Source organism: Zootoca vivipara, chromosome 2 (genome assembly GCF_963506605.1).
Source record: "Zootoca vivipara chromosome 2, rZooViv1.1, whole genome shotgun sequence".
Classification (NCBI taxonomy): domain Eukaryota; kingdom Metazoa; phylum Chordata; class Lepidosauria; order Squamata; family Lacertidae; genus Zootoca; species Zootoca vivipara.
Window position 1 is genome coordinate 19,588,426 of NC_083277.1, and position 568,749 is coordinate 20,157,174.

The 568,749-nt window shown below is 47.5% G+C and overlaps 18 protein-coding genes across 35 annotated transcripts; 11 read left to right on the plus strand and 7 right to left on the minus strand.

Moving 5' to 3' along the window:
- Positions 1–11,960: 11,960 nt before the first annotated feature.
- On the plus strand, positions 11,961–39,576 carry BRPF1 (bromodomain and PHD finger containing 1). 3 transcript variants are annotated; one of them, XM_035106893.2, is made up of 14 exons: positions 11,961–12,102; positions 15,367–15,976; positions 18,854–19,810; positions 24,134–24,332; positions 25,033–25,185; positions 26,138–26,266; positions 28,552–28,858; positions 33,001–33,306; positions 34,354–34,638; positions 35,608–35,755; positions 37,046–37,182; positions 37,287–37,405; positions 38,585–38,739; positions 38,955–39,576. In XM_035106893.2, the coding sequence occupies exons 2-14, from the start codon at positions 15,381–15,383 to the stop codon at positions 39,136–39,138; spliced, it is 3,675 nt and encodes a 1,224-aa protein (XP_034962784.1). In that variant the 5' UTR covers positions 11,961–12,102; positions 15,367–15,380; the 3' UTR covers positions 39,139–39,576. The 3 variants fall into 3 exon arrangements, with proteins under 3 accessions (XP_034962784.1, XP_034962782.1, XP_034962783.1); XM_035106891.2 differs by having other exon boundaries at positions 11,962–12,102; positions 26,138–26,284; XM_035106892.2 differs by having other exon boundaries at positions 11,962–12,102; positions 25,051–25,185; positions 26,138–26,284.
- Positions 39,577–43,169: 3,593 nt separating this feature from the next.
- OGG1 (8-oxoguanine DNA glycosylase) lies at positions 43,170–58,496 on the plus strand. The gene is made up of 7 exons (XM_035106894.2): positions 43,170–43,468; positions 48,586–48,959; positions 50,720–50,899; positions 52,427–52,608; positions 54,427–54,574; positions 55,853–55,902; positions 56,900–58,496. The coding sequence occupies exons 1-7, from the start codon at positions 43,218–43,220 to the stop codon at positions 57,005–57,007; spliced, it is 1,293 nt and encodes a 430-aa protein (XP_034962785.1). The 5' UTR covers positions 43,170–43,217; the 3' UTR covers positions 57,008–58,496.
- Positions 58,497–58,504: 8 nt separating this feature from the next.
- Positions 58,505–112,733, minus strand: CAMK1 (calcium/calmodulin dependent protein kinase I). Of its 2 annotated transcripts, none has more exons than XM_060271243.1 (12): positions 112,552–112,733; positions 99,976–100,146; positions 91,956–92,087; positions 81,745–81,819; positions 81,425–81,563; positions 71,517–71,643; positions 69,350–69,425; positions 67,611–67,723; positions 67,199–67,277; positions 65,043–65,130; positions 63,064–63,160; positions 58,505–61,199 (listed from the first exon to the last, which is right to left on the minus strand). In XM_060271243.1, exons 2-12 carry the CDS (start codon positions 100,059–100,061, stop codon positions 61,135–61,137), a joined length of 1,077 nt encoding a protein of 358 aa, XP_060127226.1. In that variant the 5' UTR covers positions 100,062–100,146; positions 112,552–112,733; the 3' UTR covers positions 58,505–61,134. The 2 variants fall into 2 exon arrangements, with proteins under 2 accessions (XP_060127226.1, XP_060127227.1); XM_060271244.1 differs by lacking the exon at positions 112,552–112,733 and adding an exon at positions 100,987–101,692.
- A 1,814-nt stretch (positions 112,734–114,547) lies between these two features.
- Positions 114,548–130,395, minus strand: TADA3 (transcriptional adaptor 3). 3 transcript variants are annotated; one of them, XM_060271249.1, is made up of 10 exons: positions 130,166–130,395; positions 129,669–129,713; positions 129,288–129,511; positions 127,666–127,919; positions 126,720–126,825; positions 123,361–123,502; positions 121,698–121,801; positions 121,454–121,563; positions 119,382–119,567; positions 114,548–118,238 (listed from the first exon to the last, which is right to left on the minus strand). In XM_060271249.1, exons 3-10 carry the CDS (start codon positions 129,492–129,494, stop codon positions 118,046–118,048), a joined length of 1,302 nt encoding a protein of 433 aa, XP_060127232.1. In that variant the 5' UTR covers positions 129,495–129,511; positions 129,669–129,713; positions 130,166–130,395; the 3' UTR covers positions 114,548–118,045. The 3 variants fall into 3 exon arrangements, with proteins under 3 accessions (XP_060127232.1, XP_034962781.1, XP_060127231.1); XM_035106890.2 differs by lacking the exon at positions 129,669–129,713; XM_060271248.1 differs by lacking the exons at positions 129,669–129,713; positions 130,166–130,395 and having other exon boundaries at positions 129,288–129,657.
- A 231-nt stretch (positions 130,396–130,626) lies between these two features.
- ARPC4 (actin related protein 2/3 complex subunit 4) lies at positions 130,627–139,348 on the plus strand. Its single transcript, XM_035106888.2, has 6 exons — positions 130,627–130,891; positions 131,217–131,335; positions 135,651–135,762; positions 135,855–135,950; positions 137,583–137,753; positions 138,440–139,348. Exons 1-6 carry the CDS (start codon positions 130,889–130,891, stop codon positions 138,443–138,445), a joined length of 507 nt encoding a protein of 168 aa, XP_034962779.1. The 5' UTR covers positions 130,627–130,888; the 3' UTR covers positions 138,446–139,348.
- A 135-nt stretch (positions 139,349–139,483) lies between these two features.
- TTLL3 (tubulin tyrosine ligase like 3) lies at positions 139,484–175,382 on the plus strand. Of its 4 annotated transcripts, none has more exons than XM_060271246.1 (17): positions 139,484–141,646; positions 144,688–144,772; positions 146,953–147,019; positions 148,086–148,199; positions 149,626–149,738; positions 149,953–150,127; positions 151,506–151,567; positions 153,086–153,214; positions 153,387–153,501; positions 155,008–155,136; positions 156,216–156,405; positions 158,671–158,819; positions 159,994–160,237; positions 161,855–162,290; positions 163,902–164,490; positions 169,288–169,445; positions 169,716–175,382. In XM_060271246.1, exons 2-17 carry the CDS (start codon positions 144,767–144,769, stop codon positions 169,863–169,865), a joined length of 2,826 nt encoding a protein of 941 aa, XP_060127229.1. In that variant the 5' UTR covers positions 139,484–141,646; positions 144,688–144,766; the 3' UTR covers positions 169,866–175,382. The 4 variants fall into 4 exon arrangements, with proteins under 4 accessions (XP_060127229.1, XP_060127228.1, XP_060127230.1 ...); XM_060271245.1 differs by lacking the exon at positions 139,484–141,646 and adding an exon at positions 143,216–143,447; XM_060271247.1 differs by lacking the exon at positions 139,484–141,646 and adding an exon at positions 143,216–143,447 and having other exon boundaries at positions 169,288–169,778.
- Positions 175,376–188,747, minus strand: RPUSD3 (RNA pseudouridine synthase D3). Its single transcript, XM_060271250.1, has 9 exons — positions 188,603–188,747; positions 186,806–186,948; positions 185,504–185,548; positions 184,516–184,612; positions 183,064–183,171; positions 182,826–182,910; positions 182,455–182,581; positions 181,268–181,407; positions 175,376–179,920 (listed from the first exon to the last, which is right to left on the minus strand). Exons 1-9 carry the CDS (start codon positions 188,695–188,697, stop codon positions 179,711–179,713), a joined length of 1,050 nt encoding a protein of 349 aa, XP_060127233.1. The 5' UTR covers positions 188,698–188,747; the 3' UTR covers positions 175,376–179,710.
- Positions 188,748–188,942: 195 nt separating this feature from the next.
- Positions 188,943–193,332, plus strand: JAGN1 (jagunal homolog 1). Its single transcript, XM_035106886.2, has 2 exons — positions 188,943–189,096; positions 190,761–193,332. The coding sequence occupies exons 1-2, from the start codon at positions 189,008–189,010 to the stop codon at positions 191,221–191,223; spliced, it is 552 nt and encodes a 183-aa protein (XP_034962777.1). The 5' UTR covers positions 188,943–189,007; the 3' UTR covers positions 191,224–193,332.
- Positions 193,333–197,565: 4,233 nt separating this feature from the next.
- Positions 197,566–255,809, plus strand: IL17RE (interleukin 17 receptor E). 6 transcript variants are annotated; one of them, XM_060271254.1, is made up of 18 exons: positions 197,568–198,061; positions 215,124–215,260; positions 218,769–218,926; positions 223,732–223,750; positions 226,683–226,841; positions 227,808–227,899; positions 229,478–229,601; positions 233,891–234,033; positions 234,829–234,897; positions 236,368–236,437; positions 237,377–237,564; positions 239,154–239,201; positions 241,881–241,926; positions 243,650–243,801; positions 245,325–245,393; positions 247,117–247,168; positions 248,802–248,912; positions 250,599–255,809. In XM_060271254.1, exons 3-18 carry the CDS (start codon positions 218,807–218,809, stop codon positions 251,300–251,302), a joined length of 2,166 nt encoding a protein of 721 aa, XP_060127237.1. In that variant the 5' UTR covers positions 197,568–198,061; positions 215,124–215,260; positions 218,769–218,806; the 3' UTR covers positions 251,303–255,809. The 6 variants fall into 6 exon arrangements, with proteins under 6 accessions (XP_060127239.1, XP_060127237.1, XP_060127236.1 ...); XM_060271253.1 differs by lacking the exon at positions 197,568–198,061 and adding an exon at positions 210,701–211,941; XM_060271252.1 differs by lacking the exon at positions 197,568–198,061 and adding an exon at positions 210,701–211,937.
- An 8,364-nt stretch (positions 255,810–264,173) lies between these two features.
- IL17RC (interleukin 17 receptor C) lies at positions 264,174–299,450 on the plus strand. Of its 2 annotated transcripts, XM_035106875.2 has the most exons (19): positions 264,174–264,807; positions 268,521–268,542; positions 269,711–269,869; positions 270,879–270,962; positions 272,076–272,188; positions 276,889–277,006; positions 277,352–277,396; positions 278,459–278,604; positions 282,292–282,351; positions 283,663–283,726; positions 284,380–284,567; positions 285,697–285,747; positions 287,856–287,901; positions 290,444–290,553; positions 290,655–290,714; positions 294,262–294,319; positions 295,890–295,985; positions 296,870–296,908; positions 298,074–299,450. In XM_035106875.2, the coding sequence occupies exons 1-19, from the start codon at positions 264,667–264,669 to the stop codon at positions 298,745–298,747; spliced, it is 2,274 nt and encodes a 757-aa protein (XP_034962766.2). In that variant the 5' UTR covers positions 264,174–264,666; the 3' UTR covers positions 298,748–299,450. The 2 variants fall into 2 exon arrangements, with proteins under 2 accessions (XP_034962766.2, XP_034962768.2); XM_035106877.2 differs by lacking the exons at positions 270,879–270,962; positions 272,076–272,188; positions 276,889–277,006.
- A 307-nt stretch (positions 299,451–299,757) lies between these two features.
- CRELD1 (cysteine rich with EGF like domains 1) lies at positions 299,758–317,927 on the plus strand. 2 transcript variants are annotated; one of them, XM_060271257.1, is made up of 11 exons: positions 299,758–300,014; positions 304,769–304,925; positions 305,272–305,354; positions 306,100–306,210; positions 306,989–307,080; positions 307,753–307,929; positions 309,262–309,357; positions 310,175–310,258; positions 310,585–310,680; positions 311,770–311,916; positions 313,133–317,927. In XM_060271257.1, exons 2-11 carry the CDS (start codon positions 304,791–304,793, stop codon positions 313,351–313,353), a joined length of 1,242 nt encoding a protein of 413 aa, XP_060127240.1. In that variant the 5' UTR covers positions 299,758–300,014; positions 304,769–304,790; the 3' UTR covers positions 313,354–317,927. The 2 variants fall into 2 exon arrangements, with proteins under 2 accessions (XP_060127240.1, XP_034962771.2); XM_035106880.2 differs by lacking the exon at positions 299,758–300,014 and adding an exon at positions 301,909–303,964.
- A 7,328-nt stretch (positions 317,928–325,255) lies between these two features.
- PRRT3 (proline rich transmembrane protein 3) lies at positions 325,256–340,672 on the minus strand. Its single transcript, XM_035098395.2, has 3 exons — positions 339,396–340,672; positions 337,620–337,760; positions 325,256–329,655 (listed from the first exon to the last, which is right to left on the minus strand). Exons 1-3 carry the CDS (start codon positions 340,636–340,638, stop codon positions 327,698–327,700), a joined length of 3,342 nt encoding a protein of 1,113 aa, XP_034954286.2. The 5' UTR covers positions 340,639–340,672; the 3' UTR covers positions 325,256–327,697.
- Positions 340,673–369,007: 28,335 nt separating this feature from the next.
- On the minus strand, positions 369,008–403,236 carry IHO1 (interactor of HORMAD1 1). Its single transcript, XM_035105000.2, has 7 exons — positions 403,181–403,236; positions 396,945–397,098; positions 393,833–393,990; positions 382,888–382,936; positions 382,582–382,657; positions 372,093–372,199; positions 369,008–370,011 (listed from the first exon to the last, which is right to left on the minus strand). The coding sequence occupies exons 1-7, from the start codon at positions 403,234–403,236 to the stop codon at positions 369,010–369,012; spliced, it is 1,602 nt and encodes a 533-aa protein (XP_034960891.1). The 3' UTR covers positions 369,008–369,009.
- A 12,744-nt stretch (positions 403,237–415,980) lies between these two features.
- On the plus strand, positions 415,981–432,544 carry C2H3orf84 (chromosome 2 C3orf84 homolog). The gene is made up of 4 exons (XM_035104999.1): positions 415,981–416,007; positions 421,933–422,046; positions 430,844–430,921; positions 432,008–432,544. Exons 1-4 carry the CDS (start codon positions 415,981–415,983, stop codon positions 432,542–432,544), a joined length of 756 nt encoding a protein of 251 aa, XP_034960890.1.
- Positions 432,545–433,956: 1,412 nt separating this feature from the next.
- Positions 433,957–472,176, minus strand: KLHDC8B (kelch domain containing 8B). 3 transcript variants are annotated; one of them, XM_035106872.2, is made up of 7 exons: positions 472,037–472,176; positions 461,503–461,588; positions 454,350–455,144; positions 439,268–439,432; positions 438,291–438,515; positions 437,566–437,667; positions 433,957–435,220 (listed from the first exon to the last, which is right to left on the minus strand). In XM_035106872.2, the coding sequence occupies exons 3-7, from the start codon at positions 454,723–454,725 to the stop codon at positions 435,024–435,026; spliced, it is 1,065 nt and encodes a 354-aa protein (XP_034962763.2). In that variant the 5' UTR covers positions 454,726–455,144; positions 461,503–461,588; positions 472,037–472,176; the 3' UTR covers positions 433,957–435,023. The 3 variants fall into 3 exon arrangements, with proteins under 3 accessions (XP_034962763.2, XP_034962765.2, XP_034962762.2); XM_035106874.2 differs by having other exon boundaries at positions 454,350–455,135; positions 471,944–472,176; XM_035106871.2 differs by having other exon boundaries at positions 471,944–472,176.
- A 7,209-nt stretch (positions 472,177–479,385) lies between these two features.
- On the minus strand, positions 479,386–500,349 carry LOC118079432 (uncharacterized). Its single transcript, XM_060271259.1, has 6 exons — positions 500,297–500,349; positions 494,767–495,322; positions 491,910–492,295; positions 489,183–489,343; positions 486,798–486,930; positions 479,386–484,219 (listed from the first exon to the last, which is right to left on the minus strand). The coding sequence occupies exons 2-6, from the start codon at positions 495,278–495,280 to the stop codon at positions 484,031–484,033; spliced, it is 1,383 nt and encodes a 460-aa protein (XP_060127242.1). The 5' UTR covers positions 495,281–495,322; positions 500,297–500,349; the 3' UTR covers positions 479,386–484,030.
- Positions 500,350–509,623: 9,274 nt separating this feature from the next.
- LOC118075941 (histone H3.v1-like) lies at positions 509,624–521,256 on the plus strand. Its single transcript, XM_035098369.2, has 4 exons — positions 509,624–510,140; positions 515,059–515,162; positions 517,634–517,802; positions 519,377–521,256. The coding sequence occupies exons 2-4, from the start codon at positions 515,091–515,093 to the stop codon at positions 519,970–519,972; spliced, it is 837 nt and encodes a 278-aa protein (XP_034954260.2). The 5' UTR covers positions 509,624–510,140; positions 515,059–515,090; the 3' UTR covers positions 519,973–521,256.
- A 6,395-nt stretch (positions 521,257–527,651) lies between these two features.
- CCDC71 (coiled-coil domain containing 71) lies at positions 527,652–551,108 on the plus strand. Its single transcript, XM_035106870.2, has 2 exons — positions 527,652–527,737; positions 543,427–551,108. The coding sequence occupies exon 2, from the start codon at positions 543,488–543,490 to the stop codon at positions 544,673–544,675; it is 1,188 nt and encodes a 395-aa protein (XP_034962761.2). The 5' UTR covers positions 527,652–527,737; positions 543,427–543,487; the 3' UTR covers positions 544,676–551,108.
- Positions 551,109–568,749: the final 17,641 nt, after the last annotated feature.

Genomic DNA, 568,749 nt, shown 5'->3' on the forward strand with positions numbered 1-568,749 from the left:
TTTATCTACTGTACTTGCATTTTGACGTGCTTTCGAACTGCTAGGTTGGCAGGAGCTGGGACCAAGCAACGGGCGCTCACCCCGTCACAGGGATTCGAACCGCCGACCTTCTGATCAGCAAGCCCTAGGCTCTCAGTGGTTTAACCACAGCGCCACCTGGGTCCACCTGGCTACCTCAAGAGGTAGGCCTCTGCTTATCCCACTTTGGGAACTAGTAAAGTTGCAGGGCTTTTTAAAGATTCAGTTTACTGATAGCAACTCCACCGCAGCCCTGAGTACAAAATGAATTGCTAATCTGATGAAGCCACCGGGATGTGGGGATTTTGGACAAGAAACCAACAGCACTGGCAACAGAGACAAGGAAGGCAAAGCTAAACTATTATAGCTTAATTCAGAAAAGATCAGAGCTGAGGGTAGAAACATAAAGCAGGCCATTGTGACATTTCAAATGGCATACAGTTTTCTAGCCATACAGGCACCTGCTTTACCAAGCCCTTTGAAATAGAAGCGTCTTCCATGCCCAGAGCCCAGGCCAAATATCCCATTTGCCCAATGGCACCTTGAGAATAGCAACTGAACACTGCTGGGGTCTTCTTTTCCAGACTAAGGATATGCAACACCATACCATTAAAGCACATGAAACACATACGGCTTTCACACACACACACACACACACACACACACACACACACACACACACACACACACAACACTGGGAACTGTAGTTTGCCCCCCACAGTGCTACAATTTCCAGCACCCTTAACAAACCTCAGTTCCTAGGATTCCTTGGTGGTGGGGAGCCCACGTGCTCGAAATGTTCGAAATGTTTGACCTAAGTTTTAGGACAAATCTTTCATTTCCCTGACAGATGGGGAAACCCTGATATTGTAAGCCTATAAGCTAGGAGCTTCTTTCCACCAATGCAGCAATTCTCCAGCCCCCCCTAAGACTCCCTCTGCAAACTCTCCAGGAGGGATATTTCAGTGCACAGCAGCGGCGACTGCCCAGCCTGGTGAGGTTCAATTGTTTGAAGCCAGCAAGCAGATGGGAAGGGAGTATTCCCGCAGCAGGGCATGTGGCCTACTTTATCTCTGCTCTCAGGAAGCGAAAGCACAGCCCAGGGCTGAGCCTGCCTGAATAAAACATGGAACAGCAGAAGCTGGCAGGATCTGATGCGGCGGGAGGGCCACCCTTCAAAGGCTTCCCATCATCGCCATCACCCCCCCCCCACACACACACTCCTCCTGCATCCCAGGCTGGGCGTCCACCTTTTGTCTTTGGCCAAGAAGGTGCAGGTAACTTGGGTGGGAAGGGGCTCGATTCCTGGGCAGCTCATCGTGGCAGGCAGGCAGTATGCTTAGCAAATGGCCTTGGCAGTTTGTAAACCCTTAACTGCGTAGGAAGCAATGATGGCAGGTGACCTGATAGGGCAGAATGCAAGGAGGCCAACAGCAGGGGGCACCACAGAGCCAATGACAGGCACAGCCAACCAAGGGTGTGTTCACACTACCACTTACCCCACACCCAGTGTGCTGCCATCATGGCTACTTTTTCAAGTCACATTCACACGGTCCACATCGGTCCTGTGCTCTCTTGACAAATACTGTTGTCGGATGTGTGTGTTTTTCCTTCAAGCCAGCTTCAATCCAGCTGGAAAATTTAAGCCCCGCTCACTTTGGGCTTCCTCACAGTGTGAGTTTATTTGAGATGGCCATTGGCTTAGGGAGCTGGGTATGTTTAGCCTGGAGAAGAGAAGGTTAAGGGGTGATATGATAGCCATGTTCAAATATATAAAAGGGTGTCATATAGAAGAGGGAGAAAGGTTGTTTTCTGCTGCTCCAGAGAAGCAGACACGGAGCAATGGATTCAAACTACCAGAAAGAAGATTCCACCTAAACATTAGGAAGAACTTCCTGACAGTAAGAGCTGTTCGGCAGTGGAATTTGCTGCCAAGGAGTGTGGTGGAGTCTCCTTCTTTGGAGGTCTTTAAGTAGATGCTTGACAGCCATCTGCCAGGAATGCTTTGATGGTGTTTCCTGCTTGGCAGGGGGTTGGACTGGATGGCCCTTGTGGTCTCTTCCAACTCTACGATTCTATGATTCTATGGTTGTGCATGCACAGACGACAGCTTCCTTTGTGCAGTGCATCCCAAACACCTGAAAGCCAGCTTGGTGGGCATGGTTTGGAGTAAATGGCCAAACTGGGACCCATGCTGGGCCAAATTTGGCCCACGGGCTTGGGGGTCCTATGACCCAATAGCCTGACTGTAAAAGGCAGCATCCTATGTTCCAATTACTAAAAATAGGAGCGAAGAACAGGCTAGAGTGACAAAGAGCTGTTCTCTTCTTGTTCCCATTAGAAAAACCGCAATTTGTGGGGAAGGCGGATGATTCACATAGAGAGAAAGACACTCTGATCCTGCATTTGCCTGGCATTAGTCACCACCACCACCAAAATGGCCACTTTCAGTTAGAGACAGGACATTCCGCGTAAGCGTCATTGTGACGAGGATACCTTGGTTCCATGGCAACTGGTGTCAGCAGAAAATGAAGACCTCTGGGCGAATATAGGAAGTGACCAAATGCTCAAGCACAAATGTTAAGAATGGTCTGCAAGGCTGCTTTTTAGGAACTAACAAGGAATTTCTAGAGCTGCCTAGCTACAGCCACCTAGAAAAGTGTTCCTTAAAGAGATACCCAAGGAGAAAGAGTGTTTCTCCCAGGTCAGTCTTGAGTTTGTCTAAATTTCTGGATTTCCCAACAAAATAAGTTTGTTTCTCCACCCTTTTTTTAACTCGAGCCGTGGTGGAAATTCAGGACAGCCTTTAGGCTGCAATTCTACACATTCACCTTGGAGCAAGGAGCCTTTAACTAAATAGACTAACTCAGGCATCCCCAAACTGCGGCCCTCCAGATGTTTTGGCCTACAACTCCCATGATCCCTAGCTAACAAGACCAGTGGTCAGGGAAGATGGGAATTGTAGTCCAAAACATCTGGAGGGCCGAAGTTTGGGGATGCCTGGACTAACTTCTGAGTAGGCCTTCATAGGACTGTACTATTAGTATATTTGTAATCGGCAACGTCTCCTAAATCTTCGCATACGTCAATAAACAGGGGTGCACAGCTACACACACATAGGCTGGTGATGCTTGTTGTCTAATCTAGGTTGACTGGGCCTCACCTCAAAAACTCCTAGCAACTACGACCTGGTTTGCCCGTAACATTAAACCCTGGTTTAAAAAAACCTTAGTGAGTGAGTTAATCTTACATGCGAATCCAGGCCAGTACCTCAACTATGGTTTATTAATTATAGTTTAAACAAAAAAATTAAAAAAATTCCTTCCAGTAGCACCTTAGAGACCAACTAAGTTTGCCATTGGTATGAGCTTTCGTGTAACTAATTATACCGATAGTAATTAGTTACCTGTAACTAATCATAGTTTTTAAAGGAAAATAAGAATCAAAGAAATGTAGAATTGCAGGGACCACTAGGATCATCTGGGACCCAGGTGGCGCTGTGGTTAAACCACTGAGCCTAGGGCTTGCTGATCAGAAGGTCAGCGGTTTGAATCCCTGTGACGGGGTGAGCTCCCGTTGCTTGGTCCCAGCTCCTGCCAACTTAGCAGTTCGAAAGCACGTCAAAATGCAAGTAGATAAATAGGAACCGCTACAGCGGAAAGGTAAACGGCGTTTCCATGTGCTGCTCTGGTTTGCCAGAAGCGGCTTTGTCATGCTGGCCACATGACCTGGAAGCTATACGCCAGCTCCCTCGGCCAATAATGCGAGATGAGCGCGCAACCCCATAGTCGGTCACGACTGGACCTAATGGTCAGGGGCCCCTTTACCTTTACCTAGGGTCATCTAATCCCACCCCCTGCAATGCAGGAATCTTTTGCCCAATGTGAGCTTGAACCCACAACCCTGAAATTCAGAGTCTTGAGCTCTACCAACTGAGCTATCCCAGAAGCTTGCTGTTGGCTATGGGTTTATATGTGAACCTGGACTATGCCATACCAGGCAAATATGGTTTTATGCTCCTTGTGACAAGGGAGGACAACTCACATTTCTGATTCTCAGGATGGCCCCGTTCCGTGGACATTGTTTCTTAACCATGATCATTCCTAAGAACAGATCCCAGAAGCAAAAACAGTCCTGCAGCAACATCAAGAGTGACAAAACAACCGTGGGCTTCCTGCTTGCTTGCTAGCTCTCCAAAGCCATCTGGTTGAGCTCTGAAGAAACAGGAAGCTGGAGTAGATGGGCCTTTTGGTCTGATCCAGCAAGGGCTGTTCTTATGTTCACATAATGGCATAAGCATTTATCAAAAGAATAAATTGACCAGTGAAGATGAATTCTAGGGAGAGAGAGCCATCCCTTTCTCAAGCGAAATACTCCCCTCCAAAGAGTATTTTCAATGACCAAGTCCTCAGCCTTTGGGTCAAGATAGGCTAGAAATGGTAAATAAACAGCTTGCCTCAGCTCACAGCCTCCACCATGGCTTTATTAAAAAACATCATGTAATAATTATAGATTCTTTCCTTAAAGTTCTGTGATTAATGGGAGTAATTGACTCACTAAGAAGCCCCTGATGTAACAGCAGGCTCCAAGCCTAGGCAGCTCAAATGAAGATCAGGTTGTTTTTCCTACTTTTGCTGACATGGAAATAGGAAGATTTTTTATTTATTTATTTATTTATTTGCAGCACTTGAGTGACGATACAAGATTTTATTACTTATTTTTCCTTAGGAACAAAGGAAGCTGCTTTATTCTGAGTCAGGTCAACAATGGTACAGCAATTATCTACGCAGTTTGGCTCCAGGTCTCAGAGATTTCAGACCAGGGAATGAATGAATGCCAATCTCTGAACCTGGAGCCCGCTTTCCCCCCAATATGTATACGAAACAGGATATCACCACCTATTATCAGATCCCCAATTAACACACTGTCAGGAAACAACAACAGACTCTGCTGCAAACAAAATAAGAGCCTGCTGGATCAGGCCAATGGCCCGTCTTAGCACAGCATCCTGTTGTCACAGTGGTCACCCAGGTCCCTGCAGGAAACCCGCAGGATCCAAGCACAAGAGCCCTCTCTCTCCCCTTCTGTGGTTTCCAGCAACTGGCATTCAGAAGCATTGTAGCCCAAAACTATAGAGGAAGAGCATCGTCATCATGGCTACCGTAGTAGCCACTGATAGCTTTCGCTGCCCCCCCCATTTTGTCCATTACTCTCTTAAAGCCATTCAAATTGGTGGCAGTCACTGCCTCCTGTGGGGGGCAGGTTCGGTAGTTCAGTTATGTGCTGCTGAAATGTAAACAAAATATAAACTTTCCCCCAAGGCCAAATATGCCTCATGTCAATATCAGTACAGTCATACCTTGGTTTAAGTACGCTTCGGTTTGAGTACTTTCAGTTTAAGTACTCTGCGGACCCGTCTGGAACGGATTAATCCACTTTCCATTACTTTCAATGGGAAAGTTCGCTTCAGGTTAAGTACACTTCAGTTTAAGTACTCCGCGGACCGTCTGGAACGGATTAATCCACTTTCCATTACTTTCAATGGGAAAGTTCGCTTCAGGTTAAGTACGCTTCAGGTTAGGTACGGACTTCCAGAAACAATTACACTCATACTTCGGGTTAAGTACGGTTCAGGTTGAGTATGTCTGGAACGGATTAAACCACTTTCCATTACTTTCAATGGGAAAATTCGATTCAGGTTAAGTCATAGTTGCCAAGTCTCCCGTATTCCCCGGGAAATCCCCGTTTTTCCAGCTGTTCCTAGCTGAAAAAACAATTTTTTTGTTTTCCTCCGGTTTATTCTGGCGCAGCGGCCATTTTGAAACTGGGCGGAGCATGCTCAGAAGTGACTTTTGATGCTGCTCTGCCCAGTTCCAAAATGGCTGCAGTGCGACTTCTGGTGCGGCGGCCATTTTGGAACTGGGCAAAGCAGCATCAAAAGTCACTTCTGAGCATGCTCCGCCCAGTTCCAAAATGGCGGCAGCGCTACTTCCGGTCTGCTACTTCCGGCCGGGTCCCTTATTTCTCGGACAGCAACTTGGCAGGTACGGGTTAAGTACGTTTCAGGTTAAGTACAGACTTCCGGAACCAATTGTGTACTTAAACCGAGGTACCACTGTAGTTTATGAAGCAAACAGAAATTGGACAAAAGTGTACAAAAGAGATAAAGGAAAATAGCTGGGGGTTTTCCTAGTGATTTTTTTATTGGTTAGTTTCTTTGTGATGTGTTGATTGCCTGACCTTTAAATATTTTGGTGGGACTTTGCAGGGTGTGTTCTGCTTGGTTTAGCCATGTTTTGGCTATAGTCAGTTCTTTATCATTTTAATTAAATTTTCTGTTTTATAATTTAGAATACTCCTTTAAACATCCTTAAAATATCAGTGACTTCCCTTCTTCTCTTTCCATGGTTCATTTTGCATATCATAAATCCCTGCGTATTTTACATAAACTACAGTTCTTACCCGATACGGGTAGTTTGGACTTAAATGAGCCCAGAATATTTAGAATACCCACTAACAGAAGTGGCTTTAGAAAGGATTAGGTACGTTCATGTCCCGCACTGAAGCAGCAAGGCTGAATGACAAGGCCTCATCCAACACCATGATTCTATGAAGGACTGGTCTATCGATGATGACCACTACCCATGAGAATAATAATGTTTCCCCTGTGTTGGTTTTTAGACTGCAGGCTCCTCAGGGCAGGGACCTATCCTCGTGTAATCTGGCAAGTGAATGGACACCAACACCGCTATATACAGGGCCAGAAATGGAGTATCAGAGGTAAGCTGCCTCTGATTTCAGGATACTAGGGACTAACGCCAGAGGGTTGGCTGGTTTCATCAGCCTCAGTGGTGACGAGAGCGAGCACTGAGCTCAGTGGACTTTGATGATAAGCTCCTTCCAGATTCCATGATTGTTCACATTTTCTTCATCCCCTGGATTTTATTCACTCAACAGCTTGAGGCAGAGAAAGATCCTGTGGTTCCTGCATAGCTGCCAAGTTCTCCCTTTTTTAAGGGAAATTCCCTTATGCTGAATAGGCTTCCTCGCGAGAAAAGGGAAAACTTGGCAGCTATGGGTTCCTGGCTACCAATTTTTTATTTTTTTGTTTATTGCATACTGCATCTCAGAGGAATAATCTTCCACCCTCATTACATCACTTGTGTCAAAGGGTTGTTTCTTTTTGAAGTTGCTGTTTTAAATCTCAGATGTGCAGCTTCTTTCGATTGCAGGCTCTCTCTAGAGAAAGACAGGATTATAATGAAAAGCCGGCAGCTGGCAACAGAGGTACATCTGCTACCTTTTCCATCTCGGGGAGGCCCTCTCCTGCTCGAGGCCCTAGCACCAAATGCACCCTTCACAAAGCTGATGTCACAGCGCCACCTCTCGGCCATTTCACTTTCGGAGGTTCCTTAGGTTTTAAAATCAGAATCTGTTTTTTTATTTTTTAATGAATACGTGTTCCTGTTTCTATGGGCCTGGGATAGTTTAATGCCTTTAAATTAAGTCTGCCCCTTAAAAGCTCTTAATTGCCATTTCATGTTTACACTCACAGGGATTTAATAGTAGTGAAAGTTCAGCTCCCCCCTTATATACCCAATGGTTCACTACTAGGGTGATGACTTTTTTACAACCTCATTTCCCTGTATCATAATTTGATGAGCTTTCATTAAAGATTAAATAAAATCCTACTTTCAAAAGATTTGATAAAAAAACCTCACGCACAAAATGATTTTAAAAATTTTATTTATCAGTTTTTTGACCATTTTTGAAGTCACTGTAAGCAGATATAAAATTGAACCCAAGCTTTAGAGTCACATATATACAACATTATATAGGGTCATCAAACACACAAGGGAGCTTTTTTTAGCTGCGGTAACAGTATAGAGGACGATGTTTTGCTACCTCTCCTGTAGGTTCTTTTCCCAGCTTGCCCGGCAGGGTCTGCTGGCTGAGTTTTGAGGTCCCAAAAGGGGGCTTTTACCTTGCGCAGGTGTGACATTTGTATACCGTATGTTGCTAAGAACACTCCCCATTGTGGAATGTGGTGTTGTGTCCAAATTTGATACGAAATGTATATAGAATTGTTAATACAATTTTATGAAATGGTAAAATGGCATACAAAAAAACCTAAAAACGGTTTGTGCATATAACCTTTTTTAATATTTCAATGGAATATACCTCATTTTAGTCATTAATAGGCAATAGTTCATCCATTGGTGCTACAGGAAATAATTTTTGATGGGGGAAAATGAAGAAGTCATCACCCTATTCACTACTCTCTGCAGGCGAACGCCTTGTCAGGAGTTCTATCCTGCAAAGTGTGGGAATCAGGCCTTTAGTGTTGCTGCACAGCAGCCTTTGGAATTCCCTTCTCCTGACTCTTAGGCAAGCGTAGTCTCTGCTATCTTTTCAGCACTTCCACTTTCAAACAGGCTTTCAAGTTGGGAAAAGTGGAAGTCTGATTTTACAAACCTTTCGATTAGATGAAGGGGCTCTCTATCTGAAGTTCCAGAAAGTAGTGGAAGAGATGCTAACCGCTGCTTGTAAACTGGGTTTTTTGTGGTAGCAGTATTTTATTATATTTTTGTACAACAAAACCTAAACTGCGTGGATGGTTTCAGCCAAGAACAAAGATCTATTCTCTTTCTACACAGCTGTTCTTTGGGTTTTACCTTGAAAAAGAGCCACAGCCATTCAGGGTAAAATAGTGGGTTGCCAAATAATCCACACAAGCTGTCCACCCTGGCCTGAAAAATAAAGCTTAATTTTATACAGGATTCATTCATTTGATAAAAACTCTTTTAGCATTCATAATAAAAATATTAACAAATGGGTTGCAAATATTGTGTAGATCACTCATTTTTATACACATTTGACAATCTCCTTTGTTAGAGGAACTGAAAAGAAGTATATGAAATAGGTCACTTTTGGGTTTTTTTTCTTATATAAAAAAACATATTAAAATTAATTTAAGGGAGGAAGCAGAACTCAAAGACACTTTTTGGAATGTTGGTATAATTTCATACAATACTGGAATGAAAGAAGGTTAATCACCAAAAGGTTGAAAACAATGTTATGTTGAAATAAATGAGGGATTCTTCTAAAATTATGTTGAGAAATCTGATGTTTTACCTTCCCTGCCCCCTCTTAACTCCCCCTGACTGCATGTATTTTATTTAACAATAGCAATAAAAGCAGCAGCAATGCCTCTCTCTCTCTAGCCCTCAAAGGTATCCCCAAGTCACACCCCTCACTAGCTTTCCTCCCTACCCAGACAGTGCACTGAGCTTCTGCTGGATGGAGATGGGTGTATAAACTTGAATCATAGAATCATGAATCATAGACTTGGAAGAGACCACAAGGGCCATCCAGTCCAACCCCCTGCCAAGCAGGAAACACCATCAAAGCATTCCTGACAGATGGCCCTGACAGATGGCTGTCAAGCCTCTGCTTAAAGACCTCCAAAGGAGGAGACTCCACCACACTCCTTGGCAGCAAATTCCACTGTTGAACAGCTCTTACTGTCAGGAAGTTCTTCCTAATGTTTAGGTGGAATCTTCTTTTTTGTGGTTGGAATTCATTGTTCCGTGTCCGCTCCTCTGGAGCAGCAGAAAACAACCTTTCTCCCTCCTCTATATGGCATCCTTTAATATATTTGAACATGGCTATCATATCACCCCTTAACCTTCTCTTCTCCAGGCTAAACATGCCCAGCTCCCTAAGCTCCCTAAGCCGTTCGGTCAGTCAGCCAGTTACAAATCCATTGAATGGTAGCATTGTCTAGCCTGCATTTTACTAGCTTCTTTACAAGAATATCATGGGGCACCTTGTCAAAGGCCTTGCTGAAATCAAGATATGCTACATCCACAGCGTTCCCTTCATCTACCAGGCTTGTGACTCTGTCAAAAAATGAGATCAGATTAGTCTGACATGACCTATTTTTCAGAAACCCATGCTGACTTTTAGTGATCACAGCGTTCCTTTCTAGGTGCTCACAGACCATTTGCTTAATGATTTGCTCTAGAACCTTTCCTGGTATTGATGTTGGGCTGACTGGGCGGTAATTGTTTGGGTTCTCTCTTTCCCTCTTTTGGAAAATAGGGACATTTGCCCTCCTCCAGTCTGCTGGGACTTCGCCTGTTCTCCAGGAATTCTCAAAGATTACTGCCAGTGGTTCGGAAATCACCTCTGCCAGTTCTTTTAATACTCTTGGATGTAGTTCATCTGGCCCTGGAGACTTGAATACATCTAACTAGCCAAGTATTATTGTACTACCTCCTTACTTGTTCTGGGCTGTGTTTCCCCTGCTGAATCATCTGCTCCATATTCTTCAGGTCGGGCATTGTTTTCTTTTTTGGAGAAGACTGAGGCAAAGAAGGCATTGAGGAGTTCTGCCCTTTCTCTGTCCCCTGCTCGCATTTCACCATCTTCTCCTCTAAGTGACCCCACTGTTTCCTTGTTCTTCTTTTTGCTACGGACATACCCATAAAAGCCCTTTTTGTTGCTTTCAACCTCTCTAGCAAGCCTGAGTTCATTCTGTGCTTTAGCTTTTCTGACATTGTCTCTACACATGCTGGCTATTTGTTTGAATTCCTCTCTGGTGATTTCCCCCTTTTTCCATTTTTTGTACATATCCCATTTAAATCTTAGCTCAGTTAAAAGTTCTTTAGATAGCCACCCTGGCTTCTTTAGGCACCTTCCATGTTTCCGACTCATTGGTATTGCCTGAAGTTGTGCTAGGATCTAGGAGTCTTGGTAGACCACAAATTGACATGAGTCAACAGTGTGATGTAGCAGCTAAATAAGCCAATGCAATTCTGGGCTGCATCAATAGGAGTATAGCATCTAGGTGAAGGGAAGTAATAGTACCACTGTATTCTGCTCTGGTCAGACCTCACCTGGAGTACTGTGTCCAGTTCTGGGCAGCACAGTTCAAGAAGGATACTGACAAGCTGGAACGTGTCCAGAAGAGGGCAACCAAAATAGTCAAAGGCCTGGAAACGATGCCTTATGAGGAACGGCATAGGGAGCTGGGTATGTTTAGCCTGGAGAAGAGAAGGTTAAGGGGTGATATGATAGCCATGTTCAAATATATGAAAGGATGTCATATGGAGGAGGGAGAAAGATTGTTTTCTGCTGCTCCAGAGAAGCGGACACGGAGCAATGGATTCAAACTTCAAGAAAGAAGATTCCACCTAAACATTAGGAAGAACTTCCTGACAGTAAGAGCTGTTCGGCAGTGGAATTTGCTACCAAGGAGTGTGGTGGAGTCTCCTCCTTTGGAGGGCTTTAAGCAGAGGCTTGACAGGCATATGTCAAGAATGCTTTGATGGTGTTTCCTGCTTGGAAGGGGGTTGGACTGGATGGCCCTTGTGGATGGCTCTTCCAATTCTATGATTCTATGATTCCCTCTCTCTCTCCCTGGGGAAAGCTGTCAAGAGAGAGAGTGGGCTCCACTTCTCAGCCCCCTACTCCTGCGGCTCCACTTCTCAGCCCCCTACTCCTGCCTGGAAGCCCTGGGAGTTGGGGTGGGGTGGGGTGTGTAGTAAAGTCCCAGTCCAAACCCCCGTGGCACGGACACGGGGCTCCCCCTCCTCCTCCCGGAGCTGGACCGGAGAGGGACCCAGGAGTCCTGAGCGGGAGACCCCCTCCACGCTCCCTCCTCATCACTCTCGACGCCAGCACAGCCTTGCCATTCGCGGCAGCAGATTCGCCCACGGCCGCCGGCCGGGAGGTGTGACCTTGCAAATTGGAAGAAGACGGTGGCGGGGGGAAAAAACCGGGGTGCGTGTGTGGCGAGCCGGGGGAAAACTGGGGGGTCGGTATGTGCCCCCCACATAAACAAACACGGCGGGCGAGCCGGGTGGCGAAAGTGCGGTTGCCAAGGAGCGGCTTTACCCAGCGGGGCCTCCCCGCGCAGGAGCTGCTGCTGCTGCCGCCGCCGCCGCCACCGCCGCCGGAGCCTCCTCCTCCTTCTCCATTGTCCGGGCCGGGCCGGGCTGGGCCCATGGGCCCTGCCGCCACGAGAGCCGCCCAGCAGCCGCCCAGCCGCCGCTGGCGGGGGGCCTGAGGCCGAGCGCGGTGAGAGAGCCTGCAGGCGGGCGGGGAGGAGAAGGGAAGCGGGGAGGGGAAGACGCCCGGCGGGCGGGCGGGTTTCTCCCGCGGAAACAGCGAGGAAACGGGGGCTGCCGCTGCTTCTGCGTGGGTCTGTGTGTGCCTTGCAATGGGGGGAGAAGGCGGCGGGCAAAGCATTGCATTTTCTACGATATCCCCCCTCCCCCACCGCTCCTGCCCCGCCAACCCACAAGCCGCCTTCTCCTCCTTCCCCAGATCCGACCCACACTCCCCCCCCCAACCTCCGATGCATGCAGGGCAGCCGGGGAGGAAGTGCGCGCGCGTGGGAATGAGAGAGATAGAGAGAGCTTGACAGCCCCTCTTCCTCCCATTGCAGCAGATATCCGTGGGGCCCCCAGGGGTCAGGGGTGACGGGTTTGCTGTGAGCCGCCCTGAGATCTACGGGCGAAGGGCGGTCTACAAATCCAGCACATCAGAATAAGAAGAATAATAGGAGCAGTGTTGTTGTCCAGCAACCTCTAGGGAGGGCTGCAGCTCTCCCTCTCTTTAGCGCCCACTGGAACAATGTGCCCAACAGCAGGGCAGCAGGGGGATGTGGTGTGCGGAGTTCTCTGTGCCCCCCCCCCCTTTCAGAGAGAGAGAGAGAGACGCCTTGGATGCGGCTTGACAGCTGCTTTGCCCAGGTGGCCCCCTACCATGACAGCTGCTGCCCTGCTGTTGGGGGAGGTGACATGGGGCTTGCATGAACTTGGGGGAGCTTGGTGCTTCTGTGTCTGCTCTCCTGCCCCACCCACCTATGCTGGGAAGGTGCCACGGAGGTAAAGAAGGTCCAGGGAGCGAAAAGTGGGTGGCCTGATGGCCGCTACCCATTGCCCTCCTGGTACACCGCAGGGTTCCTTGGACAAAGGTGGTGGCATACTGGGTTGGTGTTTTCCTCTGCCTTCTCTCCTACCCACCCGTTCTCCTATGATCTCTCTGTGGCAGAGGGGTGCCTTGGAGATAGGGAAGGTGGTGTGTGATGGGAGCAGCTTCACGGCCACCTGCCCTCCCTCGTTTTCCCTTAGTTATTGTTCTCCTAATAGCTGCTGGCACAGCGTGGGATGAGAGAGGTAATGTAAGGTTTGCAGTGTGTAAATAAAGCAGGGTAAAGCCTCTCTTATCTGCTTTCCTATCCTTTCTGTGCTAATTCTTGTTCCTTGCTCCAAGCAGAGGATGCCGCAGGTGAGAAAGGCAATGTGGGAATTATCAGGGCTAAAAGGTGTGCTGGGCTGATTGGCGTCCTTCAGTGGCCCTTTTCTGTTTATTCCTGGTGCTACAACAGCAACAAATGCACACACATATACAAACACAGAGTGTACAACTGAAGGGAAAGAGCAGTTGGGCGACATTGTTTTTGTTTGTTACTATGTTGCACATTTTTGTGTTTTTATATTGTAATTTTTTGATCCTCAGATGGAGGGCGGGAAAGAAATGTAGTAAACAGCAACAGGTGCAAAGAGTATTAATTTTCATTTCCTCTCCAGCTAGGGGACACCATGGCATGACAGAGGCAATGTGCGAGAGAGAGAGAGCATGAGCAAGAAGTGGCAAGTGACAGGCATTCTCTCACTTCCCTTTTTGATGTTGCTATCAATTGTACAACTATGGATAGTATTAAGTCAAGGGCCATTTCATGCTGCTAGCCAGACTTCCCTTGTCATTCTCTGCAGCTAGTTTATACTGTACATTAAAAGCCGGGGCGAGCAAAAGCTGGTGCTGAAAAGGAAGAGCAATCTACATCGTGGTGCTTTGCCATCTACCTCACTTCAGAGTGGGCCTTGGGAGGGGGATATATTTAGGGGGAGAAAAAGGTAGCCCTTCAGATACCTGGCTATTCGGAGCCTTAAAGCTGAGAACCAGAAATGGATTGGGGCTGGTCGAGTTGTTTCAGAACTTCTGATACATGCCAGCCACTGTATTTCGTCCCAGCTGAAATTCCAGAGTAGTCTTCAAGGGCAGCCCAGCATATAACACATTTCAGTAGCCCACATGGGATGTTTACCAGATCCTGGATAACGGTGGCCCACCTTGTCTCTTATGCAGCTGGGGGGTAGTGGGAGGATACCATGAGGAATTTGGCTAATGCTAATTCTCTCAAACTCTTTCCCTTCCCCACCACTGCCAGACTCCTGCTGCTTTAAAATTTAGTGGTAGCAGCGTGCCTGGCAAAGAACAGAAAAAAAACAAGTGAGAGGATCCCTGTCTAGAGGGCTTACGGTCTGCCTTGGATGGAGTGGAGAGAGAAGACAGGAACGGATAAAGGGGTAAAAACGGCTTTGAATGTTGCAGGACATCACAGGTGTGAAGGTCACAAAAAACAAAATATGAAAAGAAGAAATAGAGGTGGACACAACAGAGACTTGCTACATGGTGGTTCAGCCAATTGGTGGTATTTTTGAAGCGGCATGCCTTACCTTTGCAGTTTGCATGTCTAACCACGCCAGGCACTATTAGACGTCCCCTGCCGACAAGGCTATATTAGTTGACTCTGTGAGGCTGGAATACAGGTAAGTCAGCCAGCAAGAAAGAAAGAAAGAAAGTGAAGAGGTTCAGGAAAAGCTTTGCTGAAGAAGTGGGCTTTGAGGAGTAATTTGTATGAGGAATGGAGAACAGCTAGACCAGGGATGAGAACCTCAAGGCTCTCTAAATGTTAGACTGCAGCTCCCTTCAGCCATAGCCAGCATGGCCATCTGTCAGAGGATGATAGGAGTTGTAGTCCGGCAACACCTTGAAGGCCACACTTTTCCTGTCCTTGAGCTAGACAGACAGGAAGCCAGAACCTGCTCTGCTCTCTGCACAACCAGCAGAAATTCCTTAGATGGGCCGCATCAGGCAGGGTGAATAGAATAACATCCCATGTTCCTAGTGCCCAGATGGCTGCTGCCCACATCTCTCCTTGCGTGATTTAGCAATAACCCAGGAGAAAGAGGACGAGGTGCAATACCCGGTTAGGGAAAAGAAGCAGTACAGTTCTGTGCAAAATTTTGCACAACAGTCTCTGATGTGATTGTCACGTTTCGGGCCAGTCTGCCACTGGGAACTGGCCTGGTCCCCGTGTGCATTTTGTGCTAAATCAGTTGAGTCGGTCCTGTTATGACATGCTAGAAGCCTGTTTGTGAAGCTCCTGGCTCCTCCCGGCACGGGCATTTTGGGTCTGTGGGGGGTAAACCTTTTTGTAGGGGTGGTGCGCCAGCCCTGACCAATCCGCTCTTGGTTCCCCCTTCCCTACAGAGCTAGCTGGTGCCATGGGGGTGGACTTTGACGTGAAGACATTCTGCCACAACCTGCGGGCCACCAAGCCGCCCTACGAGTGCCCTGTGGACACGTGCCGCAAGATCTACAAGAGCTACAGCGGCATCGAGTACCACCTCTACCACTATGACCATGACAACCCCCCGCCCCCGCAGAGTACCCCCCTGCGCAAGCACAAGAAGAAGGGCCGGCACGGCAGGGCGGCCAACAAGCAATCGCCCAGCCCCTCCGAGACCTCGCAGTCGCCGAGCCGAGAGGTCATGACCTACGCGCAGGCCCAGCGCATGGTGGAAGTGGACCTGCACGGCCGCGTGCACCGCATCAGCATCTTCGACAACCTGGACGTGGTTTCCGAGGACGACGAGGCACCCGAGGAGGTTCCGGAGAACAACAGCAACAAGGAGAACACGGAGACGCCCTCCGTGGCCCCCAAAGCCGGCAAGCATAAGAACAAGGAGAAGCGTAAGGACTCAAACCATCACCACCACAGTGCCTCGGCGGGCAACATGCCCAAGCTCCCAGAGGCCGTGTACCGGGAGCTGGACCAGGACACGCCTGATGCCCCTCCTCGCCCCTCCTCGTATTACAGGTACCACCTGTGGGTTGGGGGCACCCCGTGGAGCTGCGGGTTGGAGGGCTTTGCAGAGTCGTGTTTGGGTTTTGATTGTGTCCTATGTAAGCAACTTAAGAGAATGATTCTTCTTCTTATCTTATGTGGTATGTTGTTAGCATCTGTCTCGAGAGACAATGGAGTTCGCCTCCTGGGGTGAAGTCAAACCACTGGAGAATAGGGCTGGGCGATACCTGGTTTTTCAGAATCACGATATATCAGCAGCTACGGTAAACATCGTGATATACCGACATATCACAATGTCTGAAATAAGGATGGAGCTATGTACAGGCATTGTCTGGATTCACAGTTTCCCACACATTGTGATTTTTGCATAGAACACACGCACAGACATCATGATTTGCAGTACAGTGGGACCTCGACTTACGAATTTAATCCGTTCCGAATGCACACTCGTAGGTCGAAATACTTCGTAAGTCGAGTTTCCCATAGGAAAAGCGGTTTCCCATAGGAATGCATTGGAAACGGAAAAATTCGTAAGTCAAGGAAACCGCATCTAAAAACTCGTAAGTCGAGGAAACCGCATCTAAAAACTCGTAAGTCGAGGAAACCGCATCTAGCTGTGAACGGGTTTTCCGTTCAGATGTCGAAAAAATCATAAGCGCGCGGCCACTTTTTCCGCTCGTAACTTGAAAACGTCGGATATCGAATAGCTCATAAGTCGAGGTCCCACTGTATATCGTGCCAGGTCAAAAACTATGGAATCGATATAGCGATATGGACTTCAAACTGGTTTTGAGCAATGTATCGATATACGTCTCACCCAGCGCTGCTGGAGAATCCCAGCGCCTGCTGTGGCTGTGGAGATTGGTAACTTGTAGCTGTTACCTCCTGTGTTGTTTTTGCTACATTAACAGCACTGAAGTGAACTCCCTGGGGCACCAGCCTGGGCAGTGTGTGAGGAGGTCCTGGGCTGCCCAGACGACAAGACACCCCCCCCCCTCCCAGCCTCGCTGGTGTGGTCCAAAGGAAAGCAGAGCAGTATGTTTGGCACCAGCGTGGCTGCAGGAGTTTCAGGAAGGAGGTGTACAAGATGCCTTAGGGACCTCGCTCAGGATTTGTGTTGGGTTTACTCCTTAGCTTTTTCTTCTCCTGATGGTACCCTGCTAGGCAGTGGTGGTTTAGGATCAGAGTTTTCCTTCTCCTAGATGGGCTAGGTGTCCCCTTAAGTGGTATACAATATCATTAATCATCTCCATCCAAGCTGAGGTTCTCAAATGGGGAGGAGGGCACTTTAATGATGTTCTGCTGAGCATTTCTCTGGGGGCCTCTGCACTTCTCTCTCGCAGGGCATCTCCTGGCTGTGCCTTGTTGCAGCTTGGAGACCGAAGCAGCCCGTTTCCCTTGGGCAAAGGAAGATTTCCTCCCTCCCTAACAGGAGGGGGGTGGGTTGCACCTTGGGAGGAGAATCAGGAGCAGCAGTATTCCTACCCGGTGGTCACAGAATTCCCTGGCATCAGGGGGCAGGGTAGAAAGAAAGTGCTCTTGCCTGGAGAGATGCCTTAACTCCCCAACGCCACCTCCCTACCCCTGACTTTTGAGAGGTAGATTATGCTGAAGTTTGAAGACTCTGTCTGATTGCACCAGTCCGGTTCACTCACCTGTAAGTAGTGCGGCTGCTTGGACGAAAGGATTTTCACAGAGTGACGTGATAGGTTTCTCCCTCCCCCCCCCCCCCCAGGACAAACAAAAAAAGGGCTTGGGTGGCTGTGACCAGAATTCTCAGCATAGAGGAAGAGGGATGGCATGCAAAGCTCATGCTGCCAAGAAGAGAGCACTGAAGCAGCCAGTCGTGTCTCAGTCAGTACAGCATGAGACTCTTAATCTCAGGGTCGTGGGTTCGAGGCCCACATTGGGGAAAAGATTCCTGCATTGCAAGGGGCTGGCCTAGATGACCCTTGTGGTCCCTTCCAACTCTAGAATTCTATACGTAAAATGGTGCAAGTGAACAAATGACGTGGGACAAACTGGCAACACTTCCTATTAGGCTGCCAGTCAAAATCTGTCCTGTTGTGCTCCTGCTTTCAGGCCTAGGGGTAACAGGTCTCCCTCTGTAGGTCAAAGCAACCAAACCTTAATGTTTTTAAAACAAGCTACGTAGCTTCAGAACTGGGCTAGATGCAGGTCAGCACACAAGGTGCAGAGTTAGGCAGTGTAGTTAATTCTTGATTCGAGAAAACGGCACACAGCTCAGCGACGCATCCCGAAAGGAGTTGCAGTTGCCAGGACAGATGGTCAACTTCTTTACCCCATCTAAGTCTCCTCCTTCTGCCAGATCTTTCCCAAGCAGCCTCAAACTACGTTGGGGCACCTGCAATCTCTCTTCTGTCCTTTGCATTGCCCTGTGTGTCCTTGGAGACAATGAGGGAGAGGAGCTTGTTGCAGCAGGAGAGGCAGATTCCTGGGAATCTCCTGCAGCCTCTTGTTCCCTCTGTGCTTCAGCCTCTGAATCTGAGCTGCTCCCTGTCACAGGCTCTCCTCGCTCACTAAAGCCTGTTGCTACTTCAGCATCCAATCATTCCTCCCTCCCATTCTCCCTCGGACCTCTCCTCAATGTCCAATCCCCAGGCTCGGAGCCTTCCTCCTCTGGGGCTTCCCTTGGGGGGGGGTCTCCCAGCTGGCGCCTACCCCCACTCCTCGTCATCTAGCCAGTCCCTGACACCTAGCACTTAAAGGGCACGCCCGGGTGGAAAGATGCAAGTAACAGCCAGCAACCCTATAGGCGCTCCCACCTCTGTCTCCTCCCCCGTCACTTTTCTCAGTTGTAAAAGCGCTCAGTCGGCCCCGGTCACCGAGCCTTGTGCTTTTGTCCCTTTCCTTCCCCGCTCGCCCCAGATACATTGAGAAGTCGGCCGAGGAGCTGGACGAGGAGGTCGAGTACGACATGGACGAGGAGGATTACATCTGGCTGGACATTATGAACGAGCGCCGGAAGACGGAGGGCGTGAGCCCCATCCCCCAGGAGATCTTCGAGTACCTGATGGACCGGCTGGAGAAGGAGTCCTACTTTGAGAGCCACAACAAGGGGGACCCCAACGCCTTGGTGGATGAGGACGCCGTCTGCTGCATCTGCAACGACGGCGAGTGCCAGAACAGCAACGTCATCCTCTTCTGCGACATGTGCAACCTAGCCGTGCACCAGGAGTGCTACGGCGTCCCCTACATCCCCGAGGGCCAGTGGCTGTGCCGCCGCTGCCTGCAGTCCCCCTCCCGGGCCGTGGACTGCGCCCTGTGCCCCAACAAAGGGGGCGCTTTCAAGCAGACGGACGACGGGCGCTGGGCCCACGTGGTGTGCGCCCTCTGGATCCCGGAGGTGTGCTTCGCCAACACGGTGTTCCTGGAGCCCATCGACAGCATCGAGCACATCCCCCCCGCCCGCTGGAAGCTGACCTGCTACATCTGCAAGCAGCGAGGCTCGGGCGCCTGCATCCAGTGCCACAAGGCCAACTGCTACACCGCCTTCCACGTCACCTGCGCCCAGCAGGCCGGGCTCTACATGAAAATGGAGCCCGTCCGCGAGACGGGGGCCAACGGGACCTCCTTCAGCGTCCGCAAGACGGCCTACTGCGACATCCACACGCCGCCCGGCTCCATGCGGCGCCTGCCCGCCCTCTCGCATAGCGAAGGGGAGGAGGAAGAGGAGGAGGAGGAGGACGGGAAAGGGTGGAGCTCGGAGAAAGTGAAGAAGGCCAAGGCCAAGTCCCGGATTAAGATGAAGAAGGCGAGGAAGATCCTGGCCGAGAAGAGAGCGGCTGCGCCGGTGGTGTCGGTGCCCTGCATTCCTCCCCACAGGTAGGGCTCGTTCCACATCCTTAATGAGATGGAACCACATCACGAAGCGGTGAGGTTGTCTTCTGGGTAACTGGAGGCTTTGCAGGCCTGTTTGTACGGCCCAGGCAATAATAATAATAATAATCCCTGGGTTTTTATTATTTATTACTATTTGTAAAGGTAAAGGGGCCCCTGACCATAAGGTCCAGTCGTGTCCGACTCTGGGGTTGCGGCGCTCATCTCACTATAGGCCGAGGGAGCCGGTGTTTGTCCGCAGACTGCTTCCAGGTCATGTGACCAGTATGACAAAGCCGCTTCTGGCGAACCAGAGCAGCACACGGAAACGCCGTTTACCTTCCCTATCCCTATTTATCTACTTGCACTTTGATGTGCTTTCGAACTGCTAGGTTGGCAGGAGCTGGGACCGAGCAACAGGAGCTCACCCCGTTGGAGGGATTCGAACCGCCAACCTTCTGATGAGCAAGCCCTAGACTCTGTGGTTTAACCCGCAGCGCCACCTGGGTCCCTATTACTATTTGCATATTTGCCCTATACCTGTAGATCCAAGGGCATAAAAGTACAATATAAAAAAAAACACAAAATACATAATAAAATAAGAATAGGAGCAAACCAGTAATAACCCCCACATTTAAAGGGGCATCGGATGTCAAATCAGTATTTGGGGCACCTAATCCAGAGGCCTGCTATGTACAAACTGTCTTGGGCTGCATCTACCTGAGTCAAAAACGTGAGTGCTTGTGAATGGGCTGCCTTTTTATTTACAGTGGTACCTCTACTTACGAATGTTTCTACTTACAAATGGAGCTCCGTTCGCCATCTTGGATGTAGTTTAGATAGGATTTTTTCTACTTACGAAGTTTTTAGATAGGGTTGCTTCGACTTACGGATTTTTTCTCCCAATGCATTCGACTTACAATTTTTTTTCTACTTACGAATGTGTGTTCGGAACGCATTAAATTCGCAAGTAGAGATACCACTGTATTTACGTATTCAGAATAACCAGTGGGATAAGCTCCAGAGAGGCTGGCTTGTCCAAGGCCACTGCGCAAGCTCCACAGCTGATCAGGGGCTTAAACTGGGCTTTTCTGAGACCCTGCATACATTGTTGGACTCCAGCTCCCATCGTCCCTGACCATTGGCCATGCTGGCCGGGGCTGATGGGAATTGGAGTCCGGCTTTATCTGGAGGGCCACAGGTTCCCCATTCGCTTCTCAAGCTACTACACACGTGTCTCCACCCCCACCATTCAGCCCAGACACTGAGATCCAGCGCCGAGGGCCTTCTGGCGGTTCCCTTATTGCGAGAAGTGAGGTTACAGGGAACCAGACAGAGGGCCTTCTCGGTAGTGGCACCCACCCTGTGGAATGCCCTTCCAACAGATGTCAAGGAAATAAGCAGCTATCCTATTTTTAAAAGACATCTGAAGGCAGCCATGTTTAGGGAAGTTTTTAAATATTTAATGCTGTATTGTTTTAATATTCGATTGGGAGCCGCCCAGAGTGGCTGGGGAGACTCAGCCAGATGGGCGGGGTACAAATAAATTACAAATTATTATTATTATTATGTATTTTATTTTATTTTTTACCGTCATGGGAGTTATGTTCAGTAAGTTTGCATGTGACTTTTCAAGATTAAATTTTTAAAAATAATTTAATATATATATTTCTGCTAAAGGAGAAGCACTTTGGGAATAAGTGGAGATGGGCTACTGCTAATGTTGCCATGGACAAACATTTCAGGAGTTGGGGGCTGTGCTTTTTTTCAAGGGTACCTTTTTTCTTTAAAATAATAATAATAATACTGTTCAGGGGTGTGTACTTATTTTATCCATTTTACAAAAATTTATATATCGCTCCGCCGTCATGAAACCTCTGAGCAGATTACGATCAATAAAACAACAATTTAAAAACATTTTAGAAATTGTCCGTAAACAGCACCCCGTTTTTTAAGCGGAGGTGGTGCTCCTGTTTCTTCCTTCCTTTTCAACTCATCTCTCTGTGAGCACAGAAGATTGTTTATGGCCAGAGAAACTGTTCACACAACGGTTTGACGACAAGGTCGGGCAAGACTCCATTCTGTGTTCCCTTGGAACCCCACTTTCGAATTTGTCTCACCTCTGTGGGCAAAATGGCAAGGTACCAAATTGTACCAGGCTGAACGTTGCTTTTGCTGCACGGTGAAAAACGGTCTCCTGCTGGACGGCGGTTCTGCCATCCTGTCCATTGGGAGCAGGAAACAAGCCCGGCAATGGTGGGTGTTTCCTCCGCTGTGTGTCACCACATCCCAGAGGGGAAGGCATTCCCCTTGTTGCTTTGCTTGTGGGTTTATCAGTGTTACGCGGCCGGCTGCGCCTGTTAACAGAACGCTGGTCTCGATGGACGCCGGTCTGTTTTGCAGACAAGGCAAATCTTTAAATTAATTTGTCGTTGCGTACGTATTGAGCACCTTTTTCAGTGTACAAAATGCTTTTTAAAAAATACAGAATTTCATCCCACCACAGCTAATGAAACCAGCCTTGTAGCAAAAAGGCAAATTGCCAGCAAATCTGTACCTTAAGGCCCTTGGAGGATAAGGCTGTCAATAGCTACGAGCTATACTGGCTAGATGCTCCCTTCAGGTTCAGGAGCAACACGCTTCTGAGTCCCAGTTGCACCAGCAGCTAAGAAAGCTGTTGCCCTCATGTTCTGCTTTGTAGGCTTCCCGTAAGAGAGCCAAATGTGGTGTCGTGGCTGGAAGACCAGGGTTCAAATCCCTACTTGGCCGTGAAGCCCGCTGGGTGGCCTTGGGGCAATCACAGCCTCTCGGCCTAACTTAACTCATAGCGTTGGTGCGAGGATAAAATGGGGGGGGCGGCAGAGAACATCTGTGCCCTCTTGAGCTCTGTGGAGAGGAAAGGTGAGATATACATGTAATAATAAATAAATAGAATAACATTACTATTTTCCAGGGCAGGGGCTCCCAGCGGTTCTGTTGCTGCAGCCACCAGCCACTCGTCTTCCTGACTGCAGAGAAGTGCTCTTGTCCCATGCAGGGGCGAAGAGGCAAGTGGCAACTGTGGCTCGGGGTTAAGCAGAGAGACAGTGAATTTGCGGCTTAGGAGAGATTTGAGGCCAGGTCAGATCCAAAAAGTTGCCCACTAAACCTCAGTCATCCCAGGTGCATCCTTGTGCTTTAGTTGGCGGCGCGATGTATTCAGGAAAGGAGTTCCACCCCACCAGATTCTTGATTTTTTTTTTCCACTCTCAGACTTCGGAGGCCAACGATGGGATGCCAAGCGGGCTATTTTAGCTAAGGAAATTCCATGGAGAAAGTTGGTGGGTGGATATAGCCCCCTGTTCAGGATCTAATTGGGTGCCACATCCATTTCACAGGCTTGGGCAAACCTATTTTAGCCTCATCCTTCACCTAGCTCAGGGGTGTGGGGCCTTTGGCCACCCAGATATTTTGCAGGACTCCAACTCCCAACAGCCCCCTGCCATCATAGCTAATGGCGACAGATGATGGGAACTTGTAGTCCAGCAGCATCAGGAAGGCCAAAGTTTCCCTGCTCCTGACCTAGCTCCTTGGTGGCCCTTCCCCTGGTCTCCTAGCGGTGCACAGATGGACGAATTCTGAAGCAGGGCAGAGTGAAAACTCCTCCACTGCAGAACTCTCATTCACCAGCAACGTAGCAATAATAACATTAACGCCACATCTCTGACGTTAAGGTTAGAGAAGGTTAAGGGGTGATATGATAGCCATGTTCAAATATATAAAAGAATGTCATATAGAGGAGGGTGAAAGGTTGTTTTCTGCTGCTCCAGAGAAGCGGACACGGAGCAATGGATTCAAACTACAAGAAAGAAGATTCCACCTAAACATTAGGAAGAACTTCCTGACAGTAAGAGCTGTTCGGCAGTGGAATTTGCTACCAAGGAGTGTGGTGGAGTCTCCTTCTTTGGAGGTCTTTAAGCAGAAGCTTGACAGGCATATGTCAGGAATGCTTTGGTGGTGTTTCCTGCTCGGCAGGGGGTTGGACTGGATGGCCCTTGTGGTCTCTTCCAACTCTATGATTCTATGTTTATAGTTGATGAAAGTGGTGGAAAAGGCTGAGAGCTAGCAACACGGCCAAGCCTGCTCCATGACCTTCCAGTTGCGTAGGAGATTTGAACCCAGGTTTTCTTTCCCCCGTCTCCAAACCCCGCTGTCGGTGTGTTCTGCAGCACAGTGACGCCGCTTAGCTATTTTCCTTAGGCCTGTGGTACAGGCGGAACCACCAGCCTCCCTGGCCTTGCGACATGACCGGTTGACCCTCCCCGCTCCGCCCCCTTCTCCCCCCTGCAGGCTCAGTAAGATCACCAACCGCTTGACCCTCCAGAGGAAGAGCCAGTTCATGCAGAGATTGCACAGCTACTGGACCCTGAAGAGGCAGTCCCGGAACGGAGTGCCCTTGCTGCGCCGGCTCCAAACACACCTGCAGTCGCATAGGACCTGCGAGCCCGGGAGGCCGGCTCCTCCTCCTCCCGTGTCCAAGGCTGAGCAGGTACGTCTTCCCTTGAGGTTTGGAGCCAGGGCGAATGTGGGGGGGGGGGGAAGAGTGGGGTATGACTGCCAGGCGCCTGTGGCCAAGAGCAAGGCCTCTGGTGCCTGGCCACCCGCTTGCCGTCGTTTGTTGGACTTGAAGGAGCATGGGGTTGTGCGGGAGATGCTTAGGCTGATTTCACGGCAAGGCCGGGCGATGCGCTCCCCAGTTTGCATGCAGGAAGGAAGGCCTTGGCTGCTGCTGCAGCGAGACGTGGTGGGTGCGGGGGGGGGGGGGCTACGGATTTCCTCTGGCCAAGGCCGAAGCCAGCATGAGCTTAACCCAAAAGGACCGGCTTTGCATGCGGAAAGTCCCCGGCTCACTCTCGGCGGGCGGGAGGGTGGAAAGCCCTCTTCCATGACCATAGAGTTGCCGCCAGTCAGGGTAGACAGTCCAGGCAGGGCGCTCTGACTCTGTGCAAGGCAGCTCCGTGCATCTTCCTTCCTTCTGCCAGGAGGGAGGGAGAAGGCACTGGGCCTCCTCTTGCAAACCCGCCAAAGGGGTCCCTGCCCTCGCCGTGCCCCGTTCCGCTCTGGCATTTGCCACTGCCCCCCCCCTCCCCTCAGCTCCTGGCAGCAACCCTGGGCGGAGCCAGCTGCCGCTCTTCTTTTGAGAGCCGTGGAAACCTGGCAGGGGGCAGGGATGCCCCTTCCTCTCATAGACTCTGATGTTCCTGCAGCGAGATAACACAGAGGATAAGAACTGGGCCCTGAAAGAGCAGCTGAAATCCTGGCAGCGCCTCCGCCACGACCTGGAACGAGCGCGCTTGCTGGTGGAGTTAATACGCAAGCGGGAGAAGCTCAAGAGAGAGACGGTAACCGCGGCGGGAAAGGGAGATTGGGAGGGAGGGAGACACGCTTGGCGTGGACTGGCGAGAGGGGAGTGTTGGGTTTCTGCAGCGTAGCCAAGTGGCATGATAAGAGGGGAGCACAGGGCTTTCCTAGGGGAGTTATGGGATGGTGTGGTAGAACTTCCTGCTTGGCAGGGGGTTGGACTGGATGGCCTTTGTGGTCTCTTCCAACAACTCTATGATTCTATGAACCCTTCCTCAATGAGGGGTGTTTGGGGAGGTGCCAAGCTTCTCCAGGTATTATTATTATTATTATTATTATTATTATTATTATTATTATTATGCCGCTCATCTGGCTAGGTTGCTCCAGGCATTCTGGGCAGCTCCCAACGAAATATTAAAAACGCAACAAAACACCAGCCGTTAGAAACTTCCCTGTGCAGATGTGAATTGTTTGCTCTAGTGCGAATTCTGCTCCCCTCTTGTTCGAGCCTAGTTCCCGTTGTCCCCAGAGCTCGCTCCCAGGCCATGTTCCGACACGGCAGGAGCGATGCAGCACCAGGATTTCCCATGATGCACCTCTGCATTCCCGGGGAGGAGTGGGGGGGTAAGGATGTATTACAACAGCGTATTATGGGGGTTCCACAAGAACAAGATCCATAATGGCCGGCCAGCTGCCCCAAAGATGGCTCGGTCTCCCCAAGAGTAAAATTCTCTTACAGCGCAGAGTTTCGGGTTCGGGGGACTCCCAACTTCCAGCAAGCCCCAACCAGCACAGCCAGTGATCAGGGATTTGGTGGGGTGGGTGGGGAGTTGTAGCACCTGGAGGGTCACCGGTTGCCCCCCCCCCCGAGCCCCTCTGCCCTGTGCATTGGTGCTTTCTCACCCCATGCTACTTCAGAGGTTCCCGGCTGAGGCGCAGCAGACTGTCCTAGGGACCCGAGAGCTCAATGGCTCCCCCTGCTCTGTGTTTCAGATCAAAATGCAGCAGGTGGCCCTCGAGATGCAGCTGACCCCTTTCCTCATCCTCCTGCGCCGGACGCTGGAGCAGCTCCAGGAGAAGGACACGGGCAACATCTTCAGCCAGCCGGTCCCGCTGTCTGAGGTAACAGAACTCTACGAAGTAAGAACCCCTCCACCCCCAATTTATACTTTGCTCTGTTCCCATCCAGCCCTGGCGCTGGGCCTGTCCTGTCCTGTGCCCCCCAACAACCCCGATCCTCCCTTCGCACGCCCACAGGGTTGGGCCGTTGTGTGTGCGAAAGGCACCAGAGGCCCCGCTGGCTGGGCAAGTTGCTTGAATGTACTATGGTCCAAAGCTTCCTAACAGGGTTAGACGCCGTTTCCAGGCCTGGCGTCAGTAGATGGCCTCTTTGCGCCTCCGTGCTGGGACGGCCCACTGCTAACACCTGCCCTGGGCCCTCTTGTATGCAAATGAGGTGCCACAGAGCATTGTGGGGCAGCACTTTCTGTGCTGTGCTCGCTGTGACTTGAAGGAGTGTGGGCTGGTCCAGGTCCAGGTTTTTTTCAACAGAGGCAGCTTCGCTGCCGCTGCTGCTGTTTCGCTTCAGCCAAGCAGGCTGTCTGTCCCTGCCTGTCCTCTCCAGCTGCCCTGCTTCTAGGGGGGCAGCTGCCCCCCTGCCCCATGCTGGGTACGCCCATGCCACCGTGAGTGGGAGGGGGGGCGGTTTGCAGTCACTGCCACCACCAAAAATTGCTTTGGGAATTATCCATTTCTGGGAGTGTTTGCAGGGTGAGGAGAGGAGGGCGACCAATGTGTTAAGTCACCCAGGTCACCAAGGGTTTCCCTTGAAGGTGCAGGGAGGGGGACACAGGTTGGGCCGTCTAAACTCAAGCTAGACTGTTCCACTCCTTTTGAGGATCTGCTTGCCCTACAGTCTGGTCGCCGCAGGGGGAAATAATGACACAATTGTTCAGCTAGATGTGGCCAGGCCACTTTTAGAGCTTCTACACACAGAGAGAGACTGCAGCTAGAGGTTCACAAAGTCCTCGTTCTGGTCATGCGGAAGGCAGTCTCACTGTTGCTTGTTTACGTAGGACCAAGTCATGGTTTAGTGTTACATTCCCAATGTGGCCAGTCCTTCACACTCCTCCTCTGAAAGCGGTGCTGCTATCTAAGGTCATTGCATCATTCATATGATGGAACTAAGAAGATCGGAGTACACATCTTGGTTGTTTTTAATTTCAATAAATACAGAAAGTAGAAAAGCTATGGAAACTCAGCCTTCAAGGGATACCTTGTCTTCATCAGAAAGAGGAAACAATTCAGTCCAGGTTTAGATTCTGCTTCTAGGTTGGGCAGTTGGGAAGGCAAAAAATACACAAAATCAGCACCACTCCATCAAAGTGAATTGTCTACTGTGCAGCCAAAGTGTTGTTGTTTTTTAAAGGTTCGTTTTACATTTCTAACTGTTGATGGAAAAAGAAATTGTTTGAAAAGATCACTGCAGGCCGGGGCAAATGTGTGTGGTAGATTACTGGTTAGTAGATGTCTGGTTATCAGCCCCCTTTTTTGAGGACGCTCTCTTATTTTTTTACTGACCCACTCTCTTTAGCAGTACAAACTTAACCATACGATCAAGCTTGCTCTATTCCATGCAGTACAGCATAATTATATAAAAAGACTGTTTTCCTGTCACACAGCTTTATTATATATGGGAGGAGGATGTAGGAACAGTCTTTGCCTAGGAAGAGGAAGAGGTTTGTCCCCAGCCCTTAGTCAGGGTGGTGCAGGGCCAGGCAAGAGGGGATTTGGAGAACCTCCTATGATGCAGAGAGAGTTGTGTGTTGAGATTGAGACCTATTGAGAAAGGAAATTGAGAGATAATAGGTGGGTAACCAGGTATGCATAGCTGCCAAGTTATCCCTTTTTTAAAGGGATTTTCCCTTATGCTGAATAGGCTTCCTCGCGAGAAAAGGGAAAACTTGGCAGCTATGCAGGTATGGCGAGGAAGTATGCAGGCAGACACTTTTAGACACATTAGGGGACTTGCAGTAGATGCAGGGGAGCAGAGATTGGGAGCAAGGTCCCAAACCTCTTCACGAGCAGCCTGCCAGCTTTCCTTTTGCTCCCCCTTGCAAGCGACCCGCCTTTCTAAATGTTGGTTATTCCTTCTTCGGAAGGTGGGGGTGGGAGGACACTGTTCACAGGGCCTTGGGGGAGGGTGCCCGTCTTTGTGTGCCCGCGCTGAATGGCAGTGCCCCTTTCTCCGTGGGGAAATTGCTCCCAGGTTGGGCGAGAGGCTTTTGGGACTGCTTCTAACTTTTGTTTCGTCTTCTCTTGGAGCAGGGATTCCCCACCCCGGGGCGGCAATCTCCCCAATCTCTTAGCCGTGCTGCTCTTTCTCTCTCTCTCTCTGCCCACTGCAGGTGCCCGACTACCTGGACCACATCAAGAAGCCGATGGACTTCTACACCATGAAGCAGAAGCTGGAGGGCTATCGCTACCTGAACCTGGACGAGTTCGAAGAGGACTTCAACCTGATCGTCAGCAACTGCTTGAAGTACAACGCCAAAGACACCATCTTCTACCGGGCAGCCGTCCGCTTGCGGGAGCAAGGGGACGTTGTGCTACGGCAGGCGCGCCGGCAAGCGGAGAAGATGGGCATCGACTTCGAGACGGGCATGCACTTCCCCATGGCTGGGGACGAGGCGCCTCTGCGAAGCACTGAGAATGGTCAGTATAAGAAACGTCCTCAGCTAATGCCCAGAGATGGTTGATAACTAAAGAAGTTGGGAGTTCTTGATTGAAGCTTACATAGAAAATTGTAGAAAGGCAAGAGCTCTGGCCACAAAAGTAAAATTGTGTTGGACTAATAGTTCAAATGATTCAAATTCTTCAAATAGTCTCTTATAGATGAATTTATTTCTTGGAAGTTTATATGCCAGGTGAAATCGATGCACCAGGACAAGGCCCTGTTTCGAAAATTCCTTCTTCAGCTGGAAAAAGTTAAATGTACATTCATCAGAGACCCTCTTAACATATTAATTATCATATAAGCAATATAAAGTCATCTAAAGGTTTACAAACATGTATGCAAAAATGTATAATAAGAACATAGTCTTACCAAATAGTCTTAAAGTCGACGTGTACTGGTAGCTTAGAGTTAGGTGACTGAGAGTGTGTTTGTAATATATAAAGAAAAGATTGGGTGTGTTCTAATAAAGATTTAAAGATAATTAATATGCTAAGAGGGTCTCTGATGAATGTACATTTAACTTTTTCCAGCTGAAGAAGAATTTTCGAAACAGGGCCTTGTCCTGGCGCATCAGTTTCACCTGGCATATAAACTTCAAGAAATAAATCTATAAGAGACTATTTGAAGAATTTGAATCATTTGAACTATTAGTCCAACACAATTTTACTTTTGTGGCCAGAGTTCTTGCCTTTCAGAGATGGCTGGTGGCTGCCCGGGAGGGACAGGAGTGCCAGAGGGGAAAGCTGCCCCAGGTTGCCTGGGCAGAAGCCGGCATTCACTCGGGCTGGATCCTCTGGGAAGAAAGGGGTGTCCGAAGAGGAAACCCCCCTGCCTTTTCTCCCCGGTGAGATTGCAGCCGTTGCCGAGATGCCTTTATCGCAAACTACAAAAGGGGTTTTGTGGGAGGGCTGAAGCTTCTGGCAGTGTTGGCTGCGTGCCCTAAAGGCACGTAGAGGGGGGCACCCGGCTGCCATGATCTGAGCTGCTGCGATTTTAGAAAAAGGGAAGAAGTGAAAGGAGGGGCTGGGCAAGGAGAGCCTCAGGGAGGAAGATGGAAGTGGTCTGAGTGCGAGAGAAGGAGGTCACAGGGGTGAATTTGGAGAAGAGGGAGGCTAACTAAGGGAGACTTTTTCCAGAGCTGCAGGGGCTAAGAAAGTTGGAGCTTGGGTCGAAACTTTCCCGTTGCAGCTGCCTACCGGCAAGCTTGTATAAGGGCTCTCAAAAATTGCAGTTTGGTATGTTGACGAGCTGCCAGAGGTGGCTTGCAGAATTTCAACTAGTAGAATCCCTCTTGGCAACTTTCCCCTTCCTCTCCCGTGCAGGAAAAGTCCCAAGGCAAGAGGTTTCTTCCTTTTACGGGGCACAAGCATTAAACAATGTTTGAATGTGTATCTAGGCCAACAAACAAGAAGGGGATGGGGTGGGGGTGGGATTCACAAACCATCCTCCAATGGTCTCTCCACTCTCCCTTCTATCCTCCCACCCGGCAACTTACAATTGCCCTGAGCCTCTACGGTTGTTTGTTTGCTATCTTGGCTTTTAGCCAAGAGTAAAAGGACCCGATGTTGCCTTGAATCCTTTTTAGCACTGAGCCCTTTGTATTATGGGGTCAGACTCAAGAAACTGCCCTCCTCTTTGCTTTGTGACAAAGAGGATGCAAAGACAACAACAACAACAACAATTTATTATTCATACCCCGCCCATCCGGCTGGGTTTCCCCAGCCACTCTGGGTGGCTTCCAACAGATTAAAAACAGAATAAAACATCAAACATTAAAAAACTCCCCTAAACTGGGCTGCCTTCAGATGTCTTCTATAAGTCAGATACAGTGGTACCTCTACTTACGAATTTAATGCGTTCCAAACACACATTTGTAAGTCGAAAAAAATTGTAAGTCGAAGCAACCCTGTCTAAAAATTCGTATGTAGAAAAAATCCTATCTAAACCACATCCAAGATGGTGGACGGAGCTCCATTTGTAAGTAGAAAAATTCGTAAGTAGAGTTATTTGTAAGTAGAGGTACCACTGTAGTTGTTAGACGAATGCCCTGCAAGACGAATTTTTCGCAAGACGAATGCATCTTGCGATCTGATGGTGACTTGCGATCTGATGGTGACTTCGTCTTGCGAATCACGGTTTCCCATAGGAATGCATTGAAATTTAATTAATGGGTTCCTAGGGGCAAAAAAAGAAGTTTCAATGTATTCCTATGGGAAACTGCGATTCGCAAAACGAATTGACTCGCGGAACGAATTAAATTCGTCTTGCGAGGCACCACTGTATCTCCTTGACATCTGAGGGCTTCTTTAAGAGCTGTTGGTACTGGTCTTGTCCTTCGGTCTTCAACACCCCTGTCTGAAAGACCTCTTCGATCTGCCCCCTAAAGAAAGTACGGTATGCAGACGACCGTGTTTATCATAAATATCTTCATTGTTTGTTTTTAAATTGCACTTATTTAATTTATTCATTTTTGCAAGAATTACGGACCAGTCTGTTTCCAGTCCATATCAGTTTCAGCCTTTCCTAACACCCTGGATGTTGTTGGGCTACAACTCCCACTATCCCTGGCCATTGGGCATGCATGCTGGGACTGTTGAGGCCTGGAGCCCAAAACATCTGAAAGGCTGAGGAAGGCTGATTTGCATGTGTTCAGCAATAAATTCCTTCCTTACCATCTCCATACAGACCTGCATTTTTTTATATAAAAAAAATCCATATCAACGTGTACTTCAGATGTAGCTTCAAATGCATTTTCTTACAAATACACTATTGTAAACATATTTTGTCTCAAAGGGACATATTTCTACATGTATTTTATTCTTTTTTTTAAAAAAAAAGCACTTTTATGTGTATCTTGATACTTTTTCAAGTCAAGAACCGTGCTGCAAAATTCAGAAAAGTGCAAAATCTGAAGGGTAACTCTAGTCAGATCTGCACATCAGAGAGGTTAACCACCCAAGCCTGGTATATCTGTTTCTTAGAACTTCACATGCTCCTCGCTTTCCCACATCATTGAAACTATTGGTGCAGCTTTCACCGTGCCTTAAGATATTGGCAGCCAGGAGCCAGATAAGAATTATGTATGGATGGGGCAGTGGTGGATAGCTACAGTCCACGGCGGCCATCCTTATAGCTAGACTGTTCACAGTTGGACTCGCTCATGCCAGAGTGCCCCAGAGACAGGTGGTCCAACAAGCTACTTTTCCATGTGCTTGGCTGCTGGTGAGGAGGAGGAAACCGAACAGATCTTAAGATTTATCATCAGAAATCCGGGAAAGTAACAAACTTTCAACGAAAGGAGGCGGGGACAGAAGCTACTTGAATTCCCAGGGATTTGAAATACACCTAAAACTGCACGCATATGGAATTGTGGAAGGCAACTGCCCCCCATCCTTCCCCGTGATGCTTTCCTGCTCTCTATTTCCCCCCTTTTAGGGACTGAGATGCTGCGTAACAATGTCAGGCCTGGGGAAGCTGTGGTCCTCCGGCTGTTGTCCCATCCCAATTCCCAATATCCCTGACTGCAGGGGTTGATGGGAGTTGTAGTCCTGTCTTCTTCTTTGGCGATCACTTGCAGCCGAGTAAGCAACCCATTGTTAAAACCGTGTTTATGGAAGACAAACACGGTTTTAACAATGGGTCCGTAAGTGACTGTGGAGGCCAATTCTGCATCCACACGTCCTTCCACAGCGGGGACATTGGTTTCCAGGCGGGAGTTTTATCACGGTGTGGATTTGCCAAGCGCGCCTTCCTCTTAGCACGTTTCTCCCTTGCGTCCTGAGATCGAGTTTCTTCAAAGCCCATGACACCTTTGGTAAAGGCTGTTCTCCAACTGGAGCGCTCGCAGGCCAGGGTTTCCCAGTTGTCAGTGTTTATACTACACTTTTTAAGATTTGCCTTGAAACAGTCTTTAAACCTCTTTTGTTGACCACTGGCATTACGCTTTCCATTTTAAAGTTCGGAATAGAGTAGTTGCTTTGGAAGACGATCATCAGGCACCCGAGAGCTACAGGTTCCCCCACCCTTGCCTCCTTTCTTTGCCTCCTGGGTTCTGGTCTCTCCTCGGTACATCGGCGGAAGCCTCCTCCTTATACTGGGCTTTGTTTCCTTGTTGGTGTAGATGAGGAGCGGATGCTGCTGTCTGAGAACCAGAAGCACCTGCCCCTGGAAGACCAGCTGGGCCTCCTGCTGGAACGCCTGGCCGAGGTGAGCGCCGGGAAGCAGAGCGTGGGCCGCTGCCGGCGGGCCAAGATGATCAAGAAGGAGATTACGGCCTTGCGGCGCAAACTGGCGCACCAGCGGGAGTCGGGGAGGGATGGGCACGGCCCCCTGACCCGCATCATCCTGCCAGCCCATAACCCCTGTGAGAAGGACACGCAAACCGACAGTGCCGCCGAGGAGAGCAGCAGCCAGGAGACCGGCAAAGGTGAGTGGCGGGGCCTGAGACCGCATGGTAGAACACCTAGGGCTGGGCGATGCCTGGTTTTCAACATCATGATATTGGGCTTGCCAATTAGAAGGTTGGCGGTTTGAATCCCTGTGACGGGCTGAGCTCCCGTTGCTGTGCCCCAGCTCCTACCAACCTAGCAGTTTGAAAGCACGCCAGTGGGGGTAGATCAATAGGTACCGCTGCGGCGGGAAAGTAACAGCGTTTCCATGTGCTCTGGTTTCCATCACGGTGTCCCGTTGCACCAGAAGCGGTTTAGACATGCTGGCCACATGACCTGGAAAGCTGTCTGTGGACAAACACCAGCTCCCTCGGCCTATAGAGCGAGATGAGCGCCATAACCCCATAGTTGCCTTTGACTGGACTTAACCGTCCAGGGGTCCTGTACTTTTACCTTTATTGTGATATATCACCAGCTAAACATTGTGATATACTGATATATCACTACGTCTGGAATAAGGATGGAGCCATTTGGAGGCATTATTTGGCTTTGTGGTTTTTCCTACATTGTGATTTTTGCATTGCACACACACCATGTTTCACAATATATTGCCAGGTTAATAAACTATGAAACCAATATCACAGTATGGACTTTGAACCAGTTTGGAAGATATGTCACCCAACCCTAACACACATCATGATTCACGATATATTGCCAGGTCAAAGATCATGAAACCAATATAACGATAGGGATTTCAAACCGGCTTTGGATCATATATCAACGTATCACCCAGGCCTAGTAACGTCTTCCTTGGCATCAGCCCTAATAGATTCCCAGTGTTTACCCAGCAGCTCATAGAGTGGGACCTGCCACTTCCTATTAGCCTTATCCCCTACTCTGGAACTCCTGAGATCTGTTCAGCGGCTGCTGTGGGTGACTCCCATCACAGGAGAGGGGGCCGCTCAGCGTATAGGGGGAGCAATCCCTCCGAATGAACCGTTCAGCTTCCAAGGATGGGCAGTGGGGATACTGAAGGGAAGTGCTCATGTTCATCCTCTGAGCAATGTCACCACTTGCCCTTCCAGGCCTTGGCCCCAACTCATCCTCCACGCCTGCGCATGAAGTCGGCAGGAGAACATCGGTGCTCTTCTCCAAGAAGAACCCCAAAACGGCCGGGCCCCCCAAGCGTCCGGGGCGCCCGCCCAAGAACCGTGACAGCCAGCTGGCTCCGGGTCATGGGAACAGCCCCGTGGGACCCCCTCAGCTGCCAATCATGGTGTCCCAGCGGCAGCGCAAGAGGGTGAGAAGCCCGCGGCCCAGCTCCACCTCGGACAGCGACAGCGACAAATCGGCAGATGACGGTCCAATTGGTGAGTAAGGAATGGGTCCAAGTTGAGACAGTGCGTGGGCGGTCTTCCTTCCGCAACGAGTCCATGTCACGAGTGCAGATACTTATATTGGAAGGGAAGAAGAAGAGGAGTTTGGATTTGATATCCCGCTTTATCACTACCCGAAGGAGTCTCAAAGCGGCTAACATTCTCCTTTCCCTTCCTCCCCCACAACAAACACTCTGTGAGGTGAGTGGGGCTGAGAGACTTCAGAGAAGTGTGACTAGCCCAAGGTCACCCAGCAGCTGCATGTGGAGGAGCGGGGAAGCGAACCCGGTTCCCCAGATTACGAGTCCACCGCTCTTAAACACTACACCACACTGGCTCTCCAGGGAGGTGGGATTTGCTGCAAACTCCGCATATGTGCAAGGAAGGAATTAAATAATGCAAACCTTTTTCGTTAGATTGTGCCCTGCAGGTGTAGTTCAGCATCCGGTAAAGCGGCAACAGTTTGATAGGAAGGTATTTCCTGTGTCAAGTTAAGCGTCTTGTCCCAGTTAACAAAGTGGTAAAATTAATGTCAGCGGTGAAAAGAGAGGGGCTAGGTCTTCTGGGAAGCCGATGGGGCACAGAGGCTGAAAGTATATTGCTGGGAAGGGCACAGAAAGATGTAAAAAGAATGAGGGGGGAGGAACAGGGGAGGGGACAGAATAGATAAAAAGAAAAAGCTTGTAATGCAGTGTTTCCAAACTTGGGTCTCCAGCTGTTTTTGGACTGCAGTTCCCATCATCAATGTTCTTGCTATGTAGGGATGATGGGGAGTTGTAGTCAGGTGGAGACCCAAGTTTGGGAAACATTGTTGTCATGGATCCCATCTGTGCTTGAATCTACCTTTCACAATTTGTAGTGTAACAATTGACCAGGTAGAAAGCCATTGGAGAATTCAGCTATAGGTATTATGTCGGAGCCTGTTGTGATTTGCCCTCTCTCCCCCCCCTTCTCTCTCTGCAGACCTGCCGGCCAACGGCTTCAGTAGCGGCAATCAGCCAGTCAAGAAGAGCTTCCTAGTTTATCGCAACGACTACAACCTTCCGCGCAGCAGCTCTGAATCCGAGTCCAGCAGCACAACCAGCAGCAGTGCCGCTTCGGACCGTACCAGGTACCAGGAGATATCCTTCCCATTGTGCAGAGCTGTGAAGCCGGGCCTCTTTCCCTCCCCTCCCCCCCTTAGCCTAGGTGCACAGTGCAGAATAATAGGAGTGGCTAGATAGTCCCGATGAGGCAAGTGTGAAATCTCTAAACTGCCCTTCCAGTTATCGAAGGGAATATTGTCAGACAAATGCACCGCCCTGCCACAAGGTCTTAGCACAACCGCTCGCCGGATAATGGTGGGCCAAAAGCAGAAGAACTGTGCCACAAGGAAATGACTGGTTTTAGCAAAAGTAGTGGCTTCGACAAGGTTCTATATCGCGAGTCATGGATCAGGCTGGTGTAAATCCAGGCACTGTTCCAGATGAAGCTGTGTACCCAGCACACCTTTAAATGCTGTTTGTGTTGTATGCCTCTATATAAAGAGATTTACACACGTTTCAAGGCAATGAATGACCAGTAGTCAAGTTGCCTGCATGCTGTTTCCAGTATTAGGTTGGCCGCTGCAGGAAACAGGATGTGGGATTACCCTATTTATCTGTGTAGAACACTCCCCTGTGTATGAGACTACCCCTATTTTGGGGGACTTAAATTTAAGAAAATGGGGAGAAATGGCCTAGAGTTGTTGAGCTTTTTTGGGGGGGGAGGATTGCTCTTAATTGTTGAGCTTCTTTTGGGGGGGGGGAATGCCGAAAATCACCATCCCGACAAACACTGACAACTGCTCGCATCGCCAAAGCCGACGATCGCACGCCCAATTGCCCTTTCAACAGCCGATCCACTGCAGTCCTTGTCGCAGAAAAATCACCCACACAATTATTGCAGCAGCCGCCAATCCAAAGCACCCCTTGTCAGCAGCCGCCAATCAACCACCAAATCGCTGCTGACAAGCTCCTGCTCACGGCTGCACCCAATCACCCGTTTCCCCCCCCCCCATGCACTATCCGTGTATAAGACGACCCCTGTTTTTTAACACTATTTTAGAGGGGGGAAACGACATCTTATACACGGGAAAGTATGGCAGGTAGGCCTCTGGTCTGCTCCACGAGCGCTTCTCTGACGTATGCCGCAATGAGAGACTGGGGACATTTTCTTCACTTGCCATGCTTGCCCAAACATCTAGTGGCGAGATCAATCCTGGCATCGAATGCAGGAAGTTCCTGCAGTACATCCTTCTTGGACTTCCCAGGGAAGAGGTCTCATTCCCTTCCCCCTTCTGCGTTTAATGCAGAGGTAGCAATCTCCCAGGCTTCTGCGGGAACGTGGAAAGTTAACATGACTTCCGCTTCCTCCCATTTAGCACAACTCCCTCCAAGCAAGGCAGGGGGAAGCCCTCTTTCTCCCGCGTGAATTTCCCAGAGGACAGCAGCGAAGACACGTCAGGAACAGAAAACGAGTCCTACTCGGTGGGGACCGGCCGAGGGGTGGGCCACGGCAGTGAGTATTTGGGGCAGCGTTTCCTCTGCTTTCCTCTCTGGAGATGGGGCTGGCGAGGAGGATGGCAATGACCCCTTTCCCCCTCTCGTTCTGTCTTTGTGCAGTGGTGCGGAAGAGCATCAGCCGATCGGCCGGCTGGCTGTCCGAGGATGAGGACTCCCCTCTGGATGCCCTGGACCTGGTGTGGGCCAAGTGCAGGGGCTACCCCTCTTATCCGGCACTGGTGGGTTTGATGTGCACGCACACATAATACGCACTGATGAGGGTTAAGGAGGGTTAAGGCCACTGGAAACCTCGGTAGGGGTGATGCACCTTTTGAAACAATAGTAGAAAATGTGGTTATGAACCAAGTGAAGGTTCAAGGACAGGTCTTGTGAGATAGGAAAGTTTATGCAGAATAGAAAATGCTACTTAGTGTAGAAACCAACAGAAACACAGTATTCAGCTGTTTTTTTAATGAACTTTTCTAATTCTTGCAGAGAAAAAACAGGGTAATTTTGTGTGGGGGGGGGAGAGAGAAAACTCCGACTCCCATCAGCCCCAGCCGACATGGCCAATAGTCAAGGATGATGGGAGTTGTAGTCCAGGAAAATCTGGATGAGCAAAGGTCCTCAGCTTCTGCCGTACTACCTTCTGTCAGTGCTTTTTTTTTGTTGAAAATTGAACTCAATATTTCAGCCTCCACATCCTTAAACTCTAAACTGTGCATCCATACGACGATCAGTTTGTTAGCTACAATATAGATGGACTACTTGCCTAATCAGTACCTTTTAGCATAAGCCTGGTGTAAACGAAAACGTTAAATGGTTGTTGCATTAGTAATTTATTCTAAACACATCATTTAAGTTTTAGGATTGCACACTTCTCTAATTCCGCTTCACGTTACTATGCACGACACATAATCTAGAGCCTTTGAAATGTTTCCTCCACACCCATGAAGGACAGAAACCTGTTTTAAGGGGAGAAGGGGCAGGAGAAATCCCAGACAGCAAAGGTTTGGGGGAAATCACAATTCTGTGACCGCCAGCAGCACACATGTGCAGTTGCGAGCGGCGGACAACTCAGGCTGTTTCACTTGTAAAGGCCATATTGGTCCTTAAAGCCTCAATGCTGAGTTGCCCAATCTGTTTACTTGTCATATTTCCATCTCCTCCAGGCAGCTCAAGGCAGTCAGTTTGCATGCTGTGTGGGTTAGGGTGAAATATACAGACTTGCACAAGGCCAGCTGGTGAATTTCACAGTTAAATCGGGCCTTGAACCTGAGAGTTTCCCCACTCCAGCACTCTACATACGAGTGCAGCCTTTCCTTGTCTGGTGGGTGGGTGTTCATGCTCAACGATTTCTCTATGGCAACATCTGTGTAGTTGCCCTTCTCTGATGTCTGATCTTCCCCCGTTGGCAGATCATTGACCCCAAGATGCCACGGGAAGGGATGTTCCACCATGGCGTCCCCATCCCCGTGCCCCCCTTGGAGGTACTGAAGCTGGGAGAGCAGATGACTCAGGAAGCCCGGGAGCATCTCTACCTGGTCCTCTTCTTCGACAACAAGCGTACCTGGTAAGGGCCCATGACGGACATTTGCAGAGATGGGAGGGGGGCTGCCATGTCTGGGCTGAGCAAAACCGAAACCTGGTGGATAAATTTGGGGGGTGGAGCTGCCCCATACCGAGAAAGGATGACTGGGGGTGAGACTTGGGAGAACAGGGAAGCCCTCTCCCTTCAGGGGAGGCAAGCACCCCTAGTGAGTTTGGGTCACTTCGTTTCCTTTGCAGGCAGTGGTTGCCCCGCACCAAACTCGTGCCCCTGGGTGTGAACCAGGACCTGGACAAGGAGAAGATGCTGGAGGGGCGCAAGTCCAACATCCGCAAGTCTGTCCAGATTGCCTACCACCGCGCCATGCAGCACCGCAACAAGGTGCAAGGAGAGCAGAGCAGCGACTCCAGCGAGAGCGACTGACCCTCACCGGGGCTCCCGCCCAGGCTGCTCGCTCGGTGCAGCTGGACTGTACGGGAGAGGGGAGCGGGGAGCTCCAGCCTCAAGAAGCCTGGGCCCTCGGTGGCCAGGCTGCGGGAGCTTGCATAGAGCACCCAACGGCCCCTCCAGTGTGCTGAGCACACCCACAGAGCACTGTGCCCTCCGTGTGGGCAAGCCTACCTCTTGTGCCAGCCTGCCGTTCCTTGTTCCATGCCTGGAATTGCCCTGACCAGCTGCGTGAGCAACACCCTGTATAGCTCCCAAGGACAATACCCCACTGTCTGGGTCCTGAGGTCCCCTGGGCCTTTGTAAAATACTGTACAATAGTGGGAGAATGTAAATTATTTGGGCTGCTCCATGAACACTCACCAACACACAGATCCCGGCCCCTCGTTTCCCTGCATCATAGTACCTGCCCTGATCCATTCTCCTTTCCTTGGCCCAGTCCTACCGACACTCTGCAGAGCAGGGCCGCTGTCTTCTCACTCGCACATTTTGATACTATAGCTTTTTGGAACCTGGCTCTGCCTGATCCCCCCCCCCCCATGCCCTGTAGGCCCCCGGCTCTTCTTTCTGCTGCAGCCGGGTGGGCATTTGTACTTGTATTTATTTTGGAGGAAGAAGATCTCTATCAATTCTTAGAAAATAAAATGGCTCTTTTGGAACCAACGGTGTCTTGTTTTCTCTCTCTTTCTTTCTTTCTTGTTACCAGAAGAGATGAGGGAAAGTGTTTTGCTTTTTCATGTTCTCCTGCCTTTTCTATACTTTAGTCCATTCTTGGTCTGAAAGCATGGAGTTGTGTAGCTAGAGTCAACTCTAAAGGTAAAGGGACCCCTGACCATTAGGTCCAGTCGTGACCGACTCTGGGGTTGCGCTCTCATCTCGCATTATTGGCCGAGGGAGCCGGCGTATAGCTTCCAGGTCATGTGGCCAGCATGACAAAGCCGCTTCTGGTAAACCAGAGCAGCACATGGAAACGCCGTTTACCTTCCCGCTGTAGCGGTTCCTATTTATCTACTTGCATTTTGACGTGCTTTCGAACTGCTAGGTTGACAGGAGTCAACTCTACTGCCAGGGTAAAAACACCACTGCTGCCATTATTTTCTGTTCATTTAGCACTAACAAGATGTGCCCAAGTGCTGTTGTAGGAGTGATTTTGGTAACCTCATTTCCTTTTTTAAAAAAGTAACCACCAGAAACAACATGGATAAGGTACCTTTTTTTAACAAACGCTATGTTGCTCTTACCCCGCTCACTCCAGGGAGCTCAAAGCAGTTTATATACCGGTGTATATGGTTCTCAAGGGGCCTCCCATCCTGGCAGCTCACAAAACCAGGCGTGGTTAGATTCATTCAGCAGTAGAAGTGCATCAGATCATTCTCTGAGCCACATTTTGGGATAGTGATGCTGAAAGTCACTACAGCCTTTAAAAAATAGCACTTTTTAAAAACCCACTTGAGAGTCCCATGGACTGCAAGAAGATCAAACCTATCCATTCTTAAGGAAATCAGCCCTGAGTGCTCACTGGAAGGACAGATTGTGAAGCTGAGGCTCCAATACTTTGGCCACCTCATGAGAAGAGAAGAATCCTTGGGAAAGACCTTGATGTTGGGAAAGATGGAGGGCACTAGGAGAAGGGGGCGACAGAGGACGAGATGGTTGGACAGTGTTCTCGAAGCTACGAGACATGAGTTTGACCAAACTGCGGGAGGCAGTGCAAGAGAGGAGTGCCTGGTGTGCTATGGTCCATGGGGTCACGAAGAGTCGGACACGACTAAACGACTAAACAACAAAAACCCACTTTATTCTATGGAGAGCCTTCCAATCATCTTAACTAATTCTTGCACACTGTACATGGCGTGTTTTAGGAATTGAATCTCCACATTTCCAACAGCAACATAATTTCTCCTACTTTGTCCCTGTTGTAGAGAATTGAACGCTATACATTGCACTCATGAGATGACAAATGTACAGAGAGGGGAACGCTTCCTTGTCATGACAGGAGCCATTTTCCAGACCAGGGATAAGGGCCAAGGAAGGGTCATTCCTTGAGGGAGGGAGAGGAAAATCCCCAATCCAGACTGTCTCCGGGAAACGCCCCCACCTCCCTTTTGCATAAGTCTCACCTAAGCACCCTTACAATCTCTCCAAATAAATGCCTTAAGTAAATAGGGTCTCGCAACACTGGTATTTCCACCCTCCACCCTCCTGGCTAAATCTCCACGTCAAAGCATTCCTTCCCAAAAAGAAGATATTGGGAACCTAAAATCCTTTTTCTGATCCAATAAAACTATGGTCTTATAGAAAGGTTTATGTTATTGAATGTATAAAAAGAAAGCTATGGCTGTGAATGTATTCTTTTATATATACTGGAAATGTCAAGACTTTTAAGTGTTTCACTCACGTCCATATAAACTTGTATCTGTCTGTATTGCTAAAATGTAACTTGCCTCCTTTCCCATTTACCACAACGCCATCTAGCTTGTCTAATAATAATGACACCAATACACAACTCAGTGAAGAAAAACTATAAAAGTCGGGGAAATCCTTTGTTCTGGGTTCTTCACTCCATCTTGCTACTTGAGAGCGGAACCGCTGTTGCAACAGCTTTTTATTTTGTCTTAGAATAAATCGCTTTTGAATTATGGTGCTGGAGGAGACTCTTGAGAGTCCCATGGACTGCAAGAAGATTAAACCTATCCATTCTTAAGGAAATCAGCCCTGAGTGCTCATTGGAAGGACAGATCCTGAAGCTGAGGCTCCAATACTTTGGCCACCTCATGAGAAGAGAAGAATCCTTGGAAAAGACCCTGATGTTGGGAAAGATTGAGGGCACTAGGAGAAGGGGACGACAGAGGACGAGATGGTTGGACAGTGTTCTCGAAGCTACCAACATGAGTTTGACCAAACTGTGGGAGGCAGTGCAAGACAGGAGTGCCTGGCATGCTATGGTCCATGGGGTCACGAAGAGTCGGACACGACTAAACGACTAAACAACAACAACAACAAATTGCCTTGCTTTTTAGGAAGTCCTGGTGTGGTCTCTGTCATTTCGCTGTCAGTAAGAGCTCCTAATTTGTACCTCTTGCTGAGGTTCTTGGACTCCTCCTGGGTCAGAACCCTTCCTTCTCTGGGTCTTCAAGCCCCCCCCCCCAAATTGCTATTTCATCCCCCATCTCACAACCTGATCTGCATTCAGGTCTGTGGGACCAACAAGTCTGTGAAAGAGACTTGATGAGAAGCGATGCTTCAGAGTGTCTTTTCAGTGCGGAATTGTATCTTGGGTGGTGGCAGTAACGTGGACACAAACCCCTTTCCCAACGGGGTGTGCACCACAACCTTGATTTGAGAAAAGGAAGCCCAAGTGCCAATTCACACTTCTCTTTCGGGTGGGAGATATGAATTTTATTTGGTTTCAGCCTGAAGGCAAACTCTTACAAGAGTTTTTATCGTGTTTTTAATAATCTGTTGGGAGTCGCCCAGAGTGGCTGGGGAAAACCCAGCCAGATGGGCGAGGTATAAATAACAAATTATTATTATTATTATTATTATTATTATTATTATTATTATTATTATGGTCTCCACTGCGGGACTTTCAGCAATAGATATACAGTGTATTGAATGGGGTAAGCAGAGAGAAAGGACTTCCCCAACCATCTGTCCATGTTGTGGCCATATGGATAAAAGATATAGAAAATACTATCTATCTCAAACTACAGATAAATAGATATAGTGTAACAGGTAGAGTGTAATATTTACTAGATATTACTAGATATATAACAGACCTGGGCGGGGGGAAAGCAACCTCCCCTCCCTCCCATTTTGTGGCCATTTCTCCTGAGAGGCCTAGCTCGCTGCGCCCGCCCAACTCCCAGGCGCAGGAACGGGCTTCTCAGGGACGCCTCCCGGACCAGTACTTCCGCCCACTCGAGCCACAGAGAATGCCCCAGCGGCCTAGAGCGGGCAGCGCCGGAGCTACGTCTACACCTGCGCGATCCCTCCTCCGAACTCGGTGGAGAGCGAGGGGGGCGGTGGGGGGGAGGGAAACCAACAAGAACTCTATGGTGATTTTGCGGGCTTCGGAGCTGCTCTGGTCTCGCGCTCAGCTGCTGCTGCAACGGCGGCGCCTGCGGCAGGAGCAGCATCCCCGCGTCCACCCCGAAGGCGGCGGCGGCGGAAGCTGCAGCAGCAGAAGCAACGGCATGGACTCTCGCCCGGCCCCGCTGCCTCGCGCTACCCCCTGGCGCTCCCTGCCTTGCCCGCGCGCCCAACTCCGCCTCGACCTGGTGCTCTGTGGCGGGCAGACCTTCCGGTTAGTGCGCCCCCTGGCGGCTCCCGAGCGCAGAATGGGAGCCTGCTAGAAAGGGTGTCCCGTCCACCCCCCACCCCGCCAATCTCTTGCTCCCTCCCTTGTATTCCAAGGTGCCCCTCTCTTGCTGCCCCCCCCCCAATGCCTGCTCGCCCTCCCTTGGGTTGCCGCCTTCTCTCTCTCCTCTTTCTGCAAGGCTCTTGTGCAGTGCAGCTTTTCCTCGTTGGCATGGAGATGGAGATGGAGATGAAGCTGCGCGTCCGAAAGGCACAAAAAAAGCCTCCATATATAAATATGGCCAACTCTGCCCTCTTGCCGATTGCTCTGCATTGCGCTTTCAGCAAAGCACCATTGTGTTTCCCCCACGGAACCTCAAGATCACCTGCCCGCCGCCTGCAAATTCTTTGCATCCTGGCCACAGGCTTGCAAAGGATGGGTTGCTTACTTATTATGGCAACTGCTCTCTTTTTTAATTATTCGGAAGGGGAGAGAGAATCCGCTTTGAAAAAGTGGACACTTATATAGACTGGTGGGCTACTGCACAATTCTAACCAGGGCTGTTTTTTTCTAGAAAAAGGTGCTGGAACTCACCATGAACACCTTTCTTAGAACAGCAATGGCAGCCACCTGAGAGGTGCTGGAACTGAGCTCCTGTGAGTCCCCCCTGGGGGAAAAGCCCTGATTCTAACAGTGTCTACTCAGAAGTACGTCCTATTGAATTCAGTGGGGCTTACTCCCGGATAGGTGAAGTTAGGATTGCAGCTTTAACTCCACTTCTCTCCTGCTCCCCACAACCATCTGCGGAAAGCAGCTGTGATCAGCGTTAGAACCTCATACAGCCGTACCTTGGTTTTCGAACAGAATGTGTTCCGGAAGTCCGTTCGATTAGTTTCCAATTGTGCAGGTGCGCCAGAAATGATAGTGGAAGCCTTATCAGATGTTCGGCTTCCGAAAAAATGTTCAGAAACCGAAACACTCACTTTCTGTTTTCAGTCGTTTAGGAACTGAAACGTATGAGTACCAAGGTGTTCGACAACCAAGGTACGACTATGTTGTTGTTTAGTCGTTTAGTCGTGTCCGACTCTTCGTGACCCCATGGACCATAGCACGCCAGGCACTCCTCTCTTGCACTGCCTCCCGCAGTTTGGTCAAACTCATGTTCGTAGCTTCGAGAACACTGTCCAACCATCTTGTCCTCTGTCGTCCCCTTCTCCTAGTGCCCTCAATCTTTCCCAACATCAGGGTCTTCTTCAAGGATTCTTCTCTTCTCATGAGGTGGCCAAAGTATTGGAGCCTCAGCTTCACGATCTGTCCTTCCAGGGAGCACTCAGGGCTGATTTCCTTAAGAATGGATAGGTTTGATCTTCTTGCAGTCCATGGGACTCTCAAGAGTCTCCTCCAGCACCATAATTCAAAAGCATCAATTCTTCAGCGATCAGCCTTCTTTATGGTCCAGCTCTCACTTCCATACATCGCTACTGGGAAAACCATAGCTTTAACTATACGGACCTTTGTCGGCAAGGTGATGTCTCTGCTTTTTAAGATGCTGTCTAGGTTTGTCATTGCTTTTCTCCCAAGAAGTAGGCGTCTTTTAATTTCGTGACTGCTGTCACCATCTGCAGTGATCAAGGAGCCCAAGAAAGTAAAATCTCTCACTGCCTCCATTTCTTCCCCTTCTATTTGCCAGGAGGTGATGGGACCAGTGGCCATGATCTTGGTTTTTTTGATGTTGAGCTTCAGACCATATTTTGCGCTCTCCTCTTTCACCCTCATTAAAAGATTCTTTAATTCCTCCTCGCTTTCTGCCATCAAGGTTGTGTCATCTGCATATCTGAGGTTGTTGATATTTCTTCCGGCAATCTTAATTCCGGCTTGGGATTCATCTAGTCCAGCCTTTCGCATGATGAATTCTGCATATAAGTTAAATAAGCAGGGAGACAATATACAACCTTGTCGTACTCCTTTCCCAATTTTGAACCAATCAGTTGTTCCATATCCAGTTCTAACTGTAGCTTCTTGTCCCACATAGAGATTTCTCAGGAGACAGATGAGGTGATCAGGCACTCCCATTTCTTTAAGAACTTGCCAAAGTTTGCTGTGGTCGACACAGTCAAAGGCTTTTGCATAGTCAATGAAGCAGAAGTAGACGTTTTTCTGGAACTCTCTAGCTTTCTCCATAATCCAGCGCATGTTTGCTATTTGGTCTCTGGTTCCTCTGCCCTTTCAAAATCCAGCTTGCACTTCTGGGAGTTCTCGGTCCACATACTGCCTAAGCCTGCCTTGTAGAATTTTAAGCATAACCTTGCTAGCGTGTGAAATGAGCGCAATTGTGCGGTAGTTGGAGCATTCTTTGGCACTGCCCTTCTTTGGAATTGGGATGTAGACTGATCTTCTCCAATCCTCTGGCCATTGCTGAGTTTTCCAAACTTGCTGGCATATTGGGTGTAGCACCTTAACAGCATCATCTTTTAAAATTTTAAATAGTTCAGCTGGAATATCATCACTTCCACTGGCCTTGTTATTAGCAGTGCTTTCTAAGGCCCATTTGACTTCACTCTCCAAGATGTCTGGCTCAAGGTCAGCAACCACACTACCTGGGGTGTACGAGACTTCCATATCTTTCTGGTATAATTCCTCTGTGTATTCTTGCCACCTCTTCTTGATGTCTTCTGCTTCTGTTAGGTCCTTACCACTTTTGTCCTTGATTATGGTATTCTTTGTACGAAATGTTCCTTTCATATCTCCAATTTTCTTGAACAGATCTCTGGTTTTCCCCATTCTATTGTTTTCCTCTATTTCTTTGCATTGCTCATTTAAGAAGACCCTCTTGTCTCTCCTTGCTGTTTTTTGGAAATCTGCATTCAGTTTCCTGTATCTTTCCCTATTTCCCTTGCATTTTGCTTGCCTCCTCTCCTCCGCTATTTGTAAGGCCTCGTTGGACAGCCATTTTGCTTTCTTGCATTTCCTTTTCCTTGGGATGGTTTTCGTTGCTGCCTCCTGTATAATGTTACGAGCCTCCATCCATAGTTCTTCAGGCACTCTGTCCACCAAATCTAAATCCTTAAACCTGTTCCTCACTTCCACTGTGTATTCATAAGGGATTTGATTCAGATTGTATGGCCCAGTGGTTTTTCCTACTTTCTTCAGTTTAAGCTGGAATTTTGCTATAAGAAGCTGATGATCTGAGTTACAGTCAGCTCCAGGTCTTGTTTTTGCTGACTGTATAGAGCTTCTCCATCTTTGGCTGCAGAGAATATAATCAATATAATCAATCTGATTTCGATGCTGCCCATTTGGTGATATCCATGTGTAGAGTCGTCTCTTGTGTTGTTGGAAGAGAGTGTTTGTGATGACCAGCTTGTTCTCTTGACAGAACTCTATTAGCCTTTGCCCTGCTTCATTTTGAACTCCAAGGCCAAACTTGCCAGTTGTTCCTTTTATCTCTTGATTCCCTTTTATCTCTTGATTCCCATCCAGCTTACCTCCATTCATGGTTCTTACATTCCAGGTTCCTATGCAATATTTTTCTTTACAGCATCGGACTTTCATCAGCTCTGAATCTACTTGTACTTGTCCTCCGCTCTTCCTCAGTAGCATGTTGGACGCCTTCCGACCTGAGGGGCTCATCTTCCAGCGTCATAACTTTTATATGCCTGTTGTCTTTGTCCATGGAGTTTTCTTGGCAGGGATACTGGAGTGGCTTGCCAGTTCCTTCTCCAGGTGGATCACGTTTAGTCAAAACTCTCCACTATGACCTGTCCATCTTGGGTGGCCCTGCATGGCATAGCTCATAGCTTCTCTGAGTTATTCAAGCCCCTTCGCCACGACAAGGCATTGATCCATGAAGGGGAGTTGTTGGGAATCACAAGTAGGAACAGTGCTCTTGTGCTAGGGACCTGCTTGTGGGCTTCCAGTGGACCTCTGGCTGTTAGTGGCAGCCCCACAACTTGAATGACTTGAAAGAGGATTAGAGAAATGCATGGAGTATAGGGCTATCGGCGGCTACTAGCTACAGTGGAAATGTTCCTCCTCCACTGCCAGGCAGTAATGCTTCTGAACACCAGTTGGTGGAAACCACAGGAGGGGAGAGTGCTTTTGCACTCAGGTCCTGCTTCCCTATTTCCCCCCAGGCATCTGCTTGGCCACTGTGTGAACAGGATGCTGGACTAGATGGGCCTTTGGCCTGATCCAACAGGCCTCTTGGTATGTTTTTATCCTCCAGCATCTCCAGGTAGGAGCTGGAAAAGGCTTTATTTGTGAATCTATGGGAAGCTACTGCCTACCACTACAGAGCCAGGTGGTCTGAGTACATAGCTTCCAAAAGTCTGCATTATTGATCAATAGTGTTTTGATTCAGTTCTTTTAAAAAAACCGCAAACCATAGAATCATAGAATCATAGAGTTGGAAGAGACCACAAGGGCCATCCAGTCCAACCCCCTGCCGAGCAGGAAACACCATCAAAGCATTCTTGACATATGCCTGTCAAGCCTCTGCTTAAAGACCTCCAAAGAAGGAGACTCCACCACACTCCTTGGTAGCAAATTCCACTGCCGAACAGCTCTTACTGTCAGGGAGTTCTTTCTAATGTTTAGGTGGAATCTTCTTTCTTGTAGTTTGAATCCATTGCTCCGTGTCCACTTCTCTGGAGCAGCAGAAAACAAATGTCCTGCTTCTAATCAAATACAGGTCTTCATGAAGTAGAATAAGCAAATCTTTCTCAGTTATTTGAATTCCTTTGTGAAGGATCACAGGACCCCAGAACATCACCTGCCTAGGATGTTATTATCCCTTTGGGCTGCTACAGAACTCGGAGGATACAATGCTGAATAGAAAGTTAATAAAGGAGCCATTTTTTGCAGCTTGGGGGGACGCATTTGGTGTCAGAAGAGTGTGCGTGTGAAACAAGGCACCGTGTAGTTGGCGGAAATGTACTGTAGGATAGCGTAGCATGGCTCTCTGATTCTGTGGCTGTGAGGTGGTGACGGGCCTTGTGACTCCAAAGACCCAGGTCTTGCCACCTTCTGGAGCGTGAAGGGAAAGGCGGAGGAAGGGCTGGGTTAGCTTCTCCAAACTGTAGTCGGTCTGTCCCTGCTGCTAACTAGCCTTGCGTTCCTCTCAGGTGGTCCGAAACCAGCCCTGGCTACTGGACTGGTGTGCTGGCAGGACGTGTCTGGACCCTCACCCAGTCCGAAGAACAGCTCTGGTACACGGTTCATGAAGAGGAGAAGGAGGACGGAAGCAGAGAAGAAGACAGCCTCTCTGAGCCACCGCTGAAGAAAGGCAGGAAGCAAGCGCAGCCCGAAGCCATCCGTGCTGGTACCAGCGAGCGCCCGGGCGGCCATTTGTCAGGAGAGCTGGTCCGGGGGACGGACGGGCTGACTCCCTCACAAATCCTCCAGGATTATTTCCAGCTGCATGTCAACTTGTCTGCGTTGTACCAGGGCTGGTCCTATGTGGACTCTCATTTCCGAGAAGTGGCCATCAAGTTCCCAGGTAGGTGAGGTTCAGGGTGCCATTGCAACTCGATTAACTGTGATGGCACGAGTGAAGGATAACTTACGTGATGGGGGAGAGAGAGAGAGGAGTGGGTGCGGTTTTCCCCAGTTAGTTAGTTCACCAGCACATCTCAGGAGACGGAGGCAGGTGGCCTTGGTCTTTTTGGTGTTTCCTTTACCTGGGACTACTAGAGCTACGTCAGGAGTGCATCGCACAATCCCAAATGCACACATTTTCACACAGAAGCAGGTGTGAGACTTGGACTCCCAATCATTTTAAGTTCATTTCCCCCTTCTTATTTTAAGGGAATAACATGCCTTGTCCTTCTGGCTGCAGCAAGGTCTTTGGATACATGCAGACAAGCAATGCTAAAGAAGGAGTCTATTGTTCTGATCGCTATATGTAGCCCTAGTGTTTGCAACGACGACTTTCTACTGCCACATTTGAAAAGTCCAGAAATCTGCTGCAAAGTCACCTCTATCCAGCACCAACAATAAGTTAAATCTCATTACAGTACTTGTATAAATAATGCCAACTAGGTACATTTGCTCAGTTTGCTAATTTTTGCTAATTTTTGCTAAAAGTCTTCTGCTTTTAATGGAAGATTTTGAGGAGGTCCTGGATTCCCCTTTCAGGCCAACAAACCACAAGCCTACTTGGCCTCTTCTTCCCTCTCCGCAAGGAATATGCTTCTTGTATTTCACAATCCAGGTGAAACTCGGGAAATTAGAATATCGCCGAAAAGTGCATTTATTTCAGTAATGCAACTTATTTTTTTCTCTCTTTTAATTTTTACAAATGCTTTCTTCTGGAAATTCCACAGTAATAAAACAAATAGTTACAAGAATACAAAAAGTAAACATCGCTATTACATTTCATTTATCATTGACCCGCCTAACGACAAATAATTACAATTACAAATAAAGGCTTGACATATCTTGCTTTGCATGTCATGCATCTACTGTATCTCATATATTGGTTTCACCTTTTAAGTTGCATTACTGAAATAAATGCACTTTTCGAAGATATTCTAATTTTCTGAGTTTCACCTGTATGTTGCCTACGTGTCTTCAACCCTGGTTTGCTGCCTCAGGGACTAGAAACTTTGTTTTTTTTTTGGGGGGGGGTGTTTAAAACGCCCTGTACCTGATAATGAATGGCCCTTAGCCAGTGGCACTTAGCCACTGAGAGTCATCAATCTGGGGGCACTCTTTTCAGCTTATTTGAAAAGTGTGTGTGTGTGTGTGTTTCGAGCTCTATCAGTTAGGTGGGTGTTTGTTGCCTCCCTCCCACCCTCTTGTCAGCAAGAGTCAGCGTAGTGTGGTGGTTAAGAGCGGTGGGGCGGGGGGGGGAATGGTGGGAGGGTGCTGTATTGTATTATATTTTTTGTTTGTATTTCTTTGAAATATAGTGTATTTTCTTTGAAATCAATGTACAAGATGGATTGTATGGATTGTTTTAATCTAATAAAATTTTCTTTTCTATAATAATAATAATAATAATAATAATAATAATAATAATAATAGCGGTAGACTCGTAATCTGGGGAACTGGGTTCGCTTCCCTGCTCCTCCACATGCAGCTGCTGGGTGACCTTGGGCTAGTCACACTTCTCTGAAGTCTCTCAGCCTCACTCACCTCACAGAGTGTTTGTTGTGGGGGAGGAAGGGAAAGGAAAATGTTAGCCGCTTTGAGACTCCTTGGGTAGTGATAAAGAGGGATATCCAATCCAAACTCTTCTTCTTCTTGTCTTCTCAGGGGTACGGGTGCTGCGACAGGACCCCGTAGAATGCCTCTTCTCCTTCATCTGCACCTCCAACAACCATTTGTCGCGCATCACCAACATGATCCAGCATCTGTGCCAGGTCTTTGGGCGCCGCCTCTGTCAGCTGGACACCAAGACGTACCACGCATTCCCCTCGCTGCAGGCAATGGCAGGTAAGGATGCTCTTCCTGGGTGACCCAAGAGGAATCTGGACTCAAACTGCAGGGAGGTTACTGTCCCTTAACAACTGTGCATGGAATATGGCGACGTGCTATGAAATCTTTGCCTTGAGTAGCTTTTACCTGCTGCCTTTGTTGGCGCTGCTTCTCGAGTAAAGACGGCAAATTTATTGACCGTTGCAGAAACTGAGATCGCTGATGTATGGAATTATCCAAAGGGGCCTCCTGTGGAGGATTGGCTGACATTCTTTTGAGAGACTAAAAAGGGAGCGAGTGGCGCTATGGTCTAAACCACTGAGCCTCTTGGGCTTGCCGGTCTGAAGATTGGCAGTTCGAATCCTCATGACTGGGTGAGCTCCCGTTGCTCTGTCCGAGCTCCTGCCAGCCTAGCAGTTTGAAAGCACGCCAGTGCAAGTAGATAAATGGGTACTGCTGCGGCAGGAAGGAAGCAAGACAAGCACCACACCCATAGCTGCCAAGTACCCCGTTTTCCCCGGGAAACCCCCGTATTTTCTTACCGTTTCCCGCAGGTGTCCTGAATGGCAAAATACCCCGTATTCCCCCGGATTACGGAGCTCCTGCCAGCGGCCATGTTCTTCAGGTGCCGCGCCGGCACCAGAAGTCGCTTCTACGCACTTCCGGACATGCGTAGAAGTGACTTCCGATGCCGCTGTGCCCATTTCCAAAATGTTTGCAGCGCCAGAAGTCGCTTCTACACATGTCTGGAAGTACGTAGAAGCGACTTCTGGCACTGCGGACATTTTGGAAATGGGCACAGTGGCATCGGAAGTAGCTTCTACACATGTCCAGTGCGTAGAAGCTACTTCCGGTGCCGCGGCGCTGCTGATCCCAGATTTTTCAATCCTGAATTTGGCACCTATGACCACACCCCTAGTCGCCTTTGACTGGACATAACCGTCCAGGGGTCCTTTGCCTTTTTGCCTTAATGTTGGTTTAAGCAGGGTAAATCTCCCGAGGCTTAGGAAAGGATAGCCTATAACAAATTCCATTTGGATACACGGAATTAATTTTGTTTGTTTATTTGTGTTTTATTGAGAGTATTGCAGTGAGTTAAATTAAATAAGAAAGAGAAGAGAAAAAGAAAAAAAACATTAAAAGCATTAAAAAACAGGAAAACAATAACAAAATAACAAAAATATATAATTAAGGTTGCAGAACTATGTAGTACATATGTAAATAGATAAACTTATTTTCCCCCCCTCAAGTATACTTGGTTCATCAGTCATTATGGTGTCGATGAATAGGTTCCACATAGATACATGGGATTAATATATTTGTTTTTTGGCATGTGGAGCATGCGTGTTACAGTGGCATTGCTTCGTAGCTGACCTGCAAGCTGTGCGTTCTTCTTTTCTTTTAGAGGACTGGTTAATTGACCAATGTTGTGTTAGCCATTTCTTTTAGGAAATAATAATGGCTGCCAGACATACGTCTTAGAGTCTAGACGGCCGTAGCGTTTCTTCAAAAGGGTGCCATCCTTCTTTGGGTGTCCTGTTGCAGGAGCAGACACAGAAGCCCGGCTGCGGGACCTTGGTTTCGGATATCGGGCGAGGTTTGTTAGCGAGAGTGCCCGCGCTGTTCTGAAGACGCTTGGTGGTGCTGCCGGATTGCAGCAATTGAGAGCTGTTCCTTATGAACAGGCTCGACATGCCTTGTGTACGCTGCCTGGAGTGGGAGCCAAGGTGAGTACAAATTAGGTGCCTTATCCCTCTGTTATTGTTGCCCACCTGGCGCCTCTGTTAACATCTTTTGGGTGCCAGGTAAAGACTTGGGGTTGATGCTGTTTAGTTACTAAGCGTGCTACCCAACGTTCCTGTGGCTTTTACAGGGCTTGTTTCATTCTGCTTCTACGGCGTATTGTATTTTATGTTTTCAATGCGTTGAAAGTCAATTGGAGACCTTCATGTAACAAGCAAACTAACAAGTTTGAAGATGGTGTTGATAATTTTAACAATAGTTGTATTTTATTTTATTGTTCTTTCCGGGCTGAATGTTGTTCCTGATTTGTGTTATAGTAGGGTAGGAGGGGGGGGGACCACACATCTTGCAACCAATGTGCCCCTTTGATTTCACATAATACATGGGTAAAGGTAAAGGCGCCCTTGACCATCAGGTCCAGTCGTGTCCGACTCTGGGGTTGCGGCGCTCATCTTGCTCTATAGGCCGAGGGAGCCGATGTTTGTCCACAGACAGCTTCCGGGTCATGTGGCCAGCATGACAAAGCTGCTTCTGGCGAACCAGAGCAGCGCACAGAAACGCCATTTACCTTCCCGCCGGAGCGGTACCTATTTATCTACTTGCACTTTGATGTGCTTTCGAACTGCTAGGTGGGCAGGAGCTGGGACCGAGCAACGGGAGCTCACCCCATTGCAGGTATTCGAACCGCCAACCTTCTGATCAGCAAGCCCTAGACTCTGTGGTTTAACCCACAGCGCCACCTGGGTCCCTGGGTAGACAAGTCTAAAAAGCCCAGGACGCAAATTTTCACAGCCCTCTAACAGCTAAGGGGGCTCATTTACCAGAAGTAAATGGGACCCAGGTGGTGCTGTGGTTAAATCACTGAGCCTAGGGTTTGCTGATCAGAAGGTCGGCGGTTCGAATCCTTGTGACGGGGTGAGCTCCCGTTGCTTGGTCCCAGCTCCTGCCAACCTAGCAGTTCGAAAGCACGTCAAAATGCAATTAGATAAGAACCGCTACAGCGGGAAGGTAAACGGCGTTTCCATGTGCTGCTCTGGTTTGCCAGAAGCGGCTTTGTCATGCTGGCCACTTGACCTGGAAGCTATACGCCGGCTCCCTCGGCCAATAATGTGAGATGAGCGCGCAACCCCAGAGTCGGTCACGACTGGACCTAATGGTCAGGGGTCCCTTTACCTTTACCTTTAATGTATTTAGCGTTAATTCTGGAAGTGTATACTCAATTCTGACCAAATTAAGCCCCCCAGAGTTGAATATTAATGTATTTGAAATTTGCTTCTCATTCTTGTACTGATATATTAAAATGATAGTTAGGCCTTAAGGATGCCTCATTTCGCTGATTAAAGGGGAAGAGAATTAAGGTTTTATGGCCATATTTGGGCGAGTCGTACAGATGTATATTTTGGCATTGGTTGCCAGGTGTGAAATATGAAATATATTGGCATTATCTTCAAGCTCTCCTACCCCACTTAATACTGCTGGTTCTTGCTATGTGCTAATGTTGTTACATGGTTTTCAATTTATTATGAATGACACATTGTGAATTTATACGCTGGGAAACACCTCGGGCGGGTTTGATCCTAAAAGGCAGCTTACTACATTTTGAAGGAAATGAATGAATGAATACATAAATAAATAAATAAATATGGCACAAGGGCTGTAGTTGTGCTTTGAGAGAAGGGGGTGGTAGGGGAGGGGACTGTTTGAACTTTGACACATGGCTGCCTGTCTGTAGCTGTGTGTCCTCCAGCAATGGCAAACAAAGGCCGCTATCGTGGTGCAACTGTCTTCGCTTCCCTTCGCAGGTGGCCGACTGTGTGTGCCTCATGTCTCTGGACAAGGCGGAGGCCGTGCCGGTGGACACCCATATATGGCAGGTTGCCAAGCGGTACTACGGCCAAGAGCTCGGCATGGGGGCCCGCAGTGTGACCGAGCGGGTGCACAGAGAGATCGGTGAGGGCCAGTGGGGTCAGGAGCCTGCCTCTTGTGAACCAGAGCTGAGCACAGCCCCAACCCCTTCCTGGATTTCGGTTCAGAATGCAGCCTCAGACTTGCATTACACATTGGGACCCTTGCCACAGCGGGTGGCGCTGTGGTCTAAACCAGTGGTCCTCAACCTTGGGCCTCCAGCTGTTTTCGGACTACAATTCCCATCATCCCTGACCACTGATCTGCTAGCTAGGGAACATGGGAGTTGTAGGCCAAAAACATCTGGAGGCCCAAGGTTGAGGACCACTGGTCTAAACCACTGAGCCTCTTGGGCTTGCTGATCGGAAGGTTTGAATCCTCACGACGGAGTGAGCTCCCGTTGCTCTGTCTTAGCTCCTGCCAACCTAGCAGTTCGAAAGCACTCCAGTGCAAGTGGATAAACAGGTACCGCTGCGGCGGGAAGCTAAACAGCATTTCTGTGCGCTTTGGCTTCCATCACGGTGTCTCATTGCACCAGAAGCAGTTTAGTGCTTCTGGCCACATGACTCGGAAAGCTGTCTGTGGACAAATGCCGGCTCCCTCGGCCTGAAAAGCGAGATGAGTGCCGCAACCCCATAGTCTCCTTTGACTGGACTTAACCGTCCAGGGGTCCTTTAGGTCCCACTGCTTGCTGCTGTATACTGCCGGCATAACTTTAAAACAAGGTGACGATGACAAAGTGGGCAGCAATGCCCACTCCTTCAGAAAAGCGCCAGAAAATACACAGTTCATTTGCTTGAGGCTTCATCAAATAGGGGGGTTGATGGTTTGCTGAGATGCCACTCAACTGTGGCTGCTCAGTTGCAGCTTCTCAAACTCGCTCTCGCCTTCCTCCCAAAAAGCAGGGGGCAGCAGAGCCCTTTCAGTTATGGAACAAGTTAGAACCAGTCATTGCCAATTGCTGCAAGTGATTTGTCAGGGACCTCCTCTCCTAAATATCAAGAGATTAGGGCTCTAATCTCCAGAACGGGGGTGGGAACATCTGTGTAGGTAGATAGGAAGCATTCTGGCCAATGCAAGCCAAGGAAGAGACATCGCCATGTTTTGGCGGTAAAACACCTTCTTTGAGTACAGAAAGTCCCATGTTTTATCCAGTCCTGGAGAGGCAGGGCAGACAGTACACAGCTAGATGGACCCAACGGGTCTTGCTTGGTATAAGGGATCTTCCTTTGAAGAATTGGTTGTGTCAATCCACTCACTTGTCAAGGCAGCTTGTTGCCTTCCAGCTCACTAAGGCTGCCCTCTCGACTGCTCTGCCTTCAGGGAACTTCTTCCGGAGCCTGTGGGGGCCATATGCTGGATGGGCACAAGCGGTGAGTAAATGAGTGAAAAATCCTCTTCTTTTTTTCTTCTGCGGCTTTGTGCAAGGCCATGCGTAAGAAGGGAACGCACAAGAACAGCTAGATCGTCCAACTGCAGGAATTGGCTTGAGGGTAAAGTAATTCAGAATTGTAAGAATCTTAGCTTTCATTGATTTTGTTTTAAGGGCATCAGAGTGAATGGTCAGTGTCTGAGGATTATCTCAGAAGCAGAAACAAGTAAATCTGATCCAGCTTTTCTTGCCACAGCGACTTGTAGGGGAATATTTACTTCGTCTAGGCCAGACATAGGCAACCTTGGCTCTCCAGATGTTTTGGAACTACAACTCCCATGAACACTGGCCCTGTTAGCTAGGGATCATGGGAGTTGTAGTTCCAAAACACCTGGAGAGCCAAGGTTGCCTATGCCTGGTCTAGGCTATGTTAAAACGTAACAAGAGACCTGCTGGACCAGACCCAAAGCTCACCCGGTTTAGCATCTTCCTTCCCATAATGGCCAGCCAGGTGCTCCCAGGAAGCTCGCAAGCAGGGCTTGGAGGCGATAGCTCTCCCCACTCCTCCCCAGCACTGGCGGAGGAAGAGGGGTGCGGGGGGAGCGCACCGCCCCGGCAGCGTGATCCCGGTGGGGTGCCATTGCGGCTGCCCCCCGGCCGTGCTGGGCGCCACGCCCCCAGGACGCACGCCAGCTCCGTCCCTGCCTGCTCTCTACCCCCCCCCCCCCCGGTGCTGGAGCATGCTCCCCAGTCATTGGTATTTTTGTGGAATACTGTACTTCCTCTGAACATTAGCGCCAACGTGGAGAACAGCCTCAGTGTAAAATTGCCAATTTGTGTAGAATTGGCATTTGCTTCTTCTGACACAGCTGGCAAAACTCTACCTGGCTCACACAGAAACCTACTTCCTCCTCTCTAGGGGGCCTATTTCCAAACCACCTCTCGTGAAAACGTTTTGTTTCCCCCCGCAATTCTGACTCTCTGCCCTCCTTCGCCAGGTTCTTTTTTGCGCCGATCTACGAAAGTACCAGGAATCTTCCGATCCGGATGCCAAGCACCGCTGTGTCAAAGTTGCCAGGAGCACCCTGCCTACCTTGACATCGTAACCTCTCCCACAGCCTCCTGTTTTGTGTGCCTGGCTTGGGCAAGTAAGAAAAACCATTTCCTCTACAGGGCTGGAGATGCATAGAAACATCCACACCAAGGCTGCCAGAGAGAGGCAGACAGGTGTGCTGTGGAGCTCTCCCCTTAGTTAAACTGCTGTTGTTTTTCCACCAGGGGTCCCTTGTGGTGGTTGTAAGCTTGATGTGTAACCGCAATGTATTATAGAATAGAATCCTCTCTTTTTTTTCTTGTTTCTGTGGCTTTGGTCATTTGCTTTGGCTTTGGGGCACAGTATTAAGTGTCGCGTAGGCCAGTTTCTCTGTTCCGGGCATTGGGGGGGGTGTGTGTGGTTCAGTCCCTCCTTATCAGAACCAGGGTCTTGGTTCTGTCGACCTAGACCTAGGAGTTACCTCACTTCAATAAGTATTTCTACACATAATGGATGTGTGATAGGTAGACTTGAAGGCCAGCTGCTGAGGGCTGGAGCCTCATCGATATAGGCAATTTTGGTGGGCCCTATTAAACTTTAATCTAGGTGTGGTTTAAAAGTTAGGCTAGAATGTCCTTTGAAATGAGAAGATTTTAAGTCGTGTGTGTGTACAAGGGAGCAGAGGTCACGCTTTTAACTCCACGGCGCTCTCATTTTGTACGTAACTTGTAAATGTACATGTTTGTATATACATACAACGGTGTCTTTGTGCATGTGCTCTGCAACGGCAAAACCCTCGCCGCTGGTTGGATTAAGGAATCCCCACTGCTTGCCAGGCATCAGTTTGTGCAGCAAAATACACTTTCACCCTGCTGGGCCTGAGGAACAAGTTCGTAATTAACTCAAGTCCCCTTACTTTCAGAGGGACCAAGGCTGAAATTGCAGGCATGCTTACCCAGGAGTAAGCCCCATTGAACCCAGTGGGATTTACTTCTGAGTAGAATTGTGTGGCTTATCAGGACCACTTTTAATTGAACTTGGGTTATTGTGTTTTGCTGGTGATCAGTTTTCTCGGGAGAGAACTAGCCATCCGCTGTCAAGGTGGGGATAGTGGAGAACGCCAAGTTGTTTGCTGGTAGTCCAGACACTAAAAATGGCTGCCATTTGAGCTGAAGCCCATCCCAAGAAGTTCCCCTCTTGCCTCCCTCCTGGCTTGATATTATATTCCCTGTTCCAACCACTGAAGAAGTACCTTCTGGCCTTGACAAGCAGGCCGCCTTCCCCCTCCCAACCTATATGCATCCATAAACACCTACCAACACATTCTAATCATGGCTCACCCCTCTGGCTTTTGCATCAACATAGTCTCCATCTGAAGGTACGCTCGTCTTGTTCTTGACGGGCCCAAGTTGAGTTTTCTTGCTTTATTGTAGTCTGGGCTTTTAATTCACCTCATTTTTTTTTCTGCTCAGTGAACCTAAAACATCTTATTCTATTAAACATTATCATCCCTTTTCTCGTCCTTCTTCCACTAATATGGAAAGTTGTTCCTGAATACATTCACTGTTATCTCTTTTATCATCTTTGTTTTTCTTTCACAAGTGTCCTTTCCCCTCATTTTTCTTTTCTTTTCTTTCTTTCTGTCTTTCTTGGTAAAACATCCTCCATTTCTATAGTGGAATTTAAAATTATATTTTGTAACCTGTACCGTGAGAATGCTCTATGGTCAGAGCTAAGCCCTTTAAAATCCTGCTGATTTCAGTGGGAGAGACTTAAGCGTGCTTGTTTCTTCCCCATCAAAATCCATAGGATTTAAAAAGCTGGCTCACGGACCTGTGTGTTTTTTGTTTTTTTTAAATCATCCGGCGATTTGACCTACCGTTCCCTATACCCACCCCTGCCTTTTTTGTCTTGACTATTTCTAGATTGTAAGCTGCTTTGGGCAGAGACCTATTTATTTCTACCCTTTTATAAAGTGCTTAGCTGACTTCGAGGTGCTGTAACAATAACAATAAACAAGTTGTGTCCTCCTGAAACTTTCTTCTTCTAGCCTTCTTTCACCTTTAGAAACAGATCTAGACTCTACTGGGTGTATGCAGTGCCCCCCCCTCGGTTGGTTGCTGGGGGGCATCAGTGGCAGCTTTTCTCCCACCCCTTTGCCCACAGATAGGGTAGATGAAGACATGTGCGCTTTCTTCCTTTTTAATACAAGAACAAGCAACAAAATAGAAACTTCCAAGTTAGAAAGTCCTCTTGGACCAAGAGAGTGCAGAGACAGAGAGAACATGGGCGCAAAATGTGGAGCTGTGAGCATCAAGAGCAGGCAGGAGAGCAAGAGGGGAGGGGGCCAAGCCAGTCTTCTCCAACCTGGTGCGCCTCCAAACGTCGTTGGCCCGTCAACCAGAACTCCCATGACCCCCTAAACATTGGCTGTGTTGGATGGGAGTTGTCGTCCAAAACATCTGGAAGGCCCCAGGTTGGGGAAGGCTAGACTCTTTACACATAGAATCATAGACTCAGAGTTGGAAGAGACCACAAGGGCCATCCAGTCCAACCCCCTGCCAAGCAGGAAACACCAAAACAGTGGGAAGTATCCTGGTTCTGCCAGTTGGGTGGTGCAAAGGCCAGCTTGGATGAAGACGGACCCAGCGCTTTAAGGGCTGCCTCAGTGGGAGCGTCATCTATGGTGTGAACTTCCCTTTTTTTTGCAACTGGCGTTGCAAACGCACCGGCCCAACATCAGCGAGTTGCTTCCCGTGCCGAAACGATGTTTCAACAACCACTCAATCTTGCCTTCCCCCCCTTCTACTCCAGACAGGCCGCCCCAACGTTCAACGTTGTTTCAGGAAAAACAAGAGGCGTACGTGTACTTCTGCAAGTGCGTTCCTTCTTCCCTGACCCCCTGCAAAAAGAAAAATGCAAAACACAAAAGCATTTTAAAAAACAGCTGCAGGATTGCTCTGGAGGCCGATGGTATGGTATGGTATGGGCCATGGGCAGTAACTGACAACGCACCCAAATACAGTTCCCTTTTCCCCATACAGTGGTACCTCGGTTTATGAACACAATTGGTTCCAGAAGTCTGTTCATAAACTGAAGCGTTCATAAACTGAAGCGAACTTTCCCATTGAAAGTAATGGAAAGTGAATTAATCCGTTCCAGGTGGGTCCGCGGCGTTCGTAAACCGAAAATCCGTAAACCGAGGTGTTCCTAAACCGAGGTTCCACTGTAGTTCAACCAGAGCCATACGGAAAATCAGCTAAACTGTTTCTCTCCCACCTCCGCCTATATACACACATATATATTTTAAAATGTACATCTGTGTCAAGGGTAGCTGTGGTTCTATCAAACCACCACTCTTAAAAAAAAATAACATGTCCTCGCCCATAGACAGCCAAATGACACCAGAAGATTGAAACAGCCTTTCAATCTAGCTTTATGTTTCTTGACAGTGGAAATGCATTCCCTCCTTTATCAGGAGGCGCCATCTCAAGATCTAATTGCAAAGGGTCCACAAGCAGCTTTCGTTATCGTTTGTGACATGATTAGGGCGATCTAGAGTTATAAGCGCTGCAGGCTCACTGTTTGTGAACCTGCTTGTTGGGGCTGGAGGTGCATGATTTGAGTGGGGGACTTGGTCAGGGTTTTTTTATTGGGTGGGGGGCTTAGGCATCCCCGAGCTCCACAGCTGGAGACCAACCTCCCCAACCTCCACCTTGACAGCTGCTGCAAAGGGCCTGAGCAGGCCATTGTGTGGTCTTTCGTAGACAACTCCACACGATTGGGCAAGGAGGAGGACGACATTGTCAGCTTGGGTGTGGGGGTCAGCACAGGGCACAGGTAGAGAGAAGAAGAAGAAAGAAGAAAGAAGAAAGAAGAAAGAAGAAGAAGAAGAAGAAGAAGAAGAAGAAGAAGAAGAAGAAGAAGAAGAAGAAGAAGAAGAAGAAGAATCTCCAGGGAAGTGTGTGGCTCATGAAGGATCAGGCCCCATGTCCAGGTTCAGGAGGGCGTGGCTTAACAAGGGAAGTGTTCCCTGCGGTGGGGCTCAGCCACACTTCATTGGGAGGGGTGTGGGGGCAGTCCCAGACCCTCCCCTGGCTCCACTTGTGGTAGCACAGCAGAGTGGGGCTTTGGGCTGCCCACCCCACAATGGGTTGATCCTGACACCGCCATCCGTGTCCTCTGTCCACTGGGGAACGTTCAGTCCCGCGTCTGACGGTGAGAACCATTCCCCAAGGATTCCTCGCTGCTACTGGATGCTGAGCCTGCAGAAGAGAGAAGGGACTGTCATGACCGGGTTAACTGGTACTACAAACACAACACTATAGCACAAAGTCAGCGAGGCGAAGCTGCCTAGCTGCTATCTTCTGGTTAGCATACTATATAAAACAGGGGTCAGCAAACTTTTTCAGCAGGGGGCTGGTCCACCGTCCCTCAGACCTTGTGGGGGGCCAGACTATATTTTTTCGGGGAAAATGAGCGAATTCCTATGCCCCACAAATAACCAAGAGATGCATTTTAAATAAAAGGACACATTCTACTCTTGTAAAAACACCAGGCAGGCCCCACAAATAACCCAGAGATGCATTTTAAATAAAAGGACACATTCTACTCATGTAAAAACATGCTGATTCCCGGACTGTCTGCGGGCCGTATTTAGAAGGCGATTGGGCCGCATCCAGCCCCCGGGCCTTAGTTTGGGGACCCTGATATAAAAGATAGGCTTTTGCACTAGGATATATATAGCACCTTAATACTTTTGTGTTTACACGGAATCCCAGCTGTGAGCAAAACCTCATTTTTTCAGCGATCGTAAAGGGAATCCCTAACAGACCATGCCTAAGTTGCTATTGCCATGCCACCCATATGGCTTCTCATTGACTCTGGCCAAACTGCAAGGTGAAGCAAGGGAGGGGGAACTGCCCCCAAAGGTCAATCAATATACCCAATTTAAGTGTGTGCATAGTGTTCAAAGCATGTAAACTTTTTTTTTTAATAAAAAGAAGAAGTCTGTTTAGTTTTGATATAAAACGAACACACACAGGGGAAAATAACAGTTTAGTTTCAAAACAAGCTGTAACATCCTCCTTCACCCACATTCTACTCCCAAATCTCCCCCCGCCCATTCCTGGGATTGGGGTCAAAGGGGTACAAGTTTTCGTGTGTACAGGTGAAACTCGGAAAATTAGAATATAGTCGAAAAGTGCATTTGTTTCAGTAATGCAACTTACTACTTTTTATTTTAATTTTAATTTTTACAAACGCTTTCTTTTGGAAATTCCACAGTAATAAAACAAATAGTTACAATAATACAAAAATAAGCATCGCTGTTACATTTCATTAATTACATTCCATTTATAATTGACCCACCTAACGACAAATAATTACAATTACAACAAATAAAGGCTGGACATATCTTGCTGGAGAGCCAGCCTGGTGTAGTGGTTAAGAGCGGTAGACCTGTAATCTGGGGAACTGGGTTCGTGTCTCCGCTCCTCCACATGCAGCTGCTGGGCGACCTTGGGCTAGTCACACTTCTCTGAAGTCTCTCAGCCCCACTCACCTCACAGAGTGTTTGTTGTGGGGGAGGAAGGGAAAGGAGAATGTTAGCCGCTTTGAGACTCCTTAGGGTAGTGATAAAGCCGGATATCAAATCCAAACTCCTCTTCTTCTTCTTCTTCTTCTTCTTCTTCGTCTTCGTCTTCGTCTTCTTCTTCTTTGCATGTCATGCATCTATCTCCTATATTGGTTTCACCTTTTAAGTTGCATTACTGGAATAAATGCACTTTTTGACGATATTCTAATTTTCCAAGTTTCACCTGTATTTAATTCGACATCCCTCACTGCTTTCAATTTAGCCATCCAGGTTCCAAATGCAGAATGTCAAACCACACGTTCAACACTGAGGTGAAATGTTACCTCAGGATTTGTCAGTGTCTCCGGGGGGTGGGCTGGGGAATCAAATAGTAAGATCAAACCTTGGCAGATACCAAACACAAATATAAACACCAGCCAAGATTCACCGACGAGGGTCTTCAGGAGAAAATCTGTTTTGGCTCTCTACTGGTGTCACCACAGTACACAGAGGGGGATACCCTGTGGCACCAAAGGCCATTCCCAGCCTCTCACCATTGCTCTCCTGCATGGCTTGACCAGGTCCATCTTGGCTGGTTCCAAGCTGTAGCTTCCTCATATGCCTGACCACAGCAGTTGCATTGAAGGCTTGCTGTGTAGGACAAAAAGAAAAGCAGATTGCTGTCAAAGAGGTGGGAGATGCTGGCTGTGTACACCCTGTTCCCTTAAAGCAGCGGTTCCCAACCTTGGGCCGCCAGCTGTTTTTGGACTACAACTCCCATCATCCCTAGCTAGCAAGACCAGTGGTCAGGAATGATGGGAATTGTAGTCTGAAAACAGCTGGGGGCCCAAGGTTGGGAAACACTGCCTTAAAGCACATCATTTCCCCCCAAGAATCCTGGGAACTGTAGTTTACTGCTGCTGGAATTTGTAGCTCTGCGTGGGATAAAATTATGCACTTCCCAGAATTATTGGGGTGGGAGGAGTCATGTCTTTAAATGTATGGTGTGAATGCAGCCTGTGTGGCAAATGAGACAAACAAAACGAAAGCCTTTTTTTCTTTTCCCTAGCTGTTGGCACCAAGGAAACTCAATACTGCAAATATCTATTCTCAGCTGTGTCACTATAAAAGTATACCTGCACCATGGACCTAAACTAGTTCAATAAGTTGCTTCCTTCCTCCGGGGCATTCCTGGGATGGGGATAGCTAGGAATCTCAAAACAAAATTCTAAAGAGCTCCGAGTTCCTTGGAGACTTTGAGGGAGGTTACCATTCCCATCTGCTTAATTTGTATGCCACTTCCCCACAAAATTGTGCCAAAGTGGTTCACAACATAACAAATGATTCCATCTCTGCCGCATCAAGCAGTTGGTCCTTTACCTCTCTCGCCCCGATCTGGCCACTGTGATCCATGCGACGATCACCTCCAGGCTTGACTATTGTAACTCGCTCTACGCAGGGTTGCCCTTAAAGCTGACCCAGAAACTCCAGCGGGTGCAGAATGCCGCGGCGAGGCTCCTTACAGGGTCCCGGCCGCGGGATCACATTCATCCAGTGCTTTACCAGCTGCACTGGCTCCCGGTGGAGTACAGGATCAGGTTTAAGGTGCTGGTTTTGACCTTTAAAGCCCTATGCGACTTGGGACCCTCGTACCTACGGGACCGCCTCTCCTGGTATGCCCCACGGAGGACCTTAAGGTCCACAAATAATAATATTCTGGAGATCCCGAGTCATAAGATGGCTAGATTGGCCTCTACTAGAGCCAGGGCCTTTTCAGTACTGGCCCCAACCTGGTGGAACGCTCTTTCCCAGGAGACCAGGGCCCTGCGGGATCTGTCATCTTTCCGCAGGGCCTGCAAGACAGAGCTTTTCCGCCTGGCCTTTGGGTTAGACTCAGCCTGACCCCTGTGTTTTCCTCCCTCATGGCTTGGATTTATGGCCTACTTGAAATGAGGCTGCACTTTAAATTTTAATACTGTATTTTAATCTGTATTTTAATTAATTGTTTTTATGTTTTATTGTAATTCTGTTGGTGTCAGCCGCCCTGAGCCCGGTTTTTGACTGGGGAGGGCGAGGTATAAATAAAAATTTATTATTATTATTATTATTAACAGTAAGTATAATGATTTCCCCCCAAAAAAACTTAGCAGGAACAGTTAGCACTAATCATAAAATCAGTAATACAAAAAAAAATCAATCCATACAACTGTATATTAAATACAAAAAATAGGCAAGAGACACTTACATGCCACAAGTAAAGGTTATACTAAGGCAGGCATAGGCAACCTTGGCTCTCCAGATGTTTTGGAACTACAACTCCCATGATCCCTAGCTAACAGGGCCAGTGGTCAGGCATCATGGGAGTTGTAGTTTCAAAACATCTGGAGAGCCAAGGTTGCCTATGCCTGTACTAAGGCAAAGAACAAACATATATTCTGGCGGACAAAGGCTTTGCATTCACATCACAGTCTGATTTGAGCAGGGACAGATTTAAGGCACCCACCTACTGCTTCTCTGCAGGACATGCCCTTACCTTCCACTTGCTCTTGGCAAAATTCTTTTTGATCTGCTCGCTGACTGACTGGTGGATGTTCTTATCTAGTGCGGTGTCTCCGGCAATCCTGGGAGGAAGAGCAGATTGGTTCTTATTAACATGCCCCATAGGAGTGCTTTTGGCCTTTAAAGCCTTCCATGGTCCGGGACCCCTATACACCATATGAACCCACCAGGACCCCAAGATCAACATCTATACAAGGCATCTATACAACGCATTGAAATACCAATACCGGTAGATGCCTCCACCATTCCAAGCGATGCAAGTTGCTAAGAAGAAACAGGACCTAAGGGAGTTACAGGTGGGTAGCCAGCCGTGTTGGTCTGACGTAGTCGAAACAAAATAAAAAAATTCCTTCCAGCAGCACCTTAAAGACCAACTAAGTTTTTATTTTGGTATGAGCTTTCGTGTGCATGCACACTTCTTCAGTTAAAGACCAACTAAGTTTTTATTTTGGTATGAGCTTTCGTGTGCATGCACACTTCTTCAGTGTATCTGAAGAAGTGTGCATGCACACGAAAGCTCATACCAAAATAAAAACTTAGTTGGTCTTTAAGGTGCTCCTGGAAGGACCTAAGGGAATTCCTGTTCCAATCCAGTTCACCTTGTGCCAACTTTGAAAGCCTACAGGCCAACCTTCTCCAAACCAATGCCATCCAGATATCTGGGGCTACAACTCTCATCAGGGACGATGGGAGTACAGTGGTACTTTGGTTTACGAACTTAATCCGTTCCGGAAGTCCGTTCTTAAACCAAAGCATTCTTAAAGCAAGGCGTGCTTTCCCATAGCAGCGGGGGACTCGGTTTACAAATGGAACACACTCAACAGGAAGCAGAACATGTTCTTATTCCAAGGCAAAGTTCACAAACCAAAACACCTACTTCCGGCTTTGCAGCGTTCTTAATCCAAGTTGTTCATAAACTAAGCTGTTCTTAAACCAAGGTACCACTGTACAATGAGAGGCTTAGTCTCAAGTGGGTGCAAGATCACAGCAATATATTCCCGCTTTCTTCCAGTGTGTGTGTGTGTGTGTGTGTGTGTGTGTGTGTGTGTGTGTTTTTTTTTTTAATGCCACTTTTCATAGACAATTATCGTCTCCCATCAATAAGGAGGGGGAAAGAGAAGGCCTACCATCAGGCTTGCAAACTGAAAAGGAAGGAAAGGCGAGAGGAGGGAAAAGGCAGAGGGGAGAGATCGGTTCTGCAACGCTGGAATAAAATGGCGAGCTGCATTTACATCCAGTTCAGACCAGGCTCATCTTCCACGACTGGTGTTCCTGCTCAAATAGCAATTGGCATCCTTTGTTCCTTTGGCCAATGAATGGTGGCCAACGTGCCCTTGCTTCTTGCTTCTGCAGTCCTAGGGCACCAGACAGCTGGGGCTTTATGATCTTTCGGAGAGGGAGGAGGAAAGAAAAAGCAAACTTCCTGCAGCCGCTCCTTCTCTGGCCAGGCTGGTCTCCCCCTGACTTGCCTTTTACAACTGGACAACAGGAGCCAAGAGACCCCCGGCTTGCTCAAAGCCAGCCAAATGGATGATGGGGTGTGGATTCCTTGCCAGAGTGATGCATGCTCTAGTTATCTCCCACTTGGACTACTGCAATGCACTCTACATGGGGCTACCTTTGAAGGTGACCTGGAAACTACAACTAATACAGAATGTGGCAGCTAGACTTGTGACTGGGGGTGGCAAGACCTACATTGGCTCCCAGTACGTTTCCAAGCACAATTCAAAGTGTTGGTGTTGAGCTTTAAAGCCCTAAATGGCCTCGGCCTGGTATACCTGAAGGAGCGTCTCCACCCCCATCGTTCTGCCCGGACATTGAGGTCCAGTGCCAAGGGCCTTCTGGCGGTTCCCTCATGGTGAGAAGTGAGGTTACAGGGAACCAGGCAGAGGGCCTTCTCGGTGGTGGCACCCACCCCTGTGGAACGCCCTCCCATCAGATGTCAAGGAGATAAATAACTATCTGATATTTAGAAAACATCTGAAGGCAGCCCTGTTCAGGGAAGTTTTTAATGTGTGACATTTTAATGTATTTTTAATCTCTGTTGGAAGCCGCCGAGTGGCTGGGGAAACCCAGCCAGATGGGCGGGGTACAAATAATAAATTCTTCTTCTTATAAATTATTACTTACCACGGGTGTTGTAATGCCTGCTCACAGGTGAAGCGTTTCTTAGGATCTCTCTCCATTAAATGCTGGATGAAATCTTTGGCTGAGAGGAGAAAGGAAGTGAATGACGGCCTGACTTAGCAAGCCAGCCAGTGAGCGGTGCCACTGGCCTCCCACAGCACAGATCCATTTGATCCCGTTTATTATTATTTTTAATTAATGGGATATCGACCAATTTATTAATTTTTTAAAAAGCGCACTAAGCTGTTTAGATAAAGCGATCTAAAATATCTGCAAGGAAATACTGATAAAAAACCAAGCAATAAATTTCATCACATCAGCAGCAGTTGTTTTTTTAAAAAATATATACCGTGCATAATATATGCCTTGGTTCTAGCATTTGGCATTTAGAGAAGACACCATTTCCTTTCCTCACCTGATTCTGAAATGTCGTCCCAGTAAGGGGAGTCAAATTCATATTCGGCCTTCAGGATCTGCTCAAAGAGCTTCGTGTCGTTCTCATCGTAGAAGGGGGGATAGCCACACAGTCTGAGGGGAGAAAGTGGGGACGGCATGTGTGACACTCAGAAGGCATGTCGATATACAAACGGGGAGAGTCGGAAATAAATGCATAGGCTGGGAACGAGCAAAAGAGTGTGGGGGAACTGAGGTAAATGGACTGGAAAGTGAGGGGAGAGAAGAAAAAAAAAGACAGAAGGTTACTTCCCTTCTATTGAATGACACATTGCAAATTCCTTTTGTGTAATTGTTCTATATTTCTGGTGATGTTATTGCTGATTTCCTTTTGTTTGGAATTATGATATTCTGCATTGCTGGCTTTTTGCTGTAATAAAAATTGAACTTGAACTTCCTGACCAGGGGATTAGAGGGGTAGAATCGCTGTCAGGGCCGGCCCACCTATGAGGCAAGGTGAGGCGGCAACCACCTCAGGTGGCAAGGTTCACCTGGGCAGCAGAGCCCAAAGTTGATCTTTTCTTCCCCTCCATCTTCCTGAAGTTGACCTCCCCTGACCCCTTGTTCACTGGCGGGGAGAGGGGGAGCCATTTCTGGGTCCGCCTCAGGTGCCGAAATGTCTTTGCCTGGCCCCGATAACAGCAGTCGGACTGTTTTTGTTTGTTTTACGATGGCATCTCTCTTTGGGGGGGGGGGGCTTTTCTATTGTAAACCACCCTGCGATCTTCGGATGAAGGGCGGAACAGAAATTTAATAAATAAATAATAGTTGCAGAAAGAGAGAGGCGGCTGCGTGATGCCCCTCCTAAGCCACTCACTGGCCCATTTTCTTACACAGTAGCAATGGGCAAACCAGTTTATTTTCATGTCATTTGCCTGTGTGTTTACCCGTAAGTCCACTCCAGCCCATTACCAACCGGCTTTTTAAAATGAAAAGTCTGCACGAAAATGTGTACATTTAAATATGTATTTAAAATGTGTCTTCTTTCAAAAAGTTCATTAATAAATTATATACCAGCCTTCATCTGAGGATCACGTTATTTGAGCTAAGGAGATTCAGGAAGTGTAGAAGCAGGTGTACAACTTGAGTTTGAATCCTCTCAGCTTAAGTAGGAAATGTAGATACCTCCCGGAATTGACATGTACAGTCACACCTCTAGATACGAATGCTGTGGGTTGCGTACAACACAGGTTACGAACATGCCGAACCCGGAAGTAACAGAATGGGTTACTTCCAGGTTCGGCAATTCGCGCAGGCGCACCGAATGACGTCATGCACATGCGCGGATTCGGCGCTTCAGGTTGAGTACTGCTCTGGATGTGTGCGGAGCTTCGGAATGGATCCCATTGGCATCCAGAGGTACCACTGTATTTGGTGGCTGGAAGGAAGTAGTAATCCCTAAGAAATGACATACCATCTCTGTGGGTGTAAAGGCTTAGAGGTGGCTCTGATAGTTGAGTTGTAGGCCTTGGTGGGGGGCAATATTATAAAACTTTTCAAGCTGTCCGTAAAGGAGAAATGAGAGGCCCATAAATGAATGGGCAAAAGTAGCTGCGTGGCGTGCTGCGGAAGAAGAGTGGAAGGCAGTGTCCAGCGTTTAGCTGAATAGGACTCCCTTCGCATATGTACATTCAGGAGCGATGGGAGGGAGGGCATCTGGGTCCAGGGCCCACCGCCATCTCAATTCAACTCAGTACGTACAAGATGTAAGCGATGACTCCAATAGACCAGCAATCCACCGCTTTGCTGTAAGGCTTCTGTGCCAACACCTCAGGAGCTGGACCAGACCCAGGAGGGAAAAGAAAGAGGAAGAAAGTGACCATTAGAGATGGAAATTCCCTGTTGCCCAAATGTCGTTTCGGGGCAGAAGGGGAAATACAACCCTTGTATTAGGGATCCCAAAAGGGATGCGGGTGGCGCTGTGGGTTAAACCACAGAGCCTAGGGCTTGCCGATCAGGTCGGGGGTTCGAATCCCCGCAACAGGGTGAGCTCCCGTTGCTCGGTCCCAGCTCCTGCCAACCTAGCAGTTCGAAAGCACATCAAAGTGCAAGTACTGTAGATAAATAGGTACTGCTACAGCGGGAAGATAAACGGCGTTTCCGTGTGCTGTTCTGGTTTGCCAGAAGCAGCTTTGTCATGCTGGCCACATGACCTGGAAGCTGTACGCCGGCTCCCTCGGCCAATAACATGAGATGAGCGCTGCAACCCCAGAGTTGGTCATGACTGGACCTAATGGTCAGGGGTCCCTTTACCTTTACTAGGGATCTCCTTCTAAAGGCTTGCTCTCCCAGGAATTTCTACGCACAAACACACACACACGCCATGCCAGCCATCTCTCCCTTGTAAAGATTTCCCTCTTCCACAACCCCGACTTATAAGCCTCCTCTAAACTTATTTCATCCCTAAGTGACATTCTCGCCAAAGTAGCTAAGTTACAGTCCAGGTTGACCCAATATACAACAGCATGGGCAACAAAACATTGGTGAAACAATTGACAATCAAGCCTTTCGCCCACAAGCTTGTTTCTTGTATTGTTAAAAAGAGGGCTGCCAGAGGAACTTTTCAGTGTATAGATACAGAGCTGCAAACTCACCCCCCACCCTTGGAATATGATATGGTGAGGGACAATCCTGATGGCGTAACTTTGAATTCCTGGCTGAGCTATCAGGAATTAGCTCCAAATGAAATAGGTAGCCCTCTCCCGAGAATCAAAATATATGCTAACATCGTTGAATGGGTTCCCACTGATAAAAGGAATGGAAGCCTTTTTTTTAGACGAAATTGGGTACCTGGATAAAGTGGAAATGACAAGCACAGAGCCTTAAAGGAACTGGAGCTAAAACTGATGTCATGGAACAAAGAAGGTTGGCGTTCAAAGCAGAATAATAAACAGCTATTTTTTTTTAGCAATTTGGTATTATTCTGCTGCAAGAAACATGGCACAATGACTCTGTAATGCTTAACAGATACAAATGTCCAGTGCTTTTTTTTCTTTAAAAAATGTTTAGGGGTACTCCCATTTTGACTCAAGAAAACCACCATTTTATGGTTCAAATCAGGGGGAAATAAATACAGTAAATGGACAAAAGTACAAAGATTCACAAGATGTTTAGGGGCATGCGTACCCCTGCATCCCACCCCAGAAAGAAAGCACTGCAAATGTCACTCACTGACAGCCACTCCCTCAATGAAAAATGGTAGGGCCATTGGGGTCTAGCATGTTTCATCTCTGCAAAGTTGAATGCAACTTATTTCAGCCCACCCCAGGCTGCCATTCTGCCTATGAAATCCCCTGTCCTGTCAAGTCCCAGCAAAGGACTGTTTCAGATATTTCAGTTTATTACGTAACTAGTACCCCTGTGCCAGAAATAAAGCATCAAATCTAAGAGTAGATCCTCATGCATTTATTTTAAACATCTATCTTCCTATTTAATCTGAATTTGCAACTATAAGGGGAGCGGGAAAAGATATAAATATCTCCCTCTGATGTATGAAAAAACTCCACCAATAGTAATTTAAACATATACATTAATGTAAGCAGTCCATACAGTACAGTAGATCATGTACAATGAATGTACATGTTGGGAGGTTGTGGCCAATCATAATTTCACGTGGTGAAACACATGAATGGTGCCCCTCTTACAACGTACACTGGATTTACATGCTTTTTCCTACACTGAAGTGCTATCCATATTTAGAAAGGCACTTAATACGCCCCTCCTGTCAGGCAAGCTGGAGGCAAAATGTAGCCCCACCTCCTCATAAAAAAAAAACCTCTCATGGCACGGAGTGATTTTCTTTGCCAGCCAAATCCACTCTTCTCAATTGGGGTGGGGGGGTGGGGAATAAGAAACCTCTGCAGCTCACCCACATAACCTGGAGTCCCACATGCCGTAGACATGACACTTCCCGAGCCTTCAATCTTTGACAGCCCAAAGTCGCTAATCATGATCTTGGAATCTTCATCCAGACTGTAATAGAGCAGGTTCTCAGGCTAACAAGGGCGGAGAGCAAGGGGGAAAGAGGGAGATAAATTCTGTCAGACCAGAGCTCCAAGTAACAATTTATTTAAAACATTTTTTTAAAAAAAAATCCCGTACTTCAGCACACACACACACACACACAAAGCTCCTAGTGTGGCTTACAGAACAGTAAAAAACAAGACAGTTACTGCCCTCTATGCTTACAGTCTAAAAGGCACAACTCAAAAGGGGAAAGGGATGAGGAGGGTAGAGGAAAACAACCAAACTCAGGCACCAGTTGTTAAAGTGCACTTCTTATAACGGCCAGTTGGGACAATTCAGGTAGCATGGTGGAATGCACAAATAAATTATCCAGGCAGTAGGGGGGAAAGACCATCCTAAGCATCTAAGAAAGAACCCCACACAAAACCAAATAATCAAGACAAGCTTGGTCCAAAAAAGAACATGGAACTATCCTCCACTGGAGGTTTTTAAGCAGTGGTTGGATGGCCACCTGTCATGGATACTTTAGTTGAGATTCCTGCATTGCAGGGGGGGTTGGACTAGATGACCCTCATGGTCCCTTCCAACTCTACAATTCTATTATTCTATAGACATACAGTGGTACCTCGACTTACGAATTTAATCCGTTCCGAACGGACCTTCATAAGTCGAAAAATCCGTAAGTAGAAGCCTATGGGAATTTTTTTTTTAAAAAAAATGTAAGTCGAAGCAACCCCTATTTAAAATTCGTAAGTCGAAAAAATCCTATTCGCGCCACATCCAAAATGGCGGACAGAGCTCTGTTCGTAACTTGAAACATTCGTACGTCGAGTCATTCGTAAGTCGAGGTACCACTGTAAGTAAATTCAATGTGCATAAGAAATGCATGGATTGATCTGTTAAACTTATTTCTAAGAGCTGATTAAATGTAGCCTAGTCACAATAAGATAAACATAATTTTTTTTTGGGGGGGGGGGCGGACATTACACAATACATTATTTAAGATACCAATTCTTTTTCTCCTGGAGCTCATTAGCCCCTCACAGAACTAAAGTTCCCTGAGGGAAGAGGTCAAGCTTCAATAGTTAAATTGTAAGTGTGTAATGTTAAATGCCTGCCAACCATGAGACTTGAGATTCTTGAAATCTTACTGCTCATAATGGAATTAGCAATTATGATGTAAAGCGAAGGGGGAGGGGAAACCTCAGAGGTTAGGCCAAGCAACGGAAACATCAAAATGCCAAAACTAGATGTTTTCTACCTTATTGCCTGAAAGCTTTTATCACTCTTAAAAGAAGCAGCTAAGAAAACACCGTTTCTACAAGAGAGAGCTGGAACAGTCCACACTCTCAAGTTATGTAAAATAATCCCAGACTAATTGCTCTGATCTGACGCCACTTGGCATCCACGACAATGACAAAGACTTCAGAGAAATCCTGAACTGGATTTCAAAACTGTGGACCAGCCGACAGACTGCTAAACTTGGTGCATTCAAAGCTCAATGCAAAATAATAAAGAAGCCAATAGCAATTATTTCTGAAAAGAACACACAACTAATTCTTTCTTTCTTTTATTATTTTACCACCACAGGGTGCGTATTTCCGTGAACAGCAAAAAAATCTCAGAGAGCAAAAATTATATGGATGCATAACCAGAGACACACCCAAGTGATCCATTTACTCTTTGATCCCTCAGCATATACAGCAGGGGAGAGGAACAAAAAGTGTCCAACCCCCTGCGGTAAACTTGGACAGGCAAAACCACACACCTGTCAGTCACCTGACATCATATGGTATCAGGGGACTGAAACTTCCACCCCTGGAAAGGAAGTATCAGGAGGGCATTCGTAAGTGTGCTTCTTATTCTTCCTCTGCAGATTTCAGCTTAAATTCTCACACTTGAAATTATCTGATGTTCAAAGAATTTACATATTTCTCAGAGCCAAAAAAATTGGCAAGTAGGATTGATGCTATCTGGACATTGAAAGAATTATCAGGAAGGATAGAGGAGGTAACAATTTTACCAAAGACGATCTCGGACCACAACCCAGTTTCGCTGAAAATAAAACCAAATTGGACAACCGGAATACGTAGATGGAAATTAAATGAATCACTATTAAAAGATAATAGAGGGGGGAAGGTATTAAAAGAGTATTTCGAATTGAATAATGGGAAACAAACAGATATTAAGACAATATGGGATGCGGGAAAAGCGGTCATTAGAGGCTATTTTATAAAACAAAATGCGATAGTGAAAAGCGTAAATGGAAATGGAAAAATTAAATTGCTAAAGGAAATAAGGAAAAAAGAAAAGGAATTAAACAAATAACCAACAAATGGAAAAATTAAAGAAGAAATCAAATTACTACGATCAGAATACACAACGAAGATAGAGCAAGAAATAGAAAGAAATATGAGATTACATAAGCAAAACGATTTCGAATTTGCAAACAAACCAGGAAGGTATATGGCAGGCATCCCCAAACTGCGGCCCTCCAGATGTTTTGGCCTACTACTCCCATGATCCCTAGCTAACAGGACCAGTGGTCGGGGAAGATGGGAATTGTAGTCCAAAACGTCTGGAGGGCCGAAGTTTGGGGGTGCCTGGTATATGGCATGGCAATTAAAAAGAAGAAGATCTGAAAAGCAAATAAACAGAATTGAAGTAGGTGAGGAATATATAGATGACTCCAAGAAATCACCTGAACTTAGGTGCAGGATGGGTGGTTTGCCCCAAAGTGTCCTGAAAGGCCAAGCTCAGAAGCCTGGCAGGCCAAGTTCCCCACCAATGATATACATCGTGAACAGAAGAGAAGACCTTAAGGGCGCACTGAGAGCACTATGCTCAAGCCCGATGCATCAAATAATGAGGGGCTTCTTCAGCACCAGCTGTTCTAAACTCTTCAAAGGATCACTAGAACAAATGCCCATCACTTGAAAGTCCCAACACAAGCAAATCGAAAGGTAGCCCTTTTTCACCCATACGAAAATCTGCACAATCTATATTAGAGAAATACATATATAAGACCAACCAAAAATGTCACAGAATAGTGTGCATGCTATTGGTGACAGAACTTGGAAAGCTTGCACACTGCTTTGTGACATTTGGTTGGCCTCTACTGCCTTAGCATGGATCTACTGAGAACCATTTTTTCCCTGTTGGGTGATGAATTCAGGAATAATTCAATGCATGTGTGTTCTTTTGGCCATGGTCGCACAACCACATCCTCACATGTCTCAAAGTGAACATTTGCTTCTCCCATTGCTTGCCCACTTGGATTAGCACATAGGGTTTTGAAACTGAAACTTAAGATGTCTCATAAGAGCTTAAGAACCACCTGCTGGATCAGGCCAATGGCCCATCTTGTCCACCATCCTGTCTTCACCATGGCCAACCAGATATCTGTGGCAAACCCAGAAGCAGGACTAACAAGGGCACTGTTTCTTTCTGCAGTTTCCAGCTATTCAGAAACATTACTGCCTTAGCCATCATCTCCTCAGCTTTCTATTTGGGTTTGGGCTTCCATTTCAGCATCTACGCATCATGAACTCTGTGTTCTAGGGCAATTGAGATTTTGGGGGGAAACTATCCCCAAACCTGATGTCCTGGACACTGGACGAATCAATACAACCACTTGAGCAGCCGCTGAGTTCTAATGAAGTACAGAAGGTGTACTTAAAAACCCAACGATAGCACAGAGTTCAGATTCCTGTTTTCCACAGGGCAAGGCTGGCTTTACTAGGAAGCAGTTGCTTTGAACAGAAGATTCCAAAACGGATGAAGTTTTTTGGCCTTCAAGCCCTATCCCTGTACGACACTTAAATATCAATGGCTGGCACAACTACAAGGATGTAACCACAAAGGATTAGATAAGGATTGGCTCCCAGAACCAAAACAGGCTGAGATTTTTCAAGCTGCAAAACAGGTCTGAATGCCCAAAGGAAACGGATAAGGGTGGTATTTATAATAAGGGTGGACTTCTGCTAAAGGACAATTTTTCTCAGATGGCAACTTGGCACCGTTTCACACCCAAATGTGAGTCTATGCAGTGGCTTCTCAGATGCTGCTCTGTACCACAGGAAAAAAAGCAGCCCATCCATTTTCCCAGGACACAGAAACATGCACAATTGGAAAGTTTGCAATAAGGCAATTGGTCAAAATCTGCTGCACGGACTGGCAGAGGACCAGGAGAGGTTACTAAATGAGATCAGTACAGTAATGGCAAACAAGCTTCTATGAAAGCTGGCTTCTTTGGCACTGCCAGCCTTCCTTTGTGGCACCATGCATTGGGCAGTACATATTGTGCTCTAGGGTGCACTCTTAGTTCATTTGGGGCTCCAATGAGGCCCAGACAGGCATATTCCAAGAACTGAGCATGCACCCTAGAATTCTCCACATTAGGCAGAGTGTAGGACAGAGTACAGCAAGGTGCTGGAGCACAGAGATGAACAGCCACCAAATTTGTTGCTCATCCCTCTTTTGCTGAATGATCCCAGGAGCGCTATACTGGGAATAATTGTTCTCTCTTTGTCCTGAGCCAGCCGAGCTGAAAAGAGCCAGTCTCTCCTCCCCACTCGCTAGCTGCAACAACACCCCGATTTGTATTTTTCATAGCTGGAGCTAGCAACAACATATGGTGGTAAAGACGTTCTGCCTCAAAAGGCAAAGAGCAAGTAAGGTCAGGAAGGAGACTTCCTCAATTGAGCCATGAACCGTGTTTGTGACCCGACTTCTGGAAGAAAACAGGAAGCGAAACTGTGCCATGCATTCTGTAAAATAAAATTAGGTGAACAGCAGTATGTATGTACATATGTAAGCACACAGTTGCCAAGCTCACAGGGGAATCAAAACACATCCAGAAGAGCAATCATCTATTGGCACAGTTTCGTTCAAAACAGTGCCAGCCTAAATCATTGGGTAGGTATAGATGCCCAGGCCAACAATTAAATGTGCCTGTGTTGCATTTTCTAGGCAATTTCCCACTCACATACATATATTGAATTTGATGGTGTTGTGGTCACTGTTCCCAGGAGGGTCCTCTTTTTGACTTGGAAAACAACCGCACCCTGCACTCCTTTCCCATAGAATTCTTTCTACAGATTTAAAATCCATGGATTATAAGTATTCAATTGTTTCTAATATTCCCACTGTGTCCTATTCTCTTTTTAATACTGCACACACTTAACTCACTTCAATCTGAGGTCTTCAGAATTGGCCTAAAGAAGAATTCCCTTTTTATGTACCACTAAGTCTCTACCTCCATCATTCTGCCTGAACACTGAGGTCCAGCACCGAGGGCCTTCTGGCGGTTCCCTCGTTGCGAGAAGCCAAGTTGCAGGGAACTAGGCAGAGGGCCTTCTCGGTGGTGGCGCCTGCCCTGTGGAACGCCCTCCCAACAGATGTCAAAGAGGAAAACAACTACCAGACGTTTAGAAGACATCTGAAGGCAGGGAGGCTTTTAATGTTTAATAGATCATTGTGTTTTATTTTTCTGTTGGAAGCCACCCAGAGTGGCTGGGGAAACCCAGCCAGATGGGTGGGGTATAAATAAATTATTATTATTATTATTATTATTATTATTATTATTATTCCTTTAGGATTTTTCCTATGCTATTTTTGACTACTTGAACGGCTCTCCGTTGTCTCTGCATGTTGATTATATCAACTTGTATCCTGTCCTCAACTTGGAGGGCATAGAACCATTTCCACCATGGCCACGGGACCAGTTATCCCAGAATCAGAACTTCTCTAAGGGACAAAATCAACATGTTGCAAGAGCAGTGGACTCTTCTAATGTTTCTGGGAGTTTAATCCCACCTTCCTACATCAATTCTCTGGTACAAAATCACTCTCTCCACATAGCTTCCTGAAGTTGCTCTTGAACACAGGGGGGGGGGGGTTGTGGGGTATTCTGTATTCTGAAATATGTCACTGACAAAATAACAGTGTACTTCCAGTGGATTTATACCGGACCATCCACACATCATCCTGCTTTGTAAATTGTTATGCAACGCTTCCCTGGCGTTACCACGCTATTGCCATCTGGAGGGGCAATCCTGTGCTATAGGGCAAGAAAAGAGGGAAAGAATAAAGCCCAGGAAATTTGTGGCATAAGAAGTTACAGGATATCAGCAGGACGTTACGCGACACGCACCGGCTGGAAATGAAGTGTTATGTCTGCCCCAAAACGTTTACAGGCAGGTAATAACAGTATTGAAAGCAAGATCATGTATAACCGCCCCAAAATCTGCAGAAGAAGAAGAGGCTCACAGGGTGAAATGCAGACAAGCACAATAAATGAACGTCCACTTGCCCCTCCACAGCTAGGAGGAGGAATTATTTGCATCAGCGAATGGAGGTGGGAAAGGCGGCTATAATCTCCCTCCTCTTCATTGCAGCCCCAATTCAGTTTTTCCTCCTTGCCTCCAAGGCTGCTTACTTTTCTTTTCTTTTAAAGCAATTTATTAAGTTTTCCAAATAAACACATTAAAGACAGTAAACAAAACAAACATTCAAAAACAAATACAACACACATGTCAGAGGGCCTGGTATGGCTACTCTAGAGTAACGACTCCAGCATGGTCTTTTAAGGCTTTTATTAAGTGCTGACTATTTACAGTGTTCAGAGCAATGAAAATGCATCCTTAAGGTGAGGTGTCAGAACTCCCGAATGGCGATTGGCGCGTTTTCTTCCAGCACCACAACTTTGGCAGACCCAACCTCTTCCCCCTACGTTTGCGTCGCAATTCGGGAGTTGGGGGGATTGGCCTCCCCCCCCCCCCGTGCGTCCAACTTCCTGTCCCACCTGAGGCATGGGCTCCACAACCCTGCCTGAGCCTCGGACACCACTTCCTGACTCTCCGCTGGAGGCAGAGCTCTCCTTACTCTCTCCAGCGCTTGGGGATGGGCTGGAACTTAAGATGGGAGGGACTTCCCTGTATCCCTCGTCCCTCACAACACACAATTATCTTTTTAACAATTATTACCAAATCTCTCATTCCCAATGCTCTGCCGAGCTTGACTTCCCTCCCTCCCCTCATTTGGTTTTCTTTTCAACTCTTATCTCGCAGTTCCTTTATTCCAACCATTTAAAGTCAATTTGTAGGATTTATTTCAGTCCTGCAAGTGTCTTTAAACTTCTACAGTTCTTTTCCATATAGTCCACAAATTTACTCCAGTCTTTTTGGAACCTTGTTTCCCCCTGGTTCCGGATCCTGCTAGTCAGTCTTGCTAATTCCGCATAGTCTATCATTTTTGTCTGCCACTCTTCAATCGTCGGTAAATCCTGAGTTTTCCATTTTGGGGCTAACAAAGTCCTAGCCGCGGTTGTCGCATACAAAAATATTATATAGTCCTCCTTTGCAATCTCTTGTCCAATAAGTCCTAGTAAAAATGCCTCAGGTTTTTTGGGAAAGATATACCTAAGAATCTTTTTCAGTTCATTATATATCATTTCCCAAAATCTTTTAACTTTTTCGCATTTCCACCACATATGAACCTCCAAGGCTGCTTTCAAGGGACAGGAAAGAGATTGAATCAAAAACGACTGGTGTCACATGTTGTTTAGGTCTTAAGCCACAAGACAGTGGAGGAAGTAAGCACTTAATACTTGACAAGTAAATACAAAAGCTGTATTTTTAGTTTAAGGTACCTAAAGAAGATTAGGGACAAGAGTAGTCAAGATGCTCTTCACCCCAACTAGCAAATGAATAGCAGGTATGGGGTGCCCTCGTATCTTGGACTGAGGCTTTGGCACGGGGTAAGGGGGGGCCTTTGCCCCCTGCTGCGGTCCCAGTCCAGACTGGACATGGGATGGGATGGGAGGAGGCAAACAGAAGCTTTCCTTCCAACTCGTGGAGAGGGGGGGTATGGGGCTCCCAATCTGAATTGGAGCAGCAGCAAGAGACAAAGGATTAAAGCCCCCAAACTATGCCATACTTGGGACCCTCGTATCGGCTTGGGACCCTCTCTCCTGGTATGCCCCGCAGAGGACCTTAAGGTCCACAAACAACAATATCCTGGAGATCCCGAGCCATAAGGTGGCTAGATTGGTCTCTACTAGGGCCAGGGCCTTTTCAGTATTGGCCCCAAACTTGGTGGAACGCTCTTTCACTTGGAGACCAGGGCACTGCGGGATTTGTCATCTTTCCGCAGGGCCTGCAAGACAGAGCTGTTCCGCCTGGCCTTTGGGTTGGACTCAGTCTGATCCCTGTGTTTTTCCTCCCTCATGGCTTGGATTTATGGACTACTTAAAATGAGGCTGCATTTTAAATTTTAATATTGTATTTTAATATGTATTTTAATTAATTGCTTTTTATGTTTTATTGTAATTTTATTGGTGTGAGCTGCCCTGAGCCCGGTTCTGACTGGGGAGGGCGGGGTATAAATAAAAATATTATTATTATTATTATTATTATTATTATTATTATTATTATTATTAAAGGGCAGAGGAACCAGAGACCAAATAGCAAACATGCGCTGGATTATGGAGAAAGCTAGAGAGTTCCAGAAAAACGTCTACTTCTGCTTCATTGACTATGCAAAAGCCTTTGACTGTGTCGACCACAGCAAACTATGGCAAGTTCTTAAAGAAATGGGAGTGCCTGATCACCTCATCTGTCTCCTGAGAAATCTCTATGTGGGACAAGAAGCTACAGTTAGAACTGGATATGGAACAACTGAGTGGTTCAAAATTGGGAAAGGAGTACGACAAGGTTGTATATTGTCTCCCTGCTTATTTAACTTATATGCAGAATTCATCATGCGAAAGGCTGGACTAGATGAATCCCAAGCCGGAATTAAGATTGCCGGAAGAAATATCAACAACCTCAGATATGCAGATGACACAACCTTGATGGCAGAAAGTGAGGAGGAATTAAAGAACCTTTTAATGAGGGTGAAAGAGGAGAGCGCAAAATATGGTCTGAAGCTCAACATCAAAAAAACCAAGATCATGGCCACTGGTCCCATCACCTCCTGGCAAATAGAAGGGGAAGAAATGGAGGCAGTGAGAGATTTTACTTTCTTGGGCTCCTTGATCACTGCAGATGGTGACAGCAGTCACGAAATTAAAAGACGCCTGCTTCTTGGGAGAAAAGCAATGACAAACCTAGACAGCATCTTAAAAAGCAGAGACATCACCTTGCCGACAAAGGTCCGTATAGTTAAAGCTATGGTTTTCCCAGTAGTGATGTATGGAAGTGAGAGCTGGACCATAAAGAAGGCTGATCGCCGAAGAATTGATGCTTTTGAATTATGGTGCTGGAGGAGACTCTTGAGAGTCCCATGGACTGCTAGAAGATCAAACCTATCCATTCTTAAGGAAATCAGCCCTGAGTGCTCCCTGGAAGGACAGATCGTGAAGCTGAGGCTCCAATACTTTGGCCACCTCATGAGAAGAGAAGAATCCTTGGAAAAGACCCTGATGTTGGGAAAGATGGAGGGCACTAGGAGAAGGGGACGACAGAGGACAAGATGGTTGGACAGTGTTCTCGAAGCTACGAACATGAGTTTGACCAAACTGCGGGAGGCAGTGCAAGACAGGGGTGCCTGGCGTGCTATGGTCCATGGGGTCACAAAGAGTCGGACACGACTAAACGACTAAACAACAACAACAACATACCAAGGTCTTCGTCCAGACTGCAGCAGAGGGAAAAGTGCCAGCTCTTTTTCTTTTGGAAAGCCATCCAAGCAACTGCTAATAGGATGAATTGTCTAGTCCGGCCTTCAGCAATCAGACATCTGTGCAAATGCACATCTTAACCCTGAGGCGGCTTCGACAGAAACCCCCGCACAGGTACATGCCCCTACCTTGAGGTCACGGTGTACGATGCCCATGTCATGCAGGTATTTGACAGCGTCAAGGATCTGCCGGATGAGTTGGCTGGCATCTCGCTCCGTGTAAAACCCCTTCTCCACAATCCTGTCAAAGAGCTCCCCACCTGAGACCCTACATTGGGGTGGAACAACACAGGTGAGGCCTGCTCTCCTAAAGAGACCCCTTCAGGAAGAGGGTGGTCAGGGTGAGCTCTGCCCACAAGCTCCACCAATGCTGCCAGGCTGTGCCAAGAGGCTCCCCCCCCCCCGCCACCCATAGCTGGGTCTCCTCTAATTCCCAGCATTCAACTCACAGCTGCATGATGAGGTAGAGATGTCCCCCGCTCTCATAGATGTCATCCAGAGCCACAATATTGGGGTGCTTGATCCTGCAAGAGAAAGAGAAGCTCCTTCAGCAAGAAAACAATGTGGAGGTCCGTGAATTATCATCACTCTGCCTTGTTTAGCCTGAAAGGCTTGCTTCCCAGCTTCTTCTGTCAGGCAAGGCTATTTTCGCAGACCCCATGGCAGAGGCGACTTATGCAGGGGTTACTTTCCGCCCTGCCCATAAGCGATATGAGCATGTGGGGAGCACCCTCTAAACCAGGCATAGGCAAACTCGGCCCTCCAGATGTTTTGGGACTACAACTCCCATCATCCCTAGCTAACAGGACCAGTGGTCAGGAATGGTGGGAATTGCAGTCCCAAAACATCTGGAGGGCCGAGTTTGACCGTGCCTGCTCTAAACACCTGTTTTTACATGCTCTTTTTCTTTTATTCAGTCCCTTTGCCTCCAGATCGCCAGAGAGGGCAAGGGAACAGCACATCCGAGCCCACTGCAATACAGCTTGCTGCCCAACAGCTGTTGAGCAGGGTAGTGCGGTAGCAGCGAGAGTTCCCTGTGCCATTTTGGAACCCATAGGTGTGGGTTGGTGGGTTTTTTTTTTTAAAGCATTTTAAACATTTATTTCTGGCCTGTGGCTCACTGACATCCTCTTTGGGCTCTGGGGAGGGTCTCCTCGTGAGCCAGAAGAACTTTCCAGCTCTCTCCCGGCACTTCCAAGTTTGAGACGAATTATTTATTTCGCAGTGGTGCACGTGGTTGAGCACAAATAAATCATGCGCATGTGGGGAGTTGCCTGTTCCTTCGTTCCAAAACCAAGGGGTGGGGGTCCAGGTGGCAACTCCCATCATAGCTGCCAAGTTCGGGCTTGAGAAATAAGGGACTGGACCGGAAGTAGCAGGCAGGAAGTAGCGCTGCCGCCATTTTGGAACTGGGCGGAGCATGCTCAGAAGCTACTTTTGATGCTGCTCTGCCCTGTTCCAAAATGGCCGCCGCACCAGAAGTCGCGCTGCAGCCATTTTGGAACTGGGCAAAGCAGCATCAAAAGTTGCTTCTGAGCATGCTCCGCCCAGTTCCAAAATGGCCACCGCGCCACAATAAACCGGGGAAAAACAAAAAAATCCGTTTTTTCGGCTGGGAACAGGGGGTTTCCCGGGGAATACGGGAGACTTGGCAGCTATGACTCCCATCCATTTTATTCCTAGTGTTAGCCACAACCAGCACCAGCTGTGCAATATCGTTTCTCCCAAGGGTCTCCACTGTACAACTTGGGTGGGACCCTTTTGGCCCTCCATATGTTGTTGGACTCAAACTTCCACCGCTCCCAGAGAGCACAGGCAATGGTCAGGGATGATAGGAGTTGTAGTCCAGCAATATTGGGAGGCCAAACAGAGGTTTCCTCATGCTGCTTGAGGGGAACACAGGCTGACAAGTTACTTTAAAAAGAGAGAGATAATGTCCCCGTGATAAGCTAGTTGCTGTGCGACAGAGATATGAAACAAACAGTCCCCGGAATCAAATCTTGCCTCTGCTGTGAACCCAGCAGGTGCCCTTAAGCAAACTACTGCTCTCAGCCTCAGGCCACTGCCCCACAAACACACACACACAGAGAGAGATCTACAATAAGGGAATAACAGCAAAATCTACATTGCAGGGTTGTTGTAAGGATTCCCGAGCTAATGTATGTGAAGTACTTGATTGAAGAAACGTATGGGAAGGGTTAAATAAATTATATATATATATATATATATATATATATATATATATATATATATATATATATATATATAACATACTGGAAAGAATGAGCACACAAGCCAGAAACAGCTATTTAAATATATATGGAAGAACGAAAGAAACAAGCAATACAGTGGTACCTCGGTTTATGAACACAATTGGTTCTGGAAGTCTGTTCATAAACTGAAGCGTTCATAAACTGAAGCGAACTTTCCCATTGAAAGTAATGGAAAGTGGATTAATCCGTTCCAGATGGGTCTGCGGCGTTCGTAAACCGAAAATTCGTAAACCGAGGTGTTCATAAACCGAGGTTTCACTGTATATTTTTTAAAGAAATGCAGGGTATTGCCACACAGACCAGTTTGCAGGCAGGAGGTGGAGCTTTGTTTTTAAGGGGGCTTAAAATGAGTGGTTCGGCTTCAGAAGATTTAAAAAACAAACAATTTTGTAAAGGTACCGATCTGCGCCACTCACTTGTGCTGTCACTGGTAGGAGTCAAGAAGAACCTATAGGAGGGGAGACTCGTGAAAATTCATAGGGGGTTGTGGGTGATCTACACACTTAAATGTGCAGCCATTGTTTTTGGTGACAAAGGAAAGTCAAGTCCTCCTTCAGTGCTGAAATAATAATGTATAGCAATTTGGTATAAAAGAAAGAAAAGAAAGAAAGAAAGAAAGAGGAGGTGGAATTCAACATAGCGGTAAGTGGGGCTTACATGCATAGAACAAGGTCCATTAGTGCAATGGGAATTCCCTCCCTTCCAAGCAATCCCTAAACCTTCTCTGGGGTTCCCCCCACAGAGCAGCTTTGGGGGGGCACAAAGGAGGAGGAGGGACAGGGATTCCTGTTGTGCAAGTAGACCTCTTTCCTTGCACACAACAGCTTGGATGAATCCCACCCAGAGGAAAATAATGAAAGGAAACCAGTAATCGAAGCCTCTCAACATCACACACAGACACACACACACACACACGGGCAAAAGCCGACATTAAGGCAGCAATTAAAGGACAAGGGAAAGTCATCAGTGATCCCACTGAGCCGTGCTCAAGAGGAAGTGGCGAAAGTAGCAGAAGTGATCAGCAGGAAGCTTTCAATTAAAGTCACCCCAAAAAGGCTCAACAGCACTGGTCAGGCTGTTGCTGGGGTTTTCGCTCTATATATACTATATTTGCACTAGTATTAAAAAACAAAGCAAGTCTGGGAAAAAAGAAAGCCATGGGACTGCAGCAATTGGGGAATGATGTCATCTGGAAGCTACCTTAACACCCATATCACATTCTAGAGCTGATTTTTATTAGTAGGAGACAGACGGTCACTTTTTATGTGTACAGGAGCTCTTTCCTTTAACCTCGCCTCTTCCCTACCCTTCCACCTTAAGCAGGAGAGTCACTATTGAAACGGGTTCTTTGAGAAATCACTCACTAGTTCCTGGAAAATATTTCCTTTAAGTGAGCTTCCCAGTTTCAATGGTCCACATTATGGTCATTGATCAGGCATCCCCAAACTTTGGCCCTCCAGATGTTTTGGACTACAATTCCCATCATCCCTGACCACTGGTCCTGTTAGCTAGGGATCATGGGAGTTGTAGGACAAAACATCTGGAGGGCCGCAGTTTGGGGATGCCTGGTCATTGATGTTGGGCTGGTTGGGAGAACCTGCCTTCGTTTCGTTGGACCTGACACCCCAGAACTCATAGCTTTGGACCCAGAAATCCTGTGGCCCAGGGTTGTTGCCAAGGCACAAATTTACATATAATTTGTATGTGCTCATGTATGTATATAATATGCCTCTGAGTAACTTAGAATGGCAGATAGCTGGGGGGTCTCACGAGCATCGTGCCCTGCATTATATGCCCATCAACCCCAGCCAGCAAATGGTCAAGGATGATGGGCATCGGAGTTCAGCCACGTGTGGAGGGAACTCGGTTTTCCACCCCTGTACTAAGAGGATGGGAAGTGCAGGTTCCAACTCTGTAATGGAGACTCCAGGTGTGGCAGCCACCTCTCCTGAATTTCCCTCTCCAATGCTCGTGACAGAGGTCATAGATTAGTTGCCCTCGCTGAACATGAGAGAGTCGCAGGAACAAAAACGTGGCATGCTCTGGGCACAAGGAGACACTGCACAGTGCCAGCCAGCACTATTTTCAGAAAGGCTGATATCCCAGGCCCAGATATCAGTTGTAGGAAATTACGCGCCCATGCACGCAATGCAAAGAGCTGTTGTCACGTGATCAGGCTGGCAGGCCACATGTACCGTGTTTCCCCTTTTTTAAGACACCGTCTTATAACTTTTTTTCCTCAAAAAAACACAGGGTGGCTTATTTTTGGTGGGATGTCTTATTTTTTTATTATGGTTTTTATTACCTTACGGTCTCCTTGGCCGGGTCAGGCCGCTGGCTCAGGGTGCTGCTGGGCACTGCACACGGCGCTGCTGGGCTCTGTCCTACCTGACAAGGCTGTTGTATGTATTAGAACAATACAATGTATGCAAAAATATAGTTTGTTAAGGGTTGGCTGGGAACTGTAAATTTTTGAGGAGCAAACTTCTGTATAATGCCCAGAATTCTTTGAGGGAAAGCAAGTTCTTTGAATGTGCATGAGATTTGAGTTAACGCTGCAGTCTACTTTTGCAGTGGGAAGACTTTCCTAGGAAATAAAGGTCAGACAGAAATCTGTCTATTTTCTGCTGATGTAGCTTTTCTCTCATTTATCTCTATCACCTACCAGTAAAGCAGAGGATATGCTGTTGACAGGATGGGCGTATGGGGGAAAAAAGAGAGAGAAGAAGAAAGGGGCAAGGGCGCTTCTGGGTGCTCCGAGCTGCTGAGCACTCGGTGCGCTCCAGCAGCTGGTTCCGGGTGCCGGGATGGCAGGGCGCTCCGCCTGGCGCTGCTGCGCGCTCAGCGATGCTGCGTGTTTGGCGCTGCAGCAGCGGCGGTTCTGGGCGGCAGGGAGGAAGGCTCCTCGGCCAGGCTCGGCAGAGGCCCGGCCGCTGGTTCAAGGGCTCCGCTCAGCACTGCCGCGTGCTACGAGCGCTCGGCGATGCTGCGTGCTTGGCGCTGCAGCCGCCGCCGCTTCCAGGCGGCGGGGTGGAAGGCTCCTCGGCCGGGCTCAGCAGAGGCCCGGCCGCTGTTTCAGGGGCTCCGCTCGGCGCTGCTGCGCGCTCCGAGTGCTGGGCGATGCCGCGTGCTCGGCGCTGCAGCAGCCGCCGGTTCCGGGCGGCAGGATGTACCGTAAGGCTCCTCGGCCAGGCTCAGCAGAGGCCCGGCCACTGTTTCAGGGGCTCCGCTCGGCGCTGCTGCAGCCGCCGGTTCCGGGCGGCGGGATGTAAGGCTCCTCGGCCAGGCTCAGCAGAGGCCCGGCCGCTGTTTCAGGGGCTCCGCTCGGCGCTGCTGCGCGCTCCGAGTGCTCGGCGATGCCGCGTGCTTGTCGCTGCAGCAGCCGCCGGTTCCGGGCGGCGGAATGTAAGGCTCCTCGGCCAGGCTCAGCAGAGGCCCAGCCGCTGTTTCAGGGGCTCCGCTCGGCGCTGCTGCGCGCTCCGAGTGCTCGTCGATGCTGCGTGCTTGGCGCTGCTGCAGCCGCCGGTTCCGGGCGGCGGGATGTAAGGCTCCTCGGCCAGGCTCAGCAGAGGCCCGGCCGCTGGTTCGGGGGCTCCGCTCAGCACTGCCGCGCGTTCCGAGTGCTCGGCGATGCCGCGTGCTCGGCGCTGCAGCAGCCGCCGGTTCCGGGCATTGGGATGTAAGGCTCCTCGGCCAGGCTCGGCAGAGGCCCAGCCGCTGGCTTGGGCGCTCCGCACGCTTGCTGCTGCAGCAGCAGCCAGTTCCAGGCCCCGAGCTGGCAGGCATGGGGGTACGTCTTATTTTCGGGGTATGTCTTACATTTTACAAATGTTTAAAATTGCTGCCCTGGCTTACTTTATGACTACGTATTAAAAAGGGGGAAACACGGTATGAGGGGAGAGATTCCCTGCACATAGGGCGCACACATGCGCAGACCTCTCTGCAGCTGAACTTACACAAACCAAGGCATGCAGCATTAGCTACTCCTATTGAGGTCACATTCAGATGAGCACTCACCTTATTTCTGCCAACAGACTTGGCTCACAGCTCACAGCTATACCTTTTCAACCCTACCTATGCAGAACAGCTGGAAACTTGCTTACTTTAAAAAAAAAACGGAAATTTTGGGATCCTGAATTCCAAGCCCAAGTTCATTGCTTTTGCAGAACAAACAGTGGTAGCTCAGTTTTCGAATATCTCCGCTGACGAACGTTTCGCTTTTCGAACGTCGCAAACCCCGGAAGGAAATGCTTCGGTTTTCAAGCACACCTCGTAAGTCGAACATGCCACACAGCTTCCATATTGAGTTTTCAGATGTTTCAGGACTTGAAGAGTCTTCCAGAACAGATTACGTTCGACACCTGAGGTACCACTGTATATACATTTTGCAAGAGCAAAGCAAATCCTGAGTTGTGCATGGCTATATGCATGACATCCAGAAATATGAAAAGTGTTGCGTTGGCACATGAAAACGGGACATGGATAAGCTATGGTCCCTTCCATGCATCTACAGCAGCTCCTTAGATTCAGGTTGAACCAATTTGGCCGCCTAGCCCAGAACTTTCAACACAGGATCTCTTAGCTCTGCTAACTGAGGACCAAGCTTATTGTGATGGAGTAGTTATGTGTATTCACTGAGGCCACTGGTCTATCTAGACGGCATCTGTCATGGATGTTTTAGTTGAGATGCCTGCATTGCGGGGGGTCAGACTAGATGACCCTCAGGGTGCCTCCAACTGTGCGATTCTAGGATTCTATGAAATCAGTATACAGTGGTCCCTTGGTTCTCAAACTTAATCCACCACCCTTCTGGGTGATCCCCCCTCCCCATCCCCACCCCTCCCCACCCCTTCTCTACATAAGTGCCTGGAAACTTCCATTTCACTGTATCTGAAGAAGTGTGCATGCACACGAAAGCTCATACCAAAATAAAAACTTAGTTGGTCTTTAAGGTGCTACTGAAGGAATTTTTTTATTTTACTTCGATCCAGACCAACACGGCTACCTACCTGTACCCTTAATCCATTACGGAAGTCCATTCCAAAACCAAAGCGTTCCAAAACCAAGGCGCGCTTTCCCATAGAAAGTAATGCAAAACGGATTAATCCATTCCAGACATTTGAAAACAACCCCTAAAACAGCAATTTAACATGAATTTTACTATCTAACGCAGTGATGGCGAACCTATGGCACACGTGTCAGACATGACACACAGAGCCCTCACTGCTGGCACGTGCCCCATCGGCCCATTTGCGCTGCTGTTGTTGTCCCCCCCCCATTTGTTCTCCCGCTCCTCCTCACGCTACAGCTTGTCTCCGCTGTTAAAAGTCGGATCCTTTTTGTTGTTGCTGCTGGTAGCCAGAGATTGGTTTTTTAACCCTTTCTGTGCTGGTTTTTCTGGCGCTTTGGCAGATGATGATTGGGTGTAACAGCGTTCATTTTTTAACTCGTTCTGTGCTGGTTTTTTTGGCGCTTTGGCAGATTATGTTGGTGCTGCATGTTAGTTCCAGCGAAGGTATTATTCGTCATTTATTTCTGTTCTCTTCCCCCCCCCAAAAAAGCGCAGCAGCTTTGGGGCAACCCCCCCAAAAGCAAAGCAACTTTTGCACCCCCCAAAAAACCTCCAAAACTTTGGTCAGCAGCTCCCCCCAAAAAGCTCAACAACTCTGGGCACTTTGTGATAAATAAGGGTTTTTTGGTTTGGTTAGGTTAAATAATTAGTTTTTGGTTTATTAAATACAGTTATATATTACAATTATACATTTTTGTTATTTAAACTATAAATATCGTGAAATTATGGGGTTTTTTTCTCAAAGTGACACACCACCCAAGTTATGCTTGGTTTTTTGGCGAATTTTGACACACCAAGCTCAAAAGGTTGCCCATCACTGATCTAACGAGACCATGGATCCATAAAAGGAAAGCAATAAACGATGTGCTGCAGTCACACAATCAACCCATCAGTAGCTGAACTGGGTTCCACACAGTCACACACAAAAAAGCCGCAAAAAGAAAAAGAAAAAAATAAATAGCAAAAATAGACAGACCTCAGTGTAACACTCAAATTGGAAGCGTCACACCCAAAACGGATCACAATTGGCTTCCGAAAAATGTTCACAAACCGGAACACTTACTTCCGGGTTTGCAGTGTTTGAGTTCCAAGTTGTTTGAGAACCAAGGTACAACTGTACTCTGCATTGACTGGCACTAGCTCCTCAGGGTTCAGATGGGGGTCTTTCACTGCCTTGCCTGGAGATGCCAGGGATTGAACCTGGGGCCTTCTGCATGCAGGCAGATGTTCTACCACTGAGCTATGGCCCCTGCCTTGCTCACATGTCAAGGTGGGGAGAGGTGATCTCTCCTAAGTCCTACAAGGGCTCGCCCAAACTTCTGCTTGTGTCGTGCCTAGAAAGCACATGTCCAAGCCATTCTCCACTTAACCACACACTTCCTAGGCATGGATCCGAGTGTCTTCCCCTTGCCCCACTTCATTTCCACAGAAACCCACTCTTTAGCTCTAAATCAGAACAAACAGCAATCCATGGGGAAACCCAAATTGCTGTTTACTCTGACTAAGCGCTAAAGAACGATTTCTCCAGCAGGTAAAGAGGAAGTGTGGCTAAGCCCTGAGACTAAGGGGGAGCTGGCTGGCTGGCTGACAATCAGTACCAGCAGAAGGTGGGCTGAGAGATTGGTGGGGGAGCAGACAAGCAGCGCCACCCCCTGGACTGGTTGTCAGGAAGAAAGCAAGAGGGTGGGGGCTGGTTAAGGGTAGATTGAGGTTTGCAGGGCACTGCTTCATCCACTCTAATGGACCAGTCTCCACTAGGTTGCCATTGGCTACGCCAGTTGGGGCCGATGGGGTCTAACAACATGTGGAAGGCTAATGGTTTCTCATTCCTGATGCAAAAACCATATAGATTTCAGCTTGGTCTGTTCCCCAACATTCCTGGTCATGCACATGAAAGCAAAACAAAAAACTGAATGAGGAAGACACGGTAGGGGGATGCTTGCATGTGTCCGAATTTGATAAATATATTACATCAGGGTGCCGGATGAAAGCACAGAGAAAACTTTGGGTTTATTCCTCATGGTCAACAAAGCCATTCTAAGCATAGGCTTTGTTGTTGTTGTTGTTGTTTAGTCGTGTCCGACTCTTCGTGACCCCATGGACCATAGCACGCCAGGCACTCCTGTCTTGCACTGCCTCCCGCAGTTTGGTCAAACTCATGTTCGTAGCTTCGAGAACACTGTCCAACCATCTTTTCTTCTGTCGTCCCCTTCTCCTAGTGCCCTCAATCTTTCCCAACATCAGGGTCTTTTCCAAGGATTCTTCTCTTCTCATGAGGTGGCCAAAGTATTGGAGCCTCAGCTTCACGATCTGTCCTTCCAGGGAGCGCTCAGGGCTGATTTCCTTAAGAATGGATAGGTTTGATCTTCTTGCAGTCCATGGGACTCTCAAGAGTCTCCTCCAGCACCATAATTCAAAAGCATCAATTCTTCAGCGATCAGCCTTCTTTATGGTCCAGCTCTCACTTCCATACATCACTACTGGGAAAACCATAGCTTTAACTATGCGGACCTTTGTCGGCAATGTGATGTCTCTGCTTTTTAAGATGCTGTCATAGGTTTTACAGGTGGCCAAGCTGCAGCCGAGAAGGTAACACCAGCCCTTGCTAGCTCATACAGTGGTACCTCGGTTTACAAACACAATTGGTTCCGGAAGTCTGTACTTAACCTGAAGCGTACTTAACCTGAAGCGAACTTTCCCATTGAAAGTAATGGAAAGTGGATTAATCTGTTCCAGACGGGTCCGCGGAATACTCAACCTGAAGTGTACTTAACCTGAGGTATGAGTGTAATTGGTTCCGGAAGTCCGTACTTAACCTGAAGCGTACTTAACCTGAAGCGAACTTTCCCATTGAAAGGAATGGAAAGTCAATTAATCCGTTCCAGACAGGTCCACAGAGTACTTAAACTAAAAATACTCAAACCGAGGCGTACTTAAACCGAGGTATGACTGTACTGGTATTGACATTTGGAGAAGGAGCAGGAAGGAAGCAGAGCCTGCAAGGAAGTTGTGTAGTTTACCAACATGTAGCTACTAACAGAACAGGAATAAGGGAGAAGGAAGACCAAGTTGCCTTTCTGTCTATCACCCCACCCCAGTGGTTCAGGTAGCTTATTGCAAGCGCCATTGCTTTGTTCTCAATGCCACACATGTGTGCCCTGGGGGTGTGAGGGTCAGCAGGGAAGGGATGGCTGTTTCCACCTTGCTCCGCTTCCCAGGGACTGTTGGACTGGAACAGAGTGAAGGACTTTTGGTTTGACCCAGCAGTGGCTGTTCTTAAAGGGAGGGGTGGGGAACAAGAGGGAGGGCCACTCACTTGTGTAGCACAGCTATCTCATTCTCGATACTGCTCTCCTTCCCTTCCAACACCTTCTTGGCGATGCACTTGATGGCTACCAGCTTCTGAGTCGACCTCTCTTCGGCCAGGACCACCTCGGAGAAGGCACCTCTGGAAAACAGGAGGGAAGGGGAGGAAAATGAGACTGTGGAGCAGGCCAGCTCAGCTCAGCAGGCGTGTCCCATTCTTAGCCAGGTATGCAGGCCCCCTAGTTCAGACGGCCTGGGGGATTCAAGGTCATCTCATAGAAGACACTCTCCGGTAGATGCAGGTGTCTATCAATAGGGGTGACCCAAAGCTGATTATTGGGGTACACATGCCCACTTCCTTATTTATCATTTTCATCTGGGATCTGGGGTCAGCACACATTTATGCTGTGTACAACCCAGAGATCTTTGGATGAAGGGTAGTATACAAATTTAATAAATAAAAATAATAAAGTCAAGTGTTTTGGCTGGAGAAAATGACTGCGGATCTTGAGACACACACACACACACGGTCACGATGCAGCAGACCCAAGCTTATTTCGGATCTCAGGAGCATCTAGTTCCTTAAGTTTTCTGACCGAGATGTGTTTTAAAGTCACGTGCAAAATAAGGAACTTGTAAGCAACTTCAACATCGGGCACAGGAATACAGCATGAATGGAGCTCCAAACAGCGAAAGCTATGGGGCGAAGCCAACCCATAAACATAGAGGGGTGTGTGGGTGTGCCCTGTCATCCTCTGACCTGACATCCTGCGAGCACCAGGCCCTCCCCATCACACCCAGCTGGATCTCTCACCCAGCCGCTGTCACCACAGCAACCTGCAGAATCTCAGCTATTTATAGGAGAGCATGTGAGAGATGGCACCGGGCTGGCAGGAGAGAATGTGCCAGGAAGAAAGGGGTGAGAGGAGGAAGGGAGGAAGCACTGGGTAAAGAATTCGGGAGAATGCGCCAGGTAGGAAGAAGACAGAGACTGGGCACACTGTGTCCCAGCAAAGGGAGGATGTGAGTTTAAAAGCAGAACCACACATGTTGCATCCGTGTAAAAGCAAACCTAGCCAAGTCCTCCAGGATCTACAGATGGATTAGAAAGGGAAAGGGATTCATAGCCTGGCACCCTGGCCACTGTCCATGCTGCCTGCAGATGATGGGAGTCGTAGTTCAGTGACATACTGGTTTCTTGGCTAGCCTTGGCTGTGCCACCTACAGAATAAGAACACAAGCTGGCAAACAAAGGGCACTATCTAGATTCCCCTCCCTGCTTATCGCTGGTTCTTGCGATTAGAGCCCTTTGGCTTTTCATCCCCATCTAGGGCAGGGGTAAAAGAGGGTGGGGAAATGGCACAGTTTCAGAGCCGAATGAGCTCCGTCTCTGGCAAGGAAGGAAAGGGTTTGTTATCTGTACAAAGCGGCACTCGGAGCCCGAGCCGAGGGAAGATGGGGAGAGGCAGGTTCTGCGAGGACAGACAGAGCTCACAACCTGCAGCCCCCCTCCCCTCCATGGCACCATATGCCACCTGGCACCATATGCCACCTGGCATTAGCCAGTGAGCCCTGTTGCCCTGCCAGAGAATCCGCCCTGCCAGCTGCTTTTTATGGTCCAGGAGAATTCGTAGGGGGATAAGGCTATCGGTGGGTACACATGATAGGTATCTACTTCCTTCACACAATCAGAGGAGGACCTGAATACCAGTTACATACATATTTGCCCATCCAACTCAGCACAATGACTAGCAGCAGCTCCCCCCAGCGCTTCAAACAAAACTCTCTCCCCGCCCTACCTGGATTGGCCAGGGTTGGAATTTGGGACCTTCTGCATATAAGCAGATATCCTAGCCCCTGAACTATGGCCCTTCCCCGAGTTGCTAGAGGAGCATCTTCAAGAGCAGGCTATTGCCCTCACGCCATGCTTGTGAGGTTCCCAGGCGCCTCTGACCGGCCACTGTAGGAAACGGGATGCTAGACTAGACCCTTCCTATGTCCTCGTGAAAAACAAAGTTGCGCCACTTCATATGATGGCTTGCGAATCCTGCTGTCCAATCTGGCTACTCCCACTTCCTCCTACCATTAAGGGGCTGTGAAGCAGAGCCTGACTCTACTAGCTCATAAGTCAAGACACACACACACACACGGCAGCTTGGCTAATTTAACAAACATAACAAAAATCTGACGCCACTGTTTTGCATTATCATTCCTCCCTAAGCATGCATTTTACCACTTTTTAAATGATCCTGGCTGAGAGTACCCCCTGAACCCCCCCCCCAAAAAAAAGGGTTGCTAAAATATATTCAGGAGCTGACTAATCTGATTTAGGGATAGGGACACGGGATCTGCAGAACATGTGATGCTTTGCATGCAAAATTTCCCTGGACCAGCCCCTAGTGTCTCTAGGAGGGCTGGGAGAGACCCACTGCCTGAAACCCTGAAGAGCTGCTGCCAGTCAGTGCTGACAATATGGTGCTAGATGGCCTGGACTTTGTATGAAGCAGGTTCCTCTGTGTTTATGTATGTGTATACAGAAGGGTTGGTAGGTGATACATTAGAGCCAAACTGCCTTGAAATACACGAGGCAGAATCACAGAATTGTAGACTTGGAGGATTCCATGAGGGTCATCTACTCCAACCCCCTGCAATGCAGGAACATTTTGCCCAAAGTGGGACTTGAACCCACGACCCTGAGATTGAGGGTCTTGTGCTCTATTGACTAAGCTGCCAGAGCAGAAATGGCAGTCCGTGACAATTCCATAAAAGGGCCAAACCGCAGTTTTTAAAAAGGATGCTTAAGATGGCCTCTTAAGGAGAGGTTTGGTGGGGAACCCCATCCGGACAGAGAGCACATTCTGCTTCGGGACCCTGCACGGCTACTTTTCCTTCAAAACACAAGTGATCAGACTCCTCTTAAAGACACCTGAAGGTGTCATTTGGCCCTAAAATGGACGCAAGATAAAACACAGTGCCTGTCCATGGCAGCAGCAATCCAAACTGGTAAATAGGGAGGGTGGCATGACTTGCCACACAGAGGCCTGCAGGAGAAGAACCCTACCCTGCAGGGATTGTGAGGAACCAGAGAAGTTTTCCTCCAGAGATTGGACGAGGGTGACCTCTCTGCGAGAGCTCTCACCTTCTAATCCTTTCTGTAATTAACACATTAATCCCGCTTAGGTGTGTTAGCCACTCTCGGGTGCTGGCCTCATTTACTTTGCGAGCCAGCCAGTCTGAGCTCCTTTGCTGCCAGGCAGCTCCACCCGAGGTGTCAAACACAGTCCTTGACCACAGGGCTAAGGTTCATTGCCCTTTATGAAGGGGGGAGGTTGCTCTACGATTCTATGATCTCAGCCCTTTCTCCCTCTCTTACTCCACAACAGGCATCCCCAAACTGCGGCCCTCCAGATGTTTTGGCCTACAGCTCCCATGATCCCTAGCTAACAGGACCAGTGGTCGGGGAAGATGGGAATTGTAGTCCAAAACATCTGGAGGGCCGCAGTTTGGGGATGCCTGTTGTGGAGTAAGAGAGGGAGAAAGGACTGAGATCATAGAATCGTAGAGCGGGAAGGGTCCCTGAGTCTCACCTAGTCCAGCTCCCTGCAGTGCAGGAATACGCAGCTGTCCCAAACGGGGACCAAACCTGCGACCTTGGTGTTATCAACACCACGCTCTAACCAACAGAGCTACGCAGTGATATCAGTTCTGGTCCTGACAGCAAATTCCTGGACCAAGCGTGTGCTCTGTGGCATTTTAAATCTTGATTCGAAGATGCCCTGTGCGTGCCATCCTTTTGCATCCGCTCCTGGTTTGTAGATCTAGAAGTTCTTCCCTCTGCCCTACATGAACCATCACCACCAGTTGCCTTGAACATATGAAAGGGCTTACCTTTTTGCCCAGGGTTTTCCCCCAACCCATAAGATTGGACCCTGCTTTTTGTGCACAAATCTCTACTTGTTTTTATTCTTTTGCACTCTTTCATTGATATTATGCTGCATTGTTGTTTTAATGGATATGGCTGTTATATTGAGAATATAAAAGAGGCTACCAGATCCGGCCAATGGCCCTTCTAGCACAGCATCCTGTTCTCACAGTAGCTGACCTATGGGAAGCTTGCAAGCTGCAAATGAAGGTAACAGCGCTCTGCCCACCCGCAATTCCTAAGCAACTGGCATTCAGAGGTGTAATGCCTCTGACAGTGGAAGTAGAAGATTGTGCCCAGTAGCTGTTGATAGTCTTCAGTGAATTTGTCTACTTCTCTTTTAAAGGTAAAGGTAAAGGTAAAGGGGCCCCTGACCATTAGGTCCAGTCGTGACCGACTCTGCGGTTGCGACGCTCATCTCGCGTTATTGGCCGAGGGAGCCGGCGTACAGCTTCCAGGTCATGTGGCCAGCATGACAAAGCCGCTTCTGGCGAACCAGAGCAGCGCACGGAAACGCCGTTTACCTTCCCGCTGGAGCGGTACCTATTTATCTACATGCACTTTGGCGGGCTTTCGAACTGCTGTGTTGGCAGGAGCTGGGACCGAGTAACGGGAGCTCACCCCATCGCGGGGATTCGAACCACCGACTTTCTGATCGGTAAGCCCTAGGCTCTGTAGTTTAACCCACAGCGCCACCCACGTCCCACTTCTCTTTTAAAGCCATTCAAATTGGATGTATCTATTGTATACACAGCACATGCGCTGTGTATGTAAATGTATGTAAATGTAAAGCAATTTAAAAAGGCTTTTAAATAAATAAATAAAACACACACACACACAATCCCCGATTAGATTCCTCAAGCACAAAGTCTTTCCATCCTTGCCTTATATCACAACCATGTTGGAAGAAAATATGGACACCTATAAGGAAGTTGGGGGGGGGGGAGAGAGAAAGGCTTTCGCTTTGTTTCTCGCCCAACAGAAAAGTTCATTCATTTCTTCTGCTGTTGCTCATGAAGACCCACACAGATAGCTGAGTTGCTTTGCATCCAATGGGTACTTGAGAAAGGAGAGGCTGAAAATAGCTATCTAGATAACAGACAGCCTTTGCCACTGCCAGACCTGAACCTTGAAAACCTTAAGGTAGCGCCTGTGAGCGTGTGCTACCTGAGGCAAAATCCCCTCCTTGCAAAAAAAGAAAAACGGGGGGGGGGTGTACTATTGACTGGCCACATACTTCAGCAGCAACCCAGGTCTCCTATCAATATTGACTGAGCCCTGTGCTAATATTTGAAGCCACAGGTTTCCATTCGCCACCTGTTGACCCACCCTTGGTACAAATTAGAGGTGGAGTGTGCCCAGCACTTTCGGAACGGGGCAGGGGAGAAGATGCTTGCCACTCACGGAGCCTGGAGCCTGCATCTCACCCTATACCTGTGTTGTAGAAGGGTGAACACCATGCACAGGTTCCATGGGTCCACAAATATACAGATGCCTTGACCTAACAGGATGCCTTGACCTAACAGGAGCCATTTTTCCCTGTCAGATACGGAGGTCAAGGAAGGGTTACCCCTTGCTCAACGGGAGAAATAATCCCCACTTGACCCCAGACTTTCACCTGGATACGCCTTGCCTCTTTTGCATAGCTATCACCTAAACCCTTTCACAACTTCCCCAGAAAACATACATAATAATGCCTTAGCTCAGGAAACCCTGAAGCAACAGCAATTGCACATTTTCGCTCCAACCCCCTTCCTTTTCCCTGCCCGAAGCGCTCCCCCCCCCTCCCAAGAAGGAGACTTTCCGATTCTAAAACCTTCTTTAATTCTACCTGATTGCCCTCCACCCAACTGTCTCCCGCCCTTTTCTTGTAATTGAGTAACATTGGGAAGGAATATTATATAAAGTTGGAAGCTCCCTTTGTTCGGGGTTCTTCTCGCTCAGTCTTGCCACGCGAGAGAGGAACCACTGTTGCAACAGCTTTTTATTTTGTCTTAGAATAAATCGTCTTGCTTTTTAGGAAGTCCTGGTGTGGTCTCTGTCATTTCGCTGTCAGTAAGAGCTCCTAATTTGTACCTCTTGCTGAGGTTCTTGGACTCCTCCTGGGTCAGAACCCTTACTTCTCTGGGTCTTCAAGGCCACCCCAAATTCCTATTTCACCTGGCTCCTATATTTTAGACCAGGCATCCCCAAACTGTGGCCCTCCAGATGGTTTGGCCTACAACTCCCATGATCCCTAGCTAAGAGGACCAGTGGTCAGGGATGATGGGAATTGTAGTCCAAAACATCTGGTGGGCCGAAGTTTGGGGGTGCCTGTTTTAGACAGTCTCCTACTGGGGCATGAGAAGTTAAGAACCTAAGGGGAGCCCTGCTGGTGCGGCATAACCCAGCATCCTGTTCTCATGGCAGGAAGTCCCCAAACAGGAAATGAGCTATCAACCAGCTTCCCCTGCTCAAGTGGAACAGAAGGCAGAAATCAATAAGAATTCATCAGCCGCCTCGTGGACGCCTAACACATTTTTCAAAAATTGATCAGGTAAACAATACTAGGGTTATTATCTCTGATGGGTGTAGCTCAGGACTGCACAAAATATAAGTGGTTGTGTTTAGGTATCATTATAAGCTATGGTTTAGCTCAACAATAAGAGCCAAACTGAATCTTGGGAGGTCTTTAAGCAGAGGCTTGACAGACATATGTCAAGAATGCTTTGATGGTGTTTCCTGCTTGGCAGGGGGTTGGACTGGATGGCCCTTGTGGTCTCTTCCAACTCTATGATTCTGTGATTCTATGATTCTATGAAATGGAGTCGAGAGTGAATTTCATGCTCTTTATTCGGCTTGTAGTAGCAACTGAAGAATAAGAAAAGAATGGCTCTTTACCCCAAAGTCTGCGTCTGCTTATATACATTATTTACACAATGGCCCTTGCGTGATTAGCTACTTTGGGGCTGCACCTGTAGGCTAATCAGGTTGCAGATTCACTTCTGCCAGCAGCCTGATTGGCTGCTCCTGCAGGCCAATCACGTTGCTGATTCACTTCCACCTGGAGCTGGATTGGGTGGCTCCTGCGGACCAATCAGACTGCTGCACTCTGGATCCTATTGTTCTAGGATTCAACTCAGTACATAACACCAACACTCCCTGTTCTCTTCGTGTGCTCTCTTCCTCATCCAGCATAGCCAGGAGAAGACGAACGGAGGCTTCTAATTTCAATTAACCACAATCACTGTTACGCTCAAACCCTAAACTGTGATTAATCTTAATGATGGCTTGGTGAAACGAGACAGCTTCATAAGCTATTACTTGAAGTTGGCTGGTTTCAAAACAAACCATAGTTAAGGTTAAGCACAAGATGTGGTTCATACAGTAAAATTAAAAAGCAGAAGCAAAATATCCCAAGCCCCTTCTTGCAGCTGTGTCAAAGGAGAAGCATGTGGCCCCAGGGGAAGGTAGACTCACTCCCACCACAGTAAACCATGGCAACCACTGTGACTCTGAAACACTTTTTAATTCCCGTTTCATGTAGACAAGGTCAATTAGCTTAGGCTAACAGCCTTGGAATCTTGATGATAGAAACAAGCTCTTAGAACATCAGCTGGCAGAATGTCGAGCAGCATCTACTGCTAGGAGATTTGCAGAAGATGTACACTCCCAATTGTTTAATAACAGAAAGAATAACAAAGGCACCCTCTTCCCTTAAACGAAGAAAACTAAAACGAAGAAAAAAAGCTGCTATTTTGAACCCGGCTCAAGTTGGTGGATCTTGAGGTTTTCATGAAAATAAAGTACTGTGAATCCCAAAAGTCTGGTGACCGCCCACCCCCCTGCCTTAGAGGAGCAGCCCTCACCCAGATATCCCTAATAACCACATGGCTGTGGGGTGTAATGGTTAGGGTGCCAGACTAGGACCTCGGAGACCAAGAATCAAATCCCCACTCATTGCTGAAGATGGTGACCTTGGGACAGCCGCTGCCTATCAACCTAACCTACCTCACAGGGTTGTCGTGAGGATTAAATGGGGGGGGGGGAAGAGAACCACGAGCACCAGCTTAATCTCCTTGAAAAAAAAAGCTGGGATGTAAATGCAATAAACAAACAACGAACTCACGTGCCCAGCACCTCCCGGAATTCATAGATCTCCCGGATATCTTCTGCTCGTTTCTTCCAACTGGGTTCCTCCTCTTCCAAGGGCATGGCTCTTATCGGGCTAAACCTCTGGGCTGCCCTGTGCCCAGCTGTCCCAGAGCAGAGGGGCAGGCAGGTGGAGCAAACTCAGGGCCTAGAGAGGAAGAGCAGGGATATCGGCATTAGAACAACAGGACCGCAAAGCCTGGCTGTGCCATCTTCCTGGAGCTAAGCACCGCCTAGGAGGAGAGCAAACGGGGGCCAACCTGAGTGTTGCAGGAGTGTTACATATTCAGTTTGGTTCTGCTCATCCCATGCCTATGAAGGAAGTGTGTTCACCTGACGCCTTCCAGCAGAAGGCTCTCACACTGTTCAGCTGCTCGGCATCAAAAAATCCAGGATCCGCAAGCCCAAGGTGTGCCACAGCCTTCCCCAGCCAGATGTTTCGGCCTACCGTTTTCCATCAGCCCCAGGAAACACTGCCGATGCTCAGGACTGATGCAGACTAAAACATCTGGAGGTCACCAGTGTCCAGGAAGGCTGCTATATCATCTTTGGTGAAGCAGCTCAGTTTAAAATTACAGAGGTGCCTCGACTTACGAATTTAATCCGTTCCGAAGGCACCTTCGCAAGTCGAAAAATCCGTAAGTCGAAAAGCGCCATTGGAAACGCAATTTCCCATAGGAATGCATTGGAAACGGAAAAATTCGTAAGTCGAAGCAACCCCATCTAAAAATTGGTAAGTCGAAAAAACCCTATCTAAAACCACCGCGGTTTCCGTTCGGATGTTGAGAAATTCGTAAGGGTGCGGCCATTTGCCCCATTCGTAAGTCGAAAAATTCGGTTGTCGAGTCATTCGTAAGTCGAGGTACCACTGTAGCTGGTTTATGAATTCGGGTTATAGAGTCCCCCCCCCAAAGGTTTAGCCCAAGGGTCTGCAACATAGTGCCCTCCCTCTGGATGTCTCCAGACTCCAGTTCTCATCATCACTGACCATGGGCCTTGCTGTCTCTAGGGCTGATGGGAGTTGATAATCCAGCAACATCTTGAGAGCGGCACCAAGTCTTTCAAGGAGGCGGCAGGGGGGTGGGGTGCATTGGCCAGGCCCAAGGGCTTCTTTTGCTTCAGCTTAGGTCGCCCTCCCTCTTCCCAATTCCTCTTCACTTTTGTGCCCTTCAGCATATTGCTCAGGCTTCTAAGCCTGTTTGGTAACATTGCAGTTGTCGCCATGACAACAGCTGTAGCTCCTGCAACACCGAAAACACAGCTCCTTCCTCTGCCTCAACCTCCATCTCCCAAGGGGGCCAGGCTTGCCCCTACTTTTGCACACTCATGCACACCACACACACACACACCCTCAAAGCAGCCTTCTCCAACCTGATGCCCTCTAGATATGTTTTGGACTGCAACTTCTTCTCCTCAGCCAACATCTAAGTTGGCAAAGGCTGGCTTACGGCCTAGCCTTCGTGCTGCGACGTGAGCAACCGTGTTCAAATGAACTTTAAAGTGAGCAGCATTGCAGGTTTCCGGAAAGGCTAAGCAGGAGGGTGTCCATTTCCCTTGAAAGCTTCGCTTTGGGCTCATCCAAACTCCCAGGACCCGGTAGAAACTGGACCCAGTGGAAATGTGGCAGTCTCTCCCAACGTGTGCATGTGTCCAATGTGCAAAAAGTCTGGGGGAAATTGATTTGTTGTACGAGGATGAAAGAGTGGTTTAAAGTTAAAAGTAAAGGTAAAGGGACCCCTGACAATTAGGTCCAGTCGTGACCGACTCTGGGGTTGCGGCGCTCATCTCGCTTTACTGGCCGAGGGAACTGGCGTACAGCTTCTGGGTCATGTGGCCAGCATGACAAAGCCGTTTACCTTCCCGCTTGGAATGGTACCTATTTATCTACTTGCCCTTTGACGTGCTTTCGAACTGCTAGGTTGGCAGGAGCTGGGACCGAGCAACGGGAGCTCACCCCATCACAGCGATTCGAACCACCGACCTTCTGATCGGCAAGCCCTAGGCTCTGTGGTTTAACCCACAGCGCCACCTGCGTTGTACTGGATTTGTTGTACTAGGATGAAAGAGTGGTTTACTTCGCTTTAATTGCACAAACCTAAGTTTTGGGTGGGCCACGGGTGCTGCTGCTCTGGTTCGCCAGAAGCGGCTTAGTCATGCTGGCCACCTGTCCCAGAAGCTGTAGGCCAGCTCCCTCGGCCAGTAAAACAAGATGAGCGTCGCAACTCCAGAGTCGTCCGCGACTGGACCTAATGGTCAGGGGTCCCTTTACCTTTTACACTTCCACTTGCCCTGTGCCCTGAGTGGTTTTCTGCTTTGACCGCTCCTTTCCCAAGGAAAACCCACCATTTAGTGCTAAATCGGAGCAAACATCAAACCTGGAGAAAACCCGAATTGCTGTTTGCTCTGACTGAGTGCTAAAGAGCAGTTTTCTCCGAGGGAAAGCGGCGGGAGCGGAGGAGGAAGTGTGGACAAAGCCTTTGATTTACTTCTGCTCCTTATGCCTGATGCTGAAGACAAGGGCTGCCTCCAGAAGGTCAGTCTTTTTAAGGAGGGATTTCCATTGCATAGCAGGCACTTGGGTTTGCGCACTTGAAGCAGACTAAAATGTTCCATGACTCTGGCACAATAAACTCACTTGCTAAAGATTGGCCTTTTTTTGCTGTTAGGAAAGTGATGGGAAAGACATTAATGGGAAGCCGCACAAGCAATTCAAGATGAAAATGGCTCCCTGCAAACAAATCAGCTCAATAAAGACAGCATTTTCTAACGTCTGCTTCGCACAAGCAAATCAGGATTATTGCTCAACGAACATGCTGCCTGGAGGAGCTCTGGGTTATCAGTCAAAACACAATAAAATCTACTGGGTTGCAGCCAACTGAGGCTGTGTACACACGAATACCTTAAAAACACATTTAAGGTACATTCTTTACCTCAGAGAATTCTGGGCCCTGTAGTTTACCCCTCACAGGGTTACAATTCCCAGCTGCCCTTAAACTACAGTACCCATAATTCTTCGAGGGGAAAGAATGTGCTTTGAATGTGCTATATTAGGCACCCCCAAACTCGGCCCTCCAGATGTTTTGGGACTACAATTCCCCTGACCACTGGCCCTGTTAGCTAGGGATGATAGGAGTTGTAGTCCCCAAACATCTGGAGGGTTAGGTTTGGGGATGCCTGTGCTATATTAAAAAATATAGTGGGTAATGCAGCCTATGTTGTACTCGGAGGAAACCTACTGAAATTACTGGACCTAAATTAGTCATACCCACTCATTCCCAGGCGCCTACTCACAGTATGATTTAACACTGGATGTGATCTACCATTCGCAAACATTTTAAGAAGAGAATTACGTAATGCTGTTCCCTTCCTCCAAAAGCAGGCCACATTCACCCGAGTCATGTGAGGCCACCTGAAGTTCCTCTTGGCTCTGTTTTCTGAAGTGAAAACAGCTCTGTTCACTGTAGCAGACAGAAGTACATGCGGGGGGGCGGGCAGGGGGGGAGAGGAAGTCAAATCTTATTTCTGTAGCATTCAACCAGTCAAATGGGGTTAGGATGTTCATCCTCTTTTTTTCTTTTCTTTTTTAAAGAGAACATTTGTACCCCTGTTCTCTTCCTCGTTTAGGTCGTATCTTCTCTCCCTCCCTGGAAAAAGTAGGCACGTTAGGGATCGAGAGGGAGGGCGATGCTACTTTATCCTTCTTCTCCAATTGTCAGAGCCTCTGAATATCAACTGAAAACAGTAAGAGGGGAGGGGGCTCCTGTGCTCAGGTTTTGCTTGTTGGCGTCCCAGAGGCACCTGGTTGTGAGAACAGGATGCTGGAATAGATGGGCCACTTGGCCTGATCCAGCAGGCCTGGTCTTGGGCCACTCTTGCCATATCATAGAATCATAGAATCATAGAGTTGGAAGAGACCACAAGGGCCATCCAGTCCAACCCCCTGCCAAGCAGGAAACACCATCAAAGCATTCCTGACAGATGGCTGTCAAGCCTCTGCTTAAAGACCTCCAAAGAAGGAGACTCCACCACACTCCTTGGCAGCAAATTCCACTGCCGAACAGCTCTTACTGTCAGGAAGTTCTTCCTAATGTTTAGGTGGAATTTTCTTTCTTGTAGTTTGAATCCGTTGCTCCGTGTCCGCTTCTCTGGAGCAGCAGAAAACAACCTTTCTCCCTCCTTTATATGACATCCTTTTATATATTTGAACATGGTTATCATATCACCCCTTAACCTTCTCTTCTCCAGGCTAAACATACCCAGCTCCCTAAGCCGTTCCTCATAAGGCATCGTTTCCAGGCCTTTGACCATTTTGGTTGCCCTCTTCTGGACATGTTCCAGCTTATCAGTATCCTTCTTGAACTGTGGTGCCCAGAACTGGACACAATACTCCAGGTGAGGTCTGACCAGAGCAGAATACAGTGGTACTATTACTTCCCTTGATCTAGATGCTATACTCCTATTGATGCAGCCCAGAATTGCATTGGCTTTTTTAGCTGCTGCATCACACTGCTGATTCATGTCAAGTTTGTGGTCAACCAAAACTCCTAGATCCTTTTCACATGTACTGCTCTCAAGCCAGGTGTCTCCCATCCTGTATTTGTGCCTTTCATTTTTTTTGCCCAAGTGTAGTACTTTACATTTGATGCTGGGGTTGATGCGAGTGGTGGTCCAAAACGTCTATCTGGAAGGCACTAGGTTGGTGTAGGCTGTGCTCTGTTATCTTTCCACGAGTGGGGAAGAAAGGTTTGTTAAAAGCACAGGGAAGCATTCAAAACATGCAATTCTGAACTGGTACAGTGGGACCTCGGTTTTCAAGCATCTCAGAAGCCGAACGTTTAGGTTTTCAAACGCCGAAAACCTGGAAGTAATTGTTTCCGTTTTCGAACGTTTGACCTCAGAAGTCAAACAGCTTCTGTGGCGTGTTTCTCAATTTTCTCAACTGAATTTTTCGACCACCCATTGCGCCTCAGGTGTCGAACGTTTCGGAAGTCGAATGGTCTTCCGGAACGGATTACGTTCAACAACCGAGGTTCCATTGTACCACTTCAGGGGGCCTGTACCTTTCTTTCTTTCTTTCTTTAATATGTTGTCTGGCTCTGGCTGGACAATACCGGTGTTAAAGAAGCAATAGGACCCGAGGCAGCTCACAACATAAAATAAAACAGATACAACTAAGAACATACAGTGGTATAATAATATAATAATAATAATTTATTATTTATACCCCGTCCATCTGGCTGGGTTTCCCCAGCCACTCTGGGCGGCTTCCAACAGAAAAATGAAATAAAAGAATCTATTAAACATTAAAAGCCATTAAACATTAAAAACAGGGCTGCCTTCAGATGTCTTCTAAAAATCTGGTAGCTGTTTTTCTCTTTGACATCTGGTGGGAGGGCGTTCCACAGGGCGGGCGCCACTACCGAGAAGGCCCTCTGCCTGGTTCCCTGCAACTTGGCTTCTCACAACGAGGGAACCGCCAGAAGGCCCTCTGTACTGGACCTCAGTGGTACCTCGGTTTGCGACCGCAATCCATTCCGCGGAGGTGGTCGCTCGCTGAAGGCACGCTTCTGTGAGTGTGCGAAGCGCCAATAGAGCGCTTCTGCGCATGCGCGAGCTGCGCAGATCGTGAGCTGCACATCCGATGCCGCAGAACCCGGATGCTCGCCAAGGTAGGCATAAACCGAGGTTTGACTGTATACGAGAAATATGGATACTAAGAAGCAATTAAATAAGTAACCCTATTTAAAAGCACTGAGAACACTTATAACTTAAGAAAAATAAAAGTATAACACCCTGCGCCTCTGAAGACCCTGCCACAACAGACAATTAGTGGCCAAAAGGCCTGTTGAAACAAAGGGGGTGGGGAAGAATTTTCTGGCCAGCAAAAGGAAAGCAGAGAGAGAGGGCCATGGAAGGTCATTGCACAATCGGAAAGCAGTTGCTAAGAAGGCCCTCTCTTGTGTCATAAATCCAAACAGGGTGTAACTGTCACCATGGCCAGAGCAGACATCTCCAGGAACAGGCGGAGCTGGCGCACTACTTTTAAATGTGCCCACATGCTCCTGGTAATCAGCTAAACTGATATAACTGCCTGTGAACTTCAAGGATTGGAGTCACTGCCTTTGCACACTACCCACAATCAGGTCAAGCTGTTCATTGATGGAGCTGCATCCACTATGTTCATTGATGGGAAGTGCTGAGGAATTCTAACAAACAAACAACAAAACCAGTGCAGTTTTGAAATCGATTGTTAAAAGCAGCGCAGTTTTTGAAAGGTTCAGTCTGCCATCTTGGGATAAAAATGGTAGCCAATTGTATCCAAACCCAGACCCCAAAACTGATCCCTGATCTCAGGAACCACCGTGGAAAATTTGATTAAGATACCCTTTGTTATATGAAAATTTAACAAAGGGGGGGCAGAGAGAGAGAGAGAGAGAGAGAGAGAGAGAAGCAGAACAATAAATAAATAAATAATAAGAGAAAGAAAAATAAATAATATATGAACAACAAAAACCATCAGCTCACATTAAGCATGCAATAACCGTAATTGCGGCCATAATTAGTTAAACATATAGGTTAGTATAAGCCCTCCAAAGGTTCAAACAGGTATTGACATGAAACTGATGGGTACAAGAACTATGTTCAAATGTAGCCACAATATCTTAAGAGGTGTGCAAATGCACAGACAATCAACTTTCCAAAATATATTGTTATGAGTTTTTGAGTGCGAGACACCCTAAATTCCTGGATTCAGCAAATGTTAGAATTTAATCAATGCTTGGAGTGTTAAAACTGGATGCCAGACACTGCAAGTATTACAATATAAGGCAGGACAGCTTCCCGTGGCAGGAAATTGCCTGGGAGACAAGCCATTAAGAAGGACAAAGGAAAGGTAACGAGCCATTCGGAAAGCCAAAGCAGAGTTCAAAAGTAGACTTTCAGAGCTGGCTGTGAGCTGGCTTAGGGGGGAAAGATTGCAGTCTGTAAAAGTCGGCAAGCTGCAGAGAACCACAGCTGGTGTGTCTTTTTGAATCCAAGGCTACCAACTAGGGGAGAAGCAAGACTCTCTTGGAGTGTCAATGCTGGGAGGCCCTGCATTGTAGGATCAGGTTGCATCATATCATAAAGACACCACAGACACCGCTGTGCCTCGTTCCCAAAAAGAAACACGGACCCTGGAACCGCAGGAATCTCACACCACTCAGATATAGGCGTGGCATGCAACAATATCATAGACAAGGGTACCAATGGCTACTAGCCATGATGCCTATGTGCTACCTCCTGTGTTGGAGGCATTATGCCTCCGAATAGCAAAGATGGGGTTCACAAGTGGGGAGAATGTTGTTGCACACCTGACCTGCTTGGGGGCTTCACAAGGGCACCTAGTTGCCCACTGTGATAGCAGAATGCTGAGCTAGATGGGGACATTGGTCTGATCCAGCAGTGCTCTGGATCTGCTTCCCAGCCAGATCCAGGCCCACACCAATGCTGTCCAAACTCCAGAGGGACACTCTGCCCTCTAGTAGCAGGGATGTGGAACTTTTTTCCACATGTTCTTGTTGGACTGCAACTCCCACCATGTCTAGCTAGCATGGTCAATAGTCAGGGGTAATTTTAGTGAGTCGTTCCTCATCTCTTCATCATATAGCCGGGTTTCTCCTGAAGGTAAAGGGACCCCTGACCATTAGGTCCAGTTGTGACCGACTCTGGGGTTGCGGTGCTCATCTCGTGTTATTGGCCGAGGGAGTCGGCATACAGCTTCCGGGTCATGTGGCCAGTATGACAAAGCCGCTTCTGGCGAACCAGAGCAGCACACCGAAATGCTGTTTACCTTCCCGCCGGAGCAGTACCTATTTATCTACTTGCAGTTTGACGTGCTTTCGAACTGCTAGGTTGGCAGGAGCTGGGACCGAGCAACAGGAGCTCGCCCCGTCGCGGGGATTCAAACCGCTGACCTTCTGATCGGCAAGCCCTAGGCTCCACAGCACCACCCACGTCCTACCTGGGCAGAAATACTTGCGTCATGGCCATCTTAAAAACGGCAACATTAACAGCCCATTTTACATCAGCTTGCATTTAGATGAATTGACACATGATGCCATCAAATGACACTTCCTCCTACCAGGAGAAAGAGCAGCACTATGCCCCAGGCAACCTAAGTGCGGAATCATCCAGCCGAGATAGCTAAGTGCCAAAATGCAACTCTGAAACGCAAGCCAAAGCTGAACATGGAAGGGCTGGGTCTAGTGTTCATGAGTCAGTGTTGTATAATTGCAGATTCCTCTTCACAAAACTGCCTGGAGTTGAAGCCTACATCCGTGGTCAGCATATTATTATTATTATTATTAGTCCCATGTTGACTTGGGCAAGTGCTGAAGGACCAACATACTGGTTCCAGTCCCATTACACAGTGGAAATGCGTCAGTCTCTCCCAATGGGTGCATGTGCCCATGTGCAAAAAAGTCTGGGGGGAAATGGATTTGTTGTACTAGGGCGAAAGAGTGGTTTACTCTGCTTTAATTACACAAACCTAAGTTTTGGGGATGAGCTTGAATGCCTCCTGCAAAACAGAGACAGCTTGAAGGCAGCCTGAATAGGATGCAGGCAAATCCAGGATGCTCTCATGGGGGGTGGGGTGGGGATATGTAATATGTTAAATCACCTGGTCCTGCCAAGCCAAGCCAAGGCACACGCAAAGGCAAGAGAGTTCTCCCCTTCTGCGAGATAGTTAATTACAACTGTTTTGCAAGTCTCTTGGCTTTCACATAACAGAGAGCAGTTGAGGTGTGCATAAGAAGGGGATAAGTCTGCAGCTCTCTGGATCAAACCTGTGTGTGTGTGTGTGTGTGTGTGTGTGTGTGTGTGTGTGTGTGAGAGAGAGAGAGAGAGAGAGAGAGAGAGAGAGAGAGAGAGAGAGAGAGAGAGAGAGAGAGAGAGCGCTTTTCAATTTTGTCGTTGATCACTCTGGGGAGGAAGAGGTTAAGGAGAAAACAGTACACATGCTCAGGGAATGCAGAGAGACACCATTGGGTCAGAGATCTTGCTGCAGGGGGCCGGAGGGGACAAATTGGGATCTCAGGCTGCCAGTTGACCAATGCTACCTTTAACCAAGAGTATTCCAGCACTTTAAAGACCAACAAGCTTTATTATGGTATAAACGACCATGGAGTAAAGTCCGCTTCATCAGGCTTTACATTAGGTAAAGTAAGAAAGACAAGGCAAGCCAGACAACCAGGGCTTGTTTTCCCCCAGCCAGAACTCACTGGAACTCAGTTCTGGCACCTCTCAGGTGGTGAGAGGGTTGCCACTATAAGAGAACGAGAGGAGTTCGTGGTGAGTTCCGGCACCTCTTTTTCTAGCCAAACAGCACCGCAGACAACTAAAGATAGATTTGCAAACGAAGAACTGGCAGGTGGGCAGCGACATCTGGTGAAAAAGGTGCCAGCCTTGAAGGTGTCACAGGACACTGTGTTTGGCTTTGCTCCAACAGACTAACACGGCTGCCTGCCTGGAAATTCATACCCTACAAGTTGCTACAAGGTTAAGAGACAAGGACCTGGCTTCTCTGAATGGCAGCCGCTCTGTAAGGTCTCAGGCGGAACCCCACTGCCTGACATTTTAAAAAAGAAAGAAACTGGAGATGCAGGGGGTTGAAGAACACAAGGACTTTAACATGGCACTACAGAACTAGCTACAGGTAGGTAGCCGTGTTGGCCTGACTCAGTCAAAACAAAATTAAAAAAATCCTTCCAGTAGCACCTTAGAGACCAACTAAGTTTGTCGTAGGTATGAGCTTTCGTGTGCATGCACACTTCTTCAGATACACTGAAACAGAAGCTTTTCCCTGCAAGACCAATTGCAGTCGTTACCAGTCATCAACAGGTTTACCACTCCTATCAGCCAATCACCCATTCCCACCACCCTTCTGAGTAATACCCCTCCCCACCCTCTCACTATGTATAAGGGGCCGGTGACTTCTGTTTCAGTGTATCTGAAGAAGTGTGCATGCACACGAAAGCTCATACCTATGACAAACTTAGTTGGTCTCTAAGGTGCTACTGGAAGGATTTTTTTATTTTGTTATGGCACTATAGACTCTGCTTCCCTTGCGGCTACTCTACTGCATCCCCATCCCAGGGATGTGGAACCTGTGGCGCACCAGATGTTGTTGCACTTCCATGAGACACAGTAAACATGGACCACAGGGTGAAAACCGAGTCAGATCCCCCTGTATTTTCAGACCAAGCCACAGGGGAAGGCCAGAGACGTCAATAAGCTCTCCATCGAAACCTTTGTATCTGGTAAATGGACCACTGCATACGCAGAAGAGGCAGGAAGAGACTCAGCGCTACCAAACGCCATCATCACAGGGACATAAACAGATAGGCGCACACCCCTCTACAGAACCAGGCATAGGGTCACCTACACAGATATACACAGAGAGCCAGTGATAATGCAATATTCTAGACCAACACACACACCCCTCACGTGCCCCATTTGCATTTTCCACCAACTGCAGCATTCGTGCTAATTGTTTGCAGCAGAAATTGCTGGCGGGCATGTTCCCCTTTAGGGGTAGGAGTGGGGTGGATAGGGGTGACTGCAGGGAGATACAATGCAAAAGTGCCATCCTGCTGTTTGCCTGTCTCCGGAGAAAGCAGAAAGGGAGGCTGCAGCAGTGGCTTACAGGCTAGCCATGAATGGAAGCACGGAGTGGAATGGAGCAACAGGAAATCTGCCTGATTCTTATTATTTTTTAATCTCGCCAGATGAATCATCTGTGCTGGCATTAAAAAAAACACAGGTACCCAATTATTATTTCCCCCCCCCAAAAAAAGGAAGTCAGGGGTAGTTTTGAAAATGGTATATGGTGGGGGAGCATGTGTGTGTAAGGAGAAAACACGACAGCAGCACAGTCCAATCAGTGCCCATGATGAGTGTGCAATTACAACAGATTATCCATAATAATGCTACAAAGCGGAAGAATCCTGTTTTCACCAAACACCCAAAGTAGTGTCATTTGCATATTGAGGAAATGAGTAAAAAAGAAGAAGCAATACTTGGATGGAAAAGGCTGGCTTGCCCAAAGAGAGACTAAATGGGCTTCCCTCCCTTATTATTGATAGTATGCGTCCTTTTTATATATTAATTTTTAAAACTACCACTTTCTCAGCTCTCCCTTTTACAACAAGTGTCGCTCCCCCACTTGTTCCACGACACTGTTCCACAACAGGTATTAAAAGGAGAGATATATATATTATGTATGTATGTATGAAAGGCTGTATGCATGGGCTAGAGCTATGCATAAGTAGAGTGTTACAGAATCATTTGGAAAGATCCCAGATTCACCCATATGAGGACAACCGCTACATGGAAACAGGCACCAACAGAAACAAATATGTTCAACAAGTAGGCAAAGAGACAGCCACACGGGTAGCATCACATATACACTTGTACCTTCCCATGGAAGAACTACAATAGACCTACCCATAGAGACAGGTTCATGCCTACAAAACAATTGCATAACATCACAGACAGATGCAGGCAGCTGACAGTGATAACCACATGCTTAGCAACACAATGCACATTTGCATGGAGATAAGCGTACATCAAAGCACAGGGAAGAGCAAGATCTATGCCCATTTCTCTACTCAGACATGCATCATTTATCATTTTTCTTTTTAAAGAAAAAGATTGTGCAGACGGAGAGCCGGGGCAGAGGCAGGCATATTTAGCAACCTGTCTCTTCCTCCCCAGGTGCAGAGAGGCAAAGAAAGGCATGTGCCACTTTTTACGCAGCCGTTCCAGACATGGCATCCTGCTCCAAGGCATGCACAGTGCACAAGTATGTGCATGGAGAGCAGGGTCAGATACAATCACAGGCAGGCAGATATGGCCGCGGCGACTCAGGCACACCTGTGCACCCATTCATACAGTGAGCCATTCATACCCTCTCCACGCACCGGACACACATTCGCACAGGAGATTATGCAGATCCCTTTTGGAGAGAGAGACAGAGAGAGGATTGCACAACGCTGATCCTGCTATGCATGTTTACACTCCTCCCCCTCGGGCCAGCATGCCGAGGACTGGGAGCCTCAAGCAGGTGCAGAGAAACGGCTAAGTGCCGAGATGATGTGCTGCGGAGTGAGAGGCAGGCAAGGCATACGAGCTACGCCAGCTCCCCATAGGAGAAAGGAAAAGGAGGAGGAAGGAAGGAAGGAAGGACCCTCCTCACAGGAGAAGTAGTAAATCGCACGGGCGAGTGCAGACAGCCAAGGCTCACACAGCGCAAATCTGACGCGGTGCAGGTCGAGATCCACGCCGACCTCCCAATCCGCACCCGGGCGAGCGTGCATGCTCAGGAGCGGTAGAGGCAGCCCTACAGCAAGCGCTGGCAGAGGCGCGCGGGCGCAGCAGGCAGAGAAAGGCGCACGGCTGCAGCCAGGGAGACAGACAACGCCGCCGCCGCCGCTGCCGCCCGCCCATTCATCCGTCTCCAATCTGTCCTCGGCCGGCGCAGTCCCGAGATGCCCTCCTTCGCCTTACTTACATGGAGGGATCTGCGGTGGCGGTGGTTCTGCCGGGGCTGTCCCGCTTCTCGAGCTGAGCGCACGGCAGCGGCCCCCTCGGGTCCTCCGCGCCCCACCGCCGCCAGCAGAGATAGGGGGAAAGCGTCCGCCGTCGCGCCCCTCTCCGCCTTCTCCTCCCAAGCTCTGTGCGCGCTCGCCCTCCAGCCACCGGCGATGTCACCGCGAGAGGGCGGAGCTGGCGCCCGCAGGAAGCCAATCCGAGGCTCGGGAGGCGGGAGCTGCCTGGCGACGGGATTAAACCGAAATGAAACGGGGCTGGATGGAGAAGGCGCCGCCGCTCCATTCATAAATACGGAGCGCAAGAAGAGCGCGCACGCTCACACACCGCGGCGCTCTTGGCTACCAGTTTTACAGGCAGGGCCTCGGAGAGGAATTTTATCCGGGGAGTGGTGGTAAAAGAGGGGGGGGGGGCTTCCCTTCTCCAGGAGTCGTTTAGTTTTTATCCGCTACGGTTTGTAACGCCATGAGCTGCAGCCCGTAAGGTCAACATTAGGGTACTATGGAAGACGAGACGGGGTGGAGTAGAGCGCCCTGTTAATTGTCTGCTCTTATTCTCTCTCCAGGATAAAAATAAATAAATGTATATGAGATAAGGAAGCACATTTGATTTAAACATCTTCCTTTATGCTACAATGCACGTAAGAAGGAATTCGCATCGGAACATCCTTTCCTGTTGCAACCCAGATGAGATCCTCAGAAACAAATAATGATAATTGCTTTTTACTCTTTTGAAAAGAGCTTTTCTGCACCTGCTTGAGGTTCCCAATCCTCTGCATGCTGACCTGAGTGGGGTGGGCTTCTGAGTAAAAACAGGCATAGCAGGAAAGGTGACGAAGTGCAGGTCGAGATCCCAGCATCTTAGGGGGCAGTGTGTGTGTGTGTGTGCGTGTGTGTGATCCAATTGCTATTCCAGCAAGATGTTTTTCTCTGCTTCCCACCAAAATACCTCTGTACCTTAATCGCATTGAGATCCAGTTTTGCCCATTAAGGCATCAGAGAACATGTCTTTGACCTCATCTATGTGACAGCTCCCTCGGCCTATAGAGCAAGATGAATGCCGCAACCCCAGAGTCGTCCACGACTGGACCTAACAGTCAGGTGTACCTTTACCCTTTACCTTTATGTGACAGCACTTCCAAATATTTGAAGAGCGTTGTGGTGTCTGTCAGTCTCCTGTATGCTAAATATACCCAGCTCTTCCAACCTTGTCTCAGAGGACTTTCTCGAAGCAGGCTACCTCGAAAGGACTAGTATACTGGAGGAATTTGAAACATTAGCCCAGATATCAAAGGCACAAAGGCATGTACAAGGTGTACAACCGTCCCAAACACTTTAGGATTAACACCCACCCACACCTGCTTGAAACCCACTTGAAACCTGCTCCATCAGATCCCGGGGACAAGACGACCATCACATACATAGGCCGCACAATATTCTAAAACAAACTTTTAACAAAACAAAACAAAAAAGTGCTATAAAAATCTGATCTAATTCATCTAAACTCTGTAACAATTTTATAAAAATACAGGACTTCCAATGAAAAGAAAGCAGGGCTACCTGCCACTGGGTTTTTTCTCTGGCATAAATTATTACATGCTTCTTCTGTTTAAGATTGACAGTGTTTCCCTTAAGGGAGAAGACAGGGAAAACAGTTGAGCAGCTCTGTTCACATTTCACTATCCATACTGAGCAGCAGGGATTGAACCATTGCTCCAAGTGCACATGAAAACAGCCCTTTTCCATTGCTCTTTGCATTGTTTACCAGTCTTGGCTTGTTCTGAGCTTTTAGCTTTCCTGACACTGGCCCTACAGGCCAGGCTTTTCACCTGGTTACTTGGTTACCTGTCCTTCCTTACACTTCTCAAACATGTGCTATTTCCAGCTTCTCATTAAGCTGCGAGGGGCCACCCTGGCTTTCTTCTCTCATTTCTCTCTCATTGGAATGGTTTGAGATTGTGCCTTTAGTACCGGTAACTCCTCCTCCAGAAGATGCCGTCCAACTTTAACTCCTTTCCCTGTCAGTATATCTAGCTGCAGAATGTATATATTGCATTAATATCCGGCTTTTTCCCTCTGACAACCTCAAGGTGGTGAACATTGTTCTGTCCCACCCCCCCAATTAATTCTTACAACAACCCTGTGAAGTAGGGTAGACTGAGAGGCAGTGAGCTTCATGGCCAAGTGGATATTTGAACCCTGGTCTCCCAGGTCCTAGTCCGACACTCTGACCACTACACCACATTGGCACTCAAATCCTATGTAGTATTTTCCTGAGTTTGTTAAACAAAAATCAGCTTTCCCAAAATCCATTTGATCCTTAGCTTTGGCTTTACACGAAATGACAAGTTCCATCATTACTTGTGGCCACTTTCCCCCCAAATCTCCTGCCACTCGCATCTCATTGACCAGGCATCCCCAAACTGCGGCCCTCCAGATGTCAGGCAAGGCTATTTTCGCAGACCCCATGGCAGAGGCAACTTATGCAGGGATTACTTTCCGCCCCGCCCATAAACGATATGAGCATGTGGGGAGAACCCTTGACTAAATCTTCCCTATTAATTCAGACAGTCGCCCCCCCCCCCCCTAATTCATTCCTCCACCTTCTGGAAGAGGAAGTTTTTGTCAGCAAGGTCTGGCAGGAATTTGTTGGGCGATTCCCTGATTAGTAGAGCTTGAAGCCTAGCAGATATCAGAGCAGTTGAAGTCAATTAAAGTCTTGCTTCCTTGAAACATTTCCTTGTAATTTGTTTCACCATCCCCATCCTTTCCTTGGTTCAGTGGGCTGTGAAAGCCACAATGTGGCTTTTATTTAGTTCTCTCTAATTCTTTTTTAACAGTTCCTCTTTACAGGCTACCCTGCTCATCTTTCCCTGCAGGCGGTACACTTAAAAAACAAACATACCTCCCCCTTTTTTCTGCTGCATCAATGCTTTTTGAATTAGTTTTATCCTCCAGCTGCTCTAATCTGATCATGGGAGTTGTATCCACCAGTTATATAGTATTGACCTTTCCGTCCTAGGAGTCCAGGCTCACCTGGTTGTATTTCAAGAATACAGTACATCCAAAGCCTTGACTAGCCTGCTCCAAAGTCTCCCGTGCTATTTTAGGGTGGGGTTTGCTAGATCCCCTTCAACTTCTGTCAGTTTCTCCTACAGCACCCAAATTTATCAGTAACATCCTCTTGGGTCCTATCCAAACCCTCGGATCCTTGACAAAGTTTACACCCAAACACACCAGCTGCTCTCGTAGTCATGGGTTTATTGACACTCTGGAAGAATTTCTAGTGAGGCACCATGTTGACACAAACTGGAAGAGACCGCAGCGTGTGAAGAACTCATTCGATCCTTTCCCAAATGCCAGATCTTCCTCCTGGCTTCTCCGCCGCTGCCCTTTCCAGCCCCCAATACCATCTGTTCCCAGAGTCGCCTCACGTCGGAGACCAATGAGGCTTGAAGCCTCCTCTAGGCAGGCACAGCAGGAAGTGTTTGAAAGTTGCTGGTACGTGAAAGGAGTGGGGTGAGGGCAGAAAACAGGTCCCAAGTGTGTTTTTAAACACAGGCATTGTATGCTTAATTAAGACAAGTCGTCAGCTGCCCGTCAAACTTTCAGAAGGAGGTAAAGTCAGCGGAGGTGGAAGAAGTCTGCAGGTGCAGCCGGTGAAGTGTGTGCAAGAGGAAGCCCACAGCCTTGCTTCAATCTCCTCCTACTGCTGTGTTGAAATTGTGCTATGGCGGCTCTGACGCCAACCGGAGATTGAGGTTCCCTTGTGCAGCGCTGCAATATGGCATGACTACAGTAAGGGTAAGCACACACTCACAGCCAGTTGCGTAAAGCTGGGAGCAGGGCGCTGGGTCCTCAGCTTCCTGGCTCCCTGCCTGTCAATCACCTGACAACCCAATGCCATATAAAGGGAGCAAGAAGCAGGAAGGTGAAACTTAGGCAAAGCGGGCAGGAGCATTCCAACCGCTCTTGGCAGGCAAATGTACCCCAACGGAGGAAGAAAAGGCAGCGCTGGCCTTGCCTGACCTGTCTGCCCCCCGAAGCCTGGCTAGATATTATGCAGTTGGCAGGGTTGAGAATTCTCTACATGGGTTCGGCCCATCTCAGGCCACTCAGGCGATCTCTGCCCTGCCCATTCCCTTTCCCCCTCCCTGTGGATCTGAGAAGTCTGCTCATAAGGCAGCTCCTGCTTGTTTCTCTTTCCCATAGGGGATGGAGAAAGAGAACCTGATGTTTTACTTCTTCCCCGCTCGCTTTCTTAGGTCTGGCCCTCTCTTCCCAGGCTGATGCCAGGAGAGCGAACACACAGGTTCAGAGAGAACGGAAGGTGACTCTCCATACCCAGCCCCTTCCCCCACCGCAGGTTCCAGCTGCTATTCCCATTAGTGATTTTCTTGTGGGGCTGGGATAGGTGCAGGCCCAGCCAAGGCCACTCAGCCCAAATGCCAAATCCCACCTGCCCCTACGGCCTCTTCCAATCAGGCCTTGCATCGTAGAACCCAAGGGCACCCCTTTGCTCAATTTCCCACACCAAGGCCAACCCCTCGGTAGGTACTTTAGACAATCAGAGAAAGGGGAAGCTGGGAGAAAAGACATCACACCACCAGAGGAAGAGGCTGAGCAGGACAGGGATCAGAGGAAAGCCGTCAGGGCTGCCTCTCAGGCTCACAAGCACCCACAATCTTCCACAGCGCAGGGACCTTCACTATTTGTCCCAGGCCAACAGTGAACAGTCTGACTGAGACCCTACGAGAGACAAGCAGCTCCCTCTACTGCCCAACGCCAGACACTTCAGGCACCTATTTACACCGCCTAGGGGTCAGGTAGTCCAGTTTCTGAGCTTCACTGGCCATTTTAACTTGGGTCTGTCCCAGATTAGGGCCCCGGAGTGTTGTGGCAAATTGTTCCCAGCCGAATGCCACTCAGGCGCTTGGGGAATTCCGGCCGCCGCCTGCAAGGTTTCACTGTCTCTGCAGCCTCGCATGCAGCGTGGAGAAAGCGGGGCAGAAAACATGAAACGGAATCCGAAGCCATCCGCCTCCACAAGTTTATACGGCTGCAGGCAGAGTCCTGGCAGCTTCTGTGCCATGCTCAGGCCCGACTCGTAGGTTCTGTCCTGTTCCCCGTTTCCAATGCCGCAAGCCGGCTCTGCCGATGTCCGAGGAGGGACTGCCAACTTTAGCAGCAATCAAGGCTTCCCCTGCCCCAGCTCACACACAGGGAGGAGTCCCTCCTAGCCACACGCAGGAAGGAGGGGTGGCAAGCAGGCCAAGTCCAGCCTGCCCAGATCCCTGGCTGCAACAGGATGCTGGTGAGCTGAATGGAGGGAGCTGCTGCAGTAGTCCATATTTGCAGCTGTCACCTCCCTTAAAGCTGGAGCCTACACCGCGGTTCAAAATGGAGGCGCTTGGGCCAAGGGGCTCCCAATTAACACTCCCCATGGGATGCGAGGGCTTAGCCATCAAGCAGTTTCAGGATGCTCTCGCGCTCCTTGAGGCTCTTCCAGGCCTGGTCTTTCTCCTTCTTCGTCGGGGTGCGCTTCTTCTGGCGGGCGGCCATGATCTTGCGGAAGGCGTCCATCACCTCGTTGTCAGCCATGCGCACCCGGTGGCGCAGCTCCTGCCTGTGCAGCTCCTCCTTGGCCAGCCTGCAAAGGGTTTGCAAAGGGGTTAGGCGGTTTGCGCCTACCTTCCAAGTCCCAGACTGCAGAATCTGGGTGTGACACCGGAAGTTGCATCAACGTAACTTCCGTTGTCGCTCTGCCTATCTATGGGCACCAAAAATGGCCGCCGCGGACACCGGAAGTCACAGCTATGCACTTCCGGACATGCGTAGATGAGACTTTTGAAGCCGGCAGCGGCCATTTTTGGCGCCCATAGAAGGGCAAATCAGAAAAAAAATGGCCGCCGGCAGGAGAAAATAACGGAGAAAAACGGGAGACGAAGTGATACGGGGGACCACCGGGAAAAGGTAAGTAAAAACGGGGGTTTCCCAGGGAAAACGGGGTACTTGGCAGCTATGGGTTTGCGGGATCTGCGGGTTGCTTTTCAGCAATGGGAAGCAGCTCCCGAAGCAGATTTGCAACAGGAATATAACACGGTAATTAAAGAAAAAAAACTTATTTCTATTTGACACACAGCAGTATTCAAATAATTCGGTCACTGGTGCCATTCACATGCCCAGGAAAACAAAACCATATTCGCCTGGGACTGAAATGAGGGCAAATAATAATAATAATAATAATAATAATAATAATAATAATAATAATAATACAAGTTGCCACCAGGCAGGCCTTCCCGAGGAGAGCATCCCACAGACAGGAGGCTAAGGAAAGGTCTCTTTCTGACACCCTCCAGGTCTCCCTAGAAGGTGGCATGCAGAGAATGGCCTCTGATGATGATCTGAGGGTCCGGACAAGCTCCTATGGGGAAAGGTGGTCCTTAACATAAAGGGGCCTCAAACTGGATAAAACACGGGGAGGTTTCAACCACACCATGGAAACCCTAAGCTGCGGCAATCTGCGCTTCCATCTCTAACCAGCTCTGGTCTGGAACACCAACCCCCAAGGAAGAGGAGGGGAATAAAAATGAAACAAAAAACATCTGCATGGCCAAAAAGGTAAAGCGATGAGGCCATTAGATTCTCCACCCACATCTGTGTTTTTTTTTTTATTAAAAAAAAAGGCAAATTATTCTAACCGGTTTCAACCTTGCATTTTTACAACGTTGCCACCCACCCTGGGGGCCAGGGGTGAAGGGGGGGCAAGAAATCATTATCCTCCTCTTCCCACCTGAGCAGCTCGACTTTCTTGGCCCGGTTGTGTGCGCTCAGAGCTTTGAGTTCAGCCTGCCTCTTCCGCAGCTCGGCCAGCACCTCGTCCTCCGAGTCCTCAGCAGGCCGGTCCTCCGACTCCAGCAGGCCTTGAGCAATCAGCTCTTCTTTGATGCGGCCTTCCAGAGACTTGGTGTGGGGCACACTGCGAGAGGACACAAGAAGGGTGCCAGGGTGAGGGAAACCTCGGCACTCAGAGAGGTCTGGTGGCGGGGAGCAGAGCCTAAGGTCTAGGCCAGTGTTTCCAAACATCTGGTCTCCTGCTGTTTTCAGATTACAATTCCCATCATCCATGGCCACTGGTCTTGCTACCTAGGGATGATGGGAGTTGTAGTCCAAAAACAGCTGGTGACCCAAGGTTGGGAAAAACTGGTCTAGACCTAGGTGAGGAGCCTTCCAGTAAACGGGAACACCGGGCAAGCTTTGGCTGAGTCATTTGTTCTCAGCCTCGGTTTCCCAAGAGCCGTTTCCCCCTTCCGTATAGTCGGAACTGATTGCCAGCTTTGGCAATTTGGCGGTATGCAAAATTAGCATCGTTTTGTAGTTTGTGTTTGACCGGGTTCCACTCATGCAGCAGATTTCCTCTTCGTCTCCTCTCCCAAAATCCGCTCCAGAGGGGCCCCAATCCTCCGTTTTGGGGAGCGTGCAGTGTGTGTGTGTGTGCGAGCGCAGGGGAGTGGAGGGGGAAGAGACAGTGTTGGATAAAGCCCATTGTGTTTCATGGTTTCCATTGATATTATCATTTGTAAGCCGTCTCAAGGTCACCTGTGACAGAAAAGGGTATATAAAAGCTGTAAAGAAAGGGGGCGCCAGTGGCTAGTCCAGCGTTGCTTTTTTGGGGTGGGGTGGGGTGGGGGGAATGGCACCAACAGCTTTCCCAGAGTTACCCCACCACCTGGCAGTGCCACCTCTCCCATGAAGCTGTCACCAACATTTGAGCTGAAAGGTTAATCTTTTTCTCTGTTTTTAAGTCCTGTTTTTTTACACGCCTCCGATGGCAAATAACGTGGAGTGCTTGTTAGTTTTCACAGCTGCCCTTTTACGCACCTCGGATTTGGAACCCATTTTTAGAGTTTGGTCATGATTTACACTTTGATTTACAGTCAAACCTCGGTTGTCGAACGTCAACCGTTCCGGAAGACCATTCAACTTCCGAAGCGTTCGACAACCGAGGATCAAAGGGCGGTCGGCAAAGTCAATGGAGATAAAAGGAAAAAACTCCCCGGAAGCTGTTTCCGAAAATGGTTTGAAAACCGGAGCAGTTACTTCCGAGTTTTCGGTGCTTGGGAGCCAAAACATACAATAACGGAGGAATTCGGGAGCCAAGGTTTGACTATATTAGGAACTTCCCCCAGCCTCCACTCCAAAAAGAGCCAATGAGGGAAAAGGAAGGGTAGATTTCTAGAAGGCTGATTTAAAAGGAACAATAATCTACTGCAATGCGCTCTACGTGGAGCTACCTTTGAAGGTGACTCGGAAACTGCAATTAATCCAGAATGCGGCAGCTAGACTGGTGACTGGGAGTGGCCGCCGAGACCATAAAACACCGGTCCTGAGAGACCTGCATTGGCTCCCAGTACGTTTCCAAGCACAATTCAAAGTGTTGGTGCTGACCTTTAAAGCCTTAAACGGCCTTGGTCCTGTACTGTATACCCGAAGAAGTGTCTCCACCCCCATCGTTCTGCCCGGACACTGAGGTCCAGCGCCGAGGGCCTTCTGGCAGTTCCCTCCCTGTGAGAAGTGAGGTTACAGGAAACCAGGCAAGAAGGCCTTCTCGGTAGTGGCGCCTGCCCTGTGGAACGCCCTCCCATCAGATGTCAAGGAAACAAACAACTATCTGACTTTCAGAAGACATCTGAAGACAGCCCTGTTTAGGGAAGTTTTTAATGTTTAATGCTGTATTGTGTTCTTAACATTCGGTTGGGAGCCGCCCAGAATTGCTGGGGAAACCCAGTCAGATGGGTGGGGTATAAATAATAAATTATTATTAATTATTCATTATCATTAATTATCATCTTATGAAGCGCTCACCTGAAGGGCTTGTTTTGGCTGCGGGGGGAAGTGCTGGCCCCATCAGCTGTGGAGTCCTTGCCTGCTATCTCGGGAATAGGCGAGTCTTCGATGGGGGAGATTATGTTCTCCTACACAGAGAGAGAGAGAGGGCAGATGGGAGAGGTGAGATTTACGGGGTCTTCCAGGCTGCCACCTCCTCTCCCTGAGAAATCAGGGCCTGCTGAAGCCAAAGGAGGCTCCAATCTGGATTGTGTCCGCTTACTTCTACTAACGCCTGCAGAAGCCGCTGGGTCAGAGGTCCAAAGGGGCAGCCGTCCTCAGGCTGTTCATGCTGGGACTCGGACTTCTTTAGCAAAGCGTCAACATCTGGAAAGGGTGGGAACAAAGGAGCAGTTGAGTAGTGGCTTGGCAACTTAGGCAAAAGTGGGCACCCTTAGGCAGACGCCCAGACGCGTAGGAATGTTCTGTTGTGGGAAGATTTTGGGCTTTCCCATAATAACCACACCGCCGTAGGGGAAACCAAACCCGTGGGTGCGCCACAAGTCAATGGGAAGAACTTTATACCAACCTAGACGAGCAGTTCATCAAGCCAAGGGCCATCAAACCTTAAAGGCACTGCCAGCCTAGGGGAATAGCTCAGTTGGCTAGTGCGTGGTGCTGTTAATGCCAAGGTTGCAGGTTCAATCCCCGTACGGGACAGCTGCCTATTCCTGCATTGCAGGGGATTGGACTAGATTAGGGTTTCCCAAACTTGGGTCTCCAGCTATTTTCGAACTACAGTTCCCATCATCCCCTAGCTAGCAGGACCAGTGGTCAGGGATGATGGGAACTGCAGTCCAAAAGCAGCTGGTGGCCCAAGTTTGGGAAACTCTAGTCCCTTCAAACTCTATAGAGTTCTATGATTCTATCCAAAGACTTCCACCCGATAATCCTTAGTTAACTGAGAGTCAAACCTGCAGGCTGATCTGTGTAAAGGAAGGGTGGGCAAGCTTTCAATGGCTATATACAATGGTGGATCAAAGACCACATAGCGGGGTCAGGGCTGGCAGTAGGTGTGGTCAGGGCCTGGGTCCTCCCCGTCTCTCTCGCCCTCTTCCCCGCTCTCACTCACTCCTTGCCTCCCTGCCCACAAATACCCTGCCTACTTTCCCCTCCATCTCTCTCCAATGACACTGATCAACTGCACGCTGCATGCCTCTCCAACTGATTAGAGCTGGGAAGAGTTGAGTGGTGCTACCGTGCCAACTGCAGCAGGAAGGCAAACGGCGGGATCTCAGTGATCCTGCCATGTGCCTCCCACCCACTTGGCTGTCCGGAAATGGCTAAGAAGCACCCCCATGAGAGCCCTTCTCAGCTATTCCTAGGGCAAAACAGCTCAGGTGTGGCGGGGAAAGAGCCCTGCAGGGCAACACAGAGTTTGACTCAGGGCTTACATGTCAACATATAAAGTGTGTGCCGTATTGGTGACATATACAGGTGAAACTCAGAAAATTAGAATACAGTATCGTCGAAAAGTGCATTTATTTCAGTAACGCAACTTAAAAGGTGAAAACAATATATGAGATAGATGCATGACATGCAAAGCGAGATATGTCAAGCCTTTATTTGTTGTAACTATTTGTCGTTAGGCGGGTCAATTATAAATGGAATGTAATTAATGAAATGTAATAGCGATGTTTATTTTTGCATTATTGTAACTATTTGTTTTATTATTGTGGAATTTCCAAAAGAAAGCATTTGCAAAAATTAAAAGAAAAATTTAAAATAATAAGTTGCATTACTGAAATAAATGCACTTTTCGATGATATTCTAATTTTCCGAGTTTCACCTGTAAAGCATGGCCTGTATTGGTGAGCTGCAAACTCCCCCAGAAAAGATGGCACACTCCGTTGCGCACAAGATTCTGCAGAGTAGCTCTCGGGTACCTTTAGTGTCCAGCTCTGTCAGGGGCCCCAAAATGCCTTTCTTCTTGTCAGCAGTAACGGCGGCCCGAGCCCCATCCTTCTGCTCCTCCAGCATGTCTTCTTGGGCCCAGCGCTGGGAGTAATGCTTTCCCAGAGGTGGGATCTACAGGGGCAGGACAACCATGCATTCAAATTGTGCAATAGCAGGGCGGAATGGCAAGTCTAACTCTGCCTGCACTCATCAATGTCCAGATGTTTTGCTCCCTCCCCGGATGTAGCTCCACACAAATCCCACTGCCCTACCTTCTACCGTTTCCTCCTCCTGCCTGCTGAGCCTCCTGCTAGTCCTTGCCTCCATTCCACAATGTGCACTACGTTATTCCCTCCCCCAACAAACCTGTTCCATACTGAATTCCGTTGGGCCCCTCAATGTGTCATTGTGTTCCCATCACCTTCAGCTAGGCAACTGAAACAGGCATCGTAGCTAAATTCAGTGGTCAACAGGCAAAGAAGGGAAGAGGAGCACAAACTGTCTGCTTGGCACCTAGGACAGTTATCCAACACGCCCAATGGCAGGTGCAGCACGCTGAGCAGGCAAAACTACGGAGGAGAACCACATTAAGCAGGGGCAGAAGTAACACTTCCCATGCTCAAATGAAATACTGATGCAAGATGGATGCAGAGGAAAGTTCTTTCATCTTGCCAATGCCAGGTGTTACTGAGAAGAGAGGGTATGTGTGAAGTTTTATCTCCATTTAGTAAGAGCTGCATGACAGTGGGACCGGCTCCCTCGAGAAGTTGTGGATTCTCCTTCCTTGGAGGTTTTTAAGCAGAGGTTGGATGGCCATCTGTCTTGGATGCTTTAGCTGAGATTTCTGCACTGCAGAGGGTTGGACTAGATGCCCCTTGGGGGGGTCTCTTCCACCTCTACAATTCTGTGATTCTGTGGCTCTCTGATGTTCATTATACACCTTTAGGCACCGGGCAAAAACGATCCTCTTAAACCAGGCCTTTGGTTGACCCGATTTACATCCTATGCCCTTTTAAAATGTGTTTTTGGGGGGTGGGGTGGGGGGCTATTGGGTTGTTGTTTTTATTTTTATTGGGTATTTTGTGGTTTTATATCTTGATTTTATTCTGGCTGAGTGGAGATTTGAACTGCAGTGCAACCCTCTAACTATTGTACCATGGTGGCTGGCGCACACAATTTGTGTGCTGAGATCCCCGAGTATAGGGTGGTATATAAATTCAATAAATAATAATAATAATGTGACAGCTGTTGTTTAAGCTGGCTTTGGTATTTTATATAATCCCAGCTGTTGCATCTTTTCTTCTTCCAATCTTATGGCAGTAGGCCATGTTGAACTCTTGGGTAGCTTGAAAGTTTTTCAAGGCAAAATATATAAACAAAGAAGAGGTGTTTCACGAAGCAGGGGAATGTCCAAGGTCAAGAAAGGGAATGTGAGCAAGAGGCTGGTTGCATTATCTGGGAAGCATCAACATGTGACCTTGCCGATAAAGATAAGTGAGGTGGCCTGGGTGGGGAGGCTCCCTTCACTTTGGCACCCGCTGGCTCACATATCTGGCTGGTGGTTAAGGCTATAAAAGTTCCATATCCAGCAATAGCCAAGTCTCAAAGATAAGAAGAGAGTTGCAGCAACTTCTCCCAATGAGAAAGCCACCGTGGTACAATAGTTAGAGGGTTGCACTACAAATCTGGGAGACCACAGTTCAAATCCCCACTCAGCCAGAACAGATAACAGATAACCTTAAAATCTGGGCTGGCAGAGCTGGAGAAGACGCAGAACAGGACAGCTAAAAACAAGCAGGAAGAGCTTAAAAGGTCAGAGCAGCAGGAATGCCAGGTCACAACGCAAAGAACGATCCTCTTTAACAACCTCTCAGCAGCAAAGGTGGACAGAACCACAATCTCTCCTGCTTTACTAACCTCACCCCCCCCCCCCCAACTTTACTCTCTCGCCTCCAGCCAGTTGGAGCAAATAGGAGTCTTGTGTTGTCCTACAGCAGAGAGGAGGAGATCGCAGTGGGACTTGCAGGGAGGAAACCACAGTTTCTCCCAGCTTTTGCAACTAACTGAGGGGCATCTCTAGCTAGAGCTGGGAAGCTTCCCCATCTGAAATCCTGGAGAACCACTGCCAGCCAGTATAGAAAATTCTGAAATTGACATGACTCTGTATGAGGCAGCTTCTCCTGCTTCAGTTCCTCTGAGGGACTGTTAAAGAAATACAGGTGAAACTTGGAAAATTAGAATATCGTCAAAAAGTGCCTTTCTTTCAGTAACGCAACTTAAAAGGTGAAACCAATATATGAGATAGATGCATGACATGCAAAGCAAGATATGTCAAGCCTTTATTTGTTGTAACTGTAATTATTTGTCGTTAGGCGGGTCAATTATAAATGGAATGTAATTCATGAAATGTAATAGCGATGTTTATTTTTGTATTATTGTAACTATTTGTTTTATTACTGTGGAATTTCCAAAAGAAAGCATTTGTAAAAATTAAAAGAAAAATACAAAATAATAAGTTGCATTACTGAAATAAATGTACTTTTCGACGATATTCTAATTTTCCGAGTTTCACCTGTAAGTAGGTTCCTTAGGTTGTGGCCTGGCAACACTACTTAAAACATTCCCACCATAGTGCACACAGCTAGCACCATGTGCTGAGCTGTGGGAAATGTTAAGAGAAGCCAGCAGGAAAGATGGTCCTGGACCAGGCACCCCCAAACTTCAGCCCTCCAGATGTTTTGGACTACATTTCCCATCTTCCCGAACCACTGGTCCTGTTAGCGAGGTATCATGGGAGTTGTAGGCCAAAACATCTGGAGGGCCGCAGTTTGGGGATGCCTGTGGACCTGGACATTTACATTACAAGAGAGGTTAGCCTGCGAGTCCTGCTTTACAACAAACCCAGGAGTTAATAGGAAGGATGCATTCAGTGCATCCCGAGTCTGTCCCTGGCCCAACACAACAGCTCAATAAAAAGGGCTACTTAAAGAGAATGTTATGAAAATGATGTATAGATGGTATTTAACACCAGCTAAATTGGCTAAAATGTACAAGACAAGAACTAATGAGTGCTGGAAATGTAAAGAAAGGGAAGGTATCTTCTACCACAGGTACCACTGAGGTACCACTTTAGCTAATGGGGCCTCCCACCGCTGCCGCACGATTTCTGTTCTCATCCTAAGGTAAAGTTCTTAACCCGAGATACTACTTCCGAGTTAGCAGAGTCTGTAACCCGAGGTGTCTGTAACCCGAGGTACCACTGTACTTGGTGGACATCAGAAAACTTGGCTGAGAAGGGGCAGGCAGGCAGGCTGAATCAAGTGTCTCCATCAAGCTGATTTTTATTTACCTTGTAGTGTTCTGCTTCGTCTTCGGGAGGCTTGAGGAGCTCTTCTAAGGTACGCACCTCCTCACTGGTGAGGTCAGCACAGTATGGCTCCACCGAGGCCCAGAACCTGCAAACGAGAGCAGGACACTGAGAAACATACACACCTGTAGCTCAGGTACTTTGGCCGGGCGACAAGAGGAAAAGACAACCTGAATTCCTCAGTGGAGTACACTAAAGTACAGTGGTACCTTGGTTTGCAACCATTTTGGATTACAACTGTTTTGGATTACAACTATGTCAAACCCGGAAGTGCGTGTTCCTTTTTTTTATTTATTACAACCCTTTCTTTTTTTGAGGCCCCATTGGCGAATGCGCGCCTTGGGTTACAACCTGTTTTGGTTTACAACCAGACCTCCAGAACGGATTATGGTTGTAAACCAAGGTACCACTGTAATATAAAACCGATTATCCAGCAATATTCCAACCATATCTTGTGGGGTTTTGTGCGGAGACAAAATACGTAATGCAACTCGTTTCCTTTGATCTGCATACAGTGGGCAAAACAATGGGTCACATTTTCAAATTGGCCACTTCCAAAAATACATTTTCATTGCTGCAGAGGTATATCTGTTTCAAGTAGGTGCCTTCGCTGTATTCTTTTGGGCGCCTGCTAAAAACAGTCTTGTTTATACAAGCCTACTCAGATGCTTATAAAGCTCATGCAAATTTTAATTGGTTGTAGTATCTTAACTTTATGTACGTTTTAAAGTATTATTGTAAACTTTTCTTTATTTTCTTGTTTTCTTTTTGTAAACTGCTTTGAGTGTTTTGGGGGTTTTTGCAGTCCAACAGGGTAACAAACAGTGTTTGTTTAGATAGATAAATTCTCCCTTCAAGATATGCAGATGATATGTAACAAAGTATTTTTCATTATTACTGCTGCAGTGGAAATCCCTCTCCCACATACCTATTAGGTGCATCATTTTTGGGGATACGGGGCACATCAATTGGGTCATCTGGGAATTCATACTCCTGGATTTTGGGCTGTAAGTTCTTGGATTTGGGCCGGCCGGGACCCTGCCCTGTGCTGTGACCTCCTTTCCCTTCCAGCTTCTGTTTCTTGGGTTTGCCATGTTTGACAGGAGTGCCCAACTCATGCTCTTTTTTTTCCAGCTTCAGAAACCTCCTGTCCCCTTTCTTGTCTTGCCAATCTGTCAGGATCTGGAAAAACAAAACAGCTGCTTTTGTTAGTCCCTGTTAGGGAAAAAGGTGGTACTGTACTGTATATTCATTCATTCATTCATTCATTAAAAGGCTGCTAGGTCACTGCTCCAAAACTGCTCCCATCTCCTTGGCCCCAGTGACTCCTTCACTTCATTCTTCTTTTCATAGCACATCTGAGCTGGGGGCAGGAATTCAGGGGCTGGAAAGAGGTTAGGAGCAGGGAGTGCAGCAGGCATGTGAAAAAGACTTTCTAGATGCTGTCCAGCTTCTTTGCACCCATCTCCCACTTCTGCACATCTAGGAGTTGAATTGAGCAAACTAACTGGTGCAAGTGGGAGAACTTCTGGTTGCAAAACAGAACTTGCCCTCCCTCTGCAGGCCTCCCTGGGCAGATTTGGGGTGTGTATTTTGCAGTGTACATCTGGGGATAATGTATGGGGGAAATTCTATTGCAGGTGCATCTTGGATACAGCCTTAGGACTCTTGCAAGGCCTTGCCCAACCTAGCTCCATCAATTGCTACATTGCTTGCACTGGTGGAAGAGCCCACAAACAGGACCTGAGTACAAAGTGTCCTCAATACTTGTGATTCCCAGCAAGTGTTATTCAGAAGCATACGGCCTCTGACAGAAGAGGGAGAACATTTGCTTAATCCCCTTTTGAAACCATTTAAGTCAGTGGCTGTCGTTACATCTTGTGGGAGCAAATTCCATAGCTTAACTATGTGGTGTGTGAAGAACCACTTCCTTTTGTCTCTCCTGAAACATTCCGCATCATTGGATGTCTCAGGCTTTTAGTATTAGGAGAGAGAAATTTCTCTATTTGCTTTCTCCACGCCATGTATTCTACACCTCTCTCATTTCCCTCTTAACAAAAATAATAATAATCCCCAAACATTGTCACCTTTCTCCATAGTGGAGTTGCTCCAACACCCCTTGATTAATTAGATTGCCATTTTCTGAATGAGATATAGGAGGGGTACCCAACCTACGGTCCACAGACCACCAGTGGACCGCAATCATCATTCAGGTGGTCTGCAACACGTTTGTGGATTTGTGGCTGAAGACAGGAGATGCCACAACCACTGTGATAAATATTCGTATCAATTTTTAATTCTATTTTAACTGCTTATACTGTTTTACAATATGCTTTCTATAAAAAACTGCATTCGAGATGAATTAAACAATGCAATTTAAAGATACAATTAAATCCAATTAAAAATCATACAGCATCTAGCACAGCACATTAGAATTGCTACACCAGGCAGCCCCTCAGCAATTTTCAAATGATCCACAAGTGGGCGAAGTTTGGGAACCACTGAAATAAAGCATCTCCCTTCTATGGAGCAGCTTGATTTCCATCTGACCTGGGTCTCAGTCTCCAGCACCCGAAGCCGGCGGCTGGCAGAAGACAGCAGCGTTTCAAGCTCCAGCTGCAGGGTGTCGAGTTCTTCAATGCCGATGCCATCATCTTCCGAACGGGCCAGCACAGCTGTGTAGCGAGGGCACACCTTCAGGTGGTCCACAGACTTGAAATCGTGGAACTGAAGGGGACAGTCCTTTAGCTCAGACATGGTGCGGCTAGCTGGGTCTGCGAGAAGAGAAAGTGACATGAAGGAACGGAACAGCAACAAGTGCAGGTGCCAACAGGGAGGATCAAAACAAGCAGGGGTTAAAAGCAAAACAAAATACAAAAACGATAACGGTTAACTGGCCAAGTGACACAGGTTAGCACAGAGAACTCTTACCCTATGGATAACCGGAGACAGGGGAGCGGCTCACTGCCAAGAAACCTGCATCGATGGAGACACAGTGATAGGTATCACCAGCCGGCAGGCAAGGAGCCACAGTGAGGGGCAAGTGTTAAAGGGATGGGAGCAAGCAAGTTGCAGGTGGAGGGAAAAGAGAAGGAAAAGAGAACGAGAAGGCAAGGCTAGTCGACAGAACATCAGCAGCTGGGAAAGGGACCGCAGAATGGGCAGTGGGAGGGCAGACCCTCTGCAGGGTTAAGGCACAAACGTGCAAGGAAAGAAAAGCACAAAGCAATGAGGGTTTGGAAGGTGGGATGAGCAGCATTGGAAATAAGGACCCAAAGCGCTGGGGCTTGTGCAGGATGAAGAAACAGGTGATGAATGAGCTGTGGGAAGGGGGGGGGGAAGAGGCCAGGAGGGGGCGCTGGAGGAAGGAGGGGGGAGATTGCTGGGGTAGCTTCCGGTTTCAGGGGCTCCTTCCGGGTTACACTCACCCACGGCCCGCGCATGCGCGCAAGGATGGGGAGAAGCAGCGCCGCGGGTGGGGCGCCTTGCGAGGCTGGGGAGGGAGAAGGCTATACTGAATAGATAGAGACCGAGCTCTCCCCCGCAGAACTGCTTCCTCCTCCTCAGCTCCGCTCACTTCCTTCCTGGGCCAGCGCCTCCCCGTTGGCTGGACGCTCCCTCCGCCGCCCCGCCCCTATTGGCCGAGAGTCAAGTTCTACGGGGCTTTTTTTTTTCTTCCCTCTCCACCTTCCTCAGCTTCCTGGATTTTTCCCCCCTTCCCTCTCCACCTTCCTCAGCTTCCTGCTATTGGCCCGTGTCCCCTTCGGCCACGCCCACACCTCTCTTGTTCCCAAATATGGAGACGGGGAGGCTTCGGTCGTACCAATTGAGAAACAGGGGTGGGTCAGGAGGGACAGAGCGAGGAAAGCAAACGATAAAAGACCAAAAAGTGCTGGCTGCGTTCTTTTCCGACGCTGTATTAGAAACCCCGACCTCACCTAATTCTAGAAACTCGGAGGGAGCGAAAGGAGCCGGTATTGAGCGCGTGCACCCACCTATCCACCCCCTCCGCGAAAGGTTTTGGAGCGATCCAGAAACGAGGATATCTCTCTCCCCCTCCCCTGCGCGCCGCCTCCGCGTCTTGGCGGGGGTCACTTCCGCTTCCGTTCCTGGGACCAAGACCCTCGGCTGTTGCCGCCGCCTTTGCTGCCATGGTGAGGGAGTTGGAGTGGGGTGGGTGGGAGAGGGGGTGACAGGGTGGGCCTGGCTGGGGCAGCGCGAGGCCCTCCGAAAGGGGAAGGGGGGGAGGGTTGTCCGTTGGCGGTAACCGGTCAGGGCAGGAGCTGCCGGGACCGTGGAGGGAGTTAAGGGGGCTCCGAAGGGAAGCTGCTCCTTGGCGCTGAGGGGAGACGCCTCTCTCAGGCCCGGCTGACAGGCTCCCTGCTGCCCAAAGGAGGGTGGGCGGTGACGTCACGAGCCGCGGTTTTAAAGGTGCGACGTAATTTTGAGGGGGAACCTGTCGAATCTCCTTCCTTGCAGACTGCCACCCTTCGCCCCTATCTCAATGCTGTGCGCGCTACCCTGCAGGCCGCCCTGTGCCTGGAGAACTTCTCGTCCCAGGTGGTGGAGCGGCATAACAAGCCGGAGGTGGAAGTCAGGTGGGTGTCTGTGGTGGTGGGTATTGGGGGAGGATGGGGCTGCATAATAAATATTGCTCGTAATAATAATGAGCTTTATTTGGAGCGAGGGGGAAAGGTCTCCTTCGGCCTTGTCGATACTCCCTGCTTTTTCTTTTCAGATGGCCATGAATTGGTGTCGATTGATGAATGGGTGTTGTTGTTTTTAAATGCCGGGGATTAAAGCAATGTGCGCGAAGCGAAAGGGCAGCTGATGGAAACGGTCCTTGAATGCTTCTTCAAGGGCTCATTGCGGGAACCAGAGGCAACAGATGCGGGCAAGAGGCTGGGGGATAAAAGCCGCATACGGAAGTGCGGAAAACTAGGAGGTGGAGTCGTGGGAGAATGAATGGAAGGGCCTGAAGGTTGCCATGGGGACTGAAAAGTTTCCACATTGCAATGCACTCCAAAGTGAAATGATAGCTGTCAGGATAGGTTGCTGGTGGAGATATTGTGTGCATTTTAATTCTGCTACCTTTCTCTCCCCACCCATTGTTCAAGGTTTCCCATACCCTAAATACTTTTTTTAAAAAAAGAGTGGTCTACATTGTGGTAATCTGTTTTATCTGTTATTTGAAATCCTAGAGTTTCAATGTGTTTTGCTGACTTGTAAGCCACCTTGGAAGGGTATAGACCCTAAAAGATAGAATAAAAAAATCAAATAAATTAAAAAGGCTGTAATCCCATTAAAAAAACAACTTTTATTTGTGGAAGATTTAAGGCTGCAGTCCTACCTCATTTACCAGGGAGTAAGCACTACTGAATTAAGTAGAACTTATTTATGAGTAGACCTCATGTGCACTGTTAATTGGTCAATACAAAAGTTCTTCTTGGTTTTCCAGGGGCCTGCATTTTTAGATTCATCTTTTTGCTGTTTGTATTTTCTCCCAGCAGTCATGGCACTAGTGCCCTCTACCTTCTCATTTCTTGACTTCTGCTTATTATTCCCCTTCATTGTATCATATTTTTATGACTACAGTAACCTCCTTCTTAATTTCCATGGCCCAAGTATCTGACCATCCTGCTATGGATAGTGTTGATCAGTTGGTGCTTATTATTATATCTTTTGTTTTATTTTTGTCTTGTTCCTATTCTGCATGTCAACTGTCATGCCACCTCTTCATTCCAAGTGGACCATGGTGACTGCAGTTACACAAATCCAATCTTCCATATATACTGTTCCTCATACTTTTTGAAATTGTGGGTGGCCCATTTTTAATGTTCTCTAATTTCAGCACAGGGTTTGATTCAAAGAGCTATGCATGGACGACTGCAGCATTCAGATAACTCCATTCCTTCTGCATCCTCTTGGGTGCTCTAACCAAAGACTTCCCTAACCTCCTGGGTCATCTCTGAATGAGTAGCCACTGGCTTGCCTTGACTTCCTTTTTGTACTGTCTTGGGCGGGGAGCAAAAGAAAGAAGGCCGTATGAATAGTAGTAGCAAGGAAAGGAGCATTTTGCTATCTCCCTGTAGTTCCTCAGCTGGAAAGTCTGGTTAGCGGCTGAGGGAAAACTGCAGCTGCTTAGATACTCATGGTAAACTGAGACAGTCCTTCCTGACCTCCCACTTGAGGGTTTTCCTTCACTAAGAGGGGCCTGGCCCAGGAATCATTCTGGTAGAAATCAGTGGAGTAAATGCCACTCTACTGACTTTTATTAAGTATGGGAAAGAGGTGGCATGGCCACCAATGTGTGAGGTCTATGCTTAGTCTCTGCTTGCCTCCTCCTGCTGTTTATTCCCTCCCCACTGCCATAAAATCTATGTGAAAGTGTGTAAAGGGAGCCATCTAATTCTGAGCATTAGGAGTCCCTGCAGATATTGCCCAAGTCAAAATGTTACTGAATCATGTGAGTAATCAGTTTAGAGAAATATTTGAACAAGGTCTCAGCTGTGAAACAAATGGATAATCTTATATTTGCTCAGAAGGCAAATATGACTAATGCACCATGGTTCATATGGATGCATTAGTTGGCCTGAAATGTACAGGTGTAAAATCAATACAGTACATTTTCTTGTGCCTGTCTTGCAAGCTCCTGGTCCTCATTCTTATGTCACTATCTTTACAACAATTGTATTCTGTGTATTGTATGTAGTTTACATCAGTACTCTGCAGAAAGGTACTGCGGTGATGTTAGAAGTCTGGCTGAACCTCACCTTGCAGAAAGGGGTTTGCATGGACTTGGTACAGATAGAGTAAGGAACCTCCACATTCCTAGACTATCTTTGACTTCTATGCTGACCTCTCTATCCTTTGAAGTCTAGACTGCTTAGGCTGCATCCTCTTCAACTTCCATCTCATACTCCTCATTCAAGATGAGAGGTCATCTTGGATCTATCCTCTGAGAACAAAAGAGCAAGCATGGCTTGCCCGGACGTCTCCACCACCATCATTCTGCCCGGACTCGGAAACTACAACTAATCCAGAATGCGGCAGCTAGACTGGTGACTGGGAGCAGCTGCCAAGACCACATAACACCGGTCTTAAAAGATCTACATTGGCTCCCAGTACGTTTCCGAGCACAATTCAAAGTGTTGGTGCTGACCTTTAAAGCCCTAAATGGCCTTGGTCCAATATACCTGAAGGAGCGTCTCCACCTCCATCATTCTGCCTGGACACTGAGGTCCAGCACCAAGGGCCTTCTGGCGGTTCCCTTGTTGCGGGAAGCCAAATTGCAGGGAACCAGGCAGAGGGCCTTCTCGGTGGTGGCGCCTGCCCTGTGGAACGCCCTCCCAACAGATGTCAAAGAGGAAAACAACTACCAGACTTTTAGAAGACATCTGAAGGCAGCCCTGTTCAGGGAGGCTTTTAATGTTTATTAGATTACTGTGTTTTATTTATACCCAGATGGGCAGGGTATAAATAATAAATTATTATTATTATTATTATTATTATTATTATTATTATTATTAGTGTTCTCTAGAATGATTACTTAACTTGGATAGAAAACTTTCTCTTTCTAAGTTATGTAACTCCTGTAATAAATGATTTTATTGTTTTTACTCTACAAATACCTCTTGTATGTGTGGGATTACAACAAGTAAGATCTACTTTCTAACTAGAATCACAAGCTACATTCCACATACCAAATTTCAATAGGTGGGCTGTGGTGGTGAGTCTATATTGGATAAACAGGCTTGATATGTGGTGACCCCTGTCCCAACGCTCCTGTCTGCCCTTTTGCACTCTGAGTTAATGGATTTCTCGTCCCTTTTAGAAATACTGGGATGGCAATAGTTTAGGTGCATGGTTCTACTCTCCCGCTGCTTCTTACTGAATCCAATATCTTCTGTGTGAGCTAAAGTGCAGTTACACAAGAGGAAGTGCTTGTGGTCTGACTAATGCCAGAAAGGCATTTGCCCACAACTGCCAGAGTTGGATCTTCTTCGGTCTTCTGGCAGACTAGCTGCAGGAACAAATTCTAGAGCTGCCTGGCTCATAGACATTGGAATGAACAAGATGGTTAACTAGGTTAAAGGGTCTCCCTAAAATTTGGAAAATGAATATTATGGAACTTGGGGAGGCACTTCTAATGATGTTTTGTGTAAAGAGTCTTAGCAACTCCCTCTGATTGTGCTCATTTACATGTTCTACCTCAATTCCTCTGGTCAAGTAGTTGAATGAATCCCTTGTACAGGGCCCCCGGGACAGTGATTGTCAGTGTACAGCCCCTGCTCTGTATCTGGGATGTACCTTCCCCAGAACAGCTCTCCGATGGCTGAGTTATCACATATCAGCTGCTGGAGGGATGGGCATCAGACGGCAGATTGCAACCAGCAGTCTATATGTTATCTACATCTGCCAGGCAAAGGTATAGGTATAGGCACCGGAAGCTAACTTAACACAGTTGTCTTGGTCCAAAGAAGAATTGTTTATATGATTTCTTATTCACCCTTCACCATGAAGTCCCAGGGCAGGTTACAAGAAATTAAAGAGACAATGTTAAACATAGTTAAAACAACTAACAATCAGTATAATAGGATGGACTCTAAAAAATGTATCTCGGATGTCAAATGGCTTAGGTTACAGAGGTGTGTCTTCAGTATATGATGACAACAGTACAATGAAGGTGCCAGATGCACCTCTGTGGAGAAGGAATTCCACAACTTTTGGGCACCGCCTCCTGAATTTTAAAAAGTGGTGAAAACTTGCAAAGCTTGCATTTAGGATTACAAGTTCAATGGTTGGGGAGAAGAGAGAACATTAAATTGTGCTATGGCTGGAATCCTTCCAAAGGAGAGACAAAATGTGCCTCCCTGTGGTCCCTGACATAGATTTTCCTCTGTGGGTTTGCAGAAGCAGCAAGGAGTTACTGCTGCAGCCAGTGATCATCAGCAGGAATGAGAAAGAAAAAGTCCTAATTGAAGGGTCAATCAACTCTGTGCGAGTCAGCATTGCAGTGAAGCAGGTAAGCCAAGCATGGATGGGAGATGAGGGGTGGGGTGGTCATTGCAACTCAACCTGAAAAACACTAATGGCTGCCCCTTTTCCCTTCCGCAGGCCGATGAGATTGAGAAGATCCTGTGTCACAAATTTATGCGCTTCATGATGATGAGAGCAGAGAACTTCTTCATTTTACGTCGGAAACCAGTTGAGGTAAGGAGACATGACCCAGGGTCAATGGCATGGTACAAATGGCTTTTTCTGTTGTCTCTTAGCCAAAGCAACAGCATGCGACACAAGCCATTTCTTTGACAGCTGTTGTAGCATATCCCACACCTCACTGCTCTCAGTAATGTGAAGCTCTCTCAGGAGATAAGATGTCTGACTGAGTGGCTTTTATTTTCAAGATGTTGCTTGACTGCCAACATCTTCCACAGTAGCATTAGCAGTGACAATGGCTAACAGTGAGCTTGCCTCTTGCAGCACTGGTATGACTCAAAAAAAGGGTGTGGTTTCAGCCCTGTGTTGAGCTTGGTCGCTAGAGTCCAAATGACTTGAGTTGATTTGAATACCAAAGCCTTGATTTGCATTTTCTTACAGGAGATATGCATGTGTGTGCTGCTATACACTGATGGGTGTTAAAATGGCTCTCTCCATAATTGGTGTTGCAGTATCTGCAGACAACAGGGATTAGGTCCATTACTCCAATGTGGTCTGTGTGTTCTCCTGATTCTTCTCAGCTGTTGGATTTATTATCATAGAATCTCAGCATTGTAGAGTAGGAAGGGACCCCGAGGGCCATCTAGTCTAACTCTCTGCAATGCAAGAATCTCAACCAAAACATCCCATGACAGATGACCATCCAACTTCTGCTCAAAATATCTAATGAAGGAGAGTCCACCGCCTTCCAAGAGTGTCCATTCCACTGTTGAATAGCTCTTAACCTCATAAAGTTCTTCCTAACGTTTAGTTGGATTCTCCTTTCTTGTAATTTGAATCCATTGGTTTGAGTTCTACCCTCCAGAGCAGGAGAAAACAAGGTTGTTCCATCTTCCATGTGACAGCTCTTTAGATATTTGAAGATGGCTATCATATCTCCCCTCAGTCTCCTCTTGTTCATGCTAAACATATGCAACTCCTTCAACTGTACCTCATAAAACTTGGCTTTATTGACTGGGTGTTGGCAGGCAGCCCACTTAGCCCCAGGGCTGACAGAGGTCCAGTAGAGAGAGACATGCACGACCTGCGTGTGCACCTCCCCTCCTGCCTGAGACGTCTGGGAGATTCCGATCTTGCCCGGTTGTCCATCAGTGACTAACACCAAAGGTGTTAGCACACTAGAAACAGCAGAGTCTCGCTGCAGCAGTGACCAGACATCCAGGCATCACGTAGATAAGCTAATCTACTTTATTTACACACACAGAGAGAGAAAGAGAGAGAGCACTGCACTGCACTGCACTGCAAAATGGCTCCTCTCTATCTAGCATCAGACAGCAAAGAGAGCGAAACAAAGGACAGTAGTCCAATATCACGGAACACAGTAACACAAACATCCTGTTTCTGTCACTTCCCACTCTGTGGAATGAAAACATACACTGTCATGTGATAGACAACAATCCCATGACTGCAGACACAGGGAATGAATCTCCAACAGTTAGTATAGATCTCACTGTTGCATGTAGCCAAGCCCACTACATATATCTGCAAACTGTTTATGGAAGGAAGTAAAAAGCAAGATAATTCATTTCTCCCCATGCTGAGTTGGTGTCAGAGTGAGTAGGAGGTGTGATTGTTGAGTCTTTGCTTAATAGATGCTAATTACATGCTGCTTTCCTTTTATCCCAGGGCTATGACATTAGCTTCCTGATCACAAACTTCCATACAGAGCAGATGTACAAGCACAAGCTGGTGGACTTTGTCATTCATTTCATGGAGGAAATTGACAAGGAAATCAGCGAGATGAAGCTTTCCGTCAATGCCAGAGCTCGCATTGTGGCAGAGGAGTTCCTGAAGAATGTAAGGGTCTGTTAGGCAGAAGTGAAACAAAAATGGTATGCCAAAATTCACCAGTGGTTTGTGAGAGCTTGGTTGGTAAGTCATGTGACTGCCAGTGCCATCTGTAGAAGAGCAATACCTTCTAAACAAAAACAAAATCATGTACATTTTTTCATGTTGCAGGCCACCTTGAGCATGGTTTTAACTATGGAAAGCCGGCATATGAATAAAATGATGTATGCATGTAAAATTATTTAGAGATGAAAATGGGGAACTTTATCACAAGTGTTTATGAAATGTTTTAGAAACAGCGGGAGGCCTATGTGATACAAAATTGTCTGTGGGCATAGAAGCCCTAGGTTCAGATATCTTCTTGACTATATAGAGTTCATCACATAGCCTTGAGTAGTAGTAATTGCTACTTACATTTGCTTGGTACTCGGGAGCACAAAACCCCCAGTATGGACTGTTCCAATGGGAATCAAATAAGAGATTGTTTGGATTCCAAGTTCCAAGAGAAGTGATCTAAATGACTTGTTACATGATGCTAATAGCAATAAAAATGCAAACAAGCCCTTGAAAGTGATAGCAAAAAGGTTGGTAGCAACCTCTTCCAGATGCCTTCCCTTGTAAAGTTCTCGATAGAGAAGTGAATCGTTCCAGGTTGTTGAATTAATTGACTTCTCTTTCTCTCTTTCTCCCCACAGTTCTAGACTAAGGGCTGGAATCCACAGCTTGGCTTTCTCATTCTCTCTGCACAGCCACCTTGCTGCGGCTTCAGAGAGGGCCACAGTTTGGGAGCGAGATGAGAAGCAGCCAGACCTGCGGGGGCTGTCCCAGCTAAATGTACACCATGCTCGCCAGCGTGCCCAGGGGAGGGGAGGGTGCTTTTTTAATAATTTTGGAACAAAACTGTGCTTGTTTAAGACTGTGTCAACTTGATATCCTTTTCTCTTTTTTTTAATGACTGATACTTGCTGTTATTTGTCTACTCGAGTCTCTTAGTGGCCAAGTCCTTGTGGGGGAAGCGGGGGGTGGGATCGACTGTTCCAGCAGCCCTCAGAAAGAGTTGTTGCGGGAGTTCATCTCAGTGCTGTGCATGCAAAAACAAAACAAAAAACCTCTGACAGATAACACACAAAAGCTGCCTTTATCTATAAGGTTGGCCCCAGTAAATGAGGCCTGAAGCATCTTTTTAGACAAACTGGCAGCCTGTCTTGGAACGTACTAGGGTACAAGGTGTGACTAACTTGGTCCACCTCCCAAACGGAATCATGAGTTTGCAGGCAAGCCAGGTGCTGAAGATGGCAATCCTCCCCTGTGCCAAGTCATTCCCATCTCTAGAGAGATCGCCCTCCCTGTAGCCCGCTTTCCCTTACTCCCACAGCAATCAGAGCATTCTGAGCACAGCACTGCCTCCTGTTCATTTCCTTTGTATTTCCTTCCACATCTGTGCCAGAGGGAGCTGTGATGGGAGGGGCCAGGCGTCAGCAAAACGCGACGGAGCTGGAATCTGTAACTCTTGGTTCTTTTTGCTATGGCACTTGCTGTAACTTTCTTACTCTGGGACCTTCCCTATTAAAGCCTTTTTCCCCCTTCTTGCCTCCTGAAGTTAAGCGGTGGTTGCATGGTTTCTCTGTGGTGTGCTAAGTCCTCCCTTACCGAGTCCGGTTATGCTGCCTGGGAAGCACATGGAATTTCTTGTCGTGTCCTAGCAACTAGGATTGACCAATCTTCTTTGTTTGCCCGAAAGCAGGCCCTCCAGATGTTTTGGAACTACAACTCCCATGATCCCTAGCTAACAGGACCAGTGGTCAGGGATGATGGGAATTGTAGTCCCAAAACATCTGGAGGGCCGAGTTTGCCTATGCCTGCCCTAAAGGATGTTTTCAGAGTAGGTGCTCTTTCCGCACCTTAGTGGACTGTAGGCTCCATTCTCCCAAGCCAAGGCAAACCAAATTACCATGCTCCCTACAAAGAACATGTTCTATTATGTTATGAGGGTATCTCACTGATTTGTAAAGAACAGCTAATCCTCCCTGAAGTGAAGATAATATTCTTGCTGGGTAGATTTGCTCCACCTGTTCTAAAGCTCACATGTACCTATTTTGAAAGGTTTTGATACAAGAGGCATTTATTTATTAGGTGTGCATATTGTAGGATGTGCACCCATGGCAGGGGTGGCTAACATGTGGACCTCCATACATTTTATTACATTGGTCCATCTACAACATTGCTGTCTATCCACACTGTCTGGCACCTGCTCTCCAAGGTTGGGGGCACAAGTCTCTCCCAGCCTTCCCTGGAGATGCCAGGGTTTGGAGCTGGGACCTTCTGTATACGAAGTGTGAGCTCCAACACTGAGCTTCCCCAGAGGTCCAGTCATTCCTAACGTTGGTGCTGATGGGAGTTGGTTAGCTATTCCTTTCCTAAAGCACTGAGGCAGTGTATTGGGTATTGAAGGTTTTATAAAAGGAAGCGACAGTTTGCTTAAATATGACATTAAATCCTACACTCAAATCCTTTTCCTCTAGTGAAAGTTGGCGAAATATTATCAGCCTCAAAGCGAAACATTAATGCCGCTTCATTAATTGGCAAAAGGAGAAGAATGGTGTATATCAATAACTAAATTTCACAGTTTCTCCTGTCCTTCCCCCTGCACCAACGCAATGTGTCTGCTTTCTTTTTTAGAAGTTATAAAGGGCTATTTTAAGCAATTCCCTTTTTCTTAAGGAGAACTACCATTGCTGGTTCCTCAAGCTCAGCTTCTGCCGTTGTGGGCAAGAGCCTTGTAGCCTATAAATGGATTTGTGGGCTGCTTCCTGTGGGGTGATTTGACGTTCTTGTGCAGCATAGCAAATCCTCATACTCTATATGCAGTCATGCACGCACATTTGTCTACACCAAGACTCGGGAGGACGAGGAGTGTTGAAATGGTCCTGAAGCCTAGCAGCAAGAGATGTAAAGCAGCTGCCAACAGTGGCAAAGACTTGCAAGGCAAAAGGCGATCCGGCAGCTTGGCTATTGCACAGCAAGCACAAACTGCGGAACCATATGATTGTGGGGAAGCAATGAATGACACTAGATTTTAGAAGACTGCATGGTTCTGAGGACAAAATGTATTTGCAGTGGGGGTTGTTGGTTGCTACCTACTGGACTTGAAACCTAGATAGACCTGACTTGCTAAATCCAGTTTGCCATGTCAAAGAAACCTAAAGAGGCAGGTTCGTTGTCCCTTCTGAACATTGTAGCCAATGAACATGAAGCCCCTTACCTCATGCATCGGTCAAATTCAAGTGTTAATCATCTGTTCCTGTGTTGATAGCAGCACTCCACTGCTGAATAATTCCTAGTTTAGCTAGCTTGTCTTTCAGAGAGTGGTGGGAGGTTTTTCTTTCCTGCAGTTGATCCCCTGGGATGGACAAAAAAACAATTCAGATAGCATACACTCCTCCATACAGTCTGTTTTAGAGAAAGGCAACGAAAGAGGGGCATTACCCCCATCAGCTGTCTCGCTATCCTTCTCAGCCAGGGGTGGTTGGTGTGTGACCCTTAAGAAGCCAAGCCAATGGGAGGAAGGAACAGAATCCTGGAATACGATGGTAGTTCCGCTGCCCTTTGATGTCACAGGTGCGACATCCTGAACATTCTCTGCAGGTCTCAACAGGTGATATAATACAATGCCATTGGCCTGCTCTTGCAAGGTAGGCCTCAATCCTAGGGAGGTTGTTTGCTTCTGAGCCACAAACCCTCCCACTGTGCCAAGTCTGGGCTTCGTATACCTGCAGCTGGAAGTAGGCTTTTGCCAACACGTGAATTTTAAAGGGTCAAGTGGACACCAAGCACGGGGGGCAAGCCACAAATGTGCATGAGTCATCAGAGGTAGCAGGGAGACAGTATGAGCCGCAACTAAGGTAAATTAGGAATAAGGTAAAGGGTAAAGGGACCCCTGACCATTAGGTCCAGTCGTGACCGACTCTGGGGATGTGCGCTCATCTCGCATTATTGGCCGAGGGAGCCGGCGTACAGCTTCCAGGTCATTTGGCCAGCATGACAAAGGCGCTTCTGGCGAACCAGAGCAGCACATGGAAACACCGTTTACCTTCCCGCTGTAGTGATTCCTATTTATCTACTTGCATTTTGACTTGCTTTCGAACTGCTAGGTTGGCAGGAGCTGGAACCAAGCAACGGGAGCTCACCCCGTCACAGGGATTCAAACCGCCGACCTGATCAGCAAGCCCTAGGCTCAGTGGTTTAACCCACAGCGCCACCTGGGTCCCAAATTAGGAATAGTATGTCCCTTTTGGATAGAGCCCATGTAGATGTGTGCCCCTCAGGCTAAGGATACTCGCACTTATAACAATCTGTTTTGTTCTGTTTGTTGCTCAACGTGTTGGTCCTTGAACCCTGCTGCCAAAGCCTTACTTCAACCCCCTCTGGAGTCTTATCCTTGATGTAATCCCCCCCCCATTTGCAGCTTGATGACCTCTCTTGCGTCCCCTGCCTGGCTGGTTCCTGCTGTTGCCCACATCGCCTTCGATCTTGGATGACTACATCCCTCTATCCAATCAGCCAGAAGTGGTCACCTGCTGCCACCACCCCCTTAATTCAGGGAAAGGGAAATTGGGGCCGTCCAGATGTTGCCGAAATACAACTCCCATCAGCGCTAGCCAGCACGGACTACTACGGTACATCCATCCATGTGCCTGATGGCCGACAGGCACGAGGAACATTGGACCCTTCAGATGTGGCTGAACCTACAACATCCACCATCCCTGGCCACTGGCCATGCTTGCTGGGGCTGATGGGAGTTGCAGTTTGGCAACGTTTAGGCGGCTAAAAGTTCCCCACACCTGATTGTGAGGGGCACAAGATAGCCCGGCCGCCCAATATCCTTAAGGCAGGGGCGGCCGAAGTGGTGGCCCCAAGATGCATGTTGGACTGCGGTGCCCATCCTCCATGACCATTGGCCCTGCTGGCCGAGGCTAATGGGAGTTGTAGCTCAGTTAGCAATTTCTGCTTTAAGCCATGCACTGATGACAGTGCCCTATTTAACCGAGAGAGAGAGAGAGAGAGAGAGAGAGAGAGAGAGAGAGAGAGAGAGAGAAGGAGAAGGATGGATATACCGGTAGTAGGCAAGGAGGGTTTGGCAAACCACCTCTGCCGATCTGTTAACATCCCTGGTTTTGATTCAGAAAGAAGTTCCTGCTGGAGAGCAGCTTAAAACAGAGGTGCATGGCTTTTGAGATCTCATTTCTAATTATCCTTATTGTGGCAATTATCTAGCTAGCAAGCTTCAGTTGCTCTGGGACAGAATTAATTCTCCTCAGAATATCTTTTGCAAAATATCTTTCTGAAAGGCCGGGGAGGGGTGGGGGTGAGGGGTACGTGTTTTAACAAAGCAAAACGAAAAGGCCTCTCCTGGAGCACCGGCTGCCGCTCTCCCTGGTTTCCATAGAAACGCCAAACAGCCGCATGGGAGTCTTGCGGAGGAGCTGGGCCCTCGCCGGCGGCGGGAGCGGGAGCCTCAGCTTTTCAGGGGCGGGGAAGGGACTCGGAAACTGGGGGGGGGGGAGATGCTGGTTGGGGCAGCCGGCCGTGGAGACAAGGCTGTGGGGTAGTAACTTTGTGGGTGGGGAGAGAAGAGGAGGTCCCCATGGAAGAGGAGGGACGTGGTTCGTTTGCCGCGGCTCCTGATGGCCTCATTACCGCTCGGTGAGAGGAATGTCCTTTGCACATGCACAGAGGTGCTCTCGTCTTCATTGCAAGCGCAGGAGCGCCAACTTGGCCCCGCGACCGTGGGTGCCCCCGGGGGGGGGACGTGGGTGCCATGCAGCGTGCAATGACCCTGTGGGTGCCTGGCACCTTCATGGGGAATTTTGTGGGTGCTCAGGGAGTTGGCATCTATGTTGCGGTGCCAGGTTTTTCGGAGCTCAAAGACCTGTTTCTTATAGGGTTATGTTTACATGGGAATGCTGTGCTTGGTTGGAGGGTGGATAGCGAGGGGAAGCAGTTGGGGGGGGGGTATGGGAACTGTTGGTTTAGATTTTAGAAGGGGAAAGGTGCCGAATGGCTTGAATGTGTGTGTGTGTGTGTGTATTGATGTGATCAAGCAGTGCTTCCCTGTCTAATGACTTTAGCTGCTTTGTGCCTGGCAGTGAAGGGAAAAAACGAAAACGAAAAGCCCATTTTAAGTTGGCAAAAAGAGCAGAAACACAGTACAGCAGCAACTTTGGGTCAGCTCAGCTTTTACTGCTCTGTCCGAACCCAAGCGAGCATCTCTGAAAAGCTTCTGGGAAAAGCTAGGTTTATCAAAGGACTCCAGGGTTTCCACACAACATGAATAAGCAGTATTGGGTGCAGATTAGGGTGAGGACTTTTTTTACAACCTCATTTCCCTGTATCATAATTTGATGAGCTTTCATTAAAGATTAGATAAAATCTTACTTTCAAAGAGATTTGATATAAAAAAAACACCTCACGCACAAAATGATTTTTAAAAATTTATTTATCAGTTTTTTGACCATTTTTGAAGTCACTGTAAGCAGATATAAAACTGAACCCAAGCTTTAGAGTCACATATATACAACATTATATAGGGCCATCAAACATACAAGGAAGCTTTTTTTAGCTGCAGTAACAGTATAGACGCCGCTAGAGGACGATGTTTTGCTACCTCTCCTGTAGGTTCTTTTCCCAGCATGTCCGGCAGGGTCTGCTGGCTGAGTAAATACATAGCTAACTGAGGTTCTGCTCCCTAACAAAAGGCCTGCCCCCCCCAAAAAAATTCTGGCTATGTCCAATAATAGAAAGTGGACAGCTGCTGTAGGTTGTATGATGTGGATGTCTGTCTGCGGATTATATTCTGTCATAAGCTCCTATATGGGATATTGATGTGGAGAGGAAGGATCTCTAGCTTAGCTGCAACAGTGAGCTTGTCACCTTATCCCTGCAGGTGGCTGTGCGGTGCGCCATGACTGACATACCTGTTCACTGTGAGTCGCTGGACAGGCAGTGGAGCTGGCACCAAGAATATGCAGGTGACTGACCGCGGAGCTGCTTATTGGGACAGCCAAGATCCAAATTCTCTGGGAATGTACTGCGTTGCACAAATATATTGTTTCAGCGATCAATATTTTGAAAGGATTTGGAATTCATGTCCCTGACTTGAGGGAATTAAAAGAGGGCAGGATCTGAGGGGTAGATGAACTTGTAGGGTACTATAAAAAGCTAACTAAAGTAGTAACACCTTGCCTCTCTGTTTGTAAGCCCTGCTCACTTCCTCACCAGACTCTGGTAACCACACATTTGCAAGGTTTTCCCCCAAAAGCTATATGGGCTGGGTTTCGAGAAATAGAAGCCGAGTTTGCCAGGACACCAAATATTCTTCTCAGCATACAATGCTTGTATAGCAGCCCCCCCCCAAAAAAATACATGGGATATATGTTCAGTTCAGTTTTGAAGAGGTTGTAGTGACCCATAAATGGTGGGCATGTTTACTCCAAATTCTCAAATGGTTGCAGACACCACACAGTGGGCAAAGGCTACAGTGACCCCAAAAGGGTGTTTGGGATAGGGTGGCAGTCAAAGGATGAGATGCTCTCTCACTTCATTACAAGCTCACACCTCTCCTGTCCCAAAGATAAATCCAGTCTTAAAGAAGAGCAAGACCTAGAACAGGAGTGGGGAACCTCATTATGCCCATTCTATTATGCCCTCCCTATTTGGCCGACCAGGCACACCCACCTGCTCTACGACACCTGATGTCATATATGAAGTCACTTGTGAGGTGTGTAAGGTTGAGGCTTTGTCAAAAGGGTGTTTGCTGGCCTGCAAAGCCGTTTTCAAAGCACAGGGCGAGATAGTGCTTTGAGTGGGGCTTCTGAAAACACACTCTTTTCTGCAGCTCTTTGAACAGAGCTTCTGAAGACCCAAGAACAAGCTAATTGTCCTAGAAGAAACAGTGGTCATGGGAGTTGCAGATTCGTCAGTGTTAATAATAATAATAATAATAATAATAATAATAACAATAATAATAATAACAATAACAATAATTTATTTATTTATACATACATACATACATACATACATACATACACCGCCCATCTGCCTGAGTTTCCCTAGCCACTCTGGGCAGCTCCCAACAGAATATTAAAAGCATGATAAAACATCAAACATTAAAAACTTCCCTAAACAGGGCTGCCTTCAGATGTCTTCTGAAAGTCAGATAGTTGTTTGTTTCCTTGACATCTGATGGGGGGGCGTTCCACAGGGCAGGCACCACTACCGAGAAGGCCCTCTGCCTGGTTCCCTGTAACCTCACTTATCACAGTGAGGGAACTGCCAGAAGGCCCTTAGAGCTGGACCTCAGAGTCTGGGCTGAACAATGGGGGTGGAGACGCTTCTTCAGGAATACTGGGGACGAGGCCGTTTAGGGCTTTAAAGGTCAGCACCAACACTATGAATTGTGTTCGGAAATGTGCTGGGAGCCAATGTACCGTGTTTCTCCTAAAATAAGACGGTCCTCAAAAATAAGCCATGTCAGGCTTTTAATTACTAGAATAAATATAAGACATCCCCCGAAAATAAGCCGGGGGTGGGAGCCGCTTCGAGGAGCGCAGCGCAGTGCGAAGAGCCTAGTGAGAGGCAGCTGCGGCTGCAGGTGAAGCCCGGGATCTGCGTGGGCGACTGGGGGCGAACGCCCTGAGCGCTGCGGCGGTGGAGAAGAGGCGCCCGATCAGCTGAGAAGCGGGCTGATCGGGCGCCTCTTCGCTACCGCCACAGCGCACAGGGCGCTCGTCCCCAGTCGCCCACGCAGATCCCGGGCTTCACCTGCAGCCGCAGAGCCTGGTGAGAGGCAGCTGCGGCTGCAGGTGAAGCCCGGGATCTGCGTGGGCTTAGCAAAACTGCACACCCCGCTCCCGCTCGAAAAAATAAGACATCCACCGAAAATAAGCCATGGTGTGTTTTTTTTGGAGGAAAAATAAATATAAGACGTGTCTTATTTTAGGAGAAACACGGTAGGTCTTTATATGGTCTCGGCAGCCACTCGCAGTCACCAGTCTAGCTGCCACATTCTGTTTGGCCTTTGTTAGGTCATTTTTGCTGCATTTGCCTTGGGAGTAGGGCAATTCCCTGGAAGTCTTGTGGGGCTGCATTCCTTTTAGAGTCATAGGATCTTTTAACAATCTCACTGAGAGTTTCTTTTGGTCTCTTGCAGTTGGGCCCAAAGTGTAAAGCAGGAGGGGACAGCGACGCTGGAGGGGGCAGAAGGACCAGCAGAGGAGGTAAGGTAGCTACTCCAAGATTTCTACTCCGCGAGGTGCCTTCAGGGCAAAAGGCTGCCTGCAGCAGCCTTTCCCAACCTCGTGCCCTTCTTCTCACAGTGTACAATTAAACTATGGAACTCCTTCCCACAGGAAGCAGTGATGGCCACCAATTGATTTAAGAGAAGATAGGGCAAATTTGTGGAGGAATAGGCTCTCAATGGCTGCTGGTCGTGATGACTTTGCCCTACCTTCATGGGGGAAGGCGCAGTAATGCTTCTGAATGCCAGTTGCTGGAAACCACAGGAGGGGTGACTGCCAATCCAGTCAGTACTGGGGCTGGGACATTATCTTAATATTGCCCTTTGTTTCAGGCAGCAAAATGTTTTAGGTTAGCCTTAAAGAGCAAGCGAGGTTGCCCATGCTTAGTACATACTGACAAATATTGCACCAACAAGGTTCCACTGACACATTGGGGACTTCTGCTTCCTTTCTTCCTCCTGCGTGCCCCAAAATTTGCTCCGGAGGCTTCTCCAACGCTCTGGAACTAATTTTGAGGGTGCACCGGGGGGGGGGGGGCGGAGCAGGGGACAAGAGAAAAAGAGGAGGCTCTAGATCAGGGGTCAACAACCTTTTTTCAGCCAGACTATATTTCGAAGGGGGCAAAAATGAACGAATTCCTATGCCCCACAAATAACCCAGAGATGCATTTTAAATAAAAGGATGTATTCTACTCATGTAAAAACATGCTGATTCCCAGACCGTCCGTGGGCCGCATCCGCCCCCTGGGCCTTAGGTTGCCTACCCCTGCTCTAGATCATGTGCAGAAATCACAATCACAACACCTTTATTGGCATATATGTGCAGAAATCTGTTGCACCAACAAAGCTGCAGTGTTGGATACGGCCCTGAGAGATCCGTTATCTCCTGCCTCTTCCATTCTGAAATCACAGCAGGAACAAGTCCTGCTTCTTCAGGTGCGTTTTTCCGTATCACAATACAGTATGTCTTAGACTAGCCATGTAGTCCCCTAATGTGCCATTTGAACCCTTGTTCTTTTAAATGTTCCTCATCCAACTGTGCTCAGTTGGCAGATTGAAGCCTGACGGAGATGCCCCCTCCAATGTCGAACGTCCGCAACTGCACCCCACTCGCCGCCATCCATCCACCGCTCCCAATACCAGCAGGTATAGACCAGAAGGTGAGTTGCCAAGATGCTGCCAGGGGTTCTGTGCTGTGGGTTGATGTTCATGTGATTTGCTAACCCCTCTAGATTTGTTTTATGATTTTTATTTTGTTTGTTGATCCTCTTTGTATTATTTTCCCTTCTTATTTTTGAAGTTTCTAAGCAGTGCATATTAAAAAAATAAAAAAGTATACAATGGGCAAGTTCAATTAAAATTAAACATGAAAACAAAACTTCCTTAAAATGGTTGCTGAAGTAGAAAGGTCTTTGTTACATGCCTGACATTCAACAGGGAGAAGGCCTGTCTGATTTCAGCTGGGAGGGAATTCTACAGAATCAGGCCCACAACACCAAATTCATAACTCCTGGTGGATATGAGTTGTGTGTCCAAGCCATGTTCCCATCAGGCTTCTACAGGTCCTTTAGCATTGACAGTGTGAGCTGGCTGTTAATCCTTGCCTAATTGGACATCCTGGTTGCCAGCTGGTACAAAGGATGGTGGCACACTGGGCAATAAATATAGGACACAATACAGTGGTACCTCGGTTTAAGAACAGTCCTGTTTACGAACGATGCGGTTTACGAACTCCGCAAAATTGGAAGTAGTATCCCGGCTTGTGAACTTTACCTCGGTCTAAGAACGGAATCCAAACGGTGGAAGGGCATTGGTGGTGGGAGGCCTCATTGCGGAAAGCATGCCTCAGTTTAAGAACGGACTTCTGGAACAGATTAATCTGTGTAAATAAGTTTGGATGTATGTAATGATGGAAAACTGATTGGTATAGTTTTTGTAAAATATGCAGGGATATAAGATATAAGTGAGATATAAGTGAGAGCTGGACCATAAAGAAGGCTGATCGCTGAAGAATTGATGCTTTTGAATTATGGTGCTGGAGGAGACTCTTGAGAGTCCCATGGACTCCAAAAAGATCAAACCTCTCCATTCTGAAGGAAATCAACCCTGAGTGCTCACTGGAAGGACAGATCCTGAAGCTGAGGCTCCAATACTTTGGCCACCTCATGAGAAGAGAAGACTCCTTTCCTGATGTTGGGAAAGATGGAGGACACAAGGAGAAGGGGACGACAGAAGACGAGATGGTTGGACAGTGTTCTCGAAGCTACAAACATGAGTCTGACCAAACTGCGGGAGGCAGTGGAAGACAGGAGTGCCTGGCGTGCTATGGTCCATGGGGTCACGAAGAGTCGGACACGACTAAACAACAACAACAATAAGATATGCAAAATGAACCACGGAAAGAGAAGAAGGGAAGTCCTTGATATCTTAAGTACATAAAATGTGTATCTGAAATTGTAAAATGGAAAATTTAATGAAAATCATATTTTTTTAAAAAAAGTTTCACAATGTCCCTTGTGTGAGGTAGGTGCTAGAGGTCACAAAGGTTGGAAAGCCTAGCTAGCCCCCCCTTTTTTTTCGTTCCAGGAGATGCAGCCGGTCTGATAGAGGGACGCTCACCTCGCAGCATCAGCTTCAACTCTTCCTTCAACCCAGACCGCCTCAAGCAGGCCAGGCAATTTGTGGAGAGAGCCATCAAGGTGAATGGCCTTGGCTCACCTGGTGTCTGCCTTTTTAGCCTTCGTCCTGCCTGTTTCCTCCTCTTCTGTAGCCTTGGTTGGATGGGTCAACCCAGGCCAATGAGGATGATGTTGTTGTTGTGGTGGTGGTGGTGGTTATCACTGAGGGGAGAGTTCTTGCCTCACCTTCCCACAGCAGGGTAAAGTTGATAAGCCTCTCCTGTTGCCCCCATAGCAAAGGAAGATCTTCATGGTGAACGGCCCTTACCCCGTGATTCGGAGACGGCTGCTTGGCAGGGGTTGGGTGGAGAGGAAGTTTCCCAAGGTGGCTAAAGTAGTGAATAAGCGAGAACGTCCGCCTGATGGGGAGCAGGATGAAGATGGTGATGACAGTGAAGGGCCTGAGGACGGTAAGGCCACCAGCCTCTTGGAACTTCTCTTTTAATTTTATTGAACAAAATTTATATACTGCCTGACTGTATGTATACATGTATGTATGTATGTATGTATGTATGTATGTATGTATGTATGTATGTATACAAAAGAGGAAACCCTCTAGGCGATTTACAAAAATGTTAAATGAAACATTGAGATTCTCAATTAGAACCACGTAAAAAGAGGTGTTTCATAGAATCATATCACTGTAGCGTTGGAAGGGACCTCAAGGAGCATCTAGCCCAAGTCTCTGCAATGGTATTTAAAAACATTCGAAAGTTTGTTTTGAATTTTTGGAAGAATCTCAGGTGTAAACGCACCAGATACGTTCATCTGTTCCTGCTCCAAATAAATCCTTGCACGCTATAAAAACAGGTGCAAAGCTACTCCCTGAATAGAGACACATAGGTTTGGCATGGCATGGGCACTAGCCAATAGGTGCCCATCTCAACTGGCTTTCATTTGTTCAGTGTGAAACACTGAAAAGCCAAGCTATATTTTGTCCTAGGATTGGAAATGTGTGTGTATGTGTGTTGAGGGCACCAATAGTACTTTCAAACTACCTTCACCTTTCTTAAAATGTCATCTCTGACTTTACACTGTTCCCCATGGGTTACTCAACCTTCTCAAATGGCCATTGTTTGGACCTAAAAGAGTTTGCAGTGAACTGTGTAAAAGTGGTACAAGGAAACACAGGATGGTATAACTATGTTTTCCTAAACATGAGGTTTGCGTTGGCAACACAGCAAGGGAAAACACAGCAAAATAGCTACGTTTGTGAAGACTGAATAAAATAATATAAAACTTGCAGTAAAAATGGACTATATTAGGTTGGGTGGAAAAAACGCTCTTAGATTTCACTTGGCATTTTTTTGTAACAAGAAAAAGATATAACTGATGTAAATATTGCTCCAGGTTTTGGAAGGAAACCACTGGCAACCCAAGATCTGTATACATTTGCTAATAAAATAGCACTCTGCACTATTTTCCTAATTTAGCCTCTTCAGAGAGTGCATTCTACAACTTAAATTTATAAAATTAAGTGCGAATAAGTATCATTAGGTGTGTGTTTGCGATTCTGCTTTTAACATTTAAGTGTGTGTATAGATCTATAAAATTAAAACCCATGCTGCCTTTCTATCAATGATTTGAAGGTGGTTATCAATTTCAAAGTGGTTTACAAAAATAACAAAATAATTAAATACTGTATGTGGATGAGCACCCATCTTTTTATGGACTTACCCACAGTAATAAGCACTTTAAATACAGTTTCAGCGTGTCCAAGAAGGATACTGCTCCCTGGTAATGACTGTGAGTGACCCTTGTCTCCGCTGTTTTCCATTTCCTTCACAGATGAGGAGGAAGAGGGGGAAGAGGAACAAGATGATGCCATTGATAGTACCTATAGCCTCATGGTTAGTTTGATGTGATGGTGAACTCCCCCTTAAATGCTTCCTTCAATCAGCGAAACCTTTCCCTCCACAATTCTGGTTCCTGCAAAAGCCCACTGAGGTAGCTAAGGCTGCACAAATGCACAGGGCAGTTTAAAGTGGATTTGATGCATCCCAGGTGTGCATGCTTTTCATGCCTTCCGCACCATCTTGTCCTCATCCGGGTTGCAGCCCACATTCCCCCCACCTCCATCTAATTCAGATTTCCCCCATATCAGTAGATCCATACTAAGGCAATAGAGGCCAACCAAATGTGACAAAGCAGTGTGCAAGCTTTCCAGGTTCTATCGTTAATAGCATGCACACTATTCTGTGACGTTTTGGTTGGCCTTATACAGTGGTACCTCAGTTTTCTAGCGTCTCGGAAGCTGAACGATTCGGAAGCCGAACACTGAAAACCCGGAAGCAATTGTTTCCATATTCAAACGCGCCTCAGAAGTGGAATGGCTTCTGCGGAATGTTTCTCCATTTATTCAATGTATTTTGCCGACCGCCCATTGATCTTGGTTTTCAAACGTTTTGGAAGTCGAACGGTCTTCCAGAACAGATTACGTTCAAAATCCGAGGTTCCACAATTTAAAACACTCATGTGTTGTTGTTCATGGACAAAAACACACATGGAAGAATTGGATATGTGTTACCCACATGCACTTTTATACTCTGGTTTTGTACCCAGCCATAGGCTAGTAGCTAGTGACTGGACCAATGAGGTATATGGCTTTGTAGAGATGTGAATCTGGGTCTCCTCAATCATAATCGGACTTTCTAACCACTGCTCTCTGTTTGAACATCATAGACCCTCTCCTTCTGTTCTTCAGCATCACCTAGATTTATTCAGGATTTAGGTTTTTTCCATTTATACATCACTTCTCAAATAGAAAGAGATCCTTAAGTGATTCACAGTCAAATGAAAACAAAAAACAAAAACATTAATATGAACATTATTTTAAAAATATTTAACAGTGCAACACCATATTGTTAGGGCTCTGGGGGGAAATGTTTTCACCTGGCGCCAAAAAAGATCACAAGGTTAGTACCAGGTGGGCCTCCTTAGAGAGAATATTCCATAAATGGGAGCTACTACAGAAAAGACCTGTCTGGCCATTGGCACCCTCCAGACTTCCCTTGGAGGTGGCATTCAGAGAAGAGCTTCAGATGATGATCTAAGGGTGCCAGTTTTTAGCTATCATGGTCCTGAACCATATAACAGTCAAAACCAGCACTTTGAATTGGGTCTGGACAAAAATTGGAAGCCAGTGCTGTTGGGCCACCATCATGCCACCTTCTTCCAGTCCATAATTTAGCTGCCTGTTCTTATTTCACCTTCCCCAACAGCAGATCTGTCACCTGCACCCAGTTCCCCCCCCCACCTACCTTGTCCTTGTTGTTGTTGTTGTTGTTGTTGTTGTTGTTTTAACCAGCTCCTGTGCTGTTTCACTAGGCTTCCACGTTTACTTTTCACCGTTCCTCTTTCCCTGGCAGTCAAGGTTGGTTCGCAATCAGATCCCCTATTTCATCTGGACCAACCGGCGTGATGTCATTGACTGCCGCCTCCTGCGAAAAGATCAGATGATGAACCACTATGCCAAGGCGGGCACCTTCACCACCAAGGTGGGCAGAGTTTTTGCTTCTTGAACGCCAGGGCCATGCTAGCAGAGTGCGAATAGCGCTCTGAGTTGGGGAAATGAATCTGCAGGATCTGGGCCCAGCTGGCTTGTGTATGTGTGCTGTGGGGACTTGGGAAATTAAGCCGCTGCAAAGGCATCCATCCCTTCTTTCTCAGGTAGGGCTGTGTCTTAACCTGCGAAACCTGCCATGGTTTGACCAGGCTGATGCCGATACCTTTTTCCCACGTTGTTACCGCCTTGGAGCTGAAGATGAAAAGCATGCCTTTATTGGTGAGAACTGTTCACAATGCTCTCCTTCGGTGGGGTGGGGAAGAGAAAGAAACTCCTTGACTCTAGCACAATGGGCTCCTTGCTTGCCCTACCTTTGGGGTAAGAGATGCCTTATCCCAGAGTAAAGGACCACCATGTTTTCGGATATACTTTCTACTTTGGCGCTTGGCTCGGGGGACTGGCAGCGGCAGCGACACTTGCCTTCCCTGAGCAAGCGCCGTTGCCACCATCAGTCCCCTGAGCCAAGTGCCCTTCCCCGAGCCAAGCGCCCGCTGCACTTCGGCTTGGGAGACTGGGCGGCGGCAGCAGCACTTGCTCTCTTGGTTCAGGGAAGGCAGGCAGGCAGGCGGCAGCAGCCCCAGAGCCGAAGTGCAACAGGCGCTGCTTGCCGGGGCTGTTGCCGCCTGCCTGCCTGCCTGCCTTCCCCGAGCCAAGCGAGCAAGCGCCGCCGCCCCCGCCAGTCCCCCGGAGCCCATAGGAACGCATTGATTAAGTTTCAGTGCATTCCTATGGGAAACCGTGACTCGCAAGACAAACTTTTCGTAGGACGAATTGACTCCTGCAATGAATTAAATTCGTCTTGTGAGGTACCACTGTAGGTTATTCAAGCTAACACACATCAAGTTGCTTCTGTTGTTGCTGTTACTATACGTGCCACTTTTCAGCGTGTCTTAAGAAAAAACCCACCCAGTCCTCATGGGGCTTACAATCTAAATGTTGACAGGACAGGAAACTAAGGGGAGGGGAGGCAAGTAAAGAAAGGGCAGTACCTACCACCATAGTGTAGGATCTTGCCCAGGGAAATGGCTCCCATGCCATTAGTAGAAAGTGTGAGTGGATCATGAATGGGCATTTCCCCAGAAACATTGCAAGTTCTTGTTTGGCCTACTTTTAAATGAGTAAGATTAATCCCTGTGGATGAGTCTTTAATAAGCTTGTAAAAAAAAGAAAAGTGTGTTATTCAGCTCTGTGTAAATTATGTCCCATTTAAATGGTTACCCATCCTGAGTCCTTAGGATGGGGTGAAATAGAAATGAAAACAAATACTTCCGTAGGCACAGACCATTCATTCATTCATTCATTCATTCATTTCTTTTCAAGCACATGTACCCCACCCTTCAGCCAAAAAAGATTTCCGAAGCAGATTACATACAATCAAAACAGAACAGTCCCTACCTGTAGGCTTATATTTAAAAAAAACAGGCGCGCGCACACACACCACGCAAGGGAAAAAGACAGGGAGGGAAGAGGGAAATCAAAATTCAGGCATCAATTTCTAAATATGATGACCAGCTGGCACAAATCAGGGCCAGGAGACACCCGATGGAACTGGGCCTCCAGCAAAGCTAATGAAAAGAGCCCTTGCTTCCCATCTCCTCCACTGAGGCAGCTGGATTGAATGGGTGCCCTCAAATGACAGTTATGGGGGGAGGATAGTTTAGGGGTTCCTTCCCCCCCCTGGATTCTCACCAGAGAATTATGTGTCCTTCCTCCCTTTTATGGCAGAGGATTTCCAGCTCACTGCGGCCAGGAGCCTTCTCAAAGTGGTGGTGAAACGATACTGGAATGAACCTCCCGACATGACAAGACTGGATGCTAATCAGAATGAGCCCCCAAATTTCCCAGAGACTCCAGGTAAGCGGTAGGAGCTGTGTTTTCAAAAAAGGAACAGCCACAGAGATTTCTCTATTGCTGTCTCCAGCGAGTACCTGGAAAAGGTCTGGATGGGAGAGCAGAATGTGTGATAAATTGCCTTTCTCTTGAAATTTTTGCTAATGCCACCAGTTGTGTTCTAGGGGAGACTATTGAGAAGTGGCTATGGGTTACCTCCCAAAGTGTAACCCCGTGGCTTTTTCTCTGAGATATTTTTCTCAGCTAAGTGATCCTTCTCTTGTCTATGGTTGGGCAGGCCTCCTTTGTGTAAGAAGAGAGAATGGAGTAGAGGTGTTTGGCATGCAAATTAACTTTCTTTCCAGTGGAGATTAGATCAAAATAATTGAAGCATGAGCTTGCTTCAAGTCTTCCATGTGAAAATGTCCTAAGAAAGAAGTGTTATGGAGTTTCTTTATCTGAAGTGAGCTGGGTGGGTGGGTGGGTGGGTGTAGCTTTTAGGCTCCCCCAGATCACTGATCACTTTTTCCAAGTCAGTTTCCAACCACCACTCCTCAGTGTCCAGCCAGACCCTGACAACTGGGAATCTGTTTAAGTTGTTTGTAAAAAAAGACCTAGGTTTCTGTTTGTGACGTGTGTGTGTGTGTGTGTGTGTGTGTGTGTACAGCTTGCTTTCATTTCAGACACTTCAAGTGTCCCTATTTTTCAGGGACAGTCCTGGATTTATGGAAACCATCCATGTTTCTGATTTGATCCTGAAATGTACCACTTTTCTTTAGGACGTCCCTATTTTATCGGAGAAATGTTGGAGGATATGGAGTTATGTGACTCCTGAGCTATCTGATGGCAGCCCTGTATAGGGAAGTTTGTGTGTGTGTGTGTGTGTGTGTGTGTGTGTGTGTGTATGCATATGTATATAAATGTTGGAAGCCACCCAGAGTGGCTTGGGCAACCCTTATTATAATTGAATAGAATGTCCCTATTTTCATGGGAGAAATGTTGGAAGGTCTGTGATTTACAGGGAGCAGCAGAAAACAGTATCTCAGGCAGTCTTGCTTTGTGTGCATTGCATAACTGGCTCAACAACCCTTCGTTTTCAAAAGTCAAACAGTACACCAGCCGGAAGAAAGGGGTCCTGCTCTCATCCCAGCTGATTGAGACTGCGATACATGCCTGCGAGGAACACATGAGCAGCTTGAGGCACCAGGACATTGACAGAGAATCCGGCTCTTCTTTGCTAATGAAAAAGTCACACTGGGAAAAGTTTCTACATGGCTACTACCAGCTAGCCCAGTAAGTATAGGTGATCCTGGAATATACCACACAGCAAAACCATCTGTTTTTGAACCCGGAAAGCCCTAATTTCAGAACTGGGTCTTTGTGCAAATTTGCCATATCAGTGTCCATTTTTGCATGGAGTGGAATCCACCAAGTTGACTTTAACTCAGGCAAGGAGACTTCATCTTCCTCTCGTCTCTCCACCTCGTTCTCACAGCCTCCCCCCCCCAAAAAAAACTTTATTTGAGGGTATTCAGAAGGCTGGAGGTAGGCAGTGGAAGCTGAAATAATGTTGCGCAAGTGGGAGTCCATTCTGTTTATGCTTGGACAGCACCTGGGTGCAACATGTTCTGTGCCTATGTGCTCATTTCAGTTTAGCAATATTTGTCGCCCCACTTTTTTTCCTTTTCTATTTTTTGCAGAATCGTTTTAGGAAAGAACGTATGATGCACATAAAGATTTTGAGTTTAGGGCGCTTGGTTTTGTAGCTTGCCCCTGACAAAAGAGGACACACCAGGCAGGACTGAACCACAAACTTTGTGTCATTATCTTCTCTGCAGCCCCTGCCTTCCTCCTTCCTCCTTGCTCTCTTCCTGCCCTTCTTCCCCCCTCTGAGCATCCTTGGGAATTGGGTTCATGTGATCACGATGGCATGAGGGCAGCCTACATAAACTCTGAAGGGACAATCTCCTAACACAAACAGGGGAATAAACTACACCTATCAGGATTACAGCAACTGGGTATGTAGAGGAAGATACAGGGACTTAATGGGGAACTTGAAGGAAGGTCTGGGGTTTGTATTGTGTAAAGAAATTCTTATTCCCCCGACTACTGGAAGGTCTTGCCAGATTAAACCTGGATTTCTTTCTAGGGGCATTGAGCAGAAACTCCTTGAACACCTTTCATTTCCTTCACAACTGTGAGAGCTGGAAATGTTTCTCTATTTTCAAATGAAATTTTGCAGGAATCGGCAGACTGAGAAGTGCCCATGCAGAAATTTGTTGTGTAGGTTATGTGAATTATGTTGCGTGAATTAGGCGGTTTTGCTCATCTTTACATGTTTGTGCTCTTATTCTCTTTCTCTCTCCTGCTTTGTTTTTAATCATCACAAACTGGGGACAATAAAATTGGGGGCTATGTCTGAAAGACTGAAGGGAAATGACTGTCAAACCTGAGTACGAAGGCCCTAGGCCTGGGAAACAATGGAGAGAGGAAGGGATTGCAGTTGGGTACTGAAACCTGAGCCACCTGGAAGGTTTTCCCAGGTGCTCTATAGCACCTGAGACGTTGTGCTTGAAAATGCTCACGGTATCCCAAGCCAGGGATGGGGAACATGCGGCCTACTCAATGTTGTTGGGCTAAACTCCTATAGGGTGGTATCCCATTGAAGTAGTTCCATCAGCACAAGGACTTTCTCTCCCCGCATGCTCCCACACCCTCTCCAAATATCCTCCAGAGGGTTGGGAGAACCCCAAGAACAGATTTGGGGGTGCATGGGAGAAGGGGGGAAGTTCATTGTGCAACCAGAATCATAGAATCATAGAGTTGGAAGAGACCACAAGGGCCAACCCCCTGCCAAGCAGGAAACACCATCAAAGCATTTCTAACAGATGGCTGTCAAGCCTCTGCTTAAAGACCTCCAAAGGAGGAGACTCTGCCACACTTCTTGGCAGCAAATTCCACTGTTGAACAGCTCTTACTGTCAGGAAGTTCTTCCTAATGTTTAGGTGGAATCTTCTTTCTTGTACAGTAGTTTGAATCCATTGCTCCGTGTCCGCTTCTCTGGAGCAGCAGAAAACAACCTTTCTCCCTCCTCTATATGACATCCTTTTATATATTTGAACATGGCTATCATATCACCCCTTAACCTTCTCTTCTCCAGGCCAAACATACCCAGCTCCCTAAGCCGTTCCTCATAAGGCATTGTTTCCAAGCCTTTGACCATTGAAGTCCTTATGCAAATGGAACTACGTTGTCAGATACTGCCCACAATCCCTTGACGTGTTGGCTGATAGGCGTTAGAGTCCAATAATATCTGGAGAGCCACATGTTCCCTCTGTGACTGCAAGGGCTGTAAAACTGTTCATGGTGAAACGGTCCATTAGGAAGCCATATTCTGAGATTTACCAACTGGTCATAACCGTGCCAATTTCTAGATAAAGCTGTGGTTGAGTCCGATATACAGCTCGTTTTTCTAGAATAGCTGCCTGTCTGAACCGAATGGATTGTGTTGGCTGGAGAATGGGTGGGGGTCCTTGCTCTGAGTGTTTGTGTTTGCAGCGAGGGGGCACAGATGGTGCAGACAGGTGCCCACGTCGAGCGGTGCGAAGACGTCCTTCAACGACTGTCAAAGGTCGTCCCGCAGCTGGACATGGAAGGGGACAGGAACATATGGATTGTGAAGCCAGGAGCCAAGTCCCGGGGCAGAGGTGAGAGAAGTGGTGTTGCATAAAGGAGGGGAGTTGAAAATCCAAAAGAGTATATAAGGGGGAGACTGGGAGAAAATGGACTTGGCAAAGGGCTTGTTCACGCTGTGCTTCTTCCTGAGCAGTGGCACCCTGACCACATCCCTATTGTGCCCTTCTTGAGTTTGCTGCTATTAAAAAATCTTGGTTGCTAAGGCACTTTGCACAACTGGTGCAGCCCTCACACAGCAGGCTTAGAGAGGATCATAGAATCATAGAGTTGGAAGAGAGCACAAGGGCCATCCAGTCCAACCCCCTGCCAAGCAGGAAACACCAGGAGGGAGAGGAGAGGAGAGGGTGTGCTGCCTTGACATCCAGCAGTTGAAACGCGAGGAGGGTTTTTTCGGCCTCTCTCTTGAGTTCACACAATCAAATGAGACAGTGAAGGCCGACTGAGAAGGGACTGAGAAGCCTGTCCTAGTGGCCGATTGAGGTTGCTCAGAGTTAACCCACAACTATGAACCAGCCTTATAGGGTGAGAGCCAAAGGGTTTGTTTTTCCTCCCTTTTTCCTCCAAAACACTTTCCCTTTTTGTGTTGTGACTTTCAGATCGTAAGCCCAAAGGCATATCCTTTCCTATCATTGACACCTGTTAGCCTTTCTTAGGGTTGATATACATCCAGAATTTCCTGGATATAGCCAGTATTCAGCCCTCGAGCGGAAATGGCAGCCTGTGTTGGTAGTGTAGATTTTTGTGATTTTCATTAAAGCTCAACAACTTTCGTGTCCAGATTTTCACTTTTTTAAATGTGGCAACCCTAGGCCCTTTCTGAAACTCTTTTTTTGTTGTTGCTGGCGAAGTACAAGATAAAAATGCATTATGTTAGTCCTGCCACGACAACCTGGTTATGCAGGACTCCTGATATGACTGCCACCTTCAGGAGTTTCACAGTTACCCTAGAAGTTCTCTTTGTTGAGTGGAGGTTGGACACCAGTAACACAAAAACATGCACTTTGTGTCTCTTGCCATCTCTGATGCATCAGCTGTGGAAAGAGTGTTGTCTGCCTAGCTTGGCTTCTGCAGAAAGGGTGCCTGAGCTTTTTGCTTTGCTCTGAACTGCTCTGATAGCAAGGATGTGGGGATGGAATGGACGTGGGTCTGTCACGACTGTGAGGGCTTTTGTTTGTTTCCCAACAGGCATCATGTGCATGGACCGCTTGGAGGAAATAGTGAAGCTAGTGGACTGCGACCCCATGATCGTAAAGGACGGCAAGTGGGTGGTGCAGAAATACATTGAGACGCCCCTGCTCATCTTTGGCACCAAGTTCGATCTGCGCCAGTGGTTCCTGGTGACCGACTGGAACCCACTGACCATCTGGTTTTACCAGCACAGCTACATCCGCTTCTCCACGCAGCCCTTTTCCCTACACAAACTGGACACGTGAGTGCTTATCTTCTCCATGGCTGGATCCAGCTTTATGTTGCACTTGTATGTGTGCGGTTTGTGTGTGTGTGTGTGTGTGTGTGTGTGTGTGTGAGAGAGAGAGAGAGAGAGAGAGAGAGAGAGATGCTGCTGCTTTGTGAAGACTGTTCTGTGCATGCCACTCACAGTCTTAAATAGTCTCGTTGATGTCCCATGAGGACTATAGCTCCACAGAAGAGCATCTGCCTTGCTTATGCACTGGCATCTCCAGGTGGGATTGCGAATCTCTCCAGCTTGAGAGCTGCTGCCAGTCTGTGCTGACAATACTAAGTTAGGTGCACTGGCAGAGCTTCATGCTCCGGCACTGGGGACGGGGGCAGAGCTGGCACGCGTTCTGGGGGCGGGGGAACAGCCGCCATGGCGCCCTCAGGATCGCGCTGCCCGGGGTGGAGCGCCCCCATTGCCCCTCCCTTCCTACGCCCCTGGCTAGGTGGACCATTGGCCTGACAGTATAAAGCAGCTTTCTGTGTTCTTCTAAATTCTGCAGGATCATCCCAATTATTATTCCCAAGTAAATAGTTTGTGAACTACAGCTCTGACCATTTAAGTGGATTAAACCTGCCTGAAAGCTTGGGAATCTTCATATATGTTTTTGTGTGTGTGTTTAAAATCTCTCGGTAAGGCACCTTGTGAGGGCAATGTGCCCCGCCAAGCAGGTTAGAAATCTGCTGCGTGAAATTATTTAAATCAGCGCTCTTTTGCAGACCAGCGTGCTCTGTAAACATTGCCAAAGCAACTTGACTCGCATAATGTAACCGGGGAAAGGCATGTGACGGTAGCTGGCCAGTGAATATCTTGGAGAGCCCCAAGAGAGGGCAGCTGAGGGTGGAGAAGAAATGCAGGATGGAAGAAAGGAAAAAAAGAACTGGTGGAGGAGGAGTGAATGTCTAGTATGAGCATGAAAAAGGAGTTGGGAGCCTGGGTGTAATAAGGAGAGAGTACTTCGGAGAGGGATGCAGATAGGATTTGTTCAGAGAGCCACAAGGGTGATGTGGGGCTAAAGTAGAGGGAGATGAGGTTTCTGAGGAAGGGAGAATGCAGAGCAATGCAAAGCAAAGCAGTCATGCCTTGCGCTTTGCTGGAGCCTAGCAGGGGAGAAATGCCCAAGAAGTACTGTGGTTACCATGCTGGTAAGTCAGCTGCTGTGGGGGGGGGGGTAGAACTCTTCCTTGTGTACAGGGCTTCTTTGGAATGCAGAATGAGGCTTCTTGACAGCAGCACATACAGGGAAGAAGTATCTCTGATCACCATAGATGGGAAGGAGTTTAGAATGGGGAGCAGCTCAGTGGCCGAGCCTCTGCTTTGCATGAAGAAGGTGCCATGTTCAGTCCCCAGAATCTCCTGGTAAGGCTGGAAAAGCCTCCTTCCCAAAATCCTTGAGTGCCGCTGCACTATTGCCCCTATAGATGACGCTGAGCTAGATGGGCTGACTCTGCCTAAGGCAGATTTCCTGTGCTCCTATTGTGGCTTAGCAGGGATGGATCACGCACCTCCCGGTTCCCAATCCTGTATTGTTGCCCGATGCACCTGACCCCCGCCCCTTGTGGACTGATCTCACCCTCCTCTCCAACCCAGCTCCATCCACCTGTGCAACAACTCCATCCAGAAGCACTACGAGAACTCGTTGAACCGCCACGCTGAGCTCCCCCGCGACAACATGTGGTCGTCCGAGCAGTTCCAGGCCCACCTGCGACAGATGGGGGCCCCCGAGGCGTGGTCCACGGTGATTGTGCCCGGCATGAAGGCTGCGATCATTCACGCCATGCAGACCTCGCAGGACTTGGTGGAGTTCCGCAAAAACAGCTTTGAGCTCTACGGTGCAGACTTCCTCTTTGGAGAAGATTACCAGCCGTGGCTGATTGAGATCAATGCCAGCCCCACCATGGCAGCCTCCACTGCCATCACTACCCGCCTTTGTGCCAGCGTGCAGGAGGACACCTTGCGTGTGGTCATCGATCGCAAGTACGATCGCAATTGCAACACCGGATACTTTGAGCTCATCTACAAACAGGTTAGTGCACAGGGCCCAGCTGTCTTAGCCTTAGGGACTGGGATTAGCTGCTTGGTTAAAGCATCTCCCCAGTCTGCCTTATTTGCCTTGCACTGGCTCTGCCTCCCTTTCCTTTGGGTTCTTGCTCTGCCACCATCTGGTAGCCTTCAATGCAGATGGCTCATCCTTTCTGCACTGAGGCTTTGCAGGCTGATTAGGTGCCTGAGGAGCCAGCTGGCAGGAATGGCCAACAGAAAATTAAAGGAGCTCATTCATAGCTGTTTTCAGTGCTTCATGGAATGGGACAGGACCTCAAAGCAGGCCTGAGTTTCTTCTATACAGAGTGTGACTTGATTGGTTGGGAGGCGACACCACACACAGACTTCCCCTTTCTTCCTATATATATAAAAACCTAAGGCTGTTGTCATGCTTTGTGCAGTTCACGTGGCCACCAGTAGGTGGCCATGCCAACGCCAGTGTGATAAACACAGGCAGGAGAACAAGGAAGCACTGCTGGTAGCAGGCAGCCCAGGAAGGAAGGAGAGGCACTTCACAGAGCAGTTTAGCAAGCCGTTATGAAGCATCCCTTGTCCTCTGTTAAAAGGTGTTTGGGGTTGGGATGCACTGTGAGGGAGGAGCGTGGGATGGACGCAGTGTAAAGAGAGTGGGGTTTGGTCAGGTGTGGGAGAAGGGCATCTGGTAAAGGGGTTGGTGGATAGGCCGGGTGAGTGGAACAGGCAAGCTTGGCAACCCCTAGTTGCTAGTCCAACCCCCTGAGTGCAGAAATCTCACGATCTACCTACTGAGCCTTCCAGATTTGGCAGCAGGCGCTGTTCTGAATGTACCTCCTGCAGAACTGCAGTGGATGGCCTCCTCTCTGGGTCATTCTGGGGTGGCTCTGCATCAGGTGGAGTTGGATCATTCCTTCACTCTGGTGCAGAGATGCTCCAGACTTACCTGTTATTGGAGGGGGCTTATGGGAAGGAGCATCACAGGACCCTTTTTAAAAATTCGGTTTTTTGCAAGCACCCTAGTGGTTCTCTCGAGATGCTGTAGCATGTATGTGGGCACAGTTTGGGAACAGCTTCTTTGGGCCTCCTCTGCACCAGACACAGATGCATCCCGTGGACCATTTCTGCTTGATAATTATTATTATTATTATTATTATTATTATTATTATTATTATTTATACCCTGCCCATCTGGCTGAGTTTCCCCAGCCACTCTGGGTGGCTCCCAACAGAATATTTAAAACACAATAAAACCTCAAACATTAAAAACTTCCCTAAAACTTCCCTTCAGGTGTCTTCTAAAAGTCAGATACTGTAGTTGTTTATTACATTGGCACCTGATGGGAGGGTGTTCCACAAGGCAGGCGCCACTACCGAGAAGGCCCTCTGCCTGGTTCCCTGTAACCTCACTTCTCGCAGGGAAGGAACTGCCAGAAGACCCTCTGAGCTAGACCTCAGTGTCCAGTGATGAAACCGTATCCCCGAAGCCCTGTCTCAGGATATCTCTCTCAGCCTTGTGGCAGCTTGGCAAACCAGGGCCCACGAGAATCCCTGCTGCCCTGACCCTCTGAGCACGAGGGGGGGCTTGGCAGCCTCACCCTGTTTCCCTCTTCTCCCCACAGGCTGCTGTGGAAATCCCTCAGTACGTTGGCACTAGCCTTTTGGTAGAAGGCTCCACCGTCAAGAGGCCTCCGCCCCAGAGAAGCCCCGTGCCTGGCGACGCCAAGAACAGCAGCGGGCCACATCCACCCAAGCACAAGCTGATCTACCGGCGCAGTAACCAGGATACCCCTCGAGCCCCGACCCCGTGCTGGGCATCCGCCAATGGCAAGGCAGCCGAGCCTGCGGCTCCTGGGAAGGAAAACAAGAAGGCACCCGGAAGCAAGGTCCCAACCGAGCCTGCGGCTCCTGGGAAGGAAAACAAAGCCCAGGAGAAGGCGCCCAGCAGCAAGGCCCCCGATTCGACGTCCGCAAGGTTCAAGCGGCCCAGCAAGCTCAACGCAGACCCCCGCAACCGGAAAGTGGTGATGGCCCATAGCATGGCTACCACCACGCTCGGCCCGGGGGGGAAGTTGTCCGGCCCGGCTCAGCTCTGTGCCACGTCCAGCTCCCAGAGCCTAGCCCCCCAGGAGCCCGCCCTCCACCAGGCCAAGGATCCCAAAGGCGCCGGCGCGGTGGCTCAGGTGCCCGGCAAGGCAGCCCCAATGCCAGGTAGGGAGCTGTGGCTGAAGATGCGGGCGCAGGAAATTGGTTCTCTCCCCCTCTCTCCTGACCTGGCGGCCTCTCGTGCTTCCTTCTCTCCCTCCTTCCCCGTGAGGGTCAGGGTGCAGCAGCAGCACCTGCGGAACTTGATGCACAGCATGCCTGTGCCCCCAAATCCCCCATCCCCCCCGGGCATGGATTTAGTTTCAGCCACCGAACTCACTGCCATCAGAGCGTCTATGATCAGAAGGCGGCAGCAGAGGGAGGACAGGAGCCCCCATTGACCCAGGAGCAGCCCTCGTTCGGGGCTTGTCGCTGCAGGCAGGAATCATGCTACATATATATAAATAGATAGATACATATATATATTTATAGGGTCTGGGCAGCACTTCTTAATGGGGTTGTATGGAGAGGGAATCATGTTTTCTTAAGAGCTAGACTCTCCATCCCAATAAAGGACTTTGAAGGAACGTTGGCCACAGTGTGTGATGGCAGGGAGTGGGCCAAAGGAGGAGGTCGGATGAACTGCCTTTGGCATTTGTGTGGAGGGCAAAACTAAGGTTCCGTTTGCTGGGGGAAAGGTGGGCAGGGATGTGCTAGGAGCCAAGAGCAACACAGGGACTAAGGGAGGTGGAGAGAAACTGTGATACGAAGGGAAGAACTTTGATTCCAAGGACACCCGGAAGCATAGGTGCCAAGTTCCGGATTGAAAAATCCGAGATCAGCAGCGCCGCGGCACCGGAAGTCCGCTTCTACGCCGACTGGAACAGAGTGGGCTGAATCTCAGACAGAGGAAATTATGCAACTCGGGAGACCATCAGAAACCATAAGCTGATCAGGCAAAAATTGGTTCAATGTTGAAAAGAATAAGCAACAAGCATGTGAGATTCAGGCAGGGAGGTTCAAAAGGCTAGCACAGGCATCCCCAAACTGCGGCCCTCCAGATGTTTTGGCCTACAACTCCCATGATCCCTAGCTAAGAGGACCCAGTGGTCAGGGATGATGAGAATAGGCTAGCCTATGGGCCCCCCCAAGCAGGTTGCCCAAACAGCCAGTTGAACAGCCAAGGTCCCATGTGGCCCTGCTTTTAGGAACACACCACAGTACAGATTAGCCCATTACAATTCAACTGCAGACCTCCTGACTGTAGGAGGCTCAGTCAGCAGACTCCTGAGACCATGGCGAGGAAGACAAATGAGAGGGAGCCCTCCGCCTTGCTCTGTCTGCCATCAGATAGTTAAAATACCATGAAAACTGGTGGCTGGTCCTTAGGTAGGGAGAGAAATGGTATAACAAAGTGCGTGCAAGAAAACCTTAGTAACCTGTGGTGTGGAATGAAGTTTGAGCAGGGGGTGCTCAGGGCACAGAGCCAAGATGAAAAAATTGCATTTGCTAATGTGTCTGTACAGATCCCTCTGGGAAATTAAGACGGCGGGTGACTGCCGTCTCACCAGCATTGTGTTTTGCACCCAGACACATGTAAGTCATTTTTACAAAACTGGGTGGGAGGAAAGGAGAAAGCGGCCTAGGCCACTGCATAACTACAAGTGAAACTCAGAAAATTAGAATATCATCAAAAAGTGCATTTATTTCAGTAATGAAACATTTTAAAAAAATTTTTACAAATGCTTTCTTTTGGAAATTCCACAGTAATAAAACAAATAGTTACAATAATACAAAAAATAAAATAAACATCGCTATTACATTTCATTAATTACGTTCAATTTATAATTGACCCACCTAACAAAAAATAATTACAATTACAACAATCTTGCTTTGCATGTCATGCATCTATCTTATATATTGGTTTCACCTTTTAAGTTGCGTTACTGAAATAAATGCACTTTTCGACGATATTCTAATTTTCCGAGTTTCACCTGTACTTCTTACTTGTGGACGGGAAGCAGTGCATTTTTGGGGGGGGGGGTGATTTGGTGGGGGAACTCTTCCTGAAGTTTGTTTATTGCGAGCTCAGTCGCAGTGCCATCCTCGCACTCACCCACCCAGTGGCTAAATATAAAATGTGATTAATAAACTCAAGCAGACAATGATCTGGATTAGCAATGGCCACAGCTTTGCTGATTACAGATATAGGTGGGGTTTTGGCTCAGGCATTGGGTGTATATCTGTTCCAGCACCCCCAGCACCCCCCCCAAAATATTTCATTTTTAAAAGGTAAGGGAACTCAGTTCCCCCAAGTTCCTGCTAAAACAAAACCCCAAAACAAAACCCTGACAAGAAGATACAGTGGCTGGTTGTTGTTTTTAAATTGTTCAGTCTTCGCTTTCTGAGTTGACTCACGCCTAGTTTTCATTCCTAAGGTGAGCTAATGCCATTTATGCCAACCATGAATATTTTGTTGCTGTTGTTGTTTTAAAACAAACGGCCCTTCCCTTGCTGCTGGACTCCAACTCCCATCATCCCTGACAACTGACCATGCTGGCTGGAGCTGATGGGAATTGAAGTCCCACAACACCTAGGCGGCCGCAGGATCCCAGTCCCTGCCTTGTGACCCGCAGCCAAGCTCTGCAGTACACAACATTTACCACCATCTTCCCAAGTCTGCCTGGCTAGCCATCCTCCCTACCTTGCTACTGACTTGTCTGCTACTGTACTTCTTAATGCATCAGCACACTTCTTGCTCTTCCATCAAACTCTTATGGTCGAGGAACCCCCCCTCCCCCCAATTTGGTTGCATTAAGTAGGAATGTGCAACAGTATATGCCAAATATTTCTTCAAGGACTGGAGCAGAATGCACGAATACGCCACTGACTAGTAAAATTCAGGTGACCAAGCTGAGGTTGTGTGAGAACAGGATGCTGAACTTAGATGGCCCCCGATCCAGCAGGCTCCTCTTGTGTTCATAAGCTAAGCATGGCTGCAGTGTATTCCATAAACATGATCCTAAATATCATTCATGGTTAGGGATGCTCTTTAATGCAATTAAAAAAAAAGCTGGCCCTTTTCACTCTAATGAAATTCTTTATCATCACAATGGACTCCTGCTTCTGGATTCTCCCATCAGCATATCCCTCTTGAGGGATTGTTTTTGTGTGTTACAATCATGAAAGATGCATACAAGCCCCTCTCCCTGCCGGAAGTCACAGTCCTCTTATCAATAGCCCTCCATGAGTTAAAGGACATTTTTCAGAAGCAGGCAGTTCACCATATAAATACTGGGGGTTGTATTAAACTTTTACTTAAAAGTTGGGCTGGGTTCAACTAAGGAGTTCTGCTATTGATAGCCAGTGCAAGGACTCCTGGTAGCACATTGGGGACCCCTCCCCCCCCGCAAAATCAGCTTGGGGTGTGTGTGGTTGGGACCACCCAGAACAGCACATGGTGGTGGGGGGTCATTCTGTCAAGCAAACAGAAATGTTTGCACTGCCAAAAGGTTTGTTTTAGCGACCGTGCGGTGGGCCGGAGGGCAGGGGAGTGCGCGCCCGTGCGCATGCGCACACGCACACGGGCGGGAAAAAATCGCCAAAAATCGCTTGTGCGCATGCGTATGGGCCTCCCCCGACCCGGAAGTGCACCAGAAATGACCTCTTCCGGGTCGGGAGAGGCCCATACGCATGCGCACAAAGGATTTTTGGCGATTTTTTGGCGATTTTTTAGATCGTCGCTGCGCCGCGCGCCGTGAGAGCGGGCGGCGGCAGCGGGCGGCGGGGGTCGTCGCGGGCCGGATTGGAAGGCCGATTGGGCCGCATCCGGCCCGGGGGCCGTAGTTTGGGGACCCCCTGTTTTAGCGTATTGTTGAATTCCTCCCATTGAAATTAATGGCCATTACTAATGTAGGTCCGTTAATTTCAATGGATCCACTCTTGAGTATAATTGAGTATGACGCACAGAACTGGAATGTACTGGGTAGAGCTTGCCATTGGGCCCTCGTAGCCTCTTAAAATAATCGGTCAAATAGGGTTTGTGCCTCTGAGGCAATTGTAGGCTTGCCAGCCTCCTTTAAAACTACCCTTTGCCTTTAACACTTGTGTGATGGACTGAATCCAACAGGTGAAACTTGCCTTGCCACCGCATTTCCATTCCAAGGGGACTGCCTGTGTCTTTAACAGTTGCATGACAGGCCTGAACTAATAACAATATACAGCACTGGAGTGTTCAAAGTACACACCCACTATTCTTCATGTGCACAACAGAGAGGTATCAGCAGGCTTGGAACACAGGGGGATGTTAAGGTTTGCAAACATGCAAAAATATATATATGTAGCTCTGCTCAGCCCATAAAACACCATGGAGACAGTTGGACTCTCTTGTTTTCGTCAGACACCAGCCTCCTCCAAAGCTCTTGCCAAAAGTATTGCTTCCTTTCATTGTGTGCTGTACATTTAAGCTCATAGTGGCCTAGAGTCGAGGCATTTCATCCCTGAGGAGGGCTCAGAGCCCACAGGTTCTCAGCCAGGTGCCTGTCCACTGTGGTGGGCCTCTTCAGTGCTGTATATGGTATGTTGTGACATGTCCATGCCTCCCTGCACTAACTGCTTCTGCTTGAGCCTTGGGTTTGGGGGCCTGCGAGTGGCTGTGGGGTTAAAGTGGCATGAGTTTTGCATGGGGGTAGTTGCCTTCTTCCCTTCCTTTCCCTTGCTGTTGCAAAAGGAGCTGGGCCAGGGTTTTCCTCTCATTTTGGAGGCCGTTGCACAATTCTGTTTGTTTTATTGCTTTCTGCAAATGGCTAAAAAGCAGCCGTCCATCAGCACGGAAGGGGCGCTCTTTTTTTTTTTTAAAGTTTTAGAGGTTTCCAGGGTCTCTCAGCATCAAGGCAACGTGCTATATTATTGGTTCCTCCCCAGGCCTGGCTGCAATTCACAAGCTCCCCCGCCTCTTCTGCAACGGAAAGGCCATGGCAAGTTGGCAAGTGGTGTGCTGCTCCAGAGCTGGGTCTCGGCGGCGGCTTCCTAGAACTCCCAAATTCTTCTACCGCAAGGCGGTCATCTCATGCCAGGCTCAGGTATACACCGAGTCCCTGAGTGCTCACGGGACCACACTCCTGCCCTGAGAAGCCCCACTGACCAACCCTGCATTTCCCCTCTCTTCCTGCCTCCTTCCGCATCTCCACCCTTGGAGGCTGTCGAAAGCTGCTTCCCTCTCTAGAAAAACATCTGGCAGCTTTGAGCAGGAGCCGAGAGGTCACCACGCACCCCACCCACCCACCCTCTTTGGACATGCTTCCTCCTCCCAGCCCAGTAACCGCTGATCCTTCCCTCACCCATATATCTAGGATGAGCAGCAGCTTCCACCCCTGGTACCAGCTTTTGAAAATCAGATGTCTGTATTGCCTCCGGTGGGGGAAAAAGGAGACTATGAAACCACATGCAATAATTCCGCCACGGCAGCCGACTCGATGCCGTCAGGCTTGGTAAAAATTTGAGAAGGAACTCCAGGAGAGTTGCACGTAGAAATCCACTCTGGCTTGGAACTTTGAGAAGACCTCTAGTGGATCGTGCAGTGCCCAAATCAATTGTCTATAGATTCTGAAGATGACTGGGTCTTCTGCTTCCCCGAAACAACCGCCAGGCTGCAGAATTAGGTTGCTCCTAGGCTCCTCCCCATGACAGGATTGATAACTTTTGGAAGTCTTCCAACCATCTGTGTGGAAAATGGAGCACCCTGGGAGACACAGCAGAAGGCGAGAGTTTCAAAGCCATGGAGAAAGATCAAAACTGCTGAGAGCGAAAGAGACCCGTTAGGTCATAAGAGGGCTCTATCTCACATGCTAAAACAAAGAACCATGCTGGCTGCCCTCTGCCTTTGTCAGTCCTTAACCCAGGGATCAGCATCTGGTGTGTCGGGAGCACAGCAGGGTTCCCCAAATCTGACCACTAACCAGCGCCCACTGCTGCCAACTCGGAGGCAAGAGTGTATGTGCAGAGGAATTGGAGTGGGCACAGCTTGATACCATCTATCATGTCCTCAAAATAGCTTCCCAGTAAATACTAATGGCTAACCAGGGCATTAAACATGAATGATAAGCTGGCCAGCTTTTAAGTAACCAGCCTGTAAATACGCAATTGTCTCCGACAATGAGAGATGGTGGTGGACAAATAAGAGAAATCTTGGCTTTAATACCAGTACAGTTGTACCTTGGAAGTGGAACGGAATCCGTTCCGAAGTCCGTTCGACTTCCAAAGCGTTCCAACTTCCAAAGTGCAGCTTCTGATTGGCTGCAGGAGCGTCCTGCAGCCAATTGGAAGCCGCGCCAGATGTTCGGCTTCTGAAAATCGTTCGAAAACCGGAACAATCACTTCCAGGTTTTCAATTGTTCGGGAGCCGAAGCGTTCTAGTTCAAAGGCGTTCAGCTTCCGAGGTTCCACTGTATAGGAATTTTCAGTGCTATTTTTCTAGAAAAAAAAGAGGTGCCGGAACTTACCACTAATGCTTCCATTGTTCTCTTAGAAAAGCAATGGTGCCCACCTGAGAGGTGCCGGAACCGAATCCAACGAGTTCAGGCTGAAAAAAAGCCCTGGAAATTTATTTGACAAAGGCTTCTAGGAATGGGTGCTGGGTTGTTTGTAGCATTTAAATACGTACATTTTGTGTGTATTAGTCTTGCAGTAGGTTTCAGGTAAGATTGTCACTCTTCCCACACCCCATCCCACTCCAGTAGTGCTCCTGTGATTTTTACAGCTGCCTGACCATCAAATTCAGCAGATGGTACTCCCCCCCCCATCAGTAAAATTTAAAAAAACAAAAAAGAGCTCTGGATCATACCAAAGGCCTGTCTAGTCCAGCATTCTGTTCTCATTGTGGCAAACCAGATGCCATCAACCCAAACAAGACATGGAGGGCAACAGCCCATCTCCAACTTGCAGTCTGCGGCAACTGGTACTCTGGACACAGAGCTAGTGAGACCCTGCATCAATTGGTCTCATCACATTAATCCAGAGAAACTTTCACCTCTTGAATTTTTGCTAGTCAGACAGGGAGCGGGGGGAAAGGAGGCAAACCCAACCTTTGGCTAGAAGATGCTCTGTTTAACAATATCTGGTTTCGGAAATTCTTCCCTGACAGAAGGCAGAAACAATAGATAGTAATAATTTGTGTGTTGAGTCTACTGTGGAAGCAAACTCGCTGCATTTCAGACAAATGTACAAGCCTCTTTTGTTCCATACGTTTGCACTAGGAGTTGGATCAGTACAGCACCGGCCGGTTGGTTCTTGTATAGATAAACAAAACCGCCACCCTATGTTTTTAGAGCAATCAAACTGCTGCGTTAGCTACACCAAAGTGGCCTCCCTGGGGTACAAGCCTGGACAGTGAATTTGGAGGTTCTGGGCTGCCAGACAAAAGACGACTCCACCCGTTCCAAAGGAAAGCAGAGCCATACATTGGCACTAGCTTGGCTGCAAGAGTTACCAGGTGGTGTTGTACAAGGCACCACCCAACCCACTTAGGGACTCCAATCTTGATTTGTGTAGGGTTTGCTCCTTAGCCTTTTCTTCTCCCAAAGATATCCCGCCAGGCAGTGGAGATTTAGGACCAGTGTTTTCCTTCTCCTAGATGGGCTGCCTCCAGGGTTCAAGAATAACCCCACCCTAGAGAATAGAGGCTCTTCTGGGCTGCCAATAGCAGCCTGAATCTTTTTTTAAAAAAATCCTGGCTGTAGAAAAAGGAAATAGCTATTTTATTGGATTAGGAGGCACTTTTCTGCTGCTCCAGAGAAGCGTACACGGAGCAATGGATTCAAACTTCAAGAAAGAAGATTCCATCTAAACATTAGGAAGAACTTCCTGACAGTAAGAGCTGTTCGGCAGTGGAATTTGCTGCCAAGGAGTGTGGTGGAGTCTTCTTCTTTGAAGGTCTTTAACCAGAGGCTTGACAGCAATATGCCAGGAATGCTTTGATGGTGTTTCCTGCTTGGCAGGGGGTTGGACTGGATGGCCCTTGTGGTCTCTTCCAACTCTATGATTCTATGATTCATACTTGGCTTGGGGGTGCAGAGAGGGCAATTATGCTTACCAATGCCCTGCCTCCCCCCCCCCACTCTGGCCAGTCTTTGCTTCACTTCCTGAAAGTCAGTTCCCCGCGTGATATTTTTGAGTCACACTGGAGCATTATCAATGCTTGGGTATATGGGGGGAAATTCAGGACTGTTATCTTTGTATATAAAAATCATGGCAAGCGTACTGCTAGTGAAATTCGAGGTGTGGATTTGGGACTGGGTCTAGTCTTTTTTCTTCCTGTAGTTCCTGCTTTTGTCCCCTCATTCCTCCCCACTTAACATTGCTACCACCTCCACAATCCCCTTATCCTGCCACCAGGCTTAAGGACCAACAAAATGGTGCCTGGCAGCTGGAGGATTCACATCGGAGGGGATAAAACTGTTTGGTTGCCACAGTGACTCTTCCGTTCCAGAAAACAGAGTTAACCCACCTTCCACTCTTGGTATTCCCAATGTCTCTGTTTTTACCCAATTAACTGTGTTCCAGATTGCAGCCCAATTCCATTCATCTTATAGAACTCAGCGGGAAAATTCAAAGCCGGCTCCCTTTCCACGCTGGGTTCTGCTAAATACAGTGCGACACAATTCTGAGAACTGACATGCAGAGGGGAGGGAAAAGGCAAGAGCGGTGATTCAGCCTATCACTCCCATGGCCAACGCAAAGCACCTGAAAGCTCACTCATTTGCCATGTAGTAGCAATGCAGCCTTTGTTAAATGCCTGTCGGGGGGGGGGGAATAGGTGTGTTAGGTGGCTCGTGGATTCTGGGTGTATGTGCAAAAGGAAATGTTTTAAAAACCACACAGTATGGTTCTATAGCAGGGACCTAGGTGGCGCTGTGGGCTAAACCACTGAGCCTAGGGCTTGCTGAACAGAAGGTCGGCGGTTCGAATCCCTGTGATGGGGTGAGCTCCCGTTGTTTGGTCCCAGCTCCTGCCAACCTAGCAGTTCGAAAGCACATAAAAAAAAGCAAGTAGATAAATAGGAAGCGCTATAGCGGGAAGGGAGACAGCGTTTCCATGTGCTGCTCTGGTTTGCCAGAAGCGGCTTTGTCATGCTGGACACATGACCTGGAAGCTATATACGCCGGCTCCCTCGGCCAATAATGCGAGATGAGCGCGCAACCCCAGAGTCGGTCACGACTGGACCTAATGGTCAGGGGTCCCTTTACCTTTACGGTTCTATAGATCCCACAGCCTTCTAGCACGTCTCTCCCATGATTTCAGCTCGAGCTGGCGCTAGAAATGAAGACATTAGTTCCTTGTTCTAGGAAAGGGAAGACTGACTTCCAGCGGCTCCAGTCCATCAATTCACGTCACGGTGGCCATGCCAGCTGGGCTTGATGGGAGCTGGACTCCAACATCGGGAGAGCCGCAGATTGATTCCCTGTTCTAGGGCATGGTTTGGCTCCTTATGGCCTCTCCTCCATGCTGAGGGTCCATCCTCCTGTATGAAGCTCTAAACAACAGACCGCCTCTGCTCATGCCATGACGGTCTCCATGAGCAGGTTTGGAGCAGCTGCTTGCTAGCATTGTTCTTGTATTAAAAGGAGATGAAAGAGAAAGGGGAAAAGACCACAGCTTAGTGGCAAAACGTATGCTTGGCATTGCAGAAGGCCCCATGTTCAATCCCTAGCATTGCTAGTTAGGGGATTTCAAGTAGAAGGGTTGGGGTAAGATTTTTCTTGAGACCTTGAAGAATCATTGACAGTCACCATAGCCAGCATTGAGCTAGATGGAACAGTTTGACTTCAAAATAAAGGCATCATCATATGAGATTGATTCTGGCTGGCTCTCCTCTGGAAGTCCACCTGAATCTCACCACCTTCTGGAAGAATTTTTTAAAAAATTACTTTTATTATTCCAGATATTTATGTAGGCTGTGGTTATATAGTTGTGCTGTATCTTTTGGTTACAATACAAAAGCATGCTATACAGGTGAAACTCGGAAAATTAGAATATCGTCGAAAAGTGCATTTATTTCAGTAATGCAACTTATTCTCATTATTTTTTCTTTTAATTTTTACAAATGCTTTCTTTTGGAAATTCCACAGTAATAAAACAAATAGTTACAATAATACAAAAATAAACAAAAACATCACTATTACATTTCATTAATTACATTCCATTTATAATTGACCCGCCTAACGACAAATAATTACAATTACAACAAATAAAGGCTTGACATATCTTGCTTTGCATGTCATGCATCTATCTCATATACTGGTTTCACCTTTTAAGTTGCATTACTGAAATAAATGCACTTTTCGACGATATTCTAATTTTCCGAGTTTCACCTGTAATTTGTTTTTACCTTGTTCTTACTCAAGCTTAAGGTTTTCACTTAAACAAACAAAAACAGCCCTGTTCCCAAACTTGCCAGCAGGCTGAGACAGAGTCATGTAGCAGGTCAACCTTTTCCCATATAGAGAGGGGCAAGAAAAGCTCCACCTGTTATATTTCATTATGTCAGACTGCCATTAAAGCAAGGATGGGGAAATTTGTGGTCCTCCAAATGTTGTTATGACTTCAGCTCCCACCATAAGCCCCAGCCACTGTAGCCAATGGTTGAGGGTGATGGGAGCTGGAGTCTACCAAATTCGGGGTGGGGGGGCATAGATTCCTTCTCTACCTCACCGCTACTCCTGCCATTAAGGGGCACTGACAGTAAAAAGGCGAGTGGCAATTCCATCCACTCTCCAAACGCAATGATTAAAGGCAGGAAGTGGAAGCTTTGACACATTTTTTTTTATTTCTCATTGGTTCCTAAACACTGAAGAGAACCAAGAATACAAGTTTTGTGCGGTTGTGTTTGACATTTGTACAGCTTTCCTTGGCGAGTCTGTTTTTTAAAAAAATAATCTTTACATCGTTGGTATCTTGCTGGTGGAGTGGTTTGTGGATTGCAGTTTGTGAAAGAGAAATAAACGTCTACCTTTGTAGCCTGATCTTTGTAGAATTCAGTTTTTCACGTTCTGATCAAAGGGGCTGGGGATTGATTCGTTTTCTTTAAAATGGAGGACGTTGAGAAGCCTGTCATTTATACGGAAGGGTAAAATCTGAAACTTGACCACGTTACAAAGAAACCACCAAACAGTCTTGGCAGGCTTTGCTTGTGCTAGTCAGAGATTTTAGTGGAATGGGAGGGTCATGTACGGCACCAGTGGCGCTCAGGGCACATGCTCTGCATGCAGTAGAGACCAGGTTCAGCCTCTGACAACTCCAGGCTGAGCCCAGGAACACTTCTATCCGAAACCCTGCAAAGGCTATGGCCAGCCTCTGGGCACAGTACTCAACTAGATGGACCAATGAGCTTTCTTACTCTGTATAAAGGAGCTTCCTAGATTCCAGTCTCTCCCTACTGCTGGCACTATTCCCTTCTTAAAAAAACAACAACACTTTGCTAATTTGTATTATTATTATTATTATTATTATTGTTATTATGCTTTTCAAAAATGATTTAAGGGTGATGTCATAACCCAAACGAGATAAAAGAGGATGGTCCAAGTCCAACCGGAGGCTTTTCGAGCCATAATTTTCTACCAAGGGCTGATAAACTCCTCATTGGCTAAATGTACAAGTTGTCCCTTACCCAGGCCAAATACCGAAACCTTTAACATCACTTTGTAGTACCTGGAGTTTCCTCTCCCAACCCTTAAATATATATATATTATTACAGTGTTACCTCTACTTACGAATTTAATGCGTTCTGAACGCACATTCGTAAGTCGAAAAAAAATTGCAAGTCGAATCCCATAGGAATGCATTGGGAGAAAAAATTCGTAAGTCGAAGCAACCCTATCTAAAAATTCGTAAGTAGAAAAAATCCTATCTAAACTGCATCCAAGATGGCAGACGGAGCTCCATTCGTAAGTAGAAACATTCGTAAATAGAGGTACCACTGTATTTTGCAGAGAAACCCTTGTGTCACATTTGAAAATGTTCTTTGATGCCTTAACATATCTAAATGGCCCCTCCTGCTTTCCACTCCATGCATTAAGATTCTTCCATTCTTGCCTCTCTAGCTGACCAAAGACCTGTAAACTTATTCCAGCGGTAGGATTTGTTTTATAGCTACATAGTGGACAGCGGGGGGACCGCAGCATGCTGCAGCCCTCCAGCATGAGCCACAATAATGCACACAGCTAAGAAGTCTCTCTCTACTTCTCACACACACTTTGGTGATGCTCTGCTGCAGCCTGGCTCCAGATGGCAGCAAGAGCCAAAATGCAAGCAAGGCTGTGCACACATTTTCCAATCGCTCTTCTTTGTTCTTTCCAAAGTAGCCTAACTGCAGGTAGCACTCTGACACGTACATGCTGCACAACAAACCATAAGCTGCATTCTTTTAATTGGTGGGGATGGGTGGAACGAGGGGAGAGAGAGGAGGAGAGGAGGGAAATTACCGTACGTAGTTCCTGGTTTTGTTTGGGACAAAATAAGCTGGCCTTTCCAACCTTTAAAGAAGAATAAGTTGTAGGTTTTTAAACAGCAATCCTCATTCTGAAGGAAGTAAACAATGCTTGTTTCCTATTATTAGTGTGTGTATATATTTGCCAACAAGAGCCCTGATTCTGCCTCTCGTAAGTTTCACTTGCTGCTGCTAGAAAGCAGGAATCTCTGGCCCTCAGCCCTTGCAGGAGACTGATCCAGACCCCTCTGCAGCCACCCTCTTTAGAAGAAAAGGAAAAAGTGCCAAGTAATATGGTTGTGCCCAGGTCTGCAAACTCTCTCAAGTGGCCTGGACCTATGTGTAGAACACAAAACTAGATTCCCCCCCCATAAACATTCCTCTAGTCTGAACTCAACTTGCACCTCTGCACCATAATACAGCCTGAAAACAGGATGAACTTGATGCCTGTAATCTTATGCCAGTTACCTCACTTTAAAAGCCTACTCGCACTGCAGTAACTCAACAAGGCTCTCCGGTTACCCTGTTGACAGAAAGCCATTGTAAAGATAACCATCTGCCACTCCTAAGAGCACTTGTTCCAACTCTGCGCCTCTTGCCGTAAGTTAAACGGCACCAGTCCAGCGGTTATCAAATCAATCTTACTACCAAATTACTAGGCATGAGAACAAGGAAGGTTCACCTTTATCGGATCAATTCGTATCAGCAAAGAAGAGGACAAGCTTTCAGGTTACACAAAGCCGCTTCAGGCAAGACGGCTGCCTACAAAACCTTGCACTCTCATGCCCCCACATCCTGCATCATGGATGGTGCCAGCTGGTGACTGGGTGGGGTGGGGGGGCCCTTCCTCAGCAGTGGCACCTTGCTTATGGGACCTTCTGTCCAGGGAGGATGCCATGACACCTGCCCTTCAGTCTGCTCATCACTCGGGGAAGGCCTTTGTCTTTTCCCCAGACTTTCGTTAAACAGATTTTTATAAATCGCTGCCACGTCTGAAGCTGCGTTTTCATCTTATTGCTATTTAGTATTTATTTCATCATGTAAAAGTTACCCTGGGAATATTTATATGGAAGGGTGGCCTGGACAGTTTTAAAAATTACTCTCAGTTCAATAGAAGACACAGAATAAGCAAAGGGGTCCTTATCTGAAACCCATTCAGCAACAGCTCATTATACTTAAAGGTTCTGAGATATATACACACACACACACACACACACACACACACACACACACACACAGAGTCATATCTCGGTTTAAGTACGCTTCGGTTTGAGTACTTTCAGTTTAAGAACTCCGCAGACCCGTCTGGAACGGATTAATCCACTTTCCATTACTTTCAATGGGAAAGTTCGCTTCAGGTTAAGTACAGACTTCCGGAACCAATTGTGTACTTAAACCGAGGTACCACAGTGTGTGTGTGTGTGTGTGTGTGTGTGTGTGTGTGTGTGTGTGTGTGTGTGTATATATATATATATATATATATATATATATATATATATATACACATATACACATACTGCCGGTGCCCTTCCACCAATCGGCTTCCGTTCTTAGACCGAGGTAAAGTTCGCAAACTAGGACACTATTTCCAGTTTTGTAGAGTTCATACACCGAATAGTTCGCAAACAGGGCTGTTCTTAAACTGAAGTACCACTCTGTGTGTGTGTGTGTGTGTGTGTGTGTACATATATATGCTGGATCATCACCTTGTTGTGGTGAGTGGGCTTGCATGTTCCTATGACCCTTGTGAGCAAAGCCGTTGGGAATCTCGGACTCCCAGCAGGACTCCCAGCAGGGTCACCCAATGCAGTAAGGTCAAGGGGAAGGAGCTAGAGAAAGAATGATCCAAGAAGTCCTCCATGGCAGAACAGGCGGATGATAACAAGCGGTATGTTACAACGACTGTGAAGGCGGACGAAGGCTGCAGCAGATAGGAATCTACCGGTTTGTTGTGACTACTTCATGCCATCGCAACAGAGCCCCACTGCGAAGACTGTGCGTTGGTCAGCGTGCACTGATCTACACACATAAAACAAAACCACGCACAGGCGTCTTCCAAAAACCCAACCCAACCATGTTTATGGAAGACAATCTTACTCAGCTACGAGTAATTGCCAAAGAATAATAATAATATATATGGATATATAGAAAAGCAGTAGTGAAAAGCCAAAGCATTTTTTTCATTAGTAATTCGTGTTTTATAGATATATAAAGGAGAGAAGTCTACACTGCTTTACCCCCCCCCCAGAAGAGTGCATTATCCTGAGTGCCAGAGGCAATCATTGGCAAGCGATTCAATGGGTGGGTACTGCCTCTTCTGGAAAGATAAATGCTGAACACAGTGGCTTAGTGCTGCAAAGAACATAAACCATGCAGCATGAGGAACGCATGCATCCCATCAGAGTTAATGGGAGTGCAGCACGCCCGCCGATTTCAGTAGGAGTTGGGTGTGCCTAAGCTTTTTCCAGCCTGGACCTCAAGCCAGCCATTGACTCGCGTTGCCATGGCACAGCCATGCGTACGCAATTGGCCTGCTGGTTCACAGCCTGCGGAGGTTGCATTTATCGGGGCAAACATAAACTCTAGAACCGAGGTTTCCCTCGGTGCTACCTTCATTGCTGCACAGCACAAAGAGTTCAAAAAAATTGCTTCTGTTAGACCGTATGAGGTGTAAAGGAAGCCTCTCCCTTTCACGGCCTTCAGCAGCAGCTCTGTGAGCATCCGGCCAGTAAGGGGCGAGATGCTTCTTCCTCTCCGCAGCAAGAACCTGGCAGAGACCTGCTTCTGGCTGTCAAAAGCCATGACTTCCACTGGACCGGGGCAGGCGGTACCTGCTGAGTTGAGGCAAACGCTTCGGATGCCTTGTCACTGCTTGTTTTGGTCCTGCGGCAAGGCGAGGCCCAGAAGATCAAGGGTCCTCAGGAAAAAAGGTGGCGGAGGAGCCGTGAGCACAGTGCGGGACGAAGGGGAGCCGGCGGCTGGGAGGAGGAGCTGGTGCAGGTGCAGGTGGAGAGGCAATCGGTGTGCCAGTTGCTGCTGCAGGCGCAGCTTCTTCAGCAGAGCATCTTCTAGGACCTGTCAAGAGGGTGGGAGCATCATCATTACAACTTTCTACAGGAAAGAGCACAGCAGTCCTTATTTTACTGGGGCAGGCTTCCTCAAACTCGGCCCTCCGGATGTTTTTTGGCCTACAACTCCCATCATCCCTAGCTAGCAGGACCAGCGGTCAGGGATGATGGGAATTGTAGTCTCAAAACATCTGGAGGGCCGAGGTTGAGGAACCCAGCTCTAGCCCAAGAGAGGGCGCCAAGTCTCATGTTTTTCCTTGCCAAGCTTGGAAGGTTCTCGTGTCCAAGCACAGTAGGAAGATCAACTGAGTTCCAAATCAGATGTGGTGCGGAAGATCTTACAGTCTGTTTCTCCCTTTGATTTTTTTTTAAATAAAAAAATACCTTTACACCACCCCCATTCAGTTGCTTTGAAGATCATTTTATTCTGTGAACCGCCCTGAGATCTTATGAAGGGCAGTATATAAATCAAATAAATAAATAAATGAGGGGTTAAACCCGTGTGGTACCCGCCTGCCCCCATTAAGTTAGTAGCAGCTTGGGGAGTGGTGGGGTCTGGGGGGAAAGCGTGGAAGCAAAGAGTTTATTTTGTTTTATTTAATAGATTTTTATACCGCTCTTCAAGGATCACAGGGTGGTTTATAATAATAATAATAATAATAATAATAATAATAATAATAATAATAAGGTAATAATAATGCATACCATTGTAATAAACTAAAAGGAGGCCCTATTCCAGGCATCAGAAGTTAGGAGGGAGCCAGCACAATGGAGCGGTTAGAGCAGGCACCCCCAAACTCAGCCCTCCAGATGTTTTGGGACTACAACTCCCATCATCCCTAGCTAACAGGACCAGTGGTCAGAGATGGTGGGAATTGTAGTCCCAAAACATCTGGAGGGCAGAGTTTGGGGATGCCTGGGCTAGAGTGTTCGACTAGGATTGGGGAAATACAGATTCTTGTCCATTGGGCCCCATTTTACAAGGAAAGGCTCCTGGAGCACAAAGAGAAGTTGGAAGGCTGTAGCCAGGAATGTCAGCTACTTGTATGGCCATAAAGCAGAGATGGGGAGCCTGTGGCCCTCCACATGTTGTTGGACTCCCATCAGCCCCAGTCAGCACAGTCAATGGTCAGGGATGTTGGGAGCTGTACATCTGCAGGGCACCAGGTTCTCCGATGGATGTAAAACATGATTGCTGCTGTTATCTCCCAAGTGATATAGCCTTGGGTTGTGGAGACACAGATCTGACTGTGCGAAGGCACTGCTCAGTCAGGTCCCTTCCTTCTATCCTGCTACATCACTCTGTAGATCCCCGACACCAAGATAGGAGGCAGCATCAGGGGCAGTTTGGTACCTGTGTGCGAGGCAGGGTACTCTCAGCTGGCAAGAGGAAGGGCTCCCCCAGGACAGTCCCCACACGGGAGGAATACACGTGGTCCCCTAGCGCAGGGCTCAGCAGCAGTATCAGGCTGACCAGGAGTTGGTTAGCGAAGGCTGCCAAAAGGACAAAGGAGAGATCAAGAGGGGGCCCCAGTGTAGACTTTCCCAACAATGCTTTACACTGTGACGCTCACAATCCAAGCTCTTTTTAAAACCCGAGTAAGACAAATGGACAGTGTCAAAAAACGAGAACTATGACAGCCTGATCTTGTACCTAAGGAACCCAGATTCTGCAGTCCAAAATAAGGAAAGAGGAGGAAAAAGGAAAAAGGAAAGAGGTTTGCTCCATATTAATTTGCAAAACGAAACACTTTAAATGTGCAAAAATGGCAAAAAAAGGGCAGACAAGCATTTCTGGGGGGCAAGGCTGAGATTAAAAAAAAAATTCCTTCCAGTAGCACCTTAGAGACCAACTAAGTGTCATAGGTATGAGCTTTCGTGTGCATGCACACTTCTTCAGATACACTGAAACAGTGACTTCTGTTTCAGTGTATCTAAAGAAGTGTGCATGCACACGAAAGCTCATACCTTTGACAAACTTAGTTGGTCTCTAAGGTGCTACTGGAAGGAATTTTTTTATTATTATTTTTTCCGACTATGTCAGACCACCACGGCTACCTACCTGTAACTAAGGCTAAGATAGTAAGAGGAAAGGAAGAGAAAGAGGCTTAAAACAAGAGAAGGAAAAGGGAAGGCAGAGAGGGACAGGGAAATCAACTGGCCATGAACCCCCCCCAATCGCCTAATTATAAAAAGACCTAGCCCAGTTCCATTTGACTTCCGGCCCATCAAGTAAACAACTATGCAGTTATGTGCAGGATTCTCTACAGCCATGAGAGCTAGAAACTTGATCAACTGTAAAAAGAAGAAGAGGCTAAGGGTTTGCTATCTCAGGTTCCAAACTGTATGCTGGGCTACCTGGAGAGCCTTTTGATCAAAACGTTTATACATATTATAAATGGGAAAAAATAGTAATCTTGGGGGAGTAGCTGTAACTGAGGGAACTCGTGTGTCAGATTCTCCGCTTGCTTTCCGTATCACAGCGCCCCTTTCCAGTTATTCCTGCGACTGTCTTTGTGCCACGGATCCTCCCTCACGCACCTGTCAGTGGCTGTAGCTGCAGCAAGGCGCAGCCTTCGCGGGAGTCCAGCACCTTATAGAGTGTCCGTGTTTTTCTAACCTCCTTCCTCTGGATGCTTCCTCGAGAAGGGGAAGCCACTGGCACCACCTGCAACCCACACAGAAGCCCGGAGTCAGTGTGTTTCCTGAGGGCCAATGGTAACTCCAGCAGCTAAAGTAATCCCTGCGCCCAGTCCAGGCAACTGGATCCCAGCGGAGGCGAGACCAAACTTCTCAGGCTCTGCAGGGACTCCACTGAACGAGCTGCCCGCAGCAGCAGCAACAGGCAAATATTCCCTAGAGCCGCAATGTCAAATCCTCTCCCCCCTCCCTGTTAAAAAACCTGTCCTCACCAGCCTATGTTCTTCGACCCGTATCAGTTTGAGACCTGTACGAATTTCCCCTTCCAAGGCTGCAGGGATCCTGGTAGTGACGGCACTGCAAAGAGAAGGTTCTCTGTCAGGCCACACGGACACCAAACTGGGCCTACGGCGCTTTGAAGGAAATGGGGAAGGCAGAATGGGAACCTCTTTGCTGGGGATCCCCACCCTACCATAAAAACGGGAAGCGATTAGGAAGTCTTCATCTCACCAGTAGGTAGCAGCCGGATCTCCTGCTCTTCTACATCGGGCATAGAAGTCCTGGAGGCGCTGGGTGGTGCTCGGGCAACCTGAGAGGAGAACAAGTCCAGAACTCTCCCTAGGGAGAGGCAAAATCCTGTATAAAGGATATCCTTTAATAAAGATAGTCTGTCAGCTCCATCTGGTACGCAGGCTGAGACCCTACCTGCCTGCGGACTGTCTTGCCAGAGTGGTGCATGCTCTGGTTATCTCCCACTTGGATTACTGCAATGTGCTCTATGTGGGGCTACCTTTGAAGGTGATCCGGAAACTACAATTAATCCAGAATGTGGCAGCTAGACTGGTGACTGGGAGCGGCCGCCAGGACCACATAACACCGGTTACGATCTACATTGGCTCCCAGTACATTTCCGAGCACAATTCAAAATGTTGGTGTTGACCTTTAAAGCCCTAAACGGCCTCGGTCGTGTATACCTGAAGGAGCGTCTCCACCCCACCCCCCCGGTCAGCCCGGACACTGTGATCCAGCACCACTGAGATCTGGCGGTTCCCTCCTTGCAAGAAGTGAGGTTACAGGGAACCAGACAGAGGGCCTTCTCGGTAGCAGCACCTGCCCTGTGGAATGCCCTTCCATCAGATGTCAAGGAAATAAGCAGCTATCTTATTTTTAAAATACATCTGAAGGCAGCCCTGTTTAGGGAAGCTTTTAATATTTAATGCTGTATTGTTTTAATATTTGATTGGGAGCCGCCCAGAGTGGCTGGGGAGACTCAGCCAGATGGGCGGGGTATAAATAATAAATTATTATTATTATTAAACCTCTGACACAGGCCATGACACTGTCCCATGGACAGAATAGTGCCTTACTTAAAACCACCCAAGGTGGCATCGATGGCCAAAGGTCACAACAACTACAAATTCCCGCCAGTATCTGAGGCTATTTTATACACCTCTGTCATGTCTCCCCACCCTGTTGTCCCTTTTTCTAAGCGAATAATCTCCAAGCGTTATAACCTCCCTTATTTGGGAGGTTATTTGGGAGTTGCTCCAGCCTCACAATCTTTAGACTCACAAGAGCCAATCACAAACCTTTCCCCTAGCCCTTCGCAACCATTCTTATTTTATTTTTTGCATACAGAAGTTCTGAAGTGAGTTCAGAGCACATGATCATATCCGGAAAACTGGAGCTGTAGTACAGATCAGCTGTCTAAATTCTGTGCTATGGGTTCTCTTGCAATACGGCAGTTTAATCAGATTTTACTGAATGCCCTCTTGCTGATTATGTCAGGGCATGGTCTGAAGATGCATGATGGGAAGCTGAAGCAAAGTAGTATCTAGATAGGAGCACATGTGTGCTGCCTTGAGTTCTATGGTGGAAGAAAGGTGGGGTTTAAATAAATAAGACCCATCCTGTACACAGCCTGTTGTCATTCTCTCCAAAACCTTGTCTCCGTTTACTTACTTTACTGCAGCTTTTATCACATCGAGATTCTGTGGGAAGCCAAGCTTCTGGCTTAGATCGGGTAGAAGAGACAGCAAAGTCAGCTCCCCCGGTTTGCCTGTTGTTGGCAGAGAAGGAGGGAAATATTATCGATGCCACACAGAAGCTAGCCATTACTCACGGCTGCAAAGAAGAGGCTTGTTCTGGCAAAGGCTTGCCAGCCCTTCCCGCCCTGGTCCAGTTTTACTTTGGGAGCTCACTTATTTACTTATTATTTCACAAAATGTATATACAGTACCACTTGATTGTAGAAAAAAACCTCGAAGCAGTTTACAAAAAAATTTAAAAATTAAAATTATCACCAAAAATAAATCACAACGGTAATTTAAAATATAAAGAAAGTTAAAACCATAATAGAATAAACTAAAGCAAATTAAAACTCATACAAACTTTCTGAACATCTGGATAGGCTTGTCTAAATAAGAACGCCTTCAGCAGCATAGAGTGAAGGTGTCTGACTGGTATCAACAGGCAGGGAGTTCCCAAGTGTTGGTGCCCCCACACTGAAGATCAAGTTCTTACAGACGCAGTGTGAATATTATGTGGCATCTGTAAAAGTTCCAATTCTGCCAATCAAAGCAGTTGAGCGGGCACATATGGGGTAAGGCAATCTCACAGGTAAACTAGTCAAGAGTTGTTAAGGGCTTTATATACTAATAGTAACACCTTGAACTCAGCCCAGAAGTGGATCAGCAACCAGTGCAGACCTCTGAGTACAGGTGTTATATGCTGATAAGGCCTCCCTCTTGTCAGTAATCGTGCTGCAGCATTCTGCACTAAATGCAGCTTCCGGGTCAAGCACAAGGGGAGCCCAGCCCGCATACAACACATATTTATTCCGTGGAGTACAGGCATATATTTATGTATCTTTAAAGGCATTTCTATAATCCTGCATTTCCACTTTAAAATGCCTAAGGATCCAAACACATCAAAATGTAACGCCACATACCTGTCACAGGTAAGCCAGGGGGTTTGCTGATGGCAACCAGTGAACCTGAAATACAAAAGAACCAGTAGCCTCAGGGACAAGTGGTGAGTGTTGCAGTATTCAAACCAACTCCAAAGCATGTCAACAACCTCTGCCACAATGCAGAATCAAAAGGAGGCTGTGGGTGGAATTTTCCATGCTCGGGGAAAGGGGCTTTCTTGTATTAGCAGAAATCCCTGTTCCTCTCCACAGTCTCTATATTTCCATTCCCTTTCAAATGTATGCCCCCTTCTCCCCAGCATCTTTTTTTGATTGCAGCATTCTAAACAAAAGACACCAAATTCAGAGGGATTGGGACAGGGGTGTGGGGAGAGAGAATACATAAACACACAAAGGTGTGCTGTGCAATTATACTAGTTATGCAAACAAGCTACATTCTGCACACTTTCTGCATATGCAGAATGGGAATCCACCGCAAGTTTCACAATCCTCCGATAGAGCAGCCGAGGCTAATAGGCCAGTTATTACTCTCAACCTTTTTTCCATTCGCTTATACAAGGCCTGTACAATTAGGAAGAATGCAGCTCAATAACCACGTATGGCAGATAAACGAAGGATGTATACATCTCCTATTTTTACTGCCTGCAGCTTGCTTGGGCTAAAAACCCAGCATAAGTTGTCAAGTGCAGTATCTGGAAAGCCATCATACATGGCTTGAGAGTTACAGTGGTGCCTCGCAAGATGAAATTAATTCGTTCTGCGAGTCGCTTCGTCTTGCGATAATTTTGTCTTGCGAAGCGTGGTTTGCCGCAGCAAAAAAACAAAACAAAAACCGCAAAAAAACGTCTTGCGAAGCACGGCCATAGAAAACTTCGTCATGCGAGTCACCAAACACATCACAAAACGCTTTCGTCTTGCGAGTTTTTCGTTGCGCGAGGCATTCGTCTTGCTGTACATTCAGCTTGGTGAGCACAAGTTGTGCAGGTCTGATTTATAGCACTCTAGGGCGAGGCTATATGAAACTGTGTCTTCACTAACCCCACTAGAACACTAACTCTGTCCCAATTTGTCTACATCCTTCTTAAAATGCAGCACCCCAAACCAGACACAGTATTCCAATTGAGGTCTGATTTGTGCAGAATGAACAGGAACAATTACTTCCAGCAAGTTAGAAATTATGGTTCTATTACTGCAGCCTCAAATCTTATTAGCCTTCCTTGCAGCTGCATCACACTACTGATTCATGCTCAGCTTGTGGTAAGGCTACAATCCCAAGATCCTGTTCACATATCGTTCTAGTGTTATGAGAAATAACAGACATACCATCTGCATGCACTACTGATGCTTCCAGCAGGTTCAACATTTCTTCGGGGCCAAGTGATCTTGTGGGTCTTAAGATGCTTACTTCACTGGAGTTGTCTGTGACTGGCTTTCGGGAACCTCTTTCCTTCTGCAGCAACTGATACCTACAAAAAAGGAAACCGTAAATAATCATCAATATATAGCCAGCTGGCCTTAAGCTTCCTACTCTCCTCTCCCATTCTGACACTGGCACCTTCCACACACAGCTTGCCTGCCACTTTTAACTTCCTCTAAAAATACATAAATATTGATCTGGATTTATATCTTGCATCTATGAGAGAAGCTGCTAACAACAGATTTGGGTTATATAATGGATCTGTGCCCATCAAGGGGCTCAGAATGCAGAGTGATCAAGTACAGTGGTACCTCAGGTTACAGACGCTTCAGGTTACAGACTCCGCTAACCCATAAAGTTAAGAATTTTACTTCAGGATGAGAACAGAAATCGCGTGGCGGTGGGGCGGTGACTGTGGGAGGCCCCATTAGCTAAAATGGTACCTCAGGTTAAGAACAGTTTTAGGTTAAGAACGGACCTCCAGAATGAATTAAGTTCTTAACCAGAGGTATCACTGTAAATGAGTGTACGTGGAGGGAGAAAAACAAAATTGGAATATGTATGTAGAGAATTGGTTATTCTGATTATGGGCAACAGCCAGCAGAAGGGACCCAAGGGAGCCAGTTTCGAAACAGATGTAATGGTGTTCTTCTACGCCTCCATCTCCAGATCTCTCACAGGGTAGTTGTAACATTAGCCAATGTCAGAAAAGAGACACGCTAGCTCTCTAAATCTAACTGAAATCAGTAAGACATGTGAATGAGCACATTTAGGGCCAGCGGGGAGAGGGCTTTTACCTACCATACAACACCTTTCACAAACTCTTCACAAACTTGACCCCTATCCAACCAGATCTCAAAACTTTCCAATTCCCTCCCCCCCCACCATACTTCTCAAATATCTCCCTTCACTCACACCCAGTGCCATCCAATATTCTCTCCACCACCTCAACCGACAGCCTCTCCCCAAGTTCCCAACTTGCCACTGTCAAACCACCCTCAGGGTTTTTGTTTGGTGGGGCGAAAGTAGCTGAATGTTGCATTAAAAACAAAACAACAACAACCTCATTACATACTTTAGATCTCCTGCCTCCTAATACCAGGTTGCACATACTGATTAAAGCAAAAGGCACTCTGCACGTGCTTGGAGTTTTTTTCTTTATCCATACTTTTCAGAATTAGGCCTTGACACTAGAAATAGTTTCCTGGGGCTAAGCCCCAAAGGAGCCCTAGCTCAACCCTGTACACCTCTGACCATTTAACAGGATGCTGGTGCGTCAAGGAAGAGTCAAGAGTTTCCTTCCACTAACATAAATCTGTGTCTAGAACAGGCACCCCCAAACTTCGGCCCTCCAGATGTGTTGGACTACAATTCCCATCTTCCCTGACCACTGGTCCTGTTAGCTAAGGATCATGGGAGTTGTAGGCCAAAACATCTGGAGGGGCGCAGTTTGGGGGATGCCTGATCTAGCAGAAACGTCTGGGCCTCATCATCAGCTACTTTTTGTTTCTAGCTTTGGAAGTTCAACAGGTGATGCCTCTCTCCTATCACTTACATCCCCGTGTCGGGGAAGCGGGTCTAAACCACACCTGTTGAATTTCTGCCTGTCACAGATTGAGAGGTGGCTTGCCGAATAGAGTGGGATACACAGTGGGGGGGGGGACAACCCGACTCTCTGCCGAGTTTCCTCACGAGCCTCTTACCAGGCGCGGGAACTGAACGGCCTTCCGCACCCGCAGAGGAGGCACCAACGGCTCGAGCGGAACATCGCGACCCCGAGGAGAGCACAAGGCTCCATTCAGACCCACGCGGGCGTAAACCGGCGGAGGAAGGATAAACCCGAAATGGCTCGCTAGGTCCGCTGGGAAATGTAGTTTCGCATTGGCGCGGCTCCCCTCCCCGTCTTCCCTTCTCCTACTAGGGGATTGGTCAGCGTCACACGAGAGACGGTGAGAGCTGCCAATCAGAGAGGCGCCGGCGAGCAAACAGCCCCCCCCTCGCTTCCTACATTATAGCCACCGACGCGAACGGCCTTGGCTTGAAGCATGCGCACTTGCGTTCGCTTACCTGCCCTGACGTGGGCTTCTCTCTAACCCCCCTGGTGAAAGATGGCGTCCCGCGCGGGACCTCGAGCCGCTGGAACCGACGGCAACGACTTCCAGCATCGGGAGCGCGTGGCAAAGCACTACCAAATGAGGTGCCGTGGGGGGTGGGGCCAGCAAGCCGCGCGTCCAGCGGGGGAAACCAGGCTTCTCCCCCCGCCTCCGCAACAGTGCACGTTGCCGGAGCTTCCCGCTGTCATCCCTGCTTAGTCATTCGCCTCCGTGGGGTCAGCCCTCCGCTTATCGGGCAGCTTTGGGGCTGCGTCGTTGCGCTTTCTCCGCCGCCCTCTTGCTAAAAAGTGTGGGTGGGGGAAAGCTAAATGCATGTAACGTCGTTATGCAGATCGCCCGGTAAATCACTGCAGTAAGACCGGGGGTGGGGGAGAGAGACCAGGTGTTGTGGGAAGAGGTTGATGGGTCGGCCACCTATTAATGAGGTTTTGTTTTGTTTTTCCTCTGCCTGTGTCTTTTTCAGCTGGCCAGGCCTTCTCCATCACAGTATATCATAGCTGCCAAGTTTTCCCTTTTCTCACGAGGAAGCCTATTCAGCATAAGGGAATTTCCCTTTAAAAAAGGGATAACTTGGCAGCTATGGAGTATATGCACGCTAGGAAAATTTTTTCTCTACTGAATTTTGATTTATTGTGCAGCTGCTAAAGGCACAGGAAACTTGTTCTTTTAAAAAAAAAGCTGCGGCTCCACCTTCCTTGCAGAATATTAGAATTAAATTATGAGCAGCAACCCCCCCCCCCATAAAAATATTCGATTCTCTGTTCTTTAATATAGGATCACTCCAATCACCACAAATCGGAATTCTTTTGCTCAGTTGGTCAAGAGCAGCCTATATTGGACTCCAAATCCTTTTGGCCTTTGTCATCATGGCCTGTGGTCACAGATGATGGGAGTTGTATTCCAACAGCACTTGAGGGCCCATGGTTAAGGATGTAGAGCAGCGTCCGTCAACTCTGCGTCCCTGGATGTTGCTAGATTACAGTTGTCGCTATCCCCAGCCAGCTCAGCCAGCAGTCAGGGATGATGGCAGTTGCATTGCAACAATGTCTGGGAATGAGGATAGGTGACACAAAAACAAAAACGTGTGCTACATTGGATTATTGTTTGTGCTAAAAAATGGGGTCAATAAGAGAGAGTAACCTTTGCTTAGAAGCTTATTTTGGCATTAAGTGGTAAAGGGTAAAGGGACCCCTGGCCATTAGGTCCAGGCGCGGACGACTCTGGGCTTGCGGCGCTCATCTCGCTTTACTGGCCGAGGGAGCTGGCGTACAGCTTCCGGGTCATGTGGCCAGCATGACTAAGCCGCTTCTGGCAAACCAGAGCAGCACACGGAAACACAGTTTACCTTCCCACTGGAGCAGTACCTATTTATCTACTTGTACTTTGACGTGCTTTTGAACTGCTAGGTGGGCAGGAGCTGAGACCAAGCAACGGGAGCTCACCCCGTCACAGGGATTTGAACCGCCAACCCTCTGATCGGCAAGCCCTAGGCTCTGTGGTTTAACCCAACTAGCAATAATATAATAATTCTCCAGTCTGAGATGGTAGGGGTTAACATCCAGAAAATCAACTCCCTGCTTTGGGTTTGGGGTTGTTGGGTTTTTCTTAGCTTATAGCCCATGCCATTCTGCCTAGTTCTTCACCAGTTTGTCTTGGTGTTGAGTATCTCACCACCATATTTGAAATTACCTTTTAGTGGTGGCTCTTGCTCACCCTTGCCACCCCCCTCCTTCTCTGCTTCCCACAGTGTGTCCCTCAAGTCCGAGATTAAGAAGTTGATCTACATGCAGATAGCGCTGTGGCTTCTGGTGGCAGCACAGATGTGCGTCGCTCACTTCAAGCTGCTGCCCCATGACCAGGTGGCCATGCCTTACCAGTGGGAGTACCCGTACCTGCTCAGCATCATCCCTTCGCTCTTCGGCCTCTTCTCCTTCCCGCGGAACAACATCAGCTACCTGGTCATCTCCATGATCAGCACGGGCCTTTTCTCAGTGGCGCCTCTCATCTACGGCAGCATGGAGATGTTCCCCATGGCGCAGCAGCTCTACCGCCACGGCAAGGCCTACCGCTTCATCTTCGGCTTCTCCGCCGTCTCCGTCATGTACTTGCTGGTTGTGGTAGCCGTGCAGGTTCACGGCTGGCAGCTGTATTACAGCAAGAAGCTGCTGGACTCCTGGTTTACCAGCACACAGGAGAAAAAGAAGAAATGAACATGCGGCCAGGAGTTCACCTGCATGCAGCGATGTCTGGGGGCTCAGGGGTGGGGGCTCAGGGGGGCCCCTGCTCAAGCAGAGGAAGATGGCGCTATTTGGGATTCTCGGCCCTCCCCACCATGCCAAGCTGATGGGAGATGGCAAGGGCTCCGTTTGAGCAGGGTGAAAGGTGAGCCTCTGTGGGTGCCTTCTGACCCTCTGCTGGCAACCACAGGGACTAGGAGCTGCAGACTTGGCCCAACCCTCCTTTTGGGAGGGATTTATGGGAGAGGTGACTGGCGCCTTTCAGAAAGACCTTAACTAGGTTGCTCAGATTGAGAGATGCAGGGGGCTCCTGCTGATTTGAATGAACGCTGAATCATGACCAGGCAGACCGGCTCCATCTTCTTGAATCGGTTAGATGTGAGTTGGGTAAGAGAACTACTCATGGTGAGGCTTGGGGTCCCATCATGTTTCACCCATCTCAAGAGTTCCCAATCAAGCCCTTTTCAGAGATCATGCTATGCGTACTTACCATATTTTTCCATGTATAACGACCCCTATTTTTGGGGACTGCATCAAAAAAAATTGAGAGGGAAAGTGCCCAGAGTTCTTGCGCTTTTTGGGGGGAGGGGAGAGATTGCCCAGAGTTGTTGAGCTTTTTGGGGGGGGGAACCACCGCAAAATGCTCGACAGCCTACCCCACAATGCAAATCGCACACATTGCCATGGACACCAATCGTCTACATGCTCACTGCCCAATCGACACAACCACAGCCTGCTGTCCCTTGCTCATTTAGTCATGTAGAAGAGTTTCCATCTTTGCTCATAACCCCTCTTGCCTTTTCCTGAAACTGCCTGGGTGCCCCAGAGACTGCTGCCGCCACCCCATTCCCAGCTAATGAGTTTCAGCACCCCCCCCACACACACACCCGTGTACTTGGGTACCAAATAAAGTAAATTATTGCAGAACGTTGCACCTGGTTTTTGTTTTTAATTAGCAGGGGGTGGGTGTGATGGTGGCAGTTGGCTCGAGCTGCTATAGGTAAAACCACCCTCAATCATGCCTCTGTCCTGTCTTCAGGAGGCACTCAGGGCCTTGCAGTGCCAGATAACAGCGTGGTGTGCAGGAGTGCTAGAGTGCCCACCAGTTCCTCCAGTGTCCGTGAAAGGTCTCAGTAAATATCCCCTCAAAAATCCACAGTGCACATGAGAGGCTGTTCGCACCTTCTGCTCAGTTCCTGTTCACATTGGAACATGCCCCATTAAGCTTGGGCACATTTCGTTGGACAGCCACCTTCCTATCCATTTTGAACAGAGGAGAGAAACAAAGAGCTCTCTCTGAGCAAGCACAGCAGTGGCGTAGATATCATTTTCCCCTACTGATGTGAATGCCCTTTGTGTGTCTATGTTGGCTCTCTTTTTTCTGTTCTTTGAGAGGTGGCAGCCATTTTGTGTTGCTCCATTCCCCACAGCAGCCATCTTGTGATGGGTGCCCTTTCTCAAAATTCCATGGATGCCCACTGGTCTAAGGAATGCCACTGTCAATAGGAAAGAAAGTGGAGGTTTGTGGGGTGAGGATATGATCTGACAGGAATCTCTTGCCTACACACATAGAAAGCTTCCTTGAGGTGGTCACGCAAGTGCTGTAGACATTTGCTCCCCTGTGCAAAAAGAGAAGCTGAAGAACAGAACAGGATTGGTTCCGAAAACGACTCTTAATACAGATCTACACCATACATTTAAATCCCGTCCAATGCACATTCAAAGCACAAGAGTTCCCACAAAGAATTCTGGGTACCGTAGTTTGCTAAGAGGGCTGAGGATTATAGCTCTGTGAGGAGGAATTTGAGGCAGATCTCCCCAATCTAAGTCTGATACTCTAATCAAGCTTGACATGCTGATTCTCTAATAGCTACTTCTAATTGCTCCCATACCACAATATTATTTTATTCTGATATATTTCAAGCAGTAGGAAATCGGGACAAAATTTCATAATACTCTGGACCTTATGCTTGTTGAATGGTGGTTATTCTGAATTTCTGGTTACATGTGTCCTACTTTTTCAGAAAAATGTGGTGCAGCCAACTCATTCAGCTGCGGAAGGTCAAGAAACCTGATAAATTGGAGTGTGTGGGGGGGGGGAGAGGTTGCAATGTTATTATTCAAGATGGCAGATGAGCCAACTGCCACGCTCGCAGCTGCATTATTTCTTTTAAATAATTGTACGCAGGTGGTGCTGTGGGTTAAACCACAGAGCCTAGGGCTTGCCGATCAGAAGGTCGGCGGTTCGAATCCCTGCGACGGGGTGAGGTCCCAGCTCCTGCCAACCTAGCAGTTCGAAAGCATGTCAAAGTGCAAGTAGATAAATAGGTACCACTCCAAGTGGGAAGGTAAACGGCATTTCTGTGTGCTGCTCTGGTTCTCCAAAAGTGGCTTTGTCATGCTGGCCACATGACCTGGAAGCTGTACGCTGGCTCCCTCGGCCAATAACGCGAGATGAGCACCGCAACCCCAGAGTCGGTCACGACTGGACCTAATGGCCAGGGGCCCCTTTACCTTTACAAGGTGACAAAACTGCCAGGTAAGCAGTTGGATCAGGTGGGCAATGATCCAGTAATCTCTGGGTGCTATGCATCCTCAGCTAAAACCATGCACTGTGAGAACATTTCTGACCACTCTGAAAGGGAAGCAAGCCCTACTGTGGCACGAATAATAGCACGTTACTGAGTGAGGACTGGGAAGCCCATAAGAGGGCCTTTTTTTCGAGCCGAAACTTACTCAGTTCTGGCACCTTTCAGCTGGGTGCAATTGCCATGACAAGAGAACAAGGGAAACATTCGTGATGAGTTCAGGTACCTCTTTTTCTAGAAAAACACCACTGGCTGCAACAGTTCTAAAAGGATCCTTCTGAAAAGACTGCAGAGTCTACAATAGGAATAGGACTGAGGCACAACACTTCCATTGAGACCCTTACTAAAGTCCCTGCGAATCTACTGCCTACAGTGGATGCCGTGAAAGAACATAAATAACACAAGTAATCTGAGACTGAGAGGTGTCTTTGAAGATATGGGGAAGGCAGGATTTAATTACCACCTCGGTAGCATGGTTTAAAGAGGTTTTCCCAGACATTTCCGAGACTAGCAACATCCAAGAGGCCTTCATTCTTCAGGTGTGCCCCATAAAAAGAAATTCAAAACGTCCAAGCAGTGCCCAACACAGAATGCAAAGGAGCAAAAGTTTCCAGGATCTCGGCGCAGTTACATTGCGAAGAAAAAAAGGACTTTAAGGAAGTTGCAGGAAAGTTACGCTCTGCAGGAGTGAGAGATGACTGGGAATTTTCCATTCCAGCTTGATAGCATCCCATGATTCCCAGGTGCTGACAGCAACCACACAAGCAGATGCACAGATTTAGAGGATGACACAGGCAGCGAAGAGGATAGGAGGCTGGTAGCAAACAACAGAGAAATAAAAAAAAAAAACCCCAAAGGTCCTCAGGGATAACCAATACCGTTCACTTCATAGAGCATGAAGTTCATAAAAGTTTTCTGAAGGAAGAATTTTATTAAGGGGGAGGGGATTTGAATTGGATGCGGAATATGCAAAAGGATAAGGCGAGATAGGAAATTCCAGATGTCTTGAGGGTGCAAATCTGGATATCCTCTCTCTGACACGTGAAGGGCTGCCAATCCAGCAGGCATAATACCCGCACCTCAAATACTTAGGGAATTGCCCACTCACCGCAGCAAAGTAACAAACTACTGTATTCACAACATGGCTGTTTGGTGCCTCTGACCATGTCCTGGATTCTACAGATTTGCAAGTGTTCGAGGCACAGGCTGCAACAGGGGTCTGGCGATTGAATCTCAATTCTGATTCATTCAATGGAAATCCACAGTAGATAAAACCAAGGAGAGGGCTCTCCCCTCCACTGAATGATTCTTTTCTTAAGTTCATTTTTCAGTGTCTGAAAATACATACTTATATAACAAGCAATCCCCATATATCCTCCCCCCACCTCCAATAAAAATTCCACGCATATTCAATGGTAAAGGATACATTTAAATATTGAGCTGGTTTGTACAATATTTTAAGAGCTATCAGTTAAGTGTCTTCTAATCTCCGCCTTAACAGATTGTTCCATAGCGAGCCGTGGGTGGAGGAGAGATAGCACTGTCCTCTCCAGTGTTATGAATAAACATGTACTATACTGTTCCAAAATCATATTTTGCCTTTGTGTTTCTTAGTGTTTGTAGTTAGTTTCTCCATAAGAGTTGTGTTCCATGGTCTGCCCTACCATGCCTCTAGAGCATGGGTAGGCAAACTAAGGCCCGGGGGCCGGATCCGGCCCAATTGCCTTCTAAATCCGGCCTTCGGACGGTCCGGGAATCAGCGTGTTTTTACATGAGTAGAATGTGTCCTTTTATTTAAAATGCATCTCTGGGGCATAGGAATTTGTTCATTTCCCCCAAAAAAATATCACCACAAGGTATGAGGGACAGTGGACTGGCCCCCTGCTGAAAACGTTTGCTGACCCCTGCTCTAGAGTTACATTTGTAGCTGTTTTCCAATATTGTACTAACTGGGACCCAGGGTGGCGCTGTGGTTAAACCACTGAGCCTAGGGCTTGCTGATCAGAAGGTCGGTGGTTCGAATCCCTGTGACGGGGTGAGCTCCCGTTGCTTGGTCCTAGCTCCTGCCAACCTAACAGTTCGAAAGCACGTCAAAATGCAAGTAGATAAATAGGAACCGCTACAGCGGGAAGGTAAACGGCGTTTCCATGTGCTGCTCTGGTTTGCCAGAAGCGGCTTTGTCATGCTGGCCACATGACCTGGAAGCTGTACGCCGGCTCCCTCGGCCAATAATGCGAGGTGAGCGCGCAGCCCCAGAGTCGGTCACGACTGGACCTAATGGTCAGGGGTCCCTTTACCTTTACTAACTGGTATCTTGTTGCAGACATGAGAAAGATTAGTAGGTTCATTTAACAGTAAATTCTTATGGGCATCTATAGACAGATTTAGTAAAGTTATCCTTGGATCAGCTTGTGCTATATGTGTCGTGTAACGGGGGGGAAATGTATTCAGATACTATTTCCCAAAATAATCGCAAAGGCTTGTTGCCCGTTTGTGTTATCTTTTTCACAATGCAAATCCATATCCCACATCAATTTTAATGGGATTGGATCCCCTCTCATCACATTGCAGATAATATTGTAGGGATCTGAGAGTAATTTTTTGATGGGTAAGTAGAATTTAAAATTGATTCCAATAGGTTTTACTTTTCTAAGTAAAAGTGGAAAAAGTTGCTCGGAAACAAGCTAAGGGGATTTTTCAACTACCGGTAGTTTAACAAAGTTTTTTTACAGAGTCTGGGATGAAGACAGCAGCATCTAATCGACTGTTACATGCTTTGATGTTTCTTAGACTAAATTACTTTTCCCCACCCACTCTTTAAAAGGTAGATTTGATCGCTTTTCTCCCCACACACGTCTTTCGTTTTTCTAGTTATCTCTGTTCCTTGCTGCTTTTGCTGTACTCAAATGATATTTATTTCTATTCCTCTAGTTGCTTTTGTACTCAATTCTTTATATGCACAGAATTCTTTCTCTCTAATTTTTTTATTGAGTTTTATTTTTTCCCCCTGGTTTATACTGCTTTTATGGGTACTAGTTTAACCTGTCTAGCCGTTTTACTTTTTATTGTGCAAAGCAACTGGTAAATGCCACTAACTGAAGAAAAACAGGAATAAAAACGCTAAAGGAAGCCTTCTTGCCTCTTATAGCTTCTTTGACCCTCCTTGTCAACCATGTTAAAATCCCCTTGGCCTAGGTGCTACCTTTCCCGATCTGCGGTATAAATTATACCTGAACTCCTCTAATTGTGGTTTTGAACAACCCCCAGGCGTTCTGGAGAGATTTGAGCCTCTTTGCCAGGGGTCACCAAACTTTTTCAGCAGGGGGCCGGTCCACTGTCCCTCAGACCTTGTGGTGGGCCGGACTATATTTTGGAAAAATATGACTGAATTCCTATGCCCCACAAATAACCCAGAGATGCATTTTAAATAAAAGGACACATTCTACTCATGTAAAAACACCAGGCAGGCCCCACAAACAAACCAGAGATGCATTTTAAATAAAAGGACACATTCTACTCATGTAAAAACATGCTGATTCCTGGACTGTCCGCGGGCCGGATTGAAAAGGTGATTGGGTCGCATCCGGCCCCCGGGCCTTAGTTTGGGGACCCCTGCTCTTTGCCTTCCAACTTCCTTTTGCCCTTCCCCTCGCTTCTTTGGAAGATTCCTCATTCGAAGTCAAACGCAACTATTGTTTGGTTTTCTCTGCCATTTGCAGATCTAATATTTGCTGAATCTGATAGCTCTATGGTCACTGTTCCCAGTAAGTCCAGGGTTAGCAAACAAAGAAAGCAATATGACTCATGCAAGTTGCAGAAAAATAAAGTAGTATTGCTAATGCAAATTAGAAAGTATTACTATGGCGAGATCTTCATGTGGCCGAGATTAAATCTCTTTGATAGCGTAATAACATAGAACCAGCATGGGGCGTATTGCATCTCCAAGGACATCCTGTCATGGGAGGGATGTGTGTAAAAAAGGCAGGCTTTGAAGGCCAGAAAGAGCCTGGAGGTTTGGGCGTGTGTGGAAAGGGGGTGGAAATGGGAGGAGAAATCCTGAGGAGGGCATGAGAAGAGTTATAAAAAGTGATGCTTGCTGTTAGATGATCAGCCAATAAAGCTCCTGTCGCCTTCATAAAACGAATCAAGGTCCTGTCTGAGAAACAACCCCATAACTCTGGCCTGAATCCATGGAAACAAGAGACACAACTACACAGAACCTGGTAAAATGTTCTTGTATCTTTTCGATGTATATTTTAAACATTGCATTATGTATCCTCTTATGATTGTGAATTGCTTTCGGGCATGTTATATGGAGTAGCGGCAATTAACAAATGCTCATAGTCATGACCAGTGCTTTTTTTTCTGGGGGGTACGCATAGCCCTAAACATTTTGTGAATCTAAGTTTGGCCTTCCTACTCAATATGAGTAGGAAAATGAGGGTACCCCTAAACCAGGGGTTCCCAAACTAAGGCCCGGGGGCCGGATGCGGCCCAATCGCCTTCTAAATCCGGCCCACAGACGGTCCAGGAATCAGCATGTTTTTACATGAGTAGAATGTATCCTTTTATTTAAAATGCATCTCTGGGTTATTTGTGGGGCCTGTCTGGTGTTTTTACATGAGTAGAATGTGTGCTTTTATTTAAAATGCATCTCTGGGTTATTTGTGGGGCATAGGAATTGGTTCATATTTTTTTTCAAATATAGTCCGGCCCCCCACAAGGTCTGAGGGACAGTGGACCGGCCCCCTGCTGGAAAAGTTTGCTGACCCCTGCCCTAAACATTTTGAAAAAAGAGCACTGGTGATGATATCCCTGTACCTCTACTTACGAATAACTCTACTTACGAATGTTTCTACTTACGAACGGAGCTCCGTCCGCCATCTTGGATGCGGTTTAGATAGGATTTTTCTATGGGATTCAACTTACAATTTTTTTCAACATACGAATGTGCGTTCAGAACACATTAAATTCGTAAGTAGAGGTACCACATGATATACACGATATTCCCATGTAGGGAACCACTAGCCAGGAGCATTAATTTGAAATTCACCTGCCCACAGAGAATTTTAAATCAATATGCAGAGAGGCAAGGGAAAGGTATAAACATCTAGTTAAGGCAATGCTTCCCAGTTCCCAAGAACTTCTTGATTATTTCACATCCGGGAGGAGACGCCTCATTAAAAAAATGAGGAAAGTGTAAAATGGTTTGAATCTTCACCTCAGAGGGTGCGCATGGACTCTCAGCCAAATACAAGTTGAGCAACCAATATGAAACTTGCAGCTAAGATGGTTAACACGTTGGTTTTATGAATCCTCTTCCTCCTCCTCCGTCTTCTCTCTCATGGAGGCATGTTTCCACATCAATTTGCATAGAAATTAAAACCGACATATTGAGTTCATCAGGTTGTGCTGGAGGTGCCTCAAATTATTATTATTTTAAATAACTTTATTAATTACAAAGAACATACACACAATAACTCAACTTGAAACCTACCAACCAGACAGCTTTCAAAGATCAACTCACACCCCTGTATTTTAGACCAAGAAATCTTTGCACATGTTGCCATGGGATTTCGGTGGATCACGCTTACTGTCTCATGTATTCCAGAAGCGGTTGCCATGTGTTATAAAAAAAGGTGAGGATTTCCTTTCCCTTTGGCATGTGCCTCAAATCAGGCCCATGCAGAGCTTGTCTGAGGCCCAAGGCAGAAGTCTTGTCCATAAGATGTGCCATGGCCATGCCGCTACCTGGGGGTTCAAATATGCCTTTTGCCACCAACAGTGCTCCCCCCACGGCGGTACTCAAGGGCACATAATAATGGCTGTTATAGGAATACATATAGGAAATATGTATGTATTTGCAGATTTATGAACATAAGTATATAAACCACATGTCTGAAATAGTACAGGAGAACAATCCTGAAGCCATTTTGACTCTTCCAGCCACCTCAAAAATTCTCTGCAGTAAGGAAGGAAATGGGAAAACCTCCCCATTGTCTCTTTGCTCACAAATCCTGCCTTAAGGGCATATTGTGTCTTCTTTCTTCTTTGGCAATCACTCGTAGCCGAGTAAGATTGTCTTCCATAAACACTGTTTTAACAATGGGTCCGTAAGTGGCTGTGGAGGCCAATTCTGGATCCACACGTCCTTCCGCAGTGGGGACATTGGTTTCCAGGCGGGAGTTGATCACAGTGTGGATTTGCCAAGCATGTCTTCCTCTTAGCACGTTTCTCCCTTGCGTTTTGAGATTGAGTTTCTTCAAAGCCCATGCATGACACCTTTGGTAAAGGCTGTTCTCCAACTGGAGCGCTCGCAGGCCAGGGTTTCCCAGTTGTCAGTGTTTATACTACATTTTTAAAGATTTGTCTTGAGACAGTCTTTAAACCTCTTTTATTGACCACCAGCATTACGCTTTCCATTTTTAAGTTCGGAATAGAGTAGTTGCTTTGGAACAGTGGTTCCCAACAGGTGGTCCGGGGACCCCCAGGGGTCCGCGAGCTATGCCAGAGGGGTCCGCAAGATGCTATTAGAATAAAAATTATATTAAATATATTTCATATGATAACAGATTTTTTATTTTGGCCTTTTCCTGCATGAGCAGAGTCTAGCGCAAAACTAGAATTAGATAGAGGCAGTAGTTCTGCTGTATGCCGTTAGGTGGCGCTTTACAAACACTACTGTTTTGCAAAGAGGCAGCGCGCACATTCTACTAACGCTCACCTCACCAAGATGCTTTGCGCGCGCCACCTTCATTTGTGCGCTACTGCGCAGGTACCCTGTCTTCTCCATTCCCCTCCCTCCTCCCTGGCGCGCGCTGCCTCTTTGCAAAACAGTAGTGTTTGTAAACAAAGCGTTGTTTTTCGCGGAAGCTACAGTTCGCGTAGTTAAAAATGGACCGTTGGTTAAAAAGTGGTTCGTTAAAACGACAAAGGCCTACTGATGAAGAGGAAGAACTGTAAAAAACGTATAAATATAAAATATAAAAAGACTCTTAATTTGGCTCTCACTTTTTAATTTTAGGATTAGGAATTAATGGGGGTCCTTGTCACAATAGCGGCTCAATGAGGGGTCCTCGAGAAAATTTTGTTGGGAACCCCTGCTTTGGAAGACGATCATCAGGCATCCGAACAACATGACCAGTCGTATTTAGCATCTCAAAAGGAATGGCCAGGCTGCCCAGGTAAAGCAATCTAGTAACCATTATCAGTACAGTGTAACATCGGTTTATGAACATCTCGGTTTACGAATTTTCGGTTTACGAATACTACTAATAATAGTGGTTTTGGTAAATATTATTAAAATAATCCATGCAAAGCACTTTGAACATGCCAAAGTGTTATATTATGCAATTAATCAATAGAAAAATGATAATTGGTTGCATGCATGAATCCAAGCATGGTAGGAATACATAGTTTAGTGATTTTCATGTTGAAATCATCATGCAGCCACATAGATTCTGTTCTCCTCTAGACTTCTAGAGGTTTTCAGGATCACCGGGGTAACTCAAGAGCTTTAATTCAGACATCACACAATTAAATTCCTATCAGTCGGCCAATTATTTTTCAGTTTGTTTTTCTCCGCTTAATTTCCATCACTTCCCCTTCGCTCCTCTTTAATTATTTCTGTGTTTGTTTGTTTTAATGAAGAATAAGGAAGTGAAGCTTTAATTGGTTTGACCATGATTGTCCTTTTTTGTCAATAATTAACCTCCTCTACAGAAAGGCCTCTTTGACTATGAATGTGCTAGTATATTTAAAGCACACACATATTCCTAAATCTTGGGAAACTGTAGTTTGTTAAGGGTGCTGAGAACTGTAGATCCGCCAGGATTAAACTACAGTTTTAATATTTCTTTAGAGGGAGTATTGTGCTTTAAATGTATGGTGTGTATGCATAGTCTGTTTGTTTTGCTGTAGTCTAATGCAGCAATCTTTTTACTACAGAGTAAACATCACTGGAAAAAAAGGTGGAAATTACTGTTCTCCCTCCCTCCCTCCCTCCCTTCCTTATTACCTGCCCTTTACCGCAAGGTTCCTGTGTAGCATACAATTTTAAAATCAGTTTAAAACAAATTAGCGGGGGCAGGTTCCTAAAATATAAATATTCCGTTTTCCTATCCTCAATTTCTCACGCAAGTGACCAACAGCATAAAATTCTAGATACAGGTAGGTAGCCGTGTTGGTCTGACACAGTCAAAATAAAAATAAAAAATCCTTCCAGTAGCACCTGCATCCTTCCAGCAGCAGAATCAGGCTGACCAGGAGTTGGTTAGCGAAGGCTGCCAAAAGGACAAAGGAGAGATAAAGAGGGGCCCCCAGTGCAGACTTTCCCAACAATGCTTTACACTGTGACGCTCACAATCCAAGCTCTTTTTAAAACCCGAGTAAGACAAATGGACAGTGTCAAAAAACGAGAACTATGACAGCCTGATCTTGTACCTACGGAACCCAGATTCTGCAGTCCAAAATAAGGAAAGAGGAGGCAAAAGGAAAAAGGAAAGAGGTTTGCTCCATATTAATTTGCAAAACGAAACACTTTAAATGTGCAAAAATGGCAAAAAAAGGGCAGACAAGCATTTCTGGGGGGCAAGGCTGAGATTAAAAAAAAAAATTCCTTCCAGTAGCACCTTAGAGACCAACTAAGTGTCATAGGTATGAGCTTTCGTGTGCATGCACACTTCTTCAGATACACTGAAACAGAAGTCTGTTCAGGCCGTCAAATTCTGGGAACACAGGCAAGTTCTCAAGGTGTGCTTATTAGTAAGTAAAGTCTGATTGTTTTATATACATCTGACCATAGGCTAAGATGGCTGTAAGTAAAGGCAGGCACAGAGCAATAATCGTATATGCCTACATCCTGGCTTCATCCTGGCTTCCTGACCAATGTCCAGGCAGGCTTGAACCCAGGACGTCTTCGTTTTAGAAACGAAGCACTGCTCAGGTTAATAGGGGAAAGATACTCTCCCAAAGAACACATGATTATACTTAATTACATACTGCCTACAATCACTATGGAGATTCAGGAGTTGCTCCTTAGTGTGATGCTTTTAAAGCTTCCTTTCATTTTGAAACTTGAACATTATTATATAAACTAGTGTCATTCAGCCCGTTCAGTAAACGGGTGCTAGAACATGTGAGAGGAGCGGCGGGGCCACGGCCTTCCCTCCCTCTCTGCGCTCGGCTGCTGCGTCTGGGAGGAGAAGGGGAGGCAGCCTTCTGAAGCCCACTTCCTCCCGAGTAGACCTGCCTGGCGGGGTGCAGCGAGGAGCAGGGCGGGCCGCCAGCCACGACCGAGCGAGGGGGACGACTCCGGCTCCCCGCCTCTGGGACTGAGGCGCAGGTGAGGGGAGACGCAGAGAGAGAGAGAGAAGGAAGGAAGATACACCTGCACTTCCTTACCCTCTCCTCCTCCTCCTCCTCCACCGTGCGGAGCCCTCTTTCCTTCTTTGCGTTTTTTCTTCGCACCTTTCCCCTCTGAGGCAAAGGCTCCCCTCACGTGAGGCAGGGCTCCTGCCTGGCAGTGCCGGAGCTCCCTGCGGCCGCAACGGCAGCGCTGGCGCTTGAGGGAGCCGGCCGAGGAAAGAGAGTCGGAGGTGTGGGGGAAAGAGCTGCAAATTCTTCCCACTGCAGCGGCTGCTAACGCGGGTGGGCGGGGAAGGAGGGCGGCGGCGGCCGTGTGAGGCTCGGCACGGCGGGACCCGGCCGGGGATCCTCGGCAAGAGCCAGTTGCCATGAGTGTGTCCTGGGCGCGTGAGCAAGTGTCTCTGCGTCCAATCCCTGTGCCCGTGGGACACATGCGCAGTAGCGCAAACCCAGGGACACAGGGAATACTGGACGCAGAGACACTTGCACTTTATTATATAGGATGTCTGTTATCTGCCCCGATAAGCCCTGACGGGTTCTCACTATTACTGTGCTAAATATAATTGTGACTCTGTAATAAGCAAAAATCTGCCCTTAGGGGGTTCTCCATCGGTCGGAGAATATAACAGAGGCCGACCAGAGAATTTTGAGAAGCAAAGCCTTTATTTTTGCTGTTGCAACAGGGTCCTTCCCCTCACGCAGGAGAAAAAGGAAGGAACCCCAAACAAATAGAAATTTGAAATTGGTTTTAGCCCACCCCCCCGAAGCATCACCCATATGTCACAGAAGGGGTGTAGCCTGAGACCGCCATCCCTAGATTCATCCTAGGTACATCATGAAAGGGGAGGTCTGGTGGCAGTAATCTGAGCATCCTGGACTCTGCCCCCTGCCCCCAAAACCTAATCAACAAAAAAGAGAGATATTTACATTTCCCTATTTCCTAGCCAAGTTAATCACACCCTTTTGTCTGGCACTCAGGTATCAGGATGCCAGGGATTATCACTTTAATTCCTGAGACAATGAGAAGGCTCCATCACCCCCCTTCTTCCTTGCAGAGGAACACCTGGTCAGAGAGAGTCAAAATGGTGTCAGTCAGGCCTGTCTTCCTGTGCTGCTTCAGACATTTGCCTATACATTCATGTACATAGTTACAGGTAGGTAGCCGTGTTGGTCTGAGTCGAAACAAAATAAAAAAAATCCTTCAGTAGCACCTTAAAGACCAACTAAGTTTTTATTTTGGTGTGAGCTTTCGTGTGCATAAATCTGACATCAGGAATCACAAGACAGAGAAACCAGTAGGAGAACACTTCAATCTCCCAGGACATTCTATACAAGATCTCAAAGCAGCTGTTTTATTACAGAAATTTTTCAGAAACAAACTGGAAAGAGAAGTTGCTGAATTGCAACTCATTAGCAAGCTTAAAACCATGGAGCCACCTGGAATGAACAGAGACATAGTATTCTTATCTCATTATACATGATCAAGCTTTCCTTAGCACCTCAGCCCTTGCTCCCCCCCCCGCAAGACCAATTGCAGTCATTAACAGTCATTAACAGTCATCTACAGGTTTACCACTCCTATCAGCCCATGACCCATTCCCATCACCCCCACCCCCACCCTCTGAATATACATAAGGGTCTGGTGACTTCTGTTTCAGTGTATCTGATGAAGTGTGCATGCACACGAAAGCTCATACCAAAATAAAAACTTAGTTGGTCTTTGAGGTGCTACTGAAGGAATTTTTTTTATTCATGTACATGTTTATGAACAATTATTATATATATATATACCGTATATATAACCTTAAAATTTACAACAATATCCCCCCTTTGAGGCTTAATTTTTGGTACAAAAATTATTGCCTCACATTCATTTTTTATCTGGTATTCCTGGACTGCAAATCAACCCTTCTCCTTATTCCAATAAGTTTAATGCCAGCTCCCCTCTCATTGTAGATAAACTGGGAAGGAGGGGGTCATGTTTATCAGGATAATGACAATGGGTTTGAAGGGTTAAAAAAAACCTCTTAAAGTTTTTTAAAAAATCATGCAGACCAAACCGTGTGAAATGTGTGCCTTTATCCTTTTTTTAAAAAATGTTTTTTAATTAACTTTATTTATTAAACAAAGGTAACTTACAATGAAAAAAAAGATAAGGATAACAAAAATTAGGGTAAATAATATATAACAGAAATAACAAAAAGGTAACAAAAAGATAACAAAAACCAAATCTTTCAAATCATCTTTTCATATACATAAATAAACATACTTAAATAATTAAATCAATAGATAAAGCAATAAATAAAAATACTTAAACCATAATTAATTAGCTCCTAATGCTTCATAATTCTCAGCCCCAAAACATTAATCGAAAAGAAAGAAAGAAATAATTTTTAAAAACAAAATAAAATTAATAATACATGCCCTTAACCCCCCTCCCCCCTATTTCCCTCTACTGTACTTATCAACCTGCAGAAAAATGAAGGAACATATATATAGCGTAGTATAGAGAAGGTATCCTTATCAGTCAATGTATCTTGCCACTAAGTAAGACTGCAGTGCTATGCATACTTATCTGAAAGAGAGCCCCACTGCAAACAGTGGCCCTTACTTCTGAGTAAGCGTACACAGGACCAGGTTTTGCATATGCGTATCGACTTAAAGGGGGACTTTGGTGGCACTGTGGTCTAAACCACTGAGCCTCTTGGGCTTGCCGATCAGAAGGTTGGCGGTTCGAATCCCCACGACGAGGTGAACTCCCGTTGCTCGGTCCCTCCTCCTGCCAATTTAGCAGTTCGAAAGCAAATCAAAGTGCAAGTAGATAAATAGGTACCGCTCTGGTGGGAAGGTAAATGGCATTTCTGTGTGCTGCTCTGGTTCGCCAGAAGTGGCTTTGTCATGCTGGCCACATGACCTGGAAGCTGTATGCCGGCTCCCTCGGCCAATAAAGCGAGATGAGCGCCGCAACCCCAGAGTCGGTCACGACTGGACCTAATGGTCAGGGGTCCCTTTACCTTTACCTTTACCTTTATGGACTTATGGCCTCCCCTCCCCCCGCCAGCTGGAACTTGCAGAAACTCATCTGGCGCCTTTGCCATTCTAAGAGAACAAAGGAGGCGTTCATGGTGAGTTTCTGGAAAAACAGCACCGCTTGTGGGTATTGAAACAATGAATTCATTTATAATTACATTAATGAGATTAGGTGCAAAGGTGTCTGTGACATGAGAAAATGCCAATCAGTCTTGTCGGAGCAGCCGATGGAAAACGCCCCCCAACATACAGTGAGAAGAGAAAAAATGTTGATTTGATACCAACTTAGAAAGTGAATCCAAGGATATCTGTTTCTATAGGAAACAAGCTACCTGGCTCATAGCATGAAGGATGTTCTCGCATGACTCATAGGTGGGCGGTGGTGAAAGGTCCTAGCTGTATATAGTAAATATAAGTCGTATTGGCACCACAGATTGAGATGCACAGAAATAGCTGCAGTGTTATCTTTTCTGATGGGACAAATACCTGACAGACTGCCTCCTTCCCCCAGACCCCTCAGGTGTTAAGATCGGCAGAGGGGGCCCTATTGACTGTTGCACCACCCTCAGAGGCTGGAGGAGGGGGGGCCTGGTGTCCCGGGAGAGGCCATTCTCTGTGGCAGCCCCTAAATTGTGGAACTCCCTCCCCACAGAGGTGTGTCTTGGCATTTTTGTTACATACTAATGCTAAAGACGCACCTGGCTTTTGGCACCCGAGTTGTACATCTCTAGCACCCGCCTTATTTCTTGTGATGGTAAGTTGTTTTGAAATGTCTTTAACATTGTGTTTTCATTGCTGCAACCGCCTCGGGACCTTAGGGTGAAGGGTGGGCCATTCATAACAAAGATAGCGAGAATAAGAATAACAACTAAAATGCCAAGCCTGCCATGAGTTTTCATTCCTACAAAGGGAGGGGCTCCTTTTTTGGGCACTGGTATTTGGAGCAAAAGTGAAATCAAGCTAGATGTAGTCACAACTGCCACCCAAGAAGTCTTGTTCCACCATTTTATGTTAAATTGCACGTGTTTTTTTTTCATGGACATGAGCTCTCTGCAACTGCAAGGTATTGCAAGCCTCTGTGTTGGTTTTGCTGCGCAGCAGACTGAAGATTAAGTCGGTCCTTGAACATTTCGAGGGCTGCAGTATGCACGCTAACTTAAAATCATAGAATTGTAGAGTTGGAAGGGACCCTGAGGACAATCTAGTCCAACCTCCTGCAATGCAGGAATATGCAGCTGCCCCATACAGGGATCAAACCTGCGACCTTGGCAATATCGTCATTACACTCTAACCAACTGAGTTATCATCTGTGTTTAACTTGGAAATAAGTGCTGTGGAACTCAGTGGTGCAGTTAGATATTTTTAGATTCTGAACTTGATGGTGTTAACTGGGGTGGTGAGGGGATTATTCTTTTAGATGGCAGCGTGTATCACTTCACATTTCGAAATATGGCAAGGCAGCCTTCCTGCATGGGGGGAGGGGGGACTGCTGCTTCTTTAAGCCGAGTGGGGCCCTGGACTTCAAAGACCTGCCCAGCTGGCACTCCTGGTGGAATTTGCTTCACTGGGGATCCTGGTTGCCAACTTCTTTACTTGTTCCTGAACCTTATAAGGTAAAGGTAAAGGGACCCCTGACCATTAGGTCCAGTCGTGACCGACTCTGGGGTTGCGCGCTCATCTCGCATTATTGGCCGAGGGAGCCGGCGTATAGCTTCCAGGTCATGTGGCCAGCATGACAAAGCTGCTTCTGGCAAACCAGAGCAGCACATGGAAACGCCGTTTACCTTCCCGCTGTAGCGGTTCCTATTTATCTACTTGCATTTTGACGTGCTTTCAAACTGCTAGGTTGGCAGGAGCTGAGACCAAGCAACGGGAGCTCACCCCGTTACAGGGATTCGAACCGCCGACCTTCTGATCGGCAAACCCTAGGCTCAGTGGTTTAACCACAGCGCCACCTGGGTCCCCTGAACCTTATAACAGCCTTATAACAGGTTGCAAAAGGTCTCCTGTCCCGATTTCTGCTATTAAAAGCACAGAGCAGAAGACCAAGGCAGGTTTTCCACCCCTGGCCAGCTGGGCATCCGATTTGAAATGTACTGTTCTGTCATCTGAATAGGAATGTCACAGCAGGATGTAAAAAAGGAAAGTTAGGAACCAGTGGAGTCCAGCGGCCAAGTTGCAAAGCCACAGATCCGGAATCTGTGCTTTGAATCTTGTGCCTGCCACGAATCCTTAGACAAGCTGCTGTCTCTCAAGCTCAGTCTCTCCCATGTGCAGTATGGGAACAATCATACTGAACTACTTACAAGGCTGGTGTAACGTTTGCCGGAAGATAATATATGTGAAGCACGCTGAATGCTGTCAAGCATTAACTTACACAACTATTACCCAAGGCGAGGAAAGCTGAGAGATACAAATTTAGGGCACCACCTTAATATTGGTCCATCTACTCTTGTCATCCCTGACTGCCAGCAGCAGGTCTTCTATAAGGTTTTAGACAGAGGTCTTTCCCATCACAGGTACTCCACGCAAACCATGTATGGCCTTTCCTTTTGGAAATATGCATGTCAATCAGGTTTTGAAAGGGTGACCCTCCAATCCCTAGGTAATACATTGAAACTGTGGTAGTAGTAGTAGTAGTAGTAATTTATTATTTATACCCTGTCCATCGAATTATGGTGCTGGAGGAGACTATTTGAGAGTCCCATGGACTGCAAGAAGATCAAACCTATCAATTCTGAAGGAAATCAGCCCTGAGTGCTCACTGGAAGGACAGATCGTGAAGCTGAGACTCCAATACTTTGGCCACATCATGAGAAGAGAAGACTCCCTGGAAAAGACCCTGATGTTGGGAAAGATTGAGGGCACTAGGAGAAGGGGACGACAGAGGACGAGATGGTTGGACAGTGTTCTCGAAGCTACGAGCATGAGTTTGACCAAACTGCGGGAGGCAGTGGAAGACAGGAGTGCCTGGCGTGCTATGGTCCATGGGGTCACGAAGAGTCGGACACGACTAAACGACTAAACAACAACAACCCTGTCCATCTGGCTGGGTCTCCCAGCCACTCTGGGTGGCTCCCAACAGAATATTAAACATACAATAAAACATCAAACATTAAAAACTTCCCTAAAAAGGGCTGCCTTCAGATATCTTCTAAAAGTCAGATAGTAGTTTATTTCCTTGACATCTGGTGGGAGGGCGTTCCTTAGAGTGGGCGCCACTACCAAGAAGGCCCTCTGCCTTCTAAACTGTAATTGACAACTTTTGGGTCATAAACGGAACCCAGGTTTAGAGGAAGAGAAGACATTTGGTGTATCTCTCTCCACCTCCCCAACATCTAATTTCTGCCTTAGAAGGGTACTCTGAGAATTTATTTCTTAACATCATGGTTTTACCGTATCCCATTCCAGTTTGCAAGAGCCATGTAATCTTGATATAATCCCCTACCCTGCCTCCTTGAACCAGGGAAGGTGAGCCTTCATTTAAATATAGCGTTCTGTGCAAGCATTCACGGTGACGAAAACTCGCTTAGCAGAGTCATGTAAGAAACAAATGGGTTAGTGGCGCTTTAAAGTCTAACCCACATAGTATGGCATAGGATCTTGCTGATCTGGATCAGATGAACGAATCTGCCGTTTTAAGATCATGAGTGTGATGTAATGGACTTTGATCCATGAAATCTTTTGCTGTAATAAATTGGCTGGCCTTTAAGGTGCTGCTAGCTTGGGATAAGGGAGAAATCTTTTTCACTTCATATTTAAAGGTGTGCTTTCTTAAACAATATGCAAAACAATATTCACACACTTTTCTGAATTCTGCAATGAATTCCTCAACCATTGTTTACAAAAATGCATATACAGGTATATTATAAGGGGGAAATGCAATTCTCCTCCTCCTAAGCTGCTAGTGTGCAATGTATTACTTGCTATAAAGACGCATTATATTTGGGGAAATTGCTTTGCAGAAAAGTGTACGTTATTCAAAACTGCGCACAAAAATGTGTTTATTAGGAGAAATACGTGCCGAGATGCTGATGAATGTTCCTGAGGATTACAAAAGAACCCACAAATTGCAGTGGAAATGTGCAGAACTGGATTTAAGTTTGGGGAAATGAGAAACTGTGTGAACTGTAATTGACAGATCCCTCCATCCCTTACCACTAGCCCTTTTGTCGTTTGGGGTGGAAATGGTTGTATAATTATGATTATAATTATAATTATTTATTATTTATACCCCACCCACCTGGCTGGGTTCCCCCAGCCACTCTGGGCGGCTTCTAATAGAACATTAAAATACAATAATCTATTAAACATTAAAAGCTTCCCTAAACAGGGCTGCCTTCAGATGTCTTCTAAAAGTCTGGTAGTTGTTTTTCTCTTTGACATCTGATGGGAGGGTGTTCCACAGGGCGGGTGCCACTACCGAGAAGGCCCTCTGCCTGGTTCCCTGTAACTTGGCTTCTTGCAGCGAGGGAACCCTCAGAAGGCCTTTGGCACTGGACCTCAGTGTCCGGGCAGAACAATGGGGGTGGGGACGCTCCTTCAGGTATACTGGAATGAGGCCGTTTAGGGCTTTAAAGGTCAGCACCAACACTTTGAACTGTGCTCGGAAACGTATTGGGAGCCAATGCAGGTCTTTCGAGTATAAGTATCATTTCACCCAGTTTTGTTGTTTTACCCCAAACACCCTTTCGTGAAGTAACCACCTTGCTGGAGCAAAGCAGGTCTGGGTGGGAAACTGCCTGGGAACATCTTGTAAGCCTAGACAGCTCAGTTGGCGAGAGCATGGTGCTGATAACACCAAGGTTTCAGGTTCGATCCCCGTATGGGACAGCTGCATCTTCCTGCATCCCAGGGGGTTGGACTAGATGATCCCTTCCAACTCTACAATTCTATGATCTCAAAGCCACCCTGAGTTCCATCATGGAAAAGAGGCAGGTTATTAATGCAACACACATCAATAATGCTGCCCTGCCTCCCAGGTCTGCTGTGAATCTCTTGAGATCATTGCAGGCGTTTTGAATACTACGCATGCAAAGTGTTGTCATGTGGGGCAGACAGGCATCCTAATGGAGAAAGGACGTGACTTCCAAACTGTTCTGAACTCTCTTGTTTCTGAAATGTAAACACTAATGTTTTGGGCCGATGGGACCTTGCCCAAGCTGGGTGAAAAAAAAAAACAGGTTTCCTGGCCTGATCTACGGAACCTACAGGGCTTCCTGCTGCTCATTTTAATCAATGTGTATTTGTGCCCTTGGGAGGTAGCCAAGATCTACATGTTGATATTTGATCAGAGCATCGTGGGTGTGGCAGAGCCAGGCCAGAATGGCTGGCTCCTTGACATGGCCTCGATGGAAGAAGCTCCCTCCTCTCTCTCTCTGCCTCTGCTCACCCTCTCTCTCACCCAGTGCTTCTGTTTGTGCTTCCTTTCACCACATTGGCTTATGAGTTGCTGCCGAGCGTCCTCATTACCTGTAGAGTCAGCCCGACAGGAAACCTCAGCTAAACCAGGTCACCCTGTAGCATGTCCCCGTTTCCCAATTTCAGTTCTTCATTTAAAATAATTAAAAAAACAACCCCACGCACAAAATAAAAAACCTGTAGGTGGGGACGGGGCAGAGAAGCAAGGAAGGTGTGACTGTGCAGTAGCTGTCTGAAAGAGATGCGAGGAGGGGAATTCGCTCTGACGGGGAGTCGGCTGAGGTAGGTAAGTTTAAGCTCCTTTGGGGGGGCATTGCATGTTCTAAGGCGGCTAGGACTAAGCAGAAAGGCCTTCAAACTCTGAAAAGCTCTCCCTTTCATTTGAGATTACTTCCACCTGCTGTAAGACTGCCACCCTTCTCCCCCAGGAAGAGGCAACTCTGTGACACCTAAAATCCTGGATGCAGTGAGATGCCTTCACTCTATTTGCAGCGTTGAACTTGTGGTAATCGACGTGGGAACCTGCGGATGCTGTGGGCTCCTAGCTCCCATCAGTCCCAGCTAGGATGGCCCATGGTCAATAATATTGGGGGTTGTAGTTGGAGGTCACTCTGTGAGGCTCTTCTTGGTATATACCCTGTTTCCCCTATTTTAAGACGTAGTCATAAAATAAGCCATAGCAGGATTTTTAAGCATTCAAGGAATATAAGCCATACCCTGAAAATAAGACATAGTGATAGGCGCAGCAGCAATGCCGGCCGCAGCAGGAGGAGGAGGAAAAAAACCAAGATATCCCCTGAAAATAAGCCATAGTGGGTTTTTTTTTAATAGGAAAAATAAATATAAGATGGTGTCTTATTTTTGGAGAAACATGGTAGTGCTGGCCAGGCTTGTGGTGCTGCTGAGGGAGAGCAAATATTCCACAGTGTGGAATAGTAGTGGCCAGTGTGGTGTAGTGGTTAAGAGCGGTAGACTCCTAATCTGGGGAACCGGGTTCGTGTCTCCGCTCTTCCACATGCCGCAGCTGGGTGACCTTGGGCTAGTCACACTTCTCTGAAGTCTCTCAGCCCCACTCACCTCACAGAGGGTTTGTTGTGGGGGAGGAAGGGAAAGGAGAATGTTAGCCGCTTTGAGACTCCTTCGGGTAGTGATAAAGCGGGATATCAAATCCAGACTCCTCCTCCTCCTCCTCCTCCTCCTCCTCCTCCTCCTCCTCCTCCTCCTCCTCCTCCTCCTCTTCTTCTTCTTCTTCTTCTTCTTCTTCTTCTTCTTCTTCTTCTTCTTCTTCTTCTTCTTCTTCTTCTTCTTCTTCTTCTTCTTCTTCTTCTTCTTCTTCTTCTTCTTCTTCTCATGTGCCTGCTTGTGCACATTGACACAGGCAGGGCCGGATTTAGGTTTGATGAGGCCCTAAACTACTGAAGGTATTAATGGGGCCCTTTATATGTCCAGCTCTCCTTTGTCAACAACAAATGGTTGCTGTTTTTTTGTGTTGAATATATGCTATATGGTAATTTATGGACCTCATAGGTATCTAAAGCCATTTGCACATGTTGCCCTGCAACCAGTCCATGCAGAATGTAGGCACTCTATACTGTATCTAGAAATGAGCAAACCAGTGATATTTTAGGGAGCAGGTTAGCAGGCAGGGGCCATCACTTACATTATAGGAGCCTACACAACACAAAACACTGTTGCTGTATGTAGGTTTTATTTTATTTTATTTTTTATCTTGTATTTTGGAAATGTACATCCAGTTTCCTTTTCCTTTAATTTTTTTTGGGGGCCCCCACTCGTGGGGCCCTAAACTATAGCTTGTTTAGCTTATACGTAGATCCGGCACTGGACACAGGCATCCATTTTTGGAAACCCTGCTCTGTTTCGCTACTGGGGGAAACTCAACTTCGAATGTTAGTTGCGTACATAAATGGTTCAGACTGTGCCGGCAGGAATCCACCCGTGGGAAAATGTGCTGTGACTTTAGAGTAATCCAGTGACACAAAACTCTGTAATTTAATCGGGGCGGATTATTTGTTGTTTACTGTTGTAACAATTGCTTTCTCAATATGTATCTTCTGTACCATGAAAAATAAATGAAAACATTATTAAGAGAGAGAGAGAGAGAGAGAGAGAGAGAGAGAGAAGGAGCAGTTCTGACCTTGAAGCTTTAAAGAAGGATCTCAGATGACTTGATAGGTTTGCAACCAGGGAAAGATAAACTCTGCAAAACGAGGTGTGTTTATTGCAAAGGGAGCTTCGCAGTGGCTCCAAAATACAATTTTGTGTGTGTCTGTTGATGCTTTTCTTCTGAGAATGGGCTTTAGGAGAAGGTAGTCAGGGAGGGGAGAATGTGGGGGCAGTTATCTAAGAAGGATGATGGCTGACAAGAGGAACAAAGGTAGGAGAAGATCTGAGTGGTAGTTTGCAGGCTAGCTCCAAGCTTGCGCGGGGAGATTTGAGAAACGTGACCTTGAAGGAATATCTGCAGGAAGAATTCCCATTCAAAGCAAGCTGCTCCAACATCTGGAGAGAGAGAAAGAGCTGATCTGAAACGAAGCCCCCTCCCCTCTTTACTCATCTACCTTCCTTCTTTGTCGTCACCTCTCTTATATTGACAGCATATCTCCCCTCCTTCATCTTCCCTGTTTTCAGCTTGAATTTCAGTTTGTCTTAGCAATTTTTCACTCCAGTTAAATACTGTTTGTACACTATGCCTTTAAAGCACATTCGAAGCACATTCTCTCCCTCAAAGAATTCTGGGCACTGTAGTTTACCTTTCACAGAGTTAGAATCCCAGCAACCCTTAAGAAACTACCGTGCCCAGAATTCTTCGAGGGGAAATGTGCTTTGAATATACTTTAAAGGTACAGTTTGCATGCAGCCTGGGTTTCTAAAGTACAAAAAGTGATATACTCTTCATCCTTACCACTGGTGCTTAATTGACGTGCTTTGTGGCATACAGGCAGTGACCATTTTGCGTGTGTCCAATTTTGCGTGACCACCAAAGTGTGGTTCATTTTGGACCCAGAAGAGGGCACAATGGGGGGTGGGGCATAGGATGGACTTATGAGACATGTGCAGGGGCCATGTCTCCCCCACGCAATAGGGTCACTGCCTATATTCACACTTAATGAAACTACAGTGCCAATTTTCTGGTGGTTGACCGAAAAATGCACTCCCCAAAAAGCATCTTTAGCTCACTTTATTTGTCAGAGCCCTAAAGTTGGTTACTAGTTCCAAATTTCCAGTTCCTTATTTGCACAAAAACGTGAAATATAGCACAATCAAAAAACATTTTTTTAAAAAAAGAAGTAAAGTTTTCATGTCCCTGAATTCCCAAAGTAAACATTGTCGTTCAATATAAGCAATGTCCCCTTCGAGAACAACAGAAACTTCCTCCAGTCAAAACCTTTCATATGTGTGTGGTGCTGATGGCTCTCTGATGGATCTGTGTTTCAAACCTCTGTGCAGATAAGAGAACTGGGAACTACCAACAATCTTCAGGATCATTTCTTTGTGCCTGTTCTCAGCCGCAGAAGAAGCAAGGCAACACAAGCACCCCAGCTGTTCCCGATCTTGCAGGGTCCTTGCATTGCATAGGCAACCAGGTGACACTCTTTATCTTTTTAATATTTCACATCACAGAAATCCTGAGAAGTTGAGAGTGTTGCCCAACCACCTAGGCAACACAGGAACGCTCCCTTTCCCTTATTCCCCCGTGACAAGGGACACGGGTGGCGCTGTGGTCTAAACCAGGCATCCCCAAACTTCGGCCCTCCAGATGTTTTGGACTACAATCCCCATAATCCCTGACCACTGGTCCTCTTAGCTAGGGATCACGGGAGTTGTAGGCCAAAACATCTGGAGGGCCGCAGTTTGGGGATGCCTGGTCTAAACCACTGAGCCTCTTGGACTTGCTGATTGGAAGGTTGGCAGTTCTAATCCCCGCGACAGGGTGAGCTCCCGTTGCTCTGTCTCAGCTCCTGTCAACCTAGCACAGGCATCCCGAAACTGCGGCCCTCCAGATGTTTGGGCCTACAACTCCCATGATCCCTAGCTAACAGGACCAGTGGTCAGGGTTGATGGGAATTGTAGTCCAAAAACATCTGGAGGGCCGAAGTTTGGAGGTGCCTGACCTAGCAGTTCGAAAGCACGCCAGTGCATGTAGATAAATAGGTACCGCTGTGGTGGGAAGGTAAATGGCGTTTCCGTGTGCTCTTGTTTCTGTCACAGTGTCCCATTGCGCCAGAAGTGGTTTAGTCATGCTGACCACATGACCCAGAAAGCTGTCTGTGGACAAACGCCGGCTCCCTCGGCTTGAAAGCGAGATGAGCGCCACAACCCTAGTCGCCTTTGACTGGACTTAACCGTCCAGGGGTCCTTTACCTTTATCTTTACGGCAATGGGCAGATCTCTTACCTGGGTTGTGCCACAGTGCCTGAAAAGCAGCAGCAATGGGTTCCAGTAAGAGCTCGCCAAATCTCACGAGATCTCGGGCACTCAGCAAGGACTCTCAAGAGCTCTCTGGAACCCAGTGCTACTGCTTTGTGTACAGCAATGTGCAACCCAGGCAAGGGAGGCTTTGGCAGAGGTAATGGGGCAGAGGCAGGGTGCCAGTTCTTATTTTATCAGTTTCTTGTTTTGCCCAAAGGGGGATTGGCAGTGCTATTTTTCTAGAAGCCCTGGAACTCACCACAGATGCCTCCTGTGTTCTCTCATAAAGGCAACGGCACCCACCTTAGAGGTGCCGGAACTGAATTCTGGTGAGTTCCGGTTGAAAAAAATAGCCCTGGGGATTGGCTTCCATCTTCACAGGCCACAAATAGGTGAATTAAAAACTGGGGGGGGGGAATGGGAATAAGAAGCTGAAAGAGCCTAAATTGACAAGATTCAGCCATCTGTGGTTTCCCCAGCCACTTTGGGCGGCTTCCAACAGAAAAACAAAACACAATAATCTATTAAACATTAAAAAAATTCCTTCAGTAGCACCTTAAAGACCAACTAAGTTTTTATTTTGGTATGAGCTGTATAAATCTGTATAAATGACCAATAAATAAAAGAACTGGGCAGCAGGGGTGGACAGGTTCCTACAACCTAAGCCAGGGGTCAGCAAACTGTTTCAGCAGGGGGCCGATCCCAAACTGTTTCAGCAGAGGGCCGATCCACTGTCCCTCAGACCTTGTGGGGGGCCAGACTATATCTTGGAGGGGGGGGAATGAACGAATTCCTATGCCCCACAAATAACCCAGAGATGCATTTCAAATAAAAGGACACATTCTACTCATGTAAAAACACCAGGCAGGCCCCACAAATAACCCAGAGATGCATTTTAAATAAAAGGACACATTCTACTCATGTAAAAACACCAGGCAGGCACCACAAATAACCCAGAGATGCATTTTAAATAAAAGGACACATACTACTCATGTAGAAACACACTGATTCCCGGACCATCCACGGGCTGGATTGAGAAGGTGATTGGGCCGCATCCGGCCCCCGGGCCTTAGTTCGGGAACCCCTGATCTAAGCATTAGGCAGGGACATTCAGAGCCCACACAACACTTTACAAAACAGCTTTCCAAACTGTGTGTCATGACACATTAGTGTGTCATGTGTGCAGGCATGTCACGCGAACGCTCCTCACCGGGCTAGAAAGGAGTTAGTTTATACCTCTGGTTTGTCGGTAAAACTGAATTATCCTGTCGCGCAATGCTGCATGTCTAAAAAGTTTGTCACCAACATGAAAAGCTTGGGAAGGGAAGCTCTACTTTACAAGCAGCAGGATACGGTGGGCAGCACCCACCTTGCATTCCCTTGCATACTCTGCAGATGTGTTGTAAGGAATGAATGAAGTTTTGTTCTTGGGAATGAGCCTGGGGTGTAGGGTGGGCTTTAGCGCTGTAAGATAATAATAATAATAATAATAATAATAATAATAATAATAATAATAATAATTTATTATTTATACCCCGCCCATCTGGCCGGGTTTCCCCAGCCACTTTGGGCGGCTTCCAACAGAAAAACAAAACACAATAATCTATTAAACATTAAAAAAATTCCTTCAGTAGCACCTTAAAGACCAACTAAGTTTTTATTTTGGTATGAGCTTTTGTGTGCGGTCTTTAAGGTGCTACTGAAGGAATTTTTTTATTTTACTTCGACTCAGACCAACACGGCTACCTACCTGTAACCAACTATTAAACATTAAAAAGCCTCCCTGAACAGGGCTGCCTTCAGATGTCTTCTAAAAGTCTGGTAGTTGTTTTCCTTTTTGACATCTGTTGGGAGGGCGTTCCACAGGGCAGGCGCCACCACCGAGAAGGCCCTCTGCCTGGTTCCCTGCAACTTGGCTTCTCGCAACGAGGGAACCGCCAGAAGGCCCTTGGCGCTGGACCTCCGTGTCCAGGCAGAATGATGGGGGTGGAGATGCTCCTTCAGGTATACTGAACCGAGGCCATTTAGGGCATTACAGGTCAGCACCAACACTTTGAATTGTGCTTGAGTTAACATGTGACGGGGAGAGTGCTCTCGGTGGATTCATAGGTGGACGTAGCTAGGGATTTTGTTAGGGGGTGTGTGTGGCCTTTTTTGTGGGGCGGGGGCAGAACCTCAGTTTGCTATGTATTTTTTATTGCTTGGGGGCAGCTGCCCCTCCCTGCTCCCCCCTTGGTTAAGCCATAGCTGTCAAGTTCTCCTTTTTTTTAAAGGGATGTCAAGTTCTCCCCCCCCTTTTTAAGGGAAATTCTCTTATCCTGAATAGGCTTCCTCGTGAGAGAAGGTAAAACTTGACAGCTATGGTACGCCCATGTCCTAGTTGCCCTTTAACCCCTTACCCAGGGCTAGAAATGATTAAGCCGAGCTGGGCTGTGTTCCTCCTCTCAGAGAACCCTGCAAAGACATGGGGGCAGAAGGGGAAACAGTTTTGCAAGGCCGTCCCAACACCACCACCCAGCAGCTGCTGGAACAGCAGCAGCAGCCAAGGAATGCAGGCAGGCCAGACTGGTTAGGTTGGGGCAAGGCAGAGCAGGGAACGCAGAGACCGAGGGGTGGAGACTTCGCCTGCGGCTGCCTGGCCTAGGTGTGCTGAGATCTGACTCTTTGACTGTTTAACAACAGCCATGTTCCGGCCTAGCTGAGCTCCAGCCCGGCACTTCATGGGGAGGCCCACGCCGAGTGCCCTGCTGCTGCTGCATATCGCATTTTTCCTGAGCCTCTTGCATGCTGCACCCCGAAATTACCTGCCTCGTGCCCGCCCGCAGCTCCTCACCAACTTCGTAAGCATGTTTTTACTTTTACGGGCGCAATGATATTGTTTTTGGGGCAAGGGGGCGGGCAGTGGACGTTGCAGACCTGGTATGGTGCAGGAAGTTTAAGACGCAGGGGAACCCCAACATTTGAGCACCGAACCTTTATCGGTTGATGGGAAAGAGGGACATGGAAGAAAGCTGGGCACCCTTCTGCATGCCTGGCTGTTCCTTGCGCTCCCCGAAGCCGAGAGTTGCCCAGGCTGCTTTCTTATCTGTTTGTTTTTTTAATGCGGGTGACAGGAGAACGTCCTTCTTCCCTCCTCTGCTTCTTTATATGGATGTCTTGGAGGGTTTGGGGGAAGCATAAGGAGAGAGAATGCTGTTGTACGATGTATCTGCAAATGTGATCAGTCGGGGAACTGGAAAAGAGGCAGTGCGCTTAGTATTGTCAGGTTCATAGTCCGTTAACAATTGTGACAGCAAGGCAGGGTTGCAGTGCTCAGCAGAGCAACTGAAGTGAGGGCCTAACCGTGGTGGAAGTGCAGGATAGGGACCCTACAGTGGAGGACTCTCAGAAGAATCTGACAGTCGCCCTGCTCTTTGAGTCTCTGGTTGTTTTTTTCTCCCCCCGTTGTAGTACTGTAATCAGCTAAGTTGCCCTCACGGTTCAAATCAATGGACGTAACATAAGTTACGTCGATCTCTTTCTTTCCTTTCCTTTTATTTTTCAAATTTATGTAATCATCTGACAATCGTTCAGGAAAATCAACAAATCTGCGCTAGGAAATAAAATGGCTCCGGATCATAATATCCTGCAAGAAAATACACCTTAACATAAAATTCTCCTAAGAAACCCTCCAGACCTCCTTGAATTTTTTCCCATGGGAAGCAGTTCTTTTATTGTGGGGAGGGTAATCATATAAGTGACAACCAGCTTCCCCATAATTTATTTCCACATTCACTTGCAATTCTTGCTCTTAGTTGTTTCTGCCATTATAGCCAAATCCCGAACTTGTTAAGCCATTCGTTTCCACTTTTGAGCCATTAACATCCTTGCAGCTATTAACAATTGGGTGTATAGATCCTTACGTTCTTTATGATAGGTGTCAACTAATGTCAGTGGGTCTACTTTGAGTAAAACGTAGGGCTTTTCCACACTTGTGCTTGGCCCGCCGCTTTCCCCTGAGAAAACCCTCAGTTTATTGCTGAATCGGTCCAAACGCCAATGGATTGCTGTTTGTTCCAGTTCAGCAGTAAAGAGCATGTTTTCCTGGGGGGAAATCTGCCTAGAAAGCACAGAACAAGCAGAAAACCTTTCAGACCAAGGATTTCTGGATGTGGGACAAGCAAAGTGTGGATGAGCCATTAGTTGACTACCACCCCCTTATATTTCACAGAATCACAGAACTGTAGAGTTGGAAGGGACCACGAGGGGCATCTAGTCCAACCCCTGCAATGCAGGGTTTTTTTTTTGCCCAATATGGGGCTCGAATTCACGATGCTGGGATTAAGAGCTTCATGCTCTATCAACTGAGCTATGAAGTGCATTGCTTCCCCTCCCCTCCATAAATAGTTGCGGGAACTGTAGTTGACCCTTCAAAGAGCTACAGTTAGCCAGCACCCTTAACAAACTACAGTTCCTATGATTCTTTAGGGGAAGTCATGAGCTTTAAATGTGTGTAATGCAGCCTTAGCGATTCCCGTCTTGCTAAGATAAATGTGCACAGCTGGTGTGAATGCCGTGCTAAGGAACTGTTAGGAAAGGGACTGAAAATAAAACTCCCGATATCGTAATGCTGCCAACTTGTGTACCGTTCTGGTTGCCTCACCTCAAAAAGGATATTGTAGCACGGAAGACATTTCAGAAAAGGAAGATTCAGAAGAGACGAAAGGAAGTGTTTCTTCACACGGCACATGCTGAAGCTACGAAACTTCTTCCTACAAGATGTGAAGAGCTGATAGCCACCAACTTAGATGGCTTTAAGGGAGGATTAAACACGTATCAATCAGAGTAGAGCCATTAAAATGAATGGACCTAACTTAGTCATGCTCATTAATTTCAGTGGGTCTAAAACTTATTCGCATATCAGCCGCGAATGAAAGGAAAAAAACCCACATACTAAAACATTCCTTAAATGTCTTAATGCACTCACTCAAGTGAATGTAATCAGCGTTTCACATTATGGTAGACTAGGGATTATTCAGTTCACGAGTACATTTCTCCCTCCTTCTCACAAACTTTTGTGCAAAGCAACTGGCTCATTCCTTACGTTCCCCTTTCCAGTGGTATAGAGCGGTCACCTTTCTCGTGTGCCCTTAACATGCGACGGTCATCAGTTCTAATTGGGGATGTTTTAACCCATCATTTCTTATCCATAGTTTGTTTTCCTACCAGTTATACATCCCTTTGAGATTGTTTGGGCCCCCCCCTCACCCACCCCCTGTATGCCAGTATCCCTGTAGTTAACAGTGGTGCAGGACTAAATAGCAGTCTCACAGCTGATTCAGGAAGAGGGGGGTATACAGTGCTATTTTTCTAGAAAAAGAGGTGCCGAAACTCGCCACGAACACCTCCATTGTTCTCTTAGAATGGCAACGGCGCCCACCTGAGAGGTGCCGGAATGGAGTACATTTCAATTTAAACCCACGGCACCCCCTTCTCACCTGTAGGTGCACATATATGATGGAGTAACATTTCAGTGGTAGCCCATGGCTGCCTATTTGCCAGTGATTTATTGTCGCTGAGGTGTGAGGTGTTACACAATCAGAGCTCCCTGTCTTCCTCACCCCCAACGTGTGTGTGTGTGTGTGTGTGTGTGTGGATAGATAGATAGATAGATAGATAGATAGATAGATAGATAGATATATAGTGTGAGAGAGATCACCCTCATACACATGGAGAAAGCCACTTCTGTCGGGGCACAATAAGTATCCCTCCTCGGTGAGAATCGAATACGTGAGCATCAAAGACGGAGGCGGAAGCAGCTTGTAAATTGTCACTTTCCTGTGATAAGGATCACTTGTGGGTGACTAGACAGAGAAGTGTTAAAATCGTGGCTTATTCCACCCCGCCTTCCAAGCCACAAGTGACTTAAGATAGGATTGGGTGGGTGGGTGAACTAGTAGCTTCTGCGGACTCGTCGTTTATGTCAAGGCCGGCTCTACCATCAAGCAGAGTGAGGCAACTGCCTCAGGTAGCAGCTTTTGAGGATCACCAAAGGCAGCAAATTATGAGAGGCATTGGGAGCGGGGTTTAATGCTCATTTTTGCCTCACGTGCCAAAATACCTTGGGTATGCCACATCTTGACTTTTGCAAGAGGAGGGGGCCATTTGCTGTTCCAGTTCAGGCAGTGAAATGTTTTTGCTAGGCGGAGCTTTAGCGAGGCATTGAAACACATAGGCTTGGGTTGTGCACATATTTAAAACACCCTTTCCCACAAATGCTGGGAACTGTAGCTCTGTGAGAAGAAAACTACACTTCCCATAATTTTTTGGGGGGTGAAGTGCCTTGGCTTCGTTGCTGAACAAAAGCACCTGGGGAGTTTAGGAACTAACTCTTAAGGGGCCGAGGTCCCTTTGCCCTCCCAGAAAATATTTGAGAGGGCCACCCCCAAATTGATGGGCATTGCCATTCAAATGGTGTGTGTGCCGCATCTTGTGACCATTTTATTCAAGTTGGTAGCCCTGCTGGGGAGTAGCAGTAGCAAAGTGAGTTTTGTTTTGTTTATTAAATTTTATACCACCCTGCATCCGAAGCATAGCTGCCAAGTTCTCCCTTTTTTTAAGGGAAATTCCATTATGCTGAATAGGCTTCCTCGCGAGAAAAGGGAAAACTTGGCAGCTATGATCCGAAGATCTCAGGGTGGTTCACAGCATTAAAATACAAATTAAAAAAACAAAGTACACAATAAAAACAAGAATACAAACAAAACAAAACAAAACAATAGCCCCCCCTTCCCACAAAGACATTTCAAAGGACATATTATTTCATATAATCATAGAATCGTAGAGTTGGTAGAGACCACAAGGGCCATCCAGTCCAACCCCCTGCCGAGCAGGAAACACCATCAAAGCATTCTTGACATATGCCTGTCAAGCCTCCGCTTAAAGACCTCCAAAGAAGGAGACTCCACCACACTCCTTGGTAGCAAATTCCACTGCCGAACAGCTCTTACTGTCAGGAAGTTCTTCCTAATGTTTAGGTGGAATCTTCTTTCTTGAAGTTTGAATCCATTGCTCCGTGTCCGCTTCTCTGGAGCAGCAGAAAACAACCAAAAACAAAACAAATTTCATTAACCAAAGTGCTATCTCACCGGACGCCAGCACATTCACAAGGTTACTGAAAGCCATATATTCTGGCTTAGTGTGATGCATGAACCAGACCGGTGATATCTTCATAAATGAAATGCATGTTGTGTGAAGAACTACAGTGGAACCTCGGTTGTCGAACGTAATCCGTTCTGGAAGACCGTTTGACTTCCGAGATGTTCGACAACCGAGGCACAAAGGGCTGTCGGCAAATTTCAATTGAGAAAATTGAGAAACGCACCTTGGAAGCCGTTTGATTTCCGAGGCGCGTTCGAAAACGGAAGCAATTACTTCCGGGTTTTCGGCGTTCCACTTCCAAAACATTTGGCTTCCGAGATGCTAGAAAACCGAGGTTCCACTGTACTTTCTTTACCTCTCAGCTTCCTTGGACTAGCAAACATTTGTGGACCCTGCCTGTCTGTTTTGCTTCCAGCAAATATGCTCCTGCCTTGGATTGCAGGGAGAGATACGGATTCCACTTTACCCCACTGAACCTTTCTTTCTCTCGTTTCTTTTTTCCCAGAAATGCTGGAACGCTAGTGGTGAGTAAGAAAACCAGTGTCCCTGTGCTGCTGCTTGTGTGGCGACTATGATTGCAGTAGGGAACCATGGACATTTTTGGGGGGTGGAAATTGAAGAGAAAAGATTTTGGAACACCTAAACTCCAGGATGTTAATAATAATAATTAAGGAAGGGTCATAGTGTTGCAGAATATAACAATGGGTCCCTCCAGGCAACGTGTTTATTGAGCATTCATTGTGATTTGTTTGCACAGAGGTTAGATTACATCCCATCTTTTCTGAGCAATCATTCTGATATGTTTGCATGGTGCTTATATGACAATGTGCATTTGATTGATTAACTGATCTCATAAAAATTATAAACCGCTTGATGGTAGGGGGAAAAAAACACCTTAAAGTGGTTTACCAAAAAGGTAAAGCAATAAAATTATCTCTGAAAAGTTTGCAACCACAATTTAAAACATACAGAAAGTTAAAACCGTGATAGAATGTTGTTGTTGTTGTTGTTTAGTCGTTTAGTCGTGTCCGACTCTTCGTGACCCCATGGACCATAGCACGCCAGGCACTCCTGTCTTCCACTGCCTCCCACAGTTTGGTCAGACTCATGTTGGTAGCTTCGAGAACACTGTCCAACCATCTCGTCCTCTGTCATCCCCTTCTCCTAGTGCCCTCCATCTTTCCCAACATCAGGGTCTTTTCCAGGGAGTCTTGTCTTCTCATGAGGTGGCCAAAGTATTGAAGCCTCAGCTTCAGGATCTGTACTTCCAGTGAGCACTCAGGGCTGATTTCCTTCAGAATGGATAGGTTTGATCTTCTTGCAGTCCATGGGACTCTCAAGAGTCTTCTCCAGCACCAGAATTCAAAAGCATCAATCCTTCGGCGATTAGCCTTCTTTATGGTCCAGCTCTCACTTCCATACATCACTACTGGGAAAACCATAGCTTTAACTATACGGACCTTTGATAGAATAGGTTGAAGCAAATTAAGACTTCTGCAAGCGTTCTAAACATCTGTGTAGGCTGCTTTAGTCCTGTGTTCTTCCTGAATTGTTTGTGTGGTACTTAGATGTCTCCTCATCAGTGATTTGTTCATCCTACACTTTTCAATGCATTTCCCCATCGCTAATCCAAACCTCCCAAAAATCCTGTTTTGTTTCTTAAATCTGGATTTGTTGCTCTAGGGTGACACGTGCTTCAATCTGCTTTAATTGTAACCGAATCGCTCCCACAAAATACTGACAGCCCGGAGGTGCCCAAAGGCTCAGTGCAGGCTAGTTTATTAAAAGTGTCACAAAGGTGTGACGGTACATGCTTGAATGTTCCCCCGTGGGGAGTGGAAACCTGTGCACATAGAAAAATAGTGTGTCAGGGAGAAGTCTCAACTGAATCCTCCACCCTGACATACTAGTTTTCTAGGTGTATGGAGTCCTTTGTGAGTTCAGGGCCTGCCACCCACTTGAAGATAAGAAAGGCATGAGGACACAATGTATTTAAGTTGATGGGCTAAAAAAGGCCACAGCTTTTATTGGTTATGCAGGCATCCCCAAACTGCGGCCCTCCAAATGTTTTGGCCTACAACTCCCATGATCCCTAGCTAACAGGACTAGTGGTCAGGGATGATGGGAATTGAAGTCCAAAACATCTGGAGGGCCGAAGTTTGGGGATGCCTGGGTTACAGTATATAGCATGTGAGAGGTATTCGCTTAGGCATTGGATCAAACAAACTATCCCTGATCCGATGAAATCCGAAGCGCAGTGAGGGCTCAGCACTGCCACGGCCGTTTAAGTGCAGCTAAACCCCGCCCCCGAGCCTGCCCGATTGGCTGGCTGCAGGGGGTGTGGCGTGGCAGCTGGGACAGCTGATGCAGGGGGCTGAAATGCCGCGGGAACCAGCTCGCACTCACAACTCCTCCCCCCTGGAAGGAGAAGAGGCTTTGCAGGAACCTTACAGAGGGGAAAGGGGAGACAGGCTAATGGCTTTTGAGTTGGAGGAGATGGCAAGTGCTGGCAAGTGTGCTTATAGCTGGCTGGAGTACTAGGACTATAATTCAGATTTCCAGAGAAGACCCATGCTAAATCTATTGCAACAAAAATGACAGAAGTTAGTTCATAGCACTTTAAACCCTAAGGGACCCCCCAGACGGGTGGGGTTTTTTTGCAGGTGTGTAACAGCTATGCCTGTTGTCTTTGTCCATGGAGTTTTCTTGGCAAAATACTGGAGTGGTTTGCCAGTTCCTTCTCCAGGTGGACCACATTTACTCTGAACTCTCAGCTATGACCTGTCCGTCTTGGGTGGCCCTGCACAGCATAGCTCATAGCTTCTCTGAGTTATTTAAGCCCCTGCGCCACGACAAGGCTGAGATCCATGAAGGAGGTCTGTATAGTTAAAGCTATGGTTTTCCCAGTAGTGATATATGGAAGTGAGAGCTGGACCATAAAAAAGGCTGATCGCCGAAGAATTGATGCTTTGGTATTATGGTGCTGGAGGAGACCCTTGGGAGTCCCATGGACTGCAAGAAGATCAAACCTATCCATTCTGAAGGAAATCAGCCCTGAGTGCTCACTGGAAGGACAGATCCTGAAGCTGAGGCTCCAATACTTTGGCCACCTCATGAGAAGAGAAGACTCCCTGGAAAAGACCCTGGTGCTGGGAAAGATGGAGGGCACAAGGAGAAGGGGACGACAGAAGACGAGATGGTTGGACAGTGTTCTCGAAGCAGTGGAAGACAGGAGTGCCTGGCGTGCTCTGGTCCATGGGGTCACGAAGAGTCGGGCACGACTAAACGACTAAACAACAACAACAGCTATGCATTCTGCAATATGTCATAGACAGAATAACAGTGCATTAATGGCGGATTTATACTGGGCTGCCCACACGTCATTCCTCTTGGCTGGTTGTTCCAAGGTGCTTCTCCAGCGTTATCCCATAATTGCATTATTGTTCTTTTCTGCAGTGTATGGTGCCCTGCCTCGGCCCAAATTCCGATGCCAGCGGAAGCTGCAGGAAGACCTATCCCTGCGTGTGCCCAGCCTTAGCCTTAGCCCAGTTCAGTTGTTCCGCAAGGGCCAGACCCAGATGTGTGTGCGTGTTCGCTTGGCTTTGAACGCTACAGGTATGATGTGGGAGAAGGCAGGGTGGGCCAGGGCCTGATCCAGCCGGGGTTCTTACATCAGTTGTGGCAAGGAAGAAGATTACAATTAATATTTTTATTGAAGTGTTCTCATGATGCAATAAGGGAACAAGTTTGTTTTCTCCTCTGCAGTGTAGGATTCAAACCAATGTCTTCAAATTACAAAAAAGTAGATTCCATCTAAACTTCAGGGGGGAAACTTTCTGACAGTAACAGCTGTACAGTGGTACCTCGACTTCCGAATGCCTCGACTTCCGAAGCTTTCAACTTACGAAGTCGGCAAACCCGGAAGTCTTTTTTGCCGCGTGCGCATTCTGCGCCTGCGCAGAAGCGGCACACACGGTCTGCACAAAGTGCAAAATCGCGCTTTGCGCATGCGCAAAATGGACACTTCGACATCCGAAGGTTTCGACTTACGAAGAGTGCCGCGGAACGGATTGCCTTCGTAAATCGAGGCACCACTGTACGATGGTGGAACGGTCTCCCTCTGGAAATTGTGGACTCTCCTTCCTTGGAGTTTTTTAAGCAGAGGCTGGATGGCCATCTGTCATGGAAGATCTAGTTGAGATTCCTGCATAGCTGGGGGTTGAGCCAGATGACCGTTTGGGTTCTTCCCAACTCTACGGTTCTGTGATTCTAGCTCCCAAGCTTTGATTAAATTCTAGCACCTATTGGGACCAGGAATTTAGGGGACCCTGGCACCCACAAACTCATAACAATATGATGCACTTGCTTAGCAAACCCACAAATGCACAGCATGCACACCGCCTTGTAAGTACCAGGAGAGGTAGACTGCTTCTACTGCTTGGAAACTGCCGTATTAAGTGGGTTACAAATTATTCAATTAAAGTGATAAATAATACCAGGATTGAATGAATATTTGTGTTGCCTTGGGCTGCCTGTCTCTCCCCTTGGCACTATTCTCTCTCTTCTTCTTCCTGACCTTAGGCATTAAAGGACTGGAGCTGCATTTCCTGCTTTTAGGTTCTAATCGCTCTGGCTGGCTTCAGATCTTCAGAGGAGCAGGCGCTGGAACCTTGGTTAGTTATCACCCTTCCTATGGGGAGGCTTCTCTCCCGCCACTCAACAGGATGTAGCTGCCTTCTGTTTATTAGCTGTAGGAAAGGCCGAAATTCCTCTGATTAAGTTCTCCTTTATCTCCATGTTGGGAAAAGCTTCAGGACATCTGCCTTGCCAGCACAGGAGTTCTGTGCCAGGAAAGAAAGGTGGAAACATACACACAACAACCCCCTTTTTGACTGTTGCATTGGGAAACGGCCAGTCTTCGTACATTCCTCATTCATAGTGGTGCCTTTCAACAGCAGGGCATACATCTTTGCAAAATGTAGGCGCAACGTGTAATTTTCTGGGAACCTAAATTCTTGGGGCGGGTGGGAGTTGTAGTACGGTAACCTCTGGAGGGTCACAGATTCCTCAACTTTGGCCTCAGTTTTAGAAATGGCGGGAACTTGGCTGTGCTTCCCAGTCCCCCATCGTTTGATGGTCCTGGCAATGTACCAGACACCGCGTTTATTTTGTGTTCTAACGGATGTCTGTGTCCTGAAGTAGAAAAAGTGCAGAGGACAGGACTGAACCCTAAAAAACTTGCTTTCAGTGCTCAACTCAACTCCTTGTAAATTCATAATGAATGGGGATGTCCTTGAGCTTGTGCAGAGTGAGGACCTGTTGGGTGACTGCAACAAGCACACGTGCTCTCCTAGGTTTAGGGATCATTGTGTCCTTGAGTTTCAGGCAGACTTGAGGAATGGCGCCCCATCTCTTACGAGCGAGGCCTGTGGGAAAATACTGTGTGGAAGTACAGTGGTACCTTGGTTTAAGAACAGCTTAGTTTATTAACAACTTGGATTAAGAACGCTGCGAACCCGGAAGTAGGTGTTTTGCTTTGTGAACTTTGCCTTGGAAGCAGAACATGTTCCGCTTCCTGTTGAGTGTGTTCCATTTGTAAATTGAGTCCCCCGCTGCTATGGGAAAATATGCCTTGGTCTAAGAACGCTTTGGTTTAAGAACGGACTTCCGGAACGGATTAAGTTCATAAACCAAGGTACTACTGTACTTCCTTTCGACAATTAACAGATGGAGAAGACTTGGGAATTAACATAATTTGCTTCAACCTTTTAAGGTTAAATTCATGAGGGCTTTTTTTTTTTTCAAATTGAAAGCTGGTATGTTCAAGACCCTGCACAAGTCACTGGATTTCATGTTCAGGGGTTTGAATGTACCGGTATATGAGCAGTGCTTTCTTTGTGGCTGTAGTGACTGATACGGAATACCATCACCTCTCCTTTTTTTTTTTTGCTGTGCATGGCAGCCATTTTGTACTCACAACTGCCGCTCCATTGCCAAGATATGCATGGTGACACCTCATACCCCCCCAAAAGCACTGGATGTGATGATGCAGTAGAGTATGAAGTCTGGCTTGTACGTTTTGTGGACTTGCTGTTTAAGATATTAACCAAATCATCGCTTACAGAACAATAGTGTTACAGCCCCACTAGTTACGGGGTTACTCCAGCTTGGGGCAGGCCGAGATTCCAGCATGATTTACAAGCAGGGGTTATGGGTGAGCACAATTCTCACTGTGGCATTCCCTTCTCCAGTGGCAGGTGCTATTTGACTGTTTCCCAGCAGAGAGTGGCCACCGGGTGCTTGTTTCACTGGAAACCATTCCTGGCGGGATGCTGAGCATCAACGAAAGCCTTTTCATCCCTAACAACCAATTAGGTAAGACATGGCTAGAATACACATAGCAGGCTCTCCAATCAGGGAGAGCATGTGTTGCGGAAGGGATAACAGGACACCCCCTGGGTTGCTGGGCAGATTATGCTACAGGGGCCTGGGGGGATGGGGCAGTTTGTAGCTGGTGGGGGGAGTTATTGTTGCAAGTTAATGATTGATAGCGTTAGCCATTATAAATTCCTGCGCGTGGAATTTGGTTTCACTTTTGCTAAGAGCAACGGATCTCCTGCCTGCCCACCATAGCTGCCCAATTCCGGCCTGAGAAATAAGGGACTGGACCGGAAGTAGCAGACCGGAAGTAGCGCTGCCGCCATTTTGGAACTGGGCGGAGCATGCTCAGAAGCTACTTTTGATGCTGCTCTGCCCTGTTCCAAAATAGCCGCCGCACCAGAAGTCACGCTGCAGCCATTTTGGAACTGGGCAAAGCAGCACCAAAAGTCGCTTCTGAGCATGCTCCGCCCAGTTCCAAAATGGCCGCCACGCCAGACTAAACTGGGAAAAAACAAAAAACAGCTGGAAAAACGGGGGTTTCCCGGGGAATACGGGAGACTTGGCAGCTATGCCGCCCACCCTCTTTTAAGGGCCTTTTGCGATTGATATCAAGGGCGTAGCCAGGATCAAAACTAGGGGGGGGCAAGCCATGATCATTCAGGGGCGGGGCCACAAAGTGGGAACGTGGGCGGGGCTACAGGGCCAGCTGGCCTGACGACATCGTGGTGGCGGCAGCGGCGGCAGCGGCCACCTTGTGCTTCTGGGGCTGGCAACGGCGGCGGCTACCCTGCTTGGCTGGAGAGGACGGGAGGGTCGGGCAGGCAAGAGGGGGTGACAGGGTGGGCGAGGGCAAGGCAAGGCACGGCCGCAGTCACGACGGCTCCGAGGCGTTGCTGCATATCAGCATAATATTTCAACCATGTTGTGGGTTCAAGCCCCACCTTAGGAAAAAATTCCTGCATTGCAGGGGGTTGGACTAGATGACCCTTGTGGTCCCTTCCGACTACAATTCTATGATTCTATTGATATATTGCCATAGCATATGCATCATTCTGCTTTCTTGAATTGTCCTACTCCTAGGCATAGCAGCCAACTCCTAGAGGCCTAGGTGCCTCCCCCCCCCCCAATTACTAGTAAATACCGTATGTGAAAGAGTCATCCCCCCCATGTTGATGGGCTTTCTATGTGGGGCTTATCTGCCCCCCCCATATTTTATTAAGAATGGAAGAGGGAGGGAAGGAAGGAAGGAAGAAATAGAGAGAGGGATAACTCATATTTGTGGGTGCCTCTGGGTGACGCTGTGATGCTGGAACTCTGCAGCAAGAGGACGGGAGGGTCGGGCAGGCGAGAGGGGGTGGCAGGGCGGGTGAGGGCGTGGGAAGGCACAGCGCAGTCACGACAGCTCTGAGGCGTTGCTGCATATCAGCATAATATTTCAACCATGTTTTGGGTTCAAGCCCCACCTTGGGGAAAAAATCCTGCATTGCAGGGGGTTGGACTAGATGACCCTTGTGGTCCCTTCCGACTACAATTCTATGATTCCATTGATATATTACCATAGCATATGCATCATTCTGCTTTCTTGAATTGTCCTACTCCTAGGCATAGCAGCCAAATCCTAGAGGCCTAGGTGCCTCCCCCCCCCCAATTACTGGTAAATACCGTATTTGAAAGAGTCACCCCCCCATTTTGATGGGCTTTCTATGTGGGGCTTATCTGCCCCCCCCCCAGTATTTTATTAAGGATGGAAGAGGGAGGGAAGGAAGGAATAATAGAGAGAGGGATACCTCATATTTGTGGGTGCCTCTGGTGATGCTGTGAAGCTGGAACTCTGCAGCAAGAGGATGGGAGGGTTGGGCAGGGGAGAGGGGGTGGCAGGGCAGGCGAGGGCGAGGCAAGACAGGGCCGCAGTCTCGATGGCTCCGAGGCGTTGCTGCATATCAGCATAATATTTCAACCATGTTGTGGGTTCAAGCCCCACATTGGGGAAAAATTCCTGCATTGCAGGGGGTTGGACTAGATGACCCTTGTGGTCCCTTCCGACTACAATTCCATGATTCTATTGATATATTACCATAGCATATGCATGATTCTGCTTTCTTGAATTGTCCTAGGCATAGCAGCCAACTCCTAGAGGCCTAGGTGCCTCCCCCCCCCCAAAAAAAAATTACTGGTAAATACTGTATTTTAAAGAGTCCCCCCCCATGTTGATGGGCTTTCTATGTGGGGCTTATCTGCCCCCCCCCAGTATTTTATTGAGGATGGAAGAGGGAGGAAAGGAAGGAAGAAATAGAGAGAGGGATAACTCACATTTGTGGGTGCCTCTGGGTGACGCTGTGATGCTAGAACTCTGCAGCAAGAGGAAGATACCAGTACACCTGTACAGGAGCCTTGTAAGCAGCTTTCTCTCTGCTTGATTTACAGCAGGCACATCCAACAGGTAGATTGTGATCTACCAGTAGATCACTGGATGTCTGTGGTAGATCACTGCTAGATCACTGGCACCCCTAAAAAAAGCTCACCCAAATTTTTCCTCCTCCCTAAAAAAAGCTGAACTATGACCTGAAGCCCTAAACAAAAATGGGCCTCCCTCCCTCCTAAAAGAAGCTCAACAAGTTTGACCTAAACCCCCCAAAACAGGGCTTCCCTTCCTTAAAAAAACTCAACAGCTTTGACCTGAACCCCCCAAAAGGGGGTAGATCACTCCCAGTTTTTAACTCTGTGAGTAGATCAGAGTCTCTGATTTACAGTATACAGATGCAGGAGGAGGGGCAGACTGGAACACCAATGCTTTTTATAAACATCACTGTGTCTATCAAAGCTACAGCCCCCCCCCCTTCTTATTCACTTCCTTTTAGCCTTGCAGGGCCACCTTAGTCAAATTGAATCCTCTGCACCCTCATTAAATCGCCAATAGAACTGTTAATGCGATCCCTGAATGCCCATTAACAACTCCCACTGAATAACAATAGGGTGAATAGGGTGGACCTTGCCTGAAGGGATATTCTGCTCCATTGTCTTAACTGCTTAAGTACTGGTAGCCACTTTGCTTTATTTATTTGATGTGTTTTTGTTACAGCTGTGTTCCCGCCCCCAGCAAGTGGAGAGCTGCTCTTGCTAAAGCAAAGCCCTTTCCACTTCAGTTTTTGGAGGGGCAAAGTATTGGTTATGGTCTGTAAAATACAATAATTTTTTGCTTCTAGGGGGGGCAGCTGCCCCCTCCTGCCCCCCCCTGTCTACACCCATGATTGATATTGCTATGCCTGTCATGGGGTTGCCTGCTTTGGGGCAGGGGCCCGGTAGGAATTTTGTCCATTTGGCTGATTGGCTGTTGTCATTTGGTTTTTGCCTACTGCGTAACAAATCGTCACAACTTGTAAGGTTGGCGGTTAGGCATTGGTTAAAAAATTGGTTGGTGGAGGGGTATGGAAAGGCTGTGCCTACCCCTCAAAACTGCTGCTGCTTATAGGGGTATTCCGTTAAAGGAATCCCGGGGCTCGACGGGCTCTCATCTGTACTCCCACATGGGGCTAGGGCCATGCAAGAGCAAATGCCTCAGGGAATATTCGGGGAGAGGGGAAGGGTCTGATAAACAGCTCCAACCTCTCTCAGGGGGTGTTTACCTATTACTTCCCTAGATGGGTAGGGATGACAGATCTGTCCCAGGGCGGGGGACAGATGGATGAACCAATGCCTAAGCAACCACTCACAATTGGTTGTATTTTAAATAAAGTTGTGGCCAAAATAACGCCAAAAACCTTAAACATAATTGATATGTGATGTGTGAATTATTGGGGGGGGGTGGCCTGTGACCTCGACACGCAAAGCCTGGCCTACTGCCATTGCTGAGGCGCCTGGAATTCTGTGCCTAGAAAATCTTCAAATTCTGCGCTGGGGGAAAATGGTGCTCAGTAAACACTGGCCATAGATGGTATTCAAAGTGCCCTCCTTGGCATTCCAGAATTATTCTGTAACCAATGCAGAAGGGAGAGAGGCCAAGGTCTTCTTAGGTGAGCATAATATATTTCTCTAACTTGCACATGCAAGAATTTAATCCTATATCAAAGTACACACAATGGCTGATAGCCAATAGAATATGCAATAAAAGCAGGATAATCCTTTGTGGCTTTGCAAGATTTCCATACCAACGCCATGTGTTACCTCACATACACAAAGCCTGAAACTGAAACACATCAGTTGTTGCTGCTGCAGCAGCAGCATTCCAAATGTCCTACTCCAGATTGGGTTTTCTCCTCTGCCACAGCCTGCTTTTCCTTCCCCAGAAGTTCCAGAGTTCCACCACAGATGGATGCCAGCAGCACGGGCTATTGAGGTTTCTGTCACGAAGGGCCCTGACATCACGGTACGCCTCTGCCACCAGCTGGCTCTGGAGTGTGAGGAACTGCGCCAGCCTTTCCACCAGCAGGTGAGACCTTGGAGGGGGAGGATGCAGAGGAGGAACAGAAATGGACCCATCTAAAAGAAGATAAAAGTCCCTACCAGAGAAGAATGTTGATGGATTATGCCAAAATGGCTAAAATGACACCGGAAGAAGCCAAAATCAGGAAGACTAAAATTTTAATAAGGAATGGGGGGAAATTAGGAGAAGGGGATGACAGAGGACGAGATGGTTGGACAGTGTTCTCGAAGCTACAAACATGAGTTTGACCAAACTGCGGGAGGCAGTGCAAGACAGGAGTGCCTGGCGTGCTATGGTCCATGGGGTCACAAAGAGTCGGACATGACTAAACAACAACAACAACAAACAGTTAAAATCATTAGTAGGATTGGAATATCACTTGTAGTTTAATGGTGAATTTTGGACACGTGGAGATGTAAAAGATTTGGATCATCATAAAAGATGCGGGAGGAAATGATTAACAATAGGACCCAGAAAGGGGAGGAGGGAAGTCCAAGAGATTCCTTGGAATCTTGTTTTTATGTTTGATATATGACAGTAAAATTTTAATCTGAAAGACCAAATAAATTTAGAAAGAAGGGAGGAAAAGAAAGAATAGAAATGGACCTATCATAGGAAGGAAGAGCTAGGAGGTGGTTGCTTCCTGTACAAACAATAAAATAATGGGGTGGGGGGGAGGAAAAGGCAGGACAAACAGGCTGGAGGGACATGAAGGGGAATGTGTGGGTTGAGTAAGAAGAATTACAAATTTATATTCTGTGCCAGAGCCTCAATGTTATGACCCTGTTCTCCTCTTCCCAGGTTCCGGTCTCCAAGCATCACCCTGCTCTGCTGCGGTATGAGTTCCTGCTCCCATGCTTATGTATCGAGGTGCGTGTACATCATGCCCACCGTCCCAACACTTTTCAGTGGGAGGAGAAAATAGAGACAGGTCTCCCTTGTGGGTGGGTGCACAAACAGAACTGGGAGTGGGGAAGGAGGATTAAAATAGCCTTCTGCCACCTGGTTCCCTCTGACTGCTTTGGACTGTAACTCCCACCAGCTGTTGTTGTCCAACACAACTGGAGAGCACCAAGTTGGGGAAGGCTGGAGGAGAGGAACCTGAGCTGAGGCTTACTTCTGTGGCTCAGTCTTTCGCTTAGGTTTGTGGGTGGCTGTGTCTTTAAGATTCTGAGAGCTCCACCCACCCACACCAGGCCCTCTACAGAAAGCAGCCATGTGGCCAGGGCTGGGCAGGGGACAGAACATCCAAGAATGTTTCCAGATGGGTGTTGATTGCGGGATGGTTGCTCCTCATGAATGCAATTTTTGCAGCTTTGTTGGCATCAAATTCCAGTCCATCATTCCCCACCACCATACCTGCCAAGTTGCTGTCGGAGAAATAAGGGACCGGGCGGAAGTAGCAGACTGGAAGTAGCGCTGCCGCCATTTTTGGAACTGGGCGAAGCATGCTCAGAAGTGACTTTTGATGCTGCTATGCCCAGTTCCAAAATGGCCGCCGCGCCAGAAGTCGCACTGCAGCCATTTTGGAACTGGGCAGAGCAGCATGAAAAGTCGCTTCTGAGCATGCTCCGTCCAGTTCCAAAATGGCTGCCGCGCAAGAATAAACCAGGAAAAAACAAAAAAAATCTGTTTTTTCAGCTAGGAACAGCTGGAAAAATGGGGATTTCCCGGGGAATACGGGAGACTTGGCAGCTATGCCCACCACCACCAATTCCATCCAGATTTTGTAGCCTTTTTCAGCGCGGGGGTGGAAGTCCTGTTTCGCAAGGCCTGTGCGTCAAAGGGTAATGCATCAGCCCTGATAAGACCAGCCATTCTGTCTCCCTTTGCAACTGGCAAGGCCACCCATCTAGCTTCCTTGCAACCTGATAAGGTCAAGCATCCTGTCTTTAGTTTGTGTTATGCTTTTGGGCTAATGGCTCTTCAAGAGAGAAGGAAGGAAAGAATGTGGGGCCTAGTAATGTGGGGCCTAGTTTGGGTAAACTGCACAATCAGAGATGGGTCACCTCTTCCTTCAATTTGACTTGTTTGTGAATGACCCATTCATAGCTGTCAAGTTTTCCCTTTTCTCACGAGGAAGCCTATTCAGCATAAGGGAATTTCCCTTTTAAAAAAGGGAGAACTTGACAGCTATATGGACCCATTTACAGTATTAAGCCTCCTGCACCCCCCACCCCAAGCCCACAATCTGGAAGCACCCCAGGACAGAATGGGCTCGCCTTTCATTTTTTCTTGGGTGCCTCTTAGCACATGGGTGGGAGCCCTCTGGGGACCGCAGAGGGAATCAAGGCTGGGAAGCGGCCAATTTGGATCTAACTTTCCTCACTTCTGTTCTAGGCATTGTATTATGAGCACCACGACAGCTTGCGCAAAAAAGTGTGCCCTTTCCGGGATCAGCCAGAGGCCTGTGAGTCTTGCTTTATTCTGACAGCACGGCTCTGCCAATGCTGTCTAGCTCTGTTGATGCTAGGGCTGCATGGCTATTATGGCCATAGTGTTTATTTTAGGTAGGTAAGGTCTGCTGTGGAGGACAGGCATGCCAAATTTATTTGCTAGCCTCTGCTCCTGTGCTTCCAGGTCATGTGGCCAGCATGACAAAGCCGCTTCTGGCGAACCAGAGCAGCACACGGAAACGCCGGTTACCTTCGTGCTGTAGCGGTACCTATTTATCTACTTGCACTTTGATGTGCATTCGAACTGCTAGGTTGGCAGGAGCTGGGACCGAGCAACGGGAGCTCACCCCGTCGCAGGGATTCGAACCGCCGACCTTCTGATCGGCAAGTTCTAGGCTCTGTAGTTTAACCTACAGCGCCACCTGTGTTAATGCATTTACTTGGGTATAAAAATGAGGTGCTATTGGTGTCTCCCCCCCCCCCCCGTTTTTTGTTTTGCTGGAGGTGCCTACTTGATTCAATAAAAAGAGAGAGCCAATGTGATGTAGTGGTTAAAGGGCACTACTTGAACTAGCTAGTTCTGGGTAATAATAATAATAATAATAATAATAATAATAATAATAATAATAAATTATTTATACCCTGCCCATCTGAGCGACTTCCAACAAAATATTAAAAATACAATAAAACATCAAACATTAAAAACTTCCCTAAACAGGGGTGCCTCCAGATGTCTTCTAAAAGTCAGAGAGTTGTTTATTTCCTTGACATCTGATGGGAGGGCGTTCCGCAGGGCAGGCACCACCACCAAGAAGGCCCTCTGCCTGGTTCCAACAGCATGCACTGGGCCACAGGGACCTCATCCCTGCTATAAGGTATCAGTGTCTATTGGGTACTCAACAGTCTAATCACATCCCCCCCCCCCGCCACCTCGGCTCCTGCCTCTCTTCTAGATGGTCCAGATCTGTGGTCCTCGGTGCACATTCGTGACTACAGCAACAGCGGCAAGGCTGAAATGGCTATGTCTCTGAGCGGCAGCTGCCCGCTTCATCCTACTGCGTCCCTGTGCTGGAAAGAAAGCGCCACTCCGGGTGCGGCCTGTCAAGACATCCCCAATTCCACAGTCACAGGATTACGTCAGGTGAAGTGGTGGGGCCGTCATACTAGGAGCTCGGTGGGGTGGTAACGGGTAACGATCCAAGGATGCTCTTATGGTGACGTTCATTTGGAACTGATGCCTGTCTTCCCTACCTGCTTGTGGCACATGTAGGGTTGCCAGACTCAATAGAGGACAGGACTTCTGTGCCTTTAATTGCCCTGCTCTCCTTTGAGTCTGGAAACCTTAAAGAGAAACCAGCAGACCCTTTGTTTAATTTCCAAGCAAAGGGTCTGCTGGTTTCACTTTAAGGTTTCCAGACTCAAAAGAGAGCAAGGCAATTAAAGGCACAAAGGTCCTGTCCTCTATTGAGTCTGGCAACCCTAGGCACATGGAGGGATATTTAGCTGCTGAATCATTGCTTGATGCCTTTGAGGCACCAAGGCAGGGGGTTGGCAAGCCTGTTTCCACAAACAAGTGGTTCAGGCTTAGCAGGATGTGCTCATTAAGGGTAAATACGTATTGGCGCTCCTTGCCCACTGTAAAGAGTAAAAGAGGGGAGATTGGAGTGTTTAAAGGATGGCTGAACTGGAGGAAGCGTTAGGGCTTGTCAACACGTCCACTTGTTTCGTGCCTTGAAAGCACAGGTTCAAGCAGTTTCCCACTTGTCCTGTGCTTTTTTGTGCTGGGAGCCAGCGTGGCGTAGTGGTTAAGAGCGATGGGCTCATAATCTGGTGAACCGGGTTTGCTTGGGCTAGTCACAGGCACCATGGTGCGACGGATCCCTCCGGCGCCCCCGCCCCGTTTCACAGCGCGGCAGGCGGACGCCGCTGCGCTGCGCCACCCAGCCTGCTATAGGGCCGGCCCTGGGCCAGGGGGTGCTGCCTGCCCCCTGTTGCGACGCCCCTGCGCGCAGCAGAGGCGGCCCCAGGCCTGCGCGCCTCCGGAGAGCGGCCTGAAGCCGCTGAACAGTGGAGGCGCGCCTGGGGCAGCCTCAGCCGCGCCTCTCAGCGGGCGCAGCGGCGCCCCTGGTGGCCTGGCGCCCCGTGCCACCAGAGGCGGGCCTAGAGCTGGCCCTGGCTAGTCACATTTCTCTGAAGTCTCTCAGCCCCACTCACCTCACAGAGTGTTTGTTGTGGGAGAGGAAGGGAAAGGAGATTGTTAGCCGCCTTGTGACTCCTTAAGGGGAGTGAAAGGTGGGATATCAAGTCCAAACTCTTCTTCTTATTTTCCCAAGGAATAATAATAATAATAATAATTTTATTATTTGCACCCTGCCCATCTGACTGGGTTGCCCCAGCCACTCTGGGCGGCTTCCAACATATATAAGAACATAATAAAACATTACTCATTAGAAAGCTTCCCTTCAATGCTGTATTGCAGCAAATGCCAATCTGTTGGTCCTGCTCGCTGGAGTGGATGGGAGATGGATGCCAGCAACATCTGAAAAGTCACAGATTCATCACCCTTGCCATGTTGGGTTGTGGAAATGGATATAGGAGAGAAGATAACGAAGTACTTTTGAAATGATCTTATTGTGCCTTATTGCTTAGAGGTCTTGCATACTAAGTGATAGGTGGATATTGCAAATAAACCATCAAGATTATCCTTGTGTGTGTTTTTTCTTTCCCTAGGAGTATATCTTGGAGGAGGTGGATGTTCACCCTCAGCTCTGCTTCAAGGTGAGGCCTGCTCCCCAGTTGCTACTCGCACCGGACACTTGCAAGCCGGTTACCTAGTGCCAGATCTTCTTCTCTGCCCAAAACTGTTGCCACTTGCAGCCGTCTGGACTCTGCACAGTCTCAGGAAAGCAACGGAAAGCTTGGGAGTTGCATTATCATCATAGGATTGAGTAGATAGCATTGGGATGTAGATGTTTGTGTGCTTTTTAAAAAAAAGTGAACTTCACTTCTGTTCTTGCGGAAGGATGCCCTGATCTGGACAAGCTGGTCCTTATCCAAGGGATGTCCTCTCAAGGCTCATCTAGGCTTGTCCCATGCCTAGAAAGCCCAAGCCCGAGGTACAGATGAGCTCTCAGTCCCTGCTGGGGTTTTCCCATACGTCGCAGAGTATGAAAAGGGTCGCATTTAATAATAATAATAATAATAATAATAATAATAATAATAATATATTATTATTTATACCCCGCCCATCTGGCTGGGTTTCCCCAGCCACTCTGGGCGGCTTCCAACCAAATATTAAAAACAGTACAGCATCAAACATTAAAAACTTCCCCAAACATAAGCCTTTGAAAGCATCATGCTTTTGTCCAAAGGAAGACAGACCCTGTGATGTGGAGTGCAGTCATATGAAGGTTGACTCAGGAGGAAGTTCCACTGTGTCCTATGGGGCTGACTCTCTTATAAATCTATTTTTATTGGGTTTTACATTGCAAATTTAAATTCAAACATTAAACATCATCATCATTGAGGACTTCCTGAATCCTTTGACTCCCCTCCACCCATCCATGGTTACCATTTTCAATCTTTCCCCACTGCTTCACTTATTTTCTCTATTTTTCCTTATATAATCCAATTTTACCTTAGTTTTTAGTACATTGCAAATGTTATCCAAATCCTGCTGAATTTTTTAGTTGTTTACAGTGTACATGGATGGGGCTGACTCTCAAGTCTGCAGTCTTAGGGGCTCCAGATGAGCCGTGGTCGTGGGCCATAGCTGCCAAGTCTCCCGTTTTCCCCGGAAACCACCGTTTTTCCAGCTGTCCCCAGCCGAAAAAACGGATTTTTTTGTTTCCCCCCGGTTTATTCTGGCGCGGCGGCCATTTTGGAACTGGGCGGGGCATGCTCAGAAGTGACTTTTGATGCTGCTCTGCCCAGTTCCAAAATGGCTGCAGCACGACTTCTGGTGCGACGGCCATTTTGGAACTGGGCACAGCAGCATCAAAAGTCACTTCTGAGCATGCTCCGCCCAGTTCCAAAATGGCCGTCGCGCTACTTCTGGTATGCTACTTCCGGTGGGTCCCTTATTTTTCAGAGAGGAACTTGGCAGGTATGGTCGTGGGCTCAAACTGCAAACATCTAGTTAGGACATTGGGAAGAACTTAGGCACATAGGAAGCTGCCTTATACTGAGTCATCACACCATGGGTCCTTCTACCTCCACATTGCCTGCGCTGGCTGGTAGTGGCTCTCCAAGGTTTCAGACAGGATATTCTCACCATGATCTGGAGATGCCAAGGATTGAACTTGGGACCTTCTGCGTGCAAGGTGGACGTTCTACCGCTGAGCTACAGCTATGATGTCCTAGCGACTGGCTAGATGTTGGTGCACTGGGACAGGTTGCTTTCAGGGGTGCCGCAGAATCTTCATTGCTGGAGGTCAGGGATGTGGCGCAGCGGTAGAGCACCTGCTGCTTTGAAGGCAGCAGATCCCTGGTTCGATCCCCAGCATCTCCAGGTAGGGCTGGGAGGAGTCTGAAATCCCGGAAGGCCATTTCCCAGCCATTGTAGACAGTAGTGAGCAAGATGGATCAACGGTTAGACTCGTTCAAAAGCACCTCCCCGTGTCTTTTATAAGAGCAGGTTTGGACAAATACTTGATGGTTTTAGTTTTAAGTTGGTGAAATATACTCGGAATCGAGAGTGAATTTCATGCTCTTTATTCAGCTCGTAGTCATCAAGGAGAAGAAGAGAAGAAGAATGCGCTTTTCCCAAAACCATCTCCTTATATACATTATTTACACAATGGGCTTTGCGTGATTGGCTACTTCAGGGCTACACCTGTGGGCCAATCAGTTTGTGGATTGACTTCTGCCAGCTGCCTGATTGGCTGCTCCTGCAGGCCAATCAGGTTGCGGATTCACTTCCACTTGGAGTATGATTGGGTGGCTCCTGCGGACCAATCAGACTGCTGATTCTGGATCCTATTGTTCTATGGTTCAGCTCAGTACATAACAGTTGGCTTGATCGATGAGATCAATTCAAGTCCTATACAGTGGTACCCTTGGTAGTCGAACGGAATCCGTTCCGGAAGTCTGTTCGACTCCCAAAACATTTGGAAACCAAGGCGCGGCTTCCGAAGCCGCGCCGGACGTTGGGGTTCCAAAGAACGTTCCCAAACCGGAACAATCACTTCGGGGGTTGCAGCGTTTGACTCATAAGGCTTTTGGGATCCAAGGTACGACTGCATTCAAGGTTGTCCATCACTGGAGGAATGGGGAGGTGGGTTTTCTTTCCCGCTAAAGTCGTTTGTTGTATCCCCTCCTGAAGGAAGGCAGGGGGATACGGTAGAATTGAGGACTCCTGCTGATTTTGCTGTTCTTTCATTCTGTGAGCGAGTTGCTGGTTTGGTTTAACCAGCCCCGGCTCTTCCAGTGATCCAGTGTCTTTGCTGTCTTTTCTAGTTTTCCTACAGACACAGCAGTCACATTGAGTGCCCGCTCCAGAAAGGTGAGTCTGCAGCTCAAACCTGCTGGTTTGGTATCGCAGGATAATGGGGAGGTGGTGATTGGGGCAAGGGAGGTGATTCCTTCTCACTGACCCAGAGATCATGCTCATGCCTGTGTCTGTACATTCCTTGCGCATCATGACAGCACTCAGACGCAGGCTGACTGGTAGGGCGGAAGGCAAGGGGGCTGACAGTAGATGGCGCCAGAGCCAATGACAGCCAGAGCCAACTGATTCTGGTTTTGTTTCCATTCTCCTCCATGCTAAGTCTTTAAAGGAACACTAAGGAAGAGGATAGAGGCTGACAGCCACTGCTTTCTCTGGATTGGCTGTAAGGAGGCAGGCTTGTAAGGGCAGTTAATGGCACGATAGCCTGCTTTGAGATTAGTCCCCTGCAACCCTAATGCTCAGACGGAGTCTCCGTCTTTGCCTCCCTGCAACATAATGTTGCACACCACCCCAATCTCATGAGCAGTGAGAGATTTCAGGGGTTGCAGACGCTCGCCCAAGAGTTGAGAGCCCACCCTGCTACGTGTGATTTTCCCACCCCCTTTCAAGATGCCAGGAATTAACCTGGCACCTTTTACAAACGAATTGCAGGCTGTAGCTCTGGGTTACAGCCCTTTTGCACGTTGTTGCTCAAGTTTTCTGTCCAGGGAGAAAAGCTGTGCAGAAAAACTGATCCGTAGTATTTTTGTTGCGGGGGTACAGGCCTCTGTTAGGGAGGAGTGAATCCTGATCAGCTGATGTTGTTTTGCGGCATTTTTTGTGACTGGTAGCTGCCCAGCTGTTAGTGTAAAACAGGGGTCAGCAAACTTTTTCAGCAGGGGGCAGGCTCACTGTCCCTCATACCTTGTGGGGGGCCGGACTATATTTTTTTGGGGGGGGAATGAACCGTCCGTGGGACGGATTTAAAAGGCGATTGGGCCAGATCCAGCCCCCGGGCCTTAGTTTGCCTACACATGGTGTAAACGCACGGTCCTCTTAACCGGCAGAAAATATGTTGACCATAAACAATGAATGAATGAAACAAAAGACTTCCTTGGTGTTTGTAGTCAGTCTAAAGCAGGGTGAAGATTCTCGCCCCAATGTTGTTTTGTGAAAACAGAATGGCTTGTTATGTGGATTTTAAAGTTGATTGTTCCGGCTTAGTTTTGAGCAGTTTTGTAACTTGTTTCCTCTAATCTGGAAGAGCTGTGTTTGCATTGTTAACATTGAAACGCAATTGCACCCTCATGTGGTGAAGTAGTGGAAACAATGCTCACAGCCTACAGTTATACTGTAGGCGGCGCTGAACTAACCGCAAAGATACCTATCTATGTTTTGCCCCTGCTTTAGTTTTTTAAAAACCCGTGTTGATTTGGATGTGTTGCTTAAACTCCACCCTCTGGGATATATTTTATGCATGTATGATGTTGTTATACAGGCAACTCCCTGACTTACGCGGGGGTTACGTTCCAAGGCACCGTGCGTTTAAGTGAAATTGCGTATATTCGAAACACCATTCGAAAAGCCTTGAAACACCCCATTTCACCTCCACCCTGTTCTGCCCTTTTCTGTGAAGTTTTTGTGACGTTTTCAGGTCACTTTCGGGTTCGGTCACACACATATCAGATGCGGCTAAAATCTAATTTATGTAAGAATCTAATTTTTTGTTAAAATTGCAACCATATGCCTAAAAAGGTCTGAGACATTATAACAACTTGGTGCCGTTCTTTCTTCCTAGACCCTGCCTGGAATGTGTCTATGAGTGTCAAGCCTTGGCAGCTCCACTTGCATTTTCATTCTCGCGCACCAGCATCCTTCAGCTCGGCCTTATGTCAGAAGCAATCTCCAGGCCAGTGTGAGCCTGAGCCTCCTGTCTACACCATCACCCATGTAAGTGACTTTTGGAGCTGGAGAGGAGGAGGGTTAACTTGGGTTGGGATCCACCCGGACTGGCCCAAACCAACAAAATTAATTTCAGAAGGGACAAATGTGAGGTTTCTGCACTTAGGCAGGAAGAACCTGCTGGACAAATGTAAGATGGGGGACACCTGGCTTTGCCAGAAGTGCGTGTGAAAAGGATCTAGGCGGGTCTTAGTGGACCACAAGCTGAACATGAGTCAGCACTGTGATGCAGCAGCAAAAAAAGCTAATCCTATTCTAGGCTGCATCAGCAGAAGCATAGTGTCCAGATCAAGGGAAGTCATAGTACTGCTCTATTCTGCCTTGGTCCAACTGCACCTGGAGTACTGTGGCAAATTCGGGGTACCACAATTTAAGAAGGATATCGGCAAGCTGGAACGTGTGCAGAGGTGGGCGACCAAGATGATCAAGAGTCTGGAAACCAAGACTTGTGAGGAACAGTTGAAGGAGCTTGGTATGTTCAGCCTGGAAAAGAGAACACCGAGAGAAGAAGAAGAGTTTGGATTTGATATCCCGCTTTATCACTACCCGAAGGTGTCTCAAAGCGGCTAACATTCTCCTTTCCCTTCCTCCCCCACAACAAACACTCTGTAAGGTGAGTGGGGCTGAGAGACTTCAGAGAAGTGTGACTAGCCCAAGGTCACCCAGAAGCTGCATGTGGAGGAGCGGGGTCGCGAACCCAGTTCCCCAGATTATGAGTCTACCACTCTTAACTGTCGGCATTTCGCCCGAGGGCTAGCGGTGAGTCTGCCCCCAGGCGCGCCAATGTAATATGCGACTGTCCTCCATGCAGTTGAAGGACAGCACACACAGATAAAGAGAGCCATAAAGTAGATTTATAACTACTTTATTTAAAGGCTACATACAAAGTAAAATCCGGAGCTCGGCATTTTGCTTCCAGTCACATCAAGAGCTAGAAGCGAAAGTGAAGTGAATACAATAACATCACATGGGGAGAGAAAAGATAAACATGCGGAAGGCAGAACTTTCATGTGACAATTACCAGTCTTAGTATTTTCTCACGCTTTGCAGCACGGAGTACAAATATCCCAACATTAACCACTGCACCACACTTTAGGAGATATGATGCCATCTTCAGATATCTGGAGCAAGCTTGTTTTCGCCTGCCCTGGAGGGTAGGACTCGAACCAACGGCTTCAAGTTACAAGAAAGGAGATTCCAGCTAAACATCAGGGATATCTTTCTGACAGTACAAGCTGTTCGACAGTGGAATAAAGTCCCCCAGGAGCTGATAGGCTCTCCTCCTTTGGAGGTTTTTAAGCAGAGGTTGGATGGCCATCTGTCGTGGATGCTTTAGCTGAGATTCCTGAATTGCAGGGGGGTTGGACTAGATGACCCTTGGAGTGCCTTCCGACCTTACAATTCTATGATTCCATGATGGGTGAGGGAAGGTGCAGTAAATGGACTGCATTTTTTTCTGGAGTGAGGCAGAGGACTGGGCCTCATGTCCAACTCACCCTTATGTTTTGCAGCAGGAGGGATCAAGCCGGGGAGACCTGGATCTCATCCTTCCTTGGCGGACCTTGACAAGTTGTGTACTGGTAAGGACCAACCTAAGCCCCACCCCACCCTGTATTGTAATATACATTCGATTGTGTCCACTGCTAGTCCTGCCCAGAGGAGTCACCTTGGAGTTAATAGACATAGTTAGCTTAAGTTAATTAATTCCAGTGGGTCTCCTTTGAGTAGGCCTTGCTCAGTAGAGAACAGTTTCTTTCTTTTTTTATAAATTAAATTATTTGGTTTTTCAGATTAAAATTTTACAGCCATGCATCCAACATACAACATAGATTCCAAGCAATCTCTTGGACTTCCCTCCTTCCCTTTGTGGGTCCTACTGTTAATCATTTCTTCCTGCATCTGAAGGAGCGTCTCCACCCCCATCGTTCTGCCCAGACACGGAGGTCCGGCACCGAGGGCCTTCTGGCGGTTCCCTCGTTGTGAGAAGCCAAGTTGCAGGGAACCAGGCAGAGGGCCTTCTCGGTATTGGCGCCCGCCCTCCCATCAGATGTCAAAGAGAAAAACAGCTACCAGATTTTTAGAAGACATCTGAAGGCAGCCTGTTTAGGGAGGCTTTTAATGTTTAATAGATTATTTTATTTTATTTTTCTGTTGGAAGCTGCCCAGAGTGGCTGGGGAAACCCAGCCAGATGGGTGGGGTATAAATAATAAATTATTGTTATTATTTTATAATAATCCAAATCTCTCATCTCTCCACTGTATCCAAAACTCACCCTTAAACTACAAGTGATATTCCAATCCTACTGACGGTTTTAACTATTTACAGTGGTCTTTAAGATAAGTTATAAATTCTCCCCATTCCTTATTAAAATTTCGGTCTTCCTGATTTATGATTCTTCCGGTCATTTTAGCCATTTCGGCATAATCCTTCAACTTGATCTGCCATTCTTCTCTGGTAGGGACTTTATCTTCTTTCCATCTCTGGGCCAATAACATCCACGCAGCCGTATTCGCATACATAAAATAGTATTTTCTGCTCCCTTAGGATTTCAGCACCTAGAATTCCTAAAAGGAAAGCTTCAGGGTTTGTTTGTTTTTTTAGAAAAGATTATTTTAAACTCCCCCCCCCCAGTTTATTGTATTTCATTTCCCAAAATTCTTTTACTACAGTAGAGAACAAAATAAAAAAATTCCTTCAGTAGCACCTTAAAGACCAACTAAGTTTTTATTTTGGTATGAGCTTTCGTGTGCATGCACACTTCGTCAGATACACTTGAAACAGAAGAGTCAGACCCTTATGCATATACAGAGGGTGGGGGTGGGGTGGGTGGGAATAAGTGATGGGCTGATGGGAGTGGTAAACCTGTAGATGGCTGTAAACGACTGCTGATGACTGCAATTGGTCCTGCGGGGAAAAAGCAAGGGCTGAGGCGCTAAAGAAAGCTTGATCATGCATAATGAGATAAGAATCCAATGTCTTTGTTCATCCCAGGTGGCTCCATGGTTTTAAGCTTGGTAATGAGTTATCTGAAGAAGTGTGCATGCACACGAAAGCTCATACCAAAATAAAAACTTAGTTGGTCTTTAAGGTGCTACTGAAGGAATTTTTTTATTTTGCTTCGACTCAGACCAACACGGCTACCTACCTGTACAGTAGAGAACAGTTTCAGCAGTGGGTGGGGCTCGATCCCGGAGACCGGCACCACTGGCCGACTGCTTGACAGTTTGCAAAACGTGTGAGCTACTGCAGTCTTGTGTCACTAAAACCAGTTTCACGTGTTCTGCCTTCTCTCTTCTACTTAGGTCTGGCGTTCTGATGTGCGCTTCGCTGGCAAACAGCTTCTGTGCCCAGATGGTAAGTTGCCATCCCGTATTAGGTTGGGAGTGGGAGGGATTTAAGGAACAGCACCTTGCCCCATTGTAAGGAGTGGCTGCATGTGTCATTTCTTGCGTGATGGAGCCTGGTTGTTTTTCTCAGGGAGCAGTGCTGGGTCCCAGCCATGGGCGTAGCCATGACTTTTGTTAGGAGGGGCAGAACCTCAGTTAGCTATGTATTTTTATTTATTTTTATTGATTTGGGGTGGGGGGAACAGCTGCCCCTCCCTGCCCCCTACCCTTGGCTTTGCCCATGGCCCCAGCTAAATGTGGAACTTTGAAAAGTCTTCTGGGAGAGTAATGAGTCAGAACTAGATGTTCCAGATCTTGTAGTATATATGGAGGCGGGTTGTAGTGCACGAATCACTTGTTCTTTTTGTGCAGGCAGGGATGGGGAACCTGTTTTGTCAGCCAGCGAATGGGGAAAATATCAGTACCCTCTGGGAGAGCATAGAATCATAGAGTTGGAATGAAGACTCTCCAACAAAGGACGGAGTCATAGAATCATAGAATCATAGAGTTGGAAAGAGACCACAAGGGCCATCCAGTCCAACCCCCTGCCAAGCAGGAAACACCACCAAAGCATTCTTGACATATGGCTGTCAATCCTCTGCTTAAAGACCTCCAAAGAAGGAGACTTCACCACACTCCCTGGTAGCAAATTCCACTGCCAAACAGCTCTTACTGTCAGGAAGTTCTTCCTAATGTTTAGGTGGAATCTTCTTTCTTGTAGTTTGAATCCACAGTCCTCAAGGCATGTTGCTGCAATGCTAAGGCTCCCTAGTAGGGTTAGTCATAAGAGGATTAGTAGCACAGATATACCATGGAGAGAAGGGACGGCATCAAAACTTTATATTTTAGGATGGGCAAGTGGGTCCTGCAAGAAAAGGTTGCAGTAGGGAGTGCCCCCATTCAGGTACTGTTATTATTTATGGCACTCCAAGCAAAAGGACAAAAAAAAAAAGTTTGGTTGAAAAAAAAGGGGGGGGTTGTCTGGTGCCTACATGTAATCAGTGATGGTGTCAGGCGGTGCCTCCCTGGGGAGAGTATTCCTTAAGTGTGGAGCCACCACCGAAAAGGCCCGTTCTCACGTTGCCACCCTCCACACCTGTCTTGGAGAGTGCGCAACACAAATAAGGACCTCCGATGATGAATGCAGGCTCTGGGTTGGTTCATGCGGGGTTCCCGTCAGCCCTGCTATCTTCCATAATACTCCATTCCGCCCCCACCCTCCAAGAGGTATTCAGCTCAGTAGCCACTGAGCATGTTCAGCCTTCATTGGTCTGTTTTGGTTCTCTTTGACACACACACACACACACACACACACACGGCCCTTAGATTTATGTACTTATTTTAAAGTGCTCCCGCATACCCCGAGGTTCCCCCAGAGCCTGGCGATAACTCCCCCCTCTAGTGCATGAACGGGTGGTGCAAATTTTGGCTCCATGAAGATCCGCACTCAGAGAATGAGTTTGCTAGGAGCGTTTCGAATGGGAAAAGGGAAACAGCGTACTGTACATAGATCCCTGAGCAGATGGAAAGGTAGTGCAGGATGGTTGTGTTTTCTTGGGTGTTTTATACCTGCTTTCTCACCTATTCCCCCCCCCCACTAGTGACTCACAGGCACTGGGGGCTGCTGGCCTTTGGAGTGAGTCTAGGACTAGTGTTGCTGCTGGTCGCAGCCGTTCTGCTGATTCGCTGTGTTCTGCGCAGGCTTCATAGAGGTAAGAAGCATCGGAGGGATAAGAAGAACTATCATTGTGTGTTTGTGAAAGGGTGGGAAATGCTCAATAATAATAATAATAATAATAATAATAATAATAATAATAATAATATTTATACCCCCGCCCATCTGGCTGGGTTTCCCCAGCCATTGTTGGGTGGCTCCCAAAAGAATACAGTGGTACCTTGGTTTGCAACCGCTTTGGATTACGACCATTTTGGATTACAACCACGTCAAACCCGGAAGTGCATGTTCCTTTTGGGGGGGGGATTACAACCATTTTTTTAAGGGGGGGAGGCCCCATTGGTGAAAGCGCGCCTTGGGTTACAACCTGTTTTGGCTTACAACCGGACCTCTGGAACGGATTATGGTTGTAAACCAAGGTACCACTGTATTAAAACACGATAAAACATCAGCCCTTAAAAACTTCCCTAAACAAGGCTGCCTTCAGATGTCTTCTAAAAGTCAGGTAGTTGCTTATTTCCTTGACATCTTATGGGAGGGTGTTCCACAGGGTTTGCGACACTGCCGCAAAGGCCCTCGGAGCTGGATCTCAGTGTCTGGGCTGAACGATGGGGGTGGAGATGCTCCTTCAGGTATACTGGGCTGAGGCCATTTAGGGCATTAAGGATCAGCACCAACACTTTGAATTGTGCTCGGAAACGTACTGGGAGCCAATGTAGGTCTCTTAGGACCGGTGTTATGTGTTCTCTAAAAACAATTGCGACTCAACTAAAAATCCGTTAACAGAATCATAGAGTTGGAAGGGACCCCGAGGGTCATCTAGTCTAACCCACATTTGGCGTGCAGGAATCAAAACTAAAGCAATCCATGACAGGTGGGACCACCCAACCTCTGCTTAAAATATTCTAAAATCAATTACAACCTATTCAGTGATCTTGAAGGTTGGCCAAGAACAGTATCCTTCAGCCACCACAGGAACACTTTCATAATAATATAATAATAATAATAAATTATTATTTATACCCCGCCCATCTGGCTGGGTTTCCCCAGCCACTCTGGGCGGCTTCCAACAGAAAAATAAAACACAGTGATCTATTAAACATTAAAAGCCTCCCTGAACAGGGCTGCCTTCAGATGTCTTCTAAAAGTCTGGTAGTTGTTTTCCTCTTTGACATCTGTTGGGAGGGCGTTCCACAGGGTAGGCGCCACCACCGAGAAGGCCCTCTGCCTAGTTCCCTGCAACTTAGCTTCTCGCAACGAGGGAACCGCCAGAAGGCCCTCGGTGCTGGACCTCAGTGTCCGGGCAGAATGATGGAAAGTGCAGAACTTTTGTTGGATTGTGTCCCATTTTTACAAAAATCTCCCCTAGCTTAAAAATCAGATGATACTTCATGTATCTCAGATTCCCGCTTGAGGCCTGATCCTGTGGGCCTGCCACCCACCTCCCATAGTCAGCGCGCCCGGGGCTGCAGCTTCGGAGGGGAAAAGAGGGCAGTGGCGAGATTTCCGCGGCACCGTGCGGAAGGAGGCGCAGCTCAAATTCCTCCTTAAATTCCCTTTCAAATTCCTCCTTAAAAATTAATGATTGATGGTGGAAAGAGGTTTCACCTCACTAGGGAGGGCATTCCACAGCTGGGGAGCCACCACTCGAAAGTCCCTGTCAAGGATCAGCAACTTCTTATGAGAAGCACTCCTGATTCCGCTTTCTCCCTTCTCTCCCCAGACGTACCGGACAAGCGCCATTCTCGCCCCATCCTGCTGATCTATTCTCCTGACTCGGAGGAGCACAAGCAGTTGGTGTGCGCTTTTGCGGCGCTGCTACGCTCGGCCCTGGGCTGCCCTGTGCTCTTGGACCTCTGGGAGCTGGGCCATGTGGGGCGGCTGGGCATCTTGCCCTGGGTGTATGCCCAGCGAGAGCAAGTCAGCAAGGAGCAGGGCCAGGTTCTGCTACTGTGGAGCGTCGGCAGCGCCCGCGCCTACGGGCTGTGGCAAGGGAAGGCCGCCAGGTGCGGCGGCGTGAAGGCACCGGAGCCCCACGACCTGTTTGGGGCGGCCATGGCCTGCTTGAAAGGCGAACTGCAGGGGGCACCTGGGGCTGTGCGAGGAAAGGGCGACTGGGTCATCGCCTACTTCAGCAAACTGTGCGGCCGGCGCAACATCCCTCGGGCCTTGCACTTCCTTCCTCGATACCGCCTGCCTCAGGAACTGCCAGGCCTGGTCAGGGTGCTTCAGGGCCCTTCCAGCTCGGCCCCAAGATGGCTCCGCGCCAGCGCTAAGGCCCTGGTACGCCGCCTGCTCAAGGCCGAGAGGAGGAAAGCTCCGCAGAGCCAGAGGCATCAGCCTTGGAGGTCGGCCACGGAGAAATTTGCGAGCTCCCTGGTCCCTTTTGCTCCTCATCCCAAACTGCGCAGGCCGAGCTGCGCTTGAGTGGCTGCACTTGAGGAGAGACACGCATCCCGGTGGCGAACGTGTCAGGTTGTGAAATGGAGCTCTCCCCCATTACAAAACCTAGGAAGCCAGGCATTTGCAGCCTGCTAGGTCTGCGGATGCGAAAAGGATGTGTCCTAAGCTAAAGGAGAGGCTGCTCTGCTTGCTAAGGAAGTCCAGGGCCTTTTGAGTCCCAACGCCACGAAAGAGCGGCCAAACTCAGCCAAGTTGGAGGCTTCTCCACCGGCTAGGCCTCGTCTTGCACAGCGGTTAAGGGAACGGTTGCCGTGGAAATGATGGTGTGGTGCAAGTTAATGCCGGTCACGGCACAGAAAAGGTCAGGAGGCCGCTGTGTGGCACTGGCGCCAGAAGAGGGGCTGTGCAATATTGGAGTTGTGTCTTGCCATGTGTAATTTATGTGACGCTGCAATCACCCCAAGAGAGGTGCTCTGGAGGACCGTCGTATCGGCCCTACTGCAACTGAATTGGCTAACTGGAAACCTTAAACTGATCACCGGTGGGTCATTTCAGGGCTGTAGCCGCAGGACTCACCCTCCCCCCCCCCACCTCTGCATTTTCTGCTTTCATTTTAAAAGTGGGTTTCTCTAGCAATTTAACTTGTGAATATATGAGGGGAAGTGTGGAGGCAGCATTCTGTAAGCTATTAAGGAATATACAATTAAGTAACTACAAATCTATCAAGCTACCTGTTTTGGTCACCAGTCTGCCTCTCGTCCGAATAAGTTCAAAGCAAGCATGTCACTAAGGATTACGTTGAGGGAACGCTTTTTTGTTTTGCCGTGTGTTTGTCAAATGTGTTTGGGGGTATTTTTTTATAGGAGTCCTTATGTTCTTGTTTTTTTCTGTTTGGAATATGATAAAAAAATTACTTTATGAACACACACGCATCTTTGATATATAGATCACTTCTGTGCTTGGGGTGTACGTACAATACCATTCAACCTTGAAAAGCCAGATCAAGACCTGTCCTGTTGCAATGCACACATAACTTGATTACGTATTACAGAACTTGGGGTGCTTCTAGACGTGAGCTTGTTAAGCTTGCAGATGTGTCACCGAGGTATCACAAACAAGTCTTCACAATGAACATTAAATTAGAGCTTTTGATGGTGATACCAGCCACGGCCAGGGGGTGGGGCAGGCTGTTAATACCTGTTTTCAATTGATAGTAAAACGTACCGGTATATGCTTGCTGTCAGAGTTGTTATGACTACTCCTGAGTAACGACCTGCCACATGCTTGTCTTTCAAAAGTCTCTATTAGTGCACATTATTTACAGTGTAGCGAGCTGTTGGTTTCACGTCTCCTCATTCCGAATCAGAATCCGGCACTGCCCCTTTTCGCGATTTTGACCAACATAAAAGCCTCGGGACAGTGAATCTCCTCCCTTTTCTCCTCCTTCTCAATACCGGTGTCGGGGGGGGAGGGTCTACGCTCTGCCCTGTTCCTGTCCACCCTTCCCGCCTCTCTCTCTCTCTTCCTGCCTGTGGAGCAGGGGCTCTCCAGTGCTACCAGAGCCCTGGCACTCCTTCTCCGTCTCCTGACTCATCCCTTCAGGCTCCTCGCTTTCCTGACTGCTCGGAGACGGGCTGCTTCTGATTGGGGGGGGGGTTCTCTGTAATCCCTACCCCTTACTTTCTCAATTACTGGCATTGCCTCTAAGCCCTTGTAGATGTAGATTGCAGGTGTAAACAGAAGACACAATAAGGTGCATGGTTTCTATGTGACACACACTTAGCAGTGCTGCCCGTAGATCAAAAGACCTTTGTTTGCCGCTGGTGACTGAGGGCGTGGTGGCACCTCCTAGCACCAGGCACCAGTCTGTCCTGATTGCCTCTCTTGATTTTGGCCAAACAGAAGCGCACAGGTGGGAAAGAATAACCTTTTAAACCAAGCTCTTTCTCCTCTAGTACAGAGGTTGGGAAATGGGGGGGCCCTCCAGATGTTTGCTGAACTACAACTCCCATCAGCCTCGGGCAGAATGGGATGATGGGAGTTGTAGTCCAATGGCCTCTGGAGAGCCAGAGGTTTTCCATCCCTTCTGTAGTATAAATGGGAACTGCGGACCCTTGGGCCCAGGGTGTCAGTGGGCCCCTTAATTTCTTCCTCAAGCCACACTCACCCCTCCTTCTTGGCTTCACTCTTTCAAAGTACAGTGGGACCTTGGTTTACAATCATAATCCGTTCCGGAGGTCCGGTTGTAAACCAAAACAGGTCTTTCGCCAATGGGGCCTCCCCCCCAAAAAAGGGGGGTGTTGTAATTCCAAAAAAAGGTACACACACTTCCGGGTTTGACATGGTTGTAATCCAAAACGGTTGCAAACCAAGGTATCACTGCAAAACAGATCTCAAGTCATCTTGCAAAAAAGAAAACAATGTGAAATGTCGAACTTTCGAAATGATGCTTGTCATTTCCTCATTATTCAGTAGATACTCCACTCCCATGCATCTAAAAATAACCCGTGTCTCTCTGCTGTTCTGTCACTTTACACTTCCTTCTTTGGAGATAACATTTTTGTACAGGCAAAGTATGAAAATAAAAGTTTGTTTCTTTGTTTAAGAGTATTTATACTCCTATCCTGATGAACTACCCAGTGATCTTCAGGTGAAGGGCAGTATAAAAAAATAATAATGAAGCAATAAATAAATTATACCCTGCCTACTGACCTCAAGGCAGTTTAGAACAGGCACCCCCAAACTGCGGCCTTCCAGATGTTTTGGCCTACAACTCTCATGATCTCTAGCTAACAGGACTAGTGGTCAGGGGTGATGGGAATTGTAGTCCAAAACATCTGGAGGGCCGAAGTTTGGGGATGCCTGGTTTAGAACATAGTAAGTATGCATCTTGCACACAATTAATTTGTGTTCATTCAGCTTTATGTGTGTGGCAAAAAAGAGGGAAAACGACATTCCCACCCACCATAGATAGATAGATAGATAGATAGATAGATAGATAGATAGATAGATAGATGATAGATAATTTTAGCTTTAGGTGCGATCCCTGGAACATAACCCCCGCATAAATTATGGGTGTGAAAAAGGGAAAAGGTAAAGGACCCCTGGACGGTTAAGTCCAGTCAAAGGTGACTATGAGGTGTAGCGCTCATCTTGCATTTCAGGCCGAGGGAGCCGGCGTTTGTCCACAGACAGCTTTCCGGGTCATGTGGCCAGCAGGACTAAACCACTTACGGCGCAATGATGGAACACTGTGATGGAAGCCAGAGTGCACGGAAACGCCGTTTCCCTTCCCGCCATAGCGATACCCATTTATCTACTTGCACTGGTGTGCTTTCAAACTGCTAGGTTGGCAGGAGCTGGGATAGAGCAATGGGAGCTCACCCCGTCGTGCGGATTCGAACCACCAACCTTCCGATCGGCAAGCCCAAGAGACTCGGTGGTTTAGACCACAGCTTCGCCACCCACATCCCTTGTATACGGGTGTACTGCTATACATATAAAACACAATAAAGTAGATACAGAAGTCGCCACAGCAGGACAAAGGTATGTGTGAGAGCCCCCTCTCCTTGTTCTCCAATGTTCCAACAAATGCCATTCTGTGGCTGAATCTCCTGGATATTGAAGCAGCCACATGTTAGTCCCCCACAGACCAGGACGTCCTCCCTGTGTGGCTGCTGTTGGTGTCTCCCACAGCCCTGGTGGCAGATACTTGAAAAAACAACATCCATTCCATAACATAAAAAGACCTATCTACTGCCACATCCTGTTCCCATGGGGGTCAACCGGATGATCTTGCAGGAAACTTGCATGCAGGCACCAAGGGCAACTGTGTTCGTTGCCTGGTGATTCCCACTGGTGATAAACAGAGGCATTTTGCTTCCAATGGTGGAGCATAGGCATTCTGGCTAGTAGCCCCTGAAAGCCTTATTTCTTTAACAAAACAGGATCCTATATCATTTCGGACAACAAATGCATATATAAAATGTACACACATATGAGCCGAATACTGCACAGGTTCGTAAAGGTAAAGGGACCCCTGACCATTAGGTCCAGTCGTGACCGACTCTGGGGTTGCGCGCTCATCTCGCATTATTGGCTGAGGGAGCCGGCATATAGCTTCCAGGTCATGTGGCCAGCATGACAAAGCCGCTTCTGGCAAACCAGAGCAGCACATGGAAACGCCTGTTTACCTTCCCGCTGTAGCGGTTCCTATTTATCTACTTGCATTTTGACGTGCTTTCGAACTGCTAGGTTGGCAGGAGCTGGGACCAAGCAACGGGAGCTCACCCCGTCACAGGGATTCGAACCGCCGACCTTCTGATCAGCAAGCCCTAGGCTCAGTGGTTTAACCACAGCGCCACCTGGGTCCCCGCACAGGTTCCTAAGACAACAATTTTATATCTAGATAAAAAAAAATCCTTCCAGTAGCACCTTAGAGACCAACTGTAAGTTTGCTCCTGGTATGAGCTTTCGTGTGCATGCACACTTCTTTGGATAATCTAGAATTATTCATGCTCCATGTAAATGAATAATCCAGGGGCGTAGCCAGGATCAAAGCTAGGGGGGGGCAAGCCATGGTCGTTCAGGGGCGGGGCCAAGGCACGGAAGGGGAGGGGCCACAAAGTGGGCGGGGCTAAAGGGCCAGCAGGCCTGATGATATCGTGGCGGCGGTAGCAGCGGCCACCTTGTGCTTCTGGGGCTGGTAGCGTTGGCGGCTACCCTGCTTGGCTGGAGAGGACGGGAGGGTCGGGCAGGCGAGAGGGGGTGGCAGGGCGGGCGAGGGCGAGGCAAGACACGGCCGCAGCCACAACGGCTCCGAGGCGTTGCTGCATATCAGCATAATATTTCAACCATGGTTCAAGCCCCACCTTAGGAAAAAAATCCTGCATTGCAGGGGGTTGGACTAGATGACCCTTGTGGTCCCTTCCGACTACAATTCTATGATTCTATTGATATATTACCATAGCATATGCATCATTCTGCTTTCTTGAATTGTCCTACTCCTAGGCATAGCATCCAACTCCTAGAGGCCTAGGTGCCCCCCCCCAATTACTGGTAAATACCGTATTTGAAAGAGTCATCCCCCCCATGTTGATGGGCTTTCTATGTGGGGCTTATCTGCCCCCCCCCCGTATTTTATTAAGGATGGAAGAGGGAGGGAAGGAAGGAAGAAATAGAGAGAGAGATAACTCATATTTGTGGGTGTCTCTGGATGCCGCTGTGATGCTGGAACTCTGCAGCAAGAGGACGGGAGGGTCGGGCAGGCGAGAGGGGGTGGCAGGGCGGGCGAGGGTGAGGCAAGGCATGTCCGCAGCCACGACGGCTCCGAGGCGTTGCTGCATATCAGCATAATATTTCAACCATGGTTCAAGCCCCACCTTAGGAAAAAATCCTGCATTGCAGGGGGTTGGACTAGATGACCCTTGGGGTCCCTTCCGACTACAATTCTACAATTCTATTGATATATTACCATACCATATGCATCGTTCTGCTTTCTTGAATTGTCCTACTCCTAGGCATAGCAGCCAACTCCTAGAGGCCTAGGTGCCTCTCCCCCCCCCCAATTACTGGTAAATACCGTATTTGAAAGAGTCATCCCCCCATGTTGATGGGCTTTCTATGTGGGGCTTATCTGCCCCCCCCCGTATTTTATTAAGGATGGAAGAGGGAGGGAAGGAAGGAAGAAATAGAGAGAGGGATAACTCATATTTGTGGGTGCCTCTGGGTGACGCTGTGATGCTGGAACTCTGCATGTACAGGAGCCTTGTAAGCAGCTTTCTCTCTGCTTGATTTACAGCAGGCACGTCCAACAGGTAGATTGTGATCTACCAGTAGATCACTGGATGTCTGTGGTAGATCACTGGTAGGTCACTGGCACCCCTAAAAAAAGCTCACCCAAAATTTTCCTCCTCCCTCAAAAAAGTTGAACTATGACCTGAAGCCCTAAACAAAAATGGGCCTCCCTCCCTCCTAAAAGAAGCTCAACAAGTTTGACCTAAACCCAAAAAAACAGGGCTTCCCTTCCTTTAAAAAAAACTCAACAGCTTTGACCTGAACCCCCCAAAAGGGGGTAGATCACCCCCAGTTTTAAACTCTGAGTAGATCAGAGTCTCTTGGGAGGTGGCCACCCCTGATTTACAGTATACAGATGCAGGAGGAGGGGCAGACTGGAACACCAATGCTTTTTATAAACATCACTGTGTCTGTCAAAGCTACAGCCTCCCCCTTTCTTATTCACTTCTTTTTAGCCTTGCAGAGCCACCTTAGTCAAATTGAATCCTCTGAGTCTGCACACTCATTAAATCGCCAATAGAACTCTTAATGCTCCTGAATGCTCATTAACAACTCCCACTTAAGAACAATAGGGTGAAATGGTCAGCTATCGAATCTTGCCTGGGGATATATGCTCCATTGTCTTAACTGCTTAACTACTGGTAGCCACTTTGCATTATTTATTTGATGTGTTTTTGTTACTGCTGTGTTCCCCCCCCCCAGCAAGCGGAGACTTAGCTGCTCTTGCTAAAGCAAAGCCCTTTCCACTTCAGTTTTTGGAGGAGAAAAGTGCTGGTTATGGTCTGTAAAATACATTAATTTTTTTGCTTCTAGGGGGGGGCAGCTGCCCCCTCCTGCCCCCCTGCCTACGCCCATGGAATAATCAGCACAAAAACAAAACTGCCGTGATAAATCCCTGAAAGGAGATATTGATGAGGTGAATAATACTAAAACTCAACTAATGATTACTCAAAGAAACATAATAGCAGTCTGAACAATGGCGTCACACCATCACAACTAGGAGAGCTTTTATAGCCCTTTACTTAATCTTTTTAGAGAGCAATGATACTCATTAGTTGAATTGTCCCATAGGTTAGCTAACCTTTAGTTTAAACAACTATAGTCTTCTCTTGGGGAAGTTTATCCCTGACTGCTATGTAATTTTCAATTCTTTTCAGAGCTTACAGCTCCTGTTTAGTTTTGATTATAAGGAAACCTCAGCCCCTTAACATTTTCCTTCTGAGGAAACAGATAAGAGATTTTCCAGTGAAGCCGGCACCTTGTCAAGGTTTACTTTATTTAGAGGTTATTTTGAGATATTCATGTCTTTTTTTATATCCCAGTTTCTTTTGGGAAATTTAAACCTATTATGTTTCTTTGAGAAATCATTAGTTGAGTTTTAGTATTATTCACCTTATCAATATCTCGTTTCAGGGATTTATGACGGCATAGTTTTGTTTTTGCGCTGATTATACATTTCCGTGATGGTCTTTTTGGCCATTTTGCTAAGTAAATGAAGGTGTATGCAAAACCAATTTGTTTCTCTATGAAGAAAGATACATAAAAGTGTAATCCTAACCACGTCTTCTCACAAGCAAGTCATGTTGAATTCAGTGGCACAGAATGGGATGAGGATTTCAGCCTAAACAGCGGGCGGGGTGGCGAGATGTTGCAAAGCAAGCCTTGCATTATAGCTATTTCTGTAAAGTATATGTATAAATATACTTATTTATAACATTATATCTATCTATCTATCTATGAATATATATATGAGAGTCCCATGGACTGCAATAAGAGCAAACCTATCCATTCTGAAGGAAATCAGCCCTGAGTGCTCACTGGAAGGACAGATCCTGAAGCTGAGGCTCCAATACTTTGGCCACCTCATGAGAAGAGAAGACTCCCTGGAAAAGACCCTGATGTTGGGTGTGATCTTGCTGCGGATCTTTCCCCCAACCCCAATGTTTTCAAACATGAAATGCTCTGGTTGTAACAAAAACAAATACATGCTAGGCTACAGCAAAGTTACATTGCAGAATATAATTACTGAGGGGTAAGTTATTGCAACCTCCAGTGGCTTGTTCTCAGAGATTGCCTGCTTCTAGGTAGCAGCAGCCACATTGGGGCTGTTAACGGCATAGAGTCCCCTAAAATATGGGGGCCAGGCTGTCACACTGATTGGCGAACCCTCGAAAGATCTACTGGTGAGGTTGTGCCGGCAGCCAGTATGGGCCCCATTTGAACTCCTGGGCCCTCAGCCAGTGCCCCAACTGGCCCACTGCTGGAGCCAGCCCTGGAAACTGGTTTTAAATTAAACTCCTTAATAAGTGTGGCTTAATCAATAGTCTGGTGTGGATGAAGCCCAGAGCAGATGGCTCATAGGGCCAACATGCAGGCGGACTCTTTCTTGCTCCTCCAGCATGTTGCGGTCACATCCAATGTTTGGATTTATTTTGTCGATTTATTGCTGCTGTTTAATGAGGGTGAATAGCACGCCATGTGCTAAGAACAGCTTTATTGGTTGAATAACTGACAAATGTTTATCTTGAACCTCTTAGTGACCTTGACCTTGTGCAGTAAGCCACGACGAATCCAATTTTATGAATGATTAACCAGGACTGAATAAGCAGGCTAGCCAGCATTGCTGAGTGACTCTGCTGCCGATATGAAGCCGCATGTCTTGCAATCAAATCCACAGTCCACTGAACTAAACTAGTTCTTTGAGCCATTGGGATCAACAGTTTTGGACAGAGCAATACAAAGTAAAGGACTCTGCGAGGGGGCACGGCTGCATCCAAGCTCTGTCTGGTGGCAGATGGGTGTTCAGAAAACCCCCAAAGCACCTACACTTGGGAACTCCCTGCCTATTGATATCAGGCAGGTGCCATCGTTTTGGGGCCTGCCTGGAGCATTTTCAGTTAGGCAAGACACAAAGATGTGACATGCGTTTTGTTTATTTATTAGCTGGTTTTTAAAGTCTTTTATACTATTCCAAACACCTGTTTTATATATATACTAGCTGGCCCTGCCACGCGTTGCTGTGGCTAATCCCTGTGACTGCCACCCCCCTGTGGCGATCCATGACATCAGGGCAGTCTCGAGCAGGTTGCGCGCCCTGGTGCTGAGGGGCGGAGATCGCTCCGGCGCCCCCGCCCTCGCAGGGTGCAACATGGTTTGGAAAACTCAGCAGTGGCCAGGGGATTGGAGATCAGTCTACATCCCAATCCCAAAGAAGGGTAGTGCCAAAGAATGCTCCAACTACCGCACAATTGCTCTCATTTCACACGCTAGCAAGGTTATGCTTAAAATTCTACAAGGCAGGCTTAAGCAGTAAGTGGACCGAGAACTCCCAGAAGTGCAAGCTGGATTTCGAAGGGGCAAAGGAACCAGAGACCAAATTGCGAACATGCACTGGATTATGGAGAAAGCTACGGTTCATTGCTTCATTGACTACGCAAAAGCATTTGACTGTGTTGACCACAGCAAACTATGGCAAGTTCTTAAAGAACTGGGAGTGCCTGATCACCTCATCTGTCTCCTGAGAAATATCTATGTGGGACAAGAAGCTACAGTTAGAATTGGATATGGAATAACTGATTGGTTCAAAATTGGGAAAGGAGTATGATAAGGCTGCATATCAGGCATCCACAAACTTTGGCCCTCCAGATGTTTTGGACTACAATTCCCATCATCCCTGACCACTGGTCCTGTTAGCTAGGTGTCATGGAAGTTGTAGGCCAAAACATCTGGAGGGCCACAGTTTGGGGGTGTCTGCTGTATATTGTCTCCCTGCTTATTTAACTTATACTGTATGCAGAATTCATCATGCGAAAGGCTGGACTGGATGAATACCAAACTGGAATTAAGATTGCCGGAAGAAATATCAACAACCTCAGATATGCTGATGACACAACCTTGATGGCAGAAAGTGAGGAGGAATTAAAGAACCTTTTAATGAGGGTGAAAGAGGAGAGTGCAAAATATGGTCTGAAGCTCAACATAAAAAAACAACCAAGATCATGGCCACTGGTCTCGTCACCTCCTGGCAAATAGAAGAGGAAGAAATGGAGGCAGTGAGAGATTTTACTTTCTTTTTTAAAAAAATACTTTTTATTAGATTTTCCAATTAAAACACAATTATATCACATCAAGTATTTCAAATTATAGAAATACATATCAATTAAGCCAAATATTATGTCGAATCATAAAAATTTTTTGACTTCCCATGCTTCAAAATCTGGGGATTCTAAATAACTTTCCGCACTGCCATCCTAATCCTGATGTCAACATCTTCCTCGTAATCCATAATAGTCCCGATCTTTTCCCAACAATCCCTCTAGACATTATCCTCTCTTTTATCTTTTGTCTCAGCTTTTGAGCTAAGCATCAAACGAGATTTAACACAAAATCATTTACCTGTGTGGGTTTTTTGTCCAGTCCTCCCCATAAATCCTCCTCTTATCTGGGGTGCCTCTCCGGCCGCGTCGACAGTCAAGCACAAGCAAGCGCCATATCGAAAGACTCAGATCGTATTCCATCTTCTCCTCAAAAAGTCCACCAATAGCAGAAATACAGCTTTTTCAGGTGGGGAACAACCAGTCCCAATTATGCACAATCTCTTATAACAGATTTATGGCTCTCCTCGCCCTTTAGCTGCACTCTGCCTCCCGAGGCTTCAATTAGGCCACTCTTATCTCTCGAATTCAAAGTGCGTCACAACTCATAAATCCACTTTAGATGGTATCCAGGCAGGCTCCAGTAAGGCTCCAGTAAGCACACCCAGCTGGGGAGGTTTTACTCTTACAGTTTAACAAAGCAGCTTCCAAAAATATACAGAATAATAATCTTCTATTTATATAAATTCCTATAGCCACACAGTTCATTTCCATTTCTCATTTGTTCCAAATAATAAGGCAGTCCGTCCGGGAAGGTGGTAAGTACATCTTAAGTTATAAAAATAAAAAGTTCACTTCCCTTTTCGTTCCATCCCAATCATTCTTTTTTCTTGATGCAATATTCCCTCAAATCTTTTATCACTCAGCAGCTGAAAATTCCTGGCAGTATCTTCTCCCCCTTCTTTTGAAGCATGTCCATGAATTTAAATCCAATTATTTCTCTTTAATTATGGAGATTGCGCTCGAACAGGGTGGCCGCCAGGAGTTCCGGCCCCCATGAGTGCTCGACCCAGGCCCCCCCACCCCTCAAAGGGTCGGGGTGGGTTAAGGGGCATCTGCGGGCCAGCGGCCCCTCCCGTCAAGACCCGGGAGGGTGGGGAGACTGCTTTACTCCCCTAGCAGCCGCCAAATTCCTCATGGGGGTCGGAAATGATGGAACGGGTCAGCCATCCTCCCGAATAGCGAAACCGGAAGTCGAGATTTTACTTTCTTGGGTTCCATGATCACTGCAAATGGTGACAGCAGTCATGAAATTAAAAGAAGCCTGCTTCTTGGGAGAAAAGCAATGACAAACCTAGACAGCATCTTTGTCTGGTGACTTCTCCAGGGAGCAAGTTTTGGCTGTGTGTTCTGGGCTGCCTAGTTAGGGTGATGACTTTTTCATTTTTTCTCAAAAAATATTTCCTGTAGCACAAATGGATGAACTTTTGCCTATTAATGACTAAAATGAGGTATATTCCATTGAAATATTAAAAAAGGTTACGCACAAACCATTTTTTGTATGCCGTTCTACCATTTCATAAAATTGTATTAAAAATTCTATATATATTTCGTATCAAATTTGGAGGCAACACCACATTCCACAATGGGAAGTGTTCTTAGCAACATAGGATATACAAAGGTCACACTTGCGCAAGGTAAAAGCCCCTTTTTGGGACCTCAAAACTCAGCCAGCAGACCCTGCTGGGCATGCTGGGAAAAGAACCTATAGGAGAGGTAGCAAAACATCATCCTCTAGCGGCGTCTATACTGTTACTGCAGCTAAAAAAAGCTTCCTTGTGTGTTTGATGAACCTATATAATGTTGTATATATGTGACTCTAAAGCTTGGGTTGAATTTTATATCTGCTTACAGTGACTTCAAAAATGGTCAAAAAACTGATAAATAAAATTGTTAGAATCATTTTGTGCGTGAGGTTTTTTTTAAATCAAATCTCTTTGAAAGTAAGATTTTATCTAATCTTTAATGAAAGCTCATCAAATTATGATACAGGGAAATGAGGTTGTAAAAAGTCATCACCCTACTGCCCAGACAACAAGCCTGCATCAGCCTCGCTGATGTGTTCCAAAGGAAAGCAGTTGGTTCCTTAGCTTTTTCTTCTCCCAAAGATATCCCACAAGGCAGCAGAGGTTTAGGACCAGAGTTTTCCTTCTCCTAGATGGGCTACCTTCTCAGGTTGGCGAGCCCCATCTGCCCCTCTCTTCCCTCTACACCAAGTGCAAAATCTGCCTTCTTGACCATTGGACCCACTCTTGGCCTTGTATGTTCAATCTGCTACAAACTGACTTTGCATGCAGAGGAAGTCCCTAACTCACTGAGGGTTCGAGACCCGTGGCATACATAGTGCGCTGGCAAAATGCAAGCCAGCAAAATGACATGCTCTTCAAAAATTTTTTTTTAAAAAAAATGGTATCTGAAAAAGTGTGCACGCACACGCAAGCTTATACCCAGAACAAACTTAGTTGGTCTCTAAGGTGCTACTGGACAATTTTTAAAATGTTGTTGTTGTTGTTGTTTAGTCGTTTAGTCGTGTCCGACTTTTCGTGACCCCATGGACCATAGCACGCCAGGCACTCCTGTCTTCCACTGCCTCCCGCAGTTTGGTCAAACTCATGTTCCTAGCTTCGAGAACACTATCCAACCATCTCGTCCTCTGTCATCCTCTTCTCCTTGTGCCCTCCATCTTTCCCAACATCAGGGTCTTTTCCAGGGAGTCTTCTCTTCTCATGAGGTGGCCAAAGTATTGGAGCCTCAGCTTCACGATTTATTTATTTCATCTGCGTCATACCAACACGGCTACCTACCTGATTCTAAAAATTAAATTAGACCCAACAAGTTCCTCTGTCAGCTTTGACGGAAAACCTCTGCTAAAAAAAATAAACAAATCAGGTTTGCTGTGTTGCCGTTCAGGAAATCTGACAGCTCTGAACTTGGCTGCGAATGCTTCTTCCCGCATTTAATCCTTGTACCCTTTGGGGCTTTTCTTCAACTAGGTTGCTGGCACTGTGCCCAGGCTATCCTGCCCTTCACCCTCACTTCCAGTTTCTGCAACGCCCTCTCCACCTTTACTCCCCTTTGACGCAATTTCTCTGGTAGTAGCAAAAAGGGAGTGATATTGACTAAGCTGGGCACTGTCAAACACGAGTTGCCGTGAAGATTGCAGCGCGTCGGTTCCTCGGATCCTCAAGTCTTCTTTCGGATAGGAAACCTTTCCTGCTTGGATCTTTTGCCCTAGCGTAGGACCTGCTTGCCAGCACCTGCACCAGCTCCTTAGACATAAAACCCTGGAAAGAAACCAATTCCCGGGCCAGGAGGTGGAAACAAGGAAATAAATATCAAGCTGCATGCCAACCGTGCTATTCAGGCACGATCTAATTTGTCCTGTGCAAAGGCAGATTCTGCGATGAAAGGAGCAGCGTCGGCATCATCACCCCCACAATGACTTGTGGGGTAGAGCCAATGCCTGGCTCACGACGGATGGCGGAGATGTGGCTTTGGGTCCCACCACTCATCCTAGTGTGCCTGCCTTCTGCCTGCCTTCAGCCTGCAAATATTCTGGAGTCTGTCCACTGCTCTCAGGTAGGTACGAACCTTCTGAAAAAATTGGGGTTGGGGAAGGAGGATAAGCTAATGGAATATCCAGAAGAAGAGCGCGGCTGGCTGGCATCATTGACAGGGCCATGCCACACACCACACTATGTGCTTAGAAGTTCATAGAATCATAGAATCGTAGAGTTGGAAGAGACCACAAGGGCCATCCAGTCCAACCCCCTGCCAAGCAGGAAACACCATCAAAGCATTCTTGACATATGCCTGTCAAGCCTCTGCTTAAAGATCTCCAAAGAAGGAGACTCCACCACACTCCTTGGTAGCAAATTCCACTGCCAAACAGCTCTTACTGTCAGGAAGTTCTTCCTAATGTTTAGTGGAATCTTCTTTCTTGTAGTTTGAACTTATAAGTTCAACTTATTCTAAATGAGCTATCATGGTTGTTCAAGTGGGGGAAGCGGTTTCATTTGGGGCATAGGCTATATTCCCAGAGAAGGCATGCGTGTCCAGACCTCTTCTAAGAAAGGGTCTTGAGGAAGACTACAGTCACAGGCGGTTTACTTCTACCTCTCTCACACCGCTCAACCGTCCTGATCCAAGCGGGACATCCTGGAATTCTAGAAGCCATCCCCTGCTTCTGATTGGATCCTGGAACATCCCCCCCCCCCTATTTATTGTTTTGTCCAGCTCTCTGGCTTTTGGCTCTGGTGCGCTGGCACAAATCAGCTGGTTCCCTCAAAAGCTAAAATAACGAGAGTCCCAATTTGGAGCGTTTCCCCACCTCAGGTCCCAAGCCAAACTGCAATGCTTCCCGCCGCCGCCCTCTATAGTTCTCTCAGCTGTAACAAAATCCCATGACCTTTTTAAATGGGGGGGGGGTTCTTTAAAAAAACATGTTACGTTTAAGCTGGGGCAGTGTACACACCATACGTTTAAAGCACACACCCCAAAAAATCCTGGGAACTGTAGTTTGTTAAGGATGCCTGGAATTGTGAGCAATTATATAAACAGGCGTAACCGACTGCTGTAACAAGTCATTCAAGAATTTAAAAAGACAATGTAAAATAACATAAATAGCACAGCCACGTGTTGCAAAGTATCAAATAAGGACTTAGTCCAACATAAATGCAATGTCCACAGTCATAAGCTGGAGTTCATATATCATAGTTCATATAGGGTATCCATATGGAGATAAATCAAAATAGATGTAAATACCTGATGTAATGTACTTGAGCTTTTCCTGACAATAGGAGCATTATCTGGTGTTACACCTGGAGTTTTAGTTAATACTCCGTCTTTGAAAGGTGTATGTACTTACATTGAGAAGATTATTACTGTTTTTTTGGGTGGTAAAAGACTGACTTGATATTCCTTTAAGATACATAGCTACAAGCTTACTGAAGAAGCCAACTGTGGCAAAACAAGGTATATAACTTAGGAACCTTGTCTTCTCCTGTGGATATTCCTATGCCACGCCCGACCTTCATTCAGACGCATTGTTGCCACCTACCTAGGCGTTGGTGAACACCTTATTCTGTGGAACTCAAGTATTTACATCTATTTACATCTACAGCTCCCAGCATTCTGTGTTCGCAGTCCCTGTTAATATCGAGCTCATTGCGCCCTGAACATGCTGGATGGGCCTTGGGGAGAGGGACAATTCTCTCCATCTCCCCTGCCCTGTTATAGCACTGCCTTTGACCCTTTCAGCCCTGAGGCTTCCTCTCCCCTGCCCATCATGGCCTCTCTGCCTAATTTTGGCGACTGCCGTGTAGAAGGGAAGGAGCGCTGTGGTTGCTAGGAGAGACTGAGGAGGAACTACCTGCTCTACCTGATACTGGGACAAGGCCTCTGCTGTTTGTTTACTCAGCAGTTGCCACAGCCTGGTGGCTGAGGCGTCCTCGAGCTTGTGGCCATGGAGACAGCCACGGCAGGAACAAAAGGTTTCGGCGCCTGTGTACACCGAGGCTATGGCACGGCAGTGCTTCCCCCTCCTTTCCTGGCTCTGCTTCTGTGCCCTTTAACAGCAAGCCCTGGCGTCGCAAAAACTAAGCAGGCCGCTCTTTTGGTGCCAACTGTTCACCTGCCATGAAAAGCATCACCTGCTCAGGTGACTGCAGTTGTCAAGGCTCAGGAAACAAGGCCGCAAGCCTGTGTGCCAAGCCAAGATGGCGACGTCCCTCGCCAGGACATTGCAAAAGCTGAAAAGTCCACCACAGAGATACGGCCACTTAGTAGTAGTAGTACTGCTACTCTCCCTGAGTGAGAGACAGGGGAAAGTGTTTGCAACCACTTTGGGTGGTTTCCGGCTTTTTTTTTTGTCTGTGTTCTGCCACTGTGAGTCGAGTGGGGTTAATTGCACGTTCTTTTGTAATTCAAGAAAACCTTTAGTAAAAAAATGATTTCAAAACAAGGGGATTAACGTGTCAAGGACAGGGGGAGGAGAAGAACGGGGCTGCCATCCCTGTGATGGCATATCCCTCAACTGTCATTATAGAAATGGGACATCCAATTTTGGGGGACCTCACATGAGCTAAAACATGTGAGAGATTGTGGGCTGGAAGATGTGTGACCCAGTTTTTGGCCAGGAAATGTTGGGGTGGGGTGGGGTGGGGAGAGCAAAGGTCTGCTGAGGTAACGAATAGGGCTGGTTACATCAAAGTCCTTACGCCTTCTGCTTTGCCCCACTGCAGCTCAGAATCTGGGAGTGCCAATCAGCCAACCTGGTCTGATGGTGTTTCTCCTAAATTCCTTCTGGAACAGCTCAAGAAGGTGAGGGTTGAGGGCACTGGACCTCAGTGGTTCTGCTCCAACCTCCAGAGCCATTTCCAGAAAGTAGCTATGGGGTTGGTACTGCTTGACACTATGACAGCTTTCCCATGGTGTTGTGCAGAGTCCCAACTTGTACCACACGCTGTTTAATATTCTATATGAAGCTACTGGGAGCGGTCCTCGAGAGTGTCACAATATTTGGGTGGCGCCTGGCTTTATCTCGTAGAATTAACATTTCAGCAGACCTTGCCTCCTCGTTAGGTTCCCAGGGAACTCTCCGAACCATAGCTTTGGGTTCAGCACAGTGCAAGACAGGTCTCCCTGCCTCCTGCTTCTAGCATCAGCCAAAACCACACACCAAAACTATGTCACTATGTCAACATATTTATTCTTAGCTAACTCTTTAAGATGCTGGTGAGTCTGGCCAAAGCCATTACCCTAACAAAGGAGCTGGCTGGACCAGTTTACCGGTTCTCCTTTTGTAGATTCTAACCTCACAGATACAGAATCACAGGTTTGGAAGAGACCCACAGATACCATCCAGACTGATTCCCCCGCAAACCTATAACAATATAGTCCTAAACCAGATGTGCAGATGGAAAGGAGGCTCCTGGTTAACTTCTCAGAGCAAAAGGTATAGCAGAATACCCAGAGTAGCTTACAGTAAGGGAAAAAGCAGAAGAACGATGCTGTTTAAAACAGTCAGTACAAACATAACAGGTGAGTTGTAGTCCAACAATTCCTGGAGGGCTACAGGTTAACCACCTTATTAAGCCAATACAGTATGTCCTGCATTGGGAACAGCTTTCGTAGACCCAAGAAGTTGGTCCTCACAATGAAATAACAGTTGGAAGGCATGTTGTTTTAGACTCAGCCTGGCAGGGTGTGTTGTAGGGTGAGAGGAAAGGGGCTCAGCTTGTGATAGTATCTTTACTAGCTCTTGAAACTGTCCCTTTTGTGTCCTTCAATAGGGTCTTGGCTGCCAGCTATTGGGTAAGTGTTCGTACCAAAAATAATAATAATTCTCATCCCTGTTCTTTATCCTGATAAATCTATGGGTTTATCAACACCTACTTTTTTTGCCCAGACACAGATCCACACGTGAAGGCTCTGTGTTGGAGCAATTTCTTAATCTTTAGTGCTAAATCGCTCAGTGAACTCAGGTTTTCTGCAGATAGCCGTATGCTCCGATTGTGCTTTAAAGAGCGGGTTTTCGCGGGGAAATCTGTGCTCAGACATATAGCTTTGAAACATGCATGATCTTGCTTGGAAAGAGTGGAGGAAAGGTAAGCATGACTAAGTCCAAGTGTGAAGACTGCCATTGACTTGACTTGTCCTAAAGCCTGATGCGTGGGGTTATTTTGCTACAGGGTTTGTTTGTTTAATGGGACGCCTAGGGCTTGCCAATCAGAAGGTCGGCGCTCCCGTTGCTTGGGCCCAGCTCCTGCCCACCTAGCAAAGCACTTCTAAGTGCAAGTAGGCAAATAGGTACCGCTCCGGCGGGAAGGTAAACGGCGTTTCTGTGTGCTGCTCTGGTTCGCCAGAAGCGGCTTGGTCATGCTGGCCACATGACCCGGAAGCTGTACGCCGGCTCCCTCAGCCAGTAAAGCGAGATGAGCGCTGCAACCCCAGAGTCGTCCGTGACTGGACCTAACGGTCTGGGGTCCCTTTACCTTTACCTTGTTTGTTTAAAAGCATTCTTGTCATCATTTGGCCGCAATTCACATCTTATTGGCCACATGCATGACCCAAAACATGCCAAATATTTCTACTGCAGTGTTCCTGGGAAAGAAGGGAGAATTTCGGGTGGGGATGGACATCACCCAAGAAAACCATCTTTAGGCTGCCTTAGTCTTGTGGCCCCTGGATTCAACACAAGCGTCTTCTCATCCACAAAAGCTTCAGACTATGTTCTAGGGATGGAAGGATCTGTGGATTTTGGTTCAGGGCTCTTTCGGTGGTAGTGAGTGTTCCTTCGAAATGCTGTGTTTGGGGGTGCTAATACACATTCTGCTGAATGGGGCCCTTCTTTCACAGAGTAATTCCTTCCTTCCTTCCTAACTTCTTTCTTTCTTTCTTTCTTTCTTTCTTTCTTTCTTTCTTTCTTTCTTTCTTTCTTTCTTTCTTTCTTTCTTTCTTTCTTTCTTTTGCCCATTTTCAGAAGAGAATTGGCTGTGGCCCCCTGGAGATGCCCTGCCAGCCCCAGGGCAAGACCCAGTCCTGGTGCTGACCCAAATGGAGACGAGGAACGGACTTCGGTGTCGGCAGCAGCGAGACTGCACCCCCTGTGTGCAGGTGACCCTACGCCTTGGCCTGCTGGGTGAGAAAGATGGCTCAGGGCTCTGTGCCTGAACGTTGACCCTGGCCTGCTGCTGTTGCTGCAATCGGCCTTAGAACCATAGAATCATAGAGTTGGAAGAGACCACAAGGGCCATCCAGTCCAACCCCCTGCCAAGCAGTAAACACCATCAAAGCATTCCTGACAGATGGCTGTCAAGCCTCCGCTTAAAGATCTCCAAAGAAGGAGACTCCGCCACACTCCTTGGCAGCAAATTCCACTGTCGAACAGCTCTTACTGTCAGGAAGTTCTTCCTAATGTTTAGGTGGAATCTTCTTTCTTGTAGCTTGAATCCATTGCTCTGTGTCCGCTTCTCTGGAGCAGCAGAAAACAACCTTTCACCCTCTTCTATATGGCATCCTTGTACCTTGGCTTTCAGTCCTAGCTGGACCAGGCCCCCTCTGCCACTTCAGGGCAGGCTTGTTAGTCTAGTGCTGGCAGGATGTGATTCTCACGTTGGGTTTGAGAGGTCCTGAGTTCAGTTCCTAGGCACTCCCCACGAGGGACCAAAACATACAGAGGGAGAGAGACCAGAATTCAACAGCAGGACAAGTCCCAGGCTCTGTCGTAAGAACGTTAGAAGAGCCTGCTGGATCAGGCCCAAGGCCCATCTAGTTCAGCATCCTGTTCTCACAGTGGCCTGCCAGATGCCTGCTGGGAAAGCAGCAAGCAGGATTCAAACACGAGAGCTCTCTCCCCTCCTGTGGCTTCCAGCAAATGGTATTCAGAAGCATTGCTGCCTCCATCTATGGGTGTAGACAGCGCCTAGCCATCGTGGCTAGGAGCCATTGGCAGCCTTCTCCTCTGTGAATTTGTCCAATCCTCTTTTTTATATATAAAAAAATAGTTTTTAATTAAATATTTTATTGTGTTACAAAACAGACAAATAAGTGGAGAAAAGTACAATAGGGGGACAATTGCTGCAATGTGCTGTGTTGCATCATCATCATCATCATTATTTAGGGTACACAGTCATTTTATTCCCTTGTAGAGCCACCTGCCTTGAGTTCAAAACAAGACGAGGGAGCTGACAGGACCAGCCCAGAGCCCAGAAGACATCATGGCAACACTGAAGGTAAGCCAGAAAGGGGGCTTTGTCTACAGCAGTCCCTGTTGTTGTTGTTGTTGTTGTTGTTGTTGTTGTTGTTGTTGTTATTTTGAAATATTGTGCAGCTATACAGAAGTCAAAGAGGAGGAACAAGAAAGTTGGTATCGATGTTAATAGCACAGACAATAACCACCTTGGATAGTTCAGTTGGCTAGAACGTGGTGCTGATAATGCCAAGGTCGCAGGTTCGATTCCCGTAAACAGGCTCCCCCCCCCCAAAAACCCCAACATTTAGGGGTACTCGCCTTTTCCCACTCATATTGAAATCTTGTCCCTCAATGAGGCCAAGCTTAGATTCACAAAATGTTTAGGGGTATGCGTATTCCTGCGTCCCCCCAGAAAAAAAGACGGCTGCATATTCCTACATTGCAGGGGTTTGGACTAGATGGTCCTCAGGGTCCCTTCCAGCTCTGTGAGTCTATGAGCCTAATTAATTCTCGGTGGCATGTTACAGGAATATGAGTAATGACTCAAACAGCCTCATGAAGTATATTGATGGCTGTCCCTGTTCGGGTTTTTGCTAAATTAGTAGCATGAGAAACCATCAGATTGCTTCTTCACACAATCAACTCTAGGACAAGCAATTAACACTGGGCAGAAAGCCAAGGTCTACTTCTGCCATAGTAACTGTGCTCTCATTGGTTGAGATCAGCACTGAGACCTGTTATCAGAGAAAGCTAGCACAGTACGTGGTGTGGTGAGTGTGGTCAGTGTAGGAGAAGAGGTGCTGTATCGGTTGTGTGTGTGTGTGTGTTTGTGTGTGTGTGAGAGAGAGGGGGGGGGGGAAATGATTTATTTTACTTTGTTTTTGAGTTCTAAAGTTGTACATAGAAACTCTGGATTTCTTTTATTTTAATAAATCCTGTATATAGTTTACTCTGCGTCCAGACGTCTAGTCATTTAAGTTATCACCAGAAGCTTCCGGAAAAACCTGCTCAAACTCTGCTGTGTTCAGGCTGAAGTTACACCTGGCACTTAAAAACACTAAGAGCCCCAGTCTTCCAGTTCGAGAGTCCGTATCTGCATTTATTGCCATTCCTCTTCTGACACCCTACGCTCCCTTCCTTCCTCTGTTCCCAGGATTCCTGCAGGCGCACGTGCTGCTCTTAGCTGAGACATATGCTTTCTCCCACAACGCTGTGATGAAGGTTTTGGTCCCCCGGGGTGGTGACTGGCACAACAGAAGCGATTTGGTAAGTGATTTGGGCCCATTGAATGTCCGTTGCTGAAATCCAAAATTTGTAAGCATGGAGAACAAGTGGGCGGATCCTAATAATAATAATAATAATAATAGTACCCCGCCCATCCGGCTGGGTATCCCCAGCCATTCTGGGCGGCTTCCAACAAAGATTAAAATACAATAAAATGTCACCAATTAAAAACCTCCCTAAACAGGGCCGCCTTCAGATGTTTTCTAAATGTCAGGTAGTTGTTTATCTCTTTGACCTCTGATGGGAGGGTGTTCCACAGGGTGGGTGCCCCCACCGAGAAGGCCCTCTGCCTGGTTCCCTGTAGCTTTGCTTCTCGCAGTGAGGGAACCACCAGAAGGCCCTCGGCGCTGGACCTCAGTGTCAGGGCAGAACGATATATGGCAGAACCGTATACAGTGGTGCCTCGACTTACGAATTTACTCCGTTCCGAAGGCACCTTCGTAGGTCAAAAAATCCGTAAGTCGAAAAGCGCCATTAGAAACACGATTTCCCATAGGAATGCATTGGAAACGGAAAAATTCGTGAGTCGAAGCAACCCCATCTAAAAAGTCGAAAAAACTCTATCTAAACCCACTGCGGTTTCCGTTTGGATGTTGAGGTATTCGTAAGCGTGCAGCCATTTGCCCCATTCATAAGTCGAAAAATTCGGTTGTCGAGTCGTTCGTAAGTCGAGGTACCACTGCATTTCAAAGCACTCAAAATCATGGGAACTGTAGTTTGTTAAGGGTTGTAGCTCTGTGAGGGGAAAACTACCATTACCAGTATTTTTTTTGGGGGGGGAATCATGCCCCTTAAAATGTGTGTTGGATGTGCTTTCAACGTATGGTCTACACTGGACTTTACTGTGTATGTGAGGCGCTGTCCGTCTGACAGAACCTTCAATCAGTAGCCATCTCATTTCTTTTTAGCAGTGAATTTAGATTTCCCGTATTCTGGGATAATCTGAAAATTAAAATTAACCCTACTCCAAATTGCTGTTAATCGGTTACTGGATGTCTCACTGCCGTTCTTTTCCTTGGGGGGCATGCCTGAATGTTCTCTTCTCCCACTCAGCTTTGCATGCTCCCAGCATCCATTGTCGCTTCTCATTTGTTTTCTGGTACCCATACTTCTGGCATGTGGAGAAAACACAAACACTGTTTTGTAACTTTATTCTTGTACCCTCTGGTTTGTGCACACGCAGAATTTCATACAACTGAGTTTCAAGCAAGTGTCTGGGAAGGTGACTTTTGTTGTTGTTTAGTCGTTTAGTCGTGTCCGACTCTTCGTGACCCCATGGACCATAGCACGCCAGGCACTCCTGTCTTCCACTGCCTCCCGCAGTTTGGTCAAACTCATGTTCATAGCTTCAAGAACACTGTCCAACCATCTCGTCCTCTGTCGTCCCCTTCTCCTAGTGCCCTCCATCTTTCCCAACATCAGGGTCTTTTCCAGGGAGTCTTCTCTTCTCATGAGGTGGCCAAAGTCTTGGAGCCTCAGCTTCACGATCTGTCCTTCCAGTGAGCACTCAGGGCTGATTCCCTTCAGAATGGATAGGTTTGATCTTCTTGCAGTCCATGGGACTCTCAAGAGTCTCCTCCAGCACCCTAATTCAAAAGCATCAATTCTTCGGCGATCAGCCTTCTTTATGGTCCAGCTCTCACTTCCATACATCACTACTGGGGAAACCATAGCTTTAACTATACGGACCTTTGTAGGCAAGGTGATGTCTCTGCTTTTTAAGATGCGGTCTAGGTTTGTCATTGCTTTTCTCCCATTGTCATTGCTTTTCTCCCATTTTCTTACATTCCGGGGGCGGGGGAGGTGACTTAAAAATAAATAAATCATAGGACTTTGGATTCGGAAGGGACCCTGACAGTCATCTATTCGAACCCCCTGCAATGCAGGGATCCTTGCTCACCCTTCTTCACTTTTTAAACCTCAGATGTGTGCAACGAAGATCAACAAAAGCAAGCAAACAACACGAGATGTAGACTCAAGCCGATCTATACTGTAATCAGATATCTGCTTCAGTGCTTATCTGAAGGAGAAAGTTTTAAAAAAGATTCCTGCACATAAATAAATTGGTACCTGCACATACTCACGGGGGTGGGTCAGGTAAACAGAAAGCTGTGCGTATGCCCCTTTTGTATTGCCATGGGTCGGCGAGTAGAATTAACTAGTCAGTGAGCGTGCAAAAAAAGACACAGGGTTAAAAACACCTACTTGTATGGACAAGAAACAATTGTTGTTGTTGTTGAGTCGTTTAGTCATGTCCGACTCTTCGTGATCCCATGGACCATAGCACGCCAAGAAACAAGAAACAATGGATTAGGTCAAATCCAAATGCTGTATGCACATGTGGAAACTGCTGAGATTGGTTTCGAACCGCAGGAATCTGGATTAGCAGTAGTGCTCTGTTATGTACTGAGCTGAATCATAGGATCCAGACTCCGAGTATATTTCATGCTCCATTATGAACCAGCCCGTAAAGAAACTGGTATTTGTCTAGTGAAATAGATGAGGAGGAGGGAGGGATTGAGGGAGGAATGCAGGCTCTGTTTTGCTACCTGGCTCTTAACTTGCAGAGCCGGTTTGGGCTGCAGACAGGCAGAGAACCCTCATCTACCACTAAATCAGTCTGACCACAAGTTCAGTTCCTCCGCTTTGCCCTTCCCATATGCAGAGCTGGGTATTCCATAAACTGTATAATTGGAAATCCTTGCTCCCCCGCTCCCCGCCGCCACCTTTCATAATAATAGATTCTGCATTATTACTGCATTTTCATCCCTCCTTTCCTTCAAGGAGGCATATGTACCGGCAGTTCTCTTCTTTTTATCCTACTATGAACCCAGGGAGAAAAAGTGGAGAGAGACTAACAGATGCAAAGTCAGCCCATGAGCTTCAGGGTGCAGTGGGAATTTGAACTCGGATCTCCTTGCCCTTAGTTTGAAACCCTAACCATTATTCCACACTGACTCCATCTGCTAGTTTTCAGCAGCTATGCAGAGCATTGGAGCCAACTCATGCACGGGAAACCTGCTGCGAATCATCCTCACACACCATACATTTAAAGAACATGACTGCCCCCAGAGAATCCTGGGAAATATAGTTTGTTAGGGTGCAGGGAATTATAGTTCTGTGAAGGGCAAACTGTGGTTCCTATGTTTCTTTTTTTTCAGGAGGGGGGGATGCTATTTCAATGTGGAGTTGCCCCACACTTCAGGAAGCATCTTATCTTCGAGGGCTAGACACTTGCCTTTTGAAAAAGGACAACTGAGTTCCTTGACAATGTTAAATTCTGCAGAGTGTGGTTGCAAAATTTGCAAGATATATTAAGCCCCACTTATATACAAATGGATTTTGGATGCCATTTTAGCTGCCCTTAATTGGTGGGCTACAGAGCTGTAATTTATGCTGTTGTTAATAATAATAATAATAATAATAATAATAATAATAATAATAATAATAATAATAATATGTTGTTGTTGTTGTTTAGTCGTTTAGTCGTGTCCGACTCTCCGTGACCCCATGAACCAGAGCACGCCAGGCACTCCTGTCTTCCACTGCCTCCCGCAGTTTGGTCAAACTCATGTTCGTAGCTTCGAGAACACTGTCCAACCATCTCATCCTCTGTCGTCCCCTTCTCCTTGTGCCCTCAATCTTTCCCAACCTCAGGGTCTTTTCCAGGGAGTCTTCTCTTCTCATGAGGTGGCCAAAGTATTGGAGCCTCAGCTTCACGATCTGTCCTTCCAGTGAGCACTCAGGGCTGATTTCCTTCAGAATTGATAGGTTTGATCTTGTTGCAGTCCATGGGACTCTCATATATATATCATCAGGGCTGATTTCCTTCAGAATGGATAATAATAATAATAATAATAATAATAATAATAATAATAATAATAATAATATATTTATTTATACCCCCACCCATCCGGCTGGGTTTCCCCAGCCACTCTGGGCGGCTCCCAATCAAATATAAAAAACACAATACAGCATTAAACATTTAAAACTTCCCTAAATAGGGCTGCCTTCAGATGTCTTCTAAAAGTCAGGTAGTTGCTTATTTCCTTGACATCCGACGGGAGGGCGTTCCACAGGACGGGCGCCACCGCTAAGAAGGTCCTCTGCCTGGTTCCCTGTAACCTCACATCTTGCAGTGAGGGAACCGCCAGTAGGCCCTTGGAGCCTTCTGTGGCAGGGGTGGCTAACTGGCAGTCCGCATGCCCTCCAAACAATTTCAAGAGCCCCTCCACGTCAAAAGATCATCATTACCAATATGGTGTCTGGAGCACCAGCACACACAAAACGTTTAATGAGCCGCAGCCACAGAGCTTCTCTCCCTCTGAGCCCTGTGCTAAGCTGCTCCATTCAGCCTCTCTTGCACTGTCAGGGCGCTAAGCAATGGTGACCACCAGTGTTTGGGGAGACCATTGAAGCAGTAGCCCCAGATAAGCAGCAGGACTGCAGGCAGGTCCAACCTCCCACCCTAGCGGTGATGGTGGGAGGTGACACTTTGAGGAGGAAGTGGTGGTTCCCAAAGACATCCCTCGCCTTTCTCAATGGGAACAGATGATAGCCCCATTGGGTCCCTCTATGTTTGTGTTCCTGTCTGTGGGGCGTGATAGAGAGTGTTGGGGAGAGAAAGAGAGGGGTGTGTGTGCGCCTTTCACCTTTGACACTCCTGCCCTCTTCCTTCCTAGGGCTCTCTCCAGTTTGACTGCTTCCCGGTGGCTCTCAGCGGGGAGTTGAATATCACAGCATTCACCCGTCCCCACTATCAGTTTGCACAACCCTTGCGAAAGACACACTGTGGGCCAGGTGAGTGCCTTTCAGGCCTGCTCCGGAAGCGAGCAGCTGAGGATTCAAACTACAAGAAAGAAGATTCCACCTAACATTAGGAAGAACTTCCTGACAGTAAGAGCTGTTCGGCAGTGGAATTTGCTACCAAGGAGTGTGGTGGAGTCTCCTTCTTTGGAGGTCTTTAAGCAGAGGCTTGACAGGCATATGTCAAGAATGCTTTGATGGTGTTTCCTGCTTGGCAGGGGGTTGGACTGGATGACCCTTGTTGTCTCTTCCAACTCTATGATTCTGTGATTCTGTGAGGAAATGTAGCAGAGCAACCAACCAACCTCTATGCCTTCCTTCTGTGTTCTCTTCCCACAGACTGCACCTGGCACAGGGCCAAAGATGCCATCCGCCTCTGCCAAGGTATGTAGCAATGCCACCGGCTTCTTATCAGTGCCGCTGCCCTGACCTGCGCAGGCACCAGCCAGAGCCAGCCAAACTCCCTGTGACTCATTTGATAGGGATCTGAGCCTCGTTCAAAACATTCTCACGGCGGCAACATTTCCTAAGGCTAAACCCGCTTCTTTTCTGGATCGAAACCAATGGTCCAACAAGGACAGGGCTGAGGAACATTCCAGCCCTTAGGGCAAATTTGGCCCAACCTGAGTCACAGTTAGGCCCGGAGACCACTTCCTGCAAACGGTGCCAGTCTGCTCCAAATCTGACATCCTTTGTCATATCAGGAGGAGGTCGGCTACACAACCAGGTTCCCTATGCAGTCTATCTCTGCAAATAGCAGGGTTAAAGCCAGATGAGTTCAAGCCTGCTTTAAGCCAGTCCTGAAAGACCTACATTGGCTCCCAGTACGTTTCCAAGCACAATTCAAAGTGTTTACTCACCTTGAAAGCCCTAAATGGCCTTGGCCCAGTATACCTGAAGGAGCGTCTCCACCCCCATTGTTCAGCCCGGACACTGAGGTCCAGCGCCGAGGGCCTTCTGGCGGTTCCCTCACTGCGAGAAGCAAAGCTACAGGGAACCAGGAAGAGGGCCTTCTCGGTGGGGGCACCCACCCTGTGGAACACCCTCCCATCAGAGGTCAAAGAGATAAACAACTACCTGACATTTAGAAAACATCTGAAGGCGGCCCTGTTTAGGGAGGTTTTTAATTGGTGACATTTTATTGTATTTTAATCTTTGCTGGAAGAAGCACAGAATGGCTGGGGAGACCCAGCCAGATGGGCGGGGTACAAATAATAAATTATTATTATTATTAATCAACTGCGCAAATGAGTTTCCTGTGGGGAACCCGACCACACAGCCAATCCCTGTTCTGCGAGAGGGACTAAAAAACAAATAAATCTCTATCCACTTTCTCCATGCCACGAATCATTTTATAAACTTGTATCATGTCGCCACTTAACTCGCTGTTTTCTCTAAACTGTGAATTTATGTGGTGTATTCACGGCTGCCTCCTCTCTCCTGCAGTGCCCAGACTGGAGGTCTCCAGGAAGCTAGACAAGGCAGTGCTGCACGTGTTGGACATCCCTGAGGGACAGCACTTTTCCATGTGGCTGTATCTGAATCAGACAAATGCATTCAAAGAGCTGGGCGAGGACGCACTTAAATTGCTGGTGAGCAGAAGAAGACTCCGCCCAGAAGTTGAGCTGAATCCTCCTCCTCCTCCTCCTCCTCCTCCTCCTCCTCCTCCTCCTCCTCCTCCTCCTCTACCTTTCTTGCTCAGGGATGCCACACTCTCTCTTTCTCCTTACCTGGGCTGGATTCAACTAATAAGTCCCATCTGCAGGACTTTCACATGTGCAGGAGGGCATTCCACTCCTCTCCTCCCCCCCCGCACCCCCCCAAGAGTGGCTCAGGGGAGAGGGTCAGGAGAACCCCCAGAAAAGCAGCAGAAGAGCTGGGGGGATTCTGTCTGGGAAGTCTAAATACTTGCCTTGAGGGAACAATTGCCTTGGCCTGATGTTGAATTCCTTCACGCTGTTTCAAACCCAAAAAGAGATGTGCAGTCAGTCATGTTGTTGTTTAGTCATTTAGTCGTGTCCGACTCTTCGTGACCCCATGGACCAGAGCACGCCAGGCACTCCTGTCTTCCCTGCCTCCCACAGTTTGGTCAAACTCATGTTCATAGCTTTGAGAACACTGTCCAACCATCTCGTCCTCTAGCGTCCCCTTCTCCTAGTACCCTCAATCTTTCCCAATATCTTCTCTTCTCATGAGGTAGCCAAAGTACTGGAGCCTCAGCTTCAGGATCTGTCCTTCCAGTGAGCACTTAGGGCTGAATTCCTTCAGAATGGATAGGTTTGATCTTCTTGCAGTCCATGGGACTCTCAAGAGTCTCCTCCAGCACCATAATTCAAAAGCATCAATTCTTCAGCGATCAGCCTTCTTTATGGTCTGGCAAGCCACTCCAGTATCCCTGCCAAGAAAACTCCATGGACAAAGACAACAGGCAGGCAGTCATGCATTTCACTAATTTTCTTATCCTAATGATGTGGTTATAAGAAAAAGCTGCTCCTTTCCCCTTATGGGGTATCCAAGAGTCTTTAAGTGAGCCAGTGTGGTGTCGTGGTTAAGAGCAGTAGACTCATAATCTGGGGAACCGGGTTCGCGTCTCCGCTCCTTCACATGCAGCTGCTGGGTGACCTTGGGCTAGTCACACTTCTCTGAAGTCTCTCAGCCCCACTCACCTCAAAGAGTGTTTGTTGTGGGGGAGGAAGGGAAAGGAGAATGTTAGCCGCTTTGAGACTCCTTAGGGTAGTGATTTAGATTTGGTGGACAGAGTGCCTGAAGAACTATGGATGGAGGCTCGTAACATTATACAGGAGGCAGCAACGAAAACCATCCCAAGGAAAAGGAAATGCAAGAAAGCAAAATGGCTATCCAACGAGGCCTTACGAATAGCGGAGGAGAGGAGGCAAGCAAAATGCAAGGGAGATAGGGAAAGATACAGGAAACTGAATGCAGATTTCCAAAAAACAGCAAGGAGAGACAAGAGGGTCTTCTTAAATGAGCAATGCAAAGAAATAGAGGAAAACAATAGAATGGGGAAAACCAGAGATCTGTTCAAGAAAATTGGAGATATGAAAGGAACATTTCGTACAAAGATTACCATAATCAAGGACAAAAGTGGTAAGGACCTAACAGAAGCAGAAGACATCAAGAAGAGGTGGCAAGAATACACAGAGGAATTATACCAGAAAGATATGGAGGTCTCGTACACCCCAGGTAGTGTGGTTGCTGACTTTGAGCCAGACATCTTGGAGAGTGAAGTCAAATGGGCCTTAGAAAGCACTGCTAATAACAAGGCCAGTGGAAGTGATGATATTCCAGCTGAACTATTTAAAATTTTAAAAGATGATGCTGTTAAGGTGATACACCCAATATGCCAGCAAGTTTGGAAAACTCAGCAATGGCCAGAGGATTGGAGAAGATCAGTCTACATCCCAATTCCAAAGAAGGGCAGTGCCAAAGAATGCTCCAACTACCGCACAATTGCACTCATTTCACACGCTAGCAAGGTTATGCTTAAAATTCTACAAGGCAGGCTTAGGCAGTATGTGGATCGAGAACTCCCAGAAGTGCAAGCTGGATTTCGAAAGGGCAGAGGAACCAGAGACCAAATAGCAAACATGCGCTGGATTATGGAGAAAGCTAGAGAGTTCCAGAAAAACGTCTACTTCTGCTTCATTGACTATGCAAAAGCCTTTGACTGTGTCGACCACAGCAAACTATGGCAAGTTCTTAAAGAAATGGGAGTGCCTGATCACCTCATCTGTCTCCTGAGAAATCTCTATGTGGGACAAGAAGCTACAGTTAGAACTGGATATGGAACAACTGAGTGGTTCAAAATTGGGAAAGGAGTACGACAAGGTTGTATATTGTCTCCCTGCTTATTTAACTTATATGCAGAATTCATCATGCGAAAGGCTGGACTAGATGAATCCCAAGCTGGAATTAAGATTGCCGGAAGAAATATCAACAACCTCAGATATGCAGATGACACAACCTTGATGGCAGAAAGCGAGGAGGAATTAAAGAACCTTTTAATGAGGGTGAAAGAGGAGAGCGCAAAATATGGTCTGAAGCTCAACATCAAAAAAACCAAGATCATGGCCACTGGTCCCATCACCTCCTGGCAAATAGAAGGGGAAGAAATGGAGGCAATGAGAGATTTTACTTTCTTGGGCTCCTTGATCACTGCAGATGGTGACAGCAGTCACGAAATTAAAAGACGCCTGCTTCTTGGGAGAAAAGCAATGACAAACCTAGACAGCATCTTAAAAAGCAGAGACATCACTTTGCCGACAAAGGTCCGTATAGTTAAAGCTATGGTTTTCCCAGTAGTGATGTATGGAAGTGAGAGCTGGACCATAAAGAAGGCTGATCGCCGAAGAATTGATGCTTTTGAATTATGGTGCTGGAGGAGACTCTTGAGAGTCCCATGGACTGCAAGAAGATCAAACCTATCCATTCTTAAGGAAATCAGCCCTGAGTGCTCCCTGGAAGGACAGATCGTGAAGCTGAGGCTCCAATACTTTGGCCACCTCATGAGAAGAGAAGAATCCTTGGAAAAGACCCTGATGTTGGGAAAGATTGAGGGCACTAGGAGAAGGGGACGACAGAGGACAAGATGGTTGGACAGTGTTCTTGAAGCTACGAACATGAGTTTGACCAAACTGCGGGAGGCAGTGCAAGACAGGAGTGCCTGGCGTGCTATGGTCCATGGGGTCACGAAGAGTCGGACACGACTAAACGACTAAACAACAACAACAACAGGGTAGTGATAAAGCGGGATATCAAATCCAAACTCTTCTTATTGGTCGGAGAAAATAACAGAGGCCAACCAGAGAAAATTGAGATGCAAAGCAGGTAGTAAGCCTGTCCCCACTCACCACACGCAGGGGGGAGGAGAGAACCCTGAACGATTAATACTTTAATTTCTGAATGCAGGTCATAGGCTCACCCTATTCATACAGAAATTCGCCCTTAAGACAGGTAAGCAAGAGGCAATGGAGAGGCTTTCCCATGTCCTTCCTCCTTGCAGAGAAATATCAGAGGTCAAAATGGTCTGGGAAAGTCAAAATGGCTTCAGGATTGCTCTCTTGTACTATTTCAGACACGTGGTTTATATACGGTACTTATGTATGTGTTTGCCTTGTACATTTATGAACATTTATTTTATATTTGGCACCTTAGAATTCTTATAACAATGTCTAGGGGCAGGAAGAATTTGAGACCACGCAGGCTTTTTCTCTAAGCTGCTCTCACTCACGTCCCTTCCCTATCTTGTATATACTTAGACCGGAAACGAGAATGTCAGCTTGCCTATCGACCAGGTGCTACCCTGTCTCTGCTTGGAGGTAAGGATTGTTTACACACACCACAAAGTTTTCTCCCTTGCCATTCATCCGATGCACGTTTAACTTTAAACAAGTGGTATGCCTTCCCCCAGAGAATCCTGGGAACAGTAGTTTACCCTTGCAGAGCCATAACACCCAGCATTCCTAGCTAACTACAGTTCCCAGGATTCTTTGCAGAAAGCTGGGTGCTTTCAGCGTGCATTAAATGTGCGATGCAGATGCAATGTTCTAAGCCATAAACAACAGTGGAAAGTTTGTGGTCCTCCAGATATTGTTGAACTACAGCTCCCATCACCCTTGAACCTTTGCCATGCTTTCTGGGGCTGATGGGAGAGCCACCAGCTTCCCACCCTGCAACTGTCACCTGCGACAAGTTTGATTTGACTATGGGCCAGCTGCTAAGGTCCTAAAATAGCGGGAAAAGTCAGGTTACAGACTCCGCTAACCCAGAAATAGTACCTCAGGTTAAGAACTTTGCTTCAGGATGAGAACAGAAATCGGGCAGTGGTGGCGTGGTGGCAGCGGGAGGCCCCATTAGCTAAAGTGGTACCTCAGGTTAAGAACAGTTTCAGACCTCCAGAACGAATTAAGTTCTTAACCTGAGGTGCCACTGTACAAACAGGCCAAACCCTACGCCAAAGGATAAATGGACATAAATCTGACATCAGGCACCACAAGACAGAGAAACCAGTAGGAGAACACTTCAATCTCCCAGGACATTCTATACAAGATCTCAAAGTAGCTGTCTTATTACAGAAAAATTTCAGAAACAGACTGGAAAGAGAAGTTGCTGAATTGCAACTCATTACCAAGCTTAAAACCACGGGGAGACCTGGTCTGAATAAAGACATTGGATTCTTATCTCATTATACATGATAAAGCTTTCTTTAGCCATCTCACCCCTTGATTTTTCCTGCAAGACCAACTGCAGTCGTTAACAGTCGTCAACAGGTTTACCACTCCTATCAGCCAATCATCTATTCTCACCACCCTTCTGAGTAATACCCCTCCCCACCCTCTGAATATATATAAGGGTCTGGTGACTTCTGTTTCAGTGTATCTGAAGAAGTGTGCATGCACACGAAAGCTCATACCAATGACAAACATTAGTTGGTCTCTAAGGTGCTACTGGAAGGAATTTTTGTTTGTTTGTTTCCACTGTACAAGCGTAATTGCTGAGGACACCATGTGGTAAACTGCATGTGCACAGCCATTCACCAAGTGATTTCTCCCCCCCCTCCCCCATTACACACACGACTGCACATCTTCCTCACATTTGGCCTCTTACTCTATTGGGTATTGTGTTCATAGGTCTGGCCCAACGTCAGAAGCCAAGAAGATTCGCCCCGAACTCACCTGTGCCCCTTTGCGAGTGGTATGCGTTTTTAAAAAATCCGTTCCACATCAGACCCAAAATTTCAAAAAGCGAAAATGTTAGCATTAACTTGGGGTGTGTTCTTCTGAGCCAGTCCTACCATTAGGCGGAAGGGAACATCTACCTCCGGCGCCAGGAAGCCACTGAAGTGCAGGGAGTCTCAAGGTGGTGCCGAAGGTCAGGTGTGTGTGTGTGTCACAGGTAGGCTTCTTTCTGTCGCCTGCCCTAGGCCAACCTAGGGTGAGGGATGTTGGCCAAAGCAAGATTCAGCAGGCATCTTTTTGTACCAAGCGTGGGGAGAAGGGTGTGTGTGTGTGTGTGTGTGACATCTTGTTCTTCACCTCAGGGAGCAAACTGTCCTAGGTCAGCCCTGAACATGTTGACCATGCACCCCCAAACTGCGGCCCTCCAGATGTTTTGGCCTACAACTCCCATGATTCCTAGCTAACAGGACCAGTGATCGAGGAAGTTGGGAATTGTAGTCCAAAACATCTGGAGGGCCGAAGTTTGGCGATGCCTGATGTTGACAGAGCAGGACTTGCCGTGGTTATGTGTACTTTGGGAAGGAGAGCGGAGGGTGTGTATGTGTTGGAATCGTGTATGGGGGGGGGCATTCTCACCTGTTATTACAAAGACTTGACTTCCTGTTCCAGATGCTGAGGCCTTGTCCAGGGCCTGGGAACAGAGCCGTCTGAAACTTAAAGTCTTTGAGGGGATGCTGAGCTGCTCTCTCTCTGCACCGTGTGACCTCCCCGGGGAGCTGGTTCCCTGCTGGAGGGGAGCACCCCGTGCCTCTTGCCACCCACTGCACCCCCAGCTGCACCTGCCCCTCGCCCCACAAGTGAGTAGAGCAAGGAGCAAGTGGGGCGGGAAAGGAGATGTGGACGAGATGGCGAGTGTGGATTATGTGGTGTCCAGTAAGTCTCCAGACCCTCCAACATTCTTCCTATTCAATAAACATAATAATAATACCCCACCAATCTGACTGGGTTGCCCCAGCCACTCTGGGCAGCTTCCAACATATGTAAAAACACAATAAAACAAAACTTTTTTTAAAAAAACTTCCCTATACAGGGCTGCTTGCAGATGTTTGGCTCTCGGGGGTCCATACACTCCGATGAAAATAGGGACGTCCGAGATGAGCGCCGCAACCCCAGAGTCGTCCGCGACTGGACCTAACGGCCAGGGGTCCCTCTACCTTTACCTTTTTAAGGCCTTTACTTTTAAGGCAAAGCAGGACATTCCGGGATCAAATCAGAAACTGGGATGGCTTCTGTAAAACCCAGGAAAATAAGGGGACACTTGGAGGGTCTAGAATTCAGGCTGCTTATGTGACGTAGACACGATCAATTAAATATCCGGCACATGGCCCCTTTAAGTGAAAAGGTGCTGGTGACCCCAAGAGGCCAGTTGTTGGAGAACTAACTCGGAGGTATGGCCTGGATGGAAAGGTTGGAGCTCCCGGGCCTCAGAAGGAAAGAAGAGAGTCTGATTTGCCATTAACAAAGGCTTGCAGTGAGTTCCTAGTGAGAAGTCTTGTCACTTGCAGAGGGCTTTCGAGGTCAGGCTGAGGACCACATCAGCCCCAGAGCTGCAGATCGCCCACCTGCGTCTTGTGGAAATGTGGACATAATGGGACATCTGCATGTTACAGCTGGGATGGGGGAGCCTGGTGCCCTCCAGCTGTCCTGGGACTCCAGCTCCCATCACCCCCCGCCTCCCCCGACTATTGGCCCTGCCGGTTGGGGCTGATGGGAGTTGGAGTCCAACAACATTTCTAGGGCCCCTGGTTCCTCATTCCTGTGTTACGGGACTGTGGTGTGCTGGGATAAGAAGCAGCCCTTCAAACCAGGAGCATCTGACAGCAGGCCTAAAGCGTGAGGGATGGTGAAGACATGGGCAAGGGTGGGTGTGCAAGTGAGCGGTGAGTTTTGTGACTGTGAGAAACAAACTCTTTCCAAACCTCTTAGGTGCCGCAGGAGTTCCCAGGACTGACACCCCACCCCAACCTCTGTGTGCAGGTAGGACCCATGTAATTAACCCTGACCCCATGCCACGTAATTACAATCCATTCAAGAACAATGGCTAAGCCTCTATTGTTCAGCTTCCTGAGGTCCTGCATAATGTTGGCCTGCTGCCTTAAGGCATTTTAAAAGTCAGAATTGGGCTCCCCCCCCCCCCCACACACTGTTCTTATCTGGAGCTCATTTTTTTTAGTGACTCGCAGAGAAAGAAGACCAAAGAAAATTTCCTTACTAGAGTGATTCCTTCACGTGGCAAAGGTGTAGTGGTGGTTGGTCACCCATGGGAACTGATAGGGGGCAGAAGGCAGGGAGACCAATAGGAGGTGATGCCAAAGAGCCAATGACAGGCAGAGCCACCTTCTTCTAGTTTTGCCCCCAATCTCCTTGCTTGGATCTACAAGGACAGAACTGAACCGATGAGGAGGAGGAGGAAGCTGCCAGCCCCCTGGACTATTTCGAAGCAGACAGGTCTGCAGATCAGGGGGCTGACGAGGGGAGATCGAGTTTGATGGAGCAGTGTCCTGTTCACTCTAATTACCAACCTCTGCTGTAAAGGTGGCCTGATCCCTCCACCTCCTGTCTTCAATTTCCTTATCACAAAATGTCCAGACAGGGTATGTGAGGGGGTGGGGAGGGTTTGCTGCACAGGATTTCCAAATTGTGCAACCTGAATTTGCCAGTCTGTTACTGAGCTGCACCCCAAAATAGTGAGTGTCTGGAAGTGCCCCTCTCTTTCCATTTTCCATTGGGGCAGCAGGGTCCTAAGGTGCTGCCTTGTAAATGGAGGCCGTACGTTGATTGAAGCAAGTTAGGACTCTGATGGTGTTCGCCTTGGGAAGGAAAGGCAGTGGCCTGTTTCCTTGTTATCTCTTTATTCTGTGCAGATTCTTTTTCAATGAGATACAGTGGTACCTTTGTTCTTAACTGCTTTGGTACTCCAACAACTTGGAACCCAAACACTACAAACCTGGAAGTGTTCCGGTTTGCAAACTTTTTTCAGAAGCCGAACATGCTCCGTTTTGAGTGTTACGCTTCCAATTTGAGCGCCACACTTCCGTTTTGAGTGTTACGCTGAGGTCTGTCTGTTTTTGTTATTTATTTTGCATTTTTGCTTTTGCGGCTCTTTCTTTGTGACTGTGTGGAACTCAGTTCAGCTACTGATTGATTGATTGATTGATGTGTGACTGCAGTACATTGTTTGTTGCTTTCATTTGATGGATCAATGGTCTCATTAGTAAAATTCATGTTAAATTGCCGTTCTAGGGGTTGTTTTTAAAAGTCTGGAACGGATTATGTAATCTGTTTTGCATTACTTTGCATGGGAAAGCGTGCCTTGATTTTGGAACGCTTTGGTTTTGGAAACGACTTCCGGAACGGATTAAGTTTGAGAACCAAGGTACCACTGTACTTAAAAGCAGAAAACTCACGTTGGCTTAGAAGAACAGGCCCACATGAAATTGCCTTCTACCAAGTGAAACCATTGATGCATCTACGGCAGTTCAGTGTTGGTTTCCCTGCCTGGCAGCAGCACCCCAGGATTCCAGGCAGGTGTATTTACCTAGCTCTGCTTGGGGATGCCAGGGATTGAACCCGGCTCTGCCGCTGAACGACAGACCTGCAATTTAGTACACAGCTAGATCTTACCTCCTTACATGTCTAGCTAGTTTAGGTCCATGGGATATACTTTCAGGGCGAAGTGTGTGCGAATTGTAGGATAAAGCCCAGTGGATGAGAAATGCCATAACTTTCGAAGTGCCGTCAAATCTAGACTTTGAAGCTTTGGTTAGAAGCGGCAGCAACTGATATCACAGAGGCACAGCCCTGTTTGTCGCAGCCTCCTTCCGGTCTCATGTGTCTGATGGATTTTCCTTTTTGCGACTTCGATATACAACAAATTGTTACTGCTTTGATCTCAAAGAATGAAGAAGGGAGCGCAATCCAGCTGAAAGAAGGATGTCTGGGTTTCAATGGGAGAATTAAGCCCATGTGCCAGTGTCTTTCAAATCTGCCTTAGCCTTCCATTTCTGGCTAGGTGCCTCCAGGAAAAAACTCATGGGCAGGGCATGACAGCACCTCCTACTGACCTATACTTTCCCTTTGTGCAGGTCAGGAGCAATGGAAACACCTACCTCCAAAGCTGCCTGCAGAAAGGTGAGTGCCACAGTGGTCTCTAAGCGCCAGACTAGACTAGACTAGAGGTATTTAACATACCTCTGAATGGCAGTGGCTGGGAATGTCAAGCTTGTTGTGCTCATGTCCAGTGTGCAGGCTTCTCACAAGCATCTAGTTGGCCACAGGGTACCGGACTACCGTGTTTCCCACATTATAAGACACCGTCTTATGTTTATTTCACTCAAGAAAATAAGCCTATGGCTTATTTTCGGGGGGTGTCTTTTTTATTGTTACTATAAGTACGGTACCTCCTTACTGGGTCCTGCTGGCTCAGGGCTCGGGACGCGCAGCAAGCCGCCTCCTGCTGCTGCCAGATCCCGGAGGCGGCCTACTGGGTCTGGTTGGCCTGCATGGCCTGAAGCTGAGCGGCGGCAGGAGGTCCGCGGGTCCTTCCCTGCCACCAGGGCGCCGGCGGAAGCGCTGCTGGTCCCTTCCGTGCCGCCGGAACGTCGTGGGCTGCATGGCCCGAAGCTGAGTGGCGGCGGGAGGTCCGCGGGTCCTTCCGCGCCGCCGGGATGACGGATGGCAGTGGGAGCACTGCTGGCCCCTTCAGCCGGATGAAGGAAGCGGCCTGCCGGGTCGGTGCCCAGCAGCGCTGCGCGGAGCACCAGATCGAGTCAGTGCCCAGCAGCCCCGAGCTGGATTGAGGAGGCGGTGCTCCGTGCAGCGCTGCTGGGCGCTGACTCTGCAGGCCGCTTACTCGATCTGCTGCTCCGCGCGGCGCTGCTGGGCACCGACCCGGCAGGCCGCTTCCTTGATCCGGCGGAAGGGGCCAGCAGTGCTCTCGCCGCCCGTCACCCCGGTGGCGCGAAAGGACCTGCGGACCTCCCACCACTGCTCAGCTTTGGGCCATGCAGCCCACGACACTCCATCGGCACGGAAGGAGCCAGCAGCGCTCTCGCCGGCGTCCGTCGCCCCTGCGGCGCGGAAGGACCTGCGGGCCTCCCGCCGCCGCTCAGCTTTGGGCCATGCAGCCCACGACACTCCGTCGGCACGGAAGGAGCCAGCAGCGCTCTCGCCGGCGTCCGTCGCCCCTGCGGCGCGGAAGGACCTGCGGGCCTCCCGCCGCCGCTCAGCTTTGGGCCATGCAGCCCACGACACTCCGTCGGCGCAGAAGGAGCCAGCAGCGCTCTCGCCGGCGTCCGTCGCCCCGGCGGCGCGGAAGGACCCGCGGGCCTCCCGCCGCCGCTCAGCCTCAGGACATGGAAACTGGCAGGGATGGGGGATGGGGGAGCGCTTTCCCTCCTCCGCATCCCTCCGTGTAACTCTACCTTGCCAGGCGAGCGCTTGCGCTCTAAAGGAACGCAACAAGGTATGGCTTATTTTCAGGGGGTGTCTTAGATTTCACAACTGCTTAAAAATCCTGCCCTGGCTTACTTTATGACTACGTATTAAAAAGGGGGAAACACGGTAAATGGGCCTTGGACCTGATTCAGCAGGCTTTTCTTATATTCTCTTCCCCACCCCTAATCTTTAGTGATTTCCATACCATTTAACAAAATTCAGTTCTGTTTCAATACAACGTTTTGACTTCGCGTCCTTACTTCCATGACGTTGTTTCTGTTCAAATCCTTTATCGGCCGCCTTAAATGTAATACTTATTTCTATAACCTATATCCTACATTACAATCCTTTTATCATTCTCATTCATAGAATCATAGAATCGTAAGTTGGAAGAGACCACAAGGGCCATCCAGTCCAACCCCCTGCCGAGCAGGAAACACCATCAAAGCATTCTTGACATATGCCTGTCAAGCCTCTGCTTAAAGACCTCCAAAGAAGGAGACTCCACCACACTCCTTGGTAGCAAATTCCACTGCCGAACAGCTCTTACTGTCAGGAAGTTCTTCCTAATGTTTAGGTGGAATCTTCTTTCTTGAAGTTTGAATCCATTGCTCCGTGTCCGCTTCTCTGGAGCAGCAGAAAACAACCTTTCTCCCTCCTCTATATGACATCCTTTTATATATTTGAACATGGCTATCATATCACCCCTTAACCTTCTCTTCTCCAGGCTAAACATACCCAGCTCCCTAAGCCGTTCCTCATAAGGCATCATTTCCAGGCCTTTGACCATTTTGGTTGTCCTCTTCTGGACACGTTCCAGCTTGTCAGTATCCTTCTTGAACTGTGGTGCCCAGAACTGGACACAGTACTCCAGGTGAGGTCTGACCAGAGCAGAATACAGTGGTACTATTACTTCCCTTGATCTAGATGCTATACTCCTATTGATGCAGCCCAGAATTGCATTGGCTTTTTTAGCTGCTGCATCACACTGCTGACTCATGTCAAGTTTGTGGTCTACCAAGACTCCTAGATCCTTTTCACATGTACTGCTCTCAAACCAGGTGTCTCCCATCCTGTATTTGTGCCTTTCATTCCTTTGCTTATATTTCAAGTCCTGCCTGCGATTTCCATTTGACTATTAGAGCTCTTCTCATATATTCCCAAGAACTGAGATGAGATCCATGGACTGATCCTGCGGCCAAGCTTTTTATGGAAGCTTTCTTTTCTCTTCCCCTAGATACCGAGCAACATTTGCTGCTTCGGAAGACTAAGCATTCCCAAGGGAGCTCTTCTACACATGTCTTGGAGGGGGGTACCTGGGTCCCCATCGCTCAAGCTGCCAGCACAGTAAGGCCCAGACTGCCACTCTTTCCCACCTCCTGCTATGGTTCAGATGCTGTTCTATGGGGTGGGGACTCATTGCATATTCTTTTCCCTGTTCTCCACAGGGAAATGGGATTCCGGAGGATGCCCTGCAGAGGGATTTGCAGTCAGGAGAGTGCACGAAGGTGAGAGTGGGGACGAGTGTCAGGAAGAGGGAGGGCATGCCTTTAGGAATTGGCACATGTTGGAAGGTGTCGAGCTGACTCCTCCAGAAGACCCGTTGAATGAGCACACATCATGATTTGCTTGCACAGAGGCTGTCCTGGATGCTTTAGCTGAGATTCCTGTGTGGCAGGTGGTTGGACTAGATCACCCTTGGGCTCCTTTCCAACTGTACAGTTCTATGATTCTGTGACCCTTCGGACCAGTGTGGTGTAGTGGTTAAGAGCGGTAGACTCCTAATCTGGGGAACCGGGTTCGCTTCCCCGCTCCTCCACATGCAGCTGCTGGGTGACCTTGGGCTAGTCACACTTCTCTGAAGCCTCTCAGCCCCACTCACCTCACAGAGTGTTTGTTGTGGGGGAGGAAGGGAAAGGAGAATGTTAGCCGCTTTGAGACTCCTTCGGGTAGTAATAAAGAGGGATATCAAATCCAAACTCCTCCTCCTCCTCCTCTTCTTCTCCTTCTCCTTCTCCTTCTCCTTGCAAGTATGTTCTGCAACATGTCATGGACTCCATCCTAGTGCATGTCGGGAACTGGCGTGGGGGAGGAACGATCCCCCAGGCATAACGCAGGAATGTTTCCAGTCTTCTCCCCAATTCCTTCATGACCCGAGCCTGGCTGTTGACATCGGGCACATGTTCCATAAATCTTGCAGAGTAAAAACACAGTGGAGTGAGGCAGAGGTTTGTGCACTAAGCTGCTTTATTGCTAAGAATTAAGCAGAACAAAAGAAAGCATGTCTCCTCTCGCTAAGAGAAGTCCGAATAAAACAACAACAACAAACGGAAACAGAATACAGCAACATCCGCTCCCGTGATTCCCAACAGTCATTGCTGGAATGTGTAAACACAGTCTTGTTGACTGTCTAACTGCACAGTGAGAGGACATAGAAACCTAACAGTGCATTCATGATGGATTTATAGTGCACCTTCCACAGAGCATTCCGCTTTATTGGCCGTTGTTTCTTTCCCAGTGTTATCCCATTATTGCCTCCAGGAGGGTCGCTCTTGCAATAGAGCGTAACAAAAATGGGACTCGCCCATGTCAGACATTTGTGGTATAAAAAAGTTACAGCAGAAAATCACAGGATGCGCACAGATTGGAAACCGTATGCCCGCCCTGAAACTTCTGCAGGCTCAAAAGAGTATTGAAAGCAGGATTGCACATAAATCACCATGAATGCATAATAATCAGGATGCCTGGAGGGGTCCTCTGTCTGGTCTTGATTAAGTATTTGTTCATATTTGGCTTGGGGGCGGTCTTATGACAGCAAGCATTCATTCAGATTGACATGTCTTCCCACGGGTCATTCGTTCACCGCCCACTTTTCAGTGCATCTCCACATCACTTTTCAAACCACAAAAAACCTGTTTGTTTGTTTTTTAAGTGGATTTGCAATTTGCAGCACAAGAGAGACAGAGTGCTTTAATCCACTCTTAAGTGTGCAAACTGAAATTTCCCAGCATGTGCTTGAAGCCCTCTCACAGAATGCCGAGAGTCTGGAGGCTTTTTGTAATTAGTTTTGCAATTTTCTTCTCCCATGATGGAGTCACTGGAAACATTGTTCTGCTACTCTTGTTAGTCATTGGCTAATGGCTAATTGCTCCAGCTGTATCATTCTTTTATAAAAACACCTTGTTCCTTCTAGGTATTTTAATGCATACTTTGGCACTCTTTAGAAATGTTTGGTTTGTGAGGTTATCTTAAACACACATTGGTTTAATGTTACAGGTAGGTAGCCGTGTTGGTCGATCGTAGTCATTGGTATGCATGCACACAAAAGCTCATATCAATGACAAACTTAGTTGGTCTCTAAGGTGCTACTGGAAGGAATTTTTTGTTTTTGTTTCAACTGGTTTAATGGTTGATCATATGACAAAGGCTTTGGGACGTGTACATAGTTTGGAACAGGGGTCCCCAAACTACGGCCCCCGGGCCGGATGCGGCCCAATCGGCCTTCCAATCCGGCCCGCGACGACTCCCGCCGCCCGCTGCCGCCGCCTGCTCTCACGGCGCGCGGCGCAGCGACGATCTAAAAAATCGGCAAAAAATCGCCGAAAATCCTTTGTGCGCATGCGTATGGGCCTCTCCCGACCCGGAAGAGGTCATTTCTGGTGCACTTCCGGGTCGGGGGAGGCCCATACGCATGCGCACAAGCAATTTTTGGCGATTTTTTCCCCGCCCGTGTGCGTGTGCGCATGCGCACGGGCGCGCACTCCCCCGCCCTCCGGCCCGCTGCGCGCGCACTCCCCTGCCCTCCGGCCCACCGCGCGGTCGGCGCGGCGGGTACCGGCCTGCCGCGCAGAAAGTCTGGGGACCCCTGGTTTGGAACATGGCTGCAGGTGTGCAGAAACCTGTTTACCATCTTATCTACATCAGGGACAGAGATTCCCTGGTTTTATACTGGTGCAGTAGCCGCTGAATCTTATGCCCACTTAGTTCACAACAGTGGGGAATTGCACTGCTACAAAAACAACCATAGAGGTGTGCTCTTAGCAGAGGGGCAGTCTTGCTTCAAGTAGCCTCTTGCTGAGAAAGGGGAACTCTGAAGGCATGGAACAAGCTGGCTGGCAGCCAACTCGATCCGCACCTTCAAGAGCTTCCAGGCAGAAGGGCAGTCCAGAGCTGTGCTGCCTCGCTGAGAAAAGAGACTTTTGGAAGGCACAGGTTGGGCTAGCTCAGGCATAGACAAACTCGGCTCTCCAGATGTTTTGGGACTACAACTCTCATGATCCCTAGCTAACAGGACCAGTGGTCAAGGATGATGGGAATTGTACTCCCAAAACATCTGGAGGACCGAGTTTGCCTATGCCTGGGCTAGCTCCTGCCAACCGACCCAGTCTGTGCCTTTCAAATCCTCAGTTGGGGAGGCTTTTACAGTCTGGGCATCTTCCCAGCCCGAGAAGAGGGAGGTTTGAAGGCCACACACCCCACAGTTCAGTAAAAGGTTGGGAGCTCCTGTAGTGTAGTAGCCAATAGATTTCCTCGCCTATTAACAGGCTCAGTAAGTGGCCTTGAGCTAGCCACAACTCCTTTTGCAGCATGGTGCAATAATGATGCAGTGCCTTGCAGAGGTTGCTGTAAGGATTACCGATGTGTGAAGTGCTTTAAATGCTCCAGACCTGGGGTGGCTAACCTGTGGCCCTCTGGCTGGACTACAACTCCCATCAACCCCAGCCAACATGGTCAAGGATGGTGGCAACTGTAGTTCAGCAACACCTGGAAGGCCACATGTATGACTTCCACACAAACCAATGAGGACACACTCCCAATAAACAGAGGTTGTTATATATAACCTCCCTGCAAACAAGGCAGAGCTTCCACTCGATAAAGAGCGGACGTTGTATATGACCTCCAAGACTTTGTGCAAACAAATTGGGATGAATGCTTAATAAACATTCATTTCCAGAAGTGGAAGTGGCCTAAGATAGTTGCCAGGCTAGCTGTGCGACTCTGTGTTCCCAGGCAAACAAGACCATGAGCCAGCTGTTCTTTTATCATTGTTTACAGGTGTGGAGTTCAGAGGATGGTGAGAACCACGAGCTCTGGGCCTGTTCACTGCAGAAGTGTGAGTGCACAAGGATATCTCCTTGGAGGAGAGTTGACCTTGAATACATACCTCCAAGGGCAACTGGGGAATAAAGGTTGCACAGGGATGGTTGGGTGGATTTTTAGACCATTTCTATACCATTTCATATCTAAAAATCTGTTTTAGTGGAGTACAGAAAGCTAACAACAACAACAACAACAATTTATTTATACCCCACCCACCTGGTTTTCCTAGCTACTCTACAGCAAATCTAAAACAGAATAAAAACATCAAGCATTAAAAACCTCCCAATATAGGGCTGCTGCCTTCAGATGACTTCTAAAAGTTGTGTGATTCTTTATCTCCTTGACATCTGAAGGGAGGGCATTCCACAGGGAGGGCGCCACCACTGAGAAGGCCCTCCCCTGCCTAGTTGCTAAAGCAACAGCTGTCACAAACATACACAACAAAACCATTAACACAAATTACTAACAGATGTAAACAGAGATCAATCCCTTCTCCTTCTGACACACCTTCCCACTCAATTCCTCTCTGTTTGCTGGCTCTGGCCCAGACCTCTACCTGGGCTGTTGCCCTGGGCTCAAACAAACTCCCCCCCCCAAAAAAAATTCACAACAAAGAGGGTTCCTGGAACCTGCTGGCAACATCCTAGACGCTTGCTCCAGGCTCGCTTTTTCAAGCAGGCATGAATCAGGACGCACCATGCAGAACCAGTTCCAGACCATATCAGCTTTGGTTGGGTGACTTTACCAGGAGCTTGCAAAAGATGACAACTGGGACACCTCTTCACTCACAGTTCTTTCTCTGCCCTCTGCCGCCCCCACCCTGCTCCTCTTCCAGCTGCTTGCATAGCTTGAAGAACACAGCCCCAGTTTGTGGGAGGTGGAGGAGGATGTAGTCATTGGATAGTCACTAAGCACAAAGTGCAAGTAGATAAATAGGTACCGCTCCGGCGGGAAGGCAAACGGCATTTCCGTGCGCTGCTCTGGTTCGCCAGAAGTGGCTTAGTCATGCTGGCTACACGACCCGGAAGCTGTACGCCGGCTCCCTCGGCCAGTAAAGCGAGATGACTGCCGCAACCCCAGAGTCGTCTGCGACTGGACCTAACGGTCAGGGATCCCTTTACCTTTAAACAAACCACACGACTAAGGGCTCATCCACACTTGTCCTGTGCCTTGAAAGCATGTGTCCAAATGATTTCCGCTCCTTTCCCAGGAAAAAACCCCGCTCTTTAGTACTAAATTGGAGCAAACATCAATCCAGTGAAAACCCGAATTGCTGTTTCCTCCGGCTGAACACTAAAGAGCGGCTTTCCCCAGGAGAAAGCAGCAGGGCAAGGAGAAGTATGTATAAGCACTCTCTCTCTTCAAGTCTGATAGGGTTGTTGACTTGGTCCCCAATTCCAGCGAGACAAGCACAGTATTTAAATAATACGTCTGGACTGGAGGCTGCATTCTTCAGTCTTAAAACTATTGGGGCTGGGGAAAATTGCCAGCCATTGAGTAGAGGGTGAAAGGGCCATGCATTGCAGGAATAGGAACCGAAGATCAGCCACTAATTCCCTCTCCCCTCCATGCTTTTCATGCAGATTCCCGAAGACGCTGGGCACTGGCCTGGATGATGGCTCTCCTGGGCACCTGCTCTATCCTGCTCGTGCTGCTGCTCAAGAAAGAAGAACTGAAAAGTACGAGGCAGACTTTCTGTGGCTCCCAATGCACTTTGCTTATGCCTTCTGATCTATCTCCTGTATTCCCCGCAGTCATCGCAGCTTCTGCTTTACCCGTTGTGATAATATGAGCCTGCCTTACCCCTCCAACAGGGATGGATGGATCTTTTATCAGTTCTTCTCCAGCTCCTTGTTTTTCTAGTATTCATTTCCATGCACCATATTTCCACATCACAGAAATTCACCAGCGTTCCCTGTGCATTTCTCCTACCGCACACATATTTGTATGCAGTCTGGCCTAAAATATGTAGGATTGCAAGCCCTACTAGAATGCACCGCAAAATTCAAAGAAGCGTGAGTTTCGAAGGATAGCTATGTTCTGGTTCTCATGCGAACAGAGCCAAATTTCTTTCCCATCCCCGATTTCTCCAACCTTCTAAGGCTGTGCTTTCTTCAGCACTTCCCCAGCTGCCTTGCGATCAGCTGGGGGGAGAGCGCCCTCTTCTGACCCCTCCCGTAGCGTAGCCATGTCATTTACAGGAGGAAAGCATTCAAAAGCGTTATACTCTAAGGCAGGCATCCCCAAACTGCGGCCCTCCAGATGTTTTGGCCTACAACTCCCATGATCCCTGGCTAACAGGACCAGTGGTTGGAGAAGATGGGAATTGTAGTCCAAAACATCTGGAGGGCCGAAGTTTGGGGATGCCTGCTCTAAGGGCTGTTTTATGCATTCTTACAGATTAAATTGCTACCAGTTTATGTAGCCACTTCACTCCGTTCCTTTCGATGGGGTGTCATCATGACTCAGAGTTGCCTTCTAGCCGGGCGTTTTCTTTTCATGCATGCCTGTCCTCTTGATTGAAAAGCTCTCTCTGACACCCCTCTCCGCCCCCCCCCCACAGGATGGTACAGGATCCTGAAAGACGATTACAGTTCTGGAGGTAAGACAACAAAGGGTCTCGTAGCATGTAAAGACTAGCAAATATAGTTTGGCGTCAGCTTTCATGGACTAGAGTCCACTCCATCAGATGCACAAAGTGTTATTCTCAGCTGGTGTATCATGGGCGTACCCAGGATCAAAACTAGGGGGGGGCAAGGGGAGGGGCCAAGGCACGGAAGGGGAGGGGCCACAAAGTGGGCGGGAACGACGAACTCGCGCTCCGCCGGGCTGTGCCCCTCCCTAGAAGCAGGGCTGGTGGGCGGAGGCGGAGCCCAGCCCAGCGGAGCGCGAGTTCAGCGTTCCCGCCTGCCGCGCCGCGCTCTCTGGTTCCCTGCCACGCTTGGCCTTGCCAGAGGGCGCGACGGGGAGCTGGAGGGAGGGCGCAGCGCGGCGGGTGGGAACGGCGAACTCGCGCTCCGCCGGGCTGTGCCCCTCCCTAGAAGCAGGGCTGGTGGGCGGATGCAGAGCCCAGCCCAGCGGAGCGCGAGTTCGGCGTTCCCGCCCACCGCGCCACGCTCCCTGGTTCCCCGCCGCGCTTGGCCTTGCCTGAGGGCGCGCCGGGGAGCTGGAGGGAGGGTGCGGCGCGGCGCAGCGGGAATGGCGAACTCGCGCTCCGCCGGGCTGTGCTCCGCCTCTGCCCACCAGCCCTGCTTCTAGAGTAGGGCAGCTGCCCTAACTTGCCCCGTGGTGGGTACGCCCTTGTGGTGTATACACACATGGGTAGAGAAGGAAAGAAACAATAGTTCAAAGTGGTGTTGAACGGCAATTAAATGCGAAAAGTGTGGCCTGCAACAATTCACCTAGAGCTGTTATGTTTGCAAAGTCAGCCCAGAGCAGTGATAAGTGGCTGCGCAATTTACTAAGTAAATTAATATTTGTAGTGGGAACAGGAGAGCATTGTCTCTGTCCAAACATCGATAGAATGCCAGGAAGGCGCATGGTAGGAGCCAGAGAGAGGAGAGTCCCGAGGGCCATAGGTAAGAGTCCTGGAGGGCCGCATTCTCCCAATAGAAAAAGAGAGCGTTTGACGATTGCTTGAGGGTTAGGATGAGAAGTTCGGCCTTGGACATACTGAGCTTTGGAATGGTAAAGTGTGCAAGTGGCTGATCATTATCTACAGAACACCAAGCCGTGGACAAACGCCCTCTCTCTTTCTTCTCTGCCAGGAGCGCTTCGGGGACGGCACATCCTCGTTCTCTACTCTCCTGACCACACTGGCTTTGAGCGCCTGGTGGGCACCCTGGCTGGCGCACTGGCCCGGCTGCAGCTGACTGTATCCCTGGAGCTGTGGAGCCGCGGGGAGCTGAGATCCCTGGGGCCCATGCAGTGGCTCCATGCTCAGCGGCACCGGGTCCTGCAAGAAGGCGGAGCCGTGGTGCTGCTTTTTTCCCGTGGGGCCAGAGCTGCTTGCTCGGAGTGGCTGGGTTGGGAGCAGAAAGACAGGCTGCCGGCCGCCAAGCCTGACAGCACTTTCTTGGCCTCCCTGAACTGCATCCTGCCAGACTTCCTGGCTGGTAAATCCAGGGACCGGTATATGGTTGCCTGCTTTGAGGAGCTCTTCCCTGCAGACGAGATCCCTGCGCTTTTCCGTTCGGGGCCTGTCTACTCTCTGCCATCGCAGCTCTTCAACTTCCTGCTAGCGCTGGCTGGACCCGGTGTGGGCCAGCAGAAGAGGAACAGCCTAAGGAGGCATGCGGTGTTGATCAGCAAGAGTCTGGAGGACGCGGTGCGGGACTGCCGGGGAAAGGAGCCAAGCTGGCGCTATCCACCATTGTTGCCTCCCCAGTCTGACAACACACAGCTGACGGGGACCAGCATTCGCCCTTCCGTAGAGTCCTGAGAGGAAAAGCTTTCAGAAGATGGCTGCGTTGGGGCCCCTGTGTGGTTCCAGGAAGTTAAGCGGAGTGCATGGAGATGAAGGCTCCGTGCTGGGACTTTGGACAAGCAGCCCAGGTGATCCATCACTGGCCAGCCTCCTCCCAGTAGCTGTGATGGCACAGGATAGCTGGACCATGTGAACGGATGCATTTGGGCACAGCAGTGAAGTGGATAGGTGTATCCCTGTGTGTTTATTAGCTGTGTGTGTATTCGCTTGTTTGGAAAGATCCTGACATTTTGCTACCAAGTGTGCAACTACTGAATATTTATCGTGCTTGCAGTTGCAAGAACGGAGGAATCCCATCTACACGGGCAGGGAGCAGTATACCATCAAGTACCTTATACAAAGGCAACCAACATGGGTGCCTATTGCTTTCATGCTCTGGTTAGGAACCCATAGAGTAGGGGAAGCTGGGAGCCTCCAGATGTTGCTGGACTCTTAACTCCCCAGTGTTCTTTGGGGCTCAAAATACTAAGGTTGCATACACTCTGCGTGTGCCCCAAGAATCCCGGGAACCTTAGTATACCCGTCATGGTGCTACAGTTGTTCCCAGCACCTTTAAGCTACACTTACCAGGATTAATTTCTCAGGGGTGGGGGAATATGCTTTCAATGTATGGTGTGCACGAAGTCACGGATTTTGTCAGTAAACTCTTCTCCCCGCACGCCGGCCACGGATATCCCCTCCGTTTGTCAGACATTTTACGCTTGAGGTTAGACGGAGGATGGGATCTGGTCTCGTCCAGGACCGCCTGAGATCTGCTTTGGAGAAACAACAACTGGGCCACGCTGCGCAGCTCCACCTTCCCTTGCTTGTTGCTTGCTTGCTGCTACTGCTGCTATTCTGCTGCAGAGGCACAGCGCTCAGCCGTTTGCAGCCCAGCTTCTCGACCCTCCTCGAAACCGCATCCTGGGGCCGAGCTGCGTCTTTACGCGCCCTGACAGGTGCTGCTCCGCGGGCGGCGGGGAGGGGACCGGACGGAGCTCGCCGATTGGCAACTCGCGGGGAGATCGGGATGATGTAACCGCACATGTCCCGATGCCATTGGCGGAGAGGCGGTCCCGGCCAGCTGACCGAGGTCCATTGGGCAGGCGGAGGTGTATTTCCCCGATCCTAGCCTCGGTTGCTGCAAGCAGCCCCGTGCGCAAAAGTGGGCGCTGCTCCCCGCCAGCCTCGCCCCTGCCGGCCCGCGCAGGCTCCCCGGAAGGGCGAGCGGGGGCGAGGGAAGGTAGGTGCTCCGGACGGGGGTGGGGGAGATTGGAACAAACAGGTCCTTTTCCCCGCGGGGAGTGGAGAATGGGTGGGCATTGAGCGCTTCTCCCACCCTCCGGTCCGTCTGCAGCCTCTCCTCTCCGCCATAGGGTGCACCGTCGCCTGCAGGAGAGATCAGCCACCGTCTCTCTCTCTCTCCCCAAGGCCTTCGTGGGTGGGTCCGGGCCACAGGCCTAGCCAGGGTCCCACGCTGCCTGCTCCCTCCATAAATTGCGATCCCCCGTTAGATGCAGCCGGTGCTTGTTTTTGCAAATAAATCCCCGCTGCCATTTATTGCGGACTTGCTCCCGAGCAAGCGCCCTGATTGCAGAAGGGCCGCCGGCTCCCTTTCGTGCGCCGCACGCGATGAATGGCAGGATTTTGCTAAATTCATACCAGGCGTTCGGCAGTCAGTCAGGATGGCGGAAATCGGGTGCCAGGGATGCCAACTTGGAAAAATAAATTAGGGGGGGGCAGTAATGCCTCGACCTGCATAATCGATCACATTACATAGACACAGACAGACACCCACCCACTATTTGAATGGGAATGCCTATCAACTTTGTGGGGGCCACTGGCTGCTCTAACTCGCTTCGTTAAACGGCGAAGCCTAGCAGGTTATCGTTTTCATTCTGCATAAATTAAACCCAAATGATGGTTGTGCACTGTGAGTATTAGCGCAGGCTGCAAGATCGAGTTCATTCTTAATAGGTGGCTCTACCCAGGATCTATGGGTCGCCGGACTGGGGCTGGTTTCGCCATCAAATGTGGGCTGGGCACTCCTGGGTTTTCCCTTCTGTTCTATAGCAATGTGATGCCCTCCAGTTGCGGCTAGACTACAGCTCCCATCATCCTTCACCATTAGCCATGCCGGCCTATTTGTTTGTTGTATACCCCAGGAGGCAGGTTAGGTTGCAAATGAGTGACTGGCCCAAGGTCACCCAGTGAGCTTTATGGCCAAGTGGAGATTTGAATCCTGGTCTCCCAGGTCCTAGCCTTAACCACTCTTAACCACTATGCCTCTCTGACTCATGGGAACTGTAGTCCCAACAGCATCCAGAGGGCACCACATTGATTACCCCTGCTCTATAGACAGGAAGTTGATGGGCAGAGGCTCGAAGGCTTCTGTGTATGGGTGTGTTTTAAACGCCATGTGAACTGGTTCTTTTATTTGTATGCTAATAAATGTATGGGACGCGGGTGGCACTGTGGGTTAAACCACAGAGCCTAGGACTTGCCGATCAGAAGGTCAGCAGTTTGAATCCCCGCAACGGGGTGAGCTCCTGTTGCTCGATCCCAGCTCCTGCCAAACTAGCAGTTTGAAAGCACGTCGAAGGGCAAGTAGATAAACACCGGGAAGGTAAATGGCGTTTCCGTGTGCTGCTCTGGTTCGCCAGAAGTGGCTTTGTCATGCTGGCCACATGACCTGGAAGCTGTACGCTGGCTCCCTCAGCCAATAATGTGAGATGAGCGCCGCAACCCCAGTCTGTCATGACTGGACCTAATGGTCAGGGGTCCCCAGAAATACCTGCCCTGGGACCTTAAAGGTAAAGGGACCCCTGACCATTAGGTCCAACTGTGACCGACTCTGGGGTTGCGGCACTCATCTTGCTTTACTGGCTGAGGGAGCCGGCGTACAGCTTCCAGGTCATGTGGCCAGCATGACTAAGCTGCTTCTGGCAAACCAGAGCAGCGCACGGAAATGCCGTTTACCTTTCCGCCGGAGCAGTACCTATTTATCTACTTGCACTTTGACGTGCTTTTGAACTGCTAGGTTGGCAGGAGCAGGGATCAAGCAACGGGAGCTCACCCCGTTGCAGGGATTCGAACCGCCGACCTTCTGATTGGCAAGCCCGAGGCTCTGTGGGTAAATAATAATAATAGTAATAATAATAAATTTCTGTCTTCCCTGAGAGGGCTTGAGATGATGCACATGTAGCAAGGGATAACAAAACTCCTGATCTAGCTCCCGCTGCAGGAATGCTCGGATTCCCAAAAAACAGGGTTGAAGCACAACCCACAGATTTGCTCCTTGTTATCAGCCTGGAATTAAAATGAGGCTTGGGGAGAAGCAGTTCACAGTGGCCTGTTGCCCAGGATTTATTTCATTTAGAAAATCTTTACTATTGATCATCATCTGAGGCCCTTTTTCATGTGCCCCCCTCCTTGGGACGCCTGGAGGGTGGCAACACAAGAACGGGTCTTTTCAGTGGTGGCTCCCTGATTGCAGAATGCTCTCCCCAGGGTGGCTCATCTGGCACCCTCATTACACAGCGCCAGCTGCCAGGTAAAAAATAAATAAATTCATTTTTTGCCAGGCTCTTAATCTTATCTGTGGCCACCTTTGAGTGGGTAGAATGTTTTAATCCTGCCTTTTATAAAATAGGATTGTCTTTTTTATTTTTCTCCCATTTTCCCTTTTATGCCAGTTTCAATGTATGTAATTGTTTGATGATTTATTGTGAGTCGCTTTGAGTTATCTTGGTTTTTTTTTTAAAAAGTGACCAATAAATTTAATAAATAAAAAAATAAATAAATGTAGAACGGACCATTTGTTCCTCTCTAAGAGCAGCAGGTTCTGTACCCTGAAACTCCCTGAGGTAAAAATGTTCAGGCCTCTGGCCAGAGTAAGGCTCTTGAAAGCAGATAAAATGTTATTTCGTGATTTCAAGCCTACATATGTTTTGAATTCCAACTTCCACCAGTCCAGGCTGCATGGCCAGCTGTCAGGGTGGATGAGATTTGAAGTCCAAGCACACGTGGAGAGCATCATATGGGGAAAGGCCTAACCCTGATTCTTCTCTCCTGCCCAGAGCAATTTAACAATGAAGGACCATTGTCCTCCATATGCACCACAAGTGCGCCCTGGGCCCACTATTTTGTATCTTGTTCCAATTGATAGAAATTATAGAATAGAGTTGGGAGGGACCCTAAGCACCATCTAGTCCAACCCCTTGCAATGCAGGGAAATGCAGCCGCCCTATTCGAACCTGCAACCTTGGCATTATCAGCACCACGCTTTAACCAACTGTTGACATCGTAAGGGCTGTAATGAATGTACCTAAGTTAGCCGTGCCCGTTAACTCCAGTGGCTGTACAGTGGTACCTCGGTTTATGAACACAATTGGTTCCGGAAGTCTGTTCATAAACTGAAGCGTTCATAAACTGAAGCGAACTTTCCTACTGAAAGTAATGGAAAGTGGATTAATCTGTTCCGGACGGTCCATGGAGTTCTTAAACTGAAGCGTTCATAAACTGAAGCGAACTTTCCCATTGAAAGTAATGGAAAGTGGATTAATCCATTCCAGAAGGGTCCGCGGAGTACTCAACCTGAAGCGTACTTAACCCGAAGCATGGGTGTAATTGGTTCCGGAAGTCTGTTCATAAACTGAAGCGTTCATAAACTGAAGCGAACTTTCCCATTGAAAGTAATGGAAAGTGAATTAATCCGTTCCAGATGGGTCCGCGGCGTTCATAAACCGAAAATCCGTAAACCGAGGTGTTCATAAACCGAGGTTCCACTGTATTCCGAGTTGGCATAGCATTGAATCCCATAATTCCAGGGGGCGGAGAGTAGATCCTGCAAACCTGTAGCTTGTCCTTTTTCGTATCCTGAGCTCTAGTCTGGGATCTACTTGCATCCTCCTCCTCCTCCTCCTGGCTTTATTTAGCGGTGAGAGCACTTTGACAGCTACGAGCACCCATTTCAGGCCTTTATTTTTAGGCAGAGATTCCTTCGCTCGAATCCTGGAAACGGCTTCGGAAGCTGGCATCAGGCCCCAGGATCTGAATTTGCTGGCTGGGGGCCTGCTCTCCTCTGCAACAACTAGCCTGGAGAGTCTGAGCAGGCACTTTTCCCTCACTACACAACATGCCTGCTCAGCTTGCAGGATGGCAAGATGGCGGCCATGTACGGTGGTCTTCCAGGTGCTTGACACCCCCTCTCCCCCCCCTCCCAGCCCCCAATTGGGAAGGCCTCTCAGACAGTTGGCAAAGACAGGTTTCTGCAACGAGCTGGCTTCGCCTGGCTGCTACAGAGAAATGCCTAGCAAGGCAGCCCAGGTGCATTGTGGGCCATTCGGCAAGGTTTCTGAGTCATAGCACAGTTTCTGGGTAGGCCGCAGCCCATAAAATCAGTTGGAGGGGATCTTGTGGCTCGTCCTGTGCAGGCCCCGGGCCCAAGGAAGGGGATCCAAAGCTAGGGCACCCCAACTTCTAGCTGAAGGCTTCCAGAAAGCAAGAGCCAGCAAGCAACCCATCTAATGGCAGGCACGCCGTTCATTTAAAGGAGATGACTTCATGGTTGTAGCCAGGATTAATGTTGGGAGGGCAGGCTTTATGTCGGGGGAGGCAGAACCTCAGATAGTTAAGTATTTTTATGCATGACTTTCCCCCTAGAGTCCTGGGAACTGTAGTTTAGCCCCTCATGGCACTACGGTTCCCAGCGCCCTTAAACTACAATTCCCAGGATTCTTGGGAAGATATCAGGTGCTTTAAATGTATGGTGCTTTTGCAGCCCGACTCCATTGCTGAAGAAAAAGCAATGAGTGTTCAATGTTACTAATTCACAGCAGCGGATAAATATTAAAAAAGAAATAAAAAAAATCAGAATAATCAGCTTCTATCAGAGGAGGGTGGTGGTGGAGATTTCACATCCTGGCATTGCCGGTGAGATTTGCAAGCTTTCCCAACAGGACCACCCACTTGAAGGCTCCTCCTCCTTTCTTCCAGCCTGGTCCCTAACCTCCTGAAGATGGCTTTGCCCTGGGAGAAGATGCTGCCTGCTTGGCTCTCGCTTCTCTTGCTGCTCCTCGGGGTTCCAAGCGGGAGCCCTTTGCAGCAAGAGCCCTGCCAGACGTGCCGCGACCTGGCCAGCAACTTCAATAAGGTGGGAGGCTTGAAAGAGCATTTCGGTTTGGGCTGGGGTGTGTGACCGCTCTTGCACAAAGTAGAGACTTGCAAGCATTTTGAGATGGGATGCCACGCAGTCTCTAGCCTAGCCCCTGAGCTCCTGTCTCCAAGGAGGACTAGGACTGGAGCAAGAGAAAGACAGACAGACAGACAGACAGAGATGGGGTGGGGGTTCAAGCCGAGGGACCTGGTGAGCCTGTGTTTTAAAGATCAAGGATGTGTGGGTCGCTGCATGCAGGTTGTGGGGTTAAAGGGTTGCTGGGGGACGGGGAGACAAAAAAATTAGTTTTGGGATTGCTGTGAGCCTTCTCCTGCCTTCCCAGGGTCTGGAGCGGACACAGCGAGAGAACTTCGGGGGCGGGAACACAGCCTGGGAAGAAGAGAAGCTTGCAAAATATGCAAACAGGTGACCTGAGGTCTGGGCTGGGCCAGGCCGTTGGTGAGATGCTGCTACCTTGATGGGGAAAGGGGGTGGTGGTGGCAAACCTTCACTAATAATCCTGATCATGAAAGAGCTCAGAAAAATCAGCACGGTCAAGATGGCGCCATTAAATGTAGTCTGTGACCTCTGCCGCAGAATCAAGCGGAGGACGAAAAACTCCGGCTGATGCTGACGCTCTTGATTGTTAAAAGCAAGTTACTAGCCCTCAGGATTATACGGATCAGAGAAGGAAATGTTGTCAGTCCTGACAAACACCTTGCCTGTTTATTCCATGATGGCGCAGCTGTCGCCCACAAGCTCCCCAGGGTGGATTGTCCGCCATATTGCCACCTCCCGACTTTACTCAGGGGGGGGGGGCAAAAGGGAAATCCTTAGGGACTGGCTGCTTGAGCAGAGTAAACGCAAGCTCTCCTGGTGGAGTTTTGAGAAGAATATAGGGCCAGCCAGGCTTTGCTGGTCAAAAGAGGGACAGAGGTTTACAACATAGCTGCCAAGTTTTCCCTTTTCTCGCGAGGAAGCCTATTCAGCATAAGGGAAAATCCCTTAAAAAAAGGGATAACTTGGCAGCTATGGTTTACAAATGGTTGTTTGGGCAGTAGACTGGTTAGTAGGGGAAGCAGAGAGGGCAGACTTTGTAATGCTGGTGGAGGGACTGCTTTGGTTTTTCCAACTGCCTTGATGTTCATCCGGCCTCTTTCCCTCATTTCAGTGAGACCCGCCTGCTGGAAGTCTTGGAGGGTGTGTGTGCCACATCAGACTTTGCATGCCACCAGCTGTTGGAGCAGGGAGAAGACCATGTGGAGCGTTGGTGGTTCCATGAGTGAGTGGGAAAGAGCAAGCGTTTCCATCATGGAATGTTTCCTTACACATCCCAGGACCTGCTTCTGGTTCCATACTCAGTATGTTTGTAGCTATAGGCCAGGGATGGTGGTGTTGAACTACAGCTCCCATCATCCCTCCCTGTTGACTGGGCCTTATGGGGGTTGGAGTCCAGCAACAACAGGAGGGCCACAGGTGTCTCTATCCTTGCCTGATAGACATAGGTGCCAACTCCCAGATTGAAAAATCCAGGATCGGCGTGGTGTGGCACCGGAAGTTGCATGGCGGCCATTTTGGAACTGGGCAGGGTGGCACCGGAAGTTGCTTCTACACATGCTCTGCCCATTTCCAAAATGGCCGAAGCGCTGGAAGTCGTGCTGCGGCCATTTTGGAACTGGGCAGAGCAGCACCGGAAGTCGCTTCTACGCATGCTCTGCCCATTTCCAGGATGGCCGCAGCGCCAGAAATCGCTTCTGCACATGTCCAGAGACTCCAGACATGCGCAGAAGGAGCCTCCCCGGGCCGGTAAGAATCCAGGGGATTTACGGGGTTTTTAAAAATCCAGGCTGCCAGCGGGAAATGGCTGGAAAAACGGGGATTTCCCGGGAAATACGGGAGACTTGGCAGCTATGCTGATAGAACATCTCTTCCGAGGGGCCTTTCCTGCCTGATTCTGGCTACTCCATTCTCAGGCGCAGCGGAAGAGCTGTGCAGGGCCTGTGGTGCAAATAAGTCCCAGCATGGGACCAGGGCAGTAACAGAGGCTCTCTTTTCCCCAGGCAGCGACAGCACCCTGATTTTTCCCAGTGGCTCTGCATGGATGCATTGAAACTCTGCTGCCCTCCCGGCACTTACGGCCCTGACTGCCACAGTAAGTGGTGCTGTGTGGCTTCCTGCGATGATGGGTGCTCAGTGTCATGTACCTCAAACTCATGTCACGTCTGATACCACTTTTGCAGTCATTTACAATCAAAACTTTTTACAGCCTTTGGAACTGTAGTTTGGTACAGGTGCTGACACCACAGAGCTATGACTCCCAGCACCCTTAACAAACTACAGTTCCCAGGATTCTCTGTAAATTGGTGTAATAGCACTTTCAATGCATGGAGTAGATGTGACCTCTTGAGTTTATATGCTGGATGCCTCAGTTCCCTGTTGGGGGTCGGTCAAAGATAGGGTTGCCAGACTCAATAGAGGACAGAACTTCTGTGCCTTTAATTGCCCTGCTCTCTTTTGAGTCTGGAAACCAGCAGACCCTTTGCTTGGAAATTAAACAAGGGGTTGTACTGTAGGGGGTTGTACTAGGTGACCCTTATGGCCCCTCCCAACTCTACAGTTCTATGATTCTAAGGGAAGTTGGCCAAATTGAAGTGGGGGCAGCTGGGGCCTTTGAACAGAGTGAGACAGATACTGTACAGAATTGTTACCGTTCCAGAGTAAATACGTATTGAGTGGGGTCATGTGTTGAATCGGGCGGTCTGCACATGGCCATTTAAGGTCAAGCAACTGCTGAGCCCCAGCATTTCCTCGCACCTCTCCACAGCCTGCCCTGGGGGTGCCCAGAAGCCTTGCAGCGGGTATGGGCAGTGTGATGGTGATGGCACTCGCAGGGGCACCGGCCTGTGCATGTGCCAGACGGGTTACGGCGGCCCCTTCTGTTCCGAATGTGGAGATGGCTACTACGAAGCTTCTCGCAACGACAGCCACCTGGTATGTGCGGGTATGTAGAGTGCCCATGCTTTGCTAGACTGGGGGCAGGGTCTGGAGATGGAAGCGCTGCTGCCCGTGCTGGTTAGTGACTTCCCGTCCTATCACCTCCTTCCTTTCTTTTTTTCCTTTGAATACTCACAACCACACTCTTCCTGAGCTCCCCCTGTCTGTGGTGGAATGGGGTTCCGGAAATCTGCGCAGTATTTCGTTAAATAAAATCTATAAACCTCATTGTATCTTATCTGTCTGCTGATGCTTACAAGGGGAGACACCTTGATCATCATCTGTCTGTTATATAAGCTGGTGTACACATTCCCCTGGCATCCCTTGGCATGCAGACATACTCTAAATAAGGCAATATAGTAATATGTTGCACTATATTATTATTTATTAAATTTGTATAACACCCTACACCCGTCGATCTCAGGGCTGTCCACAGTGTAATAATAGTTATACTTATTGCTTAGCGTCACTGTTAGCACGTATTACTAAAAGAATATTTAGGAACACAGGATTGTGCTTCATTCCAGGTCAGACTATTTGTTTATCTAGCCCAGGGATAGCCAACGTGGCATCCTCCAGATGTTGCCGAATTACAACTCCCATCAGCCTCAGCCAGCAACAATCAAGAGTCAAGAACGATGGGAGTTGTAGTCCAATATCTGGAGTCCTGTCTAATCTGTCTGGCAGTGACTCTCCAGGGCTTGAGGCAGAGAGGGATCTTTCCCCCATTTGATCTTTTTAGGTGAATGAGCCAGGTGTTAAACCTGAGCCCTTGAGGTTGGGGCTGAATCCTTGTTACCACCGTACCACCTGGCCTCCTCGAGCCCTGTTTTAATTGGCTAAACACTGGCCCTGTCTGTAGGTACGGTCGTCACAGCTGATCACTCTTACCGATGGACAAGAATATTTTCAACCTGGGCTGAATTAAGTGAAACACGTAGCGAGCTGCCTTTATGCAAAGTCAGACCAATGGACCATGTGCCTCAGTAATGTCTACACTGACTGGCAGCAGCTCTGTGAGGTTGCAGGTAGAGAACCATGCCAGCAATGGAACCCAGGGGCCTTCTGCATCCCAGGCAGATAGAAGGCTTTACCACCGAGCTACTGCCCTTCCTCGAAAGCAGAAGTGTCACAGACATGATTTTACGTTCCTCACCACTGTATCAGGTTGAGTGCTGCCTGCATTTCCTGTTTACCTCCTCCTCCCCTCATCATCTTAGGCCTGCAGGAAGTGCTGTGTATTATCAGTCCCCTTCCTATTACTCTAGCCTGGCCTTGGAAAGATGGGGAGCTTTTTGCTCTCCCCCCCCTACACACTAGGCTCTCTTCCCCTCTCTAGAGTGCTACCGGGCCTGCGGACGCTGTTCAGGCCCCGAAGATTCAAGCTGCCTTCGCTGCAAGAGGGGCTGGATGCTGCACGACCGAAGGTGCATTGGTGAGTTTGTGGGACTATATAATAATAATAATAATTTATTATTTATACCCCACCCATCTGGCTGGGCTTCCCCTGCCACGCTGGGCGGCTTCCAACAAACATTAAAATACATCAAATATCACAGATTAAAAACTTCCCTAAACAGGGCTGCCTTTAGGTATTTTCTAAATGTCAGGTAGTTGTTTATCTCTCTGACCTCTGATGGGAGGGCGTTCCACAGGGCGGGCGCCACTACCGAGAAGGCCCTCGACCTTTAGGGCTTTAAAGGTCAGCACCAACACTTTGAATTGTGCTCGGAAACATACTGGGAGCCAATGTAGGTCTTTCAAGACCGGTGTTATGTGGTCTCAGCGGCCGCTCCCAGTCACCAGTCTAGCTGCCGCATTCTGGATTAGTTGTAGTTTCCGGGTCACCTTCAAAGGTAGCCCCACATAGAGCGCATTGCAGTAATCCAAGCAGGAGATAACCAGAGCATGCACCACTCTGGCGAGGCAGTCTGCAGGCAGGTAGGGTCTCAGCCTGCGTACCAGATGGAGCTGATAAACAGCTGCCCTGGACACAGAATTAACCTGCGCCTCCATGGACAGCTGTGAGTCCAAAATGACTCCCAGGCTGCACACCTGGTCTTTCAGTTACCCTGTTTAGGACTAGGCCGGAAAGAACCCATGGTTGCTTAACAACCAGTGAAAAAGGATTGGCAGGGTGGTGCTAATTATTTGGGGGGCGGCGGCAAAGGTAGATGATTCCCACATGGGGAGAGAACAGGAACTGCTCTGCATGAGCGCTGGGTTGACAGATCTCTCTTTGTCCCACACAGACATAGATGAATGTGGCACAGACATGGCGCACTGCCGGGCCAACCAGTTTTGCGTCAACACCGAGGGGTCCTACGAGTGCCGAGGTAAGAGCCCCCGAGCCTTAAAAGTGTGCTGCCCTTGGACAAGTGACTCGACTCTGCAGAACAATTTATAGCACACTACCCTCTTCCTCCACCCCCAACCCCCTTCCCGGACAAAATAAAAAATATAGATGCCAGGTTGGACTGAACACTCTTTCGCTGGGGTGGAAGAGGAGGAGAAATATAAGCAGCAAGGGCTTGAGAACAAAGCCCATTTGGAAACCTTCATTCGTCACAGGGGACAACGCCACCTCTCTTTCGCCACAGAACTTTAGCGTTCCTTGTCCACATCCAGTTTCCAGACCCTAACCCTTTCCCTTTCTGTTCAGATTGTGCCAAGGCCTGCATTGGCTGCATGGGTGCCGGGCCTTCCCGCTGCAAGAAATGCAACAAGGGCTATCGACGCGAAGGTGTCAAGTGCCTCGGTAAGTCGTCTCACCAAGCAGTTACCTCGCAGCTAACCCTTCCCTGCATGATGAAGCTAGTAGACAAAGCTCTGCCTTTTGTTTGGCCTATCAGCGAAGCATCATTTAAGGTTGCTGTACTATTCCTGCCGGTCATCTGACTGCCCGTTGTTGCTGTAACTTTGGGAGCTTCTCTCCCCTAATTTTCTGTTTCCTTTCTGAAATCTCGGTTCCCTTTTATCGCTGTGCAGTTTTCAGCAATTAATTTCTCCGTACACTTTGGAACTTATTGGCTATTGACGCCAGGCAGGCACCCACTTAAAACATTTCTGATCAGGGAAGCTGATCTAGACACCTGGATGTGAATGTGCTGCAATCTTATTTTTTATTTATTTTTGTTTTACTGTTATTTGTATACTCGTAGATGTCAGGGCGGTTCACTACGTAAAATTACAATATAAAAAACACAAAGTACATAATAAAAATAAAAGCAAAGACGATGCAATAATCCCCCCTTCCACACTTAAAAGGGCATTGGATGTCAGTCAGTGAAAGACCTGGTTAAAGAGGAATGTTTAAACATTAGGAAGAACTTCCTGACAGTAAGAGCTGTTTGGCAGTGGAATTTGCTACCAAGGAGTGTGGTGGAGTCTCCTTCTTTGGAGGTCTTTAAGCAGAGGCTTGACAGGCATATGTCAGGAATGCTTTGATGGTGTTTCCTGCTTGGCAGGGGGTTGGACTGGATGGCCCTTGTGGTCTCTTCCAACTCTATGATTCTATTATTTTTGCCTGGTTGTCCAAAATAATGACGGCGCCAGCCGAATCTCCCTGGGGAGAGCATTCCACAAATGGGGAGCCTGCAGAAAAGGCCTGTGTACTCTTAATTTTCTTTTACTCCTTTAATTTTCATTATTTTAAGTGTATTTGTTTTTAATTGATGGTTTTTATTGTTTCTTGGAAATCACTAGGAGGTTTTGCTACAGACAAGCGATATAATGCTCTCTGTCTGTATATAAGGTGGGAGGGTCGGGGCCTAGAAAGGTTATTCCACCCTCTGTGGAGAAATGGTTCCCAACCACCTAGTGTGACTCCCATGCTCCCTTCTCCCAGATGTGGATGAATGTGCTGGAGACATGGAAGAACCCGTATGCACAGGTGCCAGTGAGGCCTGTGAGAACACAGACGGCAGCTATCGGTGTGTCTGTGCAGAGGGACATGTTCGCAAGGAGGGGATCTGTGTGGAAGACAAGCCCCCAGGTAAACCTCAGCAGCAGCAGCAGCATCACTCTTTATAGCACATATCCTCTAGCTGGGGAATTGGAGGAGGCAATGTCAATGGTGCCCTGTGGGGGTCAGTCTCTACGGCTTGCCTTCTACCCCGGAAGCAGTTTCATCGACCGTTTTGTAGGTTGCTGGGAATCAATGTTTGGTTTGTCCAGAAGATGACTTTTGCCTAACAAACCAAGTCTATCATGAGTGGTCTGGCTCCACAGAAAAGTTATACAGTGGTACCTCTACTTACGAATTTAATGCGTTCTGAACGCACATTTGTAAGTCGAAAAAAATTGTAAGTCGAATCCCATAGGAATGCATTGGGAGAAAAAAATCGTAAGTCAAAGCAACCCTATCTAAACCACATCCAAGATGGTGGGCGGAGCTCCATTCGTAAGTAGAGTTATTTGTAAGTCGAGGTACCACTGTAATAATAATAATAATAATAATAATAATAATAATAATAATAATAATAATAATTTATTATTTATACCCCGCCCATCTGGCTGGGTTTCCCCAGCCACTCTGGGCGGCTTCCAACAGACATTAAAATACAATAATCTATTAAACATTAAAAGCTTCCCTAAACAGGGCTGCCTTCAGATGTCTCCTAAAAGTCTGGTAGTTGTTTATCTCTTTGAGTAGTTAACGCTACCTATCAGACAAGGCTTCCTTCTTATGGAGACAGGCACTCAAGATATAGCATTACATGCAAATAGAAACATTTTAATACGAGTTTTCAGAAGGATGGCGAGAGTCTGCTTCACAAGTGAGGAGGGCCAGGCCAGTTGGTGCCACCAGCTCCTAAAGTTCGCCTGAGGATATTTTTGTAGCATTGCTTATTCTAATACTTTAAATTGCACGCTGCCTTTACAGAAAGGCGGCATATAATAAATGCAATTAGTAATAAACAAATCGCCTGTTGTAGCAAAACCGCCAAAGAGTTTTGCGGCACCTTTAAAGGCCAGCACATTTATTATGCTGTGAGTCATAGGGCTGTGGCCACAAAGACTTGTGACATGATAAATTTGTTAGTCCTTTCAGTCTCTCTTGTTTTTAATTGAATGCTTAAGTGCAGAGGTGAAATGCAAAATCTAAACAAAGTTGTGGCTTCTATTAAAACTTGGCGCAGCCACTAGGAGGCTCTAGGTGACAAAAGCTGTCGGTTTCCCTTTCTTACGACTCTTCCTTCCTCCCATAGATGCTCCCGAGAAAGGATTCTTTGACGACATCACGGACGACGAGGTGGTTGTCCTGCAGCAGATGTTCTTCGGTGCCATCATCTGTGCTCTGGCCACCCTAGCTGCGAAAGGAGACATGGTCTTCACCGCCATTTTCATTGGTGCCGTGGCCGCTATGGCTGGCTACTGGCTGTCTGAGCGCAGTGACCGGGTGCTGGATGGCTTCATCAAAGGCAGATAGTGCACGGGCCAAGTGAACATCCGTCCCCTTCTGCGTCCTGCCTCAGAGAGCCAGCCGGTGGGCAGGAATCCCTTGACCTCACCCCTTTTAAAAATCCAGGTTAGAGAGGCAGAAAGGCCCAGGCCATATCCCACTCTCGGCTGTTGGTAGCCTTGGCCTAGCATGCTATGAAGGTAGAAAGGGGACGCGAGAGGAAATGTGCCCTGCAGTCCCAGTTTGGCCTGAGAGGAGGGCTCTTGGCATGATGGAGGTGTGTGTGTGGGGGGGGGGAATACCCCTTAATGGTGCAAGAGGACTGATCTGGGTTACCGTCACTGGGGTCTGGAAAACAAGTCCCCGTTGCTCTCTGACTGGCCTGGCCCTCGCTGCATGTGGGGTGATCTCAAATGTGTTCCTACCCGTGGATTCCAGTCTCCCCCACACTGGTCAACTCAGATGGACCACCAGGAAAAATGTTTGTCTCACTGTGGAAAGAAGCACAAGGCGGGCGGGCTTGGGATTGCTCCCTGCTGGCTCTTTGAGGGGCTGCCTCTATGGCTGGGAGCCGATCTACACGTTATGCTGGAGGAAATAGCAAAAACTGAGGCAGTACCATTCTGGACTGTTGGCACTTTGAATGCTTCCCCCACCTAAAAAAGAAATGAATCTCCCTGCATTCAATGAGCCAGCATCATCAGTGAGAATGGTTGAAGCCATGGCTAGGGATAGTTATTGGTGAACCCCCATCATTCCTGATCACACTGTATTGATGGGTGTCTCACAATATCTGGAGGACCACGTTCCCCATCTCTTGATTTAGGGCATAACCTTCTCCCTGATAGGCTAGCTTACTTAATGCAGGGAGTTTTATTGGGCAATGGGGAGGGAGAGAGCATTCAAAGATAAGGTCCCACTCACCCCTGCCGTCTGAAGTGGTACAGTCCAGAATTCTATTCCCCCCCCCCCCCGCCAGTCTCTCCTGCCTCCTTCTGCATAATGTGTAGAACAACTCCGGTGCTGCCAAGGGGCAGCGCATGAGGCAGAGGGAAGCTTGATTGGCACGCATGCCCATCCTTGCCCCTTTACTCCCGCCCACTCAACCATTTGTCTGTCCATATCTCAGGAAATTAAAGCTCTCTCTGTCCACATCCCACATGGTTCTGGCTCTCTCTCTCTCCTGTGCTCATTCCATCCGTTCTAGTGCAGGGTGTGTGTCAAAGCTTGGGACGAGGCCCGCTATCTCAGCCACTCTCAGATTTAAGGAATTTGTTCTAAAAAATAAACACTGCAAAATCTCGCCGGTTACTTCGCACACACACACACACGTGGCACACAAACAACTGCACACTGAAGCGGCTTTCGGAATATCCTCTTCTTCCTCCCTTCGCTACCCCCCCCCCAAACTCCATGTGGGTGCAGGTTTATGCAGATAAACTCCTGGCATTTCCAGCAGGGGCAAAACAGGGTGACAAGGGAATATTGCCCTCTGCAGGCCTTTGGAGAGCTCAACACTTATTGTGCTTGTTAGAGGAGGCCCTTCTCTGTGTTCCACATTTTGGAGAAGTACACAGGGTTGCCATATTCCCAAAAATGAAAATCCGGACAAAGTTGTTGGGTGGTGGGGGTTTTTTTGGTCAATGTTGTTGTCCCTCCCAAAAAAATGCGTTTTGGGGGTTTTCTTGGATTTTTAAAGCATTTTATTTTTTCATATTTTTTCCATTTTTAATAATTTAACAATTTAACATACATTATTACTTATTTATTCATCCCCTTCTAGACTCCAACCCACCCCTGGTTTCCAATTTCTCCCTTTTATTACCTTACACATCTTTAGTTTTCCATTCAGTTACAAGTCCATTGATAACCCTAATTCAGTGTTTCTCAACCTTTTTTGGGCCACGGCACACTTGTTCCGTGAAAAAAATCACGAGGCACACCACCATTAAAAAAGTTAAAAAATTTAACTCTGTGCCGCCCTATATGATAATTATGACTGTAAGAAACACTTGCCAAATATTGCTTTCCGGCGGGTCAGCGCTGTATATTGCCGGCCGCCAGGCTCGTTTGCACTGAGCTTTGGGAAAGAGGAGGAGAAATATTGCTTTCTGGTGGGTTAGCGCCGCTGCTGCCTTTGCCGGCTCGAGCTCCAAGCCGGCGGCGGGCTGCTGCCTTTGCTGGTTTTCGCTCCGTTGGGTGGGGGGAGCAGGAAGTCGCTCGCAACTTTCCGGATCCCTCCCCGCCGGTCTCCTCCTCCTTCCCACTGCGCCTCCCCTTTCTGGGTTTCTCGGCGACACCTCCTTCTCCTCTTCCGACGCTGGCTGGCGGCTTTGTGCTGGAATGCCGCGTGCGCAGCTTTCAGGTACCGGTAGACGAGGACGCGGGTCGGGGGTGGGGATGCATGTGTGAACGCCCTGGGTGAAGGGTCGGAGGCTGCAAGGCAGGGGTACGAACGCAATTCTCACCTGATTCGGTGGAGCTCGGCAAAGCGCCACTGCTGCCTTTGCCGGCTTGAGCTCCAAGCCGGTGGCGAGCTGCTGCCTTTGCCAGCTCCCGCTCAGTCGGGGCTCGGCAAAAAATAAGACGCCCCCGAAAATAAGCCATAGGCTTGAGTAAAAAAAAAATATAAGACATGACTTATAATATGAGAAACACGGTAGTGTGCCACGGAACAGTGGTTGAGAAACGCTGCCCTAATTCACATGACTTCATAGATGCTATGTCAGTCCTGCTAATGTTTTTAAGTCTTTACAGTGGACCTTAAGATACCCTATAAATTTTCTCCAGTCTTGTATAAACTTTTTTTTCATCTTGGTCCTGGATTTTCATGGCCCTCTTTGCCATTTTGGCGTAGTCTGTCGTCTTAGTTATCCATTCCTCCTTCGTTGGTACTTCTTTCAATTTCTGGGCAAGTAGCATCCTTGCGGCTGTATTTAAAGCATTTTTTTAAAAAAATAAAATGACCCCTACTTGCCATACGTCCGGGTTTCCCTGGTCACTTGGCCAATTCAGCAAAAATTGCTCAGATGCCATTTTGCAGCCCAATTCCCGGACGTATGACAGCCCTATGTACAAAAGAGAGGGCCTTTGCTCTGGAGGTGTCATCCTGACTATGGAATGAATGCTCCCCCCCCCCCGGGTGGGAGATATGTCTGGCAACCACAAGTGCATTCATTTCGACACCAAGTTAAAATCTTTTTATTGCTCCAGACGTCTTGCACCACAATTATTCCTTTTTTAGCTAACTGGATTGTGTTATTTCTCTTTAAGTTTGCTTCATTGTTTGTCAGCCTAAAAAGCTGCCTTTAGACTGAGCCAGACTCTAGATCAGTATTTGCTACACGGATTGGCAGCAGCTCTTGGGGGCCTGGCGTTCAAACAGGACTCTCTTCCACTGATACCTGGACACTGAACCTGAGGCCTACTGCGTGTGAGATAGACACTCTGCCACTCAGCTGGGACTCTTCCCATTTTTTTTTATTTTTGCAATTTCACATTTCTTTGTATGCTGGTGGGAAATCCCTTTGATGGAGGCTAACTTCCCCCCCTTTAAAAAAACAAAACCCAAGTAAGAGAAGCAATTGGGAAATGGTCGCTGAAGTGAAGCCTCCTCCTCACTCCCCCCCACTTCACAATTTCATTATTTATTAAATTTATATCCCACCCTTCCTCCCAAAGGAGCCCAGGGTGGCAAGGATGAAGAGTGTGCCTTCTGGAAGGGGAAGGTTGAGCAAAGGAGATTTTCCTGCAGAGTTTAAGGGGTGGCAGATGATACCCAGCTGTTTTGAAGCAAGTAGATGACCGAAGCTTCTCCGCTCCCACCCCACAAACCTTTGCTCTTTTATCCCTCTTTTCCCACTGTTATTCCAGTTGCTCAAAGCAGTGCAGCCAGAGATTTAGACCCCGACTTTCAACCGGATTACCAGTATTCTGGGTAGCTGCTGGCTCTCTCTCTCTCCCTTTATCAGTCCATTCATAGCTGTTGAGCTCTTCAGAGGTTCTGCCCTCTGTCACACCTTTGGTGTCAGTTTCCAATAGCTCTGTGATGTTTCAAAGGACACCTCACGCAGACAACCACCCATTGTTCGAAGGGAAGGCCGGTTGATCTCGGTAATCTTTGCTGCCACTGGTTACAGCAGCCATTCCCAGAATTCATTGCTTCTGAGGCTAAGTGCCTGAGAGCATTAATAATAATAATAATAACGAATCAAGCCAGTGAGCCTCTGAACAAGTTCCTAAGTTAAATACCTTTGCATACAAGAGAGAACCTCTTGTAGCTTCTACTAAAGACATGGGAGATTTTCTGTCGCCCGCCCACCCAAATGTGCATTTGATAATCTTCTGAACCACCCCCACGGTACTCTCTTAGTCAGATTTAGTTGTCTCGCTCCACGTACGGCATGCAGTCGCCAATCTTGAGTTCTAGAATCCTGCTTTCATCCCTAAACAGTGAAACGGTATGAAAATTCCTTTCCCGATCGTATTCCTGCAAGGCTGCGGGGGAGAATGACTAAGAAGTAGAAGTACATTTTGTCGAATTGAAAATGCTTTGCGTGACTGTAAATGCCTTCATAATAAATGGCTTCTCTTCATAATAACAGCTTGGTTTTCTGAAAAGGGGGATGGTGCCATGTGACAGCAATATCTTCCAAGGGGAGAAGGCAAGCTTGGCAGGTGATGTAGCTTCATGCCTGATAAGCTGGTCTTTGAATTGCAAATCAGGAGCAAGCCTGGCGGGTTGTTAGCAGGGAGTGCATAGCTCATCTCAAACAGCAGGTGCGCAGGTGCGCCACTGCAGCTGGAAGTTGGGCCTTGGCCTGCCAAGATGATACACCCCACATTTCTGCCTTTACTGTTAGCATATGCAGTCAGTACAGTATGTATTGCCTTTCATGAAGGACTCTGTGGTGCTCCGATCTTCAGAAATAAGCAAGGAAATAAAAAGATTCTGCCCTGACAAGCTGGATTCTGTGGTCTTTAAAGCGTACCAGTCTGCATTATATGGCTTTCCTTTGCATAAGTATTATTCTGCATTTGCTAGATGTCGTGGGGAGCTGTGCTGGACACTGAAATCTTAGGCAGACCTCCCCTCTCTCTTTCCAAAAAGTGTTACTGGGATATTTGAAAGAAAAAGGGAAATTACCCCAGGTCTCACATGCAGACGGTCAATTCCAACAAAGGCTGTGTACACGTTTCCAGTTTAAATCGCAGCTAGGATGTGATGTTCTTTTTTCCTAATTCAGATCAAAAAAGGTTTCGAGGGAGAAACGCATGAAAATGCAGAATTTCACAAGAAACGACAGGACAGATCTGGATCAGGGCTAACAATGCTTCCCAAAAACATGGTGTAAGCTCACTGCATGCAGATGATGATGATGATGATGATTAATTTGTACCCTGCTTTTCTCCCTGACGAGACTCAAGGCAGCTTACAGATAAAAATAAAAGCTGCAATTCTGCATGTATCTACTCAAAAATGACCCCCATGGAGTTCAATCAGACTTAATCAGATTGCAGCTATTAGATATTAGTTATTTTTCAGATGAAAATTTGGAAGTATGGTGATTTGTATGCATTCTTATGTTTTGATTTGATACGTTTTAATTTGTTCTGTCTTGATTTGATATGTTCTGATTTAAATCTCAATAAAGTTTGATTTTAACAATTTAAAAAAAACAGATTGCAGTCTCAGTTGGTCTTAAAGGCCCATATATTTTAAAACCTATCTTCATGAGGGTTAGAAACTTGCTTTAAAACAGGCATCCCCAAACTTCGGCCCTCCAGATGTTTAGGACTACAATTCCCATCTTCCCCGACCACTGGTCCTGTTAGCTTGGAATCATGGGAGTTGTAGGCCAAAACATCTGGAGGGCCACAGTTTGGGGATGCCTGCTTTGAAGAAAGAAAGAAAAACCCCACTAAGGCTGATATTTCAATTTCCACTAGTCTAAAAGTCTACCGTTCCAAGCGACTTGCAAGGCTTTCATGCCTGAATGGCTGTAGGATGCCTTGTAAGGACACCCAACTACCAAATTGTAGGGTGGTGGGGCATGGGTGTACCCACCATGGGGCAGGGAGGGGCAGCTGCCCCCCCTAGAAGGCCAAACCGTGGGCCCAACTAGGGAAGCAAATACCCGGCGCCCCGCTTGTTGACGGGGGGGGGGGGGAGGAAACACTGCTGGTGCTGCGGCTCCTCGGCGGCAGCTCCTCCTCTCAGCCCGCCCTGCCTACATCTGCACCAATCCCCGCCCACTAAAGCCTTCGCGCCTCCCAATGGAAAGCCCTGCCGGGCGGCAACCCATCCTACCTAAGAGTTCTGCTGGGCTGGCAAGTGAAGGAGACGTGGCTGGCAAGTGAATGCAGCCACTGCCGCGCTCTGCCTCCCGGTAGGCTGCACTGCGATCGTTGGCGCCGCGGGCTGGGAATCGCCCCCTTCCCCCCCTCCGCACCCCCACCTACCCCCCCCCCCAAATTAGGAGTTGGTACTGAGACTCCTCCTGGGCCGGGAGAGGAAGTGCACCGACAGGAGCCAGTTCAGCCTCAGCGGGCAGAAGCAGCAGAAGCCCGCAAAGGAGGAGTGGGGGGCGGTGCCCGAAGGCAGTGGTCGTGGCTGCTGAAAGGAAGCTGCGTGGGGGCGTTCACGCCGGATTGCCGGTGGCAGGAGTAGCCCAGCGGCAGCAACCCTTCCTCACCACCCTCCACCCCAGGCAATAGGAAAGGAGCCGCCTTGGGGGGCGGCACAGCTCTCCGCTCTCCCTGCGTGCATTGCCCTCTCCGGGCATTGGCTGCTGTTTCCTTCTTTCCAATGCGCCCCCCCCCAGCTGCTCTCCCTTGCTGCCCCTGCCGAGAGAGGGGCGTTGAGGGCGGGGGAGCCGCCGCCGCTGTAGGGTCACAGCTGGGGGGGCTCACTCGCCTGCGCTGTGCCACCCCACCTTTCCCATCTTTTGCTCCCTTGTGATGGGGAGGCGGTGGTGGCAGCTTCTTCTTCTTCTTTGAGGGTCTCAGCTTGGTGGGGGGGTCCCCGGTATCCTCCCAGGCCACAGGGGGATGGCCCCCCAGGACTAGCAGACCTCTGAGCCCCTTCCCCATCCCAGATATATAGGGTGAGAACTGGAAAGGCTTCGGGGGGACCTGGAGGAGGGAATGTGGGGCCCAAAGGGGTTTTTCAGGGGGGTGGTTAGGCCGTAAATGGATGGGAGCGGTGTCTTCAGAGCAGGGGAATTTTGTGTGAGAGAGTTTAGGGGGTTCATTTAGCGGCTGCAGCCACCGCAGAGTCATCAAGCCCGCTGGCCCTGTAGCCCCGCCCACATCCCCACTTGTGGCCCCTCCCCTCCCATGCCTTGGCCCCGCCCCTGAACGACCATGGCTTGCCCCCCCCCTAGTTTTGATCCTGGGTACGCCCCTGTGGTGGGGAGAGAGAAAGGTAAGCCATAGACCACATGTGTTATATGCAGAAGATCCTGGGTTCATGGCATAGCCAAGGTCTGCTCATTGCAAGAGGAGTAGAAAGTGGTCAGTTGCTGTGTGCAGCTAGCTGAATGGGAGAAAAAGGTTTTAACAACCCTTATTCGTAACACTATGCTGCTGTTTCATTTGTGAATTTAATCTCTGCTGCTGGGGATCTCTCCCAACAGGAGAGTATGCAAAACTCCACATTTTGAATCCAGGTACCCAGCCATTTCCTTTTGTCGTTCCCAGGGATTCATAATATTTCCCTCCCTGCAAGAAGCTGCAGATGTTGGCTCTTTGCTGAAATGCCGGGAGATGCTTCTACGGCAGGGCTGCCACACGTCCGGGAATTGGGCAGGAAAATTGCACCTGGGAGAATTTTCAGCAAAATGTCCAGGGAACCTGGACATATGGCAAGTTGGGCTCAACAACTTCGACACCCCCCCCCCAAAAAATACCCCCTCAAATCTCTGTCTGGATTTTCACTTTGGGGAATATGGGAACCCTACTTTAAGGCCTGCATGGCTAAGTGTGCGCCACAGCCAATATTGCCCTTCATGTGAGGGTGCCGTTCGTTCCAGTTCAAAGAATCGTAACAGAGCCAGTGTGGTGTAGTGGTTAAGAGCGGCAGACTTGTAATCTGGGGAACCGGGTTCGCTTCCCTGCTCCTCCACATGCAGCTGCTGGGTGACCTTGGGCTAGTCACACTTCTCTGAAGTCTCTCAGCCCCACTCACCTCACAGAGTGTTTGTTGTGGGGGAGGAAGGGAAAGGAGAATGTTAGCCGCTTCGAGACTCCTTTGGGTAGTGATAAAGCGGGATATCAAATCCAAACTCTTCTTCTGTCCCCTTAAGCCTCCCCTAGCCTCTCATCTTGCCACTGCAGTTCAATCAACTGGGGAAGGGAAAGTTGGAGTGCTATTTTTGGATTTCAGCTGGGAGCATTATTCATCACATTTCATAGATGTTCATTGCCACCGCTTTCATTTATTTTTGCTCATAACCATAGCCGTAGGAATAGCTTAGGCCACATGTGCAGAGACACGCACGCCAATTTCTGCTTTTTGAAATCAAGGGGTTTTGTGCCATTGACGTGAATAGCTGGCACGTATAACCCAGGGTTACACAAGCCTGCTTATTTGCATTAACAGATGGAGGTGGTGAAGTTCTGAGGTGACAGAATGGACCGAAGGCTGGACGTCACATTTCTTAAATATTTCCTCACGTGAAAATATTCCTCCCTGCGTGCGGGGAGCCAGCACATTATGGATTATGGGCCATGCGAAAGCAGAATCGGGCTTGAAAGAACATACTCGGTAACTGACGTAGTGTGACGGTCCTTCAAATACAAAGGCCATCTTCAAATATTTGAAAGGCTGTGTCACACAGATGATAGAGCAAACTGGTTTTCTGTTGCTCCTCACAGACGGCAACCAACAGGTTCAAACTCCAAGAAAGGAGATACCGACTAAACACTAGGAAGAATTTCCTGACGGCACAAGCAGCTTAACAGTAGAATGGACAGTGTTGGAAGATCGTACATACAATCGTAAGAGTTGGAAGTCCACCCCCTCTGCAATATCTTAGTGTTCGATGGAGGATTCTGGCCCCATCTGCACTTTATCTTTGAAGCAGGATGCCACTTTAAACAGTCATGGCTTCCCCCCCAAAATCCTGAGAACTGTAGTTTGTGAAGGGTGTTGAGTTGTTAGGACAGGCATCCCCAAACTCGGCCCTCCAGATGTTTTGGGACTACAATTCCAGTCATCCCTGACCACTGGTCCTATTAGCTAGGGATGATGGGAATCGTAGTCCCAAAGCATCTGGAGGGCCAAGTTTGGGGATGCCTGTGTTAGGAGCATAGCTGCCAAGTTTTCCCTTTTCTCACGAGGAAGCCTATTCAGCATAAGGGAAAATCCCTTTAAAAAAGGGATAACTTGGCAGCTATGGTTAGGAGGTCCATAGCCCTCTCAGAGTTACGTTTTCAGAGTGGCTCAACACCCAGTCCCTCTTTCCAGAGAACTCTGGAACTGAGGCTGTGTGAGGGGGACAGGGATTTCCTAACAACTGTCAGCACCCTTCTGAAACTACAGTTCCCAGGATTGGGGTGTGGGTGTGTACTACCGTGTTTCTCCGAAAATAAGACACCATCTTATATTTAAAGGTAAAGGGACCCCTGACCATTAAGTCCAGTCGTGACTGACTCTGGGGTTGCGCGCTCATCTCGCATTATCGGCCGAGGGAGCCGGCGTATAGCTTCCAGGTCATGTGGCCAGCATGACAAAGCCACTTCTGGCGAACCAGAGCAGCACACGGAAACGCCGTTTACCTTCCCGCTATAGCGGTCCCTATTTATCTACTTGCACTTTGATGTGCTTTCAAACTGCTAGGTGGGCAGGAGCTGGGACCAAGCAACGGGAGCTCACCCCGTCACAGGGATTCGAACTGCCGACCTTCTGATCAGCAAGCCCTAGGCTCAGTGGTTTAGACCACAGTGCCACCTGGGTCCCTGATCTTATATTTATTTTTCCTCAAAAAAACAAACAAAAAAACCCACTATGGCTTATTTTCAGGGGATGTCTTATTTTTCCCCTCCTCCTCCTCCTGCAGCCGGCAATGCTGCTGCGCCTATCACTATGTCTTATTTTTGGGGTATGGCTTATATTCCTTGAATGCTTAAAAACCCTGCTACGGTTTATTTTATGGCTACGTCTTATTTTAGGAGAATCAGGGTATTTAAAGTGGTATGAGCCTGCTTTAAATGTTTAGTGCAGATGAGGCCTAAATGACCTTGTGCCCCATAGCACCACACAACCAACAGAATATTGCAATGTACTTCAGTTTGCATAGTTTAGACAGGCTGAAGCTGAATCCAGCTTCTCTTGGTTCAGAGTTTGGGCTGGTTTTGCACAGAATCTAGATTTAGTCCTGACCACCACAGCACTCCCTGCCCACCCACCCCCCTTCCCAGCAAAGAGCCGCAGCAGCTCTCTGCTGTTTCACAGACACTCACACAAACACCCCATCGCTAGATTGCGGTCCTTAGCAGGTGCCCATCTCGACCTCTGGTATTACTACTAGCCATTTGCACTGTGTCTGCCCTCTTCTTGCACTGGCTGTTTGCAGTGTCGTAACATTGCTTTATACTCGATGTAACCAGCAATAGATGGCAGACATGCAGCAAACCCCCACCCCCAAATCTCTCTCTCGAAGTATCCAGTTCTGCCTTAAGTGGCTTGGCCTATTTATAGCTTAGGCTGTGATAACCTTATCCACAAAGAAGAAAACCAATGCAGGCGTTACAGCCAGGAGGGAGGCCAAATTGGGGCTGAGGTCTGGATCTCCTCTGGGGAGGAATGGGGTGGGGTTTCTTGGGAACGAAGCCCAGTCTTAAAAAGAAACAGGAGGATTCAGAGCAGCTGGCCTGCAAGATCACATCAGTAACGGACATGAAATAAACCTTTCGTCAAGCCCCTTAAAATCTTTCTCTTTTCCCCTGCCTCTTTCTTGGTTTGTAGATTTTCTCAGCTGGGAGTGGGGGTTCACACACACACACACACACACACACACACACACACACGTGTATGTAAGTATTTGAGCAGTGGCGTTGGGGAGTGGTTACGCGGGACCAGAAACTAGTAAGATCCAGGTTCAAATCCATGCCACTCAGCCATGAAGCTCACTGGATGACTTTGGGCCAGTCATTATTGCTCAGCTTGACTGCTGCCCTGAGCTCCTTAGTGGCAAGGGATTAAATATATTTAAGGTAGATGGGTGGTTGTCAACTTAAAAGTTTCACCCAAGAGCGCACTCACTGCAATCAATGAACATAACCAAGTTAGGCAGGCTCTGAGTAAAACTTACGTTGAATACCACCCTCTGGGTTTAATAAACAGAATGTGCACCAGGGATCAGATTTAGGGGGCGATTGCGCTCATGTCCTGCATGTGGGCTTCCTGAAGGCATCTGGATGAGGCCACTAATATTCCCATGTGTGGCTTTCAAATTCAAAGACTATGATAGGGCTGCTATGGCTGGAACCCATTGGGGCAGAAGGCAGGAAGACCAACATTAGGTGGCGCCAGAGCATAGGTAATTCTGAGACACCTTAACTTGGAGGAAATATTGTTTTAACAGAAAGCGGAGTAGAATCATAGAGTTGGAAGAGACCACAAAGGCCATCCAGTCCAACCCCCTGCCAAGCAGGAAACACCATCAAAGCATTCCTGACAGATGGCTGTCGAGCCTCCGCTTAAAGACCTCCAAAGAAGGAGACTCCACCACACTCCTTGGCAGCAAATTCCACTGTCGAACAGCTCTTACTGTCAGGAAGTTCTTCCTAATGTTTAGATAGATATTCACATCAACTGAAGGTTTTAAATAACAATATTCTAATTTTTTTCCAATGTAACCAGCAGATGGGGAAACAGAAGTTCCTCTTCTGTAATTTTTGCTAATGTTTATTTTCTTATGCTTTCTTTATTTTACTCTTTCTCTCTCTCTCCTATCTCAGTTGTCCCTTTCTTTCCTTTTTCTTCTTCCTTGTTTTGTATCTTTCGTAACTGCAGTTTTGTTGTTTTATGGAAAATATTAATTATTATTTTTTTTTAAAAAAAGTAGGTAGCGCCAGAGCCAATGACGGCCTGAGTTCTACAAGGGAAACACTGAGGCTAAGGAGGAGGAAGGGCTGACAGGCAATGCCACCCCTTGAACAGGTTGTTAAGGAGCCACGCAGGAGCGGTTCCTCGCCCTAGTGGACCAGCTTCCACTGTCAACATGCGCTTTCCCTCAGAATTCCATCCTCACAGGCCTTCTTCGCTCTTCCCTCACAAAGGAGGTGTGTTGTGTAGCCCCTCCAAGTCCCACAAAACTGGGCAATAAACTGTATCCGAAGCCAGGGTTAACATTCTCCGACAGCTTTATTTATTTCTTTTTTTCTTTTCTTTTTGGCACAAACAGACCACATGGACATTCGGCAGCACCCCTGTCCAACCGCAGTTCCGGAAAGTTCCATCCTTTCATTCCCTGCTATCGCCCTGTCAGGGGAGGAGAGGTAAGTTGCCAGGCAAGTTGCAAAATTGTGCTATTCGCTCCAATCTGACAAAGCAGCGTTCCCGTGTGAATTTCAAGGTCGTCCTGCAACATGTTCTCCCGTTTCCAACCCAGGCCAAGTTCTGAGTTTCAGCCAAACTCTGGCAAATTTCGATTATTTTTTATTTTAAAAAAAGACACAAGGGATGGAGAGCACGGGCGCATGTAGACTACATCAGACATGGGCAGAGTCATGGAAGAAGATAGGGGGGCTCGATAAAGCTAAGAAATTAAAGACCCCCCCCCCAGTCTAGCATATTGAAGCATAACCCAGCCGTGTGCTTGGTGGGAAAGGGATGGAGAGATGTTGTTCTTCTCTGGTTTTGCTAACGGGAAAGAAACCAGCTGGATGGATCTGCCACCTTTTCCACAGCAGCCATGAGACCTAGAAACAAGTTTTGTCTTTTAGAAAAAGCTAGATTAAGGCTGCAATCCTTTGCACACTTGTTGTTGTTGTTTAGTCGTTTAGTCGTGTCCGACTCTTCGTGACCCCATGGACCAGAGCACTCCTGTCTTGCACTGCCTCCCACAGTTTGGTCAAACTCATGTTCGTAGCTTCGAGAACACTGTCCAACCATCTCGTCCTCTGTCGTCCCCTTCTCCTTGTGCCCTCCATCTTTCCCAACATCAGGGTCTTTTCCAGGGAGTCTTCTCTTCTCATGAGGTGGCCAAAGTATTGGAGCCTCAGCTTCAGGATCTGTCCTTCCAGTGAGCACTCAGGGCTGATTTCCTTCAGAATGGATAGGTTTGATCTTCTTGCAGCCCATGGGACTCTCAAGAGTCTCCTCCAGCACCATAATTCAAAAGCACACTTTGCACACTTACCTGGGAGCAATTCTAATGAGACGCAGTAGGTGGGTGATTACTTCTAAGTAGACCTGCGCAGGATTGCACTGTACGTTTCCCAACATCTACAAGTCAGTCACTGTGGCTTGGGCTATGGATGTTGAGCCAGAAAAATTCGGCTCGCGGAATGATTTTATAGCATGAGCCGCTGCCGTGCAGATATACAGACTCGAGAATACAGTATTGCTGAACTGAGCTCATTTGTATCTGAGCTACGACCCGGCAGAAATCCTTTCCCAGCTCTTTTTAGTGCAAGATCCTTTTTTAGTGCAAGAGACCTAGCGACTGAATTTGGGACCGTTTGCATGCAGAGGGCAGACTCTACCACTGAGCTACAGCCTGCAGCACTGCCTTGCTCTGAGATTGCTGCAAATACTTGGGGGCCCATCACGGCGGTGGCAGGCCCTCATCCTGCCCCTCCTCAGCCTCGCCTCCAAGGGCATCTTTCTATGGCACAACGTGGGCACTGCCGCAAACAGTAACGGCAAGCTGAGCCTTTTCGGATTGGGGGCTGGATTGGAGAGAGTGCCGTCTGAGCTGTACCCTCCTGCCCTGTTCTCTCCCCACACAGCACCCTTCTTGCAGCCGGCAGAGTTCTTGGTGCCCGCCTGCCTCCCATTCCCATATGCTACAGGTGGAAAACAGAGGTGGCTACAGAAAATGGCGAGCGGGCGCTTGGTGTTCCTGGCACTATAGAACATGGGAACGGATGACTGGCTTGTGCTACTAGGTTTGTGGTTGTCAGAGTGGATGGCTGGCTGGTGGTACTATTTATCATGTGGCTGACACTAGAGGAGCCCAGCTACGGATTGGGGGCCACGACGTGAGTGGCACGTACTGGGCCAAGTCGGGGCAAAAGGCTCCCCGCGGCTTTTTTGAAAGGAAAATGGGGAGTCTTCCTGGGGAGAGCCGCCTTCTCCCACCTCCTCAGCTAAGAACCAGGTTGCTGCGCCTCAGGTAGGGCGGGATCCCGAGCCGCTTTTTCACAGTTCGATAGTGTCACTCGAGAGGCTGCGAGAATCCACCTGCTTGCTGAGGGCCAGGAAGCTCTTCCGGGCCTCGCGCTCCGAGTTTGGGGCGCTGGTGGAAGGGGCCAGGGGCAGTTCGTCTGGGAGCAGCTGGGCCTGGTTGGGCAGCTCCTCAGGGGGAAGGCTTTCTGGCGAGGACAGGCCGTGGCGCCAGGGGTTCCAGCTGAACTTGAGGGAGGCCCGGGAGAAGGAGGTGCGGGAGAAGCTGTCGAAGGAGGTGTCCGTCGGGGGCTCGCTGGCCAGGCCGCGGCTCTGAGTGGTGAGCTCGGCCATGGAACTGGCACGGGCCAAACTGTAGAGGCAGTCGGGGTCGCTGCTGCGGCGCGGACGCGACAGCAGGGGCTGGGCGGTGTGGGAGAGCGTGGAGCAGTCGCCGCGCAGGGAAGAGCAGGAGTCCTGGCGGGCCAGGCGCGATGGGAAGTGGAGGCTGGAGCGAAGGAAGATGGAGTCGCGCACCAGGTGCTCGCGGAAAAGCGCCTCGTCGATGCTGCGGCTCAGGTTGATGGGCGACGGGGGCCGGAACTCCAGCTCCGCCAGGGAGAGGACCGAATCCCGCTCAAAGCAGATGCTGGTGTAGGAGCGGCCCATGATGGCCACAGCAGCGTTGGGGCACTTGGGGCTGTAGACGGGGCGTGCGGGGGATGGGCTGGAGCCCTGGACGCCCGCTGCCCGCAGCTCGTTGCTGTCCTTGAGCGCCCAGAGGCGCCCGCTGCCACCCCCGGGAGGGTTCCGGATCAGGTTCTTGCTGATGTCGTTGTTGGGGACCTTTTCCAGGACGCCTCCAGCCCAGTCGTAGCAGTTGTTGGGGTACTCGGGCACCTCGGCCTTGCGGTAGGCGCAGAAGTAGCGTAGGAGCTTGGCCCAGCAGGAGTGCTCGGCCGAGCCATAGCGCCAGCAGAGGGCCTGCCAGGCGAGCGAGACGAGGGCGAAGGAGAGCACCAGCTCCACGATCCGGAACCAGAACTGCACGAACCACCAGCCCCAGGTGAAGAGGTCCACCTGGCCCAGGAGGCCCGAGAGCCACAGCACCCCGTAGAACTGCAGCCCGCAGGACGGCAGGGCCAGCCCACTGCTTGCCAGCAGCAGCCACGCTCCGCTCCAGACGCCCGGCTCCGGGGTGCCCTCGGCCGTCTCGACCACGCTGCGCCGCAGCAGCCAGTAGACGAAGGCCATGAAGGGCAGGAGGCAGATGCCCAGGGCGCAGGATAGGGTGTGCAGCCCCACCGGCACAGCTGGGTGCAACGGAGGGGAGAACAAGTCGGCGGCCAGCAGGGCAGCGCTCTGCACGGACCCCAGCGCAGCCCAGAGCGGCAGGCTCTGCCACTTGGGGGGCAGGACCTCCAGGCGGGCCTGGCGGAAGAGGCGGAGGAGGAGCACAGCAAAGGTGGTGAACAGCAGGGGGAAGGGCGCCGTGTAGAGGACCCTCACCGCGGCGGCCGGGAGGCGGCCCCTCGCACCGTACGGGTCGGCCAGGAAGAAGGTGGTGCGTAGCAGCCCGAAGGCCAGCAGCAGGGCGCTGGCAGCTGCGACGTGCGGGAAGTGAGCCACCCGCAAGGCGAGGGAGCCCCCCAGGCAGGCCAGGCTCAGCAGGCTCAGCAGCAGGAAGAGCACGCCGGAGCCGTAGACGTGCAGCGCCCAGGCAAAGCTCAGCGTGCGCTCGAGGTCCCCCCAGCGGATCAAGGTCTGGTTGGGCAGCAGCTGGCTGCAGGCGCTCCCAGGGCTGGGGCAAGGTGCGCTGGAGGCAGTGAGGACGGTGGGCAGGCTGGGCTGGGGGCGGGCCAACTGACGGTGCAGCACAACTCTCTGCGTGGTGACCCGGATCAGGCCACGGCGGGGGGTGTCCAGGAGGCGGGCAGACGTGGTGGTGGTGGTGCTGCTGCTGCTCCGCTTAGCGGGACGGGTCCCAGCTGCACCTGTAAATGATAATGGAAAAAAGCACGATGGGGATCAAGGGTCAGGAAGGAAGTCCCCCAAAAGACCATTTTTGCATAAATGTATTGTAAGGGGAAGAGAATATAGGGACCCTCTTCCCCTCATCAGAAGCAGCCCGTCCCCAAGCAGCGATAACAGCGAGGATGGACGCTCAGGAGTCCAGTCAGGAAGTGGAGAGAGAGGGCCAGGGCTCTCTCAGCAAGGGAGAGCCCCTGCGACACAGGAAGGAGGAAGAGAGAGGGGGGAAAGGGGGGAGAAGGAAAACATGGAACGCAGACCCTTTCCTCCGGTTCCGGAATCACGCAGGAGAAGGAGGGGAAAGAGATTTGCTGCCCTTAGGCTCTTATGCTGGAAAAGGTCGAGGGGCGGTCCAATGCCGGATTCTGCCTCGGACTAAGCAGACATGTTGTACAGACCCAGCTCACTGTAAATAGACTGCACTAAACAAAAACTGCTGAAAGACAAGCATGCGGAGCGTCGTTACTCTAGAGTAGCCGCAACAATCCCCTGACATGTACGCAGTGGGCAACCTGCATTTCTGTTCCTTTGTTAAGTCATTATTACAACACGCATACACCCAGCTCTGTCCAGAATCGACATTTTCATCAAGGAGAGGAGAAAAGGAGTAGCAAGTATGAGGTTCCCTTCTTCCCAGTACGGTTGAAAGCATGTGGGCAAAGGATGCATTGTGAAGTCTAAGAAGCTGGAGGGGAGGATCAAATAAGATTTCAAGTCTTGGAAAAGCTCCGATGCCGCACAGAGTTCTGCCCCTGCCTCTCCGCAGGACTAATAAAAGCAGATTATAGGAAGTAAAAATAGCCAAAGATTCCAACTCTGCTTCATTCGCATGCTGTGCACATAATGTGCGGAATCTGGCTTCCGGGCTTCAGAATTTGATGTAGTTCTTCTTGTTGTTTTTAAGCGCAGATTACATAGGAGCACCTACTGAGTCAGACGTCCGGTCCATCTAGTCCAGTATGGTTTGCACTGACTGGCAGCAGTTCTCCGGGATTTCGGGCAGGCGTTCCTCCAAACCCTACTGGAGATGCCAGGATTATTCACTACACTTGCTAAGATTCCAGGCCCCTTCCCTACTCAACGAGAGACACACACACACACCCTGCTGGCGCAATGCTATTAAATCCTACTTTGTGCTCCCAGGAGTATTCAATTGATTGGTTTACTGTAGCGAAATGAGCAGTTCTCTCAAACGACACACAGTTTCGGACCGACATGGCCTTGCTATCCCCTCTGATTGCTCTCCCCCAGTCCGAGATGCTTTCCCGAGACGCTTTAACTACTAGACATGCCAGGGATTGCAAGCTTTGCCCTTCGGCATGCCCGGCATGCGCTCTGCTACTGAGTCATCTATGCTGGAGGGGAGGAGGTGGGGCACGAGATGACTATTTATTCCTCTCCCGAACTGCAGGCGACAGCAGCCAAATTAAGGAGAAGCTTCCTCTGCCATCTGCTCCAGGGGGCCTTCCCCAGCCCATTCATTACCATCCTGCCACCTGGCAAGATTCAGCAGGGTGAGCGAGAGACGAGCAACGCTGGCATGCAGGAAGCAGGGCAACGATAACCGGCAATCATTTGCTCATGACCGACCGACACAGCTCTCCAAGCGCGGGTCCTTTTGTAGCTGAAATGACACACCGTCCACATACAACCGGGAGGTGTCAAGCCTGATTTGGGGTGGGGGACGGACGGACCCCAAGGTTTGCAAATGCACACAATAAGATATTTAGGAGAAATAGCCCTAAGTGGTGGTGGTTGGTGGTAAACTCCAAAACCGGCCCATAGAATCATAGAATCGTAGAGTTGGAAGAGACCACGAGGGCCATCCAGTCCAACCCCCTGCTGAGCAGGAAACACCATCAAAGCATTCTTGACATATGCCTGTCAAGCCTCTGCTTAAAGACCTCCAAAGAAGGAGACTCCACCACACTCCTTGGCAGCAAATTCCACTGCCGAACAGCTCTTACTGTCAGGAAGTTCTTTCTAATGTTTAGGTGGAATCTTCTTTCTTGTAGTTTGAATCCATTGCTCCGTGTCCGCTTCTCTGGAGCAGCAGAAAACAACCTTTCTCCCTCCTCTATATGACATCCTTTGATATATTTGAACATGGCTATCATATCACCCCTTAACCTTCTCTTCTCCAGGCTAAACATACCCAGCTCCCTAAGCCGTTCCTCATAAGGCATCGTTTCCAGGCCTTTGACCATTTTCGTTGCCCTCTTCTGGACACGTTCCAGCTTGTCAGTATCCCAATGGGGACTGAACACACTCAGTGATTGTAAATGCTATAACTGTTGGGAGCGAGGAACTGAAAACCGGGATGGAGTATCCTAGAAAATAGCTCGGCTGGGGCTGGCGTACCACACACTGCAACGTTTTGTTGCAGCTCTCCCGATTGTAATAGCTGGTAATTTTTCAGCCTGAAGATGAGCCCAGAGGGGAGGGAAGGGCGTGATTAAGGAAGACTCAGTAGATCCTTCAGAACTGGTAAGGCAAGCTAAGAGGCCACCGCTGAGATAAGCCTGGAGGATATGCACTAGGGATCCAGAAATGACTGTGGAGGGACTTTGTTTTTCTGAGCTACATGGGAGGAAAGTGGGAAAAGCTTCAGGCCAGGTCATATGCAGAGAAGGCCACAGCTGTAAACAACTGACAAACTATATGGGCTACGTGGAGAAAGGCACCCTCCGGAGCATCCTCTCGATGTGCCAAACGTTCCCAGATTCAATCCCTGGCGTCCCCAGGAAGGGCTGAGAATACCCCCTGCCTGAAACCCAGTCGCAGTAGAAAATGCTGAGCTAGATGGAGCAAACAGTCTGACTCAGTAGGCAGCTTCCTCCATCCCAAAGGTGCTTCTGTTTTGCAGGGATTATGCTGAGCATGGTGGAAATTCTGGAACAAGAAGCACTAAAGCCAACTTAGTATGGAGGGAACAAGCAAAGGATCCAGAAATTGCAAATGCAACAGTTCCCCAGTGAGTACGGCGTAGTTGTTGTTGTTGTTTTTTAAATTAATTTTATTAATTTTATTGAATTTATATGCCCACAGGTACCAGTTCCACCCTATTTCTGAAGCCAATGAGTCTGAATGAGAACCACCTAATGGCAGATTTTTTTGAGGGGGTGGAATCTGCTGGGTTGCAATCTGGAGAACATCCATGCACCTTTAAATCTGCCACTGCAAGTGAGAGACAAGGCAGCCAGAGCTTCTTCGCTCTCTTTTCCCTGCCATCCACTTCCAAATTTGCTGGAACTGATCCAGGCGCAAGTGGATCAGCAAAGCAGAGGAGCACTGGGGGGTGGGGGTGGGGGGTGAGATCAGGGGACAGGGAGGCAAAAACTGTGCCAAAGACAGAAACTGCCCAGCAGGACAGGGGGGGGGAAGGGTGTCTGCGTGCAGGGCAGTCTCGAGCAGGTCGCGCGCCCTGGCGCTGAGGGGTGGAGATCGCTCCGGCGCCCCCGCCCTCACAGGGCGCAGCATGGTTTCCGCGCGGCCCGGCGCCCTGGCACACCGCACCACCGGGGGTCTACCTAGAGCCGGCCCTGTCTGCGTGGGAAGGTGTCAAATCACCATTTGTCACAAAACATGATGGGGGGCAGTGGGGCTGGATCGCCTTGGCTTCAGGAGAAAAGCCTGGCCTATTCTTTTGCTGAGCCCAAGGCAAGGGAAGGAAAGAAAGCGGGTGAGCAAGGGGGAGGTGGGAACTTCCGAGTCAGGCCCTTCTACAACAGGGAACACGGGTGGCGCTGTGGTCTAAACCACTGAGCCTCTTGGGCTTGCCAATCGGAAGGTCGGCGGTTCGAATCCCCGCAATGGGGTGAGCTCCCCTTGGTCTGCTCCCAGCTCCTGCCAACCTAGCAGTTTGAAAGCACAGCAGCACAAGTAGATAAATAGGTACTGCTGGCGTTTCCGTGTGTGCTCTGGTTTCCATCACGGTGTCCCATTGCGCCAGAAGCTGTTCAGTCATGCTGGCCACATGACCTGTCTGTGGACCAACGCCGGCTCCCTCGGCCTGAAAGCAAGATGAGCGCCGCAAACCCATAGTCGCCTTTGACTGGACTTAACCATCCAGGGGTCCTTTACCCCCCCCCTCTCTTTTTTTTACCTCTACATCAGTATTGTCTACACTGACTGGTAGTGGCTACCCAGTTTCTCCCAGCTTTGCTGGGGATCAAACCTGGGGCCAAGTTATGGTCCTCCCCTAGGGGGAAAGCGGCAGCTTTGGACTCGCGTGATCCTCTCCTATGACGTGTTGTGGGCTCAGGCACCCGAGGCCTAGCCGAGGGAACGAAATAGCTCAGGGGCAAGAGGTCCTCTCTGGACTGGCACCCATCCTGCCTCGTCTTGGCAGAGGTATGCCTTGGGAAGGAGTGGCTAGTGAGGAGGACAGCCAAGCTTGCGTAGTTAGTGCTAATCGGGTCCGGAGATTATCCTGATTAGAAATGGCAGATATAACCAGCACCTCCCGCTGCCCATGGAACAATCCATTTAGGGCAGAACTAGGTCCCTCACACGACAGCCTTGTTTCTTCCCGGCCCACCCAAATCCTTCGTGGGCATCTGGGGCGGAATGCCAAATAGAGGCTCTGAACGGGTCCCTGGAGGGGATTCCAAGTGTCTGCCCAGAACCGGGGGGGGGGGGGGGAGAGGAGGAAGGTGGGAGTGTGTGTGCCTTGCTACTCTGCCCCTGAACTAACCACAAAGCTTTTTGTCTGGCTGGGTCCCAGCACCCTGTAAGCACCCTATACTTTTTGAACGCAGTCAAAGGTTCTCTTCCGAGCACCTTCATTCTGGTGGGACTGGTGACCGTGAACACGAACCCACATCTGTCAAAGTATGGTGCTGAAAGGTCACGTCGGCCAATTTTACTGCCCAAAGCGAAGACCATTCCCATTCTACAGGGGAGAGACTGCTGTAAATAATTGAGGGGAAGTATTTCCACCTGTCTCGCCTCCCCACCCCACCCCACCCCGGCCCAGGCTGGGACCCTTAATAAGGCGGAGCTGCTGGTTAAGTATTTGCTTTTGTCCTTACACGATACGTGCCATTGTCGGAGGACAAATGCACTTATACCTGAAGGAGCGTCTCCACCCCCATCGTTCTGCCCGGACACTGAGGTCCAGTGCTGAGGGCCTTCTGGCGGTTCCCTCACTGAGAGAAGCCAAGTTGCAGGGAACCAGGCAGAGGGCCTTCTTGGTAGTGGCGCCCGCCCTGTGGAACGCCCTCCCATCAGATGTCAAAGAGAAAAACAGCTACCAGACTTTTAGGAGACATCTGAAGGCAGCCCTGTTTAGGGAGGCTTTTAATGTTTAATCAATTATTTTATTTTATTTTTCTGTTGGAAGCTGCCCAGAGTGGCTGGGGAAACCCAGCCAGATGGGCGGGGTGTAAATAATAAATTATTATTATTATTATTATTATTATTATTATTATTATTATTACTTACACACGAAAAGGAAAATAGAAAAATTCCTTCAGTAGCACCTTAAAGACCAACTAAGTTTTATTCGGGTATGAGCTTTCGTGTGCATGCACACTTCTTCAGATACACGAAAAGGAGTTTGCGGGGCAAACTGTCTGAGATGGCTCGAGCAAGCAAGCCAAGTTACACAGGGTAAGCAGAGTTGTGGGTTTGATTGCCGCCGTTCTGCAGAGCTCGTGAAAGGCTGCGGAAGGGGGCGCCGGCTGCAGAATCTGCACTTTTTTGTTTTGAAAGTTTGTGGCTGCGAATCTATTGCTGGGAGTGTGTTTGGGCAGCGCCAGGCGAGAGCTCAAATAAATGCCAGAGAACTTGCTGAACGGGCAGAAGGCAGAGCATAGAATGGAGAAGGAATGCAGCTTCGGACATTCAAAGCTACCTTATACTGAGATAGGCCTACCTGGGCCAGGACTGTCCGCTTTGAAGATGAATTTTGCTGAACTACACATCCCTGACAATTAACCGTGCCAGCTGGGTTGTGTTTAGAGCTGAACAGCCACCCTTAGCCTAAACCCAGGACTTTCTGCAGGCAGTTTAACATGGAGCTGTGTCAGAAGCGGGATTTGAATCTGCGTCTCTATTCAGGGAGCAGGACACCGGGTGAAGGCAAAGCCTTGAGTCTTAAGGCTGCTCGGCCATCCAGACACTCATTGAGTGCCCTGTATGACTTCCTGCCCACCCCGCCCATAGTCTAGGAGAAGCAGAATGAATTATGCAACGCAATAATAAATTTAATGCTAGTCAGTTCAACATATTTGCAACAGTGGCAGATTTAAAATCTGCCCTGAAACGAAAGGCCAGCAGTAAGGCAATCCACCTCCTTCAATAACACATCCAGTCTATTATTGCAATGTATTATGTATGGAGCACTGACAAGGTGCACAGCACTTTGCGGAGCGAGATAAGCAAAAAAGAGAGGTATTTACGCCAACAAGATTACACTGAGACAGCGCAACCCTGTTAAAGCAAATCTCATCGAGATCAACGGAGCTTACTCCCAAGTAAGTTTGCAGCCTAAGTGTGACTTCCAAGCCCTATTCAAAATGGACCTGTTGAAATCAGTTAACCACACAACTAACTTGTGGGTTCTGTTCTGAGTGTGACTTAGTCAGCTACAAACCCCAAAAGTGGAGGGAGATTATAGAGGGAGGGGGAGAAAGAATGGAAGAGCAAAAGAGCTAGGGGACAAATAGGTGAGTAAATGAAGTTATACGTAAAGGTAAGGGGATCCCTGGCCATTTGATCCAGTCGTGACCGACTCTGGGGTTGCGCGCTCATCTCGCTTTATTGGCCAAGGGAGCCGGCGTACAGCTTCCAGGTCATGTGGCCAGCATAACAAAGCCGCTTCTGGCGAACCAGAGCAGCACACGGAAACGCCGTTTACCTTCCCGCTGTAGCGGTACCTATTTATCTACTTGCATTTTGACGTGCTTTCGAACTGCTAGGTTGGCAGGAGCTGGGACGAGCAACGGGAGCTCACCCCGTCGCAGGGATTCGAACCGCCGACCTTCCTAGGCTCTGTGGTTTAACCCGCAGTGCCACCTGCGTCCCTGAAGTTATATATACTTAGGGCCAAACTGTGTATTATGTTGTTCATGTTTTTTTTCTTTTTTATAAAAGCAAATAGCAGCTGCGGGAGGGTTATTCTGAAGGATTCCAGGGACATCCAGGCATCTCCATACCTGAATTCAACGCCATGGGATATGCTCAATCATGGAGGGATGATTTGCGGAGCCCTATTAGCAAACTCCATGTTCAGAAGCAGCGTATCTCTAAAAAAAAAAAAGCCTTGCTAGGGAATCATAGTGCCTTCAGGCCCTGTTTGCATAGCTGCCAAGTACCCCGTTTTCCCCGGGAAACCCCCGTTTTTACTTACCTTTTCCCGGTGGTCCCCCGTATCACTTCGTCTCCCGTTTTTCTCTGTTATTTTCTCCTGCTGGTGGCCTTTTTTTCTGATTTGCCCTTCTATGGGCACAAAAAATGGCCGCCGCCGGCTTCAAAAGTCGCACCTACGCATGTCCGGAAGTGCATAACGCGACTTCCGGTGCCGGCGGCGGCCATTTTTGGTGCCCATAGATGGGCAGAGCGACACCGGATGTTGCGTCGACACACTTCCTGACATGCGTAGAAGCGACTTTCGAAGCTGGCGGTGGCCATTTCTGGTGCCCATAGAAGGGCAAAGCGACACCGGAAGTTACGTCGACGCAACTTCCGGTGTCACACGGCTGCCGGTCCCGGATTCTGCAGTCCGGGACTTGGAAGGTAAGCCTGTTTGTGGCTTCTTGTTGGACCACTCTGGCTGGGACTGATGAGAGTTGGAGTCCACATATGGAGTCTACCGCCTTGGCTACACAGGCATAGCCTACTAGATCCTGGCCTAGATTATCTGATCTAACAGGCCTCTTCTCACGTTCTTAGTAAACATCTTCGGTGCCCTGTTCTCACTCACCTGGGCGCTTGGTTTCCGGGCTGCTCCTCCCCCCAGAGGTGTCCTGTCCAGGAGTAGTGGAGTCAAGGTACGTGACAGGGCCCTTGGGCATCACAGCCCCCCGGACTCGTTGGGGGTTAATATCAATCTCTCCCAAAATCCCTGGGAAGAAAAAGAGAGGAATAGGCTTTAGATGGATCCAGCAACTACACAGGTAGCTCTAGCTCAGGCAAAAGGAAAACCCCACCATGTCAAACGGCTGCCTTGTTTTCTCCCAGAAGCATTGTATTTATTATTACTGTTACTATTAAATTTATATCCTGCCTTTCTTCTCAAAGGAGCTCAGGGGAACAAACACAAAATAGTCAAAACCATTCAATATTTTTTTAAAAAAAGTCTAAAAACAATCACACGCCTTCATAGTTAATAATTTCAAGGTTGTCATCTAATGTCTTGGTAAACTTATATATATATATATATATATATATATCCCTCCTGGATGTTAATAATGTTCCCTTTGTAGCTAAAGAGATTAGGAGGTGAGGAAAGTTATCCCACCCCAAGAGGACTGATTCCAACAGGGGTTCCAGGTAGCAGAAGAACCAGGAGAAGCCATACTCAAGAGTAGACCCACTGAAATTGATGGGCACGGCTAAGTTGGGTCCATTAATTCCAGTGGGTCTGCTCTGAGTACAGCATTGCTGGCTACAACCGTTTTGTTACTTTGAAATATTTACATCCTACTTTTCTGCTCGCGGTGAGCATCCGAAGTGGCTTACAATAACAATGTTTTGTTGTTGCTGCTGTTGTTGTTGTTTAATCATTAAGTCATGTCCGACTCTTCGTGACCCCATGGAACAGAGCACACCAGGCACTCCTGTCTTCCACTGCCTCCCGCAGTTTGGTCAGACTCATGTTCGTAGCTTCGAGAGCACTGTCCAACCATCTCGTCCTCTGCCGTCCCCTTCTCCTTGTGCCCTCCATTTTTCCCAACATCAGGGTCTTTTCCAGGGAGTCTTCTCTTCTCATGAGGTGGCCAAAGTATTGGAGCCTCAGCTTCAGGCTCTGTCCTTCCAGTGAGCACTCAGGGCTGATTTCCTTCAGAATGGATAGGTTTGATCTTCTTGCAGTCCATGGGACTCTCAAGAGTCTCCTCCAGCACCATAATTCAAAAACATCAATTCTTCGGCGATCAGCCTTCTTTATGGTCCAGCTCTCACTTCCATACATCACTACAGTGGTACCACTACTTACGAAAGATGGAGGGCACTCCCTGGAAAAGACCCTGATGTTGGGAAAAATGGAGGGCACAAGGAGAAGGGGATGACAGAGGACGAGATGGTTGGACAGTGTTCTCAAAGCCACCAACATGAGTCTGACCAAACTGCGCAGTGGAAGACAGAAGTGCCTAGCGTGCTCTGGTCCATGGGGTCACGAAGAGTCGGACACGACTAAACGACTAAACAACAACCGCAAAGTGGTACCATACTGCTCTAAGCATATGGTGTGTAGCCTTGAGAGAGAGAGCAAATGGGTCTATTTACCAATGGTTCCCAATTAGCTACGAACTACGGAATCCCCATTTTTCAAAAGCCAAGCCACGGACCCCCTAGTTTTGAAAATTTTGATACCGCTATGGTAATCTTTGTTATGTGTGATGAATAGGGACCCCCCCCCCCAAACACCAACTGAGAACCACTTGGCTATTAGTTTGACCAGAATCGGCGTGTGGGTGGGTGTGTGGGTGTGTATTGCTAGTAAGACTGTAACCCAAAATAGAAACAACCTAAAACCTACCTGGGGTCGCTGACCCGCCAAGAGAGTGAGTCTTTTCCGTTCTGGCCACTTCCCAAAGTCCTGGCTGCTGCGTTGTGTGGACAACCAGGCTCCAGTGGGTGCTTCCTTGGTGCGTAACTAGCCCCTGGGGGGTCCCTGCCATGTCCCCTGCCGGTGAAGAGGTGGAAGGGCTCGGGAAGACCTCTGAGGCTGGCTGAGGGGAGCTTGTGGAGGCCCGGGCCCCATCCAGTGGGATGGCTGTACCAGCCCGGGAGACAGAAGGAACAAGCACAGTGTCCCTCCCCGGCCCAAGCGGGCTCTGGGTGTATCCAGCCGTCTGTGTGGGTCTAAAAGGAGTGGTTGAGACCTCCTCCTGTCCCTGCGGGCCCCCGTAAGTCTGTGTGCTCCTGTACGAAGCCATATATTTGATGGTGGTCTGGTTTGGGCCCACCAGCTCCTGCTGCGGACCCCCGCGTCCCAGCTGCCCCGTGGCGCTATCGCCCCTCGGGCCGGTACGCTCGGTCGCCATCCACTTTACATGGGACCCATCAGCAGGTAATGTCACCAAGGGGATGGTGGACATGGTGGGCTTGGGGCCTAGTGTGGTTGCCATGGAGATATCTTTGAGCACCGCCTGGTGGCGGCTGTGTGTGGTCTCGTCCTGGGAGGCAGGTAAATCCGAGGCCTCGATCCCGGATGAGGCGGGCAGGGAGGTCATCCCAGGAGTGGCCAGGCTTGTAGCACCAGGGATGGAGAGAGAAGTCCCATTATTTCCCCGCTCTGGGATTATATCCACAGGTGCATGGCCAGTGGTCACCTCAGGCTCTGTTTGAACGCTAGAAAGCCCCACTGTCGACAGAGTGAAGCCCTCCACCTGAGGAAGCCCCTGCGTGGTGAGGCGGGGAGCCGAGCTTCCTTCAGAAGCACTAGCAGGTGTCCCCAAGCCAGAATGGGTCACCGGAGGGAAGTCAAAGGGCACCCGGGGTATTGGAGTCCCAGGATGGCTTGTGGGATTTGCCCCGTCCCAATTCTCACTGTCCAGCTCCCCGTCGCCACTGGATATCTCGTGGGCAAAGGGGTCTGAACGGGTTGGTGATATGCTTGGGAGAAGCTCTTGGGAGGGTCCATTCAGCAGAGGCAGCCGTGGGGCAGAACTCAAGGGAGGGTCCCAGGTGGGGTTGTTTGGGGTGGGGAGGCGGGATGCCCGTTGTACAGCCGGCAGGAGCAGGCTCCAGGCCAGGAAGAGTCCCACGGAGGAGGCCATTGCTGCGATGTGAGGCGGCCCGCATCCAGCGTTGTCGCAGCTTCTCAGGCTTCACCCTGCGGGACAGCGACACGGGTGAGGAAGGCGAGCCAGGAACAGAAGCGAAAACGACAGCAAGAGAAGCAAGCGGGTGAGCTTGGCGACAAACGGCTGCGATGGGCAAAGCGGGGTTATGCCAGGAGACTGCCACCACGAGAAACACGGTGGAGCGAAAAAGCAGCAACATGAACGGAACGCCAGGCTGGGTGTATGGAGAGCTGCAGGCGAGCATGAGTGAGGCAGCTGTGCATGGCACATGGATGCAAACATGAAGCTGAAGTCACATGTATAGGCAACTCGTCTCTCCCAATGCCGAGAGGCTGTTTCTCTGGCATACAGCTGCATTGTGCATCGGCTTCTCCCCTCCCACTGCCGGTTTTGGAGGGACCTCAGATGGCAGCAGCCAACCCCCCTTTCTCAACTCTGGGATTTTCCACTGCATCTTGAGCCAGAAGAGGCATGACAAGGCAGCTGCCCCATCTGAAAAGACAATGGTGGTGGTATCATTCTGGGGCTGGTGGGGTTCTAAGGTGAGGGCCACACTGGGTGGCTCTTATGCCCTGCAACAGCCTTATAGGATTACGGCCAGGCCATCTTCTCTTTCCTTCCCTCTCTTTCTCGTTGCCATTTGGGCACAATAGCAAAACCTTAGGGAGTAAGAGGGCTTATGTAAGCAGTTGCCTGGTCCATGCAACCCAATATTGCGCACCCCAGCAGGCAGCAGCTCCCCAGGGCTACCAAGGCTTTTCCTGCTCTTGTTAAGATCCTTTAACTGGAAATGCCAGGAATTGAACCTGGGACCATCTGCAAGGCATACCTCTCGGAAAATGCAGGTGATCAGCTGGCCTACAAAAGCAAACCACATCCTATTCCCGGGAGCTGCCTGGCTCAATACCTAAGCCCTGCAGAGCACCTACTCCCTGCAGCTCTTGCAAGTTCACCTTGGGCGCCTGGCTCCCTGTCTATTGCAGCTTGAGGATGGGGATGCTCAGACCAAGCTAGCAGATCCCTGCACCCCTGATTGGAGCCAGGAATCCTGCAGCACTTTAACCCTTCCCAGGCCTGGCAGCAAAGAGCTGCATGATTTGGAATGCCTTGCATTCCTGTCCCACCCGGGACAACCCAAACCACTATACCTTGGTAAAAGGCACTTGGCTACCCCCAAGCAGTTTTTCACCATTCTGCAGCAGCCTATCCACTAGCTATCACAAGCCATAGATATATAACAGGGGCAGCATGGCCCAATGAGCGGAGAGCAGAACCTGACTCCAAATTCCCACTTTTAAGTCAAAGTCTCACTGCGCAGACCCTGAGCAAGTTTCTGCCTCTCTGCCTCAGTTACTCCCTTCTGTAAAATGGGAGCAATAAATGCCCACCGCATTGATTTGCTGCAAGACAAGTGCTATATCCACGATGATGAGAAAAACACCAGGCTGCACCGGTTACATCTCCCAACAATTCACCCACATGCTGCCATCCCATTAACATCCTACCAAGCAGCAGCCGAGGGATCCAGCCTCAGAAGAGGCATTTCCCCTCTCCCCATGAGCTCAAGAACACACAAATGCTGCACAAGGGAACACAAGACACACACCTCAGCCTGGGGTTCTTCATGCAAATCTTCCCCCAGCCTGGGTGCTGTTGGGGAAGGGCCCAGGCTCAGTGGTAGAGCATTTGCTTTGCATGCCGAAGTTTCCAGCTTCAATCCCCAGCATCTCCAGGTAAAGGCTGGAAAGGGGGTGCCTGCAAAGTGGCTACCAGCCAGTGTGGACAATACTGAGCTAGATGCAACACCGGATCCAGAATCCACAGTCACTTACGGACTCACTGTTAAAACCGTGTTTATGGAAGACAATCTTACTCGGCTACGAGTGATTGCCAAAGAAGAAGAAGCAACACCGGTCTGATTCAGTACAAGGCAGCTTCCTAGGTCCCATTGCCAAGATCCTCAATGTGCACCGATTCTTCTGGCAGGGCAGTCACACTTACCATAAGCCCGGAGGTGGGTGCGTGGTCTTTGCAAAAGGTGCGGGGGGGGGGGCAAAGCAGCGGGCAGTGCAAAAGGCTTCTTGCTCACACAGCATCCAAGCCGGGGAGTTGCCAGGCTGTCTCGGCGTCCAAGGTCAGTAATTCGCAGGGTGTGCCAGGCGTCCAAACTTAATGATCCTCCATTAAACGCCTTGCCAGGTGCCAGGAAGAGTGCCCTCCCGGGTGTCTGTGGGTGTCTATTGAGGAGGACGGCTCTTTCCCTCCAAACCCGTCCCCGTCCCGCCTTCCACCAAGCCTGGATGGAAATGCACACAACACAACACGCAGACTCACACACACGAACATTCATGCACAAACGCGCGCAGGTTCCTCACCTCGGGCTCCTCCTGGCGCCGCTGCCCCGCGCTGCCCCGCATCGCTTGGGCAGGAGCCGAGGGAGGGGTGTCCTAGATGCACCCAAAGCTCCTCCTCCTCCTCGTCGTCGTCGTCTCTTCTCCTCTGCTCAGGTTGTGCTCGCGGCCAGCTCCGCTCTTGGGGAGCAGAAAAGCGAGCAAGCAACAAGGCGCGCTCCAGCAGCAGCGTCCCCGCGCGGGGAACAGCAGAGCCTCTTCCCCCCCCCCCACTCCACCCCGCAAGCCCCAAATAGCCACAGCCTCGAGCTCGGCCAGCATGCATTAGGAAGGGGGCGCAGGAGGAGGAGGAGGAACCTCCGCTGCCTCGTCCTTCTCCCTCCCTCCCCGATCCTTGTGGCAGGATTCGCACTCTGTGCCAAGGGATCCGTGCACCCCCTGGGATGGAGAAGGCCGGCGGGTGGCTCGTGTCCCGACCTGCTTCCCTGTTTCTTACACTTTACCCAACCAAAGGTGCTGCAGGCAGTGAGCAGCAGGGCGACCAACAAAAGGCCAAGGTGCTGCGGCGGCACAGTCACGTGCAGCAGTAGCAGCAAACCCGGGACGCAGCCAGCGCAGCTTCTGCCGGCCCGGGCAAGCGTCGCTCAGCTAATGGGGCTCAAGGATCGCGGAGCGGGAGCCGGGAGAGAGAGGCCCGCTCCGTCCCACCCACCCCTCTCCCTCCCCCAAACTCTTCCCGCCCCACTGTGCCCTTGCCCCCCACCACGTGGTTGCGCCCTCCTTGCAGACCCCCCGCTGTCAAGGCGCTTGGGATCCGTGGTGTTAGTTCCTAAAATGTGATAGGTTCTAGGACAGGGGTCAGCAAACATTTTCAGCAGGGGGCAGGTCCACTGTCCCTCAGACTTTGTGGGGGGCTGGAGTATATATTTTTTGGGGGGGGGAATGAACGAATTCCTATGCCCCACAAATAACCCAGAGATGCATTTTAAATAAAAGGACACATTCTACTCATGTAAAAACATGCTGCTTCCCAGACCGTCCACAGGCCGGATTTAGATTGCAATTGGGCCGCATCCGGCCCCCGGGCCTTAATTTGGGGACCTCCCTCCCTCCCAGGTGAGTCATTCTGCACTCTGCACATGCACTCGCACACTGCTCAGTGTTTCCTTCCCGGAGGATCTGACTCCAACGAAGCCCCGGAAAGTCTGCCGGCCTGAATACGCTGACAGGGAGGTCTGTGCAAAGGAAACCTGTGGTGTAGAGGAGGAGGAGAGACTTGCATATGGGACAAGATGCCTATTATTTTATTAATATTATCATTATTAACACTATAGATAAGCATTCCGCCTCAGGGAACTTTCCTGTAAAGGCCTCAACAAGTGTATGTTGCAAACCGCCCTGTGATCCTCAGATGAAGGGTGGTATTATATAAATAGAATAACTAAGTAAATAAACAACATTGGGACGCAGGTGGCGCTGTGGGTTAAACCACAGAGCCTAGGGCTTGCCGATCAGAAGGTCAGTGATTCGAATCCCTGCGACGGGGTGAGCTCCCATTGCTTGGTCCCAGCTCCTGCCAACCTAGCAGTTCAAAAGCACATCAAAGTGCAAGTAGATAAACAGCGGGAAGGTGAACGGCATTTCCGTGTGCTGCTCTGGTTCGCCAGAGGCAGCTTTGTCATGCTGGCCACATGACCTGGAAGCTGTACGCTGGCTCCCTCGGCCAATAATGCGAGATGAGCGCCACAACCCCAGAGTCGGTCACGACTGGACCTAATGGTCAGGGGTCCCTTTACCTTTTAAACAACAGAAAGGGGCCTTTCTGGAAGCTCGGTCCCAGTTCCAGGTGGCTACGTGGGGAAGGTCACTTTGAACATGCTCAGAAGTACTCATCTCCACATTTTGAAAATGCTTTTGTCAGATCAAGGCAGACAAAGCCCCATCAGCAGTGAACCTGATGCCCCCAAGGAGCTCATGTGCTCATTACCTCCCCAAGTGGTGTGCTCCCGGTACAGCCAAGCTGGTGCCAAACATATTGCTCTGCTTTAGAATCATAGAATCATAGAGTTGGAAGAGACCACAAGGGCCATCCAGTCCAACCCCCTGCCAAGCAGGAAACGCCATCAAAGCATTCTTGACATATGCCTGTCAAGCCTCTGCTTAAAGACCTCCAAAGAAGGAGACTCCACCACACTCCTTGGTAGCAAATTCCACTGCCGAACAGCTCTTACTGTCAGGAAGTTCTTCCTAATCTTTAGGTGGAATCTTCTTTCCTTTGGGCCATATCAGTGAGGCCAAGGGGTGGGTGGGTCTTTTCACTTGGGTAGCCCAGGACGACCATACGCACTCCCCAGGCTTGTGCCCCCAGGAAGTCACTTTGGTGCTGCTAATGTAGCAAAAACAATGCAGGAGGCTGGATTCTCCAGCGGTTTGACCTCACTCGTGTTGGCGCACTCCTCCATTGTCTCTCAAGACAGATAGATGCCAACAACAACATGCCGCATTTAGTCAGGTATACGCTCTCTAAACATGGAAGTTCCATTTTGCCATCTATAAAAGATGCACATTCCCCTCTCCTCCCTGCTGCAACTCAGTTTTCATGTGCCCCCCCCCGCCCGATCAATCACCCATTTATTTATTAAAAGTATTTATTTTAAAGCCAGGCTTTCATCTCCACAGATACCCAGACCTGCAGACAGAAAGCATGGCTTAGATCACTAATGTAAAAAAAGAAAAGAAAAAGGAGCGAACACTGACAATAAAAAAAAACCAAAACAAAAAAACAGGCGCCATCATAAACAAATAGGAACACATTTCTAAAAGCCGGGAAGCATTTATGCCTGACTCTATTCTAGTTGCTGCAACCTGCATAAGGAGGCATTGGTCTCCCCAAAGAGGTTCTTTTTTGCTCTTTATTGGTGTTCATCTTTTAGGTGGGTGGGGTAGGGTGTGTTCTTTTTACATTATTGCACGATGAGCAATTCTAGTTAACCTCTTTTTAAATCTTTTGATGTATTCTAATTTGAAATTAATATGCTTTTTCTGTCTGTTTAAAAAAAAACAGGAGGCAACTTTGAGGCAATTGTTTTTTGCAGTAAGCTACAAATAAGGATTAATAATAATAATAGTTAAGTTGACTAACTCCTGTAATTGCAACAACAGTGCACTGAACTGACTGCCTCCATTTTTAAAAATGTCACCCTTGAAGTAGTTACAGGTAGGTAGCTGTGTTGGTCTGACGTAGTAGAAACAAAATAAAAAATAAAAAAAATTCCTTCCAGTAGCACCTTAGAGACCAACTAAGTTTGTCATTGGTATGAGCTTTCGTGTACATGCACACTTCTTCAGATACACTGAAACAGAAGTCACCAGACCCTTAGGGTCACCTTATATATGTCATGTGACGTGCTTAGTCATTGCTTCCCCCCAAAGATTCCTGGGAACTGTAGTCCATGTCTCACAGAGCTAACCTTTAACTTACGGCTAAAAGCGCTTTAAGTATGTTTTAAATGTATGGGGTGTGTGTGTGTGGTTTGGCCCGCTAAGGGGAATAGTACAGAGGGCCAGTGTTTCAGCAGGAGAACCAGTGCAATGTAGGAGTTATAGTGTCTGACTAGGACCTGGGAGACCAGGGTTCAAATCCCTACTCAGCTATGAAACACTGGCTCCGTAGTCATCATTCTGATGCAAAGTGGAGGAGGCCAGTAGGGGGCGATGCTTCTCCATAAACGCAGCAGTGCTTCCTGGGAAGCGACTCTGCAAGCAGGAAGTGGTGTGCGCTGGCTCGAAACAGGACTGCTGAGACCCTGGGCTAAGTTGTACAGTGCCGGCCCTATCATTAGGCAACGTCAGGCAGCCACCTCAGGCAGCAGCTGTGGGGGTGTATGGAGGGAGGGCAGCAAAACCATAGGACTGCTCTTTGCGAGCACATCCCCCTCCATTGGACAACAGAGTAGTACGTACACTGCACCCTTTGAACCAGCCTGCTACCCACAAATGTGATGGAGGGTGTTGTTCTCCTGTCTCCAGCGCTGAAGTGAATTTCAGCCAGAACAATAAAAGCTGCCTGAAACTGAGGCAAGCCCCTCGATCCGTATAGTGCAAACTTTTTCAGCAGGGGGCCAGTCCACTGTCCCTCAGACCTTGTGGGGGGCCGGACTATATATATATATTTTTGAGGGGGTGCAGAAATGAACGAATTCCTATGCCCCACAAATAACCCAGAGATGCATTTTAAATAAAAGGACACATTCTAGTCATGTAAAAACACCATCTGTGGGCCGGATTGAGAAGGCGATTGGGCCGGATCCGGTTCGTCTACCCATAGTCTAGTGCAGGCTGCTCAAACCTCAAACTCGGCCCTCCAGATGTTTTGAGACTACAATTCCCATCATCCCTGACCACTGGTCCTGCTAGCTAGGGATCATGGGAGTTGTAGGCCAAAAACATCTGGAGGGCCAAGTTTGAGGAAGCCTGGCCTAGTGCAGCACTTGCCTGCACTCACAGCCATCTTTCCCATAGGGCTTAGCGGTGCATTGCGCCTGGGCAACGGCCTCTCAATGTTGCCCCAGCGAGTGGGGGAGCTGTGCGGCTTTGCCGGCGGCCTCCCCTTTCCCTGCACACCCGCCAGCTGTGCCCCACCAACCATATGGTGGCTGCCGGCCACGCAGCTTCCCCCCCAAGCCTCTGCGGGGATTGCTCTCCCGCAGCAGCATGGGGGAGATTTGCGCCCCCCCAATGGCTAGCAATGCGCAGCTCCCCACCACCACTATCCGTGGTAATTTGTAGACACTGGGCGGATATTTGCACCCTGGCTCCGCATCTGCTATAGACAGCCCTGCCTGCACTGAGGCCTCATCCAGGCTTATGTTTGTCCTGTCCCCGGGTCTGAGCGGTTTTGCCGTTGTCCCGCTGTCCCCCGTCCCCCCGGAAAGCCCACTCTTTAGCGCTAAATTGAAAGCAGAGTAAATCCGGAGAACCCCTGGTTGACATTTGCAGCAATTCAGTGTTAAAGATCAGGTTTACTTGCAAGGGCAACTTCTGCATTTGAGGCAGATGCTGTAAGGCTAAGCTACAGCCCTCTCCCCAAGCGGCAGCTCATCCTGTACATTGGCTTACGTGGGCTTTTACTTAAATTGGTCTGTAAGTAATGGAAAGGCGAAGCCTGCAGCAGGCTGAAGGCTCGCTCGTCAGATTGCAGCTCTGCAGTCCGTCCTGCGTTGACAGGCATCCGGATGTGGCTGGGCCTCATTCACACAAACAGCCAGATAAAATTGTTCCTGGACCAAACACCCCCTCGGGCTGCAGGTGGGGGGAAATCGCATTATTGTGAACATTCCTCCATGTTTAAAGCACAGAACAAAACTGCCGGATTTGGGAGAAGGCCGCTTAGCGGTGCCCGGGAACAGTTTCACTAGGTCATCTATTATTTGTCACACAGTCTAAGCCCCAGAGGTGCTTGGTCAGGGGAAAAAGCCAGCGATGCCGTCGGGACAGGACTTTGGGGGCAGAAATCCAGGACCAGAAACAGCACAATGAACAGAAGAAAGGCCTCCATCAATGCAACAGGGCTTTCTTTTACCACATATTGAAGCAAATGACGTAATATGCATCACTATGTAAATGCGGAGGGATGCCAGACTGTTGAAATTAGAGCCTAGGGTTACTGAAATGCACACACACACACACACAACCCAAACCCCATTTGGGGTATTAAAGCCGCAATCTTGGGGAGGAGAAGGAATTGACCTCTTGTCCTCCGTAATCAATCTAGTCCTGTTTCTGCTGTCTAGGACTAGTAAGGATTCTCTCAAAATGTCCGCCTAACTCTTTTGCAGGGGGCGGGGGTCCGTTCTGCAGCTAGATCTGAACAGGCAACAGATCCCAAATTCCCCATCCTGGAGTGCGCCCAGACAACCTGTTTGCTGAGCAATCCTGTCCTGACTTGTTTGCAGGGCAATTAGGTGAGAGGTTGGCTATTGAATGAGCATTTGTTCCGATCTGTTTGCAAGGACGGCATTGCATCGAAAGCAAGTGCTGTTGTCCCCCGTGCTTTTCTCCCGTGGTCTGGTGTGGGCCTTATTGCTTGGACGGGAAGAGGCAGGATCCTTCAAGGCATGTTAAGGCCAACGGTGGCCTCTTGCTTCCATTGTTTCATGACACAGCAGTTTCCTCCAGCTCCTCCTGATCCTTTCCCAAGTGCAGCTTCTCCTCCTCCTCCTCCTCCTCCTCCAATTTTATTCATGCACTGCTGATTAAAACGACAGCAGCTAAATATAACCCATTCCCAGGCTATGGGTGCTTAATCCAGGAGGATTAGAGGGGGAAGGGAGCTGGCTGCCAATAGGAGGTCAGGTTGTGTGTGAATGGGCTGAAGGAAATCAAAGCAGCGGTTTGAAACTGGCGCTGGTGCGCGGGATGGTGGAAGAGAAGCAGAAAAACTCCCAGTGCAATCTTCTTGCAAAAACTGTGAACATATAATGATAAAAAAGTGGATTGCATAGCAAACATTGCTTGCTTGCTGGCTGGATGGATGGAGATCTTTAGAAAGACAGGAAAATCACATCATACTTCCAACGCACACTTATATCTCTAAGAGCCATGGCTTCCCCCCCAGAGAACCCTGGGAAATGTAGTTTGTTAAGGGTTCTGAGAGTTAGGAGACCCCCTCACAGAGCTAGACCCTTAACAGACTTTGGGTACTTTGCACCTGGACTTGTGGGGGGTGGCAGGGGGTGAAGGGCATCATCTGCTGTGCCTCAGGCAGCAAAATGGAAGCAGGCACCTAAAACTGTGGAAGGAACGAGCTCCATTTGGGGGGGGGGGTAGTAATGAGGCAGCCGCTGTCTCTGGCCACCTCCTGAGGGGGGCCCTCCCTTTCATTTTAAAGTAGGTAGAAACTGACAGCTGTAAAAGCTTTAAAGAAAGAGATCCAGCTTGGTAGTGGTTAGCGTGTCGGACTAGGACCTGGGAGGCATGGGTGCAAATTTCCACTCGGCCTCACTGGTGGACCTGGGATAGTCACTTCCTCTCAGCCTAACCTGGTTTGGAACCTTATTTCATCTTTATTTTACTGCCAAGAGATGGATGTAACTTCTGGAAACCATGCAAGTAAAATCTTCACTTATTTGCAAAGCTAAGTGTCTGTGATTTATTCTAGCCTAAGTAGTTTTGTGGGGTCACTGGGTGACCTTGGCCAGTCACTGCCTTTCAGCCTAACCTACATCACAGGGTTGTTGTGGGGATTAAATGAGGAGGGGGAGAACGACGTAGGCTAGCTTGAGCTCCTTGGAATAAAAAGCTGGTATATAAATGCAAAATAATAATGATGATGGTTTAAAAAAACATACTTTGCTTCAGCTCAATTTTTTATCTATTAATTTATTAATCTTATTAGTCATTTGTTACTTCAAAGTTCTCCAAGTGACTTTCAATGAAGTGCATATACATAACATAGAAAAGAAAATCATAGAAAATATTAAGAGACTTCCCCCAGTGGCACAGTGGGTCCGTGTATGTGGCTATTAACCAGAAGGTTGGTGGTTCGAGCCCTCCCAGCGACAGCTGTGGGCAGAATTCCTGCATTGCAGGGGGTTGGACTAGATGACTTTAGGGGTCCCTTCCAACTCTACGATTCTATGATTCCATATATAACAACACCCCCTCAGCATATCAGCCATAACAGCATTAGCAGCACAATGCATGTCTAAAACCCAAAGCCATCGTGATATAAACGGAGGACGTTAAGGAAGGTTATTTCTTTGACTGTGTTTACAAGGAGAGATATTATACTGGGCAAAGCTTTGCTTACTTTTTTTCCAAGCAGCCATCACAAACAGGAGTAGCTCTGCATGTTGCAAACTTATCATTAGATGAGAGAAGGCTTTCTCAAGGTCACTGCTATGCATAATCCCAGCAGGAATTCCGGTAAGCAAACTTTCCGCAAAGAGATGGATGAAATGGGCAGCAGAACAGCACACACGGCCCCCCCCCTCCGCTGATAGATACATTTGCACCTGCAGGGTCAACTGCCAACTGGTATTCCCCTTTGCAGACAAGCAGTTGGCATAACTCGGAAGCCAAGAATCCTCTACGCCTTTTTCTGAGCGCTGAATGTTGCAATACAAATGGAAATAGTTCACATATCAATATGTCCCCTTTTTCTTCTGCCATGGACCTAACATGCCTTCCAGCTCTGTTTTGCGGTTTCTTGGAGGCATCTGGTAGCTAACATGGTGACGTCTCAAGTTTTGTTGACCTATAACTCCCACCATCCCTGACCATTGGCCATGCTGGCTGGGGCAGAGGGGAGCTGGAGCCCAAAATTTCGGGAGGGCGCCTTGTTGGCTGTCCTGAGGATCAGAGATGGTCAGAGGGGGAGCTGTGCTGGCAAGGGAGCCTCCAGGCTGCTTTCCACTCAACCGCTGAAACTTAATAGTTCAAACAGCCCCTCTTTACTCGCAAAGCTCTTTACTTCAGTGACCCACGGGGGGTGGGGGGGCAGTGTCGTGTTACAGTTCCGATTTTCTAAAATGATTTATTGGCAGGACGGTTTCTAGCGTCAACAAACAGGGCGTGTGGTTGAGAGTCTCCGCATCCATGCATGTCGATTTATCATTTCACATGCATGCAAATTGTGCATCGAACTTGTGATGTGATTTGTGAAATGTGTGTGTGTGTGTTTTCAAAAGTTTAAGAAGTGATGACTCCTAGGGGCGTCTTGGTAGCAGAGGTGCAACTGAAGGTAGACTAGGAAAGTTCACCTGAACAAGCTGCTTCTCTTACAACAGCACCCATGGCCCACTTCCGGTCATCTGCATCCCTGTTGCTCTTGCACAGACAGGATACGGCCTCTGTTGCCTAATGTGGGGTTTGGGCCCATAGAGCCCCAGTAGATCTAATGACTCATTGCTGGAGGGATCTGCACTGCAGTTCAATGGGTCTGGGGCAGAAGCCTTTAAACCCACAGAATTCGGGGAATGCAGGCAGGGCGATTTGGGCATGAAAGCACTGTCGGGTTTGCAGGGCGTAGGGTAGCTAATCTGTGGATTTGTGCACGGGAGGCTGGGAGGCCAGAGAGATATACACAGAGACGCAACTTCAGGTACAGATAAATCAGCAAAACAGCAAGATCCCTGTACTCAGAACTGGGACAAGCAGTCTCTCTTTAAACTAGGGTTGCCCACGGACCAGGAAAACATGAACAACAACTGCCTGACCTGCTGTTGTGGAAATCAGCACAGAAATGAGCTGGTCAAGTTTTCCACTGCATGGAGATGACCACTATCACCTGCAAATGCCCACAGATCAAGCTATTGCGAAAGGCACAGGAGGCATGGGCTGTTAAAGGCGTTTGCGACTCTATTTGCCCTGCTGTCAACTCTGGCAGAGTCATTGAAAGCCTTTTGGGGTTTGTCTACACTTCCGTTTGTGCCATCGCATAGAAAGCATGGGTCCAAGCTGTTTCCCCTTTGCCCCATTCCTTTCTAAGGGGAAAACCCACTCTTTAGCAATAGATCGGAACAAACGGCAATCCAGAGAAAACTTGAATTGCTGTTTGCTCCGATTGAGCACCAAAGAGCGGCGGGATGCAACAGGACAAGAGTAAGGGCTTACCCATGCTTACCTTCCACCTACTCTTTCCAGGAATAGTCTTTATTTTTAATTTTTGCTCTGGAGCTTTCCCCGCGGAAACCCACTCTTTAAAGCTCAACCAGAGCAAACATCAATCTGTGGAAAAACCAAACTGACATTTGCTCCAATTCTGCTTTAAAGAGCAGGTTTTTGCGGGGGGTGGTGGTCCCTCCCCCCCCCCTGGCTCAGACACAGAGCAATAAAGCATAGACCTCTGCCTGGAAGAAGCGGAGCAAAAGGTAACAACCACCACCACCACCACCACAACAATTTTGTTATTTATACCCCACCCATCTGGCTGGGTTGTCCAGCCTACTCTGGGTGGTTTCCAACATATATAAAAACATAATAAAACATGAAGCATTAAAATCTTCCCAATACAGGGCTGCCTTCAGGTGTCTTCTAAAAGTTGCGTAGTTCTTTATCTCTTTGACATCTGATGGGATGGAGGGAGCCACTGCTGAGAGGGCTCTCTGCCTGGTGGATAAAGCTGAAGTGTGGCTAAGTCTTCTATAGAGGGGAAAGAATAGGGTCAAGGTAGAACCTCTCTTAGCACTCGTTGGCCCTAGACTGCTGCTGCTGCTGCTGCTGCTGGGGGCAGCATTTTCTTCTTCCTGCCAGGACATAGCCTTAAAAACTCAAGGCAGTCAAAAACACTGATTTCCTGAGTCACGACAGTAGTCAAGGGTGGGGAAGAGTATAGGAGGCTGTCTTATACGGAATATAAGGAGGGTGAAAGGTTGTTTTCTGCTGCTCCAGAGAAGCGGACACGGAGCAATGGATTCAAACTACAAGAAAGAAGATTCCACCTAAACATTAGGAAGAACTTCCTGACAGTAAGAGCTGTTCAGCAGTGGAATTTGCTACCAAGGAGTGTGGTGGAGTCTCCTTCTTTGGAGGTCTTTAAGCAGAGGCTTGACAGCCATCTGTCAGGAATGCTTTGATGGTGTTTCCTGCTTGGCAGGGGGTTGGACTGGATGGCCCTTGTGGTCTCTTCCAACTCTATGATTCTATGAATAAAAACCACTCTTCCATCTCTGTATGGTGTCCAAGATAAAACTGTCACGGGCTGTCCGTGGTAGTGGCATAGCTGGGGTTGCCAGTGCCCAGGCTGCACTGAGGTGGGTGGGAGGGAAACAGAGTACGCATGCACATTCAACTGCTTAACGGCGCCTGCGTAACACAGGACTTTGAAGCCACAGAGATAAGAAAAGAAGAATCCTTCCATGGCCTCACTTCTTGGTTCACACGGAGAAGCCGTTTTCCAGAGACAGAAGCACACAGGTGTATTGAGGGCAGCACCAGGTGCCAAAATTTTGCTCCTCTAACCATTTAGTGCCCGGGGGCAACTGCCCCTGTGCTACCCCACGCTACTCCGCCGCTCCATGGATTCAGGTAGGGGACTTTTCCAGGCACTAGAGATTGTTTCCGCATGCAAAGAGGGTATTCTAGCCTTGACACGTGAGATGACTTATTGGGCACCAGGGTTTTTTGGATCAGACCTGGCGGGGGCAATTCTATGGCAGGATCCACCAGGATGAGCAGCTTGGTATCAGTGGCGGAGGAAACCTCTCTGGCACCCGGGGCAGGACACCGAGGGGCAGGCCGAACCACCTGGTGACACATGTGCAACATCCGTATGGACTGCGCAGGTGCGGCATCCCGTTCGGAGTGTGCATGTGCAGCAGCCCATACGGTCGCCATGCGAGAGGCAGCCCGTACGGAAGGCGCACCCCCTCAGCCGCTCTACAGCTGGGGGGAGGCAGGGGCCATCTTGTTGTCATCCCCCCAAGTGGCACCCGGGATGGCCCACCCCCTCCGCCCCGCCCCCCCACTTCTGCTCAGCTGCAGGTACACCGGCATAACTTGCTCAGCCAGGGCTCAGCTGGCTGATTTAAGGGCTGGTTGAAGTCCCCAAAATGGGGTGTTCCATGGTGGGACCAGAGAAGGGGGTCTTAGTCTGGATCCTAAGCCCATTCAGTTCTGTCACATGAGCTGGCAACCTGACTCTAAATCATAGAATATTAGAGTTGGAAGGGGAATCTAATCCAACTTCTTGCAATGCAGGAATCTCAGCTAAAGTGCTGTTTTAGAGGCTTGTTTTCTCTCTGCCAGGCTTAGGCAGAGCATATAAGGCAGGCATCCCCAAACTTCGGCCCTCCAGATGTTTTGGACTACAATTCCCATCATCCCTGACCACTAGTCCTGTTAGCTAGGGATCATGGGAGTTGTAGGCCAAAACATCTGGTGGGCCGCACTTTGGGGATGCCTGATATAAGGGAAGTTAGGCCTCTCAAGTAGGAGAGCAGTAATTACCTGTCTGTTTCACAGTCTCTGTGCACCACCTAGAGGCAAAAGCCCTGCCAGGCACCTTCCTGAGCTAAACTTACACTAATTGGTCCAATAAAAAAATTCCTTCAGTAGCACCTTAAAGACCAACTAAGTTTTTATTTTGGTATGAGCTTTCATGTGCATGCACACTTCTTCAGATACACTTGAAACAGAAGAGTCAGACCCTTATGTATATACAGAGGGTATATACTATATACAGAGGGTATATACCAATTGGTCCATTATCCACCTCAACTCCCAAGAAGGCGGTTTCTGCTGTTGAGGGAAATGAGGGGCAGATGGGGTTCGTCATCCTGGGACAGGAGCCCTTCAAGAAGGACCAATGGTCAGGAATGATGGGAGCTGTAGTCCAACCACAGTTTGAGAAGCACCGAGTTACGTAATTTCACCACGGCAGGCAGTGAGGCAAATGATGTAGGTTTTTGGCACAAAATGAACTGCAGCGGAACGGAAAAGGAGCTGCGTGTAAAGCAGGGGTCAGCAAACTTTTTCAGTAGGGAGCCAGTCCACTGTCCCTCAGACCTTGTGGGGGGGACGGACTATATTTTGGGGAAAAAATATGAACAAATTCCTATGCCCCACAAATAACCCAGAGCTGCATTTTAAATAAAAGCACACATTCTACTCATGTAAAAACACCAGGCAGGCCCCACAAATAACCCAGAGATGCATTTTCAATAAAAAGACACATTCTACTCATGTAAAAACATGCTGATTCCCGGACCGTCCGTGGGCTGGATTTAGAAGGCAATTGGGCCGCATCTGGCCCCTGGGCCTTAGTTTGGGGTAGCCCTGGTGTAAAGGGTGGCAAGGAAAGCGACGTCTCCGTCCATCCCTGTGGCCCCAGCACCTGCCGCCTGAGGCAGCCACCTTGCCTTGCCTATTGGGTCCTCACACAGCAACCGCTTCCCTCAGGCCTCCGCTCCCGAGTGATTCATTTAGGGGATCCAAGGCAGCTGAGGGGAAACAGGGAAGAGAGCCAAGGGGAAGAGTTGTGGAGGAGAATGAGCAGGTGGGGTGTGTGTCTCCTGCCCCTGTGTTTTTGAGTCTGTGGGTGTCTGATGCTGCCCACAGCGACTCAGCAGAGAGTGCTTCCCCCCCCCCTTCACCCTCACGTATGCCTGAAGCCTCTGCATCCTCTCTGTTTGGGTCACCTAGCTTCACCTCCGATTCTCGGCTGAAATGTGCCGTTTGGAATGTGACAGACAGCTGCCCCCATTGCAGCCAGCCAGCATCACAACCATGTGCTCGCTGCATACATTTTGTGCTGCGGGAAGGTGTTCAAAGGGGGGTGGGGGTGGGCAAGGCAGATGGTTCTTGGTGCATTAGCTGCACAACAGTCCGGTGAAGTGGAACCGGACGGGAATAGCTGCGAGCCACAGGAGCACGCTAAAAATATCCGCTGCCTGCGAAGCACAGCAACTCTCAGCCATTGTGGGCTGTATGTAGCCTGTGTCGATGTCTTGGTACAAGGTAATGTCTGCTCTGCGTCCATTGAGAGAATGGCTTGTGGAACAAGTGAATACAGCCTGACTCTGGTAAATGATCCAGTTCTTATTTTCTGGGGGGTACTAAAGGATATGCAGTACCGGCACCTTTAAAAAAAAATTAAGTTAAAAGTGTGGCACTTGCTGTAACAACTTTATAGTGAGAAAAAAAAACGAAAAAAAACCCTTCTCCCCCCCCCCTAAAAAAAGAAAGAAAGAAATAGCATGGTGCGACGTAAGAAGTCCCCACCTTACGCCTTTTGTTTTCAAACCTCTCAAATTATAAAAAGCACTAAACCTCTCTACTCTTCCCTATAGCCTTATTGTAACCCCCCTATCACTTGCGGATTTTACAAATAAAATGAGAGTACTTTTCCAGCCCGAACGTGGCCCGGTATCTTTTTAAGCTCTGGGGTGAATATGAGACTATTCTTAGTGTACACACCAGTAAGGGGTTCTCCTCACTTGAGCTTTCCCCACTGTGAAGCTTTCCTCCCTCCTGAGGAAACTTTGTGCCACCCTTGAACTAGTCTCCCTCTTCCTCCCTCTCTCGGTGCACTCCAGGGACAACAAACTATCCCTCCTGCCTTAGATAGGGGTTTTGTCCTTTTAATGAGTATCCCCACCAGATGAGCAATAGATACCTCTGCTGGAAAGATCACACCTACGATAGTTTAAATGGCACTTTAACTTAACATTTAATGTCTTAAAATCTTAACGGTTGCGTTCAAGTTTTATGTGTACAAGCATGTGGTTTCAATAGGACTGTTCTTGTTAATCATATAATTACAAACCTAACCAATTCCTCATCTACACCTACTCTAGTAACCTACTCCACAACCTCCCACACGCTCCCGCTCCCAAAACCCTCTCTCCCCCGAATTAACGGCTACCCATCCTCTTTAAACCCGTGGCTGTCCCGCCCCTCATGGAATGGAATGCCGTCAATCAACTAGGAGGCGGGGTTTAACACTTAACACCCTGGAGTTCTACTCAAGCCAGCCCAATCCTTCACACATGGGTATTGGGTAAATCTGAAAGCTTTTTCTAAGGAAAGGCCACCAACTTAGTTTTGGATGGGCAACATAAATCATTTGTACTTCCATATAAGGAGTAGCACACATTCCAAAACTCTTTTTGCCTTAAAATCATAGAATCATAGAGTTGGAAGAGACTTCGAACACAATCCAGTCCCAAGCCCTGCAGGGAATCTTCCACTGCAGTGCAGCATCCCTGGTAGCTCACTATTCAGCCTCTGCCTTGAAAAATACACCTAATAAGGCTGAACCCACCATTTCCCAGAGGTCACATCCACACCATACTTTTATAGTACACAGCTTCTCTCTCTCTCCCCCCTGGCACCCCGCCAAGGATCCTGGAAACTGCAGGTTGTTGTGAGTGCTCTGTAAGGGTAAACGGCAGTTCTTCCGATTCTTTGAGCAAGCCTTTTGGGCTGAAGAGTGGAGTACATTTTTTTTAAAAAAAGATAGAAGCCTCATCCATACAACCAACTGGTTGTACTCAACTCATAGAGAGATAAGAGTATTGGGTGGGAGATAGGAACCTGGTTGAGTGCCAGGTTGCTGTCTAGGATATGAGGACATCTGTGTGATGGATGGGTGCCAATTTGTTTTGATCTTTTATATGATTCTACCCATGAATGGTTTCATTGTCTCCTGGTAATTTTGCAGTGCATTTTTAGAACTGTAGGAGTGATTGACAATAAGGGTTTTAGTAACTGAATGATTGAATGGGTGATGTGCCTATTGGATGAGTTGTGGGTGCTGCATGAGTCGTGTTGATGCAAGACAGAATTTGGGTATGGTACATATCATAGAATCATAGAATCGTAGAGTTGGAAGAGACCACAAGGAAGAGACCCTGCCGAGCAGGAAACACCATCAAAGCATTCTTGACATATGCCTGTCAAGCCTCTGCTTAAAGACCTCCAAAGAAGGAGACTCCACCACACTCCTTGGTAGCAAATTCCACTGCCGAACAGCTCTTACTGTCAGGAAGTTATTTCTAATGTTTAGGTGGAATCTTCTTTCTTGTAGTTTGAATCCATTGCTCCGTGTCCGCTTCTCTGGAGCAGCAGAAAACAACCTTTCTCCCTCCTCTATATGACATCCTTTTATATATTTGAACATGGGTATCATATCACCCCTTAACCTTTTCTTCTCCAGGCTAAACATACCCAGCTCCCTAAGCCGTTCCTCATAAGGCATCGTTTCCAGGCCTTTGACCATTTTCGTTGCCCTCTTCTGGACACGTTCCAGATTGTCAGTATCCTTCTTGAACTGTGGTGCCCAGAACTGGACACAGTACTCCAGGTGAGGTCTGACCAGAGCAGAATACAGTGGTACTATTACTTCCCTTGATCTAGATGCTATACTCCTATTGATGCAGCCCAGAATTGCATTGGCTTCTTTAGCTACTGCATCACACTGCTGACTCATGTCGTTTGTGGTCTACCAATACTCCTAGATCCTTTTCACATGTACTGCTCTCAAGCCAGGTGTCACCCATCCTGTATTTGTGCCTTTCATTCCCCCCCCCCAAGTGTAGTACTTTACATTTCTCCTTGTTAAAATCCATCTTGTTTGCTTTGGCCCAGTTGTCTAATCTGTTAAGGTCATTTTGAAGTGTGATCCTGTCCTCTGGGGTATTAGCCACCCCTCCCAATTTGGTGTCATCTGCAAACTTGCTCAGGATGCCAATAACATATGGGTTATTGGGGTGAACATTGCAAAAGGTGAGTCAAGGTGCGTCTTGCTAAGAGGAAGGGTGAAGAGGGAGAGGACCGTCGACTCTAAAGGGACTTCCAGGCTGTGGCTATTTTGGGGTGGGATTTAATCTCATGATGGCAAATTCAGGCCATGCATTTAAGAATTGACTGGGAGGGTCTTGCCCAGGCACCCCCAAACTTCGGCCCTCCAGATGTTTTGGACTACAGTTCCCATCATCCCTGACCACTGGTCCTGTTAGCTAGGGATCATGGGAATTGTAGGCCAAAACATCTGGAGGGCCGCAGTTTGGGGGTGCTTGGTCTTGCCCAACAAACCTGCTTCCCCAAAGGATCAGACTTTCTGAGATCGGGAAAGTGCACCAGAAAGTGTGGGATAGCACTGGCTTTGCCACAATGTCTAATCTCCCTGCAAACAACTCAGAAGGAACGCACATTGAAACAGCCAGCTTCCTGTGTTGCTTTTTAGTTAAAATTTATCTTTTTTGAAACAAAACCCATCAAGTGGCTATTAATGTTATCTCCAGTGTAATGTCTAGTTTGGTACTAGTACTCTAGAGAAAGGACACTTTGTAAGATTTATAAACCTTTGTCCTTTGGCTTGTCCAATTAGGCACAGTCCATTAGATGGGTGAAATCCACATGCAGATCTTTTAGTCAGTGTAGCAGCTGTAAAGAGGAAGATTGGGGTAAATTATAGCCCTGGGTTCTTAAAATGAGAAAATTGGTCATTGTCTCTGTAGCATCTGGTGTTTGGGAGAGCCAAAATGTTGTTTTCTCGCTAATTGAAATGTTCTTTGCTTGCCTCTCTTTCAACCACAAGACTAAATTAACATATCTTACATAAAGAAGGAACTGGGACATCGCACATCTGAATTCCAGAGAAATTTGAAAACTGCCTTTGTTATAGAATCGTCAACAACTCCCGTTTTCTTAAAATAATAACAACAATTAAAATGGCTCCTCCAATACATAAAAGAAAAAACATAAGCAAAAAAATGAAGTAAGAACAAGCTACACAGAACAGGTGAGATGCTGTAGTAATATCATAATCACTCTTCATCTGTCTATGCAGATCACAAAGTAAAGAAAAAAAATGATGGAGTTTGGCTGAAGGTCTAAGGGCCGATTCTGAGGAACCCACCATTGTGGGACAGCCATTCCACATGGCAAAGAAGGGTTGTACACAGTGCTAGTCTTACTAGTCTGTTCCAGCAGGACTATCATTAAATGGGGGTGTGAATTCTAGTTAACTTACCTGAAAACACACACTCTCTAGTCTTAGTTGAATCTTAGTTGAGCAGATACCTGTAAGATCCTCTAGGTGGCAGCATGGCACAGCTGCAGAGGCAGCGAAGATTCTGCAAATATCCCACTTTGACAGCTAATACTGCTTTCTGAACAATTCCTGCAGACCCTCCAAGTGTCCCTGTTTTCCAGGGACATCCCTGATTTAGAGAAGCTGTTCCGGTTTCTGATTTGATCCCGGAGTGTCCCACTTAGGTGTCCCTATTTTCATTGCAGAAATGTTGGAGGGTATGGAATTATCCAACCCTCGAGCTGTCTGAAAGCAGTCCTGTATAAGGACTTTAAAAAAAATGTTTAATGTTTTGTTAATTATTTTTTATTATTATTATTATTATTATTATTATTATTATTATTATTATTATTATTTATACCCTGCCCATCTGGCTGGGTTTCCTCAGCCACTCTGGGCGGCTTCCAACAGAAAAATAAAACACAGTAATCTATTAAACATTAAAAGCCTCCCTGAACAGGGCTGCCTTCAGATGTCTTCTAAAAGTCTGGTAGTTGTTTCCCTCTTTGACATCTGTTGGGAGGGCGTTCCACAGGGCAGGCGCCACCACCGAGAAGGCCCTCTGCCTAGTTCCCTGCAACTTGGCTTCTCACAACGAGGGAACCGCCAGAAGGCCCTCGGTGCTGGACCTCAGTGTCCGGGCAGAATGATGGAGGTGGTTATGTTTTTATATGTGTTGGAAGCTGCCCCGAGTGGCTGGGGCAACTCAGTAAGATGTGTGGGGTATAATAATAATAATAATAATAATAATAATAATAATAATAATAATAATATTTATACCCTGCCCATCTAGCTGGTTTTCCCCAGCCACTCTGGGTGGCTCACAGCACATCTCAGAACATACTTAAACATCAAATGTGGAATGGGATGTCCCCGTTTTCACTGGAGAAATATTGGAAGGTATGTTCCTATGCACCTTGGCAAAGAGTGCAGCAGGTCTAAGCTATGCTGTCACACTGGCATGCAGTTCCGTGCCCCAAACTTCACAGGGTGGCTTGGGGGGAAGTGACCTGGGGCGCTACGGAAGTTGCTGGCAAGGAAAGGGTTAAGTGGCACTATCATTGGCGAGTCACCAGGAGAGGAGAGGGAGAGACCAGGGCTCAGTGGCAGAGGCAACCATACTTTACCTGCCGAAGGTTCCAAGGTCAAACCTTGGTGTCTCCGGACAAAGGATCTATTAAACGGTGGTGGGAAAAGGCCCAAGATCCCGAGAGAGGCTGCCAGCCAGAGTTGACAACACTGGGGTAGATGGACAAAGAGCCTGAAATGGAAAAGGCAGTTTCCTATGTTCCTATGGTAACAGAGATAGCCATTTTAAATTTCGATGGCTAATTAGATAGGCAGCTGCTTTATTCCAGCAATAGGGGGTAGCCCAGCCCTGATTTCTCCCCCTCTAGTGCGGGTAGAAGAGGAGGAAATGATCGCCAAGAGGAATCTCCAGTTGCCACCATCTGCTTCGATCAGTGGCAAGAAAACTGCCATTGATTTCCAGAGATGTACTTACAGCAGGACAAACTGGGCAGTTGCCCAAGTTGACAAATCTGAGGTGGCGGCGACCAGCACTCTTGGCGTTGCAGGGAATAGGAACTTCCATTCGGATGGTGCAAGAAGACTTTTTTCTTTCTGTGGGCACGGAAAAGGGGAGAAATCTGTAATAGGAAAAGGAAGTAGTCGTGGTGGTAAAGGGAATCCCTGTTCCATTTTGGCTGGCAGGCAGGACTTTTCTGGCCAATGAGCATGCAGCAGGGGGCCAGGACATTTATCTTCCTTTGCTTACAGGAAGGTTAGATGGCATGGCACCAAGCCAGCTTCATCCCACGTTTTCCAGACTCAACAAGTCCAATATTTTGGGGAAGCGGGTCTGTTTCAAAAGACCGCCCAATCTATAATTTTACAGCCTGTTTACGCCATGATGGCTGTGCCCTGCCTCCACAACTGGAGGCAGCAATGCATCCCGATATTAGTTGCTGGAAAGCAGATGAGAGGAGAATGTTCTTGTGTTCGAATCCTGCTTGCAAGTTTCCCACAGGTAGCTGGTCAGCCACTGTGGGGAAAAGGATGCTGGATTAGATGCTGGGTCAGTAGGGCTGTTACGTTCTTAATCTGAAATTGGTGGGGTGTGATTGAATCCCACCTGAAGATTGCAACCGTCTGAAAGCACCCCGATGGGCCACCGAGGGATGGAAGATCTTAGAAGCTTAGAACTGTAGAGTTGGGAGGGACCACAGCGGTCCTCTAGGCCAACCCCCTGCAATGCAGGAATCTTTTGCCCAACGTGGTTGCTAAGCGAGACCTGTGGTCTGATCCAGGTGTGGGGTCCTGCCATGCAGCATGGCGAGTCCCAACCTTGGTGCAAATCAAGGCAAGATGGGGTGTGGGGTGTGGGGGAGGAACTCCGGGGGAACGCAGAGCTTGGGAGGTTACTCTAGCAAGAAACAAGCTGAAACGGAGCCCTTAGATAGGTGCAGCCTAGCTTTTAGCAGCACTTGCGCTAATTAATTGCGCTGGTTAATTCTGTATCCAGGGCAGCTGTTTATCAGCTCCATCTGGTACGCAGGCTGAGTCCCTACCTGCCCCTGGACTGTCTCGCCAGAGTGGTGCATGCTCTAGTTATCTCTCACTTGGACTACTGCAATGTGCTCTATGTGGGGCTACCTTTGAAGGTGACCCAGAAACTACAATTAATACAGAATGCAGCAGCTAGACTGGTGACTGGGAGCGGCCGCCGAGACCACATAACACCGGTCTTGAAAGACCTGCATTGGCATAGGGACGCTCCAGATCAAGAAGATTTATGGGGAGGCTGGACTGATTAACTCACACAGGAGAAAGAACATTTGTGAAACTTTGTTTGACATTTATCTCAGCAGCTGGGAAATAATCGGTTGAAAGAGGAAAACATCTATGTGACTGTAAGGGAAAGATCTGGATTATTATGAACTCGGAGAGACGATTTGAACTTTAGAAAAAAGACGGCAGTGGACGGTTGCGAGGAATCCCCAATTTCTTGAAGCATGGGAACCCAAAAAAAATTTTCTAGGTGATTTGGCATAACATTCGGTTTGATTGATATATATGTGTATAATTTGAAATAATGAATGTGATATAATTGGTTTTAATTGGAAAAATTAATAAAAATATATTTTTTTTAAAAAAAGAAAGACCTGCATTGGCTCCCAGTACGTTTCCGAGCACAATTCAAAGTGTTGGTGCTGACCTTTAAAGCCCTAAACGGCCTCGGTCCAGTATACCTGAAGGAGCGTCTCCACCTCCATCGCTCTGCCCGGACACTGAGGTCCAGTGCCGAGGGCCTTCTGGCGGTTCCCTCGCTGCGAGGAGCCAAGTTACAGGGAACCAGGCAGAGGGCCTTCTCGGTAGTGGCATCTGCCCTGTGGAACGCCCTCCCATCAGATGTCAAAAAGAAAAACAACTACAGTACCAGACTTTTAGAGGACATCTGAAGGCAGCCCTGTTTAGGGAAGCTTTTAATCTTTAAGAAATTACTGTATTTTAATATTTCTGTTGGAAGCCACCCAGAGTGGCTGGGGAAACCCAGCCAGATGGTGGGGTATAAATAATAAATTATTATTATTAAAGTTCTCTAGTAATCTACTGTGATGAAGCCTCATGTCTTCTGCAGTGGAGTCTTCTGTGTCAGAGAATTGGCAGTGCTGTATCTTCGGGCAGGGGGACAGGAGAATGCTTCTGGAACTAGCACCACATGCCCATCCCTTTCTGCTTTAGCATCCTGGCCCTTATTTCCCTGCTGTCGAGGGATCTGGATCCCAGGGTAATGACACCAGCTCCCTTCTCAACTTCTCCTGTTTGAGTAATGATGGCATAAGGGAAGGCGGGCTGGCGGGTGTGTGTGTGTGCGAGTAGAGAGACACACACATGATGGCTATCACACCAGCATTACCCATCGCTCTCAGGACCCTGCAGACTTCCTTAGTCATTTGTGCTGCTGTCACTTTCCAAGGAGCCGTTTGGCTTCCCCGGGGGAATGTTGACGCACTGATGGAAAATGTCAGCTTGTCGTGTTTGCCCAACGAGGCATGAACATCGCAGAATTACAGAAAGGAAAGGAAATGATGGGATCCTGCTCCTATGAAAACCAGAGGCAGGACGCGTAGCGATAATTTTTTCCACAGCTTCGTCTTCCAGGGGATTGAGATAAATTAAGTTAAGCAGCAGTTGGAGCAGCAGCATGCATGAATCCTGTCTCATCCAGGCCTGGCAACTATTCTATGTCATGCAGGAAATCATTGCATAAGAAAAGGGCATCGTCTGCCCAATGTTGGGGAATTGAGATCACAGGCCTTGTCGTGACATGCCACAGAAAGAGGTGGCCCAATTCTGTACCAGTTGGGGTATCATTTTTATAATTCTCTCTCATCGAAAAGAGTTCCTGCAAGTTAATAATAATAACACCTGCAAATAGGGATAAGAGGAATGGTCAAGTTCAGGTCTCTCATTTCCCCAAACTTAAATTCAGATCTCTACATTTTGGCGTAAATTTAATAAACACAGTTTTGACTAACACACACATTTCTAAAGAAGACTGATGGCCGAATAATTGATGCTTTTGAATTATGGTGCTGGAGGAGACTCTTGAGAGTCCCATGGACTGCAAGAAGATCAAACCTATCCATTCTGAAGGAAATCAGCCCTGAGTGCTCACTGGAAGGACAGATCCTGAAGCTGAGGCTCCAATACTTTGGCCACCTCATGAGAAAAGACCTTGGAAAAGACCCTGATGTTGGGAAAGATTGAGGGCACTAGGAGAAGGGGACGGCAGAGGATAAGATGGTTGGACAGTGTTCTCGAAGCTACCAAGATGAGTTTGACCAAACTGCGGGAGGCAGTGGAAGACAGGAGTGTCTGGCGTGCTCTGGTCCATGGGGTCACAAAGAGTCGGACACGAGTAAACAACAACAACACATTTCTGCAACCAATTTCCCCGAACAGAAATCATTGCTGTATATTTTTTCCCACGTATATTATTTTTCATGCACACTTTTACCCAATATGTGCATTTTTGGGAAAACTGGCTTTCAAACTGCATTGCAAAACTGGGGTATGTGAGAATTTTGAAGGATGGTTGTTTTTCAGTCCTCACATTGTTTCAACAAGTGAGGATTTGAAGGGTTTATTTTTAAAAACAAACTTAATCAAATCCCTCCCCATCTCTACCCACAAACTACCACAAGGAGAAGCGTGCTATTGCAGCCTGCTTTCTGCTGTGCTCATTTTCTACCTGGGTTGCTCTCTTCCCAGGGGATAATTTATGAATATCTCTCCACCTGCTCTCTGAAGTGGTACAGTCCATTTCACCGCCTCAGCAAGGCTCTACCACCTCATTTCCACACTTCGCTGCATGTCTAAACTCATGGTTTCATACTCCTGATTAGAGTGTTACTACTAATGCACTCCTAGCACAAGCAGTCTGTCCTCTCTTCCTACTTTCCCGAACTCCTCCTAGTTTTAAGGGCTGGTTTGGCTGATATCATCAGTAAATGAGCCCTTAAAATGGTAAGAGGCCTTGGGAAGGCATATGAAGAGTTCTGCATGCCGCACTGCCAGTCTTCCAGGGACCAGAAGACAAAAACCTGAAATATGCTTTGAATACTAGACAGCCTTCCTAACCCTCCTCCCCCAATCCCATGAATAAATACAAATGGTTAAATAAATAAAAAATGGGCACAGAAAGGTACTGACACACTCTGTCTTCCATTACTTACTTCCTCTTAACAAATATTAATTAATAAATAAAAACTAAGCTGCTACAACTGGCAACCAAACCATTCTCCTGGAAAACTCCAAATCATGTGTTTTGAGGTGTGGCTTTAAGGGAACAGTTCTGAGCATGCTCAGACTGCCCTTCAAGCAGCCCTACTAGGCCTCATAGCAGGAGGGAGGTGGGACTATCACAAAGGGGCTGAAAAACAGGCAGCCCTAGTATTCAATTTTCACATACCGTATATTCCGGCGTTAAGACAACCCCCAACTTTTCCAGTTAAAATATAGAGTTTGGGATATACTCACCGTATAAGAAATACAACCCGGCGTATAAGAGGGCCCACGACTTTTGAGAAGATTTTCCTGGGTTAAAAAGTAGTCTTATACGCAGGAATATACAGTATTTTTTTTTCTGCCCAGAGACACACCAGAGGGATTCCTTTGCCTTAGCTATACTTTTGGGATTAGGATTGGCTGAGTACTACAGAGACCTGGTTGGCCAGAGAACAGTAGACTGGCAGAAATGTCTGCAGAGCTTCTCAGAGTTCAAATAGAAGTATAAAATGTGTGAGAGGCAAGAAAATACAGTCATACCTTGGGTTGCGTTCGCTGTGGGTTGCGTATTTTTGGGTTAAGTACTCGGCGGACCCGTGCGTGCATGTGCAGAAGTGTTCTGCGCACTTCGTACGTGGCAGAAGCGCTCTATCGACGCTTCGCACATGCGCTAAAGCGCCGCTCGGGTTAAGTACTTTTCAGGGTGCAAAAAGCACCCCGGAATGGACTGTGTACTCAACCCGAGGTACCACTGTATGCAGCTTTGAGATTTCTTGGGAATTTTGCTTTCAATAGCTTGACATTCTCTTTGGGAGGGCTGTGTCCCAGTAGTGCTAGTAGACCAGCCTCCACTGCATTTCATTACGCTTCCCTTGCTTTTGAGCAGTCACAATTGCCTCTCTACAGGCGGTACTATCTAGGGCTAACCTTTTGTGATGAAAAGGGCATTCCTGGATATAATTTTGATATGCTGGATATCTGAAAATCCCAATCTGATCCCCAGGCTGCCTTCATCGCAAGCTGAAGCATCACATAAAATGGGACTCTCATACCCTTGAAAATACAGATTTCAATTCATTACCAACATTCCTTTTTGTCTGAGATATCTATACCGCTGTTTGGGGGACTTTGAGAGCTGCTTGGCAAGTGTAAAATTAACTAAACAATTAAACTCAGCTTACCTTGATGGTTTGCCTGTTTCTTTGAAGTATTTATTCTTGTATAGATTAATTGGGGGGGGGTGTCTGTTTCTTCACTATCTGCATATTAATTGATTTTAGCTTCAAAGGAAATTACTTCTGCACAGCTGGCGGAGGGGGGCGTCGTTAGCATTGGCTGATCCTAAATTAGCATACAACTCCGAGCCCAAATCAAGCCAGTGCTTCAAGCCCAAACTTCTCTTCTAGCATCTGCTTTGAAAAAAAAAGGCTTTTGCCCCTGTGGAGAGAGAGGGCAACCACGAAATGTTTTTACATTTGATCTAAGTAAAATTTTCTGTGCAGGATTGGCTTGCAACTAGCAACCCTGCAAAGTAAGGCGAATGTTTTGAGGAACCTTTTTTTTTAAAAAAAAAAAAAAAACATGGTATAGTATTTCCCTTTTTGAAACTACCTGCTTGTTCGGTCTTTCCTCCTTTTGGGTTCCATCAAGAAAGACGTCTTTCCCCACTGAAGAGCGCTAGACTGGTGTAATACCCAAGTTCAAAACGTGCCTCAATTTGCAGGGAGCGAGAAGCTGCTGGAATCATACCAGGTGGGGGGAAAGCAACATGGAAAAGAAAGTGTTCTCCATCTCAACACACTCATGCTTGCTTTCTCCAGCAAATGCCACTCCACAAAGGACTCTTTATCACACATACACCAACAAGCCACATGGTGTTGCTTTCCCACACGTCTGTGGGTTGTGTGTTACGGCCGCAGGGCCAATTACAAGAATGTTTCCAACTTTATTGGTACCGCACTGATAACGATCTATTGGACTTTTATTATGCACACTTAACACCTTTAAAACATCAGAAATAAAAACAAATTACATCTTTTACTCTGTTCCCCTGCCCAAACCCACTGTACCAGCACTGCCCAAAGTAAACAATAACTGCTTTATTGGACACAACACACATAACAGGGTTTTTTTCTGTTTTTAGATGACACACCTTTGGGGGAGAAGAAGGATATCAAAGGGCCTGTTGAGATGTCTCAACCCTTTAAGTGTCTCTGGCACATGTACAATCTTCTCCCATCTCCATGACATGGGAAGAAAATTAAGGCTGATTTATGCTATATTTTGTTTGAACTTAGTATATCTCCCAAATGCCACTGCAGAGATCAGTTATTCTTTCTGGGGATGGATTCTGCGGGGGGAGGCAGGTTCAAAGGAGTTCCTGCTTTTATTAGACTATGGTACAGCCTAAGATCATATTGTGAAGGGATGAGGAAGACTGAGACTTACCCCCCAGGTTTTCTATCTCGTTAAGGAATATCTTAATAGGCCAATACATTTTTTTTAAAGGAAGCCAGGTATAGATAATTTTGCTCAAGGTTATAGTGATGCATTTTGGGAGTTTTGCAGAAAGGAGCATATTACTGCTTGTGATGCACAAAAGGTTTTCATAACAACATATTACTAAGATGATTACATACAAGAAGCATCTTTTAGAGAACACTCTTAATCAGAAAAATCACTGTCAAAAAATAATGGACAATATGTTGTAGTCTTCTGCTGGGCTGGTTTACTACAAGGAGATGAGTAATCATCAGAGAGATTGAGCCATCTCACTTGGTTTTCGGAAAAAGAGCTTTCCGGAGAGGAGCCTGCCCAGAAACTATTGTTTTTTGAACAAGAAAGATCCACTTTCTTTTTAACTCCAGGCGTTACTTGCATATTTGGTATAGTCTGTGAATTTTCATGGAACTGGAGTGCAAGGTATGGAGACTTGATGGACTTAGAACACCCTCGTCTGGCATTAGTAGTAACCTTTGAACAATTTCCTCCTTTCCTGGAGGAATAAAGTATTTTCCTCTCACTATATTTTTGGGGTTCTCTTTTCATCCTTCGCCCTCCACCTTTACTTTGTACCATGCTCTCTTTGGCCAGCTTCTCATTTTTGTGGCTGTCTGCACTGTCGATGTGAGTCCAGCTCAGCTGTGGGTCCTTTGGAGTGTTAAGTCCCTTTGCCCGACTGCCTTTCTTGATCACTTTCCTCAGTGGTGTGGATAGACTTGGTCCTTGAGTATATAACAAGCATTCCTCGTGGCTGCCTGCAGCGGTGGCTGCACTGAAGCAGCAGGTGCAATGAGGATGGTCGGCATCATGGCCCCCGGCCCGAAAACGGCCACTCTGCTGAATGTCAGCATTTTCTTTGCCCTGTGAGGCTGTGACAGTAGAAATGACCTGGCTGCCTGGAGGAGCATCACGTGAGTGGGAATTGTCAGGTACCTGTCTGGACATCATGTCTGGGGAAGTCTGGGAAACACTGTCCTTTATATGAATTGGTACTCTGGGTGCAGAAATGAATGTTTGCAAATCAGCCAGAAGACTAGGGAGCTGCAGGTGTTCTAACCGCTCACAGAGCTTCAAGTGCTGCTCTTTCTGCTGAGCTGTAAGCTGCTCCAAACTCTCCGTCAGTGATTGCAGGCTGGATTTCAGATCTGAGATCTCTGTATCTTTCTGTGGAAAGTGACGAGGAGAGTAGAATCATTAGATGGTATGAATTCACAATCTAGAACAGAAATGCTTTCAATTCTAAACAAACCAAACCAAACAAACAAAAAAACAGTGAAGGGAGCATGGATCAACCAATGTTCTAATTAGTCCAGCATCCTGTTCTCACAGTGGCCAACCAGATCTCTGTGGAAAGCCCACAAGCAGGACCCAGAAACAAGAAAACCTTCCTCTCCTGTGGTTTCCAGCAACTGCTTTTCAGAAGCATTATTACTTCCAAGTATGGAGGCAGAACATAGCCACCACGATACCTCTCACTTTCATGAATGTGGACTAGTGCTGATAATTTACTGAGCTGAATAATTTACTGAATTGATAATTTATTGACCTGAATGACATTTCACATGCATATTTTACCTATTGGAGTAGAAACTGGGGTAGAAATTTCAATTATTAGAAGGAGGTGGATATTAGTCAAAATCATTCTGTTCCTTTTTTTTTTTGAAGCATCCCTATTCTTCATTGGTTTGTTTTAGATTCATTCTATTCCTGTCATTGTTTTTTCTCTGATCATTCGTGAAACAGTGTTCCAAAATTACTCACCTAATTTCATTAATTTTACGACATTCCTAACTTCTCTTTTTTGACTGAAGAAGTTTCCTTATTTTCAAAGGCGTTCCAGGTTCTTAAAGCTACATTTTAAATATATATTTGATTCCTGCATAGTATAGTTTTGAAAGCTGACATCTTAAAGAGAGACAGCTCTTTGTGACCCTGGTTGATTAATTCCATCCTTGAGACCCTTATTAACCCACATCCCTTGTTAGGCTGACTTCAGAGGTGTTGCATTGGCATTCCAGGGCAAAATAATTTATTCTGCAAATCAAAGGCAAGAGGGTGATCGCAAGGATATAGCAGCACTGTTCTGAATGTGCCTGATGCCTCTTTTTCATACGGAGCAATTCTCCTCATAGGCTTGAAAGCACCCACTCACCTGCAACAGTTAAGAATTACATGGGGGCAATCTTACCAAAGGCAACTAATTCTTTTTGGCCACGAGTACACTACAGACAACTAAAGGTACCTCCAGGGTTTCAGTATTTGCACAAGTAAAGTAGATTAAAGCACCCTGTCACACTAGTGCAACAAACCCACCTTTTAGAAGACTTTCAGTATTTGGGAAAGTGACAGGGAAAAGCATTGTAAAGTATGGGAAAACACATGATTAATAGAAGGATGTTCCACTCCACAAGCAAATCAGGACACACGCCTATTGTCATATAGCCTCCTCGCAAACAAATCAGAACAAATGTGCCGTAAAGACCCAATTTAACCTAACTTCCATGTAAGTTTTGTGCAAGCAAATAAATAGGTCATATTGAGGAGCCCTAACATACATGTGAGTGGACTGCTCTGGTAGCTTATGTTTGCTCAGCAAATGTGTGCTTAGAAGGGAACTTGCATCTTTATTATTAAGGGGGAAATGATAATGAAGGTGACGAGTTTTTAGTTTCTTAATAAAACTGAATATCATTGTTTTTGTTAAATCCACTCAATCCCAAGAAAAACATGTCAATTCCAGACCCTCCCTATTTTCCAGGGACAGTCCCAGATTTACAGAATCTGTCCCGGTTTCTGATTTGATCCCAGAATGTCCCGCTTTCCCCTATTTTCATAGGATAAATGTTGGAGGGTACAAAACAGGACATCCCTATTTTCACCAGAAAAATGTTGCAAGGATATGCAGTTCCCCTGTGAAAAGTCCCCACTGCCTGAAAGAGGAGTCTATACATAAATGATACTTTGAAAAAAATAATAATGGTGGAGGGACCAATTTATTTTGCCAGTTGTGAACCTGAGTGTTGGGTGGTTTTTTTTTTGGCATTTTGGAGTCTTGTTTGTAGCAAACTACTGTCCCTGACAACAATCCGCTACAGCTCAAAAGCTAGTTATTATTTCGTTACAGGAAATGTACAGATGTGTCTCTGAAGGCACCATCCGATAATTAGTCTGCATTTTCTGAAGAGAGAAAAGGAGAAGTGGTGGCAGAGTTCAGCTAAATAAAGTAGAACAATCTCCACACTTACGTTTTCCAGCCTTTTCTTCTCCATTCCCAGTAATGCTTGTTCCATTTCATTTTTGTCTCTCAGAGCACTCAGTACCAATTCATAATGGGATTGAGACGTTTCTTGCACTAGACACAGAAATCAATACAAACCACATTTATCCTGTCACATTTAGTCTGCCAAAGATAAAATGCCATTCAGTGTTTCTGTGAGGTTGGAATGAAATTGTATACTGTGGGTTATGAAGTGGGCGCAACATTTCACAAAGAGAAGTAGAAAACGCCCCGCCCACCACCACAGTGTTATTTAAAATTGACACAATGGTGCTTCCAAGTGGGCATGTGCAACGAAGGAGGACTCATTTTAGCCCTCTGTTATAAAGCCCACTTACTTCTTCTTTATGCCTGTTTTCCAAGTAATCCAAGGTATTTTCACGGCACATCCCAACCCAATACACGTCACCATGCCACAGTTCTACCAATGACTAAGGTGAGACATGTGTGGAAGGTTCTTGGAAATGCCACTTACTTTTTCCTTTTCTTTTTTAAAGTGGCACTCAAAAAGCAAAACTTTTGTACAGTTTGTATAGCACATGCTTGTTAATCAAAACAACAACCCCACACCATGAATAACAGAGCTGGAAAGAACTTTTGAGGCCCATCTGGTCCACCACATTCCACCCCTCCCACAAAATCCAGAGCCCCATTTGCTGCAAGCAGAAACTAAGTATACAGTGCAAATGATATATCCACAAAGGAATTAGCTACAAGTCAAAGAAGGGTGAGGGGGGTTATGGGTTTGTTTTTATTATGTTATTTTGTGTTTTTATCTTGTATTTTTATACTGCAAACTGCCCTGGGATCTACAGATGAAGGATGGTGTACAAATTTTAATAATAATAATATCAAGGTTATGATTTGCTTGGTTTTTGGTACATAACACATAGAGCATGCATCAGCAGATGCAAGCTCTAGCTATAACTGAAAGCCCATGAAACGCCTCTGCCAAGAACTTCAAATCAGCTACTGCTATCTGCAATAATTTCAATCGTAGCTAACAGGCCTCAGTATAGATATTTTGGGTTATGTGTATTCTGTGTTTTTATTCAAGCATGGAAAAAGTGCAAAAAAGTGCAAAACTTTGTACAGTAGTTAATTTCCTGAGAATTTTTAGTATTGACTAATTATATAGTGCTATGTACTCTACGTATAGCAAGAAGAAGAAGTGCTTGGATCTGATATCCCGCTTTATAACTACCCTGAGTCTCAAGCGACTAACAATCTCCTTTCCCTTCCTCCCCCACAACAAACACTCTGTGAGGTGGGTGGGGCTGAGAGACTTCAGAGAAGTGTGACTAGCCCAAGGTCACCCAGCAGCTGCAATGTGGAGGAGCAGCGAAGCGAACCCGGTTCACCAGATTACGAGTCTACCGCTCTTAACCACTACACCACACTGTCTCTCTGCAAGAGCATAGCTCCGTGCCAGAGAAGCCTACAATCTAAAAGGCTACACAGGATAGTCAACACAGGACAGACAACAGAGGAAGAGGTGATGGAGCAGTAAATGGGGAAATCAGTTTATCAATTTATTTCAGACACAGACACAGACACAGACACAGACACAGACACAGACACACACACACACACACACACACACACACACACACACAGCTCAGTACAACATTTGAACTAAAAGATTGTGCCAATTATTGGAATTTTGTGTTACTGTGCTTGTTTTTGTTCTATGATGAAACATTATCTAGACCACTTGTGGTTGCAGGCCTAATTTGGGGATATGGGCAGTTTTGGCCACCCTGGTTAACATTGGAGAGGGGGACTCATCAAAATGGGCTTCAGAAGGAGAGAAGGGATTCTAACGGAACGATTGCCTTAGTAGAACGTTGAATTCCTCCTGATGTCTATAGCTAATAACCAATGCCAATGAGACAGGAAGTGGTACATCCATTCTGACCTTTGTTTTCATTTATGATACCCATTTTACATTTTTAATATATTCCACACTTTTCCTAACCATTCACATTTTGTCAGGAAAGTTGATGCTTTTCAATATTTCACTGAAGTCAGTAAAGTCAATCTTGCAGTTTATCAAATTCAAGATTATCTCCTGTTTACACACTGCTTCTTTCATATAATTCATCTGGCAAACTAGTGGATCCTGGGGTATTTTACAATTCATCATTTCCTCAACTGAATTGAATTTACCACCGTTTTCTAAAAGGTCATCACTCTTGTACAGTATCAACACATATGATTAAATAAGAAACTCCTTTTGTGTTATTACAGTACCATCATTTCTCATTATTATTATTATTAATAGCTGTTTTCATGGCAGAAGCACATTTAGATCCATCACTGATGTCACAGTCGCAGCCAAGCATATTACTTGACCCCAGTCAACCTTGCTCAAAAACTAGACATAAAGCAAAAGCCTCATTAAAAGTCTGACTCCTACATCTAAGGCAAGTTTCCTGAAATGAAAAAGGCTCTTTCCCTCTATGGCAGTTATCCTTATTAATGGCTAATACATTACCGCACAAGGCTATAGACTGAAAGCAGAATGCAGATGATGGGTTATCTTTCTTTTCCTTAAAAAAAAAAACTGTTGAATGACAGTTTCTCCACTAATAGCCAACACAATTGCTTTTGGGCTTATTAGTTTTAAGCAGCCTGTGAAGTCTTGGTGCCCTTGGCATGGCTTCTAAATTTATTTGCTCAAAACCTCATCCATTTCCGTAAATTACTGGATTTGAATACCGAGCCTCATGTATTATTTGGGTTAGAGTCCTAATGGGAATCTTGAACTTTTACAGTAATTCTCAGCAATTCTCCTGGCAACACCATCCAGTGGAGATGGTGTCAGTTTCTCAAAGGGTGCTTTCAGATGACTGGAGAAAAGGCACAGCAGTCTGGAAGTCATCTTTAGAACTGTATAGTTCGGGAGAGCTGTTTAATCAAATCTACACACAGGTGTTTCACTGATAGACAGCAACCCATCCAGCCACCTGCTGCTTGTTCTTTATGAAGTTAGCCACCAGCAGTACAGGAGTTCCCTTTTTAAAATCTGTGAACACAGTGCAGCACCTAAGAAATTACAATCCTGTTTGACTTAGCAAGGATGTTCATCCAGTTTAGGATCAACAGGTGCCTATATTCAGAAATACGGTTCTTTGGCACCATGACACCAGTATAGAGATATCAAAGCTGGTGTTTCTCTTTAATGAAATGACTACAGCTCAGTTGCGGAGCTCATGTTTTGCATGTGGAAGGTCCCAGGTTCAATCTCTGGCATCTGCATGTAGGACTAAGAAAGGAACTCTTGTCTGAAAGCCTGGAGAACTACTGCCAGTCACTGTAGCCCAGCAGCAGGCAACATTCAGGCTTGTTGAATCTACCTTTGCTACTTATTAGAAAGGTTCCCTATGTTTATGAATTACACCAAGGAATAACCTCCATGTGCTCCTGTCTGCAGACCTGTTGCCCACTGCAATTATGTAGATGTTGCATTAGTTAAATCTAAATATTTTTATGGGTTACTCCGAGTCCTCACATCAGCTGTGGTAGTCACAATCAAGGGGGAAGCATTTCTTGCTAATGTAGCTTGTACATACAACAATTTCCCAGGCATGCTACATTAGCAGGGATAATGATACCTTCGATCGCATCGTTGTTGTTTGCCACAGCACCCCATTACTATGATGGGTAGATAATCAAGAAAGAAATAATGTCCATGCTCTGACTCCATTCACACACTATAATTTCAGTGACAATTATTTTGCTTTGTGCTCATTCAGATACTACATTATTCAGATATGTTGCTAAAGTCTGTAATTTCAGGCATGGATTTGAATTTGTCTAGTTTGTAATGTTCAGGTGTGCTATGTTTAGAGTGCCATTTACCCCCAAAATAATTTATTTTGCTTGGAATGCAAATATGAGAAATGTAGAATTAGCAGTCAGGCTGACCTGGCTGCTTTGTACATACTGTATTATATGCGAAAGAATATTGAAGAAAGCCCTTTACTCTCAATGAAGCTCTCATTGATTGCTGTTACGCTGTAACAGCAAAGCTGACTACTTTGTAAGTGCATGCACAGATGTTCTTAACTGTTGGCCTCTTACTTTCAATCAGACTCTCAAAGATCGCCGCACAACCATACTACTTTTTGTTTAGTAAATATATGCTATAGATTTGGTTTAATTCTCTTGATTCTTTCTTGAAAGCATGTTGTAGGTTAGCCATTCCCCCATCCCCTCAGGTGTAATTGTCTTCACAGAAGGGAGGAAGCATGGTTGGGGCACAATTCTCTAGGGTGCATGTACACTTTGGCACTATCCATGCACACATGCCAGTGTTATAAGCTGGGAGAAAACAATTGGGGGAATATGCAAGTTTCTTTCTAATTGCTCGCTAAGCTAGCAAATAACAAGTCGATTCTAAATTGCACACCAGAAGTTCTCCACATTGTGTTAGCTTTTACCATATATTTAGAAACTGCACACTCAAACAAATCTGTATAACTCAAAATCTTCAGAGAATAAATTATTTAGTGGTAAACTCAGTGATCTGATGTTAAAGATGATACCAATGCAGAGCCCATTCAGAAATAGTGAGTGGGAATTCCAACAATCAGAAATATGGTCCTTCAGCACCATGACACCAGTTTAGCTATCCTAGAGGCAGCATTCTGTTCTCACAGCAGCCAAACAGATGCCTATGAGAAGCCTGCAAGCGCAACCTGAAGGCAACAACCCCCTCCCCACTTTTGAGTCCCAGCAACTGGCATTCAGACGCATACTGCCTCCAAACAGTGGAGCTTTTGCATTTTATGTTATATAAAATTAAAGGGGAAGGCAGACTCTGTTATGCAAAACAAATGTTTAGAATGTTTTAATGTTTTGTTTGTTTTACTAGTTAGAATAATTTGCACAATTTGTTCATAATACAAATTCTAAAAGCTGCCTTGAGTTTGGAAAGATGAGATATAGATGTTTTAACTGTGCTCACTTGCCTAGGGGCTTCGGACAGCCACTCCCCCCTACTCTTCATGGGAGCAATTTTTCCAACTCTTTTGAAACTGAGTGGGCAAGGGGTTTAAGGAAAAACAGGGTGCACCAAACAAACATTAGATCAATAAAATTAATTTGCTAGTAGTCTGTTTTAAGTGGACAGCTGACCTGAAGCATGCAAGGAAATGTAAAACAGACAGCCTGGTCAGTGCTTGATTTGCTGTTATGTATGTCAAATCAAAGGCATCGCACAAAGCACCTGGACTTGCTCTGATGAGTCCTTTTTAAAAGGTACACCTGACACTTAGGTCAGCACTTCTGTGAAGCAGCAGATGGGAGATGGTTTCCTTTCATAGCAGAATTTCAGCATATATGCTTAAATTGCTCACTACTAGGGGAAATTTGGAAGAGAGAGAGAGAGAGTGTGTGTGTGTGTGTGTGTGTGTACATAATTCTTAGGCCTTTTAATCTTAATTTTATCTCTGGTACATTAAACTACTTTTATCTGCTGTTTGAAAACATAATATTGTTGTTACACAATGTATTTTATTTAGCAGCTCACTGTTTTATTTGTAAGTTGCCCTGAAAATACGTGAGTTTTTTTTCTGCTGAAGGGCAGCACATGAATTCTTAAATAAAGATGCAATGGTGGGGAGGGTGAGTATGGAGGCACCAATGAGATATGGAAATAGAAGGTGATATTAAGTCTGCTCCCCTTCCCCAGGGGGCGGTATTGCGGGGGGGCATCTGGGACCTCCCAGTGACCTGGCTGTGGGCGGAGGGATGCCGCCCATGTCATAGGGACTCCAGGCCACATCACGCCCCCCCAGCTGAGCAATCAGGATAGCCGGGGGGGGGGGCATGGCCGCTAGCAGTTTAAACAGCAGCACGGCCAGCGGGTGACCTCCTTTTGCCTCCTTGTATTCATGTGTTGCTTGACAGCGGCCTTGATATGGACTAAGGTTGGCTGCCACATTGTTGGGGCCAGGTAGGAATTTTTCCACTTGGCAAATTGCCACTAGCCATTTGGTTTTCGCCTACCTTGTAGCAACTGTCACAACTTTGGTATCTGAAGAAGTGTGCATGCACATGAAAGCTCATACCTATGACAAACTTAGTTGGTCTCTAAGGTGCTACTGGAAGCAGGGCCGTCTTAAGCCCATCCAGCGCCCTGGCGCTAGGTCCCTCCAACGCCCCCCTTCAGAGCCTCTCCAAGGGCCCGGGAGTGCCAAGCGGACCGCGGCAGCAAGGGGAGGCCACCTCCGATGACTCCGCGCTGTGCCTCCTTCTCATTTCCCCAGCGCTGGGTTCCGCTCAGTCAAGCTTCGCCACCAGCGCGCGCACCGCGGGACCAGCAAGAGCTGCTTGGGCGCTGTGCGCGCGCTGGTGGCAAAGCTCGACTGAGCGGAACGCAGCGCTGGGGAAATGAGAAGGAGGCGCAGCGCGGAGTCCTCGGAGAAGGAGCGCAGTCCTGGCCAGATCGCCGGAACCCTGCACTCATTTGGCGCCCTTCCAGCGCCCTCCAGCGCCGTGGTTCTCCGCGCCACTAGCCTTTATGGCTAGGACGGGCCTGACTGGAAGGATTTTTAAAATTTTGTTTTGACTGCGTCAGACCAACACGGCTGCCTACCTGTAACTTTGTAAGGTTAGGCATTGGGTAAGCCTTGTTTATGGGAGGGGAGGTGGTGGCCTCCACCTGCCCCTCCACATTAAGGGTACCCCATTAAAGGGATCTGGGGAGTGTGGTTCCTGTCCAAAGCCTGGCTGTTGGCTAGGGCCATTGCACAACCCCATTGGGACCCTGGGGGTGCCCTGATTTGATGTATATCATAGGGCTCCCCCTACTAGTGCTTTACCCTTATGAGACTCCCTGCAGATGTGCAGGAGTCAGGATGCAGCAGCTAAAAAAGCCAATGCAATTCTGGGCTGCATCAATAGGAGTATAGCATCTAGATCTAGGGAAGTAATAGTACCACTGTATTCTGCTCTGGTCAGACCTCACCTGGAGTACTGTGTCCAGTTCTGGGCACCACAGTTCAAGAAGGATACTGACAAGCTGGAACGTGTCCAGAAGAGGGCAACCAAAATGGTCAAAGGCTTGGAAACGATGCCTTATGAGGAACGGCTTAGGGAGCTGGGTATGTTTAGCCTGGAGAAGAGAAGGTTAAGGGGTGATATGATAGCCATGTTCAAATATATGAAAGGATGTCATATGGAGGAAGGAGAAGGATTGTTTTCTGTTGCTCCAGAGAAGCGGACATGGAGCAATGGATTAAAACTTCAAGAAAGAAGATTCCACCTAAACATTAGGAAGAACTTCCTGACAGTAAGAGCTGTTCGGCAGTGGAATTTGCTACCAAGGAGTGTGGTGGAGTCTCCTTCTTTGGAGGTCTTTAAGCAGAGGCTTGACAGCCATATGTCAAGAATGCTTTGATGGTGTTTCCTGCTTGGCAGGGGGTTGGACTGGATGGCCCTCGTGGTCTCTTCCAACTCTATGATTCTATGATTCCATATAGTCCAGTTTCACCCAATGCCTAAGCCAAACTACTAACATCTGTAACCAATAAAGCTGTGGCCTATTTTATCCCATTAACCTAAATATTTGTGGATGTGTTTTTATTACCTAAGGGGACTGCGGGGCCCGGGGCCTCACCATGCAAGTTCCCATTGAGATGAGCCACTCAGCTGTGAAGTTCCCAAAGATGAGTTTGGGTGACGTTCCCTTAGCTGAGTTTGTGTGCAGTTTTAGTGCCTCATCTAGAACACCTAAATCTGTCCTCGGCTATGGCCAGGAGGAACCACAAGGCAGGACAATGGATGTGATGGAATAAAATGCCCATGTGGAATGTTTTGTTCTAACATCTGCCAGTGAAAAAACTGCCCAGCAGCAGGAAAGCTGACATTAAACGTTTTTGGATCCCACTGTGCTAAATCAATGGCATACATGTCTGTGAAAATCCCCCCCCCAGCTGACAAACTGCACAGCCAGGCACAGAGGCAAAAAAGGAAAAGGAGTAACAGCTTAGTTATGAGCAGCACAACTCTAAGTAATGAGCTTAAAATGAGCTAAGCCATTGCCTTCTTCACATGAGGCCACATTCCCAAAACAAATGCTCTATATTCACAGCAGTTAGAGACTAGGGCATTGCCCATTTGATACACTGGGAAGTCTAATACATCGACCCAATTCCTGCTGCTTTTCCTATCTACCAATAACATATAATATATACAATATTCTCCCAGAGGCATACACTGACAGCTGCAGTCTGCAAAATGCCTGTCAGTTGGAGGGAAACTTTTTCATCTTTTTGCACCAGATGCAGGAGGTGAGATACTTGGATTTCAAAGGGAACACATTTAACTGATATCTTTCCAAGACTCCACTGCAGTTACTTAATGGTAGGAAGATAATTAACCATCACTGTGATCCCAATCGAACAGCAGTGTTTATTGGCAACCAAATATATACAGATGAACCGGTGTAGATGGAAGAAGCAATATGTTGAACATGGCTGATGCAACATTCTGCTGAAATGTGGCTTGTTAATATGGCAGATGCCAAGTGTTCTGCTATATGAAAACCTATATTTCACAATGCCTTATAGGAACATAGCTAAGTTTTCAAGCAATACTAACATATTTTAATGTTTTTAAATGATTGGCAGGTAGTTTCTCTCTCTCTCTCTCTCTCTCACACACACACACACACGTGTACACCTGTCCAAAGCAATTTTTCCAATATAGTAGCCAGTGTTTAAATTATACTTCAATATGAGTTTAATATTTAAATCCCAGCCTGCCGATAGACTTCCTGGACTACCTTATGTAAATCCTTAGCTCATGGCTGCCCTTTCTCCTTCAGTAAAAAAGGAAATTAGTTCCATGTTATGCAAACCAAATTTTCTAGTCATGCCATACTAGAATTCATACTCCTAGTCCGTGTCTGAATTGGCCACTGTTGGTGCATCTAAAGTGCCTCTAGGCTGTCACTATTTTGTGGGAGGGATTCAAGAGCCTACCATATATTTAGGTTTGGGCAATTAAAGTGGACTAATAATAGTATTAGCCACCTCAGGTGCCACTCCCATATTCACCTAAGTGAAAAGGGATTTGGGGTAGCATTAGTGTGGGAAAATGAGCTGGCTCCATAGGGGAAGAGCCTTCATTTTCAGAAGTGAGTGCTCTAACCATGGAAAGGACAGATGCACAATTTCTGGGGTTCACAGGGGAGACAGATGGGGGCATGGGCGTAGGCAGGGGGGCAGGAGGGGGCAATTGCCCCCCCTAGAAGCAGGGCCACTGGCCAGCCTGCCCCACTGCCCGCCCGGTGCCGTCTCCCTTCTCCCTGGCTGGCTGTGGGGCGGGCGGCGGGAAAGCACCAGAGCCGCGCAAAGCGTTTGGCTGGCTTTCCCTCCCTCCGCCCCACAGCCAGCAAGGGAGAAGGGAGACGTCCCTTCTAGCCGGCTGGCTGTGGGGCGGGTGGAGGGAAAGCCAGGCAACCGCTTTGCGCGGCTCTGGGGCTTTCCCTCCACCTGCCCCAGCGATTGCAGAGGGGGAGGAGGGGATCGGAGCAGCCCGATTTCGGGCTGATCCTGGCTCCCCCTCGTCCCTTCCGATCGTGAAGGGGGAGGAGGGAGTCGGAGCAGCCCGATTTCGGGCTGATCCTGGCTCCCCCTCGTCCCTTCCTATCGCGGAGGGGGAGGAGGGAGTCGGAGCAGCCCGATTTCGGGCTGATCCTGGCTCCCCCTCGTCCGTTCCTATCGCGGAGGGGGAAGAGGGAGTCGGAGCAGCCTGATTTCGGGCTGATCCTGGCTCCCCCTCGTCCCTTCCTATCGCGGAGGGGGAGGAGGGAGTCGGAGCAGCCCGATTTCGGGCTGCTCCGATGTGGCCCCGCCCCCGCCCCTTGGCCCCCCTGATTTTCATCCTGGCTACGCCCCTGGATGGGGGAAAGTAATCTGACTGAAAATTACACAGCTAAGCAGAGGGGTAGATTTGGCAACATGCCTGAAGTGCACCAAACAATGCCCCACCCCCCTTCCAAGACACTAATAAAACTATCCCCACAATAAGTGACCTCCAGTCACACTTTTATGGGGCAAAAGTCATTTACTAGAGATGTGGATAACTAGTGTGTCATTCACAACAAGTGGAGAGCCAGGATCACACAGTCGTTAGAGCGGCACAGGAGAACCTGGGTTCAAATTCCTGCTCAGCCTTGAGGCTTACTGGGTGACCTTTTGCCAAGTCCCTATCTGATACGGTTCTTTTGAGGATAAAAGTGTGTTCCTTGGAGGAAGGATGGGATAAAGATGAAATTAATACAATAAATCACTGCATTTCCTATGGTGATAGTGACTGGTTCATGATCACCCAGGTAAAGCCATAGCATCTGGAAAGGTCCCCCGTAGCTGTGAACAGATGCAGATGCAATTATCAGTCTGACCCCACACTCTGGTGGGAATAGAAATATCCTGAGGACTTACTTGACTTAGAAAAGCTTCCGAAGCCATCCAAAATAGATTTCAGAGTTTCTTCAAACTTATCTAAGGAAAAGTGCAGCTGCAAAACAAATAGTTTTGTGAAAGACTTAATATTTATTCATTTCCCTTATGGTGTTTTCAATATAGTCAGTGTTTCCAGCTGAATCAAAAAGCATTCAAACCGAAGGTTCAATTATATTTTATCATAGTGCATGACAAAAGGCAAATGCTCTATTAATTAGAAAATAGGAGAAATGCACTGAAACATTTCCCACCCCTGCTTCCAGCTTATAATTTGGATTCACTTACCCTTTGAAGACTCTCTTTAGTGTTCAAAATAAAGGTGTTTAAAAGCTCGCTGAATGGGAGAAACAAAACAAAAAACCACAAAATTTGTATGCAAATTAGTCAAATGCAAATACAGGAAAAAGCCAAGATAATCTCATGAGACAGCATGCACCACATAGCAAAATGTAGATTTAACACATTTTAATTCCTCATTTGGGAAATTGGGAAATTGGGAAAGGAGTACGACAAGGTTGTATATTGTCTCCCTGCTTATTTAACTTATATGCAGAATTCATCATGCGAAAGGCTGGACTAGATGAATCCCAAGCAGGAATTAAGATTGCCGGAAGAAATATCAACAACCTCAGATATGCAGATGACACAACCTTGATGGCAGAAAGTGAGGAGGAATTAAAGAACCTTTTAATGAGGGTGAAAGAGGAGAGCGCAAAATATGGTCTGAAGCTCAACATCAAAAAAACCAAGATCATGGCCACTGGTCCCATCACCTCCTGGCAAATAGAAGGGGAAGAAATGGAGGCAGTGAGAGATTTTACTTTCTTGGGCTCCTTGATCACTGCAGATGGTGACAGCAGTCACGAAATTAAAAGACGCCTGCTTCTTGGGAGAAAAGCAATGACAAACCTAGACAGCATCTTAAAAAGCAGAGACATCACCTTGCCGACAAAGGTCCGTATAGTTAAAGCTATGGTTTTCCCAGTAGTGATGTATGGAAGTGAGAGCTGGACCATAAAGAAGGCTGATCGCCGAAGAATTGATGCTTTTGAATTATGGTGCTGGAGGAGACTCTTGAGAGTCCCATGGACTGCTAGAAGATCAAACCTATCCATTCTTAAGGAAATCAGCCCTGAGTGCTCCCTGGAAGGACAGATCGTGAAGCTGAGGCTCCAATACTTTGGCCACCTCATGAGAAGAGAAGAATCCTTGGAAAAGACCCTGATGTTGGGAAAGATTGAGGGCACTAGGAGAAGGGGACGACAGAGGACAAGATGGTTGGACAGTGTTCTCGAAGCTACGAACATGAGTTTGACCAAACTACGGGAGGCAGTGGAAGACAGGAGTGCCTGGCGTGCTCTGGTCCATGGGGTCACGAAGAGTCGGACACGACTAAACGACTAAACAACAACAACAATTCCTCATTTAAGTATTTATCTCCATGGAACTTTCACCTCTATAGTCAAGTAAATTCCATTAGCAAGAATCCCCAGTGAACTTGTTTTTCTGAAATGCTGACAGATGGCAAGTGCTAAATCAGGGGTTCTAGTACTTGTAGGCGAGCTTGTTTCAACAACTCAGTTTTACCTGCTAAGATCTGGTGATGGGGGGGAAAGGAAATTGGGGGGGGGAGGACATAGTAGGTTTGTGGAAGAGGAAACATTTGAAAATGGTGCCAGTAACCCGAGGAAGTGAAGGAATAACAAATGAAAAATGAACTGGAGAATGTGTCTGGGAGGTATTCCTTCTAGGTAGGTGAAAAATGCAGAGGAAAAGATTGAGATTGTGGCTTAGGAGCCCTTACCTGGATGAATGAAGGACACTCATATTTCGTGAAACTGTGGCAGATACAGTTACAAATGAAAAACCTGGGGGAGAAAGTTTCTAAGAAAGGTTGTACCATCCTGACAGTGTAAAGTATGAGAAAGTTGGGCACTGATTTATGCATTGTTGTACGTACCATTTTACATCTGGGTGCACTGGCTAATAAGAAGCCAAAAAGTACCAGTTGCAGTTCCTGTAGCACAGGTCACACACGTTCAGAATTTGTGGAGACTCAGAGCCATCTAGATCAGGACCAGTGGTCAGGGATGATGGGAGTTGTAGTCCCAAAACAGCTGGAGGGCCAAGTTTGCCTATGCCTGATCTAGATCATTTTGCTGCAAGAGCCAAAGAACAAGGTGTTGCCCCTAAACCTTCCACATACAGAATCTGACCATCTGGCAGCTGCCCTTACTTCAGCATTGGCAATAAGGCAACATCCTCAACCTCAGGGCAGCAGGCTTATAGGAGGAACAAAGCAGGCTATGGTAGGAGGGCTGAGGGAGAAGCGTAGGGAGCTGCTACATTCACTAAACATGTGAGAAATCAGGAACACTCCACAGAGAATCCAGTGAGGAAGCAAGATTCCTGCACAGCTCAACAAAGGAACAAAGCTACCGGTAAAATCTTTCCACCAAAAGATTTTTTTATTGTAGAAGGCCTGCAGGATGGCCAGATGAGAAACCACTGCTCTCTCATTATTGGTATTGCCACAAAACTTATTACAGAAGTAGAAGAAATCCAGGTATGCTCCTTATTTAAAATAATGATAATAATTTTTGTTCCTCAAGCTGTTTTTAAAAATGATTTATCATCATCACCATCATTATTAGTTTTTGAGTGATTATGGAACCACAGAGACAAGCAAATAATAACAAACAAACAAAAAAAATCAGTATTATAGCCAATTGATTGATTGATTTATTACCGTTCTTGACCAGCACACATAAATATGCAATACATAAAACAATAAAAGAAAAACAGTAATAATCTAACAATAGGCAATAAATATAGGTTTTAACAATTGTTTAAAAGAAAACTGATTAAAAGGAGTGTTACTACTTAGGGAGGTAGACTACAGCAATTAATAACACTGGGTCCTCTTTAGCTAGTCCTGAAGATGTTCTGAAGATATTTGGACACTGCTAATTAGATTAGACCAAATTTTTATGACTCTAGCACAGAATTATAGCCAATATGCCCTAATTTGTGCCCACAGGCACAACAGTTATTGAAATATTTTTCATTTGCTCCTTGTCTTGGGGAAAATTGATGTGTGGCAAAGATGAACCATATTCACGAAAGGGCCTGCTTTCAACAAAGAGAACCAAAACGAAGGAAATCTACTGAGGCCATGGGAGGTGTCACTGCAAATTAATGCCATCGTGCTTACATGCTGGAGCTGATGCAAGTGTGATTCCAGGGTCTGTCTACAGATGTTTTTACCATCCACCCTGTCTCCAGTATGCTTTCACATTGCTCGCTAGGTCTGGAAGACAGAATCTAAATTGTGCAGAATATTTCATGGCTAGAAACTCAATACAGAGGTAGAGATTGTGCCTTTAAAATATATTTGCTCCAAGCTGAGACCAATAATCTTTTGAGACATGTCACAGCTACAACAATGGGCCAGACGTGTGGCTTAGAATAACTCTTTGCAGAGCCTCACAATGGGATAGGAATTTTGAAGACTATATCAATAAAGGTAAGACGTGAGGAAGGAACTGTACCCTATGCAGCCCACATAGAATATCAGCCCTGTTACTTCCCAAGGTACCAGCCAAACTAGAGAAGATGGTTCGATGTGGGGTTATAGAACCAATCATGGAACTCACTGACTGGTGCTCACCAGTTGTACCAGTTCTGAAAAAGAATAGTACCTACATGTGTGTGGACTTGAAACAGCTGGATAAAACTGTAATAAAGAGAAAACTACATTCTTCCCACCACGGATGACATCATTCCTCAGCTAGCAGGTGTTAGAAGTGACGGATAGTCTACTCATGACCCCAGGGTAAAATATCAAAAAAACAGACTGTTAACAGGTGTTCATATGATTTGTTCTTTAGCTCACTCCTTTGCTTCAGGATAGTTTATAACTCAAAGGAGGGGAACTGTGATACTGAACAGACAGGCAATGCCTTATTGGTATGGCATGAAAAGTGAAACTAGAGCCAAGACTAAAGGACTTGCAAGGTACACGAAAGGTCTGTATTCATGAGTTTGTTAGGTCTGCTGTACAGTCACTTGTAGACAATTAAAGAGTTAGTGTTAATCCACTGCAGTCTCCAGCATTCATTAAACAAGGATAGGGAGATCTTGCTAGTGGCAGCAATACTGTCATGCTTTTCATTGTCCTTTTTAAAATAAAGCTTAAAGGTATGTTCTCTTTCAAGAATTGTACAGGAGAAGAGGCAGAAGCATAGACAAGAATTAAAACATTTACAACACTTAGAATACGCATGAAATGGCATGACCACTAGAATACAGGAAATGAAGCTATGTTTGTCACAAAGAAAACATCACAAAGGAAAAACACTAGCCTGTTTAGCATTGTGGTGAACCCAGTCTTAGAATGTCTCAAAACAAAGGAAATGTCTGATCACCTATGACTGCGTGGGCACACAGAAATTACAGAGGATAAAGTCTTGCTTAGTATTTCAACTGACAGGAATACAATGCAAACAAAATTACTACTATATATTGACCTGGAGGCAGTGAGAGATTTTACTTTCTTGGGCTCCTTGATCACTGCAGATGGTGACAGCAGTCACGAAATTAAAAGACGCCTGCTTCTTGGGAGAAAAGCAATGACAATCCTAGACAACATCTTAAAAAGCAGAGACATCACCTTGCCTACAAAGGTCCGTATAGTTAAAGCTATGGTTTTCCCAGTAGTGATGTATGGAAGTGAGAGCTGGACCATAAAGAAGGCTGATCGCAAGAAGATCAAACCTATCCATTCTGAAGGAAATCAGCCCTGAGTACTCACTGGAAGGACAGATCGTGAAGCTGAGGCTCCAATACTTTGGCCACCGCATAAGAAGAGAAGACTCCCTGGAAAAGACCCTGATGTTGGGAAAGATTGAGGGCACTAGGAGAAGGAGACGACAGAGGACGAGATGGTTGGACAGTGTTCTCGAAGCTACAAACATGAGTTTGACCAAACTGCGGGAGGCAGTGCAAGACAGGAGTGCCTGGCGTGCTATGGTCCATGGGGTCACGAAGAGTCGGACACGACTAAACAACTAAACAAAAAAATTGACCTTTTACAAGAAGGGTGCAATTATTACTATGGTCTGTTTGGGGAAATGAGCTTTCTCAATGCATTATATCCAACTCCTCTACACCTGTGGAAGTCTTCCACATGGGGTTGGGTGGGGTGAGAGGCATCATGTCATCAAGAGGTTCAACAAGAAGTCACAATACTGACACCATGGATAGGTGTAATAAATAATAATAATAATAATAATTTATTGTTTATTATTTATACCCCACCCATCTGGCTGGCTTTCCCCAGTCACTCTGGGCGGCTTCCAACCAAATATTAAAAACAATACAGCATCAAACATTAAAAACTTCCCTAAACAGGGCCACCTTCAGTTGTCTTTTAAAAGTAAAATAGTTGCTTATTGCCTTGACATCTGCTGGGAGGGTGTTCCACAGGGCGGGTGCCACTACCAAGAAGGCCCTCTGTCTGGTTCCCTGTAACCTTACTTCTCGCAATGAGGGAACCACCAGAAGGCCCTCGGCGCTGGATCTCAGTGGGGGTGGAGATGCTCCTTCAGGTATACAGGACTGAGGCAGTTTAGGGCTTTAAAGGTCAGTACCAACACTTGTAAAGGTATCAAATTAGATTAGAGCTAACTTGGCAGGCTCTGCATTGTTTTGCCTTGTCTCTCCCTCTAGCAGAAACCTACAAAACAAGGGCAAATCTTTATTATTATTATTATTATTATTATTATTATTATTATTATTATTATTATTATTATTTTACTAAGGTCTCAGGGCAGGTTACAGTATTAAACCAACTTATAACAAAAAAATAAGGCCGATCGAAAGTGCAAGTAGATAAATAGGTACCGCTCCAGCGGGAAGGTAAATGGTGTTTCTGTGTGTGCTCTGCTCTGGTTCACCAGAAGCGGCTTAGTCGGGCTTAAATCTTTATTATTATTATTATTATTATTATTATTATTATTATTATTATTATTAATAATAATACACTAAGGTCTCAGGGCAGGTTACAGTATTAAAGCAACGTCTAACCATAAAAATAAGGGGGCCTAGGACTTGCCGATCAGAAGGTTGGCGGTTTGAATCCCTGCAACAGGGTGAGCTCCCATTGCTCAGTGCCAGCTCCTGCCCACCTAGCAGTTCGAAAGCACGTCAAGTGCAAGTAGATAAATAGGTACCACTCCAACAGTAAGGTAAATGGTGTTTCCGTGCACTGCTCTGGTTCGCCAGAAGCAGCTTAGTTATGCTGGCCACATGACCTGGAAGCTGTCTGCGGACAAACGCCAGCTCCCTCAGCCTATAGAGCGAGATGAGCGCCGCAACCCCAGAGTTGTCCGCGACTGGACCTAATGGTCAGGGGTACCTTTACCTTTAATAACATACACCTCAAATGTCAAAAGCCAGGGTAGAAGTGTGTCCTCAGCATCACCTGAAAGCTGTATAATGAAGGTGCCCAGAGTATAGGAGCCAACTCCTAGGGGCCAAGAGGGGGCTTTGGCTCCCCCAATAAAATGTTTGAGGGAGTGCCCCCCCAATGTTTATGGGCATTGCCATTCAAATGGTGTGCGTGCACCACATCATGTGGTTGCTTATGTGGGACAGGGCTTACCTGCCTGCCTGCCCCCCCCCCAATATTTTATTCAAGAATATAGTTCTTAACCTGTGGTCTGAGGACCAGCAATGGTCCTTTGATGCAGTTTCATACAGTCCTCAAGAACTTCAGTGAAAATAACAGAAGAAAAAGTTGGAGGTTTCTTTGATGTTTCCAGATGCAGGAACTTACTTTGTAAACTATACAGTAAACTGAAAAGCTGCTTGCCTTTTCAGTACCTCAGACTGCTGCAATGGAAAATTTCTCCTCCAAGCCCACAGAAAGCTTTTTTGGACTGTGTTCCTAGAGGACAAGCACTCCAATTAATTTTAATTTAGAAGCATTTTTTTGGCAACTTCCCAATAGCAGCTGTAAGGAACAAAGTTGTGGTGATTTGTGAACAGCAAGCAAAACAGAACCGTGATACTCAACACAACCAAGTTTCTTCTATTTTAACTGAACTCTAGGTAAACCCATACCACATAATGAACTCGTCAATAAACTAGGATGAAAATTAAATTTGGAAATTAGTAGGTAAAAGGTTTGAAAACCCAAGATAAAAACAATGTTGTAAAAAACAACAACCACCACATTCGATTTTACACAAAACCATCAAAACAAAGTTGCAGATCTATAATAATTTTACGGCGGATATTATTTTTGTGTAGGGGCTGTATCCATTTGAAAACAGAATTCTTGTAGAGGAGAGGGGTGTGTTATTCTTAGATTAATAACTTGCAGAATACAGGATGTCCATAAACATAAGATAAACTTTATTAACTATTTACAAGATGAGGAGCCTCTGTTATGGAAAGCCATAGCTTATATGTTGCTTAATCATTCTGCTACTCAGAGGGGCCTTCCAGTCTCACGTGATGCACTTAGGCACAACCCAGTTAAAGGGACAGTGTCCCCACAAGGGGAGTCACTGGCTTTCAACTGGGGTGCTGGGTCCCACTACTTACAGGGTGTGGGTCACAACAGTAGCACTGCCACCACACAAATATATTATTTAAAAGAAAGGCCTGGGTTCCCAAATCCATGTTTGGGTTAAAAGAGGGTCTTGGGTCAGGAAAGGTTGAAGACTACTGACTTAAATTAAATGTCCTCCTTTGTGTTGCTCAATGCCAGGTTGTCAGTCAGATCAGCTTCTATCTATCTATCTATCTAATCTATCATCTATCTACCGTATCTACCGTATCTACCTATCTATCTATCTACCTACCGTATCTATCTATCCAACCAACCAACCAACCTACATCCAAAGAGCTCAGGCTGGTTCACAGCATAAAAACACAAAATAAACACAAAATACATAATTCAAACAAGAACCAAAGGGGGGGCCACCTCCATCACCCCCTCTCCTACAAACACATTTAAAATGACATATAATCTTAACCAGCTTCTTCCTTTTGCAGGGGCAGGAAGGGGAGCATTTTGAGGGTAAGGCTGCAGTGTGCATTACGATGGTTAAGCTTTTCCTCCCCAGCTGCAATCCCCCCTCTACAAAATTCACCCCCCATCCACACAGTTGTTAGGCTTGGGGGAGGAGGGAAGCTTCAATCAGCACAAGTGACATTGAGCCTGTGAGTAGGATCCAAAGATGCCACAGGCCACGTCTGGTCCATGGGCTGCCAGTTCCCTGTCCCTGATTAAGAAAGAACAACATCTTCAACAGGAGCAATTGAGAGATGCCAAATACAGTTCCAGACTTGTATTTGTTACACCATGACAAAGGGCCAGTACTCAAGTTATCCTTTGCAATGCTGTTCTGTGTGGCATGTGCCATAAAAGAGGCATGGCTTCACAGAGACTTCTTTCTGCCCTGGTTGTTGACAACGCAACAGAGAGGTATATACCGGTAGGAACAAGCTCTGCAAGCAGCAACAAGATCAGTAGCTGAAGGGGGGGGGGGAACGTGGAAGGTGGGAAGTGGGGTGATAATGAACAAGACACATAACTTCAGATAGCAGGAATGGTGGATGAGAATTGCCCATGTGAAATCCAATCAAAAGTGGTCAGGCATATCTTAGAACTTGCCATATGTAGGAAAAAAATAATGGCTCTTGCATTATATATGGGCTCAGAAAAACAAAAAAGGGAACCCTACATTGAGAGGACAAAGCTCAAAGGCAACAATTCTCTGCAGATGTAGATGATAATGATAAGGGATGATGCTTTGGGTAAGGGGATTATGACAGAACGAGAAGAAATTGCGTAAGATTTTTTTTAAAAAAAACAATAAATCTGCATTTAGAATTTTCTCTAAATGTTTATAAAATCAGATGGTTCTCAATCTTGCTTTTAATTTGCTTGTGGATAATGTTTCTTAATAGATTTTCAATGGTTGTCTTATCAGATGTTTTTCAATGTATTTTGTCAGAGGAGAAATAATCTTTTGAGCAACTACAATTGCCTGAAGTCTTTCCATCAAAATATAGCTTTTCTACAAGAACACACAAACACATTTTTTCCCATATTTTTATCACATCTTTTTTTTCTGAACATAATATGTACCTGACTGGAATTATTCATCACTCCACCGGGGGGGGGGGTGTCATTAAAATCCCTCACACTTGAAGTTATTGCATAGCTTGCTGAGGGCGGGGGGGGGACTTCTGTGGTTTTTCTTAGGGTCCATCCTAATCCTCTCTTACTAACAAAGTGTGTATTAAAGAATGTCATAGGGAGGCTGTAATATCACTAGAACACACAGCATTAAAATGCTTGTTTATATGATAAAGGTATACATTTTAAAAACACATAAATTCCCTCAAAACATACCAATCATTCTAATGATGTCCTACTTTTGATCAAAATGTAAAGACTGGCATAGCAGTGCTTTTGTTCAGCCATAAGGCATTTCTCTGCATTTTTTGTTAGACAATTCCTTCCTGCCCCCGAAATTCACTCAAATGGAACTTGACAAGACAGACTCCTCTCCTCCTGACAAAGAGCAGATGGAAAGTTAATGCCTATTAGGCTAAGGCAAACATTGTACACTCTCATTTCTCCCTTGAGAGGATCTGCTATATAGCCAGTTCCCTGTTCAGACTAATATACATTTGTGTTTGGATGGTGCTGTGCAGGACATATTATCATAGAACTGTAGAGTTGAAAGGGACCGCAAGGGTCATCTAGTCCAACTCCTTGCAATGCAGGAATCTTTTGCCTAACGTGGAGCTCAAACCCATGACCCTGAGATTAAGATCACTATACAGTTGTACCTTGGAAGTCGAATTGAATCCGTTCCGGAAGTCTGTTCGACTTCCAAAACGTTCGAAAACCAAACTGATGCTTCTGATTGGCTGCAGGTTTGCAAACTGGAACTATCACTTGCGGGTTTGCAACGTTCGGGAGCCAAAATGTCCAGGTTCCAGGGCGTTCGGGATCCAATGTATGACTGTACTCTGGACATGATAGTCCTTAGCACCCTTCCACCTCCTGAGTTTGAAGTGGTATCCCTCTAAATGCCAGTGGCTTAGAATCTTATGGGCTTCCCATAGACATCTGGTTGGCCACTGTGAGAACAAGATGCTGGACCAGATGGGTCACATGCCTGATCCAGGAGGCTCTTCTTCTTATGTTCTCATTGTTTTAGTGCATGTCCACAATATATATATATTTCCGGAGGGACTGGATGTACTGAATGGCTCCATCTAATCCTCAAAAGTCACATGGCAACTTAAGACAGATCCCTGCTAGACCATGTAGCAGATGAGGACACCGATGGCTATCAAAGTATGTACACACACACACACACACACACACACACACACACACACACATAGGGCTCATGTAGCCAGGGGATCAAATCCTCCAGCAGCACAAACACGGAAAGTAGTAGCCTACACAGCACAATCTTTATGCTTTATGGACAGAGGGAAAGCCAAACCCATATTGAAAAAGGAGTGCTTTCCCACTGAGAATGCTTTCAGACTACCTGTTTATTCAGTACTCATCCTGATTTGGGTAGGCTTGATGACACTGATTATTTAGGAAGCTTTCACCCTGATTTGTTTGTGGGGGAGGTTAGATGATGTTGCATCGAGCAAGTGATACCCCAGAATTTTCAGTGCATTTTCCCATCGCTTGTGACAAAAAGTTCAATCTTTCAGGGAAGTGGTTTTGCTGCGCAAGACCTCTCAATCAACTGTAGCTGTGCAAACTAGAATTGCCAGTATGTGATTGGATCCCATCCAAAAATAGTAGTAATTTGGAAGCACCAATTCAGGCAACAGGAAAGAGAAGAGACCTGCTGTAGCACCCTTTAAAGGCCTTCCACTGGTCCTGCCCCATGGCATCTGCCAGATGCAATGACTGGCTCCTGAGCCACATCAGCCCATGACCACTCCTGGCTTTCTGTCTGCACCATGCTGGGTGCACAATGTGATCTGTTGCAGAGAGGGTGGCGAAGTTGCATTAACAGTAGAGGAGCTGTCAGTGTGGGAGTGAGACCTCTTTACTAAACAGTTTCTTAGCCAAGCTGCAATGATACTTATTGGGGGGGGGGTCTTGTAGGACTTTTACACAATTGTATTCAATAGAAGGGAGAGTCAACTGATTTCACAGCAGTTTGCATACTTATCATGTTTTTCCTTGATCTTTTTCTTATTCTCTTCGAATTGCTCCAAGACACCTTTGAATCTTCCAGCTGGAAAATTAAATGGTCCTTTCTCCTTTCCATCCCCTCCAAAGAGCTGTGGTTTAGACTGGTATTTGGCAAAAATACTGGGCTCGTTCTGTTTTTGAGAGAAAGAGAGACAACATGTGCTAATATTTAATATGCATAAACAGAAAGACAGATAAAGCATCACCCAGGCTCTAGCAACTACCGGTACACTCTTACTAGGAAACACAGCTTCTTTTTCAGAGAAGTACATTTGTTTCAAAAAGATATACTCCACTGTTCAGTCAGAAAGATTTCATAGCAGCTAAACATGGTTATGCTAAAATACAATTCAATTTTAAAAAAGGAAAGGAAAGCAAGGGGTATAGCTTTGTGATGCAAAACATCTTCAACTCAATCCCTGGAATCTCCAGGCAGAACTACTTTGAGTAAAGCATCTTTCTTTCTTTCTTTCTTTCTTTCTTTCTTTCTTTCTTTTTCTTTCTTTCTCTCTCTCTTCCTTCCTTCTTTTTCTTTCCTTTCCTTTCTTTTTCTACACCACCAATTCATTTTAAAAAATCACGTACATGAGAGAAGAGTGCTGTTGCTCTCAGCTTGTGGGCTTGCCATATGCACCTGGCTGGCCACTGTGAGAACGGGATAATGGACTAGATGAGCCCATTGGGCTGATCCAACAGGCTCTTCTTATGTTCTTATGAGTTGTTGGCATTTCAGGAAGAAAAGGCCTGCTTTTAACCCACCAAACCACTGTAGAAGAAAATGGAAACCTCACTCCCTTGATCTTCTATTTAAGCAGAAAGCCTATCCTGCTGGATTACTCTCTTTCATCTTCAAAAATGTAGGAAAATCCATTTACAAAGTGCAGATAGATCAAAAAGTATCTGGACATCAGAGAGGACCACATTGTACTTTTGAATCTCGAACATTAGGGGCTTGTCCATACTTCTGCTTGTCCTGTACCTAGAAAACACAGCTCTGGACAATTTTCTGCTTGCCCCATTGTTGTCCCAGGGAAAACGTGTTATTTAGCACTAAATTGGACCAAAGGTCAATCTGCAGAAACCTCACTGATGTTTACTCCGATTCAGCACTAAAGAGCAGCTTTTCCCCAGGGAAAGAGTTGAGACAAGTGGAAGTTTAGATGAGCTCTAGATTTCTTTTTGTTTTGACCCTTGAGGATGTGCATGATTTAAGCATGATTTCAGTGAAAAATGACGAATGAGTTGTAAATGGCACACTTCCAACTACTGGGTTTTGCTGGAGACGCCTGGCCTTCCTCCCAATGGAGGTCATATTTACAGAAGTCTACTTCTTTGTGTAGAAGTAGCCTCTAGCCGTATCAGAGAAGCAACTATTTTGTAGCATTGCATGCTACCCCAATCTCTGAGCTGTGTGAAATTCCAGGGATTCCAGGCGCTCACCTAGGGTTTAGGAATGAGGCATAGCTGAGACTACCTGTGGCATCTTTATGATATATGGTTTATTTACACATATTTACAACCTGAGCCTATGATGGAGGGGTTCACAGCATTACCACCCTACATTTGTCTTGTTTCTCTCCTAGCTATAGCCTTGGATTCAAACAGAAATCGAACATTGTTCTGCCTCTCTCCAGCTTGCTTCTTTTTCATCTAGTTCATATCACTGTAATAACTCTGCTTTTCCCTTCTAACTAACTACAAGTTGAGGGAGGGGCCCCACAGGGGCCCCACCCATTTGCTAACTCACACAGAGCCCTTTTCCTTTGTTCTCTTAATGGCCCATCACCCAGGTGATCACCTCATCAAGAACTTAGCCTGTCTTATATTTCAACACTTTCTGGATCCAGGGATTAGAAGGGTCTCTACATACAGCCTATTTCCCCAAGCTCTTAACTATCTGCACACACCCCACAAGACACCTGTTCCAAGATAAACAAGCAAACAGCAAAATACAAGTTTCCTGTAGAAAAGTAACAAACAAGTTAGCAAAGGCATTAGAAGACACATAATCAAAAACCGATAATAGAACACAATTACACTTTTAACCCAACACCAGTACAGTAACACCTTATTCCTTTCAAGCAAATTTCCAGTCCATCAGGATCTCTTCAGGCCTTTCTCTTTCTCCTTGGTCCACATTCCCTAGCCACAGTTCTGCATCCCAAAGCAGCTTACTCAGTCTCCCACATTTGAAACCCCTCCCCTTGATTGGGTTATTCCATGCCTTTTTCTCCCTGCATGTGTCCCTGGTAATGAAGAAGAAAGTAGTGATTGTGATATTGGTATACAGTGGTACCTCGGTTTATGAACACAATTGGTTCCGGAAGTCTGTTCATAAACTGAAGCGTTCATAAACTGAAGCGAACTTTCCCATTGAAAGTAATGGAAAGTGAATTAATCCTTTCCAGACGGTCCGCGGAGTAAGCGTTCATAAACTGAAGCAAACTTTCCCATTGAAAGTAATGGAAAGTGGATTAATCCGTTCCAGACGGGTCCGCGGAGTACTTAAACTGAAGTGTTCATAAACTGAAGCATGGGTGTAATTGGTTCCGGAAGTCTGTTCATAAACTGAAGCGTTCATAAACTGAAGCAAACTTTCCCATTGAAAGTAATGGAAAATGAATTAATCCGTTCCAGATGGGTCCGCGGCGTTCATAAACCGAAAATTCATAAACCGAGGTGTTCATAAACCAAGGTTCCACTGTACAGTCATCAACAATGTCATTGGCCAGGTGTGGCTAGAGCACCCTTTTTCTGGGATGGACGTATTGTTAGGTAAAGCAAAATCAATTTGCAATGAGCTTTTATTTTCAGAATGAAAATAGTTTCTCAAGAGGTGTCTTTCAGAGGGTAAAAAAAATATGCAGTAGATCTAGATTGCATGTGGACTACATTGATTCAGACTTCATTGGTTCTAGAAATAAATTGTCATGGGTTACACAGCCACGTTTGTTGTGAGGTTAATATGCCACATAGAGCTTCTGCAGGAAGCAATGTAATAACAAACTCTATATAATGTTAAATTTTTACTAATTCCCCAAAGGCAGAAAATTGCTAGCATAGAAACATTACACATCAGACTCACATCCTGAGAATTTTGCTGTGAACTTTTTTCTTGTCTCAATTCAAGTGGGGTCAGTGCTGACTGTGAATTCTCCGGGCAGAACTGGGAACCAAAAAGGAACTGAGAGTCACTCATACTGCTGTAATCACTGGTCCAGTTCAATGGTTTGTTAGGCCTGAAACAGGAAAACAGAAAAAGCAAGTGTAAAAAATAGTAATGACAATATATTAAAAACATACACGAAGAGTCGGACATGACTAAACGACTAAACAACAACAAAAACATACAGCACAGCCAAAATATATTTGGTCCTTTATCATACCCAAAACTGCCTAAACTCCATAACAAAACAGTATTAAATGCTTGGCAATCCTGATGAATGTTCATGTGGAGGCAGAGGATCTTCCACTATTCATCAGAAAGAAATAAGCCACGAAACATGGAATCCTAGTATCATTGATTTAAGGCATGTATCATTCTTCTCATGGCATTCAGAAATAACGTTTGTATGTTGCTAGTAATACAATTGATCATCCCTTCTTCCAACAAATTTAAATGTCTGAGGTTTTGGTTGAAATTACAAGAGGAGAATGAACAGAAGTGGAAAATATGTCAAGAGTTCTCAGCTGCAAATTTGATGTAACTGATTATTTTGTTATTATTTATGCCTTGGGTCACTTGTATTTTACAATTCTATATAAGGACAGAACTTTGGAATTGGAAACAGGCAGTGAATCCTGCATCATCCTGAAAATCTTATTTATTTTTAAAATGAGCTTACAGTTGTGCAGAAAGGTTATAAGTGAAATGTCAGAAAATTGGGGATGCTGAAATCCCCAGAATTCCCTGGGAAGAGGGATTGACTGTCAAACCACTCTGGGAATTGTGACTTACTGAGAATAGGGGTCTCCTAACAACTACTGGCACCCTTAACTAACTACAGTTCCCAGGATTCTTTGGGGGAAGATATGACTAGTTAAAGTGGTATGATATAGCTTTAAATGGATAGGGCATATGGGGTCTATGTTGCTACTCTGTCAATCATCCTAGACAGGGCTAGTCCTAGTCCTGAACTGGGCTAACATCAGCAGCAGTATTATTCTTCCCCACCGGAGCAAGAATGAGTAAAGCTGTATCTTTGCATCCTCTGAACCCCAGTATCAGGTAGCTCATACAAAACTGTTTTCTCTCTGCAACTTCTACAAAATCATCAGGATTCTTTGAAGACCCATGGTATGAGCCTTTGGTGTGTTTAGAATCCTAACATACTGCATGTAACAAAGCCATTCATTTAAATCTACATCTTTAAAAAGTAAGTTTCTTCTTTTACTTCTGTGTCCTTAGCTATCCTCTAGTTTAGAGAACATTTTGAGGATTGATTTCTACTAGGCCTGCCAGATCATTCCCTTTTCATCCTTTCAGATCGTACTTTTCTGTTGCAGCTCAAACACTGACATGCTTATTTGATGTCAGAGGCCCTATTCCAACAAAACAACACTTTTGCTTTTAATCTTTGCTATTTATAGGGTGCCAGCCATGTTGGAACAGGAGTACTGACACATCAGAAAAATGACTGGGAAGCATATGACTGCAGAAATGCAATAAATATGCAAATGTTGTTTTAAATATAATAACATCAGACTATGAACTCAGCTGTGTACCAGATGCAAACAAAGCTCTATGCCGTGCACAAATTACATCTAAAAAGGGATTGAATACCACCTACAACTGTGCACTTTTCCTCCATCCTACATTAGTAATGGAAATTGATATTTGATAAAGTCACAATGGATTTACATAAAAATTCTTCCCAAGTCATTTAATCAGCGTGGTTTTAACGTACAGTATGGGTCAGCCTTTTTCAATGCAGTGTGCCAGAACTACATATTCTGTTCTAACAAAGAGGCCTATGAGATTCTGGAGGCACCTGGCTGCTGTTACTGACAGACTGCTGGACTAAACTGACACTTGGTTTAAAGTAGCCTGACCTTTTACTTGCTGCCCCAGATTTCTTTTTCCTTAGGTCACCCTGAGGGCTAGTGAAGGGAGCAGGGCAGTTATTAAATTTGTATATGCAAAGGCTGGAGGCTATATGCTTCTGAATACCAGTTGCTGAAAACCACACGAGGGAGGAATGTGTTCTTGTGCTCAGGTCCTGGTTGCAGGCTTCCCACAGGCATCTGGTTGGCCACTGTGAGAACAGAATGCCGGACAAGATGGGCTACTGGCCTGATCCAGCAAGCTCCTATGTAACTGCTATCCCACCTTCATCCCTGGTGAAGCAGCAACTCTTGTTGGTGAGGAATATTCTACTGGGGCTTCAGGAACAGGGATTTGCTGAGAGAAAGAGCCTTAGATTTGTACATTCAGTGCTATATTAGTGCAGTTAACTTTGCTAATTCTGTTGAGTGGAACCCTGGACAGTTGCCTCAAAGTCCTAAACTGACAGCACCACTATGCCCCCCCTCCCACAAAACACCAGGTTTTTAGGGCTATCATTATCCCATATGGAACATATCTAAATTTATTTATTTCTTATATATCACACTTCTTTCTCCAAAGAGCTCGAGGCGGCATACATTGCTCTCCGTGTCCTCTTTTAATCCCCACAACCCTTTGAAGTAGGTTAGACTGAGAGGCAGAGACTGGTGCAAGGTCACCCAGCAAGCTTCAGGTCTTAACCCAGGCATAGGCAACCTTGGCTCTCCAGATGTTTTGGAACTACAACTCCCATGATCCCTAGCTAACAGGGCCAGTGGTCAGGGATCATGGGAGTTGTAGTTCCAAAACATCTGGAGAGCCAAGTTTGCCTATGCTTGTCTTAACCCAACTCTCCAACCACGACACCATACAGGCTCTCAGTATGTGAAAAGTATCTTCCTTTGTAGTAAGCAAAAAAGTCCAGCAATAGGGGACAGTGGAGAGGGCAATCTATTTGCCTGGGGGGGGGGGATCTGGACTCCTCTGATGCCATCTGTGGTTCAGGCACTAGCATCCCTGCAGTGCTAGAACTTTCCATGTTTCCATCCTCTGTCATTGAGACCCTTTTCTAGCCCTGGTATGGTGTTTCTGCAATCACTGCCTACAGGCAGGCTCTCACCAAGCTGTATCACAGGACTCGACCTGACCTGAAGTTTAACTCTCTGCCCTAATCACCACACATTACTCCACATCCATCCTGCATGTCATCCTCTGACTGACTCCCATGATGATCATAGTGTGTGTGAACAAGCTGCCTTATGCCATATGTGTTTGCCTGATTCAAATAACTATTTATTTATACAAGCGGTGGGGAAAGATAGGGATGAGGAACCTGTGACCCTCCCAATACTGCTGGACTACAACTCCCACCCTGACTACTGGCTATATTAGCTGTGGCTTATGGGAGTTGGAGTCCAGCAACATCTGGAGAGCCACAGGTTCTGATGCCCCCTTATGAGTCTTCCTATATAACTGTGCTATCCTTACACTGGGAGAAAACATGAAAATTGATTTAGATATGAATCTAGTAAGCCTTGTTTTTTTTATTAAAAAAACAGACCTTGAAAACTACTAGATGGTAATACAATCAAGCAGCATGTGTTTAAATAAATGGTAAATCATGCCAGAGAAAATTAATCGCACTGTTCTCCATATTGGTTTTGTTGACTCCTTCTGCCTAAAATTCTATTAACTCGCCTGCCTGACGTAAGTACATTTCCCTTAATTGGCAAATAAATTATTAATTTTCTTGTTTTAATCCTCCTCCTCATCCACCATCATAGCAAAGCACAATAGCAGAGGATTTAGTGCATACACCTGTGAATTTTTGTGACAGTTTTAGAAGGTTAATTTAGAGAGCATATGCTCAGTGGGCCAAATTTGTCATGTGGCTGTGCTGGTGTTACACAGGGGATTAATCTGTTTGTGAAATGGGTCTAAAGATTGCTACTTTGCTACTTTGCTCCTATCACTTTTATAAATTGCCCTGCCGCTGTTTTCTCTCAATGTCTACAACAGGAAAAACACTGGGTATTTTGCTACATCCTAGGTGTAAAACCTATTCTTCTGTTACTTCTTAAATGAAAAACTTATAAGCAAGCTCATAAATGCAACAGAATAAGCTGCACAGTTATATAATGAGTAAATTATATTCTGAGCATCATGATTCATTTCAGCACTGTCTTCATCATGACTAGAGAGGCCCTTTCACATAATAAGCTTTGTACTGTAAACAGCACAAGGGAAATTACAGAGATAAAATGCTTGCAAAGCCTAGAATAATTTAATCTGGCAGTAAAACAGTATCTTCCACACATTTTAATATTCCCCCTCAAGTAAAATTAAAATATATTACTAAGTCTGTGTTCTTGTAGCATGATATAAGATCAGACATTTTCAGAAAAAGTAACAAATTATACATCACCTTCCATTTGATGGATGTATTTGCATGTCACCTTAAATACTATATCAACCATATAAATGCAATCTGCCCTACTTCTTAGAGATGATGGCTTTCTTAAAAATCACAAGGTCATGGGCTTCAGATTGCATAATCATGCATTGCATTGTAAATTCTAATTTAGACTAATGAAATGCTTTTCAATCCAATTCACAGAGGCAGAAATTCTTTATTTCTCTAAAAGCAAGGGCACTAGGCTGTCCAGATCACTAAGAGCTAATCTGCACATTATGAAATAGCTCTGATATGCACAAATAAGTGCTCTGAGCAGTGTAATGTTCAAAAACCATACTCGAAGACCCAGCAGGAGCTTTTCTATGTGGAGATTTCTTTATCTTGCTTTCTCCTGCTCTAGAGAATAGGACTCAACCCAGTGGCTTCAAGTTACAAGAAAGTAGATTCCGACTAAACATCAGGAAGAACCCAGTCAGGCGGCATATAAATAATAAAATTATTATTATTAGTAGTAGTAGTAGTATTCCTATTATAGCTGTTCGAAAGTGGGATAGACTCTATTGGGAGGTTGTGGACTCTCATTCATTAGGTTTTTAAGCAGAGGTTGTATGGCCATCTGTCACAGATGCTTTAGTTGAGATTCCTGCATTGCAGGGGGTTGGACTAGATGACTCTGGGGTCCCTTCCAACTCTACAATTCTATGATCCCCAGTATGCCACTGACATATTATTATTATTATTATTATTATTATTATTATTAAAATTTGTATACCACCCTTCATCTGCAGATCTCAGGGCAGTTCACAACATAAAAATACAATATAAAAGCACAACATACCTGATAAAAACAATAATAAAAAAACCCATAAAAAAACAAATAACCCACCCCCAAACACATTTAAGAGGGGTATAACATGTTAATCAACCAAAGGCCTGGTTGATGAGGAAGGCACATAATGAAAGCGCCAGACTTCTCTGGGGGGAGCATTCCACAAATGAGGAGCCACTGCAGAAAAGGCCTGTTCTTGTGTTGCCACCCTGCAGACCTCTCATGGAAGGAGACACATGAAGAAGGGGGCCTCAGATGATTATCTCAGGGTCCCTGTAGGTTCATATGGAGAGAGCAGAGAGGAGCTCCTTGATGAGCCATTTAAGGCTTTATAGGCCAAACTATAGTTAGGGTTAGTTATAGCGTCCAAACCAGAATCGGAACCCATGGTTGGAATTTATGCACTGTCAAATATAATAATAATAATAATAATAATAATAATAATAATAATAATAATAATAATAATTATTTATACCCCACCCTCCCCAGTCAAAACCGGGCTCAGGGCGGCTACATAGCTGCCAAGTTTTCCCTTTTCTCGCGAGGAAGCCTATTCAGCATAAGGGAAAATCCCTTTAAAAAAGGGATAACTTGGCAGCTATGGGCGGCTAACACCAATAAAATTACAATAAAACATAAAAAGCAATTAATTAAAATACAGATTAAAATACAATATTAAAATTTAAAATGCAGCCTCATTTTAAGTAGTCCATAAATCCAAACCATGAGGGAGGAAAAACACAGGGGTCAGACTAAGTCCAGCCCAAAGGCCAGGCGGAACAGCTCTGTCTTGCAGGCCCTGCGGAAAGATGGCAAATCCCGCAGGGCCCTGGTCTCCTGTGAAAGAGCGTTCCACCAAGTTGGGGCCAATACTGAAAAGGCCCCGGCCCTAGTAGAGGCCAATCTAACCACCTTATGGCTCGGGATCTCCTGAATATTGTTGTTTGTGGACCTTAAGGTCCTCCGCGGGGCATACCAGGAGATAATGACACAAGAATGCTCCTATAACAATGGCAGCAATAACCTGCTTACCCCATCTTTATAGGAGTGCTAAACATCTCTTTGACATTCCAGAGATTTGGATTCATTTCCCAGGCTGGCCTGTTAAAACATAAAGAGAAATATGTGAATGTTGCAGTGTGGTACATTATTCTTCTCATACAGTTTCAGCAAGACATCAATTTTAGCAGCTGTTTCCTCCACGACTGTCATGAAAGCTAGGCAGTGGGAGAAAGCTACCCTAAAACAAGACACACTCTCCATGCAAATTACTGAACACCTTGCTCCAAGAATGGACACCACCAGGCAAAGAAATTGCATTTGTTTTGGTTGTTATTGTCAAGATTCTAGTGCCACTCAGCATTAAAAATCAACAGGAGTGAAACACAGGGTGCTTCAAGTTGGGAGTTATTTTGGAATCAGCGTTGCTCATGGTCACAATTTGAAGTCACTTTCATTAGAATGCCAGCAGTCCATAGAAGTTTGTTTACACGTAAACTAGATTTTTCACTTCCCACAAGAAAATCCAATATGCAAAAATAACCCATTGTACATTGGCAATGGGGATGGCCATTGTGGTTTTTCTTTAGGGTTTTTTTTTAAGGGCAGCTATGGTGTGACATTTTGACGAGTGGCCTCTGTCACCATATCCTGTTCTTCAGCTGAACACAACCTAGCCATTTTATTTCTGGAGGTCGCCAAAACCAAATGAAAAACATCTATTTCCACCTATTTCTACATGCTGAAGGCACCCTCAATTTGGAATATCAATTCTCTCATGATCACCACACAATAAATGTGTGGGGTTACCAAGGAAACTGTAATCACAATCCATATACAGTATCAGGATTTCTGCTGCTGTTGTTTTAAAAAATAATAAAAGAACTCTTGTAGAAGGCCTCTTAATTACTCTTGCACAAGCCTTATGCAAGTCAAATACTATTCTTGTGAGAGACCTCAGTATCAACTTTTTCTAACAAATAGAAATTGATAATAACAAATAGAAATTGATAATGCTGTTACTCATTTCCTGGCTTCTTTTTTAAGTTGTTATTGTTGTTGTTGTTGTTACATTTATACCCCGCCCATCTGGCTGAGTTTCCCCAGCCCAACATATCTAAAAACATCATAAAAACATCAATCCTTTAAAAACTTCCCTAAACAGGGCTGCTTTCAGATGTCTTCTAAAGGTCAGATAGTTTTTCATTTCCTTGACATCCGAAGGAAGGGCATTCTAGAGGGAGGGCACCACTACCAAGAAGGGTAATGGAGGGTGGAAAAGTGATTGAGGGCAGGTAGAAAACAACAAACAACAGCCCAGGTTCACGATACATATAACACACATTTATACACAATACATATGAAACACCAGTGTTTACCCCCTCACAGAGCTACAGTTCCAAGCACCTTAAACTCCTGTTCCCAGGATTCTTGGGGGTGGGGATGTGCTTTAAATATATGGTGTGTCAAGTTCCTCCAACTGGGGTAGATGAAAAGCCCTGGAATAGAAACGTATAGGGGGGGAGGGGAATGAAAATGCAGATTTGAAAAAAACATGCCTTTTGAAAAAATGTGTGGAAGCTAACATGCTTAGCATGCACACAGAAAAATCAGGGCTCAGTTAGGACACCCATGCACCCTCCTACTACAACAGCAAACTGTGTCCCAGCAAATTGTGTCGTTAGCAAAACAGTGCCGACAAAAGGAGGGGAAAGAGGGAGCTTGATAGCAACATGCTTGGGGGAAAAGACGACATCAGCACATGGGCGTAGCATAGCTGAGGTTCTGCGCCTCACCTAACAAAAGGCCTGCCCCCCCAACAAAAATCCTGGCTATGCCCATGCATCAACATCTTTGGAAAATACCCCCACAAGGAAAAACTAAGGGGCAAAACACCCCTCGCAAAAAAAATGCTTAGATTCTACAAAGCGGCTCCACCACGCTGCACCATTTTGTGGCAGGTCCCATTGGCGTCGCTTTGACTTTTTGTGTGTTTTTGACGGCCTGAACGGTTCATACCCCAACACCCCCGGCTACCGTTTACAAAATCACTCGTGCCTGAAAGGCGCTTAAAGTTATTGGAATAACCATTGCTGCCTCTGCATGATTTGCAACCAGCAGCCGCCCCCCAAGTGCCAATGTAAAACCAAGAGGGACTTGAGGCAGGAGCACTGCTCCCCTCTTGGGGTTGGGCTGCTGATGCAGCTCCTCCTGCCCTTTGAGGAATTTTCCTGGGAGTATGCGGAGCTGACGTGTGGGCATTTGTTTAAACTGCAAACCTAACGTGCCTCCTCCTCCTCCTTTCTTTCAGCAGGCCTTCCTTTCTTCCGCCTTCCCTGGCTTAGGGGGCGCGGGAATTTGTTCCGCAGCGCGCGAGAGGCGCCTGACGCTCTTCCTCAGGCGAAGCGCCTCGAGAGGCTCCCTCACGGTTCTCCCTCACGGAGCGAGGGATCCTCGCTATATACAGTATATAAAATTTTAATGCTGTTCCACGCGCTAAGCATATCGCACAAGGCCAGCACAAGTCTCTTTCCCACCACCTCCCCCAGAGAGGCAGCGCCTCAATAAAAATAAGTATTTTAGTTCCTTGACCGAATTAACGTTATCGCCTCCCTCACAAGAAACGTCCCCATCCCGTTTCCACCTTCCCTTCACAGCCGAAACTCCCCATTTGGGAGCGGGCAATCTTGTTTTTCCTAATCTCACCGTCTTTTCAGAGCATGAGGAAGATTGAAGCACCACAGACTTGGGTTACGTGTACAGATATTATTATTATTATTATTTTAAACTGCTATGTTTAAAAAATAAATCAGATTCCTCCTCAAGAGAAATTCCACTCGGGAAGATCTAAACCCCTCACAACATTCAGTTACTGTTTCAAGAGATCTCAGTCAGGACTCTTCATCCCCTGAAAAAAAATATCTGGAAACCCCATCATAACTGCCAAGTTTTCCCTTTTCTCCTGAGGAAGCCTATTCAGCATAAGGGAATTTCCCTTAAAAAAAGGGAGAACTTGGCAGCTATGAACCCCATTACTCCAAATATTAAGACCTCAGCAATCCAGCCCCACAAGTTTTTCTGTGTAAAGAAATGGTTATGGTAGCCAAGTCAGGAGGGAAGAACAAACACACTTTTTAAGTCAGTGCATATAAATGTAAATCAAAAGTTACACTTGCCTGTTGCCTAGCTCTGAACGGTCTCTTAAAAGTTCATGTGAAGAAGAATAATGATGATAACGATGATGATGATAATGATGATGACGATGATAATGATGATGATGATGTCCGTGTGGTCATGCATGTCTATTCAGAAGCAAAAGTACCTTTGACTCCAATGGCGTATTTGAGTCTCAGATTGGGGTATATAAGTTTACAGCCTGAAAGTCGGAGAGAAAGAGGTGGAACCTGTTAGGTTGCCTCAAAGCTGGTTTAATATTCATTCTCTCTACTTACAATCCTTGGAATTTCTAACAGACTTTTCAACACCTCATCAATTTCCAATATTTTTTTAGGGGGAGCCATGACAGTTAAGCTGCTAGAACACAAATGAAAGTCTGTAGTGCAACTAGGCGGTCCACATAATTTTTATGCAAAGTCACCCCCAAAAGCTGACACTTGTGTGGTCATTAAAGAAATGGGGGCAGAGCGTTACCAGCAAGGTGGTCCTCTCAAAGGACAGAAACGTACTGTACGTCTGATTCTGGAGACAAAAGTGGCTAATCCAAAGAGATACAGTACTCAAAACGTGTTACACGCAATAACAGAAAATTTGGGTGCCTTTGTGAATAACTCATAAAGTACATAATAAAAAAATTCCTTCAGTAGCACCTTAAAGACCAATTAAGTTTTTATTTTGGTATGAGCTTTCGTGTGCATGCACACTTCTTCAGATACACTGAAACAGAAGTAACCAGACCCTTATGTATATTCAGAGGGTTGGTGTGTGTGTGATGGGAATGGGTGATGGGCTGATAGGAGTGGTAAACCTGTTGATGACTGTTAACGACTGTTAATGACTGCAATTGGTCTTAGGGGGGGGGGGAGAGCAAGGGCTGAGGTGCTAAGGAAAGCTTGATCATGTATAATGAGATAAGAATCCTATGTCTCTGTTCATACCAGGTGGCTCCATGGTTTTAAGCTTGCTAATGAGATGCAATTCAGCAACTTCTCTTTCCAGTCTGTTTCTGAAATTTTTCTGTAATAAAACAGCTGCTTTGAGATCTTGTATAGAATGTCCTGGGAGATTGAAGTGTTCTCCTACTGGTTTCTCTGTCTTGTGATTCCTGGTGTCAGATTTATGTCCATTTATCCTTTGGCGTAGGGTTTAGCCTGTCTGTCCAATATGGAGAGCTGAAGGGCACCATTGGCATTTGATGGCATACACAATGTTAGAAGATGAGCAATTAAATAGCCCTGAGATGGTATGTTGGATGTCGTTGGGGCCAGTAATGGTGTTGTCCGGGTGTATGTGGCAGCAAAGTTGGCATCTGGGTTTATTGCAGGCTCTGGTACCAGTGTCCATGTTAAGTCTGGTGGTTGTATTATTGTGGGTGAGGAGTTGTTTAAGATTGGGTGGCTGTCTGTAGGCAATGAAAGGTCTTCCTCCCAGAGCTTGAGAAAGGGAGCTGTCATTGTCCAGGAGAGGCTGTAGATCTCTGATGATGTGTTGTACTGTTTTAACTTGAGAGCTGTATGTGATGACTAGTGGTGTTCTGTTATTTTCTTTTTTGGGTCTGTCTTGCAGCAGGTTCTCTCTAGGTATCAGTCTGGCTCTGTTGATCTGTTGTTTAACTTCATCAGGTGGATATTTTAGTTCTAAAAAGGTTTGCTGTAGATCTCTTAGGTGAGATTCTCTGTCTGTAGAGTTGGAACAGATGCGGTTGTAACGTACAGTATTGCTTCCTTCACTTCAGCACCTCGTGAGGTTCACCATTTTTATTTTTCTGGCATGCTGTGTGGCTTGAAATATGTGAGGGTGGAAAAGGGATGATAGGCAATGTTAGATTCTCCATTTACATCAGGGTTTTAAATAAGTGTCTTAACTTACTGATAGACTGGTTTTGATACTTACCTTTCTACCAATATGGTGCTCAAGGCAACTAACAACAGCAATACAAATATGCATGCATGTATGTATGCCACCTCTTACAGACATGATATTATTCAAACTGGGCATGAGCAGATCTGACCCAAGCATAGGATCCTGATTCCTGCTCCTCCATAAATATGCTGTTCATTCCACCCATATCCCCCCCCCCGGCACTGTCAGTGCCCTGCAGACAGAAGAGTTGTTGGGAAAAGTGTCCTTTTTGATTGCCAATGTGAATGGGGATTTGGGAGCAATCCTACTTTACCCAGCAAGCATAAATTGGGGATAGGATGACATTGTTCGGTTCCTAATGAGCCATTCCATTAATCCTAGCCCCTGTGATTCAGGATTCCCATTCTTTTTTCCTTTATGTTACACAAGGCGCTTAGCAGTAAGACCCGAGAAAGGGCAGAACAAAGGTGTGCGAAATAAAGTGAGTTTTGGCAGGCAGCCCCTGATATTCCAAAAATTAAGATGTGGCTTTGAGCTTGCTTCTCACTGGGTGAAAGTGAGGGGAACATATGATTGCAATCTCCCCATTTACTAACCTCTGCTTATCCCATAAAGAACAAAATCAAGGTAGGAAATCTCATTCCAACAGTTCAAATGATAGAAGTCTGAGACATTCCCTCAAAACAGGTCGTGCAAATGGGCTTCCTTCAAAATATATAAAGGCAGAAGAAGCTATAGCATATTTTTTCCAGGCCATATTGGAGAGGGGTAAAGTTCAGTCTAGTTAAATTGCCCCATGGACCCTCACTCAATCCATTTCCATAGTTCTAGTTACAGGTAGGTAGCCGTGTTGGTCTGAGTGCATGCACACGAAAGCTCATACCAAAATAAAAACTTAGTTGGTCTTTAAGGTGCTACTGAAGGAATTTTTTTCAATCCATTTCCAGCACTCTTGTGCTCCATTGATTGGCCTGTAGACAAATGGCATTTTTGCTCCTAGCAAAGTGTAAATTACAAATTACAAATCAATCTTGAAGTGATGCAATGTGGTGTCTTAAGTTTTGATAAGTTTTTGTTCTTATACATACAGTCTGATCTGCGCTGGCCCAAGACCTTTTGGCATTTGAGGCAAACCACAACATGGTGCTCACATCCACTGGCCAGGGAAGAGGGGCTGGGTGAAGATCTATAACACCACCAGGGGCAAGCTGGAGGGGAATCAAAGCAACCTTACCCAGCAGCTGAAATGGGAACCAAAGGTCATGGGGGGGGGGGGAGGTCAGAATCAAGCTGGGTGGGCGCAGAGCTCAGAACACCCCAGAGGGCAGCCCCCACCATTTCCTCCCTAGGAGTGGGAGGGAGACCAAGAGGTTGCTGTAGAGGCGGCATTGGGGGGGGGCTGCTGAGAAAGAGACAGATCCAGCCTCCAAGGAGTGTGCCAAAGCCTTTATTGCTACCATGGTGGCGGCAGCAGCAGCAGCAGCAGCAGCAGCAGCAGCAGCAGCAGCAGGCGGCAATTCATATAACAGTCATACCTCGGATTAAGTACACTTCAGGTTGAGTACTTTCAAGTTACGGTAAGTACTCCGCGGACCCGTCTGGAACGGATTAATCCACTTTCCATTACTTTCAATGGGAAAGTTCTCTTCAGGTTAAGTATGCTTCAGGTTAAATACAGTACGGACTTCCAGAACCAATTCAGGAGCTAACTTGAGGTACCACTGTATTGGAGGCCAGATCTGCTGTCCCCATGGATCTGGCCACCTGAGGCAGTTGCCTCAGCTTGCCTCATGGGTGAGCCGGACCTGAGTCTCATCCTCTTCAAGTTTTCCCTAGAACTCTAGTCCCACTGATTTCAGTAGGACTTAAAGGTAAAGGTAAAGGAACCCCTGACCATTAGGTCCAGTCGCGGACAACTCTAGGATTGCAGTGCTCATCTCACTCTATAGGCCAAGGGAGCCGGCATTTGTCCACAGACAGCTTCCGGGTCATGTGGCCAGCATGACTAAGCCACTTTTGGCAAATCAGAGCAGCACACAGAAATGCCGTTTACCTTTCCGCCGGAGCGGTACCTATTTATTTACTTGCACTTGACGTGCTTTCAAACTGCTAGGTTGGCAGGAGATGGGACCAAGCAACAGGAGATCACCCTGTTGCGGGGATTCGAACTGCCAACCTTCCGACCGGCAAGCCCTAGGCTCTGTGGTTTAGACCACAGCGCCACCCGCATCCCTCATTAGGACTTAGTTACCTGTATTTTGGATTGCAGTCTGAAGAAATTTGGTCACTATCTCTACCGTACTGGGCACAAGAATTGTAGAATTCATATTGACTTTACAGAGAGTAAAGTGAAAGCTTTACCCATTGTAGGCTTATAATTTATGCAATCAATGATTTACTTTAGCCTTGGGGTGGTAAGACTTTCTGGTTTTTTCCTGCTGTCAGAAGGGCATGCAAATATGCAAGCAAAACCAATGTTTGTAATATATAAACACCATGGGAATTTCACTTACTGAGGAAATTACAGGGAGCTAAATTTTCCTATCACAACAACTGGGTAAATAATCCATGAGCTACATATTCTCCAAGGGAAAGTTTATCAGCGTTGATTGTACAGATGTAATGACTTATTAACTATTCATTGTTTCAATATCCTGCTAAAGAGTTGAAAAGGGAGTACTGTAATAATATTTATCTGTTTTTTTTCTTTGTAATGATCCCACCCCCCAAAAAATAAAAAGTTGGTGTTAGTACTATTACTAGATGCAGTAATTTCTTTTCTTTTCCTTTCCCTTTTTAATACAGTTATTTATTGAGTATGATGGTATATAGGCAGTACACCATAATGCCAACCTGTGTAAACTGAAGAGATGGTATGCTCTTTTTCAGCTTTTACATGTGAATGCCAATACTGTTAAAGTAGGATGATACAACATGAAAGAGAAAGTACATTGCCGCCACAGGGTTTTTGTGGGGTTTTTTTAACATCCCAATTATATATTGAGCTGAGCTGAGTTAAGACACTCATGTGAAAAAAAGATCAGTTTTATGTTCAACTCTGGGCTCTTCCCGCTGGCTGCTGCCCCCGGGTTTGGTAGAGTGAAAAACGAAGTAGGCTCAAAAGTACCTCTCAGAAGAGATACTAAATAATATAGGAAATTGATGCTACCATTGCTTACTTTGCACCACAGTTTCTATGCTATGCATACTGATCCTGTGAGTCCATTTGACTGTCTTACCTTCAAGAATACATTTCCACCATATCCAGAAAAAAACTTACTTTAATATTTATCTACCATAAGACTGAATATCGTTTTTAGTATGCTATACAAATCTCGTTCCCAAATAGCATGATCTCTGCAGAACCCCAAAGCTTCTTACAACTACTTTAAAACACACACACACACACCATATTGGATTTTTGAAATTGAACATTAATTAAAATTATTTAACAAAAAAATAAAATAAAACACACACACACACACACACACACGTGTTAATCATCTGCTAAATATATTTCAGGGACAGATGTCAATTATGTACATGCCAGCAAATAATACACATACTAAAAGAAACAGAGTTTGAGAGTATATTGAGACACAGGCTAACTATGTTGGAAAATGTTGATCACTTCTCCTACCTAGGCAGTTACCTTTCCACAAGGGCCAACATTGATGCCGAAATCCAGCATCGCCTGAGGTCTGCGAGTGCGGCATTCTCCTGATTGAAGTGCAAAGTGTTTGAGGATCGGGACATTCTCAGGGAAACAAAAATGCTTGTTTACAAAGCTATTGTACTACCAACCTTACTATATGCTTGTGAAACATGGACCACTTATAAACGCCATTTCCAACTCCTCGAAAGATTCCATCAACGATGTCTCCGAAAAATTTTACACATACACATATCAGTGTACTGGAAGAAGCAAATATCACCAGTGCTGAAGCAATTATTCTTCAACATCAACTTCATTGGACTGGTCATGTTGTGCGGATGCTTGATGATCGTCTTCCAAAGCAACTACTCTATTCCGAACTTAAAAATGGAAATCGTAATGCTGGTGGTAAACAAAAGAGGTTTAAAGACTGTCTCAAGGCAAATCTTTAAAAATGTAGTATAAACACTGACAACTGGGAAACACTGGCCTGCGAGTGCTCCAGTTGGAGAACAGCCTTTACCAAAGGTGTCATGGGCTTTGAAGAAACTCGATCTCAGGACACAAGGGAGAAACGTGCTAAGAGGAAGGCACACTTGGCAAATCCACACCGTGATCAACTCCCACCTGGAAACCAATGTCCCCACTGTGGAAGGACGTGTGGCTCCAGAATTGGCCTCCACAGTCACTTATGGACCCATTGTTAAAACCGTGTTTATGAAAGACAATCTTACTCGGCTACGAGTGATCGCCAAAGAAGAAGACATTTGGAATAGGATCTAAGAGTCATGGTGAAAGATCCAGATCCATGCATAACACAAGCATGTCCCGGTACCAAGTATAATTGTGCTTGGCGAGCCCCCCTCTGGCTTCTGACTTAAGCCTTCCTTTGCCACCGTAAAATATGAAAATGTGGTATTTTTTATAATTGCATTTTTTAAATGACTTAGAAAGTAGATTCTCAACAAGTCAAAATCTGTGCCAGATAATGGATTTCATGCTTTTATCAGTGCATACTTCACCCTCCAAGGCGTACTCCTCCATAGTCTCCCGATACAAATGGATGCCAACCAACCAGTGTAGGCACTAAACGCTGCATACATGCTTCGCTGTTCTCTTTGTGGGATTCTTCCCTTTGGCCATCTGCGCAACAAAAAATTCTATTAAATTATTCTATTAAATTATTTTATCACCATTCCACAGACTATGACAAAAATCCATGCTATTCTTACAAAGCTTCATTGGCTCCTATTGAAGACATTTCCATATCCGTTAAGAAATAGCGGTAATGAGTTGCTTTGGCCCTGTACAATTTCAGTGAGATTTGGCACCAGTTTGTTGTGTTATTTTCTGCTATTACACAGAATGTTCCCTGCTTCAGAAGTGGCTGTGGAGATTCAGTTTTGTGCTGATTGCTAGCTGGATCTCTGGGGCTCAGAAAATGAGATTTGATATTTTCAGTGGGCTTATGTGCAAAAAGGTAACATTTCATTAAAGAAGGACATTTTCCTTCATAGCCATCTATGACAGCTAACCTCATTGTTATAGTCTCTAGTTTCTCTCCTTCACAGCACAGAGCTTAGGGCTATTGTCAAGCACTGTCTTCAAGTATATATCTGAAGGATGTGGCTTTTTTTTGCCTCTGTAGTGAGACACAAGAAGCCTTTAATCTATTAAGAAGCAGTGGAGTTGCCTGAAAGCAACTGGTCTCCTATTTAGTGGATGTTCTTAAGCATTTTGCCTTTTTTTACAAAATCTTCTACAAAAACACGTAGTTTTTTCTGGGCACTAAAAAGGTTGCTGTTCAACCTGACATAAAAGCCATAACTTTAATATTTAAAGTTACTATTTCATAAATCCACCCATCTTCTCTACTTCAATGGCTGTGGTGGGTAAGGATCTTGACCAGGCTTCCTCAACCTCGGCCCTCCAGATGTTTTGAGACTACAATTCCCATCATCCCTGACCACTGGTCCTGCTAGCTAGAGATCATGGGAGTTGTAGGCCAAAAACATCTGGAGGGCCGAGGTTGAGGAAGCCTGATCTTGACCATATAAAATGTTTTTTTGGTCCTAAATTCACTCTCTTAAGGCATATCCAATGAATATGGCTGCGTGACAAGATGCCGTTCTACGGCTACGGTTCTGCAGACATTCCCGAGGATGTATTTTAGTGGCACACGTAACTGTATCGTAATCCTAGTCCATCTCAAAGAACATAAGTTCCACTGTGGCACTCAGCAGTATGATGGAGATAGATAGATGAGAAATAGATAAGATAGATCAGAACCTAGCAAATGTTTTATCCCTCATGATTATGGAAATATGTTTGAATACAAGTTGTATGACAATGTCTGCTGAAGATCAAATCTCAGTGCCAAGCCAAAGTGCCATTTTAAAGTTGTGACTACAGCAGGCATCCCCAAACTGCGGCCCTCCAGATGTTTTGGCCTACAACTCCCATGATCCCTAGCTAACAGGACCAGTGGTCGGGGAAGATGGGAATTGTAGTCCAAAACATCTGGAGGGCCGAAGTTTGGGGATGCCTGGACTACAGTATTTAATATTTAAGTGATTGGTTAGCACACTTCACATCACCTTGCCAACTAAGGTCCATATAGTTAAAGCTATGGTTTTCCCAGTAGTGATGTATGGAAGTGAGAGCTGAACCATAAAGAAGGCTGATTGCCGAAGAATTGATGCTTTTGAATTATGGTGCTGGAGGAGACTCTTGAGAGTCCCATGGACTGCAAGAAGATCAAACCTCTCCATTCTGAAGGAAATCAGCCCTGAGTGCTCACTGGAAGGACAGATCCTGAAGCTGAGGCTCCAATACTTTGGCCACCTCATGAGAAGAGAAGAATCCTTGGAAAAGACCCTGATGTTGGGAAAGATGGAGGGCACTAGGAGAAGGGGACGACAGAGGACAAGATGGTTGGACAGTGTTCTCGAAGCTACGAACATGAGTCTGACCAAACTGCGGGAGGCAGTGGAAGACAGGAGTGCCTGGTGTGCTCTGTTCCATGGGGTCACGAAGAGTCGGACACGACTTAATGACTAAACAACAACAACAGCAGCAACAACAAAACATTGTTATTGTAAGCCACTTCGGATGCTCACCGCGAGCAGAAAAGTAGGATGTAAATATTTCAAAGTAACAAAACGGTTGTAGCCAGCAATGCTGTACTCAGAGCAGACCCACTGGAATTAATGGACCCAACTACAGGCCATCTTTAGGGGCATCTGTCTCCCTTAAAACACGTACAAAGAGAGACACATATGATGGAAAGAAGAAAAGCAGCAGCAGCAGCAGCAAAACCACCGGCTACAAGCTCCTGATGAAACAGATCAAAAGGCTGGCACTGTAGCAAATGCACTGAATTTTTAAGCCAACTAAGAGTTAATGGTGCTGGAGGAGACTCTTGAGAGTCCCATGGACTGCAAGAAGATCAAACCTCTCCATTCTGAAGGAAATCAGCCCTGAGTGTTCACTGGAAGGACAGATCCTGAAGCTGAGGCTCCAATACTTTGGCCACCTCATGAGAAGAGAAGACTCCCTGGAAAAGACCTTGATGTTGGGAAAGATGGAGGGCACAAGGAGAGGGGGACGACAGAGCACGAGATGGTTGGACAGTGTTCTCGAAGCTATGAACATGAGTTTGACCAAACTGTGGGAGGCAGTGGAAGACAGGAGTGCCTGGCGTGCTCTGGTCCATGGGGTCACGAAGAGTCGGACACGACTAAACGACTAAACAACAACAAGTAACCCCCTTTCAAAGGTACTGGAATAAGCCAGGCAAGGTTTTTTATTTATTTATTTTGTCTCTAGAGCAGTTGGCAACCCTATCTACCTGCCCTTCTGACTACCCCAAACACTGTCTGAGTACTAATCACCACATTTTAATAATACAGGTTCCTTCTCAAGAGCAGAGAATGGGGCTGAAATGTCACATTGAGCATCAGGCAGACATCTTGTCTCTGATCTAACAATCCATGCTTTCCGCATATAACAGTTGCTTGGCAACCATGTAAACATGGGTGGCAAGCCCTATGCCCAGATACCAGCTAGCTTCAGGTGGCGGCTCAAATAACTGAGGGGACAGGCCACTTTTACGTGGCTCCCCTCAGATCCTGAGGGGATGCCTAGCCCGATTGTAGGGACATGGGTGAGTTCAATGCTTGTGATAAATGCTGTCCGTGGCTGTTTGTAAGGCCTCACAAACACTTTATATTATAGAAAAAGATGACCAGGTGTGTCTAGGTATGCTACCCTCTAATCTATGGGATCTGGCATGCTTTGTATTCACTTGGGCTATATATACACTCTACTTCTAAAGTAGGGGTCCCCAAACTAAGGCCCGGATGCGGCCCAATCGCCTTCTAAATCCGGCCCGCGGAAGGTCCAGGAATCAGCATGTTTTTACATGAGTAGAATGTGTCCTTTTATTTAAAATGCATCTCTGGGTTATTTGTGGGGTATAGAAATTCGTTCATATTTTTTTTTCAAAATATAGTCTGGCCCCCCACAAGGTCTGAGGGACAGTGGACCGGCCCCCTGCTGAAAAAGTTTGCTGATCCCTGCTCTAAAGCATATCTGATGCTCATTCTTTCCTGTAAAGAATCTTGGGCACTGTAGTAAAATTCTCAGGAACTTTTAACAAATCACAGTGCCCATAATTACTTGAGGGAAAAGCTTTCCAAACTGTGTGTTATGACACATTAGTGTGTTGGCTGCAGTGTCGTAGGTGTGTCGCACAAATGCTCTTATAAGGGGTTAGTTTAACCTCTGGCTTGCTGGTAAAACTGAATTACTGTGCCACGAAATGATGCATGTCTAAAAAGTGTGTAACCATCATGGAAAGTGCCGGTATAATGTGTAAAGATAAATGCATTCTGCCCTAGCTCAAGTGTTCCCTCATTTTTGTCCTTACTTCACATGTTCCAGGCCTGAGCTTTGGCAAGCCTTGGTGCAAATTAAGCCCTGCACATGAACTGAAGGTTATTAACTAAGGGGTTGAGCCATAAAGAAGTCTATGGAATGAAATCAAGTGGGTTGGCTGAGGTCAGGTTAACCCTGCAAAAAATCAATTCCGATCTGTATGGGTGGGAGGGATGGCTTCTGCTCAATGTCCCCATTTCCTCAGAAATGACACTCTAATGATGGGAGGTTTTGTACAGCAGGATGGGTGCATGGTATGTTTAGACTCTATAATAGGACAGGAATGCTTGGCTCAGATCCAGCCAGTTGTTTCTGAACAGGACCAGCACAAAGCAGTGAGGTACTCTGGATACTCCAACTCCCTTCTCCCCACTTGCTCCCCATTGGTCCACTACTTTTACCACAAGAAAAGGGTTAGGGAGCAAGGCCTATGGTTGCCTGGCAACCATAGCATCCCGGGCAGGAAAAAGGAGTTGCCTTATGCGTATTGATACTAGGCCGAATATACCTAAAAATGGAAATTTTGCTCCTCCCTTAGCAACATACTGTAATCTTGACTGCTGTCTTATGAGCTGCAAAATTCCGCACTAATTTTTCCATTATTTTAGCAGCAATGGCAGCTTTCCCCTTGCTGGGAACTTAGGTACACACTACACCTTTAAATCAGAATCAAAGGACATTTCCCCCTCAAAGAATTCTGGGCACTGTAGTTTGTGTTAAGGGTTGATGGAAATTGTAACTCAGTGCTAGGGGTAAACTACTGTGAGGAACAAAATAAAAAAATTCCTTCAGTAGCACCTTAAAGACCAACTAAGTTTTTATTTTGGTATGAGCTTTCGTGTGCATGCACACTTCATCAGATACACTGAAACAGAAGTCACCAGACCCTTATGTATATTCAGAGGGTGGGGGGGTGGGGGTGATGGGAATGGGTGATGGGCTGATAGGAGTGGTAAACCTGTTGATGACTGTTAACGACTGCTAATGAGTATGCTCTATTCTCCATCAGCTCTTGGAGAGAGTCTTTGGCCTCCTAGAGCAGTGGTGTCCAAACTTTTTTCAAAGAGGGCCAGATTTGATGAAGTGAAGGGCCATGAGGGCCAGCTAAAGGGCCAACCAAAGTTTTTTTTACCTTCTTTTAGGATTGAAGTTGTTGGGGTTTATTTTAGGATTTTATCCCAGGAAATAAACTGCCACGGGGGCTGGATTAAACCGAATGGCGTGCCGGATTAGGCCCCTGAAACAGACTTTGGACATGGCTGTCCTACAGAGTCCTTACGTATGAGTGTCAGGCAGTTAAAAATTCACCCACACCTCGGCTTCCTGGTTCAGCGCCAACGCCGATCGGCGGGGTTTCGTCTCGTCTCCGAGACGGCCCGTCTCTGCTAGGAGTGGGGAGGGCAGCGAGAGCGACGCTGCGCCCCTTAGAACCTCGGGAAGGGCGTCCCGGGGGCAATTTGCTCGGCATAGACCCAATCCGGACTCCCCAACTCTTCGGTTAGCTCTAATAAGAGCTCCGGAGTGAGGAGGGTAGAAGTCGTGGGGGCCATTTTGAGCGGCAACGTTATTCTAGCAGGGAGAAGCTTCAAGCCGAAGGCGGAGAGCGCTGGATTCTTCCGAAAATAAAACGATTGGAAAAGACTGTAAGTAACCTCACGATTTGGATTATAAAACAATTTGGATCTGGGAGAGAGGGGAGAAAAGAGGAAGCCACCCCCCCCCCACGGCAACAAAGAGACAGTAAATAGAAACCCGAAGCCATAAACAGAAGATTTGTAATTCAAAAGGATCCCTCAAAGGCATCAAAGAGAATCTCCCCTTTGATGCAGGGTGAAAAGGGGAGAGAGACTGTGATTTATGACTGCCCTGCAACAAGAGGTAAAGGCTAAGATAAACCTTTCTTTCCCTTGGGAGCCGGCAGCCCAGACAACCCAGTGAGTTGATCAGGATTTATAAGTCAATTTTTATTTCACTTGGTATTCCTGGACTTTGTGGAATTTCTTTTTTGGTTTAAGTGCTTGTGAAATGTGAGTTCGAACTTTATTGTTAACAAGACTTGAAGAATGCAGTCAGCTTGTTAAAATGGAGTCGAGAAAATAAACTGTGATCATATTCCACCCCACGTGACAAGTTTTGACCTTGGCAGGATTGAATTATGTCAACAAAGAAGTGTTCCCCTGAGTTCCAGCGGTCTGTTTTGACCTTAATGTGGGAAACAAGAATAGAGCTATGTCAAGAGGAGACAAGACGGCAAGAGTTACAGGAAAAATTTCAGATGGTGATGGCGGAATATGATTTTTTAGGAGATGTTTTTGACACTGAAAAAGATGAATGTGAGAATGACAATGATGATAACTATGATTTGGAAGGAAAAGATGAAGATGAGGACTGTGATGATTCAACACAAAATGAAGTACATCATGAAAAAAATGATGACTCTACTCTACAAAAAGTTGGATGGAGTGCCCTGCTTTTGAGGGGGGCACGATTGGTATTACTGGAACTCCAGAACGCCCACAGGGAAGAAGGAAAAAATATGCAGAGAAGAGAAGAAATCCAGGGGTCCTGTATGGTGGCCTGGATGGTAAAAGACTGTAAACAGGGGGTGGGGTGAAGGGAAAGGGATGTTGTGATTATAAGGATGGATTAACAGGTTTATAACTGGTCTGCTGATTTTGGAATTTGCTAGATTGGGGGGGTGGAGCCGGTATCGGGGATGTAAGGTTAAATTGAGAATAGTTATGGTTTTAAAAGTGAATGGATTTTGGAAAATGTGTAAATATGGAGGCTTATAGAGGGAGAAAAAAATTAGGCACGGGAAGAGAAAATGGGAGTTTGATTTTTCAGTGATTTGAGTATTAGATGAAAATGTTAACAATTGATTTATAAGTTGTATAAGATACAAAGGTGTATTTTTTAAAGTAAGAAACTGTTGCAGATGATAAAAAAGGGAGGAAAACCGGGGAAGGGGGGGGGAGGGGAAGCCCACAAAATATGGTTTTACAACTATGAATGTAAGAAAAAATTTTCTGTTTTGTATTGTTTTTTTCTTTTTTCTGCCTTTTCTTTTTTCCCTTTTTTCTATTTCTATTTTTTTTCTTTTTTTGGTATGACAATAGATGGTTGGATGGATGTCCTCCTGCGTACTGCCCTGGTTTGCTGGAGCTCCCTGGTGGCAGGGGGGGGCTTTGGGGTCAGGGGAGGGGGACAGAAATCCAAGCATAAAATGGACCATCTCTGACTGTCCACATACATGGGATACTTCTGTGGCAGGGGAGGACCCATGTGGGTGGGTAGGAAGGAGGTGGAAAAGGGGTTTAAGTATGTACCGTTTTTTTTGTTTTTTTGTATTTTGTAAAATTAATAAAAAGTATGTTTAAAAAAAAAATTCACCCACACCTCAAATCTTTACCTCTTGCATCTGGACTTCTTAGTCTTCCTTTTGCACCTGATCTCCTATTTTTCACTCTCTACCAGTCCTGAGCAGCAGAAATACACATACCAAATGCACACCCCAAGCGAGAGGCTGCCAGTGTGTTTTTTTCTAATGCTGATCTAAACTCACCTACTTAAACCCACATTTCATTGCCCTTTTCTTGATAGATAAGATGAACAAACATTCTCCCTTTTCGTTTAGCAGCACTCTAATATATGAAAACCTTCCAAATGTTTCCTCCCCCAATTCTTTCTTCAACATTTAAGCATTCTACATCAGTGATACTAAAGTAAGGTAAAGGGACCCCTGACCATTAGGTCCAGTCGTAACTGACACTGGGGTTGTGGTACTCATCTCGCGTTATTGGCCAAGGGAGCCGGTGTACAACTTCTGGGTCATGTGGTCAGCATGACAAAGCTGCAATGGCACAAAAATGTGGTTACAAAGCCACGGGTCCACATGGATCCTCAGGATTTTTGCATTGGGTCAACCCAAAATCACCATCAGATCACATAGCATGTCCATGGCTATAGCCTGCACCAAAAAAATCACGTATCCACTGTTTCGTGGGGCCGCAATGGCACAAAGACATGGTTACAAAGCCACAGATCCACATGGATCCTCAGGATTTTTGCATTGGGTCACCATTTTGAGTGCCGTGTTTCCATTTTGAGTGTTATGCTGAGGGCTGTGTGTTTTTGCTATTTATTTTACGTTTTTGTTTCAGCAGCTTTTTTGTTTTGTTTTTGCGACTGTGTGGAACCCAGTTCAGCTACTGATTGATTGATTGACTGCAGTGCATTGTTTATTGCTTTCATTTGATGGATCAATTGTCTTGTTGGATAGTAAAATTCATGTTAAATTGGTGTTTTAGGGGTTGTTTTTAAAAGGCTGGAATGGATTAATCCATTTTGCATTACTTTCTATGGGAAAGCGCGCTTTGGTTTTGGAACAGACTTCCGGAACAGATTAAGTTTGAGAACCAAGGTACCACTGTATACGGTACTCAGTGTTCCAAATAGCTATTTTGTTGTAAAGGCTGGTCCAGATTATGGGTTTCCAGTCCCACGTTGATGGCTGGATGATGTTGCACACAACCAAAAATACCTTTTCAGGCAGAATGCTGTTTTGGTGAGGGCAAGAAGGCAGCCTGCACAGCTGGGCATTCTCTACCAGCCACATAGACTGGCGCAGATCAGCTCAGACTGAAGCACCCCTTATGTCTGCTCAGTGGTGATGATCAAGACCAGGCACCCCCAAACTTCGGCCCTCCAGATGTTTTGGACTACAATTCCCATCATCCCTGACCACTGGTCCTGTTAGCTAGGGATCATGGGAGTTGTAGGCCAAAACATCTGGAGGGCCGCAGTTTGGGGATGCCTGATCAAGACTGTCGAAACATTACTCTCAGCCCTCCCAAATGAAGCTCTCTTGACAAGTCCTTGGCTGGCATAACGTGGCCAAGAGATCTCCCATGGGAAGCTGGCCTGCATCTTCAGAGATTCGCCTGTCTGCTTCTTGCCCTCGCCTGAAGAGCCGCTTTTCTTGTCGGTAATAAGAATAATGACAAACCCCCGTAAAATCCTTTCGTAGTTGTCAGAGGCAAAGTGTGACCTCCACTGGCCCCTATCAAGCTCACCAGCAAGTTTGGAGAGGCGACTGGATTATGTTGCTCAATTGCTAATTAGGGGCTCCCTGTTGCCTCTCTTGCTCCAGCACGCCAACGGTTTCTATGGCAACTACAGAAGCAGATGCAGGAGCGACTTCACCCAGGAGTATCGCAAAGCAGCCCAGCCACAACCTCCTGAACTCTTCCTGAGGAGAATGAAGGTGAGTGGCAGGTCATCTCCGGCTGGTCTTCGACAGGCTCCCACTGGGAAGAAGGCAAATGAAAGCCTTCATCCTTACCAGACCTCCTATCTGGTTGTTAATAAGGAGAAATGGAATGAAAGGGCCTTATGGGCGTGCTGTGTGACTAATCTCATTTTGCACAGAGGAAGGCATGAAATGTACTGGAAGTAGGCCTCAGTGTGCATTGGTGTGGTTAAGATCTGGGAGAGAAAGTTCTCATCTCAAGTTCTTCGGGTATTTAACTATTTGACCACAAGTCTTCAGCCTTTTTATACCTGAGACCCACCTTCAACCTGTGGCTACCCTTTAAAAAAAAACCCCTATTTGTTTTCCAACTGTACACAGCATTCCAAATGCAGCCACGCCATGTATTTCTGTAGCAGCATTACAATATTGGCAGTTTAATTTTCGCAACAGCCCATCTGGGTGTTAACCAGAAAGTTGGTGGTTCAATCAAGCCCACCCAGGGATGGCTGTGGGCAGGATTCCTGCATTGCAGGGGGTTGCACTAAATGACCCTCAGGGTCCCTTCCAACCCTATGATTCTATGATTTTCAGTTCCCGTCCTAGTGATCGCTGTCATGGACTGTGCCTTTCCCCACACACACTGGGTCAAGATCTTCTTGCACCATGAGCCCAAGGTCTCATTTCTGATCCGTCAGCTCATGAGCATATACTGTACAGTATATGAACATGCTTCACTTTTACACTTGTTTACACTGGATTGCCTTTGCCATTTTACCACCCAGTTTAGAAAGGAGCTTTTACAGCAAGGCCCTAGGTCCTATCCAGAGTACTCAAGAGACATACTGTGGTAGATATGGGGTGGCAACTGATGGATCCCATCACGTAGTTGACTCTTTCGCTTGCATTTGTGTGTATATGTGTGAAGCCTGGGATTAAAATCCTAATTCAACCTGGATAAAATTGCTTGTCCCAAACTGCCGATTTTATCCCATTTGCTGATGTGGACTTAATTTGAGCTGGAACAGTAGGCAGGCTCCTGAATCCTAGTGCTCAACTTTTCTGTATGGTATTGCAAGAATATGTCTTCCTGTAAAGCATAATATGTCATGCTGTAAAGTAAAATGCTTTTCTGATCGGAAAAAATCTATTTAGGAAGATGTGGGTAGGTTTTTGAGCTTCCCTTACGATCAGTTTTAGGAGGTTGTGAATATCACACTGTTAGAACTTATGTATGCTAGATGCTATTATGCTAGATACTTACGTATACTAGATGTTATTATGATTTAATAACTAAAATGCAGCTAATTGTTTGTTAATTGTCTTCTTGCTGTTTTTAATAGCTGCCTTGAGTGCCTTTATAGTGAAAGATGGATATAAATTTCTCAAATAAAACAAAAATGAAAGGTAAAGCAAATTCCATGTGCCCAAGGTTACATTAGTGGAAATACTTCTCAATCCTCTGTTTACTGAGTAAAAAGGTAAAGGGACCCCTGACCATTAGGTCCACTCGTGACCGACTCTGGGGTTGCGGTGCTCATCTCGCGTTATTGGCCAAGAGAGCCGGCGTACAGCTTCCAGGTGATGTGGCCAGCATGACAAAGCCGCTTCTGGCGAACCAGAGCAGCACACGGAAACGCCATTTACCTTCCCGCTGGAGTGGTACCTATTTATCTACTTGCACTTTGACGCGCTTTCGAACTGCTAGGTTGGCAGGAGCTGGGACCAAGCAACGGGAGTTCACCTTCTGATCAGCAAGCCCTAGGCTCTGTAGTACTCATCCCAATTTCCTTGCGAGGAAGTTAAGATGGCATTCGCTCAAGCAGCCTTCCAGTCCATTTCCAGTCAAATATTTTGCGGGAACAGGTTTGTAGTGCAAAGCCTCCCAGTCAGCTATAATTCTGGAACCTGAATTTGCAGGTCCATGATTGAATCCCACCCGAGAACAGCTACAGTCTGGAAGAAGCCTCTGCCACCTGCTCATGAGAGGAATCCGTTGTCGGTAGTTTCTTTCCTGCCTTTGGGAGGACCAGGTTGTCCTTTGTTATTGTGGTACGGAAGTGCTAGCCCTCCTCTTTATTAAATCTATCTGCTGGGATTTCGGGTAGCAGCTAAGACCTATTTAATTGCTTTGCAATATCTCGAGCGGCATGTTGTGGATTAGGCTCCTCCTGCCCCCACACCCTGGCACTGACAGTTGGAGACTTGGCATCTGTCCCCATTAAGCGATGAAGACAGCTGCCTCTTAATTCTCTTTCGGGACCCACAGCAGTTTTGACAACAGGTAAAGCCACGGCTGCTTCTCGTCCTCTGTGCCACTGCGCCTGGAGTCCTGTCACCTCGCAGCACTGGACAGGCAGGAAACCGAGCATCGTGTTGTGACAAGGGGCTTAGCTCATGTGACTCTGCATCTGTGCTGCTTGGATAATCTCTTTCTCTGATCCGTTCGGTTCACAAGGGAGAACTCCCACTGCTGATTCCCAAGCCCAAGTGTTCGTTCTCAGCTCATTTCATGGAGGGGAGAAATGATATAGCTCAGTATTTTATCTGTGGGAGATCTAATGAGGGTGATCGGATGCAAAGGCAGGGGCTTGTGTTTGCTTAATAGTTCTGCCTGTTTGAGCAGGTACTTGTTTTCCAACCCCTGCAGCATTTTGGGATTACAAACTGTACCTGTTGAAAACCCCTCTCTGGCAATATTTCATTACACTTACAAGACCCCTGACAGCTTGCGGGCTGGATATAGCCCCCCAAAGCACTTTATCTGGTCTCCAGTTACCCCGTACAACATTTTAATTATGTTGTGGCAAAGTGTTTGCTAGCAGTTTCACTGGTACGGAAAATATTGTTTTCAAAAGCTGTAAGAGACGAGAGGCAGAGTCTCCCTCTGTCTCTTTGGGTCTCAAAGCCCATGCTGATCGAGGGGGGGGGGTCAACTTTATTTATAAAGCCTGAGCAACAATGAAGGTTTGGCAAAATGCCTCTCCTACCCAACCTTGAAATTACAGGGTGGCTTTCGAGAATATAGAAGCAAAGGGTCATAATTCTGTGGCAGAGGTACATGCTGCGCATGCAGATAATCCCAGGCTCCATCTCCCGCTTCTCCCAATAAAAGGACCTCAGGTAGCAGGCTTAGAAACAACTTCTATACGAGGGCCAAACTAGATGTGATATTTATCATATGGTTGCCCTGGGGCACTTGATCTTTAAAAAAATAATAAATCGCTGGGACAGCCCAACCCCACAAGCCGGATCAGGGCTATACTGTGTAGGGAGGGGGCCTTAAACCTTCTTCCTCCGCTTTGCTTTGCTCGCAATCAGAATCCACACAACCCCATGAGCCCAGGGAGGGGAAGGGGGCAAGGCCATGGAGAGTTTCACAGGAAAGGATGAGAACCTGGTTGTGGATGCAGGGCAGAACAGAAAGATAATATTGGGGGATACAGGCAAGGGCATTGCGATGTCAGAGCAGAGCGACAAAAACAGGGATTCATTTTAGCAGCAATCCTGGGCAGATTGAGCAGGCAAAGGTGAGCTATTGGAAGGCCAGAGAAAAGATTATTGCAGACTGTAATCACTGGGGGAGATTAACAGGAGCACGTACCGGTTGTTGCATCTTCAGTGGTGCAGAACAGGCCACACTGGCCCCAAATATGATAGGGGCAACGAGTGTAATAGCCCTTGGGGTGTGGTTAGTGTGGTTGTGAGCTCACCTGCTAAGTTTGCCACCTGCGCCTTGGCTCTGCTTTCCAGGCAGCAACATACAAGACACCCGGGTACTAGGACCGGGCGATATATCGCCCCAAACCGGTTTGAAGTCCATATTATGATATCAGTTTCATAGTTTTTTACCTGGCAATACATTGCATATCTTTACGTGTGTGTGTGTGTGTGCTATGCAAAAAATCACAATGGGGGGAAAACCGCGAAGCCAGCCAATGCCTTATTTCAGACATTGTGATATATTGGTGTATCACAATGTTTAGCCGGTGATATATCGCAGTGTTGAAAAACCAGATCCCGCCCAGCCTTACCAGGTACCTCACAAGAGGGTTCTTTATTGCTATCATTTTAATCAACTGTTTGTTTGGGGGGGTTGGTCTTGTTTTTAATGTTTTTACTGTATTTATATTCAGTGTTAGCCGCCCTGAGCCCGGTCTTGGCCAGGGAGGGCGGGGTATAAATAAAAATTTATTGTTATTAGTATTTATTATGAGAAGACATTTGCTTCTGAAGAACCACATGGTGCAGCCTCCACTCCAAGGCGTGCACTAGGAGAGAGACCCTTCCTCCAAAAAGAAACAGAAACTAAAACTTGCAGCCTGTATAATGTACAGGCACCTATACAAACTGTACTTCACAATGAGGGGCTAGCTAGTACCTTATACACTAGTTTTCAGCATGATTTGGAGAATCAGTGAAGTACAGTGGTACCTCGGTTTACAGCCACAATTGGTTCCGGAAGTCTGTACTCAACCTGAAGCGAACTTTCCCATTGAAAGTAAGGGAAAGTGGAGTAATCCGTTCCAGACGGGTCCGCGGAGTACTCAACCTGAAGCATACTTAACCCAAAGTATGAGTGTAATTGGTTCTGGAAGTCTGTACTTAAACTGAAGCGTACTTAACCTGAAGTGAACTTTCCCATTGAAAGTAATGGAAAGTGAATTAATCCGTTCCAGATGGGTCCGCGGTGTTTGTAAACCGAGGCGGTTGTAAACCGAGGTATGACTGTATAGGCAGTGCATTACAAAACGCAGGAGAGCAATTCTGGCTTCAGCTTGTAAAACGGAGAAATTCCCTCTAGCCAGACTGACTAAGATTAGTTGTGAGGGAGAAGTTGCTCTAAAAGAGCCAGCACCTCACAGACCTCACTTTTAGGCAGCCTATAAATGTTGGCATATAACAATCAAGAGACCTGTAGCAAAATATGTGTTTGGCTACTTCAATAGGCTAAATACAACCTGTGCATCTTCAGCTCCTTGGCTTGACCGCCCTGTTGGCTCCTAGGGATGCACAGGGATGCCAGCTAAGGCAACAGAATAAGCTCCTGGGGGATGCAAAACTGATCTCTAGCTGCCAGCTTGCAAGAGCTTTTCAGACATCAGTGAATGGCACAATTGACTCCCTTAGAATGATTCCTCCTGATGAAATTCGTCTGCTAACAGAGCATCCCTTGAAGCTGACATCTGCACAGAGAACACATCTCCCATTTTGTCATATGCTGGGGAGCTCCGGATTCAAGAGAGGAAAGGGTCTTAGCCCACCACTTTGCAGGATAAGGCCTCGCAGGTGTACACTCTGATAATGTGGGTGGGCAAGAGCACTCCTCATGAGACAGAGAGCATACAGAGTGACTAACACACCACAGCACCTGAAGCCCTACCATCGGCCAGCCAGGGTGGAAAAAGGGAGCAATTTTTTTTATCCTATTGCTGTGCCAGCCTGAGAAGCCCTTGGGCTCAGCTTCCCACAAAGACAAAGTGTCTGGTACTCCCATCTCAAGATGCCCCAATTACAGGTTTCGTGCTACCTACCAGCAGAGAGAGGATTGCCAGTGATAGTTTACTCTACCTCTCTTTTAAATCAAAATCAGTGAAGGCAGTGAACGTTCTGTGTGAGTGCCTGGAGGCGGTTGGAGGGTGGGTGGCGGCTAACGGGTTGAGGTTGAATCCTGACAAGACAGAAGTACTGTTTGTGGGGGACAGGAGGCGGGCAGGTGTGGAGGACTCCCTGGTCCTCAATGAGGTAACTGTGCCCCTGAAGGACCAGGTGTGCAGCCTGGGAGTCATTTTGGACTCACAGCTGTCCATGGAGGCACAGGTTAATTCTGTGTCCAGGGCGGCTGTCTACCAGCTCCATCTGGTACGCAGGCTGAGACCCTACCTGCCTGCAGACTGTCTCGCCAGAGTGGTGCATGCTCTGGTTATCTCCTGCTTGGACTACTGCAATGCGCTCTACGTGGGGCTACCTTTAAGGTGACCCGGAAACTGCAATTAATCTGGAATGCGGCACCTAGACTAGTGACTGGGAGCGGCCGCCGGACAAACATAACACCAGTCCTGAGAGATCTACACTGGCTCCCAGTACGTTTCCGAGCACAATTCAAAGTGTTGGTACTGACCTTTAAAGCCCTAAACGGCCTCGGTCCTGTATACCTGAAGGAGCATCTCCACCCCCACCGTTCTGCCTGGACACTGAGGTCCAGCACCGAGGGCCTTCTGGCGGTTCCCTCATTGCGATAAGTGAGGTTACAGGGAACCAGACAGAGGGCCTTCTCGGTAGTGGCACCTGCCCTGTGGAACGCCCTCCCAGCAGATGTCCAGGCAATAAGCAACTATTTTACTTTTAGAAGACAACTGAAGGAAGCCCTGTTTAGGGAAGTTTTTAATGTTTGATGCTGTACTGTTTTTAATATTCAGTTGGAAGCCGCCCAGAGTGGCTGGGGAAACCCAGCCAGATGGGCGGGGTATAAATAATAAATTCTTCTTCTTCTTCTTCTTCTTCTTCTTCTTCTTCTTCTTCTTCTTCTTCTTCTTCTTCTTCTTCTTCTTATTATTATTATTATTATTATTACTCCCCACTTGAGTAGAGGCTGGACCTTATGCGAGGACTGCGAGCCTAAGTCTAGGCCTTGTATGCCTAGGAACAGAACGGTGTGTTTTCTTTTGTTTTGCATTACATTCTGTTTTGAAAATAAATACAATGAAATCACTAATTAAGAGAAAAGGGGGAAATTAAACTCACTAATTACCTTTTTTGTCTATCAACATGGGTGGGCTTATGAGATAGAGTGAAAACAAAAAGGCTGTGTAGAGAGTTGTCACTGACAGTTGTGAGTATTTGGATAAGTTACGTATCTACGAGTCATTTCTTGTTTCTTGATGGAAGCTGTGGAACAGGCAACTGATGCTTTTATTCTTCACTCTCTACCAGTCCTGAGCAGAAGAAATATACAGTGCATACCAAATGCAACACACCAAGCAAAAGGCATAGCCATTGGCTGCTGCTAGGGTGGAACAGTTGTGGAGCAATCAATTGACCCTTTTTAGATCCAAGGGGCTTGGCCTTATAGAAAGAATCCTAGAGGCTTCAATGTAGGATAGACTGAAGCCCAGATTTACAGTTTCCTTGGCCAAGACATTGCTGTTTACCTGAATGCATAGTGGAAAGTACTCCGTACAAAAAAACAACACCACCTGCAAAATTTATTCTATTTTACCACCTTTGTATCAAACCTTTCCTTAAAGGATTTCAGGGATATTCTTTTGTGCAGGGATTTACCCAATTTTCTCCTCACAACAATTCTGTGAGGTACAAAATGGTAAGAAAGCGTGACTGGCTAAAGGTAGTTCAGCAAGCTTCATGAATCATGACTGAGTGGAGATTTCATTCCAAGTCTTCCCCAGTCTGCCCAGTATGGTATGTACTGGATAGGGATAGCTTCACCACACTTGTCCATGCATTAGTAACATTATGATGCTCGTGGGGCAAACTACTGTCAGTATATAATACATTGTTTGTAGGATTTTCACCAGCTGCCAATCTGCCACCTTTATGGCCCTATATTATCCCAGGACCAAGTTGTGGAGAAGCGAGGTTGCTCAGGAGAGCCTATCACACTCGCTTGCCCAACTGCAACTCAACAGCTCTACAGGGCTGCCAGTTGAGTTTTAATCTAAGGTAAAGGTAAAGGGACCCCTGGCCATTAGGTCCAGTCGCGGACGACTCTGGGGTTGCAGCGCTCATCTCGCTTTACTGGCCGAGGGAGCCGGCGTACCGCTTCAGGGTCATGGGGCCAGCATGACTAAGCCGCTTCTGGCAAACCAGAGCAGCACACGGAAACGCCATTTACCTTCCCACCGGAGCGGTACCTATTTATCTACTTGCACTTTGACGTGCTTTCGAACTGCTAGGTTGGCAGGAGCTGGGACCGAGCAACGGGAGCTCACCCCATCGCGGGGATTCGAACCACCGACCTTCTGATCGGCAAGCCCTAGGCTCAGTGGTTTAGACCACAGCGCCACCTGCGTCCCTAAGGTAGTTGCTGCCATTATCCTCCCACTTACTTCTTGCAGCCAAGGTGCACCTGGGGCGCACCAAAATGTTGTTTTTTCTTAAGGCTTCAAGCCAGTACAGCCTGCACTCATTGGCTCAACCTACACACAAACTTGCTGGGGAAAGCAAGGCCAGCTTCTAGCTGTCTTTACCCATCCCAATATCAAAGCAGCTTGCTCATTACCCTGGCAGCCTCCCCACCCCCATAACTTCCCAAAGCCCAGAAACTCTGAGAACAACTCAGTCTCACCCCGTGTTTCCCAGGCAAGTTCCCTTATAAGTTACTCAGTGTGTAAAGGCAGCCCACATTTCTCATGTCTTTCCCAGGTCTCAGAAAAAAAGGGGGCTGGTCTCTTACAACTCTGATCTAAACAGTAGCATGGATTCCAGAATCCCGAGGCTGGCAATTGCAGAGTTTAATGGCCCAGTTGTGAAACTTTACTATAAATAAAAGGTGGAGGGGGGAGCAGGCTCAGGGTGAAAACAGAATACAAACTAAACTGTGGCTCTGAAACTGGGTAACCCTACCCTACCAACTTCAGCAGTCTTTCTCAGCCTTGGGTCCCCAATTGTCTTGGAATATAGCATCCTAAATCCATAGCTCCCCAGTACCTATTCAGAATCCCTCTCCTTTGGGCCAAATTTGCCCTCGCCTGGTGTTTGAAAGCAGATCCCATCCTTACCCCACTGGTACAACTGCAGGGTGCGGCATTTTGCAGGGAGCCGTGGGCTAATCTTGCTTGTGCTCTTTTTCCAGGAAACTCCTTCAAAGCACATATTCTCTAAGCACGACAACAGGCACTCCTTCCCAGGATCAGCTACATATTTTGAGAACGTGAGTGTGCTTGGTTTCGGGGGGGCGGGGGGCGGGAGTATGTGTGTGTGGGGGGGGTAAGGTTTTTATCCTTTTCCTCTTATGCAGCAATAGAGCCGGTAGAGAAGTTAATCAGAGGAGTGCTTGATTAGAGACGTCAGTTTCATTCCTAATGTGATTAGCTCTCCCTTGGCAGGCTCCAGGGCTCCCTCAGGAACTGATGACACCAGCCGGCTGCCTCTGCAGAAGCACTAGTTAAGTGCTCTTGGATGCAGGAAGTAGCCTGAGGCTTTGCCTTACATGTCTAGTGGGTACCTGATGCACTCGAGCAGTCAGGGTCAGGTCCCGCATGGCCAGGACAGAACTGGCCAAGCGTTAGGATCAGCACTGGAGGGCTCCATGCCACACCATCCTTACAGGCGTGCTCTGTAAGATTCCTCCCTGGTGCCGGGAGGGAAAGTCGACTAAGGTTGAACTCAAAGATTAGTCTAGCGAAACCACACTTTCTGAAACAATAGGAGAACCAAAGCACAGCCATCCTTTGAAATTTGCACATCCAAATTTTGCAGCGCAGTCCTGCAGCCAAGTAATGTGTTGGGGGAAAATGCATATATTCATGAGAATAGCATACAACACGCGTTAGGATAAAATTGGTTGCAAAAATGTGTATAGAATGTATGTATTTATTAGGAGAAACTTGCACTCAAATGCCAAATAATTGCAATTTGTGGCATACTAGCTACCTTGTGGGTTAATATATGCAGGATCAAGTACTGAGGGCAGGAGTTCAGCTTGGTGTGAAGACAGATTTTTTTAAAAAAGCAATCACAGAGTTGTGAACCCTTCTTCGAAACTTGTGTGAGAGACGTCAAGCACTTGATCAGTCGCAAATTTTGTCCCTCGATTCCAAGGTAGTTCACCCATCACTAGTTTCGATAAAATGTGGCAAGGCTTTCCTCCAGTGCCCTCCCCTGCTCTCAGAATACTGCACCTGTCTTCCACCCGTGGTAACCTCCTGGCTTCTTCTTGTCCTGTGTTTAAAATGGTGTGCTAGATGGCTCCTTTCGTAGTGCAGGTATGAACAGTCTGGTCATTGTTTCACGGCAGGGCTTAGGAAGGAGGAGAATAGAGGGAAGCCTTCCCGACACCAAGAACATAATTGACTGGGTTCCCTTGAAGGAGGAGTTAAGACGCGAGAGGCCCCTCATCTCAAGCTACCAGTATGACTTCCACCCCAGAGAAAAGGTCCCCCAGTTGTTAGTTCATCACTCCTACAGGCAAGGGCAGCCCCTCCAACGCACACCCAGCACCACCTACCAGCACACGTACCGGAGCTACTGTTTGTATGAACCCAACCTCAGGACATTCAAGCATGAGGTGGATAAAAATGCCGACCCCCTCAAGCCTGCCACCAGTGAGCCCACCAAGCCTGCCTCCAGTGAGCCCACCAAGCCTACCTCCAGTGAGCCCACCGCCCCTGCCTCCAGTGAGGCCGCCACCGTTCCAGGCTCATGTGAGCCCACTGCAACAGATACCAGCAAGACCCCAGAAGCCTTTGCTACAGGACCCATTTATGTGCGTCCTGCCACCTACAGGCCAACCCGGTGGACTGTCTCAGACTGTTTGCGCTGGCACAATTGCTGATCGCACGTGAGAGTTCCTCGGTTATCTGCGAGAACAGTTAAATGCTCCTTTGTACAAGGTTAAATATGGGAAAATAAAATAAAAGCTTGCTGGACTGTGACACAAGCAGATGCTACGGGTTTTGCATTCCCCTTTATTTCCCCTCTGCCAGGAAACCTTTTTGCCACAAAACTCTTTTGATTTTGGCCACTAAGTTGTTTTGCCGGTCAGAAGAGTTGTGCGGAGGTATGCTTGTTTAATTCTGCTATTTTGTCATTGGACTTGTTTGTTTTTAAGACTAAGCACAAAGGGTTGGTTTGTAGGGACGAATAGGCACCAAACAGGGAAGCCCCGGAGGAGGAAGGCTCAGACCCCAGGATTGGTAGGGGACACTGAAGAGAGATCAGAGGTGAAGGTATGTGTGTGAATGGTTGGATGCTGAAAAAGTAACAGGCTTTAGTGAGCAAGGAGAGCAGCTTAGAGTGCAGGGTGCAGCTTAGACTCAGAGGCTGAAGCAGAGGCAGGGAGGGCAAGAGGCTGCAGGAGAATCCCAAGAGTATGACTCTCCTGCTGTGACAAGCTCCCCTTCCCATTATTCTCCAAGATCACACAGGGCAATGCACAGAGCTGAACAGAGATTGCAGGTGGGTCGCTACAGTTTGAGGCTGCTTGGACCAATGTCCGGCAGAGGAGGAGACTGGCTGGATGACGAGAAGCGGCAGGAGGCACCAGCTGACGAACCCCCTAGGGAAGCCTCAGAGGAGGAAGGTTCAGGGCACCGGGAATGGTGGTGGGACACTGAGGACAGGTCAGAAAATGAAGGAATGGTTGGCTGCTTAAAAAAAAAAAGCAGGCATGAGCGAGAGGGAAGAGCCAAGGGCAGAAAGCAGTTCAGACTCAGCACATGAAGCTTCTCAGGAGCTTGCTAGTTTGACTCCGCCCCCCTCCCCCAGAAGAACATGCATGTGGCTAAACAATAAACAAGAGTGTACACCAACATGGGCAACCTCCGGAAGAGGAAGGGATCTTAGGGGGAAGTGGGAAACAGGAACTGTCAGTCCTGGCAACTATGCTATGGAAGCTGGCCCTGCCTTGAGGCTTCTCTGCATTGTTTGCTGTTTTCTTGAATAAAGAATTAAACTTCCTGCTCCTCTCTGCGTTTGAGTGCTGACCTGCATCTGGCAGATTGTAAGGATTGGTGAGAAGTAAAGCTGCTGTTGGGCCTTAACAACCTTAGGACTTTGTCCAACGTGAGCTTTACATTTGCCTTTGGGCCCTCTTTCTCCCTCTCACCTATGTCAATGCTTGACAACCTGCTAGCAATTGATCTTACAATGACTGCCTACCAGCAGCAGCAGCAGCTAAAAGTTCAGTGCAGACAGAGCACATCTCGGAACAGGACCAATCTATAGGAGACAGAAAGCCAGGAGAGAGAGAGAAAATCCACTGGTTTTATTGGCATGAGGTGCTACACCACCTCCTAGGCACTGGGCTAGAGGGCACCTTATGTGCTACATGAGACACAGACCAAGTTAGGAACACACAAGAGGGTGTCGTGGCTGCACCCAGCCTCCTTGGAGTCAACTCAGCGGTGCAGCGTAAAAGACACCAGCACAAGGATAGCAAGGGCAACTCAAAAGCAGAGACACTGGAGTGCCTGCTCCGCTTAGTGCCTGCACCTTGCACTGCTTCTCCCCAGAGCCTGCTGAGGAAACCTTGCTGTCCTTTGGAGTCAAGGGCCAGACCCACGCAGCCCAATGGTGGAGCTGTGTCTTGGGCTGTGTAACTGCTTCACTGCTGTGTTCGTTTCCCAGGCTCAACTTTGTGTGTCATCGCTCGCCCTTTTGCTGGCAGCCTTAACAGCGGCGCTGTAAAATGTGAGCTGTTAAGAGAGCACTACCGATATCCGTTATACATGGCGAGTTTACGGAGTAGCATAAGCAGAGAGGGAGGAAAGGGGAGGGGAGGCCTGTGCCCCAGAGAGCTTACAATCTATAAAGTTCAACAGCGGGACAGACGAGGAAAGGGAAGGGTGCTGAATGGAGCGTTCCGGCTGGCCATCGCTCCGCCGCTTCAACCTGAGCACGGCGCAGCCCATATTTTTGCCGTGTTCCTTTGGAGTTGGAAGGCTGTGCGCAACGAAGAACCCGCGGCTGGGAAGCAGGAGACCTTCTGCGCCTGCTGTGGCACTGAGAGAGTGAGCTCCGCTGAGTAGATCTTGCTTCGCCTGGCTGGGTGCGCTGCTGTGCTTGGCCTGTGCCCTGCTGACAGTGCAGGGCTGCCCCAGTCTCTGAGCTACTACTCTATGCTTTGCAAAGATGAAATGAGCTACTTGGAGAACAGCAAAGGGAAAGGTCGCTGCTGCAGGGCGCCGCGTCGGCAACGGAGCGCATGCTCTCCTCCCTGCTCCCTTGTACGCATGTCCTGTCACCGTCGTCGTCAGGCACTTTAGTCCTCTTGGCTTGTATTGGCAGGAAATCTCTCCACCAGCAAGCATCGCTCAGACGCCTTCCTGAAGGCACAGAGCCTCCACGGCACTGCTGGGACCCTGGGCCACCCCTCCGATCACAAAGAGCAGGTTGGCAGCCTCCAAGCTGGAACACGAGCAGCGGCCGGTGGGCATGGGTGGCAAGGGCTCCCATTTCTTCCTCGCCAAGTTAAATCCTTCCACAGATCCAAGAGCACTTGACTGGTTCCCTGAAAGGGGGGGGGGAGAGAGAGGCGGATCCATGAGCCAAGCGGTAGTCAGCAATTGCAAAAAATAATAAGCATAAAAAACCTGGCATATCTACTGATTTTGCTAGTACAAGAGTACACTATGGCTGAGCCAGGCTCCAAGGCAAACATCTCCCATCAACAACAATGGCACATCCTGCTGCAGCAGGAACGAAAGGTTTCGTTTACAGGCCAAGGGGATGCTTATGAAAGGCAGGGATTTGGAGCTCAAACTGATGCCAGAAACTGCAAGCGGATCCTGGCATGCTTTCTCACAGCAGGCTTCTTCGCCAGCACCCCAGGACTGCCAACTACACTGAGAGGGTCTGAATGAAAGCCAGAGACCCTATGCTGATAGCATTCAGACAGCCGATTTTCAGGTAATCCCTGCCTCTAACTCTCATTCCAAAGATGACCTGGTTGAAGTTTTGCAGTTTAACTTTTACGCCTTCTTTTTATTGTATTTTGTTAGGACATCTAGGGTAGTTTTTAAGAAAGGCAAGAAAGTTAACAGAAGAAGAAGAAGAAGAAGAAGAAGAAGAAGAAGAAGAAGAAGAAGAAGAAGAAGAAGAAGAAGAAGAAGAAGAAGAAGAAGAAGAGTTTGGATTTGGTATCCCGCTTTATCACTACCCTGAGGAGTCTCAAAGCGGCTAACAATCTCTTTCCCTTCCTCCCCCACAACAAACACTCTGTGAGGTGAGTGAGGCTGAGAAACTTCAAAGAAGTGTGACTAGCCCAAGGTCACTCAGCAGCTACATGTGGAGGAGCAGGGAAGCGAACCCGGTTCCCCAGATTATGAGCCCACTGCTCTTAACCACTACACCACACTGGCTCTCAGAGAAAGTTTCTGCAGAAAACAGAGGTCGCTAAAGGCACACTCTCCCCATGCTCGGTTTCAGTGACATGTAGCAAACCATTTAGCCGAGAGATGGGGAATGTGTAAGCCTTTGCAATCTTGTTCATCTCTCATTGGCCCCAGCCAGCATGGCCCATTGTCAAGGGATGATAGGATTTGTAGTCCAACAACATCTGGAAAGCAGTATTTTCCATCTTTGAAATGGACCCTAGGGCACCGTGCAGCATATATCTCCATTGAGAAAATGGCATGCAAAACCTACCTGTATCTGAAAAGATGAGCGAATCAGTGGCAAACTGCAACAATGCAGGAAAGACCTACAAGATTCAGTGCAGAAGGAAGGGAAGGCTCAACCCCCTGTATTTTCTCCTGCTGTGATGCCTGTCCCACTCATTCATGTTAGGTAGCAACATGGCGCCCCAACACATCCTTCCAACGGCGTTTGGTTCTGGCGATGTGCTCCTGGCACGGATTGCAAAAATGGAAAACTGCCACCTTCTCCCTCACTTTTATTCTATCTACCAAAAGGCAGTTATCCTGTGTTTAGGGACAACTAAAGTCCTGTTCATGTAATGGGCTAGTTCACACATCACAGTAAGCCAAACTCAACTGCTCACATTGTTCCCATTTTGCCTTGCGCGGCTTGGAACAAAGAGCAACCAACCACAAACCTTGGCTTAGTGTGACATGTGAACCAGCACTCATGCGGTGTGCTCTATCACTTGTGTGCTGTGGCTTATGGTTCCCGGTGAGCTGTGGCTTATGGCTGACCATGGTATGTGAAATGGGTTGGGCCAACTACTGCCAAAAATGGTAGCTTGCAGGGGAGGGAATACCTGAAAATCTTGTGCACACCCATATAGTTGTACGAGAACTGCATTAGCCTTGATGTTCAGAAACAGAGTCAATACCCTGGTTGCCAGATGCAGGGGAAGCCATCTCTATGGCTCCCCTGGTTGGTGGAAGCAGTAAACCTCTGAATGCCAGTTGCTGGGAATCACAAGTATTGCAATCAAATCCTACTTTCGAGTGGCTGATTCCAAAACGCATATGATTGGTCACTGTGAGAACAGTAAGTTGTATTAGATAGGACACTGGCCTGCTCCATCAGGCTGTTCTTATCTTTTCATATGGCATATGCCACAAGAGTGCATAGAATCAGGGACAGTTGCAGGCTAATCCAGAACAGGAACGCAGAGAGAGAGAGAGAGAGAGAGAGAACCAAACGACGAGGCAGAAAGGAGCAACTTCACAAATCAGATCCATGTCTCTCGGCAGGTAAAGGAAGATGACACCTTGAAAGAGATGGTGCAGATGTTTTAAGGAGCTGCGTTCCATCCAACAAGCCCTCAAGCCCAGGGGCTTGATCTCACATGCAATCCAATATATCCCCAGCTCGGGACAAGTTCTTGTGCATCTCCATCTTCCGCACACCTCAAGAGCTCAGAAGTGGCCCGTCTGTCGCACTTACCAAGACCGCCTGCTGCTACCACGCGCCCACCCAAGCGGCCAGCCACAAAGTCAGCCCTCTTGTCCCTCATGCGGATGGCACGGCTCAGTCGATTCCAGGACCCTGGATGGGAGATGACAGAGAGGAAGAACTCAACTCAGTTGGCCAAGAACCTACAGATGCACAGATGGATCTCGACTAAAGGGCTCTAATTTGGGTATTTACATCTCTTGACATGGACAAGATAGGTCAAGCGAGAGATGACTCACAACCCTTATCCACCCATCTTAATCAGGGGCAATAATTAATTAATCTCAGGGAGTTCAGTCCCCTGTCTTCACTCACTTTGTACTGAAATGTGATGCTGGATAGCCAGGGAAGGCCGTATGTCGGAGCTCATCAGCCTTTGGTGCCCAGACGTTATTGACCTGCAGTTGCCATCATCTCCAGCCACCTTGGCCTTCATGCATCTACAAGCAACGGCAAGTCTATTGCTAAGATGTTTCCAGCCAGGGGTGATGGGAGCTGCAGTCCAACAACATGGAGAGGACCAGAGTTCAAGAAGGCTGCCTTATATGGTATTGCATGGGAAGTGAAAGTGAGACTAGGGCTGAAGCACAAGGAGCTGCTGAGCTGGTTAGGGCTGTTGTGCCATCACTTTCAGGCAAGAGTTGCTGTTGATCCACCGTAGTCTCTGCGTTAAAACCCGCTTTCCTGTAAACAGGCACAACATGACTCCAGCTTACCCTCCTCCAAGTCAAACATCTCCACAGTGTTGACAAAGTGGGGCCGGGAGTAGAAGTTGTGGGGTCCCGGCTGCTGCAGCCCTCCCAAGCTGAAAAAGCAGCCGTCCAACATGGCACAGCTGGCAAAGGCACGCCGGCTGGGCACACTCGGGTAGCGGGTCCAGCTCCTCACTTCCAGATCCAGGGCTTCAAAGGCCGTTACGGGCAGCTTGCCTTGCCTTCCTCCTGTGGGAAAAGGAAATGCCAAAATACTAGCTCAGCCACCCGTGTTGGCTCCAAAGGCAAAAGCTGAGGATTCCGGTGCAGAGAGAAAGGATTAACAGTGCAACCCACACCATGTCTACTCGGATGTAAGTTCTGTCGGATTCAAGAAGGGGTTACTTTCAGGTAAGCCTCCCTGGCTAACAGTTGATGTGCAAGGTAGCACAGCCACCACTGCTTTCCTGCATGTCCTCCAAACTCTTGCTGGCCTCAGAGCTTCAATTCTAGTTGTGGATATTTTTGGATACAGTATTTTTGGCATGGATTGAAGAGAGAGCAGCAGAGAGGGCGCTTAGAGGGCGCTCCCCACTTTACGCAATTCTGTTTATGCGTGCGGGGGCCTGGAACATTACCTTGTAAGTAGGAGAGTCACCTGTATAACAACTTGGGCCTACATTGGCGGGGTTCACAGCCTCAGTACCCCCAAAAGGCTATTGCTTTTCCCATAGCCACAGCCCTGGATTTGAGGAAAGATCCAGCAGGTCTCTCTCTCTCTCTCCTTCCTCTCTCTCTCTCTCTCTCTCTCTCTCTCTCTCTCTCTCTCTCTCTCTCTCTCTCTCTCTCTCTCTCTCCTTGCTGCTTTTAATCTAAGCCACATCCCTCCCACTCTCAACTCTGGCTTTTGTCCTTCTCAGGATCTGCGAGCCGATTATAATGGTTTTTAGTTAACCCATCTAGCCGATTACTCAACTAAACATTGCTCCCTTACTTCTTACCCATCACATAGATCTTGCTCCCATGCAAGAAAGTGGAGGCCCCATAGCAGGGGGTGGGCATAGAAGGCAGGGGCTGCCAGTGATCCTTTGCTGGGTCATACATTTGCACCAGAGCTTGTGGAGAGGTGTCTGCACCCATCCCGCCTAGAGCGTAGACGACACCATCTGGAAATGGAGAGGGAACAGGCAGGTGACGGAGGCTGGCAGACGACGTTGACAAAAAGCACTGAGTGTAAGTCAGGCAGCAGACAACATACAAGGTCATAAAAATAGTCACTGCTGTGTGTAATCACTGTCTAGCTTCTGACACTAACCAACACAAGAGTGAGAAGTGTAGAATAAATTGCAGGGCACTGAAACAATACCCTTGGCCTTCCAGGTATTGGGCCATGCTTGCTGGGGCTGATGGGCACTGTCCCCACACCTGCACTAGAATAAGGACTCCGTGAAATTCAAAATGTGACTAGCAGAGGCTTAAGGATACCCAAATCTTAAAGCAAAGGCGTCGCACAAGGTCCAGGGGGCCAGCCAGGTCTTTTGAGTGCTGTGTAAGACCTGCGGCATTGCAGCACACTTCTTAGTAAACTGTCTTAAAGGTCAAGGACGTGGGTGCCTTCAATAGGTAGCAGGACAAATTCACTAAGGCTGCTGTTGCATGCCACACCAATGTGCTGAACTGTATATGTTTTACCACAATATATTTTAATTATAACCATGTTATGAATATTCAAGAACAGAGAATGCATCAGAACAAGCCGGAACTACCGTGTTTCTCCGGAAATTCTGGAGTGTAACTAGATTGGGAATGAAGGGGAAGCTGGAAGCAGCCGTTAGGATTTGTCAGTAAAAGCTGACAATCAGGAGGGGAAGATAGATGGGAGCCGAGGTTAGGAAAAAGGCCTACAAGATGAGAAGTTTCTGGGTAAAAATAATTAAAATAAGGGGTGTGGGAATAAGTTGACATCGCTGCACTCACTATCAAGCATAGCTCAATGTTTATTTTCCCTCCCTCCCTGAGCGCTCAAGTTGAATCTCATCTGTCTACCACTTTACAGTTCAGTGGTACCTCAACTTACGAAGGCGATCCGTTCCGCGGCTTTGCTGCGCGCCCTGCTTCTGCGCATGTGCAGAACGTGCACGCGGCGAAAATACTTCCGGGTTTGCGGACTTCGGAAGTCGAAACCTTCAGAAGTCGAGGTACCACTGTATAAGGCTTCCACCGCCCATTCGGAAGGTGGGGGAGTATTCGTGGGGAAATCGTGACACTAGCTTCCCAAGTGACCCCCCTGGGTAAGGAGACTGGGGGAAGAGGCTCCCTAACCCTCTGGCTTCATTCCCCACACTGAGCAAGAAGAGTCCCTTATCTCGTACTGCATGCCATCTTCCCAACTGCCACCAAGACTCTAGGCCCTCTGGCAGGCCCCCCCCCAACACCTGCCCTTCCCCAAAAGACGCCCCCACCTGCTTCCCAACATGATCAGCAATGAACATCGCAGGGATACCAGGCAATCACATCAAATTATACTTGCCGTGTTGTATCCCTGGAGACGCCATGGCAACCCAGCCATTCTGCCAAGTTCTGCTTCCCGTGTAGCCTGCCCACCGTTCTACAGACAGCAGACTCAAGAGACATGCCCCTCTCCAAATCTGAGATGGGGAGTGGACTGCAGCAGAAACTGTTATGTAGGGACCGTCGTATTTCTTGCAGATATGCACTGTCTCTCTCTCTCCCTGCGTTCTTCCCCAATCCGCAGGGCTGGCGAGATCCAAGCGCAGCTGAGAGAGGTGATGGTGACCAAAAGAGTACAGTCTTCTTGCCCCAGGTCCCAGTAGAGGCCTGGGAACAGTACGTTTCCAAGCACAATTCAAAGTGTTGGTGCTGACCTTTAAAATCTTGAGGTGATCAGATTTTTTCAATAATAATAATAATAATTTATTATTTATACCCCGCCCATCTGGCCAGGTCTCCCCAGCCACTCTGGGCGGCTTCCAACAGAAGAATAAAACACAGCAATCTATTAAACATTAAAAGCCTCCCTGAACATGCCTTCAGATGTCTTCTAAAAGTCTGGTAGTTGCTTTCCTTTTTGACATCTGTTGGGAGGGCGTTCCACAGGGCAGGCGCCACCCCCGAGAAGGCCCTCTGCCTAGTTCCCTGCAACTTGGCTTCTCGCAACGAGGGAACCGCCGGAAGGCCCTCGGTGCTGGACCTCAGTGTCCGGGCAGAATGATGGAGGTGGAGAATCTAGGGACACTTTTCAACTTCCTACTAAATAGATAGATTTGTTAGGGTACTGATTTGTAAATCCGGGGACTGTCCCCAGGAAACAGGGACATTTGGTAACCTTACCCTAAACGGCCTCGGCCCAGTATACCTGAAGGAGCGTCTCCACCCCCATGGTTCAGCCTGGAGACTGAGGCCCAGTTCGGAGGGCCTTCTGGCGGTTCCATCACTGCGAGAAGTGAGGTGACAGGGAACCAGGTAGAGGGCCTTCTCAGTAGTGGCGCCCTCGGTATTGGACCTCAGTGTCCGGGCAGAACGGTGGGGGTGGAGACGCTCTTTCAGGTATACTGGACCGAGGCCATTTAGGGCTTTAAAGGTCAGCACCAACACTTTGAACTGTGCTCGGAAACGTACTGGGAGCCAATGTAGATCTTTCAAGACCGGTGTTATGTGGTCTCGGCGGCCGCTCCCAGTCACCAGTCTAGCTGCCGCATTCTGGATTAGTTGTAGTTTCCGGGTCACCTTCAAAGATAGCCCCACGTAGAGCGCATTGCAGTAGTCCAAGCGGGAGATAACCAGATGGCAGTCACAGAATACTGGGTTTTAAATTGTTGTAACCTGTTCTGTGATTGATTTTACTTTATTGGGTTCCATGATCACTGCAGATGGTGACAGCAGTCATGAAATTAAAAGATGCCTGCTTCTTGGGAGAAAAGCAATGAGAAACCTAGACAGCATCTTAAAAAGCAGAGACATCACCTTGCCGACAAAGGTCCGTATAGTTAAAGCTATGGTTTTCCCAGTAGTGATGTATGGAAGTGAGAGCTGGACCATAAAGAAGGCTGATCGCCGAAGAATTGATGCTTTTGAATTGTGGTGCTGGAGGAGACTCTTGAGAGTCCCATGGACTGCAGGAAGATCAAACCTATCTATTCTGAAGGAAATCAGCCCTGAGTGCTCACTGGAAGGACAGATCCTGATGCTGAGGCTCCAATACTTTGGCCACCTCATGAGAAGAGAAGACTCCCTGGAAAAGACCCTGATGCTGGGAAAGATGGAGGGCACAAGGAGAAGGGGACAAGAGAGGACGAGATGGTTGGACAGTGTTCTCGAAGCTACGAACATGAGTTTGACCAAACTGCGGGAGGCAGTGGAAGACAGGAGTGCCTGGCGTGCTCTGGTCCATAGGGTCATGAAGAGTCGGACACAACTAAACAACTAAACAACAACAACGAACCTGTTCTGTGATCTGCTGGTCAAGAAAAATGGAACCCAAATACAGAGGTACCTCGGGTTACCGATGCTTCAGGTTACAGATGCTTCAGGTTACAGACTCAGAAATAGTACCTCAGGTTAAGAACTTTGCTTCAGGATAAGAACAGAAATCGAGTGCCGGCGGTGCAGCGGCAGCGTGAGGCCCCATTAACTAAAGTGGTACCTCAGATTAAGAACAGTTCCAGGTTAAGAACGGACCTCCAGAACGAATTAAGTTCTTAACCCGAGGTACCACTGTATGAAAAAAAGATTAAAAGGCATGTTCAGAGCAATTAAATTCTAGACAATTGAGGATATCTTATCCAGGCCATTAGAGTTTTTGATTTGTTAACTCTGTGAAGTTGAGGTCTATAGATATGTACTGTCTGGCTGTAATGTAAAAATTATTAAATGGACTGAATAAAATCAATGCGTCGACCCATGTTGGGAAGCCACAGATCAATGGAAGGGCACCTGCTTTGCATATATAAAAGTCCCGAGTTTAATTGGCGGCATCTCCACTTAAAATGTTGGTTGGGTTGGTGGATAGTTTGTCTGAGCACCTTAGGGCTAATATGACCAGTTGTATTCATGTTTTTAAAATTTGGGTTTATGATTATTTCACCCTTGCATCGAAAGCTGTGGCTTTCTCATTTCTGCCATTAAGAGTAGGGGTGACTTCTCCATCTGCTAGGTGCCATGTGCACATCAACAGCAGGGATGTGACAAAGTGTGCAATGGCTGTTTTGCAACAGCAAACTACTGCACATAGTTGAATAAGCTTGCTTGGAGCAGTGCGTTAAAAATCAGTGTACCTTGGCTTTTGTTTTTGAAGGAGCCAGTATATTGCTATTGAAAAAGACTTCGATAATATTACTTATTTACATTTTACATTGCATTTTAATATCACCCTCAATTTTTCCCCTTTCCCCTGTCTTTATTTGCACAACAACCCTGCGAGGTAGAGCTGGCTGACAGTGACTAGCCCAGGGTCTCCCAGTGAGCTTCATGGCTCTAGTCAGAGACTCTAGACCAGGCATCCCCAAACTGCGGCCCTCCAGATGTTTTGGCCTACAACTCCCATGATCCCTAGCTAGCAAGTCCAGTTGTCAGGGATGATGGGAATTGTAGTCCAAAACATCTGGAGGGCCGAAGTTTGGGGATGCCTGCTCTAGACACTACATCACACTGATTCTCTTTCACCTATCAGTGATGGCCAAACCTGGCCCTCCAGCTGTTTTGGGACTACAATTCCCATCATCCCTGACCACTGGTCCTGTTAGCTAGGGATCATGGGAGTTGTAGTCCCAAAACAGCTGGAGGGCCAAGTTCGGCCATCACTAAGTCCTATGTATATATTTGAGGGGGGGGGGGCAAATAATGGAGAAATCTCAAAAGCCAACAGGGAATATGTTGGAGGGGGGCAGGCCAGAAGCCTTCCTTTCTTGATGAAAAAAAGCAAATTTATGCTTCATAGTTCCGTGGTAAAACACATGCCCTGAATGTAGAATGGCGCAGGCTCAATCCCTAGCACCTCCAGTTTAAAGAATCTGGTAGTAGTTGACGGAGGCCCTGGGCAGCCACTGCCTGAGCAAGAGAGACAAATACCTGTACTTAAGGCAACTTCCTGGGCAGATTAAGCAAATTTGCATGGTGGTTGCAGAATGCAGTTGTTTGGGAGCAAGCGTAGCTCTTTGCAGAAACCACTACTGAGTCCAGAAAAGGGGGGTGGGGAGTTCAACCACCTTAGGGCCTAAGTAGCCAAGATATCTTTATCCTGTATTCTTTAAGACACACTAAAAGCAAACAAACCAGAGGAAACCATGATGTTCTCTTTAAAAAATTCTCAAATCGCAGTCTGGCAAGTAGGGCACACCAACGAGTTGCAAAATAAAGCCTTTACCCGCCATTTTCTGACATGTTTGTTTGTTCTAATAAAAAGGTCCTGCCCCGCAGTGGGTCTTGACATTTAGCCTGTGTTTTTGTTTGCAGAAGACCCGCCACAAATTTTCCCCTCTCAGGTGCTTTGCTAGCAGGCAAACACACACATACTTTCATCATCATCATCATCATCATCATCATCATCATCATCATCATCATTTGTGGCTTCTTTGTTTTATTGGTTTTTTCTGATGGGGTTTAATTTGGGGTTTGTTTTATATTTTGATTTTTTTTTCATATTGCGGCTTGTTAGCTGCTTTGGATTCAGTGAAAAGTAGGCAGGATATTGTTTTAAATGTGTGTGTGTGTGTGTGTGTATCTGTGGGAACTGCAGGCAAGTAGATTTTAGCTAAACATCAGGAGAAACTACTAACCAGGAATAGCTGTTAATCAATGAAACAGACTCCCTTGGGAGGTGTTGGGCCATTTAATGTGTAATGTTTCATTATGTTTTCATATATGTTGGAAGTCGCCCAGAGTGGCGGGGGCAGCCCAGTCAGATGCGCAGAGTACAAATAATAAAACTATGACGACGACAACGATGTTGATGTCAGGAATGCATCACTGGTCCATTTAGCTCAGTATTGTCTATGTTGAGTGGCAGCAGTTCTGTAGGATCTCCAGCCTTACCCGGAGACGCCAGGGATTGAACCCGGGGCCGTCTGCATGCTAGGCAGATGCTTTTCCACTGAGCCCTGGCCCTTCCTGGAAATGACCTCCAAAGTCCCTTTCAACTTTGTAATGCTAGGGTTCTCCAACCGCGCCAGCAGTAGGAACAAGCTCTCCCCCCTCTCCTCCTGGCACCAACCAGCTCTGAGAAAGGGGTTGTTTCGACCTGCGAGATGCAATGATCTGCCCTCTCCTCTCCCAACGTGCTGATCTGCTGCATCTACGCATATTGACTTGCCCTTTCATTGAAATCGTTGGCCATACCGTATGTTAAGCATACTGATTTATGTAATTTACTGAAATTGGGCATGCTTAAATGCATCACTGTGTGTTTAATTCTGGAACGTTCCCCAGTAACTCTTGTGTGATTGGTTAACTCTGGTCACATGGGGGGGTATCTTATTACATTCTCCATTTTGTTTTGTGTGGGGGGGACTTGAGCACCGAAGAAGAGACACCCTTAGATAACTCTCTCTCTAAACGCAACAGAGAAGAGCAGTGCCAATGTTTCTGTGTGGATATATGTGACAGAAGTACAGAAGTTTTTTTTTTTTAAATATATTTTATTAATTTTCCAATTAAAACCAATTATATCACATTCATTATTTCAAATTATACACATATATATATCAATCAAACCGAATGTTATGCCAAATCGTCTAAATAATTTTTTATTTGGGTTCCCATGCTTCAAGAGATTGGGGATTCCTCGCAACCGTCCACTGCCGTCTTTTTTCTAAAGTTCAAATCGTCCTCCAAGTTCATAATAATCCAGATCTTCCCCTTACAGTCACATAGATATTTTCCACTTTCAACAGATTGTTTCCCAGCTGCTGAGATAAATATCAAACGAGGTTTCACAAATGTTCTTTCTCCTGTGTGGGTTAATCAGTCCAGCCTCCCCATAAATCTTCTTAGTCTGGAGCTCCCTGTTGCGTCGAAGCAGCGCCATCTTAAAAAGCTCAAATCACTTTCGTTTTCTCTCATAGCCATGAAGATTAACGATCTTTATAAAATTTACAGCTTTTCCAGGCAGAAGACCCAAACATCAAACCATAAACTCTTGGTAAATTAATGGATCTCCTTGCCCTATAGCTGAACTTAGCTTCAGGTCGCTGCTCCAATTCAAAGTGCGTCACAGCTCATAAATCCTCCGAACGCGTCCAGGACTCCTTCCGTCCGACTAGGGGGGGGGCTTTTCTCATCGGCAACTCCACATCTTTAAAAAATATGCTCAGTAACAACAGTTTATAAAGTTCAACTCACACAGTCTTTTGCTTCTCTTTCACTCCAAACAAGCCAGGACATCGCGTCTGGGAAGGTACGAAGTAACTCATATGAAGAAAAATAAAACTCCATTCCCTTATCGCTCCGTCCCCATCAATCCTTCTTCCAGATGATATACAGCCTTTAACTCCTCTCCCTCAGCAGCATAGATTTCTCAGCAGTAAACAGCGCTTCTTCCCCTCCTTCTGAAGTATGTCCATAGATTTAAGCCTAATTATCTTCTTTAACCATGGAAATCCCCGCCATGCAGATTAGCGTCCGGGAGTCCTGGCCCTCGTAAGTGCTTTTCAGCCCAAGCTCCCCCCACTCCATAAACAGTCGGAGTGGGTCTGGGGGCATCGCGGGCCAGCGGCCCCTCTCCGTAACCCCCGGAGAGGGTAGGGGGTTGCCATTTACTCCCCTAGCAACCGCCAAATTCCTTACGAAGGTCAGAGGGATGGAAAACAGGTCCGCCATTCCTGCCGGCGGAAACCGGAACCGACAGAAGTACAGAAGTTGATGTTCTCCCAAAGAAGCAGTAAAGAGAAGTTTGCTGGGAGGAAAAAGTGGAAACCTCTCAGAAGGAATTGCATGGCTTAGCAGGGCAATTTGCAGAAGGCTGAGTGCAAGCGCTGGAAAGAGGGGAAGACACAGCTTGAATGTTTAAGGAAGAAGCTGCAATCTTCAGCTAAGAAGAACTAAGTCCATGCTTGGATAAGCAGGTGAATGTAAATACTTTGCATATATTCCTCTTTAGTTATATGCTCTGCAAATAAAAGCTTTTTTGAATATTTTGGACATTGTTTTAATTTCAAGAAAAGAGCCAGTATTGCACTTGATGTTGGCTTCCTAGCTGCAATTTAGCTAACTGTAATCAACTGAAAATCAGTTCGGATTTAAAACAGCAGTGAAATCTATTTTAATGTCTTGTAATCTTCTTGAGTCCCATGGACTGCAAGAAGATCAAACTTATCCATTCTGAAGGAAATCAGCCCTGAGTGCTCACTGGAAGGACAGATCCTGAAGCTGAGGCTCCAATACTTTGGCCACCTTCATGAGAAGAGAAGACTCCCTGAAAAAGACCCTGATGTTGGGAAAGATGGAGGGCACAAGGAGAAGGGGACGACAGAGGACAAGATGGTTGGACAGTGTTCTCGAAGCTACGAACATGAGTTTGACCAAACTGCGGGAGGCAGTGCAAGACAGGAGTGCCTGGCGTGCTATGGTCCATGGGGTCACGAAGAGTCGGACATGACTAAATGACTAAACAACAATATGGTAGCGCGGGGGCGGGGGAGAATAGGCAATGGGCAAGAATAGTTTTTAAGGCCATAATGAAAGGCCGCCAAATTTTCCTGGACACACACGGTCCTCCTTCCTAGTTTATCATCACAACAATGCCATGAGGTTGAGAAGCAGCGATGGGCTTAGGGTCACTCAGTGAGCTTAACGGCTGACCAGATCCACTCCCTCCTTCCCTTCAGGATCACATCGGGTACCTGCAGAATGGAAATGCAGTTCGGCTGAAGTTGCCCCAAATTCCAATTGACACTGAAGCTATTGGGTGCCGCTTTGAACTCCTGCGATACGCAATGAACAAAAGCCAGTAGACAGAGCTGCGTGTTTTGATCTCTGCCTGGAAATTGCACCCAAGCCAAGCAGTGATGAAAGGCAACGGCGCTTTATGCTTTTCTGTGCTGCTTGTATAATACATTTCACCGAGCAAGTATTTTATCTAAAGGGTACCAAGTTTGCGCTCACATTTTTTGAAACAAAAGACAGCCCGGATAGCATATTTACAAACTTACTTTTCGAAATGGGCCTTACAGCCACAAATATTTGGCCTCATCCAACTGCAGTGCCAGTAGCTCTGGAACATGTACAAAAGTTCCCACGTTCCCAAACAGTGGCAGTGTTGTGGTTAAGAGTGTTGGACCAGGTCCTGGGTTCAAATCTTCACTTGGCCCATATAGAATTGTAGAGTCGGAAGGGACCGCAAGGGTCATTAGAGCCCAACTCCCTGCAGTGCAGGAATCTTTTGCCCAACGTGGGGCTCGGACCCTCAACCCGGAGATTGAGAGTCTCACGCTATACAGTGGTGCCTCGTGTTACGGACGGGATCTGTTCCAGAGGCCCGTCCATAATGTGAAATGCCCGCAACTCGAAGTGCTGTGTCTGTGCAGGCGCGTGGCGCGATTTGGTGCTTCTGCGCATGCGCGAGCAGCGAAACCCGGAAGTTACCCGTTCCGGTACTTCCGGGTTGCCGCGGGATGTAATGTGAAAAGCCACAACGTGAAGTGGACGCAACACAAGGTATGACTGTACCAGTGAAGCTCTCAAGGTGACCGTGCGCCAGTCACTAACTCTCAGCTTTACCTACGTCATAGGGCTGTGGTGGGGATTAAATGAGGAGCTGGGTGGGGGTACCATGTAAGAAACCTTGAGCTTTAAACACTTAAGCGCTCAGGGTGCTAATTGGCTGGCCTTTGTGGCAATCATGAAACCACTTCCCTCCACAGCTTGAAGTTATGTTTCGAGTAAAAATAAATAAATCGGGAAGCTGCCTTGTAAAGAGTCAAACTTCCAGTCCAACTATCTCTGCATTGGGTACAGTGAATGGCAGCAGCTCTCCTGGGTTTCAAGAAAGAGACGTCCCCAGCCTTACCTTACCTAGAGATACTGGGGATTTAATTTATTTATTTATTGCATTTATTGTGTGTAGAGGGGGCGGAATACATATTATAGATCACCCATGATGTGGTGGAAGCGATGCTTTGTCCAAATCTGGGGCAAAGGTTTGTCTCCCCCCCCCCCAAGAACAAACCTTGGTTACAGGCTCATGGTTTCTTTGGGAGGGAGACAAACCATAAGCCCAGCTTGAGACAGAACGCGAAGCCAAACCATGGATTAGCTCCAGCAGCAGCAGCAGGGAGGGATAAAGCAGGCACGGTTTATACTCCACCCACCAGCGCAATGTGAACTCACCTTTAAACCACATCTAGGCTTGACTCTGGTTTAAAGTGAGGTCCGGCGTAAATGAATTAAAAGAGAATGGTTCAGGTTCTCGTGGAAAACAACTAAGTGCCGAAGATTTTTTAAAGGCAAAAACTTCCTGTGATTGCATGAAATATCAGCAGCTATGTTTGCTAGTGTCAGATGAGTAAAACAAAAACGACAATGAAAAGTAACACGTACACTTAAAATTCTTAGTGATGAAACTATTGTCTTCATGCCTATCAGACAAGGCTTCTGAATCTATTCCTGATTGTATGAAACACTGAAGTTTTAGGGTGTGTGTGTTTTGTTTTGTTTTTTAAAAGGAAACAAGGAAAGGGAAAAGAGGAAAGGGATAAGCAAAGAACTAAAAGGACTAGAGCCAGCTCCAAAAACAACAGAGATAACTGACACGCACACTAAAAAAAAGACTCCAAAAATGGAGAACAGATACCCTAAAAAATTCTAAGCATGTCAAGCTTTTAATAAGCAATGTCTTCAGCTGCAGAAACTGCTAACTGCATATTATAAGGGAGGATGTGAGCGCCAAGCTACACATTACGTGGGCAATTGATGAGTAGATCTTCTGTTTCAGGGCGGGGGGGGGGGTTAACTTTACAGCAGCTGTGGATGGCTCCCAAATCTTAATCAGAACAGCAGTACTGGGTGAGGGAGTATTAAACCCTTCCACACTTGTCCCATCTATTTTTACGATCTAAATGCGAATCATAGAGTTGGAAGAGACCACAAGGGCCATCCAGTCCAACCCCCTGCCAAGCAGGAAACACCATCAAAGCATTCCTGACATATGGCTGTCAAGCCTCTGCTTAAAGACCTCCAAAGAAGGAAACTCCACCACACTCCTTGGCAGCAAATTCCACTGCCGAACAGCTCTTACTGTCAGGAAGTTCTTCCTAATGTTTAGGTGGAATCTTCTTTCTTGAAGTTTGAATCCATTGCTCCATGTCCGCTTCTCTGGAGCAGCAGAAAACAACCTTTCTCCCTCCTCTATATATGACATCCTTTGATATATTTGAATATGGCTATCATATCTCCCCATAACCTTCTCTTCTCCAGGCTGAAGCTGTTGTTAAGTCCTGTGGGAGAGGAGAGGCGGCCCAACCCCTCTCCCCCCCCCCCAGCAGGGCTAACAAGATCTTAAGAGTGTACAATTTTGGCGGAGGAAGTGCAGGGGGGGAGGAGAGGTTTAGACACCCGCTTTCCCAGTGCCCTGTCTCCAATCAAACTGGCAAGCTCCTTCAGCAGCGTTATATCAAAGCCAGCAATGTTTGTTTTATTTATTTAAAAGAATTCTTATCACTCTCTTCAGCAGAAAAGACTCTTAAGAGCTGCTTACAGAGAAATAAGAAATAACAAGAAAGCCCATGTTCCTGGGTTTATGATCTAAAAGACATGGCACAGAAAGAAAGGGCAATGGGGAGGGAAGAGGAAAGCAATGGCGCTCAGGCATCAATTCTTAAAGTTGCAAAGTTCTCATTGACATCAGCTGGGAATGGAAACTGTTCAGGGAGGAGGAGTTTGGAGTCAAAAGGGGTGGATCTCTCAGCAGAGCCAATGGAGTGGCCCTGCTTCTCATCTCTGCCTCTGTAACAGCCTAATGGGACCGCAAATTTCACAAGATAATATCACAAGATGATAAAAGCAGGGGTATATCTGTCCCCATCTACATGTTTCCATCAGGAGGAGCATAGAAAGAGGACGATGTCCTTCAGTTTGTTAAACCTGCTTCAAGTCGTATCGTATACATGTAGTCTTCTCTTCTATATTTACTACAAAGCTCGATGACTAAGCTCTTTAGCGACGAAATGTCTGATTACCAGAACAGCATCCAAGCACTGGACCACTGGTATACCACCAAGTGGAATCATTATCACTGCGTTTGCAATTGCTTAAGATCATAGAATCATAGAGTTGGAAGAGACCACAAGGGCCATCCAGTCCAACCCCCCGCCAAGCAGGAAACACCATCAAAGCATTCTTGACATATGGCTGTCAAGCCTCTGCTTAAAGACCTCCAAAGAAGGAGACTCCACCACACTCCTTGGTAGCAAATTCCACTGTTGAACAGCTCTTACTGTCAGGAAGCTCTTCCTAATGTTTAGGTGGAATCTTCTTTCTTGAAGTTTGAATCCATTGCTCCATGTCCGCTTCTCCATATGACATCCTTTCATATATTTGAACATGGCTATCATATCACCCCTTAACCTTCTCTTCTCCAGGCTAAACATACCCAGCTTCCTAAGCCGTTCCTCATAAGGCATCGTTTCCAGGCCTTTGACCATTTTGGTTGCCCTCTTCTGGACACGTTCCAGCTTGTCAGTATCCTTCTTGAACTGTGGTGCCCAGAACTGGACACAGTACTCCAGGTGAGGTCTGACCAGAGCAGAATACAGTGGTACTATTACTTCCCTAGATCTAGATGCTATACTCCTATTGATGCAGCCCAGAATTGCATTGGCTTTTTTAGCTGCTGCATCACACTGCTGACTCATGTCAAGTCTGTGGTCTACCAAGACTCCTAGATCCTTTTTACATGTACTGCTCTCAAGCCAAGATAAAACCGATTTGGGAAAGAAACTAGTTTTGCCACTTTTATGGACGTTCGTTGTTTGTTTACAGATAGTAGCCTTGGTGATATTATATTCTGTCAATTGCAGCAGTCATTGTATCACCACCCTGTTCATGGTTTTATTGCAGCTACAACATGGGTAGACAAACTAAGGCCCAGGGGCTGGATTCAGCCCAATCGCCTTCTAAATCCGGCCCGCGGATTGTCCAGGAATCAGCTTGTTTTTACATGAGTAGAATGTGTGCTTTTATTTAAAATGCATCTCTGGGTTATATGTGGGGCATAGGAATTAGTTCTTTTTCTTTTCTTTTCAAAATATAATCCGGCCCCCCACAAGGTCTGAGGGACAGTGGACCGGCCCCCTGCTGAAAAAGTTTGCTGACCCCTGAGCTACAAGGTGATGGTTGAGAAAGAGTCTGAATAATGGATGTCTTGTGTAAATGCATAGTTTGGCCACTAAAAAAACAAGAACGGTATTTGTAAGGCTTCCCTGTCTGGAGACAAATTCTTCTTGCCCAAGCTGAACAAATGTGAATCTCAGGCCTGATTTGAACGTAATGCTGTGTCAGCAAGAAAAACTTACTTACGGGACACTGTGTATGCCCAGCATCTCATTAAAATCGAGTTGCCTTCCCTACAGAAAGGGGAGTCAGCACACATATCAGGGATTCATAGCCCAAGAAGGCTCTAAGCCAGGCATCCCCAAACTGCGGCCCTCCAGATGTTTTGGCCTACAACTCCCATGATCCCTAGCTAACAGGATCAGTGGTTGGGGAAGATGGGAATTGTAGTCCAAAACATCTGGAGGGCCGAAGTCTGGGGGTGTCTGCTCTAAGCTTATGCGCTAACAAACACTGCACAAAGATCAGCTAAGGACCCAGCATAGCTTGAATCCCCACCTTTTAGCAAAGGCATTTTCGAGGCAGGTTGCAAAGTGCCAAAATTAAACATCGGGAAACATTGCAACGGAGAAGCCATCAGGCTTCCTTTTAAAAGCAGCCGAGTAAGCGGCTTTTGAAATGAAGCACCAGGTGTCTGCAATTGCACTTAAGTTATTCCTCCCTGCCTGACTCCCATTAAAAAAAACCCGAAACTCCATTCATCATGCGCCGAGTGCTTAATTAAAGAAGCAGCTAGTACACCAACAGCAACTCATTTGCCGAGTGTGCGTCCTTGTGCAGTCAAAAGGACACAACCCGTACACAAGAGACAGGCTTGGCGGAACCCCAAGGTTTGCAGAGGAACAAAAAAATGAGGGGGCTGCTGAAAATGACCGATGAGAACTGAATATGCTCCGTGGAACGGAACGCTGATTAGGAATCGAGAAAACTGGGGTAGGGCAGAATGGAGTGTCGTGATGAGGGTGTGGCTGGTTGGTGGCTTCACCAGGAGAACCATGCTGCAAAAATTTGTTGCAGGCTCCTAATGCTCAAAACAGAAACACGCTGTGAGATTCTTGTTCTACATCATGCTACCCTGCTGAGCTACATGGAAGCGAATCTGCACATTCCTTTCTCTTTTCTAAAAAGTATTTTTTACTGAAGATTTCCACATAAAATACAGTAAGAATCAAACCAGTCTACAGAACAAGAATATTATTTTTAAAAACGATATAAAAGCAAAAGAAAAAAGAGAGGGGGAAAAATACGTATAAAGCCCTTTATCATATTTATATCATATACAGTCATACCTCTGAAGTCGAATGTCTTGCGAGACTTAACATTTTGGCTCCCGAACATCACAAACCCGGAAGTGATTGTTCCGGTTTGCAAACGTTCTTTGGAACTGGAACGTCCATCGCAGCTTCCGTCCATCAGAAGCCGTGCCTTGGTTCCCGAACGTTCCTGGAATGGATTCCGTTCGACTTCCGAGGTATGACTGCATATCCTGTCATTCATCCACACCCAAAGAGATAGACCCTCCTGTCTCCCACCTTGGAGTCTACTTCTTCCAGGGCTCAACTATGCAGCTGCAAATATAACATTTAAAGTGTGTTCTAAGCGCATTATACAAATGTGACACTAGATGGAGTTGGTGAGAGAATGGGAAATGCCATATATATTTTTAAACTTTTTTTAAAAAAGCGTTTTCACAGCGTCTTTTATATATGTGTAGATTCAGCCCCAGTCTCTCGCCGCACCTACCTTTCTCAACCGCAGAGACGCCCATGGAAGCCTGGTCAAGGTCTGCCTTCTTCTCCCACCTGCCCTCATCCACGTGGTAGACTTCGACCGAGGCCAGCGGGCTCTGCGTGGCGTCCACCCCTCCAATTACCAGCACGTCCTTGCCGAGCATCACCGCCGCAGCCCCTGCCCGCGGGGTGGCCATAGGAGGCAGCGCCGTCCACTTGCGCGAAACAATATCCAACATCTCCACCGTGTCCAGGGGCTGGCCCTGCTGGCTGCAGCCCCCCACCACAAAGAGGTGCCCATCCTGGAAGGCTGGGCTGCAGTACACCCGGCAAGTTGGCATGGGCGGGAAAGCCTCCCAGAAGAAGGATTTGGCACTGGCGGCTTCCATGTCGCCCAACAGCCTGGCATCTCAGGAGGGAGACATGGCGACGGCTCAGTGTCTCCGTGGGGCAGCCCCCCAGAGACCTATAGGGATTGGCCTGAGGCAGTTGGTAGGCCTTCCTTCCTGCGCCGCTGAAACTCCACATCCACAAGGCATTAGTAGACTGGGAGGCAAATACGGCTGCAAGGAGAGGCCAAGGACTCCTGAGGGAGAAGGCAAGGAACGCCGTGATGCCCGAGGGATGCTGTCTCCGGTGGGGAGGGAACCATTTCTAACCAGAACGTTCTGGGCCTGAAATACTGGAGGTAGCCACGAAATGTCTAATATACACAAGCCAGTCTTTGAAAGTACGGCTCTCTCGGCAAGTTGTCTTCTGGATCTGCTTGTCTTGTCAGGTCTTGTGCAGATGATGAGTCCTAATACGGCTTCCAAGGGGCAGAGAGAGAGAGAGAGAGAGAGAGAGAGAGGAGAGCGCATTAAGGAAGGAGAGGTACAAGATTACTGGCAACTACCACGGGAGCCATTTTGAGGAATCTGTCTACAGACAAAACAGGCCACGGTGGAATCTCCCAAAGGGTTGCCCACAAGGCCTCACATTGCCCTTCACATTTGGGCAGAAATCCCCAATCTGGCAGCTGCTAATGTCTCCAGCTTCCCTGGGCTTCGGATTAATTTACACATTCCCCAGAATCAGCTCAGGGCATCCCAGATAAACTGAGGCACAGTTTGCAAGCTTCATCTGCCACGTGAAGACCTTCCCAACAAGGCCACACAGCCACCTCACTGCTGTGTTCTCACGAGAAGCAGGGCCGACCCCAAAAAGCTGTGGCGGAGCAAGGCATGGCGCCTCCCACCTCACAAATCAAAATAACCAGAGTACCCAAGGCCAGAAAAGTGATTTTGGCACCTGAGGCAAAAGGAACCCCATTAAGTGTTTCCTCCTCCCCCCGCCAGTAAAAACTCAAAAATGATTAAACAAAAAATGAAGGATTTGCTGTCTTTTTAGAACACCCACAGCCAGTTCCCTGAGACGGCTGCCTCACTCCGCCAAAGGATAAGGCCGACTCTGCCTTAACCGCCCCTTTCTCCCCCATTTTGTATACACTACCAAAAGCAGTTAATTGGGGAATGATCCTCCCTATCCCTAAAAACACCCGAGGTGTAAGCATGCCAGAATCAAGAGTTACTATTTATTTGTTTATTTATTCCTTTATGAGTCGCTTCCTCTGAACCACCTTAAAAGTGATTTCACAATACCAGATAGAGAGAGAAGTTCCTTTTAATATTTGTTAACGGTTTACATTTTCAACGTGTAACTGTGAGATATATGCAGTCTTACACATGCCTCCTTTTTGCCTCTTCAGCCCCAGGATCACATAGGGCAGGCATGTCCAAAGTCCGTTTCGGGGGCCTAATACGCCGGCCCCCGTGGCAGTGTATGTCCTGGGGGCAAAATCCTAAAAGAAGCTCAGCAACTTTAAGGTAAACTTCAATCCTAAAAAAAAAAGCTCAACAACTTTGGTTGACCCACATGCATATTCACCTCATCAAATCCGGCCCTCTTTGAAAAAAGTTTGGGTACCCCTGAATAGGGCAACAGAAACCAAAAGCATAGCTGCCAAGTTTTCCCTTTTCTCGCGAGGAAGCCTATTCAGCATAAGGGAAAATCCCTTTAAAAAAGGGATAACTTGGCAGCTATGCAAAAGAACAACATTTGCTGCTTACACACCATACGTTTAAAGCACATGGCTTCCCCCCAGAGAATGTGCTCTAACTACATGGTGTGTAGTGTACGCAGCCAAAGTTGGGGCTGGGGCAGGGAACCCCATTTATTCCTATTCTGCAAAGTCCCCCTGTGACCACAGCGACAGCGGCAGAATTAGCTTGGCCTACTGCCCTCTGAGAACAAGAGCAACTTCCGGCGCCCTGGGGTCAAGGCCACCTGGCGTCAGGATGGCTGTGGTCAAACAAATCGCAGGCGCCCCAAGAAGACGCAACAGGGGCCTGTCAGGTACATTCACACTCCGGCGCAAAGGCAGTCCACACCGGAGAGAGGCAGACTTAAGTGAATGTGAAAGGTCCCTGCTGGGATGGAGAAAGCTTCAAAACACATTTAACTGCAAAAAAAAGAAAGAAAAGAAAGAAAACGACAACAGCGAGGAGGGTCACCAGAGGATAGGAGAAGCTGGATGTGGCAACGGCAGCTGTGGGAGTTGGAAGGACAACCCAGGCAACAGCCTCCACCCCATTCCCAGAATCACATCCGCTCCAGTTGCCTGTCAGGAGGATGGGCTTTGCCGGACTCCTGAGCTTGTTCTGGAGAAGCAAGGTGCGGCTGCTCAGGTGAAGCCACTTGATAACTCACTGCACCTGGTGGCAAGAGCTGGGAGGGATATAAGCCCAGCATTTCCCTTCGGGTCTTTGCCACAGCAACACGATCCCTGCCTTGTTGCATCTGGCCTCTTGCTCCTTGACCCTCGGGCCTTCGCCTTCGTGACGCCTTGCTCCTCGACCTGCTGCTTGACCCTCAGCCCCGCGCCACCTGGACTTTCATCCCTGCTTCCACACCACCATCTTGCCCCCGGTCCTGACGTCCTTAGTTGAGACTGCTACCTCCCGCCGACCAGACCGTGACACTGCCATAGCCTGGGAAAGCGAAATACAGTGGTAACCTCGGGTTAAGAACTTAATTCGTTCTGGAGGTCCGTTCTTAACCTGAAACTGTTCTTAACCTGAGGTACCACTTTAGCTAATGGGGCCTCCCGCTGCCGCCATGCTGCCACCGCACGATTTCTGTTCTCATCCTGAAGCAAAGTTCTTAACCCAATGTACTATTTCTGGGTTAGCGGAGTCTGTAACCTGAAGCGCCTGTAACCCGAGGTACCACTGTAACAGGAACCTGGTAATTAACGGTTTGCCAATAAAGAGCTCCCTCTGTAGGTTACCACCATGTACGACCACAGCCTCAGCCACGGTCCTCACCTACAGCTCCTACAGCCTGTTTGTTTTTGGTATTTTGGTAAGTGTATCCTGCAACGTATCATTGACGCAGTAATAGTGGTGGATTTATACTGGACCTGTTGGGAATTCCATTCCACCCTTTGCTGCAGATATGTGGGATTGTTACATGTCACATGTCTGCTTACATTCCAGCACCGATTGCTGGCATGAGCGGAACTTCCGCTCTGTATTGCTTTCGTTTACACTCTCTCCGAGAAGAACGGCAAGGAGAGAAGCCATGTTTTCTTTGTCCTGATTTATGTATAATAAATGCGTAGCTTAGTATTGTATCCACGCCTCAAGCCTCATCTGTTGTGCAGTTTACACTGCTGAGTAATGTGTGCTCAAGCCTGCACTGCAGCTTGAGTTGCTGACGAACGTCGGAGGAGGATGACTGATGGATCTCCGCAGCGGCAGGGCTGAGAGGGGAGACGCTCCAACTGGGGCCGAGCCAGCTGGCTTTTCATCCCCCGATTCCAGCATCAAGGTTATGGGCCCAGGTCTGAGGCTTTACACCAGAATAGGGCAGCTGTTGGCTGCTGCAGCATTCCGGGGATTTATGAGGCATGTGTATCGTACTTCGGCCGTGACGGCAAGAGGCCTTTGAAGTCCGTGCCAAGCAATTAAGGTAGGTAGAAGCAGGCCATCTGCTTTTCTGAGTCGCTTCCCCGATGTTGCTGCCTTATTGTCACGGCGCTGTCCAGCCATGGATGTCCAGAGCAAGGAATTACACTAGTGGCCCAAATTGTGGAAACCTTTTGGGGAAAGTGTATTTCTGAGGTTAGATTACTCATAACACCTCATAAACACTCGTGCTCATTGGCAACATTCAAATGAAGGAAAGCTGCTGCTACTGTCAACCTAAGCAAGTTGTGCTTCCTTTTTCTGGTTATTTGGCTATAACCTTTGATAGAATACAGATAATTGAACCAACTTTGTTGCATTATGTTCTTCATTAAATTATATTTCCAGTGATATATAATTTTATAGTATTACTCCAAAGGAAAGTGGTGTTACGAGCCATCAAACCTCAGAAATACACTTTTCCCAAAAGGTTCCCACAATTTGGGCCACTGTAACTTGTTGTTGTCCAAGGTCTTAACTTACAAGTTAGGAAAAGAGACCCATCAGCCCTACATCTCTCAGCTTCTCCTGGGCATGCGCCCCAGGAAGCAGCTGCCACAACCAGAACAGATGCCACCCAAGAACAAAAACTGAACAAAAACTGAGCAAAGTCCATGCATAAAGTATTTCCCTATGTACCTGTCCACACATTAAAATCTCCGGTGGGGAAGGGCTCCCTCCTGGTGTCCCGGTCACCTAAGCCAGGTCAAGTGGCTACAGGAAAGAGGGCCTTCTTGGTGGTGGTGCCCCAGTTATGCTCTTCCCCACATGGTGTCTACAGTATTTTCCCTCCCAGAACTAGACAAATACCTTCTCTCCCACCCCCCCACCCCGCACTTTTTAGGGACCATTTTAAACAACTGAATTGCTTCATGCCACTTTTATGATTTTGTGGCTTTGCATATTGTACGCAATTTTTTTTGCATGTTGATTTCGATGTATGCTTTTTTGTAAACCACCCTGGGAATATAGCTGAAGGGTGACATAAAAATGCATGTGTTAAATAGAAGCGTAGAATCTTAAGAGTCAGAAGGGACCCAAGGGTCATCTAGTCCAACCCCCTGCGATGGCAGGAATTCTCAGCTAAAGCATCCAGGACAGATAAATAAAAATACAGCAAACAATAGGCTCTCCATCCTGCTCTGTGGCTGGGTGAGGGGGCGGGGAGAGAAAGAGGAAAGCAGGGCTTCTTCCCGCACACGGTTCCCGCACCTTCCGCAGCAGTTGGATCTGCAGACGTCAGCAAGTGATTCTGCGAAAGTTTTGCCTGCTTATTTCTGCACAGGCCACAGGCCAGGTCAGCCAGCAATCTTATTTGCACAGCTGCAGGGTCAACTAACCTGGGTGCCTCCTCTGACACCGGCTCCTCTGCAGAAGCTATCAAGGAGACCCGAGTGAGGCTGGCCTTGGAGGCAATTTGTCAGATCATTGTGAGATGACGAAAGAGAGCAGAGAGGTGGCCGCGGCAGCAGCAGCAGCAGCAGCAGCAGCTGCTGCCTTTGAGACTCGGGGAGTCTCAGGTCTGGTTCCACATGCCACCACAGAGACCCCCGTCGTGATCTGTGCCCCCAACCTGGAGCTTTTAATTTGAGCAATAAATCTCCCCCTTTTAAATCTTGTCAACTACCAGGACTCTACAGCTCATTTATCTTCCTCCCCGCGAAAATTAGGAGCTCTGGTAGCTTAATAGCCAAGAGCTGCATAATTCAGCAACACAGGCATGAAATATTGATAGCCAGTCCCCAGATCAGAAATAGCTTTTGCCTCTGGGGGGGTCTTCCGGGGCTCTTAAGGAGACGGAAGGAAAGGCACTTATTTTGCCATCTTCAGCACCCAAGGGAACTTGGCACACGCTGGCTCTTGAGAATTGTTGAGAAAGGGGGGAGTTTAATCAGCAGGCAACGCCATAATCACATTGAACAAGAACCCCCCAACGTTGCCTGGCTTTTGTTCCCAGGTGTACGGCAGCTGCAGCATTCTCATTTGTGAGAAGCCCAGAGCTCAGCAGGCTAGAGAGTTGTGCAGCAGAAGGGCCTGGAGTCAGGATGCTAGAAAACTAGTTAAAGAAGCCTCTGCAAGCGCCTGTAAAAAGATAAGGAAAGGAAAGCAAGGCAGCAGCATATGTAACCACCCATAGAGCTAAACTGGGATTTAAACCTAAGGTAGCAGGCTATTTCAATGGTGCATGTTTACTTATAAAACTTTCTTATACCACCTAATATACTGAAGTTATGTTAAGGAGTAGTCATTAGGAGGTTTGGGGCTGGTAAGCGAGGGGTTAAATCCTGCTCAGTATGGCTCCACATGCTCCCCTGCTCGGAGCAGGCGCACATAGCCAAAGTCCAATGCAAAAAAACAAACAAACCAGTTTTAAAGTCCTTTTGCAAACAGCTCTGCACTGCTCTTCAAAGCCCTTTTGGAAACAGCTCTGCGCTGCTCTTGAAACCTTTGGGTTTTGGAGGTTCAAAGAACAGCGCAGGGCTATTTGAAAGCCCTTTTGCAAACAGTCCAATAGTGCTTTCCGAGCCCCTGAAATCTGCAGGTTGAGATCACGGCACCAAAGGCTTACAAAAAGGGCTTTCAAGCAGCCTGTGCTGCGCTTTGTAGCACCGACAGTATGATGTCAGGTGATCAACAGATGGGCAGCCCCACCTGCTTGTCAAAGTTGACCATCGGGGAGTGGGAAGATAAGGATCTGGGCCACTGGCCAGAAAAGGTTCCTTTTCTGACTTGGTGTAAGACAACTTTATCCATCAAGGGCTACCAGTCAAACACACCCTCCAAGTTCAGAAGCAATGTACCTCTGAACAGCAGTCACTGGGGAACAAAATTATCTTACAAATAATTAAAACTACATTTCTGTCATGGGGGATTTAGTTGCATTCCAGCATTGCAGGGGGCTGGACTAGATCTGTGTTTCTCAGCCTTGGGTCTCCCGCTGTTTACAGACGACAATTCCCATCATCCCTGACCACTGGTCTTTTTTTTTTCTCCCTGACCACTGGTCTTGCTAGCTTGGGATGATGGGAGTTGTGGACCAAAGACAGCTGGAGACCCAACGTTGAGAAACACTGGACTAGATGACCCTCAGGGCCCCTTCCAACTCTACAATTCTTTGATGGTGGTGAGAAACCTCTAAATGATACGGTAAGTACTTACCTGGATAACGAATCTATCCTGGCTGTAAATGGTGTATACTTTGGACATCCCTGAGAAAGGCTGCTATATGTAGAAACTATGTTATCCTGTTAAGAAAAGAAATGTATAGTGTTATTAGCTGTCCCTTAAGCATCAGGGGTGCGGGTGGCGCTGTGGGTTAAACCACAGAGCCTAGGGCAGGGGTCCCCAAACTAGGGCCCAGGGGCTGGATGCGGCCCAATCGCCTTCTCAATCCGGCCAGCGGACGGTCCAAGCATCAGCGTGTTTTTACATGAGTAGAATGCGTGCTTTTATTTAAAATGCATCTCTGGGTTATTTGTGGGGCCTGCCTGGTGTTTTTACATGAGTAGAATGTGTGCTTTTATTTAGAATGCATCTCTGGGTTATTTGTGGGGCATAGGAATTTGTTCATTTTTTTTTCAAAATATAGTCCGGCCCCCCACAAGGTTTGAGGGACAGTGGACCGGCCCCCTGCTGAAAAAGTTTGCTGACCCCTGGCCTAGGGCTTGCTGATCAGAAGGTCGGCGGTTCGAATCCCTGCAATGGGGTGAGCTCCCGTTGCTCGGTCCCAGCTCCTGCCCACCTAGCAGTTCGAAAGCACGTCAAAGTGCAAGTAGATAAATAGGCGGGAAGGTAAATGGCGTTTCCGTGCGCTGCTCTGGTTCGCCAGAAGCGGCTTAGTCATGTTGGCCACATGACCCGGAAGCTGTACGCCAGCTCCCTTGGCCAATAATGCGAGATGAGCGCCGCAACCCAGGAGCCGTCCGCGACTGGACCTAACCGTCAGGGGTCCCTATATCTTTACCTTTAAGCGTCATTTGGAAATGGATGTGCGGAAAGGCAGTCCTTGGGGAAGAGGGGGAAGCACAACGCAGGGGGACAACACCTGATTTGCACAGACGAGCTCCCATCTCATCCATCCATCCCTTTGGAAGAGAGCTGACTCAGCTACTTCTGGCGTGAACTGACGCACTCCAATATTCTAGCAGGCACTGAGGTCACAATAAATAAATCAACGTTTTATTTATTTTAGTTTCCTTACAGCAACGGCTCTCAAACGTTTTTTTCCTCTGGGCCACACTTTCAGAATAAAAAATTTGCTCACATCACACCCAATATTTTTATTGGTAAGAAATGCATAGGGATAAAGATTTTAAAAAGTAAAGGAGCCCTGGACGGTTAAGTCCAGTCAAAGGGGACTATGGGGTTGCGGTGCTCATCTTGCTTTCAGGCCGAGGGAGCCAGCGTTGGTCCACAGACAGCTTCCGAGTCATGTGGCCAGCAGGACTAAACCACTTACGGCGCAATGATGGAACACTGTGATGGAAGCCAGAGCGCACGGAAACGCCGTTTCCCTTCCCGCCATAGCGATACCCATTTATCTACTTGCACTGGTGTGCTTTCAAACTGCTAGGTTGGCAGGAGCTGGGATAGAGCAATGGGAGCTCACCCCGTCGCTACCTTCCAATCGGCAAGTCCAAGAGGCTCGGTGGTTTAGACCACAGCGCCACCTGCGTTGCACTGGGATAAAACAATTGCTAGTAGGGACTGGTTTTTAACACAGAACACAACAACTTTATGAGACACCCAGAAAGTATTTTTTTTAAAAACCACACAACTACATGAGAACATGAATCCTTTCCAAAAATTCTGCAAATGAAAAAATTAATTTTGATAACTATACTACACCAAAATGCTTACATATTTCTCTGATTGCCCTTGAATCTTCCTGCCACACCTGCCACCCTCTCCCGCCACACCCGTTGAGAACCCCTGCGTTGCACGCTTGAATATTTATCATCATGCATGCAGCCACAGCCACTCACACTTCAGATCTGAGACTGCCTACCTTGCTGAAAGGGGGCAGTGCCGGCTTTGAGCACCATACTTCAAGGGCAGCCTCCGATCCTACAATCCAGACCTTCGGTTTTGCTGCTCCCTTGCTGCACAACAGCAGCCCACTCCCACAGACCCTGCACACCCTATGTAGCTGAAGAGCAAGCCCGCGGGGTTTGGGGCAGAGCTGAACAGGGTGCCGCCATCTGAAGAAGGTGTCCGGACACGCTTTGCTTTGATCTGATGCAGACAGAGGCTTTTGACTGCATTGCTAGCACTGCTTACTCAGCAATCCCCAGCTCTGGCTACCCCTGCAGTTCAGTGCAAGCAGCCAAGAGTTTGGAACCTGTATCTTTAAAAAGAAGAAGAAGAAGAAGAAGAAGAAGAAGAAGAAGAAGAAGAAGAAGAAGAAGAAGAAGAAGAAGAAGAAGAAGAAGAAGAAGAAGAAGAAGAAGAAGAAGAAGAAGAAGAAGAAGAAAGCAAGCTAAACCCCAGTGGCTGCCGCGATAATTCTGCTGCTGGCACCTTAACCATCTCATCCCACAAAGGAAGACCAGAGGATTCAGCCTTAAGCCGGCAGGAAATTCCTTTTTTATTAACTTGAGCCAGATAAGCCTCAGTTGATTTGAAGGATCACGCTCACAACAGGTAAAGGAAGGTTAGGGAGCCAAGCGTCTTCCGAGAGAGACAACAACATAACACGAAAGGGAGAGAGAGGCCTCTTTTCCATATCCGCAAAAATTCCTACCCCCACCTCCCACCCCCATGCAAACCAAGTCAGTGATGAGTGCATGATTTGCATATCAAAGTCTGCTTCCCGAGATATGGATTATCGGATAATTTGGAATTGTAAAACGAGAGCTGGAAAAACAAAAGGCAATACTAGAATATGATGGGGAGCAGGGGAAGGGCGCAGAGGAAGAGGTATAGGTGCAGATTAGCAGAACAGGGAGATAAAGGTACGGAGGAATCACAGAATTGTAGAGTTGGAAGGGACCTTGAGGGTCATCTAGTCCAACCCCCTGCAATGCAGGAATCCTGCCCAAAGCTGTCCGTGGGTGGGCTTGAACCAAGAGTAGACCTAGAGGAACAAAAGAGAACTCCAAAAGGGACTGAAGCCTCTGACCACTTTCAAAACCACTTCCTGCCTACCCTTCCTTTGAGCCCATGCCAAATACTGATCCGAGTTACATATTTCCCACAAACATGAGGACTAGGTGCTTGAGAGCAAAGATGGGCACACACAATCCTAGCTGAGAGGGAAACAGACATTTCAGCACCAGGCCCGACAAGAACACCATTCTGCAACATTCCTCCATGCAAGAGCCACCGAGTTGCCAAGCAAGGCAAGTACTGTGCAGCGGCTGACCAGTCCCAGGGCCAGAAGAGTATCTGGTTAATTAGTGATGTTTGAGGGACAGGATCAAGAGAGGAGGAGGAGGAGGAGGAGGAGGGCCTCTTCCTGAACAGGAATGTAGTGCATCGCTGTGGTTTTCTGACCACAGGACTTGGTTGCTGCTAGGGAGAGCGGCATCCACCCTGCTCTTCAGCTCAGTAGCCAGGGCTTGGTACCTCGTAATGCTAAATGGATTCATAACCCACACTATTAACAATATCCCATGGCATCTAAAGATGGCCTAGCTAGGAGGGCATGTACAGGCCATCTTTAGGGGCATCTGTATCCCTTAAAACACATAAAAAGAGAGACACATATGATGGAAAGAAGAAAAGCAGCAGCAGCAGCAAAACCACTGGCTACAAGCTCCTGATGAAACAGATCGGACTCACCCAAATCGCACTGTAGCAAATGCACTGAATTTTTAAGCCAGCAAAGAGTTAATGGTGCTGCAGGAGACTCTTGAGAGTCCCATGGGCTGCAAGAAGATCAAACCTATCCATTCTGAAGGAAATCAGCCCTGAGTGCTCACTGGAAGGACAGATCCTGAAGCTGAGGCGCCAATACTTTGGCCACCTCATGAGAAGAGAAGAATCCCTGGAAAAGACCCTGATGTTGGGAAAGATTGAGGGCACTAGGAGAAGGGGACGACAGAGGACAAGATGGTTGGACAGCGTTCTCAAAGCTACGAACATGAGTTTTACCAAACTGCGGGAGGCAGTGGAAGACAGGAGTGCCTGGCGTGCTCTGGTCCATGGGGTCACGAAGAGTTGGACACGACTAAACGACTAAACAACAAAGAGTTAACAAAGGGGCACAGCCACCTGCCCTACAGTTCAAGAGAGGCCTCCCCTCTAGCAGTTTGCATGATGGGGACTCTGATGGCAAGGGGAAGCTATGCCATTCTCCCAGGCTTTTGGAGTAAATTTGCAAGCATTCTTTGGTTCCCGTGTTCCCCTGCTCTTGTCTTCTTGCTTGTTTGTATTAGCCGAGTCGTTTCTGATGTTGTATGTAATATTGTACTTTGTGCATTGATAGAAACCCCTCTGGGATCATGTTGGGAGAAGTAAACAAAAAACAGAAGGAGGAAAATACATTGCGGGGGGGCGGGGGGGGGGAGAAGGGATTTGCCATGATCAGGTATGTTAGGAACCAAGGATGCAAACAGGAACTGGGAAGGCATTTCGAACGCATGAATTAATAGGGAGCAGGAGAAGAGTATCTGGTTAATTAGTGATGTTTGAGGGACAGGATCAAGAGAGGAGGAGGAGGAGGAGGAGGAGGAGGGCCTCTTCCTGAACAGGAATGTGACTTCTCAGTGTGCGCATGTGCAATGGCATTGTCAAGGTGGGACTTTGGAGCAGATGTCCAGAGCCCCCCTCAGCCAGGGATGAGCCAATCTGTCCATTTTGGATGCTCTCGATTTCTTCCCCTCCTCCCCGATCTTGAGTTCATTTTGTCTTTTAAAAAAACAACAACACACGATTCTTGTGAAAATTCACCTGCCTTTTAGTGCAAATTCCTCATAATATTACAAAGGTTGGTATGCCATCTTTGTCCAGTACGCACATTTTTATTTTTATTTTGCAAAGCAATTCCCCCTACTCTGACTGATTTTTGCTTTCACTATCCTTGTTATGGATACCTTTCCTTCGTTCACAGATTTCACCGCCCATCCACTGATTGCAGAATAGTGTCGCAAAATTCAGAGAAGTGCAAATTTCAAAGATCTGCAAATTGTTTTGGAAAGGGCGAATTAGGTGGACAGAATCGTTGAGTTGTAAGGGACCACGAGGGTCATCTGGTCCCAAAAGATGCAGGAATATTTTGCCCGACACGGGGCTCGAACCCACAACCCTCAGATCAAGAGTCTCAGCTTTGCCTTTTAAGGGTGGACTGAATCAAATCTCCTACAATCAGCAGAATAAGCAGCAGGGCCCCCGAATGCAGAAGAGCTGGCTTGCCCGTGTTTTGAAGTAATACACATTTGTCATTTAAGCAGGAAGGATAGGACCGTTCAGTCCAGACTCTAAAAGTACCTGGCTCTGCCCACTGTGTCCATGTGGCCAGGGGCATGCTTCCTAATCCCCAGCTCTGCTTACTGTTTGCGGTTCAGAGGCTCATTCACGAAAAGCACAGCACTCTAATCTTAAACCCCTTCCCTGGGAAATATGTTCCACGGTGGAACATGTGGCAGTGAAATAACAGGTTTTGCTTAGGGTCAGGGTATAGGAAGCCACTTTGAACAGGCATGTTTCCAAAGAGCTGGGGATTGCTCTCTCCAATCACCACCCCCTCTTCCCATTTTCGGGTAAGACGCCAACAGGCTTTCAATTAAGACCTCAGCCAACTTGACAGCGACTGCAGGAAGCCGATAGGTCAGCTATCTGATCGACCAGCACTTAATTTGTAATAAGAAGTGCTGGGTTTCAACCCCTGCAGAGAACACTGCATATCCTTTCTCCTTGAAGCCTTTCCCTCAATCCTCAGGTGCATGTGAGAGATATATTGCGCACGTGATCAAGCCAGGCATTCCTTTCCTTGCAATGCATGTTCCGAGGCCAGGACGGCTCCGTTGGTGAGTGCACGGTGCTGATAAAGCGAATGTTGCAGGTTCGATCACCACGTGATCACCACCAGCTGCATATTCCTGCATTACAGGGGGTTGTGTTTCCTCAGGGCCATTTCCAGCTCTACAATTCTATGACTCTAAGGCCAAGCTCTGGCTTTGAAAACACACCCAAGGGCCAAACTAATCTCCGGTTCCAGGGCCAAGATGAAACCAGCCTTTCCATGTTCCTGTGTTTTGGTCCTTCTCCAAGAGCATTTCCAGGCAACCTGCTGTTTACTGAGCATTATTTTGATTGGTTTGCAGGGAGGTTAGACCAGTGCTCCCCAACCTTTTTATCGCCGCGGACCAGTCAACATTTGATAATTTTACCGCTGCCCACTGAGGGGGGACGTTGATTGTTTATATTTTATTTATATTGTTTTGATTTAATAATTTTAATTTAATTGTATTTAAATGTTCCTTGGGCGGCCCAGTACCAATTGATCCACGGACCGGTACCAGTCCGTGGCCCGGGGGTTGAGGACCACTGGGTTAGACGATGCTGTGTCAAAACAAGGGTCATCCTGCATTTTCCCTGTGCTTTCGTTAATGCAAAAAAAAGGCCCGATCTTTTGGGGAGGCGCGTTTGTTCCCAATATTCTTCCCATCAAACTGAAATCGCACAACCAAAATTTGCCGGTATGTGATGGAATTCTGCTGGGAAAAGGTGACAATCAGCAAAAACAAGACGAGAAAAGTCTGGTACTGTACAAATCTTCTTCCGGCGACACGGCTATGCCACACTGCTCCTTAATTCTCAGCATATACTCTCAAGCAGATAATAATGCATGTCAGTGGTTGATGGTTTGTAATAGAGATGTCGGGGAATTCTGACGGAAACGGGAGCAGAAATTGCCAGTGTTTGCTTATTTGCCCTGTGTCCGGAACGGAAACCAATCCAGCAAACGCAGTTGCTATCTGACGTTGTTGCTGTTTTCAGTCTGCCAATGGTACCTAATTAATCATCCCCATTTCCACTGCGCTTCTGTTGCTCCGAAATTAATGGAACTGGCTCTGTTACAGGAGCCACATAATACTCGTTCCGTAGTTGCAATTAATCCGTCATGGCATTACCTGCACCTTTGGAACCCCGTGCCTGTTGACACCAAAAAGGCTGTACTTTTGGGGGGCACGTGCTAAAAAACATTTCTGTTTAGGCAAGCATATCCAGACATGCAGATGCTGTCAAATTTTAATCTCCTTTTGCTGTTCATTTTTATTATTTATTAATATTTTAAACTGGTGGGTTTTTTTTAATTGATAACTTTAACATTTCTTGTAAACCACTTGGAGGTTTTGCTGCAATCAAGGGGTATATACATTGTGTAAAATAAAACAACGCAATGATAATGTAAGTAATTACGTAAAATTATGTCGCCATGGACAGCAAGACGGACTAATGTACAGTGGTACCTCTACTTACGAATTTAATGCGTTCCGAATGCACATTTGTAAGTCGAAAAAAATTGTAAGTCGAATCCCATAAGAATGCTATCTAAAAATTCGTAAGTAGAAAAAATCCTATCTAAACCACATCCAAGATGGCGGAAGGAGCTCCATTCGTAAGTAGAAACATTCGTAAGTAGAGTTATTCGTAAGTAGAGATACCACTGTAGTTTTTGTTGGAAGCTGAAATGCAGTGGAATGGAAGCAGCACTGCATGCAACGAACACAGGTTGGAACGGACATCCATGCCTTTTTAAATCCCTACCTTCCCAAAGGGGTGAGCTTCAAACAGTGCAATGACTAGCCATTTAAAGACTGCCTGGACCCATGGACCAGAGCTGAGGCTGAGTAATTTCCAAGACTTCATCATCAGATGGACTCAGAAGGCTGAACTGATGCATGCTGTCCGCACTGTTTCTGATCACACTTTCCCCAACCAAGATCACTGAATGGCTTAACCTAACGCACTGTGCTGTTGGGCTGTAGTCTGGAGCCAATGAGAAGCTGCAACCATCTCTGCCCAGCCTGATGCCTTCATTAATAATAATAATAATAATAATAATAATAATAATATTTATATGCCGCCCATCTGACTTGCTTGCCCCAGCCAGGGTGGGCAGCTCCCAACAAAAAAAAGAGTAAAAACACAACCCAATCGAGTTACTCAGTTAGGTTACTCACTTCCAGAGTGTTGCTATTTTGGGGGCAGGATTCAAACACATACCAGGAAATTAGGGTAGTACAACAACTACAGCTGATCTTGAACTGTGGTGTCCAGTTCTGGGCACCACAGTTCAAGAAGGATACTGACAAGCTGGAACGTGTCCAGAAGAGGGCAACCAAAATGGTCAAAGGCCAGGAAACGATGCCTTATGAGGAACGGCTTCGGGAGCTGGGTATGTTTAGCCTGCAGAAGAGAAGGCTAAGGGGTGATATGATAGCCATGTTCAAATATATGAAAGGATGTCATATGGAGGAGGGAGAAAGATTGTTTTCTGCTGCTCCAGAGAAGCGGACACGGAGCAATGGATTCAAACTTCAGGAAAGAAGATTCCAGCTAAACATTAGGAAGAACTTCCTGACAGTAAGAGCTGTTCGGCAGTGGAATTTGCTACCAAGGAGTGTGGTGGAGTCTCCTTCTTTGGAGGTCTTTAAGCAGAGGCTTGACAGGCATATGTCAGGAATGCTTTGATGGTGTTTCCTGCTTGGCAGGGGGTTGGACTGGATGACCCTTGTGGTCTCTTCCAACTCTATGATTCTATGATTCTAGGTCTGGTTCAACAAACCTGTTTCCCCAAAAAGATCGTACTGTTTGCCAGAGTGAAGGGGAAATAACACAGATAAGTGTGGGATAACATCTGCTTCAATGGTGCAAACAAATCAGGACGGAACGCTCACAACAACAGCTGTCTGTAGGGACCCTCATTGTGACCAGCTCACTTCTTTCCCTTGCAGCCCTCATCCAGAAGAGAGTCTCTCTTCATCTATGCAAACGAAGCATTGCAGAAGAACTGGGGTCAGCCAAGGAGGTTGAAGGGCAGACATGAAGAAGTTCTTGTCCTCATGGCTCACAGTCAAACTACAGAACACGTTGTCTCCAATTCGGGGACAGCCAGGTAGCTTTAGAGAGATCAGACGATATCGTGGAGAAGAAAGTCACGATGGCAATATACGCTCTCTCCAGGATCAGAGTCCGTTTGTGTCTGGATGCCCCTTGCTAGGGGGGAGCACAGGGAAGGGGGGGCTTTGTACTGTGCTTGGTGGGCCAGTCCCCGAGGCATCTGATTGGCGAGTGTAGGAATCCGGGGCCCAGACTAGGCAGCACTTGCTCTGACTCAACAGGGCGCTTCGTAAGGACGAGTGAGAGCAAGCTGTTAGGCTAATGGAAGAGAAGCTCTCCTCCCCAGGAGGAAAAACAAAAGTCTGAAGGGGAAGCACTATAGAAGTGACAGACATTAAAAATGAAGCATTGGTGGGGGTTAAATAAGACAGAAAACTCCTGATATTTCGTGCACCACCTGCTTAAGAAAAGCCCATCCAGTCCATCCAGGCTGGCTGGCCAGCCACTGTGAGAAAAGGATGCTGGACTAGATGATGGGCCATTGGCCTGATCCTGCAAGCTCTTTTTATGTGCTGTTTACACTGCAGCCAGCCAGATGCCTGTGGGAAGCCAGCAAGCAAGACCCGAAGGCAGCAAACCTCTGCCCACTTGCCATGTCCAGCAATTCAGAGGCAACCTCCAAGACGGAAGGTAGAGCATGACCATCAGGACTAGTGGTCACGGAATTGTAGCCCGGGTTGGCAAAGAGTTTAGCAAGACATAAGGGCTGCGGGTGGGCAAGAACATTTTAGCTTGGTTAAGAAGGCAAACAGGAGTTTCCTCCTGAGCTCTATTCTAGGCTTTCATTTATAGTTAATATCATTTCTCACCTTCCAATCTTTTACCTTCCAATCCGGTCTTCACAGTCTCTCGTGTATCAACCTACCTAGCTGCAGTAGATCATCTTCCTTCTTTGCCAAAATATAGAGGCTCAAGCTACCTAACTGCAGGGAAGAATTGGCAGCAGAACACTCTGCACGTGCTCAGGGACACCGCCGGCGCGGCGCTGAATACAGGCCAAGGACTAACGCCAACCCAAATCACACCTCCTAAGCCCAACTCAGTTCTCAGCGCCACCCACACATCTCCCCAGGGGGCAGGACAGAAGGAAAAGTAGACTAGGGGGCGCCACACCGGGGAAGAACTGCGCCGCGTCGGTTGTTGGCAGGAGGCGGCTGGTCTCCGGCTCGCCTTTACTCGACGGCGCGGAGACTTCGCAGCCCCGGGCGGCTGAAGGAAGGGCTGGGCCGGCTCCGGGGCGTGCGCCGCCGCCACCGTAGCCACCCTCCAGCTCGAAGGAGTCGCGGGGGCTCCCGAAACCCTCCATAACACACCCAATGGCCGCAGAAGGAGGCGCGGAGCCCAGGGGCGCGCTGCGCCAAGCTCCGGCTCTTGCGCCCCGTTGCGCCTCTCCGAGTGCCCGGGAGTGCGCGGGGCGCGCTTGGGGACCCGCAGCGTTCCCGAGCTCCCTGCGGCCTCTCTCGGCTCGCCCAGGAAAAACTTTGCAGAGCGGCGAGGAGGAGGAGGAGTCGCTCGCCCCTTCCCCACTCACCCAGCCACCGCAGGGCTCCTCGACGCCACAGTCCGGCGATCGGAGTTCTCCACCCGACGGCCCCGGGCGGGCAGCACCGCGCGCCGCGCTCACCTCCCCGGACTGCGCGGTCCAAACTCTGCAGGCGCGCCGGGCTGGTTGGGGTGTTGTTGGAGGAGAGGGGATCGCCCCTTCCTTGCGCCGCCTTCTTCCCGCTCGCGGCTCCTCTGCTCCGATCCAGCTTCTCCACTCTCGGCAAGCTCCTCTATACCGCGCAGGGGGAGGGAGGGAGGGAGGGAGGGAGGGAGGGGAAGAGGTGGGCGGCGGGCAGGAGGGGTGGGACGCGGCCGCCGCCGCTACACACGCCGCGCGCTCTCTGCCTTAACTCTTCCCCCGCCGGGCGCAGCAGCGCGCTCGGGACAGGCGCTTGGCAGCGATGCCCGAGGCCCCGCGAAGGCGGGGACCGCGCGGTGCCGAGCTGGCCGAAAGCCCCTCCGCGTCGAAATGCGACGGCCTCTCCTCTCCCGTATCCTCTCCTTCCTTCCTTCCTTCCCTACCCCGCACCCACCCATCATCCCGTTTTGTTTAGTGAGGATTTTAACATTTCCATTTTCTGAACGGTTAAAAAAATTCCTATGTGGAACAATTACATAAACGGAGTGGGATGGTGTGTTTTGAGTTGGTTTTTTTTTTTTTTTTTGAGAAGCGGAGAAAACTCAAGGAAAGACGCTGCTAGAACAAAACAACAGCATCTTTCCCTGAATGCCGGTGTAATCCCCCACCCCCACCCCAAAGATCCAGAGATGGCGGAGCACATGAAGAAACATACCTCCTCCACCTTTTTTTTTTAAAAAAAAATAGGAAGTTGCCTTTGTCCATCGAGCTCCATATTGTCTGCACTGACTGGCAGCAGCTCTCCAGGGGTTCTGGCAGGGGGCACTCCCAGCCCTGCTGGAGATGCCAGGGGTTCAGCCTGGAACCTCCTGCGTGAAAAACAGGTGCACTACTGCTGTGCTCACTCATCAGCCAGAACTAAAGGAACAGGAGGGCTGCTGGCCTTCGCTTTTTATAACCTCTGTTTCAGGCCCTTGCGGCATAGCACTCGGGGGGGGGGGGGTTGGACTGGGACGTGGATGCAGGAACTGCACTGCAGGGGGTTAGACTTAGATGAAGCTCCGGGTGCCTTCCAGCTCTACAATGCTATTATCCTGTGCCGCTAGGTCCAGATCTCCATTCATAAAAGCGAAAGGCAGCAAAGGCCACCCAAAGAGACTGTGAGGCGCTCCTTTCACACACAGTTGGAGGGACGATGCAGCCTTGCATTTAGGCACTTGCATGGTACGGTAGCTCTACCGGTAGGTGTCAAGGCATGCTGGCGAGGGAGGGCTGGTGAGATGCTCCTTTCCTCCTCTGTCTTTTAGCATAGAAACCAAGCCGGCTAGAAGGAAAGTCTCCTGCTTTTCACCCAGCAGAGAAATGCTCACCACACCACCGTCTGCCAGCCCCTAGCAGGCTAGATCATTTTTAAAAAAAATTATATGCTTGTACAGTGCAAACATGGAGCTCCACCGCCACCACCCTCTTTTCTGTAACCTGTCTTCTGTGTTTAATTTGTGCTGTTTCGATGTCCTGCATGTGGAAGATTGCTTTGGCGAGGAATGCTCTTGCCCACTAACCCAGAGCTCTGATCTCACACAACCCCATGTGCTCCCTTTATTGTTCCTTCCTGGATCTCGGATGATTTGCCTCTTGCTTACTTAGCACCCGTTTCCTTTGGCAGCGATCCGCCACCCCCACCCGGCTCATAGGCTTCCCAGCTGTACAAACTCAGTAGCATTCCATGATGGGGAAAAAAGCAAGCTAGGAAACTTAATGAAAATATCCTAGGAAGCTATCGCAAACCATTGGCCCATTGGCTCCGTTTGGGCTGGTGCCCAGCAACTTTTGAGAGCCAGAGATCCACACACACACACACACACACACCGGTCCTGATCTACAGGGTTTCCAACACAAATCCCCCCCCCAAGCCTACCAGGAGATGCCTGCAGTATTGATCCTGGATCCATCTGCATACCAAGCATGGGATCTGCCACAGAACTGCAGCTCTTTTAAGAACAAAACGAAACACAGCAATTTTTCAGAGAGAAGCTGCTTTTCCGTACTGCTCCCTGTCCAGCCGGCTGGTGGCATGCAGTATATTTCTCCTTAAAAGGGTAGGCAGTGTCATATACACACAGTATTTGTTTGGGTGGTACAACATGGAAAAAGCTGCCCCTGCATTGCAACCATCATCAGGGGATGGGCCAGGGGGCCTGAGGCTGCTCTTTTATGCTGGGTCCCGCCTAGCCTGGCTTCCCTCTTTTCTAAAACCGTTTTACTATGCTTACAGGGTTTCTGCGCATGCAGGCCTCATCAGGGACACACACACACGGCAACCCAGCACCTTGATTTGCTCGGATTTAAATAGGCACATGTATATCAGCATATGCCCCAAGTCATAAAGTACCTAGCGGAATCCCTATATCACACAAAACGTTCAGTGTGGCCTAGTGGTTAGAGTGTCAGGCTAGTACCCAGGAGAACAGGGTTCAGATCACCACTCTGCCAGGAAATGCACAGGGTGACCTTGGGCCAGTCACTGCCTCTCAGCCTAACCTACCTCGCAGGGTTGTCGTGGGGCTTAAATTGACAGGGCGAACCATGTTCCCTTGGATAAGGTGGGATATAAATCCAATCCATCAAATTTTATCTCCATGAAGAAATGCATATATGAAAATTTCCAGGGACGATTCACACCCCGGGCAGCACCTTCTACCCTCGGGCAGGAGATATAGAAGTATAATCGGTCATACCAACAGGCTTAAAAACAGTTCCTATCCGTGGGCTGTTAGGCTGCTGAACGGAAAATAATATAGTGCAACTGACTTTCGGGGTTGGTTTGTTGTGCGACAAGCACAGTGTGCAATGAGATTGAGTGTTTGGGGGGGGGAGGCTCGGTTAATTTCATTGTACACAGGTTGTACATTGACAATAAAGGTGTTGTTGTTGTTAAAATGCATTAAATATATGAAACATCCGGTTGGTTTCTGGCTATCCAGTTCTCTGGCAGCTGTCTGCATCCATCTGTCATATGCTGACTGTTTGCCAGAGGTGAGCAACTGGCTCAGGACTGAGGGCCTCACTCGAAATGCATAATTAGTGAGAAGGCTGCAGCTAATTTGTTCATTTAGGGACAGGCATTGAACCTACCTTGTGCACCGTTTGCATGAATGTGATGAACAACAAGCCAGAGATGTCAGACATATTGGATTTATTATGCATTATTAGTCTGGAATCATAAGCCACATGTATGTAAGAACACAATATTTTGTCCACTGCTTCCAGCCAGCCTGGGACTTCACAAGCAGCGCATTTAGCTTGTATGCCATCTCCTGTTGCTAGTCCCTAGCATATGGGTAATCACAGATATACTGCTTGTATACATGGAAGTGTTTTTGTTTTTTTTACTTGTCGTGGTTAGTAGCCTTGGTAGTCCTTTCCTCCATGAAGTTGTCTAATTTTTTTTAAAAAGTCTTATGAACTGGTAGCCGCCTTCCCATCTTGGAGGAAAAGATTTTGTGCATGAATTAATATATAAAAAGCACCACTCGAGTCTTTAAAAAAAAACCCCACAACTCCAAACCAATTAGAATTGACATTTTTATAACTTAATAGATCTGTGCTTTTAAAGCATTTGTGTATACTTTGTCACCATCTTTCAAACCTTATTTCCATAAACATGACAAGTAAATTTGCACTTGATGAAGTAAGTTACAGCCTTCAAAAGTCACGGCAGCTTCCGTGGCAGTCATTAAACTGGTGCAAAGTGCTTTCCCCTTGTGTTTTGCAACGGGTGAGCAGTTGTAGAATGTTCTGACAAGGATAACACTGAAGATTTTCTAGATGCCATGTGCAAAAGCTAGTTCTGTTCAAAGTGGACCCAACTTTTTCTTTTTGGAAAGGCTCCTGGGCTTTCAAAATGCAAAAATATCACAGGTGAAATATTTTGTCTCCATGCACAACTGCCTGCTAGGAAACAAATTTGGCAACCCTACATATGAAAGGGTCAGAACTTCTACGTCTTGAGTGGCAACTCATATCCTATAGTCATCTTCAGAACAAAACAGGGCACCTGTGCCTTTAGTGAGATAATTGGAAGATTTGGGGGTGGGGGAGAAAAGCAGCTATCCCCACCATTGCAAGATCATGACTGGGAAATCTGTGCCTATTAAAACTCCCTCCTCTTGTATATACTATTTAAAGACACAGGAGTCCTTTAGAGGAGTTAGTCTAGCAACTCCTATGATTGTACACAGTACACTGCAAGGGAAGTTTGCAGAAAATTGATATAAACATCATTGATTTGCAAGGTTCATTTGGTCCCCCAACATATAATCTGCATGATTTTACTCTGGACACCAATTACCTTGGTCCAAAATGAGTTCGGGCAGCAAGGGCAAATAGCTTTGGCAAGCAAATGAAATACAACCCTTGCGACAGAAGCTGCGTAATCCACTGCATGGAGGAGGCAAGTCCTGGAATGATGCTCAGACACAGAGGGTGATTAACTCCCAAGATGAGAAATGGGTAAGGAGAAAGGAGCAGGGAGGGGCCTATACTTATTAGATGGGGGGTACACATACCAACATCACTTTTATTTCTAGAATAAAAGTTTTCTTTTTCGACAGAAACCTGACGCAGTGAACGCCACGAGGAACAAACTTCCGATGTAAACACTTATAAAAGGGCCCCTATAAATGCTTGCGGCCCAGGCATGGCCAAACTTGGCCCTCCAGATGTTTTGGGACTACAACTCCCATCGTCCCTTGCTAACAGGACCAGTGGTCAGGGATGATGGGAATTGCAGTCCCAAAACTTCTGGAGGGCCGAGTTTGGCCATGCCTGCTGGCTCAACATAAATATCTCAGATCAATAGAGTGCTTGAATAAACCTGCCTTCAAAAACAAGTTACAGGTAGCCGTGTTGGTCTGACGTAGTAAAAAAAAAAAAATCCTTCCAGTAGCACCTTAGAGACCAACCAGGATCTGGTGACTTCTGTTTCAGTGTATCTGAAGAAGTGTGCATGCACACGAAAGCTCATACCTATGACAAACTTAGTTGGTCTCTAAGGTGCTACTGGAAGGATTTTTTAAATTTTGTTTCAAAAACAAGGTTATGGCTCCTGCTGGCCTCCCTGGGAATCATAGAACTGCAGTGGAAGCCCCCCTGCAAATTCAGGAATCTTTTGCCCAAAGTGGGGCTCAAACCCATGACCCTGAAATTAAGAGTCTCATGCTCAACCGACCGAGTTATCCCAGATGTAAGAAAGTGCTATAATTTACAATGCCCCAGGGTTAATCCTTGACAAATTCATAATGTCTGAGGTCCAGTGCCGAGGGCCTTCTGATGGTTCCCTCGTTGCGAGAAGCCAAGTTGCAGGGAACCAGGCAGAGGGCCTTCTCGGTGGTGGCGCCTGCCCTGTGGAACGCCCTCCCATCAGATGTCAAAGAGAAAAACAGCTACCAGATTTTTAGAAGACATCTGAAGGCAGCCCTGTTCAGGGAGGCTTTTAATGTTTAATTGTTTTATTTCATTTTTCTGTTGTAAGCCGCCCAGAGTGGCTGGGGAAACCCAGCCAGATGGGCGGGGTATAAATAATAAATTATTATTATTGTTGTTGTTGTTGTTATTGTTGTTGTTGTTGTTGTTGTTATTGTTATTATTGTTAGTATTATTATTAGGGTGGCAAAAATTGGAATGATCCTGCCCTGCTCTGTACACGAAAAGCCTTTAGATGCACGTTTATGCTTGGAGAGCAGTTTGCATGTCCCTCTTCTTGTTTCATCTGGAGCAAATGGGATGATGCTGTGACATCTGGCATAACGATGGCACCCAAGTCTTCAATCAAAACTGCTACCGGTACAATCCTATCCGTGTAACGACTTAAAAGTAAGTTTCGTTGAGTTGAGGGAGACTTACCCCCAGGGATGTATTGGACTGTGCAGCCTAAAAGCATTTAGAATTCCCATTACCAAGGTAACATTGAAAAGAGGGGGGGGGCAAATGGACTCTTGCTATGTGGGTTGCGAATATAAAAGGGTGGGTTAAAAGCAAGAGCTCAGGTTTTGAGCATGCATTCAAAAGGTGTTTTGTGTGTATCCAAAGAAAAGGGGATGTTGAAGAGAGAGAAAAGGGGATGTTGGAGAGAGAGAAAAGGGGGGTGTCACACAAAGAGGCAGAGACATAGCTGCCAAGTTTTCCCTTTTCTCGCGAGGAAGCCTATTCAGCATAAGGGAAAATCCCTTTAAAAAGGATAACTTGGCAGCTATGGGCAGAGAACAAGGTGGTGGGGAAAATGTGTGAGACAGAGGAAAAGGGAGAGAAAAGGGACAAGAGAGAGAAATGGGGCGCCCTCTTTGGGCTCTGTATGCTCTCACTGATAGCTTTGGTTTCACCCCCCAACAAAATTCAAACACGCCGCCCGCCACAACCCTGGACATAGAAACAAATGGTCACTAGCCCTGTCTTAAGTGTCTTGTGTGCACAGCAGCTGAGATTGTGGAGCCGGGGGAGCGGTACTTGTTTGGGATTAATCAGCCTTGAAATAAAAGATACGATCTGGGCGCTGGCGCTGCTAGATGAGTGGGTCTGTTTGCCAAGGGGCCACTTCAGAAATGGCAGCCCAGGAGAATCGCGGCATTCTCCTTCTTGCCCAAGAGCCGAGGGCTGCCGAGTGCCACCTCTGCACAGGTGCCTCCTTGCACGGCAGGCTGCGAAATCGGAAGCCTCCAGCTGCCTTAATCCCTCAGTCTCGATGGCAACTGAATTCGTAATTGATGAGGAGAGGCTTCGGGGAGAGAGCTGTCAGTCACTTGTCAGGCAGGGAAACAGGTGGAGGGACAGGACCACACACTTCCTGAAGGAGCAGCGCTCTGCTTGGAGAGGGAATTTGCATCTGGCACACAGAACAACAAGGCCCTTTTTTCAAAGATAGTCCCCCGGCCAAATGGGGGCAAGTGGAACTGTGCCATTCCCCCCGCACTCCAGCACAGCCCTGGCGCAATATTAAGCGACTGGGTCTTTCCATTCGGACTGGTTTCAAAACAGATGATAAATCCCTATGCGGCTTGGGACCCTCGTACCTACGGGACCGCCTCTCCTGGTATGCCCTGCGGAGGACCTTAAGGTCCACAAACAACAATATTCTGGAGATCCCGAGCCATAAGGCGGCTAGATTGGCCTCAACTAGGGCCAGGGCCTTTTCAGTATTGGCCCCAACTTGGTGGAACACTCTTTCAGCAGAGGTCTTTAAGCAGAGGCTTAAAGATGTCAAGAATGCTTTGATGGTGTTTCCTGCTTGGCAGGGGGTTGGACTGGATGGCCCTTGTGGTCTCTTCCAACTCTATGATTCTATGATTCACAGGAGACCAGGGCCCTGAGGGATTTGTCATCTTTCCGCAGGGCCTGCAAGACAGAGCTGTTCCGCCTGGCCTTTGGGTTGGATTCAGTCTGGCCCCTGTGTTTTCCTCCCTCATGGTTTGGATTTATGGACTACTTAAAATGAGGCTGCATTTTAAATTTTAATATTGTATTTTAATCTGTATTTTAATTAATTGCTTTTTATGTCTTATTTTAATTTTATTGGTGTTAGCCGCCCTGAGCCTGGTTTTGACTGGGGAGGGCGGGTATAAATAAATTATTATTATTATTATTATTGCAGCCGCTGCCAACAGCCAAGGTAGCGAGCCGCTTCTGGGTATCTTTGGGGGCAAAAATAGGGAGGCAAACACCTTGAATCAGTCACCCCGAGAGGACAGTTTGCAGAACACTTTTTAAATGTGCAAACTGCCCTGCAAGAGCCTCAAGCATCTCCATAATACTCCTGTGAGACAGGAGATTACTCATTTCCATTCGCAGCTGATGCCGTGCCCACAGCAGCAGGAGCGTGCCCAGGTTTCAGCTGGTGGGGAAGCCCTTGTGGGTCGCCCAGCTGCCACTCAGTGCGCTGCTGCAGAAGGGAGCTGGAGGTGACACAGCAAGCACTGGTGCCCCTATAAGCTGGAAGAAGAATCAAAACACGCATTGCGCTTTGCATAGATCCACCCAACCCGTATTTCCGGCCTCGGCGTGGATGTGTGGGTGGGCCCAAATCAGACCGAGGTGGAAATCTGAGCTGATTCTGCAGCTGCCTTCATGGGATCAGGCTGGTTCTCCATGCTTTCCCATCTACACACAGACACCCTTAGGACGGAGCACGCTGGTTATGTCTGTTGCCTGCTTGACGAACCTTTTATGCCAGCAACACCTTGAATCCTATGCACTAAATAAGTCACCTCCTCCCCTCTGCTTCCTTAGAATCATAGAATCATAGAGTTGGAAGAGACCACAAGGGCCATCCAGTCCAACCCCCTGCCAAGCAGGAAACACCATCAAAGCATTCTTGACATATGCCTGTCAAGCCTCTGCTTAAAGACCTCCAAAGGAGGAGACTCCACCACACTCCTTGGTAGCAAATTCCACTGCCGAACAGCTCTTACTGTCAGGAAGTTCTTCCTAATGTTTAGGTGGAATCTTCTTTCTTGTAGTTTGAATCCATTGCTCCGTGTCTGCTTCTATGGAGCAGCAGTAAACAATATTTCTCCCTCCTCCATATGACATCCTTTTGTATATTTGAACATGGCTATCATATCACCCCTTAACCTTCTCTTCTCCAGGCTAAACATACCCAGCTCCCTAAGCCGTTCCTCATAAGACATCATTTCCAGGCCTTTGACCATTTTGGTTGCTCTCTTCTGGACACGTTACAGCTTGTAAGTATCCTTCTTGAACTGTGGTGCCCAGAACTGGACACAGTACTCCAGGTGAGGTCTGACCAGAGCAGAATACAGTGGTACTATTACTTCCCTAGATCTAGATGCTATACTCCTATTGACAACTCCTTGGCAACCCCTTAACTGCATTCTCCTCCACACATTATGAACAGGAATGACACCCAGAAAAGTACACTTGATGGCTTCTCCCCAGGCTCTGGCGCACCCTTCTTCCAAAGAGCCAAAGAACAAGCTGGACCAAAGCGAGGATCCATCGAACCCAGCACCCCTTGTCCTGACAGATGCCACTGAGACATGCAGGAACAAAGCATGGAAGCAAGAGGACTTCTGCAGGGCTCAATATCCGGGGGTATATCATCTCTGAATATGGAGGGGTTGGTTTTTTTTACCTAATATGGTTAATCATCATGGATCCGTGTATCCTCCTCAAATCCATCCAATGAGTTTTTAAAGGTAAAACAAAACATAACAACCTCCAAGAGGCAAATGCAAGATAGCATTTAGTGCCCATGCAGTTTCTTTAGTTGCATATCTAACATATATTTTGAGATGCTTCTCTTCCTAAAAGCCTGTGACAGTCAAAAAGGGGTGCGATAGAGATGGACCTAACAGAAAGGAATAAGCTGGTTTGGTCTGTGAAAATCCACCGGGTTTCTGTTCCAACTTTGAAACTGCCTGCTGGAAGCTCTTCTGTGGCATACGCAGGCGACAGGGAAGAAGAGATTCTCACTCAACATCAGGAAGGCCTTTCTGCTAGTAAGAGCTGTTCGACAGTGGAACGGACTCTCTGGGAAGGTGGTGGGCTCTCCTCCCTTGGAGGTTTTTAAGCAGAGGCTGGGTTGCCATCTGCCATGGATGCTTTTGCCGAGATTCCTGCATTGCAGAGGGTTGGACTAGATGCCCCTTGGGGTTCCTTCCAACTCTACGATTCTACGATCTCGCCTTCAAGACAATCTTCAAATGAGCAAAATTCCTGCTCTCTCAAGGCTCTTTCGCACTTTATGCTACATTTGGCTCAGCAGCTCAGCAAAAGGGTGTGTGTGTGTGTGTGTGTGTGTGTGTGTGTGTGTGTGTGTGTGTACAACCTGAAAAGACTTGAAGCCGACTAGGAACAATAGCTTCCCCAAGCTGGTCCTCTGCCGGCTTTCTGCCAATGCCTGGGCAAAGGAGTTGGGCTCAGCCTCCCGCTGCTGGGGAGGTAAAGCTCTTCTGTCAAACTCCTCTTTCAAGCAGCAAACAGGAGCTGTGGCCTTGCAGCAGCAGCAATAGGCACAGCCAGCCTCTCGGCGGGGTGGGTGGGAATCCTGCTAGCACAAGAGCTCGCCACAAAGAGCTACAACAGTCAGAAGGCTGCTCTCGCTGTTCTATAAAGAATTGGGTGCGGGTTTTGTTTGCTTGCTTGCTTTTTAAGAAAAACCCTCCTCCCGTACAACAGGAAGAGCTGGGCAAGCAAGCAGAATTGAGGCAAGGATGGCAAACATGGGGCCCTCCGCTGTCCTTAGAGCACATCTATCACCCCAGCCGTTGGGCCAGGCTCACTGGGGCTGATGGGAAGCTAGGAAGCTGCCGTATGAGATACTGTACGATGTGTGTGAGAGAGAATCGCTGCTGGCCACAAGGCAATGGCTTTTCCCACCTGACCTGCCCCACCCTCCAGCCCTGGGAGCCTTTGCAAGGGAGCTGTTTCCAGAGGGGAGAGGCTCTGTTTGCCATCAAGGGTGGCTGGTTTCACCTGGGCTGCCCCACCTCCAGCCCAAGGAGCTTCCAGAAGGAAGGAGCTAGACAGTGGCAGATTATGAGCCATGGGGCTGTGCGCGAACCTAGTGCTAAGTTTGTGGTTTTGGCTGCTGTTCTATTCATGTTGTTGATATTGTTTTATAGCTCATAAGGGCTGTGTTGCTTGTTCATCACATGGTGCAACTTTTGCTTTAGCTGTGATGTTCAGCTAATTTTTCAGTTTGCTGCTCGGTTAGCGGCGTTGCCTCACTGGCGATTTGTTAATTGTTCCATATGTTTTATGCTGCATTTGTGATGGGCTTTTACATTCTATCGTGTTATTATTATTTATTTATTATTTTATTCCGTGAACTGCCCCGAGATCTCTCGATGAAGATCGGCTAAAATAAATAGATAGATAGATAGATAGATAAAATAAATAATGAATGAATGAATATTGTGTGTATTGTGTTGATGAAGATTGGTTTAAATAAATAAATAAATAAATAACGAATATTGTGTGTAAGCCGCTTTGGGATTCATTTGAATGAAAAGCGATGAAGAAACAAAACAAATAAAAAATACCGAATCCGACTGTCCGCCATCCAGCTCAGTGTGCCCGCACTGATTGGCAGAAGCTCTCCAGGATTTCAGAAAGGGGTCTCTACAGGCCTACCTGGAGATGTCAAGGATTGAACACCTGGGACCTTCTGAATGTAAAGCAGATGCTCTACCACTGAGCCACAGAACCTTCCCTGGACCACAGGGACTTAGGAGCTCCCCCTAGCATCATGAGGACCGGCTTCTTTCTGTCCATGCACACACAGAGAGAAATGAAGTGAAGCTCTCGTTTCTGAAAGCAAAAGGTTTTGGAAGGTGGTTGCTGGATGATCTCGCAGCTGTCCTGTTCCTGAACAGGGAAGAGATGAACAATCCTCTAAACGGGGAAAATTCACAAGCAGCCGAACTTCAGTTAGCTCAGCTGTGCCAGGGGAAAAAAAGCCTTAACCCCTGGACCTCTCCCATGGGGACCCACTTAGCAATAGGTTTTATGCGCTGGGGTCAGCCACTGCTGCAGGCAAAAAACAAACAAGAGCAGCTGGAGTGGAGTTTAATGCTTGGAAAGGCGGGCTGTGTTCACAGGCCAGCGGTTTTTCTCCACGCTGTGGCTGAGACCAGCGAGGTTGGGCCCACGGGCCAGTTGCAAGTGCTTCAAGACAGAGGTTTGCCCAGGTCAGCCATCTCTCCATGAGCTCGTCCTCCGACATCTGAATCAATATTAATAGGAAGAAAGCCTCTGTTCAGGTGATCAGGTTCAGACAGCACCAGAAAACCTGCTTTCTGGGCTTGCAGGCTGTACCAAAGAATTTCCCACGCAGGGCTCTGAGCCGGAAGCAAAAGGAAGCATGGCGACTCCAGTGGGAACCCCCGACACCCAGAGAGAGGTGCCAAACAGAAGATTCTCCTCTTGCAAACTCCACATGGTACACGAGGGGAGACTTTCCCGCAGGCCAGCCCCACTTTAGGTGCAACAACTCCCCCCAGCACTGGCCAGGTAGCTCTCATAGTTCTCCTCGCACCGTCGGACGCAGCGGCAGAAATAGCTTGGGTCGGCAATGGCCCCCAGGAGGTCTGTTTGAACCAGGCAGATGTCGTACAGCTCGGAGGTGGGGGTCGTGCGGAGACAGCTGCTTCCTTGCCCTGAGAACACCTGCCAGGTAAAAGAAGAGAGAGAGCCAGAGTTCTGAGGCTGTGGGTGCGACAGAGGAGCCCAAAGAAGGTGGCACCAGAAGAACAAGCAGCCAGCCAGCCCACCCCTCTCCTCTTTCACTCTGGGTGGCAACATGGCTCCTTTGTTGAGACAGAGAGGTGGGTAACCCAGAAGCCCATTCTCTTCAGAAGCCTGCCAGTCTGGGTGCCGCAAAATTGGAGATGGTCCAACCCAAGGAACGGGAAACAGATTAAGGCTCTTGGAACACAAGTAGTAATGGCAGAGGATGCCACTGAGCGTGTGCAGAGTGGCACCCCCTCAATACAGAGAGAAATAAGAACCTACCTGCCTATGATCAGGGGTTAGGAGGAAGGAATTCCAGAACAGAGCCTGTGGCTTCCAGCAGGCCTGCGTCCTCATTAGAAACTGAGGCTGGCTAGGACAACAGTAGGGAAAGGGAACTTTCAGCCTCTCGGACACTATTTCCTCCAGCAAGCATTCAGTCAAGAGAGTGTCCTACATCCCAACAAATACATCACAAGCGGCTCAAGTCCCGGGGTCTCAAGAGCGGCCTTTGGGGACCGAATGCTGCAAGCTGTGGCTCAAACTCGTATGGGAGGGCAGAGAGGGGGGAGAATTTGTAGTAACTTGCTTTGGGTTCCCTCTCACTAGAATCATAGAATCATAGAGTTGGAAGAGACCACAAGGGCCATCCAGTCTAACCCCCTGCCAAGCAGGAAACACCATCAAAGCATTCTTGACATATGCCTGTCAAGCCTCTGCTTAAAGACCTCCAAAGAAGGAGACTCCACCACACTCCTTGGTAGCAAATTCCACTGCCGAACAGCTCTTACTGTCAGGAAGTTCTTCCTAATGTTTAGGTGGAATCTTCTTTCTTGAAGTTTGAATCCATTGCACTAGAAGGAACTCTGCAAGCCACTCTTCCTGAAAGCACTCCTTGTGGAAGATGCAGAATGGCAAAGCCCTTCAAATGCATTGGCTCTCAGCTTGCGTGGCAGCGGGATCCTCTCCTGCCCCGATCTGCATATAGACTACTCCTAAGGAAAACACAGAACGTTGTTCCCTGTACAGTATAATCGTCAATCTTGGTTCATGTCCTTACTGAACAGCACCTAAAGTAGCCCGATCTGTAGAAGCATCGGGCTGCGGAAGGGGAAACTGGACCGACATCACCTCTCTTGCTGGAGCCCTTGACTGAAAACATGCACAGGCCCCCAGTCTTCCCTTCTGCACAGCTAGGAAATGCGTAGCAGCCCTCTCTTGTCCTGAATCCAGCAAGCAAGTTCCAGGATGCAAAGAGCAGGCCAAAAAGCTATAGCCAGAGGAGAGCAAGCTGGAGCACGTTGTATTATTACAGTCATTATTATCTGCCACATTTTTACGCTAAGGTGTCTCAAAGCGACTTGCACAATAAAAACAGAAATAGCCCAGACGGTAAAACCGGCGATAAAAATAGCAACGGCCAGAAATAAAGGAGTGTGATCCACGCACCGAAGAGGAAAAAGCGGGATCGAGATTGAGGCTGGCCTCCGAAGCCAAGAGATTTGATCGGGAGTCTCCAGAAGCGCCAGAGGTCACCTCCACAGCGTTCTCTCTAAATATAATCTGGCCCAGGGTCATGCGGCTGGGGGGGTGGGGGTGGGGATGAGGAACTGCTGCCCTGCTCAGCAAAACAGGGGCTCCAACCTTCTGCAGATAGGGCAGAGGAGGTGCTGGGAGCTCCTCGCCTCTAGTGCAAAGATCGGCTATTAAGTACTGAATGCAAAGGAAGGAAACTTCCTTTATTCCCAAAACAGCACTGAGGGGCCGACAGCATCCCTTCCCATGCGCAGCAGAGAGCCCTAGGAGGCCACTGTGGTGGCTGGACTCCAGCAGGAACCAATTAACCTTTCCTGCCCAGCCGTTCCTCATTCTGCCAGTCCAGCCACTGCCAGCGCATTCCCTCCCATGCCCTCTCCTCTTCTTGGGAGGGCGCACTCTCAGTCATGTACAAAGGGAGCTGCCACAATGGCCAGATCCTTCCCACTCCTCTCCCTGGAATCTCACTTCTGAGCATGCTCCTCTGGGGAAGCTGCCCTTTAAGCACAGAGGGCTGCGAATGAGCTTCAGACCGCTCGGAGGCAGGATGCTGGGCTACGGCAGGCAGCGGGGATGACTCACGCCAGCAAGAGCAGGCAGCACGCACCGGCTGCTCTGCGCCAGCAAAGTCTCCTCTACTCACCTGTGGTTAAAACAGGCAGCTAGCTTATCCCTTCCACCCAGTTCTGCAACTCCTTTGGGGCTGCCCAAGGGTTTCCTCTCACCAAGCTAGGCGTTTGGAAGGCAGCTCTGCCATCTAAGGGCGGCACAGGGTTCCAGAGGTGGATGTCAGAGGCGCATGCCTTTGCTCTGCCTCAAAGCTCTGGCCACAATCCTTCACCAGCCCAGTCTAGCCTACCTCCCAGGGCTGTCGTGAGGAAGAGAGAATTATAAAGAGGATATGATCTGATTAAGTGGGGTGGTTTTTGTTTATTTCCACACTGAAATATTTTAGAGCAACGATCCATGGCAACGATACCCGAGGGTGGATGATGGTGTCGGAATCGTTCAGGCGAATGTTGTCATCGATACAGATATGGTGGGTGCTTGTGTCGTGAGGGTCAATCCAAAGGGGCTTCCCTCCTCGGCTGGAGAACTGGTTCCTGGCCCACCTGGAACAAACACACACATGGGGGGAGAGAGAGAGAGGAGGGGGGGGATCAGAACTTCTATGGGGATTTTTCCTAGGTTGTTGAAGTGAGAGTCTGCAATGAATCTTAGCAAAGACCCCACCAGCCCACCTTGTCCCCTCCAATGCAACAAACGGAAACAAGAAGGCAAGAAATGTATTGAATGCCGTGATCATAAGGGTCAAGCTGGCATATTCTTTCCACATACAAATACCAACTCAATTAATACATCTATTCTTATCCCACACAATTTATTCTGCTTTCACGGTTCAGCATTTGAGAAGATTTAGATTACTTTTGACAAGGAATGAGATGATAGAAAAAAGAAGAGATTCAGGTGGAGGACAGCAGAGTTGATGGGGGACAGGGACTAAGAGCCACAAAAGACAGATAGAAGTTGCCCTGGCTGTTCACGACCCAGCTCTTCACCACGGGAACCTCCCTCTCATTTCAGAGCTCTCCCGTGAGAATGCAAAAATATTTCCAAGCTCCTGTGCAAAAGAAACCTGCTTCTTCAAAATCATATTTGAAAAGCTTCTTATGCTACCACCACAGGACCCTGCATAGGAGGGGTATGCATAATTCTCAGTGCAGGACTTCACATGCAATGGCAGCTGTTTGTGCTCCGTGTACCACAGAACAGAACCCAGAAAAGGGTGCAGGAAGGGCTGGCAGTGTCTGCTGAAGGGCTTAGGGCAAGCCTTCCAGTACTCAAAACAAATAGATGCTCAAATATTACAACTGGGTTGTGCTCAGCTTTGGCTGGCTACATTGCCAGATGGCCCAAGAGTCCATCTTCTCTAGATCAGTGTTTCCCAACCTTGTGCCTCCAGATGTTTTGAGACTACAATTCCCATCATCCCTAGCTAGCAAGACCAGTGGTCAGGAATGATGGGAATTGTAGTCCGAAAACAGCTGGAGGCACAAGGTTGGGAAACACTGCTCTAGATCACAAAACTAACAGGTTTGCTCAAAGCTTCCAGTGGCTCAGGCTGCATGTTGAAGCAAGAGAGTTATTCCCAACAGAACTATCTGGATTTAGCACAGTTCATTCCCTCCCTCCCTCCCTCCCTCTCTCTCCCTCTCTCTCTCTCTCTGGTACAGGACATGAGTCCTCAGTCCTAATCTCAGCAGCAGAACAAGGCAGAGTCAGGTGGATCTTAAAGAACCAATGGTGACTTTGCATTTTAAACAATTGCTCTTGGCAGATGTGAGTTCAGTAAGGGAGAGGTGGCGAACCTATGGACCACCAGATGTCTTTGGACTACAGTTTCCATCAGGCCCACTCAACATGGCCTTTGGTCAGGGATCATGGGAGTTGGAGTCCAAGAGCATCAGGTTCTTTATCCTGGCAGTAAAGAAAAGGAAGAGGCAAGCAAACATGTCTCAACCCTGCAGGAATGTCAGGCTGGAGACAGGGAAAAAGGGAAGAATCACTTTCTTCTTCTTCTTCTTCTTCTTCTTCTTCTTCTTCTTCTTCTTCTTCTTCTTCTTCTATTATTTATTTATTTATTTATTTATTTATTTATTTATTTATTTATTATCATTAGGATTTATACCCACCATCTTTCTCCAAAGGAGCCCAATGCATTGGGTGAAATTCAACTAAGCGCTAACTGTGTGCATGCAACAAAGTCTCCTTGTGCACTGAGACTTTTCCCCAATCCTACTACCCTATGCCCCTTAAACCTGCTCTGGGTTTTCCTCCAACCTGCCAGAGCAGATTTAGGGGCACAGGTGTGGGGGTGGGGGGTGGGGTGGGAGTCCCATTGCACAAAGGGACCTTGATCCATGCATGCAGCAACTTAGCTGAATCCCGCCCTACAATACTAATGCAATTAAAACTTCTAAAAACATTGGACGCTCAAAAATACCCTAATTTATACCAGCCGTCCCCTACCTGATGCTCTACAACTGTTCCTGACGACAACCCCCACAGTCCCAGCCAGGATAATCAGGGATAATGGGAGTTATAGTCCAACAGCATCCGGGGGGGGGGGACACGTTGGGAAGGCGGTTTTAGACCACAGTCATTTGCCTGGCTCAGAAGCGACTGTCGACTGTCACGCAAGGCCAGGAGGCAAGAAATTTGTGTGCTGATGGGGCAATTTTAAAAGTCTGGCCAAGCTGGGGTTTTTTTGAAAGCCTGTATAAATGAATCAGTGACATCACCCTAAGTAAAAGCACATCAGTCACTATAGGCTAAGAAGCAGGCTGCCGTTCTTATTCCTCACCAGTCAAAGTGATCCTGGAAGCCACAAAGGCCTTCCCTGGAGCTGATGTAGAGGTACAGTTCCCTGTCGCCATCTTCACTGGAGAGCCGCCCTGCTCCCTGGGTCAACACCACCTTTCGCTTGCTGCAACGTATCGTTCCAGGACTGATGTCCACCGGCAGCTGCCATAGCGTAGCAGGGAGGCAGAGGAGGGGTGAAAAAAAGCAAATGAAACACAGATCACTCTCCTGTCAAGCTCTCAGCAGCAAACTTGAGGTCATCAAAGCAGAGCGTTGTGTGCATTGAGATGAGGAATCACCCTGAGCTGCACCTGGGGATCAAGGGCGTTGCACTGGCGGAGGAAGGCAGGTGCGGTGGGCACCGGGAGCCAGCCATGAGGGCGCGTGACATCGCTGTGCCACCCACCCCCACTTGCTGAGTGGGCGGCCCCCCCCAGATGCTCACTGCGTGGGCGGTGGGCTGCTAGGAACGATGCTGCCGCAGGCGGCTAGCAGCGCCCCCCTCGATGCTCATCGCATGGGCGACTAGCCCCACCCCGCGGGCTGGCTAGCCCCGCCTTGCACCACCTGGATGCAGAAGGGGGCTGTCCCACCAAATGGATTAAGGGCTCCTTCAGCCTTCCCCAACCTAGTGCTCTGCCCCTGTTTTGGACTACAACTCCCATCAGCCCCTGCCAATTTGGCAAATGGTTAGGATGCCACGAGTTGGAGTTCAACAACATTGGGCACTCGGCTGGGCTGCTTCCATGTGACCAACAGAAACTTTCTCGACTTGCGTGTGAATGGTCTTCCCCCCAGCAAACAGCGTTGCATGTTAAGCCTGGTGCTGAAATGGATGCAAGGGCCAAGCGGGCTTTAGAATTCCCTTTCCCATAACCAGATGCCTCTACCTCAGAAGTATAAAAATGGGATCGCCCCCTGAGCACAATGGAGGAATGGTGAGATAGAAATGTAATACATTAAGTAATAAATACAATTGCATTATCATCAAACATCCCCTAACAGATCACAAAGGTTGCCATAGCTGAATTCTCTCGGCAGCTGGCAGTGCACCAGAACTGATGAATGTGGCAAAAGTTCAGTCCTTAACAACACTGAATTTTACTCACATTTAATTCCAATTATAAAGGAAGGCTTTAGCGGTGTCAAAAATATTTATTTGGTCCTCTCAAATCCCACTAAGCATCAACTAAGCATTTCTTTTCATGCATCAAATGCCTTCTGTCTAAGCGGAGAGCCAGCACGGTCCAATCTTGTGGACAGTGTTTTGGACTTCAATCATATGCCGCCTTAGTCACAATCTTGATGCGGTGGCCTTGGCAAGCTCATTGTTGTTTGCTTCAGTTTCTCATCTGTAAAATGGGAACGTTAAGTGCCCCAAGCTGCACAAGGAGCACAAGCTAAAGTCTGCAGTGCTCTACCCATTATAATTCTTAATGGCCCCATGCTCACACACCTAGCTAAATAAAATAGGACCTAGGATTCAGAGAAATGTGACAAATGGAGGATGCACAGGTGCTTAAGAATGGAAAGGTAGGTACAGTACAGGGGCCCATAGCAATCTGCAAGCTATAAACAGACCACCCCAAGATCGTTTAAGTCATAACCAGGCTTTCCCCGGTTCCTCAATATTTAGTGGGCTCTGCCCGTTATTCAGAAGCTTCACTTTGGAAGTACAGAGACCAAAAACCTGCTATTTTTAATGAAAGCTGAATTCCTCCAGGATTCCAGCAAAGCCACCAGGATTCTTCACTTTCCAACGAGATATTGCAATGTATAATGTTGGCAGCCTTGGTCCCCAAAGCGCAAAGGAGAGTCCCTATCAAATCCAAAGCTCCACACCTCCGGTATTATATTCATTTCTTATCGGGCAACCTAATTAAATAATGCCGGATTTAATTTTGGCTGCCCTTCAGAGAGAGGAAGCAATCAGCTGTGAGCTTGGCAGGATTTCCTAGAGAAGGGAAGGGGTGTAGAATCAGGCAGTCACAACCTGCATCTCATGGGACGCCAACAAGAGACTCCTAAAGCCTGCCGAGAGGCTGCATGGAAGGCTGGGACATGGCAGACCAGGGTTCAAATCCCCCCTCAGCCATGGAGCTCACCAGGTGGCCTTGGGCCACTCACTGCCTCTGAGCCTAACCTACCCCACAGGGTTGTTGTAGGGATGAAGGGGAGAACCAGGTACGCCACCTTGAGTTCCTTGGTGGGATACAAAGGCAATAAATAAAAAGGTGTCTTCAGCTGAAAGGCATCTAGAAAACTAACTGAACAAACAAAAAAAGCAGAGGGCACTGGGATCAATAAGCCTCAGCCGAGAGAGCTGCTTGAACACCTGCTAGGCTTGCGGAAAAGGCAGGTCGTGACTAAAAGAGCAAAAGCAATGGAGGAATCCATAGAATCATAGAATTGTCGAATTGGAAAGGACCTCAAGCATCATCTAGTCCAACCCCCTGCAATGCAGGAATCTAAAAGAGGCACCCCCAAACTCGGCCCTCCAGATGTTTTGGGACTACAACTCCCATCATCCCTAGCTAAGAGGACCAGTGGTCAGGGATGATGGGAATTGTAGTCCCAAAACATCTTGGGGGGGTGAGTTTGGGGGTGCCTGATCTAAAACATCCATGACAGATGGCCACCCAGCCTCTGCTTAAAAACCTCCAAGGAAGGAGAGTCCACAGCTCCCTGAGGGAGTCTGTCCCAGGGTGCTCTTATTCTGCCCACTCACCGAGACATCCCGCAGCGCAGGGAAGTGGGGGTGCTCCCCCTCCAGGGCACAGCGCACTGCCTTCAGGACGCGAGCCAAGTCCGTGCCAAAGGTGCGGAAGACGACGGCAAAGTGCCTCCCTTCCCGGTGCAGGCTCTCCAAGAGGCGGAAGAAGGAAGGCAGCACCAAGTGGTAGTGCTTGCCACGCTCACCGGGGGTGGAGAGCAGCGGGTGAGGAGGCCCCTGCCACTCCAGAAGCTGCAGGTGGCGCTTGAGAAGATCGCGGAACTTCCGCCCGTGCGGCGTGTCTGTGAATCGGGTGTTACGGCCGTACTGGGAGTAAAAAGTCACGGCCCCCGGGCAGGGAGGGAGCAAGGAGGGAGACTCGCTCAGCCACTGCCACTTGCCTGGAAGGAAAGAGGAAGGAGGTGAGTTTAGGGACTAAAGGAAGGAGGAACTCTCTCTCTCTCTCTCTCTCTTCCATTGATGGGCTCACACTCTATCCTGGGCCCAAAGTCCCAGCACAGCTTCGCTTACACCTTCAGAGCCAACCCCGAAGCCTGGGAAGGGGACAGAGCTTGCCAACAGAACATCTGCTTGGCATGCAGAAGGCACCAGCATCTCATAGGAAAATAAGAGCCTGCTGGATCAGACCAATGCCCCCCCCCCCCCGGTCCAGCATCCTGTTCTCACAGTGGCCAACCAGGTGCGGGATTTGAGCACAAGAGCACTCTCCCCTCCTGCAGAATCTCAGAGTTCGGCTGGGAAAGACTCCCTGCATGAAATCCTGGAAAGCCAGTGCCAGTGCCTAGAGCAGGCACCCCCAAACTGCGGCCCTCCAGATGTTTTTGCCTACAACTCCCATGATCCCTCGCTATGAGGACCAGTAGTCAGGGATGATGGGAATTGTAGTCCAAAACATCTGGAGGGCTGAAGTTTGGGAATGCCTGGCCTAGAGTGCCCTAAATAAGGACCTCCTTTGCAGCAACCTTTGCCAGCCCTCCGGATGTTTTGGTCTATGATGCTGATCGGCCCCAGCTAGCACATCCTAATGGGAATAGGGAGTCCAAAACACCTGGAGGGCACCAGGTTGGCAAAGGCTGCTTCAGTGTTTCCGCAACAGCCTTTTATTGAACACCTTTTTTAAAAAGGGGGGGCAGTGGAAGGAAGAGAACAATGCGCAGTGCAGCAGAATACAAATCTCTCAGGCAAGTGGCAATAGTTCAGACAGAGGGCACCTGAAGTCAAACAGCTTAGCTAAGTACATGTTAATTTTAACTTCTTGGTGCTCCTGCATGTGTGCATGCGAGAGTGTTGGCAGGCAGCTTTAACCTAATTCTGAAGAGACCAACAATACGTAAATGTGCCTGGGAGAGATACAGGATGCAACAGCTCCTTTGATGAGGTTCCCTTCGCAGAGAACAAAAGAGCCTGATCTATAAGGAGAGCTGGCTCGTGGGCGGCATAATAGGGGCATGGCGCTGCCTTGCAGCAGAGTGCCAGGCTACAGTAGTAGTCTCTTGGTCCAGATCCAGGGAGCCGAGGATGTAAGCAAGTTGGCCCTGAGCCTGAGATGAGATACAATGGGCAGGACTGCCCCGTTTGCTTTTCAATGCTGATGCTGAGAGGGGAGGGCAACCGGAGGTGTTGTGAGAGGGTGGGTGGCTACTTCCAGTCCATTTTTAACCCACCTTCCCACCTCCCTGTCCAACCCCCTTTTCCTCTGTGGGATGCAGAGTACAGGTTGGGAGCTCGCAGCTTGCCAGAAAGAGGGCAGTACCAACTCAAGGTGGGGGGAAAGCAAGGCAATCATCCAAAGATGTCGAAGAAAACTTTTTTTATTTACAAAAACACTCAAATTTCTATCATTACGTATAATGCATCTGGAGTGCTCTCTTAAGAGACAAGAGAAACCCCCACAAGTAACGCTTGTTGCCTCTGATGAACAGGACACCATACCTGAAAATGTGTTAGGCACAATAATAGAAAACTGGGAGTGCATTTGTAAATAAAGGTAAAGGTAAAGGGACCCCTGACCATTAGCTCCAGTCGTGACCGACTCTGGGGTTGCGCGCTCATCTCGCATTATTGGCCGAGGGAGCCGGCGTATAGCTTCCAGGTCATGTGGCCAGCATGACAAAGCCGCTTCTGGCAAACCAGAGCAGCACATGGAAACGCCGTTTACCTTCCCGCTATAGCGGTTCCTATTCATCTACTTGCATTTTGATGTGCTTTCGAACTGCTAGGTTGGCAGGAGCTGGGACCGAGCAACGGGAGCTCACCCCGTTGCGGGGATTCAAACCGCCGACCTTCTGATCAGCAAGCCCTAGGCTCAGTGGTTTAGCCCACAACGCCACCTGGGTCCCCGCATTTGTAAATAAATGAATACTATTTTCTTCAACAGCTTGTGAGGGTTGTCACTTTGTTTTTGGTGGTTTGCTTGCGAACTTTTTTAATATCTAAAAAACGGGGGGTTGTAAAAAATTTATTCTGAAAGGATGGCCCAGAGAAAAAAGCTTGAGAATCAACACACTAGCACCACGGGGGGGGGGGGCTTCCCCCAGCCCCACCTCCTCCCCACAGAACAGCACATGGGGGTAGGAGAAGGGAGACTGTTCCATCAGACAAGGAGAGATGCTTGTGCTAACAGAGCAATCTCCTTAGCCCTACATTAAATTATCCCCCCAGGCTTCTGCCTCCTTCCCTACACACCCCTTGGCCATACTGTGTTTCTCTGCATCACCTATCCTGAAAATCAGAAATGATTTTTTAAAAAAACACACCAAGCAATTCTTCTTTCTTGCAGTGTTTCATCCAGCCATTGAACTTAGGTTTTATGTCACAGGAACTGGGATTTCAGCTGCTCGCATGGTCTTACCTGTTGGGCTGATTTCCCCCCAGGTCACAGTGCTCAGGAAATAGTTTAGAGCAGCTCTGGGGTCCTGACCAGTGACAGCATCAGACACTACGATCGTGTTGTTTAAGTCTATGTGTAGAACCAGCTTCCGTTTCTTAGGGCTTAAGCTCACTCCGGAAAGAGGGACTAAGCTGGTGCTAGTTCTTGGCTGCTGGCAGTCCATTTCTTCACCTTCTTCTCTTTGGGCAGACTGGCCATGTTGCCCTTCTGCACAGCTGAGACTGGCGACCTGGTCCTCCTCTGCAGAATTCCGTACGCCATTCCCAAGACCGTCAGTCTCAGAATGAGATTTTTTTCTTTTCAGCGAGCTGGCGCTACTGGAGACGGACTGTGTGCCAACTATTCCAGGAGCCATCTCTGCACATATGGTCATCAGCTTGGGTTTCAAATCGTTCGGATCGGTGTTGGAAATATCATCTCCTGCAGTGCAGCTGCCAGAGAGATCTCTCTCCCTTGAAGCTGTTGGGTCACTCATGGGCTGGGATGAATTAGGAGGGAGATGTCGCCTCAGGCTCAACTGTATGGACAAGAAGAGTAAAGAGTCACTATTTCCCCCTATGTCATATAACAACAACAACAACAACAACAACAACAACAACAACAACAACAACAACAACAACTTATTATTTATACCCCGCCCATCTGGCTGGGTTTCCCCAGCCACTCTGGGAGACTTCCAACAGAAAAATAAAATAAAATAATCTAGTAAACATTAAAAGCCTCCCTAAACAGGGCTGCCTTCAGGTGCCTTCTAAAAGTCAGATTGTTGTTTATTTCCTTGACATCTGATAAGAGGGCGTTCCACAGGGCGGGTGCCACTGCCGAGAAGGCCCTCTGCCTGGTTCCCTGCAACTTGGCTTCTCGCAACGAGAGAACCGCCAGAAGGCCCTCGGTGCTGGACCTCAGTGTCCAGGCAGAACGATAGGATGGAGACGCTCCTTCAGGTATACTGGACCGAGGCCATTTAGCGCTTTAAAGGTCAGCACCAACACTTTGAATTGTGCTCGGAAACGTACTGGGAGCCAATGTAGACCTTTCAAGACCGGTGTTATGTGGTCTCAGCGGCCGCTCCCAGTCACCAGTCTAACTGCCGCATTCTGGATTAGTTGTAGTTTCTGGGTCACCTTCAAAGGTAGCCCCATGTAGAGCGCATTGCAGTAGTCCAAGCCGGAGATAACTAGGGCATGCACCACTCTGGCAAGACAGTCTGCAGGCAGGTAGGGTCTCAGCCTGCATACCAGATGGAGCTGATAAACAGCTGCCCTGGACACAGAATTGACCTGCGCCTCCATGGACAGCTGTGAGTCCAAAATGACTCCCAGGCTGCACACCTGGTCCTTCAGGGGCACAGTTACCCCATTCAGGACCAGGGAGTCCTCCACACCTGCTGTCCCCCACAAACAGTACTTCTGTCTTGTCAGGATTCAACCTCAATCTGTTAGCCACCATCCATCCTCCAACCGCCTTCAGGCACTCACACAGGACCTTCACCGCATTCACTGGTTTTGATTTGAAAGAGAGGTAGAGCTGGGTATCATCCGCATATTGATGAACACCCAGCCCCGACCCCCTGATGATCTCTCCCAGCGGCTGCATGTAGATGTTAAAAAGCATGGGGGAGAGGACAGAACCCTGAGGCACCCCACAAGTGAGATCCCAGGGGTCTGAACACTCATCCCCCACCACCACTTTCTGAACACGGCCCAGGAGGAAGGAGCGGAACCACTGTATGACAGTGCCCCCAGTTCCCAGCCCCTCTAGACGGTCCAGAAGGATGTTATGGTCGATGGTGTCAAAAGCCACTGAGAGATCCAGCAGAGCTAGGAAACAGCTCTCACCTTTGTCCCTAGCCCGCCGGAGATCATCAACCAGTGCGACCAAGGCAGTTTCAGTCCCATGATGAGGCCTGAATCCCGACTGGAAGGGATCCAAATGGTCCGCTTCTTCCAGGCGTGCCTGGAGTTGTTCAGCAACCACTCGCTCAATCACCTTGCCCAAGAATGGAAGATTTGAGACTGGGTGATAGTTGGCCATATTGGCCGCATCTAAAGATGGTTTTTTAAGAAGCGGTATAATAACCGCCTCTTTCAGCGGGACTGGGAAGGCTCCCTCGCAGAGAGAAGCATTCACCAACCCACGAAGCCCATCCCCCAGCCCTTCCCGGCTGGCTTTTATAAGCCAGGATGGGCAAGGATCAAGGAGACAGGTGGTTCAATGTGAAGCAGAAGCTTATATAATTAGATCCAGGTTCAGTCAGCTACAAAGCCCCACTACATGGACTTTCTACTACTCAGCATGGTGAATTGTTGAGACTGAGGCATTGTGGGAATAAAACAGTGTGCTCTGATCAACTTCATAATCTGCACCCTGAGCTAATTTGTGCCATTTCTTTTTACAGATGGGAGATTGAAGCAGAAAAAAATGTTTACTTTCCCCAGACCACCCCAGCGAAAGCCAATCCACAAATTTAGCAAAGCTATCATACTGTGGAGAAAGCGTATTGACTTCCTGAGGTTTGCATGTGTGAGAAGAAACCAGCAAGAAGGTACATTGAAAGATATGCATTTATAGAAACCTGCCTCTAATTAATCAATTGATCAATAACTGAGCTGGTTCTGAACTCTAGTTTTAGGAAGGAACACAGGAAGCTGCCTTTTTACCCAACTGCTACTTCTAGCTCAAGATGATCAATAATGACTGGCGGTGGCGTCCCAAGGTTTTCAGAACCTGGAGATGCTAGGGAAAATTCTGCACTCAAAACACATGCTCTGCCATTGAGAAATGACCCTTCCTCTCACATGGTTTTTTTAGATCACACAAGCAACCTACTCTCTTATCTACTGCGTCTGGTAAATTTATTCTAAAATGCTATATACCATACTTATCTGTGTATAACACACACACACACACACACACACACACACACACACCGTGTATAAGACAACCCCTATTTTTTGGGACTCCAAATTGAGGAAATGGGAGGAGATTGCCCAGAGTTGTTGAGCTTTTGGGGGGGGGGATTGCCGACAATCACACACCCGTCTGACTGCCACTGCCAATCGCACACATCAAGGAAGCCACCAATCGTCTGCCCACTCACTGCCAGCAGCCACCAATTGCCCACCCAATTGCCGCAGCAGCAAATCATCAGCATACCTTGACGACACAGCCACCAATCACCTGCCCAAACGCCACTGACAATCTCCTACTCATGGCGGCCACCAATCGCCCATCCCACCTCTGCACTATCCGTGTATAAGAAGACCCCTAATTTTTAGCATTGTTTTATAATTAAAAAAACCTTGTCTTATAAACAAAAAAATACGGTAATCACTAAAATAAACAAGGTTTCTAGTCTGTCAGGCTGAATCCAACACTTTACCCACCAGTAAAGGTAAAGGGACCCCTGACTTAAGACCAGTCGTGAACAACTCTGGGGTTGCGGCGCTCATCTCGCTTTACTGGCCGAGGGAGCTGGCATTTGTCCGCAGACAGCTTCCGGGTCATGTGGCCAGCATGACTAAGCTTCTTCTGGCGAAACCAGAGCAGCACACGGAAACGCCGTTTACCTTCCCGCCAGAGCGGTACCTATTTATCTACTTGCACTTTGACATGCTTTCAAACTGCTAGGTTGGCAGGAGCTGGGACAGAGCAATGTGAGCTCACCCCGTCGTGGGAATTCGAACAGCCGACCTTCTGATTGGCAAACCCTAGGCTCTGTGGTTTAGACTTCAGCGCCACCCACGTCCCTCTTACCCACCAGTAGATGCTGTCAATTCAGGAACTAGAGACTCCAGCATACAAGGCCTGACCAGGATGATACACCCAGCGCCTTAGATTCACCTGAAGCTTCTCCTGGGGTTCTTTATGTCCCTCTTTCAAACTGCCCAACCACTAATTCCCACCATACCTTGCTCATCTGTTTCCTCTCCTACCTGATGTGTTGGTGTACACTCACTCTGTCCCACATAAGCAGACAACCAAAAGCAACAGCTTGCGGAAATTCCATAGCCACCTGCTCACAAACAAAATCATTGTCACAAGATTTGTGGGAAACAATTAGCAGAGAGAGGGGTTCTTCAAAAAAGGATTGGCTGCTGCCAAACATATGAAGGTAGAGTCTACCACTCAGAGTCCACTACTTGCCACAATTTAACATGGAACCTCAGCATTCAGGGCACATTTGTTTGCAAGAACGTTCAGAGATCTTCTCTATGTGTATTTCTGATTACCATGTGATTAATGGAGAGTCTACCTCCCATTCTTCCTGCTTCTGTTTTCCAAAAGCAAAACAAGATAGCCAGTTGGAGAGGACTTGATTGATTTTTGGTCTGATCCAAAGAAGGGCAATGCAACTGATGTTTTTATTTCCACCTCTGGCAAATACATTTCATACAATATGTAAGGAGGACTGTTATTCCACATCAAAGGCAAAACAGAACCACCCAATATTTTCTCGCAAGTATCAGGAGAAAGCTAAATATTCTACTCTGTTCTTTACTCCTACACAAACCCGCCTTAGCTTAAAAACCAAGCAAATTAACCAGAGACTTGCACAAGGTTGGCCAGCAGTTCCGCTGTGCTTAACGGCACTTGTTGCTTTCAAGCCAGCTCCTGAACCCTAAGGCTGCCCTCTTTTATGTACACACCCTAACTTGGGAATAAAGCTCACCGAACACAGCCGAGCGGATCTGCAGCAGGGTAAACCTGTACTGCAAGGCTGGAGATTACCAGTTCGGGGAGTCCCACAGGTCAGCCCACACAAGTCACAGAATCATAGATTTGTAGAGTTGGAAGGGACCACGAGGGTCAACCTAGTCCAACCGCCTGCAATGCAGGAATCTTGTTGTTCACCATGGGGTTCGAACCCACAACCCTGAGATTAAGAATCTCACGCTCTTAATAACACAATACCAATTTATACAATAATGTATGGGAATATCGAATATTTCCTTGTGTCTGTGTGTATTTTCGCTTTTATATGTATCTTTGTTTGTTTTTTCTCCCTCTCACTTTTCCTTCTTTTTTTCCTGTAGGCCTATCACTTGATTTCTTTTAACTGAAATCACCTTAATTATATATATATGGAGAGAGAAAGTGTGTGTGTGTCATGCTCTACCAGCTGAGATATCCCACAGGCATGGCAGCAGTTTGCTTAAGCTTCTTATTTCCTCCAGCCTGACCTTAGCTGCCTCTAACCCTCTCATCGCATCCTCCTCTTAGCCACCATCACAGGATCCCTCGCCCCAGAGGCCCTCTCTCCACACCCAGCCCCGGACTCCCAAGGGTCGGGGAGAGAGGGAATAGGGCAAGTGGGTCCATGAGGCTCATCATCTCCCATGGGACCTCTCTGGTGGGAGGGCGAGGGGTGCCCTTCCTCCTTCCCAGCCCTGATCCAGCCACGTGATCCAGTCCCGACAGGCACCACCACCAACCGCCATCCCCACCAGCAGCGCTCCCCCTCCCCCACCCGCCCCTTCTCCAGCGTTACCAAGATACCGCCGCTGCCCGGCGTCCCACTTCCGCTCTGGCGCCTCCGGCATGTAACCATAGAGGAACTTTTTCGCTCGGCGGCTAGAGACGCCTCTTCCTCCCCTTTTGCGTTTCCTCGTTGTGCTTGCGGAGGCTGCGGCGCCCCCTGGCGACCGGACTCCGTTTTTCGCTCAAGTTTGCCGACTGCTGTTCCTTGTGGCTGGTTGGTTTGCCCATTCGGTGGCTGCTGCGTTGGCTTTGGCACTGGCACGTTGCGAGTTTTATAAGAAAGAAACGACGCTCGGTTTTACACGTGTGCAGCGGATTGAGGTTAATACCGCTCCACTTAAATGAAATAATAATAAAAGACTTTGCAAAAAGAAAAAGGGGGGGGGAACCACACTCCACTTGGGTAGGGAGATGATCATTTTTAATCACCTCTCGCCTATTTGTTTTTGAACCCCCTGCAAACAGAAAGCCAGCCCATCACGCATAAACATTTCTAGTTTTAAGTTGCTTCTTGCTGTGGTGCTAGCTTTCTATTTGCAGGGGGTGTTTGAACAAAAGGGAACGTTCAAAAATACCATGCCTCACAATCAGAAGAGCCCCTGATTCATCGGGAGCATCTGCTTAGACAAATATTTTTAAATGGATTGATCCAACAAACCAATTGACAACACTACTAAATGCAAGATCTCCGGAAGGAAGTCTTCATTCCAACTGACTTGAGGAGCTGGATCAGGCCAATGGCCCAACTATTGCAGCATCCCGTTCTCCACGTGGCCACCCAGATCCCTGTCGGAAAGCCTTAAGCATGACCTGAAGGCCCGAGCAATTTACAGCAATTGGTACTCAGAAGCATTACAGTACTGCCCCCTAGTGCGGAGGCAGAGCATAGCCATGATGGCTAATAGTCATGGATATTCGTCTCCATGAATTTGTGTACAGTACTCTTAAAGCCATTTAAGTTAGTGACCGTCGCTGCCTCCTATGGGAACGAGTTCCGTAGTTTAACTAATCTGATGAACTACAGTTGATTCCATCATTTCAGAACTTTCCTGCCTGAAATACAAGTGTAAGCCAAGGACTCACAAGATAATGCCTAGATAGACTCTCCCTATGCTCAATAGCAGGTGGGATGAAAACATCATCGGCAGACTGTTAAGTTGCAGTTATCACAACCTCCCAGTAATAAAAAACAAAAAAACAAAAAAGGAAAGTAGAAAGAAAAAAAATCTCTGCAATGCAGTTTGCATAACAGGCAAATCAAAGATAATCATGCAAATTAAGTGTGCTTTTGGAGCAGCATACTTCATTTGCCTAATTTCTGGAAAATACTGCATCCCTGCTCCTACCAACCAATAATCTGAAACAGTGACAGGAGAAGCAAAAAGTGTTTGCCTGTTTGCATTGTTTAGGTTTAGGAAGCAAGGTTTTCTCACAGGGGCGTAGCCAGGATCAAAACTAGGGGGGGGGGCAAGCCATGGTCATTCAGGGGCGGGGCCACAAAGTGGGAATGTGGGCGGGGCTACAGGGCCAGCTGGCCTGATGACATTGTGGTGGCGGCAGGGGCGGCAGCGGCCACCTTGTGCTTCTGGGGCTGGCAACGGCGGCGGCTACCCTGCTTGGCTGGAGAGGACGGGAGGGTCGGGCAGGCGAGAGGGGGTGACAGGGTGGGCGAGGGCGAGGCGAGGCACGGCCGCAGTCACGACGGCTCCGAGGCGTTGCTGCATATCAGCATAATATTTCAACCATGTTGTGGGTTCAAGCCCCACCTTAGGAAAAAATTCCTGAATTGCAGGGGGTTGGAATAGATGACCCTTGTGGTCCCTTCCAACTACAATTCTATGATTCCATTGATATATTACCACTAGTGTATTTCAGCCCGTTCAATAACGGGCGCTAGAACATCCTGGGGTTCGGAGAAGCGCTTGCGCAGCGCTTCTCCGAACCCTGGGACCTGTCCTTGCTGTCGGCGGCAGGGGGACAGGAACGGAGGAGGAGAAAGCGCTGCTTTCTCCTCCTCCGTACCTCTCCCGCAGCCACCGACAGCAAGGAGACATCCCAGGGTTCGGAGAAGCGCTTGCGCAAGCGCTTCTCCGAACCCTGGGACCTGTCCTTGCTGTTGGCGGCAGGGGGACAGGAACCGAGGAGGAGAAAGCGCTGCTTTCTCCTCCTCCGTACCTCTCCCGCAGCCACCGACAGCAAGGAGACATCCCAGGGTTCGGAGAAGCGCTTGCGCAAGCGCTTCTCCGAACCCTGGGACCTGTCCTTGCTGTTGGCGGCAGGGGGACAGGAACGGAGGAGGAGAAAGCACTGCTTTCTCCTCCTCCGTACCTCTCCCGCAGCCACCGACAGCAAGGAGACATCCCAGGGTTCGGAGAAGCGCTTGCGCAAGCGCTTCTCCGAACCCTGGGACCTGTCCTTGCTGTTGGCGGCAGGGGGACAGGAACGGAGGAGGAGAAAGCACTGCTTTCTCCTCCTCCGTACCTCTCCCGCAGCCACCGACAGCAAGGAGACATCCCAGGGTTTGGAGAAGCGCTTGCGCAAGCGCTTCTCCGAACCCTGGGACCTGTCCTTGCTGTCCTTGCTGTTGGCGGCAGGGGGACAGGAACGGAGGAGGAGAAAGCGCTGCTTTCTCCTCCTCCGTACCTCTCCCGCAGCCGCCGACAGCAAGGAGACAGGGAGGGTTGTCCGCGAGGCGCCGGGCTCCTCAAGGGCGGCCAGGCTTTCCCCGTCGCCTACGGGAAACGTGGTCCCCTTGGTCCGCCGCCGCCGGGAAACGGGAAGTGACAGGAAGGAGACATTGCTGGACACACACGCGCGCGCTCTCTCCCCCCCCCCCGCCAACGCTCAGTCCGGCTGGGATCAGCGGTTGGCGGCCGCAGGGAAACGGTAGGTGGGGGGGAGAGAGCGCGCGCGTGTGTGTCCAGTCTCTGCTGTCCAATCCCTGTGTCCCTGGGGGACATGCGCAGTGACCCAGGGACACACGGGACAGCTTGGACGCAGGGACAACTTGGAAATTATTATATAGGATAGCATACGCATCATTCTGCTTTCTTGAATTGTCCTACTCCTAGGCATAGCAGCCAAATCCTAGAGGCCTAGGTGCCTCTCTCCCCCCCCCCCAATTACTGGTAAATACCGTATTTGAAAGAGTCAACCCCCCCCATTTTGATGGGCTTTCTATGTGGGGCTTATCTGCCCCCCCCCAGTATTTTATTAAGGATGGAAGAGGGAGGGAAGGAAGGAATAATAGAGAGAGGGATACCTCATATTTGTGGGTGCCTCTGGGTGATGCTGTGAAGCTGGAACTCTGCAGCAAGAGGATGGGAGGGTCGGGCAGGGGAGAGGGGGTGGCAGGGCGGGCGAGGGTGAGGCAAGACAGGGCCGCAGTCTCGATGGCTCCGAGGCGTTGCTACATATCAGCATAATATTTCAACCATGTTGTGGGTTCAAGCCCCACATTGGGGAAAAATTCCTGCATTGCAGGGGGTTGGACTAGATGACCCTTGTGGTCCCTTCCGACTACTATTCCATGATTCTATTGATATATTATCATAGCATATGCATCATTCTGCTTTCTTGAATTGTCCTAGGCATAGCAGCCAAATCCTAGAGGCCTAGGTGCCCCCCCCCAAAAGAATTACTGGTAAATACTGTATTTTAAAGAGTCATCCCCCCCATGTTGATGGGCTTTCTATGTGGAGCTTATCTGCCCCCCCCCAGTATTTTATTGAGGATGGAAGAGGGAGGAAAGGAAGGAAGAAATAGAGAGAGGGATAACTCATATTTGTGGGTGCCTCTGGGTGACGCTGTGATGCTAGAACTCTGCAGCAAGAGGAAGATACCGGTACACCTGTACAGGAGCCTTGTAAGCAGCTTTCTCTCTGCTTGATTTACAGCAGGCACGTCCAACAGGTAGATTGTGATCTACCAGTAGATCACTGGATGTCTGTGGTAGATCACTGCTAGATCACTGGCACCCCTAAAAAAAGCTCACCCAAAATTTTCCTCCTCCCTAAAAAAAGCTGAACTATGACCTGAAGCCCTAAACAAAAATGGGCCTCCCTCCCTCCTAAAAGAAGCTCAACAAGTTTGACCTAAACCCCCCAAAACAGGGCTTCCCTTCCTTAAAAAAACTCAACAGCTTTGACCTGAACCCCCCAAAAGGGGGTAGATCACTCCCAGTTTTTAACTCTGTGAGTAGATCAGAGTCTCTTGGGAGGTGGCCACCCCTGATTTACAGTATACAGATGCTGGAGGAGGGGCAGACTGGAACACCACTGCTTTTTATAAACATCACTGTGTCTATCAAAGCTACACCCCCCTTCTTATTCACTTCCTTTTAGCCTTGCAGGGCCACCTTAGTCAAATTGAATCCTCTGCACCCTCATTAAATCGCCAATAGAACTGTTAATGCGATCCCTGAATGCTCATTAACAACTCCCACTGAATAACAATAGGGTGAATAGGGTGAACCTTGCCTGAAGGGATATTCTGCTCCATTGTCTTAACTGCTTAAGTACCGGTAGCCACTTTGCTTTATTTATTTGATGTGTTTTTGTTACAGCTGTGTTCCCCCCCCCCCCGCCCCCAGCAAGTGGAGAGCTGCTCTTGCTAAAGCAAAGCCCTTTCCACTTCAATTTTTGGAGGGGGAAAGTGCTGGTTATGGTCTGTAAAATACAATAATTTTTTGCTTCTAGGGGGGGGCAGCTGCCCCCTCCTGCCCCCCCTGTCTACACCCATGTTTTCTCAGAGAGCATTTATTTTAAGAGTATATATGCTGCCCATCAATAAATATTAGTTCCGGGGTGGTCAGTAAGGTTCCTTCTGTCCACTGCTCCTCTTTGTTCATCCCTAGAGGATCCCTGTTACAGCTTTGGGTGTATTTACTTTAGCAATGTGCTGGGCATTTAATGGAACACAGGAGTGAATCCATCCCTACAGAATATTAGCTTGCCGTTTGTTTTTGTTGGCATCCTTCTGTCTCGAGAGGCAATGGCATGCACCGCTGGGGGTGAAGTCAAATCACTGCGAGTACCAAATCGGCCTCCCTGGGGCGCAAGCCTGGGCAGTGTGTATGGAGGCCCTGGGATGCCCAGACAACAATACCAGCCTCACTGATGTGGTCCAGAGGAAAGAAGAGCAATACGTTTGGCACCAACTTGGAAGGAGGTGTACAAGGCACCATCCAACCATCTTAGGGAGTCCACTATGAATTGTGTAGGGTGTACTCCTTAGAATTTTCTTCTCCCAAATATATCCCGCAAGGCAGCAGAGGTTTAGGACCAGAGTTTTCCTTCTCCTAGATGGGCTACCTTCTCAGGTTGGCGAGCCCCATCTGCCCCTCACTTCCCTCTACAGAAAGCAGGGCCGGTGCTAGGGCTTTTTGCACCCTAGGCAAAATCGCCTTCTGGCGCCCCCCGGCACATGCGTCATGACGCATGTGTCATGCCCCTCGCACAATGCCACTGATGCCCCTGTGTCCCCTCCATAGGTGGGAGGAGCGCAAGCCAAAAGGAGAGCTCAGTGCCCTCCCGCCTATGGAGGGGACGCTGTGAGCTCCTCAGCGGCTGCAGCGAGCGAGCGGCGGAGGCAGCAGCAGCGGCCATAGCTGAAGGCTTCAGCTATGGCCGCTGCCACCGCCACCGCTCGCTCGCTCTCTGCAGCCACTGAGGAGCTCACAGCGTCCCCTCCATAAGCAGGAGGAGCGCGCGCGCCGTGGGAGGGCAGCGGTGGTGCGGGTTTTTTTGCAGGGCAGGCTGGCCAGCGCCCCCTCCATTTACACGCCCTAGGCGACCGCCTAGTCCACCTAAATGGATGCACCGGCCCTGAGCAAGTGCAGAATCTGCCTTCTTGACCATCGGAACCACTCTTGGTTTTGTCCACTGAATCTGCTACAGCTTGTCTTTGCATGCAGAGGAAGTCCCTCACTCACCGAGACCCATGCTTTAAACCAGGCATCCCCAAACTTGGCCATCCAGATGTTTTGGGACTACAACTCCCAACATCCCTAGCCAACAGGACCAGTGGTCAGGTCAGGGATGATGGGAATTGTAGTCCCAAAACATCTGGAGGGCCGAGTTTGGGGATGCCTGCTTTAAACGTATCTTGCATATGCACTCGCAGACTCCTCTCTGTCCTCCATGCAAACAAGCAAGTTCAAGGGCATGTTCTAGCCAGGGAAAACAATCAAGGTGGGTGCTAAGCAGTCTGGGTGGGGATGAGCATGGCTGATGTGCAGCTTGGGGAGGGACTCAAGGGCCAGATGTGGGTGCCAGTGGCCCTCAGCTCCCTCACCCCTGTGCTTAAGGCACAAAACCAGGATGCGCGTACAAAAGAGGTGGCTGCTCAGCTCGCAGATGATGAGCCTGAGCTTCGACATAGATAATTCTGGATGGGATCCAAAGCAATTAAGTTTATAATGGCTCAGGCTGTCTAGCTGCTTTTGATGAGTCTAGAGTGCCTCCTTCACTCAGGAAAGGCATATTGGGGTGGGAGGGACTCGCCGCTTGCCTTCAGGGCCCCCTAAGTTGTGAAATGTCAGAGTGCGCCTTTTATATGATATTTGAATTGACTTAAGCCGAGGTGGTAGTTCCACAATGGCGTGAAGGAGCTTGCTGTTCCCACGGTAACGAAGAGTTTCTCCTGTCCCTGGGCGATCTGGTAGCTAAGATACCTGCGACCGCTAGGCTCTCCCCTCCTTTTCAGCCACTCCACCCTAGGTTGGCTGGAGTGTTTGCGCAAGAGGGGAGGCCATTGCTTTTCTAAAGGGAAGAGGCCTGGCTGAAGGGCAAGGCGGCACTTGTGCTGTTGACACAGCCTTTGGATGCTTCGATAAGGAAATAACTCTTATTTGCATGCCACCGAGAGTCCAAACAAACAGTACAAAGCTCTCCCGTCACCTCCGTCCAGGACCAATCCCAGGCAGGGTCGCCCATCTCCATGGGGAACGAAAAGAGGGACCACAAACTGATGGCCATTGCACTCCCAACACCTGAGTTCCAACAGAGGAGGCTAAGGACAGGCTGGTAAGCAGAAAGACCGTCTCAGAGTTCCCTTTCTATTATATTTCAATTTCAGTTCAAGCAAAGGGGGCTGTTGGGGGGGGCATGGGCATAGTCAGGATTTATTTTAGGCTTTATGTTGAGTGGGGGGCGCAAAACCAAGTTAATTGCGATGCAATTGGTCAGTTAGTTAAGTGTTTTTATTTATTTACTTGATTTAGAGAGGAAGCTGCAACCCCACCCCCACCCCCTAGGCTACGTCCATAGTTGGGGAGAAGGATGAGAACCTGGAGGTTGTGATACAAAGGCAACATTCCTGTGCCATCCAGGAGTAGCAAAACTTTCCTTGCATTGCACCTCTGAAAGTGTGTTCAAGGACCATCGGAGGGGAAAACAGAGCACCAAGTGCTGTTTGATTGGCTATCCAAACAATTGGGTGGAACTTTGGCAATGCTGTTAAGCTTTGAAAAAAAAGAAATTGGGCTGCCTTTTAGCTGGATCGAACCAATTTCAGGATTTTTCAGGACTGAATAAATCAGGGGTCAGCAAACTTTTTCAGCAGGCCAGTCCACTGTCCCTCAGACCTTGTGGGGGGCCAGACTATATTTTGAGGGGGGAGGGAATGAACGAATTCCTATGCCCCACAAATAACCCAGAGATGCATTTTAAATAAAAGCACGCATTCTACTCATGTAAAAACACCAGGCAGGCCCCACAAAAAACCCCAGAGATCCATTTTGAATAAAAGCACACATTCTACTGAAGGCAATTGGGCCGGATCCGGCCCCCGGGCCTTAGTTTGCCTACCCATGGGGTAAATTAATTGAGGGTAAGGCTATCTGCGGCTGCTAGGCCTGATGGCTATGCTCTGAGAGGCGGTAATAATGCTCCTGAATACAAGTTGCTGGGAACCACAGGAGGGGAGAGGGTTATTGTGCTTAGGTCTTGTTAGAGGGGTTCCCACAAACATCCGGTTGGCCCCTGTGTTCTCTACCATTGGGACGAAGCCTCGTGGAGATCTTGCATTTAGTAGGGCTGCAATGTTGAATCATTGGTTGGTTAGATTAATCAAGTTAAAAGTATTTACTTGACTGAAAATATGCCCCTGATTAATCGAGTGGCTCTTCTTAGGCTGCAAGTGAACAGGGGGGCCAACTTGAATAAAATATTGCCCCCCCTGCCCCGCTTAATCAATCACAAAAATTTTACACATCACTTGGGAAGACAGGCGAACTAATACCAGTGTACTGGAAGAAGCAAAGATCACCAGTGTCAAAGCAATAATTCTTCAACATCAACTTCGTTGGACTGGTCATGTTGTGCGGATGCCTGATGATCGTCTTCCAAAGCAACTACTCTATTCCGAACTTAAAAATGGAAAGCGTAGTGGTGGTGGTCAACAAAAGAGGTTTAAAGACTGTCTCAAGGCAAATCTTTAAAAAATGTAGTATTAAACACTGACAACTGGGAAACACTGGCCTGCGAGCGCTCCAGTTGGAGAATAGCCTTTACCAAAGGTGTCATGGGCTTTGAAGAAACTCGATCTCAGGATGCAAGGGAGAAACATGCTAAGAGGAAGGCACGCTTGGCAAATCCACACCGTGATCAACTCCTGCTTGGAAACCAATGTCCCCACTGTGGAAGGACGTGTGGATCCAGAATTGGCCTCCACAGTCACCATTGTTAAAACCGTGTTTATGGAAGACAATCTTACTCGGCTACGAGTGATCACCGAAGAAGAAGAAGAAGAAGAAGAAGAAGAAGAAGAAGAAGAAGAAGAAGAAGAAGAAGAAGAAGAAGAAGAATCAATCAAAAGACACAGCACACAGAGACCATTTGAACAGCAATGCCCATCAACTTGCGGGGGGGGGGGGCTCCTCAAATATTTTATTGGGGAAGGTCGAAGGGACTTTTGCCCCTAGGAGTTGGCTCCTATGCAAGTGAAGTGAAGTGTGTGTGTGGTGTGTATTAGAACTTATAAAAATTGGCAGGCGGCAAGCACAGCCTTAAAAGACGCTTTCTGTTTTCTTTCTCTGTTTGTTGCACTGGCTTATTCTGGAATGTTCTATCAGGGTATCTCTTATGCCAGCCACGAGTCTCACAGTCTACTAGTGTAGCAGAATTTCTACCACATCCTATAGCTAAATCCCCCCCCACACACACACACATTTGTGGGCAGCCTTCTAGTGGGGGGCACTGGATAGCACAATTAATGTGGCGCGAACAAAAGATTGCTCTGTAAAAGCCATATGACCAATCTATTCATTTTAGCACCTTTTGAAAAACAACAACAATGATTTATATTTGTGCCTGTTTCACATACGTCTGGCTTTTAGGTGCTTTGAGCCGTTTATTTTACTTTTATTTTTGCTTGCCCTTTGTATCTAGGATGCGCTTGGTTAGAATCTCGCAGTCACTCCGATAAATACTGGTGCCATTCACTGAACAATGGCAACGGTGACACCTGATCAGCACAGATATTCTTCACCCATCAGCTACACCAGCTTTGGGAATATTGTGAGTGCCTTGGAATGCCGGAAAAAGATAACGTGTGTCTCTATTGTGAGAAGGAAACAAACTACGCTTATCGGTGGACGTCACCTGCTGGCAGGAATGAGATAGGGAGATCAAAAAAAGAAAATAAAAAAGGAGGAGAAGGCTCTGAGCTGGCAGGCAGGGTTGGCAGCTATCAGGAAAGTAAGAAAGTTTCCATGTTCTGGGACACATGAGGCAGGTCCAATGTTCTTGGGTGTCACTGCTTTCCAGGCACCGCTCACCTGTGGCTCCTAGAAGCTATCGGCATGTGGCAGCAGCCACACCTCGGGAACGGCTTTGACTGGCCCGCTAAACCAGGTGAGAGTAGCTGATGGGTCTCAAACCCTCTGTGGGAAACTAGGGGTGGAGTCCTGCACTGCGGATATGCCAGCTGAGGAGCTATAGCAGGAATGTGGGACCCAGAATTGGCCGGGGCTGCTGGAAGTTGTAGTCTAAAACATTAGGAAGGGTCCAGGTTGATGAAGGCTAGCCTGTACAATATGGTGGAAGAGTTAATAATAATAATAATAATAATAATAATAATAATAATAATAATAATATATTTATTACTTACTCTGGGCAGCCTCCAACAGAATATTAAAAATACGATAAAACACCAAGCATTAAAAACTTCCCTAATCAGGGCTGCCTTCAGATGTTTTCTAAAAGCCAGACAGTTGTTTATTTCATTGACATCTGATGGGAGGGCGTTCCACAGGGCTGGTGCCACTACCGAGAAGGTCCTCTGCCTGGTTCCCTGTAACCTCACTTCTCGCAGTGAGGGAACTGCCAGAAGGCCCTCGGAGCTGGACCTCAGTGCCTGGGCTGAACAATGGGGGTGGAGACGCTCCTTCAGGTATCCTGAGCCAAGGCCAGCAGTGTTGTTTTAGAACACTTTTCAACTAGAATCCTCAAAGAAGCTAGCAAGATTTATAAAACACAACAGAGATGCTCCAAGAACCACATGTTCTCTTACACACAAACTAAAACAACCAGCCCCGCGGAACCATCAGTGGCACAACAATTCTACAGCCCCACAATCTTTCAAAAAAATACATACGCATATTTGCATAAGCAGCATTAATCTCCCTGATTTCTTTGAGTCGTGGGATCTGTGAAACAATTGGGAGTTCTTTGTTTTGGAAACTGGATATTTTTAGACTTTCCTTTTAATCTCTGTCTTCCCACACACTTGGTTCCCCTCCAGTTATCCGAGTGCACACACTCCTGGCCTTGAAAGGACGATGACTAACTGCACATAGAATCATAGAATCATAGAATCATAGAATCATAGAGTTGGAAGAGACCACAAGGGCCATCCAGTCCAACCCCCTGCCAAGCAGGAAACACCATCAAAGCATTCCTGACAGATGGCTGTCAAGCTTCTGCTTAAAGACCTCCAAAGAAGGAGACTCCACCACACTCCTTGGCAGCAAATTCCACTGCCGAACAGCTCTTACTGTCAGGAAGTTCTTCCTAATGTTTAGGTGGAATCTTCTTTCTTGTAGTTTGAATCCGTTGCTCCGTGTCCGCTTCTCTGGAGCAGCAGAAAACAACCTTTCTCCCTCCTTTATATGACATCCTTTTATATATTTGAACATGGTTATCATATCACCCCTTAACCTTCTCTTCTCCAGGCTAAACATACCCAGCTCCCTAAGCCGTTCCTCATAAGGCATCGTTTCCAGGCCTTTGACCATTTTGGTTGCCCTCTTCTGGACACGTTCCAGCTTATCAGTATCCTTCTTGAACTGTGGTGCCCAGAACTGGACACAATACTCCAGGTGAGGTCTGACCAGAGCAGAATACAGTGGTACTATTACTTCCCTTGATCTAGATGCTATACTCCTATTGATGCAGCCCAGAATTGCATTGGCTTTTTTAGCTGCTGCATCACACTGCTGACTCATGTCAAGTTTGTGGTCAACCAAAACTCCTAGATCCTTTTCACATGTACTGCTCTCAAGCCAGGTGTCTCCCATCCTGTATTTGTGCCTTTCATTTTTTTTGCCCAAATGTAGTACTTTACATTTCTCCTTGTTAAAATTCATCTTGTTTGCTTTGGCCCAGTTGTCTAATCTGTTAAGGTCATTCTGAAGTGTGATCCTGTCCTCTGGGGTGTTAGCCACCCCTCCCAACTTGGTGTCATCTGCAAACTTGCTCAGGATTCCCTCAAGCCCATCATCCAAGTCATTGATAAAGATGTTGAACAAGACTGGGCCCAAGACAGAACCCTGTGGCACCCCACTAGTCACTACTCTCCAGGATGAGGAGGAGCCATTGATGAGCACCCTTTGGGTTCGGTCAGTAATCCAGCTACAAATCCACTGAATGGTAGCATTGTCTAGCCCACATTTTACCAGCTTCTTTACAAGAATATCATGGGGCACCTTGTCAAAGGCCTTGCTGAAATCAAGATAGGCTACATCCACAGCGTTCCCTTCATCTACCAGGCTTGTAATTCTGTCAAAAAATGAGATCAGATTAGTCTGACATGACTTATTTTTCAGGAACCCATGCTGACTTTTAGTGATCACAGAGTTTCTTTCTAGGTGCTCACAGACTGTTTGCTTAATGATCTGCTCTAGAATCTTTCCTGGTATTGATGTCAGGCTGACTGGGCGGTAATTGTTTGGGTCCTCTCTTTTCCCCTTTTTGAAAATAGGGACAACATTTGCCCTCCTCCAGTCTGCTGGAACTTCGCCTGTTCTCCAGGAATTTTCAAAGATTATTGCCAGTGGTTCTGAAATCACCTCTGCCAGTTCTTTTAATACTCTTGGATGTAGTTCATCTGGCCCTGGAGACTTGAATACATCTAAACTAGCCAAGTATTCTTGTACTACCTCCTTACTTATTCTGGGCTGTGTTTCCCCTGCTGAATCATCTGCTCCATATTCTTCAGGTCGGGCGTTGTTTTCTTTCTTGGAGAAGACAGAGGCAAAGAAGGCATTGAGGAGTTCTGCCCTTTCTCTGTCCCCTGTTTGCATTTCACCATCTTCTCCTCTGAGTGACCCCACTGTTTCCTTGTTTTTCCTTTTGCTACGGACATACCCATAAAAGCCCTTTTTGTTGCTTTTAACCTCTCTGGCGAGCCTGAGTTCATTCTGTGCTTTAGCTTTTCTGACTTTGTCTCTACACGTGCTGGCTATATGTTTGAATTCCTCTCTGGAGATTTCCCCCCTTTTCCATTTTTTGTACATATCCCTTTTAAATCTTAACTCAGTCAAAAGTTCTTTAGATAGCCAGCCTGGCTTCTTTAGGCACCTTCCATGTTTCCGTCTCATTGGTATTGCCTGAAGTTGTGCTTTTAATATCTCCCTTTTAACAAACTCCCAACCATCATGAACTCCCTTCCCTTTTAGTATTACTGTCCATGGGATTTCACCCAGCGTTTCCCTAAGTTTTCTGAAGTCGGCTTTCTTAAAGTCTAGAATTTGGACCTTAGTATGCTTGGTTGCTCCTTTCCGCTGGATAATAAACTCCAGAAGAGCATGGTCACTCCCACCTAATGATCCTGCCACTTCTACCCCACTAACCAAGTCATCACTATTGGTTAGGACCAGATCTAAAATGGCTGATCCTCTTGTTGCTTCTCCCACTTTCTGGACAATGAAGTTGTCTGCAAGGCCAGTGAGGAATCTGTTCGACCTTATGCTCTTGGCTGAGTTTGACATCCAACAAATATCAGGATAGTTGAAATCCCCCATTACTACTATCTCACTTCCTTTGGAATGCTTGGCCATCTGTTCCAGGAAGGCATCATCTGTGTCCTCAGTTTGGCTTGGGGATCTATAGTAAACTCCCACAATGAGATCACTGTTGTTTTTCTCTCCCTTAATTTTGACCCAGATACTCTCAATTTGGCTTTGAAGTTTTAAATCCTGGATCTCTTCACAGGTATACATATCCCTAACATATAAAGCTACTCCTCCTCCTTTCCTGTTTGGTCTATTTCTCTTAAATAGATTGTATCCCTCTATTACTACATTCCAGTCATGAGACTCATCCCACCAGGTTTCAGTGATGCCTATTATGTCATATTTAGTTTGCTGTACCAAGAGCTCAAGTTCATCTTGTTTATTTCCCATGCTCTGTGCATTAGTATACAGACATTGAAGACCGTTGATCATTCCCCCACATCACTGCCTCCCCTTTTATTTTCTGTGGATCCCTGTATAATTTTTTTAAAAAAGGTAAACATAAATGGGCTCCTTGATCACTGCAGATGGTGACAGCAGTCACGAAATTAAAAGACGCCTGCTTCTTGGGAGAAAAGCAATGACAAACCTAGACAGCATCTTAAAAAGCAGAGACATCACCTTGCCGACAAAGGTCCGTATAGTTAAAGCTATGGTTTTCCCAGTAGTGATGTATGGAAGTGAGAGCTGGACCATAAAGAAGGCTGATCGCCGAAGAATTGATGCTTTTGAATTGTGGTGCTGGAGGAGACTCTTGAGAGTCCCATGGACTGCAAGAAGATCAAACCTATCCATTCTTAAGGAAATCAGCCCTGAGTGCTCACTGGAAGGACAGATCGTGAAGCTGAGGCTCCAATACTTTGGCCACCTCATGAGAAGAGAAGAATCCTTGGAAAAGACCCTGATGTTGGGAAAGATTGAGGGCACTAGGAGAAGGGGACGTCAGAGGACAAGATGGTTGGACAGTGTTCTCGAAGCTACGGACATGAGTTTGACCAAACTGCGGGAGGCAGTGCAAGACAGGAGTGCCTGGCGTGCTATGGTCCATGGGGTCACGAAGAGTCGGACACGACTAAACGACTAAACAACAACAACAACAACAAAACATAAATACTGGGGATGACATCTGACGTTAGACCCACTGAATATAATAGACACAATCAACTTAGGTTAATTAATTTCATCGGGTCTGCTTCAACTCATGCCATTAAAGGGCTTTCATACCACTTCAAACAGTCTGGGAGCTGTAGTTTGTTAGGGGTGTTGAGAATTGTAACCGTAGCAGCTTCCTACTCCCCTTTCAGAGATCCAATTGCCAGAGTTGCTTGGGAAGAAGGTTAAACCACTTCTGGGAGGGGAACTTCTGGGAGGGGAACAGGAGTCTCCTCTGAGCACCCTTAAACTACAGCCCCCAGAATTCTTTGCGGGAAGCCACAACTGTTTAAAGTAGTATCCTAGTTGTGAATGTGGACCGGGAGTCCCCTTGGTACAGTTTCAGCTCAATGGCCCCCTTCCCGTTCTTTTCCTATAACATGTAGATTTGATGAAGAAGCTTCTGTGGTGACAGGAAATGGACACTGACAATTCATCTGCAAGCCTCCAGCTCACCACCGAGCAAAAGAACAAGGAAGCACCACCTGAGGTATGAGCAAAATCCACACATTATTATTATTATTATTATTATTATTATTATTATTATTATTATGGAAGGCGATGAATTAATCAAGCTGGAAGTGTGAATGGGTCCAGGCTGGCAAGCAAATTCTCTTGGCAGCCATTGTTAGTCCAAATGCACTCCAGAAGCAGGCTTGAAAAAGGAGATGCAGCTGGATAGGACAGGCTATCTAAATAATAAAATTGCTGTTGACAAATAGGTGATGAGGTTGAGTGATTGATTTATAGAATTAAAATAACTATATGTACACAATAAAGTGGAGAGGACAAACCAAAGCGATGGCTTTTTATCGAACCTGACACCAGTTCACCACAGTGCTGCTCCTGGGAATGACATATTGACTCAAATGATGTTTGCCACACAGGTTTCCTCCTACCTAGTGGAGCTATTGCTAAATAGCCATATTTTCTTCCGGTTGCCTAATTATTATAATCATCACAGCGTTATAATTGTTCTGATTATGATCATTACAGGTGCATGTCAGGGTTCAGGGTGTCCTATGATTCTTGTCTTGTGTTCGGTGATGTGCAGGACATTGTTGGGTGTTGTGTATGCACTCCAGATGTTCAGCTGAGCTGTCAGGCTTACCGCAGGAAACAATTGCCGTATGTAGCAGAGGTAGCTTTTACTTAGCATACACAAGCACGCGCACACACACAATGTATGTGCGCTATTTACAGTTGCTACAAGAAGTTTCACTCTTTGAGCCTAGAGAGGATGCCAGTTTATGAAGTCGGGATAGCAAGTGCAAAATACAGTGCTTACAGAGTCATGCAATTGCCAAGAGTTCTCCGAGTCCAAGAAGCCTTGCAAGCCGTCCATCTTCTCTCAGACAAGCTCTTCTCAAAGCTCTTACACATTTTCACAGGATATTTCCAAGTTTCCCAACAGATTATCCTGTACTCCACAACAATGAATGCTGTAATTTGAGTCCTTATCTACCCAGCGCTATGTGCTATTTTGTCCAGCGACTCAGATAAGACAGTCACAAGATGCCTGCAGCTGCACTGTGGGAGGGCGGAAAAACCATTTTTGCAGACGGATGGAGAATTAACCATTTTCTCACTTTCCTTAACAGTCATGAGCATGTAATATGCCTTGTACAGGCCTATTCACTGTGTCGCCCTAGCACTGGGGCAGCATGCTGGGAGTTGTGTTGCCCTGGCATAAGACAGGGTTGTCATACGTTTGGACATAGCTGGGATTTGTCCGTCGAAAATGGCATCTGGGTGAAATTTTCAAAAATCAGTCCAAATGTCTGGGGAAAACCCGGGCATATGGCAGCTCATATCGGAAGTGTCCGGATTTTCGCTTCTTGAAATATGGCAGTCCTAGCGTAATATACTTATGTTATGCTGGCCTGCAGGAGCAGCCAATCAGGCTGCTGGCAGAAGTCAATCCACAAACTGATTGGCCCACAGGTGTAGCCCTGAAGTAGCCAATCACACAAGGCCCATTGTGTAAATAATGTATATAAGCAGATGGTTTGGGGGAAAGGGCCATTCTTCTCCTCTTCTCCTTGATGACTACGAGCTGAATAAAGAGCATGAAATTCACTCTCGACTCCGAGTATATTTCAACAGTGGTACAATTATACGAGACCAAAAATGGTTTGACCAGATGACTTAAGATCCTGCTCATCATTCCAGGATCGTGACTATTCCTGAGACACAACAACAGCCATCTTGATGAGACCATAGGATCAGGGTGCAAAGGTGCAATTGCACTCCTATTACAGTTGTACCTTGGATATCGAACACCCTGAAATTCAGACATTTTGGCTCCCAAACGCCATAGACTCAGAAGTGATGGTTCTGGTTTGCAAATGTTCATTTGGAACCCAAACATCCGACAGGGCTTTTGCAGCTTCTGATTGGCTACAGCCAATCAGAAGCCGCGATTTGGATTTGGAATATTTTGGAAGTCGAATGGACTTCCGGAACTGATTCCATTCAACTTCCAATGTATGACTGTACATGACTGTACATTGAAAGTCTCAGTGGAATCAGTAAATGAGTTTAGGTTTAGGGCAGAGAGTTGAATAGAGACAAAGGTACACCATGATCAATAGTTCACACCCAGAACTGATTCAGGACTTTAAGCTAACAATAATTTCTTGTTCAGTGTTACTAATTTCCAGCTACCCGTCTCCCAATTTGTTTTCCCTTGTCAGCTACCTCCCATATTCATCAGCCTTGTGGCAGATCCCCCCCAAAGAATCATGGGAACTGTAGTTTCCCCCAAGAGCTACAATTCCCAGCACCCAAAACAAATTACAGCTCCCAGGATTCTTGGGAGAAGTCAGGTGCTTTAAATGTATGGCATGGATCTGCCATAGGTTAATTGGAAAAGTAGCTGTATATTTGTTGGCTTTGAGAAGTTATGTTCCCCCTCCTCATCCTGGCTTCTTGTATTAAGACTTCTTATTTTGCCTTTAGTTGAGCCCTGTACCACATTCTGAAGGCACCTCAAAATACGATGAAGATTTTTTCTCTGGGCTAAGCCCAGAAGAGAAGGAATGTCTAGAGAACTTGCTGCAGGCAATTGACTCCTTGGATGATGATCTTTTGGAGGAGGAGGAAGAAGAAGAAGAAGAAGAAGAAGAAGAAGAAGAAGAAGAAGAAGAAGAAGAGGAGGAGGAGGAGGAGGAGGAGGAGGAGGAGGAGGAGGAGGAGGAGGAGGAGGAGGAGGAGGAGGAGGAGGAGGAGGAGAGTCATCAGGAATTGGCAGAACCACTAGGTGAGATGAAATCAAACCCGTTAACATAGATTTGCGGACGTCTTCTAGAAATGTAGAGCTACAACAACTCCCATCAACCCTAGCAAACATAGCCAATGGCCAGGAATTATGGGAGCTGTAGTTCAACAACATCTGGAGGACCAAAGGCTCCCCAGCCCAGATCTACAACACGTAGCCAGCTGGCTGGTGTAGCGAGGTCCATTCTCATGTGGCTTCCTGCAGCTGTGATTTGGCTGGTGGTTTTCATTTAACACATTAAAATCAACATCTTCTTACTTCCCTGCCCCCACATCCCACGCTCACTGATGCCTACAGTCCTTTCTGCCCCATGCCTGTGTGAGGGGTATATTTCTGCTCCTCTACAGCCTCCTAGGCCCCCAGTAGCACACTGCCTTCCTGTCAGACTAGTGGGAATGCCAGTTTCTGACATTCCATGCCTAATCTTTAATTCTTAGCACTTAGAATGGTGACTGCCAACAGGCAACTGCCAACTTCAGCCCACATACACAGTAGATGGGTGCATCTCTGTCACCCCAAACATGGATCTTTCCCCATTAAATCAGCTTTCCTCAGCCTGGTGTCCTCCACATGTTTTGAACTACAACTCCCATCGTCCCCAGCAAGTCAAGGGGCAATGGGCAGTGATGATGGGAATTGTAGCCCCAAACTTTTGGGGGGTACCAGTTTTGGGAATCCTGCTTGAGATCTGAAATCCGGTCATCCCATACCTGCCAAGTCTCCCGCTGGAAAAAGCGGGATCAGCAGCGGCGCGGGACCGGAAGTTGCGTAGAAGCAACTTCCAGGGCCACTCCGCCCATGCGTGGGCACCGGAAATAGGGCAGAGCAGCACCGGAAGTCACTTCTACGCATGCCCGGCGGCCATCTTGGTGGTGGCCGCATGGTGGCGGCCATCTTGGTGACGGCCGCCGCCATGCGACCACGCACCACCAAGATGGCCACCGGGCATGCGTAGAAGCGACTTCCGGTGCCCACACATGGGCAGAGCGGCACCCAAAATGGAGGCTCCCTGGCAGGCAGGAAATCTGGGTGATTTCCGGGATTTTTCTCCATTCGGGAGAACAGCAGGAAACGGATTAAAATCCGGGGGTTTCCCGCGAAAAATGGGATACTTGGCAGCTAAGGTCATCATCGCCCCTCTGCTTTCTGCCTTCATGCTTGATGTGCTTACTGTGCGAACCATTGGTGTAGCATTCGCATAGCTGCAGCAAATGCATTTGCCGCAACCGTTGCGTTGAGGTGGACCATATCTGGCTGGGCTGGAAGGGAGAGAGTTCTTAAGGAAACCTCCAACCTCTTTCCTTAGAATCATAGAATTGTGGAGTTGGGAGGAATCCACAACGTTCATCTAGCAGTTGCAGGAATCTCAGCTAAAGCATTTGTGACTTTCTGCAGTCAACTTTCCTGACTTAGGTCGGTTGTGTGTGCAGGTGCAGAGGACCAATGCAAGAACAGTGTTGACTCCCGGATGCAGCAAAGTACGCCTGTGGAGGCAGCCTCAGCCAAGCCCGGTTCTCCTCGCCCTGCCCTTTCCAAGATTAAAGTGTCCAAGTCCCTTTTGGAGGAATCAGCTGACATCACTCTGGGGAGGAGCAGGCCCAACCCTTCTTCTCCCAAAGCCAGAGGGCCTCATAGATTGGCGGAATCTCACCCTGCTTACTTCAGGAAGTTTGACACAATAATGAGGTCAGGGGTCAACGTCCAAGAGCTTCGCTCTCGCTTTCTCCACCACCTTGACGTCTCCACTGCTGTCAGGGAGCCAACAGAGGATGCTGCGGGAACAGATAAGAAGCCGTTGCCGTTGCCTGGAGGCCAGAGGTCCCCTAGGGATGAAGCACTGCAGAAGTTGGGCCTCTTCCAGAGAATTTCTAGCATTCCAAATATGAAAAGTCCTCTGGTGCCCACAGTGGGCCAGCATGCCCAGGATTCACAGGCCGAAAGTCTGAACCACGCGGGAATGGCAGGCTCCATCAACACCATGGAAGAGCCTGTGAAATATTTCACACACCCCAATCTCTGAGAGGCGAGAGACTCCAGGCGTTCAAGCCCTAACCCAGGTTCTGGTTTCCTTGGAATGAAGGCCAGTGGAGACTGATGTCTTTAGGATGTGTGGTTTTATTTGCACATATACTGTATACAACCTAAGCATAGGATGGAGGGACTCATAGCATTAACAGTCCAACAGATCTTGCTTCCCTATTAGGTTTCCAGAGAAGACCCAAAGTGACCAGTTTGCCCCCCCCCCCCAGAGCAAGACATGTCTCTGTCTCTCTCTAGCTTCCAGCCTCAGATAAAACAACACCCACCAGAACCAACTGCCCTGGCTTATTGCTCGCCTTCCTAGGATGTCATGGCATCCAGCCAGGTGAGGTGGGAAATGGCCCACCCATTTGTATCTATGGCTGTCTCTTAGGACATGTAAGGACGGTGCTTCGGGGCTGGATTAGGACCTTTAGAGGCCCTAGACACTTAAAAGGTTTTGGTGCCCCCTTATATATCAAATTCAAAACATAAACAATGATAAAACCGTAAAATTAAGTTTTATTTTTTGAAATGAAATGAAGCCTACATGAGGGTCGCTTAACTGGCCCATGAGAGCCGCTTATCTGGCCCATGAGCTGCTCCCGAACTGAGCCGCCCACTCGGTGAGTCCCCGCGTGATCCGGCCCATGCCTGGTAAGCCTTGCCGACCCCTGGTGTGGAGTGTCATCTACCTGCCAGACAGAATAATTTCCTGGTTGTACAAATCTCAATCGGATGTACAAAAGAGACAGTAAGAATACGATGAGAAAAGTACGTACATTAACTATACAGATAAGATGCACTCCGGGCAGTGATGGGAGGTCAATATTTCAGATTTAATAAGTTAGGTTCGATTACGGTTATTTGATGAAATTTGTTTTGTATATTGTTTTGTATATATTTGACTTACATTTCGCAACTAACACAGGAAGAACGAAACCACAAGCATGTATCTTTAAAATGTAACTGTCACAGACGCGGCAGTGGCTACTCTAGAGTAACGACTCCTCCAGGCGTTGTCTTTTCATTCTTTTATTTAGTGCTGATTATTTACAGTGCAGAGCAGTACTATGTACATGTTGTCAGTTAGGGGTCAGAACCTCCGAATGGAGATTCGCGCGTTTTCCTACAGCAAAGAAGTCTAGGGATACTGAATCTCCGCCCCCGTCGTTTCCTTCTCAGTTCCGGGGTCGGTGGGACTGGTCTTCTTCCTTTGCCTCCCACTTCCCTTCCCACACTGGGCATGGGCTCCGCTACCTTGCCTGAGCCTTGGTCACCACTTCCTGAGTCTCCGCTGGAGATCTCTCCCTCCCCACTAGTACTCCCGCTGGGTGATGAGCTGCTGCTTAAGATGGGAGGGACCTGCCTGTAAGTTCTGTCCCTCACAGTAACAAATGTTCAATATTGTATAATACTGTTAGTAACAAGACTGTATAAGAAATACTACAATAAAGGCATTAGAAAAGAATAATTTCCTGGTTGTGGGTGGCATGTGGGATGCTCTGTATGTGAGATAGGAACAAGGACACACACAACTGAACCATTTAGACAGGTAAACTGGAATCATAAATGGAAAAGCTACTGAGCTATTTTTATCTCTTCCTGTTTGATTCCTCAGATCATGTTTTTGCCATACTTGAATTAAATAGGTTCCAATTTCCCTGAGCCAGAAGCTGCAGCTGAAGTTGGGGGAGAGCATTAAGGGCTTAATTTGTTCTGATACTCGGCCTCACAATCTGCTTTCCATGCCAGAGCTAGACCCTATAACATCGTGACATCGGAAGAGTTGGAAGTGATCCTGAGCAGATGTGGGGTGCACTTTTCTTGCCACCGGCTAAATTAGAGAGTTGCCACACAGCGGAGATTAGGGGGCAGAAGGCATGCAAATCGGAGGTGCTGCTTGCAGTCAGACATAAAACCCATCTTTCATTTTTCTAGAAATGCAAAGTGCAAAGTGTGAGGAGCTTCTGATAAAACTGAGCATATGTAGCCTTCCTAGACCATCAATATCTTCTCCCTGCTCTGATTCCATTCAGTAGTCCTGTGGAACATTCCAGAAAACAAGGCTGGTATATCAACACATCACATCTTTGTGCAGCTGCCAGGGACCCACCACTAGCAGGGCCCACTGCTGTTTTAATATCCCACCAGGGGCTGGGTGGCCAAATCTGGTTGCTGCTCAATTTCCCAGAATGCCCCTGACTCCAGGGCACACCAGGGCATTATAGTGCATTGAAGCTTAACATAAGGTTACCAGATTTTTTTTCAATGAATACAGGGACACTTTTCAACTTCCTACTAAATAGATGGATTTTGTCAGGGGACTGATTTGTAAATCCGGGGACTTTTCCCCGGGAAACGGGGATGTCTGGTAACCTTAGCTTAACACTCACTGCACTGCACTTGATGCTATTGCCAGGAAAGCCTGTCAGGCTGGTAGCAAGCTCCCTAACCACAATCTGTGTATGAACAAACCTCAAGAATTGTAGGCCTGGCCCTTGGGAGAGCAGGAGAGCTGAGTAGTTTTTAATAATTTAGGGAGGCTTTCAAGAGCCACATCCATTCTAAAATAATATTTGTTTCATCAATTTTCAAAAGTAGGTAACAATCTTAACATCTTAAAAAGCAGAGACATCACCTTGCCTACAAAGGTCCGTATAGTTAAAGCTATGGTTTTCCCAGTAGTGATGTATGGAAGTGAGAGCTGGACCATAAAGAAGGCTGATCGCCGAAGAATTGATGCTTTTGAATTATGGTGCTGGAGGAGACTCTTGAGAGTCCCGTGGACTGCAAGAAGATCAAACCTATCCATTCTTAAGGAAATCAGCCCTGAGTGCTCACTGGAAGGACAGATCGTGAAGCTGAGGCTCCAATACTTTGGCCACCTCATGAGAAGAGAAGACTCCCTGGAAAAGACCCTGATGTTGGGAAAGATTGAGGGCACTAGGAGAAGGGGACGACAGAGGACAAGATGGTTGGACAGTGTTCTCGAAGCTACGAACATGAGTTTGACCAAACTGCGGGAGGCAGTGCAAGACAGGAGTGCCTGGCGTGCTATGGTCCATGGGGTCACGAAGAGTCAGACATGACTAAACGACTAAACAACAACAACAACAAGATAACAATCAGCGTACAATAATGTGCTAAACAATGATCACCCCTCATTCCTCACCCCTCCTTCACCCAGAATGCATGTAGGACCAGAACATTAACTGAATGTGTGTTCTCCAGCCACATCCTTCAATCTGTCTTCTCGAATGTTGTGTGGCCAACTCGCCAAATAGTAATTATTTGACAGGCTTCCTTGCCTGAAAATTCTACCTAGAACCCTTTCTAGGGTAGTTTAAAAATAATAAAATAAGACAAGCTGTGAATTCCCCGGTGCTGAATCACACTGAGTGGGATGTAAAATCTGTATTAACTAAGCAGCACTTTCCGCCAGTTTTGTTTTAGAAGATGCCTTTAACCCACACCTCCCAAAGCTTTGTCGTGATCTAAAACGAAACAATCTGAACCTCCCCAAGACAAAACAAAGCTGACTCAGCTGGTGGGGTTAAAAGTTCTCTCGAGTCAAGAGGTAAGGTGTAAATATAAAAGAGGAAGAGGATGATATAGGCCAGGGACGTCCAACTCCCAATAGACTTTGATCTACTCACAGTATAAAAAAACTGGCATTGATCTACCCATTGTCGTAAAAAGACTGGCAGTGATCTGTCCAAAGTTGTGGATCCTTTTTTGGTAAGCCAAAGTTGTGGAGCTTTTTTTTAGTAAGCCAAAGTTGGGTGTTTCGTTTTGTTGCTTTCTTTGCTTTTTTGTAAGTAGATTGCTGTGGGACCAGAGATCAACCAGGATCTACCAGAAAGACCCCGCAATTTACCTGTTGGACATCACTGATATAGGCTAATGCCCCAGCGTTGCCTGGTGTGGGACTGGGGGAGAAGAGGACACGAGGCCAACTATGAGGGGAGCCAGAGCCAATGACAGACAGAGCCAACTAAGTCTACGCTTGTTCCTGTCCTCTTTCCTACAAGACCACCTGATGTCCAGTTCCCATCAGCCCCCAAAATCTGGAGGACATCGTGTTGGTTGCCTCTGGGATAAGGCAAACAGCAGGGGATAGCTGTTGCCTAGCTGTTGCCCTCAGACTCTTCTGTGGGATTTTGATATTCACCTGACTGACCTCTTTTTGAAACAGGATGCTGGTCTAGATTGATCTTTGGCCTGATCCAGCAGGGCTCTCTTTTTATCCTACTGAGGTGAAAGGAAAGGAGAAAAACTTGATTCTGGATAGGGAGACAAACCACCCCTTTTGTAAACTGCCACCCATGGGTTTATAGCTGCCGGGAGCTATAAACGTACGGTGGATAAATAAATGTGGGAAGTTCAACAAGCTCGTCTTTCCACATTTGACCTTAGCTGTTCTTATCTCACAGTTTTGTTCCTGCTGCTGTTTTTCTGGTGGGAGGGAGGAGCAAACATCGTCAGTTGACACGCTGGAAAGATCTTGGCGGTTAGGAGTTGCCTCAGGCGAGCAGCCTGCCATTTTGAGGGTCTTGAAATATTCATGCCTCACAATTATGCTGGCTTTCCTATTAGCAGCCGGCCTAACTGGAGAAGACAGGGAGAGATGAGTCATGTTCTAAGGAGAACTTAGCAGTCCCCGGCAGCTCAGAATTAATTTAGGTGGAGTTTTCAGTGTCACGCACCCTGCAACATTTCACAGCTGGAAATAAGGACACAGTTATTGCCTCTTTTCTCAATCCCAAGGCGGACCACCTGCCCCAAGACAAGCTCCCCGCAGCACTTCATCAATTACAAATTACTGCAGGCTCTTCTCTGATTTAATGTCACGTGAGAGTGTTTCTTCCTTGGATTAATGGTATTATTTTGATTAAAGAACATCTGAATAGCCCAACAACGTTATCAACCGCCCCAAATATATGAGCCATTTCAGTGTGTACGCTGGCAGGCTGCACATTGCCTTACTGTTCATACGGTATGTGTCCAGGTATGCGGGTGGCGCTGTGATCTAAACCACTGAGTGTCTTGGGCTTGCCGATTGTAAAGTTAGCGGTTCGAATCTGCATGACGGCGTGAGCTCCCGTTGCTCTGTCCCAGCTCCTGCCAACCTAGCAGTTTGAAAACATGCCAGTGCAAGTAGATAAATAGGTACCGCTGCGGTGGAAAGGTAAACGGTGTTTCCGTGTGCTCTGGCTTCCGTCACGGTGTCCCGTGGTGCCAGAAGCGGTTTAGTCCTGCTGGCCACAAGACCTGGAAAGCTGTCTGTGGACAAACGCCAGCTTCCTTGGCTTGAAAGCGGAGATGAGCGCCGCATCCCATAGTCGCCTTCTACTGGACAGAGGTCCTTTACCTTTTACCATATGTGTCCACTTCACCCATGCACATTACAGTCGTTCAGTTCAACCTACAACCGCATGTGGACTCAACCATGGGTTCAATAATAACACAAAGCTTGTAATCTCATAATATACCTTGAGCAAAAGATTTCTAAGAAGATTTGACATATTGGCCAATAATTATGGGGGGAAGAATGGAGATTGGTTGGGAAGTCGCTCGGTGAGTTGATTCCCTGGGTCCCCTGTCTGTCCAGTGGAATTAGTAAAGTCATTTCTGAGTCATTCTAGTCTGCTGAAGCTTCAATGAAATGACAGCCTGCCTTGTCCTCTATAAACACATCTTGCTCCCTATATGTTTATTCTTATCAGATCATTACTAATGCTTGTTATGATCAAAGTACAGGTCCTCCCGTCTTGGGTTATAATTAAATCCATTTCCTCATTTGAGTGATCATAAATCAGTTTTCCTATTAATTTGTAACTTTTCCATTTCTGTAAACTATCACTTTGTTATCTTTTATTATAGGAAACAACCCACCATTTATCATAAGTGTGATTTGTGACTTGGGTGGTGTTTCAAGTTATCTGTATAGTTTGAATGCTTCCAGAGGGAAGTTTATTGCGGAATTTGTGTTGTTCATGTCCACAAACCTTTTGCAGAATTTGCACGATGTTATGTGTCATCAAAATACCAGCCTGTGCTTTAAAAATAAAGAAATAAATAAAAATTCTCCTTACTGCAAAAAATCCAATAAGTAAAAATAGGAAATTCGGGGGGCCGGGGGGGGGGGGCGGTTTGTAATGTGAGGCAACGTTTCAAATTATCTCACCATACCCAACTTCTGTTTGCTCATCACCTGAGATCAACCTTTGTTTTCACTGGCCCCCAACACCAAAGGAAAGAAACCCAGTTCCACTGAGTGACACATGCCCAATTCACAGGAGATATTATTTAAGATATCTGCACAGTAAAAGTGGAGGACTACCCGGGCAACCACAATTGCAGCAGTGCATAAATTTGATTTTTTAAAAAAATTAAATAAAAAATGTGTGTTTTAAATACACTTTATCACATTTGCACTCTTGCACAAGACTTCAGTATCACATTAATAAAAACAACAACAACCAAAAACCAAACATATTGGAATGGATATTGCCTCCCCCACAAAAAAGCACAAGCTTCCATTTTGCCTCTTGCGAAAGAGCAACTGGCTGGATAAGACTGGTAATGTTTGCTGCAATTTTTTTTCTTTTTTAAGAAAACCAAAGTTTGTGTACACAGAGATACAGAAATACCTGTACATATGCCCAGAATGGAAAATGGTAGCAAACAGGGAAGGAGTGATTGGCAAAACTGAAAAACACAACTCCTATACATCCGTCAAGTTTTGCCCATTGGTATGGATGGTGGGTGACTAAAAAGCAATAAATATCCATGACTGAAAAAAAAACCCAAAAATGCATGGAAACTGATTGGCCAAGCACTTAACTTGTAAAGATCAGATCTGAATGACCTGCTTTGTGATATAAGATCGCCATCAGGAAACACTGTCTGTTAAAAGTCTTAACTCGGTTCACGGGCTTTGATTTTTGGTTACCGAAGTGCTGTGATATCACACTGAACAGGACATCTCTCGTTTGAACATGAAAGGTGGTGACTGGTGGTGGACTCATTTCAAAAGTGATCACCACAAAACTCAAGCTTTCAGGAAAGTAATCTTTAGAGGAATTTAGGGGTGAGTGTTATTGTGGGAAGATCTGTTGGCCTTGGTTGGCCAGATGGGCAGGGTAAAAATTATTATTATTATTATTATTATTATTATTATTATTATTATTATTATTATTATTATATTGGTTGGAGGACATGGGGAATCTGAGAGAAGGGCAAAGAAAGCAGATGGAGTGCTGCTGAGAGAAATAATTTACTAGAGTTCATGGAAGAAGCATGCCAGGAATGTTGCGGAGTTGGAGAAGAGAGCTCCAGAAGTGCTTGGACATAGAGGGGTCGTGGTGGAGAAGACTATGAACATTTTAAAATTAACTGGAAGGAAGAGGCCACTGTGGTGCCTCAATGAGATGGAAGCCAAATGGTTAGCCAGTAACGGATGGAGGGGAATGAGTGATTATGTATCAGCGTAGGCGGGGGTCTTTGGGTGGGCGTGGTCTCCGGTGAGTGGGCGGAGTCACGAACGCCCTACGTGGGCGTGGCCGGGGAAATACTCGACAGTGGGCGTGGCCACCAGCGGCGGCGACCGTTGCCCAGGTGATAAATCTGAAGGGTGGGCGGGACCCTCATCCGTGGGGGCCGGAAGCGGAAGTGGCCTCGTATTTCCGGCGCTCCGCGGGCGGCCATGTTGCAGGCGCTGGAACGGTGCAGCGGCTTTTTGCTGGGTCCCGCGGCGGCCGGTAGGTTGCGGGTCCGGCCCCGCCGGGCAGCGCGGCCCCTGATGGGGGCGCTGCAGTCGGGATTCGAACTCGGGGCTCGCGTGGCTCCCTGCCCGGCTCCCCTCCCACTCTCCCCCCGTCCCCCTTCTCCGTCCAGCCATGGGATGCCCCGCCCTTTGCTCGCTCCTTCCCCCCGAGGGGGAGTCGCAGGAACATCCTTCCGCCGCTGGCTTTGCTGAGTATCCTTCGCTGCAGCAGCCTGTTCCTTGCACCGCCCAGGGCCTTCTCCCACCCCACCGAGTTCCCCCTACCTTTTATTCCGGGGCTGCCCCCCCCCCGATCTCGGTGGGAGGCCCCCGATGTTGTAGCTCCAGTGCCTGCCGGCACCGATCCTGCCCCTGCGACAGCTGCAGGGGTGGATCCCGCCGTGCCCCTCCCAAACTCTGCTGCCACCGAGTAGGGCCGGGCTTAGGGGACCCGTCCTTGCCTTAGGAGAGGCTGTAAATTCAGCTTTACTTTTGTGCCTTGCCATCTTTACTCCCCGCGCCGCGTTTCAAACCTGCATTGTTGCCCGAGGTTTTGTTTGTTACAAGGGTGGGTGGGGATATTTGCTGCAGAAGTGGAGGGAGCCAGCTCTTTAAATGCCTGCTGCCCTTGCTGGCTTCCCTTGGAGTGGCCTCGGTCATCCTGGTATATCAGTAGTTTCCCCACACAATTTGCACCAAATATGCACATTCATGATAAGCATCTCAACAGGTAGCCAGATGCTACTGGAGCTCGGTTGGGATCAGTTAGGAGCGCAGGTTTATGTTCGAGCTCCTGGAGGCTTTGTTGCGCTCTTCTGAAGGTGGCGTTTGTTGCTTTTTAAATGATGGAAAACTAGTCCTGTAACACCTACAGATAAAGGACGCTCAGTGTGCACTCACAAACCAACAGTTAACAAACTTTCTTGCAGCTCTCAGTCACTACTGTGAGATGCTTAAGATCCCAGTCTCAAGATGATTGGAAACATTTGTTCAAGGATATTTGCGTGTCCTCTTCCCAGCTAAGGAGTATATCTGGCAAAGTCAAAGGGAGCTGAGAGGATATGTTTCTTTGTGGATACTTATTTTGTATATCGAAAAACAACTTCTAGCCTTCAAAGTTCTTGAAGAGGCTGGCAAAATTAACAAGTCGGGTAGATGTAGCCCCTAGCTTATGTTCTAAAACAAAAGCTGGAAAAATAATACCAGAAGTAAGCATGACATTTATTACAGGTTACTATAATATGTTAAAAGGCAAACTATGGTTACTCATTAAAGCCAGGAATGGCCCAACCAAACACGCTTTTCTCTGCCTGGTCCCCTGGTCCCAACTTGTCATCGTACTGTAATGTAAATTCTGGGTTGTTCCTTCTTTTAAAACCAGCCAATTTTCTTAAGATTTTTGATGAGTGATTTCTATTCCATTTATATGAGGATCTGAAACCTTTGCATGTTGCAAGTTTCCATTTCTGGTTTGTGGCCATTGACTCACCTGCTCATTTTTCTTAACATTGCAGTCCTGTGCAGGTTCACTTTAAAGTAAATCCTCCTGCACTTACTAATAATACTCCTTAGAAGTGTGATTAGGATCCTAGCCTTAATACTCCAGTTGCTGCTGGCTTTGCTTGCTTCTAGCATTCCTTTGAATGATAGGTGGCAGCATTTTAACTTTGAAAAATGCATTGGGTGCTCCAGATTGAGTGATGTGTGTTCATTTTGGGGTTGGGTTCTGTGTTTTAATTGGTTTCTCAGCCTATGAGTCTGAATGTGATTACTTTGGGAATGAGATTATTGATTTCTGTACCCCTTTTGTATAAAGGGCTTCATGCTCTACACTTTATTTTTGAAGCAACCATATGAAGCAATTTCCATTTTATAAATAAAAGACCTGAGGCCAGTAGCGACTTGTCCAAAGTCGCCTTGTCAATTCATTGAAGATTTGTGATGCAAGTTGATGTCCAGGCCAGCCACTCTCTACTGGATCAGTCTGGCTCTGCTGTTACTTAACTAGTACTGTGTTTGGGGGGGAAATGCATGGATTTTGTGTATGACATTGGTTGAAACTAGACATAGCGCCTAATGTGTTTGCTTCTAAAACAGTAGCCCCATGTCATCAACTCTTTTCTTTATAGTGACTAGTGATATAGAACATGTGACAGGATTGTATCAGAGTTGCAAGAGCACCTCAAAGGTCATCTAATCCAATCCCCCGTCGGTGCAGGGAATCTACAGTATCCATGATAGCTCGCCATCCAGCCTCTGCTTGGTTCTAACAAAGGAGAGTCAACTTTCTAAGGGAGTCTAACATTTCACGTCATCAGGAAATTGTTTCTCTCGGAATTTAAACCATTTGTATTGGATCTTGCCTTCCAATGAATGAATTTGGTCCATTATCTGCACAGCAGCCCTTTAAATATTTGAGGATAGCAACTGTAGCACCTCTTAATCGTCTCTTCTCCGGGCAATCATGACAAACGCATTTCAACCTTTCCTCATAGACTTCAATGCAACTTAGAATTTCATTGGTATGGTCTGTCACACGTTGCACTGCTGATTCATGTTTAGCTTTTGGTCTCATTAAACCCCTACGTCCTTTTCACATGTACTGAAGTCAATCCAGGTGTCTTCCCTACAGATTGAGTGTATATTAGGGGGAGCCCTCTAGATGTTGGGACTCACAACTCCCATCCAGCATGGCTAAGTCTGGGATGATGGGAGTCTAGCAACACCTAGGGCTGCAGGTTCCCTATTTTTGGTGTACGGTATCTTCCTGCCTAACTGCAAAGCTTTTCCATTCAACGCCATTGAAATAAATTTTGCTATCTTTGGCCCAGTTCTCCATTCTGTCGAGATCATCTTGGATTTGGTTTCCACCTTCTAAGATATTAGCTATCCTGCCCAGTTTGTTGTCATCTGCAAATTTGATGAGCATCTCCTCCATACAAATTATTTATAAAGATGTCAAATGTTACCGAGCCTGGGACAGAACCATGCATCACTCCATCATGTCAGTTCTTTTCTTTTCTTTTTTAAAACATTTTAATTAATTTTCCAATACAAACAGCCAATTATAATGTTCCAAATACAATATTCCAATTAAAAACAATAAACTAAAAAAAGAGAACCAAATTGTAATCCAAATTGTTAATTATTAATTTTTTCTGGGCTCCCCATAGTCTGGACCTCTGAGGCATATTTCCACTGTCTCATTCCTGATTTTCTTGTAGTTTTCCTGTTTCCCACATTCCGATCTTATCACTTAAGTTCTCCGTCCCTGGCTCTGCAATTCTCAGTCATGTCCAAAATCATATATCCTTACATCCATTGAGCACAGCTTATTTAAAAATGTCAAATTTTTCCAGCTTGTTTGGCAGCACAACTTCTCCTTCCACATTCCAATCTCTGATCCAGGCTGTTATCCAAATCTTCTTTTGAAGTTTACTGACCCAGCAACTCCCATATATTTAAGTTGTTAAGTTATTCCCCTCCGGGCTTTCTTCCAAATATGTCTCTGATATTAGGCATATGTTTGCATTCCACAGATGTAAATCATTTGATGATCGATCAGCTTTCGGAAACCACGCAATCCCCCCTCCCGGGCCCTAGGAGGGGGGCTACTAGACATCCATTAACCTTCTCTCTTGCACATAATGAAAGTTCTGCAAACAAATGCTCTGTACTTTATCTCAAATTATTGTCTCGAATCACTGCAAAGTCAGCCAACAAGCACCTCCCACTTCCCTCAAAACAGGAGGAGACTTTCATTTTTCTATTTTTGCTGTGACACAGCAAATTCTTCTTTTCTTTATTAAGTCTTCCAAACCAAACAAAGTTGTGCAGTTGAGCATTTAATTATAAACAGAAGTCCATCTGTACTCCTCAAAATAAATTAGGTCTCTTAATGAGGCTTGCGATAGAAAACCAATTATAAGTATTGAAGTGGAAAAAAACCACATACCAGTCCTCCATAATCATGACGAGAATCAAGTTTGAAGTCTGAGCTTAAACGCCAGGGACTGTACACTTCTGCAGATTTTTTTTCTCAGTCTTCTTCGGTCCAGACTATGTCTGCTTATTGTCCAAATCTAATTATCACACAGATATCCCCGGCTATGGGAGTGGCTTCAGAGAGTGCCGTCCATACCACGCTCTTTGACCCAGTGTCCTGCCGCTTGCACAATGCAAGCTGGCAATCTCGGACAATCTGCGGGTCTTCGAGACAGTCCTCCCCCATCCTGGGGAGTCTGCCAGGGCTAATGACCCCCATGTCAGCCCTGAATTACTGGCACGGCTGGGGTCCGATCGTATGGGAGTCAGCCATTTCCCACAGCCAGAAACGGGAAACCCATCATGTCACTTCTTTTCAGGGTGGTGAGATGTTGATTAGTGGTCTTTTGGGACAGTCCATTAGGATTGCCATATCTTGAAGAGCAAAAAAGAGGCTCAACCAGGAGCAGGACCCCTGCTCCTACCTGATCTTTGCTGTGATGGCCTTGCTCTGCTGCAGCACTTCTGCTTCCAGGGCGCAGCGCCCTCCCAAACAGGCTCGTATCCCCCCAAACCCCCCCAAATTAAGAAAAACCCCAAACCTGGACATGTCCTTTAAAATGTAAAAATCCACCCAGATGGGCATGTTGTCCCTCCAAAAGAGGACATGTCCAGGTTTTCCCGGACGTATGGCAACTCTACAGTCCATCAACTAGCCACAGATCCACCTAACACAGTACCACCTAGCCCACATTTTACCAGCTTGCAAAAAAGAATATCATGGGGGACCTTGGCCAAGCATTGCTGAAATAAATACAGTTCCCCGTTGTACCTCCGCTGTTGGAGGCAGTATGCCTCCGAATGCCAGTTACTGGGGAGAGTGATGTTGTGCTGAGTTCCTGCTTGCAGGCTTTCCGTAGACATCTGGTTGGCCAATGTGAGAATGGGATGCTGGACTAGAAGGGTTGCTGGCCTGATCCAGCAGGGCTGCTCTTATTTGTTTGTTTGTTTATTCATTGGTTCATTCACTTTAGCTTGCCCAAGGCAACCCAAAGCGACTTACAACCAAACAAATAGACAACAAACCCCACAGAGGTAGATTAAAACCAAGAGGAAAGAGAAATACATTCAAAACATTACATACATTCAAAGAGAGAAATACATTCAAAGAGAAATACATTCAAAACATTGTTGGAAGCGCGCCCAGAGTGGCTGGGAAAACCCAGCCAGATGGGCGGGGTATAAATAATAAATTATTATTATTATTATTATTATTACCCACTGATAGTTAAAGACCGAAGGCCTGGTTATAGAGGAAACTGTTTGCCTGGCACCTAAAGATATCTAATAAAGGCACCAGGTGAGCCGCCCCGGGGAGAACATTCTACAAATGGGGAGCCACCACAGAAAAGGCCTGTTCTCATGTTGCCACCCTCTAGACCTCTCGTGGAGGAGGCACACAAAGAAAGGTCTCGCATGATGAGTGCAGGATCTGGGTCAGTTCATATGGGGGAAAGAAAGAGAGGTAGGAATAGGCCAGTATATGTAGACCGTCCCTGGATCAAGTGACTTTTCTTCTTTGAAGTTCTCACTAACCTAGCTCAAGGTTGTCGTTTGAACCAGCCAGATGGTTAAGTGATAATCAATTGCAGTCAGTCCATCATTAGAGCCAAAAATGGCAACTGAACATTCCATTTTGGCAACTACAACCCTGGTTTAAGGAGCTATTTGGTGCCTAGCTTATATATCGTGAGTTTCTAACACTGGCATTGTGTGCTAGTTACATATAAATGTTAAGTGGTTGCTGTTTTACAGATAGGAGTGTGAGCTAGCTTTTCAACATACAGTGGTGCCTCGACTTAACGAATTTAATCCGTTCCGAAGGCACCTTCGTAGGTCGAAAAATTCGCAAGTCGAAAAGCGCCATGGGAAACGTGATTTCCCATAGGAATGCATTGGAAACGGAAAAAATTGCAAGTCGAAGCAACCCTGTCTAGTTACAGGTAGGTAGCCGTGTTGGTCTGATGCAGTCAAAACATGCACACTTCTTCTTCTCGTATCTGAAGAAGTGTGCATACACACAAAAGCTCATACCTATGACAAACCTAGTTGGTCTCTAAGGTGCTACTGGAAGGATTTTTTATTTTGTTTCAACCCTATCTAAAAATTCGTAAGTCGAAAAATCCCTGTCTAAAACCGCCGCGGTTTCCTTTCGGATGTCGAGACATTCGTAAGCGCGCGGCCATTTGCCCCATTTGTAAGTCTAAAAATTCAGTTGTCGAGGCGTTTGTAAGTCGAGCTACCACTGTACCTGTTTAAAAACCATGGACTGATTAAATCGGGCAGTCCATATGCCCTCTTGTAAAATACCATGTTCCAGCTGACATCTGGATTCCAGCCAGCCTGGAAGATCCAGTATAATAATCTCAAAATATTATTCAAGGGACTAAAGAATCCTCGTTGCAAAGACCTATATTGACTAACAGAAGCCTGATTTTTGGACCAATCCACCCACGTAAAAGTTTAGCCGCAGGCTAGTGTTGGGTGTGCTCTGGGGTGAACACTCAGTTAATGTGGAGGCCCAACAAGTTTGGCAAGCATCATGTCTGAAGTAAGCATGTGCCCAGAAGCAGAACCTTTTCCAGACTCCTCTGTAACACCCAGAGATTCCGTGCCAGACATGCAGGAATTCATTTGCGGGCAGCTCTCTGTAGGAAAAGTTCCCTGAAGCTAGGAAGTTTGAAAATGGCTGTAGTTTGGCATCGTGCAAGGAATAAAACTTCAAACATTAAAAACTTCCCTAAACAAGGCTGCCTCCTGAAGTCTTCTAAAAGTCAGATCGTTGTTTATCTCTTTGACATCTGATGGGAGGGTGTTCCACAGGGCGGGTGCCACTACTGAGAAGGCCCTCTGCCTGGTTCCCTGTAACTTCTCACAGTGAGGGAACCGCCAGAAGGCCCTTGGAGCTGGACCTCAGTGTCTGGGATGAACGATGGTGGAGACACTCCTTCAGGTATACTGGGCTAAGGGCATGTAGGATTTTAAAGGTCAGCACCAACACTTTGAATATATGTTATGATATATGTTATATCGTAAATATATGATGTATAATGTTATGAATACATATATAGAAGTAGTTAAAAATAAAATTGCCGTCTATGCTTAGAGTCAGAACTGCTTGTTGAAAGCAGTGTCCGTAAACAGCAAGAACCTTTCCCTCAGCAAGTATGTTCTTTAATAGGACATTAATAGCTAGCCAGATAAGAGGAGGAAAACTTATTGGAATGTAATAACAAGGAGTTAGCACAAAATAGGAGAATTGAGAAGGACAAGTTTGGGAGGGATAGGTAACAATGTGCAAGCCGAAACCTGCTGAAAAGGAATGATTGAGGATGACACCTTAATAAGGTAGCAGGAATTTCTAAGGAGAAGACAACTCCAACTATGGTGTGTCCAATTGGAAGGCCAGACAGAGTGTCCACAATCTGTTCACGCATTGCTTTAGCCAATAGTATTGCATAAATGAGGGGACATGGGTGGTGCTGTGGTCTAAACCACAGAGCCTAGGGCTTGCTGATCAGAAGGTTGGCGGTTTGAATCCCCGTGGCGGGGTGAGCTCCCGTTGTTCGGTCCCTGTTCCTGCCAACCTAGCAGTTTGAAAGCACGTCAAAGTGCAAGTAGATAAATAGGTATCGCTCCGGCGGGAAGGTAAACGGCGTTTCCGTGCACTGCTCTGGTTCGCCAGAAACGGCTTAGTCATGCTGGCCACATGACCCGGAAGCTGTACGCCGGCTCCCTTGGCCAGTAAAACGAGATGAGCACCGCAACCCCAGAGTCATCCGTGACTGGACCTAATGGTCAGGGGTACCTTTACCTTTATTGCATAAATGATACGGGCACGAGGATTGCATATGTATTTAGCTGATAGAAGAAGAGTATATAAGAAAAGCCTAAGGGCATGTACCATTGTCAGACTAGGCTTGTGGCAATAGCCTTGTGGCTGACTATTCAGCGCTGTCTTAATGATTAAAAAATCTCTGTTGAGCCTACCTTGTGTACCTGACTCCTCATTCCTTTGAGGTTTTCGGCTGTCTACTCCAAGGAAGGAACCCTAGGAATTTTCCTAACACTCTTTAAAATACAAAGCAGCGTAGAAATGAATAACAACAGATCTCATTGAAGGAGAAAGGGCGGCTAGACATTCTGTTGCGGCAACCGTAACCTAGGTTTAAGGTTCCATCTGGCGATTGGCTTATATACCTGAGTTTCTAACACGGGGTCTGGAGACCGAAGCCCTAGAAGAAAAGGTTGCCAAGGAGCTGGGTATAGTTAACACGGAGAAGAGGCAGTATGGTATAGCCATCTTCAAATCAGGGCCATCGCATAGATAGTAAAAGCTAGATGATGGTACAGACTGTTTGGCAAGGAAGCAGATTCTTTGGGAAATGGTGTGTTTTAAGCAGAGGCTGGGTGGCCTTCCATCAGGGATCCTGTAGCTTCAGCAGAGGGCTTGGACTAGGCTTTTGATGTCCCTTGCCAGAATGTGAAACTATTTTTCTAAGACATAGCCTGCATTCAAACATGCGGCTTATTGCAATATTTTCAGGCACGTCCAACAGGTAGATCACTGAACCTCTGTGGTAGATCACTGGCTCCCCCCAAAGAAGCTCAACAGGTGTTTGCCCTGTACCCCTAAAAATTGGATCTTTCTCTTCCTAAAAAGCTCAACAACTTTGACCTGAACCCCTAAAAAATGGGCTTTCCCTCTTCCTTAAGAAAAACTCAACAACTTTGACCTGAACCCTCCAAAAGAGGGTAGATCACTGGCAGTCTTTAACTCTGTGAGTAGATCACAGTCCCTTGGGAGTTGGCCACCCCTAGCACTTCTGTCCTGATCTCTAATGTTACTTTCACACCGTAGTACCTGTCGTGTTATGGAACTATGGCTTTTTTAGCGTTGTGCTGCCATGTCACACAAAAACAACACAGAATTGAGTGCTTAACTTCCACTAGATTCCACAAATGGCTTTTACGTTGTGTGAAAGTTTACATCTAATGCAGAAATTAATCAGGCAGGGAAACACCCGGAACACAGGATAAAGTGCTTTTTTGAATGCACCCACAATCTCTTAGACTAATCTGTCACATGAAGTGAGCTCCCCCATTGATACTTACCTGAGCTCCTTGAAGGGAGAATCATAGAGCTGGAAGGGACCGTGAGGATCATCTAGTCCAACCCCCTGCAGTGCAGGAATCTTTTACCCAACCTGGGGCTCGAACCCGTGACCCTGAGATCAAGAGTGTCCTGCTCTACCGACTGAGCTACCTATGGTGATCATGCAAATGTGCCAGGTGCTCTTGAAGAAACAGGGCTTTCTCAGTGATGGCCTTGCTGCTGTCGAACCCCCTCCAGAGCCTTTCTTTATAATCGTTTAGAAGGCGTGTGGAAATATTGCTGTTTTGAAGTGGAATATGATTCTCTTGTGGTTCTTACGAATGAGATTCTCTTATGGTTCTTTTTATGCCAATTCTTAGGTCCCCTGCCGCCTTCCTTGTATTCTGAGCAAACCTGGACTGCTCCTTTGAAAGAATGGGGCACCATAAATTATAAAAGTGAGCTTTAAAAAAAAAAAAAGCTACCTCACGCCAGCTAAATTCTCCCAGGCATTGCAGAAGATGCTTAAACTCAGACAGGGACAGATATTTAGAGGCGGGAAGTTCCGTAGCTGCGAGGCACTTGTGGATAATTCAAAAACCTTTGCAGGAGATTAGATAGCACTTTTAAAAAATAGTATTATAGGTAGTGAAATATTGGCCATGGTATCCCTGCCTCAGAAGTGCGTCCCCGTGGCGCGGCGGTATAGCGCAGCGCATGGGGACTCGCCGAGCGGGTGGCCCATGGGCCTTAGGTTGCTGACCCCTGACTTAGGCTGTGTAAGCACCATACATTTGAAACACATGACTTCCCCCAATTAATCCTGCAAACTAATCATTCAAGGGTGCTGGGAGCTGTAGCGATGCGAGGGGGAAACGACAAGTCTCAGGATGGGGAAAGTCATGGGCTGTAAATGTACGGTGCCTACACAGCCTTAAAAGGGGTCTGTGGAGTAGGGGAGCATTACTACTGCAGATGGATTTTGCCTTGCTAGTTTCTGCCACTGGCTAAACTGAGGTGCCATAGCTTAGCGGTAGAGCGTGTGTTTTTGCATTCAGAACGCCCCTGGTTTAGTCCCTGCATCTCCAGGCAAGGCTGGGAATGTCTCCTTTCTGAAACCAGCCACTGCCAGTCAGTGTAGATGATACTGATACTACTACTACTACTATTACTGTACTACTACTAATTTTTATTATTTATATCATGCCCATCTGGCTGCGTGGATTACAGCATACAGTGGTGCCTCGACTTACTAATTTAATCCGTTCTGAAGGCACCTTCGTAGGTCGAAAAATTCGTAAGTCGAAAAGCGCCATTGGAAATGCGATTTCCCATAGGAATGCATTGGAAATGGAAAAATTCGTAAGTCGAAGCAACCCCATCTAAACAAAAAATCCCTATCTAAAACTGCTGCGGTTTCCGTTCGGATGTCGAGTAATTCGTAAGCGCACGGCCATTTGCCCCATTCGTAAGTCGAAAAATTCGGTTGTCGAGTCGTTCGTAAGTCAAGGTATATAAAACTGTACTGTATATAAAAACATCATAAAACATTTAAAAACAGAATATCTTATACAGACAAAAGTAAACCATTAAATCAATAGAAATCAATAGAATCAATAGAAATTAATAGAAACTAACAACCAGTTAGAACATGGGTAGGGAAAACTAAGGCCCAGGGGCCAGATCCGGCCCAATTGCCTTCTAAATCCGGCCTGTGGACGGTCCAGGAATCAGTGTGTTTTTACATGAGCAGAATGTGTGCTTTTATTTAAAATGCATCTCTGGGTTATTTGTGGGCCGGGTGGATTTGATTTAAATCAAACTGATTTAAATCACGATTCAAATCACGATTTAAATCACTAGTCAGTAAGGCTTGATTTAAATCATAGTTGATTTAAATCATAAAGACTAATTCTTGCTGGTATAACTTTATTATGCAAGTAGATGAAGATTTTTAGAATAACAACTTTTCATATTAGTTTTTTTATCCCCAGTTTAATAGGTTAATCATTCATATTTGGACAACTTTACTGTTGTACTTAGGAAGGAGAAAAATAATCATTACCTTAATAATAACAATTTAAATAGATTTATTCAACTGAAACAATAACATTTCAGCAAATGTTATTTGCTTAAACAAACATCCATGTTTGTTAACTAATTTGGCTAAACAAAAACAAAATATATATATTTTAAGAAACTTAGACTGTCAGCCCAGCCTACACATGAAAAACTTAAATACTGTCCAAACAATCAGAAAAATATTGTTTCTATTCTATTCACTGAACTTCTTGAAACTTAGCACTGAAGGGGTTGCTTCTGTATTCATAGGTTTGTAGAACAATAGGATTAAGGTCTTTTTCTCAACTCTGTTCATGTTATAACATTTTTGCTGTGAAGAAGAGGCATGTGATCTCTGTTGAGTCAAATTCAGTTTTGAGAACTGCAAAAGTAAACCAAGCACCTGTGATAATATCTTGTAGGCAGAGAAACTGCCCAATAATCTTACAAAAACCTCTGGAAGAGGTGAATGGATTAATGGAATTTATTTACCCCATAAATTAAACATATACAACCTTATACTACATAATTAAAAAAACTAATCTTTATTTCATGATGGAATAACCTTTGGATGGTAATATTCTTTCCTCAAAAAGCATTTTATTTAAAAAAAATCCAATTTAAAGCAAAAAAATCGATTTAAATCAAAAAAATCCGATTTAAATAAAAAAAATCCGATTTAAATCAAAAAAATCCGATTTTTTTGATTTTTTTAAAAAAATCATTGATTTTTATCCACCCTGTTTGTGGGGCATAGGAATTCGTTCATTTACTCCCCCCCCCCAATATAGTCCTGCCCCTCCCACAAGTTCTGAGGGACAGTGGACCGGCCCCCTGTGTGAAAAAGTTTGCTGACCCCTGAGTTAGAAGGACCAGTGGTTTGGTCTAGTATCATCTATTTGCATGCTGCCTTTCCACGATCAATATTGTCAAGGAGGCTCGCAGGATGAAAATTACATAATTCACAAGTTACAAAATAGAGTATAAGAAAATTTGAGCAGTAAGTTAACGAAAGTATCCCATTAAGAAATATTCAATCAAATTAAACAATCACCTTACAATTCATCACCGGATCTAACAACAAAATACAAAAAAACAGCAAGAATATACCCCCCCCCCCAAAAAAAATGTTAGTACTGTATAAGCCAGCTTCCTCAATTCAAAGGTTGATGGCAGTGCTCTTTCACTGCAGTGGGCAAGCAAATGTCCATTATACAGATGTCTTCTCAGGTTTGGCCTTTGGGCTTGGAGTGGAGCTTTTTTCAAAGGCGCAGTCAGGGTTGCCTTGCACTCCCATCTTCACAACCTTTGAATTTCCCATTTTTCAAGTGATCGCTCCAGTTGTTGTTGTGGCAGCTCGCATTGCTGAAAGTGTGTAGTGTTTATCTTTGTGGTTCAAATGCCCTTGAAACTGCAAGGACTCCCAAGAAGCAACATTGCCAGAAGGTTATATAAACAGCAACAGGTACTGGGAGATGAAACCAGCATATTTGAATCTGTTTTATCCTGGTCTAAGAGTCACAGTTCAAAGAGGAAAGGCTCGTCCCCACTTCTGCTCGACTCATATCTTGAGCGTATTGTACACCGATTAATTCTCTCGGAACCAAGGGCTTTCCTCGTCGTTCCGTGGCTGTGCTTTGTGGAAATCCAATCTTAACTGCTGAATGGAAGCTCAATCAAGGAAAACCTCTCTTTGGATTTTCTACACATCATATAAGATGCAATTTAATCACTAAGGCCAGAATTTCACAAGGCATAGCTGAGTGGCAGCCAAGTTAAAAAAAAAAATGCCACGAGCATGTACAAATGGTTGTTAATGGTACAATTCAGTTCACACTTAAGGAATCCAGCAACTCTGTCGTTTTGCCAGTGTATGAAGAACAGCCAACAAAACTAACCAAACGGGAGAAAACATCAGTATAGAAAAAGAAAAGAAAAGAAAATGATTATACATTCAACGTAGAGTAGACCCATTGAAATTGATGAACATACCAAGTTAGCATTGTTCATCAACTTCAGTGGATCATCTACTCTTGAGGAGGACTAATATTGAATATGACCCTCCAGTCCTCCACAGTGTCAAGCAGACATAAAGCATTCATTTCCATATCAGTTTCTGCTTCTTCACATTTGTCACCATATTTATAATGGACTTATAAAACACTGAAAGTTTGCCTGGATTGAAACAAGTTTCTGCACCTCTCATAGTCGGACATTTTTCAGAAAAAAACAAAATAAAAAGAAAGGCTTGGAGAAAACCCGCCCTCTTTCCGCCCTGAATTTTTCTCTTTCCCACAAGGCCTTCACATCTCTAGTGTATGATCTTAAATGGGCTTTGTAAGTTGTGTGTCTGAATTAGTGCACGGCAGCATTGGAACATGCATTCGGAAGTTGGTTGCTACCTATAGGACCAAACCAGTAAATTGATTAGAGTCAAGTGCGTCCCTTAAGAACCGAAGAAAGGAAGTGGTCCTGGCTTGGTTAGAATTGGGCACAGAGTCCTTAACCACCAGTATGTTTTATGGGGGGGGGGGAGGCCTCATTCATGCTCATAGTGCTATCTTCACTTTCAGACTTGTCATGCTGGTGTCTCCATGATTCTCAAGTGCGCAACAGGTGTTTCCACATCCTTGAAACTTAAACCTTTGTTCCAGGTGACAACGTTCCTGAACTCCGTTGGCTGGCTAGCCTCTTCTTAAGACTGTTTGGATTTGGGGGGATGTGTCGTCAATGAAATTATTTTCCTGTATTTGCACCATGACTAGGACATGATATGTAATACGGCCTGGTTGCTGCCGGGCCCTAAACTTCAGTATACCTATTAAGAATGCAATCAAAGAGATAAGTGACTTGAGCAGCATCCCAGCTGTTCCTGAGCGGGGCCCGAGCATTTCCTGCAGCCATTATAATGAGAAATTGGACTCATCATGAGATTGGCAGAGCTACTCATACTCTTGGTGCGCAAGCCTATTTCTTTATCTGATGGAAACATCGCAGGATGGTGCGGCCGGCACAGGGGAAGCGTGATTTTCTGGATTTTACTGTTTTATCTTTTTGTAATACTGCATTGAGGGGTTTTTGTTTGTTTACAAAGAAGGGGTGTATAAATTTTATGAAATAAATAATAAAGAAGTGACAGAATATAAGTGCTCAAGAGTGCACATGCTCAAAAAATAAGTTACTCACGAGCAAAATATGGGCCAGATGATGAAGGTGTCACGTGTATTAATGAAAAAGTGTGGGTTTCGTTTGAGTCACCCTCAGGACAGCACCCTTTTACCTAGTCAGTTTGCGCCTTGATATGCCTTACTCTCCTGGCAACCTATTGCCCTGGCAACCTTTTTCTCCTATCAGCAACGGGAATCAAAATGTCCCCCTGTACCTCCATAGAATCAAAAGGAAGTACAAAGCCTTAATTGTGATGGGGGTCAATAGAATCTTAGCAAGCGACTTCCTTGAAATAGCCTTTGCTTAAGGTGATGATATGGCGGGGTTAATTTGGTTGAACATAAGACATTTGTTTAGACATTTGTTTTGGGAGACCTATAGACCCAAATGGAAAATGCAGGCGCTGCTTTATGACATGTTTTGAGACTTAGGGCAGGGGGAAGATTTGCTGTGTGAGCATCTCTTTAGGATTATTGTTATTATTTATTATTATTTATACCCCGCCCATCTGGCTGGGTTTCCCCCACCACTCTGGGCGGCTTCCAGCAAATACCAAAATACATTAAAATATCACAGATTAAAAACTTCCCTAAACAGGGCTGCCTTTAGGTGTTTTCTAAATGTCAGGTAGTTGTTTATCTCCTTGACCTCCGGTGGAAGGGTGTTCCACAGGGCGGGCGCCACTACCGAGAAGGCCCTCTGCCTGGTTCCCTGTAGCTTTGCTTCTCGCAGTGAGGGAACCGCCAGAAGGCCCTCGGCGCTGGATCTCAGTGTCCGGGCTGAACGATGGGGACGCCCCTGCAGGTTTACAGGCCAAGGCCGTTTAGGGCTTTAAAGGTCAGCACCAACACTTTGAATTGTGCTCAGCAGGATTATGGCCTGCTGAATCATGAAAAAGTGTTAACATAAAAGAGTCCAGTGACGGGACAGGAAGTCTTCTGCTCTGAGCTTGCCTTTTTGGGGTAGTTTTGAGCAGCTCCTTAAAATCACATCTGTGGCTGATGCAATGCTTTGGGGAAGCGGGGAGATGCAACCTGCTAAATGGTGTACAGTTCTGGTTTAGGTTTAAGTTTTTCTTGAATCCAGGCAGTTCTGTGTCCTCTGCAGCTTTGCTACAATGTGCTTATTTGGTCAATGGCGTTCTGGCAGAGTTGGCCCCTTGTGATTTTAGGCCTTGTGCTCTTGAAAGGTAAGGCTAACTCATTGCAGTGGTATCTTGGGGCATTGAGAGCCTCCACACAAGAAAAAAAAATACCCTGTATTTGTCTGTTTCTCGGGTTGTTAAGTTAACTGCCTTTTCCCCCTTTTCATTCGAGGTGACCTGCATTGGCTTCCACGTGGTTTGGATCCATAAGAAGTTACTGCTAGCCTAATGCCATGAATGTTGAGGCGGACAATGCGGAAGAAAAAGCAGTCCATTCGTGGTCAAGGATCTCCTCCGCAGGACAGAAGGCCTTGGAAGAAGCTCTCCGAGTGTTCAACCCCATGTCCAGGGACCTGTCTGACACGGAGACCCAGCTGGTAGCTTTTATTCAAGGCCTCCGGGAGGAGGGCTACCAGCCCACCATCCTCAGAAGCAAAGACGTTTATGGGTACAGCTCGTGTACTGCCCGTATGCCCGGTCAGGCAAAAACAGCTTCAAAAACAGCTGCCTCTATTTCAGAATCCGCAAAGGCTCCGGCTCGAAGCACCGCAGTCGTGGCAAAGGTACCTGGCCCCTTAGCAGGCATTACCATAAGTTCTCCCAAAGACTCTAAAAAGCCATTGCCGAAGAGCAGTAATTCCACAAACCTCCTGTTGAACTCCTTGAAACGGACACGTTCGGGCACGTCGAATGCATCTATGGGCTTCCCTGCTCACTTGTACCCTGGTGTCTACCCGGCCATGAGACTTTCTGTGGTGCTGGAAGCCTTGGTCCCCCTGAAAGGCACAGCATCCTGCCTGGAGTCCAAATGTGAACAAGGGCACCTTGGGATTTCGCCCTCGGACCTTAAGCTCCTCAAGGCAGCTGGGGCGTCCAGGCAGCCTCCGGCCATCAAAGCTACTAAAATGACACCTGGCCAGTTGGACGCCAAAGGGTATAGGAACCTGGTGAAAAAAGGACCGGACTCTGGCACTTTGGCGGTGAGCCTCGTAAAAGGACCCAAGGGTGGAGTTCTGCAGGAGAGCAACGCTTGCAAAGCCTCGGGGGTTCTGAACGGCAGGCTTTCTGGAAGCGCCTCCCAGAGCTGCAGCACTGGGACGTCCCGGACGAAGGAGCCACCCGCGGCCAAAACAGAACGGAGAGGCAGCAGCAGCAGCCCCCAGGAGACGGCCGAGCAGAAAAGGAAAAGAGCGGTGGAGGGGAAGGAGTTGCCGCACAGGAAGAAACCAAATCCCGTCGTCTCGCCTCCCAGCAAACCAGACCTGGCGTCCGCAACTTTGAACCTGCTGAAGTTCCGGGCGATCAAGGTGAACAGCTCTTCCGATGACGAATTGCGGAGGAGAGCCCAGAAGATCCTCCGGGTTAATCTGTCCCCTGTCATCAGAATCCAGCCGTTGCCTCACTCCCGCAGCGTCCCTTGAGTGGCTCGAAGAAGTTGGGGCCACGAATGTGAGCGCGATCGAACAGACTGCAGGCCTCTTGGGTGGGTGGGGGAGTTGTTGAGGATATCCATGTTTGCAGTCCTCAGGCCTGTCACTAGCAGCTGGGGAGAGTTCTGCAGAGTTGGGCAACTGTTGGATTATACATTATATAAAAAAACTTTTTAAAATGTTGAAGGAGGCCTCGGAGGCTTCACCCCGATAGATATATGGAGCAGAGCATTAGCCTTCCTCTAGAACACTTTTCTACCATGCTTTTTTCAACATGGCAGAGCGCACATCTGGGATGTGGCAACACCGGGGATGATTGGTGTACTGTGATATTTTACTTTTCTTTTTTAAAAAACAACAACAACAACCCTGTAAACCCACTTGGTTTTAATTTGATCATATTTTATATACGTATTATTAAATATAAGTATCTACGGACTCACGTACATGCATTGCCCAAGGGTTGTCAGAATGTGATCCCTTCTTCATTGCCCCCCCCCACCCCCCAAATTGGTTTCAAAAGCTTTTCTCTCCAGTTTGTTGCTAGATTGTTTAATGGAAGGCCTTTGCCTGTCTGCAGTGTTGCCTCCCTTTGCTGTAAATCTGAATGGCTGGCTGCCCTTTACTAGCCGCTGGCTCCTGCTTGCCGCCCATGCGACCACCTCATAGAGCTGACTGGGAGATAAAGGTTGCACATCAGCTGGAAGAGTTTATAGAAGGGGAAGGAGAAAACGCTGGCTTTCTCCGGTGCCCTCGTCCCTTCGCTTGACCAGATTTTTTAATCTCAGCAGACCATGAGGCAGTGGTGGAGGAAAGGGGATATTTGGGGAAGAGAGTTGCCCCCAAATATGGAGACTTTGCATATGAAAAAAGTAGCAAGGGAGGACAGACCAAGGCCCCTGGCACGCCCCAAGCTAGCCGAAAAGGGTGCCTCACAATTTAGTGCCATGTTAGTGCCATAGCGGGCAGGGAGGGCGCCTCTCTGTGGAAACCCCTTCTGAAGATCTGGTGCCTCTCAGCAGAGTTCATGGGGGGCTCTGCTTGCCAGCCACTTTCCTGTTTCCTGCGTTTTATTCTCCAAAGGGCAATTTAATGAGCCATAGTGGAATTGACTCTCCCCTCTCTTTAGTTGTTTAAAAAAAGAACCTGTGGCTGCTTAGGATAAATAGTTTCTAGTGCCATCGCTGGAACATTTCTGCCACCAGACATTTTAGTATGTCTGACCTACAGCCATTGGGCATCTGCATGTACCCAGGTGTATCCTGCTGCAGTAAGATAACAAGAGGTTTTCGGGCTTGATGTAGAAGTAACTGGCCGTGATTCTTGTTGCAAAAAGAATCCTAGCATTGCCTTTAAAGGTTCTTAACCTTGCCAGCACCTTCTTGAAATACTGATTTCAGGAAGAGTATACTCTGTGCCATGTTTGCAAGCCTAAGTTTGTTTTAAACCTGTTGAACCACTGTGGTGGAGGGTGGCGGAACTACTCTATGAGCCATTGGCAGATGCTCTCACTTTGCAGAGCTGCCGGCACCATCATTCTGGAAATCTGCCTTCTCACGCCTAGGCTGGGACAACCTTTGCTTTTAGCACAGCAGCTCATCTAAGTAGCTGCTTGGCATCTTTCCATTGGGGGGGGGGTTTCCCTCTAGATTTGAGCGACTCCTCTCAGTTGAGGCAAGGAGAAAATCCAGCCTCTTCCGACTACGGCTCCAGCACTTGGGCCTGCCCCAGTTAAGCTGCTTTCAGAAAATATTCTCTCCAAAGGATAATAGACTTCCTTTCTGCAATCACTTCTGAGTTAGGTATTTTTGTCACTGGTAGAGCAAAAGGAAAACGGGGGAACCTTCCACCAAGCTGCTGTAGATGCTTTAAGAATGTTCTTCTCAATGAACTTGTAGGAAATCCTTTCTGTTCCACTCTTCCAATAGGGAATGTGCTAGGGGCAAGTTTCTTTACGATGCCATTTGTGTGCGTGTGCACACTCACACCAAGTGCCTGGCAAAGTCGAGATTGGGTGGCAGTTGGGTGCGTCAGTACACAAACAAATCTGCTTTTAGAGGAGACTGCTTTCCTCCCGGAACAGCTTTTGGTGCAGCCTTGGTTCTAGATTTGTGCACCTGTTGTGCTCATGACTGCGTAGGAGCATAGCTTGGCTTCATCTGTGTGACTTCTACCTGCTCAAGTGCCCTTGAGGGTTGTCGTTTTCATTGGAGGAGTTACGGCTTGCTGAGGGAATTCTTAGCCAACTCACAAAACTCTGCGTACCTGGATTGTGTTCTAAAGGAAGAAACAGTTGTTACAGCATGGAGGGGGAAACTCTGACACACACACACCCCAAGATGTTGTTGGACTGCAACTCCCAGCATTCTTGACCATTGGCCGTGCTGCTTGGGGCTGATGGGAGTTGCGAGTTTCCACAACATCTGGCTGAACAAATTAATATCTTGGATCGATAAGAGGAACAGAGATAGCAACATATATGGCAATTAAATGAGGCTCCACAACTGGTTTGCAGGCAGTAAAGGGAGATTAGCCCTCTTTGCCCTAAATACCAGATGTGAGATTGGCTGGATGTGTCCATGTGTGTGTACCAAGTCCCTCTGTAAATGTCCTGGGCTGAAAGCTGTGAAAAGAAACAGAAAGAAAAAAAAAACCCAACAACAACAGACAAGGCTTCAGCCTGGTATAGAATCATAGAGTTGTAAGGAACCCCAAGGATCATCTAGTCCGATCCCCTTCAATGCAGGAATCACAACTAAAGACAGATGGCCACCCAACCTCTGTTTCAAAATCTCCAGTGCAGGATAGTCTGCCACCTTCCAAGGTGCTTTGTTCCACTGTCGAGCAGCTCTTACTATCGGAGAGTTCTTTCTCACCTGAAAAGGAAAATGATTTTTTAAAATGGAAATTCATCAGGCAGTTTGCTTATATCAATGCACCATCAATTTTGAGTTATTTGTTGTGTCGCAACCTCTCCTTTTGGTTTTGCAATGTTCAAATTAGCCTGGAAAGGCAGTGTAACGCAGAAGCAGTTTATGAATAGCGCAAGACGAAAGCTCTTCCATTCAAGCTCGGGGAATCCCCCAGGGATGAGGTCAAGAAGGTCTTCTAGGAAGCATGTTTTCAATCTGCTGCAGCCAAGCGTTCTGTTCCCAAAAGACACTAGCATCATGCCACTTAGCCCAGTAAAGATAACTCTAAAGAAAACTTCAGCAGGTTTTCTAGATAGCTTTTGTGCCTTTACAATGGTCACATCTACTTAGCCTGTAATGTTTCCTCTCCCTGGTTGATGCTTGAAAAGCCCACGTAGTTCACTGCAATAAGTTAGCGCAAGGAGATGAATGGTCTCTTGCATGGAAATGATTCCTCGAGCCTCTTAACGCCCATCAGCTGAAGTGTGGGAGAACCTGTGATGACCCCCGGTTGCTTGTAGCTTCAGTAGCAAGCTTTCCTCAACTAAAACGATCTTACTTAAAAGAATGCTAAGAGGGAGGCTGTGTCTCGTGGTGGATGCTTAAAAACGGGACTGGTGCCAAAAGTGCTTGTAGACCTCCTCCGTCAAGAGCTCCACTTAATTTTGGGCATGGCGAAATGAGGCCAGCGCTCGGCTCATGCATGCAACCTCCGCTCTCAGTTTCCAGGTGTCTTTGGAATAGCCACCCTCATGTAGTAAAGCTTCACAATAGATCTAATTTCCTTAGATCTGTCCTATATGTCTATCTGCCAAGTATTCTCTCTTCGGACTGGTGCTGGTTGTCAGAGCCTCAGGCAAGGGTCTTTCTAAGCCCCCTTTCCTTTTTAACTGAAGCTGCTGGGGTTGCACCAAGGGACTTCTGCATGGGAAGCAGATTATCTACCACTGAGCTGCGCGGGTGCTTCTCTGCATGCATCCGTGCCTACTAGGTCACAGGGCCAGCCCCCAGCATCCCAGTTTCAGAAGAATCTTTGGGGGCAGGGGAAGATTTATTTTAGGCAAAGCAACCTTAGTAACTGCTGGAGGAGACTATAATGCGTTGGATGCTAGGCGTGAGACAACTTCACACGTTGACGTATGTATTGATCTCCAGCCTCCCAGTAGGAGAGCACGCCCGTGGTTATGTTGTGGCTATCTGGTAATGACTACTCAGAGCTTCCATCTTTGGGTCCTGGGCAGCTGTCTGCACTGCCCTGTTCCACCACCCTGCGATTTCCTAAGCTGAATCGGCTTGAGATTTCCCTGGAAAGCTCTCTTGTGTTGTTGACTGGACTGAGCCCTCGCATACTTGTATCTCTGGGCTTGAAAGGTGATCACTGGATTCACTTCTGCACGGTATTGAGTGCCTTTTGGGGGAGAGAGGCAATTGGAAGGGGGAGATGAGGCCCTTTGGCTGCACAGGCCCCTGGCCAGGTTCTGTCCAATGCTACTCACAATTCCACAGCTCCAGTACCAGAAAGCATGCATCAGAATGGTCTCAGATTGAGCCATTCTTCATGACGCTTGCATTTTGTAAGGGATTACATATTCTCTGTGGTTGGGAGTTAGCAACTGCGTTTGTAAGCTGAGAACATGCTTCATGCCCTCTTGGCTTGCTGGGCATGTGGAGGCTCTGGATGCGATAAATGTGAATAAATGCTGCTGCTGAGTGGCTATGGACACCTGGAAGAAGGAAGCGAGATTAGGAGTACTTACAAGATATTACATGCACTTAGATGCTCAGTCTCCTATTCTTAGTCTCTTGTGACAGGCTAGTTCTGCTTTTGGGAGGGGGGGAGAAACTGTAGCCCTGCTCACTCAAACTGCACACACATTCCAATGTGAGTCATGGGCGTAGCCCCAACATCAAGTAAACAAATAATAGCTAACTAAAAGTAGAAATTGTAGAAAAGTTTTGACAGATTTTTTTCCTGAGCATGGGGGTCAAAAGAAAGCGATTAAAGACATCTGTTGAGACAGTTCATTCTGAATCTGCTAGACCGAGCCAGACAGGTGGGTGTCCTACCTCCCAAAAAAATGTAAGTCCTGGCTACGCCCATGGTGTGATTAGGGCCGTGTTGACCAGCCCACCCCTGACATTTGCAAGAAGGGAGCTTTTGCATGTGCCACTCTTATGTTTGAAGCCTCCCTCCCTGCAGTCGTGTGGGAGGATGCCAAGGGGCTCCTGTTGCTTTGAGAATCTTCCCCGGGTTTTGTGGGTGAGCCCCATGCTTCTCATTGAGCAGCCTTGTCTTTGGGAGTTGGGAGGCGATTGGGCATGGGCAACCTGCCTCCTTCCTGCTTTCCTTGGTATGCGTTTCCTACAAGAGTCGATTGGAAGTGGTGGATTAAGGCAACCCCAAAGACCGGTGACCTTCGCCGCATGCTTTGCAGGACCCAGACCGATCCCCATCAGTCCTGTGAAACACTTCGCTGTGGCTGTGCCAGCAGGGATTGGAAGTGCTAAAATGTCGTGGGGAGGTCCTTGGGGAGCTGTTATTTGGGTCTGTGGAGAGTGGTGGTCTGGAAATGTCCCCTCCCCCCCCTGTTTTTCTTCCTATTGCTCTGGACAGGGTATTGCTGCTACACCAGTGCCTGGAACCGGGGAGGGTCTGTGGAAACAGTTGTTAAAACGCAAGGCATTGAAAAACCACTGTGTCCCGGCTGTCTCTCTGCCTCTGCCAGTCTCCATATGCAAAGCACTTTGAATTGTACCCTTTTGCACCCAAAGGACACGGGAGCCACAGAGGCGGTCTTCATTTATGTAGCACACCACGACACTCTCCTTGGTCCTTTGTGTTTCGGATGCTGTCTTTCCTGATAGACGTCACCTGCAGAGTAGCTAGATTCTGCCAGCCAGACTACGGCGGGGCCAGCACAAGGTATGGTGTGCGCGGCGGCCCTTCTCATCGTTTCTACATTGCCAAGCACAAACCTGGTGTCCTTTCATGGAAGTGGATCTCATCTCCAGCCCTGAACTTGTGGCCACCCGCCATTTCCACAACGTGCTGTAAACCTTGATATAACATTATATAGACAGACATATATTTTTCTCTGGTCATTGGTTACTTCTCTCCTGTGGCTCCCTGGCACTATGTGGGAGGAGAAGCAAACAGAACACTTTGGTATTATGGGTTTGAACCACCACCTGGCTGCCTCGCAAGAGCAGATTTCTCTCCCATTCAATTTCTTGGTGCAGGACGCTCTCTGAAGCTCTCTGTTTTGATGTTACATATACAGCCAGCCCACCGTTTACGGTTTCAGTGTTTGTATATTTTTGGAACAGCCTTGTGTGACGCAAGGCAATTTTTTGAGTATTATGTTTTCGCCAAGGAGGGGAAGGGAACAAAAAAAACCCGACCTGTCTTTTATTTTTTAAATGAAGTGAAACTTTTCTTTCCTTGGTTTTGGAATTGTAGCAGATGTTCCCCGCTCTGCCATTCTACATAAAAAATGGTGCTTCAAAACCCAGTTTACTCTGTCTGTCTTGTCTTTTTAAAGTCCTTTTCTCCTTCGGAGATGTTGAAAACTGAGGCGAGATGGGGGTGAGAGTCTTGGGTTGCAGAGAAACTCCCTGATTGTGTTCTTAATATCAGTCACATGCAGCGGATGTTGAGCAGCCTAGCAATAATTCATTGTTCCCCAGTTCACATATCTTAAGCCACAATTGATAAACACGTCTGCGGGGGAGAAGAAGCTCCTCCTCAAGTCTAGTGCCTGTTCGAGGAAGAAACCACCATAAGAAGCAGGAACACAACTGCAAATGGTCCATTACTCCAGGGGCAGGGGACCTGTGGCCCTTCAGCTGTTGCTAGGATACAGCTCCCACCATCCCTGACCATTGAGCATGCTGGCTGAGCTGATGGGAGCTGGTGTCCTGGAGGACCACAGCTTCCCCGCACATTAGCCTTCCTGTCCCCTCCTTGCAACAATGGATGGATGTAAAGGCATGATTTGCTGAAACCCTTAATGCTTAGTGCGATGAATGTCCCCCTCTCTATTACTTAAATGCGACACAGGAATCCAGAGGTGAAGCCACACACACTCTTCTCCCACTGCCTCCAAATAAACCCCTTTATTCCTGTGGGTTTATAAGTAAAGAGACTCTCCTTCCAGCTCACGTGGCCTGGTATCAAAGAAAAACTCTAGGCTGTTTGATAGAATAACCTCCTGCCACCAGTAAAGGGTCTCTCTCGGCTTGATTCCCCCCTACTGTAAAAGTTTGCCCTTTCCACACTGACAACTTGGTGACACCCCAGGTCTTTCTAAGCCTCCTCAGTGTTACTCTAAGACACAAACTTTCACCGCTTTTCCTGAGGTAAGTTTTATCCCCTCTAATGAGTTACCACTTCTGTGAGTCCCAATACCTTGCTGGAAAAATAATGACGATACTACATGGCACAAAAGAGAAGAATTTTATTAACCTTGGAACATAGTTGTTTCTTTAACTTTTCATGTGTTTATAAGCTACGTTTCGGTTGTAGATAATCTCTGTCAAACATTTAACATCGAGCCTTCCTGAACCTCATCTAGATCCCCACTCTCCTGGCCTCTCAACTTCCTTCTACACACCTACCCACTCCCTCTCCCTCTCTTCAACTGACAAAACCGCTGCTCCCTCCTTTTAAACTGGGAACAGTCCCGCCCCCACCAGAATGTTATGTCAGTCAGGCTGGAGGTGGATTAACTCTTTTCCAGCCAGGTAGGAATAAATATTTCAAAATGGTGTCAATCCGTTACACTTAGGATTTCTCAGATGAGTGATGCCCAATTCCACATTGATAGATGCAGATACATTTAATTGGGTGTTATTGAAAGGGACAGAATTCAGCAGTGGTTTAATGATAAGCTTTGCTGTTCTGTAGTGTAGACGCGGGTGGCGCTGTGGTCTAAACCACAGAGCCTAGGGCTTGCCGATCAGAAGGTCGGCGGTTCGAATCCCCGTGATGGGGCGAGCTCCCGTTACTCGATCCCAGCTCCTGCCAACCTAGCAGTTCAAAAGCACGTTGTCAAAGTGCAAGTAGATAAATAGGTACCACTCCGGCGGGAAGGTAAACAGCGTTTCTGTGCGCTGCTCTGGTTCACCAGAAGCGGCTTAGGCATGCTGGCCACATCACCCAGAAGCTGTCTGCGGACAAATGCCGGGCCTGTAGAGCAAGATGAGTGCCGCAACCCCAGAGTCGTCCACGACTGGACTTAATGGTCAGGGTTACCTTTACTTAGTGTAAAATGGATGGACAACCAGACAGCTTGAAGAAGAAGAGGAAGGGATAGACCTGAGATCCCCAGACTACGGCCCGGAGGCCAGATACAGCCCAAAGGCCTCTTTTATCCAGCCCACAATGACGCCCGCTGCCGCCGCACGCTCTTAGCGGTGCGGCTGCCCACTTCTGGGTCAGAGGAGCTCCAGAAATAGTTTGTGTGCATGCACAAGCGTAATTTCTGGCGCACTTCTGGGTCGGAGGAGGCGCATGCGCACAAGCTATTTCCGGCGCTCCTCCAACCCGGAATTGGGCTGGAAATAGCGTGTGCGCACGTGTATGGGCACACACTCCCCCACCCTCTGCACCGCTGCGCAATTGGCGCTGCAGGTACTAGCCCGAAGTCATGTAAGTTTGGGGGCCCCTGGGATAGAGCGAAGGAAAGACATCAGAAAGAAAAATGTAGGTGGTAGAAAGGACAAAGAGGGCAGGCCTGTCCACTGGCACCTGTCCTTCCCACAGCTGGCATGGAGCTTTCCCTGGTAGATTACCGGTACCTTAAGGCAGTGGTTTTCAACCAGTGTGCTGTGGCGCCCTGGGGTGCCTCGAATTATAGTCTTCAGTACCACAGGCAACAATGACTTCTATCCCTCTTCCCTTCCCTCCCTCCTCTGATGCCCCTCTCACATCTCTGCCTCCCAAAGGCTTGTGTGGTTGTTGCAGCAGCCTTGGCTACAAGCTCCCCAAGCGAATGGTGCCTCCGGGGCTGGCCAGGGGGTGCTGGTTGCCAGGAGCTGAGGCGGCCTCGGAATAAGCAAGCAAGTGGGTGAGGGAGCCCAGCTAACCTTTGCTGTTGGGAATGGACGGACAAGTGGGAGGCTGGGCAGTCAGGCGCCACGCTGGCCTTTCTCGTACTTGCTGTGTGCAAGGCCTGCCTGGGAGCTGAGTGCCTGGCACCGAAGGGGATCCTCTCTGCCATGCTGGCCTGTCGGTGCCCGCTGCTGCCTCCCAAGATGGGTAAGGTGCTGTTCTCACATTCACCTTTGGCCAGTCTATGTCGGGCCACTAAGGCTGGAGGCATCCTCTTCCTAGGCCTCTGTGGGGTGGGGTGAGAAGGCACCTCTCTTTGGGGTGTGTGGGGGGGAAGTGGCTCCGAGACCAAGGGCAGTGGTGGAAGCTACCCAGAGGAGGACTCCCAAGGAGAGGGGAGAGGACAGGAGGCTGAGGGAACACTCCACAAGGGAGGGTATTCGAAAAGGGATGAGGGGCTGCCGGCTCTGCAGGCAAGGGGCCATGTAACTGGAACTGGAGGAAGAATATAGTTGGTCAAGGGAGCCATGGACTTTCAGAAAGGTGAAAAACATTTAAGTTAATGCAGCCCTTAACAGAAAACAATCCCCCCCCCCAGCTATAAAAAGTCCACCCATTGCTCCTCAGCCATAAGGGGGCTCCCAAGTATTATTGGTAAGCATACTTTGATGTTTGCCATCATTGGGCTTTCGTATCTAGGGATAGGCCAAATTGTACTGGCAAATAGACTTGCATCACCACCATTCTAATTCAGATTCAGGCCTGAGTGTTGTGTCTTACGTAGCCCAAAGAGCAGCAACCATGCACAGGGTGGGGGGCAGCAGCATACTTCAGGTAACCCTTAAATTTGCAGAAACTTTTTAGGGGGAGGGATACTAAGCAGTCCAATGAGGACTGGGCATAAAGGCCACAGAAACTAGCTTACTGGTGAAGGGGGAAAGGGGGCTTGTGAGCACTCTGCACTGCAACATTTTGTTGCAGCTCCCAATTACTAGATTTGCTGCGGGAGAGCAGTTTTAAAAAAAAGGTTTGGCCAATTTATGGCAGATTAAGCCCTGTCTCAAAATTCCCTGATTTCCATTCCTAAGCCTCTAAGTCACTGAATTCATTTTTCTTAAATGAATTGGTTTTCCAGTCCAGCGGCCTCCCCCAAGCGAAGTTTTTCTTTTTGAAGCACAAGACACACACACGTTACTTATTTTTTTAAAAAAACACAAACGATTTTCTATGACTCAAGCTGGTGAAAAGTTATTCTCTTTACTAACAGAATAATTCAGTTATGAAATGCAGAACGCAAAGCAGTACGTAATCACGTAGCACCATGGCACTGATTGCATCTGAATAGCAAGTCTCGCCATAATGATGGCTTCTAGAAAGAATCACCGTTTGTAAAATTATAACAGCTTACCAGATCTACGACGTAAAGCAGGGTTTTTCATAAAGAAACCTCCAATTTGGTGCCATTCATTTGCCCTCTTTCGTCCTCTGGTAAGAATATGGTACAGTATGTTTCCCAACTGTTATAGCCTCTTTGATGCGGTAGCTGTATTGCAGTTAATGCAATGATCACAATGATGTTGATGAAGCTTGCAATAAGAAGAGCCTGCTGGATCAGGCCAGTGGCCTATTTGTTCCAGCATTCCTGTTCTCCCTGGGGCCACCCAGATGACACTGGGAAACCCAAAAGCAGGACCCAAGCCCAAGATCCCTCTCCCCTTCTGCGCCTTCCAACAACTGGTATTCGGAAGGCTATGCTCTGTCTCTATGCGTGGAGGCAGAGCATAGCCAATTATTTTTATTTTAAGTTTTTTTATTTTTACACCCTTATCGCCAATGCAAAAACAACTTTATGCTAAACACATTTTAATCCAGAAAATTCAAATCATTCTTCCTAGTAAACTTGCTTGAAGTGGTCTCTGTGTTAAGGCAGTTAGAGAAATAATAGGCAGTTAGAGAAATAATAGGCATCCAAAATTGGATGATGGCATATATTGTACTTTGGAAGGTGAACAAGTGAATTAAATAATTGTTGATGTGGCTGAGTCAGCCGCATCATAAATGGTTCGTTCACCTTCTCAACTACCAATGTAATAGAAGCCATATGTATCCACAGTGTTGCCCTACATTCTGTATAGGGTAAATAGAATCAGTGGATTTCAGAAATGTGTTTTATTTTCCTCACTGCTTGCAATTTCCACTCCCCCCCCCAATATTTGTACGTGTAGAGATTATATGACACATGCACACCTGCTACAACTTCACACATCTGATGAAATGCACTCTCATCCACAGAGGTTAATGCTGTAATAATAATAATAATAATAATAATAATAATAATAATAATAATAATAATGGTGCCACAAGATGTAACTTTTCCTCCTGACGCTGGTTCACTTAGGTTCCATCTCCCATTTTCCAGGCTGGTGCCTAGAAAATCTGGCTCCTGAGTTTAAAACCAATTGTTACAACCCTGCTGATAATGATTACTCATTTTCTTAAAACCCCTTCAAAGAAACCTGGGGTCTGTTGACAGCCCTGGCTGTCGGGAGGCAATTCTCTGTTTCATGCAGTGCGGTTAGTATTGTTTACGAATCACTTTCCACATATGCCAAGGCAATGTCCATAGTATAATAAAAACAACAAGAAGCAGTTTAAAAACACACACAAAAATAATAACACAAGAAGCTTTTTCAACTGGATGGGGTCTTGAAAGCAGATATATTTGACTTAAGAAAAAAAAATGCAACTATAGACTGGGATTCACAAAGCTCCAGTAGGAGCACACACCCCACTAGGATTTCTGACTACAGTGGTGCCTTGCTAGACGAATTTAATTCATTCCACGGGTCTTTTCTTATAACGAAAAATTCGTCTAGCGAATCCCATAGGAATGCATTGCATTTTTTTTAAAAAAAAAATTTGCCCATAGGAACGCATTAATTGAATTTCAATGCATTCCTATGGGAAACCGCGATTCGCTAGATGAATTTTTCATAAAACGAATTCGTCTAGCGAGGCAACCTCCGCTCAAAAAATCCTTTCGTTAAGCGGAAATTTCGTTAAGCAGGGCATTCGTTAAGCAAGGCACCACTGTACTTTTTGGTTCTTCCTTTTCAGCAGACTCCCATGTCACAAAACTGCTTCTGAAATGCCTCCCGGTTTCAAAAGCAGTATTGCCAGATGGGGCTGGAGGCTATGTGGTCAAGAGCTTGGCTTTTCCACTTTTCCTATATGTGTGTTGCTGCTGCAAACAGGTGCATCTACTGGGCGAAAACCTGCTGATAACCATCTGGAAAAGAAACATGTACAGTGGTACCTCGGGTTGCAGACGCTTCAGGTTACAGATTCCGCTAACCCAGAAATAGTACGTCAGGTTAAGAACTTTGCTTCAGGATGAGAACAGAAATAGCAGCGCAGCGGCAGGCCCCATTATCTAAAGTGGTACCTCAGGTTAAGAACAGTTTCAGGTTAAGAACGGACCTCCAGAACGAATTAAGTTCTTAACCCAAGGTACCACTGTACTGTAAAAAATGGTAGAAATGAGCAGAGGCCAAAGTAAATCAGAACACCTGTCCATTTCGAGTTCATGGAATTTAAAGCGGTTCTGGCAATAGATAATTCTGATACGCTAATTGTGGCTCAAAGCCAGAATGTTTTCCTGGCTTTTTCCGGTCGAGAGACAGATTCTGAGCCACGGTCTTTACACAGGAGTATGGCTATAGCCTCCTCTTTTTTTTACAGCCTATTCAGGAATGCTGAATCAAGGGAAGGAGGGACCATGGCAGCAGGCCCTAGATCTCTGAGTGCCTGGGAAACAGAATGGTGTGGAGACCGCCTCACACATACCCCAGTTGCACAGGCCTAAACACCATTCTAACCTTTTTCCAAATTCATTTCACAAGATTTATATACAGTACTGAGAAAATATAGAAGCAGTTTACAGAAAGAAAGAAAAAAGAAAGAAAACCCCAACAAATTTATTCGTGTAAAACAGTGTTAAACTGTTTAAAACATTTAAAAAATGAAATCATGGATAAGCTAAAAGCTAGATTAAAGTACGTCAATATTCTATATGCTGCATAGACTTCTAAACAAGAATGTTTTAAGCAGGCATCAAAAAGAGTACAATGAAGGTGCCTGCCTAGTGTCAATAGGCAGGGAGTTCCGAAGTTTCAGTGCTGCCACACTAAAATACAGATTTTTTTGCAAGGGTAGATTTGAGTATCATGCGGCATCTGTAGCAGTGCCAGTTATGCAGATTGAAGCAGCCAAGTCTGCTCATGTGAGGTAAGGCAATCTTGCAGTTAAACTGGTTCCAAGCTGTTGAGGGCTTTATATACCAATCGTAACATCTTGAACTTGGCCCAAATGGGCAAATGGGCAACCGGTGCAGGTATCTGAGCAGAGGTGTCATATGCCGACAGGATCTCTCTCCTGGCTGCCATCATGCCACATCATTCTGCGCTAACGGAAGCTTCCAGATCAGGCTCAAAGGAACCCCACCGTACAGCACATTGCAGAGATCCGGTCTCAAAGTCACCAGTGCGCAAAGAACCGTGGCCAAGCTCTCTTGATTCAGGAACAGAATTGTCGCTCTCATTCGCTTTGCAACTGGTTCAAGGCACTTCTAATCTTCAAATGAATGAATGGAGGTCAGGGTCAGCCTGAGCAATCCTGCTCTCTTCTCCCCTCTCCTCCATGTGAAAATTCCACCTTTAACTTGACATAGTGCCATCTTAAGCTCCCCCCCCCCAAATCCACTTCATCTTGGCAGCTTAGTGTTTTTTTTGTTTAGTTATCAGCCCAAAGATCCAACACTTCTTTGAAGAAGCCTTGGGGAGCGAGAGTTGAATGGAACAATACTGGCCGTCCCAGGATTCAGAGTAACTACTTCTTGTCGTCTGGCGCAGTGTGGCTGCTAAAGAGGTTGGCTGGCCCCACTCCCAGAATGAGCTTGAGGAAGAAATAAAAAAGGTTGCCGGTGGGGAACCAAAGCACAAAGGCAACACGCAAGTAAAATACTTGGCCCACTTTTAATTGGATAGAGGCTTGACTTGCTGCTGGGCTTGAGGATGGAAATCTATTTGAATTAAATATTGTGGCTCTAGTTCTTTCAGTGCACCTACTACACGGCCCAAAAGGCTTTCATTATTGCTACACCTCTCTTGGAGAATGATAGAGAGTCATAGAAGGATAGAGTTGGATGGGACCCTGAGGATCATCTAGTCCAACCCCCTGCATTGCTGGAATATGCCGTTGTCCCATAAGGCGATCGAACCTGCAACCTTGGCATTATCAGCACCACACTCCAACCAGCTCAGACACTGAGGTCCAGCTTCGAGGGCCCTCTAGCAGTTCCCTCACTGCGAGAAGTAAGGTTACAGGGAACCAGGCAGAGGGCCTTCTCGGTAGTGGCGCCCGCCCTGTGGAACGCCCTCCCCTCAGATGTCAAGGAAATAAACAACTATCTGACTTTTAGAAGACATCTGAAGGCAGCCCTGTTTAGGGAAGTTTTTAATGTTTTATCATGTTTTCAATATTTTGTTGGGAGCCGCCCAGAGTGGCTAGGAAAACCCAGCCAAATGGGTGGGGTATAAATAACAAATTATTATTACATTATTATAACCAACTGAGTCTTGCAATACTGAGAAGCTTCCAGCATTTAAAAGTTTTCTCCCACACCAACTCTGTTCTCTGGATATTCTAACTTCTTCATGCGCCAAACTACTGTATCTGCAATCTCCCTAAATTTCCCAAGATGCAGTCTAGAGGCGGAGTCAACTGTGTGGTACCCAGAATTACATATATGCCTGCAGAGGCCTTAAGAGGTTTCTGGATCAACAAATGGCCCGTCTATTCCAACATTTTGCTCTCACAGTAGCCGACCAGATGCCTGTAGGAAGCCTGCAACACCAGCAAATTCCAGCAACTCGTGTTCAGAGGTTGCAATGCCTTGGAAAGTGCCCCTTTAACCTTTTTATGTTTTTGTTGTTGTTTGATCTGCATTCCTTTCAAAAGACAGCAGATGGCACAGGTCACATCATAAATATTACTCTCTTCCATTTGGTCTGCATGCGCTTTGTCCTCAAGTTTTGCTTTTATCGCCTAACATCACTTCAACAGCATACTTTTAAGGGAGGGACAAGGCCCTGAGGTAAGAGATGCTGGCTGTTGTACAGGCATGGGTAAATCAGCACTAGATCTTTGCTGAGTTAGGGTTGCCATATTTCTAGAAGTAAAATTCAGGACACAGAAGTTGTTAAGCTTTTTTTTTTTTTTAACAACCCTGGTTTGGTCTGTTTTCCAGAATCCTGGCATGAAGCATTGTCTCAGCCATGCAAGATTTGGTCTGAATTTCTGTTGAATAAGTGTTAGTAATGAGAGGATCCATTTTCTCTCAGGAGTCTATCTCATGGTTTCAGTTTGCAGCTCGCCAAGATGTTTTATGCTGACACTGTATTTTCTCTGAAAATTCAATAAAAATATATGTTAAACAAAACAAACATTGTTTTATATTTTATTATGGATAATATAGGGAACTTTTAGCAGTAAGACAGTAAAAGTGGGCTAGAAATATTTCCACCTTTAATATTTAATATTTTAATATTTCCATCTTTAAGATTTTCCCATTATCTTTTGCTAAGGGTTTTTAACCTGGACTTGGTTTGAAATTTGCATACATTCGCAAGGACCTATGAACATAGCTGTCAAGTTCTCCCTTTTTTAAGGGAAATTCCCTGATGCTGAATAGGCTTCCTTGCGGGAAAAGGGAAAACTTGACAGCTATGCCTATGAGTGGTAGCTTTAAGATATTTTCATCCTGGAATCAAAAAAGTCAAAATTCCACCACCCTGCCTTGGGCCGGAAACCACTGAAGAACCTTTGGCATTGTGAGGTGATGGAAATAATAATAATAATAATAATAATAATAATAATAATAATAATAATAATACCCTGCCCATCTGGCTGGGTTTCCTCAGCCACTCTGGGCGGCTCCCAACAGAATATTAAAAACACAATAAAACATCAACCATTAAAAACTTTTCTAAACAAGGCTGCCTTCAGGTGTCTTCTAAAAGTCAGTTGTTTATTTCCTTGACATCTGAGGGGAGGGCGTTCCGCAGGGTGGGCGCCACTACTGAGAACGCCACTTGGGGAACTGGGAATGCTGGGAATTGTTGGAAGATATTGCTGAGGGTGCAACCCAGGCTGTGCACATCTCCCCCCCCCCCAATCATGGGAGTTATAGTTTAAGGATGCTGGGACCTGTAGCTCTGTGAGGGGTAAGGCCCTCCAGCCCCATTGCCTGTATTGCAGAAAGATCCAGCTGCTGTTTCAGTCAGTTTTAGTAGAGCGGGCAGCACCTTCTCCTTTGCCTCAGGCAACGCAGTGTCTTGGCCTAGTTCAAGCATGGCCAAACTTGGCCCTCCAGCTGTTTGGGGACTACAATTCCCATCATCCCTGACCACTGGTCCTGTTAGCTAGGGATGATGGGCGTTGTAGTCCCAACACAGCTGGAGGGCCAAGTTTGGCCATGCCTGGCCTAGTTGGAAGAAGAAAGTGGAGGGGGTTTTAGAGTCAGGAAAGTAACTGTCCTTCTGGAACCTTCTGCCTGAGAAGTAGCTTCAAGATTAGGGTGGTCCAGCTCACCTCTGTGGGAGAGGTGGATGTGATTTTGGCATCGTGCTGTCTACGATAAGCAACAGCCCACACAGAATTGGGCTGGAAATCTTCCACAGTTGTCGTCCCCCTCCCCATCTTTCCTGGATTAAGTCTGAGTTGTTACCGGTGAAGGCTTCGTTCCTGTTGTGAATGGCCAGCTCTCTCCTTTCAGACCTCATTTAATCAGACAGCCCCATTCACCCTTGATCTCTCTTCTTTCTCTCTCTCTCTCTCCACCTCCTCTCTCCTTGCCATTGAATGTGCCTTATTGTAAAGCTCTCCTCGCATGGAGTTCCTTCCCACTATGGGGGGGAGGGTTCCCCTCCCCACACTCAAACAAAAGTCTCCCAAACCCCCTATTCTAGCTGGGAATTATTAACAGTCGGGCCCCCACTAACCACCTGCCAGGACTTTGGCCAAGCAAAACACTTCGCTCTCCCTGCTCCGAAACACTTCAGGCCTCGTGAAATGCAAAAGCCGAGGCTGAAGAAATGAGAATTCACATCCCCTCCTTTAATCTGAAAACTCCTTTGTAGCAGGAAGGGGTGGTTTTCTTTTTCTTCTCAGAATCTGAAATGTACAGAGAGCAAATACTAGGGTGACAGCTGCAGAAGCTGTTATGAACAGCAGATAAACTGTTAAAGTGTGTGGGTAGGAAAAAAAACTCTGAGAGGAGGAATATGTAGGCTTGTGCAATACAGAAGCCCTTTTGGGAAGGCCTTTTTTGGATGCTATGTTAAATGTGTGCAAAATCTTCCCATAACCATCTAGTTGGCCGCTATGACTGGACAGGCTTTTCATCTGATGCAGCAGAACTTGTCTTGTGTGCAGTAAACATGCTCTTGTTTGCTTCTGCACATGCTGGGTGAGCCTTATGTGCATTTTATTTATATACCCTTACAGATTAACTCTACCTAAATATGCATGCTATGGTTTTTCCCAGTAGTGATGTATGGAAGTGAGAGCTGGACCATAAAGAAGGCTGATTGCTGACGAATGGATGCTTTTGAATTATGGTGCTGGAGGAGACTCTTGAGAGTCCCATGGACTGCAAGAAGATCAAACCTATCCATTCTGAAGGAAATCAGCCCTCAGTGCTCACTGGAAGGACAGATCCTGAAGCTGAGGCTCCAATACTTTGGCCACCTCATGAGAAGAGAAGACTCTCTGGAAAAGACTCTGATGCTGGGAAAGATTGAGGGAACAAGGAGAAGGGGACGATAGAGAATGAGATGGTAGGATAGTGTTCTCGAAGCCACCAACATGAGTCTGACCAAACTGCGGGAGGCAGTGGAAGACAGGAGTGCCTGGCATGCTCTGGTCCATGGGGTCACGAAGAGTCGGACACGACTAAACGACTAAACAACAACAAATATGCATGCTGGTATCAGCTAGTTTCAAGGTGATATATCCTGAGCTTAGCTTGGTGCGTGTTCTTGGATCCTGCTCTTCCACTGGAAACACAGGTGTCTTCTGTGGCTAGGAGTGCCTGTTGGCTCAAGGATAAAATAGGTAAGGAGAATTCCCTGATCACCAAATGGAAAATCACCAAATGGAAATATAGGCTGTTAGAGTTAGACCTTTAAATGTGCCATCATGAGTTCAAAACTTTCCTCTTCCTTTACGACAGAAAAAAACATTACACCTTTGCTAAGTTAAAAATGGTTTACTTACGAACTCTCCACATGTCAGATTCATGTACTTTTCCATACTGTACAGCATTCAGAAAAATTTGCAAAGGCAGTCAAACTTGGCTTAGTTACAATAGTGAAAATTAGGAACACAATAATGGCTTGTGAAAGCCATACGGCTAAGATGGAGCAACCAATCCTTCATATGCTGAGCTTCTTAGGTAGACTGGAATGGAGCAAAGCCTTGATTACTGTTATGTATTGGTTTAATTTGTGTACATGAGTTTTTCTGCTAGTCCTGTAACTGCCTTTCCCGCTCCTGGGCGATTCAAATGGGTGTGGTGACAGTTGCTATTGGTTAACTTGTTAGCACAATTTGGATCCTCACTCTGATAGGTTCCCGCCAAAATCTAAATGTATCCTTTCTCCAACCCCTGCTCCTGAGAGTATAAAAGGAGCTCACCCTTTCCCTCCAGTTCAGTCAAGATTCGTACTGCAATAAAGAAGACTGTTCTTGTTATACTTGACTCCTAGCAGTTCCTTGCTAGTATGCTGAATCACTATTCTGAGCTGACTTCACGAAGAGCTGAAATCACACTCACAACATAACAATTACTATGCTTCCCATGATGCTTTGAGTAGGGAAATGTGATTTAAAGATGCCTTAAATGTATGGTATGTCTGCAGCCTGTGTTTGAGAAGCCATGGGATTCTTAATTGTCAACCCCATAGACAGGCCAATGCTTGGTTTCCCAATCATGTAAATCCAAAAATTCAACATAACTTAATCCCAAATAATGGCACATTGTAACACATCCAAATTTTTATACACGTTCATTGTGACTTTCTTTTAGGTAAACATGCAAAGTATTGAAGAAGCCATGCAGCCAAATTTCACACATAGAATTGCAGGCTATGTTTTCCTCACTCCCTGTGTTGAAGTGATTTCATTCTGGTTTCTACCATGGTGACAGCCCAAACAAGGAAGCCTAAAGAGCTTGGTTGCCACAGTGCAGAATGACTGCACACCAGGTCCTAAACTCAGAATCCAGCAGGTTAGTCATAAGGCCAATAGGCAAATGAGGGGCTGCTCTTGGTATGAAGAAAGTGGGAAGGGGGGCAGCGAGTGGAAGGGAAGAGGCCAGCCCTGGGAAGTTCAAGAAGGAAGGAATAAATTCAGGTCCAATCCTTGCTTTTATCCCTATGATGTTCTAGCAGGTTATGATGGCATATCCAGGCCATGTCTGGCCCCGTCATTCAGGACATGCCAAAGATTCTCACAGGTGGGCTGACTCCAATGGATCTGGAAGATGGAACCTGCAAAGGATTCAGAAGAAGGAAGCTCTAAACAGTCCCCTGCCAGACTATCAACAGTATCTCCACAGGTGAGCCGTGACCTGTCACTTGGGTCAAGGGTTTGGGAGAGCCCTAAGCCCCACAGAGCGGCCCTGTGAGGGGCAGGAATCAGAGCAGAGCGCTGATCCATAGCTGCCAAGTCTCCCGTTTTCCCCGGGAAATCCCCGTTTTTCCAGCTGTTCCTAGCTGAAAAAAAGGATTTTTGTTTGTTTTTTCCCGGTTTATTCTGGCGCGGTGGCCATTTTGGAACTGGGCAAAGCAGCATCAAAAGTCACTTCTGAGCATGCTCTGCCCAGTTCCAAAATGGCAGCAGCGCTACTTCCAGTCTGCTATTTCCGGCCCGGTCCCTTATTTCTCTGACAGCAACTTGGCAGGTATGCGCTGATCTGATGGAGGGAACGTTCTTTCATATGTGGTGGACTTGTAAAAGAGCATTGGGAAATGATGCATAATGAATTGAAAAAAAGGTTTAAAAGTAAAAAGGTAAAGGTAAAGGACACCCAACAGTTAGGTCCAGTCGCAAACGACTCTGGGGTTGCGGTACTCATCTTGCTTTACTGCCAAGGGAGCCGGGGCTTGTCTGCAGACAGCTTCCGGGTCATGTGGCCAGCAGGACTAAGCCACTTCTGGCGAAACGAGAGCAGTGCACGGAAACGCCGTTTACCTTCCTGCCGGAGCGGTAGCTATTTATCTACTTGCACTTTTGACGTGCTTTCGAACTGCTAGGTTGGCAGGAGTTGGGACCAAGCAATGGGAGCTCGCCCCGTCGCAGGGATTCAAACCACTGACCTTCTGATCGGCAAGCCCAAGGCTCAGTGGTTTACACTACAGTGCCACCCTCATCCCCCCCAAACCAGAGTCCTTTCTGTTGGGGATAATTCAGACTGAAATTCTTAGGTATCATAAAAGGTTATTTATGTATGCCACTACTGTGGCCTGTGTTTCATTAGCCGAAAAAGGGAAAACGAGCGAGGTCCCAACCAAAGAAGAATGGCAACTTAAGTTGACAGAATATGTGCAGCTTGCGGACTTAACATATAAAATAAGAGAACAAGAAGAACATACGTTTCAGGAAGATTGGAAAACGTTTATTGAAAATATGGGAAATAATTGTGTACAGCTGAAAACGCTGGCAGCATTAAGATAAATTCAACAGTGTAAATAAGTCTTGATGGATGCAGTAATGGAATAATGAATGGTGCAGTTTTTGTAAAATATGCAGGGATTTATGCTATGCAAAATGAACCATGGAAAGAGAAAAAGGGAAGTCGTTGATATCTTAAGAATTTTAAAATGAGTATTTTAAATTGTAAAACAGAAAAATTAATAAAAATTATATACAAAAAGGGGTGGGGGAGATCAGAGCACTTTCTGGTTTATCATGGTCAAAGGCCTGACTAATAAACATGTCTTTACCTGCCTGTGGGAGGGCACTAGAGACAGAATTAGCTAGGCCTCCCTTGGAAAGGCATTCCAGAACCTGGGAGCATTCCAGAACCTCGGAGGGAGAGTGGTCCTCTCTTGAGTTCCATCTAAACATGCTTCATACATTGGTGGGACAGACAGAAGGGCCTTTCAAGTTGCAGTGCAACTGGGATTATGGTTAGAGAGGACAACTTTGAGGCATGCTAGGCTTCCTAGGTTGCACTTTGGAGAACATGTTGTTGCTTATAAGCAGGGATGGGGAACCTGTGGCACTTGAGGGTGTTGCTGGACTCCCAACTCGTCATGAGTAGTAGTAGTAGTAGTAATAATAATAATAATAATAATAATAATATATTATTATTATTATTATTATTATTATTATTATTATTATTACTCTGCCCATCTGGCTGCGTTTCCCCACGCACTCTGGGCAGCTTTCAACAGAAAGTTCTATGACAGAAGAATCCTTTGGAGATATATAGATCTACTAAGAAAATAAATAGGTTTTTATTATTCCTGTTCTCCATAAATGGAGTATGTTATTTGGAATTGTTTTTTGGCCACCTCAAAGACCTGTTCTTAAGATGAAATGCAACCTCTAAAATAAAACACACAAAAAACCCCGCATCAACCCAGCCCGCCTTATGTACTTTCTCATGAGTTGTCCTACTGATATCAACGGGCTTAAGTGCACAGTTGTGGGTTGGGTAGAGGCTGGAAGGAAGCTCCTGCATTTTACCGATCAGCAATACTTCACTAAACGGAAGTGTACAATCAATTATAAAATGAGGTGCTTGCGGGTTGGGGAGCGAGGGAGAAGCTCATTAATCAAAAACTGGAATGAATAATATATTGCATCTGCAAGGAAATGGACCTGTTTCAACCCACTAAAGCGGATTATGAAATTTTGCAACTAAGAGGGAAGCATGTTTGAATAATATATAACAAATGCAAACAATAAAACATTTCAAGGGTAGAGTTTGCCCTTGTAAGAGCTACATTTTGATATTTCTCCTGCATTGTGCTCTTCCCTTCACTCCTTTTGAAAACAATTTATCTATTTTTCAAAAATGCATTACTAGCTTTAGCACAGCAATGCAACTTATACAAAATTTCAAACGGCAACAACTTTAAATATCAAATGCTGGGGGATCACAACCAGGAGGGTGTTACTGCTATTGGGCTTTGAAACATCGGCATCTAGTTTGCCATTGTGGGAAACAGGAAGTTGGACTAGGTGGTCTGATCCGGGATATATTTTCTTACACATCCCTGGATGAACAGCGTTGAAACTGCCATCTCTCTGGTAACGTGGCTCAAACCAGCATCTAGAGGTAACCTTTAAGAGTATGACGGACCAGCCTTGCTACAGCGATTTCTCCCAGGGGTTATATTAAGCTAAGCCAATGTGGCAAGCATAGGTGAGTGCCTAGGCCCCAGACTAAAAAAGTAAAAGGTAAAGGACAGTTAAGTCCAGTCACAAACGACTCTGGGGTTGCGGTGCTCATCTCGCTTTCCTGGCCGAGGAGGGAGCCGACGTTTGTCGCCGTTTACCTTCCCGTCTTAAGCAGTACCTATTTATCTACTTGCACTTTGACGTGCTTTCGAACTGCTAGGTTGGCAGGAGCTTGGACAGAGCAATGGGAGCTCACCCCGTCACGGGAATTTGAACCGCCAACCTTCCGATCGGCAAGCCTTAGGCTCAGTGGTTTAGACCACAGCGCCACCCACGTCCCTAGGCCCCAGACTAGACATGATGAATCCTGATCTAAGACATGAGAGTCTGATCATGGTTTTCACGCAGTGATGGCTGGTAGAGCAGAAGACAGGGAGACAGCAGTAGGTGGAGCTAGAGCCAATAACAGGCGGAGCCAAATAATTTTGGCCCCATCCTCCTCGCTGGTGAAATCTACGAGGGGTAGCACAGAGGAAGCTGGCAGGCAGTGCTACCCACCAGAAGGCAGGCAGGTGAGAGCTGGCTGAGAGCAGAGTAAGTTTGGTAGGGCAGTGCCCCATTTGCCCAGGTTCACTAGCCTTCACCACTTGGACGGGTTGCTGTTGGGAGGGAGCTAGTTTAATAAACTCAACCTGGGTGGTAGGTGTTTCCAGTAGGGAGGGACAACATGGCCTCTTGTTATCTTTCTCCTTAGGCTGTTGGGCTCAGAAAGAGCCTCCTACTTCCTGCGTCCACCTACCAAGGAGCAGCCAGTAAGCCCTCGGGTGAAGCGCCTGCTGTTGACTGGTTTAGGTGAGTGTACACTGCTTCATAGGAGCTTTTTGGCTACTTTGCCTCTTCATCCCAGTCCGGTAGTGTAGTGGCAAACTGTTATACTCACAGACCTCCTGCCCCCCTGCCCCGCAGCCACTCTCCCATCTAAGATTATGAAACAATATTATACAACAATAAGAAGGATGGGAAACATGCACAGAAATCTATATTAAAAAAATAATAAATTGTCCAGTAGCACCTTAAAGACCAACTAAGTTTGTTCTGGTATAAGCTTTCGTGTGCATGCACACTTCTTCAGATACACTGAAGCAGAAGTCACCAGACCCTTACATGACCAAAAATATCTTTAGCATGTGTAATGAGACAAGAATCCAATATCTCTATTCAGACCAGGTCTCTCCATAGTTTTCAGTTTGGTAATAAGTTGTAATTCAGGTAATAAGCTATTTTTGGTCATCTGCATACTACCCCTTGCTTTTTCCTGTAGGACTAATTGCATTCATTAACAGTCGTCAACAGGTCTACCATACCCATTGAGCCAATCACCCATCTCCTCCTACCCTTCTGAGAAATACTCCACCCCACCCTCCCACTGTATATAAGGGTCTGGTGACTTCTGCTTCAGTGTATCTGAAGAAGTGTGCATGCACACAAAAGCTTACACCAGAACAATCTTAGTTGGTCTATAAGGTGCTACTGGACAATTTTTAATTTTTTAAACATTTTATTTCGACAGCGTCAGACCAACACGGCTACCTACCTGAAACAAAAATCTATGCTGACCTCCACGTGTTGCC

Bases quoted from the DNA above. Each gene is read 5' to 3' on its own strand.
- JAGN1 (XM_035106886.2), top strand. From the start codon at position 189,008: ATGGCGTCCCGCGCGGGACCTCGAGCCGCTGGAACCGACGGCAACGAC. The intron at 189,097-190,760 runs GTGCCGTGGGGG...TGCTTCCCACAG, and splicing joins GCAAAGCACTACCAAATGAG to TGTGTCCCTCAAGTCCGAGA.
- C2H3orf84 (XM_035104999.1), top strand. From the start codon at position 415,981: ATGCCTAGCCCGATTGTAGGGACATGG. The intron at 416,008-421,932 runs GTGAGTTCAATG...CTCTTGCTCCAG, and splicing joins GCCCGATTGTAGGGACATGG to CACGCCAACGGTTTCTATGG. The intron at 430,922-432,007 runs GTGAGTGTGCTT...GTTTCACGGCAG, and splicing joins CAGCTACATATTTTGAGAAC to GGCTTAGGAAGGAGGAGAAT.
- OGG1 (XM_035106894.2), top strand. From the start codon at position 43,218: ATGGTGATTTTGCGGGCTTCGGAGCTGCTCTGGTCTCGCGCTCAGCTG. The intron at 54,575-55,852 runs GTGAGGGCCAGT...CTCTGCCTTCAG, and splicing joins GCGGGTGCACAGAGAGATCG to GGAACTTCTTCCGGAGCCTG. The intron at 55,903-56,899 runs GTGAGTAAATGA...CTCCTTCGCCAG, and splicing joins ATGCTGGATGGGCACAAGCG to GTTCTTTTTTGCGCCGATCT.
- ARPC4 (XM_035106888.2), top strand. The intron at 131,336-135,650 runs GTGGGTGTCTGT...GTGGGTTTGCAG, and splicing joins AAGCCGGAGGTGGAAGTCAG to AAGCAGCAAGGAGTTACTGC. The intron at 135,763-135,854 runs GTAAGCCAAGCA...TCCCTTCCGCAG, and splicing joins TCAGCATTGCAGTGAAGCAG to GCCGATGAGATTGAGAAGAT.
- CRELD1 (XM_035106880.2), top strand. From the start codon at position 303,909: ATGCCTGCTCAGCTTGCAGGATGGCAAGATGGCGGCCATGTACGGTGG. The intron at 303,965-304,768 runs GTGCTTGACACC...CCTTTCTTCCAG, and splicing joins CATGTACGGTGGTCTTCCAG to CCTGGTCCCTAACCTCCTGA. The intron at 310,681-311,769 runs GTAAGTCGTCTC...CCCTTCTCCCAG, and splicing joins CGAAGGTGTCAAGTGCCTCG to ATGTGGATGAATGTGCTGGA.
- IL17RC (XM_035106875.2), top strand. From the start codon at position 264,667: ATGACTTGTGGGGTAGAGCCAATGCCTGGCTCACGACGGATGGCGGAG. The intron at 277,397-278,458 runs GTATGTAGCAAT...TCTCTCCTGCAG, and splicing joins TGCCATCCGCCTCTGCCAAG to TGCCCAGACTGGAGGTCTCC. The intron at 294,320-295,889 runs GTGAGTGCACAA...CTTTTCATGCAG, and splicing joins GGCCTGTTCACTGCAGAAGT to ATTCCCGAAGACGCTGGGCA.
- TTLL3 (XM_060271246.1), top strand. The intron at 149,739-149,952 runs GTGAATGGCCTT...TTGCCCCCATAG, and splicing joins TTGTGGAGAGAGCCATCAAG to CAAAGGAAGATCTTCATGGT. The intron at 153,215-153,386 runs GTGGGCAGAGTT...CTTCTTTCTCAG, and splicing joins CGGGCACCTTCACCACCAAG to GTAGGGCTGTGTCTTAACCT.
- BRPF1 (XM_035106891.2), top strand. From the start codon at position 15,381: ATGGGGGTGGACTTTGACGTGAAGACATTCTGCCACAACCTGCGGGCC. The intron at 26,285-28,551 runs GTAAGAACCCCT...TGCCCACTGCAG, and splicing joins AGGTAACAGAACTCTACGAA to GTGCCCGACTACCTGGACCA. The intron at 38,740-38,954 runs GTAAGGGCCCAT...TTTCCTTTGCAG, and splicing joins TTCGACAACAAGCGTACCTG to GCAGTGGTTGCCCCGCACCA.
- CCDC71 (XM_035106870.2), top strand. From the start codon at position 543,488: ATGAATGTTGAGGCGGACAATGCGGAAGAAAAAGCAGTCCATTCGTGG.
- KLHDC8B (XM_035106872.2), bottom strand. From the start codon at position 454,725: ATGGAAGCCGCCAGTGCCAAATCCTTCTTCTGGGAGGCTTTCCCGCCC. The intron at 438,516-439,267 runs GTAAGAAGTAAG...CTTTTCCCACAG, and splicing joins GAGCAAGATCTATGTGATGG to GAGGAAGGCAAGGCAAGCTG. The intron at 437,668-438,290 runs GTAAGCTGGAGT...TCTCCCATCCAG, and splicing joins GATGTTTGACTTGGAGGAGG to GGTCCTGGAATCGACTGAGC.
- LOC118075941 (XM_035098369.2), top strand. From the start codon at position 515,091: ATGGACACTGACAATTCATCTGCAAGCCTCCAGCTCACCACCGAGCAA. The intron at 515,163-517,633 runs GTATGAGCAAAA...TTTTGCCTTTAG, and splicing joins ACAAGGAAGCACCACCTGAG to TTGAGCCCTGTACCACATTC. The intron at 517,803-519,376 runs AAGAAGAAGAAG...GGTCGGTTGTGT, and splicing joins AGAAGAAGAAGAAGAAGAAG to GTGCAGGTGCAGAGGACCAA.
- CAMK1 (XM_060271243.1), bottom strand. From the start codon at position 100,061: ATGCCCTTGGAAGAGGAGGAACCCAGTTGGAAGAAACGAGCAGAAGAT. The intron at 67,278-67,610 runs GTGAGGAAAGGA...TTCTCCTCTCAG, and splicing joins GGACGACATTTCAGAATCAG to CCAAAGATTTCATCCAGCAT. The intron at 65,131-67,198 runs GTAAGTAATAAT...TCTTCCTCCCAG, and splicing joins CAGGCATTACAACACCCGTG to GATTGCCGGAGACACCGCAC.
- LOC118079432 (XM_060271259.1), bottom strand. From the start codon at position 495,280: ATGAGTGACCCAACAGCTTCAAGGGAGAGAGATCTCTCTGGCAGCTGC. The intron at 489,344-491,909 runs GTGAGTGGGCAG...ACGCTATGGCAG, and splicing joins CTGCGCTGCGGGATGTCTCG to CTGCCGGTGGACATCAGTCC. The intron at 486,931-489,182 runs GTGAGGAATAAG...TGTTTGTTCCAG, and splicing joins TTCCAGGATCACTTTGACTG to GTGGGCCAGGAACCAGTTCT.
- PRRT3 (XM_035098395.2), bottom strand. From the start codon at position 340,638: ATGGCCTCCTCCGTGGGACTCTTCCTGGCCTGGAGCCTGCTCCTGCCG. The intron at 337,761-339,395 runs GTAGGTTTTAGG...TTTTCTTCCCAG, and splicing joins TGGCGGGTCAGCGACCCCAG to GGATTTTGGGAGAGATTGAT. The intron at 329,656-337,619 runs GTGAGTGAGAAC...TATCATTTACAG, and splicing joins CCCGGAAACCAAGCGCCCAG to GTGCAGCTGGGACCCGTCCC.
- IHO1 (XM_035105000.2), bottom strand. From the start codon at position 403,236: ATGAATCCAAATCTCTGGAATGTCAAAGAGATGTTTAGCACTCCTATA. The intron at 393,991-396,944 runs GTGAGTCTGATG...TCTCAAAAACAG, and splicing joins CACAGCAAAATTCTCAGGAT to AACGAGCCCAGTATTTTTGC. The intron at 370,012-372,092 runs GTAAGTGTGGAG...CACTTTCCACAG, and splicing joins AGAAGAAAAGGCTGGAAAAC to AAAGATACAGAGATCTCAGA.
- RPUSD3 (XM_060271250.1), bottom strand. From the start codon at position 188,697: ATGGAGCCTTGTGCTCTCCTCGGGGTCGCGATGTTCCGCTCGAGCCGT. The intron at 185,549-186,805 runs GTATGTCTGTTA...TTTGTATTTCAG, and splicing joins ATCAGTAGTGCATGCAGATG to GTTCACTGGTTGCCATCAGC. The intron at 183,172-184,515 runs GTAAGTAAACGG...GCCTCTCCCTAG, and splicing joins GTGATAAAAGCTGCAGTAAA to GGAGAGTTCTGGACTTGTTC.
- IL17RE (XM_060271251.1), top strand. From the start codon at position 226,535: ATGCATTCTGCAATATGTCATAGACAGAATAACAGTGCATTAATGGCG. The intron at 229,602-233,890 runs GTAAGACATGGC...TTCCTTCCCCAG, and splicing joins CATCCCTAACAACCAATTAG to AAGTTCCAGAGTTCCACCAC. The intron at 234,034-234,828 runs GTGAGACCTTGG...TCCTCTTCCCAG, and splicing joins GCCAGCCTTTCCACCAGCAG to GTTCCGGTCTCCAAGCATCA.
- TADA3 (XM_060271248.1), bottom strand. From the start codon at position 129,533: ATGTCACTTTCTCTTCTCGCAGACCCAGCTAGCCGCACCATGTCTGAG. The intron at 123,503-126,719 runs GTAAATAAAAAT...CTGCCCCTGTAG, and splicing joins ACGAAGCAGAACACTACAAG to ATCCCACCTCTGGGAAAGCA. The intron at 121,802-123,360 runs GTACCCGAGAGC...CACCCTTTCCAG, and splicing joins GACAGAGCTGGACACTAAAG to ATGTTGACGCTTTGCTAAAG.